Source organism: Panthera pardus, unplaced genomic scaffold (assembly GCF_024362965.1).
Source record: "Panthera pardus isolate Hobbes unplaced genomic scaffold, ASM2436296v1 HiC_scaffold_15, whole genome shotgun sequence".
Lineage (NCBI taxonomy): Eukaryota > Metazoa > Chordata > Mammalia > Carnivora > Felidae > Panthera > Panthera pardus.
The window spans coordinates 40,604,478-41,087,989 of NW_026526710.1; the positions used below are offsets into that span (position 1 = coordinate 40,604,478).

At 43.1% G+C, this 483,512-nt stretch overlaps 4 protein-coding genes and 2 pseudogenes across 11 annotated transcripts; 3 read left to right on the plus strand and 3 right to left on the minus strand.

Moving 5' to 3' along the window:
• Positions 1-7,635: 7,635 nt before the first annotated feature.
• On the minus strand, positions 7,636-8,366 carry LOC109276492 (60S ribosomal protein L29-like; annotated as a pseudogene).
• A 6,701-nt stretch (positions 8,367-15,067) lies between these two features.
• On the plus strand, positions 15,068-34,269 carry RMC1 (regulator of MON1-CCZ1). Its single transcript, XM_019465551.2, has 20 exons — positions 15,068-15,250; positions 15,989-16,065; positions 18,190-18,274; positions 19,912-19,968; positions 21,283-21,369; positions 23,284-23,424; positions 23,754-23,857; positions 25,133-25,222; positions 25,311-25,416; positions 26,670-26,781; positions 28,175-28,219; positions 28,470-28,523; positions 29,913-30,041; positions 30,591-30,697; positions 32,092-32,211; positions 32,511-32,588; positions 32,842-32,946; positions 33,043-33,111; positions 33,197-33,422; positions 34,105-34,269. Exons 1-20 carry the CDS (start codon positions 15,149-15,151, stop codon positions 34,182-34,184), a joined length of 1,974 nt encoding a protein of 657 aa, XP_019321096.1. The 5' UTR covers positions 15,068-15,148; the 3' UTR covers positions 34,185-34,269.
• Positions 33,976-88,234, minus strand: NPC1 (NPC intracellular cholesterol transporter 1). Of its 2 annotated transcripts, none has more exons than XM_019465549.2 (25): positions 88,001-88,234; positions 71,588-71,710; positions 70,526-70,632; positions 67,853-68,028; positions 60,355-60,522; positions 59,521-59,770; positions 57,613-57,686; positions 56,713-57,083; positions 55,014-55,240; positions 52,604-52,704; positions 49,708-49,810; positions 46,513-46,702; positions 45,897-46,079; positions 45,075-45,189; positions 43,207-43,334; positions 42,973-43,113; positions 41,727-41,816; positions 41,103-41,290; positions 40,660-40,775; positions 39,914-40,043; positions 38,384-38,584; positions 37,186-37,417; positions 36,333-36,446; positions 35,440-35,602; positions 33,976-34,789 (listed from the first exon to the last, which is right to left on the minus strand). In XM_019465549.2, exons 1-25 carry the CDS (start codon positions 88,082-88,084, stop codon positions 34,707-34,709), a joined length of 3,858 nt encoding a protein of 1,285 aa, XP_019321094.2. In that variant the 5' UTR covers positions 88,085-88,234; the 3' UTR covers positions 33,976-34,706. The 2 variants fall into 2 exon arrangements, with proteins under 2 accessions (XP_019321094.2, XP_053758480.1); XM_053902505.1 differs by having other exon boundaries at positions 56,713-57,134; positions 88,001-88,202.
• On the plus strand, positions 47,164-47,262 carry LOC128777139 (U6 spliceosomal RNA; annotated as a pseudogene).
• Positions 88,235-101,027: 12,793 nt separating the features above from the next.
• ANKRD29 (ankyrin repeat domain 29) lies at positions 101,028-155,059 on the minus strand. Of its 5 annotated transcripts, none has more exons than XM_019465543.2 (12): positions 154,917-155,030; positions 154,217-154,354; positions 145,886-146,094; positions 142,996-143,106; positions 134,300-134,398; positions 129,589-129,687; positions 126,723-126,821; positions 123,115-123,213; positions 113,132-113,230; positions 111,429-111,524; positions 109,088-109,186; positions 101,028-103,495 (listed from the first exon to the last, which is right to left on the minus strand). In XM_019465543.2, exons 5-12 carry the CDS (start codon positions 134,378-134,380, stop codon positions 103,412-103,414), a joined length of 756 nt encoding a protein of 251 aa, XP_019321088.1. In that variant the 5' UTR covers positions 134,381-134,398; positions 142,996-143,106; positions 145,886-146,094; positions 154,217-154,354; positions 154,917-155,030; the 3' UTR covers positions 101,028-103,411. The 5 variants fall into 5 exon arrangements, with proteins under 5 accessions (XP_019321088.1, XP_019321089.1, XP_019321091.1 ...); XM_019465544.2 differs by having other exon boundaries at positions 142,843-143,106; XM_019465546.2 differs by lacking the exon at positions 154,217-154,354 and having other exon boundaries at positions 154,917-155,041.
• Positions 155,060-186,840: 31,781 nt separating this feature from the next.
• LAMA3 (laminin subunit alpha 3) lies at positions 186,841-459,199 on the plus strand. 3 transcript variants are annotated; one of them, XM_019465535.2, is made up of 75 exons: positions 186,841-187,382; positions 222,293-222,445; positions 260,460-260,577; positions 261,516-261,634; positions 263,135-263,305; positions 265,831-265,922; positions 269,119-269,234; positions 272,283-272,401; positions 280,120-280,210; positions 282,601-282,732; positions 284,301-284,363; positions 291,713-291,847; positions 306,310-306,447; positions 310,710-310,756; positions 311,919-312,018; positions 312,700-312,752; positions 312,983-313,088; positions 313,813-313,912; positions 321,102-321,258; positions 325,928-326,060; positions 328,077-328,219; positions 330,368-330,465; positions 330,807-330,960; positions 341,116-341,276; positions 344,494-344,602; positions 347,032-347,129; positions 348,264-348,405; positions 350,083-350,209; positions 350,299-350,438; positions 351,974-352,089; positions 353,265-353,476; positions 354,911-355,115; positions 367,851-367,995; positions 368,697-368,837; positions 370,105-370,266; positions 372,754-372,852; positions 375,199-375,282; positions 383,128-383,358; positions 387,791-387,904; positions 392,444-392,553; positions 395,157-395,237; positions 401,399-401,505; positions 404,911-404,961; positions 405,853-406,004; positions 409,916-410,026; positions 410,155-410,266; positions 410,493-410,660; positions 411,920-412,116; positions 413,314-413,430; positions 414,067-414,221; positions 414,504-414,645; positions 415,727-415,829; positions 417,382-417,498; positions 417,583-417,762; positions 418,283-418,425; positions 419,839-420,009; positions 421,882-422,033; positions 422,189-422,351; positions 423,014-423,147; positions 424,214-424,358; positions 427,442-427,561; positions 427,945-428,078; positions 434,573-434,690; positions 435,071-435,211; positions 437,077-437,216; positions 437,975-438,106; positions 439,603-439,756; positions 444,001-444,170; positions 447,946-448,129; positions 450,095-450,235; positions 453,737-453,896; positions 453,996-454,126; positions 456,528-456,621; positions 457,811-457,930; positions 458,657-459,199. In XM_019465535.2, the coding sequence occupies exons 1-75, from the start codon at positions 187,092-187,094 to the stop codon at positions 458,800-458,802; spliced, it is 10,011 nt and encodes a 3,336-aa protein (XP_019321080.2). In that variant the 5' UTR covers positions 186,841-187,091; the 3' UTR covers positions 458,803-459,199. The 3 variants fall into 3 exon arrangements, with proteins under 3 accessions (XP_019321080.2, XP_019321081.2, XP_019321083.2); XM_019465536.2 differs by having other exon boundaries at positions 312,986-313,088; XM_019465538.2 differs by lacking the exons at positions 186,841-187,382; positions 222,293-222,445; positions 260,460-260,577; ... (33 more) ...; positions 375,199-375,282; positions 383,128-383,358 and adding an exon at positions 383,383-384,768.
• The last annotated feature ends 24,313 nt before the right edge of the window (positions 459,200-483,512 follow it).

Sequence of the window (483,512 nt, forward strand, 5' to 3'; positions counted from 1 at the left end):
CGGCCGACTTCGGCTCAGGTCATGATCTCGCAGTCTGTGAGTTCGAGCCCCGCGTCGGGCTCTGTGCTGACAGCTCAGAGCCTGGAGCCTGTTTCAGAGTCTGTGTCTCCCTCTCTCTGACCCTCCCCCGTTCATGCTCTGTCTCTCTCTGTCTCAAAAATAAATAAACATTAAAAAAAAAAAAAAAAGAAAAGAAATTACGGGTAAAGGGCACCTGGCTGGCTCGGTCAGTAGAACACGTGGCTCTTGATCTTGGGATTGTGAATTTGAGCCCCATGTTGGGTGCAGAGATTAAATAAGCTTAAAAAAAGAAATTGGGGGGTGAAAGCTCATCTGATTGTACTTTTCAAACCTCAATACTTATGTTTTGAATATAGGTATTTTTCTATTGGAGTTTTGTATGGATTACATAAAATTTAAAGAATGATTTAAGTTTTCAAAGCTTGTGCTTGGAAACAGTTTATTCATTTGAAAGCCTCTTGTTTTTATTTTTTGATCTCCTATGTGTTAATCAATTCAGAAATATTAGAAGGGTACTTTTGGGAACAGCATTACTTTTGCTGTCCTAGGCTTTCCAGCTTTTTCCCAAACATAGCTAGCTTTTTGAGGAGTTAAGATCAAATATAGTAGAAAGATAAGAAAGCAGCTGGAAGGGGAAGGTGGGGTATTCACAGAATAAATAAGTGAGCTACTACTGATCTTTCTAATGATTTCTGGGACAGAAAGAACACGTAATTGAATAGAATATTTGACACAAAGTCATAAGAATGGTAAAGCATCAATGAGTCAAAATTTATGAAAAATCTGGAAAACATGAAAGAGGGTTTGAAAGTTAAATCTGAAGAAGAAACAAGTCCATTGCTTGTAGTATTAGTATATTGTTAATAACAAAACAACTCATCAATTTCATTTTTTTTTGAAATTGTATATTTGGAAAATGGTAAAACAAACATTGGACAGCAGAATTGAAGCATCATCCCCCCATCCTCCCAGTTCATATGTTGCAGCCTTAACCCCTAATGTGACAACTATATTTAGAAATAGGGCTTTTAAGGAGGTTAAGTGAGGCTGTTTAAGGAGGCTTTTAATAAAGGTTAAGAAAAGTCTTAAGGGTGGGACTTTAATCCAATAGGACTGGTATCCTTAGCAGAAGAGGGAGAGACACCAGAGATTTCTCCCTACACACAACAGAGGAAAAGCCACATGAGGACACTGAGAAGGCAGCTGTCTGCACCCCAAGGAGAGAGGCCTCATCAGACACCCAACTGTGCTGGCACTTTGATCTTGGACTTTAATCCTCCAGAACTGTGAGAAAATTCATTTGTTTTTGAAGTCACCCTGTGGTATTTTGTTATAGTAGTGTAAGCAGGCTGATACAAAGACTAAGGTGGATATAAAGATTTTTTTTGGTGGGCATCCTACTTCTTCAACTGATTTAAGAATTTTGCTTGGATAACAAATATCCAAGATATTTGGGGAAATTTCAGATGAGATCGTGGGAACATTGCCCATAATTGAGGAGGAATGATGGAGAACGGGAAGCTCTTGGATATTTGCAGGAGCCACTCCGGTACTACTTTTAAAAGGAAGAATATACATATAGATTTACTTATTAAAATGTTACTATCACTTGAGTGTGCATGAATTTCAAAAAATCCATTAAGTAGGCTTGTTAAAAATAGGGCAATACAAGAGGTAGGATTTTTTTTAATTTTACTTTTTATTTTTTTAAATTTACATCCAAATTAGCATATAGTGCAACAATGATTTCAGGAGTAGATTCCTTAGTGTCCCTTACCCATTTAGCCCAACCCGCCTCCCACAACCCCTGCCGTAACCCTCAGTTTGTTCTCCATATTTATGAGTCTCTTCTGTTTTGTCCCCCTCCCTGTTTCTATATTATTTTTGTTTCCTTTCCCTTATGTTCATCTGTTTTCTCTCTTAAAGTCCTCATATGAGTGAAGTCATACGATTTTTGTCTTTCTCTAATTTCACTTAGCATAATACCCTCCAGTTCTATCCACGTAGTTGCAAATGGCAAGATTTCATTCTTTTTGATTGTGAGTAATACTCCATTGTTTATATATACCACCTCTTCTTTATCCATTCATCCATCGATGGACATTTGGGCTTTTTCCATACTTTGGCTATTGTTGATAGTGTTACTATAAACATTGGGGTGCATATGTCCCTTCGAAACAGCACACCTGTATCCCTTGGATAAATACCTAGAGTGCAATTGCTGGGTCGTAGGGTAGTTCCATTTATAATTTTTTGAGGAACCTCCATACTATTTTCCAGAGTGGCTGCACCAGCTTGCATTCCCACCAGCAGTGCAAAAGAGATCCTCTTCCTCCGCATCCTCGCCAACATCTGTTGTTGCCTGAGTTATTAATGTCAACCATTCTGACAGATGTGAGGTGGTATTTCATTGTGGTTTTGATTTGTATTTCCCTGATGATGAGTGATGTGGAGCATTTTTTCATGTATCAGCTGGCCATCTGGATGTCTTGTCTGGAGAAGTGTCTTCATGTCTTTTGCCCATTTCTTCACTGGATTATTTGTTTTCTTGGTGTTGAGTTTGATAAGTTCTTTATAGATTTTGGATACTAACCCTTTACTTGATACGTTGTTTGCAAATATCTTCTCCCATTCTGTCGATTGCCTTTTAGTTTTGCTGATTATTTCCTTTGCTGTGCAGAAGCATTTTATTTTGATGAGGTCCTAATAGTTCATTTTTGTTTTTGTTTCCCTTGCCTCCAGAGACGTGTTGAGTAAGAAGTTGCTGTGGCCAAGATCAAAGACATTTTTGCCTGCTTTCTCCTCAAGGATTTTGATGGCTTCCTGTCTTCATTTAGGTCTTCATCCATTTTGAGCTTATTTTTGTGTATGGTATAAGAAAGTGGTTCATTTTTCTGCATGTCGCTGTCCAGTTTTCCCAGCACCACTTGCTGCTGAAGAGACTGTCTTTTTATTCCACTGAATGCTCTTTCCTGCTTTGTCAAAGATTAGTTGGCCATACATTTGTGGGTCCATTTCTGGGTTCTGTTCCATTGATCTGAGTGTCTGTTTTTGTGCCAGTACCACACTGTCTTGATGATTACAGCTTTGGTAATACAGCTTGAGGTCCGAGATTGTGATGCCTCCTGCTTTGGTTTTCTTTTTCAAGATTGCTTTGGCTATTTGGAGTCTTTTCTGGTTCCATACAAATCTTAGGATTGTTTGTCCTAGCTCTGTGAAGAGTTCTGGTGTTATTTTGATAGGGATTCCGTTGAATATGTAGGTTGCTTTGGGTAGTATTGACATTTTACCAATATTTTGTTCTTCCTATCCAGGAATATTTTTCCTTTTTTGTGTGTGTTCTTCAATTTCTTTCATCAGCTTTCTATAGTTTTCAGTGTATAGATTTTTTACCTCTTTGGTTAGATTTGTTCCTAGGTATTTTATGGTTTTTGGTGCAACTGTAAATGGGATTGATTCCTTGATTTCTGTTTCTGTTGCTTCATTGTTGATGTATAGGAATGCAACCGATATCTGTGCATTGATTTTATATCCTACAACTTTGCTGAATTCATGAATCAGTTCTAGTTTTGGTGGAATCTTTTGGGTTTTCCATATAGAATATCATGTCATCTGCGAAGAGTGAAAGTTTGACCTCCTCCTGGCCGATTTGGATGCCTTTTATTTCTTTGTGTTTTCTGATTGCTGAGGCTAAGACTTCCAATACTATGTTGAATAACAGTGGCAAGAATGGACATCTCTGTCTTATTTCTGACCTTAGGGGGGAAAGCTCTCAGTTTTTCCCCGTTGAGGATAATATTAGCGTTGGGTCTTTCGTATATGGCTTTTATGATCTCGAGGTACAATCCTTCTATCCCAACTTTCTTGAGGGTTTTTATCAAGAAAGGATGTTGTATTTTGTCAAATGCTTTCTCTGCATGTATTGAGAGGATCATATGGTTCTTGTCTTTTCTTTTATTAATGTGATGAATCACATTGATTGTTTTGCAGATACTGAACCAGCATCCCAGGTATAAATTCCACTTGGTCATGGTGAATAATTTATGGAATGGTAACTTTAGATAAAATTAGCCATTGAGCAACCTAGTAGCCAATCATTGTCAAACAAGATTCAGGAGACTCAGGACTTTTGTATCAACCCCAGTTTATTCAATGTTTTTGACAGTGACTTGATGATAAAAAAGGATCCTCTTAACAGATTTGTGAAATGACAGGAATCTGCAAGAGTGAAATACACAAATTTGTTCAACCGTTCAGCCATGGAAAGACATGGGTGGTTATTTCTGGTATTGGCTGTTATGAATAAAGCTGCTATGAACATCTGTATACATATTTTTGCATGAACAATATAGTGCAATTGCTGGGTTGTATGATAAATGCATGTTCAGTTTTATAAGAAACTCAACTGTTTTCTATAGTGGCCGTATCATTTTACACTCCCACCTGCACTGTATGAGTTTCTCCATATCCTGCCCATCATTTTTTATAATCAGGTTTTTTTTTAAATTTACTTTCTAGCCATTCTAGTAAGTGTGTAGTGATATCTAGTAAGATCAGTACTAATAGTGACATGATTTTTGAAAGCATAATTATCAACATTTCAGTGAACAAATATTCTCCCAATGGCTAATGCATGATGATGTTACAAAATCGTGAGTATTTTGGTTTTAAAATATGTCCACAAATTCTTTGATACCTCTCCTTTGAAAAGATGGAAGCTAATTCCCTTCCCCTTGAATGTGGACTCTATTCAGTGAATCTGTCAGTGAACAGAACCTAGCAGAAGTGGTGGTGTGTGACTTTAGTGTATAAAAGACATTGTGGCCCTGCCTTGTGCTTTCTTGGATCCCTTACTCTGGGGGAGGTCAGCTGCCATGTCTTGAGGACTCTCAAGACTCATATGGGGAACAAAATCCTGACAACAGCCACACGAATGGGGTTAGAAGCCGATCTTCTGTCTTCAGTCACACCTTCAGATGATGGCAGCCCTGGTCAACATCATAACTGCAACTCATGAGAGGCCTTGAATGAAAATCCTGATGCTTGCCCTATCCTGATGCACAGAAAATGTTAAAAAAAAAATGTGAGTTTAAGCTATTAAGTTTTGGGGGTAATTTGTATTGGAACAATAGGTAACAAGTAAGATACATTCAAAGCTCAAGAAAGACTAGTGCATTTTAATGCAACAGAGTACAAAAAATGTATTGATAACAGTTTTAGATGCCACATTGCAACTAACCTTAAGAAACTACCACTTGTTGAATACTTGTGTAATATTAAAGAATATCTACAATGATCTGAAAAGGCCATTAATATACTCTTCCCTTCTCCAACTACCTACCTATATGAGGCCAGATTTCCCCCACACACTTCAATGAAAACAAGATAGCCCAACACATAGAGTACAGAAGCAGATATGAGAATTCAGCCGTCTTCTGTGAAGTCAGACATTAGATTTGCAAAATATAAAAATGCCATTTTACTGAAGTTTTGGAAAACAGTTATTTGTTACTTATGGATGTTCTTTACATGAACATGTAATGTTTTTTTTATTTTTAAATGTCTAAATTTTTTTCAATTTTGACTTTTAACAGTAAATATTGATACAACCCATAAACAGAAGCTCATTGAGGTCCTCAATAATTTTTACAGTGAAAAGATGTCCTGAGGCCCAAAACTTAGAGAACTGCTCTACCACCTAGAGGCATGAGGATGTATGTAAAGGAAAGCAATTAGAATTGGACTGGAAATCATGTTGTATGTGGATTAGCCAAAGAATTTGAAGGTGCTTGGCCTAGAAAAGATTTAGGACCTAACGGCTATCTTCTAAAAGCAGAACATTGGGGCACCTGGGTGGCGCCATCGGTTGAGCATCTGACTTAGCTCAGGTCATGATCTTACTGCTCGTGGAGTTCGAGCCCTGTGTCAGACTCTGTGCTGACAGCTCAGAACCTGGAGTCTGCTTCAAATTCTGTCTCTGTCTCTCTGCCCCTCCCTCTCCCCTGCTCGCTCTCTCTCTCAAATATAAAGTAAAACGTTAAAAAAAATTTTAAAAGAAGAGTACTGATCCATTTTAAAAACCAAAAGGAATTTTAAAAATTCAAAGAAGAAAGTGAAAGTCACATGAAAACCTGCCAACCAGTGACAGCCACTATAAAAACATTGGTACCTGTCGTTCTAGACATCTGTCATAAAGTCTAAAAAAGAATAAAAAAACAAAAACCAAAAGAACTGAGAGAAAAGCCTGTATGCTGTGCTTAGGTTTTAGAAACTGTCAGAAACACTTTTTCAGCCACTGCAGGAGGAAAACAAGTCCGTAAAGCTACTTATCTTAAACACCAGGGGTTACTTGAGCTCTGGTGGCTCTGGAAAACACCTGCCCATAGAAGAAAGAAGAAAACAAAGCACCTGATGAACTTACTCCGGGCCCACTAACAGCCAGGGGCAGTCAGGGCAGGGGACCCACCTCACATCTCATCAAGGGGTTCAGTTGGAGGCTGCATTCCTTTTCTCCTCTGCTGACTTTTAGTTTACCGGTTCCTGGTAGGCGTGCCCTTCAGGGCCCCACTGACAGCCTGGTGGTCACCAGGGCTGCTCTTCCACTGCAGCCCTGCGTCTGTCTAAACATACACTTTGCCCAGCTTTTCGGCGTCTACTCATCTTTCCCTTTCCTGCTCAGTGCCTCGTCCCCTCAGTCACCGCTTTCAAAGCAACAAATTCATCATGGAACGAAGTGACAGCAAATGTCAGGCTCTCTTCTCTGGGCTTCCCTGCTCTCCAAGATCATGGCTTCTCAGGTTCCAGCTGCCGTGGTGGCTCTCCAAGCACCTTCGTGAAAGGTATAAAATGGACGTTCACAAAGTAATGAAAACAAAGGTCCTAGGTGTTTGTTTTTTTTTTATAACCGTTGTGCATGTTTTAGTGTTTCCAGTTTCCAGATGAACCAAAAATAGTTGAGGAACCATAAGAAAATCTTTAATGATTTTTTGAGTTCCTATTCAGACAATACCATGCATGACTTGATCTCCCGTGTAAAACCCAGGGACCATGTGGCTGGCTATGTCGCCATCCCTGAACAGCACGGCCAGTGTACACTCATTGTCCTCTGCCTCCTCAGAGCACACACCACTCAGCTGTGTGACATTCTAGAAGTGGCACACACGTTTCAGAAACAGCCTGGCTGCCTGGCCGTGCGGTAGCTCTTTTATCCCCCACATGCAAAAAATAGTCAAGGGGGTTCCCCATCCACCCAGGATCTGTAGAGTTTCCTTTTTTAAATTTGCTCTTACTTAATATTACACACAACTGAGGAGCTGCTAGGTCCAGCTATCACACAGTATGTCATATTAATAAAAGCAATACACACACAGACATTATTTTACCTAAACACACTATAAAACCAAGTGAATTCTAGGGCATGCCTTGCCCCCAGTATTTTATTTTTAAAATACTATTGGATATGCATAGCAGTTGTGGTTTTTTGTTTGTTTTTCTTTTTTTTTTTTTTTCTTTTTTTGACAGATCCTGCCGCGGGTTTATTTGTAAAAGTAGCACAGGCGGCTGATAGAAGGCCAGGCATCACACCAGTCCTGCCACCCTGGCAGACAGAAGGCTCTACACCGGAGCCTCTGTGGGGGCCCAGGCACTTTGGGGAACCTGAGCTGCAGCAGGGGCTGGAGCCGGAGTTTCAGCTGCAGCCTGGGCCTTGGTTTGAGCCTAGGCCTTGGCCTTTGGCCGGCAGAGTCTGAGATCTTGGCAGTGCAGGCACAAGCACGTTTCCCAAGCTTGGGGTGAGCGATGTAGGCAAGTCGATTGACTGAGCTTGCAGCTGCCACTGTTTGGGATCTTGGGCTCGACAAGGGCCTTGATAGCCTTGGTACGTGCACTCATGAACTCGGCGTTGTTGGCCTGCATCTTCTTCAGGCCCTTCTTGTCGTGCTTCCAGGCAAAGTGTATTCCTCAGGAACTTGGGGTCTACCCCCTTAAGATATTTCATACCTTTGGGTTTTTTCAATTGTTTTTTTCACATTTATTTATTTTTGAGAGGGGTGGGGAGAGGCAGAGAGAGGGAGGCAGAGGATCCAAATCAGGCTCTGTGCTGTGAACGCAGAGCCCAACGTGGGGCTCCAACTCCCACACCACGAGATCGTGACCTGAGCTGAAATCAAGAGTCAGCCGATTAACCGACTGAATCACCCAGGTGCCCCCAAGAGAGATTCATACCTTTGTGACCATAGTTTCTTGATGCCATTTCTGTGCCATTTTTGTGACTGGTTGTGCCTGGTGTGTTTCTTGGACTTGTCCATGCCTGCACCAAAGCCCAAGGCTCCCATTAGCAGTTTTAATATAGGAGTGTTTCAACTCAAATGTTAGCTTGAAGAGATCAGATATTGTTTTGTGCAAAGCTTTTAAATCACAAAAAAATAGTTATGAAATGGCAATAACATATCAGTCTTTTCTCATTACCTTTAAATTGTTTCATATTACTCTAAAATACTGCATATAGTAGCCTGTTTGCTTCTTTCCCTCGTGTTTATATTGTACTTATTATCATGTGTTCTTTCCGAAGTCAACTGCCCTCTTCGCCTGTCTGAACCCTGACCACTGTCAGCCTCTGCATTCTCCAACTAGCCCCTTTCTGTGTTTGACCACACTGGTCTTTGAAGCAGGGCTGGGCCAACAAGCCCCTCTAGCCCTTCTTAGCTCTAGTACAATATTACATTCCTTAGATTCTTAGGTATCATGCATGCTGCATTGTAATGCACTTTTTTGGAGCCGGGGTAGTAAATGCTTGATACATCCATGTTCTCCACAGAATTTAAGAAAAAGCTGATGCAAAATGGGAGCTTTAGAAACATGTGTTGATTAAATAATCCATAAGGGGGGAAAAAGAGTTCATGTGTAGCTTTGACTTTCACAACTAAATAAACAGTGGTTCCCGCGTTTGTCTGTGAACAGGTGAAGATCTGGATGCAAATTATCCCTTGAGGGGGTTTACTAAGAATAGTAACATTCCCAAGCTGGTGTGGGGGGTGGGAGGTGGAGGGGCTACCACAATAGGACCTGAGAATCCAAATTTTTAAGAAACAGCACAACTAACCTTGAAATGCAATGAAGAAAAAAAAAAAAAAACTCATTGCTAGTTGCTAACCCAAGGTGTATTTACATTTCCTTTACTAAAAACTTATTTTCTACAGGGCATAATGTACCCAGCTACAAACTACATTTCCCAGACTCCCTTGCATCTAGAGTGGCTATCAGACAACCATGACCAATAGGATGTAAGCAGAGGTCAGTGGGTGTGATCCTCCGGGAAAACACTTCAAAGATGATCGAACTCAGCCAGCACTGGCTCTTTGCTTTTCACATTTCCCCTTCTTCCTGCCTGGGGACTGCAGACCCTGTGTTAGAGGTAAGCATCCATCCTGCAGCCATCACATGATGAGCATGAGGACAAAAGCCACACAGTGAGAGCATGAATAGCTAAGTGGAGAGAAAGAAGGAACGTAGATCTCCAAAGCATCTTGGAACCTTAGTACTGGGCCTGGATGGCTTACTTCTAGATTTCTTTTACCTTTAGAAAATCAGTGCTATTTGGGTAAGCTACTATAAGTTGGGTTTCCTGTTACTTGCAGGCAAATGGCAAATGCAATTCCAACTGATACAAACACTGTATATTCAGAACATTAAGACCCTATGTAGGGACCTGTGTGAAAGAATAACCTGGAGTCCATTACACAAGCTGTTATTCACAAAAACCTGGAAGAGCTGAAAGATAAATAAACACACAGTCTCTTCTGTCAACAACAACACAAAGCAATTAAGAGCTCCAGAAAAACAAACAAAAAACCGTATGACAAAGTCAGCTTTTGTTGAAGCAAACAAAAACGTGCCATGAGTTTTCGAGCAAATGGTGGAGAATTTTGACCTTGATGTTTGGGATACTCTTTTTAAGAGGTCAAGTTTAGGGAACCAAAATTACATTTACTTTTTTTATAGACCCAATAATTCCACAGGGTTCTATGGTGAATATCATGATATTTAAAAAAATAATGATAGTATTTTAAAACGATTACTTTTCAACATTTAGATATAATCCATAGACAAGGCATTGAATTTATATCTATAGAATGTAAATGCCCTAAACTTAAGTTTGGACTAGTGAGTGGGAAGCAGAGAAGAGGGGTTGGTACAGGTGCCCTCATCTCTGCATATGTAGTATAGAGTCACTGGAAACTTGCTAACACTGGTGGATTGAAAACGGAGGCCTAGATATATGAAGTTATGTGAGTAAATACTAGAAGAATTAAAAATGATATAAGCAACAAAAATTGAGAAGTATCGGGGAAGAGAACAGATCAATGTGCTAAATTCCTCATCTTTTCATAGCAGAGCAACATGTACTACCTGAAGCTCATAAAACAAGGTAAATATACGAGAGGTCATAGTGTTATCGTCAGAGCTAAAAGAGACGTTGGTAACAGTGGCTTCCTCTGGGTTGAGGCCTTGAGGATTTGGGGGAGGTGGGAGAAGAGAGATTTTTTGCACTTCATATCTTTCTGTACTAAAATTATATTGACCTCCACGTGTACATTCTTTTCATAATTACAATATAGCATGTTTTTGTTTATTTTTAAAAACTTTTGATTCTGACAACCACCTGGTTTGTGGAGTCATTGAACTAGACCATCTTGGGAAATACCTTTGAGCTCAAACACGCTTGTGAACTTTTACTCCAATACAGTCATGGGAAGGGATGAGCAAAGAGGCCTCTTTCCATGGGGCTCAATGTAAAACGCAGGCATTTAGAAAACTTTTGCTCTAATTATCTTCCCAAAAAACCCTAAATGCAGTTAAAAGAAACAATGTTTTGAGATTGTTTAATGAATCATTAAAAAACTAAAACTTTTTATTCCTAATAAAAGTAAAATTCAAATGTAAAACATTTGGATTATTTTGATTTGTATATAAACTTTTATTTTTCTCTGAAAATCAAATCTAGAGCTGACAGAAAGTGTGGCAGCAATAAAAATACACCAAAAAGAGGTATATGGCTTTGCACTCTTTTGTCGATTTAATGTTTAAAGAGCAGAAATAAGAACTATGAACATAAATAATTGAACTGAAGAAGGAAACATCTGCATAAATAACAAAGGAAGTCCACAGAAAGAACCTGCTGGTAAACAAAGTAATTTATCAGGCTGGATGGGGATACAATGGAAAGAAAATTGTCACCTAATTCTAATTCTGGTCTGTCATTTATGGTGATTCCCAAACTGGTATCAGGTGCTTACACATTTGAGTCCTGGTAACATTTGCAAACTGAAAATTCTAGAAATGAATACTGATCCATTTTTAAGGCCTATTTTCAGAGTCTTGATGTTTACCAAGGAAAAGATAATTTTTTAAATCTGGGAAGAACAGGGAATTCTATATGGGCGTGGGGCCAACAATCAAACTGTCTTTAATGCTCAACTATACAGAAACAAGGACGTTTGTGACTGAAAGAAATGGACCACAGAGAGGCCAAGATTTGGTTTGCCCAAGGTGGTTCCAGATCCTCTGGATTCTGTGTGGCCTGCGGTGGCTCCCTAGATTCTCAGCATTTCCTGGGCCACGGCCACTGTCAGGACCACTGTGTTCGGGGACCTCTAACCCATAGCCAGGCAGATCTCAATGCTGCTTGCAGACCCAAGGCGAGGCGCACAAAAATTAAGCCTGGCTCTGTCAGAAGCAAAACTTTGCCACAGTTGTTGGAATCTCTCTGGAAAGAGGAATAAGATGCCCAGTGTTGAAAGGAAGTAACAGAAGTTTTCTGAGCGACCCTCCAACACACCGTGCGATTGCCTCCCTGCTCTTGGCCAACATTCCTGTGGGGCTCATGCTCCAAGTATGCCCCTTCGTAGGGAAGGTTGGCGTAGTGAAATTTGGGGGCCTCCCCAGTCTCCAAACTTTGCTTATTCTCACTTGATGGCCTACCAGCGTTTGGGCATGGGGATGGTAAGAGGGTGAGAAGCGTCCAGGATGACTCCAGCTTCTTGATTTGTGCAAATGGATGGGTGGAGGTGCCATTTACAGGGATATAGGACCCTGGGAGAGGACCCTGGTGGCAGAGGTCAGGAGTGTTGTTTTCGAGATGCCGGTTCCCAGATGCTCTGAGGCACCCTAGTGGAGGTGACTGGATGTAAGCGCTGAGAGACAGCAGCACAAAGACACGGCCCTGCTCTCGTGGATCTCGCTGTACAACGGGAACAGACTTAGTCAAATAACTACCGAGATAAATATCAACAAAGTTTCATGAGAATGAGGGAGTGATTAAAAGGTACTGAGTACTTCTGGGAAATCCATAAAATGAAAGGTTTTCATGAACATAGTGCCATGGAGCTCCCTGAGGACCTTAATGGGCGCTGCCTTGTTTACAGTGATGGGGCAGCAGCCGGGCTGGAGTGGAGAAGTGGAGGCAGAACATGACAACTCTTTGGAGAAGTGTCCTGTGACACAGAGGGAGGGGGTCTTATCTGGAGACAGAAGTGTTTCAGGAAAAGTTTTCATTTGTTTTCAGCTCGTTTGTTTTGTTTTTAAGAAGAGAGCAGCAAATTGAAAGACCATTTCTAGGAGCCAGGGTGTGAGAAGAGGTGTGACAATCAACACCTTAAGTTTTCTGAGAAAGTGAGAAATGGGATCCAAAGAAGTCCTTGGGCAGGACCGGTGTTTTTCTAACCTCATGGAGGATCGGAAGGGTGGAGGGGGCAGCAAAGGTGGAGTGGACCCACTTTTCTCCATAAACAGAGGCAAGGGGTCTGCATAGGGCTGCAGGCAGGCTGAGGGGAGTGGAGAAGGCTTGGCAATATCTTTGCAGGGAAGGAGGGAGGAGAGGGCAGGGGGGAGAGCCAGGCAGGGCTGTGGGCCAGAAGCATTCCTGCTGGTGCCTGCTTCCAGGTCTTGCGGCTCCTCCTCCGGCAGTGGCAGGTACAGAGCAAGCAGGTGGAGTTCATCCAGGCTGAGGATCTGTCAGACAAGTGTGACGAGGACAGAGGAGCAAGGACGTTAAGGGTAATGGCAAAATTAGTACTGGAATGGAGGAAAATGGAATTGCAGCTGGATGAGGAGGGAAGGGAAGGAGAGGGCAACACTGGGCAGAAAAGGTAGAACATACGAGGGTCACAGGGGAGCAGCTGGAGGGATGGGTCATCCACAGGTAATGCTGATAGGTGATGGCAGGTAAGGGGTGGAAGGATCCTGGTTAGTGGATCACACAGACAAAGACAGATGTGGCCAATGGCAGGAGCCTTACTGAAGCACGTTTTCCCTCTTCTCTTCCCCTTCCTTCCTTCCTTCCTTCCTTCCTTCCTTCCTTCCTTCCTTCCTTTCTCTCTCTCTCTCTCTCTCTCTCTCTCTCTCTTTCTCTGTGTGTGTGTGTGTGTGTGTGTGTGTGTGTGTTCATTAAGGAAAGGAGGGGAAGGCCCTCATCTTCTTACCATGGATCTCCCAGCCTCCTTCTCCCCCATGGTTACGGAAAAGACCAACCCCTCTGTGTGTACTCTGGGTTCTGCTGCATCTCACCTGACTTGGGTACCTCGTCTTCTCTACATTCCATCTTTACCTCTCTGCTAAACCATTCTCACTCATGCAAAGATGTCTCAGTTCTTTTTAAATATGGTCCTCCAACTCTGTCTCAGAGGTACCTGGCATCTGCAGATTCCTGGGCTCCACAAGAGACTTGCAAGGTTCTTAGGCAAAGTATGCACAGCCTTGCTGCTGCTTTCATTTGAAAAACCTAACTCATGCCTACATCCTCCCACCCTGGGCCACCTCCATCCCCATTCCTCCACTCCTCTCAGAGACAAGCTTCTCCAGATCCGTTAAGGTGGGTTTGCCGGCTATCACCTCATCCTCACTTCCCATTCCCACTTCCAACCTGCTGCCTCCCAGTCTCTGCAGCGATACGTCCCATGGAAGTATCAGTGTCTTCCCTGGGGTAAAAGTGGGACACTTTTCAGCACCCTCTCTGGCTTCTCAGCAGCCTTTGTCAAAGTGGACCCCACCCTACCTCCTGAAACAGTTCTTCACTCAGCCCCAGAGGCAAACGGGGCCCCTAGTTTTCTGCATATTTCTCTGGCAGGCTCTGCTTGTTGTCCTGTACTGATTCCTCTTCTTGGATTCTACAGATGGGTTTCCCGTTGCTTTATTCACCTTATGCCTCTATGTGACCAACCCCGCCCAATTCTGTGGCTTCAAATACCATCTGTATTCCAATAAGCCCCAATTACTATCTCCAGCCTTGTCACTCCTGGTGAGCTTCAGACCCACATATCCATCTGTATAGATGTCATTTCTCCTCGGATTCACATGTCCAACTCTTGATCCTCACCACTTCCCTGCCAAACTTCCCAAGTCTCTGTATCTTAGAGAATGGTGCCCAGAGCCATCGGTTGTTGACATGGCCACCTAGCGATCATCCGTGATCCCGCCTTTCCTCCCTCTTGTCTGTGTCTTGAATGAGGCGTTCCCCCAACCCTCCTTAAATGTCAAAGCCATACAAAAAAGGCTTTCTGACTGCAATCTAAACTAGGTTTTCCTGTTACATGCTCACAGCATCCAGGCGCTGGCCACAGCACTCCTCTCGCTTATTAAGTTCCCAGAGGCAGGCTCAATAAACCCTTCCGAGAGAGGGTAAGCCTTCCCTAAACCAGGGGCAGCCCTGTCCCAGGAGGGTACCCGGCCGTGCGCAAGCCTCCCGGAACAGAACACGCCACAGTGGGCGCAGGCGGGAGCGGCGGCGCCTGCGGGAGTAGCCGCGCGGACTACCGCCGTCGCCTCTGCGCGGCTTCCGGGTCACGTCCCCGTCCCGCGAGCCGCGCTGGGACTCCGCCCCCCAGGAAAGGGGAGGAGCCTCTTGTGCGGGGCGCGGTCGCGGTCGCTAGGCCCCACCGCAGCCGGTCAGCAGTCGCCCATTTAAGCGCTGAGGGCGGCGGGTCACGTGCCGGACGGGGTGGGGGCGTGGCACCAGGAAGCGGCCTCCGCGCCCACTCGGATCGCCGCCGCCGCCACCTCCCGGCCTGACTCGCCGCGCCCCACGCTGGCGGCCTCCCCCGGACCCCCCGCCGCCGCCGCCGCGGCGCCCGCTATGGGCCAGGAGGACTACTATCTGGAGCTGTGCGACCGGCCGGTGCACTTCGAGAAGGCGAACCCGGTCAACTGCGTCTTCTTCGATGAGGCCAACAAGCAGGTCCGGGCCGGCCCGCGCCCTCCTTCCCCGCGCTGCCGGGCGCACCCTGCCCGCCATCCCCCGCGCCCCCAGCGGCGTCCTGCGCGCGCGCGCGCCCAGGCCGGGTGCTGGGGGACCAGGCCTGGGGCCTCCCCTCCGGTCCCGGCGCGGGACTGGCACCAGCCCCGTGCTGTTGGGTGGGCCGAGGGACCAGGCGCCACCGCGGCGGGGCCTGTCTCCTCCAAAGTGACAGCTGGGTCGATCCCGAACCTGCGCCACCGACCCTGCAGCGCCCTTTGGCCGGTGTGGTCGGCCGTTAGCTCGCCAGCCCTTTCTCGGTGCCTTTGTTGTGTTTGTCATTAGTTACTCTTGCACTCACGGATTTAGGCGTTGAGATTGGCTTTATTCTTGGAATTTTGGAAACGGAGGGTGGGGGAAGCAGTGTGAGGAGTAATAGGGTGTGCTTAAGTGTATCAGTGGCGCCTTTGCTGAACCGGATTAAAATTTGTAGCCTCGGCGACCCAGGCCCGGTTTTGCACAGTGGGTGGCACTCACAATGGTTTAACCTTTTTGGTCTCCGCTACTCCCTTGCCCCTTAAAATTCTTGTGAACACCAGGTATCTGTAGATGAATATGTGCCACCTTAGTTGAGCTGAACCAAGAGTGGGGTGTGGTGGAAATAATCACTTGTTAGGCTGGTGTCTGTGTCTAAAGTCTTTCAAAGTTCAGGCCATTAACGTTGCTTCTTTTGCCTCCTAGGTTTTTGCAGTTCGATCTGGTGGAGCTACTGGGGTGGTAGTTAAAGGCCCAGATGATAGGAATCCCATCTCATTTAGGTAACTATTGACATTTACAGAATAACTTTCACGTGTAAATAAAATGATGTGTTTTTTTGTTTGTTTGTTTTTGTTTTTGTTTTTTTTCTGTTTCGTCTTCAGAAGGTGGTTTTAAAAGTTTGTCCTTTGTCTTCCCTAAAAGTTCTGAAGTCTGTGCGCATGCACATCCCTGCCTCTAGGCAGAGGGAAGCAGACACCTGCCAAGCAGACACCTGCGAGCAGTCTCCGTGGCACACATCAGTGCTTCATGTCAGAGTGAAATGTGTAGAGTAGTTGTCTCTTGGGAATCAAATGCTCCAACATAGGGTACCTACTTCCTCCTACTTGAAATTAACAAGGCAGTTTATTGATGTGTCCATTTCCCCTGTCTTGGCGGAGGAGGGCCTTCATTTGCCTGTGGCCCGGCTCTTTCCAGAGTATGTGGTAGGTGGAGGAAGTTCCTAGGTTAGTGTTTCCTGTATAATTAAGAAAATCCCAGCTTCCACCAACGGTGACTGGATGTCCCAGTGTATGCAGGTTGAACCAGTATAATTGCAAATAGCACTTCCTTTCACTTTCTGAAGTGCCTTGATTTGGTTGATAAGTTATCTGGTCTTCGTTCCTGTGATTACAGGAAGGGAAAGTGTAGTGTGGGCCCTCGATTCAGTGGGGACTTAAATTTTTTGCAGGTGGCCTGTGTTAATAAGAACGAGTTTTTGAAGTGGAAATGAATCATCATTTGTTTGGCACACACTGATTGCAGCCCCCCCCCCCCCGCCCTGTGCTAGGCGCCAGGCATGTGAAGGTTTTGAATTAGCCTGGCGCCCTTTTGGAGAGCTCATATATGTAGTGTGGGAGACAAGTGTGTAGACACATTATGTCGATTGTGAGAAAGTGCCGTAATAGCACTGTGTTCAGAATTGGGGCACACGAGAGAGGAGACATTTATCTTGGGGTAGGCTGAGGAAGACCACTGCCTCGGACGGGGAAGGCCTCAGAGAGGAGGGAGTCTTTGAGCTAAACTTTAAAGCTTGAATGGAATGATTCTGAGTGGGGAAGAGAGATGGCCTTTCAGATGGCGAAGAACGCCAGAGTGCAAAGCTTAGCAGGCAGGGTGTTTGGGGAATTCCAGGTCTGTGTAACTGAGATCAGGTGTCCTCGCAGGGAAGTAGAGGTGGGGGTGGTTTGGCCCCTGGCAGGAGTCAGCTTGAACCTTATGTATTCTGCTATGGAATTAGGGCTTTTTCTTATTGGAAATTGTAAGATGGGGGCATGGCACGATCTTACCAGCGTTCGGAAAGATCACGCTGTTCACAGCATTGACCTTGGATTACCTGGGAGCGTGTCAAAGTCAGGGGTACCACTGAGCGTCGACTGCAGTAGTCTGAACCGGGCATACGCAAGACCAGACCCAAGGCCGAGTAGACTGTCACATAGGCACTTGGGAGGTGCTTGGGAAGGTCTTGGGTAAGTCTTGGTGATCATTTGGGTGTGGAAAGTAACAGTGAGCCGCTGATCCAGATTTGGGGGCTTGGTAGGGTTTGAGGAGGAAGATACTGAATTTATCCTCTTTTAAATTTTAAGTTTTGATGGCAAACATTTTAGCAATTTTGTGTATTTTTAACAGTTGTCTGGTGGTATAATTAACTGCATATATTTAATGTATACAGTTGATGAGTTTTGACATGTTAACCATCACCACAGTCTTTAAGTTTGCTTGTGCGGCTCTGTAATTCATCCCTTGACTTCCTCTTGTAAACATCTGTTTGAGGCCCCGTAAGATGCTGGGAGTTGGGAAGTAAATGGGAAAGTGTAAGCTTGGCTGTGAGAGCATGGTGAACGGGGGAAGGTGGTGGTTGGTGAAGAAGGTTGCTGGGTGGGTTTTGCTTATTTATGTCCAAAGTGACTCTCAGGGGAAAGTGCATCTGTTCTCCATTCTTCAGTCACTTGTTAACCACAGTGTAAATTTCACTGGCAACTTGCTGCCAGTTGGATTTTGTTGTTTGAAAAGAAGTCCTGATAGTGTCAGAAACATAATTTTCAACTAAGATCTGCTGCTTTCTGAGTATTTAACTTGCCTTTTCTCACAAATTGATAGATGCTAGAATTCAGTTCTTTTTAACTCACCCCCTTTTTTTCTTAAAGAATGGAAGACAAAGGAGAAGTGAAATGCATTAAGTTTTCCTTAGAAAATAAGATATTGGCTGTTCAGAGGACCTCAAAAACTGTGGTAAGACATGCCTTTATTTATTTATTTATTAAAAAAAATTTTTAAATGTTTATTGTATTTTTGAGAGAGAGAGAGAGCCCGAGCGGTGTAGGAGCAGAGAGGGGCGGGGAGACACAGAATCCGAAGCAGGCTCCAGGCTCCAGGCTCCCGAGCTGTCGGCACAGAGCTCAATTTGGGCTCGAACTCATGTACCAGATCATGACCTGAGCCGAAGTCAGTGCTTAACCGACTGAGCCACCCAGGTGCCCCTGTTTATTTTTTTAAAGTTTTATTTAAGTAATCTCTACATCCAATGTGGGGCTCGAACCCACAACCCCAGGATCAAGAGTTACATGTTCTACTGACTGAGCCAGCCAGGTGCCCCAGGACATATCTTTAAGTACAGAGTAAAGGAAAGGACATTAGAAGTACACTTAGAAGAGAATGAATTACAAAAAAACAGCTAAAGGAAGCATTTATTATTTTAATGTCCTGAAAGTTATAGTTCTGTTGTACTATATTTGAGCCTTGGGAATTCTTTTTTTAAAATTTTTTTTAATGTTTATTCATTTTTGAGAGACAGGGTGTGAGCAGGGGAGGGGCAGAGAGAGAGGGAGACACAGAATCCGAAGCAGGCTCCAGGCTCCGAGCTGTCAGCACAGAGCCCGATGTGGGGCTTGAACCCACGAACTGTGAGATCATCACCTGAGCCAAAGTCAGATGCTTAACTGAGCCACCCAGGCACCCCGAGCCTTGGGAATTCTTGAAGATGAGAGAGACATTTCAAGGGATAAATATTTGTGACCTTAGTTTGTCATTTTTGACTTAAAAATGTTTTAAAGTAATTTGGAACCTCAGGCAACCTTGGATTGATTGGTAGCGGAATAGATCATGTGAGTTGTATTTTTGGCAACTTTGTGAATTAGCTTTAATGGAGTAACTCCATTTACTCACTGCTTGCATCTTTGAATGCTTGATCCCCTAGGAACAGACATTCAAAGTTGGAGCACCCGTTTGGCATTTTCACTTTCCTAAGCATTTTCACTTTCCTAAGTATTCACCGTCACCATTTGTAAAGTAGAGCAAAACCTTTTGGAAACAGGCAGAATCTGATTTCCCCCTGTCAGTATTAATTGCTAAAATTGTTGGAAAGCCTCTTCTAAGAGGCAGCAACACATTTCTCTGGAATCCATTGGTTTTCGGTATCAGTTTCTAAACTAACTGGATAATCGGATTAACTTTTTTTTTAAGTTGCATTGGAAGGGGACAGATTGTCCAAATTGTTTTTTTTAGTTTTCCTGCCTTCTATCCGGTTTTTTTTCCGATCACTTTTTAAATTTGTCTTCCAACGTTTTTTTTTTATTTATTTATTTTTGGGACAGAGACAGAGCATGAACGGGGGAGGGGCAGAGAGAGAGAGGGAGACACAGAATCAGAAACAGGCTCCAGGCTCCGAGCCATCAGCCCAGAGCCTGATGCGGGGCTCGAACTCACGGACCGCGAGATCGTGACCTGGCTGAAGTCGGACGCTTAACTGACTGCGCCACCCAGGCGCCCCTTTTTAAATTTGTCTTTTGTCTGTCTGGTGGTATGCCAGTGTCTGTTGGCAGTATGCTGCTTGATCCCAATTTCTCCTTGTGGTTTTTTTTACTCTTCAGGATTTCTCTAATTTTATCCCGGATAGTTCTCAGCTGGAATACACTCAAGAGTGCAAGGTATGAGCCCAGATCCTTTCCCGGCTGCTGGCCATCTCACTGTGTGGGTGACGTGGGGGAGGGGCAGCGTGCCCTGGGAATTGCCAGCACACCCTGGGAGGCAGGCTGTGCCTTATGCTGACTCCTGTTGCACGTTGGCTCTGTGACTTGGACAGTTTTAAAAGTTTTGTTTTTTTTTTATGTTTATTTATTTTGAGAGAGAGAGCACGCGGGCATGGAGGGGCAGAGAGGGAGAGCGAGCATCTCAATCAGGTTCCACACTGTCAGCACAGAGCCTGACTTGGGGCTGGATCTTGAGAACCGTTAAGCTCGTGACCTGAGCCGAAATCAAGAGTGGGATGCTTAACCCACTGAGCCACCCAGTCATCCCAGTTTTAAAAGCCTGTTTCTTCTTTTATAAGATGAAATCGGGAGGATTAAATGGGTGACAGGACGTTAATCGCCCGGCTGTGCTGGTTGTGCGGGGGGGTCAGACCCTGGATTCCTTTTATAGCGGCCTTGTAGGAGGTTTTAGGAAGAGGAGTGTTTTCCCCTCTCCTGATGATGTTTCCTTGATTTGTTGTCCTTGTGTCCTTCCACTTTCTTTCCCCAAGTGTAGATTCTAATCGGTTTTAATTAGATATTTGCTGGGTAGCATAAACGAGGCGAGGCGGTGGGGCTCAGCTCAAAGCAGCAATGTGACACCCTGGAAGGTAGCGGAAGGTGCTAGTGGCTGGGTATGGCTTTTAGCAGCTTCACAGTGGTTTTGCTAAATGGAGTTTAGGGTGGGCTCTGCGACAAGGAGAGGCCCTTCGGCCCACGAACCGAGTCCCTCACAGACCTCTGGATCTGTGCGCCGCAGAGCCCCTGTCCTAGCCCTGTGCGGCCTCAGGTTTGGGGCACTGCTGTGCAGCAGGGGAGGCGAAGGGCTGGGCTCAGGGCCCCAACCCCATCTTGGTCCACACTCACTGAGAACCTTCTAAGCTTTTCTACTTTTATAATGCATATTTTTAGAATACAGGTAAGAGAAAGTCACCTGCCCTTTGATTTTCCTTAAGGAAGAAGTTGATATCTGTGTGTGCTGGTCAGTTAACCTTTCTGCAAAATTCAGGCTTTTCCCTCTGTTCTTGAGAAGGAATTAAGAGTCAGGTGCTTTAGTGAGGCATCCCAGGTGGAAATCTGGGAATGTTGTATTGAAAAGAAAGTTTGATTTCTTGGTAAGTAATCAAATCGGGGTAACTTTTATTAAAGAGTGTGAGAAGTAGAGTATTTTAAGCTTTTGAAGAGTTGTACAAAAACTAATTAATTAAAAAAATTTTTTGTAATCCTTTTCAGACCAAGAATGCCAACATACTTGGATTCTGTTGGACCAGTTCTACTGAAATTGTCTTCATAACAGATCAAGGAATTGAATTTTACCAGGTATTATGTTGATCACTTCTGTTTGCTGGACAACGGTCTGTGATGGCAGTGTGGCAGCCTTCTGAATTCACTACTGAATAGACATTTTGAGATTCTGAACTTTAGGTTTTTGTTTGGGTTTTTGTTCTTTATTTCTAATTACAAGAAATGCATGTTTTTTATAAAACATTTAAACATTACCAGGCTATCTGGAAGGTAAAAGTACCCCCATAATCCCTAGAAATAACTAGTATGAATAGTACGTTTTTCTTTGTTTTCCTACACACATGCAAACTTCATTTTTTTATAAAAATGGGAATGTTGTATATGAAGTTGTGGCTGGCTTTTTTTTCATAGCAGTGGGGCTTGTACATTTGTCCATATTTTATTCTGAGTAGTGTTCTGTTGTGTGGGTGCACTGCGGTTTAATTAATTCCCTGTTGATGAACCTCTGGCTTGTTCTCATTTTTCTGTGATTGTAAACAATTCTGCAGTGAACATGCTTGCAGACATTTCTTTATGTTCTTGGGTGAGGCAGTTCTTGGAAGGGGAATTACGGCACAGATACGAACATCCGAAAAGCTGAACAGATATTGCTAAATTTTGTCCAGAAGTTTGCTCTGTGACTTCCAGTATAGGGATATCTTTTTCCACATTTTTGCCAGAACTGCATATGATGAGTCCATAGACATATAGTCTAGGTATTAGCCCTTTCTCAGGTGAGATGGTTTGCAAATACTTCCCGTTGCACAGGCTGCCCTTTTGCTCTGTTGACTTGACTTGGTACCTGCCTTGTCTTGTAATATGTTCCAGCTGCCCGACCTGTTGAGCATGCTTCTGAATCTTTCAGTGGAGCTAATCTAGAAAGTGTTCAGATATTCTCGGGGTTCAATTTTGTTGACCTAATGAAAGCAGTATAATTTAGAATGTACAGATGGAGAAAATACACCCGTTAAGCAAAATGTGAGATGTTGGTGCTTTGCCATGGGGCCATCCTCAAAACCTTTGTAATGACCACCAGAAAGAAAACAAACTGCACAAATCTCGTACACATAGAAGGAGAGTTTTGTGTATATGGTAGCGTGGATAGGATTACCTGCTTTCCGAAGGGTTCCTTGTGGCAATCATATACTTTTCTGTTCTCTGTAGTGGAAAAGTGTACATTCATGTCATCTAGATGGTCTTCAGATCTTCAAGAAATAAGTTAAAAAGAAAGAGGACTCTAGCATATCCATTTCATATCTGAATTGTCAAGAAACCCATGCCTCTCCACCATGACTTCCACATCGGTTCTGGAGCACAGTGTTCTAGGAGCATTCATGTCTCGGAGCTCTATACAGTGTTCCTTAATTTATATGAATATTTAGAGTATATTTAAGACCTGCCTCAACCATAAAATACTAGGTTTGCATGCAGAGTCTCACGAACACGATTGTTAGCAAAAGGGAGCTGCTCCCAGACTCAGTGCTACCTGGAGTCAAGACAGAGCCAGGTGGAAGGCAGGTGCTACAGGCTGGGTGTGGGTGATTCAGTGCATGGGATCGTTGGGGGTGGGGGGGGGGGTGCGCGTTTGCTTCCACGGGTTGGAGGAGGGAGTATGTAGTCTGGACTCTTGGGTGGATGATGCCTGGAGAGTGTGCAGGCTCTTGTGGGGAACTGGCCTGCCTGGGCTGTGACTGCATAGCGGTGTCTGAGCCGTATTTTCTCCTTGGTCAGGTATCCATGCTGCCCGCCTCTCAGGGTCGTGCTGTGAATAAATGAGCCAAGATTGGTAAAGCACTGAGCGTGGGGAGCAGTAGCTGCAGCAAACAAAAACCTGTGCAATTTTACTTAGTGGTTTTTTCCAGATTTTTCTTGTTTTCTTAATTTACCATCAGTCGTCTTCCATTTTGCTGATTTTAAAATAAAGATTCTGTTTCTCGAACTTTGCTTCAGGTGTTACCGGAGAAGCGAAATCTCAAACTCCTGAAGAGCCAGAATATCAACGTGAATTGGTACATGTACTGCCCTGAGGGTGCTGTGATTCTGCTGTCTACCACAGTCCTTGGAAATGTGCTGCAGCCCTTTTATTTTCGGGTACGAGTGAGCCTGTCTTTAGGAAAAATTCCCTTTCCCCCCTCCCATCCTGTTCTTCTAATATACTAAGGTGTCCCGGACTTCAAAGGGGCAAGTTTCTCCAATAACCTCACCACTTCTGACCACTAGAGGGCACACTGTACCATCCTGTCACGGCCAGGAATGACTCGTTCTGTGGGGACAGACTCCAGGGAGTAAAGGACTTAGTGGGACTTCGGAAAGGATGGAGAGACAGAGTGTGTGCCTGTCCTCCGTGGTTTTATGTAGGGAATGCTAAAGCATCAAAGAGGTTTAACCAGCTTTTCCTAAAACTTGTATCACCCCAACAGGCTGGCACTATGTCAAAGCTGCCCAAGTTTGAGATTGAATTACCAGCTGCGCCCAAGTCAACTAAACTGAGCCTTTCCGAGAGAGACATCGCGATGGCGACCATGTATGTCTGTCTTTTGAGAGAATTCCTTCCTGACATTGCTTTTGGTAATAGAAGTAGCAGAAGTGCATCATAAAAGCACAGCACTTTCGACAGGTGCCCTCAGAGCACATGATAAAGACTCCCGCTTTCCCGTTCAGTGTCTAGATTTTATGAATGGAGAAAACTGGTCGTCAGCTTGGCATTCTTTTCTGATTCTTCTAGCTTTGTGATCTGAGGGAAGTTTTTTTCCACCATTCTGGTCTGATAAAATGAGAACATTGGACCAATTTGTTGTTTAGGTATCTTAGTTCTATAATTTTTTTTTTATTCTGTGAGTAGTTGAAGGTTATCTAGGACTTTTATTTATTTATTTTTAGCTAAAACATATCCTGCTGGCTTTAAAGAACATAGTTTATCTAACAAACATGGAACTAAATTACTTATGTAGGAAGGTATCCTCGCTTGTAAATGCAGAGTATCTCAATTTCTAAGCTTCATTATGGAAGTTTTAAACACACCATAATAGAAACCGATGCAAAGAATACCTTATGTACCCATAACCCAATTCAAAAATGTCCAAATTTTGCTCCTAAATTACTTCTTGGATTCTTCTATGGCCTAAAACAGTGGTTTTGAACTTTAATGTTCTTTGGGAGTTAGAATGCCTTTTTTTTTTTTTTTTTTTAAAGGCCATCTACTGTGGCATCCCAGGTTAGAGAACAGATACAGTGAGGGCAGTCCTCACCCAGTGGCGGCAGAGACCCACTCCCTTCCCTCTGGTCTCATCCCTGTGGCAGACCGAGGACAGTGTCAGCCACTGGAATAGCAATGTGCTTGCAGGAACTGGTCACAGGAGCATTTCTTCCATGAGGCTTATAAATGAAGAGTGATTATATTTTCCTGTTATCAAGGAATGTACTCATTATGTAGAACTTGGAAGATACAGAAAGTTCCAGAAAAAGAAAGTGGACTCGGTTTATTACTCAAGGATAGCTATTAACAACATGTGTTTCTTTCTAGTAGTTTTGGACATTGTGCAGAAGTTTGTCTTCCTTTTAAAGTACTGTGATGGAGCTGTATTTAGTTTTGCATCCCCGTTTTCACTTTTATATAATGGCCTTGGGTTTTTGGTTTTTTTTTTTTTTTATCTGCACTTTGTAAATATTTTTGTTGGCTGTGAAATATTCTGTTAGGGAATATGTCATAATGTACTTAACTCTTATGGCCTCATAATTTAGCATTTAGAATAGAGGAGTTTCAGATGTCCTGTGTGAAGTCTGTCTCTTTGTTCTCCAGATACGGACAGCTTTACGTTCTCTTCTTGAGGCATCATTCTCGGACCTCCAATAGTACAGGAGCGGAGGTAGTCCTATATCATCTACCACGGTATATTTAATGCTGTCCTCCTCCTCCAATTTTAAAATATGAACTAAAGCTTGTCGATTTATGTTTTGACCTTTCTGTTATCCTACAGAGAAGGTGCCTGTAAAAAGATGCACATATTAAAGTTAAATCGGACGGGGAAGTTTGCCCTAAACGTGGTGGATAACCTGGTGGTCGTTCATCATCAGGATACAGAGGTAGGGGTTATGTGTGGGTGTCTGGTCTGTCAGTGTGGCTTAAGAGTTAGGAAAATTAGGGCGCCCGGGGGGGCTCAGTCTGTTGAGTGGCCGACTTCAGCTCAGGTCATGATCTCACGTTCGTGAGTTCGAGCCCCTACATCGGGCTTACCGCTGTCAGCACACAGTCTGCTTCGGATCTTCTGCCTCTCTCTCTCTCTCTCTCTCTCTCTCTCTCTCTCTCTGCCCCTGCCCTGTGCGTGCTCTTTCAAAAATAAGTTAACATTAAAAAAAAAAAGTTACGAAAATTGACAAAACATGCAGAACAGAGACTAGAAAGTACTTTCCATGCTAAAGCTTTGGTCTTCCAGATGCAAATGAGTTTGGTATTCTAGATGGTTGAGAAAAAACGGTGATTCCCTGTCTATTGATTACAGTTAATTAAAAACTATTCCAGGGGCGCCTGGGTGGCTCAGTCGGTTAAGCGGCCGACTTCGGCTCAGGTCATGATCTCGCGGTCCGGGAGTTCGAGCCCCACGTCGGGCTCTGTGCTGACAGCTCAGAGCCTGGAGCCTGTTTCAGATTCTGTGTCTCCCTCTCTCTGACCCTCTTCCGTTCATGCTCTGTCTCTCTCTGTCTCAAAAATAAATAAACATTAAAAAAAAATTTTTTTTTTTAATTAAAAAAAAAAAAAAACTATTCCAGAAAGTAGCACATGAGGGTATTTGACTCTGGAACAATTATTTGGTTGGCTCAGCCAAGCTGGGAATTTACTGCAGAAGCACAGTCTTGCATGAGCACACAAGCTTTGTATTTCCTTTGTGAGTACAGATAATGCTAGGTAATGATTTTGAGGCTTTGTGGCCCAAGAGAAAGACTAGAACGGGTCCTGCTTTTTTTTCCTACATGGTTAGCTGGGTATCTGGTCACAGACAAGCTCCTTGTGTCCCGTGCCTCCCGCAGGGTGGCAATACCCTTATCTTGACTAATGAAGGTATTTCTAGTCGAAGTGAAAAAGATCTGCTGAAATCACTTGGAGCTTTTCAAGGGCAGCCTGTCATAAATGCCAGGGGTGTGCGTGAGCGTGGGGGACAGTGTAACAGAGTCGTGATATCACAGCAGACTCCTCCCCGCGTAGAACCAGCCTGTGGGGGTGCAGCGCAGGGCATGCAGACTCTGTAAGCTGACGGGAATGGAGGGATCTGAGAGAACAGAAGGGACAGGCCAAGTCATGGCTTGTTTTGGCATCAGAGTCTTACTTTTTTCCACTTCAGACATCGGTGATATTTGACATCAAGTTAAGGGGAGAGTTTGATGGCACCGTCACCTTCCATCATCCGGTGCTTCCGGCACGCTCGATTCAGCCCTATCAGATCCCCGTGGCAGGTAAGGGGACCTCCGTGTAGTGGATGGAATGAGGGGTACACACAGGGGTTCCCAGGCCCCTGTGCTTTTGGGGGGGCTTTGTGTTCCTTCCAGCATCTTCCTTTTCCAGGGCTAATAACGTGAGCATTAAAAGAGTAGGTTGTGTCAAATGATTGTCTTGTGTCTCCTGCTTACGTGGCGTGAAGGTAACCGCTGGTGAACTGGTGGAAAGCCAAATCTAGACGTTAACCTTCAGCTCCGTTCTGGTTGTTTGGGACCAGTTAGAAGGCAGTCAGGTTCAAATTGGCCAGTTATAACAAAACAAATGCCAGGTGTGATCAAAATCATAGCCTGGGCAACGATTAATAAGAATTCAAAAGTCCATTGAATCTCTGGCCTCCAGAGCATGGGTTGGTAAAGCATTTTTCACAGCTAAAGGCTTTTCGTCATGTTTAACCCCCTAGGTTGTAAGCCCCATGCAGGCTTGTAGCGGCTCTGTATCTTGCCCGCCCCGTACTGCTGCAGGGTGTGTCGTGGGGACGCGCTTGGTAGCTGCTCTCATTCCCCCTTCTGCTGTTGGTCTGTTCAGCTGTTCGTTTTCAAGCTGACTGCACATCAGAATCACCCCGGGGGCTTTACAGGGGCACCCGCTGTCACCTGAGAGCGGTCAAGTCCATGTGATTGGCAGCCAGAGTTGAGGCCCGCGTGCAAGAACTTCTCAGGTTCTAGATTCAGGTGTTCTTTGCCTTAGCTTGTCTGGGCCCTTCCCTCTTTTGAGTGGGCTGTCCAAAATGACCATATTTTCCAACCAGCTGATTAAAACCTATCTTCTGATTGTCCCTGGGTAATCGGAGCAGGACTGGGAACGATGTTTAATTTGCAGGGCTGCACTTCTCAGGTTTACCATGGATGCATGGGCAGTGCCACTGGGAATTAAGAGTCCCTGTCATGTGAGGTGTTTGGGGTCTGTTTCCTAGAGGAGATCTCTGTGCCTGGACCTACCCTGTGCGATGGGGAATTGAGCTAATTATTTAGACAAAGCACAAAGCACTGTTATTTGAAATCTTCTCAGTGACTGGCCTGGGGATGTGATTTTGAACCATCCAGGACTTGGTGATTTACTGTGTAAATGAAGACGAGTCCTCTTCGGTTATTACAGAAGAATGAACAACTCTGAGTCTGTCGTACTTTCCCCTTCTTGGGAGGCCATTTTCACGGATTGTTTTCAACTTCCCCCTTCCTCCTTGTATGTGGTATCAGTGGTACAAGACAGTTCACTCCTTCCTTATTCAACTGTAGTCGAATCACCATTTACTGAAGGCTTTAAAAGTACTGCATTTCACCCTCTGAGCACTGGTGTGGGCAGTATTTCCTGGTGGCATTGTCGTTGCACACTTGTTTTTTCCATTTGCAGGTCCTGCTCCTGTGACCAGCCAGTCTCCCATCCCATGCAAACTCTGTATCCTTTACAAAGGCTTTACTGTTGGGCACAGAAGGGAAGATAGTACCCCTCTTTGTCTTGGTGTGTGAGAACAGTCCTGCCTGGCAGCTGTGAATAACCTGAATAACGTCTTGGGAGCCCCCCTGGGGGTGCTTTCCTCACCACCTGGGCCTGAGTAGCCTCTGCAAATAGGGGGCGGGTGAGTGCTAATCAGAACTGGGTTTGTCTTTGGTTTTTATCCTGGTTTACCATTTCCTATAACATGCAGATTCTTCATCCTGGATTGTCTTTCAGCCTGACATCATCATCAGCGCAAGCCAAGGTGGGTCAGAGGGGACAGTCATCACGTTAGAAAATAGTTACTTGTTGGTTTTGGATGACACTTGTAGCCAGTAACAGGTTCAAGGTGAATCTGACAAATGACCTCTTCCTTCAGTCTTAGGAATGGGAACATTTTTCACTTTATACTCTGTTCTCTACTGTTCTGTTTTATCCTGAGCATATACTATTATTTTTTAAATGTTTATTCTGAGAGAGAGAGAGGGGTAGAGATTCCCAAGAAGGCTCCATGCTGTCAGTGCAGAGCCCAATGTGGGGCTCGATCCCACAGACTGAGATCATGACCTGAGCTGAAATCAAGAGTCGGACACTTAACTGAGCCCCCAGGCGCCCCGCTTATATTAGTTTTATAATAAACAACTAAGAATGGCTATTCCCCTGCTTCTAGCCCATTTAGGTCTGTCTGTTCTGAAAAGCCAGACTCCACAGCACGGTGTACAAGGCCCTCCCTGCCCTGTCCTTAACACCCCCCGTCCTACCCACGTGTGTCTTTGCCCTTTTCTGTTCCGTTTGCATAGAAGTGCGCTCCTGCTTCCCACTGTGCTGGGCAAGCTCCTTCAAGATGCTAGCTCTCTCTTCCTGGTAACCCCCTAGCACCTGTATCTTCCTGTTGGGAGTACTTTCCACATTTGTCTTCAGTCATCTTGTGTATTCTCCTGTCTTACCCACTGGGATTCGCGAGAATTTTCGAGGTTTCCACTGCATGTAGAATTCCCCTCTCCCTTCTCCATCTGGAACGGTGCTGGCTCTGGACCAGCTGCAGGAGAATTGAGAAGGGGACCACTCAGGTCATCTTTAATGCAGTGTTGAATTCTCTCGTGGAACCCCAATTGAGGAAGGCACTACCTGTCTACCTGGCAGTGTGGGTGTTCAGGAAATTCATGGATTGGTGAATGCATGAATTATGAACTTCCCTTGGGAGCCTCGGGAGTTACCTTTTGACTTGAAGAGCCAGTGCGGGAGAAACCAAAGTATAGGACCAAAGTAAATACCGCACGTTGACATCCTTTTCTACCTTCAAGGTTAAAAGGGGGCTGGGTGTGGGGACAGAAATGCTCTGAGTTGATCGAAGACTTGTCACCCGCACTTATTTCGGGAGCTACACCGTTGATGTCCCTCTGATTGGAGAGGGTGACCTTGTTGGAGGGAACCGTCAAGCGGGCGGTGGTCGTTTGGCTGGGCGTCCCTTCTGTCGTCAGGTGTGTCCTGCATTCCCTGGACTGCGCTTGGGTTAGTAAGAAGAGGGTAGCAACAGTGCTTTGCAGGACGGCCCCCTCCCGCGCCCCCCAAATGAAATGTTTTAGGGGAACCATCTTTTGGGCTTTTGTTCTCGTTCGCGTCCAGTATGAAATTTGCTGCCTCCTCAATCCAGGTTACCTCTGGAACCTCCAAGTAAAGCTTCAGCCTATCGTAAACCTCTTGCCAGATAAAGGAAGACTGATGGACTTTCTCCTCCAGAGAAAGGAGTGCAAGATGGTCATCCTGTCTGTCTGTTCGCAGAGTAAGTGGACGAGTCCTTCCCCATCGGACTGATTCTAGTACTCGGCTTGGGCTGCCCACACCCTTTATTGGGAGCTGGGCCACATTTGTCTGCTTTGTCCATAGTGTGTAACCTCATTCTTCACTTGAAGAATGAATTATTTAACCCCCTGGAAGGAAAGACCGGGAAACAGAAAAATGACTCACAGTGACTTGGGTAGAAAAGCTAAATTGGATGGTTCCAGCAAAAGCAAAGCTAACTGTGGCGCACTTGACGGTAACGAGCTAGCATCTCCAGCCTTAAAACAGTTCCCAGAATCCAAGTCACTCACTGCGTATGTGTCTACTTTGAGCACTTTCTACTGAAAGCTTCTGTATGTAGCTCCTTTTCCTAGTAACCAGGAAGGGCTGGTGAGTGATTTCCAATCTCCAAATGATACCCTTTCTCTGAATGCTCCTTGAAGGTATGTTTACTTGGTAACCCTTTGAGGTTAGTTACTTCTGTGCTAACAACTGTCTGAATTCTGAAGTGGATATAAAGTCACTTGACCTGTCTGAACATTCTTCCCAGTGTTGAGCGAGTCAGACAGAGCAACCTTACCTGTGATCGCCACGGTTTTCGACAAACTCAATCACGAGTACAAGAAGTACCTGGACGCCGAGCAGAGTTACACAACGGTAAGCTGTGTGTGTGCTGGGACAAAGGGCTCTTCTCCACCCCCACCGCCCAGTGTATTTCCTAACCAACTATAATGCGAGGTTCTGGTGGGATAACACGACTGGGGTGTGCGTGCCAGGTGGCAAGGTGGCTGTGTTGGGGGTCACAGATTCAGAGTTTGTGCCTCCCCTTAGCTTGAGGCTGCGTGTCACTTAATGCCTTCGCTTGTTTTTAACTTGTGTTGAATCTTACAGGTAGATCCTTGGTCTTATCTGTTTGGTGGATAAGAAAAGCAGTTTCGGCTTTGCCTTACTTTATACATACTTCTGCCCGGTCAGAGCCTGGACTGAACAAATTAGGCGTATAATCCTTTTGCCGCATCTTCTTTCTTTCCTTTTAGGCTGTAACAGCTATAAAATTAACACTTATGCTGGCATTCGGTCAGCGTCCTGTCAGGATAGTGATGACGTATTAGCACTGTGCTTCCACAGAGCGGGTTCACGTGTTTGTCGTGAACGGCTAGAAACCATTGACGTGGCCTGTAGCCAGGTTCTGCTATACCGTTAGGATGAGCGGAAGGACGTATTTCACTTCAAGGACCTGATTAGTCCTGAGGCTTAAAACAGAAGTGGTTTTAGGCAGTAACGAGGAACCCAGAACTGCACTCCCCTTTAGCTCCTCGGGGGTAAGAGAACTGACGCAGGCTACTGAAGGCCGAGTGACCTCGGAGTGCACCTGTCCCTGTCCTGTGAGACACGCGAGGGGGGCTGGGTTCTTGCAGAGCCTCCTCGGCCTTGCTGCTAGTGTACTGGGCTGTGGCAATCCGTAGGTCTGACCCCAGATGGGTTTCTGTGCCTCGCTGCTCTGGCTCTGAGTCTTTTTAAATGCATGCCGGTCAGAGCGTGGTTCCCCCCTCCTCCCCGGCAATGCTGGAGCTTCTCCAGCCCCTACCACAGCTGCACCGTCAGCCCTGGGGCGAGCTGCTCTAGAGAGTTCGGGCAAGTCGTCCGTCTTCTCGCAGAAGTCAGCAATGTTTGGGTGGCCTTGTTGACCACTCGGAAACGCACACATCCAGCCTTACAAGCGGTATTCCCTTACTGTGTGACCAGTACACCATTCCATTTTTATTAGATAACAAATACGAGAAAGTCCGTGATTAAGAAAATGAGGGATTTTAAGAGGTGAGAAAAATGTGTCTCAAGCAGAAGCGGACTTCTGCTTTTTTAGCTCCACGTGTGAACGTTGGCATATTTTCAAGATGACCAACTCTGACTTCTAAACCCAGCCCCAGCCCGCACAGGAAAAATGGTTTTGTCCACGTAATAAGTGCCATCCTCTGCTCGTATCTTAGGAATTCAGTCTTTTGGGAGTCCCTAGAAGCTGACGAGAGTCCCGTTTGCAATGTGTTGTCTAGGCAGTAGAAGCAGGGCCGAGCCGGTGCAGCCCGCTTCTCAAGAGGCCGGTGCGGACCCAGGCTGTGGTCGATCAGTCGGACATGTACACCCATGTGCTGTCGGTCTTCACGGAGAAGAAGGTGGGTGACGGAGCCTCCAGCCAGAGATGTTATCTGCAGGGAACTGAGGAAAGCAGTAGAACTCCTGATGTGATTTAAAGAACCGGAGTTCTCTTGGGTGAAGACCCAGTGCTAATAGTTTGGCGTCTACTAGGCCAAAACGTGACCGTCGACGGGGGGAGGTTCTGGAGGGATCTGTGCAGAACCCGTGAACAGCACTGGGCCAGAGGCGCACGGAAACAGAGCGGGCGGGTAGACGAGCTGCAGGCGGCCTCCTTGCGAGCGTCCGGTTTTGAGACTACTCTTCTTTTCTTCTGTAGGAGATGCCTCATAAATTTGTGATAGCCGTGCTGATGGAGTATATTCGCTCTCTTAACCAGTTTCAGATCACAGTACAGGTACTTTCCAACCATTTGTGGTCCCAACTTAGAGGAGCGGGGTCTGCGTACCAGACCGAATTCTGAGGGACTCTCCCGACGTCACCGTGTCGGGCTCAGGCGGGATGATTAGTGTTTAATCGAGCGTCCTGTCAACGCACAGGTGACAGAAACCTTAACCCGTCACTTAGAATAGCTCCATCCTAGACACACCTGGCCTCACGCATGTTGTAGTTGGGTGACCGGGAAAGTCTTCTCCTGTTTTTGTCCTCAGCACTACTTACACGAACTTGTCATCAAGACGCTCGTCCAGCACAACCTCTTTTACATGCTGCACCAGTTCCTACAGTACCACGTCCTCAGTGACTCCAAGCCTCTGGTATGTGGCCCCAGGCTTTTACTTCTGGGATTAAAAACTTCAGATTTAACCGTCTGACATCTTATGCTGAAGCTGGTGTGAAAACATGTCTTTCAGGCTTGTCTGCTCTTGTCCCTAGAAAGTTTTTACCCGCCGGCTCATCAGCTGTCTCTGGATATGTTGAAGGTAACTCTTGCTTCGTCCCCGTTTTAAACTGCATTCACGTCTCTTCCTGTTGCCGCTGCTTACCTGGACTTCTCTCCCCTTCCAGCGCCTCTCGACAGCAAACGATGAAATAGTAGAAGTGCTTCTTTCCAAACACCAAGTGTTAGCTGCCTTAAGATTCATCCGGGGCATCGGCGGCCATGACAACATTTCTGCACGAAAATTTTTAGATGCCGCGAAGCAGACTGAAGACAACATGCTTTTCTATACTATATTTCGGTTTTTTGAACAGCGAAACCAGCGTTTGCGAGGGAACCCTAACTTCACACCAGGTAGGACATGGCAGTGGTAAAAAGGCCTGGGGCGAACACAGACTCAGGGTAGCAAGAGAATGCTGGCAGGCTAGGAGGTGAGAAGCCTTTTGGGAAAGTTCCCCTAAGGAGAACTGCGTGAGCTTTTTTACAAACAAAATCCCATGATGGTGGTAAGAGGAAAGTCAGAATGCCAGTGGAATCTGAATTAGGCTTTGGAACCTGCAGCGGACGCGTTCTGGGCACAGCTCAGGCCTGAGCGTGGGTCTGGGAATGCTCCTTTCTGAAGAATCAGGAACAAAACAGGAAAGGGCGACGAAGGGTTTTAAACCGCCTCAGGCTTATTACTCACTCTTCTCTGCAGACTTACGAAACCTGAGGCATCCCCTCCTTTAGGATGGGAAGGAACACGTCCCTTTTATTTCAGGCCTGAAGACTTTTTGTAGCTTAGCGAATGGTGTAAGATGGTGTTACCTGTGACAGGTTGGCCTCTCTACTTCTCCCCAAGCAGGTGGGGATTTGCTGGGGTTGTGAAGGTGCCCAGCAGCCATGCACGAAAGGACAACTCAAAAGCTTAGGAAAACAAAGTATTTTATGAAAGAAAAATAAGTTAAAACCCAGCATATGTATCTATGAGCTGTGAAGTCTTCATTCTTTTTTCCCTTTTGTGCCACATCTGATTAAATCTGCATTTCTTTTATAGGAGAACACTGTGAAGAACACGTTGCTTTTTTCAAGCAGGTTTTTGGAGACCAAGCTCTAATGAGGCCTACAACATTCTGATATCACTTGCTAGTTTTTTTATATATATATAAAAATGTGTACAAAGTTAATTTATTGCATTAATAAAGCTCTTTAAACTACAAAATGTTATAGTAAAGTGTATCTACACCATCCTCAAATGTTACTAAAAATATGGTATAGAATCTGTGTGATGGCTTACTCCCAAACAAAAGGAAAAACATTGCATTGATTGGCCTTTAAAAAGTGTCAGGGAGCAGATCCCACTCAGCCATGCTAGTGTCACCTTCCGCCTGCCAAAGGGTTAGGTCTGGTTCGCAGAGAACTGGAAGGCCCCGCAGCGTCCCGGGGCTGCCTTCCGATTCCGTAATGCTTCCAACTCACGCGTCACATTTGCATTCCTGAGTTTAAAAGCACTATGGCCGAAGCTGCTGCTGTTAAGTAGCCTGATGTCTGGTACCGTCCAGTGTCCAACTCGGCCTCGACGGTGCAGCCACTGTCCAGTGGGCGGTAGGCTGAGTGACCCACAGACACAGTTCAGAGTCCCCCGACCTCACAAGAGGGCTAGAAATTTAGGAGTTGTTCTCGCTCTGTACCTTTGTATTGCTCTTGAGTGGCCAAGCTTTTGGCTTTATTTATTGATGGGCCTGTGAGGGATTAAAGAAAAAACTTCTGGATTATTTCTTCAGTAGAAAAGGCGACAGGGTAGTTCTGTTATAGTACAAACTTTCTATCCCTCTGAGATTCAAAAACCCCAACTCCTCATGTTCCCTATCTCAATGCTTCAACTTCTTATAAAGCTCAAGTCAAGCAAATTAGTACTGTTGTCCTTTCAACCACAGGTCATTTACAGAAGCTGAGGTGGCCGCAGAAGTAAAGAGACCTTAAGGGTAGTCTCAAGACATGACCCGAGGAGCAGAGGGAGCACTTTGCTGGCACAGGGAGGAAGGGACCAGAAGGTGCTCTCAGCACTGCTGGGCTGTGGCCAGCGGCCCAGCCACTCCTCTCCATAGCAGGGAGGAACCCCCTGGACCGCCGCCACTCAGGCTCCTTCACCGTCTGACTTCTGGGCCTTGTTCGGCAGACAAGGGGAACTTGTTAGGAAGGAAAAGTGTTAGTGGTTCACTAGTGAAGTTGTTTGGACAGCCATGAAGCCCCTAGACAAGACTCTCATCTCAGAATTTTTTTTTACACTTAGTACCAATTAAATGACCATTAGTACAAAAGAATGCTTCTAGATCTTTCTTCTCCTTTAGTAGCATACTTCCCCTACCCATTTAAAAACAAGAACACTTACCTATGTAGCTGAGTAAGACCGGGAGGAAGATCAAGCCGTGGGTGGCTCCCAGTAAGACCATAGCCAAATACATCCTGAAGTAAAATATCTGGAAAATCTGAGATTTGGCAAAGGCCAATACCACAATCCCTCCAAATTTTGTTAGTGTGATTCCACTGAACACCTGAAAGAAGAGATGGGGTTTAGAAAGCACTTACCAACCTACTCTAATTCCACATTTCCTCACACACTGATTTCTGGATGGGCAAGGCCCAAAGCAATGGGGGTGGGGGTTGAACCCCAGTCTTCAGAGTTAATAAGCATTACATTATACCTGAAATTGATTTGCTGCTTATGGGCCTGGAAAAACAAAAGGTGTAAGGGTAAATAAAATCTGTGTATGCTGCATAGACACTGGGTTCTGTTTTAAACAGATTTCCTTGTATTTTTTAGGTGAAAGCGATTGAGTATCTAAAATTATTACAAAAGTGTTAGTTGTTCTCTGTAACAGTATTTTCTAGGCCGGCAAAGTAACTGGCTGATAGGCTAAAGCAGGCTGTGGAGCTGACCTAAGAAGACTCTGGGCTTGAACTATAAATTGCACCGTGGGCTCTGAGTGTGACGGCTCCCTCGCTTGTCAACACATGGCTGGCCTGTGTCTTACATGGAAAGGCCTTCCGGTCCTCAAATCAAACTTCTCGGTTCTTCTCCTGCCTGTCTACAAAGATTTGCCAATGGAAACAGTTATAAAGAATTTCAGGATGTAGCTATTTCGTGAAATGCCCGAAAACTTACCCTTGGTTGTTCTTAAAGGATTCAAATTCTGTTCTCCCTACTGAATTTTACAGCTGCCGAGAAGCACTCAGTTGACGAGCTGGGCACTTTATGTGGAAATGGCTACCCCGGCTACTTACAGAACTGCCCATGTGAGCGAGCGCCTCTTCTGCCCGTTGTGCACGGCTGCCCTTCATGCTCACCGTGAATGCTCTCGTTATGTGGCTGCAGAACTCCACAGAAATGCCACAGCTCTGGAAAAAAGTGCTTCGGTTACATCCTTTTGTGGTTGAAAATCCTAAGAAAGCAGGCCCTCTTCTCCCACGATCTACGGTTCGCAGGGCATCCCAGGTAGCTCAGGAGCCTGAAGCATCCCCTTTAACTTTGTGTATACCAATCTCCTATCACACCAACTGAAGCTGTACCAGGCAACTCGTGAGATCCTCAAGGCCCAGCACCCAGAGCTCCAGTTTTCTATAGCGAATTTGCCTGTTTTAAGGGAACTTGCTGAACCCACATTACCCCCACCCTCCGAGAGCCAGCACGCGATCACCAGATTTGCTTTAGTCAGGCCTCACTGCTGCTCCCCCCGCCCCAAACAGTTCATATTTTAAGTACAGACACACTTTGTTTTAATGCTTTCTCAAATGCTCACATCTTCAAGACGATTAAATAGCACCTGACAATTGCATGGGAAGCAAAAGGTACTGTTAAGAATTCCATCAGGAAGGAGTTTTTCTAAATAAAAAGTGAACATCTTGTCATCAGGCTATAAGCGTTTTTGCAAACGCTTCAGAGTAAGAAATTAAAGGCAAAATACCCTCGCAACACTACAAAGTCCCATTTTCAATGTCCTAAGCACCTCCCACATCCTCACTCCATCTAGCAGCCATCCTGTTTGTCCAAGAACAGGAACTGGCCTTGGTCTTTTACCCCAAGAACTAGTTCATAGAAGGGACACAGGAGTTATGGACTGAGTGGACCAGGACTCACCATAACCAAGTTGACCAAGGAAACTGCATTCAGACTGATGCCCCACAGCCACATGACGCCAAACATGTTGACCAAGATCATAGCGATGGTGATACACATGATCACTGCAGACCACAGATCACAGCCCAGGAGAATCACGGTCACCAAGAAGATGGCTCCCAGGGACACGCCGAGGTTAAAGATCGTGTCATCAATAATGGTCAAGTACTGTTCGTAGAAGACATAGAACACACTGGAGAAGAGAGAAGCAGGTTCTGTCACAGCTCATTCTTGTTCTGGAAGCTCTACCTTTCATGCTGCCACTACTGCAAAACTGAAACCACTCTGAGACACATCCCATTCATAAACTGCCCCCGTCTGTGCGAGACTCCTCTACAGTAATTCTAGCGAACTTTTGATTGCCCACTGACACCCAAGAAGGGCCTAATAATGACCCAAAATGTGTACTGTATATGTCCATAAGCCCAACCTATTCTGCTTCGTAGGTATTTACAGAGTATTTCATGGTATTTTGAAAAACCAAGTCCTGATCTACCCTGAGAATTCCCTCAAGTCAAATAGGGTCTATGCAGGGCCTCAGCAGAAAATGCTTTTTGGGAAAAGTTAACCAGCTCTTCTCTGTAATTGGGACATCCTATTTGGGCACTTCCTCAATGGAAAAACAGGCTGTCCTGTCAGGAACAGGTCGGAACTCTTTAAGTGAGATCAGAGGCACGGGGAAAAATCACTTGTTTCTTCTACTTTTCCATATTTTCCAAATTCAGTATCTCCTAACATACTCTCTTAGTAAGGAAAACACCCAAACAAAAAAGAAAAGCCTCCATAAAGGCACCGTCCCAGGTAATCAGCAGTCGGGGATACCCAGCAGTTGTGACCAGGAACGGCAGCTCAGCCCTCTCTGTGAAGTCTGGTCCCCAGGTACTGTGCCCTCCCGCTCGGGTGCCATCTTAGAGTATGTCTTTTTCAGAGTGTGAGCTCTAGCCCAGAGACAGAGCTTTGCATGTCCAGCACACAGACCTCGGTGGGTGCTGTAGATCCTGGCCCTCTTCACCCAGATGCTACTTCCCTTGATGCACTGTGCTTGTGTTCATGATGGAGAAGGTGTCAGAATGAAAGCCAAGTATCAAAATCCCACCAAGGGAGCCCCCAGGGTGTGGGCTCTAACCTATGACACCCTCACTTAGAAAATTCACACTACCTGTATGGGAACACACGGTAATTACTTCCTTCAAGGCCCATGGTTTTGGTGATGTTACTGGCGATGAGGTTGGCTTTTCTCATGGCGTCAGTAAAGTCAGCAGACGTCTGAAGCACGGTGTGGTAGGTCATGAAGTAAGTGGCTCCGACACCCGTGTCATTGCCGAGGATGTTAACTGCCGAACTGTAAGCAGCATGTCCCCTAAGAGAAGACTCGGTGGCGTCAGAACAGCCACACCTTGTACGGGATCTGCAGATCCTGAGCACTCAAGGCTAAGTGAAATCATCTGACCCTGGGCTCAAAGGTCGGGCCAAATGTCAAGTTCAGGGACGGGAAGGCCCCTTGAAAGGGAACGAGGAAGGTTTTAGCTTGTTCTCTTGCACACTGGCTTTTCTTTACTGCTCTTGGTTGTTCTGGTGCACAGGTGCTATTATTTCTCTATCTGGTTTGCTCACAACCAAACGTGCTTTCATATGGTGTTTGCGCAGCAGCGTTGTGTTAACAGGAGGCGGGAAAGGAAGGGCCCCGGAGTTGGTGGCCAGAAGACTGGTTTCAGCCGTGCCATGTGTTGGCCACAGAACCCTGGGCAAAGTTACTGAATCTGGGCTGTGGTGTCCTCTGTGAACAGGTGTACTGCCACCTACTCCCAGGGCTGTGTGATGAGCCACTGAAATAAGTGAGGAGCCTGGCACGCTACTGGCACACAGGAGGCTCCCTTAAGTGGTGGCTGCTGCCCTCCTAAAAGCTGAATGTACTTGGATTTGTTTTATGTAGGCCAAGGCCTTCAGTCTGCGAGCAGACCAAGCTGCAAGACTCATTCTTATTTTTAGACACAGTACCGACTATAGGTATCAAAGCAGACATGACACACATGACCAACTGATGGGATTCTGGTCAATTACACATTCTTAGGAAAAACAGGGTTTACCTAACATACCTGTGGACACTCATCTTCCTCCTACAAAAGGTTCTGAATCACCCCACCCCAGACTTCCAGCCATCTTCCCTCTTTCTGGGCCCAGACAAGCTGCTTCCATGGGTCACTGGCCGCATGGCAAGACAGGGGAGTGAGACACCCCATAACATCATGTCCAGACAGGCTGGTGAGAAGAATGGTGGGGCTACAAGAACCTAAACCTTAACCCAGGGTGGCATGCCAAGCAGAGATGCTGTCCCCAACACCCACAGACACAACTAAACACACTCTGAGATGCCACGTGCTCCTGCTCCCCTTCTGCCCTGCTGGACACCTGCACAGGGTTCTGCACCCATCCGTGCAGCCAGGGGGGCCAGGACACAGGAGAGGAAGGAACAAACACTCGAGCCAGGGTAAACTAGTTGAAAATGAGGAGGAGTTTTCTTTAAATGTGTTTTAGGTTTCTCTGCTTTCACAGAAGGATCGGGACAGGGCAGGGAGGGGGAGAGAAGAGACCTTTCCCACGTGACTGCTTCGACGCCAGCCCTCCGCCAGCTGTCCAGTGCACAGCAACGGGAGGCAGGCACGTATCTGAGTGGCTCAGTGGCACTTACCCTTTGCCGCACTTGGGGTTCGGGTTATCAGAAAGGAACATGGGCAGGAATCTCATGAAGTCTCCACCTTGAGGCCTCTGTTTGCCCTCCTGGGTGAGGGGCCTGCAGCGGATGCAGGCAGGGTCAACCACTAGCATAAGCACAGAGGAGGGGCCGAGGTCAGAAGATTAGTCTCCAGATTTTGAAACGTTTAAAGACACTGATAAAGAAATGAGGGGGAATTCTTCTCCTGAATCTTTTTCCAGATCCAAAAGCTTCCAGCACAGATGATTTTCATAGTCTAATAAATCTGAGATCCCATCTTCACCTGAGGCAGCCTGTACACACTTTCTTCCCCGAAGCAGGTTTCCCACTTCGAGGATAACCTCAGCTGGTGTTCTCAGAGTCCAAAGCTTCCATGTTTTTATCAAGAAAATTCTAGGACAACTTCAACACTCCTAACAAAACTGTAGGGCAACAGTGGTAACGAAGGGGAGCACATCTGTGAGACATTATGGCCAGACACCTATCATAAGATGCCCCTGCCCGGGCCCTGCTTAGCCCGCAGCCCCGTGGTGGGAGGTGGGAGAGAATGAACACAACCCCCTTCAGAGACCATGGCTGAGGGAAGGGATGGTGACGAAAGCTATGAGACCTGGCACTGGCAGATATGTAAGTATAACCCGAGGTGAAGTACAAATTCGCTTCAGATTATGTCAAAAGTCTTCAGAGAAAAGGGAAAGATTTGGAAAAAGAGATGAAAGTACCTGAAGCATTGCAGAACCGATCGGTGCTGTTGTAGACTCTACAGCAAGAAGACTGAGGCTTGACCCAATCAAAGTAATCGTCGATCCAGGAAGAGGGAGCAAAGCCTATTCGGGTACTAACGAAAAGGAGGGGAGATGTTACTGACTTGCTCCACAGGCAGGAAGTCTTTAGATTCAGTCCTTTTTCTGAAACCTAACTTCTTTTTCTAGATTTTACACTGCTGCCCAGTCAAAAGACACGTTTCATTACCACTTAATGGAAAATACTGCGGAATATGAATTGGTAAACTAGTCCTTTAAAAGCTTTTGCTCAGGTAAAGCTAGAGTTAGCAGGATTTGGAACAATGAATTTTCTAAGCAAATCCATTTGCAGTGAGAAATTTCAGGCCCGCGCGGACTCTGGCCGCTTCCACTACAGTACGAGACGACCGGGTGGTACTGACTAGCTGTCTAGCTGCGCCGCGTTGAATATCTGCTGCACCAGGGAGTCGTTATTGCAGCCCATGCCTCCGCACACCATGTTCTGCCCTTTCAGAGAGGTGTAGTCATGCCCTTCCTCCAGGACAAAGTACACAGGTGGACCTGCATGCAGGTATTTGAGGGACTTGAAATAATCCATCACGTAGGAGTCCTGAAAAAAGCATCAAAGAACAGGACAGAGGATGAATGCTCTGATGATGCTGTAGTGAGGTGATGATCGCTAAGGATCAGGAGAGCACCGGATGCTGCTGGTCGACAGGCCCCCAGCTCAGATTCGGGGTTTCCTACCCAGCCAGCTCCCTTTTGCTCACCCTCCCTGCACCCCAGGAGCTCCCGTGGCTGGCCCGCCCTCAGGAGGGCACCTTACAAGGTAAAAGACTCGCTGCTCGCCTTCTCTGGCTCGCCAGTGGGCTGCCTGAGAGTTCAAACGCTAAGACAACTCCCACAGGCACAGCTTTCTCCTAACATGGGAGAGCCTGTCCGCACTTGCATTTCGAAGCAGGCATTAGCTTGAAATAACTGCAGGCAAGTTCTGAAAAATTTGTTCACACCACTGGCATAACAAGATAAAAGAGAAAGCATCTTACATCTGGCATTGAAAGAGACTGATCCAATCCGATTTCCACTTTGTTCAGGACTGCAACACTGAATGACAGGACACCCACAAATACCGCTATCTGAAATGAAAAGTGAGTTATAAGACAGTGATTGCTTAGTGTATTAGAACGTAAGAACACAAAATCTTAAAACACATAAAAAACAGGACTTTCCTCAACTGAAAAGTTTAAGCGACATGGTAAGTAGAGAGAAGGGGTAGTGGCTGAGATCATACTCTCTAGAGTCAAACTACCTGGGTTCAAATCCCGGCTCCATCACTTATGAGCTGAGTGACCCTGGGGAAGTCACTTAACCTCTCTTTTAGCTTCTATTTCCTCATCAGTAAAATAGGAAAAATAAAAGATGTATAACATAAGATAGTTTTGTGGATTAAATGAGAAAATCTGGGGTAATCCAGATTTTAGCATAATGCCCAATATGAAGTGTTCGATAAATGTTAAGTGTTACTTTACCATTACTGGAGACTAATTTATGTGCTTTTAGTAGAGAAGTGATAGATTATCACTGTTGGCTACATCCAGTACATAAACTACAAAAAGCTCTTGCATGGTTGCTGGGGACTAGGGATAGTGGGTGTGGGGAGGGCTGTGTGTGACTCTATACAGAGGCAGCCTGAGGGAGAGTGTTGTGGCAGAGCAGTTCTGTATATCGATTGCAGTGGTGGTTACGTGAATCTGCACGTGTGATAAAATGACTTAGAACTGGACACACACTGTGCCAATGTCAAATTCCTGGTTTTGACATTGAACTACAACTATGTAAGACCACAGGAAGAAACTGGGCCCTCTCTGTACTATCTTTGCAACTTTCTATGAATGTATAATTATATCAAAATAAAAACTTGCTTATGTTGACTGCTAAAAGCTAGCTAGAAAAATATTTTATATGTTTGTACACATTTGCTTTTGGATATATACTTAGCAGCTGTCAGAGTCCCCTTCCCAAGCAGATTTTTTTTTTTAAGTTTATTTATTTATTTTGAGAGAGAGAGTGAACAGAGGGAGGGGCAGAGAGAGCAGGAGAGAATCCCAAGCAGGCTCCACACTGTCCGCGCAGAACCTGACTCGAGGCTCGATCTCACAAACTGTGAGATCATGACCTAAACAGAAATCAAGGGTCAGACGCTTAATCAAGTGAGCCCAAGGGCCCTGCGAGCCGATTTCTTAGAATGCATGTGACAGATCTATTTTGGGAAGGAAAACCACGAACTCCTACCACAATTGGTCTCATCCAGTCCTTAAGCAGAAGTGGAGAATAGGAGTGCTTGAAGAGCCGAAACAAGCAGCTCTCTGAAGCCTGGACACTGGTTCCATCTTCAGACCCTCTGACACAGCAAAGAACATCCAGACGGTTTTTCTGAGACGACGAAGAGGAACAAAGGTCACACTCTCCGGCTGCTTCAGTCAGATTCTAGACTCTAATTAGGAGACTGTGATCCTGTTAACTTACCTCTTGACGCTTAATGTCTAACCCCAAGAGACTCACGAAACAGGTAATCTGAAGAAGGAAGTCGATGAGGACTGCCATCCCGGCAAACAGAGAGAAGGTGTGAACAGCCGGCATCTTTGACAGAGCTCCTGCAGGGGTGAGAAGCTGCCACGTCACGGCCCCTGCAGCACAGGACTCTGTGCAAGTCTTATGCTGCTGTGGGCTGGGCTGTGTCAGGAGCCAGAACAGGCTGCAGCCATGAGAAGGCCCTTGCCCCCCAACACCGCCACAGAGGAACGCCGCTGAAGTCTGTGGCTGTCACACCACAACTGGAAACAGACCACAAGTCCAATGTTTTTGCAAGATGGTGTCAGCATCAGAACCACTTAGCGAGTTAAAAATGTGGGTTCCTATGCTCTAACCCTATCTTAATCGGGACAGTGGGAATTCATACCCAATTCAGTTGTATTTAAGAGGCTCTCCAGGCAAAGCTATGCACATTAAACTTTTGGAACCGCCAACATGGGTCATTTCTTACAGTACCTTCTATGCTTCACTCTATAGAGAGGCAGTATTTCTATTCTGCTATTACATCAACAATGTTAGTCTCCCACTTCTGTCACAATCAGCTGAGGGCACTCCAAGTCAGAGGTACTAGGTTAATACCCAGGAACTGCAAACTGGCAGCCCAGAGGCCAGATGTATCCTGTGTGGCTCACACTAGATCAATCCATCTTAGGATAAAAAGCTGTTTCTTAAAATAAGTAGCCAGTATTTAACAAAATACTTTTGGTCTTACACAAAAATCTAGATTCACAGCTTTGCTTTAAAAAAAAAAAGAAGAAGAAAAGAAAAGAAAAGAAATGAAAAGAAAAGAAAAGAAAAGAAAAGAAAAGAAAAGAAAAGAAAAATTAGATTCAGCGCCACTGGGCCAGCAACATGTAGACCTGTCACTCTGTGTGCCACAACCTCTACTGCTCTTACTGTCCCCACAAAGTCACTCCAGCCTTGAGGCACAGTGTCTATGACCATCACACTTGTGCTGGTTTTCTGCTAAAAAAGGTAAAAAGAGAAAATAACTTGTTGCACCTATATCCATCAAGAGGAAGCATAAGGGCCACGGGCGTCAAAGCGCGTTGCTTTGTGGAAATGACGAACAGCATATGAGCGCGTCTGATTTGAAAGATGGCTACCTTCGGTGACCCTACAACAAACAGCCCCATGTAAGGTGACTGAGTAGCCAAAGGAAGCATTTCCATTTGTGACCCGCAAATTGTGTCTCTCTCTGGACTTGTGGGGCAATTCTAATCCAGCCTCCTCCTCAGAAGATGCACTCAGTTTTCTCGTTCTACTGTTACTGCACACCAGAGATGGGGGCAGGCCGCCCTGCCAGTGAGGCTGGCTGGTGATTTCTCCATATGAAAGAAACATGGGAGCGCTGGTTTTTGCTGCAGCTGATTCTCCCTGTATGAGGCACGGCCCATACAGCACTCCCCCAGTGCTCTGTAGGCACAGAGGCAGAAGGCTGTCTGGTAGAACATGGGCAAACTCCCTGCAGGCCAACACCTGTGGACTCTGCATGGAATGCTACGCGGCTCTGTGAGAATGCCCTTTTCAAAGATCAACACTGGCCATGGGAGACAAAAAGAGGAGCAACAGAGGAGTTCCAGGTATCTGTCATCCCAGACCCCAACATCGACACTGTCTTGAAACAACAGGAGGAAGAGGACGCTTCCAAAATGATACCCCAGATACTGCCAGCAAATTTTCCCGTGGTCTGCTCTGCGCTTTCCAGTCATGGAATAAAGCTCAAACAAGGAAGCAGCCCAGATCCTTCTATTCCCAGGCTCAGCAAACTGTAGGATTGGTAGAATTCAAAGAGTGATTACCTAAGAAAAATGCTACAGCCTCTGAAAAGGATGACAGGAACATACTAGGAGCCACTTCTCCTAGGACCCTGCCCAGCTGCTGATCCAGAGTTTCTCCGTGAAGACGTTCATCTCGCTTAAAAAAACAAAACGCAAAACAAGGGATGTTAAAATTTCTAAATAACGATGCCACCTCTTTGCATCTTTGTTGCTTTGTGTTAACTCATTGGTAAATAAGAATGATTAGCAGCTTCTATTTATTGTACATAAATTTTTATGGGAGACCCACACTTGTCATGATAATTCATCCAGGTATTACTAAACCCCTTTGCTAGGTAACAGGGGAGAAGCTCAAGGCAAGACTGGATCATCTTATCAGGAAAATACATGGAATGCAGGCTGCAGGTGGCTGGACCATTTAAAGACACTCTTACATGCCAATGAGTCTCCAAGTAAGGGGACCGGGACAGAATAAATTGACCGAGACCATTTTCTCCATCAGCGGCATCTCTGGCAAATCTTTGATTCTTCTACACTATTGGAGAATCATTTTAATAACAGGCATGTCAAAATACTTTCCACAAGCGCAAGAGCCCTTTTTACATACATATTTAAAACATGAATTTTCACATTATATCTAAATCACCAACCAAAGAGAAGGGTGAACTTCTTGGTCTCGAAATGTCCCAAACGAGCCATGGACACCAATCGGCAACACAGAGAAAAGGAACCAAAGCCTCCTCATTGTCCACCCTCACAAATACTCTGCATGGAACTGCAGAGCCATTAATGGAGCCCAGTTTTTGGTCAGATGCCCAGCTCTGTGAGACAATGAAAATATACCTGGTAGGTCTGGACCAGAATGAAGATGTTGTCCACCCCAACAGCCAGCACCAGGAATGGGATGACTTCGATCACAATGAGGGTGAGGGGGATCCCAATGTAGCTAAAGATGCCCAACGAGCACGCCACTGAGCTCAACACAATGAGGATCCCCGCGATGCCGAGGGAGATTTTAGAGTCCACCTGGGACATGCGACAAAGACACAAACTGTCAGCGTATCATTTGTCCTATGACTAAAAGGTCCTCGTGTTTTACCTCTTTTTGGTATAGCTGATTTGGAGTTAAAAGTCCTGAGTTTGAGAGAAGAAATGAAAAATATTCTAGGTCTTCCCTAGCAATGTTTTATAAGCAACCATTCTTAGCTGATGGTGTGGACAAATTAGAAAAAACTGGATTATGGGAAATAAATTGTAAGTTTAAAATAAACCAAAGGCTTGGACCTGGAGAAAATAGCCGCAGGAAACAGAAATGTTACATACGATTAAAACACAGGGGAATGTACACTAGTTTTGAACAAAATGAGTTACGATTAAGTAGAGGCAAAAAATGACATCATGCAATGCATCACCATTTCTCTCCAGCACAGACACACACACACACACACACACCACTTACTAGAAGCCTGCTACAGCTTTTGATGTGCCCCAAGGCTATGGAAATGTACAGAAACATGATGGCATAGCTGATTATAACAGTGAAAATATCACCGTTACTTTCACGATTTAGTTCATCTTCAATACTTCGCTCAGTAGTGAAAGAAATGGTCAGATTTGGATTCTTGTAGTTTTTCACAAAATTAATAAACCTAAAGAGTGAGCAAATTTTATATTTTTAGTTAAAGCTTAGTGACAGCTAAGTGAGACACTTCTTCCCAACTTCTATGACACAAAAATCATGTCTACTTAACCTATGCCCACATTAGGATTTTCTACACGCTGGAGACTAGAAGGTGAGACACCCCCAGAGTACAAATTTCCAGACACGCTGAAGTTTCTACCACTTGAATCAAGTTTAGAACAAGTTTATTTTATTTATTTATTTTTTTTTATATTAATCATTTTTTGAGAGAAAGAGCATGAGTGGGGGAGGGACAGAGAGAGAGGGAGACACAGACTCTGAAGCAGGCTTCAGGCTCTGAGCTGTCAGCACAGAGCCTGACATGGGGCTTGAACTCATGAACCATGAGATCATGACCTGGCCAAAGTCAGACGCTTAACCAACTGAGCCACCCAGGCACCCCTAGAACAAGTTCAAAAGTTGGTCCGTGGGTTTGGCTTTGGTAGCACATATACTAAAACTGGAATGAACAAGAAAAGATCAGCATGGCCCCTGAGCAAAGCTGACAAATTCGTGAAGTGTTTGTTTAAAAAAAAAAAAAAAAAAAAAAAGTTGGTTCATGGTTTCCTTTCTTTTTCACTAAAAAAGATTCCTAACCAAAGCATACTATAATAAAGACATACGCTCATGGAACAAACTTTTAAAAGTTGATTTACAGATTCAATGCCATCCCTATGAGCCCCAGCTGACTTCTTCATAGAAAGATAAGCTGATTCTACTACTCGCATGGAACTGCAAGGTGCCCAGAAGAGCCAAACCCTTCTTTTTCAAAGAAGGACAAAGGAGGAGGATACACACTTGTTGATTTCACACTTTCTACAAAACAACAGTAGTCACGAGAGTGTGGTATCAGCACAAAGACAGACATAAAAATCAAAGATCAGAGGAATACAACTAAGAGTCTAGAAATAAACCAGGTATCCATGGTCACCTAATTTTTGACAAGATGGCAAGACTACCCAATGAGAGAAAGCATAATCTTTTCAACAAATGGTCTGGGACAACTGGATAGCAACATGCAAAAAAGAATGAAATTAGATTCTTCCTCATGTTAACATGAAAAAATTAACTCAAATGGATCAAAGACCTAAAGGTGAGAACTAAATATATAAAACTCTGGGGGCACCTGGGTGGCTCAGTCTGTTAAGTGTCCGACTTTAGCTCAGGTCATGATCTCACGGTCCGTGAGTTCGAGCCCCACACGTTGGGCTCTGTGCTGACAGCTCAGAGCCTGGAGCCTGCTTCGGATTCTTGGTCTCCCTCTCTCTTTGCCCCTCCCCCGCTTGTGCTGTCTCTCTCTCAAAAGTAAACATAAATAAACATAATAAATAAACAAAGTATAAAACTCTCCAAATAACACACAGGCATAAATCTCCATGTCCTTGGATTGGGCAATGGTTCCTCAGATACGACACTGAGAGTATGAGCAACAAAAAACTAGAAAAACTAGACTTCAAAACTAAAAACTTGTGCTTCAACAGACACCACCAAGAAAGCAAAACAAGCCAAAGAATGGGAGTAAATACCCGGAAATCATGTAGCTGATGGCGGCCTTGTAGAATATGTAAGAATTCTTACAATTTAATAATAAAAATACAAATAATCCAGCTAAAGACAGGCAAAGGATAGGAATAGACATTTCTCGAAGGAAGTTATACAAATGGCCAATAAGCACCAAAACGGATGCTTTAAATCATTAGCCTTCAGGGAAATGCAAATCAAAACTGCAATGAAATACCAATTCACACCTGCTACGACAGCTAGAATCAAAAGGTCAGCTAACAAATGTTGGGGAGGACGTGGGGAAATTAGAACCCTCATACACTGCTGGTGGAATGTAAAATGGTGCAGCCACCATGGAAAGCACTCTGGCAGTTCTTCAAAGAGTCACCATATGACCCAGAAATTCTACTCCTAGTTATATATCCAAGAGAAATGAAACCATAGAAGCTCACAGAAAAATCTGTAGATGGATGTCTACAGCAATATTATTCATAATGGCCAAAAAGGTAGTAACAACCCAAATGTGTATCAAATGATAAGTGGATAAAAATGTGGTATATCCATAGGATGAAACATTATGCAGCCATAAAAAGGAATGAGGTACTGATACATGTTACAACTTGAATGAACCTTAGAAACACACTAAGTGAAAGAAGCCAGACACAGAAGTCCATATATACGCTTCCATTCATATAAAAATCCAGAATACAAAAATGTATGGAGACAGAAATGAGATTAATGTTTGCACAGGGCCGGGATGTGGGAAGCTGACGGTGACAGGTGGGAGTGATAGCCAAAGGATTAGGGGGCTTCTTTTTGAGATTAAAAAAAAAAATTCTAAAATTCACTGTGGTGACAGTTGCAGGTATCTGTGAATACACTAAAAGCTACTGAATTACACAGTTTAAATGGGTGAAATGTATGGCATAGGATTTATATTCCAACAAAGTTATTTAAAAAAAGCAGTGAAAGGCATAGAGTCAAAAACCCGTTCTCTGTTCCTATTCTTTAGGGGTTATAAACATAGTCAACAATTTCCCGGACCCCTTGCTTGATATTTTTTCTAGGGATGGGTATTTTTTCTACCATGGATAGCATATATTTGCCTGACCACGTTGATTGCAGCTTTTGTGTCCTCCATCTGGAACCATTTACTTACCCATCTTTAATGACTGCGTGATTTTCTACCATGTGTGTCCCCTACTAATGTACACCCAGCTTGCTCCTGGTGTTCACTATGAGAAAAGGGTGCAGGGAACATTTCTACATATATGCTTTTGCATTCCTGTGCAGGGATACAGATTCAAACAATGTTTACAGATACACCGATTTTTTTTCCTTAACATCATTAGTACCAAGTGAAAAAAATGACATAATTTAGACCCGATGTTGGTTATTAACTGAGTTGACTGTGGTTTAAGTGCATTCTGTTAGCGTCCAGCTCCCCACACAACAAAGACAGCAACTCACTCTTTTTCCCAGACCTGGGCCTTCTGGAGCCTCTCTGTATCATTATAGTAATTATTGACAGGAAAGGTAATCACAAGGGCTGTGGCATTATTGTAATTTTGATCTGAAAAGGAAAAATGTGACATTAAGAAGATAACAAGTGTGCAGAAAATTAGACACGAGGGAAAATTACATGACAGCCAGGTAACTGATTTCTCACAGGTGCTGTAGACTGTACTCTAAAAACAAATCACAAGTTCACTGACGTGTCTATGTAGCTCAGTTAATAAATAAAAAGGATGCTGTATCTGGTATAGACAGAGATTAACTCAGGAAGGGTAACTCCTTTAACTAAATAGCACGTGTGTGGTAAAAATTTCCATCAGAGCAAAAAGGTTTTCATTGTCTCTCCTTCCTCAATCCTTAGTTCTCCTCCCCACACTGTGGCCATCTGAACTATTTCCTAGAGATACTCCACACATGCACAAGCAAACACCTGTATTCTTCCCTTTCCTTCTTAGTCACACAAATAGCGGCACGCTGTTCTGCACATTACATTTTTAATTGATATCTTGGAGATGGCTCCATTTTAGGACATAAAGAGCTTCCTTATTCTTTTTTCTACTGTATCATATTTTCTAGTGTAATTTAACCAATCTCCAATTGATGGACATTTTTGCAATCTTTAAAATTATGAACAAAAATACTACAAAGAATAATCTGATATTTTTCACGTGTAACAACATACACATTTGCAGAATCAAATCTTACAAGTACAAGTAATGAATCAAAAAGTATGTGCAATTCTAACTTTGATAAATTCCTCCAAAATGCCCTCCAAAGAGGCTATCCTGTTTTTCCATTTCTTTACGTAGCAAAATATCTACTGAGACCCTGCTTTGTGCCAGGCATTATTTTAGGTACTATGGATATATACCAGTGAACGAAAGAGAGGAAAACCCTGCATTCCTGGAGCTTGCATTCTATTCTAGGAACCATATACACTTCCAGTAACACTGGGGTCCTCTGCACCCCGCATTGTTTTATCAAACTCTTATGTCTTGCCCCCTCATTAGAGGGAAAGATTGAAGTGAGATGCATTTCACTATCTAGGAGTGAGGTTGAGCATTTCCCCCATATAATTAACAGCCATTTGTATTTCCTTTGTTAACTTTCATATGGCTTTGGCCACTTTTCTTTTGGGTTGTTAAACTTTTCTTTTTTTCACAAGAGCCTTCATATATATTTATATATAATTTTTTTTTTAGTTTATTTATTTTTGAGAGAGAGCACAAGTGAGGGAGGGGCAGAGAGAGAGAGAGAGAGAATCCAAAGCAGGCTCCAGACTCCAGACTATCAGAGCAGAGTCCGACACATGGCTCAAACTCACAAACTGTGAGATCATGACCTGAGCCAAAGTCATACGCTTAACCAACTGAGCCAACTGAGCTGCCCAGGCACCCCCGCCCAGAGCCCTTCATATATTAAGGGCACACTATCTGTTATGTATACTGGTTTTTCCCCGTCTAGTTTGTTGCTTGTTTTTTCTTTTTAACTTTATGGTGTTAAAGTTTTTTTTATGGTTTTTGTTTTTTTTTTAAACTTTTTTAATGTGTATTTATTTTTGAGACAGAGACAGAGCATGAACGGGGGAGGGTCAGAGAGAGAGGGAGACACAGGATCTGAAACAGGCTCCAGGCTCTGAGCTGTCAGCACAGAGCCCGACACGGGGCTTGAACTCACGGACTGCGAGATCATGACCTGAGCCGAAGTCGGACGCTTAACCAACTGAGCCACCCAGGCGCCCCGAGAAACACTTTTTAAAAAATGTTTATTTATTAACTGATGGAGGGGGAGGAGTAGAGAGAGAATCTCAGGTAGGATCTGTGCCGTCAGTGCAGGGAGACTCGATCTCACTAACTATGAGATTGCGACCTGAGCTGAAATTAAGAGTCAGATGCTTAACTGCCTGAGTCACCCAGGTGCCCCAGAATTTTAAATTCTTACGTAGTCAAACTCATTAATGTTTCCTTTTGTGGCTTCTGGGTTTTGTGTCTTGCTTAGAAATGCCTTCTCCATTTAAAAATTATCAAAAAAATTCTTCCTGTATCTTCTTCTAGATCTTTAATAAGTTTCACTTCTTGTATTTCTTCCATTTAATAACTTTCCCTCCTTATATAGCTGAAGTTTTTTTTGGATGGAAGGAATGAGGTATGAGATTAAATTTAATTTTGACGGCTATGGCTTGCCAATTGGTGACTCTATCTTTTCCCCACTAATTAGAAATGCCATTATATGAGGCGAGGAAAATTTAAATATAGATACAACTTCTCCCCTCCCATTGGCGAGGAGAACAACATCTATTTGACCTCTTCTGTGGGCGGGAGGAAAACCTGTTGAACTGCCTATTTTGGCTTTGGACGCCAAAGGTGTTACCTGAATCGTTACCCCATCATACCTGGTACAGTCTGTTCTAAGGTGCTACTGGAACCAGTAAAGAGCAAACCAATCACTCCTCCCCCTACAAGAGTGTCTCAATCCTCAACTAACTGGTTGAGGAGGAAGAACCAGATCAACTTTGCTTCTTTTTCCCCACATCCCACATATCATCTCTCCATGAACACTTTGACACTGAACAATGAGTTACGTGGAAATGAACTACTGCATGACTCTGGGGAAAAGTCTTTAGCTTTCGACAGCTTCCCAGAATGTGACCTTAAGAAGGCTAACCCCATCCACTTCTTTTACATCCAGAGCAAAACCCAAAGCCAAAGCCCAAAGAGAGAATGTACTTGGGATTTAAGATAGGGAATTCATAAGACTGTTCAAGTTATGAAATCTTCATAATCAGCACCTGTTAGTGACAGAACCAAAACTACTCTACCTAATAGGAAAAGAGGAAGCTCCTCTTACTTACCATCATAGCCTCCTAACACAAGCCACGGGAACACTGGCCCACCGAATGTACCCAGGCAAGGATCATGGAGCAAACTGGTATCGTTCAGAGAGGCAGGAGCCCTGAGAAGTGTAGAAAACAACTCCCAGTTACAACAAGCCTCAAGACATCACAGAGACCTAAACATCTGCACGACAAACAGTTAAAGAGGCCGATTATATCCTAAGCATGATATGGGCTCTGTGCATTATTCCTCAGGTGAATAATGCAGTTCAGCACTTGCCTTTGGGAGCTCAGAACCACTGAGTGAGAGACAGGCAAAAAGAGCACGATGTGGTCATTATCGCTCAGGGCAAGGTGCACGTGGGAAGGGATGTCACACGGTACATGGAGCACTAATAGAGGAAACTGCCACCGAATGAGCGAGAACAGGTACATGGGAGAAGAGAGCAACAGGATGGCAGTGTGAGGAACCACACCAAGTCCTGTCTACAGCAGGAGGCACCCACAAAGGGGAGGACTTCAGAGGGAAGGGATGGGGCTGGAAAGAGGGAGGGACAGACAATTAAAAAAAAGGGTGTCATACACTGTTTTACAAAGAGAATTCGGGTGGCAAAGCAGAAGAAGGGTCTGGATATGGGAAAGAAAGGGGAGGAAGAGCCCTCAGACCAGTCAGGAGGTCTGTGCAAGGGCCCAGACGAGGGTAGTGCAGTGGAGGAACCAGCATCTCAGGACACATCCTAAGCCAGAACTCTGCTGGGCACTTGTTCAGATTCTCACATATAACCCGAACCATGGCCCTTCTGAGCCCACAGCTGATGGGCTCAGACCCTAAGGGGTCAGATCCCCTGCTTGGAGCAAACAGGCTACGTGGACACAGCCAGAGGCCAAGTCCCATTGTCCCATACATCGGGCTTGGGAGCTCATCCAGAAGGTTAAAATCCATAAGAATTATGTGAGGCAGGTAAGGATGGGGAAGGATGCAGATACAGCCTCAAGCTGACACAGGTGCCATCACACGACACGGGGGTATGGGGACAGTAGATCTGTGCTTGGTTCTGGGTGCACCGGGTGTGCCGTTCCTGCAGGACCTCTAGGGCAGAAGCCCACGTAGAGCTGGAGGGTAAGGAGGGAGGTGAGAGCGGGAGACACAGAAGGGCAACCACGCAGCACACAGAGCCACACGTAGGAGCGAAATGGCCCAAGGAGCGCTTCTGCACTGATCTGAACCACACCCTGCCTCAGACTAAACACAAGCCTTACGCACCTCCCTCCCTGTCAAAATTTTGTTGACTTTCATTTTGTAAGACCGGAAGTAAACAGCTTTTTCCTTTAAATATAAAAACCGAACAAGTTTCACTTTTTTTTCCAGTTGTCAAATTGCCCATGGCCACCCTATACCATCCACCCTGTGGAGAATGGGAGTGCCCTTACTGTTTTACAGGGAGAGCTCAGATTTTTAGAGGCGAGCTCCTTGAAACAGAGCAAACCGGGCTTAATCGGCTGAAGAGTCACACCCCAGTAGCCTAAGTAGAACTGAAGGCCACCAAACCAGACCAGATATCAAAGTAGCTGGCTCCTGAGATGGGGTTAGCTGACAGCACACTCAAAAGTGACAAGGAATAATTTCTCTGTCCCTGCAGTGACAAAACAGCCACGGTGATTGTCTGGCTGAACACCGGTCTCCAGGCCGGGTCAGGGCCTGCAGGGACAGCAGGCCCACCAGTGCAGACTGCTCTCCCTGCTAGGGGCACAGGTCACCAAAGCACAGATGCTCTGTGACCAGTGCACATGACAAATGCCGCCTGCCCAGCTAGACGTGCCTCCAGCGGGAAGCAGATTCAGTGCTCTCCAATCTGAACTGCACACCAATCCTGCCCTCACTTCTCAAGGGGACACTGCATTTTCAAAAACAATCTGACATCGTGGTAGTTTATAGTTGCAAGACCAGAAAAAGCACTGGAGGCTTCTATTCTTGTACTGTGAGACCAGTGGCGGTGTGGCATGTGGTTTCCAAATCAGGCATGAGTGAAAGGCCGTTCCTCGATTATACATCATGAATGCTCCATGAGCGCTCCCACCCCAGGGCCTTTGTGCTTGCTGCCTGTCTACTCGGAACACTTTTCCCTCTGATAATCACAGGCTCCCTCCTTTCCTTTCTGTCTGTGCAGGTCTCCACTCTACCTAAAGTAGCACGCCCCCACTGCCCTCCATCTCCTCGTCGGGCTTAATTTCTCCAGAGCTCTCCTCTCCACCTGGCATCAGGGCAGGTATCTATTCGTTGTCGGTCTCCCTCCATCAGAGCATGCGCTTCGCAGGGCAGGTCCCGCTGCTTGCTCACGGCTAGGCCTCTGGCACCTACAACTGTGTGCAGCAACAGCAAGTGCTCGCGGGCTGGTGGGCCGAATGAGGACCGTCTCCCGCCACGTACCGTACACAGTATAGCAAGTGTGTGTGGTAATCTGCATACACAAAGAAGTCATCTCCTATTTCATGGTCCAGCATGGAATGGCTGTTCTGGAAGTAATTTAACACGCTCAGAATGGTGCAGTTCTTGTTATAGGGTGAGAGGGGGGCCACGCAGATGTCTTGAAGTGTCACAGTCTCATTGTTATAAGATGCAGTGATATTTTCGATGGCAGTTTGTAAGTCAAGAACCTGAAAGAAGATTTTAAAAATAAACAAACCCAGAAACACATTGGATTTCTCTCAGATTGTGACTGTTATTGCCCTGACAGGTGAGAAGATAAAAAGTATTTGCAGAGGGGCGTCTGGGTGGCTCAGTCGGTTAAGTGTCCGAGTTTGGCTCAGGTCATGAATCTCACAGGCTCAGGGGTCCAAGCCTGCATGAGGCTCTGTGCTGACAGCTCAGAGCCTGGAGCCTACTTAGGATTCTGTCTCCCTTCCTCTCCATCCCTCCCCTACTCATGCTCGCTCTCTCAAAAATAAAATAAACATTAAAAAAAATTTTTTTTAAAGTTATTGGCGGAAAATCCTTCCTCACACAAGGGAGAGGACTAAGACGTGCTATGGTAAAATACCTGATGACACCAAAGGCCCACTCTTAAAAGACAGCAGCTGGGATGGAGACCCTCCTGAGAGGTGTCCAGAGAGACAGGGAGGCGACCCCAATACCAGGACAGATCTCAGGGCAGGATACATGCACATCTCGCATTCTGCCCTTCTGCAGCAATAACAACAGGGCCGCAGAGGGGAGACCGGGGCAATCTGCCTGGTTCTCTCGACACACCCTCTTACTAACAAAATACCACCTACTGCCTTGTGCTATACTAGGATTATTTATGTATATCCCTGGGGTTCCCAACAGAGACTACATTCCTGGAGGTAAATGACTACGTTGTGCTTCTTTTGCAACAAGCTGAGAAAAAGAAACACAGGGTTACTCAGTGGAGAAAAGATTTTGTTCATGTCTTGAGACCATTTTGATGTTTTTCAAGATACCAGACTTTCTGTAGGCAAGAGCAATATTTAAAGGAAAAATCATGCGATTGAGCAACTGTTCATTAAAAAAATAGGCAGGATGCCAATTATTCACAGACAGAGTTCTCCAGGTCAAGTGTGACAAGGGAGAACGGGAAGGGTTAAAGGCCTCTGTAAGAGAATGGGATGGATCTCATTCCGAATGCACCTCCTACCAAACGCAGGCCGGGGGCCTACCTTCCGGAAATGACAAATTCATTCCTGCAGCGGCAGACCAGCAGTAGCTCCTGCCTCGGTCCCCAGCACAGTGTTAGAGAGGCTTCATTCCTTTGGGTCCTGGCACATTACTTTTCAATTGCCAAGGGAAAAATTTAATAAGTTCCTAAGTAAATTATAAATACATTCTGCTTCAACAGAGAAATGCTCCTCTCAGTTTCAAGAAGCAACACCTGCCATATGAAGGAAATATAAAAGCAGTCTACAGTAAAATTTTCAGGAAGTTCAACATCCACCATTCACTTTCTTGAAAAATAAATGAAAAGCATCTTTACCTTTTTACTGTTGAAATTTTCAAGATATACCGCCACATTCAGCCCCAACCCCATGTCAAGTAGAACCGGTCAATATGTCAAAGCCAGAAAACAAACCACCCGGCTTCCCAGAACGGATTTCTGCTCACAGCACGTTACCTGGTGCAAGATCGCAAGGTCAAGCGGAGGTCCGAAGGGCACATCGGATCCTGAGGGGTACGGCTGGTAAGTGTGTGCACTGGTGTGGGGGGCCTGGATGATGAGCTGCTCCGTGCGGAAGAAAGGCCCAAAGTGTGTGTCAAAGTACTCTTTCTCGAGGCGCGCCTGGCTGCTGGGAGCTGACCACAGGTCAACTGGATTGGTCGTGACCCGCACAAACACCAGGCCTGAAGAACAGGCGGCAATGAAGGCCAGGGAGAAGATGATGATGGGGCCCGGGTTTCGGACGCAGAAAGAGCCCCACTGTGAGAAGAGCCGCCTCAGATAGCCCTCAAATGCCGCACCAAGCGCGTCGCAGCAGGACGCCTCCCCTGGAAGAGCGGGAGAGGAAGGGAGGGTGGAGGTTAAGAGCCAAGCCATTCCTGAAAGTCGGAACAGGGAAAGCGTTAGCTACTACCACAGGGGCTGGGAATAGTGTCCGCACAGGGATGGCACAAGATCCGCCTCCCTCCCGTCGCACACCCTCAGCACCTATCTGCTCAGGAAGCCACCTTCCTTGCCTGCCCACGGTGATGGCGCCTACCACCCACCCCACAGAGGAGCGATGCTCACACAAAAGCAAAGTTCTCTGAGCACTCTGTCCAAGGCACTTCCCATCCACCTTTGTGGCTATGCCTGCCCCTTCACAGCTGTTACCCCAGTCCCTAATTATCCTCGGTTCCGATCTGCCACCCTGACTAGACTGCTACTACCACAAGGGCAAAGACCTGTCTGTGTTGGTCACGGCCATGTCCTCGACACCAGCACAGTGTCTGTCCCAGAACAGCGCATCAACATTTTCTGAGGAAACGTGCACTCATGCAAACATAATCCTAACCATTTGAGTACAACAGTGCCTACCTCTGTCATTGGCATTTACAGAGAAAGCTATGTTGCTATCAATGGGGGTGTACTCGGAGACAAAATAGCGTTTTCTGAAAAACAAAAGCACATAAGCAGTATTAGTGGATATTTGACGTGATGAGGCTGTTCCTCTGATAGTCCTGTAGACACTATTAAAAGCTCACTTCTTCATCCTATTTCCTTCTTGCCTAATCGCCTCCTTCTTCCCCCAGGTTCCCTTGCTCTAGGTCGTCCTGCTCACCAGTCTCAGGAGAAAATTTAAGACGGTATTAAAAACAAGTTGATAAAGGGTAATTTCACCTTGCAGCCTTCATTTAGATTTAAAACTTCAGGTCCTTTAGAAACACAGTGAGCACTAGGGCGACTGGGTGGCTCAGTTAAGCGTCCGACTTTGGCTCAGGTCATGACTTCACGGTTCATGAGTGCGAGCCCTGAGTCGGGCTCTGTGCTGACAGCTCGGAGCCTGGAGCCTGCTTCGGATTCTGTGTCTCTCTCTCTCTCTGCCCCTCCCCCCGCTCACGCTGTCTCTCAGTGAACACAGTGAACACTGCTGTGCAGCAGCAATGGGCACACCTGGCGCCTGGAGCATCACTCTAACATCAGTCTCCAATACAAGGAACCAGGGATCCTTGCAGAAGAGGTGGATTCCAGGGCTGGCGCGAGGAAAATACCAGATGAGCCTGGAGCATTTTGTGATTCCAGGAAATAAGAAAGGCAAGGGCACGTTAAAAAACAAAACAAAAACAAAAAACAGAGGCGTAGGGACCATGATGTAAATGTAACTGAATAAATAAGTAGAGCAAGAGGGATAACGGTCTATACAGAATAAGTGTAATTAGTAAATGAAGAAGAAATGAGGGAACTATAAAATCAACAATCATTACTAGGCAAACACCACAGTAGTAGCTGCAGATAAGATCCCCCAGTGGAGGCTAAAATCAGGGGGTGACAGCTTTAGGAGAAACAAGGTATTAGAGTTCTGACCCATCTCTCCTAAGATATCTATCAATTCCAAAGGGAGAAACAGTAACTTTATGGTAGAGAAATGCAGCAGAGACCCCCTTTATCAAGTGATCAAGGTTAACATTACCAGGGAAGAGACATACTGAGATCAGGTACGAGTGATACGTATGATACACTGAGAAGGACACATCAATTCTGTGATAATCTTGTCAGAAACACATAACCTCAACCTAATGAGAAAATGTCAGCTAAAGCTAAGTGGAGGGACATTCTACAAAATAACTGGCCAGTATGTATCGAAAGTGTCAAGGCCATAAAAGAAATGGAAAGACCGAGGACCTGTCACAGACCAGGGGAGGGTGGTAAACAAAAAGTGGGCGTGGAGTGGGGTACAAAAACAGAACAAGGGTGTCAGAGGAAGAGATGGTGGTATCTGAATAAAGTTTGTGGCTTAGCTAATCATACCATACCATTATTTTCGTGGTTTTGATAATTACACAGTATGGCTGACATAAGCTATAACATTAGGGGAAGCTGGGTAAAGGATACATATGAACTTCTATTTTTTGCACCTTCCTGGTAAGTCTAACATTATTTCAAAACAAGTTAAAGAAAATGTACTATCCTAATCAAGGTGCAAATATGTAAAAGGATTATAAGCACTGCATTGAATTAGATTTGAATCAGATTCAGCTCCTCCTACTTTCTGTTAAAGAATGTGTGGTTAATGCACAGTGCTTTAAATCACTCATCATTTTGAACAAATCAATGAAACCAACTTCACGATCTAACCAGGCCTCTGATTGTTTACCAGTTGAAAGCCAAAAGCAATTCATGGAGACTGGTATTCACGTGATATTTGTTTCCTGGTTTAGTTAAGCTGGAAGTACCACTTGAATAATCTTGCTCTTCTTGCCCTGGGGAATAAACAAAACTGCTCACCTGTAGCACCACAAAGCAAAAAATGCTCCAAAAAACACAAGCAAAAATGCCATGTAGGTGATCCACATGATGACATACATGGCGTCCAGGCCCAAGATTCTCCAGGGCACAGGAGGCGGTGGGGGCTGGGGCTTTGGGCCACAAACAATTGAGCAGTCCTGGCAGCTGCACGGCCCGGTGACTTCGTCCACAGACTCGTCACAGCCCTTGGTGGCATTGTTCATGGGCTCCATCCCATGGGTTGGAAGATCTGCGGGGAGGATGGGGTTGAGTAAATATCTCAATAAAAAAACTACAAAGCTCGTATTAAATTATATTTGAACCTAGTGATAAGCACACTGACATTCAGAGCATGACCATAAAAGTAAAAAGGACTGGAGGTTTCTGGCTGATCAAATAGTGTGTTGCTGCTTAGTCCCGTAAAATTTTAAGTTACTTCAAGTAATTTTGGGCACAAGGTTTGTTGCTGAGACCAGAGTGCCCCACATTCCAAGGGAAATCTCCACTGAGGAGACAGTCTAACATTATTCCAGAGCTCCTAAAAAGGCCTTTGTAATGCTTCAGTCTTTTTTTTAAAAAGAAAAGAAACAAAACAAAAACCCAGGCTCATTCATTCTTTCAATGAGGCAGCAATACCGGAAGGCAGTTCCTCCTCCTCCATCCTCCCTGCCAGCCCCCTAAATTAACCAGGGGCAGGGGAAATGTTCTAGTTACCTCTCTCACTGGAGGGAAAGTCCAGGAACCAGTTATCTGAATTTGTTTACCTTCCTATTGTAGATTAAGGTTCCTGGGCTTTAAAACCACATCATAAATACACCAAACTTGGGAGTCTACCTGAAAAAATGGGTGTGATGGTGAAAGGTGCCTGGCCGTTGTCCTTATTGAACATGTACTCAATCCAGTTAGTGGCATTGCAGGCTTCGGCGTCCTTCCCACACAGCAGTCCCAGGGCTTTGTCATTACTGGAGGGGGCCTCCACGTCCCGGCAGGCATTGTACATGGCTGGCAGAGGAAGAAGGCAAAAGTACCGAACACCATGCTCAGAAGACCTTCCGAAAGGCCTCTCAAATGCGAATTTAGCCATAAACACTGCACTCCAAAGCCACGGGCTGGTAGGAGGGACAGTAAACACTAAGGGCAGGAGTGGAGACTCACCACTCTGCAAGTAACATGCTGGGCTAGATTCCAAGTAACTTAAACATAAAAGCAAACAAGAAAGGCATACATCACCCCCACGTAGCTCACAGTAGCTGGGAGAAGTATTACCACCACTGGAGAGAAGAAGGGACTAAGGCTGAGGAAGGAGAAGTAAGAACCTTAGTGTCTCTTCAGTCAATGAAGCTGGTTCCAGAAATCTGGGGTAGGAAACTTATACAGCTGAAGAGTTTGGAACTTATACGGGAAAACTGTTTTTAGAGGAGAGGTCACATATGAATGAACCTAATACTAGTCGCTCTCTTGGCTTTATTTTAGTACATATAAAGACAACACACAAAATAAGAATACTGTGACACTTTGCACATAAAAAAGTAGTAGTAATGGATCCCATATTAACATTCATTAACCAGTCCCTACTGTAGAGGCCGCTTTCAGACAAACAGGCTTGAGCAATGGAATGTAGAAAAGGCCCATCAGCTGACCCACCTCAAAATATCCACAGGCCCTAACTAACCAATGGGCTACTTGCAGCTGAGCACAGTTACCCAAAAAGGGAGAATTCCAGGGGCACCTGGGTGGCTCAGTCAGTTAAGCTTCCAACTCTTGGTTTTGGCTCAGGTCATGATCTCAGGGTTTGGTTCATGAGTTTGAGCCCTGCTTGGGAATTCTCTCTCTCTCCCTTTCTCTTCCCCTCCCTGACTTATGCTCTCTCGCGCTCTCTCAAAATAAATAAATAAACTTAAAAAAAAAAAAAGGGGAGAATTCCGTATATCGCTATGCCTCCACCTCCTCCCTCTTTAAGAACAGCCTCCACCCACTACCTCACTGCAGACAGCTTCTGTCTGTCCTGCCCACCACTCCCTTGTGGCGTATTCAATAAACTTCGCCTTTGTTCTGCCTCACGTGAATTCTCTCACCTTCCCAGCCACGGGTTGCCAGCCTATCATCACCCTACATTTGGGGGCCCCCATCCAATGGAGAGATACCTCATTTAGATACCACACCTACTTGTTACAAACTTCTTTGGATCTTCTTCCCTAAACTTTAAAGAGACACTGATAAATTCACCATGTTTAACCCTCACTCTTGAAAGGCAGTTCAGATAGAATGACTTCTTTAGAATTAGGGTTATTCTATTGCCTTCTGGCCTCTATCACTGCTGGTAAGAAAATCTCCAACTGGCATTCTTTTGAAATGATTTGTATCTTTTTTCTACTTATTTTTAAGACACTTGTCTTTGGAGTTTTATAGTTTTTTTTTTAGTTAAAAAAAATTTTTTTTTAATGTTTATTTTTGAGACAGAGAGAGACAGAGCATGAATAGGGGAGGGGCAGACAGAGAGAGAGACACAGAATCTGAAGCAGGCTCCAGGCTCCAAGCTGTCAGCACAGAGACCGACGCAGGGCTGGAACTCGCAGGCCGTGAGATCATGACCTGAGCTGAAGTCGAATGCTTAACCGACTGAGCCACCCAGGTGTCCCGAGTTTTATAGTTTTTCTATGCTGTATTTACACATGGATTTTAACAGCTTTACTGAGATATAATTACATACCATACAATTCAACCATTTGAAGTTCCAATTTAATGGATTTTAGCCCATTCACAGATAGGTGCAACCATCGCCACAGTCAATTTTAGAACATTTTCATCACCTTAAAGAATCTCTGTACTCTTTAGCTAATCCTCCCTCATCTCTCCCCGCCCCCCCCCCCCCCAAGCCCTAAGCAACCATTAATTTATTTCTGTCTCTATAGTACATTTGCTTACTTTGGACATTTCATATAAACGGAATCCTATAATATGTAATCTTTTGTGGCTAGCTTCTTCCACTTAGCATGATGGTTTCAAGGTCCATCCACATTGTAGCATGTATCATTCCTTTTTGTGGTGGCATAATATTCTGCTGTACGAATATACCACATTTGTTTATCTATAAATCAGCTGATGGATATCTGGACTGTTTCTACCTTTTGGCTATTAAGAACAATGCTCCTATAAATGTTTGGTTACAGTTTTTGTGTGGACATACGCTTTTACTTCTCTTGTGAATGGAATGGCTGTGTCATATGGTAACCCTATGCTTAATTCTTTCAAGAACCGTCAGACTGTTTTCCAAAGCGACTGCATCTTTTTACATTTCTACTGGCAGTGTATGAGGGCTCTAATTTCTCCACATCCTCCTGACACTTGTTACCTGACCTTTTGCTTCTAGCTGTCCTGATGGGTGTGAAGTGGTATCCCAACTGTGGTTTTGATTTGCATTTCTCTGTTGACTAACGATTTTGAGCATCTTTTCATGTGCGTATTGGCCATTTGTATAACATCCTTGGAGAAATGTCTGTTCGGATCATTTTCCCATTTTAAATTGGGTTATCTATTATTGAGTTGTGACAGTTCTTTATATATTCTAGATACAAGATTTTTAATGATTAAATAATTTGCAAATATTTTTGTCTTTTCTTGATGGTGCCCTTTGAAGCACAAAACTCTGTTTTGATCATGTCCCAACATATCTGTTTTTCTTTTGTTGCTCATGTTTTTGGTGTCATATCTAAGAATCCATTTTCAAATCTGAGGTCATGGTTTATTCCTATGTTTTCTTCTAAGTGTTTTCAGGTTTTGGCTCTTATATTTAGGTTTTTGACCCATTTTAGTTTTTGTTTATGGTGTGAGGTAAGGATTTAACTTCATCCTTTCCCATGTGGCTACTGTTTCCCCAGCACCATTTGTTGAAAAGACTATTCTTTCCCCATTGAATGGACTTGGCATCCTTGTCAAAAATCAGATGACCACAGATATATAGGTCTAAGTTGTATCTCATTGTCCTATATGTTTATCTTTATTCAGTACCACACTGTCTTGATTTTCACCAGCTGGTAGTAAATTTTGAAATTGGGAAGTATGAGTCCTTCTATTTTGTTCTTCTTCAGGATTGTCTTGGCTATTCTGGGTCCCTTGAAATTACATGAATCTTGGAATCAGCCTATCAATTTCTACAAAGAAGCAAGTTGGGATTCTGACAGGGATTGCACTGAATCTGTACATCAATATGGGAAGTACTGTCATCTTAACATTTTTAAGTTTTCTGATCCATCAACATGGAGTATCTTTCCATTTACTAAGATCCTTTCTTTTAATGATGTTTTACAGTTTAATGGTGATGAGTGTAAGTTTTACACTTCTTGTTAAATCCTAGTCATTTTATTCTTCTTGATACTATTGTAAATGGAATTTTCTTAGTTTCACTTCCAGACTGTCCACTGCATATGAAGACATACAACTGATTTTTGTGTATTTTCTTTCTTTTTAATTTACCTGGCTTCAAGATTAATTTTTCTGCCCCTAAGTCTAAGGATTCATCTCTCTTCCAATCTGGAAAACCCTTGGCCATTATCTTTTTACTTATTGTTTCTCCCCAACTTTCTTCCTTCTCTGGAGCTCTTCACATTATCCCACATGTCATTTCTTTAATGATTCCAGATTGTCATAACTCTACACTATTTTCTAAGTAATTCTCTCATATCTTCCAGCTCACTATTTGGTTTTCAGGTTTTTATTTTATTAAATATTTTAAGCATACAGAAAATATGGAGAATAATACAATTCTCATTTATTTAGCACCCAGCTATATTAATCTTATTTTTCATTTGCCCCAACATTAAAAAAAACCAAATGCTACAGATACAGTTGAAGTCCCCTGAATACCCTTACTTAGGAATACATTCCCTTGCTTAAGGTAAAACCACAACCCTAAATTTGATGTTTATCTTTCCCATGCATATTTGTATACTTTCATGATATACTGTATACATAGATATGTAGTAGTGTTTAATATAAACAACATACTACATCTATCCTGTGACATTTTCAATTTTTCAAGTACTTCAAGTCAGTGATGTAACTAATTCGTTTTAACAGTTTTAAATATTCCATTATAGATTATGACTATGCTCCAAATATATTTATCCATTCTTCTCTTAATCAGCATTTAGTGCCCCAATTTAGTTAATTTATTAATGGACTTTTTATTTAAAAAAAATTTTTTTTAATGTTTATTTCTGAGAGTGAGAGAGACAGACAGAGAGAGAGAGAGAGAGAGAGAGTGTGCGCACACATGCACACACACACAGGAGACAGAGGGGCAGAGAGAGAGGGAGACACAGAATCCAAAGCAGGCTGCAGGTTCTGTGCTGACAGCTCAGAGCTTGAACTCGTGAACTGCGACATCATGACCTGAGCCGAGGTCAGACACCCAACTGACTGAGCCACCCAGCCGCCCCTATTAATGGCCTTTTTAAAGAGGAGTTTTAGGTTCACAGTAAAATTGAGCAGATGGTATAGAGAACTCCCACACACCTCCTGCCTCAACACAAGCACCTCATTACTATCAACAGCACCAGAGTATATATATATTTGTTACAGCTGATGAACCTATAATGACACATCATTGTCATTCAAAGTCCACAGTTTATTTCAAGGTTCACAGTAGGTGTTGTACATTCAATGAGTTTTGGCAAATGCATAATGACTCATACCCACTATTATAGTATTAAACAATAGTCTCCCTGTCCTTAATATCCGCTGTGCTCCTCCTTTCTTCCCCTAGTACCTGGTAACCATTGATCATTTTACTATCTCCATAGTTTTGCCTCTTCCAGAATATAATAAACCTGGAATCATACAGTATGTAGGTTTTCCAGATTCACTTCTTTCACTTAGTAATATAGATTTAACATTCCTCCATGTCATTTCATGGCTTGATGGCTCATTTCTTTTTAATGCTGAAGGATATTCCATTGTCTGGGTGTACCCCAGTTTATTTACCTACTGAAGGACATCTTGGTGTGAATTATGAATAATGCTGCTACAACATGCATGTAAGGGTTTTTATGTGGACATACGTTTTCAATGCTTTGGGGTAAATGCCAAAAACCATGATTGCTGGATCATATGGTTAAGAGCATTTTTAGTTTTCTAAGAAATTGCCAAACTGTCTTCCAAAGTGGCTGAACCATTTTGCATTCCCAGCAGAAATGAATTAGAGTTTCTGTGGCTCCACATCCTCACCAGCATTTGGTGGTGTTAGTGTTCTGGATTTTGGCCATTTTAACAGGTGCGTAGTGGTATTTCACTGTTGTTTTAATCGGGAATTCCCTAATAACATACAATGTTGAGCATCTTTTCATTTGTTTATTTGCCATCCATTATCTTCTTTGGTAAGGTGTCTGATCAGGATTTGTGTCCACTTTTCAATCAGGCTATTCATTTTCTTATTATTGAGTTTTACGAGTTCTTCATTTATTTTGGGGTCTGTGGGTGGCTCAGTCGGTTAGGTGTCCGACTTCAGTTCAGGTCATGATCTCACAGCTCATGGGTTCGAGCCTCGTGTTGGGCTCTGTGATGACAGTCCTGAGTCTGAAGCCTGCTTCAGACTCTGTGTCTTCCTCTCTCTGCCCTCCTCTGCTCGGGCTCTCTCTCTCAAATATAAACAAACATTAAAAAAAAAAAAAAGTCCTTCATATATTTTGTTAAGAGTCCTTCATGAGATGTGTCTTCTGCAAGTATCTTCTCCCAGTTTGTGCTTGTCTTTTCATTCTCCTGATGTCACCAATTTTTGACGACCACAAAAGTGCCACAATGAATGTTCTTATATGGTTCTTTGTTTATGTGCATTAGGAGTTTCTCTAGGGCAGGCATCTATGTAAGTGGAATTTCTGGAATGAGGGTATATTCATCCTCAACTTTACCAGGTAGTGCAGAACGGGTTTCAAACACTCCTATTAAGTTATGGTTGCCAATGGTGCAGTATATTAGCATTCCTATTGCTTGAACATCCTACCAAATCTGGAATTGACCAATTTTTACATTTGTGCCTATCTGATGTGTGAAATGGCAGCTCACTGTTTTAATCTGTGTTTCAGTGACTGTTCTAGATACTGTTTATAAATCTTTTCACTTATGATTTCTGCTTTTCCTCTAGTCTAGAACACTTCCTTATCTTAAAGTCGTAAATATATTCTGTATTTACTTCTAAAAATGTCCAAGATTAGGATTTTTAATCTATACACCTTTAGTACGATATACAAAGATAAAAATTAGATGATCAATTTTACCACACCATGTATATACTAGTCCACCCTTCCTTTAATGATTTGTAACAACACACCTGTTATATATCAATTTTCAATAAGCATGGTTCTGTTTCTAGACAGATGATCTCTCTTCATACAGTCAGGATGCTTCTTATGTCATATCTTTTGGTAGATTTATTCCTACATAGCTTATTTTATTGGTTTTGTGATGGAGACAATCTTTTAATTAATTGTTTTAACTAACATTAATTTATATTTCATTATTTTTTATTATTTACATTTTCTATTAAATTTTTGGTTACATTTTTAAGTGATCATTACAATTAAATCTGTATGTTGTTCTTATATGATGAATTCTTATTCTCTTATTTTGTAGATGTTCTTGGGCACATTCTTTATTCAGTGGTGTTGAATCTGCTATTTATATTTCAGTTCATTTAAGTGGCTTTTTCTTATTAAAAGAGCCAGCTGGTTTTAATTCTAATCTTTTCATTCTTTTCCCCTTGTGTTCTATTCTTTCAGGACTCTTTCAATTCAATCATTTTCTACAAACACTAGATGGTCTTTCTCATACTATCCTATGATTTCTAGTTGTTATGGATCCTTTTCCCTACTGTGGTATCTGTTTACTCTCCCTTACAGTGATGTATGTCTTGAGTCAAATCTCCCCTCCTGCTTCCCTTCTTCATTTCCACCCTTCCACACTCTCCCCTCAGTTTTGCAATTAACTCATGAAGTTACACAATTCATGTCCACTAGAAATAAAGTTCTAATGGCTTCTATGATATACAGAAAAGTAAACTTGCACACACTAAAAATTTCCATGTGGGAACTTACAGTTAGGAAGGGATTAAGCAAATACTTCAAAAAAGATTGTTTTATAGGTTGTAGCTCAAGTCTTAGATACACGCTAAGCAACAAGTCGCATTTCATGGCCAATGGAATTTATAACTGTCATTTTCACACAGCTGACAACAAAAAGGAACAACCTGACCCAGTATCCTGATGCCAAATGTAATAATAAAGGAATAATTAAAAGCTTACTCACCCCCACCCCCCACCCCCCCAAAAAGTTTACTCACCATTGGCAAAACTCTCTCCAATGTAGTACTGTAATTCTTTTACATTTGTTTTAGTCTGGTTTGTAACAGGATCAACATAATCTTCAGTTGCTGTAACATTCAGAAACTGACTTTGCCGAGGGCTACACGTCAGCTCGCAAAACAGGTTCATTAGGTTATAGAAACAGGATGGACATCTAAAGAGAAAGTAAACTATATTGTCTGATCTCACAGATAACAGGGCCAGCAAAAAAAGATGATATACAACAAAGAATATTTTAAATTTATTATAAAGTGACAAGTAAATTATCTAAGAACCTCTTAAACCCAGCAATTCTACACCTAAAATCTTGTGTTAAAATAAAGATGTCTCTTTAAAAACTGCCCTAATTACTACACATATGTTGTCCAGGTGCAATTTCAGAAAGACAAAAATGCTTCTCTGAATTCTGTGCTTTGCAATTTATAGACATGTTTTCTTTGTCTTGAACTAAGGGGACTTAGAAGCATCATGGGGACAATTCTAATTAAGAAGAAAAACAAGGGAAGGGTGCCTGGGTGGCTCAGTCAGTTAAGAGTCAGACCGGCTCAGGTCATGATCTTGTGGTTCATGGGTTTGAGCCCCGCGTCGGGCTCTGTGCTGACAGCTAGGAGCCTGGAGCCTGCTTTAGATTCTGTGTCTCCCTCTCTTTCAGCCCCTCCCCATCTCGTGCTCTGTCTCTCTCAAAAAAATGAACCTTAAAAAAAAAGTTTTTTTTAAAAAGAAGAAAAACAAGGGGAAAACGAGATTCACGCATTAGAATTTTCATCTTGCTACTGAAGGGCTTTCTTTAAGGTAATCCCCTGACCCTCTCTAAACACAAGAGGATTTCCCTGTGACTTGAGAAGAAGGCATAAGAACAGCAGTGGTGTTCTCTGGCTGCATGGGTTGCAGAAACACACAGGTTCTCATGAGGACCACAAGCTGCTGTCTTGTGTCTGCTTGTGTCTGCTGTCCTTCAGGTTCAACGTTTAAGCTTCTAACGGTGACTTGTTAGGTGGGAGAACTCTCTCCCCAGTTTGGTTCACTTCTATTTGCAAAAGCTACAGCTTCATTAGACCTGCATTCTCGCTGCACAACCAGTCGAGATGACCCTCAACTCCGATCTGGTCCAGGTGCCCACGTGACACGGAACAGGGAAGGTGGTCCCAGCCTTCAAAGCCCCTGGTCTAGTAAGGGAGCAGACACGCACACTGACCTGCTCTCAGGAGTCCCGTGCTTTACTGTGACAAGAACGAGAACCACAATTACACCATTCTAACACACACTACTCCCGGGGTGCCCAGATTTCTACCATGTTCTGTGAATCACAAACCTCTTTGCATGTTACTACGTTTAATCTCCACGATCAATTCTGGCAGCTGCACGTGTTAGCTTCTCATTATTTTCTGTTATAAACAGAGCTGACAACACGGGGAAATCTGGTTATCTTTTGATCTCGGTTATTTTTACGTCCATAATGCCTCACCTAGGGTAGGTGCTAAACAAATGTACTTTGACTGAATGATGGCTGCAACCTGCTCCATCACCATCCACTGGCCTTCCACAGGGTATGCTGGTCCAATTAGATTCTCCACTGTTTCATCTATTATTATAGGGTACGCTGTCCTGGAAGAACAGTTTAGGGATGGTTTTCCACTCTGTGTTGTCAGTTTAAACCTCTGGGAAGATGCAGGGTTTTCTCAGAGGATGTGGACCGCCCTGTCACCTACAGTGGTATGTGCATAGAGAAGCATCGCCCCCTCTTCCTATGTCCTTTATCAGGGTGCTTCAGTGTGAAAAATTTAGGAAGAGACCATGATGTGCTGTTCTACAGACCACCACCAGCTTGTTCTTTTGCACATTTGAGAACCGCTGAGTGAGCTCAGAGAAGAACACCTATTATGCAACCCTTTTCATGGCCCTGGTCATAGAGAACAGAACAGACTGGACAAAGAACTGATGTTGACAAAACCTCCCAGCTCTGCCAGAACAATCGTGTTAACAGCTATCAAAGGCCAGCTCTAGGGAAGACTGGGACTCTAGCATCTCAGGACACTGCAGGAAGAGAGAACCACATCATCTAGGGGTGGGGCGGAGAGGGAGGTGATGCAGAGGACCGCACGGAGGAGGGTCTCGGGTCACAGACCTGGCAGCACCACCAGAAACTCTCCTCCCCACAGTGCCCAGAGGCTCGAGTATGAAAAGACCAAGTCCCTTGGGTGAGGACATCTCAGAGGAAGCCCCACATTAGTTCTGCGTGTAACTAGGAAGAGAACTAAATCTGGTAACTATTATTTTATCGAGAAATTGTCCTTTATTTCTGAGAAGTCATAAGATTGCTTTCTTGAAATAAAATGAAAACCAACTTTTAAAAGGAAATCAGTAGGGGCGCCTTAGTAGCTCGGTCGGTTAAGTGTCCAGCTTTATCTCCAGTCATGATCCCAGGTCGAGCCCCGCACTGGGCTCTGGGCTGACAGCTCAGAGCCTGGAGCCTGCTTCGGATTCCGTGTCTCCCTCTCTCTCTCTGCCCTTCCCCTGCTTGTGCTCTGTCTCTCAAAAATGAATAAACGTTAAAAAAAATTTTTTTTTTAAGGAAATCAGGACGTCACTAGTTAACAAGTGCTCAAAATCTACTATTTTTTTTTTTGTTGTTTGCCAGGTGGTCAACCTACCTGGACAGAAACTGTAGAGGCAGCTGCAGGTTGTCTTTCAGTGTCCGGAGCTGCTGCACATCGCAACAAAGACTGACGTTGTCAAAGAAGAATCCTGGACAGAGCTCCTTTTGGGTGAGAAAGCATGGTTATCAGAGCAGCAAAGTCAAATCAGGACACACATTACTCAATAAGGCAATTTTACTCACATAGTCCTTTATAGGTATAGAAGGGTAAGAAATGTGTTTGCAAAGTTCTTGCAGAATTCTTTTACAGGGCTATCAATTTTACTATTTATAAATGAGGGAGTCACAAAAGTAGAAGCAGTACAGTTATTTCAAATCTTTTTCCTATTTGGAAGCTCCCTTCCCTCCATGACAACCAGTTTGATCTCTTTAGTTTTCTGTTCAGGTTTAGCCCAAATGCTACTGACTACTTCCATTAGTCATGACAGAGAAAGTCAGAGGTCTTTAACAATTCTCACGAAAGTACCAAGTCAGTCGAGGAGACCCGCCACATGGCAACTTGATTTTACATTACCGAGGCCTCTAAAACCAGACTTTTCCCCTCTAAAACCAGATTTTTCCAGTTCGTTTCTAATATCCCTGTGTATCAGGAAAGGTAAACAAGGCAACAGAGAACAGAATCCTGGTAGCAACCAAAGTTCACAGGCTCTGGATGGAAAACGGGGGAATCACTAAAATAAACAGGACAAGGGAGTCAGAGCCACTTAGCAGCCCAGCCTGCCTGAGTCCTGAAATCCAGGAACGGAAAAAAAGCTAACTTCTAGTATATTTTCAAGAAGCTGAAAAGAGCAACATTTGCGGTACCAAGGTCAGTCCCTAAATAGTAACTTGTTATGTGGAAACTACAACTATGAGAAAGGCATAAAGTGAGTCCCAAAGAAATCAAGCCTCCGGGAGTTATGTTATCTTCTGTGCTATTGTGTGCCCCAGATAAGCGTTTGGGGTAAGATTTAAACCTGTTAGTTTCAGCCCCACCTCTCAGTGATATTTACAGTGTAGTTACAGAGGATCTCCGATTAGCATTTTGTGTTCCCAGTGCCCAAGATAACAAACTTACCTCCACTAAGTCATACCCATCCTTCGGCAAGGGTTTTGGTGGCCCTGAATATTTGCAGTTGTACCTCTTATCTCCAGATGCAATTCCACACTCTCCATACCAGATGCAAGACTGTGCCAACACCTACAGACAGAGTCCACACAAAACTCAGTTCATCAGGGTCCCAAAGGTAATGGAAATTTCAACAGCGAAAAGCACCCATTCAAACACTATTACAAAACCTTCCAACGTTACCTGCAAAAGGAAGTGACAGCAAGAGGCACTGGTTAGCTTAATGTTTGGGGAAATATTAATTAAAATTGACAAGATGTCTAAAATGGGCTTGCCAAGTCAGTCAGCAAAGGAGGTAATAGAAATTACTTATTTACACAATTCCTAGTTCCTGCTAGTTTATTGTCAATGAAAGGAAGCTATAGTTCCATGTAAAGATCACTAAGAACCAGTGTAGAGGAAAGAAAGCAAGATAGTATGTGAGTCTGCAATTTTTAAGGCACCATTTTTGCACATCTGCATAAGAAACTACATAAGCTCCAAATAATGAAAGAACATTTCCATACGTATTTAGGTTGATTCACATCAGCCCATCAATGAGTAACATGAAAAGCAAAGCCAAACCCTCCAATAAACCCTAAGAAAGAATCCTCGAGGTTTAAGTAGAAAGCAAAGAATGTGCTAGCTCTAAGGACAACCACCTCAGCAATCTTAAAAGAAAAATAAAGATTTCTCAAGAGCCACTCATATTTCCCGCGTGAGAGTCACCAGGCTGTCTGAAAACTCAGAAGGGGAGGAGGGTGCAGCGTGAATCATCACGTCAGCACAGCCACGGAGATCCACCACACTGGCCAGGGCCACAGGCCTGCAAGGCCTTGCAATCATCCGTCCCGTGGGGAAATAGAGGCCATCAAGTAGCAACTGTGACTCTCAAGATACCTCCTGGAAAAGCCATTAAAAGAAATCTGAATAGAAGAGTGAATTCTCTCCAGCGGCAGTGGCACGTGACCAACATGTATGCAAGGAGGTCAGTCAGTCTGTGTTGATCCTCAGCATCAAGATACAAATCCCATCACAGGCCCTTGAGGCTCTAAAAACATGAAAGGAAACAGGCAGGAGGTTGGGGTGTGTATGTGTGGGGAATCAAAGGGGTCAAGATTACTTTGAACTCATTTCTCAGGTATTTTCAAACAGAAATTATGACTTACTCTTTTCTGTATTCATTACAAGTCATATGTTTAGGCCATAAGGGAGGGAAATGATACAAATGAGGAAGTGACAAGTATTCAACAATGCCACATATCAAACCTTTGGCAAGAAGCTGCAAAATTCCGCCACTGTTTTTGTTTAAAAAGAATCGCAATTATTTATTTCCATGAACCTAGCGATTCCAGGGAAAGTGCTCCTCTTTCCAAAATTCTAGTTTTCTGACTAAAAGGAAATTATCCATCTACTGAAGTCTGAAAAGGCAAAAAAGCTGAGGAGGTGGCATAACTGCTGACATGACATGTAATTTAAACACAAGTGGCCCCGCCCCAGACTGCACAGAATTCTCAACACAGCCAAAGGGCAAGCAGGTCCAAGCCTGGGCACTCTGGCAAGTCACCCGCCAGAGTGACAGAAGGCCAGTCGACAAACGCAACTCTGGCATGACTAACAGGAAGAGGGTCTGGAGTCTCAGTTCCCTTTCCTCAGTGCTCAATGTTACGAAAGGAAATAAAGACTCAGCACAATGTGCTTCCCAGTCATCCTTCATAATGCCCGCCTTTATCTCAAGGTTGTTTCCATCCCTGGGGTAGAAGAGGGGTGGGGCAGGGGGGTGGGAGGAGGTCAGGAGTCCTGGGTTCTGATCCTCAGAGCTCACGAGGCTCTCAGTCAATGTGCCTGCTGGGCCTGCCTGCAGCTGGAGGTTACTGAAACCGTGTTGAGCAGTTCTGCTCCCTGTGAACAGCAGCTCATAACCCCTGCCCATCTCACAGGTTTGGTGTGAAGATCGGATAAGGGAATTTATGTGGAAGTACTTAGTGAACTGTAAAGCTATACAATCAAATGCAAGGGATCATTATTGTCTTCCAACTCTTTGGGACCTCAGCAAAGAGTACCTGAAGTAAAACACCTGAAATAAAACACCTAGATTTCTTTGGGCCCAGGAAAACTGTGTTTGACTCCATGCTAACAGATTTGCTTCCCAAAGTCATCCTGCCTCTGGAGGCAGCCCAGGCCAGTGGGGCCCAAAGGCACTCGCAAGCCATTTACTTGTGCGGCAGGCACGGTTTCAACTGTTCTTCATTTTTTAACCCAATTCATCCTCACAAGTTGATGAGGGAAGTGCAGTTATACCCATTTTACAGTTGAGAAAACAGAGGCACAGAGAGGCTAATTTGCCCAGGAGTGGCAGAGTTAGGATTCAAACTGGAACATTCTAGTTTCCAGAAACAGACTCTCAGTAAAATATAATTGCCTGCATAATTAAGGTCCTCACTCTAGCACCACACCCTCTCCCGATCCCACCCTGTGCAAGGCACGGTCAGGTGTGCACTCACTCACACAGCTGAGCCGGTGGGGGAGCCCTCTTTTCCACCTCAGCTCCCTCTCGCCTCACCTACAGCTGAAAGCGAGAGCCGCCGGCCCAGCTGGTGCCGCGCTCCTCAGCCTCCCGGGGGACCTCCACCGCCTGACCCCTCTCTTCCACATTCTCAACCTCATCTCTCTGTGCATCCCTTCACCTGCTCCTGCCAATAAACGCTCCTCCGGTATCATTCTCCCTCTTGGTCAAATGACCCCAGTTTCTCTCCAGCTGCCCTTCCAGTTACCTGCCTGACATCCCAGGTGCCCCAGGTGCTCCAAAGGACACCAATCTTTCCTCCTCCACCAATCTCTCTTCATGGGGTTTCAAAGCCCCAGGTACCTCCTGGGGAAGTTCCCAGTGAGGTGCAGTTTCTGGCACCCCTTCCTTGCCATGCAGACTGCCTTGCCGCCTCCTCTGCAGACCTCAGCACGTCCCTTAGGCACAGCTGCCAGGTGGGCTCTTCCTGAGCCGAGGCTCCAAAGCTCTCTGATGCTCAGAAGCCTACAAGCCATCTTCCCACCGCCTGAGACAAGCTCCAGACGCCTCACCTGGCTCCGGGGTGCACGCTCGTCTCCCTCCCATTCCTCATCTTCTGTCCCACACTCAGAGAGACTTGCGGACCCCTGCACCCCTGCTACCTGCCAGGGCCACTCTCCAACCACCACCTCCCCCGTGGGTTTATCGCGACCCAGCCAAGCACAGCCCCTCCCTCCCTGAGCTCCATCATTCCAGCTGTTTCTGGGAGGGCTGCCAGCACCGCTGCTACCATCACCGCCGCCGCCTGGCCCAGCATCCAGGGACTTCCTAAGAGTGCCCCTGTTATTTTCCTTAATTCTCCGATCTATGAGGTCAGTACTAGAACAATACCATTCTACAGATAAGGAAACTGAGGGTTACACAGGTGGAGTGACTCATCTGAGGCCCCACCCAAGGCCTGGCTGGTTCGGAAGCTGGAACTCCTACCCACGCTACCGGGAGGGTCACTCCTCAGTGGACCACTGGCCGGGCCATGCTCATCTCTGTATCCCACCAAGAAGCTCACTGGCTTTCAAACGCCTGGATTTCCAGTCTCCAAACCACCACAGCAGAGCGGGCAGTCAGGACTCTATCGACAAAGACGACGGATACACCTCAGATCTCTGGAATGTCATGGCGGCACATGCCGACACCGAGACCAGGGGTGGGCCGCGCGACCAACAGCTCACACACGGGGCACACGCTTTCCCAAGGTAAGGTGTGGCTGAAAGCTGCCTTTACCGTGATACAAGAATGCCTGACTTCATATCAGTAACATCCACTTGGGGAAGGAAGCAACGCTGAAATAAAACCTACCAACGTCTGAGGTCTGCCAGAGCCCAAAGTGCACCTGATCAAACATGAGCTCGGTGCTGGAGATGGATGGTGGCTGCACAAAAATGTCTTTAATGTCACTGAATTGTACACTTAAAAACTGTACACTGTCAGTTTTATATTATGTGTTTTACCACAAAACATGAGCTCAGATGTCCTTCCTGGAAAAGTCCAGGAGCAAAGACTGCACAGAGCACTCTGTCAGTTATCACACTCGGACTTAACAAAGAAGCATGACCATCCGTTCAAACAGTAAAAAACTATGGGTCTGAGTGCCACACGACACGTCTTGTTAAAGTTCCACTCAAGTCCTGGAGACCCGAGTCTAAAGGATAACAATTCTTCCCAGTTGGTCTCGTGGTCATCGACCAGTCATACGGAGCTATTTATAACCACAAGAACGATCTTACTGAAGCATTTTTAACTGGTACCCATTCCTAAAATGTTAAAAATAAATGACTATAGACTTTATTTTTTAAGTAGGCTCCACACGCAGCATGGAGCCCAACATGGGGTGTGAACTCATGACCCTGAGATCAAGACCTAAGCTGAGATCAAGAGTGAGACGCTTAACCAACTGAGCCCTAACTTTCTTTAATTACAGACTCCATACCCACTCATCACAAACATGCAAACCCACACATCACAGATGTATGTGCAATAACACTGGAAGTCCCACTCCTCTATCCCTCCACCCCCTTTCTCAGATTTAACTGCTGCTAATCTATTAGGCTTTTAATTCCTCCTGACAGGCAAACCTGTACAGACATATACACACAAAAACATACAAGTGCGGTAACTTAAAAAAAATTTTTTTAATTTAAATTCTAGTTAGTCAACATACAATGCAATATTGGTTTCAGGAGAATTCAGTGATTCATCACTTACATGCAACACCCAGTGCTCATCACGAGTGCCCTCCTTAATACCCATCACCCATCTAGCCCATCCCCCACCCACTTCCCTCCATCAACCCTGTCTGTTCTCTATCATTAAGAAGGTGTGGTAACTTCTAAACAGCTTTTTCACAAATACATCTGGATGACCCTGCACAGACTGGCTTTTGGCTCAGCTTAAACAGCCCTTCTCTGAATTCATCCAGGTCCCCAAGGCCAGACTCCAGTGCTTCTTCACAGGTTTCAGCCCTACCCATCTTGGAATGTCCGCCGGCTCTTAAAAGCCTCTCCCAAGACTTGTCACCTCCATTAAGTTTCACTCTGACTCCTCTCACCTGGTTCCAGCACTGTGCTCTCCCGGTCAGGTGAGCTCTCTGGGGACAGAGGTAGGTCAGCTCCAGGCAGCACCTGGCTAGTGTTCAGAAGCATCATCCTCACCACTCAAGTCAGCAGGTATTCTGAGCCCAGGGCTCCGGTGAGTGATATCTGCTCCTCACTTACATTCCACAAGCTCCTACGTGGATCCCCTGGGATGGAGGCTGATAAACTTTTCCAAGAGGGCCAAATATTAAGTATTGTAGGCTTGTGGGCCATAAGGTCTCTGTAGAAAATACTCAACTACCCTGTTGTAGCTCAAAAGCAACCACAGACAACAGGTACATGATGGGTGTAGGGGTGATGAAGAAAACTTTATTCGTAACAATAGGCTATGGCCAGGCTGTGTGATTTGTGGGCTCCTGCCCGATGAAGTAGAACGAATGAGAACTGCAAATTTACGTGTGTAGAGAGAGGTTCCATGAGTAGTTTCTGGTTATTGTCTCAACTCCCTAGTAAGACCATAAAAGTGTAAAGGGCAGAAGCCCAGGTGTTTTATTTCCTTTCAAAGTCTCTATAGTACCTTATCCAATGTCCATCAACCCAGAAACCATCAAATCTCTTGATGAGTTGAAGGAGTTCAAATGGATTATGTAAGAAGTTCAGAAACGAGAACTACCGGTTATTTTGGCTTTAAACGAGAATTTAGTAGTTACAAGGCTAGAGCATCTCTACTTTTAAAGGTTAGGTCACATGGCTGTTTCAAAACATGCTCTAGGGTTTAATTATTGGCTAGATGAGTGGATAGAAGTTTCTTTCTTTCTCTCTTTTTTTTTTAAGTTTATTTATTTTGAGAGAGAAAAAGCGCAACAGGGGAGGGGCAGAGGGAGAAGGGGAAAGAGAATCCCACGCAGGCTCAGTGTTGTCAGCACAGAGGTCGTGCGATCATGACCTGAGCCGAAATCAAGACTGGAGGCTTAACAGACTGAAGCCACCCAGGTGCCCTGGGAAGTTTCTTTCAACAATAGTAGTTCAGCAAAACAAAACAAAACAAAACAAAACACCCTTCTGCTATATGTCGACAACTACACCAACTGCAAAACAGACTCTAATAGGGAACTCTATAAAAGCACATCTTATCAGATGGAGAAGCTCTGAGCATCAGCAACAGAATCCTACACTCCAGGAGGCCTTTAATAAATCTCAAGTATTGGGGCGCCTGGGTGGCGCAGTCGGTTAAGCGTCCGACTTCAGCCAGGTCACGATCTCGCGGTCCCTGAGTTCGAGCCCCGCGTCAGGCTCTGGGCTGATGGCTCAGAGCCTGGAGCCTGTTTCCGATTCTGTGTCTCCCTCTCTCTCTGCCCCTCCCCCGTTCATGCTTTGTCTCTCTCTGTCCCAAAAATAAATTAAAAAAACGTTGAAAAAAAAAAAATTAAAAAAAAATAAATCTCAAGTATTAACTAACTCATAACAAAATGCTTAGTGAACATCAACCACATGCCAGGCATGAAGTTCAGTGATCCCTTCCCTCATTGCCTCATGTATTTCTTAGATAACCTCTGGAGTAGTATTGCAGCATTTTGTAGGTACGGAAACCAAGGCTCACAGAAGATTCTCTAAGGTCACATGGCTCCTAAGTAACAAAACCAACAGTGAGAAAGAAGATTTTGAAGGTCAGGTTAAGCATTCTCCATCCTATCTGCTATCCTCACCCCCTAGCTGCTGCACTGCTCAAACTCCAGCTCAGTTTGTATAGATACGTCCTCAGATTTTCACTGTGCACCAATGATGGGCTGTCCCAGCCACTACCCTCTTTCTACCTAAATGTGTTCACTTGTGGAAATAATGATGACCATTTACCACTTTCTAAGTACATCTCCAGGCTGCTGTCAAGTCATGTTACCACCACTGACCACCCTCAGCTCTGGGCCTGCTCTCGGCCACCCCACGGCACATGGAGTGGAGGGCCGGTCCTCTCACCTCTGCCACTGTCTTGGATGGGTAAAGTTCATGGCAGAACCCAGAGACACACCAGCTCAAGCTCCAGCAAGGGAGGGTTGGTTAGGGGGTAGGGAGAGGCCTCTGCAGGGAGCAAGGGGGCTGGCCTGGCCAGTCAGGACAACGCAGGATAGGATGGAGAGACACAGAGAATCCTATCCAGAGATTAACCTGCCTGCTCTTTCCTTGGAGTCTGGTAGGCAGACCAAAAAATATGGCAGGATATTTGGGGCGGAGGCTGCTCTGGTGTGACTTCTAATGATGGAAATCTCCGGAACTCTCTTTTATAGCTAATGTGGTAAACATATCCACATAACAACGGATAATTTGTGTGACCACTAGGTGTGCCTATAAATGGGTGTTTACTTCATACATTTTTAGATAGGCTCAGCAAGTCTTCACTCTACAAATAACCCCACTAGCTTGAAGTTTAAGTGACTTGCCCAAGGTCACACTACTAGTTGGCATCAGACATTTCTGAGCCTTAGCACTCACAAATTTGAAAAATAATCCAAAAGCCACAAGACTAAAACAAAACAGCAGATGGGAACGTATACTGTGCACAGGTCTTTTCCTATGCAATATGTATACAGTGTGGCAAATGAACAAAGGGCCAGGCCACGAGGCTAACCCCATCCCTGATTCATCGCTGGATTCTGGAGAAGCCAGACTGGAACTAGGAGCAAGCCTTGAATGAAACGCCCTGTTGGCCATCTGGAACATCTGCTGAACATCTGCTGATCAATTTAGCTTGCTAAATATAAGTAATCTGGTACCAATATTTTGAATCTGAATAAACTAGAGCACAGAAGTCAGAAGACCGTGGCTCAACCCCTAGTCTGCCATTTATCAGCTATGTGACCTTGGCACAAACTTAGGCCTTAATATCCTTAATTTCTTGTAAAACAGGGCACGCAGAATCCCATCTATCTTAAAGGGGTTCTGTGGTATTGAGACCAGATGTGTCTTAGCAATGGAATACTATGCAAAAATTAGGTAACTCTTTTTTCTTTAGATTCTTGTAATCTAGAACATCATTTCTAAAAACATTGAGATAACTTACCATAAAATTCACCCTTTTCAAATATACAGTTGTCTGGTTTTCAGTAACAACTAGGTAACTCTCCCCTACTTTCTCCAGTTTTCACCTGGTAAGAATTAATTCGCCCTCCAAAGGTCAGTTCAAAAATGGACTCCCGTAATATTCTGTCCTTACCTTTGTTAGAGCACATTTTTCATTGTATTGTACATTTTTATGTATTCATCCTTCTTCCCTTCAACTACGAACAAGATAGAGAAAGAAACTACTAACATTTACACAGCACTTTACAGTTTAGACTGCTTTCTGTGTAGGTAACTCCTTTGATCTACTTTTGTATCTACACTACCCACAGCAACCACTTTATATTTATGAAACTAGTGGATGACAAGAACTGTAGTTCCTCTGTGGCCCAAGGGACAGTAATAAGATAGAGAACAAATTTTAAAGCTTCCCTCTTAAATCCCCCCACAGCATGATTGCATAGAGACAGGTTTGGTTTTTTCCCCAAAGTTTTCCTGCCAAAGCAAATATTCCAAAAACTGAAAATAAGAGGCATACTCCAGGCAAAAAACTTGTTGGGCCACAGTTGATTATTGATTATCATCCAGAAAGCAATGCCTCTGAATCCTTCCCCCATCTTATCCCCACACCTAAACCCACAAAGGCCCAATGATCTGATGACTCCAAAAAGAGAGTCTTGGCCATAGTGGAATTGGTAAAATACAGTTCTTGCCCACAAGGAGCCTGCAATCTAGTACTTCAATTCAAACAATATTTCTCTCTCTTTCCATAAGCACCGTGAGAAACAGGCATAGTTGTTAACCCGACTTTACAGAGGAAGAGACTGAGGTGCCAGGGGATCACTGGCTTGCCCAGGATCACTCTTGGTGAGAGCAAGAGTCAAGACCCACAGATAGGTAAAAGCTGCTGCTGCAGTATAAACACAGATGTACGGCTTCAGAAGGTAGGCATTCTAGTTGGGGGAACAGGATAACAAATGTCCCGGATGACGTAGCATTTGAACTGGGCCTTGGAAGATGGGCAGGGTTTTGATAGCAAGTTGTTAAGTCGTTTTTTTTGGCCAGAGAGCTGATGCCCTTCACAGAGCTGTGGGTGACAGGGCAGAAAGGGCGCCCACGATCAGATTAGAGATGGTTTAACACCAGCTTCCGCAGTAGGTAATATCTCATCCTTAAAACACCCTGAAAAGCCTCCCTTTTGGGAGGAGTGGAGGGTAGGGAAGGATCACCCAGGAAAGAGAGATCATACTGTCTTCAGACCAGAGGGATTCTTTGTTCTGGGTAATATGACAAACACTGAGGCAATACAAAGACCTATTCAGCAAGCCATTTTCTTTCTGCCCACTCGCTAAAATAAAAACCTCATTTTCCCTTGATTACTTATGTTAATAAGATATCTGAGCACAGTATCAATCAAGGAGTAGGAGAGACTGGGAAAGATTAACCATCTGAAATTGGGGTGAATGTGGGTTTTCTTCAATGCTCTCCAGGTCGAAAGATTAAACCATTCCTGATCTATTCAGGAAAAGCCATTTTAATGGCTTAATTCCTACTTAGACCTCACTATGCTCTAAGTTCCTCAAAAAAAAAAGCTTATAAAAATTACAATCAGGAGAAATATATGTGATTTCTCAAAACTGCACACATTATTTGGGTGAGTACAAGGCTTAAAAGCCACCCAATCTAGTAATGTTATTTCATCATCTGTAAAAATTAAAAATTAAGAAAAGCAAAAATCCCCCCAAAGGACAGTTAGTCTGTTAATTCTGCAAGAGAACTTCCTGAGTGCTCAGACTGAACCCAGACAAGATGCTATCATTGGTAAGAATTCTCAGAGCAGACGCCTTTCCTTCTTCCCCCAGCCTGTTCAGGTGTGCTGAAAGCCTGTGAGGGAGTTAATTTGTAAAATAACAAAGGAATCTTTCCAGTTAAGATTTACAGACCTATCCAGGCATTTTGCAAGAGACTCATGATGAACCTCTGACCTACCCAAAAAGTCCTACGAGGAGACGCACTCATTGGCCATCAGCCTTGGATACTACCTTGAGGTAAAAGGATTTCAGAGTTAAGTTAAAGCTACTTACCAGTGTGAAGCCTGTCTACTAGATCCTGACCTAAAACTCCAGGGAAACTGAACAGCTGTATTTTCTTAAAGGCACAGAAGTGCTACTGTTCCTTGAGTTTTTACCACAGTCATAACGTCTCTCCATATGCCATATTACTTAACAACCTCAATAATCCTACAAGGTATTGTCTGTCTTGAAAAGGAACTAAGGTTTGACAGAGTAATGTGTCCAAAGCAAGAGCTAGTGAGTGGTCTACCCACTGACCCCATTCCAAACCACTTACCTGCTCTCTTCTGCCCCCCTCCCAACCAGGCACCAAATACCAAATGTGTGCTATTCCACAAGCCCACACTGCTGGGGAGCCCCTCTACATACATAGGGGAGGGAGCCACAGCTCTTCTCCTGGTTCTTGGGCCCTCACCACGTCAGCAAAACCTACCTGCTTCCAAGAACTACCCAGAAATTTGAGAGGTCTCCTAGTCCAGGGAAGCGCCCTAATTTGCTTTCCCTTCTGATTTACTACCTCATTACTGACATGTCCATGAGGGGGGCACAAGGTCACCAAATTCCCAGACCTTCACTCTTGCATCCTCATCTGGTTTAATCAGCACTATGCTATATCCTTAGACTTTGACCCACCTCCCTTCAACCACTGTTCTTCTTTTTTTTTTTTTTTAATTTGTTTACTTTTTGAGAGAGAGAATCTGAAGTGGGGCTCCATGCTGACAGCAGAGAATCCAACTTGAGGCTTGAACTTGTGAACCACGAGGTCATGACCTGAGCCAAAGTTGGGCGTAACCAACTCAGCCACCCAGGAGCCTCAACCCCTAGTTTTAAAAGAGAAAACAGCAGGGGTGCCTGGGTGGCTCAGTCACTTGGGCGTCCAACTTCAGCTCAGGTCATGATCTCGCAGTTCATGGGTTTGAGCCTGGCACTGGGCGCTGTGCTGACAGCGTGGAACCTGGAGCCTGCTTCGGATTCTGTGTCTCCCTCTTTCTGCCCCTCTCCCTCTCACACACACACACTCTCTCTCTCTCTCAAAAATAAACATTTAAAAATAAATAAATGAATGAATGAATGAATGAATAAAAGAAAACTGCAGACACAGAAATAGCAGTGAATGTAGTTAAGAATTTGTCAATTTTCTCTGTTCAAAGAACCAGCTTTTAATTTCATTGATCATTTTTCATCTTTTTAGTTTCTAATTCATTTATTTCTGCTCTGATCTTTATTATTCCCTTCCTTCTACTAATTTGGGGCTTTGTTTGCTCTTTTCCTAGGTTTCTTAGGTGTAAAGTTACATTACACTGAGATTTTCCTTCTTTCTTGAAGTAGGCCTGTATCACTATTAACTTCACTCTAAGAACTGCTTTTGCTGCATCCCACAGATTTTGGTATGTCATATTTCTGTTTTAATTTTTCTCTCGGTACTTTTAAATTTCTCCTTTGATTTTCTTCAGTGACCCATTGGTTGGTCAGTAGCATGTTGTTTAATATGCTCGCCTTTGTGGGTTTTCCTGTTTTCTTCTTCTTTTTTTTTAAAAGAAATGTTTTTCTAGTTTAAAATTTTTGAGGGGTGGGGGAAGGGCTGAGAGAGAGGGAGACAGAGGATCCTAAGTGACTGACAACAGAGAGCCCAGTGTGGAGCTTGAGCTCATGAACCGAGAGAATATGACCTGAGCTGAAGTCAGATATTTAACTGACTGATACCCAGGCACCCCCGACCCCGTTTTCTACATGTAATTAATTTCTAGTTTCATACTACCATGGTTGGAAAAGATGCCTGATATGATTTCAACCTTACTGAATTTATTGAGATTTGTTTGTGACCCAACATGCAATCCTACAGAATGTTCCATGCACACCTGAGAAGAATGTGTATTCTGCTTTTAGATGGAGTGTTCTGTCCATATCCATTAAGTCTATCTAGTCTAATGTGTCATTTAAAGCTGATGTTTACTGATTTTTTTGTCTATCTGTTGATGAAAGTAGGATATTAAAATCCCCTACTATTATTGTATCTTTCAATTTCTCCCTTTAGGTCTGTTAATATTTGTGTTATATATTTTGGTGCTTTAATGTTGGATGCATATATGTTTATAAATGTTATATCTTGTTGCTGGATTGACCCCTTTATCATTATGTAATGAATGCCCTTTTAGTAGTCTGTGGTTTTTTTTGTTTTTTTTTTTGATTTTTATTTACTTTTGATAGAACACAAGTCAGGGAAGGAGAGAGAGAGAGGGAGAGAGAGAGAGAGAGAGGGAGAGAGAGAGAGAGGGAGAGAGAGAGAGAGAGGGAGAGAGAGAGAGAGAGAGAGAGAGAGAGAGAGAGAGAGAGAGAAGGAGAGAGGGAGGGAGGGAGAGAGGGAGAGAAAGGGGGAGACACAGAATCGCAAGCAGGCTCCAGGCTCTGAGATGTCAGCACAGAGCCCGATGCGGGGCTCAAACCCACAAACCGTGAGATCATGACCAGAGCAGAAGCCAGACACTTAACCGACTAAGCCACCCTGGCGCCCAGTCTGTGTTTTAAAGTCTATTTTATCTAATATGAATATAGCTACTTCAGTATTCTTTCCATTTCCACTTGTACAGAATATTTTTTTCCATCCCTTCACTTTCAGTCTGTGACTAGGAAAAAAAAGAGGGCTCAAAATTAAGAAATGGAAGAGAAGTTACAAGTAATACCACAGAAATACAAAGGACCATAAGAGACTACGGTGAACAATTATAAGCGAACAAACTAGACAACCTAGAAGAAATGGAGAAATTCTTAGAAACATACAATCTTTCAAGACTGAATTATGAAGAAATATGAGATCTGAAGAGACTGATTACTAGCAAGGAGATTGAAACAGTAATTAAAAACTTCCCAACAAAGTTCAGGACCAGATGGCTTCCCTACCAAATTCCACCAAACATTAATTTAATACCTACACTCAAAGTCTTGGAGGAAAAGCCTTCAAACACATTTTATGAGGCCAGCATTATCCTTATACCAAAACCAGACCAGGGCACTATTAAAAAAAAAAAAATTACAGGCCAATATTCTTGATGAACACAGATGCAAAAATCCGCAACAAAATATTAGCACACAAAATCTAAATGATTGGAAAGGATCATACATGATGATCAAGTGGGATTTATTCCACAGATTCAAGGATAGTTCAATATCTGTAGATTAATATGATACATTATCAACAAGATGACATAAAAAATCATATGATCATCTCAATAAATGCAGAAAAAGCATTTGACAAAATTCAACATCCATTTATGATGAATATAACCACTCTCAACAAAGTGGATATAGAAGGAACATACCTCAACATAACAAAGGCCATCATGGCAATCCTACAGCTAATACCATACTCAATGGTGAAAAATTGACAGCTCTTCATCTAAGAACAGGATGCCTATTCTCACCACTTTTGTTAAACATAATATCGGAAGTCCTAGCCATGGCAATTGGGCCAAAGAAATAAAAGCATCCAAATCAGAAAGGAAAAAGTAAAATCTGTTACTATTTGCAGATGATACATGAATTCAGTAAAATCACAGGATACAAAATCAATGTATAGAAATCTGTGGCATCTCTATACACTAACAATGAAAATTCATAGAGAAACTAAGAAACAATTCCGTTTACAATTACCTTAAAAAGAATAAAATATCTAGGAATAAATTTAACCAAGGAGGTGAAAACTATTAGACACTGATAAAACAAACTGAAGAACACACAAAGAAATGGAAAGATAATCTGTGCTCATGAATTAAAAGAATATTGTTAAAATGTCCATACCACCTAAAGCAATCTACACACACATTCAGTGAAATACCCATCAAAATTCCAATGGTTCACTTTACAGAACAGGAACAAATAATATTAAGATTTATATGGAATCACAAAAGATACTCAAAAGCCAAAACAATCTTAAAAAAGAAGAACAAGGCTGGAGATACCACACTCCCTCATTTCAAACTATGTCACAAAGCTATAGTAAACAAAGTAATGTGGTATTGGTATAAACAAAGACACAGATCAATGGAATAGAATTCAAAGTCCAGAAATAAGCCCACGTAAATATGGAAAATTAATATACAACAAATGAGCCAAGAACATACAACAGAGAAAGGACAGTCTCTTCAATAACTGGTATTGGGAAAACTGGACAACCACATGCAAAAGTATGAAACTGGACCACTATCTTACACCATTTACAAAAATTACCTCCAAATGGATTAAAGACTTGAATGGAAGACCTGAAACCATAAAATTTCTGGAAGAAAACATAGGTGGTAATCTCCTTGACATCAGTCTTAGTGATGTCTCTGTGGATCTGACTCCAAAAACAAGGGACACAAAAAGAAAAATAAATAAGTGGGACTATACCAAACTGAAAAGTTTCTGCACAGCAAAGGAAATTATCATCAAAATGAAAAGGCAACCTACTGAATGGAGAACATATCTGCACACCATATACCTGATAAAGGGTTAATATCCAAAATTTATAAAGAACTCCTACAACTCAACAACACCAACCAAAAAAACAACCTAATTAAACAATGGGCAGAAGATCTGAACAGACATTTCCTCAGAGGCATACAGATGGCACACAAGACATACAACAGCCACGTGAAAAGATGCTCAAGATCACTAACAGGGAAAAGCAAATCAAAATCACAATGAGGTATCACCTTGTACCCGTTAGAATGGATATTATCAAAGAAACAAGAAATGACAAACGTTGGCGAGGGTGTGGAGAAAGAGAAACCCTTGTATACTGTTGGTGGGATTGTAAATTGGTACAACCACTGTGGAAAATACTATGTGATTCCTCAAAAAATTAAGAATAGAACTATCATATGACCCAGCTATTCCACTTCGGAATATTTATCAGAAGAAAATGGAAACACCAATTCAAAAAGATATGTGTACCCCCTACATTCACTGCAGCATTATTCACAATAATCAAGATATGGAAACAACCTAAATGTCCATTGACAGATGAATGGATAAAGATGTGGTGTATTTATACAATGGGATACTAGTCAGAAAGAAAGAAAGAAAGAAAGAAAGAAAGAAAGAAAGAAAGAAAGAAAGAAAGAAAGAAAAGAAAGAAAAGAAAGAAAGAAAAAGAAAGAAAGAAAAAGAAATCTTGCCATTTGGACAGCTAAGCAAAATAAGTCAGATGGAGAAAAGACAAATACCATGTGATTTCACTGATATGTGGAATCTAACAAAACAAAATAAAGCAAAAACAAAATCATAGATACAGATAACAGACTAGGCATCAGAGGGGAAGGGGGTTGAGGGTTGGGCAAAATGGGTGAAAGGGCAACTGTATGGTTATTAATGGTAACTAGGCTTGTGGGATCACTTTGCAGTGTATACAGATATTAAATTATGAAGCTGTACACCTAAAGTTTAGGTAACAACAACAACAACAATAATAATAAATAGCAGTGAGGCATTTATGCCCTAGGATACTGAACCAAGGAAAAGCTGACCCAGGGAGTTAGGCCCCATTCCATAGCTAGTTAATATAGTGACAAGGGGAAACTCAATTATCCCCTGCTGGGCCTCAGTTTCTGAAGACATAAAAGAGTTAATAACAAATAACTTGCACTCTAGAGAAAACCAAGCTGACTTACTTAGGACTGTTTCAATTTGGTGTTTGGCAGTTTGTTTCTTCTTTACCTCCCTTCCCACCTGGTCCGATGGGAGTGGTCGGATATTGTGAACAAATTCATAGAGTTCGTGTGCATGTGGCAGGACTATTTTTTTTTTTTTTAAGGCAGGTTAAATAAATAACATCCCTCCCTCTCTGCACCCACTTTCGTCCTTCCCTCTGATTCTACATCCTAAGCCCAAAAATTAGGTGGCCACAGATGAAATGAGCTCAAGACAGGTCAAACAAGCCGCTTCCAGTTGCCATCACAGGGGAAAGTGCGTGGCCGGGGAAAGAAACCGGAGCCGGGGCGGAAGGCGGGGGGGATGGCGCCAGGGGCTCCATCGCTGGACCAACTTCCCCAGGAGCCACTGGACCCGCGTCCCCTCAGGGAACGGGACACACTACCCGCCGCACCGCCCGCCACCCTCCCCGTAGCCTCGCGGCCCTCCTCGCCCCCCCCACAGCCCTCCCGGGTCGTGGGCGTCCCCTCACCTGCGCGGGACACAGCAGCAGCAGGAGGAGGCCGAGGGCTGGGCCGCGCACGGTCATGCTGCCTTGGTGCGGTGCTGCGGCCATCGGCGAGACTCGACTTGACTCGGCTCGGCTCGGCGCGCGGGGCTGGCTCAGGATCCCGAGCCGGCGGAGGGCGGGGACGCGTGACGGCGGCAGGGAGCCAGCGCTCGTCAGGAAAGAGGAAGGCGTCGTTGGCCCCTCCTCCTTCTGGGTGGTGCCCCTGGAGGGACGCCCAGGATCCGTTCTGGGCGGGGCGAGGTCGACCCAGGGGGGGCGGGGCAGGGGGCAGGGCCCAGCCTTGGAGGGGCGGGGCCGAACTGGGCCGCTGGGCCGGACTGTGCCACGGGCACCAGGCGGGGCGGCCTCCGGGTTACCAGCTTAGCTTTTCGTGGTTCTAAGGTTCTGGGGGTACGATATAGGGTAGGGATCCCAGACCAGGGCAGCCGAACTTCTGGAATCTGGCCTGGGAGGATATTTCCGAAAGCGTGTGGTTTTGATGTTTTAACTTTCCCCCGTTTTTGTCTTTCCTGAGCTGGGGACCGTGGGCGAGGAGGTTTTAGCAAATGGGAGCGTTTGGAGACTGTTTTCCCAATTCCGATCCCACTCCTCAGCGGAATATGTATTTATTTCGGCCCCGATTAGCATTCCGAGCAAATTCTCCGCCACGGACTCAGCACCCAAAAAGGAATCCGCGCCTGGGCTTCCGCGACATATGGGGCGGTGCCGCGCGGTGGCCTGACGGTGTTGTGATCCCGGAGCGCGAGGGGCGGAGCGCGGCGGTGGGCGAGGCTCCTGAGCTAACCAATCTCCGCTTTGTGGCCTCTCAGCCCGCTTTCGGAAAAGCGCTAGAACTGCACCACCTGCTGGCAGAGTCTCGTGGCTTTGGACCCGTGAGCGGGAGAAGACTCCCCACCCTGCCCTCAAGGTTGACCCAGAGGTGGCACCAGGTCCATTTTTAATTTCTAGATGAAGTCAAGTAACACAAAGAAGCGTCTTCATTTTTGAGCCTTGCTCTTGCAAAAATATAATGTATATTATATGCATTTCTAGTAACATTTCCCCTCAGATTTCAATTATTGAGACTGCTCCAAAGCATCAGTCATTACCACCTTGAAGTTAAGGAAATGAAAGTAAGGATCTCTTTTCCTAAAGTGGAAGCCAGTTTACAATGAAAAGACTAAATATCCATCTGTAGCAATGATCAAACCCAGTCCTAGGTAGGACCATGATGCAGGTGATATTCCCGGCGCACTTTACAAAACGTCTACTTTGGTTACAGTCTTGCCTGCCCACCCCCTCAGTCCTGGGATATCAGCTTCCCGGGTGGCTGGACATTGAAACTATAGGGATTTCTTCTAAACCTCAGTCCTAGATTTTACACAAGGGCTACCTGGCCCTCTTCCAACCGTGTGCTTTTCTGTCCTTAATGATTCATTTGAGATAAAATAGAATGCGTTAGTTGTGGAGGGACTCGAACTGTTGTCACCAAACCAGCAGTATCAGCATCACCTGGGAACGTGTTAGGCAAATTGGAGGTTCCAACCTAGACCCACTCACTGAATCAGAAACTCGGGATGAGCCAGCTCTTTGAATTTTTTTTTTTTTTATGTTTTTATTTATTTTTGAGACAAAGAGAGACACAGCATGAGCAGGGGAGGAGCAGAGAGAGAGGGAGACACAGAATCTGAAGCAGGCTCTAGGCTCTGTGCTGTCAATACAGAGCCCCAGGCAGGACTCAAACTCACAGACAGTGAAATCATGACCTGAGCTGACGTCAGGCGCCTAAACCGACGCCACCCAGGCGCCCCAGCTCTTTGAGTTTTAATAAGCCTTCCCGGTGATTCCGATGAACACTCAAATTCTAAACTTACTGCTGTAATGGATTCCTTGGATCCTGGTGGATTAGTTACCCTTACAATTTTAGCAAAGTCCTAATGGAAAAAAGAAAAAAAGCCTTTACTAAATAATTAACTTGAGTGAAAGAAATATGAAACATTTCTGGGACAGGGAGAAAATTTGATGCCCCACTAATTATGTCCACTATTCACCAAAAAGATAACAAAAAGACCTTTAGCCATTCTTTCCTGGTTCTTTTGTAGTACTTCAATACCCAAAAGCCTAGGAAACATTTTGTAAATATTGTAAGTAAACTATCATATTTCTAAGAGAAATGTGGCTTTTTGCTAATGACAAAGTAATTCATGCATATAGTAGAAACTGAAAATACACGAAAGTTCAGAGACAGAAAAAAAATTATTTATAATTCCATCATTGTCAGTAATCTGTTACACTGTCATGTATTTTTTCTTTCCATGAAAATTGTTTTAACATGGTTGAGATCCTAAGAGAAACTTTTTGTTAGTTTGTTTAAGCAATATTTAATATCAGTATCATTATAAACACCATTAAACATTGCATAATAATAAAGGAGAAAGTGAGAGGGAAAATGAAATGATTAGACATACATCTTTATAAATATGCAGAAACATCTTTGGAAAACCATGTATTCAAAAGCATATATGTGAATATATTTTAAAACAAGTGGGATATACTGTACCCCGTTTGAAGCTTGCTTTTTTTTTTTTTTTGCATTTAGCAATATGCTTTTCCACCTCACCACTTTTACTACCTCTATAGGATTTCATTATGTGTATGTAACATTTCTGAAGTCAGAGTGATGGAAGCCAGTCTCAGAGAAGTACCTAAGTCAGGAAAATATAGTTCACCAACCAAAAATATTTCAAAATAACTTAAGTCTCAAGCCACATTTCTGGTATATATGAAGGGTTTGTATGGTTCCAGTGATACTGAAAAAATTCGCCTTTTTTCTTCCATATGCCTCCTCACATTCCTAAGCCTGTCTGGATTCCACAAAGCTTTGTATCTTTCTGTGTTCTCTGCTTTACTCACGATAACCGTATCATAAATGTCTAAAAGCTATGGAACATTTACTTTAGGGAGGCAGATGGGAAAGTTGACCCAAGACAAAATTCTCTTTACCTAGCAGATGGAAGGGGAAGTCTAGAAATACTCATGTTGGGGCGCCTGGGTGGCGCAGTCGGTTAAGCGTCCGACTTCAGCCAGGTCACGATCTCGCGGTCCGTGAGTTCGAGCCCCGCGTCAGGCTCTGGGCTGATGGCTCGGAGCCTGGAGCCTGTTTCCGATTCTGTGTCTCCCTCTCTCTCTGCCCCTCCCCCGTTCATGCTCTGTCTCTCTCTGTCCCAAAAATAAATAAAAAACGTTGAAAAAAAATTAAAAAAAAAAAAAAAAAAAAAAGAAATACTCATGTTAATAGTTTTGATCCATTACATAATTTATTTAATCAATATCCTTTTGGACAGTTGGTGTGTCACTTTGGTTACTGAAAACAATAATGCAGTGAACATCCTGTGCCTAAATCCTTGCAATCGTATGCATATGTTGGAAAAACATATTGTTGGCTCAACGGAAATGTGCATTTTAATTTTCAGTCTTGCTAAACTGCACTCCAAAGAGATTGCAATTTACTCCTTTGCTAACGACATATAGAAGTGCCTGATTCCCACCTCCTTGGCAACAGTTATCTTTCCCATTCTGATAGGTGAAAAATGGCATCTGTGATTTTACTTATTTCTTATTTTTAAAAATCATGATACTTTAATTTGTATTTTATTAATTATAGGAGAGATTATAATTGTAAAAGAGGTTAATTATAAGTGAGATTAAGAATCTTCATACATTTATAAATGATTTTGTTTTTTTCCTGTGTTTTTTATTTTGTATTATTTTCTTTTTCATATGGACTCGTAAAGCTGTCCATTTATTAAGAAAATTAACCTATTTGTCTAGCATATATGTCGCAGATACTTTACTAATTTATGAGTTTGTGGGATTATAAAAAATTATTCCATATTTTCCCCCAAAGTTTAATGATTCCATGGAAATCATGATCTGGAATTATTTTGCTGTAAGGAGTGACATAAGGATACAGTTCCCTTCCTTCCCACAAAGCCGAGATAATCATAGGGACACCTGCTCTTGTGAAAGTTATTGGTTTTTTGGGTTGCCCAATCTAATGACCACCCTTTCCTGTCATCACACTTGACCTCTTAGTGTATTTCGACACAGATGATCACACTGTCCTCCATAAAACATGTTCTTTAACCCTCTCATCAGTTACCTCATTGACTAAGCATTGACTATACCTCATCTTCTAGACTAGGGCTGTGCTTTGAGTAGTATATTCGTGTTAATAAAATTTTATTACAAGAAAATACCTTTGAATCCTTCTAATATAGAAGCATTTTTTTCCCCCTGCTGACTTAAAAACTTCAAAACAGGCCATGATATAAGTGGGCAAAGAAAAAAGAATGCCTAGCTACGGCACAGATTTTGAGCTTGCCTGGTCAACATTTCACAGGAAATGAAGACAGAGCTGGGTCTTTGGGGTAGTAGGATGCAACTGACTTCACCTGGTGATATCTGAGCCCATTGATAATGGACCCAGGCCTTCTTCGCTTACTTTTTTTTTTTTTTTTTTTTTTTTACTTTTTCCCCTGGATTAGCTTAGGCTGCCATAACAAAATACCTTAGACTGGGTGGGTTAAACAACAGGAATTTATATCTTATGGCTCTGAAGACTGAGAAGTAGATCAACGTGCTGACCAGTTAGGTTTCTGGTGGGGACCCAGTTCCTGGCTTCTAGACAGCTGCTTGCTCTTTCTTTCTTTCTTTCTTTCTAGTTTATTTATTTATTTATTTATTTATTTATTTTTCAACGTTTTTTATTTATTTTTTGGGACGAGAGAGACAGAGCATGAACGGGGGAGGGGCAGAGAGAGAGGGAGACACAGAATCGGAAACAGGCTCCAGGCTCCGAGCCATCAGCCCAGAGCCTGACGGGGGCTCGAACTCACAGACCGCGAGATCGTGACCTGGCTGAAGTCGGACGCTTAACCGACTGCGCCACCCAGGCGCCCCTCTAGTTTATTTATTTTGAGAGAGAGAGAGAGAGAGAGAGCTAGCTAGCTCATGTGCCAGCCGGGGAAAGGCAGAGAGAGAGGAAGGGAGAGAGAGAATCTCAAGCAGGCTCTGTGCTGTCAGCTTGGAGCCCCACTCTGGACTCAGTCCCACCAACCATGAGATCATGACCTGAGCAGAAACCAAGAGTTGGATACTTAACTGACTGAGCCACCCAGGCGCTCATAGATAGCTGCCTTCTGACTGAGTGCTCACAGAGGTCTTTCCTAGGTACATGTGTGTGGAGAGAGAGAAATCTCTTCCTCTTTGTATAAAGGCAATAGCCCTCTTGGATTAAGGCCACACCCTTATGAGCACATTTAGCCTAATAATTACCTTCTAAAAGCCCTATCTCTAACTATGTTTACATTGGGGGTTAAGACTTCAATGTGGGAATCTGGGGTCACCATTCAGTCCATAGTACCCCTCCTTTTGCTCAGGGCTGCATTATGACTTTTGTGGGCCCTAAGCACCTTTGTTTTTGGGTACCCCTTCCTCCTTCCAAAACAACCATTTAAAGTTACATTTTACTACTGCCTTGGTATAAAGACAAATATAATACAAGCTGGCTTCATGATTACATATTCATTATGATTGCATTCTTATTTTTCTTCTAGTTAAAAGAAATATAAATTAAAACATTTGTGTGTGAACTTAAAAGTATACAGAGGCCCTAGGCACTCTGTCTACTGTGCCTGATGGAGAAGCTGGTCCCGTGTTTGCTACTAATGTTATAGAATGCCCTGTAGCATTCACAGACATTGTAAGTTTTACTGATGGATTGCCGAAAAGAAAAGAAAAGAAAAGAAAAGAAAAGAAAAGAAAAGAAAAGAAAAGAAAAGAAAAAAACGTCCAGGACCAGCAGCTAGAGCTGGCCCTAAAAGACGCACCTGTAGATAGTAAGAGGTCACCTAGCTGAACACAGGGAGAGGGAGCCGATGACCTCCTCATACCCCTCTCCTGTCAGGCTATGCTTTGCCATATTCTACTGATTATACAGACCAGTCCTGATACAGTGCAGGAAAACTACATAAGCACAAGAATACTAGAAGGCCTTCTTGGGGGCTAGTTACCCCAGGTCTGTGTAGCCACCACCCAGAGGAAGGCTACAGAACATTTTTAGCACAGCAGAGGCTTTCTTAGGCTGCTTCCCAGTCAATATCATCACCCTTCTCCAAACAAGAGATAGCCACAATTCTGACTTCTGTCACCATGAATTGGTTTTGCCTGTCCTTAAACCTCAAGTAAATGGAATCATACTCTGCCTGGCTTCTTTCACTCAACATTGTCGGTTGTGTGGGTATGAGACTCATCCACATTGTTCAGAGCAGTAATTCATCCTTTTGATTGCTGAGTAGTATTCTATGGTATAAAAATACCATGCCAATATTTGGGTTATTTCCAGTTTAAGTTGTTATCAATGAACTTACTATGAACATTCTGGCACACATCTTTTTGTTGGAAATATGCGCTCAGTTCTTTTGGATTCCGTAATAGACTTTTAAAACCCCATACTTAAGCAAGCTGAATTTTACAGACATCCTCATTTAAAAGAGCTGACAGCTATAACTCATGACTTTGGTGCCAGCGGTTTTAACTGACTCATAAGTGGGGCATTGTTGGTCAGACTTAGGGTAAAACGTTCTCTCTAGTAAGGATACGAGTCGGTGATCAATCTAGCCCTGGGTTGTGACTTCCATGCAGAGAAGATGCTACCAACATGGGGATAACTTGAAATTTATCTGTCAGTGTCTCACACTGGCATTCCCTGCTCTGTAGGATTCAGTCACATGACACAGTTAATTTCCTTTGCCTGGATGTTTGGGGTCTAATCTTTCCCCAAATAGCAAGTCCAACTCCTATACGTTGGAGACTTCCTTTCTATGGCTTTTCTTAAAAGTTCAACTGTGGGAAGTGGGAGTTATAGCAGCATTTCCCTTGTGAAAAATCAGGGGGTGAGGGGCTCCTGGGTGACTCGGTCAGTCAAGCCTCTGACTCTTGATATCAGCTCAGGTCATGATCTCATGGTTCATGGGACCAAGCCCTGACTTGGGCTCTGTGCTGACAGCATGGAGTCTGCTTGGGATTCTCTCACCCTCTCTCTCTTTCTCTGTCCCTCCCGTGCTCCTGCTTTCTCTCTCTCTCTCTCTCTCTCAAAATAAATAAACACTAAAATAAACATAAAAATCAGAGGGTGAATTCCTAGTGAAGGGAGGAGAGAAGACAACAGAGAGAGAAGGAGGAAGACTTTCTGTTGACAGAGACAAAGCTGACAGGGCATGTAAGATCCGAAGATCTTTAATTAGCCTCCTTCAACTGGTAAAACATGACTTCACTTGTATTTTATTTATTTTTATGTTTAATTTTTATTTTTGAGGGAGACAGAAAGACAGAGAGAAAGGGGGACAGAGGATCTGAAGTGGGCTCTGTGCTGACAGCAGAGAAGCCCAGTGTGGGGCTCGAACTCATGAACCACAAGATCGTGACCTAAGCTGAAGTCAGACCCTTAACAGACTAAGCCACCCAGGCGCTCCAACTTCACTTGTATTTTAAAATCATTTTTAAAGTCTTGCTAACAATAAAAGTGAGGGCACCAGGAAAAGATTCTAAGGCTTTCCAGACCTACTAATGCATCAAGAATGTAACAGAGGGCTAAGTACAGTTGGAGAGCCTGGAGAAACCACCTCTGTTTGTTGGGGTTTATCTCACTGTGTTTGGTATGTTAAGCAGATTGAGGACACAAGCTGGGCCCTCAGCCAGCAGCATGTGAAATAAATTATTCTAATTTTTTTCTACAGAGCACATAGCTTGCTTTTCTTTTTGTTTGTTTTTCTCCATAATTTGAAACACAGGTAAGTACAAGCTTGAGCTGACATTGGACAATGGCATGCAAAATCCTAGCATGGTTGGCTCTGGTCACAGTGGGGCCTCCACGTGGTTCTATGCGCTGATTTTTTAGCATCTTGTCCCAGTGAAATAACACTCACTAAACCAACTGACCAGCAGAGATAAAACGTAGTTTTATCAGGAAGTAGTTTTATCAGTTTTACCAGGAAGGCAGTAAAACATTAACTCACAGGCCCATCGATTCTGCACCACACAGATCTCGAATGTCTATTGTGTGGCCCAATGGCAGGCACACCTCATTTCACTGTGCTTTGCTTTATTATGCTTTACAGATACTGCTTTTTTTTTTTTTTTTTTTTTTTTTTTTTTTTTACAAATTGAAGGTCTGTGGCAACCTTCTGTCAAGCAAGTGTACTGGCCTGCTTTTTCCAACAGCATTTGTTTACTTTGTGTCTCTGTGTCACAGTTTGGTAATGCTTGCAATACTTCAAACTTTTTCATTATTCTATTGGTTACGGTGGTCTGTGATCAGTGATCTTTGATGCTGCTGTTGTAGTTGTTCTGGGGCACCAAGAACTGCTCCCTTATGAGATAGTGCACTTAACTGATAGATGTCATGTGTGTTCTGACTGCTCCCCCCACCGGCCATTCCCCCGCCCGCTCCCTCTCCTCAGGCCTTCCCGTTCCCCGAGACACAACAATATTGAAATTAGGCCAGTTAATAATCCTATGGTGGTCTCTAAGTGTTCAAGTGAAAGGAAGAGTCACAGGTCTCTCACATTAAGTCAAAAGCGAGAAATAACAAAGCTTAGTGAGAAAGGCATATTAAAAATGGAGATAGGCTCTTGGGCCAGTTAGCCAAGTTGTGAATGCAAAGGAAGAGTTCTTGAAGGATATTAAAAGTGCCACTTCAATAAACACACAAATGATAAGAAAGCGTACCAGCCTTACTGCTGCTATGGAAAAAGTTTAAGTGGTCTGGGTAGAGGCTCCAACCAGCCACAACATTCCCTTAGACCCAAAGCCTAATCCAGAGCAAGGTCCTAACTCTCTTCAATTCTGTCAAGGCTGAGAGAGGGGGAAGCTGCAGAAGAAACGTGTGAAGCGAGCAGAGGGTGGTTCCTGAGGTTTAAGGAAAGATGCCTCTCCATAACATCAATGTGCAAGGGGAAGCAGAAGTGCTGATGTAGAAGCCGCCGCAAGTTACCCAGGAGATCTAGCTAGGTCATTACTGAGGGTGGCCACGCTAAACAACAGATGTTCAATGTAGATGAAACAGCCTTCTATTGGAAGAAGATGCCAGCTAGGGCATTCACAGCTACGGAGGTGAAATGAATGTCTGGCTTCAAAGCTTCAAAGGACAGGCTGACTCTCTTGTTAAGGGCTACGGCAGCTGGTGACTTTAAGTCGGAGCAGTGCTCATTTACCATTCTGAAAATCCTAGGACCCTGAAGAATGATGCTAAATCTACACATGGAACGGCCAAGCCTGGATGACAGCACATCTGTTTAAAACATAGTTGACTGTATGTTTAAAGCCCATTGATGAGACCTACTGCTCAGAAGAAAAAGATTCCTTTCAAAATATTACTGTTCATTGACAATGCACCTGGTCACTCAAGAACTCTGATGGACTATGAGATTGTCACTGGCGTAACCCTCGGACCCCCCGAACTCAGGAAACTCCCGGAAACTTCTATCAATTTCATCTTTTAGAAACTAACAAATTGCTGGAACAGGAAAAGAAACATTTAAGTAGATCCCAGGACTATGCCTGCTCAGATGAATCAGAAGGTGCCCTACTAAGTTACCTCAGCTTGTCATTTTTATTATAATGTTAAAATCTCCTCTGAATATTCATCCCGAGCCTTCACAAAAGGAAACTGCTCACCCTTGTTTGAGGAGTCATTCCACATGTTCTCCTTATTTGTACAAATAAAAAGGACTTGTGAGGGAACCCCACCTGGTGTAGTCTGTCCATAACTCATCAAGGAGTGGACCCACATTGGTTAGGTAACAAGATGAATGTTTTTTTCATGACTGCTAACACAATATCTATTCTTCAGCCTGTGGATCAAGAAGTAATTTGGGGGCACCTGGGTGGCTCAGTTGGTGACGCATCTGACTTCGGCTCAGGTCATGATCTCATGGGTCGTGGGTTTGAGCCCCATGTTGGGCTCAGTGCTGACAGCTCAGAGCCTGGAGCCTGCTTTGCATTCTGTGTCTTCCTCTCTCTGTGCTCCTCTCCCTCTCGTGCTCTGTCTCTCTCTGGCAAAAATAAAATAAAAATTAAAAAAAAGAAGCGATTTTGACTTTTACTTATTACTTAAGAAATACATTTCATAAGGCTATAGCTGCCATAGCTGGTGATTCCCTCTGATGGATCTAGGCAAAGTAAATTGAAAACCTTCTGGAAAGGATTCACCATTCTAGATGCCATTAAGAACACTTGTGACTCATGGGAAGAGGTCACAATATCAACATTAATAGGCATCTGGAAGAAGTTGATTCCAACACTCATGGATGACTTTGAGGGGTTCCAGACTTCAGTGGGGGAAGTCACTGCAGATGTGGTAGAAATAGCAAGCAAACTAGAATTAGGTGTGGAGCCTGAAGATGTGACTGAACTGCTGAAGTCTCATGATAACACCTGAACAGATGAGCAGTTGCTTCTGATGGGTGAGCAAAGAAAATGGTTTCACGGGATGAAAACTATTCCTGGTGAAGATGCTGTGAAGACTGTTGAAATGACAACAAAGGATTTAGAATATTCCATAAACTTAGTTGAGAAAGCAGTAGAAGGGTTTGAGAGGATTGATTCCAATTTTGAAAGAAGTTCTGTTGGTAAAATGCTAATAAACAGCATTCATGCTACAGAGAAATAGTTCATGAAAGGAAGAGTCCATGGATGCCTGCTCTCCTTGCCTCCCTTGACTTTCTCCTCCCTTGATCTGTGTTTCACTCCCCACTATTGTCCGTTTTATCTTCTTTGCCGACTTCGCTTTTTCCTTCCAAATTCCTTCTCAGTTTTTCCCCCTCTCCCCAGAGTCTTCCTGGGGATCTCATTCATCCCATGACTTTGACAATCACTTCTACTTACATGATGGCTAAATCAGTAGTAAGTCTTGTCCTAAACCTTAAGCTGCTGTTTCCAACTATCTCCTGGAATCTATTTCACACATTCTTCAAACTGAACCTGTCTAAATGCTCTATCTCCACTTCAACTCTGCTGTTGTTCTTCCCTGTTTGCTAACATAGAACTGTCACCATCCACTATGTAAACCTTGGATACAGAAAAGAATTAACAGAAAGTTAATTGGAAAGTTTTGCTTACGAGATTGGCCATTGGCTGGTATCTGGGGACTTAGCTCACAAATAGTTCCCTACACTGATCTAAAACTTTCCCTAAATGACAGTGGTTCACTGTGCTGAAACTGTACATGACAATGTGGTTTATTCTGAGTGCCTGTTTTCCTTCTGTAAGTCTGAAATTTTGGCAAATGTTAAGCAGAGGGTACTTAGGTGACCAGCTCCCAGTTAAAAGCCTGCGTGAGTCTCTAATGAGCTTCCCCAGTAGACAACACTTGTCAATGTTGTCACATCTCATTGCAAGAGGATTTGAGCTTATCCTGTGCGAATCCACTGGAAGAGGATCCTTGGAAGCTTGCAGCTGGTTTCCTCTGTCTTCACTCCCTTTCTCTTCCCCTTTGCTGATTTTGCTATATATCCTTTCGCTGTAATCTCGGCCATGACTATGACCACATGATGAGCCCAGTGAGTCTTTCTAGCAAATCACCCAACCTGGGGGACGTCTTAGGGTCCCCCAACACATCTTAGCATAATTGTAACCCTCTTTTCCTCACTCTCTATGTTCAGTTAATCACCAATTATCATTAGCTCTACCTCTAAATTTAAAAAAATTTTTAATTAAAAATTTTTATTTTATTAAGTAATCTCTATACCCATGATGGGGCTCAAACTCACAACCCCAAGATCAAGAGTCTCATGATCTACTGACTAAGCCAGCCAGGCACCCCTCTACCTCTAAATATTTTTTAAAATATATCTTGTGTTCACAACCCTCATTGCCTTGATGCTATAACCGTGGCTCCATCTGGACCACCCTCCTTGCTTTCCTCTGGTACAGAAAGCAAAACTCCCAGACTGGAGAACAGCACCAAGCCAAAGCTATGCAGAGGTTCTCTCTCAAAACCAGTTTCCTCAGCTGCAACAGGTGGATGATGATAATGCCTATTTCATAGAGTTGCTGTCAGGGGTAAATGAGAAAAATGCAGATAAACTTCATGAGGTTATCTTGGTAAAGTCCTTAGCACGTAACAATCCTTCAACAAATGTTAGCTGCTGTTTCCAATGCTAGTATTAATGATCTGCAGACTGCATCTGGTCACTACCTGGGAGGCTCAGCCAATTGTGGTACCAAAACCACCGTGTGAAATTAGACCCTCAGTTTCCTACCCCTATAATCTGCAGCAGGCCCACCCCAAAATGCATCTCTGTGGGATTCCACGTAGTTGGCATTTGTGGGTGCCCTTGTCCTTTGATGAGGTGTCCTCCTGTGGGAGAATGATCAGACATAGCTTTCTTTTGGTTGCAGAGGGGGGGTGCAGCAGGGGAGGAAGCTAGAATGGTCATGGAGCTCTCCAGGTTCCTGATGTGACAGCTGCAAATATTTGGAGTTGTGCAAAACCATCAGTGATTTCAGATAAAAGAGCCACTGCAAAGGACTAATGAGCCGGTAGCATCACGGGCTATAAAAATAGAAATTAAGACACACACACACACACACACACAGATCAATATATGAAGTGATAGATGTGTTAATTAACTAGATGGCGGGAATCCTTCCACAATGTCTACGGATATCGAATCATCACAATGTACAATTAAAAGTTTCTATTTTCAGTATCTTCCGTGACTATCCCAGGGATTTTTGTCTGAATGAAAAACCGTATGGGTTCATTACATAAGGTCTCCACAGTTGAAATAATGAAATCGTAAAGCTTAAAGATCGACTCAGGATTTCAAATATCGATATATTTATCAACAAACTGAGTCACTCACTCTAAAATTCCATGCTATTAAAAACCACATAGAAACAACTTCTGATTAAAAACAAACAAGAAAGAGCAGCAAAGGTAAGCTGGGTAGTACATTAAGTTTATTTTGAATTATAACATGGAATATGTCATCAAACAAATGGAGGTAATGAACACTTTTGTGGCTCACTTAACAAATGATTTGCATAGGAATTGCTAGTTCTGTCTTAGGATGCAGAGCTCATTGAACTGTGAATTAGATGAACATAAAATAAGAATCATCATCAAAAAAAAAAAAAAGAACCATCTACCTGTGTGCAAAATAAATGCAATTTTACTTCAAATAACAGACTTTAGTTTTTGGTGCATGGTTAATACAATCATCTTCCCTGTTATGGATAATGTCATAATCTCATCCAGACCAAACCTGATCCTTCTAGGCTAGAGATCTCTTACCTATAGCAAGAGATTAAATATTGTTAAATATTTAATCCATTAAATATTGTTAAAGCTACTGGATTCATTCTTATAGCTCTAATGTTGATCAAGAACATTATCCACTTAAAACAATGTAACACATAGGCCAAGGACAACATATCTTAGTGAAAACATGAAGGTCATGATTTCATCCCATTTTGTCTCTTGGAACTTTGTTATCAGTACCCACAATACTGTTTTGATTTATGTCAGTGATCAGCAATCAGTTTTGGCCCAAGGGCTAACAAAAGGGGAAAAATATAAAGCATTTAAGGCCACACTATTTTCCTCTTCAAAATGAACATAGCTTTATGAAATTCCCATGGGGGAAAGTGTGCATTTGTACTTAGTACTTTGCTAAGTAAAAGAAAGTCAGTGAGGAAATTGGCACTGCTTTATACTTACTAAAGGGTTTATATCTGGGTGTTTTAGCAATACAGACGGATCTTTGTAAATTTTTATCCCGAAATTAGATTGTTGACTTGTTGCATAGCTAGTCAGGCTATAGGCATCCCTGGGGACTCTGTGGGTGACTCATTACAGCCTTTGTTTGTGATATTGATTAAAATAAGCTGATTTCTGTTGATTGGTTATTTTATCAATCATAACAAACCTTAAGAGAGTATCTTCTAATTTTAAAAATTATATTTGATCACTTACTGGCTTAAGGATAATGCTTTCAGGACCACCGCAAGTTGGTTAAAAAAAACGGTGGGGATTACATTTTCTTCCACGTTAACATGTCTTTAAAATCCAGAACATTGCCTGGAAATCAGAGCAGAAAATGAAAAGAAAACTAAAGATGTATTTAAATACCAGAAATACCATCAGTGTTTATTATGGTAAAGACGGTTTATTATGGAAAGACGGTTTAATTTTAGCGTGTGCAATTAGGCACTGACTGAGGCATTTAGACACCATTGATTATAAAGTGCACTGTACATAAATTTTGATTCCCCTCCAAGGAATAAGTCAATAAAACTCAGGTCTCTTTCTTGGAATCAATCAGCTCAAGAACATGCATAGATGAACACCTATTAAATACTAATAACAGTCTTTTATTACTTATACTCCTATAATATAATAGCAACGTATTGTACTTGCATATATCACATTTCATCCAAGGACCTCAAAGTCATTGTGTCAAGCAATGTGGTGCTGGGAGCTCAGGACTGCACAGCATAGGAAGTCTACTTAGTTATGGCATGGGAAGCGGATTCCCAACGAGAGAACCAAAATAAAAGTTCAAAGAGACAAGCCTCAATTTCCCATGGCTTGTAATTTTCTGCGTTTCCCAAATTGCCACTTGCTTCCCACCGTACCTCAATATTGATTCTTGGTAAAAATGATTTTTTACGTGTTTGGAATAAGACGAGGATCAACTCACAAATCAACAATTTGTCTTTTTTATAGTTCAACAGTCCACCTTTGAAAATCACATGGTGGAATGTCAGAAGTGGCTTTTTAATGTGAATTTACACTTCATTGATTCAGAATAAACGTGGCTACTACCTTTGGGGAGAAGAAAACATTTTACGCTGGCATGACATACATGTATGTGTAAAACATGAGGGAGCTGTATCTTTTTGCACACTGACATTTAATGCAAAAGTAAAAGTACTTTGATTCACTGAAGATCAGACTTTCAGTATTTTAAAGGCTTTTGTCATCTTGCTTAAACCTTGTCAAGGGTTTAAGTCTTAGAGTTTAACTGAGAGACCCAACTTAGTGTAGTGTAAAACGAGTTTCTGTGGAATCCACGAATCTGCCAGGCCCCACAGCAGTGGGGGCGCAGGCCAGTGTGAGAAGCCCACATAAGTGAGGGCAAGGGGTCCCTGAGCCTTTCTGTTCTTGACTCAGGGCACAGAGCCCAGCTCTCCTTGGTCAGGGACCCAGGGCGGGCATTCTGAGCATTTCCTTTCTTAATGGAATTTCCAACACTATTTGAAAAGCGACTTCTTTTCGGACAATGTGATTAGGGTTTCTATCTTTCAGTCAAATATGGAACTAAGTTAGCTCTTCCTGTGTCCTTCTTTACTTCGGAGGAGACGCAGGATACGTTCATTTTTGGTTAGTTCTGCCGGAAGTTCATTGGCCTAAAGAAGATAAGATAGGTATTAGTGAATTCCCACAGTTGGGATGGTTTTAGGGACTCCAAAGAGGGACTCCTGACCCAAACTTGCTCCTCTGCTGGTGAGCAACCTCACTGGACTCACTCTTGTTTTAAGGCATTAAAGGTCTCCTTTAAGCGTCTAAATATCGCCTGTTATTTTCTTATCTCATCGTTAGAGTTCTTTTTCTCTCTGAGCCATATCCCTTAACACATTGTAATCTCCTGGCGGCCAGGGTCCACGTATTATTAATCACTGTATCCTCACTTCTGGCACAATGCCTGGTGCATCTAGTATGTGCTCAGTAAATACTGGAAATGTTAAATTTGATACTTTACACTTAATTCATGTATTATGTGGAGCAGCCTGTCTGCTAGGGACCTGAGACTCAGGACAGGTTATCTTTTGATGAGAAAACAGAGTTAGAAACATTCAGAGAGTAAGAGATGCCTGGTCAAGAGCAGCTTCAGTGTGTCCTTTCTTCTCCTCATGCTGCTGAGACACATCGTCTAGGCATTTATTTCACGACTGAGTCCTTACCAACTGCAGCTGATGTTATGGGCCAGCGGTTCTCAAACTTTTTGGGCTTAAGACCTTTTTACGCTCCTAAAAATTATTGAGGACCCCAATGAGCTTTTGTTTTTAACTTATTAGAAATGAAAATAAGAACATTTAGAAATATATTAACTCATTAAAAATCATAAATCCATTATAGGCTAACATAAATAACATTAATGAAAAACAACCAAATTTTCAAAAACAAAAAAGTTAGAAGAGTAGCATTATTTAATAGATTTGCATATTTCTTTAAAAAATTTTTTTAAATGTTCATTTATTTATTTTCTAATTTAATTTTTTAATGTTTATTTATTTGTGAAGGAGAGACAGAGCATGAGTGGAGGAGGGGCAGAGGGCAAGGGAGACACAGAATCCAAAGCAGGATCCAGGCTCTGAGCTGTCAGCACAGAGCCTGACATGGGGCTCGAACCCACGAGCTGTAGGATCATGACCTGAGCCAAAGTCAGACACTTAACTGACTGACCACCCAGTCGCCCCATAAAATGTTTATTTATTTTTGAGAGAGAGAGAGAGAGAGAGAGAGAGAGAGAGAGAGCACAAGCAGGGGAGGGGCAGAGAGAGAAGGAGACACAGAATTTGAAGCAGACTCCAGGCTCTGAGCTGTCAGCATAGAGCCTGACGTGGGGCTCGAACTCATGAGCCATGTGATCATGACCTGAGCTACAGTCTGACGCTTAACTGACTGAGCCACCCAGGCACCCCTAGATCTGCAACTTTCCTGAATGTGTAGCTTAATTGAAGACATTTGGATTTTCATATCTGTTTCTGCATCTAATGTACTGTGATACATTGTTTTGGTTAAAGCCCCTATGAAGAAAATTCAGCTTCACACAGATAGGCATTTGGAAAAGGGAGAAACATTTTAAGAGCCTTTTCAGATCATTGTAGATATTCTTCTTTGATGCCACATCAATACTAAACAGGTGGTAGTTTCTTAAAGGTAATTTCAGCGTGGAATCTGAAACCATGTCAATGAACTTTTTACCTTAAAAATCCATAGATCTATCTATCTACAGGTAGGATGTTTCCCCATGCATGATTTGATACATCACACACTTTATCTGGAAAATATCCGTTCAATGAGTTATGCCGCTCTTCCAAATGTTGACATATTGCATCATACAATCTCAAAAGATCACATTCATTAATATCGGCACCGATTCATCAGGAGAGCCTGTAGGTGGATTGGGAAGCTGTCAGGCTCACACAGTGGACACAAGCTGTTCTTTGAAATAAAAATGGTGTTCCAAGAAAAAGCAACTGGCCCACTTGGTAATTCAGACAAACGCACGCAAGCTTTTCCTTGAGACAACCGTTGCACGTCAGGGTACAGAAGTGCTGTATGCGTACTTCCATTTTGTTATGTAGAATGTTAAAAAGGTGTATAACGAGGGTCAAGATTTAATATAATTCAAATTGCTTACTGCTTCATCAAAGACATTCTTAAAACTGGGATTTTCGTCAAATAATTTACAAAATCTGTGAAATAACTTACAAAGTTTTGTAAAATCATTTGCCAGTATAGTTTATACTCCTGCTTTGATGTGTAAGGTGCCAATTAACCTAATGCCAACATTACAGCAGATGTCAGCACAGTGGAAAAGGCAAATAACATCTCTGCTGTATTGAGAATATTGTTCTGATTTCTTAGATCTCTTGAAAGAGCCTTGCAGACCCTCCGGGGTCCATGGACCATACTTTGAGAACCGTTGTTATAGACGAATCCCAAGGATATTCCTGGGATTTCAGGGGAGGTGGTTAAAGGGCAGAAAAGCACCCAGAATGGAGTAGAGGGCTTGGATGCACATGTTATTTGCCTCACACATTTTTTCCTCCCACAGCCATATCTGGAACCCCATCTACTTTATCTGGGACCCTAATCCTATGTGAAACTCCTGAAGTCCCTACCTTCTAGGTTGGGTCCTGCTCTTTGACCCCCAACTGCTAGCTGGGACCTCACTTATAGGGAATTATGCGTGTTCTTGGGAGTTCTGTTTGCCACAAATGGTCTGCCGAATAGTATGTCCTGTTGCTGCACCCCAGCCCACCACAAAAGACCCTTGATGCTGATGCTGGACTGAATTGGGCAGGAAATTACTATGCTATGTTACTATAGACCAGAGATCCCTCCAGAAGCTCAAATTCTACTGTTAGTTCCTGCAGAAACAGACATTGTACAGGCCTAACAGCCAGGCCTGCACAGAAATGTTCCTGGTAGACAGACATAAGCTCCATCCGGTCTCAGAGTATACTCAGGAGTTACTGAGCTGTGTTGCATGGGTTATTGGTCCTTGGTGAGCAGGTTGGCAGGCAGCCAGAGGATCCTCTATGGTCAGGAAGAAGAGAAGACCTAAGAGGCTGTACTTCTATCTATAAGCTTGCTGAGTTATAGCTCCTGTGTGTGACCGTCTCCATGAATGTCCATAAACTTTACTATTAAAAAAGGCTCTATATCCTCAAAGTGTGTTGTCAAATTCTGGTCAATTGCATTGCTGTCCCATATGTCATCTATATAGTTCTAAAAACCTGGTCTCATTCTCTCCAGGTTGGTTCCTACTGAATTCTCAGGTTGCTGAGATTGTGTGGACCATTATGATGCCTAGTGCTCCAGGCTATCCCCCAAAGGCCACCTTATTCATTATGGAGCAGGACCGTAGGCCCATATTCATGATACCATAGCATCAAAACACTCTATTTCTCTACTGCTCCAGGGAGAGGATGTGTTCTGAGTCCTCAATTGGGAGTACTGGGAACATGGGGCCCCTGCACCCATGGGGACAGCTACAGTGTGGGGAGTGGCTGTTGGGGCCATTGGTTACCTTCCCCTGAGGCATCTGCTTTGCAGTCCCAGAACAGAAGTCCTGTATTCCCTGGAGCAGAAGATTGCTTCTGTATTAGCTTAGAAGTCATTTCCTCTGGGAAGCCTTCAATAGCATTCATTACTTTCCCGCTAATAGTTCTTGTCACTGTAGTACAACTTCTTATTTAGTTGTCTTTATTCTCCAGTAAACTCTGAGATCTTTGAAGGCAGAGACTATGGGAATTTCATTCACCATTGTCTCCCCAGTACACAGCAGAGTGCATGGTATCTAGTAGGTACTCAGTATTTGTTGAATGAATGAAGTTGAAGAATATCCCCTCAAAAGTCCCGGGTGGCTGCCAGATTCCTAACACCCTTGCTTCTAGAGCTAACTTTAAGAGGTTGGCTTCTTTGGGGTGGCTGGCGGATGGGTGGGGCGGGGTCATGATGCGGTTCCTTGGTAACTACTCCCAGCTCTCTAAGAGCTTCCGTTGTATGAAACTCCAACATGAACAGTCTGTATGTTTCTCTCTGTATATTCAAGTAGCTCTAGGGACAATCCAAAGTCCAGCATTTTGATCACTCGAATTTCCCCATAACCATTATTGCTGAAATTCCAGGAGACAAACAAGGAATTGCATTTTTCAGTTTCCATATAAAGGTACTAACATTTTCCCCTTGCCTTCAATGCTGGATGGCTTAGTAAGAAAGATCGATCTCTTTAGGAAGTCTGTGTCCAGGGTCTAAAGATAAGAGCTCAAGTATGATTTCAGCTGGCTTATCACACAGCCAGGCCAGCTAATGGAAAACAAATCTGCATCTCAGGAAGGAGATAAGCAGAAGTGTTGTCTTCAAGCACTCCAGTGGTAAGAACAAGGAAATAATAACTCCACATGGTAAGTAAAATGGAAACAAAAAAAAAGAGAGACTCTTGACATGTTGTTTAATTGCACTTCTTAATGGGTTCTTTTCAAAATGTCATAAAAAGGTTCTACGTATTTGCCTTAATTATTAAAGAAATTAACAGAGAAATAGATGCTTATAAAAAACTCGAATAGTACGTAAGTATAAAGTGAAAATTGCTTTTCATACCTTCCTCTATCAATAAGCACCATGCCCACTTCTGCCTTTGAAAGTCTGTATTTTATTTTTTTTTAAGTTTATTTATTTGTTTTGAGAGAGAGTGAGTATGTGCGCAGGGGGAGGGACAGAGAGAGAGGGACAGAGAATCCCAAGCAGGGATTCTTCTTGCTGACGTCAGCACAGAGCCCGACTCGGGGCTTGATTTCATGAACACTGAGATCATGACCTGAGCTGAAATTAAGAGCTGGACGCTTAACCTACTGAGCTACCCAGGCGCCCCTAAAAGTTCATACTTTAGTGTTTTCTCAAGACTTTCCCCAGGCTGCTCTCCTCCCCCTAGGCTCTACATTTGATGGCTATTGCAGATGTTGAGTGGGAAAAAATGCAATGATAATCATTTTCTCTATGGGTCTTGGGCATCTTCCCACCTCCACATTTGACCTAATTGTAAACTAAGGATTTGGGGCTATAGAAAACACGGGGTGGTTTTCTAACAGCGGCACAAAGTCCCATTAACAGTATAAGAGCGAATTTTCCTCTTTCTCCTCTATTCTCCAAGCAAAGCACAAGCAGTTCTCAAGATATGAACGTCCAACTTATTCAGAATAGCACTAAACTACTGGAACTTCGATGTGTTTAGGACACCTCTTTGAGATAGAACCCCATAACTCTACTCCCCACAGCTACTGCCCTCACCCTGTCCTGGGAGGCTGCACCATTATTGGCTCATCACCATTGACAATATAGGGTTTTTAGCATAATTTTCTGGGTCCAAATGCACTGCTCATTCATATCTGCTGATAGCCTTGCACGCCCTTACTGTGCCGAGATATGACGAGAGGGACTGGGGCCAGCCTGAGTGAGGAGACTAGAGGTGGAGCCCTTCTCTTCCTTTCCCTTATGTTCCCTTTCAAAGGCACATCAGCATCTAAAACAGTGTCCTCAGGTTCACAGCAGACGGTCAGTATAAATACTGCCAATGTTTTTTCCCAAGTGAAACGAGAAATCTGGCCCAGGGTGCACATGGGTGATTATCTTGGCTTAGGTAGAAACTGCCTTATCTCTTTGTAGAGGTGCCCAAAGGAGTTTTAAGGTAGGTAAGATAAGGTGAGTACCTTGTTTCTCAGGGCTGGGTCTGCTCCGGCTTCCAGGAGCAGTGCAACTGTTTTAATATTCCCACTGAGCACTGCTGCGTGGAGGGCCGATGTCCCATTCTAAGAGAGAACAACAGTGTGTGTCAGGAGTGAGCTTACAGCCATCAGCACTGAGCTTGGCTTTCATCATAAACCAGCCTGAGTGATGAGACTAATGTCGGAGCTTTACTCTTCCTTACATTCCCTTTCAAAGGCACGTCGGCGCCTAATACAGTGTCCTCAGGTACACAGCAGACAGTCAGTATAAACACTGCCAACGTTTTCTTCCAAGTGAAACAAGAATCTGGCCCAGGGTGCATGTGACCTCATGATCAGTCTGTCAGTTTTAAAGACATTAGAATTTGCTGCAGGAAAAACAATGCTATGTCAAACCTTCTTCTTCTTTTTTTTTTCCCCCCTTCAAGGACAGTATATACAGTTTCTGTGTATGTTCCGTCTAGACTGGAGAAATGGCTGGCAAGCCAACAGGCCGACTTGTCAGCCCAGCTACATGCACCCCACTCACTCAGCGGGTAGGAGTACCGCTGCGGAGTTATAGGGGAGCCTATGTGGGGCGAGGAAACCCCCGAGCCCTGAGTTGGAGCATTTTTGAGCACAGAAGGGCCTACTGGATAGGTGGCTGACATTTTATGAAATTTACTGCAAATAGAAGACAGCATCTATGTGCTGTATGGAGCCAGATTCTGGGGGGAGAGAGAAAGAGAATGTAACAAATCTAATGTAGGAATGATGGATAGTCACATGACATCTGTTCCAGAAGGTGCATATGTCTACAAATAGCATCTAAATGCAAGTTTAGTTTCCACAATAGCTACTTACTATAATAATAATGAACCATTTCCGTGTTTCATGAAAGAATAAAATATCATACCCATAGGAAAATTCCAGCAAAGTAGCACTTTCCTTTCCAAAGCAGCATGTCTGTTTTTATAACACGTAGGACAACTTACTTGTCTGGTAACATTAGACCCATCCGAATCTTAACCAACCTGTCAACTTCATCTGTTTGCAACATGGTTAGGAATAAAATACCAAGCCAAAAAAGAGCTCTTTGAAACAAGACTAGATATTGCAAAGTCCATTTCTGAAGCTCATTTCTTTTATTCACAGAGAGTTCACTTTCATAGACTATTTATTCATACTTTATAAACAATTTTAATGAGTGCAGCTTTCTGGTTTCCAAGTTCATGGAAGATTAGAAGTTGCTCTTTGGGACAGTAGGAGGGGCCAGCATTCTGATAACAGGAGACCAGTATCAGCTGGTAGCAAGAATAGAGAGTAAATATGTAGACATCAGATACAGAGTCCAAAAGGCATTTAGGGTCATTCAAGGGCAGGTAGACTTTTTATACATCCATAAACACTGAGGGCACATTCCCCAAAAGTGCTAGGCCACTGTCCCAAGTTTAGAACAGATTTTCTGTCCTCCATTTAAGAGAACAGAAGTGTATACTGGGGGCTCGCAAACTACAGCCCGTGGGCCGATTCTAGCCTGCCGCTTGTTTTTCTGTGTTCTGGCAAGCTGAAATTGAAAAGATTTAAAAGAAGAATACTACGTGAAAGTACGAAATCCCAGAAATACAATGTCCATAAATAAAGTGTTAGTGGGAGGCAGCCATCCTTTGTCCCCATGACTTTCATGCTACAACAGTAGACTTGAACAGTTCCAAGAGACTGTATGGCCCATGAAGCCTATAGTATTTTACTACCTGGCCCTTTATTGGAAAAGATTGCCAACCCTTGGTATATATTCTAATTTAGAAATATCTTAGTCTCAAATGATTAAAATTTAAAAAAGAGTTTTAGGGCTCTACTTCCCGGCAGACCCAGCTCTCCAGAATGGCACATTCTTTGAGGTGTCCAGATATCTGCGACTTATTTTATTTCATCTAAGGTAACAATGTGGTTCTTCATTCCAGATAACGAAGGGAAGGAACAGGAGCACCTGTCCCCCATATTTTGTGGGACACAAATCATGTGTTTCATGACTTGTGGAAGATTTTAGTCCAATGAAAGATATGTATCAATATAGTTTACTTTCCAAGTTAGCGATTTCATTGCTACTAATTTTTTTTTTTCCTGTAAAACTAAGTACTACAGACTCTGGTTCACTCTTCTTACCACCTTTTCATTTCAACCAGTGCCCACGAATCTCCAAAATAAAGAAACTGTTGGAAAGTTCTTCCAAGACTGCAACTAACCATGTGAATTATACTCAGATGCTGCTACAGTCCTCAGCTATGGGCTTCTTAATTTCTAGCCTCTCTTTTACAGATTGGTAAAATTTCTCGTTAAGTCTTACCTTCAGAATGCCAAGGGTGGGTGAGAATTTTAGCAACTCCTTTATAACATCGTTATACCCTTTGTTGGCTGCTTTTAGCAATGCTGTGGTACCATCCTTAACAAAGCAGAAAATAAAAGTTGGTTATTAAGATATGTGTGTGTGTTGGCTAAGAACTACATGTTAGTTGAGAACCGGGAATATGCTCATCAGAACAGACGAAAGGTGTAAACTAAAGTACGAGCAGGCCAAGTCTCTTAATCTAAGAGCATTTTAGAGCATATTAAGCAGTTAGCTCTGCATGAAAGAATGCTAAACAAAGTATGTGGCTTATTATCTTAGAACCCTGCCATTTGGGAATTCATACCCTTCCCGTCCCTTAGAACACTGGGTAAAGGGCAAGGGAACATCGAGAATATATTTTAGGACACAGATGGACCAAAGATCCATAGACTGCAGCTTATGACTTAGCAGAAATTACTGCTACACTATTTGTAATGATTGAAATAATTGTTGAACTATATTTACTGTTTTAAATTTTATATGTGCTTTTCTTTTTGCCTTCTCTTACGTACAACCTTGCTCTAGTGTGCCCTAGGGGTCTGGGGGGGGTTGGGGTGAGTGGGTGTGGAGTAGGAAGGGGACAGATTGAAATATGTTAAAAAGAAATGCAAAAACAAGTTCAAAAATTTATATTCAGCTTCTGTCATCACTTTTTGACCTGGAAAGAGTTTTCCCCAATTCCTTTTTCTCCTTCTTTTACATATCAGTTGCTGTATTTGGAGGATTCAGCTCCCAGAATTCTCCTATAATAAAGGAAATACCCCAGCCTGCTCTAAGGGTTTAGCTGGAACCAGGAAAAAAGAAAATGAGATTAGAAGATTTTTCTTCTCTGGCTTCAGAGATGTGGGGCCCAGAGAAAGAGTGGGAGGGAGAAAGAGAGGAAGACAAAGAGTGGTCAGGAATGTGTCTTTTCCCTTTTCTGGACTCAGACTTGGGAGAGGGGAGTGGGTCACATTAGCAAGGGTAATACTAAGGAAAAAAAGGCCAGACACTGAAAAACCAAACCAAACCAACCAAAGCCAAAAAGCGAATAGCACAGTGTGGTCAGGTAGCAGGGGCTCCCCAAGCTGCCCTCAGTTCCTATGGGCAACAGGGCCTGCTGTGGGCCCAACTAGGCAGACTTAGGTATAACTTTAGCATTGGCTAGGTGGAGGCCAACGGGGGGTGTGGTGCAGGGGTCCGCAGCTGGGGAAGCTGGGTGAGGTGGAGACCCAGGAGCACCGCCAGCCACTGCGCCTGCGTCCCCGGCTACACTGTGGTCCAGGGCCAGCAGGGGGCGCAGCGACAGGCGCACGCGCAGCCGCTAGGGACACCCACTGCCAAAGACAGCCCGAGGCCCTGGCTCCTGCCTGCCGCACGCTCCCGGGACTCAGCTTAGGTGGAGGAGGAGCTCCGAAGATTAAACATGTTTCCTTTAGAGAGACTGGGCAGCACTCGCTAAATTTCAGCTGATTCAGACATTTCCTTTGTTTTCCTGCTAAAGAGCCGGTGGAGGTTGGGAGAAAAATCCAGCTGAGTTACAGACAAAATGAAGGCGCGATTTCTCCGCACGTCCAGGCTGAGTTGAATTTTGGAGCTTCGGTGCATACACTCCCCCCCCCCCCCGCCCCCCCCGAAACCCCCCTCCTCCACCCTGTGCCGCAGCTGTGACTCTGACTCACGTTGCGGGCGGCGTCCCGGTCGGCTCCGCGCAGCAGCATCACCCTCACCACCTCGCTATGGCCCATCTGCGATGCGATCCACAGCGGCGCCGTCCCGTCCTGCCGGCGAGGGGACACGCTTGCTCCCACCGGGCCACGTAGCAGCCACAGAACAGCAAGGCAGCACCCGCAAACGCCCCCCCCCCCCCCCCCCGACGACAAACAAGGAGGGAGATTTTAACCCTTTTACGCAGGGGCTTTTGGCGGTGCCTGGACGATCGCGTGATTGCCAATATGCAAGCTTTGGTTTATAATCCAGCCATTTGATGGCAGGATCTCTTAGCACATAGTGTGGTGCAGGACCGCACGGAACACGGGGCGGGAAGGGGTGGAGTTGCTTAGCAAGGCAGAATCAAATTTGACAAACCTACGTGGGAGAAGTCTTTATTTTCCCCAGACTTCGTCTGTTTGCTTTACTGGTGGCTTCGCATGGCACACCCTGCCTACTGGGAGCCCTCGTTCCCACATACGAGAGGGCAGTTTTCTTTGAGGCGATGCATGAGGGTCAGAGAACTAAAGACAGTTCTGCCATTCTTCTGGTGTCTAGAATCCACCCCCACCCCAGCCACGTCATTTTTCGGTACTTTAGTTTTATGCGGGATGTGCTATTGTTTCTTCTGGGAAGGCACGTACACAAGCGACGTATAGCAGGACATTTTTGGTAATATTTCCTGTGTATTGTTACCCCAAAGACCCTGTTTATGTGAGCACTGGGCCATAAAGCTGAGATAGGTTGCTCCACAGAAGAAAAGGTGAAATATCCAAGGGACTGAGAAGGATTTGATAGGAGAGTGGTTCCTGCCAGACAGAAAGGAAAACAGAAAACCCTTCCAAGTGCTGGAAGGAAGCTCTGGACAAGGAGTAGGGGAGGGGGAGGTCAGGCATGAGCATCCATGTTTTCCTCCTGGGTTGAATCTAGGGGTGGGTAGAAACACCCAGATAAATTACGGTGAATTCCAGCTGGGAAAGGATTTTCTCCTGTTCTTGGGGATGAAACCCAGAACTGAAGGTCTCTTAGAGAAGTTCTGCTCTTGGCTGGTGCCTGAGAGATAGAAATGGGTGAGGGAATCTGGGCCAATGGACCTGAGACAGGCCCCCAGTGCCCCTGGTCCACGGCCACCAGGCATCTGAGCACCCAGGACCCCCTGCCTGCCTGTGTGAAATCAGAAGTGCTAGGTAAACCGTGGCCTGGAGTCAGCCTGGGGTTGGAAAGCTGAGGCCACAGAAGGTCATGATTTCACAATGACAGGCCAAGAAGGTACCAGTGCAGGATACTCGGACAGGAGAGGCTGGACTAACCAGCACAAGGACCAGACATGAATGTCCCCACCCCACTCCACCCCACCCTCATGCCAGGGTGATAGTCTGACCTCTGAGAACTTAGGCCACTTTGGAGGGCAGGGCAGGAAGAGGGAGGAGGAACCAGAGCTGACTAAACTTAGGGTCTGAGGTAATTAAAGTAATATGGCCCCGAGGAACTGTTTTGGTTGGATAAGACTGAATTACTCATCAGTGGGAATGAGGGCTGAAGAGCAAGATGATTCAGTCAGAGACGTAAAGTTTCGTTTCCTGCTGTAGTATGTAATTTCAACTCCAGTCTGCTATCCACAGCGGGCGCAGGATGATTGGCCACTGCTGTCCCAGCAAAGTGATGGAGGACAAGGACATGTGAGCAGAGTGGTGGGTGGTGGCACATTGGGAGCCTAGAAGGATCGGGGGCTGCTGAGGGTGGTAGGGTGACACAGGCACCCCTCTGTCTTGGGGAAGAAGTGCTGAAACAAAGCGTGGATGTTTCATCCATTCTCGGTGGATGAACACTGAGAGCGACTTCATACTTTTACTGGGGCCCCTTAGAAATATTCTTGAATCTGAATATTATTTATTATTAGCAATAGAAATAATACCTTAATTTGTACTTCTGTTTACAAACAGGTGTACATCCATTATTTAACTTGATTCTCCCAATTCAGGATCATTCATTCATTCACTCAACCAACCAACCATTATTAAGTATCTCTGGCAGAATGCTAAATAGGACATGACCTCTGTTCTCAAACTCAATCTAGTGGAGGAGAGACATGGAAATTTCAGGATGATTACAGTGCTATAATAAATATGGAAAAAAATGCCCACGATGAACCAGGAGAGGGGCTTTCTTATTGTGTGTCAGCTTCACAGTTGGGGTGATATCCGAGCTGGGCCTTGAAGGAGGACTAGGATTTTGCCAATTGGGGGTTGAAGGGAGGGAATTCCGTGTAGAAGGAGAAGCATGTACAGGTGCAGTGGCTTGGACAGCTGTGGTTGCTTCAGGCAGGGTGGGAAATCCAGCTGACTGCAGCCCAAGGGATAGGTGCTAGAACAGGGGTGAGGGTGAGGGTGGGCAGGAGAGGGAGGCTGGGTGCCCGAAGCTCTTGTCCCTCCTTGTCTGCTCTGGGTTCATTTGTTCTTTCTCCCTGTCTCCACCAGAGGGCAGGCAAGGCAAGGCAGCCAGCTGCATAGAGGTCAGCAGGCATGTTCAATGTGCTTTCCAAGGGCTTGGCTGTTAGTAACACTAACATGTGGGAAAGTGCTGACAGGTGATGTATTGGAAACAACTATTAATATCATCAATTCATAACAGTAATGCTAACACTTAACTTCTATCACTTTAATTGCAATGGTCACGGTAGGTGGAAAAAGAAGTCACTACTTTATGGTTAGGAGACCTTAGGCAAATCACCCGGAGCCTTGGTTCTCTCCTGCAAAAAATGTTAGCTTCCAGAGATATTCATATACAGGAAAACATGCAGAAAGACGCTGAGCACAGGACTGGCTTATGTGTGCTTAGAAGTGGTCACTGAATCTGCACATGAAATAAGCAGTTTAATTTGTGCTTTTGTTTACAAAACACTACATGCTTGATTGATTCTCCCAGTTTTCCTGTGAGATAATGATAGAACAGGTAGGAATGATTGGTAAAATGGGATTTGGGGTTAAACCCAGCAAGTTGAATATAAATTACAGCATTATTGTCAAATCAAAGTATTTCCCAGTTGATTATCTAGTTGGTGGAGAGGAGAAGTTTTCCCTTCTGGACACCTCAATTCTTATTTTCTCTTATTTTTTTCTTCTCTTATAATGGTCACATCTTCATTATAAAGATGACTTCACGATGAAAATGATAAACATTAAGCCTGTTTAGCTCCTTTTTGTTGAATTTTGAGAGAATGGAGTAAGAAAAAGCACTAAAAAATTTGTTTGTGAATATTTTCTGACAAAAATATATAGTTTTAAAATATGTTAAAACAAATCACAGCGAAATAAACCACAGGAAGTTAGGACCTCTATGGGACCTTTTTTAAGAAAAGGAAATAGGACACTTAGCTTGAAGAAGATGAGATAATGGGGTTATGACAGTTGTCATTTACTATCTGTGTGCAAACTGAGCAGAAAAGGATTTATTTCTTATTTCTTATGCTTCTTATAAAATATATTTTTATTTATTACTTGCCTATTTTGCATATCAAGTGGCACAAAGAGGGATGATGGGTAAAGACTATTCAAGACTTTGGCTCGGTGTAGACAGAGGTGGTAGTGAGGGCTGGTTAAAGACTAAATAAGCTGATGAGTTAGTAATGAGTCCCCCACACTTGGAGGGGTCCACCAATGACTGATTACCACTCAGCAGGATTGCTAGAGAAAAGATTCATGTGCTTGACAGGGGATTACACAGGTGACTTGTGCCGTTCCTTCTGACTTGGTTATCCCCTTGTTCCATCCGAGATAATATTTCCAAGTATTATCTAATGCATTTTGATAGACAGATCACAGTATGAGAATGAGCATACGACGTGATTTGTATTGGAAACTAAACGTCATATCATTTTAGTTAGGATCTTAGAGATTACTTAGAAAACGAATTACAACCTTCCATAGGAACGTGTATATTTAGTGGCACTAGCTCTTTGCTTCTGCTGCTTCTAGTCCTCACACTTAGGCGCTTTCCATCTACAGGCTCAAGCCAGACAAAGTCTTAGGGACCAATTCTATTCTAAGTTGGAAGCCCAAGAGACATAAGGAATCTGGTTAGTAGCAGAGTGGCTTCAATACCAAGATGGCTTTGCTACCAGCCCTACCCTGACCCAGAACCTATTTCTCATTACTGGATCCCTGCTTGGTGTCCACAGCCCAGCAAATAGTTCTGTAAAGGATGTTAACTGATGCCTCCATTGCTCAGCCTGACCCTATTCTCCCAACCCACAGGCGATCAGACCAAGGATGGGCAGGCCAGCCAGTCCACTCTGGCCTGGTGTGCAGAGCCTAGTGGCAGCAATGACATGGCTATTCCAAGAATTTGGAAGTCTGACCCTATAAACTTAGGGACTATATACAAGTTGAGTAAGTAGAAGATGCTAGAAAAAAAGGAGTAGGGAGAGGAAAAGAGGCAAGAGGGGACTTTGAGATGACAGAGACTACCTGGCTCATGAGAGAAAGAGTGCAACCATGATTCCTGATGGGTTTTCTCTTCCAGTGAGGCCTGGATGAAATAGGAATGATAATAACAGAAGTACCATAATTATCCTGGTTTTACAGATTAAAAAAACAACAATCCAGGACTACATCAAAATTAAAAGCTTTGTAGCAAAGGAAACAATCAACAAAACTAAAAGACGTCTTACCGAATGGGAGAAGATATTTGCAAGTGACATATCTGATAAAGGGTTAGTATCTAAAATATATAAAGAATTTATACAACTCAGCACCAAAAAGCAAATAATCCAATTAAAAACTGGGCAGAAGACATGAACAGACATTTCTCCAAAGAAGATCTAAGGATGGTCAACAGACAAATGAAAAGATGCTCAACGTCACTTACCATCAGGCAAATGCACATCAAAACCACAATGAGATACCACCTCACACCTGTCAGAATGGTTAAACTTGACAACACATGAAACAACAGGTGTTGGTGAGGATGTGAAGAAAAAGGAATCTTCATGTATGGTTAGTGGGAATGCAAACTGGTGCAGCCAATGTGGAAAAGAGTATGGAGGTTCCTCAAAAAATTAAAAACAGAATTACTATATGATTCACTAATTCCACTACTGAGTATTTACCCAAAGGACTAATTACCAAAGGATTACTTACCAAAAACACTAATTCTAAAAGATACATGCACCTCTATGTTTATAGCAGCATTACTTACAATAGGCAAGATATGGAAGTAATTCAAGTGTCCGTCAATAGATGAATGGATAAATAAGATATAGTACACACACACACACACACTGGAATGTTACTTAACCATAAAAAATTGAAATCTTAACTATTTGCAACGACGTGGATGGAGCTAGAGGGTATAATGCTAAGTGCAATAAGTCAGTCAGAGAAGGACAAATACCATATGATTTCACTCATATATGGAATTTAAGAAACAAAACAAACGAGCAAAGGCAAAGAGAGACAAACAAAAGACCAGACTCTTAACTATAGAAAACAAACAGGTGGTTACCAGAGGGGGGTGGAAGGAGGGATGGGGGAGATAGGTGAAGTGGATTAAAAGTACCCTTATTGTGATGAGCACTAAGCAATATACAGAAGTGTTGACTCACTATATTGTATACCTGAAACTAATATAACACTGTTATCTATTAAAATAATAATAAAAGAAACTCAAAAGAACCCCTGAAATTCAGGGAGTGTGGCCTGCTTAAGGTCATGCAGTTAATAAGCAAAATAGACTGTGTTTCATTTCCTTAAGATAGCCATATCCCCATAACTCACAAGCGACTCGCCCCCCAGAGACCTGGATCTGGCTCCCTACCTGGCTCTTACAATCTGTCTAGGACTGGTGTCCTGACTATGAGCCTGGGCCCTACATCTGAGTCTAGTTCTAGTTCGCAGCCACTGATCACTATGTCTTCTCCCTTCCGGGCCTCACTGGAGCTCTGCTCAATCCACAGGCTCTCTTCTGGAGTCAACATACCTTTTTGGAGGGCCTACCATGTGCAGAGGGCATGCAAGCAGGAGTGCCTCCCTGTTGCTATCTGCTTCCACAGGACACTGCAATGATCTATCGGTCCTCTTTTCTCCCATTGCCCAACACTGGGCTCGTCCCTCCAGGTTTGCAATCTGGGAGGACCGTCACTATCCGGGGGCCCAGCATCTTTGCATACAAATGCAGACCAAGGCTAGAGGGCACTTTATGAGATGGCCTTTTGGCAGGCTTCAAGGAGTTACTGATCAGCACTTTGAGAAGACTAGTGACAAGTGAGTGATGACAGGCTAAACTCAGCCCTGTGTAAACACTCAGACCTTTGCCACTCCATGAAAGTATTGTTTCATAAGGTGGATGAGTTGCGTTGGGAAAAGTATATATGTCAAAGAATTTTGCTGATAGAAAAACAGGCTAAATAGCCATCTTAAGCTGGTGATTAAAAAGGCTTGACTTGTATCAACTTTACTTGGTGAGGTCATGTAGAAAGAACTGAAGATAGGTTTTTAGCTTGACTATACAGTACGATGATCTCTGTGACTCTTGACCTCTTTATCTAGGACAAACTAAGAGGAAAAGTTTTTCAAGTTTTGCATCAAGAACTTAGTCTTTCCAGTCTGCTTATGATTTTGTGATTATGATTCCTTGTCACAAAAGTCCTAGAAAGGTTTTCAGTTAGTTCATCTGTGATAGAGTTACAAGGAAAAGCCATTCCTACTGCTTACTGTTCAGATTCCCTGCAGCTCAGATCAAATGTCAACTGAATAATTTCATTGCAGCTTTGTTAATATCCTGTCACAATGTACCATAAATGTCAGGACCCTCATAGAGTGGCAGTGAAAAAAATCATAAATTGGATTTATCTAAAAATACTAAGAAATGAAATCTGGCAAACATCTTTGTCTTTATTTTATAAATTCAAGAATCTTCTGGGTGTGCCTGGGTGGCTCGGCTGGTTAAGCGTCCGAGTCTTGATCTCGGCTCAAGTCATGATCTCACGGTTTGTGAGTTGGAGCCCCATGTGGGGCTCTGCACTGACAGCTCGGAGCCTGTTTGGGATTCTGTCTCTCTGCCCCTCCCCCACTCACTCCCCCTCTGTCTAACTCTCAAAATAAATAAACTTAGAAACATTTTTTTTTTCTAACAATGACTTAATGTGTCAGTTGCGATTTCAGAATAAAACACCGATTTCCAAATGCCCTGCCAATATAGTATTCTACCATGCATGGGCCATTTTAATGGAAACTTTTAATTAGAATTTTTTTTTAACTTCCTCATAACTTGTGACAAAGTCAGTGGGGACTACTATCACTTTTGCCATATTTATGACACTGCTTGTTTTCTAGGAAGGGAATTAAAAATGCAGAGTTTACATTTTCAAAGAAGACAGAATGTGGACTAGTCTGACCTGGCTAGACAGCCTTTCATTATCAGCTCACAGCAGGTAATAAAAAAGATTATGACTTGAGGATACAGTGGTGTGAGTGTACCCTATAAAAAGGAAAAATTCCGTTGCTTTTTCCCCCCCAAACTTATTTTATAAACATCCTTTTCCTGAATAACAATATTTTCAGGGTTGGATTCATAATTCCAAACAATTGCATTGGATGCAGTCTTTAAAAGGTCATGTCACTTGACTTTGACCTGAGGGTGGGGTCCTCCCACTGCTGGATCAGCCATCCACTTTGAGCAGGTCATCCTCAGTGTGGGGAGTGAAAAAAGCCATGGGTGTTGTGGACACCATGGCACTGTTAGCTCACTCTTTAATTTCTTGCCTTCAGTGTCATCATATGACTGAATTTAGCTTTGAGTGGACATAATGCATGTAATATTTGAAATATAATATCTTATATCAACTTGGTTTTTTATGAACAGGGCGTTAGGCATATGGTTAATACTATTTATTTTACAAATAGATTTGTCAAAGTGCCAGAAATTATTTCAGAAAGATGTACAGATAGAGAGGCCTGAGAATCTTGACAATCTTTCATTTCTAATTTCCTGGTACTATGCTCAATAATGGCCTCCAAATCAAACTTATGCAATCTAAAAATTACCAGTTCCTTTTGTTAACCTTGGCAAAATGAAGCCTCTGATTCAGAGTCAAATCAACACTTTCAAAATAAGAAGGACCAGCAAGAAAATACTAAACTCCAATTCCCAAAAGTCACCTCTGGCAGGTATGGAAGTGCAACTTTTTTTAAAAGCTTCCTTTCCCAAGAGTATTCCTGGGGTCCTCTAAACCTAAGAATATCTTTAAAATTCTAAAAATGTAATCTCACATTCATAGTATCTTGCGTATGCTGAGTGCTTAAGAAATACTGATTGAATATTGAATAAAACAGCTACCAAAAAGGGGGAGCTTGAAGATTGTCTGGATCATCCTGCCCAGCCTCCTAATTTTCCGGTGGAGGCAGACAAGTCCACAGAGATTGATTCACTTGTTCAAAACCACACAGCTAGGTATTGGCAGAGCTGGATCTAGAACTCAGGATTCTCGACCTGAAATCCACTTTGCCCAAAGGCCCTTTCACTTCTTGGCTTCCCATGTACTTGCACTTAAAAAAATTTTTTTTTAATGTTTATTTATTTTTGAGAGAGACAGAGCATGAGCAGAGGAGGAAAGAGAGAGGGGGAGACACAGAATCCAAAGCAGGCTCCAGGCTCTGAGCTGTCAGCACACAGCCCGACACAGGGCTCAAACCCATGAATCAAGAGATCATGACCTGAGCTGAGGTCAGGCACTTAACTGACTGAGCCACCCAGGCACCCCTGTGCTTGCACTTTTAAAGACTGAAGAAGCCTGGGGCCAAGAGCTCAGATCAACCTTCCCTGAGTGAACAAATGGGCATTCTCGCATCATGTTACATTACAGTGGGAATCTCCCTGGGGGCCATTTACTGGTAAGAAATCAGCTTGACAATGAGAAAGAATGAAATACGGCCTTTTGTAGCAACATGGATGGAACTGGAGAGTGTTATGCTAAGTGAAATAAGTCATACAGAGAAAAGACAGATACCATATGTCTTCACTCTTATGTGGATCCTGAGAAACTTAACAGAAGACCATGGGGGAGGGGAAGGAAAAAAAAAAAGGTTAGAGAGGGAGGGAGGGAGCCAAAACATCAGAGACTCTTAAAAACTGAGAACAAACTGAGGGTTGATGAGGAGTGGGGGGGAGGGGAAAGTGGGTGATGGGCATTGAGGAGGGCACCTGTTGGGATGAGCACTGGGTGTTGTATGGAAATTTGACAATAAATTTCATATTAAAAAAAAAAAGAAAACTATCTTTAAAGTAGTGTTACTTTAACCTTAAATGTTTTGTTAAAAATAAATTAGTGCAGAAATCATTCCTATATAAGAGAAGCTAATTAGAATGCCTTAGATTTGAATGGTTCTTTATCTTTTATAAAGTATGACCTGTATTACCTTGTGGTTCTTTTCCTTTAAGTATCCACCAATTGATTTGCCAGACATTAGCTTGCTCTTGGTAAATTAAGTCTCTATTAGTGTTGTGAGAGATGAAGGCATGGAACCCATTAATGCTTCTCAGTGGGCTAATGGGCTCCTCTTTGGTTTGGTGGAAGCAGAAGCAGGGGTAAGAGATAAGGGGGACTGGGCAGGGGCAAGGCTACCTGACTCACCTCTATTTACCTACGTCCCAGGCTAGCCCACCCCACTCTCATTACCTCAGTGCAGCCACAATTTATTTGAACATGAGGTGGCCAAGTATGCACTTGACCTCAGATACCAAACACCCATGTTTCAAAAATAGTAAATGGTAAAGTCAGCCTGATTTCACAGGCTTTCAGGTGAGCCCAAAGCAAAGAACAGGAGAAACCCCAATCAAAGACTGACTTCGTCACAGAGGCAAAAGGGTTTAAAGATGCCCAGAGCTGACTGGTTATCTTAGGCGCTGCCCCAGGACAACAGGCCCTGCCTGCCCACCGTTCTGCGCACGCAGACATTACCTGCCTTGGCTGGTTGACTTTTGCTCCTGAAGACAACAGTAATCGAATAACATCCAAGTAACCACCCTGGGCAGCTAGGAAGAGTGCAGTGGCTCCATCCTGAGACATGTCAAAATGGAAGTGTTAAAATCACCTTTCACGTTTATTTTAAAATATAATCAATTAAAAATACATCCGTTTAATACAACTTTCCATTTCTGTCCCCCACTTTGTTTTCATATTCATGGTTAGTGTTTTATTCTTTGAAGAATAGTTCTAAAATATCACAGTAAGTCAGGTTGAAAGGTAAAGTTTCAAACAGTCTTATAAGGATAACTTAAAATATACATAATGATCGTTCACTCTACAAAACCTTGATCACAGAGCTTACGATCTACCCACTTGCTGGTACCATCCAGCTTATCCAAATAGCCAGTCATCATTTTTCTCTTGTCTGCACAGACTTCTCATTAGCTGCCTTCTGTTTTTGTTGTGTGACCTCAGGGTTTATCCCCTTTTTAATTAGTTTAAAAAATACCTACGTTTAATATAATTTTCCATTTCAATTCTTTTGTCAAGTAAGAGCTAAGTGTTAGTTTAAAAACAAACAAAAAAGAAAGTCTGTTAATAAACAACAACAAAGTCCCTCAAACCTATTTGGTATATTTTTATGCATCAGAAGTGTCCTTTTTTTTTTTTTAATGTTTATTTATTTTTGAGAGAGAGAGAAACAGAGTGTGAGCAGGGGAAGGGCAGAGAGAGAGGGAGACACAGAATCTGAAGCAGGCTCCAGGCTCCAAGCTGTCAGCACAGAGCCCGATGCATGGCTCGAACCCACAAACTGTGAGATCATGACCTGAGCTGAAGTCGGACACTCAACTGATTGAGCCACCCAGGCGCCCCAAAGGGTCCTTTTAATTAGATCTTTCCTACCCCTTTCTCTTTCTTGTCCCCTTATCCATATCCACCCCCTCACCCAACATGCAGTTTCTCTAAGCTTTGAAACAAAAGATACTTTCAGGAAAACTGCCCTCATAAGAATTATCCATGAACTTGCTCCCTGACAGCCCAATAGACACCAACAACACCTGCAAACAACTAAGCAATCCTGCACAAAAGCCCAAAGCAAGTGCTTGCTCCCAATTTTCTTTAGTGGTTTTGTTTGTTTTAATTTTTTTAAGTTTATTTACTTTTGAGAGAGGCAGAGTGCTAGCGGGGCAGGGGCAGAGAGAGAGGGGGACACAGAATCCAAAGCAGGCTCCAGGTTCTGAGCTGTCAGCACAGAGCCAGACGTGGGACCTGAATTCATGAGCTGTGAGATCATGACCTGAGCTGAAGTCAGACACTTAACCAACTGAGCCACCCAAGGTGCCCTATTTGTTTGCGTTTTAACTGAGCGTCTATGTCCTCTGCGCATTTCTTCTTTCTTAAAGACATTCATTGGTGATGTCAGCAAACACAGAAGTCAGTGCAGAGCATCCATCCTCCCCAGAATCTCACTTCACATGGCGTTCACAGAACGTGGTGAGCTTCATTATTTTTAGACTGCAGTGGAAAACCTGAGCACATCCTAGTGGAAAACACCTAGCTAACCCAGTTAATTACCACTCCTCCCATCAGGAATGTTAACCACAAGTTAAGATACAAAGCACCTCTCTCTGCAAGTCCGCCCAGGTGGAGGGTGCTGGTGGGTGTCCACTGAGCTGCCAGACTCCTCTTAAGGCAATCATTAAAAAATTACTCAGCCTATACAGATTTTTATGCAGATGTTTGGTACGAGGATAAAATGTTCAGCGGCTCCTTACTGTGTGCGTTGCCACAGAAAATCCACCATGCTCTTAGCAGCTATTAGTTCTTGGAAATTTTCTAAAATGGATATCTAAACATTGCATTTTTACTGCGTATTCCAAATTTCTGTCCCTAGAAGCTTTCAGGAGTCATTGACTGGGATTCTTAGCGGTCCAGCTGTTTTTGGCAGAAACATTTACATTTGGACTGTTTGGGTAAGGGTAAAAGGAAGTTTCAGTGCACGAAATTTCTTGAGTCACTTTATAACAGGAATTTACTACAGGAATGGGCTCTCCCCAAACTCTACGTTTTTAAGATTATGTGCCACTCTGGTGAGCCCTTTGGAAGAATGTTATCTAACAGTACAAATATGCCAGTCAATTCAGATTGCTGACTATTAGTGGTAATGTTATGAATACCTCAACTCACTTTCCTTTTCCAAAGACTTGGGCTCTTCCTGTTCAGCCCCCCCCCACACACATATACTCAAACATGCTCTCAGATATACTTCATTATATACAGCCAAAGGAATAGCCAAAGCTGTAGACCTGTGTTTCTTCGACTCGGGCACACATCGAACCACCTGCTTCTCAGTTGGGTCCTTGGAGATTCCGGCTTAGTTGGTCTGGAGAGGGCCTAGAAGTATTCTTTTAAAGCTCCCTACATGATTCTAATGACAGCCTGAGTTGAGAATCACTCAGACCAGTGTCAAGTGATTCAATCCTTCAGATGGGAAAACTGCAGGTTCAAAGGGTGTTATAGATTTTGAACTGCAAAGGGTAATGCTAGTGGCTATTGCTTCAAAGAGGTCTGTGACTTGTCATTTAATCATGTAAACTCAGGAAAGCTTGTTCAAATGGAAAAGGTCACACCTACACATCTCATTCCACGGCTACGAAAGTATAGTGCCATAGGGCTAAATGGCTCATGGTAAGATAGCCTAAAATGTGATTCCTAGATAATTGGAAGTAGGAATTCTTCCACTCCTCACCATGAGATTCTATCAAGTCACTTCATCTCTCTCTCTCCCTCTCTCCCTCTCTCTCTCTCTCTCATACACACACACACACACACACACACACACACACACACACACACACACACATATATTTTGTCCAAAAGCAGAATAACATTCACCATAAATCCTGTGGAATTACAGTGACAATTAAAAGAGCCTTTGGGTAATGTGCTAATTGCCAATTCGCTGCAAACAGACCCACACTAGCAGTAGCTGCCTTTCAAAGGTCAACGGTGTGCATGCACTTCACAGGTTTTCAACTACCCATGCTCACTTGCCTTCCAAATAATTTGATTTCTCCTTTATTTGTGCTTTCCTCCTAGATAACTCTACAACAGGAGCATTATTTTGGTTTTCAGCAAGTCCAATGCTGGCCTTGTTATGTTATGAATAAGCAAGTGTCATATGATTTTTGAAGATCCTAATTGCATAAGTTATATGAAATATCTCATATGTAAAAGAGATTTAAAAGGGTATAACCAAGATGGGTAAACAAGATTATGTTTCTACACAGAAAAAGCTCATCTGGTTAACTGTACATTTTTTCCTTTGATGTTTCAGATTAAAGTCCTACTGTTCATTAAAAAAAAAAATTTTTTTTTTTAAGTAGGCTCCACGCCTAGGGTGAGCCCATCACGGGGCTTGAGCTCATGACCCTGAGATCAAGACCTGAGCTGTGATCAAGAGTCGGACACCCAACCAACTGAGCCCCCAAAATATTTTTGAAGTTGGCATTTCTGGTATCCAAATTTTGACTGCAGTAGTACGTGTGATGAGAGGGTGGGCAAGGGTCCACCCAGTGTCCCGCTGAAAATGCACTCACGTAAAGCTGGTCGTGGATATTGGCTCCGTGCTTCAGCAGGGTCTCAACCACCTGCATGTGCCCATACTGACTGGCGGCCAACAGGGCAGTGCCCCCATCCTGCAAGGTGTAAACACACTAGAATCATTGCAGGCACCTATTTACCAAGCAGGTACTCCTGACATGGTGGGAGCTTTGGAAAAGACATTTCCTGTAGATAACAACGAAGTCACTTTTCCTCTTTTAGCTCTTTTTCTTTCTAATCATGACCGGGTTCATCCTAAAGACATCATTAGGTTGTACACGTGGATGACTTGAGATACATTACAGTTATCGGACTATGTTATTATGAGTGTTCCCGGGTCAAACGCAGAAGAATCTATTTGCATCTCAATAAAGGAAACAAAGAACAGAAAGTCTGTACCAATCAGTTCTGTCTTGGAATTTCCTGAACAGTCTCCTGTGGCTTCTGGCTAGAGAGCCGCTTGACAAATGTTGACTTCTCCCTGTGGTTCCCCCCAGCTGTGGGCCTCTGAGATTAAGGTGATTTATGGAGTAAACTTCTGGGGCCATTGCCTTCAAGGGACAAGGTCAGCATCCATTAAGAGTGGATAACTATAGCATATCCCACGTGCTTCTCACCATCCTACTTAGCATTTCTTTTGAACATGTGCCAGCTTGTCTAGATCTCTTTTAAAATGTCGGCCCTAGAATGAATCAGAGCACCAAAAAGTAGATGCGGTCTGATGTGGAATGGGACATTCCTTTGTTCCATCCTCTCCACTTTTATCTCTACAGCCTAAATTAGAATTAGCTTTTATGCCAACCGCATCGCGCTACTGACTCATTGAGTTTGTGGGCAACTGAAACCTTTAATGGTTTTCCTCAGGTGCTACAGCTAAGGCATTATCTTCTCCTATCTCCACTTGATGCGCTGTGTGCTCACTTCGGCAGCACATATACAACTGGTGAGCTGTTTGCTTGGCTCTGTGAATTAGTAGGTGGACATCTGAGCTAACTATGAACAATGCAAGAACATGTCACCTGGTTCTGAAATACAAATCATAACTAAAGATAGTGTGGTTTCTAAATTTGGGCATAGAGTGTTTATCCAAAATGCCTGCCCTCACACTTCCACCCTCACAGGGTCTGATTCGGTAGGTCTGGGTGAGGCCCAGAAATAGGCTTTCTGACCAGTCACATGAGGGGACTGTGATGTGCAAGTGGCAGGTGGGCCCCACGCGGAGAAACACTGTTGTAGGAGCTCCATTGTTCACAGGCTGTGGGGGGGTGGGGCAGGGCCCTCGAGCTGTGATTTGAAGGGTGGAGAATGGAGGTAGGAGACTGGAGGGTTGAGGCTGGTGGTGGGGGTGGCTGTGGGTGGAACGGGTGGGCAACAAGAACTTGCTTACTAGCAGCAATGAGCACCAACATCTCCAACTTCTGTTCTGTTAATTTTCTCTTTGCCTCATGAGGTAAGAGAAGAGCTAAAATAGGGCGATTATTATAGAAGAGCTGGTACCTTTTATTTTTAAAGACACAATTTTGGGGGATACAGATTCAATAATGATGAGAACAACTGTGGAAACAAAGGCAGTTCTGATGACAGGATCATATGAAAACTCAAAGCCTCTGGACATTCTCTTCTCCCCATGGAAATTCTCGGATACCTACAGCTGACCTAATGGAAACATTTGGAATTGTGCTCTGGGCCCCGTGTTCCGTGGATTTCTGGGACAGCACAAACTGGCTCACAGACAAAGGCTTCAAGCCAGCATTAACTTGTTAACCAAGAAAACTGAAGCAGCCATATGGTTGTGCATGATCGTTCTGACTTCAAAGTTCAAAGAGTTGAGACTTCCATTTGTAGGACTTCACTTTCTATTCTTAGTTGTCTGACTTTTATAATGAAAAATAAAAAGATAATTAATATAAAAATATATGCAACACATATATTTTGGGTTATTGTATATTATATTCAGCATGTTTGGAGGCACGTGCACAGTGCAATAGCAGGTTTCAGAACAGACTGAGCCTATTTGAAATTCACATCCAACAGAAATTCACAGCATCTTAGCAGAAAAAAAAGAACTCACTGGAAACTCCCCTGATACCAAAATATCACCTACAATGGATTAAGTAAGCCTAAAAGATCCCAAGTAAGGCAAATTTCCAGGAATTTTTTGGTTATGATTAGGCTGGAAATAAGTTGACAATTACAAAAATGTTAAAGCAGTTCAATTCTCTTACTATAAACCATTATCTTGTAAAATCATATTGTGAACACGAAATTGATCTTTCAACAACCTCGGTTTTCTCATTCATGTGTCAAACGTGAGGAATCAATGACTGCTTTAAAGGAAGAACCACATTTCCTTGCCTGACTTTATCAACTGTAATCATGTATTATATATTTCAATGAGGACATCTCAGAAAGTAAACTGCTTGTCAAATCACCCTTCTTAGAAATCTCTCAGATTCACTAACATTGGCTTAATACTTCAACACTCCTAGCATAGCACTGGGATTAACCTTGAAGTGAAGAAAAGCACATGAAAACAGGGAAAGTTATGAAGCCCCTGCTGTTATCCACTCTGCTAACAAAATTTAGTGTCCCAAAGTAGAAAGCTACCAGTGCAAGACAGAATGTAAATAACTCCCCATAAAATTCTCCAGTTGTGAGCCCAGAGTGAAAATGTCATATTTTATATTGAATCCCTAGGACTACCTTTGAACCATGACAAGTAACTTTGTGAAACCCAACCTTCTTGGGCTTGAAAATCTTGTAAAAAGGGAAGCACAAATTCATACTATGGATGAAGAGAAACAAATATTCATGACTACTGAAATTCTTCAACAGGGTATGAAATCAAGAAAGTTCTCTTACTTTGGTCCTACATTCAGTAGATGCTCCAAATTCAAAGAGAAATCTCACGACATCATTATGTCCTTGCTGGGCAGCAAAGAACAGGGCAGTTGTACCTGACTGGGAGAGAGCAAGAGGCTGGTTTTAAGATATTTAGTTACATCACACGTGACTTACACATTTGCAAACAAGACAACACTATACCCTTGTATATAAGCCTTCTAGCCTAGGAGGTGGCTACATTTGGACTGATTATATTCCTTGTTCAGAGAAGTGAGAACACGAAAGGAGAATGTATTGTTGGTGCAATGGGATGAATGGTGGACCCAAAAGATATGTCCCTATCCTAATTTCTGGAACTTGTGACTATTACCTTATGTGGCATGAGATGTGATTAACTTAAGGATTTTTGAGAGGAGGCACTTATCCTGGCTTAGCCTGGTGGGCCCTAAATCCAGTGACAACTGTCTTAAAACAGTGAGGCAAAGACACATTTGACACAGAGGAGAGGAAGAGGCAATATGGCCCCAGAGGCAGAGATGTGGCCCTAAGTCAAGGAATGCCTGCTGCTACGAGAGGCTGAAAGAGGTAAAGAATGGGTTCTCCCTGCGGCCTCCAGAGGGGGTGTGGTTCTGCAGACACACCTTGAACTTTCTGTCCTCCAGAATCCTAAAAGTAGAAATTCTGTTATTTTAAGCCGCCTAATTGGTGGTAATTTGTTACAGCAGCCTCAAGGAACTAACATGCTTGGTAACATGGGCATTCATTCACACAGGGAGGAATTCTGGAAGAGTTCCGGCTACAAAGTAAAGCACCCCAGACTAGAAAGCTACCAGTGCAGGAAAGAATCTAATTAATTCACTCAAATGGGCTCAAAATATTCCTTAAAATAGGACATAGGAACAAGAAACAGCCTGATTCCAAATCTTCAACTGATCAGTGATACCCTGAGACACATTTTAGCATCCTCTCCTCCCATCCATTTTTACAAGCCTACTCAAAGACTGGTAGCCAAATCATTGTGTAACATGAGCAAATTCATCATACCACTCTGTGGCGAATACAGTTTTCATATAAAGACACTCTTCACCCCAGCGCTTGGAGCATGGATGAAGCAAACACTACACTCTCCCAGGCACAGTGAAGAGAAAATCCTCCCTCCATGACTTACCTGGAAGTGTTAAAGTGGTAGGTTCTTACCCAAGCGGGAGAAGCCAGGAGAACTGTGGCCTAAGGACCACTGATCACTCTGAAGCTTGTTTCTTAAGTGTGTGTGTATGCGTGTATGTTTGTATGCATGTGGGCATGTGCGCGTGTGTGACAGGGATCAATGAGCCCAGCCACTGTGGCAGAACACAAGTGAGTAACTTCACAGTCATGACCATCTACCTTGGGGCTATGCACCCAACCAGACACTGCCCTGGGGAGGCACAGGTAATGTGATCTTTCCCAGAGCCTTTCAGCCTGCAAGGCAGGAGTGATTTTCTCCTTGGTTCCCATAGAAACAAGTGGAAGCATCCTCTCATTGCTTTCCTACAGTGGACGACACTGGATTCCAGAAACCTTAAGATACAATCGGGTCTGGATGAAGAAACTTGGCTAGAAAAGGAAAACTCTCATCTTCTCAACAGATACTAAATTTTAGAAACTACCAGGGAGGGACACCTTGGTGGCTCAGTTCGTTGAGTGTCTGACTCTTGATTTCAGCTCAGGTCATGATCCCAAGGTTGTGGGTTTGAGCTCGGCTGCTGAGTGTGGAGCCTGTTTGGGATTCTCTTTCTCTCTCCCTCTGCCCCTCTCCCCTGAGTGTTCTCTCTCTCCCTCTCTCTCTCTCTTTCTCTAAGAAAAAAAGAAAGAAAGAAAGAAAGAAAGAAAGAAAGAAAGAAAGAAAAGAAACTACCAGGGATAATTTCTAGAAATTGTTTCTTCACTTTCTTCACTAAGAAAAAAGATTTGTTTTTCACTGTTTTTTTTTTAAATATATATTAATGAAAAAAATCCTATTTCAGCACTTAGAATCAATTTTGGAACATACAGTTACTGTCAATCATTGTGCACATGAATGGAGCATCTGTAGAGAATAGAAGCCAGACTTCATGACAACTATACGTGCAACTCTTATGCCTGAGAGCTTTAGCCAATATTGCTGGTTCTCTAGAGCAATGGTCTCTCAGGATCATTAGCTTCTGGTTCTTGCAAGCTCTGTGCGTCTAGATAAACTTAGAAAACAATGGCAGGTACTTTTTCAGGAAACAAATATTTTGATATGGATTAAATGGAAAAGATGAATTAAGAATGAACCAAGGTTGGGGCCCCTAAGTGGCTCAGTCAGTTAAGTGTCCAACTTCGGCTCAGGTCATAATCTCACAGTTCATGAGTTCAAGCCCCACGTCGGGCTCTGTGCTAACAGCTTAGAGCCTGGAGCCTGTTTCAGATTTTGTGTCTCCCTCTCTCTCTGCCCCTTCCCTGCTCATGCTCTCTCTCTCTCTTTCAAGAATAAATAAGCATTAAACAAAAAAATGTAAAGAATGAATCAAGGTAGAAGCCTGTTACATGAGTGAGTTCCATAGCACTCTCAACTTACAAAACAGATGAGGTGATGTTGGGACCTCTCTTTAGCAGTTCTACCACCAGAGACTAGCATGGCTGCAGGAAATTCAAGGGACCACTGGGAACTCATATAGCATAATCATTTGAACTACAAGGTTACCTCTAAATTGGACACACTTTGGTAAGTCCTTGAGGGCCATTTTGTTCAATGCACAATAGTTTTCATTCCCAAGAATATTAGTTGAGCAACTGGAACCAAACAAATCGATATAAAACCATAAAAACCATACATTGGCTGGAAATCAAACAAATGTTTCTCTTCTCTCAGCTTTTCACAATTGTTCTGAAGATATTTTTGTACATGTTGAACTTGCCCTTCAGGATAGAGTTTTTTGAGCAAGCAGATCTGAATCATATTGTTTTTATTAGAGAAGATCTGTCTTTTCTTTAAAGTTATAATAAACCAAGGCTGTAAAGCATAAAGGAAAAACAAAAGATGATGGTAATTTCAAACTATAATTCTAAATGGGCCCAAACATTTTCCTCCCAGAAGGAAATTAGCTGCTGACATGAAAAGTGGCCTAAAACAATGCTCCAGTGTTGTGGAAATTGCTCAGAAGAATCTGTCTGTGAGAAGATGGATTGGACTTGATATAGTTTCCCTGAGTGGCTCCTCTTGAGGAGCTTGCTGGTCCAGGGCTATGGAGAACCAGACTCCAGAGTTTACCCATCAAGTGCCCATCTTCCATGGTCCACAGCCAAGGTGACACCCAAAGGGGAGAGGGGATGGACTTTAGACGACCCATGTACTATCCAGCCCTCACACCTGGGGTGTCTTCATTTGTTCCACTCAGGTGTAGCAGTCCAGCCTAGAAGATGGGGCATACTGACTGATGAAAGTTTGGTTGATGAATCATCCTTTCTGAAAGAACTGTAGGGCAGGCCCTCGAATAAGACTAGGTCAAGGAAAATCAAATGCTCCAGTTTGGTTTGGAGCTTGCTTCAGGAAGCCATCTTGTGTCTGACTCAGTGTGGATTGAGAGGTCAGATTCGCTTCAGGGATGACCCGTGGCTGTGTCTCCATAAAGGTTAATTTACAAGGGCCTAGATTAAATCTGCTCGGGAATAAATGGATCCCCCTAAGACCTGAATCCCAAAGTGTGTTAAAATGCCCAGCCTCCCACTGCTCTTCTGCACTGGAACAAGAATGGATCCTCTAGCTAGACTGAACTCCCAAGATGGCCTTTGAATGAAGTGTGGGAACAGGCTCACATTTTAGTCCAATGTTCACCACACGGCTTTTTTTGGGGGACAGCTTATTTAAAATGTGACTAGTCGGAGAAGCCCTTTGAAATAATGGTTGGTTGAGGCAGTCTAGCAAGTGAGCCTCATTAAGAACAGGTTGGTGGGGTGCTTGGAGGGGCTCAGTGGATCGAGTGAGTTTGAGCCCCAAATTGGGCTTGCTGCTGTCAGTGCAGAGCCCGCTTTGGATCTTCTGTCCCCACCCTCTCTCTGTACCTTCCCTGCATGCATTTTCTCTAAGATAAATAAATATTAAAAAAAAAAAAAGAACAGGCTCGTGACCAATCCTTTGAAAAACGCAATGATCTCTATGAAAATCCTATAACTGGGGCACCTGGGTGGCTCAGTTGGTTAAGTGTCTGACTCTTGGTTTCAGCTCAGGTCATGATCTCATGGTTCGTGAGTTCGAGCCTGGGATTCTGTCTGTCTGTCTGTCTCTCTCTCTTTCTGCCCCTACCCTGTTTGCACATGCAAGCATGTATGTGTGCGCGCGCTCTCTCTCAAAATAAAGAAATAAATTTTTTTTTTTAAAGAAAATCCTGTAACTTGTAAAGCACCTCATCCCAAGGGAAGAAGGAAGAACTGATTTAAGCTTGGGAGGAAATGTCTGAGTGTTTAAGGAATGTGGTTAGAGGTCTTGTTACCTCAGACTACAACACATGCTTGAGAACATTCATTCAACTGAAGTACAACCAATGGTCTATTCCTGGGCCTTAATTTAGGCACAATAAAGCCTGCAATCTGGGCTTTGATGTCATGTTGGAAAAAAGCAATGATTATTCTTATCTTCCTTGCCAATTCACTACTATGAAAATTTTGAGTCATTCTTATTCAAGTGTCACATGAGTCATCTCTTATTCAAGTGTAAAACCTGACCTACCTCTCTCTGGAGATTGATGTCTGCTCCTTGCAGAACCAGTTCCCTCACACAGTCTATGTGGCCTGCATAGGAGGCCACCATGAGGAGCGTGGTGCCATGCTAGACAGAGGACAGACAGATGAACGGTTAGGCCATCATATGTCACACAGGGTCCGGGAGAAGAGGCTGCAGAGAAGGCAGCTCCACTCGGGACATGTCCAAGTGCAAAATTTCACAGTAATAAAAGCATCTCATGCAGACTAGACGGGAAAAAGCAAAGCGACACATTGCTGAGGGTGGAATTTTCGATTTAAAAATTCACTTAATTCCATTACCTTCAGAAGTGCAGTCCAACTGAACCATAATTACTGCATTTTAAGGCAGTAGGGATGTAATGGTCTCATTTTATAATTTCTATTAAATGATTCCTGAGCCAAAAGACTATTAATGTAAAAGATGGGTTAAGTGGTACCACTTGGCTTTCTGAGTTTAGATGTCTTTATCTCAAAACTGATTCAGGTAAAGATAAAAGGCACCTCAGGGAAATGGGAGACCACAGCAATCAGTCAGGAGGAGCCCTGGGGTTCAAGTCTGCCTCTGTCCTCAACCAACAGTGTAACCTGGGGGCAAGTTGCTTATAATTCTTGGGGCTTGTAGTTTAATTTACAGTCATTTTGGAGGGTTTGGAATGGTGATCTTAACCACCACCTCTGCATCTGCAGCAACCTGCCTTTTGGGGGTAGACAAGAGAGAGACAGATGGTTCTGCACAGAAGGAAGGCTTGCTAGGTATAGGTAATAAGTGACTCTTACAAGCCTCATTTTCATTTCATCAGTAGGATTTTGTAGGAAGGCAGTAGAATTGAATGGTCACTGACACTATGACCTTGGGCTACTTATGGAACCTTTCCAAGGCTCATCCTCCTCATCTGTAAAATAGGGAATAATAAAAGCCTCTTCTGGGTGACATTAAATGGGTAAATGAGATAATGCAGGCAACATGCTCAGCACTGTAATGTTAGATATGACTTCAGTAAGTGTTAGATATTGAAACATTATGATACTTCAGTAAATGTTAGGTTATCATCTGGGTTTTGTTGATTTCTGTGAATGACAATACTAATTTTGGGAAAGTCTTATTTGCTAGGGATGAAAAGTACAGGTAGATTTAAAAAAAAAGCTAATGGCCTCATGGAAGTACTCTATATTTTTTCTACCTTCATGTGGCTGTATTTAGTATTTGATGTTAGACATTCATGTGGGCTGTACCATCCATTATTGAGTTGAACACCTTTCTCTGTATTTTCCAGGATGAGAGTGGTATGTAGAAGTGGGTATTACTAACTTCCTCCTGAATGTAAACAATTTTTATTTAGGTCGCAGATAGAAGAATCCTTGATTTAAAACCAATCTGGGGTTGCCTGGGTGGTTCATTGGATGAGTGTCTGACTCTTGATTTAAGCTCAGGTCATGATCCCAGGGTTGTGGGATTGAGCCTCTCATCAGGCTCCATGCTGAGCACAGAGCCTGCTTAAGATTCTCAGTCTCTCTCTCTCTCTCTCTCTCTCTCTCCTTCTGCTCCTCTCCCCCGCTTGCACACTTTCTCTCTCAAATTAAAATAAAACAAAACAAAAACAATGTGGATGATTGCTGGGAAGATAGTGAAGTAGGAGGACCCTATGGTCACCTTGTCCCATAGATACAATGGGAGTATCAATAGATACACAGTGGGAGTTACAATAGATAACACTCACATCAGTGTTAAATAACTGAGAAAATAACCCAAAGATTGGAAGAACTAATTCCATAACTAAAGGTAGAGAAGAGCCCACACTGAAGAGGGTAGGAAGGGTAGAGATGTGGTGGGGAGCTAAATGGACCACTGCTGTATGCAGGAAGTGGGGGGTTGGGGTAGGGAGAGAGCTGTGGAGAAGGGAGAGAAACAGACTATTCCACCAGGGAACCTGCATGTGGAAGATGAGTCCTCATAATATTTGGCTTTGAAAACTAGGGGGACTGAATTTTAGGACTTAAATCTTGGAATTTTAAAAATCAGTGGCTCAGCTCTGGGAGAGGCTGGAGGGTGAGAGGAAACTGAAATCCTCACTCTTTAAGAGACAGCACCACAAACAGCCCATGGAGATAGAGCACAGAAGCAGCAGTTTGAAACATGACTCAGGTATATGGGAGGGAGATTTGTTTACTAGTCTCAGAGGTATGCTGGAGGAGCAGGGATCACTGGGGAGACTTCTCCAGGAACAAAGGAGCTGGAAGGAACCATTTCTTTCCCCTTCCTTCCAGCAAAAACACAACCACTTGCAGGAACCAGTGCAGCACCCACATTCACTACCTAACTTGCTAACATCACAGGCGCTCCTCCCCCCCGCCTCCCCCCCCCTGCAACCTCCGTGAATGTTGTGGATCTACCCACTCTAATATGCTCTTGGCCAGAGTCTATTCAAACCAGGGCCACAAGCCTGGTAGTGTGCAAGCAGCCCCAACAAGAGCCAGCACCATTCCAAAGTGACTCCTGACCTGGGGAGAGGGAAGGATAACTGCACACAGCAGTCATACTACAACCCCAGCAGTGGACTGGGGGCAGACAGCTGGCCTGATTGCAGGCCCCGCCTACCAACAAAAGATTCTCTGGACAACATGGGAAAGGACACTGCAGTTTGGTGCTGCTGCATCTCTGGCAAACACCTAGTATGACTAAACTCAAGCCCATGATAGCCCCAGACTGGCCCACTAACACTATAGGGACCAAAAACTGCCTAAAACAGGCAAAGAGAGCCACTGCAGATACCTGAACTGTGGAAAAAGTGGCTCAACCACAACAGCTGGGCACAAAACACACATAGGAGACACCTCTGAAGCACCAGGTTCTGGTGAACAGGGGACACTGCACTGCAGGGCACTACAGGACCTCTTCTTCTTTTCATAAGGCCACTACTTTCAAGAGCAGGAGATGTAGCTAACTTTCCTAACATAGAGAAACATACACAGAGAGTTAGACAAAATAAATGAGACAGAGGAATATGTTCCAAATGAAAGAACAGGACAAAATCACAGTAAGAGAGCTAAGCAAAATGGAGATAAATAATATGCGTGATAGGGGTGCCTGGGTGGCTCAGTCAGTTAAGTGTCCAACTTTGGCTCAGGTCATGATCTTGTGGTTTGTGAGTTTGAGCCCCATGTCAGGATCTGTGCTAACAGCTGAGAACCTGGATCCTGCTTTGGATTCTGTGTTTCCTTCTCTCCCTACCCCTCCTTCCCCCTCTCTCAAAGATAAACAAACATTAAAAATTTTTAAAAAATAATATGTTTGACAGAGTATTTAAAGTAATGGTCATAAACATACTCACTGGAATTGAGAAAAGAGAGAAGGACATCAGTGAGACCCTTGACAAAAAGATAACAAAGAATCAATCAGGGATGAAGAATATAGTAAGTGAATTTAAAAATACGTTAGATTGAATAAAGAGCAGACTAAAAGAAGCAGAAGAATGAATCAGTGACCTGGAGGACAGATTAATGGAAAGGAATCAGGCTGAGCAAGTGAGAGAAAAAAATATGCAAAATGAGAATAGATGTAGGGAACTCAGAAACTCCATCAAGTATAACATTTGCATTATAGGGATCCCAGAAGGAGAAGAGAGAGAAAATTTATTTGAAGAAATAAAAGCTGATAACTTCCCAAATCTTGGGAAGGAAACAGAAATCCAGATCCAGGAGGCACAGAGATCCCTCAACAAAACCAACCCAAGGAGGTCCACACCAAAACACATAGTAATTAAAATGGCAAAAAGTAGTGATAAAGAGATAATTTTAAAAGCCACAAGAGGAAAGAAGAAAGTTAAGTACAAGAGAAGTTCCGTAAGGCTATCAGCAGATTTTTCATTACAAATTTTGCAGGCCAGAAGGGAGTGTCAGGATATATTCAAAGCGCTGAAAGGGAAAAATCTGAAGTCAAGAATACTCTACCCCGCAAGGTTATCATTCAGAATAGAAGGAGAGATAGAGTTTTCCAGACAAACAAAAGTTAAAGGAATTCATGACCACTAAACCAGTCTTACTAAACCAAAATTCATGACCACTAAACCTAAATGTTAAAGGGGACTCTTTGAGTGGAAAGGAAAGATCATAACTAAGAGTAAGAAAAGTAGGAAGCACAAAAGCAGCAAAAATAAGTATACTTGTAAAAACTAGTCAAGAGACTCACAAAATAAAAGGATGTAAAGTATGACATCATATACCTAAAATGTGGTGGGGGGAGAGAGGAGCAAAGAATGACCATTAAGTGGCCATCAACATAGACCACTATATCCAGAAGATGTTATATGCAAACCTAACGGTAACCACAAATCAAAACCCATCTATTAAAGTCTATTTTGTCAGACAGAAATATTGCTGCCCTGGCTTTCTTTCATATCCATTTGCATTATAAATGTGTCTCCATCCCTTCACTTTCAATTGGCAGATGTCTTTTGGTCTGAAATGAGTCTCTTACAGGCAGCATATAGATGGATCTTGCAACAGATATGCAAAAAACAAAGAGAAAGGAATCCAAGAATATCAGTTAAAAAAGCCAACTCACCATGAGAGAAGAGGGCAAGGGAAGAATGGAACAGAGAACTACAAAACAACCATAAAACAAGAAATAAAATGGCAACAAATACGTACCTATCAATAATTACTTTGAATGTAAATGGACTAAATGCTCCAATTAAAAGACATAGAATGATGGAATGCATAAAAAAACCAAGATCTATCTATATGCTGCCTATAAGAGACTCATTTCAGACCAAAAAACACCTGCAGATTGAAAGTGAAGGGATGGAGACACATTTATAATGCAAACAGATATGAAAGAAAGCCAGGGTAGCAATACTTATATCTGACAAAATAGACTTTAAAACAAACTGTAACAAGGGATGAAGAAGGACAGTATATAATCATTAAGGAGACAATCCAACAAGAAGATAGAACAATCGTAAATATTTATGCACTGAACATGAGAACACCCAAATACATAAAACAGTTAATAACAAACATAAAGGAACTAATTGATAATAATACAGTAAGTGTAAGGGGCTTTAACACTCCACTCAAATCAATGGGCAGATTATCTGAACAGAAAATCTACAAGGAAACAGTAGCTTTGAATACACATTGGACCAGCTAGGTTTTTTGGGTTTTTTTGTTTGTTTGGTTGTTTGGTTGGTTTGGTTTGGTTTTGGTTCGGTTTTTTTGGACCAACTAGGTTTAACAGATATATTTTGAACATTCAATCCTAAAACAGCAGAATACACATTCTTTTCAAGTGCACATGGAATTCTCCAGAAAAGATCATATATTACACTATGAAACAAGTATCAACAAATTCAGAAAGATTGAAGCCATACTATGCATCTTTTCTGACTACAATGCTATGAAACTAGACATCAACCATACGAAAAAAAATTGGAAAGAGCACAAATACATGGAAGTTAATAACATGCTATTAAATAATGAATGGATCGATGAAGAAATCAAAGAAATACAAAAAATACACGGAGACAACTGAAAATGAAAACACAAAGGTCCAAAATCTTTGGGATGCAGCCAAAGTAGTTCCAAGAGGGAAGTTTACGGCAGTACAGGCCTACCTTAAGAAGCAAGAAAAATCTCAAATAAGCAACCTAACATTACACTTAAAGGAACTGAAAAAAGAACAAACAAAACCCAAAACCAGAAGGAAGGAAATAATAAAGATTAGAGAAGAAATAAATGATACAGAAACTAAAAAACAAAACAAAAGAAAACAAAAAAAAAAACCCCACAATAGAACAAATCAATGAAACCAGTAGCTGATTCTTTGAAAAGATCAACAAAATTGATAAACTTTTAGCAACAGTAATCAAAAAGAAAAGAGAGAGAATTCAAATAAACAAAATCAGAAATGAAAGGGAAGAAATAACAACCAACACCACTGAAATACAAAGGATTATATGAGAATATGTAAAAAATTATATGCCAAAAAAATGGACAACCTAGAAGAACTGGAAAAACTCCTAGAAACATATAACTGACCAAAACTGAATCAGGAAGAAATAACAAATTTGAACAGACCAATTACTGGCAATGAAGTTAAATCGGTAATCAAAAAACTCCCAACAAACAATAGTCTGGGACCAGATGGCTTCACAGGTGAATTCTACTAAACATTTCAGGAAGAGTTGATATCTATTATTCTAAAATTATTCCAAAAATAAAAGAGGAAGGAAAACCTTCAAATTCATTCTATGAAGTAGTATCCCTTGATTAAGCTACAAAAAAGTCTTTCCTTTATAGTAAACACTTGCTAGTTTGACAGATGACTAATTCTCTAAAGATTAAGGTTACTTTATTTCATTGGCTGATGTTAAAATGTATCTTTTAAAACTAGCTGATTTTGAATAGAGGGAGGGTATGGGGGGATATAAACGTGGTGAAGACTCCAACAAACAGGACATTGAAACACCTTCATTCATACATCTGAAAAGGCTGGAGGAAGCTGCCACTGCACATCTCTGTGGTAGATGTGCATCAGAAAGATGAAGGAAGCAAAAAATGTAAACATCATGTGAGGACAGCATTACTCGAGAAATGAAGGTGAATGTAATTCAAAGCTTTGCCATGTGGTGGGTGGCCTAGCGGTAATGTATTCATTCTTTAAATGTTGTCTGTTGGACGTTTGAACATGGTCGTGAACTTGCGGTTGGGAGCGGTTCCCAGGAGAGCCCCAGGGCCTCCTCTTGCATTCCATCAGCTCTCCTAGGAGTCCCAGGTGAACCGGAGGCTGGGCAGGACTAGAGTACAGGTCATTCAGCACCACAGGCATCCTGGGACCCAGACTCCACATTCAGGTGGTACCTGAAGGAGGTAGAAACTCTCCCCGTGAAATGTGAAGGGAAACCAACACCTACACTGTTCCCAAACCTCTCCCTGTCTCCATCACCGCCAATCTTAGAGACTCTTTCAAAATCAATGTCTGAAATTACCATCATTTAGGCTCTCTCCTTTGGGTTAAGGAATCTTTTCTCCAGAAAGCTGTTAACAAAATGAGTTTTTATGCTAAACGAGGAGGAGTAAATATTGGTATCTGGCCTAGTAGTAAAATCTCTGTTTGAAAAAGCTACTTGTCACCCAGCAGACAGAGACAGAGGTTGAGCTCTGAGGGGGGAAGGAAGTGGCAGGACAGGCGGCATTGAGGAGGAAAGGGCACAGGGAAGGCTGAGTGTGGGGTACTGTCTGGGGGGCAGGGTGTGCGTGGTGCTGTGAGGAGGCTCCTAGGACACTGGATATAAGGAAAAAGTCATAGGAGTGGCTGAAAATAGGTGACTTCAAGACAAAGAGGAAAAGCAGTCATCAACATGGTCAGTGGGTGAGGCCACGATGAAAACCTGCTCCAGTTTGGTCCAGGGGGCACTGCTACCCATTAAGACCCAAGTAAGACTGGGATGGCCAGTTCGCAGATGCCTGAGTCCATACCAGTCTGGGTCCTGGCAAGGAACAGATGGCACATTCGCACTGGGATAGTTGGAGGAAATTTTAATAATTGATAACGCTGTGCCCTGGGTACAGGGACACTCCAAGAACAATGTTGCACTAGGAGCTAGCAGCAGTGGGGCTCCCCTGCCAGCCCGGGCCTGAAGGCACAGGGCTGGGGTGGGGAGGGTGGAAACTCCTAGGACACAGAACGAGAGCACTGCTGCCAGACAGAACAGGGGACCCTGCGTTCCCCAGCGTCCCCGTCCTCCCACTCTCTGATTCCTACCAGTGCTCCCATTGGCCAAACCCAAGCGGAGGCCAGAGGGAAGCAAGTCCACTAGGCCGTACATTTCAGTCTCTGGGACACAGCAAGCTGGAGAAGGGTCTGAGTGGATCTGGCGGTGCCAACCCCAGATAACTGCACACCGATGCCCCCAGTGCGCAGAGTGCAACAAGCTTTGCTATCTCACTCAGGCTGGTGGCTGATCTTACTTAGCAAATTTGTGCAGTAAAAGCTGGAAATGGCACATCCAGCTTTTGGGAAAACAATAGGGCTCATTTGAAAACATTTTTATTCCTAACATTAAAATATTTCTGCTGCTTCTCTCTTTGTCTCTCATTTGAGGTCTTCCTGCTCCCCAGAGATGCAGAGTCCTGCTGAATACAGAGAAATCACTGCCTCTGTCTGGAGAGGGAGGGCTCCCTAAGTGATACCTGCCGGTGGGCAGTAGTATCAATTTTTAGACTCCCTCCTTGCCAGTGAGTGTACTGATGTTTGCAAAGATAACGAAAGGTAAGAAGCTGGGCGGAGGTTTCCATCTTCAGTTCTCTTACCCTCGTAGAAAAGCCCACCTTCCACATCCATGGCAGCCCTCTTCTGCTCTGAATTATCTCCACTTTCCATGAAAGGAGTTGGTTTGAATTCTCGGACTAAAAACCCTTTCCTTCTTGGAATTTACCAATTCTGATTCCCAGTGAGGTGCCACTTCCCCTATTGTGGCCGCCTCTGGTTTTGTGCACATAATGGTTTGCCCAGGATGTTTTTACACTCACCAGGGTACCTTGGACTTTTACAAGGGATAAAGCAGGCAAACATGAAAATGTAGATAAGCATCGCAAAGGGAAATGTATTCATGAGCTGTTCTCGTGCCAGCAGGGGAAACGGCGTGTCCTTGGCATGCATATACCAAATGAATCCATCCGTACACTGTCCCTGCAGTCCACATCCACCCGACCGCTGTTCAACAACAGCCTGAGCAGAGCCAGGTTTCCTCTCCTTGCTGCCCAGAATGCGGCGTTGGCAAGTGGAGTTTCCTTCTGCAGAAGCAAAATGAAACAGGATCTTAGGATCAACATCAGTTAATACGACTGCTTCTACGCAAATATATACCATTCAAAAGGCAGAATTTCCAGATGTGTTGTAGTATCTGAAAGACCACTCCTCCAACAATAGATGACAGTAACATACTTGGCTATGGAACACATTCTGTTTCATACCAGATATCGGAGCCACAGTGCTCTTATGAAGAGCAATGTTGTTGATAGTACAGCACTATTAATACTCCCACCAATGTCCTCACTTTCCTGCCTCTGTGTCTTTGTTCACAGTTTCCTTTTTTGCGTGAAATGAGTTCTCCCCCATCCTTCAAGGCCAAAGCCCTGCTTAAATCCAATTTCCTCCTTGAAACATTCCCAAACCCCCGTTCACCTCTAAGCAGAGAGAAATCTCTCTCAAACCTGACCTCCCCAACCCACATCTTTTCTGTGCTCTCAACTTTCTGCCTGATTCCAACTGTCTGGGCAAATGTTTCACCTTCCCTCCACCTAATTTTCTTTGCTTCAGCTAGAACTTGCCAGGGGATTCACTTAAGAATAAAGAACTCTGGGCAGGAAATGCTGTTACATGTCCTCGTATGGGTCCTTCTTTCCACTGCTGTGTGATTTTAAAGTTGCAAAGATAATATTGGAACCAGCCTATGGAAGGAATAGAGCTGGCAAACAGTTCTTGAAAAATCAGCCAGACTTGACTGCAGTCCAATTGCCTTTTCTAGAACACATCAATTTGGATCTGTAGCAAACAGTCCATGGCAGGGGAGGGAAGGGCTGGAGGAGAGGCTCTGGAACCAGACAGCACTGGGTTTCAACCCCAGCCTTGTGAAAATGACTTGGCCTTGGTGAGTCTTACACTACCTGACTTGAAAATTACGGTAAGGATTAAATAATATAGGTTAACTGGTGAATGCAGTGCCCAACACATCATAAATGCTTACAGATGCTAGCTTCTTTCTTTTTGCCCACTTTTCTTTACAAAGTTAGGATAGGCAAAAATTTTTTAATATAATTTATTGTCAAATTGGTTTCCCAGTGCTCTTCCCAACAAGTACCCTCCTCAATGCCCTAGATAGGCAAAATTAAATTCAGAGTATCGATACTAATAAAGAATTTTGTGGTCTCAGGAAATTTTCTAGCATCGACATTATTTAACAAGAGCACTTTTTGGGTGGGCTTAAAACACCTATATGACCCCAAAGGGCTTTTATGCAAGATATCTTTTAAAAAACTTTTTAATTTATTTTTTAAATTTACATCCAAGTTAGTTAGCATATAGTGCAACAATGATTTCAGGAGTAGATTTCTTAATGTCCCTTACCCATTTAGCCCATCCCCCCCTCCCACAACCCCTCCAGTAACCCTCTGTTTGTTCTCCATATTTAAGAGTCTGTTTTGTCCCCCTCCCTGGTTTTTAGTATTTTTGCTTCCCTTCCCTTATGTTCACCTGTTTTGTATCTTAAAGTCCTCATATGAGTGAAGTCATATGATTTTTGTCTTTCTCTGAGTAATTTCACTTAGCATAATACCCTCCAGTTCCATCCACATAGTTGCAAATGGCAAGATTTCATTCTTTTTGATTGCCAAGTAATACTCCATTGTATATATATACCACTTCTTCTTTATCCATTAATCCATCGATGGACATTTGGGCTCCTTCCATACTTTGGCTATTGTTGATAGTGCTGCTATAAACATGGGGGTGCATGTGTCCCTTTGAAACAGCACACCTGTATCTCGTGGATAAATGCCTAGTAGTGCAATTGCTGGGTTACAGGATAGTTCTATTTTTAATTTTTTGAGGAAACTCCATACTATTTTCCAGAGTGGCTGCACCAGTTTTATGCAAGATATCTTTTAATTATACTGATAAGGGGGGCGCCTGGGTGGCTCAGTTGGTTGTGCATCTGACTTCAGTTCAGGTCATGATCTCACGGCTCATGGGTTTGAGCACCACGTCAGGCTCTGTGCTGACAGCTCAGAGCCTGGAGCCTCCTTCGGGTTCTGTGTCTCCCTCTCTCTCTGACCTTCCCCTGCTTGCACTCTCTCTCTCTCAAAAATAAACATGAAAAAATATTTTAAAAAATTTTAAGTATACTGACAAGGTATTAAATTCAGTATCTCTTTTTTTTAATAAGTTTCTTCAAGGCAGACCTATTTCTTTTTTTTTTAAGTTTATTTATTTATTTTGAGAGAGAAAGAGAGAGAGAGAGCAGGGGAGGGGAAGAAAGAGAGGGAGAGAGAGAATCCCAAGCTGACAATGCAGACCCCGACATGGGGCTTGAACTCATGAACTGTGAGATTGTGACCTCAGCTGAAACCAAGGGTTGGTTTCTTGGCCTACTGAGCCACCCAAACACCCCTTAAATTCAGTATCTTACTTATTTATGCTAAGTTAAAAAGAAAACACAGCAACATCAGCCACAACACAGAGCCATCTTAGGTTTAATTTTTTTTTTTTCAATTTTTAAGTAATCTCCACACCCAACGTGGGGCTCAAACTCACAACCCTGAGCTCAAGAGTCACATGCTCTACCGACTAAGCCAACCAGGTGCCCCTCCACGGAGCCACCTAAAATGAACAGTGAGGGCACAGGCAAGGTGGCATTTGTTGCTATGAGGATTTCTTTTCTTCAGCCCTTCAGCTCACACACAACTTAGTGCTCTTGTGCATTCTTGGAGGAGAGCGTGGCCAAGCAGGGAGTGCTAAGCAGGTTACAAACATACTTCAAATAGTTTCCTGGCTCGGGTAGGGGAAAAAAGTCACCTCAAATTCCAGACGAACAATTTGCTTTTCCCCCTGAAAGCCTAAATATGATGGCCCCGGGAACTTTCACGCCGAACTGCCATGGTGACGTTCACACCCGGTGTTTGCGGCTCTTGTTCCAGGCTGGCTCCACTGTTACAGCTGTCAGTAACTGGCTGAAGCAATGGCCAGGCAGGCCTGCCTTGTATCATAAATCACGAAACAATGCCCTTTCAGCAGAGAGATCGCACAAGGCCAAAATGAAGTTTGGAGGGTGAATTAGGAAGAGAACTTAATACGCCAGCCCTGCTGGCTTTTCCTGAAACATGAAGACTTGAGAGTAATAAATTGTAAATCATTTTTAGTGATTTTGTTGTTTCTCTTTAACCCCAAATTATTTTCAAAACCCATCTGCACGCCACGAACTTCTATCGTCATAATAAGCTCTCCAGCTGGGAGCCTCTCCTGCCTTGAGGACTCTGGGGCTTCCTCTCCTGTCAGGGCCAGATTTCCTCGCTTCCTATGAGGTTCTGGAAACTGAGCTTTGTGAACAGCTGTAAAGATTTCATTTTCCCTCAAGTGCGAGAGGTGGAGGCAAGACAGAGCAGTCGATTTGGGGTAAGAAAGAGCTGAGTTCCAGTCCGAAGCCTGCTACTTCCCAGCTCTGTGACCCTGGGCAGGTTATTTAACTTCTCTCCGTCCCAATAAAATGGGACTAATAATGCCAGTAGTAGTACCTCTGCCATGTGTCGTTAGAGGATTAAAGGGGAGAATACGTGGAAACACTGTTTGATGGTGAACACTCAAGAATTGTCGCTATAAATGCTATTCCTCACAGCTCTTTGAAATGCTTGTTCAGGTGACTTAATTTGCTTGGTCACTGGCATGTATTGGGGACAGGGGCACTGGCCAGGGGCTAGGACAAGAGGTAAGAGTGAAACTTGAGCTCTGCTCCAATGGCTTTATGGCCCCGCAGGAAAGCATGTCATGCCAATAGGCATCAGAAATTATTACAGGTGCTAGAGTCGGAATGTGGATAACGTAAGGAGAGCAGAGAATGGCTGGGCCTATATGGGGGGGGGGGGGAGGGTGGTGGTGGCCAGGAATGGTTTCAAAGAGAAGGAATTCTCAAGAAGAGTCTCAGAAGATGAGTGGGGAACTGGGTAATGAGCATCCCAGGCAGAAAGAGCGGTGAAAGCAAAGACGTGGAGGCTCACCATAGCATTCTGGGAACCGTCACTAGCTTGGAAGGGCTAGACGGAGGGATGGGAGGGGAGAGAGGGAAAGGGACAATGCGGTACTATAGGCAGCGAGGGCCAGATCCCAAAGGATCTGCTGTGCTGTGCGACGGAGTTTGCCGGGGTACTGGGGAGTCAAGGCAGGGTTTTAAGGTGAGGAGATACTATCAGCTTTGTGTTTCAGAAAGGTACCTGTGGCAGCTTCAGGGAGAATGGATTGATGACTGGAGCCAGACTGAGGTCGGTGTCTACAAGGGTTAGGGGACTACCGCATAGACGGGGAAGAGAATTTAAGGGCCCGAGCTCAGGCAAAAATAGCGGGACGGGAGGATTAGACTGTATGTGCAGGAGAAGGTGGGAGAAGGAGGCTGGAAAGGTCCCAGGTTTCTGGTTGGAGTGCCCGGTTGAGGCGGTGCCATTCCTTGAAGTGGGAAAACACCGGAAGAGGGGGAGGCTTTGGGAAAAAAAGGAGTTCAGCTTTGAACACGCTTTCAAGTGCCTAAGGGGCTTCCAGGTGGAAACGACTCCCAAAAGAATGGGTAAGTTCTCCCACCACACCGCGGCAGACACATTTAGTGGAGGGCAGGAATCTTGTGCTAATACTAAGTGCTCGTTCTGTACCACTCCGTATGTCCTTCGCACATGCTCTCTCGCTGAATCCTCACGGTGGCTCAGTGAAGTGGGTGCCGGTACCAGCCCGCTGCACAGCTAAGGGAGACATGACAGGCAGGCTTCGGGCCTAGGCAGCCTGGTGCTGGGGCTGCCCTGTTAGCCATCACACTGTTCTGCCTCCCTGGAATTCTGTAGACAGCAAGGAATAAGGCAGCATTGACCCCAATGACCTCCTTCCTACCCTCATTCCAAGCTCCTCTTCTGCCAAGACGGAAAGTCCCCTGAACTTCCTTCTCTTCAGGGTCTACACACATCACATTGCCTGGATAGCTTCCAAACCTCCTCTGGGTACGATATGCACATAATCATAAATGCTGTGGAGTGAAACAGGGGCAAGACCTCTAGCCTTTGAAGGAGATGATGCATGTGGAAATGCTTTGCTATTTAACCTCTTTCTTGATTTTTCTGATCTCTACAAAAAGGGCAGTGAGCCTCCCTCGGGCTTGCTGGTCATGATATGAAGAATAGCAACACCAACCAAGGCTGAGATCTTGCTCTTCTAGCCGGTGTGCTAAGCACTTTCACTGCTCTGATGTATTTAATTAGCAGAACAACTCCACGACATTGGTGTTTTTATTATTCCCATTTTTAGGAAGAGGAAACTGAGGCACAGAAATGAATTACTCAAGGTCATACAGTTAGCAAGTAACAGAGCCAGCATTCAACCCCATCTTTGAGTGTAGAGTCTGAGGACTTTCCCTGTGAGAAAGTCCTTTTTTTCTCCCCTTTACTTCCAGAATTTTGGCTTACACACTGCTCATTATTATACTAACGGCAATTAGTTACAGGAAGGAAGGGGAGAGGAAACACAGAAGGGAAACTGTTACTTGTACAGAACTGGAATTCTGATTAAAAGCTAATGGGGAGGGGTAGAGACTTTTAAAAGGTAGAGTTCAAAAAAGGTTTAGAATCATGTGGGTTTTGATTGTGCATTTATTAATTCAATCAAGAGAACATGAGCTTTTCTCAGTTATGAATTTCTCTGGCGTTAGAGGCCACGTTAAATAAGAAGAGAATGCAGGACTGAGAAGCCTTGCACAGAAGGACACTCTGAGATGTCACTAGCTATTCTCATCCATTGTCCCCTTTGTGCTAAGTATTTGAAATTTTCAGAATGCTTGATAAACATTAGAGAAGCCTAACCTCTGTGTTGTCAGTATTGCTACACTTCTGAAGGTGATAGGAAACTGATTTACCCCAAGCATTCTGCCTTGGAGGTAGGACCATTCAACACCAGCATTTCCAAACTCAGAACTCAAGACCAGGTGGAGAGTCTGTTTAAGACATGTATGTCAGGAATAGGCAAATATATAGAGATAGAAAGGCAGAGTAGCAGTTATCTAAAGCTGGGAAGCTAGACAGCTGGGGGCTAGAGTGACTGCTAATGGGTGATGAAAATATTCTAAACTTGATTGTGCTGATGGTTGCACAAGTCTGAATATACTAAAAAGCACTGAAATGAACACTTTACAGGGGAAGTTATATGGTATGTGATTTGTATTTCAATAAAGCTGTTTAAAAACATGCATGGCTTTGGGGAACCTGGGTGACTCAGTTGGTTAAGCATGACTCTGGATTTTGGCTCAGGTCAATGATCTCACAATCTGCGAGTTCGAGCCCCGTGTTGGGCTCTGCACTGACAGTGTGGAGCCTGCTTGGGATTCTCTTTCTCTTTCTCTCTCTGCCCCTCCCCGCTCTCTCGCTCTCTCTCAAAATAAATGAATAAACTTAAAAGAAAACATATGTGGCTTTGTACATTTATTTTCCTGTAGCTCATCCAAATAATTTTAGCTGACTGGTGAACTGGAGCTGATGATGAGATCATCTACATACTTTCAGAACAAGGATGGAACATACAAGTGCCCATACTTTTGGCCAAGTCATGAGCAGTTTCCGTCACCAAGATGAAACATGGTATTGAGACACTTTATCCTCTTGGCTAAAACATGCTCAAGAAAGACCCAAGTATTGTTCTTGGGAAACCAATGTTTCCTCTACAGTGGTAACTTCCCTCACTGTGTTAAGAGTCTAACTCCTCAATTGTGTTAGGCTTTTGGCAACCTCAGCCCTGAAGAATAAGTCCGGAGTAGTTGAAACAGCTGTTACAAAGTCAAAAGTCAATGCACCGAGATCTGTGAACTTTATTCCACAAGGACGCCCAGACCCACCCCCTGAGTTTGCTTTTACTTTAAAAATAATTCTAACAAACATGTGTCTGTTTTCCCAACCAGAACAAATTAGAACTTGCCAATTATGAAAGACGAAGTTTACTGGAGACAGACTGATAGCAGTGATTGCTGACAGCTTAATGGAGGAAGGAGAAAACACAGAAGCAAAGAAGTCCGTGTGGTTCAGAAGCAAATAGCTCTACATGTGATTACTCTAAGTCATGAATAGGAAGCTAACTTGTGATTTATAATGCTCTGTTCATTCTCCCATAGACTCAGCTAACAATGCCAGGGCTTTTAAACAAAGGCTTTGGAGACCCAGGAATTAGGGCCTATAAGACTTTCTGAGGCCTGTGAAAATAAACCGTTAATCTCTGGCTCTAAAATCAAAGTGAATGAATAAACAGCTACAAAATGTACTGTCTTAGTCAACTCCCTTCATTGCTAAATTTGGTATTCAGAAAATATTGATGGCACATGAAAATAATTTGTAGGTCTGATTTTCTCAGTACACAAGAATTATGGGCTATATACGAAAATTGCAGAAAACTCATGGACAAATGTAAATTAAAAGTTATTCATGGCTAAGTTGTTTTTAAAGCAGTATTATAAAAACCCTTCCAAAAACATACAATAAAAAGTCTCTATTATTGGGGCGCCTGGGTGGCTCAGTCGGTTGGGCGTCTGACTTCGGCTCAGGTCATGATCTCGCAGTCCGTGAGTTCGAGCCCCGCTTCGGGCTCTGTGCTGACGGCTCAGAGCCTGGAGCCTGTTTCCGATTCTGTGTCTCCCTCTCTCTCTGACCTTCCCCCACTCATGCTCTGTCTCTGTCTCAAAAATGAATAAACGTTAAAAAAAAAAAGTCTCTATTATTATCTTGGGCTATGGGTACATTTTACTACGTTTGATAGGATAGTAGCAAGGGCGAGGGCCGGCTTAGGCGACTGGCCTGTGACTCTGCTTCCCTTGTCCTCAAGCCTTCCCTCAGTGCCCTTTGGAAGTCCACTTCATGGAGAATCAACTCCTCACCCTTAACCTGGCACAGAGCACTTCCTCTGTCTCCCTGCTGTAAGCCCCCAGCACCTCCCACACTAGCCCTGGGGTGGAAAGTGGGGTTAGGCTCTCCTCACTTGTCTTCCAGATCCTGCCCTTCCAGTCACGTGTACAAATCTCTGTTCCTTCACAGCTCAGATCACCCCACCTTCTTGTTCTGGGCTTCACCTCACCTAGTAGCTGTCACCTCCTGATCATTCTCCCTTCTTCACTGCAAATTCTGGCACCTTCCTTTCTACCCACCCCAAATTCTGACCTTATCCTGGCCTCTACTTCACAAAACGTCGATACTGTCCCTCAACCTCACCTCTTTTCCTCTAACTCCAACGGAAGAGGGTTTCCTCCCCACCTGTCTAGTGGGAACCCCTACAACTAATGAAGTCCCATCATGCCTTCCACCTCACCAACCTCCTGAAAGCTTCATCACTCAGCTTAGTCATCCCCTCTATGGAGCCCCCTTATCATTATTTTAAATACTTACTTATTGAGGGGCGCCCGGGTGGCTCAGTTGGTTAAACGTCTGACTCTTGATTTCAGTTCAGGTCATGATCCCAGGGCTGTGGGATCCAGCCCTGTGTCAGGCTCTGAGCTGAGCATGGAGCCTGCTTGAGATTCTCTCTCCTCTCTCTGCCCTTCCCTAGCCTGCATGTGTTCTCTCAAAAAATAAAATAAAATAAAATAAAATAAAATAAAATAAAATAAAATAAAATAAAATAAATAAAAAATTTAAATATTTGAGATTATAGTCTACATACTAAAAAAATTCATCCTTTTAAAAGAAGCATGATTCAGTGGTTTTTAGTGTATTCCTGAGGTTGTATATCTGTCACTATTTCAGAACATTTTCATTACCCCGAAAAGAAACCTCATTAACAGAAAACCTATTAACCTATTAATCTAAAGAAACCTATTAACAATCACTCCCCATCTCCATTCTTCCCTAGCCGCAGGCAACCAAGAATCTGCTTTCTGTCTCTGTGGATTTGCCTATTCTGAACATTTCATATAAATGGGATCATATACCACATGGCCTTTTGTGTCTGGCTTCTTTTACTTAATATAATGTTTTCAAGGCTCATCCACATTGTAGCATGTATCAGTGCTTCCTTCTTTTTTATGGTTAAATGATATTCTATTGTATGGATATATCGTGGTTTGGGCTGAGGATCTGTGTCTCCCCCCAACTCATATGTTGAAGCCCTAATACCCAATGGGATACCCACAATGTGATATCACATTGGGAATTTGGAGGTGAGGCCTTTGGGAGGTAATTAGGTTAGATGAGGTCAATAGGGTAGAGCCCCATGATGAGATCAGTGTTCTTATAAGAAAAGAGAGAAACACCAGAGCTTCTTCTCTCCTTCATGTAAGGATCCAGTGAGAAGATGGCTGTTGGCAAGCCAGGAAGAGAGCTCTCACCAGACACTGAATCTACTGGCACTCTGATCTTGGACTTGCCAGCCTTCAGAACTGTGAGAAATTAAAAGCTTGTAGTTTAAGCCACCCAGTCTATAATCGTTTGTTATGGCAGCTCAAGCTAATACATACATTTTGTTTTTAATATAATTTTATTATCAATAAACAAATGATGGACATTGGGTTGTTTTCACTTTTTGGCTATTATGAATAACAAAATGAACATCTGTGTACAAGTTTTTGTGTGAACATAGCTTTTTATTTTTGGGGGGTATATATTTAGGAGTAGAATTGCTGGGTTATATGGTAACTCTATATTTAACTTTTTGAAGAACGACCAGACTGTTTCCTAATATGGCTGCATCATTTACACTCCTACCAGCAATGTATGAAGACTTGAATTTCTCCACATCTTGCCAATACCTGACATTGTCTGTCTTGTTGATTAGAGTCATCCCAGTGAGCATGAAGTGGTGTCTCATTATGGTTTTGATTTGCATTTCCCCGATGATAGTTTTGAGCATCTTTTCAGGTGCTTATTGACCATTTGTATATATTTTTGGGAGTAATGTCTATTCATCTCCTTTGCCCATCTTTAAATCGAGTTGTCTTTATTTTTTTATTATTATTATTTTTAATTTTAAGTAGTTTTCATGCCCAGCGTGGAGCTCCATGAAGGGCTTGAACTCATGACGCTGAGATCAAGACCTAAGCTGAGATCAAGAGTCAGACGCTTAACAAACTAAGCCACTCAGAGGCCCTGGTTGTTTTTTTATTGTTGAGATGTTTGTCATCATTTAAAGATGGTCAAGTGTCTACCATTTTAAAGCAAACAAACCCTTGGCCAACTCCAAATTCCTGCTTCAGCCACTGTTTCTTGCAGAACTTTTTGAAACTGTTTTTGACACTTGTGGTTTCCACCCACTCTCTTTTGAAACTATTGCAGTCTGGCTCCTGAAACTGCTCTGAGCAAGATCACCAGTGGCTGTTTTGCTACTAAATACAAAGGACACTTTTCAATTCCTAGCTTAATTTCTCTGTGGTATTTATCACTGAGTTCCTCCGCATCTGTATCGAAGGACTAGAGATCCTTGACTTAAATCAGCACATGCTTATGATTGTTCTCACAGATCTCTAGCTGCTCTCCAGTTTTCTCAATGGGTTTCTCTTATTCTGCTCATTCTCAAGTCTTCACCTTCTTCAAGATTTTGTCATCAGTCCTCTATTTTCCATTTTTACATGGTATCACTGGGCACATTCACTCTCATGGGTTTAATTACCACTTAACACAGTTCATTCCTACATCGCATCTGTATCTCCTGCCTAGACTATATACTCCTGGGCTCCCAATTTACATATCTGTCTTACTTGGACTTCCATCCATCCTTAGACTTTACATGTCCCAAACCAAACATTTTATCTTCACCTCTGTAGCCCTCCATAACTCAGGAAATAATATTACAGAATTCCACACACTAAAATTTTTTGGTCATTCACACTTGTTTACTTGCTTCCATCCCAGACAGCTGTTCACTAAGCCCCTACCATTTAGCAAGATGATCCCAGAGGTGCTCCCTTCCCAAACTGTGGCCAGTAATCTTTCTAACATGCAAATCTCAGCATATCATCCCTCTGTTTACATGAGCTACTATAAGAGATGGGATTACCCTGACTTTGGAGCCAGACACATTGCGATTTTAACGTTAACACCACTCACTGGCTGCAGAACTGTGATGAGTTAACTTCTCCACGTTCTAGTCTTCTTGTTTAAAAAAAAAAAAAAAGAGAGACACACAGGAACGTACCATTTCAAGGGTCTTCCTCAGGATTCAGAAGACGCGCCCAGGTGCCTCTGGCTCAGAATCAGGCACATCAGTATATTTTAACTATTATTTTTATTAAGACCTCTCAACAGAGGCAAATCAAGTATCATCACTTTCATCCTGAAATGTGAAGATTAAATGGAATGACTTTAAACTCGTTGAAAACAAGACTCCTTTGGACACTGAAGCCTGGTAATCAATTGCAGCTCCACTCTGTGCTGATGAGCTCTCAGCTTCAGCGTCCAAAAGGTGCTCCGGAGAGGAGGCGACGGTGGTGCCACTGGCATTCCGAAATGAGGACGCAGAACCGGGAATCCTTGCCGCAGCCCGGGTCTGTCCCGAGGCGCGGCCGCAGGGAAGTGCTGACTGCAAGACTCTTCCCCGCCCCGCCCCCGCCCGTTACCCGGGCGACAGTCCCCGCCGCCCCTTCGCCCGGCCGCCAGGCTCCCAGACCCTAAGTACCGAAAGCCTTTGAGGCAGAACCCACACAACCAAAACCACAAACCACAGGAGCCATCCCAGCCAGGTCGCTTCCTCCAGTCCCCCGCCAGCACCCTGGGCGGCGCTCACTCCGCCCTGTGGGCCGCGGCGACGGCGACCCCGGGAGGTCCCCAGGTGCGGGCTTGCCGCCGCAGCTCTGCCGCCCGGCCCGGCACTCCCTCCCGGAGCTCGCGACGCTCACCTTGAAGGACATCTTGCACATGTCCGCGGCCGCTCCTGCGCAACCCGCGCGCTTCCGGCCCGGGGCGCCAGCTCCAGCCCGCCCTCCCTTCCCCGCCGCGTCCCGCAGTGGGGCGGCCTCCCGCGCCGCGCGCTCCCGCCGCCGCCGCCTCAGACTGGACCGGGGGCGGGGCCACCGGGGTGGGGCGGGGCCACCGGGGGCGGGGCGGGGCCACAGAGGGCTCGGGGTAGAGCGCTGGAGCAGGAGCATCCGAGCCTGCTGTCTGCCAACTCACCTAGCAGACGCTGATCTCCGCTGGCACTGTGCGCACCCCATACATACACGCACGCATACCACACCTGCACACCACACCCACATACCACTGCTCACACAGCCACAATCGCAGTCTCACACACACCAGTGTACAATGCTACACTGAGCACATTCTCCACCATCAACACACAGTGCTGTCCACACTCCTGTCCACGCACCCTCCCTCTTTCCTACACACAGTCCACGTACATCCTCAATGTTGCTACACATACACACACTCAAGACTCCACACATACACAGGTTCACACATAATACTCCCACACTCATATCTGCCTATACACATTACACACCCACCCCCAACCTCACACCACACATTTTCCAAAAGAACACGGTGTGCATCAGATGACTTCCAACCTTCATTATAGCACAAATATTGATAATATAGATGAAACACGAGAAAAGAATTCACCCATTGTTCTACCACCCTTTCAAGAGCTATTTTCATTTTCATTACTGTCGTTTTAGATGTTCTTTTCTTTCTCTCTCTCTTCTTTCCTAATAATCTTTTTTTGTTTGTTTTGTTTTGTTTTGTTTTGTTATGTTTTGTTTTCCTCCTGGGGAAAGAGCTGGGAAACAAGCCTTTTGATTGAATGAGTGATATGTGGTATTTTCCTTTTTGAAGGTGAAGAGCAAAATTTGAAATGTTACACATACCCCTCTTCCTTTTGATTACACCGGTTACCTCCTCCTTTTGGCCTTCCCCTTCACGGCTGGAGTGTCTCAGGAGCTGTTTGCTCCCTCACACATACTTGCTGCTGGCCCAGGGTTGGTTTGGGGGAAATAAAAGCAGAGAGTCACATTTTTTAAATTAAAAAATATATTGTTTTTAAAGCATAAAAGACAATAAAAGTCTTTTTAGAAAATTCAAATGCTAAAATAAAAGTAGCTGTCTCCCACCCTCACAAGGTAGGAATGTACTCATTCCCCACCCCCCACCTCTCTTTGTGTCTCCTTCCCTCTTCTCAACTGAATTGGTAATGAATATTTAATTCAAAAGTAAAAGATAAAAATAAAAAATAAAAGCTCATGATGAAATAAAAAAAATGTTTGTCTGCTATGGATAAATTGTATTACTTTGTGCTTTATTTTGAAATAAAAACATTAAAAATTTTGATAGAAAATTTCAATTTTTAAATCAAGAAAGACTCAAAACTTTGCCTTGCCTTAGGTGTTTATGGATGAGATAGTTTTGAAGTTGCCATGCAACATTATTATGAAGATTGAGCACGGGAGGTTTTGCTTTCATAGTTTTGATAAACAAAAGGAAGGAAGAGAGTATATTTTGAGTGCTGTCTGTGGGGTGGGTATTATGCCCATTCCACAACTGAAAAAACTAAGTTCTGAGAGATGACATAATTTGCTGAGTGATGGCGCTAGACCTTTAATTCAGTCTGTCTTGCTCCAAGGCCCATTTCCTTTCCACTATCACTTGCTGCTCAAAGTTGGTTTTGGCAGTGGTCTGGCCAGGTTGCTGATGGAATTCTTGTGGAAGTCGCGGGAAAGAATATGCCTGGGCATCATCCCATGTGCCTGGCTAAGTTCATTTTCATAATAGAGCCCCCAACAGAACAAAACCCTTGTGATCACCACCAGACAACTCCATCTAAATAGGCCGATCCAAAATTTAACAGTGACGCACCAGGCCTCATATGTGAAACCCTACCTACCCCATCCTCTCTATCCCTACCCTCTCTATCCGAATAATTTCTCACTACCCAGCAGAGTGTCTCCATCCTCATCAGCAGTTTTCCTTGTTATCACCCTCCCTCCCGTCCCTAGGTCTCTCTTCCCTCCCTCCTCTTCTGTCTGCCCTAACTCAGATCCTGACCTTCCTGGGGTTCCTCCTGGCTTAAGTCCCCCTCCTGCACCCTGCCCTTCAGCCATCTCTCTCCCAGCTTTGCTGACACCATAGTGTCTCGTGTTGCTCCTAGACTTCACTTCTGTTACTTTTGATTCCTCCAGCCAAGTTTAAATTCTTCAAAGCCAGACCCTGGGTTTTCTAATATATCTTTCATGTTCTTCAAGGGCTAGTTTGCAGCAGGAGAGATGGTAGGTGGTCAAGGTTTAGGAATCATTGATTCAATAGAAGATTCAAGGGATTGTGTTCTCCATGTATCCACGGTCAGATGTCCTACCGCGTCTGTCCGCGGGCATCCATGACTCATGCACAGACATCCGTGTTCATCTCAAATGAGGCCATATTTTCTGTCACCTTCTGTTCACACCAGCGCAGACTGCCATGTGTATGTTCTCGATGTTGCACTGTCCCAGTTTATGCTCCAGCAGGACTTGATCTAGACAGAACTGTGAAGTAGGTTAGATTGGTCTCCTGAGCAGTCTCCCTCCTCTTTTTTTGTGATCAGGCCCCTTCGCCCCAATTAAGAGTCTGCTCTGGACCACTTGCCTGTCTACATTCTCTGTCTGACTCCCACCCCACATCCTGGCTCGTTAGCTCAGTCTCTTCACTTGGAATTTACATTAGATGAGCCTCACACGTTCCTGAGTGTAGTGGCCCAGCATTGAATAATCTGCCCCGCATCCGTGGCCCCTTTCCTTTTCCGTATCAGAACACTAATTTTGCTCAGGCATCTACCATACTCCTCCTTGGGATATGCTTCAGGGAGCCCAGCCCCCTTTTCTGCCCAAAGCTCTCTGATCTAAGCTGGTGATAGTGTCTGGATTAGGTGGGGCATGTGACAAATCCTGACCTCTGAGACGTGAGAAGAGGTGTGCTGGGGGCTTCTATAAGAAAGTTTTCTTTGCTTCTAAGAGAGACACCCAGGAGGAGAAGGTCCTTTTTTCCACACTGTCCTGTGTGGATCTGATGCCTGGAAGGATGCAGTCACCTTGTGACCATGAGATGAGGAAAGCTATCTCCTGAGGGTGGCAGGACAAACAGATGGTGTCACTAAGGTCTATGTGGACAAACAGGGGCTGCCTTGTCCCTGGACTTCTTGCTGTGTAAGCCACTTTCTGTTGAAAGTATTCTGATACAGGGTGAGAATGGAAGCAAGGTTTGGGGGACAAAGGGTCAAGAACTTCAGCCACATTGATTAGTGTCCATTATGTGCTTGTATTTTGAATGTCACTGAATTTTATTCTTACTCCAACCCCCTGTGAAAGCTATCATTGATAATGAAATTGAGACTCAGAGTGGATGCAAAACTTGTTCATTATCACAAGGACTGGAAGTAGGAAAGTGGTATTTGGACCCAGGGAAAGAGAGTAGAACTCCTGCTCTGTCTCCCATGCTGTCTTACCAGGTTTGTATGCAAATGTCTATTGAGTAAATGTCAGAATGAAGTTTCCTGTTCTGCATTTTATAACCGTAAGGTTACAGATGATATCCCTCCGAATAAATAAATTGCTGACAAGGAACTATGAGAAGGGGCTGGAGCACTGTAGCCAAGTGGTACACATAGATTTTGATTATTAGTTTTGATAAGTAATATCCCTGCCTTTGGTAGGCAATATCCCAACCTATAACTAAATCCAGGTGATACACATAGATTTTGATTATTGCCTCTGATAGACGATATCCCTACCTGTCTACTCAATAAATATTCTTAAGGTGGAAGTTTTAGCCTAATGAAATGAATTTTTTTTTTTCTGATTACCAACCCAGAATACAAAAAGAAGAGAAAAAAGCAGAAGACAACAATGGCCTATAAAACATTTTCCCAGGGTCATCAGGGGTTAAATATACCCCTGATCTTTCCTTAAGCATTCAGTAACATAATCGGAAGTATGTGTACTCCGCTTTTTTTTTTTTTTAATTAAACATGATCATGTGAGTATTTTCTTCTGGCATTAAAGATTCTTTGAAAATCCTGCATTTAAAATTAGGTACACTATACTCTATTTAGCCTTCCTCCTATTTTAACAGCGTTTAGTCCTTTCTCCTATTGTAAGTCCTTTCTTCAAGGATAAGATTTATAAGTTCCTTTTAGTTTGTATAATTAAAAATAATGCTAATAACTATTTTATACCAAAGGTTTATTCACATTCCTCATTATTTCTTTAGGATACATTCTAGGATTCCAGATGGAAAGCATATGAATATTATGAAAACTACCAATTCATAAGTAAAAATTGCTTTTTAGGAATGCTACACCAATTTTATACGTCCACCTAAACTGTTACATTGTTATTTGAGATTTTTCTCAAAGCTTCTGATGACAGTGTAAGCAGACATTATAGGCACTAAACTTCCTATGTATCTGTTTGCTTTTTCGTACCCCTGCCAGATAATATTTAGATTCTCTTAAATAAATGATATAGAATAAAACAGGGTAAAAATAAAATAAGGATTTAAAAATGGGACTGAGAAAATTGAAAATAGGAAAGATAACACAAATGTAGAAAAGAAGGAAAGCATAAAAAGAGAAGCAGGAAGGACATACAATTTGCTCTAAGCTTTTTAGCAATCAATGCAGAGGAGAGACACTATCAACCATGATCATGGCTCATCATGTTTGTAAAATCAAAACTCTTCAGCTGCATGAAAGAAGGCCAGCTATTGCAGAGAAAAGTGAAATCATATGGAGCAAGGCACAGTTTCCTCAATAATCCCTTAATGGCACATGCATCAGTGAATTTCACAGAGCTGTTTTGGGGACATTTCTTTATGTAAACTGACAACCTAACATCAAAGCCTTCAGGAAAACCCCAAATAGTGCAGTTTAGGTACAGCATCTTCTGGGCTGGCTTCCAGGAGAATGGGTGGACTACTGACCCTCGGGTGGTCCTGTGTTAAGTACTGTTCCCCTTGAATCATCAAATGACTCAGTTTGAGTCTTATTCTCCAGCTGGTACCTGGAGCACAGTTAGCTTAAATATGAGGTTGAATCATGTAAACAATCAGTAGAACTAGAAATAAGAAGTCCCCTCTTATAATAGTTCAGAAGCCTGACATGAACTTAAAAGGGAGACTATCCACGCAGCCAGGGAATAGATATAGCCCAGGAGGAACCCAAGGTGGGATGCTACTGAGCCTTAGTAGACAGAGTACTTGACCATGGACATCAAGTGCTTCTATGGCCAGAATTTCCCATCACGAGCTAGGTTCTGTCACAAGGTTGGTGGACCCAGAAACAATCCACCCTGAGAAGGTAGTGGCATATCTGGGACCAAGTCTGAGCAGGAACAGATGGCACTAGCAAACTGCACGAGCATGTCGCCAGCACCTCTCTTTCAGTGAGCACTTCCTGTTTGTGGAAAGCCCTTAGGACATCCTGATGGAGAAGGAAAAAGCTTGAGCTTGGTTAGTGGCTTGCTGTTCGAATGGGGGGATGGATATGGGTGTAAGCTGAAAATGGATGGTGGCTGCACTACCACCACTTAGGACTGATGGAGGCTTGAAAACCAGAACTTCAGGTGGAAGACATGGCCACCTACTTTGCATGGAGAGAAGTGGCCTGAGGTTAGATTATACATGACCCACGGACAGAGAAGAATGGCTTGAACTGTGCTCAGGTCCTAGGCAGGAGATAGATTGCAAGACTGGGGAGAAGGGGCCGGGGGTAGAGACCTGTGGGTAGACATATTGGAAGAGGCAGATAATGTGAAACTTTTTATATTACATACTAATGCACAATGGAGAGCAGTCACCATAAGAGAGGCACTAGATGACCAAATAGACAAAATGACTTTACCAGTTGACATCAACCATCCTCTATTATTGACCTCCCCAGTATTGGCATGATGAGACATGTATGATGTAGCCATGGCAGCAGAGATGAAAGCCATGAATGGGCCTAACAGCATGGACTCCCATTTACCAAATGTGATTTAACTACTGTGGCCACTAACTGGCCAATAACAGGGACCAATCCTTAGTCTCCAGTATGCCGTCATCCCTCGAGGAGATAACCTAATCACTTGGCGGCAAATTGACTACATTTGACACAGGTCATCCTAGAAGGCCAATGATTTATTTTGACAGGAACAGACACAGACTCCAGGTATGGGCTTACCATTCCTGCCCGTGGGGCCTGAGTCACTACCATTCATGAGTTAGTAGAGTGCTTATTCCACAGCACAGAATCCAAAATAGCATTATGTCAAAGCAAGAGATTCACTTTACAGCAAAGAAGGTGTAGGCATGGGCTCATGGCCATGGCATCCACCGGTCATATATTATACCATGTTACCCAAAGCTGACAACCACTTTAGTGGGGTGGCATGTTGAAGGCATTAGCTAAAGTATCAACTTGGAGATAATACTTTATAAGCATAGGGTACTATCTTTCAGCACACAATATGCAGTTTAAATTGAAGAGCTTTCCATAATGCTGTGTCCCCATCACAAGAATATGTGAGTCCGCAGACCAAGAGGTAAAAGCCAGTGACCCCCCTATTCTCAATGAGTTTCTCATGAGTTATTCTCAATGAGTCACTTGTGTTTCTTGTCTCAGCAACTCTACTCTCTGCCAGTTTAGAAGTCCTGGTTCCCAAAAGAAGGAACATTTCCACCAGGAGACACAGTAGTAGTCCCATTGAACTCTAAACTACAGCTGTGGCCTGAGCACTTTAGGCTCTTTGTGTCTACTGGCAGCAGGTTAAGTAGATGAGTCACCATCTTGGCAGTGACATTGAACACCTGAAACCAATATAATGTTATGTCAATTATACCTAAATAAAAAAGGAAAAAAATTATTGCCATTCTTACTCCAATGAGAATAATTTTTAAAATGCTCATTATGATATTAAAATATGGCATAGAAGCTGTTGGTATGCTGTATCTACTTTGCAGGGTCTTTTGATTGTAATGAGCATGTTGTAAATACTGCTGTTGATTTAGCTATTTTTCCTCTGATACCTAAATCTATTTCTTAGGAGATTCGTCCTTTGACAATCTATTCTTCTTTATCATATCTTCTGAAAAGAATGTTCTTTTGGATCTTGTTTGCTAAAATTTTTCTATTGTTCACTGATGAATTAATAAAGTTGTGCTCTGCTTGCTTGCTGAAGCGTGTTCTCTCTTCTTCTATGTGGGACATCTGAATGTTGCTTTGGGTGGAGTACCCTGGCCCATGGAGTCCTGGTCTTTGTATGAGGATTCCATCCTACCTCTTTTTCTCAGAGAGGAGAAGGGCTGCAGCAACATAGAGGAACGTCACAAAATGGCCCCACTATCCCTCCAAGGGGCAAGAGTCATCCAGGCCTTTTCACACTTGGCTTTTTGGTATACTCTAGTAATTTTGCTTTTGTTATCCATCATAGTGATTTAACAAAATGCTAGATTTCCCTCACTTCCGTGGTAGGATTTGATGATGCTTTCTTGAGGGCCAATTGCCTTTGGCACAGCTCCATCAAATACTTTGCAGTTGTGTGAGTTGAAACTCGTGATGAACCGTGACCTATATGTGGCAGGTTTTCCAGGAGTTTCATCTACGACCCAGTGGACTAAACACTGTGGTAGAAAGGCCAGCCCTACAGCTTTCACATCTTAGCCAGTTGCCTAGATTTTTGTCTTAAGTGTTTGATTTTCATTTGGGTGCTTAGCATTATTGTGTAACTCTCTCAGTTTCCAGGGCTTTGAACATTTATTTAAAGACAGTCGGGTTAATAATTGGAAAGTACCCTCTCACTGATCTGGCCCTTGGGAATAAGAGCTTCTATCATGGATGGGCCCAGAAGTGCATCCTAACTGAAGCTACTTTTAGCATTCCACTGGGGCTGTGTAGGGGCCGGCGGTGCGAGAGCATTATCTTTTAATGTGCTAAGAACCCTGAGTCCTTATGTTTTATTGCCAACTTGCTAAACCCATAAAGGGCAAAAGTGTAGTAGACACATACACACAGTCTTAGTTCCAAATTATTTGCAAAGTTGGCATTTGTTTCGCTTAGTCTTTACTTGCACCAAAACCATTTAAGAGAAGCCAAAAAAAGCTGAGTTCGTTCCTTAGGGAAAATGGGCTAGAAGACTCCCATGATTTGGACATTCTCCCACAGCCTTACATGGGAGCGAGAGTGAACTTCAGATTTAATTTTGTTTGTGGAGAAAACAGATTCCCTCCCTCCAGAGTTGAAAAAGCAGAATATAATGTTTTTATTAACATTTGGCTTTGGGTGTCCTTGTTCGACCAATTATATGTAATGCACTCAACTGTATCTTAAAAACTGTGCAAATCTCAAGTGTGACAGGGGGCTTATTCTTTCCGTGAGGGTTCCTTGGTGGGCTTCTTACAGCTGAGAGGTAGGATGGGTTACAGGGACTTCAATGAGATTGAACATTAGACTGTGAGTCACATGAAATCAGAAACCATTTGCCTCAATCTTTTCACAGTCCTGTGCCATGTCCAGCCCCTAGCATATAGTAGGTACTCACTGAGTATTTTTGAATGAATTAATGAATGGTCACAAATTATCTAAGGATCCACAAGCTTCTCAGATATGGAACGAAAGCTTCTGATACTCTTTTCTTTAATGAGATTTGGAGTCTATGTTTGTGTGTTTCCTTCATTCAGCAATCTAAGGCATGTGGTACTAGCTTCAGTGAGGCCATTGGACAGGCAACAATAAAGGACATCATCCTATTTTCCCATGAGGGCCACCATCATGGCTTCACTGAAAGCAGAACCTTCCCCCCCTCCCCCCACCAAGGACCTCTCATCACTGGTCTCAACATGGGGCTGGAAGGACCCTGAGGGGCCTAAAAATTACTCCTAAGGGGCTTTGACTCCATCTTTGCATGTTTGCATGTATTTTAAATTAGCTGGTCTCCTTGTATGTATGTGTGTTGTGTGCCCATGTGTGTGTGTGTGGGGGGGGGGGGTGCTCTGGAATTATGAATTTGAACCAGGGACCTTTTGCTTGTACACAGGATGTCCCTGAACCCCAACTAGCCACTCCCCAAGAGGTGCAGATCAAGCCAAGCTTAGATCATAGCCCTTCATTGGGCACTGCTGGCTTTGGTGCATTTTGAGCATTGGGCACTGCTGGCTTTGGTATAGGATTCTCAGTTCCCACTGAGATGAGGCAAATGAAATTGGGGCTGAAGAAGGAGCCACAAGCAGAAAGTGGAAAGGTATGGGGGAGAAATCCAAGTGATTTCACTGGAAAAAGAAATGTAAGCAAAAGCTCTGGGGAAAGCCACAATCAAACACAACTTCCAGACAAAATAGTTCTTATAACATCTGCCTTTCGTCTGGTAGAGGTATTATAATGCCACGGTGATGTGCACATCCCAGGATGGGACCAATGTCCTGAGTTGTTCCATAGTAAGTATTGTCAGGGCTGGGACTCAGCAGGTGACCTGAGGGCCAATCTACTCTGGCTCATTCTTGGAGCTAGTCAGGCTCACTGAGGGGGTAGGGATCCAGGGAGCTCTACAGAAAGCAAAGAAGCCTGGAGGCTGATGCAATGTCCTGGGGGCCTGGGGGCAGACAGTAGGTGGTGGGCACAGCAGGCCAGCTGACCAGAGGATCTTATGGCAGTGAGAGCTTCTACAGGAGTCCTGACAAGGCCCTCCAAGACCCTGGGCTCCAGTAAAGAAAAAATTGGGCAGCAGGGAATTAGGTCCTGTAAAGGAATCATCAAGCAGAAACAGAAATGCTATGGTTAAGGACCGATGTTTCATGGCAAGAGCAAGGGAAGCTTCCAGGTTCTGAGAAACCAGGATCCCAAGGAGGACCCTGACAGAAATTCACACACAATGGGTCAAGACTACTTCTAAAATGGGGCATAAAAATAAGAATAGCTAGCCAAATTGGATGCATCCTGGCATTGCATTTGACCCTTTCTAATGATGATTTCATTCAAAATTCACAAAACTCATGCCAAGGGTAAACTTTTTCAGATGAAGAAACTGAGACTGTAAAGGGATTATTTAATTTGTCCAGAGTCACAAGGTCACAGAAGGTAGTAGAGGGAGGAGCTGGGACTTAACCCCATGTCTGTAACTCTACAACCTGTGTTTTTAACGAAAGTACACTCCATGGTGGAAGCTTGGTCAGGGAGCAGAAACAAGGTGAAGGGCAATGAGAGTGAGCACCAGTGGGGTCAGTCCAGCAGGCATGTTCATGTACATTGTGTCATTTAACCTTCACGGTGTCCTTGTCCTCCTTTTGTTTTTGTTTGATGAGGGATCCAAAACATATAAAGATGAAGTGGCTTGCCTAAAATTACACAGAAAAAAAAGGCAACAACCCAATTAATGGGACTACATGTCAGAGCAAAGCCAACAGCAAGACTGCCCTGAGGCCGATGTGCCAAGGGAAGGAAGAGAACTATGAATTCAGTATGTAATATCTGCTGTACATCCAGGCCTCCTTAATCTGAAAGCCAAGTTAGTAAGGGTCCTTTAGGGTAAAGAGCAATTTTGAACACACATAATTTTAAGGAGTCTGACTTCCTATACTAAGTGTAAGGACAGGCTTTCACCTGATATAACCCAATGATGCATTTCGTCTCCATAACAAATGAGTCATGGATTTAGTCCTTACTGAGTTCAACACCTTTCCCTCATCTCTTTGCTCAAAGGCAGCTAAATCAGTAGGTGCTATTATGGAATAAGTGAAAGCTAATTTTAACTTTAGCCATGCGTCATTACTTTTGAGTTCTCTAAACTTGGGTGTAATTATTACTCATACCAAGCTAAGAGAATTAGGCAGGTTATTTCATGCCTTTTAAAAAAGCAGTGTGAAACTCTGACTTTTCATATTTGTTGTATGTACAGTTGAGTGAATGGTAAAGACTTAACATAATATTGGAGCATCGTAGAATTAGGAATTACCCACTAAGTTAACAATCAGTCAATGAACAAATGTTTTTTGTTGCCCACTCTGGGTCCTGCACTGTTTTAGGCATGAGGCTATAAGGTCTTTTGGAGAGGTCATTTAGACTAGTGCATATTTAACTATCTGTGAAGAAAGACCATTTAAAAAACTCTTTTTTTAAAAGTTTATTTACTTATTTTGAGGGAGAGTGAGAGAGCATGTGCGAGTGGGGGAGGGGCAGAGAGAGAGAGGGAAAGAGAGAATCCCAAGCATGCCCAGTGCTGTCAGCTCAGAGCCCGATATGGGGCTGGAACTCAGAGTGAGATCATGACCTGAGCTGAAACCGCTTAACCGACTGAGTCACCCAGGTGTTCCCCCCAAATTCTAATCCATTGTTGACCAATATTTTGTAATGTACAAAAAACTTGGTTATGAGAAAAATAATCACATTGTTGCTGTCATGGCAACATCAAATCGCTAGAAAGTTAAACACTCTCAACTTTTATACTTTTTTCATTACAACAACATTTTGTGGACTGGTAGTGGTTCACAGACCTCACTTGGAGTAGCACTGATTTAAACAAGGCTTGACCACTATGGAACCATCTCAACAATGGAAAGACTGGTTTTTGCTGGTGTTTCTTTCCATTTTTTTTTTTTCTTTTTGCTTATCATGTTAGTGGAATTGCCAATGCCTGGTGATAATTTTTAAAGAAACTCTTTGTTTCAAGGTAAACCGCACTTTCCCCAACTGAGAGATAAGGGGGAAAGGCTTCCTTCAAAGGCCGACTTATAAGAGGCACACAAAGAATGAAAGAAAGAAATATAAAATATAACACGAAGCTGAGGGAAAAAAATGAAGCCAAGGCTATGTTTGCAAACAAGGATCACAAATGGTCAAGAAGTTACTTTTAGAGAAAAACTATGACTCACAAGATAGCTACAAAAGGAGTATGTGACTGTGTGGATTCACATAGATGGAGAATGAAGAAATCTATTTTTATAGAATTGCCCTTTCTGGCACTGTTCTTGATGCTGTGGCAGAACACATATTCACAAGACCTTTTTTTTTTTTTTTTGGAATGAAGTTAACAGAGCATTTTGGCAAGAGCAAAAAACAGGGCATGAAATTCATGAGATCAAATTTTTCTTTGCTTACCCAAGAGCAAAAGCCAAAAAAGAAAAAGAAAAAGTGAGAAGAGATAAACTGAATTTGTCTTAAAGGCATTAACTTCACAGGAAAAAATTCTAAATACAAAAGTCACATTCTAAAATCTCAATCTCTCAGAAGTGTCTTGAAGTAAAAACTTCCTCACCCTAACTGGAGAGAGTGTTTTCTGTATTTCACTTCAAATGCTAAGTCAAGGTATTTAAGAATGGAACATGCAAATGGCGGGTGATATTTATCAGGTATATTGATGAATAAGAAGAGACAAGATTCTGAGTGTTGTGGTTGTTTGTTGGTGCATAATAGACCACCCTAAAATCCAGCAGCTTAAAACGACTACAGATGGTCCCTGACTTGGAATGAGTTTGACTTAGACTTTTTTGACCTTATGGTGGTGTGAAGGTGATACACATTCAGTAGAGACTGTACTTTGAATTTTGAATTTTGATCTTTTCCAAGGCTAACGATGGGTTGGGTACCATTTTTCCTTGTGCTGCTGGGCTGTGTGGCAGCTGCACCCCCAGTCAGCCACACCATCATGAGGGGCATCAACTGATACACTTACAACCATTCTGTACCTGGACAACCATTCTGTGTTTACTTTCAGTACAATAGTAAATTAAATGAGCTCTTCAACACTTTATTTATTTATTTATTTATTTATTTATTTATTTATTTAAATTTACATCCAAGTTAGTTAGCATATAGTGCAACAATGATTTCAGGAGTAGATTCCTTGTGCCCCTTACCCATTTAGCCCATCCCCCCTCCCACAACCCCTCCAGTAACCTTCTGTTTGTTTTCCGTATTTATGAGTCTCTTCTGTTTTGTCCCCCTCCGTGTTTTTTTATTATTTTTGCTTTCCTTCCCTTATGTTCACCTGTTTTGTATCTTAAAGTACTCATATGAGTGAAATCATATGATTTTTGTCTTTCTCTGACTAATTTCACTTAGCCTAATACCCTCCAGTTCCATCCACGTAGTTGCAAATGGCAAGATTTCATTCTTTTGATTACCGAGTAATACTCCATTGTATATACATATATACCACATCTTCTTTGTCCATTCATCCATCGGTGGACATTTGGGCTCTTTGCATACTTTGGCTATTGTTGATAGTGCTGCTATAAACATGAGGGTGCATGTGTCCCTTCGAAACAGCACACCTGTATTTCTTGGATAAATGCCTAGTAGTGCAATTGCTGGGTCATGGGGTAGTTCTATTTTTAATTTTTTGAGGAACCTCCATACTGTTTTCTAGAGTGGCTGCACTAGTTTGCATTCCCACCAGCAGTGCAAAAGAGATCCTCTTTCTCTGCATCCTCGCCAACATCTGTTGTTGCCTGAGTTGTTAATGTTAGCCATTCTGACAGGTGTGAGGTGGTATCTCATTGTGGTTTTCATTTGTATTTCCCCAATGATGAGTGATATTGAACATGTTTTCATGTGTCGGTTGGCCATCTGAATGTCTTCTTTGGAGAAGTGTCTATTCATGACTTTGTCTATTTATTCACTGGATTATTTGTTTTCTTGGTGTTGAGTTTGATAAGTTCTTTATAGATTTTAGATACTAACCTTTTATCTGATATGTTGTTTGCAAATATCTTCTCCCATTCTGTCATTCTGTCTCCCATTTTCTCCCATTTTAGTTTTGCTGATTGTTTCCTTCACTGTGCAGAAGTTTTTTTATTTTGATGAGGTCCCAATAGTTCATTTTTGCTTTTGTTTCCCTTACCTCAGGAGACATGTTGAGTAAGAAGTTGCTGCTGCCAAGATCACAGAGGTTTTTGCCTGCTTTCTCCTCAAGGATTTTGATGGCTTCTTGTATTACATTTAGGTCTTTCATCCATTTTGAGTTTATTTTTGTGTATGGTGTAAGAAAGTGGTCCAGGTTCATTCTTCTGCATGTCACTGTGCAGTTTTCCCAACACCATTTGCTGAAGAGACTGTCTTTACTCCATTGGATATTCTTTCCTGCTTTGTCAAAGGTTAGTTGGCCATACGTTTGTGGGTCCATTTCTGGGTTCTCTATTCTGTTCCATTGATCTGAGTGTCTATTCTTGTGCCAATACCATACAGTCTTGATGATTACAGCTTTGTAATACAGCTTGAAGTCCGGGATTGTGATGCCTCTTGCTTTGGTTTTCTTTTTCAAGATTGCTTTGGCTACTCGGGGTCTTTTCTGGTTCCATACAAATTTTAGGATTGTTTGCTCTAGCTCTGTGAAGAATGCTGGTGTTATTTTGATAGGGATTGTATTGAATAGGTAGATTGCTTTGGGTAGTATCGACATTTTAACAATATTTGTTTTTCCTATCCAGGAACATGGAATCTTTCCATTTTTTGGTGTCTTCTTCAATTTCTTTCATAAGCTTTCTATAGTTTTCAGTGTATAGATTTTTCACCTCTTTGGTTAGATTTATTCCTAGGTATTTTATGGTTTTTTGTGCAACTGTAAATGGGATTGATTCCTTGATTTCTCTTTCTGTTGCTTCATTGTTGGTGTATAGGAATGCAACCGATTTCTGTGCATTGATTTTATATCTTGCAACTTTGTTGAATTCATGAATCAGTTCTAGCAGTTTTTTTGTTGTTGTTGAAATCTTTTGAGTTTTCCATATAGCGTATCATGTCATCTGTGAAGAGTCAAGGTTTGACCTCCTCCTGGCCAATTTGGATGCCTTTTATTTCTTTGTGTTGTCTGATTGCTGAGGCTAAGACTTCCAATACTATGTTGAATAACAGTGGCAAGAGTGGACATCCCTGTCTTGTTCCTGACCTTAGGGAGAAAGCTCTCAGTTTTTTCCCATTGAGGATGATATCAGCGTTGGGTCTTTTATATATGGCTTTTATGATCTCGAGGTATGCTCCTTCTAGCCCTACTTTCTTGAGGGTTTTTATCAAGAAAGGATGCTGTATTTTGTCAAATGCTTTCTCTGCATCTATTGAAAGGATCATGTGGTTCTTGTTCTTTCTTTTACTGATGTGATGAATCACGTTAATTGTTTTGTGGATATTGAACCAGCCCTGCTTCCCAGGTATAAATCCCACTTGGTCGTGGTGAATATATTTTTTTAATGTATTGTTGGATCTGGTTGGCTAATATCTTGTTGAGAATTTTTGCAGCCATGCTCATCAGGGAAATTGGTCTATAGTTCTCCTTTTTAGTGGGGTCTTTTTCTGGTTTTGGAATCAAGAAAGAGTTTGGAAGTTTTCCTTCCATTTCTATTTTTTGTAACAGCTCCAAGAGAATAGGTGTTAACTCTTCCTTAAATATTTGGTAGAATTCCCCTGGAAAGCCATCTGGCCCTGGACTCTTGTTTTTTGGCAAATTTTTGATTACTAATTCGATTTCCTTACTGGTTATGGGTCTGTTCAAATTTTCTATTTCTTCCTGTTTCAGTTTTGGTGGTGTATATGTGTATATTCCTAGAAAGAAATTTGCCCATTTATTCCAGATGGCCCATTTTATTGGCATATAATTGCTCATTATATTCTCTTCTTATTGTTTTTATTTCTGCTGTGTTGGTTGTGATCTCTCCTCTTTCATTCTTGATTTTACTTATTTGGGTCCTTTCCTTTTTCTTTTTGATCATACTGGCTAGTGGTTTATCACTTTTGTTAATTCTTTCAAAGAACCAACTTCTAATTTCATTGATCTCTTCTACTGGTTTTTGTTGTTGTTGTTGTTGTTTTGTTGTTTGGCTTTGACAGCATTAATTTCTGCTCTAATTTTTATTATTTCCTGTCTTCTGCTGTCTTAGGGTTTTATTTGCTGTTCTTTTTCCAGCTCTTTAAGGCTTAAGGTGAGGTTGTATATCTGAGACCTTTCTTCCTTCTTTAGGAAAGCCTGGATTGCTATATACTTTCCTCTTATGACCACCTTTGCTGCATCCCAGAGGTTTTGGGCTGTGGTGTTATCATTTTCATTGACTTCCATGTACTTTTCAATTTCTTCTTTAACTTCTTGGTTAACCCATTCATTCTTTAGTAGGATGTTCTTTAGTCTCCAAGTAATTTTTACCTTTCCAAATGCTTTCTTGTGGTTCATTTTGAGTTTCATAGCATTGTGGTCTGAAAATATGTACAGTATGATCTTGATTTTTTGTACCTGTTGAGGGCTGATTTGTTTCCCAGTATGTGGTCTATTCTGGAGAAGGTTCCATGTGAACTGGAGAAGAATGTATATTCCACTGCTTTAGGATGAAATGTTCTGAATATATCTGTTAAGTCCATCTGGTTCAGTGCGTCATTCAAAGCCATTGTTTCCTTGTTGATTTTCTGTTTAGATGATCTTTCCATTGTTGTAAGTGGGGTGTTGAAATCCCCTACTATTATGGTATTATTATCAATGAGTTTCTTTATGTTTGTGATTAATTAATTTATATATTTGGGTGCTCTCACATTTGGAGCATAAATGTTTATAATTGTTAGGTCTTCTTGGTGGATAGACCCCTTAATTATGATATAATGCCCTTCTTCATCTCTTGTTACAGTATTTATGTCAAAGTCTAGATTGTCTGATATAAGTATGGCTACTCTGGCTTTCTTTTGTCAACAATTAGCATGATAGATGGTTCTTCATGTCCCTACTTTCAATCTGAAGGTATCTTTATGTCTAAAGTGGTCTCTTGTATATAGCATATAGATGGATCTTGTTTTCTTATCCATTCTGTTACCCTATGTCTTTTGATTGGAGCATTTAGTCCATTGACATTTAGAATGCATACTGAAAGATATGAATTTATTGCCATTATGTTGCTTGTAGAGTTGGAGTTTCTGGTGGTGTTCTCTGGTGCTTTCTAGTCTTTGTTGTTTTTAGTCTTTGTTTGTTTGTTTGTTTATTCTTCTTTTCTCCCCTCAGAGAGTCCCCCTTAAAATTTCTTGCAGGGCTGGTTTAGTGGTCACGAACTCCTTTAATTTTTGTTTGTCTGGGAAACTTAATCTCTCCTTCTATTTTGAATGACAGCCTTGCTGGATAAAGAATTCTTGGCTGCATATTTTTCTGATTCAGCACCCTGAATGTATCCTGCCACTCCTTTCTGGCCTGCCAAGTTTCTTTGGATAGGTCTGCTGCAAACCTGATCTGTCTTCCCTTGTAGGTTAAGGACTTTTTTTCCCTTGGTGCTTTCATGATTCTTTCCTTGACTGAGTATTTTGTGAGTTTGACTATGATATGCCGTGTTGATGGTCAGTTTTTGTTGACTCTGGTGGAAGTCCTCTGTGCTTCCTGGATTTTGATGTCTGTGACTTTCTCCAGGTTAGGAAAGTTTTCTGCTATGATTTGCTCACATAACCCTTCTACCCCTTTTCCCGTCTCTTCATCTTCTGGGACTCCTATGATTCTGATGTTGTTCCTTTTTAATGAGTTGCTGACTTCTCTAATTCTTAAATCATGCTCTTTTGCCTTAGTCTCCCTCTTTTTTCTGCTTCATTATTCTCCATAAGTTTGTCCTCTATATCGCTGATTCACTGCTCTGCTTCATCCATCCTTGCCACCATCAACACTTTATTATAAAGCAGGCTTTGTGTCAGATGATTTTGCCCAACTGTTGGCTAACGTAAATGTTCTGAGCATGTTTAAAGTAAGGTAGGCTAAGCTGTGATGTTCAGCAGTTTAAGTATAGTAAATGTATTTTTGATTTATGATATTTTAAATTTATGATGGGTTTATCAGGATGCAATTACATTGTAAATCGAGGAAGATTATTTCTTTATTTATGATTCAGCAATCTGGGCTGGGATCAGCTGGGCAGTTCTGGTGGTCCTGCTTGGGGTCTCTTATGCAGGTGCTTTTGTCTAATGGGATGTAATAACTAAGCGAGTTTCATTTATGTGCCTTGCACGGTCTCACAGGATCTCTTTCTACATACCTTTTCTCCAGCAGAATAGCTGGACTTCCTTACGGCATGGGCTCTGGGTTCCAAGAGGGTGAATTCTAAGATGGCAAGTGCTTATCCAATCTCTGCTTGCATCACACTTGCTAATGTCTCATTTGCCAAAGCAAGTCACATAACCAAGCTCAGACTCAGTGTAGGAAGGAACAACACAGGGGCAGGAATTCTCAGAGGCATGATTCGCTGGGGCCATTAATGTAATGGTCCATCATAAAATTAAAAAAAGTTTTAAATTATATGGATGTAAATTCTGTTTTTTTTAATAAGAAAGAATTAAACTATACTTGGAAATTCCAGCTCACATTCTAGAGCTTTGTAAGATGGCACCTGTATTTGGAGAGGCTCTTAATGGCTTGTGGGGCTATAAAGACTCACCAGATTATATCAACAAGCCAGCTGATCAATGCATAAATATTAATGAGCACCTATGAAGTCATTATCACTATGCGAAGTGGTATGGAAGACACATTTTTCTTGCATTCAGGGTACTTGCAATGGAGTTGGAGAATACAAATAGTAAAAGTAATGTTGCAAGCAGTTTAAGACAGAGTATAACTAAGTGCTGAATTGTGCCATATAGAAAATAAAGAAGTAAAGAATTTCAAATTTTTGGTTATGCCTTGTTCTGATGAGGCTTTCAACACATAGAGTCATGGTCTAAGAGTTATAATAATCCATTAATAATCCAAGACTGAGCATGTAGACTTGACTACACTGTCTGGCTCCACTGGTTCTCCTCTCAGAGGTGGAAGGCACTGGAAGGAAGAGAACGAGAGAAATCAGCCACTTAAAGAAAGGTGATTAAACTTCCTCAAACTTGAGTCTTTGTCCGTTGAGAAAGCAGATGTCTTGCAAGACAATTTGTCAGCATCTGTCTGGTTCTCCTGTCTTTAGTAATGTACAATCTAGCCATGGTGCTACATCCTACTGCACTGGGAAGGAATGACAGCTGAATAGCTGTGCTGAATGGTGGGGAATGTGATGGCATTTGGAGCAGCAAATTATCCCAGATGTGAGGTATAAAGAACCAGGAAGAAAGAGCAGGGATTCTATTCCAGGCACCAACTGGTATTCCAAACACTCTGCTAGACTCTGGGGATGAAAATGAATTAAACCTGGTGCTGCCCCCCTTCCCCTCCCCAAATACCACAGCCTAATAAGTAGGCCGATCTAAATGCTACAACAGGGGCATGAATAATACACTGTGCGATCCCAGTAATGGGAGTGGCTGACTGGGAGAGCAAGGGAAGAGTTCACGTTAAGGAACATCTGCCAAATAAGGTGATGCCTGGGGTGAATTTTGAAGAATTAATTGGAGTTAGACAGGTTGCTAAGGTGGAAAAGGGCATTCCTGACAGAAAATACAGCCATGAGCAAAGGCATGGGGACACACTGAGGGGGAAATCACTTGATTAGCCTGGAGAATAAGGTGCCATGCTGGCAGGTGAAGGAGATAGGGCAGAAAGGAAAACTAGGGCCAAGTGATAAACTACCCTACTGAGGAGTTTAGACTTTATCCTAAGGGATAAGAAACTGTAAATGATGTTAAGTAGAGTAGACACAAGATCACATTTACATTTTATTTATTTATTTATTTATTTATTTATTTATTTATTTATTCATTTATTTATTTATTTATAATTTTTTAAAGCAGGCTTCATGCCCAACGTGGGGCTTGAGCTCATGACCCTGAGATCAAAACCTGAGCTGATATCAAGAGCCAGCACTTACCTGACTGAGCCACCCATGCACCCCCACATTTACATTTTAGTAACAGTACTGTCCAAATGATGAAAATGTTTTATAATCTCCTCTGTTCAACATGATAACTGCTAGCCAGATGTAGCTGTTGAGCACTTGAAATGCAGCCAATGTGACTGAGGAACTAAGTTTTTCATTTTCAGTTTGACTTTAGATAGCCACACGTGGCTCTTGGTTACCATACTGGACAGCTCAGTGCTAGAAAAATCCCTGTGGCAGCGGTACTGATGATGGACCAGATGAGAGCATGACTGGAAGGACTTAGAAGACTTTATAACAATACATGTGAATACGTGTGAAATAATGTGATCCCAAACCAAGGCTGGGGTCATGGGAATGCGTGGAGGTGACCAACTTGAGAACTACTTAGGAAATGATACAGGTGGAATTTGGGATCTTATTTGACATGAGAGAGGAGCTCTGATCACAAGAACAGAATGAGTACTAAGGAGTGGGGACAAATAAGTATACTTAAGAGAACGAGGCCAGGTCCAGACTATGGAGCAGCAGGGCTTGGATTGACATGGTAGGCAGTAATGCGTTGGTCTGGCATATAAGGCCGGTCGTCTCTAACTATGCAAGACAGGTTGTAAGTGAGAGAGACTGCAGGCAGAGACAACAGCTGGGAAGTAGACCTTGGAGTGGTTGAGAGTGGCCTGGATGAGGTGGAGATTGTGGGAGGGTAGATAAGTGGGTAAACTCAGGCTAATGATAATCAACATCATTTAAACATAAGGGACTATGGAAAGAGAACAGTTAATGAGAAATCCATGTTTTCCAGTCTGATAGGGAAAAGGAAACGGCAAAGTGAATTCAGGATTATTAGGCACCTATCTATGAATTAGGCACTATGCTAGACACTTTCACAAAAATCTTCTCTCTGGGATATTAGACAAACTGGTGTTGTCACTGAGGGAAATGCGTTGGCCAAAAAGAGGGCATAGTTAGTAGAGTTAGCATATATTTTTAATGTGACTTATAGTCTAATTGGAAGATTTACTTTTTTACACGTATTTTTGTTGAGGAGGTGACAAAAGAGAATTAAGGATGTATAGGCAGCAGGGTTTTTTTTAAAAAAAAAAAACACACCTACTTACATAGTTTATTTGATTAATGAACAGTTTTAAGAGATTTTGTTAATGGGTAGTTTTATGGTAATAGATCTGAAATTATTATTATTTTTTGCTTAAACAATGGAAATTTATGGTCTTAGAGTTCTGGAGGCTAGAAACCTGAAATCAAGGGGACAGCAGGGTTGCTTCCGTCTGAAGGATGTGAGGAAGAATCTGTTCCATGCCTTTGCTTCTGGTGGATTGCTGGCCAACTTTGGCATTCCCTCGTTCACAGATACATCATTCTGATCTCTAGTTTCATGTTCACAGGTTCTTCCTGTGTGTGTGTGTGCATCCGTGCACAACTGTCTCTCTCTTATAAGGACACAAGTAATACTGGATTAAGGGCTCATCTTACTCCAGTATGACCTCATCCGTCTTAGCGTATTCCATCTGCAATGACCCCGTTTCCACATTCTGAGATGCTGGGGGCTAAGACTTCAATGTATGAATTTGGGAGGAGGACACAGTAATAGTCTTCCCTCTTGTCCCCTCACGTGCAAATACATTCACCCGATCCCGATGCTCCCCAAAGTCTTATCTCATTTCAGCATCAAAGCTAAACCCAAACTTCACCTACATCAAGAATGGATGAGGCTGGGGATATGATTCATCCTGGGACAAATTCCTTTCCGTCCACGAACTTGTAAACTCAGACAACAAGTTATCTGCTTCTAAAATACAATGACAGAACAAATATAGCATAGACATTCCCATTCTAAAAGGGAGAAACTGGATGGCAGAAAAGAGTCATGCGTCCCAAGCATACCTGAAACCTAGCAGGGCAAATTCTATTAAGTTTTGAGGCTTTTGAATAATCCTCTTTGGCTTAATGCTCTGTCCTCTCAGGATCTGCTATTATTTTATGAAGCTATTGTTTTCATAGCTAAAAGGACTTTGCCCTTCAAAGTCAGTAGGAATATAATAGGAAAACACTTTAAGGAATGTTATGCATAGAAAAGTGTAAGCAGCAGGCAGCAGCTGAACAAAACAGGTGCTTAGTAATATTAAATCAGCTAAACCAAAATAAACCTAGTTCAATACTCCAACATAACTTTAAAATAAAACAATAAGGTTGTGAGGTGAGAAAACAGGAGAAAACTAAGTAATAACTTAGTTTTAGGGCTTGGGTTAGCTTATTTATCACTGAACACTTTAGTATGAGGGTCTTCTTTTTGCTTCTCTTTATAGTAAAAATACCACAACAATAATAATTCGATCAAATGTACTAGTTAACACTAACTACTTTTAAAAAAAAAGTTTACTTATTTATTTTGGGAGAGAGAGAGAGAGAGACAGTGAGCAGGGGAGGGGCAGAGAGAGAGGATCTCAAGTAGGGACTGGACCATCACCATGAAGCCTGGCATGGGGCTTGAACCCATGAACTGTGAGATTATGACCTGAGCCGAAACCAAGAGTTGGGCCTTTAACTGACTGAGCCACCCGGGTGCCCCAGTAACACGAGCTACTTTAACAGCTAATCCCCCAAATCTTGGTGGCTCAGCTTTTTTTTTTTTTTAAGTTTATTTATTTATTTTGAGAGAGACAGAAACAGAGTGAGTGAGTGAGGAGCAGAGAGTGAGGGAGAGAGAGAGAATCTCAAGCAAGCTCTGCACTGCCAGCGCAGAGCCCTATGTGGGGCTCAAACTCACGACTCTGAGATCATGACCTGAGCCAAAACCAAGAGTCGGACACTTAACCGACTGAGCCACCCAGGTTTTCCCAGTTGGTGGCTTACTTTAATGAAAGTCTGTTTCTTATTTGTATAACAATCCAGTGCAGCTGTGTGGAGCACAACCTTCCACATGGGACCCAGGATCCTTCCACGTTGTGGACCTCCATCTCCTAGGGCCTTAGAGTCCTTTGCTTCCAGGCAGGAAGAGATCAAGCATAAAAAGAAGGTATCGATGGGCCACTTATCCTCACTTTTCATTGGCTCAAAATCTGCCATATGACCCCACTTAGATGCATATAGCTTGGGAAATGTAATCCTAGAGCGGGGGCCACTTCTTGGGATGTCTCTACGTTATGCAAAGTGAGCACCAATCCTTGGTAGGAAGCTAGTCATCGCCATCACGCCAGACTAGATTATGTTGATAGTCTTCACTACTCTTTGGTATTTCTTGTCTCCATCTTGATACCACTGACCCTGTCCCCCTCACATCTCCTCCCACCTCCTCAGGGCTACACATGTAGTTTACTCATATTTTCCAGTTGTTTTATAGGCCTGGCTCTCTAACTAGCCATTCTTGGAATCCTCTTTGGAATTTACTTCTATGGGAAACACATAATATAAGACAAGGAAATAACTGGTAAGTCCCAGAAACATAATCAGATATTGTATAAATCTAGAGTAAACCGTTACAGGAATGAGCAAGTGGGATCTACATTCCCCTCTTAAGAAGGAAGTGTTGAAGTTCACACCCCCATTTGTTCTGTGAACTCTCCAGCATTAAGGGGGTTATTAAAAAGTATTAAGTGATGAGAGATTGGGTTTAAAAATTGTTTATTAGACCTATGTTCTAGGCCTCAAGTGAAATGAATTCAATCAGAATTTTGACAAATATTTAGCAACCTGCTGCTCTATAGAAGGCACTTCTACAGAGATCTTAAAAGACACAAAGGAAAAAAAATTCCTTGGGTAAGTCTCTGTCCTTCTGTAACGTTAAATAGCCCTTTACTGGATCCGTTGGGCAAATTCTAACCAAATGCATGTCTCTGAAGTGATGTATTTCGGACATGGAAACAGAGTGCAATGTGGTTGAACACTAGCCAGTGACATATTTTAAACTTGCCAGGAGTGATATTTCTTGTCATCATAGAGACAATTAAACAGGGTTCATATCCTAAAACATAGGGCAACCAACATAAAAATGATACAAGAGGGTATTGTAGAGTCTACCTTCTAATTTTCACTTGAAATCTCTGCCAGATAAATTACTAACCTTCATGTCAGGAGAATGAAGTCTCTATTCCTTAAATCTCCACTAAGGCTGAGCAAGATGATTTAATTACCTGCTAGCTTATTTTTACTCATCAGCAGAATGAAAATGATGATTTCTACCTACTTACCTTTCAGGGTTAGCTCTGGGCTGGTAGGAACACATTTCATTATAAAGAGGAGATACTATTACACATGTATGTGCTTTCCTTTATCTTAGCACTATTGCTTGTAATAACACACACCTGGGATGGAAAGAAGGCATCTTCCTTAATAACAAATGCATAAAATTACTGGCTCTGCCCAACTGCATATTTCACCTAAAGGACAAACTGGAGTGTGTGAAGCAAGAGCTGGAGAGGAAATTCATGCAATTGGAATGTGCATTCTTCACAGGGTCTTTGGCAGAACTAACTACCAGGGAGTGCCCTAACGGGAGGTACCAGTGTCAAGGCTCCAAGCAAAGCTAGAATCTCCTTGTAGTGAGCAGAAAAACTGGATCCTGAGATTTCTACTCTGGTTTGGTTAACACTGGGGATTCTGAGCTCCGAAGACGAGCCAGACACAAGCCATGTGCCAAGGGAGCATGCCTATTTTACAAGAAGCTCTTAGATTTACAGGCCTAGAGCAGGGAGGTCCACAATAAAAGGAAGTGGGACGAAATATTCTGTAATCCTAGGCAGGCATGCAGCTGGGTTCTGGATACCATTTCATGGTAATGAAGACCAGGGCCAGTCCCTTAACCTTGGCTTCTTATCTATAAAAAAAAATGGGTGGTAGTAGGAATATGGCATAGGAAATATTGCCAATAATATCTTAATAACTTTATATGGTGACAGATGGCAACAATACTCATCATAATGAGCATCTCATAATATATGTAATTGTCCCATCTCTATGTTGTACACCTGAAGCTGTATAATGTTGTATGTACGTCAAGTGTACTTCAATTAAAAATAAAAATACAAAGAAAAGTAAAAATAAAAAAAATGCAGTTAGTGAAATTCTTTCAAAGCAGCAGATTATGAGAGAAACATAATAAAAGGACACACACTTACTTGCACACACACACACATATACATATGTATAATTTTTTTTTTTAATGATAGGATAGTTAGATTCCAAAAGATGCTTTCAGTCTTAGAGTTTACAATGAAGCTAACCAGTTGGATGGCAGAATTTCATTCATTATCTAGTTTCCTCTGGTTTTTAAGGAGGTGGCCTCACCAGGTGTGTGGTAGAATAAGTAGAAATGCCTTCGTTTTTCTGTTTTGTTTGTATTCTTTTCATTGCTATTGGCCTAGAACATCATTGTTTTCTCTATGAAGTGATGATGAAAAGGAAAACTAACCTGCTCCTTAAGAGAAGCTGAGCCAAAGGCAAGTTGTTGTATTTAACGATACACTTCAAAGAAGAATAGCAATGATAAGCGGGACCCAGGATTTCTGATCCCAGTTCACATTCCTAGGAGGATTTGGGAGGACAGAAGGACAAAGCTGCCATATTGGGGGTTGGGGTGGAGGGAAAGGAAGGAGAAGGAAAAAAACCTATGTTTTGCCTACAGGAGCATCAGCCTGAGCTTGATGTTAGGCCCATCCCTGTGCTAAAGGGATGTTACTGACTTTGATTATGCCCTTGTAAGACACAGTGCATGGTTTAGGTTCTTGAGTCTGGAGAAATTCTTTTCAACAATGGCATGGTGAGTTGCATTTCCATCTTAAAATTTGAAGGACATAACTATGCATGAGTCACTTCTGAAGTATTGGGAGGCCAGCCAAACCCTAAATTCACTTGTGTTCCTTTGGGTTTGTTCATAACCAACTATGCATGTCTGTCACACCCACCCCCGTAGGACTAAGTAACCCAGCAGCAACTCTTGTGTGCCACTCTTCTGTAGCCTTCACACCTCAGATGGGCCTCTCCCAGCGAGCTTTTTCCTCTGTCCTCCCAGAGTCCTTCTAGGAGCTTGAACGGGCATTAGCAGTCCTACGTCCTGCTTATTATTCTTATTTCCTTAAGACGTGAACAAGACATCTAATTTTCTCAAGCATCATCTTTCCCCATTAAAACATAACAGCCCTATCTTGCCTTAAAAACACAAGTGTACCTTCAATTTGCTGCTTTCATGTTTTTTTTAAAAAATAAAGTTTATTCATTTATTTCTGAGAAAGAGGGAGCACAAATGGGGGAGGGACAGAGAGAGAGAGGGGGAGACACAGAATCTGAAGCAGGCTCCAGGCTCTGAGCTGTCAGCACAGAGCCCAGAGCGATCATGACCTGAGCCAAAGTCTGATGCTTAACTGACTGAGCCACCAGGTGACCTTGATTTCGTCTCAGGTCATGATCTCACGGTAAGATTGAGCCCCGGTGGGGCTCTGCATTGAGCTTGGACCCTGCTTAAGATTCTCTCTCTCCCTCTCTCTCTGACCCTCCCCCATTTGTGTATTCTCTCTCCAAAACAGACACACACACACACACACACACACACACACACACACACACGCTCATACATTCCTTCATGTAACTTCAGAGCAGCCTTCCTCCCCTCCCCCAACCAAAGCATCATTAATCTCATCATATCTCTGATACCTGGGACTGTGAAGGTAGGTGTTCTGAGATGTTTGTTTTTGAATACATAGTCTTTAGAAATATAATGAACACACTTGTACTCTGACATCACAAAGTTACTTTTAAACAATGTAAAGTGAATGATGTTACATATCCCTTGACTAAGGAATGTAATAAAACCTATCAGAGAGAACTACTGTCCTTGTACAATAAAGAAAGTTTGTAAGTCACGCTCTTCATTGTTGCATTTTACAGCAAACTAGGAAGTTCTGTGAGGGAGAGGCCTTGATTTGAATCCACAGATGGTCAGTTCTGATGTTGAGGATTCTCAACATCTCAGTGAAATGGCCTGGCATGGTGGGAGAGTCACTGGCTGGGTGAGGGACAGCTTCTTCTTTAATTTAGATTTTGCTTTGCATTTGCATATTAATGAAATAATTTTGGAATCTTAGCCATGTGTTGAATATTTTTCTTCAAATAATCTTGTGTCTGGAAGGACTGTACAAATAGTATGTAAAATCTTTCTCACTCTTTCTCAGTCTTCTTTTGTCAACTAAGATAGTACCAGACCATTTGGGGCAGGATCATTTACTGGGCATTCACTCAGTCGATCTATTTAAATATGAAAGTTCTTATTTAGGGCAAAGCGATATAGGCTCATTATTGGAAAAATGAAAAAAAAAATAAACAAGCAAAAAGAATATAAACAAAAAATCCCTTCTCTCCATCTCATCTATCCACTCTAGAACATTCTATTGTATAACTTTCAAAATCTTTCAGTCTGCTTTCACACACACATGTGCCCATGCACACACACACGTTCATATATACTTTTTATATGTAAGATATATTTCAGTTCTGCAAAACTCTTTTTAAATAACAGCTGTATTAAGTTCTAATTCATGTACCATTAATTCACTTTTAAAGTACACGATTCTGTGGTTTTTAGCATATTCACAGGATTGTACATCCATCAGCACTAATTCCAGAACATTTTTATCATTGCAAAAAGAAATCCCATATCCATTAGCAATGCAAATACTCCCCATACAATATCTAGCCTTTTGTGTCTGGCTTCTTTCACCTAGTGTAATGTTTTCAAGGTTTACCTGTATCATAGCAGGTATCAGAACTTCATTCATTTTTATGGTGGAATGCTATGATATCCTATGGATATACCACATTTTGTTAATCCATTCATCAGCTGGTAAACAATGCACTGTTTTCACTTTTTGGCTATTATAAACACTGTTACGAACATTAATGTACAAGTTTTTTTTTTTTAATGTTTATTTATTTTTGAGAGAGAGACAGAGTGTGAGTGGGGGAGGAGCAGAGAGAGAGGGAGACACAGAATCCGAAGCAGGCTCCAGGCTCTGAGCTGTCAGCACAGACCCCGATGCGGGGCTTGAACTCACCAACCGTGAGATCATGACCTGAGCTGAAGTCGGACACTTACGGACTGAGCCACCCAGGCGCCCCTATGTACAAGTTTTTATGTGGATGTATGTCTTCAGTTCTCTTGAGTAGATACTTAGGATTGGAATTGATGGGTCACATAGTAACATGATGTTTAAACGTTTGAGGAACTGCTGAAGTGTTTTCCAAAGTGTCTACACCATATTGCATTCCTTCCAGCAGTGTATAGGGGTTCCGATTTTCCATGTCCTCACCAGAACTTGTTATTATCTGTCTTTTTATTATAGCCATCCTAGTGGGTATGAAGTGGTGTCTCATTGTGGTTTTGATTTGCATTTCTCTGATGACTAATGATGTTGAGCATCTCTCCATGTGCTTATTGGCCAATTTTTATATCTTCTTTGAAGAAACATCTATTCAAAAATTTTTTCCAATCATCTAATTTTTTTTTTTTAATTTTTAATGTTTATTTATTTTTGAGAGAGACAGAGACAGAATGCGAGTGAGTCAAGGGAAGAGAGAGAGGGAGACACAGAATCCAGAGGAGGCCCCGGGCTCTGAGCTGTCAGCCCAGAGCCCGACGCGGGGCTCGAACTCACAGACTGCAAGATCGTGACCTGAGCTGAAGTCGGACGCTCAACCGACTGAGCCACCCAGGCGCCCCTCATCTAATTTTTTTTTTTAATGGCCTGAGTTGTAGAGTTATTTATTCTGGATAGGAATCTCTCTCTCTCTCTCTCTCTCTCTCTCTCTCTCTCTCTCTCTTTTAAATGTTTATTTATTTTTGAGAGAGAAAGCACAAGCAGGGGAGGGACAGAGAGAGAATGGGAGACAGAGAATCCAAAGCAGGCTCCAGGCCCCGAGCTATAGGCATAGAGCCCAACACAGGACTCAAATTCACAAACTGTGAGATCATGACCTGAGCTGAAGTTGGATGCTTAACTGACTGAGACACCAGGTGGCTCTGGATATGAATCTCTTATCAGATATATGATTTGCAAATATTTTCTCCCATCTTTGGGTTGTCTTTTCACTTTTTTGATGATGTCCTTTGAAGTACTAAAGTTTTAAAATTTGATGAGATTCAATTAATTTTTTCTTTTGTTGCATGTGCTTTTGACTTCATTTCTAAGAAACCATTGTCTAAGCCAAAACCACAAATATTTAATTTTTTGTTTTTGTCTAAGAGTTTTATAGTGTTAGCTCTTACATTAGGTCTTTGATCCATTTTGAATTAATTTTTGCATATGGTGTGAGGTAGGCATCCAACTTGATTTATTTGGATGTGGATAGCCAGTTGTTCCATTTATTGAAAAGATTACTCTTTCCCCATTGAATGGTCTTGGCACTATTAAAAATGGTTAAAATTGAGTGACTATAAATGTGAAGATTTATTTCTGGACTCCCACTTCTATTCCATTGATCTATATGTTTATCCTTATGCCAGTACCACACCCTCTTGATTACTATACATTGGTATTAAGTTTTGAAATTGGGAAAGTATGAGTCCTCTAATTTCATTAATCTTTTTCAGGATTGTTTTGGAGGTTCTGGATTCTTTGCACTCCCACATGAATTTTAGGATCAACTTTCCAGTGTTTGCAAAAACATAGCCTGGGATTTTGATAGGGATTTTATTGAATCTGTAGATTGCTTTAGGCAATATTGCCATCTTAACAATATTGTCTCTTGGGGCACTTGGTGGCTCAGTCAGTTAAGCATCCAACTTTGACTCAGGTCATGATTTTGTGGTTCATGAGTTTGAGCCTCACATCACGCTCTGTGCTGACAGCTCAGAGCCTGGAGCCTGCTTCAGATTCTGTATCTCCTTCTCTCTGCCCCTTGCTTACTCACATTATGTCTCTCTCTCTCTCAAAGTAAATAAACATTAAAAAAAACTTTTAAGAGCAAAATAAAACAATATTGTCTCTCAATCCATGAACATGGGATGCCTTTCCACTTATTTAGATCTTCTTTAATTTCTTTCAAAGATGCTTTGTAGTTTTCATTGTACAGGTCTTGAACTTCTTTTGTTAAATTTATTCTAAAGACTACTATTTTTTTTGATGCTATAGTAAATGGAGTTGCTCTTAATTTCATTTTTGGATTGCTCGTTGCTAGTGTTTAGAAAACAATTGATTTTTTAAAAATTTTTTTAATGTTTATTTATTTTTGACAGAGAGAGAGAGAGGAACAGAGTGTGAGCAGGGGAGGGGCAGAGAGAGAGGGAGACACAGAATCTGAAGCAGGCCTTAGGGTCTGAGCTGTCAGCACAGAGCCGATGCAGGGCTGGAACATGCAAACTGTGAGATCATGACCTGAGCTGAAGTCGGATGCTTAACCGACTGAGCCACCCAGGCGCCCCATAAATACAATTGATTCTTGTACATGTATTATCTTATATCCTTTTATCTTTCAAAAAATTGTGAACATCTTTCTATGTCAGAAAATATAGTTGTATAACATTATTTTAGTGACCTTGTAGTATTTTGCTTTAATATTTTAATAAAAATATTTAATAAAAAGTTCACTGTGATTTTTTATTTAACCAGCTCTGCACTTTTAGACATTTAAGTTCTTTTAAACTTAAAAAAAAAAAAAAGCTAAAATAATTCTGATACAAACTTGCCACTAAATCTTTGCAAACTTCCTTAATTTTTTCCTGGATATAAATGTCCACAAGCAGAGTTGTTAGGGTTAAAATATATGCACATTGAAGTCATTTGCTAAGCACTGCAAACATTGCCCTCCTGAAAAGTAATAAGGTTTTTACTTCAACCAAGGCTGTGATACTTCATTCACTTAATTCTGTTTTATTATTTAAAAAATATCTTTTCTAGTTTGGTAGGTGAAAGATGAGTCTCATGGGTGCTTTGCTTGCATTTCAGTTCCCAGGAAGGTCAAAAAAGTTTTCATGTTTATTAGCATAGAAAAAATTTTTTCCTGTTAATTATATTGTCTCTTATCCTTGAGTATTCAGCTTTTTCTAATTGTTTTGTGAAAGCAGTTTATATATTAAAGTTATTAATCCTATGTCCTTTATGGTGAACATTTTCTCCTCTCATTTGTTTTCTATTTTTGTTTTGTTATGGTGCTTCTGGATGTACGAAACTTTCAGTTTTTATGTCAGTTTATCAGTCTTTGTGGCGTCTCCTTTTGGTGTTATACGCACGAATTCCTTTCCCTATCTTTTTAGTTTTGAAGAGCAGACAGAAGATTAAATAAGTACACTGCCTTCTTCCTAGCACCTATCCCAGTATTTAATAAATATGCTGGTCATTTCTCTTTCCTTTTAACTGCACCACTTTTATGCTTATCTCCATCTTTGCTCAAGCACTGTTCTCACACCGCCTTCCCCCCTTCTCCAACCTTCACAGCTCCAGTCCTGCTTCCTCTGAGGTACTTAAATCAGTCTGGCCGGCAGCAGTGACACTCACCCGGAATCGCTGAGAGGTGTCCTGCACACAGGACCAAATCTCAGCCTCGGGGTGGGGGTATCCTCTGCTCCGAAGCCAGCTTGACAGCGTCAGTAATTCGCTCAACATCTCTCCGTTTATCTGTAAAATTTAGCAGATTGGGCACCTAAAGGATTTCCTCCAAAGTGCCTTTGCACAAGTTTGGCAAGCGACAACCTCCGCTATTGGCTGTCTTTTAAATGTGTATGTCCCGCCACTCCCAATTCTCCGTCAGCTCCTTGGATCCCAGACTCGGTACGTGGCGGCAGTGCCATTTCTATCGTTGGCGCACAGTGTCTGAGAATTGACGGGACTTGTCTTTTGACAATTGAGACTTGTCCGGGAAGCCACAATGTCTTTGATGTAAGTTCTGCAGGCAGCGCCAGCTTGCTCTGATGTCTCACCCAAATTCTCTGCAAGCCGACTCCCTTGTCCGAGGTCCAGAGCTGGCTTTCCTCACTGGTGTGTGACCGTGAGTAGCTGGAGAGGAAAAGTATCTGATTTCTGCGCGGGGCGTGGGAAGGTGGGGCGGTCCCGGCCCCCGCCGCAACCGCCAGGGTAGGAGCCCGGGAACGCCTTCCGCGCTCCCCGCCCGCGAAGTTTGCAGCGCGCAGCGCGTTCGCAGAGACCTCGTCTCCTGGCCCGAGGCTGGGCGCTGTCAGTTCCTGCTCCGTTGGTTGCTGGCTCCAGCCGCTGCAGGTTCCAGACCAGAGAAGCCGCCCCCACGCCGCGGGCTCCAGGCGCGTGGGGCGGGGGTGCGGTCGGCCGCCGCCCACACCCCGGGCTGAGCTCGCTCTTCCCGGGACGATCGTGCGCTGCAGGATGGCGGCGGCTGCGTGGGCTCCAGGCTGGGCAACGAGGCCAGTCCTGCTCCTGCTGCTGCTGCTGCTGCCGCCGCCGCCCCTGCTGCGGGCGGTGAGCGCCTCTCGGGAACCCCGGGCCGCGGCCCGGCTCAGCCTGCACCCGCCCTACTTCAATCTGGCGGAGGCGGCGAGGATTTGGGCCACCGCCACCTGCGGGGAGCGGGAGCCTGGCGGCGCGCGGCCCCGGCCCGAGCTCTACTGCAAGTTGGTGGGGGGGCCCACCGCCCCGGGCAGCGGCCACACCATCCAGGTAAGGTCCCAGAGCGAGCGAGGGGTTGCAGGGGGCGGGGCCCCCTCCCCGCTCTGCCCAGCGTGCTCTGCCCAGCGACTACACGCGGAGGGAGGGGGTCTTTCCCCAGCGTACGCTGGAGAGCCCAGGTGACCCGGACGGGGTCCCCCAGCCCCGCGCGGGCCGGCGACCCCGGTGGTAGGCGCGGTGCGGAGGTGCGCACCTGCGGGGCACCAGGCTTGCAGACGCGCCGCCCGAGGCAGGGACGGGTAGAGCGCGCGAGGTGAGTGAAGGCTGAGGTTAAGTTTGGGCGCGCTGAGCAGAAAGTCCCAAGGTGCGCCCCGAAGTGCGTACACAGTACGGAACTGTCGCCCAGTCCTGCCGTCCTGCCCCAGTCACTCAGGTAGCGCCTGACCAGGCCTTGAGTGCCCTGGACGCCTCCTCCTAGGCCCTTCTTTCTCCCCGACCTTATTCGGAGAAGTTGGTAGCAGTGGGTTTCCGTGGCGTATTTGGAGAGAACTTTTAGGTTATATAGGTAGTATCACTCCGATGTCACCCAAAAGATGCACCTCACCGCACTGCCTGAAGTGCCACCATTCAGGGTCTCTGGGGTGAGTGAGATGAAATGGACAGCAATGGACGCGACGCTCAGGGTCCGACGCTCAGGGTTCGACTCAGTGCGAACACCTGGTGTGAATGATAGTGTTGCTGGTGCTTAATCAGCATCTGGACGTGTGCCAGGTGCTGACACACGACCCTCACAACAGCTCTGGGAACTGGATCCGCGAGCAGGTTGAGAAACGTGCCAGCGTCTTCAAGTAGGGTAGGGAGATTTGAACCCAGTCCTGACTCCAAATTTTCTTTACACTGAGCCATAATTCATGATTGCCTCCCTCCTTCTACTGGGAAATATTGCTGAGGAATAGGAAAGTGTTGCCGGAAGAGGGAGTGATTTTGGAGCTTGGGCTCCAAAGGCAAAGGATTGTCATTGAGAATCTAGGTCAGTGTTGTAGAAACTCTTGGTTGTGCATTTCCATAAACAACAAATTGTTGAACGTGCAGTTATAAATTGTGTGTATGTATTGCTTTATTAGTATATTGTGTGTACTATAAAACACACAAGAATAGAAATAAAAATTAAAATGACAATGATGAAAATGCTTTTAATTTTATTAACAGCGCCTTTTAATTTTGCTTTCTCTAAATACTTAATTTGTTATTGTGTAGAGCTATTTATAAATATCCAGATGTAATTATTTATATGAATAGTTTTGACAAGTTGAGTTGAGCACTTATGACCCAGCAATTCAAGGTTGGTTTTACATTAATGCTTGAAATTAGTGATTGTCCTAGCTGGAAAGATACTTCAAAAAAAAAAAAAAATGGGTAGATTCCAGAAGGACTGCATTGACCACTGAGTTCCAGAACCAGCTACATAATCACAGAGTACAGTGCAAAATGAAAATGTGGAGCACCTTGTCCAAAAATTAGGAATTTCAAATGGTGATAGCGGAACATTAAATTAACTGAGGGGACTTTCTGAGCGTGGGATTCTGTGTAACTCCACAGGTCTGATATTGCCTGAATTCATTAAATCATGCTACTCATCTTTCTGCCCCATCCTCCAGTTATTCTAAAAATTTTTTAAAGTAGACACTTGGCCAGTCAATGTTTGCTTTTCAAATGGCATTAAGTACTTCTTGGTAGGAAGGTATTGTGTTTTAGTGGAAGGTAGGAAGGTAGTGTGTTTAGTGATTCAAAACTCACTGCAAGTCCTTTTTTTTTTAATATTAAAATATATTACAAAATTCTGTGTCCTTGTTTTTAAAATGTGCAAACATAAGAACTTTTAGAGTAACACAATTCTGTCTTTTCAACAGCCAAAAAATGAAACATTTCCAAACATCTATTTCCCAAAACACTCTTTTCAAAGTGTACATTTCTTGGGACACCTGGGTGGCTCAGTCAGTTAAGTATTAGACTTCGGCTCAGGTCATGATCTCGCGGTTTGTGAGTTCGAGCCCCACGTTGGGCTCTGTGCAAATAGCTCAGAGCTTGGAGCCTGCTTCGGATTCTGTGTCTTTCTCAATCTCTGCCCCTCCCCCGCTCATGCTCTGTCTCTCTCTCAAAAAATAAACATTAAAAAAAAATTTAAAAACATTAAAAAAAACTTAAAAAAACCCAAAGCATCCATTTCTTTAGAACAGTATTTACCTTTTCACACGTCGTTAAAACAACACCTTTACCTTGGTAAGTACCCTTATTTTTTGTAAATATCTATCAGGTCGTGTACTACTGGCAGCCCATGTCATCCCAGAATAAGCAGATTTGGGATTTTTGTGGAAAAAAAAAAGTGTGACTCATCTTTAAATTTCAAATTCTTTTAAGTAGGTTACCATGAGAGAACCGGTGAATCTGTGCCATCAAAACAATTTCATTATCACTCCTCCTTGTAGTACAAGTTTGGAACTGTTCTGCCCTTCAGGAGAATAGAATCCACATGTCCACTTAACCAGGCACATGCAAGCTTTGATGTGTCATGGTCAGATGATAGCTGGTGGAACCCCTCCTCCTCTTCCCTTGGACAGACAGACTCTCAGGACCATTGTGACCAGGTGACTTGAGGACAGGGTAAAGGCCCTATGCCATCTGCACATTCAATATTAGTAAGACTGAGTTTCTTCATTTTTAAGTAAAATAAACAAGTTTTAATATTCCCTTCTGGCATCCCATTGGATTGTCTGGCACATCCAGCTTGGAGAGAACTGTCCTAATTATGGAAAGAGTAAATGCAAGCAGAAGAAAGGTATCAAAGAAATTTTCAGCTGTCTCCTCTCCCATGGATTTGCCTAGGAATGGACTGATCTTCATTCCCCTCCTCACTGTTTTTTGTTTCGTTTTGTTTTGTTTTGTTTTTGAGTGCTCATAGGTTGATACTACTTTTTGGAGGTCCAGAAAAGTCCTATTTTCTGGTCTGATGGAGTTTCCTTGGTCCTTAAACCTTGGTTCACAGTCCTAGATAGAGTAGGAAGTGGCTTTTCTGAGGTCATGCAGCAGACTGCATTTCTAGCCCAGGCCATAGACAGTGGAAAAATAATGCCATCTGGTGTTATGCCGTATCCTTCCCTAAAAATAAGGAGAGCAAAAGTTGCTGCTGAATAGTGCTTTCTGCTTTCACAGTTGAGGGCTTGAGGAGATCTCACTGATTGCTCACGTGAGAGGTTCTTACCTAATGAGGACAGAGGAGACAGGGAAGGGGAGTTCTAAGAGCTGGGCTATGAGATGCTCACTCTAGCCCATTGTTGGCAACACCTGGTATAGACCCTGCCTTTCAGAAAACTGTGGGGTGATGGGAGATGAGTGGGAAAAGGAAGAGAGACTGGGATTGATCAATTGGTTGTACCCGAATGATGATGATCTTGAATCTTACTTATGTATAGCTCAAGATGGGAAATGGAGAAGAGTTAATAAGTTCTATTTCTTTCAGCTTTCTAAAAATAAATCTTTAGGGCCAGCCAGGGTTTAGAATTTCAGGCAGAAGGATTTTTCAAAAAATGTAAAAAATGAATAAAAGTCATGTCTTTGAATAAAACCTGGGCTTATGGTTCTGATTCTGTAATAATAATTCTGATACTTGAATGGTAGCATGTGTCGATAGGTAGAGGATTTTCAAAGTCTGAGGTTTTTGTTTGTTGTGTGAAAAGTATCTGCTGTGGTTTCTCTGGACTTCAAATTCATTAAATAAGATTTTATATACTTGTTACTGCTCAGACATAAAGTTTTTGGTGTTTGAGAGCTCTATGATTCAGGGATTTTGTCTGTCTGGTTCACAGCTGTATCCCATGCTTAACCGCAAAGGCTGGTACAGTATATGTGCTCAGAAAATATTGAAGGAGAGGATGGTGAAGACACAGCTAAAGGCGGTAAAGAAGTTTGTAAAGAATATACAAGGAAGGGGCGCCTGGGTGGCTCAGTCGGTTGAGCGTCCGACTTCAGCTCAGGTCACGATCTCACGGTCTGTGAGTTCGAGCCCCGCGTCAGGCTCTGGGCTGATGGCTCAGAGCCTGGAGCCTGCTTCCATTCTGTGTCACCCCCTCTCTCTGCCCCTCCCCCGTTCATGCTCTGTCTCTCTCTGTCTCAAAAATAAATAAATAAAAACAAAGTTAAAAAAAATAAAAAAAAAAAAAGAATATACAAGGAAAATGCACAAATTAATTCTATTCCTCTGAGAAGAAACTCCCACTGAAATCTGTCACACTTTATGCTTCAATTTTAAATGTTTACTTACCTATGGAATCAAAACACATTATTATTTCTGACATCTGCTAGAGATGATGGTAAAATGTTAGTGGAAGGCTGCACTGAAAATATAACCTTGTGTTTGGTTTAGTTTGGCATTAACACTACACTCACAAGGAACGAAGTGAACCTATTTACCAAATATATGATGCCGATTTTGTACATTGACAATTCAACACATCTTTTGTATGTTCCTTAATTACATTATAATTTATGTGTAGGAACGTGTATCTGACCTGAATGACAGTGGTAGGGGAGCTTGCACACACTGGTCAGTTACAGCCAAGAGCAGGAATGCTTGGCACAAAGCAGGCTAGGTTGTGTGTTTGTGTAACTTGGACTAATGGTCATAAACAGGAAACTCAATTTGACCAAGGCTGTTTATAGAACTATTGTGAAAGAGAAACCATTTGTTAGCTTCAACAAGGGCCTTTTCCTTTGTGAAACTGATAGGAAAGTCTTGAACAAGGGCTGAGAAATGAAGACATTCATTATTCCACTGATACATTTGTAACAATTCTTAGGTGTGTTATTTTGAAACTTCAGACAAATGACTACAGTCAGCAATTTAAAGATGAATAATCCTTTTTTTAAATTTTATTTTTTAAAATTTACATCCAGGTTAGTTAGCATATAGTGCAACAATGATTTCAGGAGTTGATTCCTTAATGCCCCTTACCCATTTAGTCCATCCCCTCTCCCACAACTCCAGTAACCCTCTGTTTGTTCTCCGTATTTAAGAACCTCTTATGTTTTTGTCCCCTTCCCTGCTTTTATATTATTTTTGCTTCCCTTCTGTTATGTTCGTCTGTTTTGTGTGTTAAAGTCCTCATGAGTGAAGTCATATTTGTTTTTTCTCTAATTTCGCTTAGCATAATACCCTCTAGTTCCAATCATGTATTGCAAATGGCAAGATTTCATTCTTTTTGATTGCCCAGTAATATGCCATTGTATACATATACCACATTTTCTTTATCCATTCATCAATTGATGGACATTTGGGCTCTTTCCATACTTTGGCTATTGTTGATAATGCTGCTATAAACATTGGGGTGCATGTGCCCCTTCGAAACAGCACAGCTGTATCCCTTAGATAAAAACCTAGTAGTGCAATTGCTGGGTCGTAGGATAGTTCTATTTTTAATTTTTTGAGGAACCTCCATACTTTTTTTCCAGAATGGCTGCACCAGTTTGCATTAAAGATGAATAATACTTTTTAAAAAATGATTTTCCTAATAGTTCTGTGTTTATGGACATTGGCCAAAGTTTAGCAATGAAAGTTTATGCACAAATCATTTGGAGAAGACAAACATCCATGTTTTCCTCTGGAGAGCCACGTTCACTCACCAGGGTGAGGTGGAACATGGTTCCACATAGCAGGACGTCAGCAATTTAAATTTCTTCCTCAACAGAGGTGCCTGGATGGCTCAGTAGGTTAAGCGTCCGACTTCAGCTCAGGTCATGATCTCAGGGTTCATGGGTTCAAGCCCTGCATTGGGTTCTGTGCTGACAGCTCAGATCCTGGAGCCTCCTTCGGACTCTGTGTCTCCCTCTCTGTCTGCCCCTCCCCTGTTCACACTCTGTGTCTCTCTCAAAAATAAAATAAACATTAAAACATTTTTAAAATTTTTTCTCAACAAATCACAGACTACTGGAGCTCATGGACTTTCAGGGCTGTTGAAAGTGAATGTTCAGTCCTTGAATTGCAAGATCTTACTTCATGCTCTGAATTACCTGTGCCACTGAGAATGTGGATCATTTAATCTGAGAAAAAGAAGTATGTAGTCATAGGCAAAGGAAAGGACTTGTAAGAAAAGTGTGCTTAACTCATTACAGAAAGTTAGCTGTGTGCATTTTACATCTTCAGTGCACATATGAGTGTGAAAACTACACATTTTCTTCATATTTTTTACCAAAACTAGACTGAAGTATGAGTCATTTTTAACAGCTTTATTGATGTGTAATTTAAGTACTATAACATGTATCCATTGTAAGTGTGAATTAAATATTAAAAAAAATTTTATTTAATGTTTATTACTTTTGAGACAGAGCTCAAGTGAGGGAGGGGCAGAGAGAGAGGGAGACACGTAATCCGAAACAGGCTCCAGGCTCTGAGCTGGCAGCATAGAACCCGATATGGGACTCGAACCCACAAACCATGAGATCATGACCTGAGCTGAAGTCGGACTCTCGACCTACTGAAAAATATTTAATTCAGGCGCCCCTGAATTAAATATTTTTTAATTAATTTATAGAGTTGTGCAACTATCACTAGAATCCAGTTGTAGAACTGGATTTCCATCAGCCGCAAAAGTTTTCTTGTGTTTATGCTTTCAGTTTCTCTACTAGTATTATTTTTGTCTCTAAAAATTTCCCATTTCTGTAAATTTCATATAAATGAAATTATACAATATGTGGTCTTTTGCGTCTGACTTCTTTCACTTGGCATAATGATTTTGAAGTTCATTAATATTTTTGTATGATTTAGTAGTTTGTTTCTTTTTGTTGCAGAAAATAGTATTCCATTGTATAGCTACACCTCATTTTCTTTATCCCAATCAAGGACATTTGGATTGTTTTCAGGTTTGGGCTCCTATAAGTTAATGCTGCCATGAACATTCACAAACGAATCTTTGTGTAGACATATGTTTTCAGTTTCCTTGGGTAGATTCCTAGCTGTGGAATTGCTAGATCACATAGAAAATTTATATTTAAGTTTTCGAGAAACTACTTATTATTGAAATGGAGAACTGATGTCTCCAACTAATATTATGGAACTATTTATCCCTTCAGGTCCCTCAATTTTTGCTTCTTGTACATATGAGGCTTTTTTGTTTGGTATAGATATATTTAAATTGTTACATCTTCTTGAAGGATTGGCCCTTCCCTCATTGTGTAATGTTTGTCTTTATCTTTTGTAACAATTTTTAGCTTAAAATTTATTTTGTCTGGTATTAGTGTAACCATCCCAGCTCTTTTTGGGTTACTCTTTACAGGGAATACCTTTTTCTATTCTTTCACTTTCAATTTATTTGTGTCTTTGTGTCTAAAGTGAATCTCTGGTAGATCTGTATCATGTTTTTTGTTTTTTAATCCATTCTGCAAATCTTTGCCTTTTAATTTAGAAGTCTAATCCATTTACATTTAAAGTGATTATTGATAAGTGATAATTTATAAGCCTAATCCATTAACATTTAAAGTGGCCTTACTTCTGCCATTTGTTACTTGTTTCCTGTATGTCCTCTATTTTTTGGTTCCTCAATTCCTCCATTGCTACCTTCTTTTGTGTTTAATTTCTTTTTCTAATAAACCATTTTGATTTCCTCATTTACTTTTCTGTATATTTTTTGGTTATTTTCATAGTGATTACTTGAGTTGATACAAACTTAGCATCAGTGGCATCTAAAATTCTGCTTCTATACAGGTCTGTTCCCACTCTTTATGTTATTGTCACAAATTAGATCTTTTTTTTAAAAAAAGTTTATTTTATAGAGAGGTAGCAAGCGCATGAGTGGAGGAGGGGCAGAGAGAGAAAGAGGGAGAGAGAGAATCCCAAGCAGGCTCTGCGCTGTCAGCACACCTGATATGAGGCTTATTCTCACAAACCTTGAGATCATGATCTGAGCTGACATCAAGAATCCAATGCTTAACTGACTAAGCCCCTGAGGTGCCCTAACAAATTAGATCTTTTACATTGTTGCCCGTTGACATACATATATAATTGTTGTTCTGTGCATCTCTTCTAAATCGTATGGGACAAACCAAAAATTCAATAATGCTGGCTTTTGTATTTATCTATGTAGTTATCTGTCCTGGTATTTCTTATTTCTTTGCATGGCTTTGAGTTACTGTCTAGTGTTCTTTAATCTCAGCTGAAAGACTCCTTTAGCTTCTCTAGCTTTTTAACCTTCAATAGAGCAGGTCTACTAGCAATAAACTCCTTTGGCTTTTGTTTATTTGGGAGTGTCCTCATTTCTCCCTCATTTTTGAAGAATAACTTACCAGGTACGGAATTCTATTTTCCTCTCAACATTTTAAATATGTTATCTCAGTGCCTTCTGGTTTCCATGGTTTCAGATGAGAAATAGGCTGTTAATATTATTGAGGATCCTTTATATGTGATAAATTGTTTCTCTTTTGCTGCTTTCAAGATTACTTTTGTCTTTTCTTTTTAATGTTCATGTATTTATTTTTGAGAGAGAGAGTGTGTGTGCACAGTGGGGGGGCAGAGAGAGAGGGAGACAGAGAATCTGAAGCAGGCTCTGAACTGTAAGTGTAGAGCCCGATACGAGGCTCGAACTCACAAACCATGAGATCATGTCCTGAGTCCAAGTCGGACGCATAACCGACTGAGCCACCCAGGCGCCCCTCTTTTTGTCTTTTGACAGTTTGATTACAGTGTGTCTTGGTGTGGACCTCTCTGAGTTTTTCCTACTTGGAGTTAAGTTTCTAACTCTGTCCACTGAAGGGATCTAGAAGCAATGATACACTGGGAACAATGAACATATACTAAATGGTACCTCATACCCAGATCTTGGTTTCTAAACACCACACCCGTAATAAACAAACAAACAAGTGATGCTTCTGGAAAAACGAGTTGGTTCCAAGGAAGGAGCACAAAATAAATAAAAATTGGCACTGGAATAGGGGCGCCTGGGCGGCTAAGTTGGGTAAGTGTCTGACATTGGCTCAGGTCACGATCTTATGGCTCAAGAGTTCAAGCCCTGCGTCAGGCTCTGTGCTGACAGCTCAGAGCCTGGAGCCTGCTTTGGATTCTGTGTCTCCCTCTGTCCCTCCCCCACTCATGCTCTGTATTTTTCTGTCTCTCAAAAATAAACAAATGTTGAAAAAAAATTTTTTTTTATCAAGAGTTCTTTTAAGAATGAAATGTACAGTACATTATATACTGAACATATTTGGCATGCTAAATAATCCACCGGCAAAGAGACTTTTACAGAATAACTGTTAAATTGTTTTGGTACTGTATTAATGACTAGTTTAGATATTATTTATTTACATAGGGGCACATTTTTATATCAGTTGAAGAAACATTTTGCAGGGAGAGTGGTGGCGGAGTTGGATGAGCAGCGGCTGTCTGTGCAGCTGGCCCTGGAGACAGAGGGGTGTGCTTCCTGCGTCTGACTCTTGGTGTCGGCTCAGGTCATGATCTCACAGTTGTGAGATCATTGGCTTTGCGCTCGTAGTGTGGAGCCTCTTTGGGATTCTCTCTCTCCCTCTCTCTCTGCCCCTCCCCTACTCCTGCTAGCTCTCTCTCAAAATAAATAGATAAACATTAAACAAATTTTAAGTGACAAGAGGCTTTAGCAGCTGCTCATTTGAAAATGCCAGCGGAATTGAATGCACAAGTTGAAAAGTATAAGGAAAAACTAAGACAGCCTAAAGAACAAAAAAAGGAGACAGATGATTGAAATGTGGGACAGCATGCGAGGAGGAAAAAGTTACAAAGGAAATGCGAGAAAGCCTCCAGGAGAAGACATTCCTGGGCCTTCTACTTCATCAGGCATCCTGAAGCGAAAATCTGACAGAAAGCCTTTGCAGGGAGGTGGTAACAACCCTTTGTCTGTTGCAGAAAGTGGAGCGTGCTCCTGCGGAGGCCCGTCCTCTGGTAGACCAGGCTAAGGATCTCGTTAGTGTCGCTTTTGGCCTTCCCAAGATGAATCCATAACCCTCAGTTCGGTCGCCTTATGCACGCTTTTCACGTTGTGCGTGAAGGGGAGGGAGGCTTTTTCCTCTTCTTTACGACACCTGCATCTTCAGTGGTTGAAGTCAGCATGGGGTATAGACATCACCACTAGCAGTAGTGGCAGTGGTCACACTTCAGTGAAGCCAGTGGCTGGGTTCATTGATCTCGTAGGTAATTGCTAGTTGGTAGTTAAAGGCCTCCGGGTGATGAGCAGTCTTGATTAAAGAGATCTAGGGATGGTCCTTCAAGTTAGATGTCCCTGCTGGTCTGACAGTCTGTGGGATGGGTTGTGCTGCATGATGTCTTCCTGGTAAATGGTGAGCCCACCAGCGAGGATTATTGATGCAGACAGTTGATGGGGTTGTTTCTCTGTATGTAAAAAGAAACTGTTAAAAAAAATCCAAAGAACATTTTTAGCATCTTTATTAAATTCAAGGAAATTTCTGTATGCACTTGAATTTGTTTATCAAACATTAAACAACTTTTTATCATTCTAAAAAAAGGTAACATTTTTTTTTTTTTTTGGAGGGGGGAGGTATTAACTTTTTCAGGGCAATTTTGGTGGCAAGAATACATTCTTCCAGATCATAAATTTTTTTCTGGTTGTGATTTAGGCTTTCATGAGCCTGCATTAACCCTTGCTCAACATTCTGGAACCATTTGCCTAGTGAGGAAAAGACTTTCCCAATGGTACCTCAGTGGTCCTAGTCAGTGGAACTGACTGCATACATGGGCTCCTGGCCAAGGGACAAGTGGCGACTGAAATCCAGCCTGGGCAAGGCTGTATCTGCTCAGGGGCAGGGAGCCTTTTTTTTCTGCTTCATATAAAAAGAGCTTTTTGCATGAGCTAGCAGGGCCTTGATCAGATCCCTCATGCCAACAGGGTGGAAACTGCCCTGGGGAAAGCCAACTCATGGAGTCTCACGTGTTCTGCCAGTTTTTCAGTGTCATAAACATATTGTACTTTCTTAGTGGTTTTCCCATCCTGAATGCTCAGAAAATACACATGCAATTAACAAATGGATATTAGCCAGAAAGGAAGATGAATTTGAATTCGATTATTTATGCATAGCTTAGCTGTGAGGAGTGGGGAAAAGGAACAATTCTCTACTACGTTCAAGTTACACCATATATTGCACGTACTGTGTACAGAAGTGATACCAAATAAAGAGGCAGCATGGTGAGTAATAGGGATCAGGGGACTTAGTCTGCTGCTCAGTGCAAGGTGTAAATTTCACACTTAGGCAATATTTACTGATGCTTGCTTGGTACTGTTGGAAAGCACCTTACATGTACTGACTTCTTAGTCCTGACAGCAGTTTGTCAAGGGGGTATTCTTAGCATGCTCATTTTACAGATGAGGAAACAGAAGCACACAGAGGTTCAGTATGTGTTTAAGATCAGAAAGCTAGCGCGTGGTGCAGCCCCGTGGCCGCAGAGTTCATGCTCTTACTATCCTATGCTGCCACTGCCAGGCTAACTGCCCCTCCCCCAGAGTTTCAGCCAAACTGTGCACCACCTCACTAATTCCCTTCATTACCTGGGAGCCATTTGTTTTCACATCTGATGTCCTTATTAGATCTGTAGCTCCCTGAGCAGGGCGCCGCATTTTCCTGCTCATGTCTGTCTTCCCTGTGGCGGTGCATCACAGATACTCCATAGATGCTTTTTTTTTTTTTTTTTTTTTACGTTATTTATTTTGAAAGAGAAAGAGCATGCACGAGAGTGGGGGAAGGGCAGAGAGAGAGGAGAGAGGGGATCCCATGCGGGGCTTCATCTCATGACTGTGAGATCACGACCTGAGCTGAAATCAAGAGTTGCCCACTTAACTGACTGAGCCACCCAGCCTCCCCTCCATAGATGCTTTTTGAAGAAACTTTCAAAGGCTGATACCATCATAGAATTTTCATACTATAGCAACACCTGGATAGAAGTGCTGTTTGACCAAAAAGTACCTGGATTTCAATAACCTGCCTTTGAAAGACAGTTGTGGCCCTGATGTGTTGAATTGCAAAGTAGGGATATCTGATATACTGGTTGAAACCAGTGACTAGGGCTGGGCCACCAGAAGCGGCAAGAGGCAAGGAAGGATCCTTCTGCAGATTTCAGAGGAAACGGGGCCCTGCCAACACCTTGATTGCAGACTTCTAGCTTCCATACTATGAGACAAGACATTTCTGTTGTTCTAAGCCGGTTTATGGCACAACGTTTTCAATGGTGGCCCTGGGAGACTAATACACTGTTAGTTGGTTCGGGCTGCCATAACAAAATACTATAGATTGGGTAACTTACAAGCAACAGAAATTTATTTCTCACGGTTCTAGAGGCTGGGAAATCCGAGGTCAAGGGCAGATTCAGTGTCTGGTGAAGGCCCACTTCTAGTTTATATTTTTTTGCTATGTCCTCACATGGTGGGAGAGGTGAGGGATCTCTCTGGGGCCTCTCTTGTAAGGGCACTAAGCCCATTCAACTCATCCTAATACCATCATCTTGGGGGTTAGGTCTTTAACATATGAAATTAGGGGGGCATAACTATTCAGTCCATATTAGTAACTTTAAATCAGATAATCAGTCTCTCAGTGAGTCAGTAGTACTTCTTGACTATTCAGTGTATGAGTTATCTGTGTAATGGGAGAGTGGAGGATGAAGGGCCCTGCATGAGACTCTCCAGGTAGTTCTAGGGTCTCTGCTTTTGAGACTTTGCCACCTAGCAACTCAAAATATCTCTAAGTAGAATGAGTATTGTTCTTGGCTGAACAAATATTTAGGGATCACCCACACTGAGGCATCTTTAAATATGAAGAACATATCAGAGGGGCGTAAAATAAGGATTGACTAATGCAGGTGAGACCGTGGAAGTTTCCTGGATACTGTGAGCCTTGGACTCCTTTCTGCATAGAGCCCAGTGGTTGGATGATTCCTTTCCCACTAATGAGGGCTCACGGGCTACGTCAGGGGAAGGGTGGGGTTGTGAAATGAAAGACCCAATTCCCTATGTCCTGGGATTGGCTCTGCAGAGACTAAATATTGCTGAGGATTTGTGTGCACAGAAGGCACTGGTGGCAGAGATTCTATGCAAGGTAGTTTGCACAGGGATTTGATGAGAACAAAAACGTCAGACTTTCACATGTTCCTGTCTGTCTTCTCTGTTTCCAGGTGGCTTTCCTATTTCATTTTGACACCTGATCACTTAATGTATCTTTAATGTGATTTTGAATGTTTTTAATGAACCAGAAATATGAACAGAAAATGGAGGGAGACCTCATTAGGAAAAATCTCTTGGTAAGATTGCCATAAACTAGTTGAGTTTTTTTTTTTTTTTCTTTTGTTTTATTTCATGATCTTTTAGGTCAACTTAGTAGACTTCCATCTGAGTAAAAATATAGCCGTGGAAGTGACTTTCCAGTAGTGATAAAGTCTTCCTTCCGTTTCCCTGAGCACCATGGAAGTCTTTGTAACTTTCATTCACTTGGTGTTACCTGCAGCCTCCGTTCTCTTTGATCGCTTGCTTGCTTTGGTCCTGGGTGTTGTTTTCTCTGGCTCTTACATACAGCACTTACCACTCTAGCTTAGGAGGATCGGGGCTGAAACAAACCATGGTAGAACAAGGAAGATGAGGCCAGGGGCCTTCAGAGCCATTACGGAGATGTTTGTACCTGGCGGTTCTCCACCTTCACTGAAGACAAAATAGAAGGGGATGTGTCATGTTGCAGCACAAGGGATTGAGATCGGCCATGGAAAGAGCTGCCAGGGGTGCCTGGGTGGCTTGGTCGGTTAAGCGTCTGACTTCGGCTCAGGTCATGATCTCACGGTCCGTGAGTTCGAGCCCCGCGTCGGGCTCTGTACTGACAGCTCAGAGCCTGGAGCCTGTTTCAGATTCTGTGTCTCCCTCTCTCTCTGCTCCTCCCCCATTCATGCCCTGTCTCTCTGTCTCAAAAATAAATAAACGTTAAAAAAAAAAAATTAAAAAAAAAAAAAAAAAAAAAAAAAAGAAAGAGCTGCCAGGGCAGAGTGTACTCAACCACTGAAGGGATATTTTGAGAAGAGAGCCCTTTGCTAGGTCAAAATCCTGTGTGCCATCTTTTAGGCCCATCCGTGGACAGCTACAAGGGTTTGACTGGCAGGGCTCACGGGGAAGCTGTGCTTCCCACACCAGACCTGTACACAAGGAGGGACTTGCAGCCAAGGATTCGGGTCCCCCTGGTACCAGCCGTGCCCATATGTGTTTCTGCATTCTCAGCCCCGGAGCCTCTATTGAGAGACCTCTAGTGGAGGTCCCTGGCACTTCCCAGGTGCCTCTACGGGGACTTCTCATGGGTGCTAGGGCTGAGGCAGTTTTCCCCACTCTGACTGTTTTTCTACTCCTGCTCTTCCCTTCTCCTCATTGTCAACCCTCTGGGCTCATAAAAAGGCAGGAGCCTTTGGACTTGGGTCCCTGGGGAGTGAGATACTTCTCCTGTCATCTGACCCCTGCCTGGTGCTGTACCATGGGGAAAAGTGGATCACTGGGACGCCGACACCTTTTGTCTCTTGCCTTCACTATTACAGTAAGTGAATACAATTTTGATTACTACTTTCAGATTGGCTTGTTGTCCTCACTGATCATCTCAGCACCTGGAAGCTCAAAGAAGCTGGTAGAAGTTTTGTGGATGCTTCTTCTTCTTCTTCTTCCTTTTTTTTTTTTAATTTTTAATGTTTTTATTTACTTTTGAGGGAGAGAGAGGGGGAGAGAGAGAGAGAGAGAGAGAGAGAGAGTGAGCGGGAGCAGAGAGAGAGGGAGACACAGAATCCAAAGCAGGCTCCAGGCTCCGAACTGTCAGCACAGAGCCTGACGCGGGGCTCGAACTCACAAATGTGAGATTGTGACCTGAGCCAAAGTCGGATGCTTAACCGACTGAGCCACCCAGGTGCCCCGCCCCGTGGGTGCTTCTTAATGTAGATTCTTATCAATGAAGGAAAGAACTGCTACCTGGAGATGTGTGTGTACACACATTTGTGTGTAATATCATCTGTTCTTGTATTGAACAAATATAAATTGACATTTATGTGCCAGGCACAGAGGATGGAGATGCAGTGGGCCAAGAATACAAATCTGAACAAGGCAGGGAAAGTCCCTGCCTGCATGGAGGTGACATTCTAAGGAGAGACTGCAACCGATGAGTAAACAAATATAATTCTAGACTGCTATTGTGTCTTAGAGAGAGTTAACAGGATTTTGTCATAGTGATTAATGAAGGGAAACTTCTCTAGGTTGGGTAGATGGAGAGGCTTTCCTAAGGAGGTCTTATTGGTACAGAAACCCAAGGGTTGAGAAGAAATCAGCCCCATCAAGAGGGTGGGAAAATGTGTTCCATGCAGAGGGAACAGGTACGAGGGCTTGGAGGTAGGAATGTGCGTGTCATGTTCTAGGAATTCAGGAGGCCATGCTGCCCTAGTTATGTATTAAAATATTTTTTTATTTATTATTTTTGAGAGAGAGAAAGCATATGAGTGGGGAAGGAGCAGAGGGAGATTGGGAGAGAGGATCTGAAGCAGGCTCTGTGCTGACAGCAGGGAGTCTGATGCGGGGCTGGAACTTACGAACCTTGAGATCATGACCTGGGTGGAAGCCTGACACTTAACCCACTGAGCCATCCAGGCGCCCCATGTATTTTGAATGTTACACCTGAAAGAGACTTCTGTATCCTTTCCAGAATTTATAAATACTTCATTTTATTTTTGTATGTATTTATGCCCTTTCTGGTCCTCAAAAGAATTTAGGTGACTGATGAAATTCAAAAACGTTAGACATGGGGCGCCTGGGTAGCTCAGTTGGTTGAGTGTCCAACTCTTGATTTCGGCTCAGGTTATGATCTGACATTTGTGGGATTGAGCCCCACTGTGAGTGCAGAGCCTGCTTGGGATTCTCTCTCCCTCTCTCTCTGCCTCTCTGAAAATAAATAAATTAACTTGAAATCGTAAAAAAAATTAAAACATTGTACAAAAGAGTTGGGGGAACGGGACAGTGGGAAAATAGAAGTGATGAGTATAACTACTTTGTAAGGAGATCAATAACTGAAATGGAATTGAAAGAGAAAGGCTTGGCTTGAGGAATGAATCAGATCAGGGTCAGACTATCTCCCTAAGGGCAGTGTCTCACTTTTAGCAGGTCAGTAGCTGATGGTTGAATGAATGTACAATTAGGGCAGACCTGTTCTCACAAATCTAGGCTTTGGCATGAAACTCTTAGGAGGAAGTACTTTGGGTTTGGGGCACTGAGTGGGCAAGCAAAAATGTGACATGGCTCACTTCGTAAACCTGAGCTTGTGTTAGAGCAGGTGACCTACATGCGAGTACAAGTTCAGGTGACCCCTTATTGCCAGTGAAATGCCAACACGAACGACATGGAACGAGAATAGAGGGAGAAGTGGAAGGAAGAGGAATCTATGGAGATCATTAAAATAGGAGTTTAAAAACTTGCAGAAAGAACTTCTGGGGCTCTTTCAAGAAGGAACCGGTTGGTCCTGGAACGCCCAAAAGTAGATTGTATAGTGTCAGAATTAAGAACATGGGCTTTGGAATTAATCGAGCTCGCTCTGAAAGCAACTCTTCCTAAGGATGTGATCCTGGGTGAGTCAGATAACCTCTGTGAGCCTTGGTTTCATCTTTTGTAAAATGGGGATACAATAAATACCATTTAGTTCATAAGGTTATTCTGAAGATTACGTGAAGAAAACCATGTGCATCTGGGACATAGTATTTAATAAGTGGTAACTCTAATTAAAGTTATTGAAAAAGTAGAGATATCAAGGCCTTGATAAAGAGGCCAGATGGGATAGCTGGGGTAGATTGGGAGAGGGAAACCTCTTGAATGGAAAGAAATCACAGGGGAGAAACATGTTATGGCCAACAGAATGACCAGCATTTTCTTTCTTTGCTCTCTGATTTGGCCACGACGGGAAGGTAAGCAAGGAGGGTCGGTAGCTGAGAAGTCTCTGAAACAGGAGAGGTACCAGCTAAAGATGGGAGAGCTGAGTTGAGCACGAGTAGCGCTTCCTGGCCAGAGCAGGCAGGTGGTCAGAAGTTAGGAGCTGAGGATGCGCCCTGGGAGTCCCTGAAGGAATGAGCAAGTCGATTTCCATTAGAGGAGAAAAAGCAGGATTGGATTTAATTACACTGTGTTTTCTAGTGAGTTTAGTGACAAGGGTGTAAGTCTATAATTTCCTGTTGTTTTTTTTAACATCAGGAGTTTAGCTTCTGACATTAAAGGTCAAATCTCTCTCTCTCTCTCTCTCTCTCTCTCTCTCACACACACACACACACACACACACACACACACACACATTTCTTTTACCCATCTGCTCCTCTTCATCACTGATTAACTCGTTTATCAATTTCTAGTATATTTCCTGAAGTAACAAAATAGCTTATGCCATTTTAATTGACCGACTAAATGAACAAATGTTAAGTGCCTACTTTCTGCCAGATGCTGTTCTGGGTAGTGAACAAGTCTCTGCTACCAAGGCACTTACAGTGCATTAAAGATGATGGCAAAATTAGCAAATGGTAAGTGCTTCCTGCTCAGAAGAAAGAGAAAGCAGATAAGACAATGGAAGTGTACTTGATCTTAGCCAGAAGGCAGAGAAGCGGTTGGGACAATAGAAGCAGATGGCAGAGTACAGCATTGCTTTTGATGGAGTGGACAAGGAGGACTTCTCAGAGAAGGGATTTAAGTCTGGGAAAAGCATGTTCTCCAGAGAGGGAACAGTAAATGCAAAGACACTGCGGCAGGAACATACTTGTGTCAGCGTGGGTTGAATAGAGTGATTGAGGAGAAGAAAGCGGGAAGTGGGGGGGTTGTGTGTTTGTCTCCTGATAGGAATGATCCAGTAGAGTGCTAAATTGAGATGCAGGAGAGTGTGTGTGTTTAGAGGGTGTAATTGCAGATGCAAAGCCCTTGAGCCCTTGGGCAGGAGGGACAGATTCAGTCTTTGTGGGAGATGGGGCAACTTTGGAGCACAGACAGCTTCTCTGCAGCAGTGGGAGGCAAGGAGGGTATGTGGGCACAAATGCAGGGAAATTTGTGGGTTAGGAAGATGAGCAAATTCAGTAAATTCATCAGGAGAAGGGAAGAGGGAAGAGGAAGGAGGAGGTATCGAGAATGTGTGAATTAATTTCTAGGAGAGTAAAAGAGAATAGAGTGAAACACTGTATCTGAGCATCCTCCCCTGGGTTCCTGTCTCGGCTGCACCACTTGGGCAAGTTGCTCAACCTCTTTGAGCCTCTGTCTCCTTATCTGCAAAAGGGCCTAATGATTGCACTCACCTTGATAGATTTATCGTGCAAATCAAGTCACCATGTGCAAAGTGCAAGGTGTCCTGTCTAGCATGTAGATGTTCCCTTTGGTCATCACTACCATCCATGCAGCTACTTCTGTGGCTGCTGCTGAGAGGGTCACTAGTGACTAGTGGTCACTCTGCCTGTGCCTGTCACCGCTGCCTCTGTGGTCCCAGACTGCAGTGTGTGGAAGATTCAGCTGAGGCACTTGCTAAACATTCTGATTCTTGGGGCACCTGGGTGGCTCGGTCGGTTAAGCATCTGACTTCAGCTCAGGTCATGATCTCATGGTTCCTGAGTTCGAGCCCCACATCAGGCTCTGTGCTGACGGCTCAGAGCCTGGAGCCTGCTTCGGATTCTGTGTCTCCCTCTCTCTGCCTCTCCCCGGCTCGCACTCTGTCTGTTTCTCTCTCTCTCTCTCTCAAAAATAAATAAACACTAAAAAAAAAAAAAAAAAAAAATAATAATACCTATGGAAAAAAAATTCTGATTCTTGGTCTGCCCCTCCCCAGAGACACAGCCTCCAGACAGGGGTGCAGGACCTGAGATCTGAATTTTAAACAAACACCCCAGTGGCCTGCTGGCAATCCTGATGGTGAGGGATCACTTTATGAATGACATCTCATTGACTCTTTACAACCACTGCATATGAATGGAGGTTTAGCCCATTTTAACAAAGAGAAAACAAGGCTCAAGGGAGGCTAAATAATTCGGCGAACATGTAACTTGTGGAGGCAGGATTTAAACCTCCATCGTTCTACTCTGAAACGCACCTTTTTGAAATGAGTTGAAAAAAGAAAACCTCCAGAATTTGGCTTGTAGGGACACCATTTCTGAGTAATAAGTGTAAATTTTGTAGCCATTTTCTTCTCTGCAAAAATTTTTCTTATCTTTAAAAAAATACCTGGAATTGGGGTGCCTGGGTGGCTCTGTCAGTTGAGCATCTGACTTCAGCTCAGGTCATGATTTCGTGGTTGGTGAGTTCCAGCCCTGCGTTGGGCTCTGTGCTGACAGCTCAGAACCTGGAGCTTCAGATTCTGTGTCTCCTTCTCTCTCTGCCCCTTCCCCACTCACGCTATGTCTCTGTCTCTGTCTCTCTCAAAAATAAATAAACATTAAAAAAAAAAATACCTGGAACCAACCTTGAGCCCTTTGCTTTAAAGATTTCTCAAATCCTTACCTCTGGGACCTCAGCACACTACATGTGTATGCTGCACTTGTGGGGTGAAATCTGTGGGGTGCAGAGCTGGGCGCTCTCTTGTGCTGTGTAATTACCCTTCATCCACCCTGTGCAGACATATGGGTCTGCAGGAAATGGGCAAACTGCTTGTCTTAATCATCAGTAACCACGCTGATGTGCTTTTGTGCCTTTCAGAAGGGGGAATTCTGAAGAAGGTCTGGGAAGGAGCAATCTGGTTTTTAAGTTTATTTATTTTATTATTTTGAGAGAGAGAGAGGAGAGAGAGAGGAGAGAGAGAGGGAGAGAGAGAACAAGCAGGGGAGGGATAGAGAGAGAGAGAGAGAGGGAGAGAGAGAATCCCAAGCAGGCTTCCTGGTATCAGCTCAGAGCCCAACTCTGGGCTCAATCTCACGAACCCTGAGAGCATGACCTGAGCCAAAACCAAGAGTCAGGACACTTAACTGACTGAACCACCCAGGCCCCCCTGGGAAGAGCAATCTTATGTTTGGAATGGGCACACTCCAGAATGTTCTGCACATCAGGGCTCCGGCTGGCTTGGGTTGAGGACTTGAGATAGTGCCTTTAAGGCATGTGGCTTGGGGACCTTTGTGAGTGATGGCTAGGAGAAGGTTGTGGTGGCATGAACGAGCTGATACATAATTTGGCTGTTGACGGCCAAGTGTGGCTAAGTGCTCCTGTTGCTGGGTTTGCCGAGCCTGCCATGAGGGCATTCATCCACACTTCTATGGGACAGGGTACTTTCCGGAACCGGGTCTCTGTCCCAGGTTGGGGGCAGGTGTGTGGAAAGTTGCATAACTGCTGTTTCAGTCCGTCCAAATGTAAGACAGGGCTAGTTGATGGAGCTCCCAGAGCAGCTAGATCAGCATGGAAGGCATCTGGCTGTGAGTAACATTACCAGACCCACACACAGGGCCTGGTTCCTACACATCCTGGCTGTGTGGTTTGAGGTGAGGCACTTCACCTCTCTGAGCCTTCTCTTCCTCAAACCTTTGAGTTCTCAATACCTCGATATAAGCCTGGGAGTGTTGTGAAGATAAAGCAAAATCAAGCATGGCATGCCTCTCTTGCTTTCCCACATCCCTGTGCCAGCTCGATTCCAACACCTTTCAGTAATACGTGGTGTTTCAGTCACTTCTCTTCTCGCTAAATCTTTAGGGACAGGGGTCAACTCTTAGTGTTTGTGTGTTTGTTTTTAATCCCTGCCATCCAACTCAGTGCTCTACATGTGTAGACAGTTCTGAAACGGCAAATAAAGGAATGAGTGTTCAAACAATAAAATTATATTAGGGAGCACTGCTGTAATATCGGCCTCTAGTTTCTTAGAACCTTACAGTGTTATACAGTGAATTTAGATGGGAAGCATTGTATAGGAGAGGATTTTAGCTGAGGACAATCATCAAAAATGTTAGGAACTAGGAAAGACTTTTTTCCTGTGCTTCTGAAAAAGCCACTTGGTGGGTCTCTGAAACATTGGGCTTCTCTTCTGGGACCTTTCAACCTTAGATCTCAACTCTGTTTCATTGTTTATTTGAACAATTCTGTCCCCTTTCCTTCTAGCCCCTTCTGTTATATTTGCTGTTTTCCATACGGCTAAGCTAATAATAGCCTTGACACAATTCAGAGCATGCATCCCTTGTCCCTATTCCCAAGAGAAGTCCCTTGTCCTTGTCTTTTAGCGTCCTCCTCTCTGGAATACAGAGGAATACCCGCACAGGTTTGTCACATGGATGGATGAATAATCGAACACAAGAGTGAAAGAATCCTCCTCTTCTCTTTGTCCCCCTCTTCTCTGACTTCTCTCAGTTTTAGTCTTGCTTTCATTTACTCCTAAGGTTGTTTTTTTTAAGTTTATTTATTTTGAGAGAGAGAGAGGGAGAGAAAAAGAGAGAGAGAGAGAAGGGGGAGAGAGAGAGAGAGACAGACAGACAGACAGACAGACCCAGAATCCAAAGTAGGCTCCACGCTGTCTGCACAAAGCCTGATGCGGGGCTCCAACCCACAAACTGTGAGATCATGACTTGAGCTGAGATCAAGAGTCAGATGCTTAAACGACTGAGCCACCCCGGCGCCCCTATTTATGGGTATTTAAAAAATATTGGACCTCAGAGGCAGAGTTGGATTATGGGTTATTCATAACCCTCTGTTTAATGACATGCTTTCATCATTGGTCCTTGCATGGTCTGACTTAATGTATATGTGGATGGATGGATGGATGGATTTTAAATAGTATAACAAGCATCCAAGTATCTGCTACCAAAACCAAAAACAATGCCTTGATAATAACATCTATCTAACCATACAGTTTCCTCACCTCCTGTCTCTCTGTTTCCCACAGTCTGGGGTAACCATCATTCTGAATCCTTTATTAATTTTTCTTTTGTATACAGTTTTCATTACAACTCTGTATATTCCTAAATAGTAAGTCCTTCTCATTTGGGTTGCTCGTGTTGTCAAATATATTCATTTATTCATTGTTGGTCATTTATTAATTCCTTGTGTAAATACACTGCTGTGATTCATTGTCACTCCTGTGGCTGGGTAATTAGGTTATTCCCAGGATTTTGACCTTGTGAACAGTGCTTCTGTGAATATTCTTGAACATGATGTCATCAAGATTGTGCAAGAATTTATGGGTTATGAGCTTGCGAGTAGAATTCCTGGGTCACAAGAAATGTGAATTTTCGACATTATGAGATAATGCCAAAACAGTTTCCAAAGTCTTTGTGCCGATTCACACTCATACCATATCCTTTCCAATCCTGGTTATCCTCACATTTTGTTTTTTGTTTTTGTTTTGTTTTTTTTAATATATGAAATTTATTGTCAAATTGGTTTCCATACGACACCCAGTGCTCATCCCAAAAGATGCCCTCTTCGATGCCCATCACCTACCCTTCCCTCCCTCCCACCCCCCCATCAACCCCCAGTTTGTTCTCAGTTTTTAAGAGTCTCTTATGCTTTGGCTCTCTCCCACTCTAACCTCATTTTTTTTCCCTTCCCCTCCCCCATGGGTTTCTGTTAAGTTTCTCAGGATCCACATGAGAGTGAAACCATATGGTATCTGTCTTTCTCTCTATGGCTTATTTCACTTAGCATCACACTCTCCAGTTCCATCCACGTTGCTACAAAGGGCCATATTTCATTCTTTCTCATTGCCACGTAGTACTCCATTGTGTATATAAACCATAATTTCTTTATCCATTCATCAGTTGATGGACATTTAGGCTCTTTCCATAATTTGGCTATTGTTGAAAGTGCTGCTATAAACATTGGGGTACAAATGCCCCTATGCATCAGTACTCCTGTATCCCTTGGGTAAATTCCTAGCAGTGCTACTGCTGGGTCATAGGGTAGGTCTGTTTTTAATTTTTTGAGGAACCTCCACACTTTTCCAGAGTGGCTGCACCAATTTGCATTCCCACCAACAGTGCAAGAGGGTTCCCATTTCTCCACATCCTCTCCAGCATCTATAGTCTCCTGATTTGTTCATTTTGGCCAGTCTGACTGGCGTGAGGTGATATCTGAGTGTGGTTTTGATTTGTATTTCCCTGATGAGGAGCAATGTTGAGCATCTTTTCATGTGCCTGTTGGCCATCTAGATGTCTTCTTTAGAGAAGTGTCTATTCATGTCTTCTGCCCATTTCTTCACTGGATTATTTGTTTTTCGGGTGTGGAGTTTGGTGAGCTCTTTATAGATTTTGGATACTAGCCCTTTGTCCGATATGTCATTTGCAAATATCTTTTCCCATTCTGTTGGTTGCCTTTTAGTTTTGTTGATTGTTTCCTTTGCTGTGCAGAAGCTTTTTATCTTGATGAGGTCCCAATAGTTCATTTTTGCTTTTAATTCCCTTGCCTTTGGGGAATGTGTCAAGTAAGAAATTGCTGCAGCTGAGGTCAGAGAGGTCTTTTCCTGCTTTCTCCTCTAGTGTTTTGATGGTTTCCTGTCTCACATTCAGGTCCTTTATCCATTTTGAGTTTATTTTTGTGAATGGTGTCAGAAAGTGGTCTAGTTTCATTCTTCTGCATGTTGCTGTCCTGTTCTCCCAGCACCATTTGTTAAAGAGACTGTCTTTTTTCCATTGGATATTCTTTCCTGCTTTGTCAAAGATTAGTTGACCATACTTTTGTGGGTCTAGTTCTGGGGTTTCTATTCTATTCCATTGGTCTATGTGTCTTTTTTTGTGCCAATACCATGCTGTCTTGATGATTACAGCTTTGTAGTAGAGGCTAAAGTCTGGGATTGTGATGTCTCCTGCTTTGGTCTTCCTCTTCAAAATTACTTTGGCTATTCGGGGCCTTTTGTGGTTCCATATGAATTTTAGGATTGCTTTTTCTAGCTTCAAGAAGAATGCTGGTGCAATTTTGATTGGAATTGTATTGAATGTGTAGATAGCTTTGGGTATTATTGACATTTTAACAATATTTATTCTTCCAACCCATGAGCACGGAATGTTTTTCCATTTCTTTATATCTTCTTCAATTTCCTTCATAAGCTTTCTGTAGTTTTCAGCATACAGATCTTGTACATCTTTGGTTAGATTTATTCCTAGGTATTTTATGCTTCTTGGTGCAATTGTGAATGGGATCAGTTTCTTTATTTATCTTTCTGTTGCTTCATTATTAGTGTATAAGAATGCAACTGATTTCTGTACATTGATTTTGTATCCTGCAACTTTGCTGAATTCATGTATCAGTTCTAGCAGACTTTTGGTGGAGTCTGTAGGGTTCTCCATGTATAATATCATGTCATCTGCAAAAAGTGAAAGCTTGACTTCATCTTTGCCAATTTTGATGCCTTCGATTTCCTTTTGTTGTCTGATTGCTGATGCTAGCACTTCCAACACTATGTTAAACAACAGCGGTGAGAGTGGACATCCCTGTCGTGTTCCTGATCTCAGGGGGAAAGCTCTCAGTTTTTCCCCATTGAGGATGATATTAGCTGTGGGCTTTTCATAAATGGCTTCTATGATGTTTAAGTATGTTCCTTCTAGCCTGACTTTCTCGAGGGTTTTTATTAAGAAAGGATGCTGAATTTTGTTAAATGCTTTTTCTGCATCGATTGACAGGATCATATGGTTCTTATCTTTTCTTTTATTAATGTGATGTATCATGTTGATTGATTTGCGAACGTTGAACCAGCCCTGCATCCCAGGAATGAATCCCACTTGATCATGGTGAATAATTCTTTTTATAAACTGTTGAATTCAATTTGCTAGTATCTTATTGAGAATTTTTTCATCCATATTCATCAGGGATATTGGCCTGTGGTTCTCTTTTTTTACTGGGTCTCTGTTGGTTTAGGAATCAAAGTAATACTGGCTTCATAGAATGAGTCTGGAAGTTTTCCTTCCCTTTCTACTTTTTGGAATAACTGGAGAAGGATAGGTATTATCTCTGCTTTAAATGTCCGGTAGAATTCCCCAGGGAAGTCATCTGGTCCTGGACTCTTATTTGTTGGGAGATTTTTGATAACTGATTCAATGTCTTCGCTGGTTATGGGTCTGTTCAAGCTTTCTATTTCCTCCTGTTTGAGTTTTAGAAGTGTGTGGGTGTTTAGGAATTTGTCCATTTCTTCTAGGTTGTCCAGTTTGTTGGCATGTAATTTTTCATAGTATTCCTTGATAATTGCTTGTATTTCTGAGGGATTGTTTGTAATAATTCCATTTTCATTCATGATTTTATCTATTTGGGTCATCTCCCTTTTCTTTTTGAGAAGCCTGGCTAGAGGTTTATCAATTTTGTTTATTTTTTCAAAAAACCAACTCTTGGTTTCATTGATCTGCTCTACAGTTTTTTTAGATTTTATATTGTTTATTTCTGCTCTGATCTTTATTATTTCTGTTCTTCTGCTGGGTTTAGGCTGTCTTTGCTGCTCTACTCCTATTTCCTTTAGGTGTGCTGTTAGATTTTGTATTTGGGATTTTTCTTGTTTCTTGAGATAGGCCTGGATTGCAATGTATTTTCCTCTCAGGACTGCCTTCGCTGCATCCCAAAGCGTTTGGATTGTTGTATTTTCATTTTCGTTTGTTTCCATATATTTTTAAATTTCTTCTCTAATTGCCTGGTTGACCCACTCATTCTTTAGTAGGGTGTTCTTTAACCTCCATGCTTTTGGAGGTTTTCCAGACTTTTTCCTGTGGTTGATTTCAAGCTTCATAGCATTGTCGTCCAAAAGTACGCATGGTATGATCTCAATTCTTGTATACTTATGAAGGGCTGTTTTTTGACCCAGTATATGATCTATCTTGGAGAATGTTCCATGTGCACTTGAGAAGAAAGTATATTCTGTTGCTTTGGGATGCAGAGTTCTAAATATATCTGTCAAGTCCATCTGATCCAATGTATCATTCAGGGCCCTTGTTTCTTTATTGACCATGTGTCTAGATGATCTATCCATTGTTGTAAGTGGGGTATTAAAGTCCCCTGCGATTACCACATTCTTGTCAATAGGGTTGCTTATGTTTGTGAGTAATTGTTTTATATATTTGGGGGCTCCCGTATTCGGCGCATAGACATTTATAATTGTTAGTACTTCTTGATGGATAGACCCTGTAATTATTATATAATGCCCTTCTTTATCTCTTGTTACAGCCTTTAATTTAAAGTCTAGTTTGTCTGATACAAGTATGGCTACCCCAGCTCTCTTTTGACTTCCAGTGGCATGATAAATAGTTCTCCATCCCCTCACTTTCAATCTGAAAGTGTCCTCAGGTCTAAAATGAGTCTCTTGTAGACAGCAAATAGATGGGTCTTGTTTTTTTTATCCATTCTGATACCCTATGTCTTTTGGTTGGCGCATTTAGTCCATTTACATTCATTGTTATTATAGAAAGATATGGGTTTAGAGTCATTGTGATGTCCGTAGGTTTCATGCTTGTAGCGATGTCTCTGGTACTTTGTCTCACAGGATCCCCCTTAGGATCTCTTGTAGGGCTGGTTTAGTGGTGATGAATTCCTTCAGTTTTTGTTTGTTTGTGAAGACCTTTATCTCTCCTTCTATTCTAAATGACAGATTTGCTGGATAGAGGATTCTCGGCTGCGTATTTTTTCTGTTCATCACATTGAAGGTTTCCTGCCATTCCTTTCTGGCCTGCCAAGTTTCAGTAGAGAGATCCGTCACGAGTCTTATCGGTCTCCCTTTAAATTTTTTTTTTTAATGTTTATTTATTTTTGAGACAGACAGAGCATGAATGGGGGAGGGGCAGAGAGAGAGGGAGACACAGAATCGGAAGCAGGCTCCAGGCTCTGAGCCATCAGCTCAGAGCCTGACACGGGGCTCGAACTCACGAACCGTGAGATCGTGACCTGAGCTGAAGTCGGACGCTCAACCGACTGAGCCACCCAGGCGCTCCTATCGGTCTCCCTTTATATGTTAGAGCACGTTTATCCCTAGCTGCTTTCAGAATTTTCTCTTTATCCTTGTATTTTGCCAGTTTCACTATGATATGTCGTGCAGAAGATCGATTCAAGTTACGTCTGAAGGGAGTTCTCTGTGCCTCTTGGATTTCAATGCCTTTTTCCTTCCCCAGATCCGGGAAGTTCTCAGCTATGATTTCTTCAAGTACACCTTCAGCACCTTTCCCTCTCTCTTCCTCCTCTGGAATACCAATTATGCGTATATTATTTCTCTTTAGTGCATCACTTAGTTCTCTAATTTTCCCCTCATACTCCTGGATTTTTTTATCTCTCTTTTTCTCAGCTTCTTCTTTTTCCATAATTTTATCTTCTAGTTCACTTATTCTCTCCTCTGCCTCTTCAATCCGAGCCGTAGTTGTCTCCATTTTATTTTGCAGTTCATTGATAGCATTTTTTTAGCTCCTCCTGGCTGTTCCTTAGTCCCTTGATCTCTGCTGTCCTTTATACTGTTTTCAAGCCCAGCGATTAATTTTATGACTATTATTCTAAATTCACTTTCTGTTATATAGTTTAAATCATTTTTGATCAGTTCGTTAGCTGTTGTTATTTCCTGGATGTTTTTCTGAGGGGAATTCTTCCGTTTCGTCATTTTGGCTAGTCCCTGGAGTGGTGCGGGACTGCAGGGCACTTCCCCTGTGCTGTCTTGAATAACTTGCATTGGTGGGCGGGGCCGCAGTCAGACCTGATGTCTGCCCCAGCCCACCGCTGGGTCCACAGTCAGACTGGTGTGTACCTTCTCTTTCCCTCTCCTAGGGGCGGGATTCACTGTGGGGTGGCGTGGCCCTTCTGGGCTACTTGCACACTGCCAGGCTTGTGGTGCTGGGGATGTGGCGTATTAGCTGGGGTGGATCGGCAAGGTCCACAGGGGTGGGAGGGGCAGGCTCAGCTCACTTTTCCTTCAGAGATCAGCTTTGGGAGGGGCCCTGTGGCACCGGGAGGGAGTCAGACCTGCCGGAGGGATGGATCTGCAGAAGCACAGTGTTGGGTGTTTGCCCGGTGCAAGCCAGTTCCCTGACAGGAACTGGTTTCCTTTGGAATTTTCGCTGAGGATGGGCGAGGGAGATGGCACTGGCCAGTGCCTTTGTTCCCCGCCAAGCTGAGCTCTGTCGTCCGGGGCTCAACAACTCTCCCTCCCGTTGTCCTCCAGCCCTCCCGTTCTCTGAGCAGATCTGTTAACTTGTAACCTTCCAGATGTTAAGTCCCGTTTGCTGTCCGAACACACTCCGTCCGGCCCCTCCGCTTTTGCCAGCCAGACTCGGGGGGCTCTGCTTGGCCGGCGGGCTGCCCCTTCTCCCCGGCTCCCTCCCGCCAGTCCGTGTAGCGCGCACTGCCTCGCCGCCCTTCCTACCCTCTTCCGTGGGCCTCTCGTCTGCGCTTGGCTCCAGAGACTCCGTTTCTGCTAGTCTCCTGGCGGTTTTCTGGGTTATTTAGGCAGGTGTGGGTGGAATCTAAGTGATCTGCAGGACGCAGTGAGCCCAGCGTCCTCCTACGCTGCCATCTTCCCAGAAGCCCCCTTATCCTCACATTTTGAACAGTATTACCCTGTGGTCTGCCTTGATCACTAACGGTGGTGAGAGTGAACATTTCTTTGAATGCTTCCTGATGTATGTGTTTCCTCTCTGTAAAATACCTATTCCTACTTTTGCCCTTCTTTTTAGTGATCTGTTTATACTTTCCTTATTGATTGGCAGAAGTTTGGCGTATATTTCTGATGAGAATTCTTTGTTGATTTTATGTTTTTGGTTCAGGTATTGATTCTTGTGTAAGACAGCACCCCAAAACTTAATGGCTTAAAACGATAATTTTTTTTCTCGTTATTCTGTGGGGTGACGGGGCTCAGCTAGATGGTTCTTCTGCTCCATGCGGTGTCACCTGGGATAGCTCAGGTGTATTCAGTAGCTGCCTAGGCAGGACTGGACGGTCCCAGAAGGCTTTATGAACATGTCAGATGTCTCTGTGGTCTTCCGTGTGTCCTCTCCATTTGCTTAGCGGGGGCTTTCTCATAGCATGGTGATCTGGCGGTAGTTGGCCTTCTTACCTGGAGGTTGGCTTGCAAGAGGAGGAAAGCAGAATCCGCTAGTCCTTTGAAGGCCTTTGCTCAAAAATCCCAGAATGTTGCTTCTGCAAATAATGAAGTCAGTCTGGATTCGAGAGGAGAGAATAATCTCCAGGGAAGAGAGCCTCTACCTCTTGATGTGTGAAGTGGCAGCCACACACACTCACACACACACACACAGAAGGAATTGAGGCCAGCTGTCATGAAAGACTGTCTGCCACTTGTATACTGTGAATGTCTTTCAGTTTGTAACTCTTCTTTCTACTTCTTTAAGGTGAACCAATATTCTTAATTTTAGTACCATAGTCAAGTCCCTCTCTTCTTTTGTAGTCAATGTTTTTTGAATCTTGTTTAAGAAATCATTCCTTCCTCCAAATTCTGAAAGATATTCTCTGGTATTTTTCACTAATTGGCTTTAAAGTTTATTTTTGACATGAAGTCCTTAATTCATCTGAAGCTGATTTTCATTTGTGGCTTGTGTAGGAATTTGATTTTATTGTTTTCCATTGGATACGGATTAGCTCACTGATCTGATGTAGTGCCTCTGTATATAAACTAAGGTTTTAAAAATGCACGGTCTGTTTTGGGCTCTTTTCTGTCCTGGAGAACCGTTTCTCTTATCTTGCTCTGTTTTAATTATAACAGCTTCGTAGTAAGCCCTGATACTCGAAGGGCAGGCTTCCTTCTCCCTGCTCTCTTTGTTCAGCAATATCCTGGCTTTTCTTAGTCTTTTACTCTTCCATATAAATTTTAGAATTATCTTACTGTGCTCCAAGAGAATCTCTATTGAGTTTTCGTTGGACTTGTATCGACTTTTAGATCAACTTTGGGGAATTGTAAGTTTTTGATATTACCCTATCCAAGAAAATAGTTGTTTCATTTATTTAGATTTTAAAAATTCTTTTAATAAATTTTGTTTGTTTCTTGAATTCCACATATGAGTGAAATCATATGCTATTTGTCTTTCTCTGTCTGACTTATTTCACTTAGCATAATACCCTGTGGGTCCATCCATGCTGTTGCAAATGATGAGATCTCACTTTTTTTTTTAATGTTCATTTATTTATTTTTGAGACAGAGAGCAAGGGACGGGCAGAGAGAGAGGGGGTAGGGGGATAGAGGATCCCAAGCAGGCTCTGTGCTGACAGCAGAGAGCCCGATGTGGGGCTCGAACTCACAAACCATGAGATCATGACCTGAGCCAAAGTCGGACACTCAACTGACTGAGCCACCCAGGCACCTCAGAGATCTCATTCTTTTTTACGGCTGAGTAACATTCTGTTGTATATACACACTGCTGTTCTCTATCCATTCGTCTACCAATGGACACTTGAGTTGATTCCATACGTAGGCTGTTGTAAATAATGCTGCTATAAACTTAGGGATGCATATATCTTTTCAAATTAGTGTTTTTGTTTTCTTTGGGTAGATACCCAGTAGTGGAATTAGTGAATCATATGGTAATCCTATTTTTATTTTTTTGAGGAACCTCTATACTGTTTTCCAAAGCGACTGCACCAATTTGCATTCCCACCAACGGCACACAAGAATACCTTTTTCTCCACATCCTTGCCAACACTTGAATTTCTTGTCTTTTGGTTCTAGCCACTCTGACAGGGGTGCTGGTGGTGACATTTCTCTTCAGCCCCCTCCCTTCCCAGGGTAGATAGTGAGACAGTTTTGGGAACCAGTGTGAGTACTCTCCACTTATCCTGCTAGCACCCGTGTATTCCCCAGCAGACCTGCCCCATCCACCACTGCCCCATTTGGCATGTGTCCCTCCAAAGCCGCTTTTGCCCCAACGCGCCCTGCAAACCACCCCAGGAGGGATCGGCGCCACTCCAAAGTGACTCCTGCTCTGGGAAGAGGGGAAGATAACCACACACACCAGTGTTCTGCATCCCCAGCGGCCGTTCCTTATAGCCAGAGGCACAGAGTGAGTGTCCTGGTGATCGGCATGGCTACAGCCCCAGCAGGCAGACGGGGGGCAGGCAGCTGGTCTGACCGCCTGCCCTGCCCGCCAACAAAAACCTCTCATGGGGCATCACAGGAAGAGTGCCCTGCAGTCCGGTGTGATGGTAGATGGACTGAGGGCAGACATCTGGACTGACCGCTGACCCTGCCCGGCTACCAGCCCGCAGCACCCCCAGCAGGTCCACCAGCCTCTACGTTGCAGAGGAGGCTCCCAACATTGACATTGGCCAAGGCCTTTGCAAACAAGCCTGGCCAGACAAGTTCAACATTCACGCCCACTACTTTAGTGAGGACACTGATCTCCTCCGGGACTGTCACTCCATTGTTGTGCAGGGTGAAGGCCTGGCAGACACAGGCAAGCTCCAAGACAGAAGCCATGGTGCGGGCGAGCGCTGGGTGCGGAGCTAGTCATTGGATGAAGTGAGAGCCCCCCCGACCCCACATGGCCTTAGCTTTCTCAAAAGGACCAAACACCTTAGCAGCAGCTGAAGAACGCCAGAGGTTTTACTAATGACACATGTAGACATGTAGAGATGAACAGAAGGGTTTGGCTTATTTTTGTCACCTAGGCAAAGTTCACTACTAGAAATTCATCTTTTTTATAATTTTTAATTTTTAATTATATTTTATTTTAGAGAGAGAGAGAGCACAAGTGGGGGAGGAGGACAGAGGGAGAGAGAGAATCTTAAGCACCTGAGTGTGGAGCCCAACATGGGGCTTGATCCCATGACCCTGGGGTCATGACCTGAGCCAAAATCAAGACTTGGATGCTCAAATGACTGAGCCACTCAGGCGCCCCAGAAATCCATCTTTAACTTATGTATCTGTTATATTAGTTAGCTTGCCAAATATCAGTGTTGACACTAACTTGGATAACTGCAGTGCTCTCTTGCTCACGAAATTATAATTTTTTGAATACGTACATTCAAATTATTTGTTGTTCACACACTCAAAATTCATATTTTAGTAATTAGCCCTTGATCAGACAATTAGTAGTGCTAAAGCTCTGGAGCCAGTGTTCCTATCCGTAATATAACAGGTCACAGTTTGATTTGGGGTAGCAGAAGGAGTAGGGTATCAGCAGAAACAGTATGATTCTGAATGAGAGAGGCCTTGGAACAGGAACTCTTAGGTTATTGTGAAGGCTATCTTTAAGACCAGTTACAGGAGGGAATGTATGTTACAGACTATCCACAATGTCTAATAAACCAGAGTTGTAGCCCCTCGATGGGGAAGAGAGGTACAGGGTGGTGGACCACGTATTTCTGGGGCCCTAGGCTTAAGCTTTGCTTCTACCATTTTACCAGTTGTGTGATTCTTGTGGAAATTACTTAACGTAATTCACTGTGTTTCCTCAACTGTAAAATAGAAGTTATAATCTTAGGGTGCAAATAGGAACTGCATGATGCCTGGTGCATTAAAGGTGCTCTGTAAATGTTCACTTTAATTGTTAACATAATTATTTGAAAATTGAGAATCACCAAAAAAACAAAAAGAATAATCTCCATTCCTTACATCTACGTTATGGAGATGGAGATAAATAGAGGTCATAGGCATCCACATCCTTGGAAGAGATTTGCTTCTAACTGTATATAAATCTTGTAAACTTTGAGGAGTCATAATTTAATTCCCTTATAAATAACTAAATTGGTAAAATTCTCTCTGGAAAAGAATGGGAAAAATAAAGACCATCGAAAGGAAAAATATTGACAGATGTTTAGATGTCTTAGCTTAAATAGTTTTTAATTACACTTTTTATTATAATAGCAACATTTTGTAGAAAGAACCCCCATTTATTCATTTTTTTAATTTTTTTTTAGTGTTTATTTATTTTTGAGACAGAGAGAGACAGAGCATGAACAGGGGAGGGGCAGAGAGAGAGGGAGACACAGAATCTGAAATGGGTACCAGGCTCTGAGCTGTCAGCACAGAGCCCGACGCGGGGCTCGAGCTCAGAAACTGTGAGATCATTACCTGAGCTGAAGTTGGCCGCTTAACAGACTGAGCCACCCAGGCACTCCTAACCCCCATTTATTTTTAAGAATTGCTGATGGTGGAGCGCCTGGGCGGCTCAGTCCGTTAAGCGCCTTGATTCTTGATTTCAGCTCAGGTCATGATCTCGCAGATTTTGAGTTCAAGTCTTGTGTCGGGTTCTATGCTGATGGTGCGAAGCCTGCATGGGATTCTCTCTCTCTTAAAATAAAGAAATAAACTTAAAAAAAATCTCTGAAGGGATCTTTCCCGTATTGGGCTTCTGTGATGTGCAGGGCAATGTACTGGCTGAAGTGTGGTGACAAGGAAGACGCACATGGTCTCTGATCACACGAACTGATGGGGCTGCGTATCCCAGGGTGCTGCTTCTGAGTTCCACAAGTGTCTTCACATAATATCAAAAGATAAAGTTGTATATAAATATATCACCACATATGGGAGAATCCTCAGTTACCCACTAGATGAAAACATTTGGTAGCACATTTTGTTCCACACCAGGATCAAATTTATCTTTGAACACTTAAGAATGAACTTTAGGGGCGCCTGGGTGGCTCAGTTGGTTAAGCGTCTGACTTTGGCTCAGGTCATGATCTTGTGGTTCACGATTTCGAACCCGCGTCGGGCTCTGTGCTGACAGCTCAGAGCCTGGAGCCTGCTTTGGATTCTGTGTCTCCTTCTCTCTCTGCCCCTCCCCTGCTTGCGCCCTGTCTCTCTTTCTCAAAAACCAAACAAAAACATTTACAAAAATTAAAAAAGAATGAACTTTAAAGATGCTTGTCAGGGGGCAGAGCTGCCATTTTGTCGCAGAACATTCTGGAAAGGCTGTGGGTGTAAATTTACTTCTTTATCCCCCTCCTGTATGGTAGTTATGCTCTCAGGTAATTTCACTGGGGAGCAAAGCAGTTTAGTGTGTGAAGCTCACCACTGGATAAGCATGATCCTTGGACCCAGTTAAAATGTATTCAGTATATAAGAAAGGGCCATATATTCAGCTTTTCAGGTGGTAATGTCTGTAAAATTCTGCATCACAAACAAAACAAAACAAAACAAAACAAAACAGAATCAAGAGTTTGCCTCCCCCAAAAGAGTAATTCAGTAAGAAGATGAGATGAAAAAAAATGAAAAAAAAAAAAAAAAGAAGATGAGTTGATATCAGCAGAATCAGAATTCAGTAAAGATGATAATACCAAATAGATATCACTCCAGGTAAGAATGGATTCTCATTTATCTATGGAGTTAACTATCAGCTTCTCACTTTGGTATCCACAGACCAGCTTTTATCTTCCCATTTATCTTTCAGGTCTTGTCTTTGATTACTCACGCTGTTGTTAAACTGGACCTGCTGGCCTCTGTGCCTTTGCTGGTGCTGGTTCCTCTACCTGGAGCACCTTCCCTGTTTGCCGTTCACTGATAACTCACCAAAGTCACGTCTACCCTCACCGGCAACTTAATTCTGCCTCTTCCACCTTGTTTTCCGAGCCCATGGAATATGTATCACCTTTGACCCAGAATTCTATTATACTCTTGCTATATCCTTGCCTTACAGTTGTTTGTGTACTTATCGCCTCCACTGAGACTGCAAACGGGGGTTCTCTTTGTATCCTCGTGCCTGACATGGAGATTGCAGAGTAGGACATAAAGAGACATGCAGATAATCTTTCCATGTCAGGTACAACAGATTCGTCTTAAAGTGTCGTCTGGTACAAGAAAAACATAGCTGTAAAAGATGGGAAGATAAGTATAATATATATCCTAGAATCATGATAAACAGAGGTATAAATGGGTGATATGCTTTAAGATTAAATGAAGACGAAAAAGCCTCACTACTGTCTGCAGAATACATGATGACGAATCTCAACAGCTGACATCTCTGAGCCGTGTGAAGTGGTCTTTGTTTTAGTTGCCTCTTTACTAAATTGATAAGAAAAAATTACTTGAAAATCAAAAAAAGAGCTTTCCTTTTTTCCCCCCAGGGCCAGTTCTGTGACTATTGCAATTCTGAGGACCCCAGGAAAGCACATCCAGTCACCAATGCAATTGACGGATCTGAGCGCTGGTGGCAAAGCCCTCCTCTCTCCTCAGGCACACAGTACAACAAAGTCAATGTCACCTTGGATCTAGGGCAGGTAAGCTACGCTTCCAGCTGGAATGGGGAAAGTTAGTTTGGATCATTGTTTCTGTGGTTATTTCTGATACAATAGTAGTTGTATTTAAAAAATAAGCATCAGTTTTAAGTCATTAATCATTGTGAAGACTGTTATGTGAATATTTGCATCCCTTAACATCCAGTCTGTCACAGTGCAGACTCCCATACCTGTCTATCAAAAGAGTTAAAAACAGTAAAAAATAGTTTTATTGGCAAACATATTTATTATTATTACTTTTTTTAATGTTTATTTATTTTTGAGAGAGAGAGAGAGACAGACAGAGACAGAGCACAAGCAGGGGAGGGGCAGAGAGAGACTGTTACTACTTTTGATTATGGTACAGTTCTCACAATATAAAACGCACCATCTTAGTCATTTTTTTAATGTTCATTTTCTGAGAGAGAGAGAGAGACAGAGACAGAGACAGAGACAGAGCATGAGCATGAGCAGGGGAGGGGAAGAGAGAGAGGGAGACACAGAATCCGAAGCAGGCTCCAGGCTCTGAGCTGTCAGCACAGAGCCCAACGTGGGGCTCGAACTCATGAACTGCGAGATCATGACCTGAGCTGAACTCTGATGTTTAACCAACCGAGCCACCCAGGCACCCCATCTTAGACATTTTTTTAAGTGTACAGTTCAGTTGTGTTAAATTCACATTGCTGTGCAACCAGTCACCAGAATTCTTTTTCATCTTGCAAAACCGGCACTCTGTACCCATAAACAACAGCTCCCCATTCTCCTTTTTCCCTAGCGCCTGGCAACTACCATTCTACCTTCTCTCTGTGTGAATTTAGCGACCCTGGGTATCTTATGTAAGTGGAATCCTACAGTATTCGTCCTTTGTGACCAGCTTATTTCACATGGCATAATGTCTCCAAGGTTCCTCTGTACTGTAGCAGGTGCCAGTTTCCTTCTTTTTTTAGGGTTGAATAATATTCTGTTGTATGTGTGCACCACATTTGTTTATACATTCATCTGTCCGTGGACACTTGAGTTGCTTCCACCTTTTGGCTATTGTGAGTAATGCTGCTATGAACACGGGTGTGGCTAAGATTTAAAAAAAAAAAAAATTTTTTTTTAACGTTTATTTATTTTTGAGACAGAGAGAGACAGAGCATGAGTGGGGATGGGGCAGAGAGAGAGGGAGACACAGAATCTGAAACAGGCTCCAGGCTCCGAGTGGTCAGCACAGAGCCCGACGTGGGGCTCGAACTCATGGACCGTGAGATCATGACCTGAGCCGAAGTCGGATGCTTAACCGACCAAGCCACCCAGGCACCCCAAGATATTTTTATAGCATTTCCCAGAAATCTTGATTCTGTGGACATCGACTACCATAGTTTTTGGCTTTGTTTGGCCAGCTGGTCCACAAGAAAACCTGGTTTCAGTCTTCTCCAGTGGTATGGTAAGATGGCCCTGAGGATGCCTTCCTCTTGGCACACATGGCCAGTGTAATCCCCTCTCTTTTGAGTGTGGCAGCACTATAATGGAAGTCACTCCTGTGGTAAAGTGGCATTATATGGCAAAAATGAAAGGATTTTGCACATATGTTTAAGGTCCCAAGTCAGTTGATCAAAAGGGAGATTATCTTTGAGGATTTCTCCTAATGAGGGGAGCTCTTAAAAGGGACTGGGACCTACCCGAATGAAGAGATTTGAAGCATGAGAAAATTTCCTGCTGACCTTGAACAGGAAAACTGCTATGTTGTAAACTACCTGTGGAGAGGGCCACGTGGCAAGGATCTAAGAATGTTCCAGAAGCTGGGAGCAGCCCCATCCAACTGCTAGGAAAAAAGCGGGAACCTCAATCCTACAACTGTAAGAAACTGGATTCTGCCAACAACATGTGCAAACTTGGGAGTGGGTCTTTCCAGGCATCTGGTGAATGCTTTGAATGCAGCTGCCATGCCCGGACTCCTGAAATACAGAACTGAAAGATAGTAAGTGGCTTTGGCTTAAGCCACTAAATTTGTGTTCATTTGTTAAGCAGCAATAGAAAAACGGATGCACCTTCTTCTTTCCCCTTTCAGACTAGAGGGTGCCTTCTGTCTATTTCATTCTGTTCCTTCAACAAATATTTATGTCAGGCCCTGGTCTAGGTATTTGTGTTACATAAAAGAACCAAAGAGATGGAGATTCATTTCCTCATATAACACACTGACATTTAGTTGTGGGAGACAGCCAACAAAAATATACATTAGTAAGTACAATATGTTAGAAGCTGATGAGAGCTATGGAAAAAGTGAAAAAGTAGGTTGGGGTAAGATCATGAGGGCCAGGGACAAGGGTGGTTTGCAGTTTTAATTAGGATGTTCAGGAGAGGGTTTGTTGAACAAAGACTGGAAGCAGGTGAAGGTATTCATCATGCAGCTATCAGTCACCCAGACAAAGGGAACAGCCCTGCAGAGTCCCTAAGGTGGGAGCTTGTCTGGAAAGTATCAGGACAGCATGGAGGCCAGGGTGGCTGGAGCAGAGTCAGGGAGGGGGAAGTGGTGAGAGAAAAGGCCAGAAAGAGAACAGACAGGGCCAGATCAAGTAGGGCCCCTAGGCCACAATAAAGACTTGGACTCTTCATGTGAAACGAGAGCCATTACAGAGTTTCAAGCAGAGGAATGATCTCATCTGATTTATATTTAAAAAGGATTTCTGTGGCTGTTCTGTTGAGAATTATCAGGGAGCAAGAGTAGAAGCCAGTTAGGAGAGTGTCCTCGTAATCCACAAGAAAGATGCCAGTAGTGGCAGTGAAAGTGGGTGATTGTGTCCCAGATACATTTTGATACTAGAGCTTCCATGCTTTCCTAATGAATTGAATGTGGAGACAGAAGAGAGGATTCAGGGATGATTCCTAAGACTTTTGGTCTGAGCAACTGGAACTGCTGTTTGCAGAGATGTTGGAGACTCAGGGACAGTTTTGTGGACATGTGGACACTGAAATACTCTTTGGATGTGCAAGTGGAGGTGTGGACTAAGCACACCTTAGTGTGAATATGAATCTGGGAAGCTGGCTGGGCTGGAAGAGACATTTGTTATGGATTTCACTAGATTTTATTATATTCAGGATCTCTTAGCTTATTGAATCTGTATATTTATACCTTTCATCATCTTTGGGCTATTTTCAAAAAACCTTTATTCCTTCCTTCCTTTTCCAGCTTTATTGAGGTATCATTGACAAATAAAATTTTATGTGTTTTTTAAAAATATTTATTTGTTTATTTTGAGAGAGAGAGAGAGAGAGAGAGCACAAGTACAGGAGGGGCAGAGAGAGGAAGTCCCAAGCAGGCTCTCACGACTGTGAGATCATGACCTGAGCTGAGATAAAGAGTTAGATGGTTAACCGACTGAACCACCCAGGTATTCCAGTAAAATTGTGTGTGTTTTAAAGTGTAAAATGTGATGATTTAATAACCATATACTTTGTGAAATGATTACCATGATGAAGTTGATTAACACATTCATCACCTCACATACTTATCTTTTTGTGTGTGCATGTGTTGAGAACACTTAAGATCTGCCCTTTTAATAAATTTCGGATATACAATACCATATTATTAACTATAGATACCATGTTGTACATTAGACTCCTTAGTTCTGGGAACTAAGACTGGTACCCTTTGAACAACATCTCCTGACTTCTCCCATCCCCCAGCCCCTGGTAACTACCATTCTACTCTCTGTTTCTATGAGTTCAACTTCTCTCTTTTTGGGATTCTGATGATATTAATGTCAGATATTTTATTATTGTTCCATAGGTCCCTGAAGCTCTTTTCATTTATTTTTTCAGTTGGTTTTCTCTCTTGTTTTTCAGATTAGGTCATTGTATTGCTCTCCCTTCAAATTCCCTGATTCCATTCTCTTTCATATTTGTTCTCCTATCTAGCCCATTTAGTGTGTTTTTAGTTTTAGTTATTGTATTTTTTCAGTTATATAATTTCCATTTGTTTTTTTTTATGTCTTCTATTCCTTGGCTGAGATTTTAGTAAAACCTTGGTTTGTGAGCATAATTCATTCTGGAAACATGCTTGTAATCCATAATCACAAGTACGTGTACATCAAAGAGAATTTCAAGAACCATTGGCTTATTTGTGATCATGTGACATGTGACATCATGTAATACTTGTATTGCAAGACATTGCTTGTTTATCAAGTTAAATGTATTATAAATGTTGTTCTTCTTGTGGAACACTTGCAGAACAAGTTACTTGCAATCCAAGGTTTTACTGTATTTTCATTTACTTCAAGAATATTTGTACTCTCTCACTGAAGCATTTTTATGATCGCTACTTTGAAGTTTTTGTTGGGTAATTCTGTCATCTGTTTTCTCATCTCTTCTTGGGGTCTGTTGATTGTTTTTTCTCATTCAAATTGTTATTTTCCCCTGGTTTTTGGTATGATGGTTTTGGTATGATTTTCAGTTGTATTCTGGACATTTTAGATATTATATTAGGAGACTCTGAATCTGGGGCACTTGGCTGTTTCAGTTACTTAAATGTCTGACTCTTGGTTTTGGCTCAGGTCATAATCTCATGGTCGTAATATTAAACCCCGTGCCAGACTCTGCACTGAGCATGGAGCCTGCTTCAGATTCATTCTCTCTTTCTCTCTCTTTCTCCCTCCCTCCCCTGCTCATGTTCTCTCCGTCTCTCTCAAAATAAATAAATAAAATCTTTTTAAAAAGGAGACTCTGAATCTATTTAAATCTTTTGCCTTAGCAGATGGTCACCCTGTTTAGGTTTGATATGTAGGTCCTGGCCTGTTTTTACAGGCTGTGGTTTCAATGACAATTTGGTTTTCAGAACTGGTGCATACTATTCGAGTCTGCTTTGTTCATCTGGTGCCTGGGTTCCTGCTTGGTTCCTATTACTGCTGCCTATGGAGCCAGAATGAACTTCTCCTGATCCAGTAACACTTAATAGGGGTTGAGACTGATCTTCAGGGCAGAGAATGCTTCCCCAGTGCACTGTCCAAGGATGCCTGGTGCTGAAATAGACATTTGGAAATTGATGGCATATAGATGGTGTTAACCTGTGAGCATGAGAGTGAGAAGAGGAGAGGATCTAGGGTTGAGCCCTGGGGTGCTCCAAGATTAAGAAGTCCTGGGAAAGAGAAGTAAGCAATACAGAAGACTGGTACGGAATGACAGATGGGAGGACAACCAAGAGAGTGTGGTGTCCTAAAGCCAGGTGAAGAAAGTATATCAAAAATGAGGGAGTCTTACAGCTCTATAATACAAAGACAGAGAGCCTAGTTTTGAAAAAATAGGCAAAGGATCTGAACAGACAGTTTTCCAAAGAAGATACACGAATGGTCAATAAACAGATGAAAAGACGCTCAGCATCATAAGCCATCAGGGAAATGTAAGTTAAAACCATAATGAGATACCACTTCACACTCAGCAGGTGGCTATAATCCAAAAGATAGATAATAGCAAGTACTGATGAGGCTCTGGAGAAATTGGAACTCTGATACATTGTTAGTGGCAAAATAAAATGGCACAGATGCTTTGGGAAACAGTTTGGTAATTCCTCAAAAAGTTAAACACAGAGTTACCATCGGACCCAGCAATTCCACTCCTAGTTATATACCCAAGGAAAATGAAAACATATATACACAGAGAAACTTGTTTCTAAATGTTTATTATAGCATTATTTGTAATAGCCAAAAAGTGGGAACAATTCAAATGTCAATCAGTTGATGGATAAATAAACCAAATATTCATATCCATACAATGGAATATTATTCAACAATAAAAAGGAATGAATTTCTGATGGATGCTACAACACGGATGAACCTTGAAAACATTCTGCTTGACAGAAGCCAGTCACAAAAGACCATGCATCATATGATTCTATGTATATGAAATACACAGATAAGCAAGTAGCTTAGTGGCTGCCTATGGCTGGGGGTTTTGGAGGGAATTGAGAGATGACTCCAAGGAGGTATGGTTTGTTTTGGGGGAGACAGATGAAAATTGAATATGATTGATTGGACAACCCTGTGGACATACCAGAAACATTTGGACTTTATATTTTAGATGGGTGAATTGAATGATATGTGAATTACACTTCAGTGAAACTGTGAAACAACAAGAAAGAGTTCATGAAAAGAGAGTATCAAGGAAAAAAAATAGACCGTGTCAAATACTACGTCAAGTAACATAGGACAGGTGATGACTGATAATTTGCCATTGGATTTGCTAATCTGGAGGTCATTGGTGGCTTTGATGATAGGATTGAAAACCTAACGGTAGGAAGATTGAGAGAGAATGTGAAAGGAAACGAAACTTCTACAGAAATCTTTTTTTTAAATGAAATTTATTGTCAAATTGGTTTCCATACAACACCCAGTGCTCATCCCAAAAGGTGCCCTCCTCAGTGCCCATCACCCACCTCCCCCCTCTCCCCCATCAACCCTCAGTTTATTCTCAGTATTTAAGAGTCTCTTATGGTTTGCCTCCTTCCTACTTTGAGGAGTTCTGAAACAATGAGAAGAAAGAAATGGGGGAAGAGCTATTGAAAGTCAGGCCAAGAAAAGACTGGTAACTGATTGATAATAGGAAATATACACAACACTAACACTGATACTAATGATAGTACTAATAATGCTAATGTTAAACTAATCTTTCTGCTGGCCATAGTTGTACAGAGAATACAGTTCATCTAGGAAATACTGCCTTGACCAGATGCCTGCTCTCAGCGCTTCTGCTGGGGCTGTAGACCCATCGACCTGCAGGGTGCTTTCCTTGAGAGGCTTTCGTTGGTGGGTGAGGCTGCAGGAACCCTTGCACACTGCTGGTAGGAATGCAAACTGGTGCAGCCACTGTGGAAAACAGTATGGAGATACTCCCCAAAATTAAAAATAGAATTACCGTATGATCCAGTAATGCCACTATTGGGTATTTATCCACAGAATGAAAACACTAATTTGAAAACATACATGCACCCCTATGTTTATCGAAGCGTTATTTACAGTAGCCAAATTATGGAAGCAATCGATAAGTGTACATTGATAGATGATTAAAGATGTGGTATATATACACAATGAAATATTATTTAGCCATAAAAATGAATGAAATCTTGGCATTTGCAACATTATGGATGGATCTAGGTAGAGAGTGTAATGTTAAGTGAAATAAGTCAGTCAGAGAAAGACAAATACCGTATGATATCACTCATATGTGGAATTTAAGAAACAAAACAAATAAAGAAAAAGACAAAACCAAATTCTTAACTATAGAGAACAAACAGATGGTTACAAGAGGGAAGGTGGTTGGGAGGATGGATGAAACGGGTGAAGGGGATTAAGAGTATACTTACCATGATGAGTAGTGAGTAATGTACAGAATTGTTGAATCACTATATTGTACACATGAAACTGATGTAACACTGTATGTTAACTATACTTCAGTTAAAAAGAAGGAAAACATTTATCCCAAAAAAAGCATTGCTTGAAAGCAGTCAAAAGGCAATGCATCCCACAGACTGGACCTTGAATGACACACTGAGATTTCTTGGAAGGAGTGTGTTATCTTCATTTTAGTTGGTGACAGTTTGGTGATAGAAGGGCTCTCCACCTCTTTAGACCATATGTTGTGTTAAATTAGGCCTCTCCTAAGAGTATTTTCACCGACAATTTTCATCTTAGGTAATTCAGGAAGACCTTGGTTTGAAAGACTCTGTAAGCGCAATTTCAACTATGAATTAGTCTTATCCCTCTAATAACTCACCTCGGCCATGAATTCAGTTGAGATTTTACCTGTAATGACCAGAATTTACCTTAATTAGGCCAGTTATTTAACTGAAGATTTTTGTAGTTAACCGGGAATTTTAACCCATCAAAACGATGTGTACCTATCATTACCAATGCCTGCTGGATTTACTCTTTCTACCCTAAAGCTATTTTTAAAAACTTACCTTTTATTTTATTTTTTTAATGTTTATTTATTTTTGAGAGAGAGAGAGGGAGAGAGTGAGAGAGTAAGCAGGGGAGGGACAGAGAAAGAGGGAGACAGAATCTGAAGCAGGCTCCAGGCTCAGAACTGTCAGCACAGAGCCTGACGTGGGACTTGAACTCACAAACGGTGAGATCATGACCTGAGCCAAAGCCAGGTGCTTAACCGACTGAGCCACCCAGGCGCCCAAAAAACTTACCTTTTTTTTTTTTTTTAATTTTTTAACATTTATTTATTTTTGAGAGACAGAGACAGAGCATGAGCATGGGAGGGGCAGAGAGAGAGGGAGACAGAGAATCTGAAGCAGGCTCCAGGCTCCAAGCTGTCAGCACAGAGCCCGACCCGGGGCTCGAACTCGCAAACTGTGAGATCACGACCCGAGCCAAAGTCGGACGCTTTACTGACTGAGCCACCCAGGCGCCCCAAAAAACTTACCTTTTAAAAGCACCCTTTTGATGTACTGAAAAATCCCTAACTAAGACAGTTGGATTAAAGAACATATACCAGCATAGGAACAATTTAGCAGCTTGCTGGCTGCTGACAGACATTAGCCATGGCCTCCTTCTGCATGAAGATTGTGTTCACCCAGCCTCTGACCCACTGGGGAGGCTCTTCTGAAGGGGGGTTGATTGATGGTGGATTCTGGAGCTGGCTCACCTTGGTTTGCATCCTGGTGCACTGCTTACTCGCTGTGTGACCCTGAGCAATACACTTGACTGCTCTGTGCTACAGTTTCCTCATTTATAAAGGGAGCTAATAATCATCCTTATCTCGTAGGATTGCCGTGAGGTTTGAATGAGTTAACTGCTTCATTTTTAAACCTCTTGGACCAGTGGTTTCTAAATAAATTTTATTTAATAAAGTAAATTTCAATAGACGCTCATTATTAAACAGACTGAGTACTTCTGCTCCTCTAGAAAATACTGTATACGAAAATGCAGAGAATACTCTAGAAAAGCTACTAGAAACAGGAAAAGCAGCATAAATTATGTCAGGCTGAAGATGTTTCTTTCTCTTTGTGCTCAGTTAGTTTTTGTCTTGTAAGATTCATATTGTATGCCTGGTTGGGGGATCCCTGTTTTCTTCTTTGTGCTGGAATTAACCATGAAAATGTCTCTGAGAGGTTAGATTTCAGAACCGAATAGTGACCTATAGACTTTAGATGGAGGGAAGTGTGAATTCTGATGCGTAGTTGGGAAATAAAACATAGACTCTAAACTTATTTTTACCACATCACTTTTTTTTCCAGTTACTGAGAAACAACATTTGATTTCGATGTGCTGTGGTCAGTTTGACAGCTTATGTTGTCATGAGGGAGGTCACTTTTCTCTGTCTCCTTTTGGAATGTTTGGTGGTTTTCATTGTTATTTTTCTTGGACAATGCAGTTTGACAAAAGCATCACCTTCAGGACTCGGTCTTTAGGGGCAGTTTTCCCCTTACAAGGTGGCAAATGTATGAAGTTTCTGTGATTAACTAGAGGCAGGGCCACTTAACGAGGCTGTTCTAGTTCATCTGATGATACTGTATTCATCAGTTTTAGGCTATAGGATAAGAACACAATTACTTATAGGAAACTTTCATCTCATCTGGCCAAATAGAATGAGGTCAGCTTCTTAGCCTGTGTATAGACCAGCTGGGAAGTGTAGGATTTAATGTCCCCAGGGACATCCCTCAACCCAGCAGAAAAATTCCCCATTTCTCTGCCTCTCCAAGGCAGGGTTCTTCAGAGTGTCTCCACCAGAATTGAGCCCCAGTTGGCCCTGGTAAGAATCTGCCATAGACATAGCAGCCACTGGCTTTTCTCCCTTTTCTGTGTCCCCCTCATTCCCAATTTATGCTTCTTGAGATCAACTCCCAAATAAACTGCCTGTACCCAGTCTTTGTCCTGGAGCTGGCTTTAGAGCGGACCCAAACAAAGACAAGGAAGAAAGGGGGCTTAGGCCGAGACCCTGAACACCCCACATGTGTCCACACAAGCAAACACTATTAAAAAGTTATTTAAAATGTCATAAGTCAGAAAATTCAGGAAATGTTTCTAACATTCTCAGGTTAAATAACAAAGGAAACAGCATTATAACTTTTAAAGAAAAGGAGAGGTCATAGAGAAATTTGTCATTACTCTACCTGTTTTTTCATGAACTCAGCATAGACAGTCAACTCCCCAGGGGCCAGATGCAACTATAGGATCCAACCATCCAGGAGTGAATATGTATGTAGAAGGCCTTCTAGAGTCTTTGTTGTGGTTGTTGTTGTTTCCTGGTCAACTTTTGTGAGAATTTGGTGGATAAACCCAAGACATTCTTTGTAGCCTTTGTTAGTTTGTACGCCGATGGGGGAAGGCCTGGGCTGTTTTCTGGCTCTTCTTGGGCTAATGGGCTTTGGACGTTAAATCGATTCTAGGGATGCCAGGCAGATGAGGTCACTAAAAGTCTGACTCATTTGGGTTCCTGGTTGGATACGGTTCAATCCAGAAAGTAGATGACTCTAGGATTTGACCCAGTCTTTTAGATTCCTCAGGAATTGTCTAAGACTGTAAGCTTCAGAAAGACAGGGACTGTGCTTTCTTTTGTTCACTATGTGATGTTCTGCTCCCAACATCTTGCCCAGTTTTCAGCACATCGTAGATGTTCAGTAAATATACTGAGTGAGTGTAGAGTGAAACCAGGATGACTCAGGGTCAGTCTGGATTTCCCAGGGCATAGTACTAATGGAAGGATGTTGCTGTGAGACCAAATCTCTGGGCAAACCACTCTTGGCTCTGTAATTAATTAGATGGTTGGTTCCACTTATGACACTTGGGTCTCTTTGCAACATCATTTAAGTGTTCTAGGCAATAACATAATTGGACGATCTAGATCTTATTCAGAACAAATTTGTAATTTGTAAATATTCTATTAACAAACATAAAATCATGGGACTCAACCTTTGGGAGCAAATAATTTGTTAGTGGATAAGAAAAGGGGCCAACTAAGCCTCCTGGGCTACTGGGGATGCAATTTTATTCTTTATGCTAATTCTTTATCCTTTATGTAGTAACCTAAAAATGTTAATTGCCTTTAAAGTGCCTTAAAATTATTTTTAATGTTTATTATTATTATTTTTTTTTTGAGAGAGAGAGAGAGAGAGAGAGAGAGAGAGAGACAGAGCATGAGCAGGCAAGGGGCAGAGACAGAGGGAGACACAGAAACTGAAGCAGGCTCCAGGTTCTGAGCCGTCAGCACAGAGCCTGACATGGGGCTCAAACTCACAAAACATGAGATCATGACCCGAGCTGAGGTCGGACATTTTACTGGCTGAGCCACCCAAGTGCCCCCCTTTAAAATGCCTTTTAAGTAATGTATATGTTACAAAGAAGCTGGCACTATGGAATTTTCTTTTTACATGTGAAAAACTGCAAGGAAGCTGAGTGGATCCGGAGCAACAAGCAATCCCTGAGATGTCAACTTTGTTTAGTTCTGTGCATCACTCTTTCAAATAGCATTGATAATATATGTTAAGTAAATAGATTCCAAGCTCCTTAAACACTGTTAGAAGAAACAGTGTCTGGGAAATTATTATTTTTAAAAAATTTTAATGTTTGTTTATTTTTGAGAGAGCATGAGCAGGAGAGGGGCAGAGAGGGAGGGAGACACAGAATCTGAAGCAGGCTTCAGGCTCTGAGTTGTCAGCACAGAGCCCGACTCGGGCCTCAAACTCACAAACCACAAGATCATGACCTGAGCTGAAGTTGGAGGCTTAACAGACTGGGCGCCACCCAGGCGCCCCTGGGAAGCCATTTCTGAACTAAAACTAAATATTCTTTGGCCATACTGGCTACTTTTCAGTACCTTTTTTTCCCCAGTTGATATAGTTTTCTTTTCAGTTGATGTTGAGAAGAATCTACTCACTTTCTCAAGCCATAAAATAAATCAACATTTACTCTGTGTATTACTTAAAGTTACTTAAGATTGAAACAGATAAATCCTGACTCTGGTAGCTAAATACAATGCAAGCTTATTTTTCATTCATGTGACCATTCAGGCATAACTGATCTTGGCCAGGTAGCTCCCCTGAAACAAGGGTTCAAAGACTCAGACTCCTTCCATGTTTGGTCTCCACCATCTTCAATATTCGTTTGCTAAGATTGCTCTGGAGGCTGTCTCCATTCTGGCCAGTGGGAATGAGAAAAGATGGTGGAAGATTATGTGTGGGAGGTTTTTATGGGCAAGGCTGGGGGTGGCATAGTCTTATTCTGGAAATTCTTTCTTTTCCTAAGTTTATTTATTTTGAAAGAGAGAGAGTAGGAGAGGGACAGAGAGAGGAGGAGAGAGAATCCCAAGCAGGCTCCTTTGCTGTCAGCACAGAGCCTGATGCTGGGCTCTATCCCACAAATTATGAGATCATGACTTGAGCCCAAACCAAGAGTTGGATGCTTAACTGAGCCACCCAGGCGCCCCTTATTCTGGAAATTCTTATTCCGTTGGTTAAAACTCAGTCACGTGGACCCACCTAATGGCACAGTAGGCCAGGAAAGTAGTCTAGCTGGTGCCCACAAAGAGGAAGTGAGCTTTCTAACCAGGGAAGCAGTCTCTTCCACGGTGTGCTGCAGGTGGCTCCAATCAGTTGGGTGAGCTGATTCTGTGAATCTTCCCAGCTCTGTACCCAGTGAGAGCACTTAGGCTACAGAAATGGCAACTGATAACAATCAGGGCTTTTCTTCCAAGAGCTAGTTCACAAGCACACCACTCGTTGAATCCTTTCTGCATCCCACCGTTTCCCCCTCCCGCCCTTCTTACCATCGGATTATTACATCTTGCTCCTTAATATGGCGGAGCCAGTTCCACTCCATCAATACCACGCTACCCTAGTTTGGTCCTTGCTCTTCCTGCAGTTAGCCCACGAGTCTTCTAACCAGATCCCAGCCTCAGGTAAATGAGGTATCACCTGGAAACCTTCCCTTGCCTCCTGCTTCCCTCTGGGGCTATCTCTGTGTACTCTGAGGTACTTGCTAGGCTGTATTGTGAAGGTGCAGAACACCATGAGCTCCTTGAGGTCATGGGCCATGAGTGTAGTAGTCTTCTTCTTATCCACGGGGCTTCAACGCCCTGGAATGTACTATGTCCTCAGGACACGCCAAATTACATGGGAAGAAAAATTCCAATACGGTTCTTTTTCACATTACCCATCTTGTTATATGTCTTGCTATAACTATGAACAGCTCTGTTTTATTTTTTAAAGATCCCCAACATTTACATTTGCTAGTTTCCATATAAACAGCACAAGGATAACAAACATAACAGAAAATGAGTTAAATATTTCCTTCCAAAACGCTCAGTAGGCTGTAGGCAGACAACATAAATCCAAGAGACAGAAGCAGGAATAGAAATGGTACTAGGAAGCAGCAACACTGTTCTTCTGGAATTTTCTCCCAAACTCTCTACAGATAGAAGTTAATATGATAAAGTGATAAACATAGGTCACTGTGACCTCCCCCCCCCCTTGGTGACTCTTGCCAGATAACCTTGTGTCATACACTGTTATGACTGTGACATTGGCTGTGTCCAAGGACCAAGGTCATTGTGCAGTTGACGGAGGGATCTTTCTTGTCAGGCAGAGTGATAAGCAGGATTGGGCATCCCTTGGGAAGGTGAAGCCTTCAGTGCAGGGACAGGTGCTAGAGCGGGCAGCCTCCCACCTGCTGAATCAGCCCACACTGTATTCTCTCATGAAGTTAGACCACAAACGTAACACTCGAGGTTGGTTTCTTGAGAACCCTCAGGATCATGGTTCATGCCAAGGAGAGAAAAAATAAACAGAAACAAAGTCCTCGGTGCCTTTTAGAAAAGGTTAATCCTGTTTCTCTGAGGGTTGGCCATGCAGTTAAGAAGACAGAAGGAAGACTGTATGCCAGGCAGTGATAATGAGTAACGTGGAGCCGGGAACCAAACAGGAAGGAAAGTCACTTTGGCTCCTTGAGCAGAACGCAGGCCACTGTGCCAACCTTTGTGTGTATGGAGGTGGTCAGGGTGGGAAAGAGACCAAGGCGTGGGGCCCGGGAGGGCTGGGGCCAGGTATCTGAGCGTGGGGAGGGTTCACTGACTGTGGCTAGAGATGCTTGTGAACGATGCAGGTGATGTGCTTTGACCCTTTTGAAACATGAGACAGGTGTGGAATCTTATTATTATTATCCAGAGAGACCGTCACTGATGCCCTTCCTTCTCTCCCTTTTCTGCACTTCCCATAAGCCTACGCTGCTTTTATCTCTTCTAAGCGAGTAGATACAGTGACACTAAAGTTCTGGAAGCTCTGTGCTGATATTGTATCATCCCAGAATGTTTTCATGAAAAAAATTACTATCTATTTTTGTCATAGAACTGCTACTTGTAAGAATTTATCCTAAGGAAATAATGAAATAAATGCTCAAAATGTTTGAGCAAGGGAGCATTTTTTGGTAATAACGTAGCTGGGAAACAATCTCGTGTCCAATAAGAGGGCATGGATTCATGCAGTGGCTCATCAAACGTTAGAATGATGCCATCGAGGGGGCCTTCACTGACAGGGCTGTCATGACATGACATGGCACGTCTGTCCTCAGTTGTGAAGAGATCAAACTGTATGTAAGCTGTATACATGGCACGGTATGTTTACCTTGTGTATGTAAGCCAAGAAAAAAGAAAAGAGAGAATCTAAAGTACTAAGAATGCTTCTCCTTGGATGGTGGGGTTCTTGGTGAGTTTTACTTTCTTCTGTAAATCCCATTTACACTGTACTTCATGTTGATGTTCTGGGTTATTTCCTACATATACAAATCTGGCTTCGTAGCTTTCTCTCTGTGTGACCCTGGACCCCCTGGTTAATGTCTCCAGGGAAGTTTCTTCATCTGAAATTTGGGGATGAACCTAGTACCACCCTCGTAGGGTTGTTGTGAGGAATTAAGAAAGTGATATTGAAAAAACTTCTAGAACTTTTAGCACTGTGAGAACTCAGCCCATGTCAGCTATTATGTCTGGTTTTTCTTTCCCCCCGATGGGCTTGTACATAAGGACAATAAAGCTGATTGGGAAAATATTTCCTTTTGGGAAAACAGAAGAGTTCAACACAGAAAAGACAAAAGGAACAATTATTCCTGGTAGGATCTGAGATCAAAAAGCTTACCTGACATTTTCCTGATGCCTTCCATCCCCCTCATGTAAGTTTCTGACCACTTTATCCCAAGTGAGGTCGGCCCGTGAGAGATCTTTAAATGGCAACAGAATCAGAAAAATGCCCAGTAAATGGAAATTGATGTGTTTTTTTTTTTTTTTTTGAAAGAGCCTATTTTATTCCTTAGCTGATCTTGGAAACTATTTTATGTTTCTTCCCTTGTGAAACTTTTGTGATTTCAGGCATATTTTGGCTTGAAATCATGGCAGTTTTCCTCTTACTATTATTGGCAAGCATATATAAGGAAAAACTGAATTTCACAAATTCTTGATGTTTCCAATGAAAGCTCAAGTTAAATATAATGTCTCAGGGGAATCCGCAGGCCCGATGCCCCCTCTTCTCCGCAAGCTGTCTTCCAGGGCACCGGCCTCAGCCCCATGGAGTCCCGGCTCCTACCTAAACCCAGTGACCCTGGAGCCCCCCGCCACCCCCCCACCTGGCAAGCGACCAAACTACCTTCGTTTATTCTTTCTTCCTGATGCCTCTTCTTTCCCTATTCCAGTTTCTACGGTTCTCTTCACTTTTGCTTTTTCACTTTGCATTCTTCCATTACATTTCCTAACTTAAACCTAATCAGACTAGCACCTTTTCTTGTGGTCACTGCCAGCCTTCAGGAAAGATCTGTGTGTGTGTGTCCCCAGCTGCCCTCCCAGCCCCACAGTGGGAAGGTCAGGGCTCCTCCCCCAAGAGGCTCAGCTCCACCAAGACCAAGCAGACCGCCTGGCTACAGCTGTGGCCGCAGGTGGCCTCCTGGCACAGGTAGTGTGGGCAGCCCACCTCCCCAGGGCTCCTGCAGCTGCTTCCAGACCAGAGGGGCTGGGTCTCATTTCCCCCACGTCCTGCTGGTCTTGCAATTCCTACTGCTTTACACGGGCTGTTTTCTTGGCCGCGTAACCTACAGACAAGGCTGCTTCGGGCTCCTGTCTCTCTAACTCAACAGCAAGCTCCTGTGCTATTTGCACTTCTCTCTTGGACTCTCAAACCACCAAGGTAAACATTCTACAGCTGAGGAATTCCCGACTCGGTACACCGTGCATGATGTGCTCCGCTCTATATGCTTTAAGCTCCCTGAGCGATGAGATGGTATGTTTACCTTTGTAGGTTCTCAGCCTCACAGAATACCGGGCTGGAGCATTTGGTTCTTACCCCTGCCTTTCACAGTCATCCTAGCGCAACAGACTCTGGTCTCTGATCCTTCACACTGCCCCTTACAAGCAGTGTTGTGGAGCTCCCGGAGAGATGGAGGGGGCTGGGGCCGGGGAGCCTGGGGGCTGGGAGATGCAGGGCAATCTCTTTCCGCTCAGGGAAATCTGAGACCCGAATCCCCAGATCCACAGCAGCGTGAATTGAGGCTGGCGTCGGCCAGAGGGTGCGGGCGGGCAGGGCGGTGGGGCAGTTAGTGAGAGCGCGGGCCTGGGACCCGGCGGGGGTCAGCTGGGGTGTGTGGAAGGCAGCATCCAACCTCAGTGCTGGGGGAGCCAGGGCAGGGAGACTGGGTGGAGGGCAGCTGTTTTGCAAATTCCTGCATTTCAGGGGCAGGGCATCTCCCTCACGCTGCACAGGCCTGGGCAGGGCTGGACCCGAAAGGCCTAGCATTTAGGACAGGTGTGTCTGGCACCTTGCCCGGGCTGCCCCGACTTGCCCCTGTTCGCGGGCTGCTGTTTAAACTCATTTTTTCCTGCCTTCCTTTGTCCACTTCTGCCAGTCCGTGTGTGCCTCCCCACCCCACTGTCCCCACAGCTACACAACCCACCATCCGTTCACATCCCCATCCCCCAAACCCTGCTCCTTTTCAGCCTGGGCAGCTCCCATCCTTCCTGCTCCAAGTGTAGTCTTTGCACCAGCTGCACTGGCATCCATTGGGAGCCGGCAAGAAATGCAGAGTCCTGGGCCCCTGAACGCGCACCTCTCGGACTGGAATCTTCATTTAAGTCTCCTCAGCTGGGTCACGAGCGCGCTAAGACTCAAGCAGTGCCGCTTGGAGCAGTGTTCCTCAAACCATCTGTGACAAAGGACGCGTTTTATTTATTAACATTTTGGATCTGTCACAGACCAGGAAACAATAAAAATGAATTCTTAGGAAAAAGGAAATGAAAAATAAAACCTAAAGACATACAAAATACAAGGCCCATTAAAGAAATTAGATAGAGGGATGCCCAGGTAGCTCAAGCGGTTGAGTGACTTGATTTCGGCTCAGGTCCTGATCTCACGGTTCATGGGATCCAGCCCTGCGTCAGGCTATGCACTGTGTGTGCTCTCTCCTTAAAATAAATAAATAAACATTAAAAAAAAAATTAGACACAAAAGACTCCACCTTATTCTTTCAAATTGTTATAAAGGTTTCAGAATGCTTCCTCTGCATTTCTCCCCTTGTTTACCAGACAGCCCAGGGGCCACGTTCTGAAGTGTTGCTCTAAACCACGCAGGGCAAATTTTCTTCCAAGGGACCAATGCCCATTGCGTCCCATCCTCAGAAGTCACCTTTCTGTGACCTTAAGACTCTTCTTTGGCTCAGATTTGGTCGTGCAGTTCCAGATACTTAATTATTTAAGACTATAGCCCTAAGGCCTCTTGTGACCCAGATGGTCCCTTTACCCCCCCCCCCCCCTCCGTCCCTCCACTCTCCCCACCCTGCTCCGTGCCTGGTGCAGTGAACTTCGAGGACAGCCCCTGCCCTGGGGCTTCTGGCACAGTTGGCCAGTGGGAGGTACAGAAAAGTGCTCAGCTGAGAGAAGGGGAGGAGATTGAGACTGAGGCATTTTTCCCTCCCCCACGCCCCCACCCCCAGATTACAGGATCTCGGGTCTTCTATTGAGGCTCCTGGCCGACAGCTTGCTCCTACAGCTACGGCCCTGTTTCAGCTCCAGGTTCTGCTTCCTCTCCTTGCCCTTCCGGCCCGTGGCGGGGAGAGCTCTCCGATGTCGTCGCTCTGAGGTTCTTCACCATCATGAAAAGGCCTCCCTCACCCCTCTCCACTCCTTTGCAAACAGCCAATTTATTAAACTCTCCCCAAGTACTTCATTCTAGTAGGCAGTCTGTCCCCCGCTGGGCTCTGAGTGACACTCAGCACTCTGACTTGTGAAGGAGGCTTTTCAAGGGATTGAAATGATCAGAATCCCTCAGTTGTCATCTCTGAAAGAATGAAAGGGAATTATTGAGGAGGTGACTAACGGCATTCTATAGAGAATGCCTGGTGCAGAGAAGGAATTCAGTGAATGTATGTTTACTATGTGAATGAAGGGTACAGAGCCCCTTACTTCTGTCTGCCCGTTTTACAGATGTCCCTCCCATACCTAAAGCAATACATACGAGATAGATAGACACTAAAATATTTATCAGTAATTTGGAACATGCTGAAGACATAATGAAAAGTTGGGCTTTTGGTCATTTATTTGTCGGGTATTTAAACATTTAGAAAAATAGGTGGGAGGAGGAGTTGTTCTTTTCCTTGTGATAGATAAGCTCATGTGTCTTAGAAAATTCTTCAACATCTGCCTCACAAAATGCAGCAAGATGAATAATTTTCTTTTTTTTTATTAGAGAGAGAGAGAGAGAGAGAGAGAGAGAGAGAGCTTAGCAGGGGAGGAGCAGAGAGACAGAGATAGTATCTGAAGCAGGCTCCAGGCTCTGAGCTGTCAGCAAAGAGCCCGACACGGGGCTCAAACTCATGAGCCGTGAGATCATGACCTGAGTTGAAGTTGGCCGCTTAAGTGACTAAGCCACCCAGGTGCCCCTAAGTGAATAATTTTCAATAATTTCACAAGATGAAGCAAGATGAAGAATATCTTTCTTCACAGGATGAAGAATATCTTGCTTCGCACTATGAAGAATATCTTGCTTCGCAAGATGAATAATTTAGAATCTAAATGAATTTAGAATTTAAAAACCTAAGTTTCACGGCAGCTATAGCATGAGTTTAGTGCCAACATACTTATGCTAGAAACTGTTCTAAGCTCTTTTCGAGTATTAACTCATTTGATCTTTGCAACAACCTTACAAGGTAGGTTCCTCACTTCTAGAAAAGGAAACTGAAGCTCAGAGATATGCATCCCGATGGTGTTACATAAACTGTGGCTGTTGGTCACAGGTGAGCATGCGGTAGACTCAGGGTTTGCACCCTGCAGTCCAGCTGCAGGGTCATGCAGTGATGACACATGACACTTGGGTCTGTCTGTCTGTGCTCTGGCTCCATGAAATGCTCATGGCCCTGTGAGTGGTTATAACTGCTAGCCCTTGCTCAGAATGTTATCCGTCACTTTCCACAGTTGTCCCTTGGAAGGTCCATTTGAGAAATCCCTTTGGTTCCCCAAACAGTTGCACTTCTGAGGGGCATTAAAGACCAAAACAAAACGTTTGGACACTGAGGTCTGGTTTCCCTCTTTATATTGGCTACTAGGGACAAATGTTTGGTTCTGCCATGGAAGTGCCTAGAGCTTCGTGACTGGCATTTTGTGCGCAAACTTCACTATGGGCTTCACATCGCATCCCTACCAGTAACTGTCCTTTCACTCCTTTTTGTTTCGTTTTGATTTTTATTAATTTCTTTACATCCTTTAGGATTTAGAGCTTTATATCCCACCCCACTGTTTGTTTTTGTTTAAACAAAAGGGATGTAGATGGCTACAAGCAATATATTGATGAAACAGTAAAAGAAAATCACCGTTTTCATTGCTAGTACATTTGGTTGCCACTTAGAGTTAACGGTCAAGATGTATTTTACCTTACTTAATGATTATCCAAAGCCTGAAACATTTATATATTCACATAGAAATATTTCTTATTTTATAGTGCTAAGTGATATTGTTGAGTCATTTTGGAAGTGTGTGGGGAAATAGGTTCTGCTTACATAGATGGGTTAGAAAAAAGCTTAGGGTGGGGTGCCTGGGTGGCTCAGTTGGTTAAGCGTCTGACTTCGGCTCAGGTCATGATCTTGCAGTTCATGAGTTCGAGCCCCATGTTTGGCTCTGTACTGACAGCTCACAGCCTGGAGCCTGCTTCGGATACTGTGTCTCCCTCTCTCTCTGCCCCTCCCCGGCTCACATTCTGTCTTTCTCTATCAAAAATGAATAAACATTAAATTAAAAAAAAAGGAAAAAAGCTTAGGGTGGAAAGCCACCACCATGGGGAAAACGTACCTGAGGTTAGCTTGCGAGATACTCTAATGGGATCATGAATAACTTGTTGTATCACCTGCAGGAAATTACTTTCCATCTGATGCCAATATACTGTTGTACCTTGATCACAAACTCCACTTTCCCCTCAGACCCTTTGCTTCTGACACTGATTAGTGTCTGATTGTTTATCTTATTGTTAATCTGACAATGATTAGTGTCTGATTGTTTTCTCCATGTCCAATTGTGTAAAATCTTTTCTTCACATTCACCATGTAAGTAATATCTTATGAGCTCAATACATACAGAGACGAAACCCCTGTTCAGTACTCTTGTCTCTTTCTGGACATTAGCCTCTCTCGTATTCAATTCTGCATCTTCTCTCTTGCTGGACAAGAGAGAACTCCAGACTCATAGTCTGTGACAGAAGTGCACTGCCTTTCTGTAGAAACCATTCAAGCTTTGTAAGCTGCTGTGGCTCAGTTTTGAATTTTGCTTCTTTCTAAGTGAATTGTCACAGAGATGTGCACCATCAGGCAGAATGGCCAAGCATCAAAGGCTGTGTGAAGAGCAGGCCAGGTTATAATTTTCCTTTTATAATAAAGGACAAAGGGCTTGCTCTTACTCGGCTGTTTTCTTATAGTGCTGATTTGATAATGGTGTTTTTTTTTTCCCTCTAGGGTAACTATATCCTTTAATTATAAGGCCTCATTAGCTATTGTACTGTTTCATCCCCAGATATTTTTTTTCTTTTGCTCCTAAATGTTTCCAGTGACAGTAGGAAAATGATGTATGTGTTGATAGCTGAGAGCAGGTTTGTTTCTAAATATATAGGGATTCATTCTAAGTAGTCATACCATGACTCATAACGTCTCCCTGAGGCATTCTTTCCAACGACCCCTTGCCACCCACGTTGTATCTCTTCTTAGCCATTATTTCTCCTCTTGTTAAGAGTTGTTGCTTATTTTGGAGAACAGTTGGGGCTTAATAATGTATGTTCTATGCTGCAACTTCTTACTCAACATGTATTCCTATGGAAGGTAGACTTGCACAAAGAGATTGATTGCACCTCCCAAACTGGTCTGTAATCATGGCCTGGAGAAGACATATAGTCCATTGCAAGAAAAACACCATCAGCTCTCTCTAGAGATGGTTTGGCTGTTCACCAAGCATGGAATTCCTTTAGCTGAGGATAAAGCTGTTAAAAGGCTAATGTTGGGAGAAAAAAAAACAAACACACTGACTTCAGATTCACTCAAGATCAGGTTTCCGTGGGAGAAAGAGGAGTGCTGGCAATGTGCCCCTGGTGGAAAAAAGGATATATATTATGGGCTGGGCCAGTGCTTCTCAAACTTGAATGCACATCTGAGTCATCGATTCAAATAACATTTCTGACTCAGAGGTCTGCAGGCGTGACCTTAGACTCTGCATTTCTTTTTTTTTTTTTTTAATTTTTTTTTTAACGCTTATTTATTTTTTTTGAGACAGAGAGAGACAGAGCATGAACGGGGGAGGGTCAGAGAGAGGGAGACACAGAATCTGAAACAGGCTCCAGGCTCTGAGCTGTCAGCACAGAGCCCGATGCGGGGCTCGAACTCACAGACTGAGAGATCATGACCTGAGCCGAAGTCGGACGCTTAACCGACTGAGCCACCCAGGCGCCCCTAGACTCTGCATTTCTGAGCTGCTTTCCAGTGATGTCACTGTTGCTGACCGGTGGGCCACACTCTGAGCAGCAAGGGACTGGAGGACACCCTGCTTATTATCAGGTCTCCCTAGAAGCTGGAGAGCAAAGCGAAGGCTGACCTGAAAGCAGGGCGGGCGGTGGAGAAGAAGCCAGACCCCTGGTGCAAGATGAGGTCCGGGAGGAGCAGGCAAAATCTCCTAAAGGGGCTTGTGAATGATAACAGACACTATGCTAGGGACACAGTGACCCAGGGCTTGGGGCAAAGCATCCTTGCAGCCAAGGAACTCTTTATATTCCTCCTGTTTCTGGCTTTCTTGAGCATGCTACACACAGGTGTTAGAAAATCGGGCTGTGCAGTAACTTCTGGCATGGGCCGAAGCACCCAGGGAGGAGAGACCCCCTTGAAGAAAGGAGCAAGCTCCCCAGCATTAGCCCTGTCGGGCCCTTAGCTGTCCCCAACAGCAAGATGGCTAATTGCATGGAAGCCCAGACAGATGTGGACTTAGTCGGCACTTGGTTCCTTACTCACAGTGTGACTATAGACATGTTCTGCATCTTCTCCAGACTTCAGTTTCTGCATCTATGAAGCAGAGATAATATTAGTTCCAACGGACTAGGCTTATTGTAAAGGCTACCGAAACATAAAAGCCTTAGTCCCTGGCACATCTAAATCCTCAGTAAATGCTAGTCTTCCCTCTTCCTTCTCCTTTTTCTTATTATTTTAGTAATTCTATTCGACCAGTCCTTGAAGGTGGCACCTTTTGATTTTTTCTCACTTGCTGCTGCAGCCACTTGTCCGTTTTGCCTATTTCTTGACCCTGCATTTCCTGATGCTCAGGGCACTAAGCCCAGCAGAGACAGACTTTCAGGTTCTGGGACTAAGCTGCAGCCCAAGTTGCAGAGCAAAGGCTCTGGAAACCCTGGGGTTTCCAGCTCAGTGAGCGGCACTTGGCTTGGTGCCCCACTGCCCCACTGCCATCGGGACATTGCATCATACCTTAGCCGCTGGGTCCTCTCCATCCCCCTTCTCTTTCCCAGGCATTTGTGATGGGATTTCGAATTTCGACTCTGGTTCCAATGTGTGTGGTTTCCACACATCCACACATCCAAGTGCACACATCCAAGACATCCAAGCGGTTCTTGGACACTAGCTGGGTGTCCTACAATTCAACTCAATTTTGACACAGTCTTCCTGGAAATGGATAGCATCAGATCCCACAGGTTAAAGATTCAGTCCTATAAGACTGTGCCCCACCCCCACTTCAGGCCCCAGTGGCAAGTCTAGGTTGTCATCTGTGCTTCTTTTTTAAAATCATTTTTTTTTTAATGTTTACTGAGTTTTGAGAGAGTGCACATGCGTGTATGGGGGAAGGGCAGAAAGAGAAGGGGACTGAGGATCCCAAGCAGCCTCCCGCAAGCCCGATGTGGGGCTCGAACTCACAAACGGTAAGATCATGACCTGAGCCAAAACTGGACGCTCAATGGACTGAGCCATCCAGGTGCCCCATCACCTGTGCTTCTGACCTACCAGTTACAGATTGGAGGTTCTAGCAACTCCCTCTTCTGGCTTGATTAATTTGCCAGATTGGCTCACCGAACTCAGAGAAATGTTTAATTTGCTAGATTACCAGTTTATTAGAAAAGGATAGAACTCAGGAACAGGTGGATGGAAGAGATGCCTTGGACAAGTGTGTAGGAAAGGACGTGGGGCTTCCATTCTCTCTCTGGGTGTGCCACTCTCCCCAAAGCCTCATGCGCTCACCCACCCTGAAGCTCTCTGAACTCTCTCCTTTCGGGTTTTTATGGAAGATCTATTACACAGGCACGACTGATTAAATCACTGGCCACTGGTGATAGATTGAACCTCCAGCCCCTTTTCCCTCTAGAAAGGTCGGCGGGGGGGGGGGTGGGGGGGTGGGGGGTGGGACTGGAAGGTCCAACCCTATAATCATGGGGTAAGTTACTCTGGCAGCTAGTCCCTGCCCCTGGGTGACCTAGAGGCTTTCCGAGAAACCTCATTAATATAACAAAAGGCACATTTAGCTCTCTTATCATTTAGGAAATTCCGAGGGTTTTCGGAAGTGTGTGTCAGAAACGGGACAGGACCAAGTATGTATTTCTTATACATTACAATACCATAGGATCCCTCCTATGTCTTCTGGGACTTCACATTCTTCTTGGGGAGTCAAATTCATGAAAAAGAATTAGTGTGCGTCCTGATAAGTATAACTACCATGGAGATGATGCCAGCAGGCCAGGTCTGGGGACCCAGAGGGCGCCCTGCGGGACCAGGCAAGAGGGTCCTTGGCTTTGCATAGGATAGAAATCAAATTTGAGCCAGCGGGAAGTGAGAGCAGAGTTTATTGAAGATATAGAGCAGATACAGATGGGGCTTCAGGGAGACTCAGGAAAGGAGCCTGAGTCTTGTCTTTGTTCAGTCTCTGGGGGTTTTTATTGAGGATTGTGGCCTGGTGTATGTGTCCTTTCAGGCATTCAGGAACCTGTTAGAACAAAGACAAAGGCCCAGGTGTTAGTCCTGGGAGTCAGGGGGGCTTGGCATTGAGATGTTTAGGCCGGTGGTCTGGAATGGCCTATGAGAGCTTTGGCTGGTCATTCTCACCTAGTCCTTCCTTAGATGTTATCTATTCTAGAGAAATCATTAACTCCTGTCCCTTACAAGGAAGTCATACACTATTTGCATTGTGAGGCGTGTAGAAAGTGGGGTCGGGGTGCACTTCCTAGCAAGAATCAAAGCAGGAAAAGGAGCAAAAAGTAGATTTTTATGGAGTCCTTGTTTCCCTGTCTCAGAGGGCGAAAGCATCTTTGTTTGGTATATTTGGGGAAGATTTCACAAGGAAGCAGCCTTTCCATTAGTCATTCAAAGATAAATAGGTTGTTGGGCCAATATTGGCCCTGCTCATAGTGCAACCAACTATCTTGGTTTTCTGGGGATCGAGATGTTTTCTGGGATGTAGGATTTTCACCAGTGAAACTAAGACAGTGCCAGGAAAACCAGAATGGTTGGTCACACCGACGAGTCCATCGTGATCATCTGTCTGGGCCTTAGAGTCTTGTTTTCTTTTAGCAGTTCTCTGAGAGCCTGTAGTCTGTGGTTGGGACCCTGACGTCAAATTCTAGAACAGGGAGGGGCTCTCTGCCTGGAGTAGTGGATGGCTGTCAGAGTCTCTATCCTTTTGTCCTACTCTTGGTGTTGGGACTTTTCTTGATTACCCTCTTCTGGATGAGCCTGTCTTTAGGTCAGTGTTTCTCCAAGTTAGTCTTAAATCCCTGTGCTCAGAAGGGGGACCCCTGCTTGGGAGTTAATGTCATCCTGAGATTCTTAATAATTTTATGTTTGAGTTTGTGTTTTGTAAGTGAAGTCCAATAGGACAATGGAGGATATGCTGGCTTATGGATCATCTTCCAGTCTGGACAGGTTCTTGGCCATCTGCTCCCCTAAGGCCTGGTGCTTCCATATCTCCTACCTTCTCTTCCTCCTCCCCGTCTCCCCCCTGCCGTCCTGGCTGGGGTCTGAGAGCAGGTGCATGGAGGTTTGGCTACATGCACACCACGCCAAGGAGGGGCATGGCAGGGCCACCCCTGTCTCAAGGCACTGGAGCCATGGGCAGCTTGACAGGAATGAGTCTCTCGCCCATCCTGCATCCAGGTATCAGGCACATTTCTGTGGGGAAATTCTAGTCGCTCAGGAGTCGCCCGTCTGTGTGGGTTGGGGTAGTGTGTCCATAGGAAGGGGAGATTGGCCTCTTGTCCTTGCCCAGAGCACAGTGTGGTGCATTGTATCAACCCAGCAGTTTTAGGGAGGAGGATTCTGGTGTGTACACAGCCAGTGGCAGGGCAAAGTCCCCTGGCACCTGTGAGGGTCTGCTCTCACCCAGGGACGATCTTCTTGCCCAAGGGAGTCCAGCATTAAGTAGCAAATAAAAAATCATGATTGGCCAAGAAAGAAATTATGGAAGGAAGGAAAAAGTGTACTTTAGTAGTGTTAAAGGCACCTTTTTTCTTGCCTTTGTACAGGGGCTCGTGTGTTTTCCTTTTGCTTTAAGCTCTGTTTCTAGGCCTCACTGCAGACCTACTGAATTAGAGTTTCTAGAATAGTATCTGGGAATCTGCATTTTAAGATGCTCCCCAGCTGCTTCTAATGCACACCTAATTTTGAGAGCGCTGCAGTATCCTACCGTCCCCCAGCGTGGCTGAATGTCCAGAGTTGAACACTTACTTCTTCTCTCTGGTAGAGTTGCCTTTTGTGTCCACCGTGGGTAGTGTGGGCAAAAGGAGAGAGAGCTCAACTCCTCTGAAGTCTCAGCTTCTACCATTGACTTCCAACCTAGCAGGGGCTGTGGGGCCACATTGGTAGGACCCGGGGTCCTGTAAGCATCAGCACCTCTGCAATTCTAGCTAGCCAGGATGTCCAGTAGAGCTGCGCTGGGCCATGTCTTTGAAGGGAAGCATGGTCCTGGGACCCGACTTGGTGTGTGATGCACCCTGTTCCCTCCCCGCCTCAGTGGTGTTCCAGATAGTAGGGGTTCTATTGGTTTGTGTCCCCATGTGAGGAGGGTGTAGAGACGAGTCCACCCTCAAGAGACGTCTGGCGTGAGTGAGATGCAGATTTAATCCCTGAGATTCTCTGTTGATTGTCAGCTGCAGTGTAACCAGTCTATTGACTGTCACCATTCTAATGAGTGTGACTGTGTGTACATGGGCACGAATACGTGTATGTATTCATACACGCGTATATATATTCACACACGCATGTATGTATACATATATACACACACGTATACTTTGTATAAATGTGCTGTGACATCTGGTTTGATGTCTTCCATATTCACGAACTTTATGTTTTTTGAAAGTGCATTGAGACTGTATGTGTGTCCATTTCTTTGCGTCTGATCACTACGGCAGGGTTGGTGTTTGTACAGTCATTAGTGAGATGGTCTTTCACATTCATTTAATTAATGGAATGTTGCCTTAGGGGAAATCATATAAAAGTATAAATGAGGTGTGTGCTAAAAGCTGCATCAGGTATTTAGAACTCGTGTTGCATTTTTCCCCCAGAAAAAAAAAAACATGTTATAAAAAGGACTTCCTGAGCTATGTCTTAAAAACCCATTTAGTCCCTTGTGTAGCTAAAATGGCTGTCATGTGCCATGTTTGCAAGATGGGATGGCATTAACGTTATGGTATAATCCTCCCTTTCTGTGTAGCTTTTGGGGCACAGGGACAAAGGTGCCTTGGGTTGGGGAGAGGCTTCCGGAAGGAAGAGCAGGAAGGGGAAGGGAGTGGGTAGGGGTGGACCCATGGGAAATGAGAGAGGGGGTGGGTCATCGTGCGGAGGTTTGATGATGGAACTTGGGGCTCTACCCACCCTCCACCCTCAGACCCACCTTTCTAGAAGGCCTAGTCACTCACCCCACCTACCATCTTCAGACTCAGACCTCGTTCCCACGAGGTGGTGGTTGGCATTGAGTGGGATGGGTCCTGTGGGCATGGAAGGTGTCCCCACCGACCACTCCCCCACCGCAGTCCCCTTCTCTGCCAGCGTGCAGGGTGGAGTATCATTGCTCTCACATTCACCTGGAGCCCATTAGCTCGGGGCCACTGGCTCCGGTTTCTCGGCTTAACCTACATCTGCCGTGGCTGTGTCTGGTCACCCTGCCCTCTTCCCTCAGGTTCCACCCCACATCCTGTCTGGGGCAGGCTTGAATCCCTGCTTAAATTCATAACTGTGTCTCGCCTGGGGGTGGATTTCAGAAATTGACCCAAGGTTACTGACTCTGGCAGATGCTGAGATGGGCACAGAACCCACTTTTCCTGACAGCCATCAGGCGTGGAGCCTGTCCACACTCCATCTGCTGCCCACAACCTCCCTTCACCCCATTGCACTCTGACCCTTCACACCCAGGCCTCTGCCTACCCTGCAGCTTCACAATGTGCCATACATTTGTCTGGCTATGAAAGTGCTTGCTGTGGTCCGCAGGAGCCAGGGCATTTGAGTGGGATCCTTTGGGACACAAGAGGCCATCTCGTGTTCAGATCTGAGAGCTCAGCCAAGAGGCACTGTTTCCATACAGTGAAGGTGACTTTGAGCTGTCCCGTTTTATGCCAAGTAAGTTTTGGCCTTAGGGTTTTGGCCACCTACCAGCCCCACCCTCATCCAGGCAAAGTGCGGGCACTGCCCTGACCTAAGCTACGTGTAGCCAGAGGATTCCTGTTGCAGTTCCTGAGTGGGCAGGATAATCAGACACCCATCCTGTATTCACTAGGCCATGAACACTCTAGCTATGAATATTTATTTAGTTATCCTGTAAGGAGTGTTTTAAAGGAAAAACAGGATGCTCCAGAAAGCATAAAATACAGAGGTCTCACTAGAGAGAAGGCTTCGCTGAGACCCATGGATTAAAGAGGAATTAGCAGGCTCCGGCGGGGGGGGGGGGGGGGGGGAGGGGGTGGCTGGGATCAGGCTTCACTGGGTCCTGCTGAGTTGAGAAGGAGGTGAGGTCTTTCAGGTGGTGTGGAGCAGATAGTTGTAATGTGGGTCTGAAGTTTTCATGAACGTCTGGGCTAGAGAAATAAATACCGAGAGTCATGGTATGATGTGGGGATAGTGTTGTATGAGTGAGGAAAGACTGAGATCTAACCCTGGGTGAGCTGGGAGTGAGTGAGAGGTGAGCAACGGACAAGACAGTGCATACTCTTACAAGAAGTGCTCTGTGAGGGGAGGAGGGGGTTTGGATGGAAGGAGAAGCTTTTCCTGACTTCGAGATGGAAGAGACTTTAAAAGCTGATGGGAAAGATACAGCAGAAGGCGGGAGGGGACCCAGAGTCCTGAGGAAGGGATTGGCTTTAGACAAGAAGAGGCTCCTCCCTCCATTGGTCCAGAGGGAAAAAGAAGATGTGTAGTTGCAAATGGCTCATCGATTTGCAAAGGGAAGGGAAGGCAGTCCCTTTCTGGTAGTTCTCATTTTCCCTGTGAAAGAGAAGAGGTCACCTCTGAGAGTGGAAGGAGCAGAGGTGAGGTAGCGGGAGGGGTTTTCAAGAGCACGGAGAATCAGGCTCAGAGAATGGGCAGAAGCAAAGGTTTCGCACGGTCTGACCCATAGGCAGGTCTGCAGAGGACACAGCTGTGGCCGAATGCCACTTGCGGCAGCAGGTACTGATGAACAGTCAGCCCTGAGTCTGGACTCTGGACTCAGTACACCTGTGCTGGGGTCTGCAACTATCCCTAGAAGCCAGATGGTACTGCCATCTTTGTTGCTTCCAGAAAGAATTCTTCATTGTCTGTGCCCCTACCTCTTTCTATCACTTGCTCTAGGAGTAAAATCTTGGAAGGAGTCTTCTGATTAGCTGAGGCTGGGTCATGTACTCGTATTGCCTTACCTGCCACAGGAGTCAGGAAGCTGGCATTTTCAGCTTCTAAGGTTAGAAGGTGCATTCCGTTCCCAGCCCCAGATTCATAAGGTGGGAAGGGCATTCAGGTCCTCAAAAGTCTCAATAAACATAAGACAAATGCCTGTGACGTGGCTGCCTCTCCACTGCTACTCTGGACGGCAGGTCCCAGACACCCGGGAAGCAGCGTCCTCACCCGGGACTGGCTGTGATCTTTCTCAGGGTGGAGATGATGCCGATGCAGATGCACGGTCTCTTCCTTTATTTGGGTTTGTTGTTGTGACAACCAGGAAAATGTCTCTTTACATTCTCCACACACCCCAGCTGGTGGTACCATCCCCTTGGAGAACCACACCAGGGGATTTAGTGTTCAGGAGGTAAAGACCCCTTTTGGCCAAAGGATGAGTTCTAAGAATATTTAATCTGTAGCCCAGCTGGTCTGAAATGACATGTCAGCTTAAACTTCATTCTGTTATTCTTAAGTTCATGTAATAAAATCTAGGTGACCACCATTATGCTCTACAGACACTTACAACTGTTGTCGAAAAGGTTTCTGAGGTGCCCTGTCATCAGGAAGATCGTTGGATACACAGCCAAAAGGATAATTTTAGCCTTAGGTAAAACTATGATATAGCCATGGTTGGTGAACTTAAGAAAGAAGTAACAGAGGAAAAGGGAATACGATAGCCCATAAGAGTAGGAAAGGACCATTATGAGTACAGGCCCAAAATGTTACAACTCTCTAGGTAGAAAGATATTTGTCAAGAGGAAGAGCCTGGGACATTCTGGAGGGTGTGATCTTTTTTTTTTTTTTTTAATTAAATTTTTTTTTTATTTGAGAAAGAGAGAAAATGAGTAGGGGAGGGGCAGAGAGAGAGAGAGAGAGAGAGAGAGAGAGAGAAAGAGAGAGAGGATCCCAAGTAGGCTCCACACTTAACCTCGCAGCTTGACGCGGGGCTTGATCTTATGACTTGGGGATCATAACCTGAGCTGAAATCAAGAGTTGGAAGCTCAACCGACTGAGCCACCCAGGTGCCCCAAGGAGGGTGTGATCTTTATGAAAAGTGACAGTCACATAGTTTGGAATCTGATTGAAGACAAATCACCATGACCGAGAAATATTTTGTTGAAGCCTGTATAAGCCATTTATAGAAATCAATCTATTTTCAGGAATCACTGAGTCTAAAAAATTTTAACCAGATTCAAGGAAGAGTTTGATGACTTAGTCTTTGGTAATTAACAATGTTGCATTAGTGAAACCTCTTTACCTTGAAAGATCCTGACTGTGAAATTTCCCTTGTTCTGTATAGTTTGTCAGACAAATTCCTAGGCTGCTTTTCAGTTCAGTGAGTGAACCAAATGCCACGGGCAGTTTTCTTACAGAAAACTCCCTGAGTTTTACAGGGAGAATCAGGCCCTAGACAAAAAAAAAAAAAAAATTTCGGACAGTTAGAGTAACCAGAGCAGGATAAAATATAAGGTGTTACTAGGAAATTGGACCCAGAGTTCTTAGATTCCAGGGGGCTTCAGCTTATTTAAAACCACCACCATTTTGTAAATTGTTACTTGTAGATAAAATGTTCCTGAGCAACATATGCTAGTCTCAAATTCTGCACTTTGAGTCTACTTGGGGAATAATGCTTAAAGTCCACAAGGACTGAAAATCCTGCTCTACAGCATTAATCATTTTTTTCTCCAGAGTTAAGAACTCACCAGAAATAAGATACAGATGCAAGTGTTTGACCTTTTCTCTATCTTTCAATTTTTTTCTCGAAATCTTCCATTAAAAAAATAGTAGGCTTGTCATTTTCCAAGTTATTGGAGTGTTCCAAATCTTTAGACTCAATTTTGCTTTAGGGTTGCTATTTCTCAGGCTATTGTAGTTATTTTTAATGAGGAAATGAGAGACTTGATTCTTCTCTCCTTTCCACTTTCTACCCCTGTCTTTGCCTCCTGCTGACTGGAATTTTAATTCCTTAAAAAGAACCCAGGGAAACATGGTTGTTGGTATTTAAACCCTGGGCAGGCTGTCATGTGGGATAAAGAGTGGAGATCTGTGTTACTCCAAGGCAGGGGAAGTGGACTTAGGAGAGAAAGTTTTTGACAAAACACCATGGAAAGATAATGGCTGGAACTTGTCAGCAATGCTGTGGGTTTCCTCTCAAAAAGAGATTCTTGGGTGAAGGTTCTTAACCTGGGTGAGAGGTTGACCTAGGGACCTCTTGAGTCCCTTCCTGTAAGTTTCTGAAATGATCCACGTTCCCTCCTCACAGGTGAGCAGGTGCTTCTGGGAGACAGTAAGAGGCACGGAGGGACAAAGTGACTTTTCTCCTGAGCACAGTCTTTTTGATGGTGCCAGAGACTGGGTTTTTCAGCCCCAGGTGATGATAAACTTACAAGAAAGGGGTGACTTTGTTCTGCCATTGGCAGATGTGTTCTTTGGACCATGATTAAAAGGATCCTTTTTTCAGGCCAGCTGAGTTGTGTTTTCATCATTGGCCTTGATTGTTTTATGAGGATTATATTTCATTTTGTAAGACGTTCTCAAACAAGGTTACCAAAATAGAGTTTAATTTCACTCGATCTGCATTTTTCCTTCGCAATTAACATTTTTGTCTATAGAATTAGCTCCATAGATAAGCTTTCTAAATGGGCACCAGACATAGAAGAAGTTTAATGGTTTTGTTCCATATTTTGGGCCTTACTTTTCCTAACTTGTATTCGTATTTTTACATGGAGAGTGGGAATGTTTATAATTTAGCTAATAGAAACTAAATGTTTGAAGGTGCCTCTTCACAGGTTACTGATTAATGACAAAGGTAAAAAGATAATGATGGGGGAAATCGGGTGGACACCTCATTAGACAGAGGATCAAACATAGCATCACTGATAATAGGACCACCTGGCATCTTGTGCCCCCTGGCGTGATGCCATGAGAAGAAAGGTAATGCAAGAAGTAGTCTTGCCAAAATGCTTAACCAGATCATGAGAAAATAATCAGGCAAATTCAGATTGTGGACCCTTCTGTGACAGAAAGGACGTGGACTCTTCTTAATGCCAATGTCAGGAAAGACAAAAACCATGGGGGGACTGCTCTAGGTTATAGGACACAAAAGACTTAATAGGTACATGATGCATGTAATCCTGGATTGGAATCCAATGGGTATTGTTAGGAGAATCAGGGAAATTTGAATATGGACAGTGTGTTAGATAATGTTTTTGTACAAATGGTAAAAATTTCTTAGACATCAAAATGTTGAGAGTGTGTAGAAAAGTCCATGTTCTTGGGATATACCTGCTGAAATAGAGGTGAAGCATAATGATGTCTGAAACTTACTTGCAAAGATTCAAACACAGAGTGTGTGTATGTGTGTGCGTGTGTGTGTGTGTGCATGTGCACGTGCAGAAAGAGCATACGTGAGAGAGAGCACAAGTATGGCAAAATGTTAACGTTTTGTGCATCTGATGAAAAACATATTGATGTCCATTGTACCATTCTTTGAGCTTTCCTGGAGGGTTGAAAATCATGCAAAATAAAAAGTGGAAAAGTGAATTAGAAATTTTACTCCACTTTGTGGAGCAATATGCTTATCAAATCCTAAAGCTGTTAGAGCAGACTAATTTCATATCACAAACTTAAGACTTTTGGTGGAGGGTGTGCTATCTAGTTGAGCGAGAAGCTAATTCCAGATATGACTTTAGATACATTTGCATAGCATTTTGCAATTTCGCGTGTCCCATTTATGAATTTCATTTCAATTCAACAACATTTATTAAGCACCTATTCTGAGGCTACAGGAGTGATTAAGACACAAATGTGGGAACAACAGATGAAAGTGAATATATGCCACAGAGCATGATAGGTGCTCTTTTAGATGAGAACATAAACTTTGTATGACATGGATGTTATTGCTTCTTATTTACTTGACAAATATTTTTTATGATCATTTTATGTTACTATTTTATGGGCGAGGACATAAAATCTCAGAGTGGTTCAGGGAGGTGCTTAGAGTCACGTGCCCAGAGGGTGGCAAGGCAAAGGATTCAGTGCAGGGGGTTGGTTCTCCTGCACCCTTAGCAGTCCACCGAGCTTGGGTACTAGCTAGAACACTTGGGGGTTCACCTCTGCCTCCTGAACTTGGAGGCAGCTACACAACTTTAATATCCATCCGTCCATGCATCTATCCACAGTATTTATTGAACATGTACTACATGGCCATCTGGGAAGGCCCTGAAATCATGGGCTGTAGTGAGCTGGAATCTCAGAGGCTTCAGAATGGTGAGCATTGGCAGAGAAGCAAAGGTCAGATGATGCCATCTTGTCTCACCTGCTCACTTTAGAGACATTTGAAGTCAAAGTGCCTCACACTCTACCTATTATTATTACCTGCTTCTTTTTTTTTTAATTTTTTTAACGTTTATTCATTTTTGGGAGACAGAGAGAGAGCATGAGCGGGGAAGGGGCAGAGAGAGGGAGACAGAGAATCTGAAGCAGGCTCCAGGCTCTCAGCTGTCAGCACAGAGCCCAACGCGGGGCTCAAACTCATGAACTGCAAGATCATGACCTGAGCTGAAGTCAGACGCTCAACCGACTGAGCCACCCAGGCGCCCCTATTACCTGCTTCTTGAAACATTATTTAAAAGACTACTTTGTATCTCCAACTGATTGATCATGAAGTTCAAGGCCTCTGCAGCTCATTCCAAAATCACATGGAGAAAAGACTACAGCTCAGTTCTTCCTGGTCATTTCTTCCTCCTTATCTTTGACTCCCAAATATTATTTCTCTGAATTGCACAGCTCTGCCCCTGCTTTTCTGCTTCTAGAGCTTTCATAGTCTGGCACTTCCTAGCCTCATGAAGGGCCCTTGTTTACGTCTGTGAATCTCATAAGTCACTCATGAATGCTTTGAAGAATTGTGAGTGATCAAGGAACAAGCATAAGTAACTAATAATGGGAGTTTAACAGAAGGAGCCCTTTATTTATTTATTTATTTATTTATTTATTTATTTATTTTTAATGTTTATTTTTGAGAGAGAGAGAGACAGTGTGAGCAGGGTAGGAACAGAGAGAGAGGGCGACACAGAATCTGAGGCAGGCTCCAGGCTCTGAGCTGTCAGCACAGAGCCTGATGTGGAGCTCGAACTCACAAGCTGTGAGATCATGACCTGAGCTGAAGTTGGACGCTTAACCAACTGAGCCACCCAGACACCCCTGGAAGGAGCCATTTAAAAGGCACGTGATTTTAAATCATCAAGTAAAAAAAAAAATAAATTAATACCTGTTGGCTTGACTTGAATGAACCGAACTGCAAACCCACTTTGGGGACCACTCACTTTGCCTTGCAGTGACATTTTGAATCTCAGAGGACATTTGCTGCAGAGCTGGAGTTCTCAGCGAGAATTGACTGCAGGTTACACAGCGGTGGTGGTGATAGAGAAACCATAGGGTCTGGTCATGCAGATGGGGTCAGAAGAAACAAAGTGCACCCTAGCAACAGTCGGGGCACTTAAACATGCGTTGAGGAACCTCAGAAACCAGTTCCTAAGATGAAAATGGAAGGGATGTCCCATTCCATGGGCACTGGAAGACGAGTTGGTAGGATCAGTAGGCTTATTAAATTAGACCTGGTGGCAGGCTTCTAAAGGTTGGCAGGTGGTGGGGGGAAGCACACTGAGGCATGTCTGCACTGGCTCCTAGATTTGGAATTTTTAACTGCTGTGCTTGCTTCAGAGGGAGCACAATCCAGGTCAAATCCAATCCAATGAAATCCAAATCAGAAAGAGGGAGAACAATCCAGAAAGAAAGGAGACATTACCTTGGAACAGAATGAAGTGAAACAAAAAGAGTATCCCTTCTGAGCCACCGAGACTGTTTTATTTATTTGAGGTTTTCAGTAGCAGAAAGTGCAGCTTTGGAAAAACCAATGCACTCAAATAATCCTCGAGATGTATTATAACATAGCTCCCCATCTCCAGGCTCCCTATAATGGAATCTTAGGGTGATTGGCAATAATGGTATTTGGAAGTTTTCTGATAATTTACTCCCTCTAGGATGAAACAGGTCAACTATTAAGTACCTCTTAGATTCTATGGCTTAGCTAATGATCAGTGAGTAGAATACACATAGGCTCAGGATTTTAGGCCTAGAATACTTGGACATGTTACTTAACTTCTTAAGAGAGAATGTTTGTGAGGTGTCTCACGTAGTACCTGGAACATAGTAACTGTTAGATCATAAACTATTAAGTAAATATGTTGTTCTTTGCGGTGTGTGTGTGCTATGATTGTGGAATTTTGAGGGAAGAGGTTAAGAATGCTTTGAATGATTCCTGTATCCAAAAATGTTTCCTTTATATCCTATCTTACTCATATCTAAAGGCGGTCTTACTTTGATGTGGCCTAAGAGATATGCAAATAGTTTTCAGGGAAATACATTTGTAGTGATTTTCCAAACTTGGAGTTTTGGGATTTCCTCTGAATTTCTTCACTATGTAATAATGGTATGTGTCTTTTGGAAATTATTTCTATCTTTAGAATAGATTATGGTTTTCAGAATACCTTACAATTCCTAATCAGTTTTTCTCCATGAGGTTGGATCACTTATTTCCAAGGATCAGTAAATAATCTGAGAACATTAATCTGAGCCAGTGAAGCGGCTTTTTTTCAAGATCAAAGAACAAGTGTTTGACTGGGACAGAACTGCCTGAATTTAGGGTTTTCAAGTCATTGGTGTGACAATTCTTCCTTCTGCAGAGAATAAACCAAGGGGCTTCTTAGGGCAAAGGGTAATCTCTGTGACCAAGAGCAGTGGTTCTCACAGTGTGGCTTGGAACCCTTTGAGGTCCCCAAGACCTTTCAGGAGGTCCACAAGCTTTGAGATCCTCCCCTTTCCTATAACAGATCTATGTGAAGCCAGATTTTCTTTAAATACTTCAATCAAAACAATACAGAAGCAGTGTGAGAATCCAAATGTCTTCTATTAATGCACACATTTAAAGAGGCTTTAAAAATGTAAAGTGAAGCCACTACTCTCTGTACAGTTTTTAAGTTTTGGAAAAGGTAGTAATTTTTTTTTTATAAAAATATGGTGTTTATGTTAACATATAGTGGGTTTATTATTATTTTAAGTGAATTGGTAATAGATTTTTCAATTTTCTCTGCTTTTATATTTAATATGGGTACATTACCAAGAGATATAACCCATATAAACAAAAGCTTTTAGAGGTTCTCAATAACTGTAAGAAGTGTGCATGGGTCCTGAGACTGAAATTTGAAAACCATTGTCCCAAAGATTTTGGCTTCTGGTACCAGGTTTGGAGCATTTACAACTAGCTGCTAGTTCTAAGACTTTTTTTTTAAGATTTATTTTTGAGAGAGAGAAAGAGAGAGAGAGAGGGAGGGAGGCAGAGTACTAGTGGGGGAGGGGCAGAGAGAGGGAGACACAGAATCTGAAGCAGGCTTCAGGCTCTGAGCTGTCAGCACAGAGCCCGATGTGGGGCTCGAACTCATGAGCCTTCGAGCCGTGAGATCATGACCTGAGCTGAAGTCAGCTGCTCAACCAACCGAACCACCCAGGCACCCCTAGACTTTTTAATTTTTTAAAATATGTGACTCTTACCATATCATTGTATGTAAAAAAATATAAAGAGGAAACCCCCTTATTTTGTCCCTAAGAAATGAAAGGATCTCACAAAGTCTGAGTACTGCCTCTTTCTCTAACTAGACACACTCATTGTTCAAATTGCTCTATTGGGCTAGTTAATAAGGTGGGGGAATCCTCTTCTGAGAGTCACTGTTGGCTCTGTTACTTGGGGTCAGGGAGTGCGGGGGGTGGAGAGCATGGGGGGGTAGAGATAATCCTTGTTCCTTGACATGTTAACATATTTAACACCTGTGTTTATTGTCGTATCAGGCTCTTTGGGAAATACATAGACTTTCAGGGTTCAAAATCCAAGCCATATAAGTTTTCAGGGAAGGGTAAGAGTAGATTTGCAAGAATGCCTGAGGTCCATTGTGGGAGGCATGTTGCGATTCATCAGGGGGACGGCAAAGAAAGGACCAAAGTCTCCCCGTGTCTCTTCCATACTTATGCATGGTTCTGGCCATGGGCAAAAGAGTAATGAGGATGAACGAGAAAATCAAAAAGAGGGAGAACAATCCAGAAAAAAGGAGACAGTGGAGATGATGCAGGGGAAGGAGGTACTATTACTCTACCAAAGAGTTGCTTTGCTCTCAGTTCTGCAGCTGTGAGCTCTCCAAGACCTGGGACCAGGGGCCGTGGCACTCCTGGGAGACACTCTGGGCTGTACTGTTGGTTCTTGGTCCTGGGAGAGCTTAGCACAAGATGGTTGTTTGCTTGATATAAGATTTTTCGAAGATAAAGGCTTTAAGATACTGTGTAGCCTTGTTAAAAATCAAGGATGAAATGAATAAGGTGTGACAAAGATTCGTGTATAGATCTGGTGGAGGAAGAAAAATGATGATTTGGTTTTGAACACCATAAGCTTGAGAGTCTGCACTGAGACAGAGTTGCCCTGTAGGCAGTTATAAATAGGATCTGGATCTTGGGAGAGGGGTGGCTTGATGTGTTTCCTTGGATCAGCATCACATAGAGATGGTCAAGGTTGTATAATAACTGTATCTCCTTTGCTTTATCAGCTTTTCCATGTGGCCTATATTATAATCAAATTTGCAAATTCTCCTCGCCCTGATCTTTGGGTCTTGGAAAGATCTGTAGACTTTGGAAGCACCTACTCACCTTGGCAATACTTTGCTCGTAAGTAACCTTGCTTATGACTATGTTATGAGGTACTTTAATTATTTGCAACAGATCAACACTGGATTTAACTAGAAAATTAGTCTCTCAGTTTGGCTAATTAGGGACGGGTCAATTTTAACTTTCTGGTTTACTCTCAGAACATTCTTGTTACTCAAGCATGCATGCATTAATTCCAAGGATACACATGCGGAACTGAGGTTGAAATGCCTCTTATGATAAACCTTTTACCACTGTTTAGGAAGAAGCAGTGTACCTGTAACTGGGCCATAGCTCCAGTCCTTTTCCTTTTATGTAGAATTAGGGACTAAGTTTCATCTTCATGGATCCTGCATCTCACATTATTTACCTTGACCCTGTTATCTTCAACTAATGAAGAGTGTCAGTGTCTCTGAACCCTATGATGAATTGAGGCGGATAGAAATTTCGCTTACAAAGTCACTGGGCTTTCCATGAATGCTCCTTAGAGGGTAAACTTGCCTAATGAGGAGTGAGGAGTTAGAACCACATCTCCACACATTTCTGTTGGAAGTAAGTGGCCTGACATGGCTTGGTATTTTCTTTCATGAATTAAAAACTTTAGTTTAAGCTTTTGTCTAAAAACCTTAAATGTTTCTCTGTTCTTTCCTTCTGATGGATTTTCTTAAGAAAATGTAAGATTTCTTTACTTTTTTTCTTATTTTTAAAAATGTTTATTTATTTTGAGAGCGAGAGAGAGGAAGAGAGAGAGAATCTCAAGCAGGCTCCATGCTGTCAGTACAGAGCCTGACATGGGGCTTGATCCCACGAACCGTGAGATCATGACCTGAACCAAAATCAAGAGTCAGAGGCTCCACCAACCCAGCCACCTAGACGCCCTGGATACATAAGATTTCTTAAGAGATTTACAATAATATCATAATATTTTATTTTATAGTGTTAAAATCTTTTATTCCTAGACTCTAAAGTAGATTGTTTGGAACAATTTGGGCAGAATGCAAATATGGCTATCAGCCAAGATGATGATGTACTTTGTACTACTGAATATTCCCGGATTGTACCTTTGGAAAATGGTGAGGTAAGTAGATACGGGAGGATGGGAGAGATAAGACTCAGAAATGAACATGAGGATATAAAAGTTTCCATAACTGTGAAACTTGCACTTTCAATATCTAACATAGATCACGACGGAAACCAGAACTTAGAACTAACTAGTAAATAATTCACACTGCAGACTCCCAGAATGAGTTGGGTTGGAAATTCCTTTTTTTTTTTTTTTTTTAATTGAGGTATAATTGACATTGGAAGTTCTATTTGAGGTCTCAAATTCTTTGGAAGTCAGGACTCTGGATTCAAGGCTCACAGGTCTTGAACTGTCTTTTCTGGTGCAATGTTGAAAAAGTGGTTGCTGGTGATTGAGGTGAAGACCCCTCCCACTGCTTCACAAATAAATATCCCCTGTAAGAGTAAGGAGATGAAGAGTAGGTGATAGCATGAATCCCTGGTCCTTCTGGGCAGGGTGAGAATCATCCATAAGGGAGAAAAGAATTGCTGTCCCTTTGGAGTTGCATTTGGTCCTAGTGAAGCCAGCTAGGCCATTGTTATGGGAGATGGGAAAATAGAATGGCGAAAATTGGAGAAGAATTCCCTGGAAAGTGAGGCCGTCATGAGCATGAAATGAGTTTTCAAATGAACTTTTTGTTTTTAAGTTTATTTATTTTGAGAGAGAGGGAGAGAGGGCGCATGTGCGTGGATGCAAGCACATGCTTGCGAGCGGGGGAAGGGCAGAGAGAGAGGGAGAGAGAATCCCAAGCAGGCTCTGCATGGTCATCCGTTATCGTGAAGCCTGATGCGGGGCTAGATCTCACAAACCAGGAGATCATGACCTGAGCTGAAATCAAGAGTAGGATGCTTAGCCAACTGAACCACCCAGGTACCCCTCAAATGAGCTTCTTTAAGGATGGCAGTCTCCCTGTTTTAGGTGGAGAGATCTTTCTTGAGCAACTCTATCCAGTATCTTCCAATGGCTGATGAGTGGTTCCTGTCTCTTATTGTTGGCACTTGGACTTCATCACTTCAGGCTTTAAAACCAAACCTGGGTTTTGTATAGATCTTTTTGTCCTTTCCACAGTCAACTCTATATCCAGAGACTTCCTTTCTTCAACCTCATTTGGGTTTTTAGGTAACTTGAGCTTTGTTTCTTCAATGCAACCAAAAGTTGTTTTCTTATATTTATAGATTTTAAGATCTATAGATTTATAGATTATATTTATATTTTCAACATTTCATAGTATTACAACCCCATAACTACACTGATAGAACAAAGGGTTTGAAAATGAAATGGTAACAATTTTTGAGAGCCCAGGTTTTAAGGAGAGATAGCCAGAATTTGGAACTGGAAGTGGGAAGGAAAGACAAAACTAGCAATGATATTTTTAGACGTAAACAAGACCCAAGACCACCTACAAACTCTAATGGCTCAAAGAAACCAAACTAAAAAAAAAAATGTTATTTTTAGTTACTTGTGGCTGTATTTTCATGAAAGGACTTTTTTCCCTTCTGTGTGTGACTATTTTAGATTGTGGTGTCCTTGATAAATGGCCGGCCAGGTGCAAAAAATTTTACTTTCTCTCACACCCTGAGGGAGTTCACAAAGGCTACAAACATCCGCCTGTGTTTTCTCCGAACCAACACCCTTCTTGGACACCTCATTTCCAAAGCACAGAGAGATCCAACCGTCACTCGGCGGGTGAGTAGTGTTTCTAAGTGCCTACAGAACAGTTTCTGTTGCCTTTTTTTTTTTGCTTATCAAATTAACTGCCTTTCAAGTAATCTTTACAGCCAGTAATGGTGTCGGCATAGGAGTTGTTCTTGTATGAAATACTAGATGTAACTTTGAAGTTTAGTTGTTGAAGAAAAATCATTCTATTCGAAGAGGACGAAGTCAAAGATGACAGCCCCTCTCGTGTTAGCCTGCTATTCTGACAAATAATCCCCAAGTCTCAGGGGCATAACAAAATAAAGGTTAATTTTTTGTTCATGTCACAGTCCAGTGTGGGCAGCAGGTGGAATTGACTCCACGCAGTCATTCGGGGAAGCACACTCTTTTTATCTAGAGGTACAGGCATCCTGTAGGACCTCAGAGTCCACCTCTAGATCCCCTGCACCTGGTCAGCAGATGAGGAAAGCGAGCGCATAGAGAAGACCCACCTGCTCCTGACCACACTGGTGACCTCCCTTGGCAAGAATTGGCGGTGTAGTACCACCCCCCCCAGCCGCCGTGTGCGGGAGGCTGGGTAATGTAATCCAGCCACAGTGGGGGAGACAGGTATTGTGAGCACTAGTGATGTCTACTGCATTGGGTAGACATCTGTTACTCTCAGTGTCAGGATGGTACCCCTGCATCCTGGGCAGAGAGGGAGCCAGCAGAATAAATATCTTGAACTCACTCTTCTCCCACCCTCTGATCTCCTGCTGGTGCCTCCCACTGGCCAAACCCAACAGGAAGCCAGTGGGCAAGAGATCCTTGTTGTAGCCCATAAATTTCAGCCCCAGAGCAGAAGGCAGAAAGAAAAAGGTGGTCCTGGAGAGTGGACCTGGAAGGGTGAATGGAAGATGTACAGTGTATCTTACTGAGTTTGGCTTCTTGTGTAGGTAATATCAGAGAGCTGGAAGAGGAAGGCAGAGAGATAAGTAGGTTTTGCTACAGTTTTGATCATTTTCTAGAAAGAGAGGTCATCTTGGGTGTAGGTGGCTTGCCTGCTGCATTTGTGCCCCCTTAGCTCTCTCTGAGCCGCTGTAGGTGGGGGCTACACTGGATCCCAGGATGAAGGGGAGAGCTGGGCTTTTGGATAGACTGTAGCCAGACTGGGTTTACAGTCCCCAGATATTTTGGAACCTTGATACAAATGCACCTCACCATCTTTTCCCTTTAATCGTCTTTTTGGAGGTTGCAAGATCTGTTACTCATAGGTACGTATATTTTTTACTTAGGTGAACATAGTCGTCTCTGTGAAGGAAGTTTTTATGAGGCTCATCTCACATATAATCTGGACACCCCTCATGCCAATCTAGTTTGCCTCTTGAAGTGGAGGAACAGAATAGACCAGAACATCACACTCTCTCATGTGTGCTGCTCCGGTGAAGTCTGACTGAGGGCTTCTCTCCCTTGCTGCTTGCTGCCCTTAACACATGGGTAGAGAGAAACTTCTATGACGATCAGCATGAGAGCTCTTAGTGTTAACCTGTCCTAGAAAGCCCTTTAATACTGAATTTATCCATGTTAACAACAGGGATTGTTAATATCTTCAGACTTAGTAAGACTTAGTAAGATACTTCAACAGGTGTTAGTGTGGAAATCAGAACAGAACCCTTCCATGGAGTGAATAGAGCGCTGTAAGGTGACTGATGGGCACAGCAGCAACACAAAGATACAAAAGTCCTCTCGTCCTTGTGAATTCAAAGACTTCCTCGCTGACAGCGAGGTCTTCTCACTGGCAGCACGGCCTCATGAGAAAGATTATTCTACACCCCACAGATTCCTCGCTGGGGCCTGTGCGGCTTCTGCTGAGTCTGAGAAGGAAAGGAGCTGGTAGATTGTGCCACCTGTCGTTGCTAGCAGGGAGGTCTCCAGCATACCGGAGGCGTGCCTGGCCGCTGACATGGTCTCCCAGATCTGTGGCCTGGTCTAGGGGCTGATCCCCAGGGGAGTCTGAAGCTTGCTCTGTCTGGCCCTTTGGAGCTTGAACGCTGCCTTCATTCTTACTAACCCTGAGCTAGCTAGGCATTCACAGCTGCTGGTGGCCCGGTAAGCCTAGACACTGTATCTGCTCCATCGCTGTCAATATTCTTTCCTTTCCCCAAGCCGGCATGTAGTAGGTGCAACATTTTTGATATTATAAATTTATTTTTGGTAAATAAATGTGTTGGATTTATGAAACCCAGACTGACATAAAAAAGTGACCTGGGACTCACTTAATCCTTTTCCAAAAAGCTATCATAGGGCATGCTTACTTTCCAAGGCAATTTCTCTCCATGCATTTAAAGCCTTGGACTTTTAAAGGTGCACAAATTCAGCAATATGCTAGGACATTTGATTGAGGAGTGTGTTTATTTTGTAAGAAAAGTTACATCCAAATGCGGCTCCCTTTTGAGTTAAGGTAGGCTCAAGAATACAGGATGAAAGGGAAGAAGGTCAATACAGGTGTGAGTTACAGATGAGGAAAGTTTGTTGCTGCTTAGTAAAACGGGTCGCTGCTGTCTTCTGTTATATAGTATTATTACAGCATAAAGGACATCAGCATTGGCGGGCGGTGTGTTTGCAATGGCCATGCAGAAGAGTGCAATGCAAACAATCCTGAAAAACTGTAAGTACATTGTACACATTTTTTTTTAGCCTTGTGAATGTCTCATTGTTTCAGTAGATGCTTGCGTCTCATTAAATATTTCTAAGTCCTTGCCCTCCATAGGAATGTTTCACTGTCAACAAATAAATGGTGTGTGTATTTCTCCCCTCCTCTGGTCCTGTATTTGCTTGCATGTGCCCCAACCAGCCCGTGGCAGACATGGCTAATCGATCACAGTGCCTTGGATGATCTGGGATGCGGGCCCCCATACCCAGGTGGTGCCCCAGGCATCCGTGAATAATTGATTAGAGTTAGCAAAAGAAATTAAACTTGTTTGTCATCCCTGGTCTAATGAGATCAGGGGATGTACATTTTTAAATCCTTGTTTTTTTTTCTTTTCTTTTCATTGTGGTAAAACACACAGAATATAACATTTACTGTCTTAACTGTGCAATCTCCAGAACTCACTTTTATCTTGCAACACTGAAGCTTTATACCTATTAAACAACAGCTCCGGGTTCCTTCCTCCCCTAGCCCCTGGCAACCCCCATTCCCTTTTCTGTGTTATGAACTTGATGACTCTAGGTACTTCATATAAGTGGAATCACACAGTATTTGTCTTTTTGCAACTGGTTTCTTTCACTTAGAGTAATGTCCTCAAGGTTCATTCATGTTGTAACGTGTATCAGAATTTCCTTCCTTTTAAAGGATGAATAATATTTCATTGTGTATATACCATATTTAGCTTGTCCATTCATCTGTTGATGGACATTTAGGTTACTTCCACCTTTTGGTTATAGTGAAGGATGCTGCTATGAACATGGGTGCACCCATTTTGTTTTTAATTGAGACCTATTTTACATACAATAAGATGCATGGATATTAACTATTAAGTGTTCAGCAACTGGATACACTCATGTTATCAATACAAGAAGGATGCTTTTGTGGCTGGAAATGATTGGATGCTAGATATAGTAATAATTTTCTCTCAATGTTTTGTTTAGAATCTACAATTCCCCATGAGCAGCATTTACCAGAGACGTTTTAGTTTTAATCAGATTGAGGTTTGTACAACATCAGGCTTCATGTTCAGGGACAGGTGCCAGCTACCATCTTGGGTGGTAGGGAGCCCTGTTCCTGACCAGCAGCAACCCCTAATGTTGTCAGCCCTCCTTCGGGGATGACACAACAACGTGAATCCATCAACTCACCAGCCTTTAACTGGCAAGCACTTGTTTATTAATGATTAATCCATTGCCACATGTAGCCTCCTGGAGGGTATGACCCTGAGACACTAGAAGTCAGAGAAGTCCCGAGTTGGAGAGAGAGGGGAGAAAAGAGGTCGGTCTAATGTCCTGGGGCCTGAGACAAAATGGCCTCCCTCCATGTGGGAGAGGAGTTGAAGTCATCGAAGAAAGTCTGAGCTTCCTGCCTGGAAGTGCTGCCAAGCGTGTTGACCTTGGCAGACGTGGAGGGGTTCCGTACTGGGTGGCACAGAGTAAGAAATCAAGGTGAGTAGAGAAACTGTCTCCCCTTGCCTCACGTTACGCCAGCACAACAGCCTAGCCTCCCCCTGCCTGCTGGTTTGCTTCTGCCCGACAGGTTATCCATATAAATGCTGAGGAAATCCACATCCATGGGTAGGAAAAAATCTTACAACCTATTTAAGGGGATGTAATGATGTAATGGAGGGAGCAAAGGTCTGGACAACCAGCAAAGTTAGTTGCTAATCAAGTAGAACCCGTGAAAAGACAGAAGAAGGCTTGAATTAAGCGTGTATACCATGCTGACCTTGGTATATGGAAATGCGGGTGGATCACCAATTTAATTCTGAGCTTCCTAGCAGCCAACTCAAAAGGGGAAACCTGCCTAATTTCTTATTTCACTACGATGATAACCTAAAAAGTGATCAGTTGTTTAGGAGAAGAATGTTGACACTAGAATCAGATAAGACATTTCTCTGGGAGGGGGGTGGGGTGATCGTCATGAAGAGAATTCTCTGGTCAACATTTTCAATAACATCCTTCTATCAGATGCAAGGATGAGTTTTCTATATCAGCCATCAGCCTAGGCTGAGAAAGAATCAGAAGAAGCAATTTTTTGTGGGTTCCAATATGATTCAGACTAGTGCCCATTCTTTTTTTCTCCTTCTGCGAGAGTAGAAAAAAATGTTTATCTTCCAATGAGAGTATTTGGAATATACGTTCTTCAAGCAATCTTCCCTTAAATTCTTTCAGTTCAGCTTGAGCAAATACTTTATTGGCAGTGAGCTGAAATTGTCTACTAAAAGTCCATTTGTATTGCAGCACTGATCCAAGTGCGGTCAGTGAAATCTGTGTCCATTTGCTTTCACAGGCAGCCGGCCTGGGAGAGGGATGATAACCTTTTTTCGGAGTGTAACTGAATATATGCTATCCCCTCCCTTCCCTCAGAAGAGTTGAGAGAATGAATCCCCACAGGCCCAGTGAGGACTGTTTTGAATCCTCTTTTCAAGCACAGATGACTGAGAACACAGAGCCTGGAGTTCTCCTCGAAAGCCATGGCAACGTTTTCATTTTAACTTGGAAACATTTTAAGGCTCATGTTTGATCCTTTGAATGTAGAGTTTTAGATTGTTACCCCTCTGCCTTGCTGAGTAATCTCAGTTTTTTGGCCCTGCAGGGAGGTGTTTGTTGGAGCTGGGGCACCTCTTGGAGCAGGGTTTTCTGAGATCTTATTAGAAACTGGCTCTTGGATTTGGTGAATCTCTGTGCACGACCCCAGGTTGAGAGCAAGAAACCTGAGCAGACCTTTCTCGCAGGGCTGCTCCGGATCTTTGTGAAGAAGTGATACTCAACACATTCCACTACACTCAGCACTTGCTTGCTCCTGCATTCATTGCCTGCCATTGCCTGCTACCTAAGGTGATACAGAAGAAAGAGCCTGGAACGTGGGAGTCAGACGAACTTAGGTTTGAAGTCTGGCTCTCCATTTACCATCACTTGACCTTTGCAAGTGTTTCGGTATCTCCATATCTCAGTGTCACCATCTATAAGATAGAGATGATAAGGAGGGTGAGAGGGGGATTTGAAGTGATACATGCAACGTGCGTTGTTCTCCTAATTATCCTGTGAATGGTACCTTGGGTAACCACGATGACGGTCGGGTGTTCACACAGGAGCAAATGATCCTAATCAGAACGTTTGAATAACTGAGATGTGCTTCACCGCATGCCCAGGTTTCGGTGTGAATGCCAGCACCACACCTGTGGGAAGACGTGTGATCGCTGTTGTGCCGGGTACAATCAGAGGCGCTGGCGGCCCGCCACGTGGGAGCAGAGCAATGAGTGCGAAGGTGAGCGCTGGGGGAGGGGCACCAGGAAGCAAGGCCCCGCCCACGCTTTCCCCCCATTTCTCCGTGAGGACTGGTGCTAAGTATCCTCCTGCACCCCATCCCCCCACTCCCTGAGCTTATGAAGAGGGTGGGGTCATGTCAGGTTTAGGGACTCAGGTCTGTGGTAATGACTCCCAGACTGGAGGTAAAAGTGCCCCATTCCAAATTCAGATAGGAATGTGAGAACAAAAATAAAGCAGTAATAATTGCTAATATGCATTAAGCATTCACTTAATGCCGGCCTCTCCTTTTAGCAGTCTAAAATATGATGTAGCCACTATTAAATTATAAACCCTTACCATTTCTTAGGATACAATACTAGATAGGAATCCTAACTACTCTGAGACAGGGGTTAGGAGAAGGTGGTGAGATTGGTGTCTATACTGAGAGCAGGAAGCAGGGAGCGGTGGATACTGTAGTAGGATTGAGGCAGGTGCAGGGTGAAGGGGACAAGAGAAGGAAAAAAGATGAAAATGTCTGCTTTTAATTATGATGTAATATAAAGTCAACAACAACAACAACAACCATAAAACACCTGTTTTAACAAGCCCAAAGACATCCAACTAAAAATTCTCTCTTAAACCCATCTTAGGAAGCCACGTATTTATATCAGTGGCTGAAAACATTTTTGTAAGTTTTATTTATTGGCTTTGGAGACTGTAGCCTATTTTTTTTCCTGTATATTTTTAGCATTTAAAGATGGATTTGATGGTTTTAAATGATCAAAAGATATTTGGATCCAGGTTTGTTGAAGTAGGGGGGAAAGAAAGCATCTGTACCTTATATTTTTTTGGCTAAATGTTTAACTGTTATGAGACAAGAGTGGTGTGATCTCTGAGGCTAGCAAACGCTCAAAAGGATTTTTATGGAGGAGTTCCAAGAGCACTTGGAGAGGTTCTAACATTGTTGCAAAGTGTTGATGCTGCCCAAGCTGGACGCCAGGTGCATCTCTGTCCAGGGCCAGGGTGTTACTGGGTTGGCCCTTCTCATTTAGAGTCTTAGCTAACAGGTTCCCTCCCAGTGCCTTCCCCATTCCTCACCCCTGGATAATGGGATCAGAAAGAGGGAACGATAATGATCAGGAATTGTTTCTCCCTGTGCTTTTGAGTACTGGTGTAGGATATTTTGACTGAATGAATGTTATCACGTGAACTCCAACGTGAGCAGTCTGGTTGGTTTTCTAGATGAGTGGAATCCTTCAGTGAATGAATGGCACGCTTAACTCCAGCACGTAGGAAAATTTAAAAATTTCCCGTCGTTAATTTTTAAGCTGTGTAAACTTGCCAAAGTGATTACAAATGACAAAAAAACCGCATTTAGAAATCAGACCTCTTAAGATCCATTCATTAGATGCTTTCTAAATTCCATTTGAATGAGTGTATTTTAAAACAAACATAATTCATGAGAAATAACTAATGTAGTAAATATGAATGCCCTGAATTTTTTTAAATCATGGCACCACTGAAGAAATGAAAATAAGAAGGTACTCAGCCTGCTACAAACAGGGTAACTTGAAATTCTAACTCAATTTTCTTCCATAATAGATTTATCTGGGAACTTGATTAAAATATACAAATTGCTAGAAAGACCTGGAAAATGTGATCTATGTGGGATGTAATGAATATATAGTCTCTCTAGAAGAGAATAAGAATTTTACTCATGTTAGATCTTTTTCATCTTGGCAAACCCTAAATTGGTTTTAAATTCTATTTTCTAATTTTAGAAGTATTATACATTACTTGTAGATAACTTGGACTATTATTTTAAAAAGTAGAATCGCCAATAATTTTGCTACCCAAAGAGAGCCACTCTTATTTTTTTAATTTTCTAACGTTTATTCATTTTTGAGAGAGAGAGAGAGAGAGAGAGAGAGACAGAGACAGAGACAGAGCGTGAGCAGGGGAGGGGCAGAGAGAGAGGGAGACACAGAATCCAAAGCAGACTCCAGGCTCTGAGCTGTCAGCACAGAGCCCCACGCGGGGTTTGAACTCATGAACTGCGAGATCATGACCTGAGCTGAACTCTGACGTTTAACTAACTGTGCCACCCAGGCGCCCCCCAAAGAGAACCACTCTAATACTTTGTTATATATTTTAGTGTTTTGTTCATACGGACTTTAGTCTTATTATTAAATTAGATTATTTACATAATTATTTCTACAATTTTATATCCTGCTCTTTTTCACTTGATGCTTGTAGATATTTCCCCATATTATTAAAAACTCTTCGACATCCTTTTGGATGGCATGTATATTGTCATTCTGTGGATTCAAGTGCATCCAACAACTGTTTGTTGAGTATTCACTATGTGCCAGGGACTATGCTCTGTTGCAAACAAAACCTGAGCTGTCTCTGCCTTCATAGAACTGATGGCCAAGCAAATATGCTGTTGTTTGCTTACCATTTCCTTACAATTAGACATTAAGATTATGTCCAGTTTATTGCTCTATAAACAGTGCCGAGATGACAAACTTAGAGTGTTGGCTGAGAGAGTAGTTTTTGGAGTCAAATACAGGTCAGGATTCTGCCACTTACTGGCGACACCCTTTAACTTTTCTAAGCCTCAGCTTCCCCATTTGGGCTCGGGGGATAATAGTACCTACCTTTGAGAGTTGTTGTGTAAATTAAGTGAGATATCGCACATAAAACACTTTTCACAGTGTACCTAGAGCTCAATTGTTCTTGTTAGTAGTAGTAATAGCGGTAGAAGTAACATTCTCATTGTGCCTGATGCTTAATTGGCATTTTGGTTTATCTTCATTTGTTGTAATTATACATTTTATTTTATTTTTTAAGAGAAGCCACTCTCACTCAATATCAGATGAAAGAAACTGTTCATTGCATATTGTTACAGATTAGTCTTTGTATAAAAATCCCTAAAATTTCCCACCAAGAGTCTCGTGTTCCAGAATAGGCTTACTTGTGGCTTAATGAGTGGTAATCCTATCTAGGGAATTTACTAAGTGTCTCACAGTAATGGTGGAATATTAACTGAGAATGGCTTTTTCAGCATGCAACTGCCATGGTCATGCCATCGACTGTTACTATGATCCTGATGTCGAGAGGCAGCGGGGAAGCTTGAATATCCAAGGCATCTATGCAGGTGGAGGGGTCTGCATTAATTGTCAGGTGAGTCACCATTTAGGTCAACGTGGATATGTCACCGTAGGAAAGGAGCATTTGTTAGTATTTTCCATAGACATTACTTTTGTCTACAAAAGTCCTTGTTAGCTGGATGTCATTCAAGGATTGTAGGGAAAATGGACTGAGACATGTTTGCCCAGATTCTCCTGATTAGGTTTTCCATTTAGATCTTTGCCTGAATAGAGAGGAGAATCCCCGACTGTCATCATGGATGCTCTCCATCTTGTGGTAGAAAGAAGTCTGAGATGGGAGGGCAAAGAGGTGTCAACTTCGGCGCTGATCCTAAGTCTTGTTTTCAGACAGTTTCTGAATCTAGACTCAGTGAGGAAGTACATTGTGATCAGTTAATGGAGTCTGCCATTGACACTTAATAAGAAACACTGATTTTTCATCCCTTCTGCAGGACAGTTGGGTTCACTAGATATTAGCCAAGAGGAATGTGTGGTACAGGAAGGTACAATGTTCGTGAATTTGGTCCATATTGTCACTCTGTCCTGTGTGCTTTTAGAGTGATGCTTTGTTAATGTTACTGTTAAAGGGGTGCTGTTTTCATGAGATGCCCATTTTTATGGATCCGGGGCCCCAAGTCCTTAGAAAGACCCACCATCATCTTTCTCCCACTCCACACATGTTATACCATTTGTTATTGCTGTTAATTAATATAAGTAAAATAGAAGTCATAAGTTTCTTACAAATCACAGGTTTCATACATCCCAGGATCTTTTTAAGACTATGTTCTATAAGACCCTCCGGTGATAGTTTTGCTCATTAAAGTCGCAGAAGCATTGCACTGGGATGTGTAGGTAGAATCCTTTCTCCAGATGAAGGATTAATGTGTCTTTAAAATGTGTTCTTCAATGTCCTTTAAAATACTTTGTTCTTCTTTCGTCTTTTAGAGATATTCTGTTTTATATTTTGCTGTTCCAGAAAACATCAGTGTGGTCCTTTTTTTCATAGTGGTTCTGTGAAAGCATTTTTCTTTTGCATATGAAATTATTGAAGTTTGTTTACGTTCATTGCAATTTTTTCCAACTTAAACCTGAAATGCCTTGTTTAAGTTACATACTTAGCATAATTGACTTAAATTTTTTATTGTGATAAAACATATATAACATAAAATCTACCATTTTAAGACCTCAATCTCCCTAAATTGATCTACAGCTTGAATGCAGGTTTTTTTTTTTTTTTTTTGGTAGAAATTGACAAGCAGATTCTAGGTTTTCTTTAAATGTTTATTTATTTATTTTTGAGAGAGAGCAAGCAAGAGAGAGTGGGGGAGGGGCAGAGGAAGATTGAGAGAAAGAGAGAGAATCCCAAACAAACCGTGAGATCATGAGCTGAGCTGAAATCAAAAGTCTGATGCTTAACTGACTGAGCCATCCAGGCACCCCAGACAAACAGATTCTAAAGTTTATATGGTTACATAAATGACCTAGAATATATAAAGCCGTTATGAAGAAGGTGAATAATGTTAGAGGAGTTGCATTATCTTACTTAATGACTAAAGGTAAAGTTACAATAATCACAACAGTGTGATATCAACATAAGAATAGGTTAGTAGATCAGTGTAACAGAATAGGGGGTATAGAAACAGAACCACTCTAATATGGACATTTGGTTTTTGATGAAAATACCAAAGCAATCCAGTGCGGGGATGGGGGGTAGGGGAGAAATTCCTTTCTACAAATGGTTCTGGAATAACTGAATATTTATATGGGAAAAAATAAACCTTGATCACTACCTCAAATCATACATAAAAGCTAAATCAATACGGATCTGACTAAAGTAAAGTGGAAACTGCAGTGGTTTAGAGAAAAATATAGAGGACTATCTTTGTGATTCAGAACACGAGCAGAGTTTTTTTAGGTCACAGAAAGCAATGACCGTGAAAAATTGACAAATTAGACTTCATAAAAAATTTAAAAATTCGCTCACAAAACACGCTATTTAGAAAACAAATAGGCTAGCCACAGATGGGGGAAAATATTCACAAAACCTAAAAATGACAAATGGTTGGTATTCAGGATCTATAAAGAACACTCACAGCTCAATAATAAAAAGACAACTCAGTAAAATATTTTTGGATTTGGATAGCCACTTCACAAAAGTAGACACGCAAATGGCCGCTATGTGTACAATAAAGGGCTTAATGTCATTTGTCATCTGAGAAATGCAAATTAAAATGACAATGACTGACCATCAGTTTTGGTGAGGGTGTGGAGTAGTCATACCTCTCACTCATCGTTGACGTGAGTAAAAAATGGTACAACCACTATGGGAAAATGCCTGGCAGTTTTTAAAAATAAAACTAAACACACACCTGCGCCATGACTCACAAATTCCACTCGTAGGCATTTGTCCATGAGAAATGGAGACATGTTTACAAGCAGTTTTTGTATGGCAGGTGTGTGCACAATAGCCTCACCCTGGAAATAGCCTAGGTGTCTACTAACAGTAAGATGGATGAACAGACTGCCATATTTATACACTGGAATACCAGTGACCAATAGTGAGCAACAAACTATTGATTCATGCAACAAAATGCAAGAACTTTAACACTTAACACAAGTGAAAGAAGACTTACAAAAAAGAATACGAAAAGTTCCAGGGTGGTTTAAATGAAATTCTGCAACAGGGAAAACTAATCAGGAGTGGGAAAAATCAGAGCCATGGTTGACTCTGGGGAGGTGGTGATGGGACAGTTGAGTGGAAAGGGGTGTGGGGAACTTTTTTTTTTTTTTTTTTTTTTGAGAGAGGTGGGGTGGGGGAAGGGGTAGAGGGAGAGAGAGAATCTTTTTTTTTTTTTTTAATTTTTTTTTTTCAACGTTTTTTTAAATTTATTTTTGGGACAGAGAGAGACAGAGCATGAACGGGGGAGGGGCAGAGAGAGAGGGAGACACAGAATCGGAAACAGGCTCCAGGCTCCGAGCCATCAGCCCAGAGCCTGACGCGGGGCTCGAACTCACGGACCGCGAGATCGTGACCTGGCTGAAGTCGGACGCTTAACCGACTGCGCCACCCAGGCGCCCCGTGTGGGGAACTTTTTGAGGTGATGGTGGTGTCCTATATCTAGATAGGGACTTGGGTTTCACAGATGTATTCATTCATCATAACTCAGTGAATGTACAGTTAAGAGTTTTGCACTTGTATATAAATTTTACACCAAAAGAAAAAAAAAACTAAATAAACGTTGAACTGCAGTTAATTATATGCATGTTAAAGATGTAGGGGACAGTAACTGATATCTGCAATTTATTTTGAAATGCATAAAAAATCGGATTAGTGGATAGAGAAGTGAGTATATGGATAATTATGTGATACAACAAGTGGAGTAAAATGTTAATGATAAACTCTACATAGAGCATGTACAGATATTTACTGTAAAATTTGAAATTTTTATAATGTTAGGGGGAAAGAGCAATGAAAGAAGCAAGGAACACAACATTTGGGGTGTTGACTCCTTGATTTCTTTCTTTTGATGAAATACTGATGTTCTTATTAAGATTGAAGATTACCCATGTTGTTTGAGAGGATGCTTGAAGATACTTTATCTCCATTAGCTAAATCAGTCTTTAGCTTCTTTGTGGAGACATGACTTGTAAGTCTCCAGCTTGCACCCTAGCTGTTGTCCTTGATGGGTTGGTTGCACTGTTTCCAAACTGCTTGTCTCCTCCACGTACATGCACCACACAAAGCTAACATGGGATCAAGAAATAGAGCACATATGGCTACATTTTGTCCTGCAACAAGTTCCACAATATGATAGAAAAGATCGCAAACAAGCAACATATCCTCTCCTTCCGGAATCCACAATAGCATGAAAAATAAGAAAAAGTGTCATTAACAGACCAGGGATTTCAGAAAGTGATTCCAGAAAGATAGAAAGTGGAAACATATCCATGCAGGAGAACATAGCTATGATGGATGGAATGATTTGGAGGTACTCCAAGAAACAACAAATAAAAGAATTAGCTGTGGGGCTGCGTCCAAACCTATAAAACCTTATTCGGAGTTTATAAAAGAAGACTATATGGAGAGACATGATGTGTTTCCAGACTCAATATATAAATATACCATTTCTTCAAAACCAACCTGTAAATTCAATGCAATAGCCATCGGAATTTCTAGAAGATTTTTGGGGTGCCTGAATGATTCATTCGGTTAAGTGTCTGACTCTTGGTTTCTGCTCAGGTCATGATCTCATGGTTCATGAGTTCGAGACCCACATCGAGCTCTGCGCTAACAGTACTGAGCCTTCTTAGGATTCCCTCTCTGCCCGTCCCCTTCTCATTCTCTGTCTCTCTCTCTCTTCCTCTCTCTCAAAATACATAAATAAAGTAAAAGAAAAAAAAAAGAATTCCTAGGAGATTTTTTAATGAAGATTGACAGACTGATTCTAAAGTTCTTATCAATAAAAGACTATAGGAGGATAGACACTTAGTTTAGAAGAGATGAATAATTATGGGGGAAATTTGTCTTAGAAGATAGCAAAACATTCTCTGATAGAGAATCTAGAAGCACAGTCATGTAGATGTTTAGATTTGGTTTATAGTAATATTGGCATTTTTAATTGAAAGGAAACAGGGTGTTACATAAATGATGTTGGGACAATTTGCTCTTCATTTGGCGAAAAAATGTAACCTGGCCTATGTCACGTACTGAGGGACATAGGGAGTCTTGACAAGGAAGGGGAGTGGGGGGTTGCTGCCATAGCAGGGTCAGTTGGCTTGGTGAGCTGCAAGGCGATGCTTCAAGATAAAGTTGGAATTTCCTGGTAGAATACACATACCCTACAGCAAGGTGTGCCTGTCAGAAACCAAGCTGTCTCAGCTCAGGCTGCTATAATAAATGTACCACAGAACAGGTACATACTCTTTAAACAGTAAAGAGTTATTTCTGGAGACTGGGAAGTCCAAGATCAAGGTGCTGGAAGATCCAATATCTGGTGAGAGCCTACTTTCCGGTTTGCAAATGGCTGCCTTCTCATTGTGTCCTCACGTAGTGGAGAGAGATCATCTCTCTCATAAGGGCACTATTCCCATCATCAGGACTCCACCCTCACGATCTAATTACCTCTCAAAGGCTTCATCTTCAAATACCATCATACTGGAGATGAGGCTTCAGCATATGCATTTTGGAAGGGGACACCAACATTCAGTCCATGGCACTAGCTAACCTGGCTATCTCCCATTCTGTGTAGTTCCGGTAATGACACAATGAGAACTATCTGCCATAAGCTCTGAGCTGGGCCTGGGGACGTTCAGATGGCCAATCAGCCAGCATGTAGGACAGCCAGATTATTATCCTGCAGGGCAAGCATTTGCAGAGATGGCCATATTCTCATATGTTATTGATTTTATTTTTACTTCTGGGGTTTACTATTTTAAGTATTGGTTTGGGGTGTGTGAAGTTTAAATTAGGGTGGCCAGTTCCCTAGGATGTGGCATTGGGGTAAAGACCTGGAAGAAGCTGGAGAATGAGGCAGGCATCTGTTTGGGGGAGGGTATTCCAGGCAGAGGGGATGGCAGGGCAGCGGCCCTGAGAGGGAGCGAGACACCCATGTGGCTGGAGGGGAGCAAGCCGGAACAGACAGGTCAGAGAAGTAACAGAGGCCAGATCATGTTGGCCGTTGGCAGGAAAATCCCTTCAGAGACTTCCCAGAAGTGTGGCCAGTGAGTAGACTAAGTGTCTCCATGTGCTTGAGGTTCACCGAAATGGAAGCCAGCAACAGTGTTGTAGATGTGGTTGAGGAATTGAGAGGAGAGATGGGGTTTACTTGAAGATTGAAGTGTCTTAGAAGAGTTATGTTTAGAGGATTTAGATTATTGTCAGTTATCAGAGCCTGGGGGTTTCTAGGTGAGTGTTCCGTAGGAAGCCAAAGGAAGGGGTCAGTGGGGTCGAGGTAGGCTTATCTCCTGCATAGATCTCATTGGCACCCACCTCACTCTTCAGCTTGAGGTTTTCTCATCTTGTGTTACATGTCAGGCAAATGCAAATTCAGGCACCCATTCTTCCCAGTGAGGCAGCTTCCCCAGCACCTCCTATATAGAAATTACAGAACCACCACTGGCCTTGGTCCAACCGTGGCCATAGAGTTTGTGGGTAAAGTGGCATGCTCTCGGGAAGGTGAGGGTCCTGGAGGACACCCGAGATTTGGAGGTAAACTACAGGCATCTTTCTATCTGTGGGCGATTTGTGGCTCTCTTTTGGTCATTTGTTGCTGTTCTTTGTGTCCTAAAAATAATGGCACCCGTGGCAGGTGTCTTAAAAATATGGCACCCGTGGGATGCCTGGGTGGTTCAGTCAGTTGAGCGTCCAACTTCGGCTCAGGTCACGATCTCGCAGTTTGTGAGTTTGAGCTCTGCATCGGGCTCTGTGCTTATATGTCAGAGCCTGGAGCCTGCGGCTGATGCTGTGTCTCCCTCTCTCTCTGCCCCTCCACCGCTTATGCTCTGTCTCTCTCAAAAATAAATAAACATTAAAAAATAAATTTAAAAAATATGGCACCCGTGGCAGGTGCTTTATTAACCGAAATTTGTGGTAGAAGGGAGAGGTGGGGCTGCCCACTTCAGAGAAATTTTCCTTCTTCAATGGGAAAAAATTGGGGAACCAGATTAACCTCACATCCTGGCTATTATAAGTCACAGTGCAAGCAGCAGAGTTGAGAAGGTTAATCGGCATTTGATTAAAGGGAAGTGGACTGCAGCTGTTTCGTATTTGCCTAAATGTTTATGCATGTAAATGTTAAGTCAGAGAAGTGGCCAGTGCGGTTTTAGACCTCAGTGTTAAAGTGAATTCAGATTTTAGCCCACAGGACAAGGAGTGGTAGTAAATAAAAATCTGTAATTAATAAAACCATCTAAAATGGGAAAGAGGATTCAGAAAAGGGTCTTTGTTCTCCGCTCTGATTTTACGCAGACTTCTTTTGGGTCAAAGTGTGTTATATTGTTTTTTTCTTTTTAACTTCCTATTACGTCCCTTTTCATTAATGAAATAACACTGTCGTCCTGATTGTTTCCAAATTAGAGATCAAGACATTGAGTTGGTCTGCTCTGTATAGTTCTTGGAAACTGGTGATACATGTTGGGCAACTTGATCTGTGACAATAACAAGGATTAACCATAACATGTAAAAATCCGCCTACTATTGTATTTTAAAATGGGCTCTGTGTAGGAGACTTGCACCTACATTTTCCATTCACATAACAGAAATGTCTGGAACAGGATGTCATGACTAAAGCACAGATAAAATTTGGATGTTGAGAGAAGAGAATTTGTATGCGTTGTTTCTTCTGAACTTGGGAAAGATAAAGATACGCACCTGACCCTTTAGTCCTTGGGATAAACCTAAGGGTGGTTAGTTCTTCTGATTGAGCGAGGAAGAAGAATGCTCTTGAGTTTTTCTCACTGAAATGTCAGGTGTTTCACTGAGCAAATTCTGTGCCAGAGGGGAAAACCTGGGCTGTCTAGTTCATGGAACTTACCTGTATTTCTTCTTCCAATGGGGAAAAAAAAAAAAAAATCCAGACCCACCTGTCAGCCAGTGCCCTGTGGCAGATCTTAGAGACTCAAGGTCAAGATGAACACTTATTTTTTTGACTCCGAAATTACAACTGTACGTGACCATGATTTCATTGGATGAACAGCACAAAGTAAGGACTTTTCTGGTACTCTTCCTTCTAAGTTTCTTCTGTTTCTTTCTAGCATAATACAGCTGGTGTGAACTGTGAAATCTGTGCTAAGGGTTATTACCGCCCTTACGGCGTTCCAGTGGATGCCCCACATGGCTGCATCCGTAAGTTTCATTTTGACTCGGTGTGTCTTAGAGTGTCGGTACTGTACCACTTTGGCGTGGTCACCGGGCTAAACTCTGATGGGCTAGTAGCTCCCTTCCCTCCCTCTTTTTTCACATTGTTGATTCTACTCCTTCTAGCTGTGTGACCTCAGCTGGCTACATAATCTCCCTGAGCCTCAGATTTCTTATATATAAATGGGACTGATAATACAGGCATACCTTGGAGATATTGCGGGTTCGAGTCTAAACCACCACGAGAAAGTGATTATTGCAGTAAAGCGACTATTGCAATACAGTGGGTTGAATGAATGTTTTGGTCTCCCAGTGTCTATCAAAGTTATGTTTACCCGATACCGTAGCCATAGCCTATTCGGTGTGCAATAGCATCATGTCTAAAAAAAAGTACATACCTTAATGAAAAAATACTTTGTTGCTAAAAAGTGTTAACCATCACCTGAGCTTTCAGCTAGTTGTAATCACTGACCGCAGTAATAATGAAAAAGTTTGAAATGTTGGGAGAATTCTCAAAATGTAACAGGGACACAAAGCAAGCAAATGCTGTTGGAAAAAGTGTGCTGATCGACTTGCTCAATGCAGGGTGGCCACAAACTGTCAATTTCTAAAAAAAAAAAAACAAAAAAAAAACATAGTATCTGCGAAGCACAATAAAGAAAAGCACAATAAAACGAGGTATGCCTGCTATTCCCTAAGATAGAATGAAATGCCATCAGAAGCACCTAGGAAGACACAAAGTGTTGGGCTCCTCACGTTACTAGCCCTGTAACCAATGTTCCTCCATTTTCCTCATGTTTCTGCGAGCTCCAATAGTTTCAAATTTTTGTCTGAATTAGCATCAAGACAACATAGTCATAATTTCATGGATCTAATAATAGTCATCGTATCTAAAATAGCTATGATTTATTGAGCACTCATTATATGCACGGGGTTGTGAAATACTTCCACAAATGTCTGATGCAACCAACTCACACTGTATTATTATTTTCATTTTTAGATCTGGAGAAACTGAACTGAGTAGTTAAATATTTGAGCCCAGGTGGCAAAACCCGCTAACTGGTAGCTCCAGGATACAGGTTCTATCTGTCTGGTGCCTCTGTGCCTTTTCACATCCGTGATACAGATAGATGCCCTGGGTTTTCCCTGGGGAACTGTCAGACACAGGTCAGACTGGACTTTGCCCTCCATGTGTAATCTGTTTTATGTTTGGTGGCTGTCACAGTTGGAAAGCAGTTCCAGGCCTGAAGTTGGCCGCTGTGCCCACTGTACCCCCAGATTCATTCTTCGTATCACTAATATTTGAGGGCATCCAAGTCCAAAGAATGTGTGGACTCCGATTTGCCCCTCTGTTGGGCATTCATCCTTGTTAAAAGAGTGCTCCTGTCTTCCCTCCCTCTCCCACATCGTCCCACGAGGTCTGTCCATCCCTTTTCTTGTGCCCACGAAGAATAGGCTTTAGCAAAGGAGACCAGGACACTGTGAATGCAGACGTACGTGCTCTGGAATCTCAGAGCAGTCTCCATCACTGTTCCAGCCTCTTTCTTCATCACTGAAGTGGTCTCGCAGAGATATTATAGGCTATAGCGTAAAGAATCCACAGGACACGTACATCTTAAGCAAGTTAAGCAGAGGACACCAGGAGAAGCCAGGCTGGGGGATGCTTGATGCCCATGGCCTCTCTAGTTTCCCAGTTTCTCACAGGATATGTACTTAGCTGGGTTATGACAGTATTTTTGCTGTCTAAGGTGAGGACTTTCCAGGTCAAGGAAAGGTCCCAAGTGAGGAGCTACCAAGCCTCTTACAGCCCAAGTATGTCTGTCTGGAATGCAAACCTAGTAGTCGTGTTGGTTGCAAAACTGCCTTTAGTAAGTCCTATCACTGGAATCTAACATTCGGGTTATGGGTAGAGTCTTGTGCTGTCCACATATGAGATGTTGATGTCCAGGCATCCCACACTTGTGACTGCATCACACTTGCGTAATGATGACCACCCTGGACATTCACAGTTGGCTCGTGGCCAGGAGGGGCTGTGTCCAACAGACCTACCAGGGGCTACAGCACACGTCCACCCAGCCCCCTCTGATTGTAATCTCTGCAGACCTTTCTTCTTCTGCAGTGAGCTGGGCAGTGCTCAGTGTAATAAACTATATTCTGGAGAACTCAGAAGCCTATCTGAGTTCTCTGGGGGCCCCTGGGGTTTGATCATTGCAAACTATTGACGGGGTATGAAGTAGAAAACAGGCTGTGCCCTTTCAAGAATAACCGTGACCGATAGTAGAGCATTAAACATCGCCTGAGAAGTCCTGGGGACATAGCTACCATATTAAGTGCAGTGAAGGGAAGGACTGATCTCTGAACCCTGATGTTTCTCGTAGCTTGCAGCTGTAACCCCGAACATGCAGATGACTGTGAGCCGGGCTCAGGCCGCTGCAAGTGCAAACCGAATTTCCGCGGAGACAACTGTGAGGAATGTGCAGTTGGGTACTATAATTTCCCGTTTTGCTTGAGTAAGTAGCGGCTGCAGAAGGAGAGGCCTCCTTTCTTGGCACATAGCTGGGCCTTGTGCATTAATTCCCGAGAGCACGGCAGGCGGTGGGGGGCTCACCACAGAAATGGGGCCAGGTATGCTGTGTTTACATGGAAGTGTTGCCAAAAGTTCAGAACATAAAGTTTATATGAGTACATTTTATAGTCAGTTGTTTATGTCTGGTGATTACGTTAGGTTGTACCATAGTATTATCCCAGTAGGTCAGAGAGGTCAAATATTGGCAATTTCAATTTAACAGTGATCCATGCGTGTGATTTTTGTTCAAAAAAAACCTGGAAGAAATGTCAACGGTACCAGATGTCCATGTGCATACGCATTGTTTTGGGTGGCAGGGGGATATGTTTCCCCTTTCCCCCACTGTGTGATAGGCCAAGTTATCATGGGCTCCACCCCTCCCCACTGCAGTGATCTGAGTATCTCAGCATCTCAGAGAGAAAAAGTATGTATCTTGTAGAAACACTATAGAACATGAAGCAGGAGAGTCTGAAACCAACTCTGCAAATTGTTACAAGAGCCATGGTTCTGTTTGTTCTGCAAAAGTGTAAACACTGCACTGTCCTGTTAGGACAAAGAAACACTGTCTCAACCAACCCCCCCCCCCCCCCCGCCATTACTGCATTGGTTCTTGCTTTCCCAGCTCTGCGTGGCAGGAAAAGCGGACCGAGTTGTGGGGACATGGGGGCAGGGCACATGTGAATGGGGTGACTATATGTCCTGGCTCACACCTGCTGTCCCAGGGGAATTCTGAACCTAGCACCCCCTCCTACCATTGAGTATCCTGATTTGGAGGATGAGAGCTCTTTGAGAGAGAAAGAGCACAAACAGAGGAGGGGCAGAGAGAGAGAGAGGAGGACACAGGATCTGAAGCAGGCTCCAGGCTCTGAGCTGTCAGCACAGAGCCTGATGTGGGGCTCGAACCCACGAGATGTGAAATCATGACCTGAGCTGAGGTCGACTGCTTAACTGACTGAGTCACCCAGGCTGCCTGAAAGCAATTTTTTTTTTTTTAAGGAACGAATTTTTAAGCCCAAACATAGTAGCACTGAATTGAGGTTTAGTCAGTTTAGAATCTGTAATTATTAGATACAGGATGAGCAGAAATTGTAGTTGCCTTTTTAGTGACCAAAAAACAAAACAAAACAAAACCTTGAAACAATTTTGTGGCATCAGTCAAATTTTAGGGGGAAAAACTTGAAAAAAAAACAAAATCTATTTTCAATTTTACATTAAAAAACCAATAAATGTTAGAGAAACCAAGCTCATCCTTGCTCAGACTGAGACATAGCTATTGCGAGCACAAAATATCCATTTCAGTTCATTTAATATACAAATCAGAACATCTGACCAGTCTGGTTTCAGTTGTTATTATTTTCAATATGGCAAGCGGTATTGCCTTTCTCTAAATTAGGCTCTACATGCTACTTTGCAGTAAGTTTGAAGGGCTTCCTTCTAGTTTGTGCAACTTAATGTTTTACTTTACTATCTCCTTAATCTTTCTCTGTCTTTTTTTAAAAACAATTTTTCTAGGAATTCCCATATTCCCTATTTCTACCCCAAGTCCAGAAGATTCAGTAGCTGGAGATATGAAAGGCAAGTACCTTCTCTTTTGCTTTAACGTCAATGGAAATGTTATGCTCCATATTATTTTTCTGCTTCCTGTGCCCACTAACTACTGTGCCCAAGCTTTAATGGTCCTTACTGGAGCATGATGGGTGCCTTGTGGGGCTGTCCTATTTCAGTTCCTCACCACCCATCATTCTCTGTTTTAGTCTGTCTTTTGCGTGATGCTACCTGATTAAGGAAACTAAACAGAGCTTGAAATGTAGATCACTTGCTTGCCCAAAACTTCCGGTGGCGGTCCGTTGCTACTGTCTTAGTTGGGTTCTACGTGCAGAGACCCCGAGAAAAGATTGAAGCACAAGCAAATGATTCGGGATATGATCCCAGGAGACATCAGTAAGAGGGTGAGTCAGGGAGTGAAGGGAGCTGTTAGCAAGCAAGGTCCGCCTGTACCACCTGGAGCTCCATTCCCCTAGGCGACTCTAGGCGACAGCACAGAACTTGCTCAGCATTATCCCAGCTGAAGGGATACCTTCAGTGACTTGCCATCAATGGAAGGTTGCTTTGGGGGCATCGACTCTGGTACTTCCGGCTTGGTATGCTGGAAGGCCAAGGGGCTCCTTCGGCCAGAGGGGGTACCCCTGGGCAGAGAGTGGCAGAGGTGTGCAGGAAGCAGCCTTTGGGGTAGAGAGGTGAGTGCCGAGAGGGTGTGGGTGCTACACCTACCTAATCACTCATTCCACAAGTATTTTATGATCACCTATTATGTGTTCAGCACATTCTGTGTGCTGGAAACTTATCAGTGAAGAGAATAGAGAAAGATTCCCAGCTCTCCTATAGCTTATATTCCAGTGGAGGGACTCCTACAATAACAAAAATAATATATAAGCCACTAAATAAATAAAATCTCTCTGTGTTAGATTATCATATGCAAGGTTGTGTGCTGCACAAAGGTGCTATTTTTAAGGCGGGGGGGGGGCTTTCACATGGTAGGCATAAACTAACCCATATGAGGAATATTCTAGGTCTTGAGGTTTGATTCTGGAGCTGTGGGCAGTTTCCTGTGTAAACCCATAATGGCACACGTGGGGGCATACACACTCAGAAAGGCACACCACATGTTCACGGCCCGTGACTGTGCCCCTTTCTGGATCATGTTCCCATCATCCACTGAGTTTGCTTCTCACCCCCCAGGGTGCCAGTAGCAGCCTGATGGTCACATGCTCATGTCATTGGGGTGGAGGTAATGCCAGGTGGAGGTGAGCACATGTGCCTCTCCTCCCGCTGGGTCCAGGGTTCGGGTGGGCAGAGAAGGGGCACTTGTGACCAGTCAAGAAGATGGTCTCTGGAAAGCTCTCTCTGGCAGATTTCCATTTCTGCAACACTATAGCGGCTCAAGGGATGTGCTGGAGGTAGCCTTGGCCATGAGTGCTGTGCAGAACGTAAGTCTGGGAGAGAAGTGAGGGAATGTGAGGTTTGCAGATTTAAATAGGGTTGTCGAGGAGGGACCTTATTGAAGAGATAAGCAAGGACCTTAGGGGGTGAGTGGTGAGCTCTGCAGGTACCTGGGGACAAGCACCCAGACCCAGGAAAGAGCCAATGCAAAGTCCTTGGGGCAGGAACATGGGGGGAGGGGGTGTTCATGGAACCAAAAGGAGAGCAGGGTGTGAAAGCGGAGTGAACACAGCAAGAGAGGTAAGGAAGGGAAGTGTTGGGGGCCAGATGGCAGGCCCTTGTCACCCACTGCAAAGACTTTACCTTCTATTCTCAGAGAGGAGCCATGCACAGTTTGCATAGACAAATGGCATTGTATAAGGAACTCCATGGCGACTGGTGTTGAAAACCAGTTGTAGGAGGAGAAAAGAGGAAGCAGGGAGATGTCCTGGAAGGCTACTGTGATCATCTGTGAGGGAGAGACGATGGTGGCTCAGAACAAGGACGTGTCAGTGGTGGTGACAGGAAGTGGACAGAATGTGGCTATAATCTGAAGATAGAGACACCAGGACTCCCCAGGGGATTGCTGGCTTAGAGGTGGGATATGAGAGAAAGCGAGGCCGCTGGGGTGATTCCAAGGCTTCTGGATGGGGCAAACAGGAGGAAGAGGTGCCATTTGTTGAAGGCGGGAAAGGCTGCAGAAGACAAGGTGAAGTGCAAGGCTGGGGGGGGTGGTGGGGAGGTAGATGCAGTGGTGGGAACTTAGGGATGCTATGTTCTGGCCATTCCTTCTTTTTCCTCTATGGAGTAAGAATCAAGGTCAGGGGCAGAAGGTGAGGTTGGGGAGGAAGCTTTGGGGTTGAAGAGACGGAAGGTGTGTTAAGAGTCATCTCAGAATGTGGGGGAGGGAGTGGGTGTGGGGAATGTCCTAGGACTTGGGGGCAGCACAGTGGGCTGACCTGAGGTTAGGTAATGTGATCCTGTTTACCTTCCTGTTTTCCTTCCTCCTTCTGCCCTACCCGTACCCAGCTCCTCTGAGCAAACCACTGGGCTCTGCATTGTTATGAGGGGTATTGTCTAAAGCCTTCACCAGACACTTGGTCGCTTGAGGACAGCACAGCAACTATGGTTCTAACTCCCACAGTATCTACCCTGCCCACAGCGGGCAGTATCCTGTCCACAGTGGCTGTCTGCAAACGTTTCCTTAATGTCTGTTCGTTGACTAGAATGGAACTCTGCTTTTGAGCCTTGATTACACCACACATCTTGGGTTTTCTTCCACAAAAATGTTTTAGATCTCCCATTTACCATCTGTTTCCAGTAATTCCTTTGTTAGTCCATTCTTTTTCTCCCCCACTAGACTGCTGGTAACTTCAGGAAAAGAAATTTAATTGAATTTGAAGGACTGTTCAGACATCTGTTAGAAAATATGAGGGAAGCCTTAGAATACAGCCTCAAGGAAAAGAAGGTTCAGTGAATGCAGTGAGATCTATCTGGGAATTTGAATACACAGATATTACTTCAATTTGGTCTTTGATTATTGCATTTTATTTTATTTTTTTAATGTTTACTTATTTATTTTTGAGAGAGAGAGAGAGAGAAAGAGAGGGGGATGCTGGGGAGGGGCAGGGAAAGAGGGAGACACAGAATCTGAAGCAGGCTCCAGGCTCTGAGTTGTCAGCACAGAGCCCAATGCAGGGCTTGAACTCATAGACTGCGAGATCATGACCTCAGCTAAAGTTGGATGCTTAACTAACTGCACCACCTAGGTGCCCCTTTGATTATTGCATTTTAAAAACACCCAGTTGAGGGCTCATTCAGTTAAACGTCTGATAATATCAGATATCGATAATATCGAGCACCCGAGCACCCCGGAGAGTTTGAATTCATGAAGGTCCATTGACGTTTTCATGTTTTCTAGTACAGTGGTTCTGAAACAGGGCTGTGTTTTAGAATCCCTTGCTTTTACAAAGTGGAAATTCCTCTGTAGCACTCCAGATCTTAATCTGCCTTTTCCAGGATGAAGTCCAGGCTTATCTTTTGAAGAGGTTTTCCAGATGATTCTGATGTATGTCTCTTGTTAAGAACCACTACTTTACTAAAAATCCTGCTTAATGGTTGGCAAACTTGCCTGCAAAGGGTCAGATGGTAAATGTTTTTAGATTTGTAGGTGCAGCTGCAAAAAGTCAACTTTGTTGTTGTACCGGGGAAGCGACCATAGTCAACATGTAAATGTGAGATCTTGGCTGTGTCCCAGTAAAACTTTTATTTACTAAAACAGGGATGGGTTTGGTTCTTGGGCCATAGATTACAGGTCGTGGCATTATATCAGAATTCTGGGTTTAGGATTCCACTGCCAGGTAATTGTATTTTCCCGGGAGATTCCAAAGTGCAGCAAAGATTGAGAACCACTTTTCTAGGAAATCCATACGCTCAGTTCCAGACACAATGACTTGAAGCCAAAGGACAGAACAGTTTTGCAGATCACAATGTTTGCAGGGTTTTTTTTTTCCATTATATTTCATGACCTTGGATATTATCAGGGTTTTCTGGGGCCAAGTGATCATTTATATCCACTCAAGATTTATTTCTAGGAAATTAGTGTATCTTCGACACATCTTCAAGGGCTCCATTTGAAAACGACAGCATATGCGAAACATACACTCTAGAGGGACACTAGCCTACAGGCACGTGTACGCTTTTATGCCTCCAAGTTCAAAGAGCAGGGACCAGCGGAAAAACAGCTGCAGGAAGACTCCAGGTGCTTACTTTACTTTACCTAGGAGATTGAGGCAAGCTGGGGATGGTTATGGAAAGCTGTCCATGTGGCCTGAAGACATGAGTGCCCAGCCGGTTTCTTGACAAATATCATAGAAAGGGTTTGATTCTTGCAGTCACTTTATAATTAGCAAGATGCCTTTGCCAGAGCTTTGAGGTCAGTGTGACTGGGGCTGGAGGACGCGCTAACGGTGGGAGCTCGGGTCGGGGCAGCAGCCGCTGGGGCATGCTTTCCTGGCCGTCCTTCCCCGGCCCGGGCATTTCATCCGCTTGGCAGGGTGGGGAGTCTGTTGTCATGGAGACCTGTCAGCTAAGGCTTCAGGATGGACAGGCAAATTCTGATATCTCAGTTTGGAGGCTCTGTATGGATGCCAGTAAAATAGAATTCAAGGAATCGTGTTTACGAAAAAGAACTGAAGGTGTTCAAGAGACTATTTAGTGTATTCTTCATTCAGAATGAATGTACCCGCCCTGTACTAGGCACTGCCCAGGCAGCTGACTGCCTCACAGTCCCCACTCCCTGGCAGCTCCCAGTCCTGTGAAAACACAGGCAGGTGAACAGTTACAGCAGCAGGAGTTAACACTATGGCTGCGTGAGAACACAAAGCTATGGAAGCATGCAGGATGGGGGGCATCCTTACGGAATGAAGAGGGGAAGGGAGGCAGGCAGGAAGGAGGAGGGTAGAGGCTGTGGGAGGACTCCCCAGAGCAGGAGAAGGAGCGGGGTCTTGGAGCATGAAGGAGTTAGCCAGGCATAGGGACAGCTGAGAGAAGCCATGGGGATACGAGAGGGGATGGCTGGTAGGTTCCTGGGGCTGGATCAGGGGAACGGGGAAGAAGTTCAGGAGGTGGAGAGGATTAGGGAAAGACCAGGATGGGCAGCCAGGCTCAGATGTGCAGGTTGAAGGGGGGGGAAGGGGAGCCATATCCATGGAGGATATCGAAGATTTGTATATTTATGGTGGCCATTGTACGGCAAGGGTCAGGAAAGCATCTTGACAAGGGACACTTTTTCTAGTTTGTGCAAAGGTGCTGCTTAGGGTGCTGGCAGCCTGGCAGATTTTGAAGGGGTTACTGTGTCACACACGTCAAAGACTTTGGGTTGTGTCCTGAAAGTGTTGTGTCACCCTTGGGGGATTTAAACTGGAAAATGATACGAGGTGAGAAGGTTGGCGTTTTAGAAAGATCTCTCTTGATACCAGCTTGGAGAATGGATTGGAAGGGAGCAAGATGGGAAGCAGACAGCCTGGTTAGGAGGCTCTATAAATAATCTAGGCAAACAAGGGTGAAGCCCTGGATGAAGACTCTGGAACTCTGGAAGCAGAGGAAGATTCCAGGGACTTTCCTGAGGTACAATCATTATGACCCAGTGGGGAGGTGTGGGGAGGTGAGGCAGACGTGAGGGGGCCCTCATGGTTTCTGACTCTGTGTGGGACTGTTTGCTAGGTAAGGAAGAGGAAATGTTGAAAAGTGATTTTCAGAAACAGTTTTTTTTAAATTTTTTTAAATATTTATTTATTTTTAAAAAACAATTTTTTTAACGTTTATTTATTTTTGAGACAGAGACAGAGCATGAACGGGAAAGGGTCAGAGAGAGGGAGACACAGAATCTGAAACAGGCTCCAGGCTCTGAGCTGTCAGCACAGAGCCCGATGCGGGGCTTGAACTCATGGACCGAGAGATCATGACCTGAGCCGAAGTTGGTCGCTTAACCGACAGAGCCACCCAGGCACCCCAAAATATTTATTTATTTTTGAGAGAGACAGAGACAGAGTGTGAGCAGGGGAAGGGCATTGAGAAAGGGAGACAGAATCCAGAGCAGGCTCCAGGCTCTGAGCTGTCAGCACAGAGCCTGACCCGGGGCTTGAACTCACAGACTGTGAGATCATGACCTGAGCCGAAGTTGGACGCTTAACCAACTGAGCCACCCAGGCGCCCCCAGAAACAGTTTAAAAAATGCATAGGTACCAGATGCTTTCTTTCTGTTCACAGATGGTTATAAATAAGGATTCTTTGGGCCTCGATGCCAGTGGTAAAGTCCAGTTTCTTACTGAATTCCAGTGCTTGGTTTCAATGCCAAGACCGTAACCGACAGTAAAGCGTTCCCTTCCCTGAGGACTCACATGCTGGTCTCAGGGTTCCTGGAGGGTGAGAATGGAAACCGCAAAACCTGTCGTGACCTGGGCTCAGAAATCACATCAGAGCACTTTCACTTCCTTCTATGGGTCAAAGCACAAGTCATGAGGCCATTCAGTGATTTCAGTAATTAAAGTGTTGTGAAAGAACCAACAGCAATGGGAGAGAAGAGCCGAGGGGGGGGGGGGAGGGGGAAGGGGAGGGCTTGTGCGGGTTGGTTGGGGGAGACCCTCCTAGGAGAGGACGAGAAAGAACCGGAAAGGGGCATTACAGGCAGAGGGAACAGCCAGAGCAAAGGCCCTGAGGTGGCAGAGCACATGTTTGAGGGAATGGAAGCAGCCTGACTGCTGGGAAGGCCTTGGTCCTGGAGGATTAAGCGAGACAACCCACCTGTAGCCCCCAGAGCCATGGCTGGCACATAGTAGGGCTGGATTTATGTTCATTTCTTTTCTTATAAAAAATGGAAGGTAGAAATATGTTTGATTCAAGATTGTCATTAGGTAGGAGTCTATTAACTTGAAGTTTTACTGTACAAGGCTAAGATTTGGGAAAAAACAAAGTATTTCCATGGGAGTAGGTAGGTTTTTTGTTTTGTTTTCTTTTGTTTTAGAGAGAGAGGGAGAGAGAGTGCAAGCAGGGGAGAGGGGTTGAGGGAGAGAGAGAGAATCCCAAGCAGGCTCCATGCTTAGCACAGAGCCTGATGCAGGGTTTGACCTCATGACCCTGGGATCATGACCCGAGCAGAAATCAAGAGTTGGACACTCAACTGACCGAGCCACCCAGGGATAGATGTTAAAAGAGTTAGCTGCTTTGCAAACGAGTGCCCACCCTACATATTTCTTAATGGCATCTCTGACCTTTTCTTGATATTTGTTGTTTTTCCCTTGAATATGTAGTGTTCTAGGTCAAGAATGTCTATAAGCCACAGATAAGTCACAGTCTAAGTTTCCGTGACAGAAACCTGAGGGAAGGCAGAAACTGCAAAAGGAACAGAGGCTGGAGGCCCCTCTGAGAGTCTCTTCTCCTTGCAGGGTGTGACTGTAACTTGGAAGGAGTTCTCCCTGAAATATGCGATGCCTACGGAAGGTGCCTCTGCCGCCCTGGGGTCGAGGGCCCTCGGTGTGATGCCTGCCGCCTGGGTTTCTACTCCTTCCCTATTTGCCAAGGTAAGTGTGCCGCACATAGCACGATGATCATTAGTCCCTCCAGAGGAAATGCAGAGGCCCTGGCTGCCACAGCTGTGTGGCCTGCAGGTTAATAAGTGAGCCCCCTGGCTTATATATTCATGTTACATGTGACTGTCTCCTTACCTGGGCCACGTCACCTCCCTTCTTTTGTCTTCCGCACCCTACCCCTCCTCCTCCCTGGTGGTGAGCACACGGGCTCTGGAGCCAGCTGCCTGGGTGCGGATCCTGGCTCTGGAAAGAGCTGGTATCTGCTCAGTGTTTGGGAAACTGCCGGCCAGACAAGGAGAGGAGGTGGATCTTCTGGGGAGGGGGACCAGCAAGCACGAAACCACGAACGTCTTCCCGCTCCCCAACTTGTTCTGTGTCCTCGTGCCTCGTCCTACCTAGTAAGAGTCGCTGAAGGGGATGGAGAATGGGAAGAGGAGGTGTCTGGTCCAGGCCCTAGAGCAAAATAGGAAGGCAGTAAATGTTGGGTGAATGAGCAAATGGATGCAAGAACTTGCTGGAGAGCTCCCCTGTCTGCCCTCCACTGCCTACCGGTGTTCTTCCCCAGTAGAACAGGGAAGGGGAAGGGAGAGAAGAGAGGATAGGATTATCAGTGGGGGCTCAAGACAGGAACTACACCACTCCAGGTATTATAAACAGACAGGGACTTGCTCCGGGTACTTAGGTGCTCAGCTGAGTCGTTAAGGGCTGAGCAGCAGGCTCCAGGCGGGGCTTCCAAGGAGACTCTCCACAGAAAGGCAGAGTGTTAAGCCCAGATTGCGGTAGCACAGCTAGAGCATAGAAGGACTGCAGTCCCACCACCTCCACAGCCATCTCTTGGTCCCCAGGAAGCCACGCGGGACTCAGCTACAGAAATGCTCAGTAGGTGCCAGAAGGCAGCCTTCTCCTTACTTCCCACCCTTCTAACCTTATTGGAGTACTTCTTTGCAAAACCAAGTCGACCTCCAGATGTCCGGAACCCAGCTCCAGGAGAATCTGGGAAGTGCTGTTTTTAGCTTGCCAGCCCCTGAACATGGTGGGAGGCCAGAACCAGTACTGAGCCCTCTCACCTGCCAGGTCAGCCACACTGGGAAACCGTGGAGGCCGGTGCAAGCAGGACCGACTGTCCCCGCGCTGGAGGCTAACGTGGTGAAGCACCACAAGGTTCACACTAGGTGTCACTTGGGGCAAGTTGCCTAGCCCCTGTGTTTCTCAATTGCCTCATAGTAATGCAGGTTACAGATGCACTGACTGTAAAGTTCTTCAAGCCTGGGAAGCCCTCACTTGTAGTGAAAAGAAAACGCTTCCTTTTCCTCCCGGCCCCCCGCCAGCGTGCCCTGTTCCCAGAACTCTATCCTTTGCCCCTGCCTCTCAGCTTTTGCCACCTTGGAGCCACAGAAGCTGCCCCTCAGCTAGAGAAATTCAGTATTAGCGGTTGGGATGCCCAGTGTGTTTCTCATGGAACTATCCGTAGGGGCCATGCTCCTGTTGGAATTGTGTGAACCACAGTAGACGTAGATTCCTCTAAACTGGCTCCATGGTCTGGCATGGGAACCTCATTCTTGCTCATAATGTTGTTCCTGGGGAAAGATACCCAAACCATGAAGTTTTGCACACAAGTTAGGGATGATTACATTTCTGTTTTAAGCCAGAGACCCTGAGTCTGTCATGGACAGAGTGAGGAATCAGTGGGAGGGAGAGGGAGTAGAGACCTTACATTTCAGGTGTCCACGAGGGCCCAAGTCCAGAGGAGCTCATGGTAGGAGAAAGCCTTTTCAGCAAAAGCAGGAAGAGGAGGGTTAGGACAGGCAGATAGTTTATCTCCTTCCCCTCCTATAACAGGAAAGCATTTTCTAGCTGCCCTTTGTTTTGTTGACACTTCCCCAGTTATACCTTAAATATAAATTGAGGGCAAGGAGTGGACAGAATGTCTCATGTTAATTTCCTAATAATCTGTTGACATTCATGTTAGTTCTGCATCAGCTGCCATTCTTGTGGTTGAAAGTATCTCAAAGCTTTTCTTTCTTCCTCCTCTTTACCAGCCACAACTCCAGACTCATTCTGCTAGAATGAATTACTAATCCAACCTGGTCATTCCCTTGGGCAAAGCTATCAGGTGGTGCCTTTGTGTATACAGATATAAAGGTAGAGAGTAATACAATATTTTAAGAATGCACTTTTCCACGTTTATTCACCACTGGAACGAATTCATTTTGAGGTGGGTAGAAAATGCAAAGGTGTATGCAGGACAAAGTGGAGGGAGGTGGGACTTCCAGAATGACAGAGTAGAGAGTTCAGTGGACCTCTCTCCAACAAAACAGACTTTAACTGGTAAAGAATTTTTAATAATCATTTAAATTCTCTGGAAATTGTCCTAAGAGCTAACAAAGAAACATTTATTTAAGAAAATCTAAATATTCGGGTGCCTGGGTGGCTCAGTCATTTAAGCATCCAACTTTGCTTCAGGTCATGATCTCACGGTTCATGAGTTCAAGCTGCGCATCGGGCTCTCTGCTGTCAGCACAGAGCCCGCTTTGGGTCCTCTGTACCCCTCTCTCTTGGCCCCTCTCCTGGTTGTGTTCACTCTCTCTCAAAAATAAATGAACATTGAAAAAAAGAAAGTCTAAACATCAGTAAGAACGATAAGTCTGTGACATTTGAGCTCCATTACCCCCTCCATCCCAACTGATAGTGCAGAACCTGCTTAGGATTCTCTTTCTCCCTCTCTCTCTGCCACTTCCCCACTCACACACACTCTCTCTCCCCAAAATAAATAAATACTAAAAAAATGAAACTGCTTTTGAATGGCTCAAATGGTTGATTTAGCTGACCAAAATAGTTGTTATAAATATGTGTAAAGAGCTAAAGGAAGCAATGCTTAATGAATTAAAGGAGGGTGTAATGATAAAGTATTATCAAATGGAGAATATCAATGAAGAGAGAGAAATTCTTTAAAATAACCAAATGGAAATTCTGAAGTTGAAAAGTATAATTGAAATGAAAAATTCCCCAGGGATTCAGTCATAGATTTGAGCCAGCAAAAGAGTCAGCAAACTTGATGGTAGATCAATAGAGATGATTCAGTCTGGAAAACAGGAAAAGAAGGAAGATAAATGTACAGAGCCTCAGAGAAATGTGGGATACCAAAGTGCACTGACATACACAGAAGGGGAGTACCAGACAGAGAGGAGAGAGGAGGGGCCAGAAAAAATAGTCAAAGAAATAATGGCAGAAAAACTCCTTGTATCTAATGAAAAACAATCTACACATCTAAGAAGTTTAATGAACTTCAAGCGGGATAAATCAAAGAGATCCATACTCAGGCAATGCATAGTTTAAGTGTTGAAAAACAAAGAAAAAATCTTGCAAGGGCAAAAGAACAATAACTCAGCCTATGCAAGGGAACCCATTAGAATGTTAACTGACTTCTCATCTGAAACAACAGAGGCTAGAAGGTAGTGGGACCACACATTCTAAGAACTGACAGGGAAAAATTGTCAAGCAAGGATTTTATATCCATCAAAATTATCTTTCAAAATTAAATAAAAATAAAAATATTCCCAGATTAACAAAAACAGAGAATTCGAGGCCAGCATACCTGCCTTACAAGAAATACAAAAGGAGGTCCTTCAAGGCTGAAAGCAGGTGACACGAGACAGTAGTTGGAATCCATGTGCAAAATACAGAGTGTTGGGGAAGGCAATCATATAGGTGTTTTGGTCCGCTTGGGCTTCCATACCAGGATAGTACAGACTGTGTGGTTCAGACAACAGACATTTATTTTCTCACAGTTCTGGAGTCTAGCATTCTAAGATCAAGTGCTAGAAAATTGATTTCTGGTGACTACTCTCTTTCTGGCTTGCAGACAGCTGTGTTTTCCTTGCAACCTCACATGGCCTTTCCTCTGTGTGTGGGCAGAAAGAATGAAAGAGAGAGAGAGAGAGAGATCTCTGGTATCTCTTCCTTTTCTTATAAGGACAGCAGTCCTATAGGATTAGAGCCCCACCCTTATGACCTCATTTAAGCTTAATTACCCTCTTAAAAGTCCTATATCCAAATACAATCACATCAGGGGTTAGAGCTTCAATGTATGAATTTGGGGGAACATAATTTATTCCCTAACAGTAAGTATTACAAAAGATAGTATAATTGCATATTTTTATCCTTTCTTGTCTTGACTGATTTTAAAAGAAATTGCACATGACTGTACATACACACACATATATGTGTATATTGGGTGGGCCCATAACATACATAGAATATATGTACATACAGGTGTGTGTAAGTCTATAACATACAGAAATGTGATATGTTTAATAATAGTAGCACAAAGGAGATAGGACAAAGATAAGAATTAGAATAAGGAAATGACATCAAATCTATGGAAAGAAATGAAGAGAACCAGCAAAGATAAGGATACTCTCTACATATGTATGTTCTCTCTTCTGTTGGCTTCTTTAGAAGATACAGATTATATAAATAATTTTAACAACGTATTGTTGGGTTTTGACATATATAGACATAATATGTATGGCAGTAATACCACAGAAACAAAGAACGGAGTTACATAGGAGTAACTGGACCAGTTCACTGGAACTAAGTGAATATCAATCTGAAGGAGATTCTGATGAGATGTATTTTGTAAATTCTAGGGCAACCACTAAGACAATAACAAAAAATAATTATTCAGGTCATTAAAGGAAGTCAAATGCTACACTAGAAAATATTCATTTACTACAAAACAAGGCAATAAAGGGTGAATAGAGAAACAAAAAGATATGAGACATAAAGAATACAAAATGCAAAATGGCAGAGGTAAATCCAACCATATCAACAACAACATTAAATGTGAGTGGATTCTATACCATGCCGTATGCAAATTTTTACCCCCAGTGGATCAAATGCCTAAATGTAAGAGCTAACAAAGCCTGTAAAACTCCTAGAAGAAAACATAGACATAAATGTTTGTAACCTTAGGTTAGGCAATAGTTTCTTAGATTTGACACCAAAAGCACAGGCAACAAAAGGAAAAATAGATATTGGACTTTTAAAATAACTTGTTTCAAAGGACACCATCAAGAAAGTGAAAACACAACCCATAGAAGGAAAGTATTTGCAACTCATGTACCTGATAAGGCACAGATATACAGTATCAAGAAAGAACTCTTACAACACTATAATTAAAAGACAACCTAATGAATAAATGGACAAAGGATTTGAATAGTTTTCCAAAGAAGATATACAGTGGACTAATAATCACATGAAAAAGTGTGCTATATTGTTAGTTATTAGGTAAATGCAGATTAAAAGCACAATGAAATATCATTTCCTGGCCACTATAAAGGCACGCAGTAACAAATGTTGGGAAGGATGTGGAGAGATTTGAGCCCTCATACATTGCTAGTAGGAATGCACAATGATAAGACCATTTGGAAACAGTTTTGCTATTCCTCAAAAAGTTAAACCTAGAGTTCCCATGTGATCCAGGAAAGCCTACTCCTAGGTATATATATCCAAGGGAAGTGAAAACACAAAATCACATGGTAGCTTGTATATGAATGTCCATGGAAGCATTAGCCAAAGTAGCCAAGAAGTGGAAACAACCTAAATGTTCAAGAGCTGATGAATAGATAAATAAAATGTACCATGTCCATATTATGAAATATTATTGGGAATAAAAGAATGAAGTATGGACACCTGCCACAACTTGCACGGACCTTGAAAACGTGATGCTGAGTGAAAGAAGCTAGTCACAAAAGACCACATACTGTATGATTCCATTTATGTGGAATGTTGAGAACAGGCAAATTCATAGAGACAGAAAGTAGACGAGTGGTTGCTTAGGGCTGGGATGGAGGTTGGGGGGGGGGAGGTGGAGATGGGACAATGGGGGTTGCCTGCTAATGAGTATGGGGTTTCTTTTAGGGGGAACAAAAATTATTTTAAAGTCAGATTGTGCTGACGGTCGCACAACCTTGTGAACATATTAAAAACATTAAATTGTATATTTAAATGGACAAATTACATTGTATATGAATCATATCTCAATAAATCCAACACATTAAAATGGGGTATTTCCTCTCTGGTCACCCATCAGCCTTATCCCTCTGTACATTTGCACCCATCTCTCCTGGTAGCTTATTTACAACAGTGATGAAACAACATGCATTAGAATTTTGGGAGTTAAAAAAGAAATTGAAATTACTTATTTTTACGTCAACTGATCTGAGATCCAGGAGAATAAGTGAGAACGAGGTAGTCGCAGGGTGATTGATGAGTAACACCATGTTTCTTGACTCCCAGCCTGGCGTACTTAAGGAATTATATTCTCTGCCTTAACACACGCAGTGCTTAGAGGTCCCGGGATCTCAAAAAGTATGAGGACAAGGCTTCCAAGACTGCAGGTTTTTTTTTTTTTTTCAACGTTTTTTATTTATTTTTGGGACAGAGAGAGACAGAGCATGAACGGGGGAGGGTCAGAGAGAGAGTGAGACACAGAATTGGAAACAGGCTCCAGGCTCTGAGCCATCAGCCCAGAGCCTGATGCGGGGCTCGAACTCACGGACCGCGAGATCGTGACCTGGCTGAAGTCGGACGCTTAACCGACTGCGCCACCCAGGCGCCCCCCAAGACTGCAGTTTTTACCCTGCAGGTCACACATTAGTGTATGGAGAAGTCACGTGAGTAGGGACCAGCATTAAAGTGAAACAATAGACTAGAAATTATTAGAATGCAGTATAAGCAGTCGTGGAAAGAAATGTTTTGCAAAGTTATTGTTCATTGTTAGCTTATATTTTAATAAGTATCTGTTTCTATATCTTTCTCATCTGTCAATCTGTGTGTATATTGGGTTTCAGTGTAAAATTATTTCTTAATGTGGATGTGGCTAAAAAAAAAAAAGAAAATCTCCTATGTTAAGTAATCCCGGAGGATTTGTTTATGATTCTGAGCAGATGGTCATTTTTCTTTCATTCTGCTCTTTGCTTCTGGGGCTTCAGACTCTCAGATAGTTACTGCCTGAAATTGGAGCATTTGGGTGAATTTAGGATCCCTCTTTCACCTGGAAACCGTTGCTCGGTAAATTGTATCAATCTTCTGATAAATCCATTTCATCTGTGCCGTATACATTGCGTCATTCCTTCCTAGACCTGTCCAAGGGGCAGGAAACCACTCTGTCTTATCTTTTACACGCGATCTATAGGACAGGGGCAAGGACCAAAGGGCGTGAGGAACTCATCTGAGATGCACACTCTGTTTCATCTTTAACCCATAATCTTACCTTTACTCTTCTGCCTTAACCCCAGCAAGAAGGAGGGTAGGAAGGTAGAATTGTTAACGCCCTGAGATTTGAGCTTAAAGTGGGTTTTGACCCAATGATTGCTCTCCTACCTAAGAGAATGCCAAAAAGCCCCAGAACTTACTCCTGTGTTTATCTAGGTGCAAGGGGACAGTCACCTACACTGAATGAAGTTGAAAAGAGCCACAGGATTGATTTAATTACAGTAGGAACTGTGCTTTTTTAATACACTAATTGCATGACATTCAGTTGCACCTTTATGTGGTTTAATTTACCACATAAATTTACCATTAGTTTCTTTTTTGTTGTTTGTTTATTTATTTTTGAGACAGAGAGAGAGGCAGCGTGCTAGTAGGGGAGGGGTAGAGGGAGAGAAGGAGAAGGAGACACAGAATCCGAAGCAGGCTCCAGGCTCCGAACTGTCAGCACAGAGCCCGATGCGGGACTCGAACTCCTGAGCCGTGTGATCATGACCTGAGCCGAAGTTGGATGCTTAGCTGACTGAGCCACCCAGGAGCCCCACCATTAGTTTCCTTAAAGGGACTCCATGATTCTGTTTTGTTTATAGGAACTGTGATCATTTAAAAAAATTTTTTTTAATGTTTATTTATTTTTGAGACAGAGACAGAACATGAGCGGGGAAGGGTCAGAGAGAGAGGGAGACACAGAATCCGAAGCAGCCTCTAGGCTCTGAGCTGTCAGCACAGAGTCTGAAGCGGGGCTCAAAGTCGTTAACCGTGAGATCATGACCTGAGCCGAAGTCGGACGCTCAACCGACTGAGCCACCCAGGTGCCCCCAGAACTGTGATCATTTTTAATGCTTTGCCTATTTAAACATGGATTTCTGTAACAAACTTCAAACTCTGGCCATTCTTTTCCACTTAAAAAATTACTGTTTTTAAATACATGCTATAATTCTTTGAACTGCAGTAGAGTATTATTCCATCTAGTTGGAATTTGGTTATCTGGCTCCTGTATCTGGAGGAAAAATGAGAACCAAGCAGTAAGATCCCTCAACGACTATTGCCTCTGTAAAGTAAAAAACAAACAAAAACACCTCCAAAGATGTGCACTAAAATCCTTGCATTTCACTACTAAAAGCATCCTGTAGGCCCCCTCTTACCTATGCCTGTCTCTCTTTTTAAAAAACAATTGTACGAATTTGGTTGTTTTCTAAGCCAAACCCGTGGTGAACTAGAAACACGAAATTAGAAGGGAGGGAAAAATTGCTAAGGCAAACACACTAACAGTAAGGGAGGAAACAGAAAAGCAGACATGAAACTGAGGAAGAATAGCAGCTTGGGACCATTTAATGAAGAGCAAATAATCCTCAACTCAGGAGGTACTCAGAGTGTCACTATTAGAGTAAGTAAATGAGTATTATAATAATGGCTCTGGATCATGATGAAGGGGTGAAATTATGTCTGAATATCTGTTTCAGAAGGAAGGAAGATCCATAATATATTTTAGTAAGAGTACTGTTTAGTGGGGCGCCTGGGTGGCTCAGTAGATTAAGTGCCCGACTCTTGATTTCAGCTCAGGTCGTGATCTCCTGGCCCTGGGATTGAGCCCCGTGTCAGGCTCTGCAATGGGCATGAAGCCTGCTTAAGATTCTCTCTCCCTCTGCCCTCACCCACTTGCATGTTTTCTCTCTCTCTCTCTCTCTCTCTCTGTCAAAAAAAAATACTATTTAGTAAGAGTACTTTTACAATGAGAACATTTGGGTGATCACAGAGTCAGTTATGACTCTAGTTTCATGTAACAGAAGATGTAGCCTAAACTGGCTTAAGGCATAAAGAATTTAGGGGCTGTAATTGAACTGTCCAGGCATATTTGGTTTCAGGAACAGATTGATCCAGGGGCTCAAAAGATGTTGGTGGGATCTGTTTTTCTCCATCTTGCAAGTCTGCTGTCTTGTAGATTGGCTTCATTTTTAGGTCTCAGATGGTGGTAAAATGGTAGCTGACACTTTTTAGGCATTGCTGAGGCCTGAATTGTGTCCTCCTCAAATTCATGTTTACGTCCTAACCCCCAGTGTGACTGACTGTATTTGGAGTAAGGAAGTAATTAAGGTTAAATGAGGTCAAAGGTTGGAACACTGATCTGATAGGATTAGTGTCCTTCTGAGAAGGGACACCCGTGAGCTTTCGCACGCCCTCTCTCTGCCACGTGAGAGCACAGCAGGGAGGGAGGGAGCTGTCTGAAAGCCAGGAAGAGAGTCTCCAGGAACCGAATCTGCTGGCACCTTAATCTTGGACTTCCCAACCTCTAGAACAGTGAGAAAATAAATGTCTGTTGTTCAAGCCACCCAGCCTGTGGTATTTTGTTACGGCAGCCCAAAAGACTTGGACATTACTCCTTCCAGGTTCAAGTCTAGGGAAAAGAGCATGCATTTCTCCAAGCCAAATCTGGTTCTGATTGGATCACGTGCCCATTCCTGAACCAACCCCATGGCCGTGGAAATCTGTGCTCTGACTGGCCAAGCCTGAGTCTCCCCACATCCAGGGGTGGAGTAAGGGGAAGAGCCGCCCCCTCCCACCACCCCAGCAAAATCAGGGTGCGTAACCAAAACAGGTGGCAGAACTGTGTGTCAGTAAAATGCTCAGCTCTCTGAGAAAACCTGGTTCCCCAAAGTGACCATCCAGAAGAGATCAGGAAGACGTCTGAGGTTTAAGGGTAGCATTTTTCTTCCTAAGAAGATGATACGTGACGTGAAAACTAATCAGCTACTGTGTATAAGGCAAGATCCCTTGTGTTAAATGATAAGAGTCTGGATTAAAAAATAAAAAAGGAACATATCATCTCACTTATGTTTTTGGTAGAGTTGGTTTGGAGCTCTGCTTCCAAAGGTCTACCAAAGTCATCTGAGCTCCCTGACTGCAAGGCAGACCACAGAAGAACGGTGCTGAGGGCTGCAGAGAGGGGCCGAGGAGAGGAACAGGTGCTCCCTGGCTCCCTGGGTGAATGTGTGTGGCCAGCCTCTGCCTGGTTCTGTCTGTGGTTCAAAGTTGTGGCTCAAGTGGAGGGAAAGGCTCACACAGTGAGGCAGAGGGAGAGATACATCGTGCACCCTAGTCCCACTCCAGTGAGGGAGACAGCACTGTTCAGGCTTTGGAACTCAAGCAGGGGTATGTGGTGGGGGGGGGGGGGAGCAAATCACCTGAAGTCCTATGTCAGGGGACCTTGCCCGAGCACACCCAGCCTCTGAGAAGCCCACCTGCTCTTTTCCAAGTTTTTCAGGAAAATGCACCATCCACCACATTCCCGGCGTGGTATAAGCAATACACCCCGAAGCTCGTTGTTCTATTTGGACCACTGGGTTCTGGAAGAATTCCATTTGTGATGTCTCTCTTCTCTTGCTCTTTCCTTTTTCTAATTGCTATTGTGATCTTTTTAAAATTTTCCCTTGGGGACAGCTTTGAGGTAAGTGGCTGAAGCTTGGACTCACTGACATCTGAGCTTAGTCTAGCAGCAGGGTCTAACCCAGTGTTTTAACTTGTGTGGTTTTTTATTTTTGTTTTTGTTTTGTTTTTGTTTTTGTGTTTTTAAGACGAAACTGATTGCTTGGCCACTGAATTTTAGAATAGAATTAACATGACCCCAAATACCACATCAGACGGTCCAATATATTCTAGCCAAAAAATGTTCCTAAGACTTTAAAAATCTTCTTGAAAAGGAGCTTGAAAACCCTTCTAAGCTGTTCTTGCCAACCATGCTTCTGCATTCATGTTTCGCATTAACTTAATTTGGTCCAGACTTGCCTAAGCACAGTGCCATATTCTTCTTGTCTTAATTTCGACTCATGCAAGTGCCCTGCTGTTTTCTTTTTCGTAGGTGAAAGTCACGTCATAGATAGGAGACCACATTGGAGAACTGCCTATTTGTATTTCAGACATGTGTTTACACTAATGTCTGGTTCAGTTCTTTATCTTCAACTACAGCATACAACTGTAGTTCTCTCAGTTAACTTGGTCCATTTGGGGAGGTTTACTCTCTGCCTTTTCCTCCTCCCACCACATCCCCCCTCTTTTCCTCCCCACCCCCACACTCCTCATTCCTGCTTTCCTCGCCTTCATTTTTCTCTCCCTGCTCCTTCTCCTTCCCCTTCTTTTCTGGTATAGCTTGCTGGGCAGCAGCTTGTCAGCACTTAGAACAGAAGCTAGGAGGGGGCGCCTGGGTGGGTGGCTCAGTCGGTTAAGCGTCCGACTTTGGCTCAGGTCATGATTTCATGGTTTGTGAGTTTGAGCCCTGTATCAAGCTGTCTGCTGTCAGTGCTGAGCCTGCTTCACATCCTCTCTCTCCCGCTCTCTGCACCTACCCTACTCATGCATGCATGCTCTGTCTCAAAAATAAACATTAAAAAAAAAAAAAAACAATAGAGGCTAGGAGAGTGGGTTGCAGAAATAAATGGTCTGCCCATGGATAGGAGCTGAGGGTGTGCCAAGTGCAGCTGTCCCCAAATTTCAACCACACTGACCCAGCCCAGGGCCTGGAACTGTCCCCATTGGAGATTGCTGTAATCCTTGGGTTGTGGTGACTGGTCTTTCCATAGAAAACGCCTCTAAATAGGTTGCCAGTGCAAGATTAACCTCCTACCTGTCAGCATAGTCCCATGAATCAGACAAACCAGCCAAGAGAAATGGCACCAGCTATTGGCAAATGGTGCTGTAGGGAAGGTTGATGGCCTGGGATGCTCCCAGGAGAGCCCTCCCAGCCTTTCCAAGAGGGGAAACAAAACCCTAGGGCTGGGCATGGGGAGCGATCTGAAGCCACGTTCTGTGCAATTTGGTCTTGAACTGGCCCTTCACTTTGTAATTCAGGTTGTGTCTAGGAGAATAGTGAGGTGGTTGGTTGGAAGAAACCTTAGATCTTCTGTAGATTTAATCTGCCCTATGCCCAGGTAACCAGAGAGGTGAGTGGTAGTGGCAGCATGTGCTGTGGAACTGACTGTTGGCTTTGTGGCTTTGACCGGGGAAGGAGCCAGTCTGCTTTTCCAGAAGGTGTTTTTCTGTTTTCCAACAGAAGGAAAGGCTCCAAAGTCATGGGCAGGAAGAACATCCCGGAAACAGTAAGGGGCGATGTTTACCTTGTGATTTACATGCTGTCTGTAGAGCCTCACCTCACCTGATGAGCTAATTTACTGATGGAGAAGAGGATGGCGTTACTCATACAACACCTGTCTCGTGGCGGTGTTGCGAGATTCAGTAAGGGAATGCATGCTGAGAGACTATATACAGAGTGGACCTCAGGAAGATTTCAATAGTTACTTATTCTTTCATTTAACAGATATCTGTTTGGCATATACTAGGGACCAGGGCTGTGTGTGATGTTGGAAGACACTGGGGAACACAGCAGACATTCTTATCCCTTTGGAGCTTGACTGTCATTATTTTTTTTTTGCTCTTTGGGAGCAAAAAGGTCTTAAAGCTGAAACAGGAGTAGACAAGACGTAAAATACTCCCAGAAACTCCAAAGGACCTGGACCAACACAAAGAGCAGAATGAAAGTGTTCGTAAGACATTATAGTATTTCCAAGAGTAAAGAGGGGCTGCCAATGTTGAGGTTTGGGTTTGGGATTTGGCAGCTGTCACTGACGGCTGGATTGAAACGAGACATGAGATGCCAGATGGAGTTTGGCATTTAAAACCATTTAAAACCATGTGCCTTGCGTTTAAGGCTGGGTCTTTGTTTTCACTTCTGGAGCGTAACTGTGTCTCCTGAGGCTCCCTGGACAACCTCTGTGGCCGTCGGAGCCAGGGGCGATGTCCCCCACATTATGCTGGCTGGAGGTGCCACCATTGTGCTGCCCCAAATGCCTGTGTGGGTTTCTGCATTCTCTTTCCTGTAAGACAGAAATAGCAGAAAGAGCAGTAAGAGAACCAATAGGATGTATGCGTGTGTGTATAGAGAGAGAGATTTATTTTAAGGAAGTGGCATTATTATGGGGGCTGGTGGGTCTGAGATCTGCAGGGCAGGCTGGCGGGCTGGAGTCCTAGGGACGAGCTGATAGGGTAGCTCAAGTCCAAAGGCAGATCTCCTCCTTTGGGAAACTTTCTCTTAAGGCTTTCGACTGATTGGATGAGGTATCTGCTTTACCCAAAGTCAACTTATTTAAATATTAGTCACATCTTAAAAAAAAAAACCTTTCGCAGCCACATCTACCTTGGTGCTTGCCAAACATCTGAGCCTCATAGCATAGCCAAGTTGACATTTAAAAATGAACCATTGCAGGGGCACCTGAGCAGTTCAATCTGTTGAGTGTCCGACTCTTGGTTTTGGCTCAGGTCATGATCCTAGGGCCGTGGGATCTCTAAAGTAATAATAATAATAATAATGATAATAATAATAATAATAATAATAAAATATATACTCACCTTTTATTTCTTTTTGTTTTTATTTTTTTACATGTCTATTTTTGAGAGAGAGAGCGTGTGCACACCAGCAGGGAAGGGGCAGAGAGAGAGAGAATCCCAAGCAGGATTCCGTCAGCACAGAGCCCAACACAGGGCTTGAACCCAGGAACCGCGAGGTCCTGACCTAGGCTGAAGTGAAGAGTCACTCAAATGACTGAGACACCCGGGTGCCCCCACTCACCTTAAAAAAAAAATTAATGATCATAGAACCTAAGAACATCTCAATAATGTGCCCCTTGGTAGGGACGTGATCTCTGTAGGCAGGCCCTGGGGAACATGGGGCCGGGAAAGAAGGCTGAGCCAGATGCCAGTAGACGTGAGTCCTTGCCTGCAGTCTGCCAAGAGCCAGCTGAAGGGCATTAGGCACGTTTCTTCATTTCTTTTACAGTTTCTTAGCAGTGGTGGGGGTGGGGGAGGTGCTTCATACTATGTCAATAATTCCCTGGCCTCTCTTCTGGATGTTTAGCTCTCTGAAGTCAGGGCATGTGTGTCTTTCCTAATCACCTCCATCCCAACACCTCGTCCCAGTGCCATTGAACACATTGGCCTTTGATCAGAGTCTGCTGGAGGGATGAAACAAAGTAGGAGGGTAGAATGGTGGTGAACGCTCTGGGTCTGCCTCTACCTAGCCGTGCCTGTCTGAATAAGTCACATAGCTGGAACTTGCATTTGGGTCTCTCTGACCCACTGTCATGCTCTTATCCAGGCCCTGCTGCCCTGGGTCTGACTGACACCTTTTTATCCAGCCTGCCAGTGTTCAGTCCTTGGCTCCTACCAAACGCCTTGCAGCCCAGTGACGGGGCAGTGTGAATGCCAGCCGGGGATTACAGGACAGCGCTGTGACAGGTGTCTCTCAGGAGCCTCTGATTTCCCCCACTGTCAAGGTAAGGAAGACGGCAGAATGCCAGACGTCGGGTTCCTCTCTGAAATGTGTGTGGCCAGACTCCCAGACAAGCCCAGGAGATCCGCCACTGGTCACCTCTACACACTTGACCCTAATCTGCCTGGTTCTTCCCCAATTCGAGTCCATTGAAAATGCAGGTATCTTCACGCCAGTCAGAGTGGCCAAAATGAACAAATCAGGAGACTATAGATGCTGGAGAGGATGTGGAGAAACGGGAACCCTCTTGCACTGTTGGTGGGAATGCAAATTGGTGCAGCCACTCTGGAAAACAGTGTGGAGGTTCCTCAGAAAAGTAAAAATAGACCTACCCTATGACCCAGCAGTAGCACTGCTAGGAATTTACCCAAGGGATACAGGAGTACTGATGCATAGGGGCACTTGTACCCCAATGTTTATAGCAGCACTCTCAACAATAGCCAAATTATGGAAAGAGCCTAAATGTCCATCAACTGATGAATGGATAAAGAAATTGTGGTTTATATACACAATGGAGTACTACGTGGCAATGAGAAAGAATGAAATATGGCCCTTTGTAGCAACATGGATGGAACTGGAGAGTGTGATGCTAAGTGAAATAAGCCATAGAAAGACAGATACCATATGTTTTCACTCTTATGTGGATCCTGAGAAACTTAACAGAAACCCATGGGGGAGGGGAAGGAAAAAAAAAAAAGAGGTTAGAGTGGGAGAGAGCCAAAGCATAAGAGACTCTTGAAAACTGAGAACAAACTGAGGGTTGATGGGGGGTGGGAGGGAGGGGAGGGTGGGTGATGGGTATTGAGGAGGGCACCTTTTGGGATGAGCACTGGGTGTTGTATGGAAACCAATTTGACAATAAACTTCATATATTGAAAAAAAAAATGCAGGTATCTGATGTACATCCTCAAAGGAATCCAGAAATGCTTTGTTCCTAGGAAAAAAAATTTTAATTCCATGTGTTATGAATTTGTATTTCTTTTTTTTTTCAACGTTTTTTTATTTATTTGTGGAACACAGAGAGACAGAGCATGAACGGGGGAGGGACAGAGAGAGAGGGAGACACAGAATCGGAAACAGGCTCCAGGCTCTGAGCCATCAGCCCAGAGCCTGACGCGGGGCTCGAACTCACGGACCGTGAGATCGTGACCTGGCTGAAGTCGGACGCTTAACCGACTGCGCCACCCAGGCGCCCCTGTATTTCTTGATTTACACGTAAATTCTCCGTGTCGAGCAGTGTGGCAAAGGTGACCCCTTTTAGCTGCAACAAGTGTTCCTTGACCCCTTCCCAAGGCATCCTGCCTTCTCTCTGGTTCCAGGTTCGCAGCACTTACACCGGCTGCCCTGTAGTCCCCTGAGGGGTGATTCCACTGGGTCCCCTTGCTGGCAGGCAGAGCAGGCTTTGCTATGCTTCTGCCCCTGTCTCCTTGCTGCCCCTGGCCTCCTGGGGGATTGTCATCACCCAGCATAGGTGTGAGGGGAGAGGGGGTAACCTAGAGTCTAATGAGTTTGGAAAGAGTGAGCCAAGGGGAAACACTGTTACTGTCACAGGTCATCCCCACTACTCACCCCCCTTGTTGATGAGGAGACATGGAGAGTCCTCCGTGCTCTGTGGCAGAGGGCACAGAAGGAAGATGCCTGTGCCCTTGGGGGTGTACCGCCTCCAGTGGTGAGGAGCTCCCGTCTGCCTGCTGCTTTAGAGGCCCCTCTCCCTGTTGAGAAGAGGTGTTGGAGGGAGTCCACACCAGACTTTCCCCTTGCAGAATGGTTTTCTCTACTTCCTGCTCTTGGTAGCGCTTCGAGCTCTGCATTCACCTCCAGCTTGATTCCCTAGAACCTTACTCACCAGACTCCTCAAGACACCAGGTTTTCTTGCTGGTAGAAATTGTAGCCAGTAGTCAGAGGGGGCAGTTCACTTTCGAGAAGCCCTGAAGGTCCCCAGAGTGCAAGGCTTTCCCGGTGTGTCTGCTCACCTCCCCGGGGGGCAGGAGTGGAAGGAAGCGTTGTGGCAGCCGGGCACAGGGGCGGGGCAGACACAATAATTCCTCCAGAGCCAGATGGCAGCCATGGTCAGCCTGGGCAGGAGCCACAAGCAGGGCACGGCCAGGCTGAACAAGAGCAAAGAGCAGGAAGAGCGTGTTCACTCCTACAGTGGAATGTGAGGGAACATCAAAACAAAAAAGAGAGACGCACATGAAATCATCAAGGGACAAGCCAAGGGAAACAGCCGAAGAGGAGACAAAGGCAAAATGTCTAAGAGAACACTTCACAAGAAAACAAGATCCTATTATGAAGTTATTTAAATTATTGGCAAAACCAGGCTCAGGGCAGGCTTACCTAAGCTCTCTTCATTTCTAGTGCTGTGTAATAATAATACTGAGATATTGCAAGATCCCGCTTTATTGAAGACAGATTATACGGGGCCTGTAATACTATTGACTAAGGCAGGAAGGCAAACTAATTAGTTTTAGAAATAATTTTAGTGCAGATGGGGGACAAGGGGATTGTGATAGTTAAAGAATTAAGTCTTCGTTGACTAAAAAATGTACTTAAATTCTGTGACTTCTATTTAATGGACAATTAACAAGTCTCTTGGTACAATATTGCCCTCTTCTGGACAATCCTAAAAATGTTCAAAATTCTAGAATCTCTTTTCCCTAATCTCCATCATCAGTCAGAAATGAACTTGGAGTAGTAGGCAGGGAATGGGATTAAGTGGCAAAAGGGGTGACTTGGGGAGTTAAGGACCACGAAGGTTATTTGGGTGTGCCTTTTTCTGAATTACATGCAAAGTCCTTGCCACCCATCTATCAAAAAATATAAATGCAGATGCATTATTTTTTTTTAAGTAAAACGTTTAAAACTCATAACATCAAACTAAACCAAGAGACAGACAGATATAAAAACACCAAGCATTTAAATATTTCTAGGGGCCTCTGGGTGGCTCAGGTAGTTAGTTAAGTGTCCAACTCCCGATTTTGGCTCAGGTCACGATCCCAGAGTCGAGGAATGGAGCCCCACGTTGGGCTGAGTGTGGAGCCTGCTTAAGATTCTCTGTCTCCTCATCCCCAAAGGCAAGGGAATTAAAAGCAAAAATGAACTACTGGGACCTTATGAAGATAAAAAGCTTCTGCACAGCAAAGGAAACAACCAACAAAACTAAAAGGCAACCAACGGAATGGGAAAAGATATTTGCAAATGACATATCGGACAAAGGGCTAGTATCCAAAATCTATGAAGAGCCCACCAAACTCCACACCCGAAAAACAAATAACCCAGTGAAGAAATGGGCAGAAAACATGAATAGACACTTCTCTAAAGAAGACCTCTAGATGGACAGGCACATGAAAAGATGCTCAACGTCGCTCCTCATCAGGGAAATACAAATCAAAACCACACTCAGATATCACCTCATGCCAGTCAGACTGGCCAAAATGAACAAATCAGGAGACTATAGGTGCTGGAGAGGATGTGGAGAAACGGAAACCCTCTTGCACTGTTGGTGGGAATGCAAATTGGTGCAGCCACTCTGGAAAACAGTGTGGAGATTCCTCAGATAATTAAAAATAGACCTACCCTATGACCCAGCAATAGCACTGCTAGGAATTTACCCAAGGGATACAGGAGTACTGATGCATAGGGGCATTTGTACCCCAATGTTTATAGCAGCACTCTCAACAATAGCCAAATTATGGAAAGAGCCTAAATGTCCATCAACTGATGAATGGATAAAGAAATTGTGGTTTATATACACAATGGAGTACTACGTGGCAATGAGAAAGAATGAAATATGGCCCTTTGTAGCAACATGGATGGAACTGGAGAGTGTGATGCTAAGTGAAATAAGCCATAGAAAGACAGATACCATATGTTTTCACTCTTATGTGGATCCTGAGAAACTTAACAGAAACCCATGGGGGAGGGGAAGGAAAAAAAAAAGAAAGAAAAAAAGGAGGTTAGAGTGGGAGAGAGCCAAAGCATAAGAGACTCTTGAAAACTGAGAACAAACTGAGGGTTGATGGGGGGTGGGAGGGAGGGGAGGGTGGGTGATGGGTATTGAGGAGGGCACCTTTTGGGATAAGCATTGGGTGTTGTATGGAAACCAATTTGACAATAAATTTCATATATTGAAAAAAAATTAAAAAAAAAAAACAGGAAAAGAAAAGATTCTCTGTCTCCTCTCTGCCACCCTCCCCCACTCATGCTGTCTGTAAAAAAAAAAAAAAAAAAAAAAATTAAATAAAAATCTTTCTAAATCACATATAGGCTCCAGCGGTGCCTGTAACCCAGCTGGTACCCTGGACTCCAGTTTGGTAAGTAGAGGATTATAAAAGGGTTACAATTCTAACATGCATTTTGATATATATTACAGACTAACACATTTGGGAGCTTCCTCAAGTTAAAAGCAAATTAAAATAAGATCTGAGGGGGCGCCTGGGTGGCTCAGTGGGTTAAACATCTGACTTTGGCTCAGGTCATGATCTCACAATTCGTGAGTCCGAGCCCCACGTTGGGCTCCGCCCTGTGCTGACAGCTCAGAGCTGGAGCCTGCTTCGGATTCTGTGTCTCCCTGTCTCTCTGTGCCTCCCCCGCTCATGCTCTGTCTCTCTCAAAAATAAATAAACGTTTAAAAAAATTATAAAAATAAAATAAGATCTGAAACCAAATTGCTTAAAAGGTCATTGCTCTTGTTCAGAATGCATATGTGATCATGTTTATTTTTTTCAAAAACAGAAGAATAAAGCTTATTTTAACTTTTAATTCCAGAGCCCTAGTGTTTGATTCCTACTGTAGGTGACTCTGAGGGCATTGCCACCAGAGGCCCCTGCACATAAGCCTTAAATAGATAATTAAAATTAAGAAAAACTAAGGCTAAGTGCACAACAAATAAAGCTGTGTATGAAATAATTGCAATTTATTTGCTTTTGCTCCAATCAGATACTATGGTATTTCTCAGTGCTTTAGAAATGATCTGTCTTCTTAGCTGCAAAGCCTGAAGATGGTGGACCTCCAGGCATCCGAGGGACAGACGGAGAGAGGTTGTGCATCCTTACAGTGAGGCAGTGACCTTTGCATATTACACAAGTACTTTCAGATAAATATAATTCTCTACTGATTCTCAGTATGTTAAATATTGAGATAATCTTCCATGTAGATTAATAGTTCCTGCTGTCACAGAACCAACAGGTAATGACGACTCTAAGTAAAAGTGATTTTTAAATATTTCTTTTCCTGTTTTTTCCAGTTTTATTTTTACCACAACGGATTATGTGTAGAAAAAAAAGAAATGAATAATAAAAGAAGAGCCATGAGCAGTCGGTTGAAATCAACCCAGTACTTTTATTCCCTCTGGATACACTTCATTTACTTTTCGCAGTCAAAATATAATTCTGTGACAAACTTTGTTCAGAACATATGTTTGAAAACATGTCTTAATTCTGAGATGTCAAGTGTTGGCTTGATTTTCTTTCAAAGGGATACTGCCAGTGCAAGCTTCATGTTGAAAGTCCTTCATGCAGCATCTGCAAACCATCATATTGGAATCTGGCCAAAGAAAACCCCAGCGGATGTTCAGGTAAGGTTTTTACGCAGAATAATTTACTATATTGCCACCTCCTCTTAATTTTCCGTACTTCAGTGACTAAACCCACAAAAGAGCTATTTATTTAATAAGTTCAATTTGTCTGAAATTCTGTGTAAATATTTTGACGTTTTCCCCCTACTTTTGGCAGAATTTCTATCATTTTGAAAATCCCAGCAAGGCATTTATATCCTGTTTCCATATGTATTTTATTGATAAATGGTTGATATTGCCTTGTTTTTATAACCTCTCTTTCTTGTTTGATTTTAGTTTCATTTTATGCTTAGATTGAAGCCAGGGACAGGAACTTAAAGACACTAAACTAAAGGTGGCTAAGTGGAGTGAATATGTCCTTAACTAGAGTTTGTTCTCATGGAAGCATGTCAGTAGTGTTCTTGACGTTAGGCTCATTAAAAACCCCCCTGATGTTGCAGCCTTTGTCTTAGAGTGGTCATATACTGGCCATTACTCCTTGTAGGTGGATGGTATTGATCTGGTGTTTCTGCTGACCCCAGAAAGCAGTCCCGTTTTAGGCGTCAGTGGAGCAGACTGGAATTCTGCTGAAATGTGCCCAAAAGTGACCACACATGTAGTGTTGCTGCTGGGTCATGTTTCCAGAGCCAAGGGCTGTCCTTCGTGCAACCTTGGTCCAAGGATGCTGTCTTTTCTTCACAGAATGCCAGTGCCACGTGGCAGGAACAGTGAGCGGAATTGGAGAGTGTGGGCAGGTAATATGGGCCGATTGTTCGTATACCAGTGGACTAGGAGAGCAGTTGACGTTGGGATTTCTCGGGGAGGGTATTAGTGCCTCTGTAATTGTACAGGGCATGCTAATCTCTCTGGATGTTTTCAGATCCCCTCCATCCTGCTTCATGTTATACAGTGAGGCAGTTTTAAATCTTGAAGATTAGCAAATTGTATGAACTTATCAAATTTTGTTACCTTGTTTATTCTGCAGCAGGATGGTGACTGTCACTGCAAGTCTCATGTCAATGGCGATTCCTGTGACACGTGTGAAGATGGATATTATGCTTTGGAAAAGAGCAATTACTTTGGGTGTCAAGGTAAATACTTCCAGTGGGTCCTGAGAGAAGCCAGTGTTGATGGGCAAAGACTGTCCGGATCATCTTTCTTCTGAGTTCCTTGTCTTCATGCGGTCTTTCTGATGGGATGGGACTAAAAAATTCTGTCTAGGGAATTGGGCCAAATACTCAGTTGAAACTAGTAATAAATTGCAACTGGGGCTGCTTCCACTTTGCTTCTACCAGCATGGTGTCGGTTTAATTATAGAAAACACAATTGGGATGAATGGGGATTCATCTGTTAATTTCATAAATAACATCAAGACTTTGTCATTTTGAAGATATTTTTTGTATTATCAAAACAGCTCACATCAGATTTTAGAGACAATATTGTGTTAAATAATACACCTCAAAGAGTGTGGCCGCACAGGCTGCCGTTGTCTCTCGCCCACAGACTCTCATTAGCAGACGTTGTTTATAAGGGCACCGTGTTGCTGAATCATGTTTAGCTCCTGGGCTCCTGTCCCCTTCCACCAGACAGTGATGTCGGAGCTGACCTTACAAGTGCACTTACAAGTGGATTTTTGGGGGCACCTCCCATCTCAGTTTGGGAGGTGCCTATATGTTTCTAACATCTGCTGGATATGAGATGTGGCAGGGGTAGGAAGCAGCCTGGTCTTACTGATTGCCACTTCTCAGAGAGGGAGGGAGAGCTTCAACGCGGAGATGCTTTGATGGGTCACCGCTGTTGTTTTCTGACCTTTAGGGTGTCAGTGTGACATCGGTGGAGCGATCACCCCCATGTGCAGTGGGCCCTCCGGAGGATGCCGTTGCCGAGAGCATGTCGTGGGGAAGGCGTGCCAGCGGTGAGTCTTCAGGGAGGTCTCCTCCCGTACTGATGTGGAAGACTCTCAGAGAGTCCTGTCTGTGCCGCCAGTTCCTGTGAAGAGACAAGCCGTCCTAAAGAGAGAGGGCTGATGAAGCTGTCCTGTCATTTGAAATCTGGACACTTGTCAGGGAGCCCAGTTGAAGCAGGAGGTAAGGTTGCCCTAAAGACGACTACTTTGTAGGTCGTCCCAGAGCTGCCTCATTGGACAGTTCCCACAGGTATATAAAGCCAGGTGGACGAGACTAGAGCTGGATGCTTGAGGTGGGTTCCTGTGGGCAAACCTCCTTGTAAAAGCCGCAGCCTGGAGGAGCCCAGCAAATGAGCAGGCTCCTGGGCCAAGGAGAGTCAGGTCCAGCTTCTCCCTTGGGACCCATGGCTGAAGGCGTGGAGAGGCCAGATGTGTCGCAGTGGGGGCAGGGGGGCGTGGAGGGGGGAGAAGAAAACTCTTGAAGTGGGACGAAGTCCCTCATCTCGTGCAGAAGCTAATTAAAATAAACTGTAGGAGCAAGGGAGCAAGTGGAGACTGAGCTCCCAGAAGGGCTATCACAAGTATGGCAGCCGTACTGTCTCTGTGTCTCGTCATATTTAGCATTTTACAGATTAAAACATTTTTTATTTTATTTATTTATTTATTTATTTATTTATTTATTTCTTTATTTTAACGTTTATTGATTTTTGAGACAGAGAGAGACAGAGCATGAACAGGGGAGGGGCAGAGAGAGGGAGACACAGAATCTGAAACAGGCTCCAGGCTCCGAGCTGTCAGCACAGGGCCCGACGCGGGGCTCGAACTCACGGACTGCGAGATCATGACCTGAGCGAAGTCGGACGCTTAACCGACTGAGCCACCCAGGCGCCCCAAAACATTTTTTAAATAAGTCCAGTGTTCTATTAGTTTCAGGCGTTAAATATAGTGATTCAGCAATTTTATACATTACTCTGCTCATCGTGATACGCATACTCTTCATCTCCTTTACCTACTTCACCCATCCCCCCACCCATCTCCCCTCCGGTAACCATCAGTTTATTCTCTATATTTAAGAGTCTGTTTTTTTGTCTTTCTCTTTTTTTGGTTTATTTGTTTCATTTCTTAAATTCCACATACGTGTAAAATCATGTGTTGTCTTTTTCTGACTGACTTATTTTACTTAGTGTTATATCCTCTAGATCCATCCATGTTATTGCAAATGACAAGATTTCATTCTTTTTTATGGCTGAATCATATTCCAGTGTGTGTGTGTGTGTGTGTGTGTGTGTGTGTGTGTGTGTGTGTGTGTGACATCTTCTTTATTCATTCATCTATTGATGGATGGACACTGGGGTTACTTCCATAATTTTGCTATTGTAAGTAATGCTGCAATAAACATAGGGGTGCATATGTCTTTTCAAGTTAGTGTTTTTAAGTTAGTGTTTTTGGGGTAAATAGCCAGAAGTAGAATTACTGGATTATATGGTAATTCTATTTTTAATTTTTTGAGGAGCCTCCGTACTGTTGTCCACAGTGACTGCACCAGTTTGCATTTCCACCAACAGTGCACAAGGGTTTCTTTTTCTCCATATCCTCCCCAACACTTGTTTCTTATATTTTTGATTTTAGCCATTCTGACAGGTGTGAGGTGACATCTTGTTGTGGCTTTGAGTTGTATTTCCCTAATGATGAGTGATGTTGAGCATCTCTTCATGCATCTGTTTGCCATCTGTAGGTCTTCTTTGGAGAAATGTCTGTTCATGTCTTTTGCCTATTTTTAAATTGGATTATGTGTTTTTTGGCATTCAGTTGTATAAGTTATCTATATATTTTGCATACTAGCCCTTTATCAGATATGTCATTTACAAGTATTTTCTCCCATTCAATAGATTGTATTTTAGTTTTGTTGGCTGTTTCCTTTGCTGTGCAAAAGCTTTTAATTCTCATGCAGTCCCAATTGTTTATTTTTGCTTTTATTTCCCTTGCTTCAGGAGACATATCTAGAAAAATTGCTATGTCCAATGTCAGAGAAATTACAGCCTGTGCTCTCCTCAAGGATTTTTATGGTTTCAGGTCTCACATTTAGGTCCCTAATCCATTTTGAGTTTATTTTTGTCTATGGTGTAAGTTAAGTGGTCTAGTTTCATTCTTTTGCATGTGGCTGTCTAGTTTTCCCAACACCATTTGTTAGAGACCATATTTTTCCCATTACATATTCTTGCCTCCTTTGTTGAAGATTAATTGACCATGTAATTGTAGACTTGTTTCTGGCCTTTCTATTCTTTTCTATGTGTCTATTGATTGAGGTGTCTATTTTTGTGCCAGTACCATAGTGTTTTTGATTACTACAACTTTGTAGTATATGTTGAAATCTGGGATTGCGATACCTCTAGCTTTGTTCTTTTTCAAGATTGCTTGAAGATTGCTTTTTCAAGATTGCTTCAAGATTGCCAAGATGGCTAATTTGGGGTCTTTTGTGGTTCCATACAAACTTTAGAATTATTTGTTTTAGTTTTGTGAAAAATGCTGTTGGTATTTTGCTGGGGATTGCATTAAATGTGTAGATTGCTTTGGGTAGTATGGGGACTACCCATACAGTATGGAACTGTTTTCTTAATTTCTATTTTTGCTACTTCTTTGTTAGTGTATAGAAATGCAATGAATTTCTGTATATTGATTTGTACCCTGTGAATTTGCTGAATTCATTTATCAGTTCTGGTAGTTTTTTGGTGTCCTTAGGGTTTTCTATGTATATTATCATGTCATCTGCAAATAGTGAAAATTTTGCTTCTTTCTTACCAATTTGGATGCCTTTTATTCTCTTTTCTTGTCTGATTGCTGTGGCTAGGACTTCCAGTACTATGTTGAATAAAAGTGGTGAGAGTGGATATCCTTATCTTGTTCCTTATCTTAGGGGGAAAGGATTTTTTCCCCACCGAGTATGATATTTGTTGTGGGTTTTTCATATAAGGCTTTTATCATGTTGAGGTATGTTCCCTGTAAACCTACTCTGTTAAGGGTTTTTATCATGAATGGATGTTGTACTTTGTCAGATGCTTTTTCTGCATCTATTGAAATGATCATATGGTTTTTCTCCTTTCTCTTATTGATGTGACATATCACATTGATTGATTTGCAAATAATTGAATCACTCTTGCACCCCAGGTATAAATCCCACTTGATCATGGTGAATGGTTATTTTAATGTATTCTTGGATTCTGTTTGTTAATATTTTGTTGAGGATTTTTGCATCTATGTTCATCAGAGATATTAGCCTGCAATTTTTTTGTTGTTGTTGTTTTTTGTTTTTGTTTTTTTTTTGGTAGTATGTTTACCTGGTTTTGGTATTAGGCTAATGCTGGCTTCATAGAATGAATTTGGAAGCTTTCCTTTCTCTTTTGTTTTTTGGAGTAGTTTGAAAAGAATAAATATTAACTCTTCCTTAAATGTTTGGTAAACTTCACCTGTGAAGCCATCTGGTCCTGGACTTTTGTTTGTTGGGAGTATTACTGATTCAATTTCATTGTTTGTAATTGGTCTGTTCAAATTTTCTATTTTTTCCTAATTCTGTTTTAAGAGTTTATATGTTTCTAAGAATTTATCCATTTCTTCTAGGTTGTCCAATTTGTTGGCATATAATTTTTTCACAATATTCTCTTAAAATCCTTTGTATTTCAGGGGCATTGGTGGTTATTTCTAGTGTTTCATTTCTGATTTTGTCTATTTGACTTGTTTCTCTCTCTCTCTCCCTATTTGATCATTCTGGCTAGAGGCTTATCAATTTTGTTGGTTTTTTCAAAGAACCAGCTCTTGGTTTCTCTTGAATCTGTTCTATTGTTTTTTTAGTTTCTATTTCATTTATTTCTGCTCTGATCTTTATGATTTCCTTCCTTTTGCTGGGCTTGGGTTGTTTGTGCTTCTTTTTCTAGCTTCTTTAGGTGTAATGTTCGGTTGTTTATGTGAGATTTTTCTTGCTTCCTGAGGTAGGCCTGTGTTGCCATAAACTTCCCTCTTAGAACAGCTTTTGCTGCATCCCAAAGATTTTGGACCTTTGTGTTTTCATTTTCATTTGTCTCCATGTATTTTTTGTTATTTCCTTTTTGATTCCTTGATTGACCCATTCCTTGTTTAGAAGCATGTTATTTAACCACCATGTATTTGTGTTCTTTCCAGATTTTTTCTTGTGGTTGATTCCTACTTTCATAGTGTTGTGGTCAGAAAAGATGCTTGGTATGATTTCGGTTTTTTGAATTTGTTGAGACTTGTTTTGTGGCCCAAAATGTGATCTGTTCTGGATAATGTTCCATGTGCACTTGAAAAGAACGTATATTCTGCTGTTTTAAGATAGAATGTTCTGAATATATGTCATATCAGTATAGAATTTTTTTAAAACCATGATCCATTTATAATTTTCTGTCAGTGGTGGGAGGAAAAAGCTAATTTTTAATATTCTGGCTCTTAATCATACACTGGAAAGTCTGTGAAATGCAACTTCTAAATTGCATGTATCTTTAATACTCTGCTTTATCAACAGATTAATAAAGAAATCTTGGGGTGCCTGGGTGGCTCAGTCAGTTGAGCGTCCGACTTCAGCTCAGGTCATGATCTCACAGTTCGTGAGTTCGAGCCCCTCATCAGGCTCTGTGCTGACAGCTCAGAGCCTGGAGCCTGCTTCCGATTCTGTGTCTCCCTCTCTCTCTGCCCCTTCCCTGCTCATGCTCTGTCTCTCTCTGTCTCAAAAATAAATAAACATTAAAAAAAATTTTTAAAGAAATCTTTAGTGTAGTTTAGGTAAATTGTCTATATTTAGTTGGTATGGTGTTTCTCTCCTTTCCCTTGATGTTTCCAGCATTTGAATTCTAAAAGAGCAACCCAGCTGAGCTTTCTTCAGTCATTTCTAAATGGCAGTCACTGCTGGGCCACATAATAAAAGGTGTGTGAAAGAGAACACATCTGTGGATATGTTTCCCTGCAGACTAACAAAGCACATGATGAACCAGAGGAATTTTGTAAATAGGTTTGGAAACATTCTCCACCCATGTTTTATCTCTTTTTACCTTCCTATTGATAAAGTGAGCTTTCCCCCTGCTTAACCAGTATAATTTTTTTTCCCTTCCAACTATGCAAGCGGTGGGCTAATTTTCAGGTAGAAATAATGCAACTTTAATAGGAATTAAATTTCCCATCCCGAGGCAAAAATATTGATTTTTTTTTTTTACATCACAGCCAATACACATATATGAAATTTAGAACATGTCCTTTGATTTAGTGATAAATTGTAACTATGATAAAAGGAGAGCGAACCAACATCAAAGATGCCATACCACCTTTTCTCTGGGTTGGTAAATCTTTTGTCCTTTTGTACTAAATTCCTCCCAAAGGTTTGTTTATGATATCATCTGAACATTTTTTTCATTTTTCTTACAAGGTTAGAAAGCTTTCACATTCACTTTGTCTTCTAAATAATTATTGTGATAATAAATGTAATATATGTTTGTTGTAAAGTTGCAATAAGTACCTAAAAGTAAAAGGCAAAGAAAATTCTTCATTCCACCACCCAGATGATAACCCCTTTGATATTTTTTGTTTATTTTTTTCTAGGCTTTCTCTTTCTTTTTTAAAACATTTTTAATGTTTATTTTTATTTTATTTTATTTTGAGAGAGAGAGAGGCAGAGCGCAAGTGGGGGAGGGGCAGAGAGAGAGGGAGACACAGAATCTGAAGCCGGCTCCAGGCTTTGAGGGGTCAGCACAGAGCCTGACAGGGGGCTCAAACTCATGAACTGCAAGATCATGACCTAACCCAAAGTCAGAAGCTTAACCAAGTGAGCCACCCACGTACCCCTAGGCTTTTTCTATGAATACAAATTAATATTGTATTTTCTTCATATAATTCGTATCAATTTCTTCACATGATATTGCAGACATTTTCCATATCATTAGTCTTCCAAAATATTGGTTATGTAATATTTCATAATTTCTTTAATTATTTCATAATTGTACATTTACATTGCTTCTAAGCTTTCACTATTATAAACATTCTTTTATGTTAATTCTTTGACAGTGTATATTTAATCATTCTTTAGAATATATTCCTAGAAGGAGAATTACTGGGTCAGTGGGTATGAACATTTTTAAGGATCTTTATATATCACTTCCAGAGAAATTGTAAGCATTTGTAATTCTATTTGCAATATAGGACTGTGACTTTTTATTTTCTTTGACTAATTGATAGTTATGGGTTTAAATACACTAACTGCTATTAGTTTGTGATTGGATTGTCAAAATGTGGCATTTTGAAGAACTTCAAATAGTTTGAATATGAAATGTTACATAAGTATTGTAATATTTTTATTTATTTATTTTTTAATGTTTTTATTTATTTCTGAGAGAGAGACAGAGACAGAGCACAAGTGGGGGAGGGGCAGAGAGAGAGGGAGAGACAGAACCCGAAACAGGCTCCAGGCTCTGAGCAGTCAGCACAGAGCCTGATGCGGGGCTCGAACTCACAAACCATAAGATCATGACCTAAACTGAAGTAGGACACTTAACTGACTGAACCACCCAGGCGCCCCAGGGTTGAAATATTTTTGATCCTTCTCTATGATTGCCATTATTGGACTCTTGAAAGAAATCCATTTATAGACTTATAATTTAAGAAAAAACGAGGCATAAAAAGTCATTCTGATGATTGAAAAAACATATTTGGAGAGAAAAATGTATCTAACTTGTAAACTTAACATATGAAATATTGTATGTCACATTCACTATGTATATATGGTACTTAACAACATTGCTTGGTACGTATATGTTAATATTTGTGTAATGAGTGAATATGAGTATATAAATGAATGATTGAATGAATGAATTTATAGTAAATTACCTAATTTGACTTTGCTAAGTTGTTGGCAACCGTTTAGAACATATTAAAGGATACTACTACTATGGGTTGTGCTAAATGCTTTTCTCATTTTATTGCTTAGAATGATAAGTGTTGGGTGTATTTTATGTGAATGTTTACAAGAACGAAAGCAGTAATTTAAAGAAAAAGCAGGGGGAGGCTCTTTCATTTGTTCTTATTTGTTGCAGTCTTTCAATTTGGTGGGAGTTCTTTTAGCAGAGCTACTGAGATTAAAGAATATTTGGATTATCAGTGGACTTAACTTGCTGTATCCACATTTACTTTTTGTTCACAAAAGACCCGAAAACAACTACTATTTCCCGGATTTGCATCATATGAAGTATGAGATTGAAGATGGCACTGTACCTAATGGGAGAGAACTTCGGTTTGGATTTGATCCCCTGGAATTTCCTGAGTTTAGCTGGAGAGGATACGCCCAGATGACCTCAGTGCAGGTATGTAGCCTCTAAGAAACTACTTCATGGCAGGATAGTGCATATAGTTACCCACAACACTGTCAGTGAGTCCGCCACAAAGGCAAACTATCCCGAAAACTGACTCCAAGATTCTTTTTCTCCAGACTACAGATGGGGTTTGGGGTAAGATTGGATTTTAACTCATAAGTATATGTATCGATTTCACAGTTTATTGTTAATTTAGTCACCAAATCAGACAAAGAAAGGATTAAAAAAAAATGGTGTTTATTTCTGGAGACTTTTTACAAGAAGTTGTTTCCCAAATGAGATTAGTCTATATTTTAACACAAGAGACACTTTTCTTTAAAGCCATTTGTGAAGATTAAAAATGAGTTGAATTAAATAATTTCAATGTGTGCGTTGTTAATATTTGACCGGTGCTTTTTTTTTTTTTTTTTTTTTTTTTTTTTGCTTTTTTAAACTCGGAATTACTATATGAATAAAAACTAAGATAAATGAGGAATTTGTTAGTGCTACTTAAATTTTCTTTCCTGTATTTCTCCTTTCCTTCATTTTCCTCTTCTGTATCCATCTCTCTTGGCTTTGTGTTGGAATAATTAAGGGATTTACACATTTTCTTGCTACCTTTAGAACTTATACAATATTTATAACTAATAATTTCTGTATAGTCATTGAGAATTTTTGTTCTCAGAATTTCTCTTTGAGGTTGGTCTCTTCAAACTGTATTTCTCAGTGGCGAAATTCAGAACAAAAGAGGTAAACTGACGACCATGGTTACCCAATATTTGTCCTTAGTAGATCCAGAAGTAATGCCTGTTATATTTATATAAGTCACCCCTTGGAGAAACAGGGACAGGTTCACAGTTCTGTTGGAGCCACCATTGGTTCTAATGTTGCTTCTTGCCTGACTAGGGTCCCCATCAGGTTGCTTTACACTCCCTAGGATCCTAGGATCCTACACCTCACTGCTTTCTCCTTCTCCCCAATGTAGCAATTCAGTTTCTTTAGCTCCTTCCTGATCTTCATTATTAAGAAAAAAGCAATGGATTCCATTAAGTCATAATAGATTGTGAATGACTGACAGTCCAGTCAAGGTGGATACCTTCTCATAGGTGTCTACAGTTGGAAAGAATAACTAGTTAGCATAAAGGAATAAATTCCAAATGATGGATTTCTTTAAGTATTTTTAGTCAGCAGACCTCGGCAGCGTCCATCAGATCACCCCTAACTTGTTCCTTATACATTTTTGCATTTTTATTTTCCAACATGGAACTAACACTTAGAGATGGATTCTGTCAAGTTAAAAAGCCCCATTCAGTGGAGTCTTTAAGGCTTTCTATATATGGTACCATGTCATTTGTAGATCATGAGAGTTTTACTACTTCCTTACCAATTTGGATACCTTTTCTTTCTTTCTGTTGTCTGACTGCTATGGCTAGGACTTCCAGTGCTATGTTGAATAAAAGTGGTGAGAGTGGACATCTTTGTCTTGTTCTGACCTTAGGGGAAAAAGTCTTCATTTTTCACCACTGAGTATGATGTTGGTTGTACATTTTTCTTATAAGGCCTTTATTATCTGTATCTACTTTGCAGAGGATTTGTTTTTATCATGAATGGATGTTGTACTTTGTAAAATGCTTTTTCTCCATCTCTTTGAGGTTGGAATGATTTTATGGTTTTTATCTCTTCTCTTACTAGTGTGACATGCCACATTGATTGTTTTGCAAATATTAAAGCACATTTTCATCCCAGGAATAAATCCCACTTGATCGTGGTGAATGATTATTTTAATGTTTTGTTGGATTCTGTTCACTAATATTTTGTTGAGGATTTTTACATCTGTGTTCATCAGACATATTGACTTGTAGTTCTCTTTTTTTGTAGTGTCTTTATATGATTTTGGTATCAGGGTGATACTGGCCTCATAGAATGAATTTGGAAGTTTTCCTTCCTCTTATATTTTTTGGAATAGTTTGAGAAGAATAAATATTAACTCTTCTTTAAATGTTTGGTAGAATTCACCTGTGAAGCTGTCTGGTCTCAGACTTTTGTTTTTCAGGAGGTTTTTTTGTTTTTTTGTTTTTTTGTTTTTTTTTTTTTTAATTACTGATTCAATTTAACTTCTAGTAATTGATCTGTTCAAATTTTCTGTTTCTTCCTATTATGTTTTGGTAGGTTACATGTTTCTAGGAATTTATCCATTTCTTTTAAGTTGTCCAATTTGTTGGCATATAGATTTTCATAATATTGTGTTACAAGTTTTTGTATTTTTGTGGTGGTGGTTGTTATTTCTACTCTTTCATTAGTGGTTTTGTTTATTTGGGTCCTCTCTCTCTCTCTCTCTCGATAAGTCTGGTTAGAGATTTATCAATTTTGTTGATCTTTTCTAAAAACCAGCTCATGGTTTCATTAATCTGTTTTATTTACTTTTTTTTTAAGTTTCTGTATCATTTATTTCTGCTCTAATATTTTTTATTTCCTTCCTTTTTCTGTGTTTCAGTTTTGTTTTTTCTTCTTATTTTAGTGTCTTGAGGTATAAGATTAGGTTATTTATATGAGATTTTTCTTGCTTCTTGATGTAGCCTTGTGTTGCTATAAATTTCCCTCTTAGTACAGCTTTTGCTGCATCCTAAAGATTTTGGACCTGTGTTTTCATTTTTTTTTTCACTTTTTTTTTCAACGTTTTTTATTTATTTTTGGGACAGAGAGAGACAGAGCATGAACGGGGGAGGGGCAGAGAGAGAGGGAGACACAGAATCGGAAACAGGCTCCAGGCTCCGAGCCATCAGCCCAGAGCCTGACACGGGGCTCGAACTCACGGACCGCGAGATCGTGACCTGGCTGAAATCGGACGCTTAACCGACTGCGCCACCCAGGCGCCCCATGTGTTTTCATTTTTATTCATCTCCATGTAATATTTTATTTCTTCTTTGATTTCTTTTTTTAAGTTTATTTATTTTTACACACACACAGAGAGAGAGAGAGAGAGAGAGAGAGAGAGAGAATGAATGAGTAGGGGAGGGGCAAAGAGAGAGAGAAAGAATCCTAAGCAGGCTGTGCATTGACAGAATGGAGCTTGACATGGGGCTTGGTCCCATGAACCTTGAGATCATGACCTGAGCTGAAATCAAGAGTCAGATGCTCAACAGACTGAGCCACCCAGGCGCCCCTCTTTTTTGATTTCTTGATTGACCCATTCGTTGTTTAGAAGCATGTTCTTTAGCCTCAATGTATTTGTGCTCTTGCAAAATTTTTCTTGTGGTTGATTTCTAGTTTCATAGGTTTGTGGTCAGAAAAGATGCATGGCATAACTTCAGTCTTTTTGAATTTTTTGAGGCTTTTTTTGTGGTCTAATATGTGTTCTGTTCTGGAGACCATTACATGTGTACTCAAAAAGAATGTGTATTCTGCTGAATATATCTGCGTATTCTGAATATATCTGTTAAGTCCATCTGGTCCAGAGTGTCATTCAAAGCCACTATTTCCTTGTTGCTTTTCTCTTTGGATGATCTGCCCGTTGATGTAAGTGGGGTCTTAAAGTCCCCTCCTATTATTGTGTTACTATTGATTATTTCCTTTAGGTTTGTTATTAACTGTTTTATTTATTTGGGTTCTTTCATGTTGGGTACATAAATATTTACAATTATTATATATCCTCTTGTCGGATTGTCCCTTTTGTTATTGGAATGGAGTATTATTCAGCCATAAAAAATAATGAAATGTTGCCATTTGCAACAATATGGATGGAACTAGAGAGTATAATAATGTTAAGTGAAATACGTCAGAGAGAGACAAATATTGTATGATTTCACTCATATGTTGAATCTAGGAAGCAAAACAAACAAGCAAAGGCAAAAAAAAAAAAAAGGAGATAGAGACAAAGCATGAAACAGACTCTTAACTGTAGAAAACAAACTGATGGTTACCAGAGGGGAGCGGGGTAGGGGATGGAGGAAATAGGTGATGAGGATTAAAGAGTACACTTGTCATGATGGAAAAAAAATAATTAAAAAAGAAAAAGCCCACATTCTTTTTGGATAGAGATTGAGATCAATTTTATGTGACGTAAGCATATTTTAATTACATCCAGATTTGGTCACTAATGTGTTTGGAGTATTTTAACCTTTGTTTGGCCAGCATCAGTTTCTGTGACCATTTAGAATTTTATGTATGTGGCCCCTGGAGTGGTCTGTCTACAGGGGTAGTTGTGTTAAATAATCCTGTCCTTTCGTTCTCTTCTGCTTTTTTATTTCTCCCAGCCTGTGGTGGTTGCCCCTGCCACTATGGCTTTCCTTAAACTAGTCCTGCTAACATTCTCTTCTGTCTGCCTGATTCCAAAAGGGTCAAAAGAAGAACTCAGTTCCTGAGGGAACAGGTCTTCACTGTAACTTTAATTGTAATTAAGTTGTATTGTACACTTAAATTTAATTGTAATTGTAATTGTGATTTTAATTTATTGTTAGGCCTTCCTATTTCCATCTGCCACAGAGTTGGTTATTTGGTGTTTTCTGAGTGAGAGTGAGTGTGTGTGTGTGTGTGTGTGTGTGTGTGTGTGAAAGAAACAGAGCGTGTGGGTCTGTGTACACACTACAAGCCCACTAGTGAAACTTGAATGGAGTAAAGCCACTGTTTGGCTACCATTTCTTTTAGCCAGTTCTATACTTTATGGCTTTTCGGTATTTTTCAGAATAAAGTGAGGATCATGTTGAATGTGGGGAAGTCAAGTCTTGCCTTGTTTCGCGTTATTCTGAAATATATTAACCCTGGAACTGAAGCCGTATCTGGCCACGTGACTATTTACCCATCCTGGGCTGAGGCAGGTAGGCAAATTTTCAAGCCTTTTTTTGGATTAAGAAATGATGAACTAGTGAAACATTTTCTTCAGTTTTCACAAAGTTACCTCCTGAGAAAAGATGGAGTCTGATGCATAGTCTGATTAGGGTAGTGTCCTGTCCTTTGCTACCTTTTCAATCTCTAAACATTCTGCTTATTTAAATTTTGTTGTTAAGTTTACTATTAACTGTCTTTTGAAAAATTGGTGTAACAACCTATGTGTCTTCGCTGAACCCCATGGTCTATGATATCACCACAGGGCAAAGCTAATTTATAATTCATTCATGGTAGAGTGGGTGTCACCTCTGTGGTGACTCCCCTAACTTTTTACATTGTTTCAGGCAAACCAGATAGCCCAAGGAGAAATGGGTGAGTGTAGGAATTTTTAAGATGAATGCGGTAAAGCATGAAGCCCAGGAGAACTCCAGAAAGAAACATGCAAACCTCACTGAAGGTTGAGGGATTCCTGAGGGCACAGGAAAATCACAGTCAGAGCACAGATCTCAGCACTGTTAGAGCTGAGGCCTGGAAGTCTGTTCTGCAAGAAGTTAGCACTTCTACCATTCCTGGAAACAGATTCTAGAAAGCACTAGGAATCCCACATGGACCAAAGATGGTGCCAGTGGAAATCTAATTTGAGATTGAAACACAAGAATCTTTGTTCAGCATCCATGGCGAAGTCACTGGGGGCAGTGGTGATGCTCCTGAGTTGTGTCAACCAGGTTGCGAGGCTGGATGATGATGAATAACACAAAGAACTAGCGGGCTTGCTTTATCATATACATATACTTTGGCATTGATTTTCTCACATGGTAAGTTTGTGAACTGATGAGAGTTGAAGAGGAAACAGAACTGAGAGGTTTAGTAAATCGCCTAAGTGCACCTCTGGTCTTTATAGACAAGTTGGAATCTTCAGACTCCAAATTCTTTCTAATAGACCCTGATGCCTCCTCGATGACAATTTCATCAGCACTTTGCTCTCCATTAACTCAAACAGGTACATTGTGGCTTGTTTTCCCTTCCTCTGGGACACCTTTATTAAGCCCCCATGTCTGAGTCAGGGGCCTTGGTTGTGGATTCTTGTGGTAACCTAGGCCTCCTCCCAAACACCACTGTCTATGCTGTGCCAAATTCTCCTGTTTTATCGTCTGTAATCCCTCACCTTTCCCATCCCACCCAGCAAAAGCCATGCTGGCTGTGTGCAGTCCCTCATGCCCAGAACCTAGATCTAGTGGATGTTTGTAGAAAGAATGCAAGGATTTGGAGCAAACATTTCTTCTGAAGAAAAAGTCTCAGTTGGACTCTGATGCAGCAGTTTGGTTTGTTTCTGAACCTTGTACAGAAGGTTCACTGTTTGTTTCATACAGAAGAAAACACTTTGCATCCTGAGAACAAACAAAAAACCAAAACCTTTTATTACTTCAGAATGGACACATGTTCTTCCATAGAAATTAAAAGAATAAAATAATTTAATATCTAAGGTAATGTGTTAACACTTAGATGCAATGAAATTTCCTAAGCAGTTTACATGCGTTAATATACTTAATCACTTAACAAATTTAAAAAGTAATTAACATCTTATCAATATCTTTCTAGTCTGTTTTATAAGTATGTGAATGGTAAATAAAATCAAGGGGCGCCAGCGTGGCTCAGTCAGCTAAGTATCTGACTTCGGCTCCGGTCGTGATCTTACAGTTCATGAGTTTGAACTCTGCGTTGGGCTCTGTGCTGACAGCTCAGAGCCTGGAGCCTGCTTCAGATTCTGTGTCTCCCTCTCTCTTTGCCCCTCCCCTGCTTGCACTCTGTCTGTCTCTCTCTGTCTCTCAAAAATAATAAACGTTAAAAAATTTTAAAAATAAAATCAATACGTCTGATCAGTAAGTATGCTCAGTAACCATCTTAAACTTCTTCAGATGTAAACTGAATGTTCAAAACTGAAAATCCAAAATCATAACAGTGATTGCTAGACCAGTGCCTTGGGCAATTCTTTTTATTTCTGATAGGTGCTGCGCAAAGCAAGGAAGTCCTCTTCCTGCCAAGTAAGGAGCCAGCCTTTGTCACGGTCCCCGGAAATGGTTTGGCAGACCCGTTTTCAATTGCACCAGGGACATGGCTTGCTTGTATTCAAGCAGAGGGCGTCCTCCTGGTAAGAGTCCTCCTGAGTGGAGAGTTCTGTGGGATTCTTCCCCCCTTAGAAATGGTCCAATCCACAGTGACCCACAGAGACCATTAGATATCAAAATCCACCTCCCTTTTAGACACAGGAAACTATGGTGACATTTGCCCTCAACATAGGAGCCAACTTAAAATATCTGTTATATTTTTCAGCCAGCTTCTCTCAGACACACCCACACACACACACACACACACACACACCAACAGCTATAACTATAATGACTCAAAGTTATCAGAATAAATGCAAAACCTTCATATGCATTATGTCCCCACCTTTCAAAAGCTTCTTTGGGAGTTTTCATCATGAATCAGAAGGGCATCAAAAAAAAAAAATCAGCCTCTCTGGGAATTGTGTGGAGTGAATCAGAAGAAGCTAGAGGAAAAGAAGATCCTAATATCAGTGAAGTTCTTGGTGGTGGAAAGAGAAGGGAGAACCGATGCTTCTCCAACATTCCCTGCCTTCTTCTACCTGAAACAGGCAGCAGCCTCACCAAACGATTGCCTTGGACAAAGAACCCTGCATTACGGGAGAAGCTCTATCCTCGTGCTCTACTAGGATAGCCAGAGGAACCATGGGGAGTTAAGGGATGAAAACTGCTACCTGAGATACACCCCCCCCTTTTGATGTCTGCTTTAGCTTATAGAAAGTCTTTTGAAAGTAAAGTCTTCGACAAAGCTTGGTTTTAGGCGCTCAGAGCAGAAAACATCAAGCTTTTCCTTCTGGCACAGTCCTTTTGATTGGCTGTATTAGCAAATCTCAGGCAAGTTCTTTAACTCCAGGCCTGCCTCATTTGCTTCTTCCCTGTAATAGGGACAATGTTTATCCATATAGGTCCTTTCCAAATCTGGGATCTTCTGAGCATCATGTGAGGGTTTATGCTCGGCATTCAATCCCTATTTTTCTTGCATCTTCTTGGTAGAAAGCTTTGTTGCTTTACCAAAGTTTTAGAGTTTTTCATAGATGTTAGAAATGAGGATGAGGAAAATCCCGTTGATGCCAGTAATGGGTACAAAGTTAGATTAATGGAAAGAAGCTCATTATGTTACTTCATAGGCACGGAAGATACTTGATGACATTTAGCTGGTGCAGTTGTGTAGCAACACATATATATGCTTCCATATGATGATCCTATCTTCTCTACAGATATTTTACAGACCACCTACTGTCAACTTTTACTATTCTAGGATCTATGGGACCATAAAGTAATGAGGAGCTATGGTCCCAACCTAAGGAAACTTAGTAAGAGAACAATAATCACTGTTGAAACAAAGCCTACTGGGCTAGTGAGACCCCCGTGGTAGACCACTGAGCCCCCTGGGCCGCCATGTGCCACTTTTCCTCTCCATACATTTCTCTTCTTTCCCATTCTAGACAAATTAAGGGCCCCGAAGGGAGAGAAAGCCTTATGGCTGGCGTATGAGTCTCTTCACAGTTATGGCAGACATCCTCCCTCCCCTTCGTCCTTCCCTCTGCACACAGGCAGGGATGCCAGCATTGCTCTGAAGCTGTCAGACCATCAGCATCTCAGAAACCTGGAGGTCTGCTCTTTCCTGAAGAGCTGTTTAGCTGAATTTACACTGTGGGCTTCATTTGGCACACTCCGTGGAACACGTTCTTCCTCTCATCTCCTAGGACAGGCAGTCAGCCAGTTTCAGTCCGTGATTCACCAGGATCACAAAACACCGTTTTTTATACATGCCATCGAGCGTTGCTTGGATATGGGAATAAAAAGCCGTGATACGTGATCTACAATTCAGCGTTCTGTTGTGTAGTGATGAAAGCAACCGGTATTTCAAAGGAACATGTTATCAACTGATAGCGTGTTACTTTTGTTTAGTTTTGAATTTATAAACAATCCAGAAGAGACGGGAAAATTTCCCCTGAGACTTGCATACAAAAACGTTCACCCTGAGATGCTTATCTCCCGTGTTTGAAGCACCTGTGGGGAGCTGCTTTGTGTGTTTTGGTGAGTCGGGGGGCAGAACGAAGCAGCTGCTGTGGAGAGTTTAACATAGCGAGCTTCACCTGGTTGTTGTTAACTTAGCTGCTGACGGCTTGATTACTAAAAGAAGGGCCACCATCAAATGCGTAATTGTCCTTTTGGTCTTAATTTACTAGGACTACCTGGTGCTGCTTCCCAGAGACTACTATGAGGCATCCTCACTGCAACTGCCAGTCACAGAGCCGTGCGCCGACTCAGGACCTCCCCAAGAGAAGTTAGTATGGGCAACGGTGCGACATCGGGTCCTCTAAATCAGGAGACTTTGGTGCAAGGATTCGAGATAGGCCTCGGCATCACAACTGCAGCCAGATGCTTTGGATAATTATCTGATTGTGGTTTTTGTCTGAGGCTTAAAATAGAATCCAGGTTCATGGACCTTTCCTTCTTTTATTCTTCATGCAGATGAAAATTTACCATCCGATTCCTATAGTAGGCACTGGGTAGGAGTTCGTTGAAGGAGTGATGAATGAATGGAATTGGATAAGAGTCCTTTGGGGATGAGTTTTGATATTGTGCTTTGTTCTCAGTTGTAACTGTTATATTTTGTTGTTGAAGTTGCTTGCTTTACCAGCATTTGCCAGTGACCCGATTCCCCTGTGCCCTGGCTTGTGAGGCCAGACACTTCCTGCTTGATGGAGAGCCAAGACCCTTGGCAGTGAGGCAGCCTACTCCCGCACACCCGGTCATGGCGGACCTCAGTGGTAGAGAGGTGGGGCAGCCTTTTATTTACTGTCAAAGCTATTACTGTCTCCCCATCTGTGTCTGCTGAAAACCCTTGGCCACAGTTGCTTCTCAAATTCAGGGGAACCTGGAAGAATTTCTCAGAGGTGTTAATTACAGGTATCCTGAGTTCTCTGCTTCAGGTTGTGGCTGGGCGGTGCACCACACAGAGCATAGTAAGGTTAGTCTCTGAGCACTTTCTAGACGTGGCAGGGAACATGGGCAACCACAGAATCCTCTCCTTTTTACTCCCTGGACTTATAAGGGCACGTCCTGCTCTACCTGATTCAGGGCAAGATCTTTCTAAAAGGCCTCCAGAAACTACACAGCTTACCCTAAAAGGATGCAATGCTCACAGACTGTTCAGCCCTCAGGCTAAGCAATTTGTAAGGGTTGATTTCTTTGAGCTCAAAATCTGGAAATGCTACACGCCAGGGCATCTCCCTCATGGCTTAGAGAGCAGGTTACCACAGGCTTTGGCATTACTTTTCTTCTCAGAGTTTTTGAGGCCTCAAAACGATTTAAGACTATACTGATTTAAGATTTGCGTTCAAAGTAGTATGTAGCAACAATAAAAACACACAGTGCAATACCTCAGAATAAAGACACTGAAAAACAAACTTCCGTCGCTATATTTCCATTCCTTACTTTCTACAACATTCTCTGTTTTGTATCCTTGAGGAAAATGTTCACGATTAAATTTGTAGACTGAAAACATATATGGTATTACTTCTGAATATTTAGATATGTACCTTTTTTGTAAACTATATTGCTAACATTTCCAAGGTAGCTATTAGAGGATTTTAAGGATACTTCTTTAGTCTTCATTTCATTTTATTAGAGTTTTTATTTTGCAAAAAAGAGAAATATGTATGCCTGTTGTAACAAGTAAAGCGATATAGGCATTCATAAAGAGAAATTAATGAAATCATTTCCACTCCATTCTACCAGTGTGCTGTATCCCTCCCTACCCATGCTGAGCACACACACACAAATGCATATACATACATAAATATGCATGCACACATACAGATGTGTGTGTGTGTGTGTGTGTTCCCCAGACAGCAGGAAGGTGCTGTTGAGAAGGGCCAAACTCCAGGAAATGATGCTGATGATTCATCTGGAGGTGTCCTTGCCTCTGATTTAGCCCAGAGCCATATAGCACTGAGGCCTTGGGCAGGGCCATATTTGCATGATGCGTAAAACTAAGCCCTGGGCTGTCCAGTTTTATTTAACAGTCTGTTTTACTAGTTTATCTAAATGCTTACAGACATGTGCTAATATAGTAGTGACTAGCTCATGTGGCTGTATAAACTTGAATTAATTAAAACTAAGTAGAGCTAAACATCCAGTTTCTCCGTTGCACTAGCCACATTTCAAGTGCTCGGCAACCACATATGTCTAGTGTCCACCTTATTGGAAAACACAGAGTGTGAAATATTTTTGCTATCCAGAAGGTTCTATTGGACAGTGCTGTAGTAGATCATTGTGCTAAAATTCAGAGACTAATGGCATTCGAAGAGGTCTTAGAAATCATTTGATTTCCCTTCCTGTGAAGGAATCCTTTCTACATTAGCTTTTTTAAACATTCATTTAGCCTCTGTTGAATACTTAAATTGATGGAGGACTCACTTCTTCTAGAGGTAGGTAAATTTTGATCATCATTAGCCGCCTGGAGCAAAATGCAGAGTAATCCCTCCTCCATTTTTAAGAAAGTTTTATTATCAAGAGTCAGATGCTCAACCAACTGAGCCACCCAGGCACCCCCGCTCCCCGCCCCTGCTCCTCCATTTTGAAAACCCATGTGTAGCGTGATGATTAAGATGGTTCTGGAGTGAAACTGCCTGCCTTCGTGTCTTGGGTCATCAGTAACTAGCTGTGAAATCTCCCTAGGCCTGAATTTACTAGTATACAAAATGGGGATAAGAATAGTAGCTACCTCATGAGTACTATTAAATAAAATAATCCATGAGGGGCTCTTGTTGTGGTGCCAGACACGCAGTGATCACTCAGTAACCATTAACCATACTGCTGTTATGTATTCTAGTCACCACCATGGGCAGAAAGGAAGAGCAACCCACTAAGTCTAGCTCATATGAAGGGTTTTTCCTTTTCCAGGATACAGAAGGTCTAGAAGGATTCCAAAGGCAGGAACCAAGTACATTCTGGTCTTCCAGGAATCTGAGAGAGACAGAGCTACCAGGCCGTCATAGAAGAAAGCCTTCTCTCCGTGTGTTTGCTGTTCACCTCTCCCTCTATTGAATGACCTCCTTTGCTTACTCATAGCTGTTTGTCTCACACACATACCATGAAGGTTGCTTCGGTCTCATTTCCTTGTTAACTCCTAGCTCCGGCACTTATTGCCATTTGAATATCCCCTTTTTCCCTTTATTCTTTCTGAGAAAGGGAATCTGGACAGCTCATTTTTTAAAGTCAGACCACACCTGTTGTACACCAGGCAAGCCTCTGTCTCTTATAAACAAATTCATTGCTATATTTTTTATATTTCAATTTGATCATCTCTGTTTTACAATGTGATTTTAATTGATTTATATTTATTGTGATTTCAGACATATTTGGACTTATTTTTATCATCTTAATTATTTTACTAACTTTTTATTTGCCTTCTTAAAAATAATTTTCCTACTTTGGTTTCTTTTCTTTTTTTCTTTTTTCTTTTTTTTTTTTTTTGAAGTAAGTTCTAGGCCCAACATGGGGCTGGAACTCAATGCTGAGATCAAGAGTTGCATGCTCTACTGACTGAGCCAGCCAGGCACCCCCTACTTCTGTTTGATTAAGACAATTTTCTCTATTTTTCTGCTTGTTTGATAAGTACAGATTGTTTTCTGGTATTTTAGTAGTTACCCTTAATATTTTACCATAAGTTCTTGAAGCATATATTTTCCACCCAAGTCTAAAGTTATTCACTAATTCTGATCTCTTATTTTACATGACACAGACTTTAGAATGATTATTTACCCATTGAAAACCAACCTCCAAGTTATTGTTGCTGTACAGAAATTTTATTTTTACCCTCTTCCCCAGACTTTCAGGTAGATTGTAAGTTTCATCTCAATTCAAATATACCACATACCATCCCTCCCTCTCTCCTCCCTTCCTTTCTTTCTTTTTTCTTTTTTTTTTTTTCCTCTTTTCCATTTCTTCTTGGAATTTTCTCTCCTGGAATCTTCCATCTGTCTTCTTTGCTCTTGATGTAGTCTCTGGATCTAGGGCACAGCCATTTCCTGAAATATTTCATTGCCACATCCCACCATCCTAAATATTCTCGTTTTTATCTTCATTGTATTGGGATTTTTTTGTTTTTGTTTTTTTTTATTATTGGAACTCCCTTTTTTTTCTTCTTCTTCTTCCACATTTTGGTAGATTATATCCTCCAATGGCTTCCTTCCTGAGAAAGGCCACACAGATACAGAGGAGGTCCTTTTATTTTTATTTATTTATTTTTTTCCCTTTGAGACCTTGCATATCTGGAACTATCCTACACTCAATCTTGATTTTTTAGTTTGGTTAGGTGTATAATTTTATTTCTATTGTTTTTTTTTTAAAGACACTCTTAGGCAGGCTCTATGCTTAACTCTGTGGAGCCCAATGCAGTACTCGATCTCATGACCATGAGATCATGACCTGAGCTGAAATCAAGAGTCAGACACTTAACTGACTGAGCCCCCCAGGCACTCTAGATATATAATTTTATATTAGAAATCATTTCTTTTTAGAATTTGATGACATTTCCTCACTGGCTTCTACCTTCAAGTCCTGCTCTCGAGAAGTTACATTGTGATTCCCAATGCTTTGACTGCAGCTTGCTTTTCCCTGCTTAAAGCTTTTGAGATAATTTCTTTATTTCTCGTGTTCTGAAATTTCACAAAGGTGTGCCTTGATATAGGTAATGTTTCTACTAGTGTGCCAGGCTCTCAGCCTTTTAGCCTGGAAACTTCTATCCATCGTTCAGGGAAACTTCCTTGAGTTATTTCATTGATAATTTATTTCTTTATCTTTAATCAACATTTACCATCTCTTTATCTCATTTTATGCTTTGGGATATTTCTTTAATCTTTTCTTCCAATGCTCATCCAACTCTGCACCCACACAGACATACAGGTGTCAGCTTTTTCTGATCTAATTGCTTAACATCTGCTTTCCAGCTTCCAAAATCTGTTGATTTCTCTAGCCTGTTTCCTGCCGCCCTCTTTCCTATCCTCTTTTTGTTTGTGGGTGTATGATTTAAAAAAAAAACCCAACTCGAATTTTTGTGGAATTCTGAGAGGGAAGATCAATAAGTATAAGCATTTAATCTATTATATTTAGCCAGAAATCCTAGGATGGACTTTTATTTGTGATACTCTAAAGTTCCATTATGATATATTTAGGTGTGGATTTATTTTTATTTATCTGTTTAGTCCTCAGGCTACACTTTCAGAATGAAGATTCATATCTTTTATCCCGGGAAATTCTCGGATGTTATCACTTCAAATGTAATTTTGCTGCCATTCCTTACATTCTTCTTTTCTGGAAATCAGCCTGGATGAATGTTGGAACCTCACAGTCTGTCTACAAACTACTCTTTCATATTTTTATATAGCTTTGGCTCTTTGTGCTGCTTTACGGGTGAATTCCTCAAGACTTTCTTAGAATCCACGGATGTTTCACTATCTCCAGTTTAGATTTTATCCAGCCTGTTGGTTCAGTTTAATTTATACTGTTAATCTCAAAGATTTCTAATTGGCTCTTACTCATACTTACTTTTCCTTATTTTTTTCCCACCAATTTAGTTTTGTAACTTTATTTACTTTTTAAAGAGATTCCTCTTTCATTTATATTTTTGAGTTTCTTAATGCCCTTGGAGGCAGGTGTGTTTCATAATTCAGCATTTAAAATTTTTTTTTAAGTTTATTTATTTGAGAGAGAGAGAGAGAGAGAGCAAACAGGGGAGGGGCAGAGAGAGAGGAAGAGAGAAATCTCAAGCTGGCTCCGTGCTGTCTGATGTCTGATGTCCAGCCTGATGTCTGGCTCGAACTCACGAACTGTGAGATGATGACCTGAGCCAAACCCAAGAGCCGGATGCTTAACTGACTGAGCCACCCAGGCGCCCCAGAATTCAGAATTTTAAAGATTCTGCGCACACACACACATCATCATCATCATCATCATCATCATCATCATCATCATCATCTCCATTGGGGTCCTGGCCAACACCCTATAATCAAACAGGTTGATATTTCTCCAACAAAAAGCTTGAATAGGCACTTCAAGAGAAATACATTAAGACTGTATACGTGGACTTAGTTCAAGTCACATTTTGCCACCAAGTGATGATTGGTTAGGTGAGATTAAGTTTCGCATCCAAACAAGATCCAAAAAATATTCCTTTTCCACATTTGAAGATTTCAGATTAGGGACCAGTGTATTCATTTTAGTCTTTGTCAGACTCTCTGATAAAATTCATCTTATCTGAAGTAAATTCATCTTCTGATTGATGATATTGTTGCATGTTTCTAACATTAGATTTCTTTATGTGTTTTGGAGACTTATTTTGTTTGCAGGCTTATTGGCTTATTTTGAATGGAAGCTTTTTATCATCTCCCTTTTTCTTGCTAGCCATCTCAGCCTAGTAGTTTTGCAATGTCTCACCAGTCCTCTGGACCCTTAGCTCAGAGGCAAGCATTAAATATGCCACTTCTATCACTGTGATACTGGGGATGGCACAGATTCAGACACTGAGTACGTAGGTGGCTTAAATCAGTTCTTGGTTATGAGGCTGTATCTTTGATATTTGATTCCCAAATTCTATAGCTTCTTGTAAAGCTGAAACCCATCTGGCAGATTGTCAGCAACTTTTTCAGCTTTTCATGATTTGAGGGAACATTCCTCTTTGTCTTAAAAAAAAATGAGCCTGGATCTGACCACTGTCTCATTGAGGCGTCTTTAGTTTTCTTTACTCCGCAAGAGCTGAACTGCTGACCAAGACAGGCTGCTTCCAGACCTTGAGGACAGCAGGCCCCTGACTTCAGCCCCAGTGCGTTTCGAGTTTTTCTTTTACTTCTGGTCCATCAGTTTTTAAATCTAAAACACGTCTTTTTGTTTTCCTTTTAAAACATTTTATCTATAGTTGCTATCTCTTGGAGTGGAAGGGGTGTAGAAAATGTCAATTCACTGTGCCGTCTGAACTGGGAGTCACCCTCATATTTTAAAAATGCTAAGTTCTATCCCCTTTTTATTAAAACCCTCCTTTCCCTTCCCACAGTCCCTCAGCTATACCTCTTGCCTCCTTCACAACCAAACTTCTCCAAAGAATTCGACATTCTACACTGTTCCTGATTCTTTCACTTCCATTCACATCTCTACCCACAGCAGTCTGGCTTTCATCTCTCCTACTCCATTACCTTTCTTTCTTTCTTTCTTTCTTTCCTTCCTTCCTTCCTTCCTTCCTTCCTTCTTCTCCTTCTCTCTCTCTCCTTCTCTCTCTCTCTCAGTTTCCAATCTTGTCAGTAAATCCAGTGATTATTTTCATTCCTCATGTGTTCATCTGTTTAACTTCTCAGCAGCTTTCAATACTTGTTGAATATCCCTTCCAAGTTAAAACACTCTCTTAACTTGTTTTTCATAATTTAAGAGTGGTCTGGATCTCTTCCTACCTCTCCGGCTGCTTCCTTAGAATATCATTTACAGGTTCAACCTCTATCTAGCCATTAAGTGTTAGAATTTGTTGAGGTTCAGTTTTAGCCTTTGTCTTTTTACTTTATGTTCTCTCCCTAAGCAGCCTCCTCCAAGCCTATTGTGTTAGATGCCAACTCGACACAGATAACTCCCAAAGTGGTATGTTCAGTCATACCTGTCCTTTTATGTGCAGAACAGCATTGCCAACTTCCTTCCTGACATTACCTCTTAGGTGTCTCGAAGGGATCTCAAATTACATTTTACTACCTAAGTAAATGGTACCACCATCCATCTAATTTTATAAAATCAGAATTCGTAGGGTCATCCATGATTTCTTCCGTTCCCTCCCTTACCAAAGACAACCCATCCCTGAATCTTAATGTCTTTTCTTAAATGTCTCTACTTCTCTTTGTGTATCTTTCTTGCCCAATATTTGATCATCATCTTTCATGAGGATCTCTGCAGTAACCTCCTGATTAGCTCACTCACACCAGCTCTTGCCCATTGCATCTCCCAGTCCACACTCCATATGATAGTCAGCATACTCATGTTGATAGAAATATAATATCTGATCATCACAGGCACTCTCGCCCCATCCTCACCCATACCCAATTGGAACATTACGATAACAGCTTACTGCTTTAGGATAGAGACAAAAGATTTTAATGGCCTCTAAGGCTACCCCACCTTCCTCCCAATGCCTCCTCTTGCTCTCTGTTCCTTGTCACTGTGGCCTGCCTTCAGTCTCTTGGACTTAACATTATTTGTTACCCTACAGCCTGTGTGTCATAGGGTAGCCTCCTACTGCAGGATGTTCCCTGTGCCTGAATGCTCCTCCCTCCCCCTGGGTCCTGGCTGTCTGTTCCTTGTCCTCTAGCACTCAGCCAAGTTGTTGCTTCTTCAGGAAATCTTCCCCTTCCCTAGTCTCCCTGACTGGCTCAGGCTGTCCTCTAAGAACCTATGCAGAATATTTGCCATATGTGTAATTTCACACTGTGTTTGTCTAATTGTCTAATTATTTGATTAAAGTCTGAGGGCAGAGACCAGATATGTCTTGTTTCCCATTGTATGCCCATCAGGTGAGCTGGCATAGAGGAGGTGTTTAGTAAGTATAGATTGACCAAGTCATTTTGAATCCTCATTTTGACACCAGACATGTTAATCACCCCTCTTAGCTTTGTGTAAGTACCAGATTTGACATGCCTGCCTTTTATGTCTTTATCTTGAAACACTCATAACCAGGTGAGGGCAGTTCTATGCCATAAAACCAGAAAGATCCTTCCAGTTTGACACTGGTTCTCTTTAAGTTCCCTTTTACTAAGATAAATAATTGATAACAAATAGCAAATAGTAAAGTTTCTATTTGCCATCATTTATCGTTTATCTGAGTTTCTGAAAACCTACTTTTACCCTTAGATGAATTCAGAAGCCTTCCCACACATCTTCCAAAAAATCAATGACTAGGACTCAGAGTGGAAAGAACAATAGAAACTTATAATAGAGTGCTGTGATAGAACTGGCAGCCAGTAATAACTTCTGGGAGAAAAGTGAATATACATTATTGGCTTGTGTGTGTTTTATGGTGGGGTGAAGACAGACAGACCCTTGTTTGGAGATGCCCCAGGGAGAAATGCTGCTAATAACCTCCCCACACAGACCCATATTTCACTCCAGAACAGAGTGGAAAAGTGGTGTGGATAATCCACTTTTTTTTCCCCTGAAGTAAGTCTTTCTATTATATAAGTGATAGAAAAATCATCGGGGAAAGCATTAGTTGTGTGGTTCAGGGCTGTGCAGAGAGAACAGTAAATGTGAATATCCTGAAGACGGGGGGAGGGAGGATTTTAATTAAGTATGGTAAAGCTTGGCTGGGCCTGAGATTACAGACTCAAGTGGGTTAAACTGCTGTGGAATGTAGTTCCAATATTGGCTCAGACATTCAATATGCACGTATACTTTGACCCAGCAATTCTACTTCTAGGAATCTTACAGAAATACCAGCATAAGGATATTTACCTATCTATACACACACACACATACATACATACACGTGATCATGTAACATTCTATGCTAATAGGGAAAATTAGAGACAATGTAAGTGTTACCATCAATAGGGGATTAGCTAAATAAATTAATTTACACTCACACTGTGGAAAGGTGGGAGGCCGTTAGGAAAATGAAGTTTATCTGTATGTAGCTACAGACAGAGAAAATCTTGCTGAGTAAAAAAAGCAAGACGTGGCAAAAGGCAATAATCACAGTTATGATCATCGATATTTACAGAGTGCTTATGACATGCCAAATACCCTTCTAAGAGTCCTTCATATATTCATTCATTTAATCCTCATGATAATTTTAAGAGGTGGGTACTCTTGCTATCCTCATTTGTACACAGGAGGATACCGAAGCATACAGACATTAAGTAACTTGCTCGAAGTCACACAGCTGGAGGCAGTATGGTTCCATACTCCAAGCTCCTAACCAATAGGGGATGGCGGGGGCGGGTTGTTTTTTGGTTTGGTTTTGGTTTGGTTTTTTGTTTGCTTGTTTTTGGTACAAGGCCAGATAGTAAATATTTTCAGCTTTGTGAGCCATATGGACTCTGTTGGAGCTACTCAGCTCTGCTGTCATGGTATAAAAACATCCATGATTCCTACTATGAGCACAGTTTTTCTTTAAAAAAAAAAAAAGGTACATATGTGTGCATTTTCAGATGTGGAAAATGGTTTGGAAGCATGAAAACCAAACTATTACTAGTTATTATCCCAGGAGTGAGCTGCATATATCACGTCACGTTATCTGCATCCATATAATCGAAAGTTCACTCTTTAAATTGAAAAACAGCAAAAGAGCCTCAAGGCATACCTCTATCCTCTTCTCACCCGTTGGAGATTGCTTTTTACCTCAAGTTTTAGAGTGTCTTTTGCCTTGAGAAACAAGGCAAATATATGGGTAATGGGAGTAGAAGCCCCTATAAGTAAGGTTGCCAGATTTAGAAAAAAATACCAATGCACCATTAAGTTTGAATCACAGATAAACCACAGTTATGTGTTGTTTATCTGAATTTCATACTTAATGGTTCATCCTGCATTTTTTAAAGTTTATTTATTTATTTTTGAGAGAGAGAGAGAGGGAGTGTGAGCAGGGAAGGGGCAGAGAGAGGTTGGGGGTAGGGGTGGGGAAGAGGATCCGAAGTGGGCTCTGTGCTGACAGCGGAGAGTCTGATGCAGGGCTCGAACTCACCAACCACGAGATCATGACCTGAGCCCAAGTTGGAAGCTTAACCGAGTGAGCCATCCCGGCGCCCCCATCCTGTATTTTATCTGGCATTCCTACCCATAGGACCGCGTTTCTTACTGTGATGACGTACACTGTTCCCAGATGTCTGCTCAGCCTTGCCTTCACTATTGCCCATGTAAACTCATCCGGTACATTTCACATCCACCTGCTCGGGCTCTCTGACAGGTGGAGATACAGCTGCGGCTGCGAGTTCCCCAGGTCGGCCACTACGTGGTGGTGGTGGAGTATTCCACGGGAGCAGACCAGCTGTCTGTGGTTGCTGTGCACATGCAGAGCCCTGGGTCAGTCCTGAGAGGCCAGGTGAACATCTACAGCTGCATGTACAGGTAATCAGTCCTGCCCTGGGGGATCCCTTTGTTCCTGAACGATCAGGAGGTCAGCTTTGGGAACTTTGGTTTTTATCTGGATTGGGATGTTGTTTCCTTTTTGAGGCTGATCTTGAAAACAAGCAGGTGACCGTGCTGTCTGGCGTCACCCCCAGTGTGAGTACTGGGAGACTTCTCTGTGGGCATCATCTTGAAAATGTTGCATTTTCTTGAAAAACTGTGTATTCTGCTCACTCCTTTCGCTCAGATTCCCAGGAAGCAGCACGACCTTTTTATTTTATTCTCCGTCACCCCTGTGTGGTGCAGTGAAGTCAGTGTTCTCACTTCACATGCTGTGTAGAGCACCTGGGTGTGTGGAATAGGAGAAAAGGCTCTGCCTCTGTCACAACCGCCTTCCCAACATGCCCTTCAGAAACTGGGAATAATTGATGTTTGAGGATCATCAGGTGAAAAATAATTAACCAAAGATTTTATTTTTTTTAATGCTTATTCATTTTTGAGAGAAAGAGTTTGCAAGCTGGGGAGGGGCAGAGAGAGAGGGGGACAGAGGGTCCAAAGTGGGCTCCCCACTGCCAGCACAGAGCCAGATGCGGGGCTCAAACTCACAAACTGTGAGATTGTGACCTGAGCCAAAGTCCGATGCTTAACTAAGCCACCCAGGTGCCCCTAGCCAAAGATTTTAAAATTCACCCTGTTTAAGTTACTGTCTTCCAAGAACCTTGGCAAAGATTTATTAAAAGTTGTTTTTTTGTATAATATTTCAAGATATATGCAAAGGTTCAGAATATGCTTTAATTAAAGAATCAGCTCACGGGGTGTTTCCAACATGAAATTAATTGTATAATAATGGCACGGAAGTCAGTCTCTTCAGACAGCAGGTGGCAAACTGCAATGAACCCACCCAGTTCTTGGCCAAGGCCTTGGACATTTTATTACCACTACTTGCCTGTGGCTTTTTGTCAAACTTCAAATGACCTGAAGTAGTTGGACATTTTCCCTGTTTTGCAAATAAAAGAACGTATGAAAAGAGTTACTTTTAGGAACTTAGAATGGAAACTTTTATGAGACTTGATGAAATGGTTATTGAATTAACATCATGCTCTCAGCAACCCTAAAAAAGCAGCTGTGAGGGCTTCTTTTAAAAATCATTTAAAAAATCTCATCAGCCCTTTTCTCTGGGGTGATGATAAAACAAAAACAAAAAAATGAAAAAAACAAAAAACAAAAAAAAACCCACAAAAAAACAAAGGACATAATTGCATTTGGATTTTTAGTAGGAGTACCAGATGGGCCAAAAAAGTTCTCCAGAATGTTCTATCATTATCTGAAAATGTTAGTTTAATCTGTGGATGACATCAGCAACCGCTGGAATGTACACTCCTAGGTGGGTGGGTCACCTCACCACCTGAGTCCTGGAGACTGTTGGCCACAGGGTTGAGGCAGGGCTCCTCTGTACCCTGTTCCTCCAAGTCCACCCTCTGGTTCAGCTCTCTGACTCAGCTTTCCAGATCATATTGCTTGATCCCTGCTCCACAGGATACAAGGTGGTGATGGCTGAGAGCCCAGTAGGAAACACTCCTAATGTCCCTGGTGGCTCTCCGAACCGTCTCGGAAGAGGCTGAGAACATCTGTTCCAAGCAGAGAAGTGTTTTCAAAGCTCAGGAAAGAATGGTCACCCTTCCAGGGTTCCATAAGCCACGAGCTTGGTTTCATGACCTCTGTCTGCATGGCATTTGGGGAGGAGAACTGTGCGGTATTCCACAGATCGTTTTGGCTCTGGACATGACAGCCCCAGGTTCTTCACCAGGGACATTAGAATCCCAAGACAGTATTGTATTAGACTAGGACTTCCTTCTAATGTGTTTAACCATTTCCAGGAAAGTCTCGTGGTATTATTTCAACTCCTCTAAAATATTTCCTTCTTCTCTACTTTGGCTGTCATGTGACTAAGTGAAAATGAACAGGCTATTAGTACTGGAGTCCAAAAATATGGTGCAATTGGAAAATATTTGACCCATAAAAGCCTATTTCACATGACAGGCCCTTTCGACACTGCAGCTTTTCCTGCTGAGGGTTGAACCTTTCCCAACATTCTCGAGTGAGTTCTAATGGTGTTATTTTTAAAAATATCCCAACAGAAAAGTCGCAGTGCTAATTAAAATACCACTTTTCAGAACAGTGTTGTGATAAATATGATCTGCCTTCTGTAAGAGAGGTGATCACTCATGATGAAATCAATCCCGTTATTACCGTTTGTCTATTCTTAGTAAGAATTTTAAAAGGATATGGATAAGACTAAGTCTAAATGAATCACTTAATATATTTAACTCCCAGGGTTATGATTGAATCCAAAAGGAACGCACTTTAATTTCATACATGTACACATGCACAAAAGAGAAAACAACACAACTATTCATTGAGTTTCTAACCATGGCTCTGTATATACTATCTCATTTTAATCTTTGCCAGAAAGTCATTGCATCAATCTTTTCAAACATCTCTCAGACAGTCATTTCTTCTCAGAGATAGATATAGTTTGACTCTAGTTTCCAAATTGTATTTACAGACAGAAAAGTTGCTACAGAATATGAAGTCAGAAACAGTTCTCCGAAAATACTTCCGTTAGGGGTTGTGCCATTAGAGTGTGTTCTTTGGTTCCAAACCGTGACCTTTGAAATGTTCCTGAACTCCTTATTTCACCTGATGGGGTGGAGGTAAGGAGCGTAGCTGGTACAATGAGGAAGGAAGGATGCGGAAAGCAGACTGAGCTTGCAAAGGCAAGCTCTGGTTTCTCATGGCTGGAGAAAGGCCAGCCCTAGTGCTGACATGGTGTGGAATCATCGCTGGGAGGCCAGTAGGCATCTTCAGTCACCAATGGTACCAACAATACTGATAAATTTCTCATAGGTTGTGTCTAGGAGATCAGACGTTATTGACCCTGGGACTTTTTCTCCCAATGACTAGACCGAGTATTACATCAAGCTGGTTTGGAAAAGCTGCCCTGAGACGTGCAGCTCAGACCACAGTCGGAAGGTTCTTTCTCTTATATTGCTTGTGGACTGCATACATCCCTCTTAAACTCGTTGTGTAGGAAAATTTGCCGTCAGCAACCTGGTTATAAACAGGAGAAGCTGAAGAGCAGTCAGCTATCCCATGGGGAGACACAAAGTCAGGGAGACCAGAGAAGTCAGGCTAAGAAAACTTTTTCCTCTTGCAGCATCCTCTGCCGGAGTGTTGTGACTGATGGCAGGAGTCGCATCGCTGTCTATGAACTGTTAGCAGATGCAGACATTCAGCTCAAAGTGCGTGGGGCCCGATTCCTTCTGGTATGCTTCTGTTTTGCCCTTTGAGTTTTAGAAGCATTTTGTTGTTATATCTATATTTTAAAACTTATTAAAAATGTTGGCGGTCTTTGTATTACATCTCTAAAATGAACCTGTGAAGAATTGCCAACTTAATGATGTCTTTCCTTCCCATCTAGAACTCTGTCTTGCCTCTTCCTTTATTTGAGCCTTTTTATAGCACTCAGTAAAGTTTGGTCATCACATTTGAACATATCTCACAAAACTCTATTTTATTAATGTTTATCCATTGTTACTATTATGAATGAAGTATCTTTTGTTCTTAATAGGTCCCAATTTATTATCATGCTGGTATATAGAAATGCACTAGTTACTGCTTATTTTCTTTCCCATTTTTCCATTTTATTATGTCTATTAGCTTCTTGGCAAATTCCTTAAGAATTTTCAAGATTGCAATCACCTAGTATTTCTTTTCCAGACTGTTGTTACTCTATCTTAAAAAGTATAGTATTCAGTTAGATATATATCGTTAAGAGTTAAAATTCCAAGTTTGGCAGATTAAATACCCTTCATGCCTTCCTTTTAATAGCACGACTTAAATATTGAGAATTGGGGCGCCTGGGTGGCTCAGTCGGTTAAGCGTCCGACTTCAGCTCACGTCACGATCTCACACTCCGTGAGTTCGAGCCCCGCATCGGGCTCTGGGCCGATGGCTCAGAGCCTGGAGCCTGCTTCCATTTCTGTGTCTCCCTCTCTCTCTGCCCCTCCCCCGTTCATGCTCTGTCTCTCTCTGTCTCAAAAATAAATAAGCGTTAAAAAAAATTTTTAAAAAAATATTGAGAATTATGATAAACACAGGCAGTGGGATCTGAGCGAGGGAGGGGTGGCTAGATTTATAATAAATGTCTCAGGGAACAGAAGAGTAACTAAGTATGAAGCAACTTCCTGTCATTGCTAATATTAAGCATGTATCACATTCTGGGAAATGCCAGGCCAGCCTGTTCTGATATGTTTTAAATATTTGTGCTTGACAGTATTAAAAACTTTGAGCCTTCTCTGAAAAATTATCTTGCATTGAGTTGTTAAAAGTTATTACATAAATTATGTAATGACTTAAGACTTTCTTTTTAAAATTGTGACTCTTTTTATAAACATAACAATCCAAGCTAATCTTAACCTCCTCATCTTTGGAAATTATAACAGGACTGAATCTTTATCTAGTAAGCATAAGTTTGTCCTTTTTGACATAGTCAAATGTCATTCAGAGTCAAATATCATTCAGATGTCTAACTACAATTTAAGCTATGTGAGGGCAGGGGTATTATCCATCTTGGTCTTGTAGGATCCCCTAGTCTCAGTGCCTGGCATGTAGTAGGTGTTCAATAAAAATTTTTATTGAATAGGTTTGTGATCAAGCCGGTAATACAGTTTTGATTAAAATAAAATGTATTGATAAGTAAAAAACTAGCTCTGGAGACAGTTCCTTCAGTGAAGCCCAAATGTGCCTGAGATTTGAGTCCTCCTCTGTTAAGAAAGATTATTTGTGGGGTTTCTTGTTTTTGTTTTTTATTTTTCATTTTTTTTTAAACATCAAGTTTGTTTTTAAATTTTTATTTATTTTTGAGACAGAGAGAGAGACAGAGTGCAAGCAGGGGAGGAGCAGAGAGAGAGGGAGGGAGATAAAGATCCTGAAGCAGGCTGTAGGCTCTGAGCTGTCGGCACAGAGCCCGACATGGGACTCGAACTCATGAACCGTGAGATCATGACCTGAGCCCAAGTCGGACGTTTAACTGACTGAGACACCCAGGCGCCCCTGTTTTTTGTTGGTTTTTTTAAATGTTTATTTATTTATTTTTGACAGAGTGAGAGCACAAGAGGGGAGGAGCAGAGTGAGAGGGAGAGAGAGAGAGGACCCAAGCGGACTCCGTGCTGTCAGCACAGAGTCTGATGCACAACTTGAACTCACAAACCATGAGATCATGACCTGAGCTGAAATCAAGGGTTGGATGCTTAACCAACTGAACCACCCAGGCACCCCAAGTAAGATTATTTGTAGCAGGAGCTGGAGACAACAGGCTTGAATGGCAGCCTCCCTTGTTGCCTCCCACATTCCCCCTCTCCCTGCCAAGGCATCTGAAGAGCCAGCATCAACCCAGGGCAGGAGAGAGAAACAGGCACCAAAAGTCACTGACAAAGAGTTGTTTTTGAACTTTCATGATTTCATTTATTCATGTGACTATTCCAAGAGCATTTAGACAGTGATCCTGTATACTAGGAAAAAGGGTTTGTTGTACATAACGATGTCATAGGGAGTGCCATTCTGCAATGTTTACTACTTTAAAATAACAGTGACGATTTCTGTACTTAACAGCTTTTTTAAGAGTATGTTTGACCATACCATTGGCTTTGCTAATAACCATGACGTACCTTTTTGCATTGTATTTGCTCAACAGCATCAAATTTGTATCATACCCATTGAAGAATTCTCAGTTGAATATCTGAGACCTCAAGTCAAGTGCATTGCCAGTTACGGGCAATATGTTAATCAAAGGTAATGAGTTCCCTTCCTTTCTCCCTTGTTGGTGCTCCGAGTGGTACTGTAGGACTTGCAAAGCTGTGACTTTATGCTTCCCTTCAGAAGTGATCACAGGCCAAGGTGCTAAAGGCTGGTGATCACTTAAAAGAAAAAAATGAGCTAAATCATTTCCCCTGGCAGTCTTTCCAGAATTCCATAGTCTTAGGAAGCTGACAGAGTAGCATCTGAGGGAAATGGTTAAGCTTTTCCCTCAACGGTACTTACTGACTTGTGTTCTGAGCCCTCCCAAAGGCTCACTTTGTTCTCACCCTTTAATGTCTGTGTCTGAAGCTCTTCATTAAAAAAAAAAAAAAAATCATGGGGGCACCTGGGTGGCTCAGTCAGTCGGGCATCTGACTCTTGGTTTTGGCTCAGATCACGATCTCTCGATTTCGTGAGTTTGAGCCCCACATCGGGCTCTACGCTGATGATGCAGAGCCTACTTGGGATTCTCTCTCTCCCTCTCTCCCTCTGACTCTCCCTCACTCACACTGTCTCTGTCTCTCTCAAAAATAAATGAATAAATTAAAAAAAATTTTTAAATCATGAAAATAATGACCCACCTCACTATGTTATGAGAATTAGCTAACCAGTGATTATCGGGGTTTTGGGAGGGTTGTTTTGTTGTAGATTCAGAAATAACTTACAGACACAGTCATGAAATCTTAGCATATGGTTAGGGCTACAGCAACCACCAAGACAGGGAAATCTAGCTGTGCCTGAAAGAAATGATGTGCATTTGTCCTGTTTGTTTTTATATAATTTTATGTCAACATGTATGTTTAGAGGTGAATAATAATGTTTCATTGCATCAATCCATTTAACATGAATTTTAGTTCTAGAAAGGAAAGTTTGTTAAGTTTCTTTCTATCTGGTTACTATTTTTCAAAATTAAGATTTTATTTCTGTTTTAGCTTACTGTATCAAGCAGGCTCCTGGAATACACTTGGCTAACTGACTACACTGAGTGTCTCTGTCCAAAGATATCCACAGTCCTGTGGTTCTTCCAAGACTGGATCCTTTTGATGTCACACAGTCTTATGCTCACAGTCTACCTCTTCACCAATGGACAGTTCCATTTTTGGTTGTTATTTTAATTTTTTTTTTCAGTGCTTCTTGTGTCTCCATGGTTCTCAAAACTCCTCCAACAGCATTAATTTTGGATGTCCCAAGTGGTGAGTCTTCCCTTCTCCTGCCCCAAGATCCTTCACCTTCTGCTGATGTTACTGGAGTCACCTTGAAGGCACCACAGGTGGGACCCCTCTCGAGTGTGTTGTTTCGAAATCATGGTTCTCAAAGTGTGGCCTTTACCAGAAGCATCTGCATCACTTGGGTACTTGGTAGAAATTCAGGTTTGCAAGCCCACCCCAGGACTACTGAGTTAGAAACTCTGGAGGTGGGGGCCAGGAGTATGTGTTTTAATAAATTCTCCAAGGAATTTGCATGTCCGTAGAGTTTGAGGACCTCTGCTCTCAATTTTGGGGAATCCCTCACATGAGACATCTGTCTAATCCTGTCTATGACCATCCCATCCTGATGTCCTCTTCCTTTTCTGTATCTCTGTCTACGCAGTCATACGGCAATTTTTCATGGCCCATTTTGTGACACTTCATATTTTCATGGGCTACTGGTATTTAATATTGTTGAGTTTATCACTTGTCTTCCCAAGTTGGAATGCAAGCACTTTCAAAAGCTACTCTGGCTAACAGATTTTTTTTTTAAATAGTTTGCATCCCCAACTATACCAGCAAAATGCCTTTCGGGCAGGAAATTCTCAATCAACATTTATTGATTAATAACCTGTAGCATTAAGATGAAATATAGTAAGGGACTATATTTTTTCACTGTAAATTATGAAATTGTAGGACTTACCATTTGTCCTGATATTATATCCTTTTAATCCTAAAGATGGCTCATGTCATTTCACATTGCATCAAGTTAGAAAAATAACAGGATTTGGAGATAAAATTTAATAAGATCCCGTAAGGGAAAGGCCACCTAGAATCATAGGGGGAAATGAATTGAAATCATGACAAAGGATTTCTAGGCCTGGCTTTGCTCTTCAATTAGAGTATGACATTTATCAAATTACCTGCCTTCTTCAAGTCATGTTTCTCATCTGAAAGATGAAGATAATCTTTTATTATTGCTGTTTTTCTTGTGTGTGTGTTTTTTGTTTTGGTTTTTGGGGTTTTTTTGAGGGTTTGAAAAGACTCATTACTCACATAGTGAGGTTTTCTGGGGAGAGCAGGGCTCACACTCAAGCTTGAGCAAAAGTTGAGGCATGACTCTGGTGTTCACTGTGGTTGGGCTGGGGTGTCGGGAAGGTGGAAGAATCCAAGGTGAGGGCTCCCTTCCCATGGGCTAGAATTAGTATGCCTTGAACTTCTTGCCCGTGCCAAGGGATGTGCACCCGGGCTTTCTTACGAGCTTGTGCAGGTGTGGGACAAAATATTAAAAATGAGTGATGGGGCTTGACACCTGTCAGGGATCAGACATCCAAAATGGAGTCTGACTCTTCGTTACAGGGTTATTACAAGTAGTTCTTGAATGCAGGAAACATTTGTGCACAGCCTCTTGGCAAACATTGTGCATTTATGTACCTAAGAGTGAAGTTGTTCAGTGATATGTTTGACTTTGGTAAAAGCTGCCAGACAATTTTCAAAAGTCCTTGTACCAAATTACACTCCATCCAGTACCATTTATGGTTGTACCACCACTGGTTTATCCATTCTGAGTTGTGGGTCATTTGGTTTATTTCCAGTCTTTCTGATTACAAATAGTGCTGCTGTAAACATTCGAGTGAACGTTTTGTGTGATCCTAGGTTTTCACCTCACTTGGGTAAATACCTAGGTTGTTTTGGTTTTTAACCTCTAAATATTCATAGTTCTGCAACTTGAAGAGGTTTTTTTCTTTGTTTCCACTTAGAACCAAATGACCCTGAGAGGACTTGTACCACACCTGGGCAGATATGTCATTGTCATCCATTTTTATCAGTCAGCGCACCCAACATTTCCCACACAGGTGTTTGTGGACGGAGGGCGGCAGTGGGCAGGTGAGCTTCAGGGAGCAGGCGCCATGGCTGATTGCCCGGCTCGTCCATGCCTTACTGTGACAGGAACTCCTCTCTTGCTCTGCCCCCAGGTGTCTTCCGTGCCTCTTTTTGCCCCCACACACTTGGCTGCAGGGACCAAGTGATTGCTGAAGATCAGGTTGAGTTTGACATCTCAGAGCCAGAGATAGCTGTGACTGTGGAGGTTCCAGAAGGAAAGTCCTTAGTGTTGGTATGTTCTTCTTGTCCCTCAGTTTGCCTTGGTCAGCCATTCTGTGTGCCTGTTTGGCTCGTGATGACATCTCCACCAGGGAATTGAAGTCATATTTATAGAAAAATGTTTAAATTTTACGGCTACCTTTTACCAAAAAAAAAAAAACAAAAAACAGCGACAATTAATGTCAAAGGAAATTAGAACAATACGTAAGTGAACAGGAAGAGAAAAGTCCCCGCAAGAAACTCTGGTGAACAAGAATCTCACTCTACATCAGCCCCTCCTCACTCCTCACCTGACTGGTCTCTTTCTGAAGCATGTAATACTCCTTTGTTCTTGAAGCTTTCTTTTTTGGGCTGCTATAGCTGTTTCTCTCATTTTGTTCTCAATTGCTCTAGTGTTCCTTCAGTGACTTCTTTTTCCCTTTGTCCCCGTATGGTGGCATTCCCTTGGGTTCGAAGCGAAGCCCTCTTGTTCTGTCCTTTCTCTGTGGATGCTATCATCTGTACCCATTGATTCCATTCTCTCTTCTGGGGGGGAATGACACCACATCTCTGAATTCATCTCTGATATTTTCTGAGCTCCAGGCCCAGTTTGGGACCATCTACTGCATATCTGCATAGCCAGAGACCTTAGGAGTCCCTCAGACTTAAGCCTGTTACTTGCACAACCCCAGGTATCCCCTACCCTGTTCCTTACCTTGGTTGATGGGATCATGGTCACTCAATGCCTGTAAAGCCTTCCAGAGAGCCAGGTAACATTGTCCAGGCCCTGCTGTGTGACCCTCTAGTTTCTTCCTCATGCTTCCTTCTCTCTCTGAGGATGCCATCTTCCTAGGGACAGGGACCTGGCTTTATGCATTTTATATCTCCTGTGCCTAGAACACCACCTGGAACATGGTGCTTGGCAAATGCTTATTGATTGACTAACATGAGGGCAGTGAGCTCTCTGTAAGCTGTAAGGTGGTAAATAGTTGACAAAGACATTTGAAATTTCCTATAGCATTTATAACTGGAATAGTCTGATCTGTAGTAAGAGTAAGAGAGCCGAGCAGTACTTTTAAAGCCTAGGGCTGCAGTTATTCATGCTAAAGTGCCTGACATGATGTAAACTTCAGGGCAAGCCACGGTCCGAGTTTCCCCCATTGATCCTGCCATTTTGGTTTGTTCACCTTTAAAAATACAAATTGCAACCTTTGGAGATCCAGAGCCACCCCAGGCATAGATCACATGGGGCCCTGGCAGTGCTAACAGGCTCCTGCTCACCCCTTAGATCTCCTATCCCCACATAGCACTCAGGCTGCCGCTTCTCTGAGCAGGTGCTCTAAGGGACCGGCCCCGGCCCATGCTGTTCCCTACATAGGGACGTGAGTTGAGCCTTTAACACTGGCTTGAAGTAGTTCTTGTGATTCTTTTTTTTCGTAAATCCTGTTTCAGTTGGTCTTGGGCTTAACAGTAAAGAACATGGATCTTAGTGAAGAGAAAATATAATGAATAGCTGTAGGTGTGCCCTGCTGTTGGAAATCCAAAGACACGCTGACAGGTTTCCTTTAGGTCCGTGTTCTGGTGGTGCCTGCGGAGAATTACGACTACCAAATACTTCACAAAAAATCAGTGGACAAATCATTTGAGTTTATCACCAATTGTGGAGGAAACAGTTTTTATATTGAGTAAGTATAACTTTGTGGAGATTCAGAAGGCTCTCCCACATTCCCACTGGGAGCAAGGCCCAGGGTGGGGCTGGCCTTTGGGTCTGTCTTCTTCTTCCTGGTGCCCAAGGAGGTGGCAGTGAGTCCTGGGTCTGGGGCGGGAGGTGCTTTTCCTCTGCATACACCATCCCACACCAGACCTTGTCCTGCACGTCTGGGCAAGGTTACCATCCTCAACATCGATCTTACCAGAGGTTCACCCTCCAAGCTGGGATTCATGGGGTGCTCAGGAGTTTCTTGGCCTCTTTGCTGCTTCCTGTTGTCCAACTCGGATTCCTAAAAGACAACCAGAAGGGGTACTTTCTACTGGGAGAGCACGTCAGCCCCGATTCTCCCTCTCGTTTGCCATCTGATTGAATGAGGAGTGTCACAGAGAGGTTGACTTCCCTGTCCCCTCACCCTGTGTCCCTGAATGCTAAGAGCCTAGGATATTCCCGAGTATCGGTTCCCACTCTTCACTTCTGCAGACACTCCCTGCCCCCTGGGAGGCTTCCTGGGGGACCCAGGAGCTCCAGGTTGCCCTGGTAGGCAAATGTCTCCTGTACAGAAAATATTAAGAGTAAAGGCCCTGAAGTCAAATAGCTATGGGTTTGAATGCCTGCTTGGTCACTCTGTAGCTCTGTGGCCTTGGGCATGTTGCTTAACTTCTAGAAGCCTCAGTTGCCTTATCTATGAAATGAGGCTTAGGCCTAACTTGGGTGGTTGTGAGGTTGAGACGTAGGCAAAACTTCTAACACACAGCATTCAATAAATATAGGTACTTTGCCTTGTCTTCCTCTTCATTGTTATTGTTATTGGTATAGACACATATAGGTATAATTTTTTTGGTAACCACTTTATTGAGATATAATTCACATACCATGGAATCCATCCTGTAGGTGAATTTTCACCCTTTTATTTCAGCTATCAAAAGTTCCCACAAGCCAGTCCTGTGATGTGCTCTGGAGTGGATGGGCACAAGGAAGGGTGGCTGTCACTGGCTGTGAATCCAGGGGTGGGATAGTCTCTCATTTCTTCCCAGACTCCAAAGCCCTGTCCCTAAAACACCCTTTGGTGGAGCAAGAGGGAAGGAGAGGTTGGGACTCTTACTGGGCATGCCTCCCGCGATAATACCGTGAGTTATTTTGTCTTCACAGCCCCCAGACGGCCTCTGGATTCTGTAAGAACTCTGCCAGATCCCTGGTGGCCCTTTACCACAAGGGCGCACTGCCCTGTGAGTGCCACCCTACTGGGGCCATTGGCCGTCACTGCAGCCCAGAGGGCGGGCAGTGCCAGTGCCAACCCAATGTCATTGGGCGACGGTGTACCCGCTGTCGAGTGGGCTACTATGGATTCCCACGCTGCAAGCGTAAGTGCATGTTTGGGTCATCCAAGGTTGTCTCTGGCCCCAGGTGGGTGATGGTCAGCTAGGGCGGGCAGGCCTTTTTTTTTGAGAGAGAGAAAGAGAACGAGGGAGGGATAGAGGGAAAGGAAGAGAGAGGATCCCCAGCAGGCTCCATGCCTAGCATGAAGCCCAACACAGGGCTCAGTCTCACAGCTGTGAGATCATGACCTGAGCCAGTATCAAGAGTGAGACACTTAACTGACTGAGCCACCCGAGTGCCCCTAGGGCAGGCCTTCTTGAATTTCACTGTCCTGGAGACTCACCTGTCACCTGGAGATCTTGTGAAAATGCAGATTCTTATTCAGGAGGCCTGGGTTGGGGGCTGAGAGTCTGCATGTCTTTTAAGGACTCAGATGATGCCCATGCCAATGGTCCATGGACCACATTCTGAGTAGGTAGGTTCTAGAAGAGAAACATTTGTTTTTCCCATGTTATGGGTCCCATGCACTTGGCAAAGCAGGTGAGTGTAAAGAGCCTTAAGCATGGAAATATTGGGAGGCTCAATCCCTCTTCCTATCGGAAGCCCCTTCAATTTTTGCAGCCTAACCAGAGTTCAACTGAAATAGGAGGAGGTGGGGCACCTGGTTAGCTCAGTTGATTAAGCATCTGACTCTTGGCTTTGGCTCAGGTCATGATCACACGGTTCACAAGTTCAAGCCCCACATTGGGCTCTGTGTTGACAGCATGGAGCCTGCTTGGGATTCTCTCTTTCCTTTTCTCTCTGCCCCTCCCTAACTCATGCATGCATGTGTGTGCTCTCTCTCACTCTAAAAATAACTAAATAAAACTTAAAAAAAAAAAAAAAAAGAAATAGGAGGGGAGGGCCAGAGTCACAGGAGCGTAGTACTGTCTGAATGGGAAGCCCAGGGAATTTTATCTAAGAACCATCTTGTGGCCTGAGATGCTGGGTCAGCATAGACCATGTGCAGTGAGAGGTCCTGGTGTGGTGCACACAGAGTCCTCTCCTGGAGATCAGCCGATGCCTAATGGGGATCCTGCTGCTGTATCATGCCCTGACCTTGAGCTCAGTGCACTAGGGTGATGTGGAGGCACTTCAGGGAGCCTGTGAGGAACAGGACCCTCTGTCGAATGAGAGGTGTCTCATTAGAATGGCTTGTAACTGCAGCTAGGTGGGTTCCTTTGAGTACCTGTCTCGGTGCCAGTGGGTCCAGCTGTGCCTCACACTGTGTCTGCCATGAGCAGGTGGTATGGTTGGTCTTGGCTCCAAGAAAGATACCTTTCAGATCTACCATGCTCAATAATGGCCATAGTGAAGAAAAAGTGAGACATTTCTCCCAGACCCTTAGAAGCTTCTGGAAATCCCGGTAGTTGGTGAAGTCCTGCCGGTGGCCAGGCGGTGTCTAACCCTTACACCATGTCTCTTTATTCCCTGGCCAGCATGCAACTGTGGCCGGCGCCTTTGTGAGGAGACGACGGGGAAGTGCCTCTGCCTTCCCCACACGGTCGGGCCCCAGTGTGAGGTGTGTGACCCGCATTCCTTCAGCTTCCACCCCCTGGCCGGCTGCGAAGGCTGCAACTGTTCCAGGAGGGGCGCCATTGGGGCGGCCACCCCGGAGTGTGACAGGGACCACGGGCAGTGCAGGTGAGCTCAGGTGGATTCGCCTGTTAGGGCCTGTTATAGGAAGATGTCATCCGCACGCTCCGGTCACCATTACTTCCCGTGTCTCACAGCTCCAAGGACTGCACTGTGTTCACCTCAGGGTGGAGCTCCCCACCGAATGGGCTGTGGCGTGTGGAGTAGCGGTCCCCTCGGACCTGGGGAGCCTGGGGAGGTGGATGGCCAGTCGCCTGAGGTCATACAGCCTTACCCATTCACTCCAGCGTTGTTCTCAGTGTGTCTCATATGTATGCATAATTAAGTTATCATTTCTTCCACTGTGTCACCTTGTGGTGAGCACTAGCCATTTGTATTTAGGTTTGGGCTCCAAATCTTCATTCTAGGGTAAGCGGGCAGGTTTGTTGAGGACAGTGCATGCATGACAAGGTCCAAAGCCCCCAGGCCTGCCACCCTGTCTCAGACAGGCAAGCTCGAAGCGGGGCTGGGGCCTCCACAGTGGGCCTTGGTTGGGGGTAGACAGGCAAAATAGGTAGGTATGCTCTAGAGAGCCTGACCTGAGAGTGGGGCTGCGTGGGGACTAACCGAGAGGTCCAGCGACTGATAAGAAACAGTGGCCGACGTCAGCTCCCGCAGACACTGCGTTGCTAAGAGGTTCTGCTCAGCAGGTTGAGCTCTCATTGGAAACTGGAGGCCAATGTCACCTGATTGCATGTCGTCAACCTGATCTCAGCAGGACTGGTGAATGGCCTCAAGGGATGAAGGCTAGATCCAGTCTCCTAGGAGCACAAGCTAGAAAGAGTGGAGCAGGAGGTTATGTGGCAGGAAGACTGAAGCAGAGCCACCACATTCCAGGCCTGTGTGACAGTGTGCAGGAGCAAGCAAGCGTAAGGGGCGTCACCCGCCCTATACTCCCACCCATGATGGGGAATGGATGGTTTGGAGTCCGTGCCTGTGATCTGGGTGTGACAGGCCAGACAGCGGCAGGGGCACGGTTGCTGCTGGTGGCAGGCATCCGTGACTGTAGTTCAAGAGCGGCTGTGTTAGTTTCCTGTAGCTGCTGTAACAAGTTGTCACAAATGGGATGACTTACAACAATAGACAGTTATTTTCTTATCGTCAGGCTAAGAGCCCAAAATCAAGGTGTTGACAGTGTCATGCCCTTTCTGAAGTCTCTGGGAGGGAATCTGTTCCAGGCCTTTCTCTTACCTTCTAGTGTTGCCAGCAGGTCTTGGAGTTGCTTGGCTTATAGATGCATGACTCCAGTCTCTGCTCTTCACATTTTCTGTGTTTTGCTCTTCACATTCTCCTCTGTGTATGTGTCTCTTATAAGGACACAGTCAAATTGCATTAGGGCCACCTTACTCCCGCATGACCTCATCTTAACTTGACTATGTCTGCAAATACCCTAGTTCCAAACTTCTCAGGTCCTGGCGATTAGAACTTGAACGCATCTTTTTGGGGGAGAAAATTCAACTGTCTATAGCAGCCTAAGGAAGGACCCTTGACCACACCTTTAATTGTTGCCCGGGTGCCTAACAGCTCCTTTGTGCTACAGGAAAGGAAGCTGAGTGACAGCCTGAGTCATGAAACATTCTGAGTCTTTAAAACCACAGGTGTGAGTCCCCCTTGAGTCAGCTCAGTTGCTCATTCTTCTCAAACCAGGAGCCTAAACTGAGTGTGATTTGTACAAAGAATTTGGAGGTGATATTCAGTGTTTTCTCACCACCATTAGTTAACATTACATTAGGTTCTGTTCCCTCCAGTGCTTAAGCTGTTCTCTGGAAGGAAGTCAGGCACTTAGTTCATTACCGAAGATGCTACATTGGGTGTCGAATGCGCCCATGGGCCTGTGAAAACGTCTGACTTATTTCCAGTTAATTACTGACGTAAGAAGACAATGGCACTTAGGGTGGAATCACAGACTTCCACCAGCACCTGTAGGAATGCAGGAATGCTAAAGAACAGAAGACACACTGTGCCCAGGAGAGGCTTATAGGCTTGTGGCTGGAGAAGGTGGAGAAGCAGGAAGCCAAAAGGACCTCTCGGCGCCGATCACGACCCAATGAACTTTATAGAAAGGAGAGAGAGAAGTAAAAGAGGTGTATGATCCTATGACTTCGTTACTGACCTAGATTTGCTTCTCCAGGGAAAATTGCCTCCATTCCCCCTCTTTCAACCCTTGGTCCAAAAAAGTAGCTGGACAAATGCCAGAATCATGTAGATTTGCTCTCACATGGCCATCACTACCTCATTTCAGCTGGGCTATTTGGTATTCCTTTCCACATCTCCTCTCCTGACCTCTTTATTTCATATAGCTGGCTTTTTTTCTTCTATTCTTTCATTGATGGGTGTTATTTTCCCTCTGGAGGCTAACAGCCCCACTACACTTTTCATCTTGTTCTTTTCTACCTCTCCCAAAGGCCTTCTTCCCTCAAATAGCAATTGTTGCACTGTTATTTTCTACTACTCCCTTACCACTGGCGTCTCCCTTTTTATGTTCCGTAGCTGCCAGTCTCCCTTTCTTGAAATACAGAACCCTCTTATAGACAGCAAACTGACAGCCAGTCATAAACATTTAACACCAGAGCTCCAGAGTATTTGTAAATAAAATGTGTGGCTCTCAATGGAAACATCCACAAGGATAGGGAAGATGGAATATTTCTCTCTATGAAGCCAAGACAGCAACACCAACAAGGTCTTCCATCTTGGTATGATAAGTGGTCATGGAAGAATTAGAACAACAGTTGAAAGACAGTTATCCAAGCCAGTCTGTTGCTGCTGAAACATTGTCTAAAACACACACAAATATCCTCAGATATCTCCTAGAACATCCACCAGACCAAAGGAAACCATAGAATTAGGACTGGCTTCAGAAAAGGAAATCGAGGGTGTTATAAAAAAGGCAAACAGATTGAATTAGGAATAGTTATTTTCATTTTAATATATTTGAAGGACAAATCAAAGGAAATAATTCAGTGTCTTTTTGTGGAATTGGTTTGTGTGAATCCTTCAGCATGAAGAGTATCTGACAAATAAGCAGGATGAACGAAAGGGGAGGTCTTAGCAGTAAAATCCTCTGCTCACTTGGAACACCTGGGTGGCTGAATTCAATCAAACGTCCAACTTCGGCTCAGGTCATGATCTCACAATGAGTGGGTTCGAGCCCCGTGTCGGGCTCTGTGCTGACAGCTTGGAGTCTGGAGCCTGCTTCGGACTCTGTGTCTCCCTCTCTCTCTGCCCCTCCCCTGCTCATGCTCTGTCTCTGTCTCTCTAAATAAACGTTAAAAAAAAATCCTCTGCTCACTCAAGAGGCATAGCAGGAATCTGGAGATAAAAAAAAGCCGAGAGAACAAGGTTTTGTCTGAACAGGATAAGCAATGCATGACCTAGAGGATGCGAAACTCAGGGAAGAGCAGGAGAGGAAGATAAACAAGGGTGTGCAGAATGGTTATCAGGGAGGGAGAGTGCTGGCCGAGGATAGAGCCCAGGATTCTGTAGTGGCCTCAATCACAGCTGTGTGAAGAAACTTTTAAAGTCCTAAATACTGAAAACATTATAGTTAAATTAAAACAAAACTTACTAAGCCACAAAATAAGTGTGTGGCAGACCAACAGAGTCCTGTTTTTCCATAATGACTACTTCGGCTTTTCTTTCGAAAGCTGAACATACAAGTAAAAAGTTTGGGGCTGGGGGGCACCTGGGTGGCTCAGTCAATTAAGCGTCCGACTTCGGCTCAGGTCGTGATCTCACAGTTCATGAGTTTGAGTCCTGCATCAGGCTCTGTGCTGACAGCTCAGAGCCTGGAGCCTGCTTCAGATTCTGTGCCTCCCTCTCTCTCTGCCCCTCCCCTGCTTGTGCTCAATCTCTCTCTCTCTCTCTCTCTCTCTCTCTCTGAAAATAAATGAATTAATTAATTAAAAAAAAGAGTCTGGGCCTGAGATGGAAGTTTGGGATTGGTTAGAGTAACTGAGGACCCCAAGGAGTAGGTGTGGCCACCCAGGAGGAAGCACCAGGTGTGGGTTCTGCAGGGGGTACCTTTGTTTCATTGTTGGAGGCAAAGGAACCAAGGAGATGGAGAAGCAGTTTTCAGGCAGGAGGCAGAGAGGAATTCTCTGTCTGAAAAAGGGAGAATTCTAAAAAGGGGTAACTGGTCAACAGAATAAATTGCTGCAAACAGAACCTCACACATGGTTTCTCAATCCTGCTGCCACAGAAAAAGGAAATGAAGAATACATTAAAAGTTGGAAAAATGCATTGAGGCACCATCTGTGATAGATAAATAGATTTACCATAATATTTTAGGTAGAAATTATAAGGGGTGTTTACAAAGTTTCACTAGCCAATGACAATTCAGTAGATTGAAAAATTCCTAACTCAGGACAAAGGCATACTGTGTAGTTCTGCCCAAGCCCAAGGAAACATCAACAGGAATGGGATCTCATTGGCCTGTATCACACCTAAACCAAGAGGTGAAATTGGTTCTCTTGACCTTACCAAAGAGACTGTAATAACCTGATGGGATGACATATCTCTCCATGATCAAAGTACATTTGTCATGAAAGGGCCCTTGACAGATAATGCAAGAAATACTTTCAGTTTATTATGACTATAAATTGCACAAATTGCTCATGGTAATTCCACTGTTTATGCTGAAAAAGCTCTGGATTACCCAAAGGATTATTTTTTTTAATATGAAATTTATTGTCAAGTTGGTTTCCATACAACACCCAGTGCTCATCCCAACAGGAGCCCTCCTCAGTGCCCATCACTCACTTTCCTCTCCCTCCCACCCCCCATCAACCCTCAGTTTATTCTCAGTTTTTAAGAGTCTCTTATGGTTTGCCTCCTTCCCTCTCTGTAACTTTTTTTCCCCCTTCCCCTCCCCTATGGTCTTCTGTTAAGTTTCTCAGGATCCACATAAGAGTGAAAACATATGGTATCTGTCTTTCTCTGTATGACTAATTTCACTTAGCATAACACTCTCCAGTTCCATCCATGTTGCTACAAAAGACCATATTTCATTCGTTCTCATTGCCAAGTAGTATTCCATTGTATATGTAAACCTCAACTTCTTTATCCATTCATCAGTTGATGGACATTTAGGCTCTTTCCATAATTTGGCTACCAAAGGATTATTTTTTTAGAAAATAATAGAGGGGCGCTTGGGTGGCTCAGTCAGTTAAGTGTCCAACTTTAGCTCAGGTCATGATCTCATGGTTCATGAGTTTGAGCCCCGCATTGGGCTCTGTGCTGAGAGCTCAGAGCCTAGAGCCTGCTTCAGATTCTGTGTCTCCCCCTCTCTCTGCCCCTCCCCTGCTCACACTCTGTGTGTCTGTCTCTCAAAAATAAATAAACATTAAAAATTGTTTTTTCTAAAAAGAAAACATTAGAGAAAAGAATGATCTTCTCCTCACCCCCAAACAAAATTTCCTGATGGAAATGAAGAATGTGTTTAGAGGAACCTAAAGTTCATGTGAAGGAAATGATCGAAGATGTCTGGAACTTGCAACAAAAAGTAAAAAACCTTTCTCAGTGATACAACAGACTGTCTTGGAGTTGTACAAATTATCACAGATCACAAAACTTAAACATTGGAATTTTCAAATTTTATTTCACTGTTTGTAGGTGTTCAAGTTTATCATACTAAAATAAAATGAAACTTACAAATATTAATCTACTTTAAAATAAGTTATAAGAATAATTGTAGCAATCCACAATACTCAATCTCTACTTAATTAAAACTGTTTAGGGGTGGCTGAGTGGCTCAGTTGGTTAAGGACCCGACTCTTGATTTTTGGCTCAGGTCATGATCTCCTGGTTCATGAGATTGAGCCCCACATCGGGCTCTGTGCTATCAGCAAGGAACCTGCTTGAGATTCTCTCTCTCCCTCTCTCTGTCTGTCCCTCCCCCACTCACACTCTTTTTCTCTTGCAAAAATAAATAAATAAATAAATAAATAAATAAACATTTTTTTAAAAAACTGGTGTAATTTTAGAGACAACTGAGAATAAATTAAGTTGGAACTGTAAAACTGAGCCCTTGACTCACCTTTGTCATTAGCTGACTAGAAGACTGAGCAAGTTACTCTGCCTCGCTGGGTTTGTTTCCTAATCCATTAAAAGTTTGGTAAAATTATCACTACCTTTCTACCTAAATGTAAAATCCTGTTCTAATTCCTCTTCAATCTCTGATTGTAACACAGAAAATATTTTAAAATTATGTTGTATAAATGCCAAAAAATCCATTCTTTTGGCCGACCCTACACTGAGTTCTTAAAGATGCTTCTGTTGATTAAGATTTTGTTTTTAGTAGCAATGCTAATTCAATCTAAGACCATGAAAAAAAACATTGCTTTTAATAATGGAAGATTATGTCATCAGATTCTGTGAACAGAGGAGCTAGAATGTCCTCAGAAGATTCTATCAATCACTGAAAGATACAAGAAGCTGCAAATCACTGCTTTAAAGAACTAGCATGATGCCGACCCCTTTCAGGCTATCTTGAGATCAATTAAAGGAGATGGCAGTCCACCTGGATGTTCAGTGAAGCCACCTGTACAAATTCGCCTTTTCAGAAGAGCAGGAGCAAAAGGAATACCTTTCTGGCGGGGGAGGGATCTCTATCTAGGCGAAGCCTCACAGATTTACCAAATGTTTGTGTTAGATGGAGAAGTAAAATACCAGAAAAGGTCACAGACTTGGCATTCTTGGAACAGAAGTGCTTCTAGCTAGGCAGAGTCCCATCGGCCCTGCCAACTCGGAGAAGCAATTCCTTTGATGCACTTCGTCAGTTCATAGGAATGGTAAATTCCAGGCAGCTTGGGGGGACACTGGGACACGGTGGCAAGCAGGGCGGATGAGTCTCCTACCATGGGGATGGAGCTCAGAGTTTTTACCTACATTTTCTGTCTTCCTACATCTTCTGTAACACCAGTGTCTTCCTCCATACCCTCTGAATGATCTGTGGCTGTGTCACTGGTTCACTATCCTGCTCCCCAGCCTGAGAGGATGCGTGGTGTGAGTTTGCACAAGGTTGCATGTGCCCTGGCACTCACCATTTGGGTGATCTGAGTCCGTCTCTTCTCTCTCTGCCTAATTTCCTCGTCTATAAATAGAGATGCTAGAGGCACCTACCTCGTGAAGTTCTTTAGAAGATTAACTATGCTGTGCAGAAACCCTTAGAACACTACCCGATGCACACTAGCCCCAGTAAGTATTAGCTATTATTATTGTTTGCCAAGTACTTGGCTGTCTGCCTTCTTCCCTCTATACTTTGTCCTCCTGAAAACCCACCCACTCTCCTGGCTCCTGCCACCCCTTCCTGGATGATTCCAGATCCAGAGCTTCAGTCCTGACCCTTGATGGCTAGCTTATCCTACCTTCATTGTACATCAGTTCAACCTGGGTTCTTTTATTGCTTAATTTAGGGGACCTCAGACAAGTCCCCTAAACTCTTAGAGCACCTGTCCCCTCACATGTATGATGAAGTGTTAGATTAGATGATCTTTTAGGGCCCTTACAACTCCCAAACTCTTCCAACTCTGATTCCATATCTGAAACCCCTGCCATTGTCCTGCCTTTCAAACCATTTCTGCCTTTGAAATTTTTTTTTAATCCTACTTACTGGTAGTGGTCTCTTCCCGTCCCCAAAGCCTGAAATCCCAGTATCATCTTAAAATCAACTCCTTTTCCCTATAGTCAATCAGTTGTCAACTTCTGGCAAGATATGTATTATCCCTTTTCTTTCCACGGCTCTCTGCTGCCACTTTGGTTAAGTTCTTTTACCCCCTCATATTTAAATGATAATGGTGGTCTCCTCATTGACCTTCCTTTTCCTGGTTTACTGAAGCACTCATTCATTCATTCATTCCTTTTTTGGCAGGGCGGGGAGGCTTAACTGAAAAGGAATATGCTAAGTACACAATTATCCTGGGATTTAAAAATCTATTTACCCCATAATTTTGTCACTAATACATAGAACTATTAATCTAGTCTACAAAACTTGAGGTAATGTGGATAAATGCATGTATGTTTATGATTTTATCTTCTTGGTATTTTTAACTCAGATGAAACATTTTTCTCAATTACTGTGATTTTTTTTTTTTTTGCCTTAAATTCTATTTTGTCAGATATCAGCATGTTTTATTGCTCAAACTCTATCTAGCACTGTCTCCAGTTTGGGTGCTGTGCCTCATGCAGAAGGTACATGTGCCTACTAATAAGAGGTCATGGTCTGACAGGGGAACCTGTACTAACCACTAGTGTGGCATGGTGAGGGCCATGTTGTGTGCAGGCTGCCTTGGGGACACATGGAACTGCCAGGTGCCGCTTTCATCACATCACTGCACAAGAACCTTTCTCAACAACCTGATAGGATGAAGACTGGCTTTCGTGGTAATATGGCCCCCACCTACCCTAACATAAGCCTTTTTTCAGTTTTCTTCTCCGACTTGGTTTTCTTACTTCCTCTAAACACTTTATATATGTTCAGTTTTCCAGGTATCCGTTCTCCTTCCCCCTCTTCTGTTACGCATATCCTTCAAGCGTTATGTGTTAAAAGCACAAACTTGGGACACACGGGTGGCTCAGTCGATTATGCGTCCAGCTCTCGATTTCAGCTCAGGTCATGATCTCACGGTTTGTGAGACTGAGCCCTGTGTCGGGGTCTGTGCTGGCCCGTGCGGAGCCTGCTTGGGATTCTCTTTCCCTCTCCCTCTACCCCTCCCCGCTCTCTCTCTCTTCCTCTCAAAAATAAACATCTTTATGAAAAAAAGCACAAACTCAAAGAAGGCATGAAGCCTTCTATGAGTCCGCAGAGATATCCTCATCATCTCATTGCCTAAATGAGATGCTTACCCATCCCATTTCTCACATGATTACCTCACTTTCTGCATCTCTGTGTCCTGTGTTCTCAGTGAAAATGTGCCAAGGTCAAGACCCACTTACTCTACTTTATCCCCTCCCTTCTGCATCCCCTAACACAGGAATATGTGTATAGAAAGCACTCAGTGATTATTGAATGAATTGATGACTGAATAAGGTAGACTTTGGATTCTAGATTACGACTGGGGTTGGTGTGAGTGTGATATTAAGAGACCCACTGTATTTAATGAGTAAAGGGTAGAGTTCACTCTAACACCTGATTTTCTAGCTGTTTGTGCAACACAGCAAGCACCCACACACGCGCAGATGTTATATAATAAGGTCTGGCTACAAGCCCATCGCCTTGGAGATGAATTCACTTGACCCGCACTCCCAGCGCCGCCAGTCTGCACCTCCAGGCAGCCTCCGCTGGAAATTTCTTGCCTTTGCAGGGAGGGCAGCTCCTTGGGTAGCAGAGCATCTCTCTGGAGAAATATGTCAAGGTCAGGCTGACTTGAGGTAGTTTTTAAGAGATGTTCAGCCAGACTTTCAAGAGGAAGTTTCCTTTTTATTCCCTGTTGTCATGGCACCACCAAAAAGTCATTTGGCTGCTTGTTTCTGCAAATGATTCATGTGTTCAGTGCTCAAGAATCCTGATATTATATTCTCCACGTTTTGGTTAACCCTTCCCTGTCGGTCCCATCTGGGGTCCTCAGGGTCAGCTCACAGGTCCCTGCTCTTCTCACTCTGCTTAGCTTTTTGCTTTTTCTCGTCCATTCTTATGCGTTCAGCTGCTGCTTGGGTGCGGAGTGAGGCCCAGAGCTGTACCTTACCTCACTGATGGGCCACAAGCCCTCAGCCCACCTCTCCTTGCCGCACATCATCTCACAGCATTCTGAAATAATTAGGCAAGGAATGATTTTGCTTCCGTTTCTCTTTGTCTCAACAGGCAGCTTCCACAGCTGCCCTCCCTGTAAAACACTCCAGGACCTTTTGTTCCCACTCAAGGGAAAATATAAAAAACAGGCTCCTGTCTGCCTGTCCTTGTCTTCAAGGCCCAGGTCCAGGTCATTTGCTCCAGGGGCCACCCTCAGCCTTGTCCACCAGTGGCGTTCAGCGTGTGAGGGGCTCGTTTGGCACCAGCATTCAATCAAGGCACCTGTAAGCCAGAAGCCCTGCACCTATGCTAAAAGAAGCATGGACTTTGGTTCGACAAGGTGCCCAGTTGGCAGTTTGTAACAATAGCACTGTCTTCGCACAGCATCCTTTTCCTCCTGGCCAGGTGAGAGGAGCAGAGCCTGCCCAGCCTAAGTCAGGCCATCTCCAAGATCCTCTTGTGATCAAAGTTGCCTCTTTCTGAGGAGTTTAGTAGGGGGGGAGGTGTCTGTACTGTCTTCTTTCCCATCTCCAGACCGCCAGAATCTTGTGCTCCACATCACTGCTCCCCCCCAGAAATAAGGAGTCATCTGGGACCAGTCTTTTTTTTTTTAACTTTTTTTTTTTTTTTTTTTTTTTTTTTTTTTGCTGGAGTGTCTGATTGCATTTAGTCTGAGTCACAAGAAGAGAGCAGGTGTTATCAATCAGGGCCTAGGAACCCTCTTATAGTGAATGCAAACTTGTGTGTTGGAAAGAGAGAGAATGAAAGAAAGGGAAAAAAGAAAGGGAGGCAGGTAGGAAGGAAGGAAGGGAGAGAGAGGGAATGAAAGAATGAAAGGAAGAAAAAAAGGAAAAGGAAAGAAGAAGCGAGGGAGGAAGGAAGAGAGAAAGAAAGGGAAGGAAGGGAGGAAGGAAGGAAGGAAGGAAGAAACAAGAAAAGAAGGAAGGAAGTCTGTGAGTGGCCCATAACTTACCCAGCTTTGAAGAGGAGTCTCTGACTCCCGCAGTTTCTGTCCACCGCACTGGAGTGAGGACTTGAAGCAGAGTGTTGACACTTTCTACCTACATTGCTATAGGTGTGATTTGGAATATTTGCTAACTTATGGAAAGAATTTCTGCAGGTGTAAGGTAGGGAGGAAGACCAGGGGGATGGGGCTGGGAAGAACCGCAGTGACATCTGACCTGCCAGCAGCCCTTGCAGGTAAAATGAATTTGTCTTTTTAGGTGTGCTAAGTGGGATAACGTAGGGACTCCCATTTGCTCCCCTTAGCCAATGCCATAGCAAGAATAATGGGAGCAAATTCTTACGTGTGTGCACAGTACTGTTCTAAGGCTTTTCCATATATTGTTTTATTTTATTCTCACAATAATCCTACGAAGTAGATATTGTGATCTCTGTGTTTACAGATAAGTAAACTCAGCTGTAAAAAGGTTACTTTGCTCAAGGTTCTATATCCAGTAAGTAGCCAGGTTGGGATTCAAGTCTGGGCTGCGTGGTCCCGAGTTTGTGTTCATCACACACAACATTCTGTACTTGATTATAAGCAGGTATTTGCCAAAGGCAAACTTTCTGGGACAGAAAGTTAGATTTCTCTTTTTCAGGATGGTCCCTGGGGTAAGATATTTTAATAGGTTTTGTTAGCACCTTAGTGGTAAAATACTTCGTGTCAGATTATACTCCCAATGTTATGATATGAAGCACATTTTCTAGTACTTTCTTTAGACCCACAAAGAAAAGATCAGCGTGTGGATCCCACCAGACGTCAGCCATGGAGCTCAGTGATGGAGCTGGCACCCACTCCCTCTCCCTCTCTTCACTCCGCGGGGTGCCGGGCTTCTCAGTTCTGCTGGCAGCTCACTGCTCTTCTCACTCCGTCTTCTTCTGTGCCTCCCCCTCCATTCTTTGCCTCAAGTGCACAGACGTGTGGATGGCACCCCGCTCCCCACAGAGCCTTCTTCGGAGCCCAGGCACAGGGGCCGCTGCCCACTCCAGCATCCACTCGGGAGCCCAGTCTGGATGACTGGGGGTCTTCCTTGCCTTCCCGCCTACTCTCCCCTCATTCAGAACATTACAGGCCCCAGCAGCCTCACCCCAAAACAGCTTAGAACCCATCTCTTCTCTCCATCCCAAATGCCTTTGCCCTAGTTGAGCCCCTTCTCCCTCTTGACTCCGCAGCCTGCTGCAGAATTGGTCATCTTGACTCCATCCACACACACATCCAACCACGCTCTTTCCTACTTAAAACTTTTCTAGATGGCGATTCCTTGTCCAAGAGCTTGCCGTGGTGCCTCATCTATCTCCACAGGGGTCCTGGGAGGCAGCAGCTAGCGTTTCCTCTTTCACAGATGAGAAAATGGGGCCTTAGAAAATTATTAAGATATTGTATCTGCTGGGTGTCAGAGCTGGGATCAGTGCTCCAGCCAGACTGCCTTTGGTGCACAGGGCTCAGCCACTGCACTCCACCGGACAGCGTCACAGAAGCCAGCACTTCTGTCCCCGTGAACTGCCTCCTGCCTCCCTCTTCAGCTCATGGGTTAACTTTCTCCACTCATACGTGTGCTCCCTGCACACACCAGGCTGTTCTTCTCTGTTCTTTCTGTCTGGAACACCCACCTCCACTCCTACCCCACGACATTTGCCCTTTTAGGTTCAGCTCACACATCACCTCCCTCCGGGACCCTGGGTCAGAGCTGCTCCCCCAACCCCTGCTGAGACCCCATGTGCATGTTGTCCACATTTCTGCCCTGCCACGTAGGCTCGGGGGCTGTGTCTGTCCTTGCACCCCCAGAGTCCAGCACGAGCCAGACCCAGGGGTGACATCCAGGATGGTCCTCCTGACTGCTTTGTGGAAGTGCCTTTTCTCTGCTGCTTTCCATTCTGCCTTGGGCAGTGAGCCCCCACGGGCAGACACTGTGTGTTTAGCTGGTTTCGTGCAGGAACTGCTCTGCTGCTGTGCAGGTGGATTTCAGAAGTGTGTGGCCAAGACGATGAACACTTTTGCTCCTTTGCTTTGGGTCTAGGTGCAAGCCCAGAGTCACAGGGCGGCAGTGTGACCAGTGTGCTCCTGGGTTTTACCACTTCCCCGAGTGCGTCCCCTGTCATTGCAACAGGGATGGGACTGAGCCAGGGGTCTGCAACCCAGGAACTGGAGCTTGCTTGTGCAAGGTGAGGCAGAACACGTGATGCCAGGGGCGCCAGCCACTGGCCAGTGAGGAAGTTCTTCGTGTCGGGTCAACGCATAAAAATATGTGGGAAGTGGGACTGACTTGCAATGGATTTCCACAAGGCAGGGAGCATTTAATAGTTATTATCTCATTTGATAGAAATAGTTACAAGGGAAGACCCCTCCTGTCCTTTGGAGAAGATGTAGACCTTAAGAACCAGAAGACTGATCTGGATCCTTTCCAGAGAAGTTGGCACCGAACTTTAGTCTATAATTTCAAGAGGTTCAGAGCTCCCCCAGAAGCTTATTCCTGACCCATAGACCTCAAGTTAATAATCTGCTCCAGGACATCCTGCCAGGTGCTAAGAGACCCTAAGTCCCAGCATATGTTTTGAGGTGGTAGTTAGTGGAATGAACCAGCCCCCCTCCCCATACTGTGAATCCTTATGGTGCTAGTTCTCTACCCTCAAGATGCCAAAGGGCACCTTGTGAAATTGAGAAAATTCTGTCTTTCACTTAAGCGTGGTAGAATAGTTTAAACAATTAATGTGTTATAAAAGCTTAGCAGTTATATAACTTTGCATGTCTTGTTAGCATCCGCGTTCTAACATTTCGTGTTGGCATTAATGCGTGGAAGTAGCTAATTGCAATCCGGGAAGCTTTAGAAGAAACCATCATCTTGTTTCGCGTTTTATTTCAATAGGAGAACGTGGAGGGTACAGAATGTAATGTGTGTCGAGAAGGATCCTTCTACTTGGACCCAGCAAATCCCAAGGGTTGTACCCGCTGCTTTTGTTTTGGAATAAATAACAATTGTCACAGTACACATAAAAGAAGAGCTAAGGTATGTATGGAATTAGCGTTTTGTTTTTATTTAGTACCTCCTAGGGCTTGGGGAAATTTTATGTGTTACTTTGTTAAAATGTTAAGGTTCGCCCTCGCCATTCCTAGGCCTGCGCTGTTCTTTCCACAGATGTCCTCACGCTCAGTCCCTCAGTTGGTCAGGTCTGCTCAAGGATCTTGGGCTCAGAGGGGCCTTCCCTCACCACTCCCTACGGAATAGCTCACCCTGCCCGCTCTGTATCCTCACCTTTCTTCATGTCCTCTGTAGAATTTATCCCTCCCTGACATATTATCCAGTTAGTTCTAAAATTTAAGTATCTTCCCCCAACACTAGCATATAAGCTCCTGATACACCCCCAGCGCTTGTTGCAGGGTCTGGAATATAATAGGTGTTCAAGAAACACTCATGAAATGAATGGAGTTTGCTGTTCTTCCCTCCCACTTCTTTTTCTCTGCTTCTTTTCTTTCTGTTTTACTTTCCATCTCGCTTATTTTTACCATATCTTTGGCCAGTTTTTAAATTAACTCCATGAAACTAAAACTTTTGCTGCCCTTGTTATTCCTTGAACTGGCAGTTTCATGCTTGCCTTCTTTGTATGAGTAATGTCTTCTGTCTAACAAGGATTCAAGGAAAAGTTGTTTTATATATTTCCTTGCCTGCCTCCCAAAAGGAATGTAGGCTTGTAACTAGGGGAAAAATTAATTTGTAAATCCACTGATGTCTTCTACCCCCAGGGGAACCCAGAAGCATTATTTCTAACCAATGTCTTGTCAATTCCTTTTTTTTCCCCTCCCTCATCTTTTAACTCTTGGCTTCCTTTATGATCAGAAAAATATTTGGTCATAAGGATTCATTAGAGAAAAATAACGATAGCAGGCCACTCTGTTCCATCTCATGTTTGCTCTCTAAGGAGGTCACCATTAAAATGTGCCCACAGCCCTAGTTATTATTCCCACACTTATTTATATGCAATTTGAACATTTATCAAATAGCTACTAAATGTCAAAACCAGGATGTGTGCTGGGGCAAAGATAAATTCCACATACTGTGATCCCGTGGTCTGAGCATTCTTAGTTGTGATGGGTCAGAGGGAGGCAGTGGCAGGTGAGGGTTCTGTCATGGGAATCCAAGAGCAAGCTCAAGAGGAGGCATCAAAGTGAAGCTTTTGAAGCAAGGTGGCCACCCCCTGGTCCTTCTATTCTGCATAATCCAGCCGTCACCAGAGAAGCTGCAGGCGTACATTTCCGTCGTTGCTCTTGTGTTCCAGTTTGTGGACATGATGGGTTGGCGCCTGGAGACAGCAGACAGAGCAGACATCCCCGTCTCATTCAACCCGGGCAGCAGCAGTGTGGTCGCGGACCTCCAGGAGCTGCCCTCAACCGTGCACAGTGCGTCCTGGGTCGCACCTCTTTCCTACCTGGGAGACAAGGTAACGGCGTCCTGTTGTCCTTCTGAGCCCTTGCCGGGCCTCCTTCATCAGTGTGAGAATCATTGACTGTCTGGAAGAAGCGTCAGGAAGTTCAGGCTACTGAAACTGAAGAAATTAGATGAATTACAAGTGCAGAAAAGACGTGGCCCCTCTGCTAGGAGGGGCTTATGAGCCTCATGTACCCCACAAGTATTAGCTCACCAGCGAAGGAAACCACGCACCACGTTTTTCTCCACTTTTGCTTAACCATTTAGGTAATATCTGTTGCAAATGGGACACGTGTGCTTTTAAAAGCCAGTGGTAAGCATTCTTTGTTTTACAGCAGAAGAAAGGCTCCTTGTCAGGAAAACAAAAGCTGACAAGTGACTCATGAGTTATTACAAGAAGCACAAGAGCCGGTGGCACCTCAGCCGTCATTAGCAGAGTCACATGCAGTTAGCTAGACGCTCTTCAGGGAGCTGATAAGTGAATTGCTCTTCCTTTGCTGCCGGGCCCATGACACTCATTTCTGACAACGGAAGTGTGGGCTTCCTGTAGAACCAGCAGCAGGTAGCACATGCACTTGGTAGCAGAAGGTAGAGCTTTCCAGAAGGTGTAGATTCCACACAGCCCGGCTCAAGTGGCACCATATTCGCTTAGAATGACTACATACTAGGGCCTTGTTGGCCTAAAGGCTCTAATTCTGTCTTCTAGTTGAAGGACTTTGGGTTTTGACCTCTGAGTTTGGGGAATGTTGCTTCTCTCATATGACCCCTCTTCTCCCTCACTTAATACCCCTCTTGGCCTCCACACAGTGAGCCCATGCATGGGTTATCTTATTACTATGCAAACAATTACCCCCAAACTTTGCAGCTTAAAGCATCAAACAGTTATTATCTTGCCCAGTTTCTGTGGATCAGGAATTCAGGAGTGGATGGCTCAGGGTCTCTTATAAGGTTGTAGTCAAGATGGCAGCCAGGACTGGAGTCATCAGAACTGGAGGCTCCATTTCCAAGCTCACTCATGTGGTTGTCACAGGCCTCTGTTCCTTGCTGGCTGCTGAGTGGAAGTCTCAGTTCCTCATCACATGAGGCCTCCATAGGCTGCCTCAGGGTCCTTGTGACATGGCACCTGGCTTCCCCTAAAGTAATTGGTAGAAAACGAGACAGAGATAGAGATGTGGAGCAAGAGAGAGAGAGAGACAGAGAGAGAGAAATTCAAAATAGAAACCATAATCTTTTATAACCTAATTGCAGCAAAAACATATCCTCCCTTCCTCCCTACTCTATTGGCTAGAAACCAGTCACTAAGTCCAGCCCACACTCAAGGAAGAGAACTAAGCTCCACCTCTTGAAGACAAGAGTATCAAAGAATTTATGGACATATTTTAAAAACCACTTTAGCCCATCAGAAAGACAATATTTAATCTCAATAGGATGATTTAAGATGTTACCCTGGAATACTTCCAGACTCTAAGATCATAACTCTGTGACTTTGTCAGTTTGCAGATTCTAGGGAACGTCAGTGAACTGAGGGCTCGGTAATGGTGTTCTCCTCCCCTGCTCCAGGTTATTTCTGTTTTCCAGGAAGGGTATTTTGTCCTGCCCCGCTCTGAGGTGATCAGTGCCTCTTATTTTCATCTCTCAATTACTCCTTTCTTGATTGGTTTTCATCTTAAGGGTGGGAAGTGTCAGGAGCAGAGGTGAAGTAGCTGTCACAAAATTGTGACTTCATGCCTCCACCATGATCATGCTGCTTAGGTGGCATTGAGAAAAAATCTGTATACCTACTGGAGCAGTCAGACATGGCTTCTGTACCCAGGGGAATGTATGATCACTTAGGAAATGCACACCATCTGCTCTTGGGGGAAGTTTTTAAAAAATTTTGTTTCTAGAGATTCATTTTGTAACTGATAGATATTAACCAGTTCTGTCATTTAAACAAGAAACCAGTGGCCTAGATTTCTTAGGATAGCTATAGGTTAAATGAACACTTTGGTTTAGTAGTCATCTAGAATAGAAGGATCTTACTTGTTTCTGTGTGACTATTATTTTTCTTTCTTTTTAAAAAGTGTTTATTTTTGAGAGAGAGAGCTAGACAGTGAGTAGGGGAGGGGCAGAGAGAGAGGGAGACAGAATCCCAAGCAGACTCCAGGCTGTCAGCACAGACTGTAACGCGGGGCTCGAACTCACAAACTGTGAGATCATGACCTGAGCCAAAACCAAGAATGGGACGCTTAACTGACAGAGCCACCGAGGCACCCCATCTTCTTAACGGAAGCATATTCTTGCTTGTAAAACTCAGTGATGTTCATGCTCAACATTTTAAGTGATCTAAAATGGTACAAAGTAGAAAGTTCAAATACTATCTTCAATTCTTCTCTCTCAAGACGACCATGAACAGGTTGATCGTATCTTTCCAGATGGACCTTTGTGCTTGTTATGTGGGTTAATATTGCCATAGGCTCTTCTAATGCTTGTGCTGTTGATCCTACAATTCCAATTTTAGGTTTCTTCCTATGGTGGTTACCTCACCTACCAAATCAAGTCCTTTGGGCTACCTGGCGACATGGTTCTTCTAGAAAAGAAGCCGGATGTGCAGCTCACTGTAGGTATCACAACATGACCCAAGTGGCTGGAAGTGGCAGTTGCAGTTGGTTGCTGACCCAGTTTTAGGACATCTTGATCAGTGGCCTATAAGAAAATTGTATTAAGTCATTTCCAATATTTTATAGCAACTACAAAGGAAGTTGAGAGCAGGTAGCCCCTCCTCAGGATCCTGCTTCCCCTGATCATCCCAGCCCCAGTGGTTTCTCTTGTCTCCCCTCCCAAAGAATGTAACTGTATCTCACGCTTGCTTCTCTTAAGTTATTGCTTCATGGTAAACTTATTTGTATGTTTTTATCTTTCAATTCAGTCTCACAAATGTTTTTGAGACCTTCCAGTTTACAAGGCCACATTGCTGGGCTCCTAAAGGACAGGTGACCCTGTCTTTAACAAGAGTGTAATCTAAGAAGGGAGATGAAAGACATATGCAAATAGCTACAATCCACTGAACAATAAGCATTGAGGTAAAATTCAAACAAGACTCTCGGGCAGCTGGGGTCCAACTGGGGGCTTATGTAGTTGAGAGGCCCACAGAAGGTTTCATGGAAAGGGTTAATTTGGGGCCAGAACTTTAAGCCTTGGCATGACAGGAGAAGTGCCAGGGGCACTTCCAGGGGCAAAGAATAGGATAAACCAAGGCAGAGGGGCAGTGCGCAAGGGGTGACCTGTCCAACTTGGCTGTATTAAGAGTGATTCCTGAGTCATAGAAAACAAACCTGGAAGGGTGGGAAAGAGGATGTTTAATGCTACGATAAGGAGTTTGAGTTGATATAGACGGTAGGGAGCCATTTTGGTTTCTTGAGAAGAGAAGTGACATCTATACAGTATGTACCAGCCACATAGTCTACAACTGCAACCTAGAAAATTCCTCGAGGGCAGGGTCAACGTCACATTCTGCTTTGAATCTCCTAAAGTACAGGGCCCAGTGTCTTGAACAGAACTGAGGTGCCTGAGCCTGAACTTGATGCCGTTTCTGGTTTATGTGCTGTGGTTAATGCAGTGCAATTCCAGCTTCCTGAAGGTTTTTGTGTGTCATTCCCTGTACAGTAGGGACGAACGAGTCTCACACATCTCGTCACAGCTGAGAGCCTTGCATTCTGGCCAATTTTTGTGTTTAGGCACTGCTGGGTTGTGTTTTGTTTTTACTGGCACCCAAATTTATTGAACTGTCGTTTCAAAAACTTCAAAGAACCTTTGTAAAACATGTTGAAAATGAGGCCCTGAAGACTTAAAAAAATTTTTTTTAATCTTTATTTTATTTTTGAGACAGAGAGAGACAGAACTTGAGTGGGGGAGGGGCAGAGAGAGAGACACACAACACAGAATGCGAAGCAGGCTCCAGGCTCCATGCTGTCAGCACAGAGCCCGATGCAGGGCTTGAACTCACAACCGCGAGATCATGACCTGAGCCGAAGTCAGAAGCTCAACCAACTGAGCCACCCAGGCCCCCAAAGATGTTTTAGAGGAAAAAAATAGCTCCATAATAAAAATGCCATCATGGCAGTGCTGTATTTCAGTTTCCTATTTTTTCAGAATATCTTAAGTTCGGGCCATTAATATACCAATATTTTATTGCCAAAGAGTTTATTACACAGGCAGTTGGAATTCACGGAAAAGTGAGGACCAAAATTTCTTCTTAATTTTCCCTCCCAAGATGGAAAATAATTTAGGCTCATGAAGCATTCAGTCTGCTGCTTTGTTCCAAACCACCATAATTAAAAGCCTACGGGGCATGTTTTTTAGATTAAGCTTTTCAGTGATTGTGATTGCAGATAATGGTCTTCTTTCTGAAATGCCAGCACTAGCGAATGGAACCCTTTTGGGTTTGGGTTTGTAACAGAAAAGCTGGGGTTTTTGTGTGAGGGTTTGGGGTGGAGGTGTTGGTGGGTTTTGACCTTCCCATTATGCCCTGTCAGGAGTCCCAAAGAGCCCCTGCTATGAGGAGCGAGGTTCAGAGGCTGAGAGTGAGCAGGGCTGGATCCCACAGGGAGTGGGCTATGGGGGCTTCCTCCCCCACGTGCCAGCTCTGCAGCAACCTGTCTATGCAGCCTGCACATAGCCCTTCTCCCCACCCCACCCTCCTCACTAACTCACCCACCAAAGCACTTTCTGGTTACTACAGCCTGGACCTGTCAGCCGTCATGGAAAGTCACCTCATGCATTGACTGCAAAGCATGGTTTTTTGTAAAAAAAAAAAAAATTAATTAATTAATTAAAATAAAATAAATTCCATCTTTATATAGCCACTTTCAGTCAAGGGGATTTTCCTGGTTTCCTGTTTGCAAACATGCACCATATTAGGTATTATTTCTCTGTTGTGACGTATCTCATGTTTTTCTTTAAACAGGGTCAGCACATGTCCATCATCCATGAGGAGCCAAATAACCCACGGCCAGACCGTCTGTATCACGTGCGTGTGCAGGTGGTGGAGGTAAAGGAAAAACACACATAAAAAGGTTCTTGATGATCCTTTTTGTTCCATAACTTAGTTCTTTTTTTTTTTAAGATTTAAGTTTTTATTTTAATTCCACTTAGTTAACATACAGTGTTATATTAGTTTCAGGTGTACAATATAGTGATTCGACACTTCCATACATCACCCTGTGCTCATCATGACAAGTGCCCGCCTTAATCCCCATCAGCTGTTTAACCCACTCACCCCTCCCCGCGTAACCTTCAGATTGTTTTCTATAATCAATCATCTGTTTCTTGCTTTGTTTCTCTCTCTCTCTTACTTTTTCTCTTTGCTTGTTTTTTTGTTTGTTTGTTTCTTAAATTCCACAAATGAGTGAAATCATATGGTGTGTGTCTTTCTCTGACTGACTTACTTCATTTAGCATTAGACTCTCTAGCTCTGTCCATGTCATTGCAAATGGCAAGATTTTATTCTATTTTATGTCTGAATAATATTCCAGTGTGTGTGTGTGTGTGTGTGTGTGTGTGTGTGTGTGTGTGTGTGTGTGTGTGTTACACCTCCTCTTTATCCATTCATCAGTAAGTGGACACTCGGGCTGCTTCCATATCTTGGCTATTGCAAATAATGCTGCTATAAACATTGGATGCATGTATCCCTTTGAATTAGTGTCCTGTATTGTCTGGGTAAATACCCAATAGTGTGATTGCTGGATCATAGGGTAGTTCTACCATTAACTTTTTGAAGAACCTCTATCCTGTTTTCCAGAGTCGCTGGACTGGTTTGCCTTCCCACCAACAGTGTAAGAGGGTTTTTCTTTCTCCACATCCTTGCAGCTACCTGTTTTTTCTTGTGTTGTTGATTTCAGCCATTCTGACAGATTTGAAGTGATATCTCATTGTAGTTTTGATTTGTATTTCCCCAATGATGACTGATGTTGAGCATCTTTTCTTTTTTTTAATTTAATTTATTTTTTTAATTTATATCCAAGTCAGTTAGCATATAGTGCCACAATGATTTCAGGAGTAGATTCCTTAATGCCCCTTACCCATTTAGCCCATCCCCTCTCTCACAACCCCTCAGCAACCTTCTGTTTGTTCTCCATATTTAAGAGTCTCTTATGTTTTGTCTCCCTCCCTGTTTTTATATTATTTTTGCTTCTCTTCCCTTGTGTTCATCTGTTTTGTATCTTAAATTCCTCATATGAGTGAAGTATGATATTTGTCTTTCTCTAATTTCGCTTAGCATAATACCCTCTAGTTCCATCCACATAGTTGCAAATGGCAAGATTTCATTCTTTTGGATTGCCGAGTAATACTCCATTTCTACAACTTAGTCCTTTCAAGCAATTATGAGTTTTGACTTATTTTATGAATTCAAAATATTAATTATATTTCTAGACATATATTTCATGTGTATAAATTTAAAATATAAATTGTGTAGAATATACAGAGTTTCATCTTCATAGGGCTTTGTTTATACTATCTGTATGGCACTTAGCATGGTCTCTCCTGTTTTACAGGTAATTATCATTGTCTTATAAACCCTGTGAGCTTGTAAATGCTGTGATCTCATGCCTTCCTCAGTGGCCAACAAAGGCTTGGGATGAATGGATAGAAAAGCCACAAAAACAGTCTAATACCAAAAGAAATAAGATTAAGATAAATAAATAAAGGAAAGCTTATGAAATCATAAAACATATTACATTTACTTGGTTATGACAACTTCTTTAAAATAGTGTTCCACTTGTATTATTAAGTATGTCCAGGGGTGCCTGGGTGACCCAGTCGGTTAAGTGTCTGACTTCAGCTCAGGTCATGATCTAGTGGTCCATGGGTTCAAGCCTTGCATTGGGCTTTCTGCTGTCAGCACAGAAGCCCACTTCAGATCCTCACCTCCCCTTTTCTCTGTACCTCCCCTACTTGCACACACATTCAAAAATAAACATTAAGGGGTGCCTGGGTGGCTCAGTCATTAAGCATCCGACTTTGGCTCAGGTCATGATCTTCGCAGTTCGTGATTTCGAGCCCCGCATAGGGCTCTGTGCTTACAGCATGGAGACTGGAGCCTGCTTCGGATTCTGTGTCTCCCTCTCTCTCTGCCCCTCTCCTACTCATGCTCTGTCTCTCTTTCGCTCCCAAAAATAAACATTAAAAAAATTTTTTTTTAAATATGTCTGATACCTCAAGATGATACTTTTCAAGTACTTTGAATCTGTAGACATATTTTAACATTTCTGTACAGGTCCATCCATTCAATAGAATACTACTTGGCAATAAATGAAACAAAGCATTGATACCTATGACAACATGGATGAACCTCAAAAGCAATATATTGCTTTTATATTCAAAGAAGCAAGACACAGACCACATATTCTATTTATATGAGAGTGGACATGCCAGCAAAATTGGTGGAGGAGGAACCTCCAGAAATTCTCTCCTCTGTAAAAGCAATGAGAAATCTGGCAAAAATGGTTAGAATCAAGTATGTTAGAACCTGGACATTGATCAGAGGCTTACAACAATCTGAAAAGTGTTTATTCAAGAAAAATGGCTGAATTTTGGTAAGAACATCGGGCTTTGTGGCAGTCAGCTTGCTCTGTTCCCATTCCCCACCTCCACAGTAGCTTTGAAAAACAATAGCCCACCAGCAAGGTGACCGCCAGTAGCCCAGCAACCATCAGGGGAGACAGTGGCATCGGAGCTTATACAAAGCTTCACTCCCAGAGAACTATCATGATTTGACCTGTCTGGAGGTTTTCTGGAAGATTCTACCTCTAAGCTGTCTTTGTTTGACCTGACTTGGAACTGTCTCCAAAATGAAAAGCTTTTCCCTTGGGATGTCTGAAAACATTTAGAGGCGGTTGCTTAACTTCATGGCTGCCTGAGGTGATGGATAACAGTTGGGACTAATAATAGGCTAATCACAAAACTTAAAAAGCTGGGAATGAGATGTCCATAGGGGCTTTGGAAAGCTCCAACACAATCTTGGGAAGGTAGAAGGCCACACATACTCAGGGCTGTGAGCATGCTCAGGAAAGACCTGACACTGCCCTAAGCCCTCACCTCTAGCTGACCTTGAGGCTTAGAATAAACCAGAAGTGAAGGCTAAAACAGAGTTGTCAGCTGCCTGGCTGAGTGTTGAGGGGTCCCTCAACATACACACAAACCCCTTGGCAGATACTAAGAGACTTTTCGGTTTTATGCATTTAAAGAAATCTCTGTCCAGTCACTAGCTGACCACTAAGCTACCTAAGCAGAGACTTTCATGGCCTTACATGACAAAGAATACAGACTTTACAGAATTAGTTCAGAAAACTCATTAAACAAAGACACAAACAACAATAGTAAATAGCAACAGCAACACATTCTGGGGAGGGGGGAGAAATATGATTTCCTGAGTTGCCATGTTACATTATGTTAAATGTCCAGTTTTCCACAAAAAAATATGAGACATGAAAAAGAAACAGGAAAGCATGGTCCATGCACAGGAGGGAAAGGCAATAAATAAATAGAAACTGTCCCTAAGGAAGCCCAGACATTGGACTTACTACACAAAGACTTTAAATCAACATACATCAAAGAACTAAAGAATACCATGTCTAAAGAACTAAAGTAAAATATGAGAACAATATCTCACCAAATGCAATATACTAGTAAAGAAATAGGAATTATAAAAAAAAGAACCAAATAGAAATTCTAGGGTTGAAAATTACAATATCTGAAAATGAAGAATTTACTAGAAGAGCTGCTGTGGACTGGGTTGTGTTCTCTCCAAATTTATGTGTTGAAGCCCTGGTCTCTAGTTTGAGTGTATTTGGAGTAAAGAAGTAATTAAGGTTAAATAAGATCATAAGGATAGAGCTGTGATCTGATAGAATCAATGCCCTTATAAAAGGAGACACCAGAAAACTCACTCTCTCTGTCTACCACATAAGAACACAGTGAGAAGGCAACCATGTGTAAGCTAGTAAGAAAATTCTCACCAGGGACCAAACTGGCTGGCAATCTTGATCTGGGACTTCTAGCCTCTATAACTTTGAGAAAACAGATTTCTGTTGTTTAAGCCATCGAGTCTATGGTGTTTTGTTATGGCAGCCAGGCTGACTAAGACCAGGGCTCGACAACAGAGTTGAACAGGCAGAAGAAAGGATCAGCCAATTTGAAGGTCAATTGAGATTATTCAGTCTGAGGAACAGAAAGTAAAAAGAGTGAGGAAAAACAAACAGACTCTCAAAGACGTATGAGACACCATCAAATGTACCAACATGTGAATAATTGAAGTACCGGAACAAGAGGAGAGAGAAACAAAGAAAGAAACAATATTTAAAGAAATAATGGCTGCAAAACTTATCAGATTTGATGAAAATCATTAATCTACACATCCAAGCTCAACAAACTTCATGTCGGATAAACGCAAGAGATCCACACATTAGAAACATCATAGTAAAGATTCTGAAAGACAAAGACAATCTTAAAAGCAATGGGAGAGAAGCACATCACATACAAGGGTCCTCAATAAGGTTAAGACCTAACTGTTCACCAGAAACCATGGAAGTCAGAAGGCAGTGGGGCAGCATTCAAAGTGCTAAAAGAAACATGCAGCAAAGAATTACATATCCAGAAAAATGTCCTTCAAAAATGGAGGAGAAATGAAGACATTCCATTATAAACAAAACAGGGAGAATTCAGTGCTATCCCGCCCTCCTTATAAGAAATACTAATGGGAATCTTTAGACAGAAATGAAAGGACACTATAGACAATAACTTCAATCCCTGTTAGAAATGAAAAACACTTGTAAAGGTAACTACATAGGTAAATATGAAAGGCAGTAAAAATATATCTTTTGTTTGTAACCTTCTGATTTAAAAGACAACTGCTTAAAGCAATAATTATAAGTAATTATAAGTCTGTGTTGATCAGCATACAGTGTATAAAGACATAATGTATATGATAATAAGAGCACAACAGAGCAGGTGAAGAAATGAATAGAAGATAAGCATTTGTGTACTATTGAAATAGTTTGTATTTATTGATTGATTTTTAAGTGTTATTTTAAATTTATTTTGAGAGAGAGCAAGTGAGAGAACAAGCATGAGTGGGGGAGGGGCAGAGAGAGAGGGAGAGAGAGAATCCCAAGCAGGTTTCACACTAGCAGCACAGAACTCTTGAACTGTGAGATCATGACCCAAGCCGAAACCAAGAGTCAGATGCCTAACTGACTGAGCCACCCAGGCGTCCCTACAGCTTGTATTTACATAAATGGTCCAACAAGGGTAAAGCTAGAGACAGTTGCCTGGGGCTTGGGATGGGAATAGGCAGTAACTACAAATGGGCACAAGGGTTCTTTTGCGGGTAGGGGGATGAAAATGTAAAACTACATTGTGGTGATGGTTGCATGCTTCTGTAAATTTACTAAAAATTGTACGCTTAAAATAAGGGAATATAATTGTATGCAAATCATACCTCAAGCTGTTAAAAATATAAACTAAAATTATATTAGTATCTTATTTATATGTAAATAATAATAGATACCATTTATTGAATGTCTACTACATGTTAGGCACTGGGCTAAACACTTTATGTACATTATATTATTTAATTTGCTTTAATCCTCTACTATATAGGACACTATAGGACACATAATCCTCATCATACTGCTGAGAGATTAGATATTATTATGCGCATTTAAGACATATGGAAGCCAAGTTTTAAGGAGGCAACAGAATATAAAGGTTAAATGTGCAGTCTTTTAGGGATGACTGGGTGGCTCAGTCGTTTAAGCCTCCGACTTCAGCTCAGGTCATGATCTTACACTTCCTGAGTTCAAGTCCCATGTCGAGCTCTGCGCTAACAGCCTGGAGCCCGTTTCCAGTTCTGTGTCTCCCTCTCTCTCTGCCCCTCCACTGCTCATGCTCTGTGTCTCTCTCTCAAAAATAAACAAACATGAAAAAAAAATTCTTTCTCTAAGTGCAGGCTTTTACATGAAGAGATACTCAACATCACTAATTAGTAGAGAAATGCAAATCAAAACCAACGGGATGCCATCTCACAGTCATTAGGATGGCTACTGTTAAAAATAAAACAGAATAACAAGTGTCGGCGAGGATGTGCAGAAATTGGAACACATGTGCACTGTTGGTGAGATTATAAAACAGTGCGAGCCACTGTGGAAAAGAGTATTGAGATTAAAAAAAATTTTAAAGATAGAATGACCACGTGATCCAGCAATCCCACTTCTGAGTATATACCCAAAAGAATTGAAAATAGCGTTTTGAACAGCTATTCACACATCCATGTTCATTTCAGCACTATTCACAGTAGATAAGAGGTGGCAGATGACAGATGAATGGATAAAGAAAACATGGTATATACATATGTTGGAATATTATATTACCTTAAAAAGGAAATCCTATCACCTGCTAGAATATGATAGATCTAGCTAGTTAGATGCTGGAACGTAATGTGAAGATTTTATGCTGAGTGGAATAAGCCAGTCACCAAAAGACAAATACTGAGTGATTCCACTTATATGAGGTATTTAAAGTAATCGAATTCATAATATCAGAAAGTAGAATGGTGGTTTTCAGGAATTGGCGGGAGAGGAGAAATTGCTTAATAGGTAGAGAGTTTCCATTTTGCAAGATGATAAAGGTCTAGGATGTGTTATACAACAATGTGAATATAATTAATGCTATTCTACTGTACATTTAAAAATGGCTGAAATGGTAAATTTTATGTGATGTGCCTTTTACCATCATAAAAGTAAAATGTAAATGTGTGTGTGCAAGAAAAGATTGTACTTTCTGTCCCAATTATGTACATTTAATGAGTGATCTAACTGCATGACTCAGTGGGTTTCCTTAAGCCTTTCTCCTGTATCATTCTCATTCATTTTGTGCTTGCACACACAAAAGTGCATTTTTAAAAAAAAGTATTTATTTATGTATTTATTTATTTATTTGAGAGAGAGAGAGAGTTGGTTAGAGGGACAGAGGAAGTGAGAAGTGGAGGGAGGGAGGGAAAGGGAGAGAGAGAGAGAGAGAGAGAGAGAGAGAGAATATTTTAAACAGGCTCCATGCACAACATGGAGCCCAAGGTGGGGCTCAGTCCCATAACCCTGGGATCATGACCTGAGCCAAAATCAAGAGTCAGATACTCTGCGGCGCCAGGGTGGCTGAGTCTATTAAGTGTCTGACTCTTGATTTTGGCTCAGGTCATGATCTCACAGTTCCTGAGATCGAGCCCCGCCTCTGTCTCCACACTGACAGCAAGGAGCCTGCCTGGGATTCTCTCTCTCCCTCACTCTCTGCCCCTCCCTTGCTCTCTCTCTCTCTCAAAAAAATAAACTTTAAAAAAAAGTTTAAAAAAGAGAGACATTCAACCAATTGAGCCACCAGGTGCCCCAAAAGTGCATTTTAAAATAAGTAAACACTAGGAAATCTTATTGCATTTCATTGTGCCTTATTTCCTGCCTTCATTTTTTCCCCTTTCATGTGGCACTCTCTTTTCTTAGGAATAACCCAGGACACCTGACTCTAAATATAAATCTGCTATCTTATACTAACTTCTGTTCTCTCCTCTCCTCGTCTCCTCCTCCCCTCCTCCCCTCCTCCCTTCCTCCCTTCCTCCCTGCCTCCTTGCCCTTCCCTTCCCTTCCCTTCCCTTCCCTTCCCTTCCCTTCCCTTCCCTTCCCTTCCCTTCCCTTCCCTTCCCTTCCCTTCCCTTCCCTTCCCTTCCTTTCCCTTCCCTTCTCTCGTCTTCCATGCCTTTCCTTTGACTTGTGCTGGACGCCTGCCTCTCTGAAAGCCCTGGAAGTGAGCTTGCCAAGGGGAGACCTTGCTTTTCTTTTTCCATGTGTAGGGAAACTTCAGGCACGCCAGCAGCGGTGCCCCCGTGTCCCGGGAAGAGCTGATGATGGTACTGTCTAGACTAGAAGGTGTGCGCCTCCGAGGACTCTACTTCACCGAGACTCAGCGGCTCTCCTTGAGCGGGGTGGGACTGGAGGAGGCCTCTGCCACAGGAAGTGGGCGTAGAGCACATCATGTGGAGATGTGTGCCTGCCCCCCTGGCTACACCGGTGACTCATGTCAGGTAGGAAGAAATTCCCCCTAGGACTCCTGTGGCTGCCCCTTCTGTCTGCTGCCCCCACCCTGCTGGACGGTCTGAAGTACTCTGTCCATCGGACAGGTGTCTCCTGGGCTATAGCTTCTGTCTTACCTGGACCACCTTCAGGTATGAAATACAAAAAAGAAATCACAGACACCTCAAATTCCACTGGAAAGCCGCAGGCATTTGGTCAATCCTGGAGGTTGTAGAAATCAGGACTTTCTGGGAAGTAGAAGGAGCCCGCCAGTGGGCATCCCAGTATTTGAGCCACTGCCTTTCCTCGGGTTCTTGTGCTGTTCTTTAGTCGAGGGCCCCTCCGGTTTAGAGTCCAGACAGTGTCCTGGTTCTTCCAGGGAACGTGGCAGCCCAGTTTCCGAACTCACAGCAGATCTTCCTGCCAGGCCCAGCCAGCCTGACTTGTCCTCAGATGATTAAATTGTGCCATAAAATGAAACTGTCGTATCTCAAGTTGTAAATAGGTTCTCTTCCTGATGGGAGGGAAAGCACAATGTTTGGTGCAATTATTAGGAAATAACAAATATTATCACTCAGTGTATTCCCTCTACCCCCCTGTATGTACATTTAGCAACATCCTCCCCTTTCTATCCTCACCCCTTGATCGCAGAAAGCCCCTAGGTGATCGGCACACAAGTTTCTTTTTTTAACTTGCAAATATATTACCTGTCGTGGTTTTCTGGGGAGATCATGACCTGAGCCAAAGTCAGACGCTTAACCAACTGAGCCACCCAGGTACCCCGTGGGGACTTCTGTCTTATAACATTTAGTCCACAGGTGCCAAGATTCTTCTTCCCCACCCCCTTCCTCCTATCTCTTTTCTAGCCGAATTAAATAAAATCATAGCCCCAGGGAAGGAGTGGAACCTCTGGATTACCAGCCTCCTGCCCCGGGCGTGTTCTTTGCTCGTGACTCAGCCTGTGATTTACATCTGCTCTAATCAGCTAGTGCCGTCTGCGGGGTAAGGTGGGTAGAAGGTGATGCCTACCCCACCTCGCAGGAATTACAGAGCGGCGTTCTTCCCTGTGGGACTGTTATGTGCGCTCTCTCACAGGCTGACTCATGGGTGAAGTTTACAGGTGGGGCCTCCTGCCGCAGACAGCCTGCCTCACCTGAGTCAGGCGGGCTTGGGCACTGAAGCAGGAAGGGCAGGTATAAGAGGAAGAGGAAAAGGTTTGCGTGCAGCCAGCAGGACGCCCAGGGACCAGGATGTCCCCCACAGTGAGGTGGTCAGCCTGGAGCGCTGGATGGCTGTGGATCTTTGGGGCAGCTGTGGGGCAGTGTCTGGGATATAATTCACAGCAGCAAAGGGTAGCGTTTCTTCAGCCTCCGGGTCAAAGCCATCTGCAAGCAAGTTATGTGGAGTTTAAGCCCAGCCAGGTAATGTCCCTTTTCAATTTGGTTTGGGCTGGGGAAGGGTTCCTAGCTTTATGACATTTTTTAAGTTAAGGGGATGAATGAATAATGGGTGGGCTGGGGGAGGGACCCAGAGCCTCCCTGTCCTGTTGACTGGCAGAGTTTATTACGGTGCCTGACAGATTGTTCTCCTGAGCTGTTAACCACAAACCCTGTAAACATCAGCCCACCTGGAAATGCCCAGACAGCTCAGAGTTTGAATGTTTGTGGGATGTTAGTACACTATGAAACTTTGTGCCCTTTCGAGAGTAACTCAGGCCCCAAGACAAAAGAGTCCAGTGCCTGTAGACTTCCAAATTCTGCTTGGAAGAAAATTTACCGGTAAAGTAAACCACGAAAATCAGTGAAATCCATGTTTAAGAAAAGTGATGAGATTGAATTTGTATAATACCTAACAAGACATGCTTCAATTTGCCAGGCATTAAACACTCATAAAGTCTGCTCGCTTGCTCTCTCTCTCTTTCTCTGTCTCTCTCTCTGTCTCAACTTTCTGGATTTTTACATGTATGCTCACAGAGAAATGGATCCAATGGCTGCTGAGGTAGCCCTGAAAACCTGATAGGGACATCATTTTATCATTTGTACCACAAAAGTTTATCGGAAAAGTGATCCTGAAAAATTGTTACTTAAAAAATATGGTTGCTAAACCCCTTTCTGAAATGATATATTAGGATACATTCATTTTCATTTAGAGTAAATCTTCAATACAATCTGAGTACTTGAACTGAATTGTGTATAAGATTGTGTGGAGTTTGTGTGCTTTGTAGAGGTGAGAAAATGATTATATTTCAGTAACCGACAAACGTTCTGCCCGAGTAGAAGTCATGTGACTTGTAGGAGACTTTTTCTGTTTCTAATCGAAAGCAAATTAGGTGGGTGGTTTAATTTTAATCAGGATGGACCGTCCTCCTGCCAAACATGTTTAATTAAGGCTTTTTACTCAGACATGTTGTCATAAATGAACCACATATATTTATTAATTTGGATAATTTGTTCTTTACCAAATATTTCATAAGCATGTAATGTGATATGTGGGGGTAATTAAGAGACACTTGCCACTTAGTAGTGGAGAGTATTTGCTTGTAGATATGATCACACTACCAGTGGCTGAATTTTGTTCGAACGTCTCTCTCAGTTGTGTTTTCAATTAAAGAACATTCCTTTCATACTTCGATTCTCCTGTAGACAAGCCTATTCATATAACACATAAAGCAATCTCATTTTTTGCAATAGCTTCTTTTGCCTAAACATGGTTTCTAATAGCTGAAGGGGAAAACATACTGGAAATTATAGTCTTGTTATTGTGTCCAGTGTGTAGTAATTGGTAATTTTGGAAGAAACTCCTATCAGAAACTGGGATGTTCTACTCCGGGGAGTATACCAGGCTTCTTTCTCCAGCTCTATAAGGGTGGCTTCTTCCTCTTTTCCACCAGACCAGGTAGAGCCCTTTATGGCTACGGATGAATGAGAATGGATGGTTGATTTTCTGATTTCTCTTGATTGTAGCTTCAGAGTCTTATAGACATAATGCTGTTTAAAGAGGATTAGATGAAAGATGATCTTTTATCTTGAAATATTATTTTTTCCTGATGCTTTAGATAGGCCATATATGGAGGTCACTTAAAGAAACTGGGGACAACATTTGGTTTGAATCAATGTATTAATTTGCTCTGCCAAAATAAACAAAATGTCTATGATTCTCTTTAAAGACAGAAATCTAAATAATTTTTAATGGCTGGTGTTGGAAGAATTGCTTTTTCTTCTATTGGGGGCATTCTTAACTAGAATCCTTTTTTAAGTATTTATTTATTTTAAAATATTTATTTTTGAGAGAGAGAGAGAGGCAGCATGTGAGTGGGGGAGGGGCAGAGAGAGAGGGAAACACAGAATCCAAAGCAGGCTCCAGGCTCTGAGCTGCCAGCACAAAGCCCATTGTAGGGCTCGAACTCGTGAACTGCAAGATTGTGACCTGAACCAAAGTCGGATGCTTAACCAATTGAGCCACCCAGGTGCCCAACTAGAATCCTTAAAATATATATATATATGTACACACACACACACACACACACACACACACACACATATGGTCAAAGCAACATTGAACAAGAAAAGAAGACCACACCCAGTGAGATTCCCTCCAGCTGGGTCTTTGTGTGTCCCATTGGAGCCCAGTGTCCCTGCAGCGTTCTGTAGAGAACACAGGCACGGTCCTCTCCCCTGAGTTCGCTTTTGCTTATAGACCAGTGAGTGGCAGTGACATGATTCCCCCGGTTCTGCCATTATTGAATAGATCCTAATGAAGACTCCTTAGTCCCCCTTCATCCACCAGTCCAAACTCCTACTTGGAGACGGAATGCCTGCCCTAAGAGCACTTGAACTTGAAAGGATTTGCTTAGAGACTTTCCCCACCAAAGACTGATGTCCTGACCCTCTTTACCCCTTCACCTCTCCACCCTTCCACTTGCCCTAAAACGGTTGAAGGAGAGGAAGCCATTTCCACACTCCTCCCTCCACGTCTCCCTTTTCTCTCGTGTCCCCCCACACATCTCCCGCTCCGCCACTAGCATACACGCGTGCTGTGGCGTGGAAACAAGGTAGAATCTGACAAAGGGAGCCAGTGGACTGGCTAGTGTTTGAAAGTAGAAATCCACATACCAACTAAAGGAAAAAAGATTTAAAAAGTGAATGCTTGGGGCACCTGGGTGGCTCAGTTGGTTGAGCGTCTGACTTCAGCCCAGGTCATGATCCCGTGGCTCGTGAGTTCGAGCCCCATGCTGGGCTCTGTGCTGACGGCTGAGTCTGGAGCCTCTTAGGATTCTGTGTCTCCCTCTCTCTCTGCCCCTCCCCGACTCACACTCTGTCTCTCAAAAGTGAATAAATGTTAAAAATAAATTTTAAAAAGAAAGTGAATGCTTGACAGTCAGAATTGGCACATGCTTTGGATAATAATTCTTTATGTTGACTAAATGCTTTGTTTGAAAAACAGGGTTGTAGCCCCGGATACTATCGGGATAGCAAAGGTGCATATACCGGACGATGTGTTCCCTGCAATTGCAACGGACATTCAAATCGATGCCAGGATGGCTCGGGAATATGTATCGTGAGTAAATTGATACTCTCCTGGCCGACAATCTGTGTCTCCCTGTCCCCTCGCCCCCCACCCTCACCCCACTGGTCCCTGAGACATCAAATATCGCATCTCCAGCCAAACCCAAAGTCAAATTGAGGTTGCTTTGTAAACATGGCATTCAGCATTATCAGGCTGAATTATTTTACACTTCACTTTTCCCTCCATTTTAACACATGCCATCGGAGAAGAACTCCTAGCTGAACAATGAAATGACACATTAGCTTCTAAATTTTTGCTTCATGGAATGTTTTTAATGGGTGGATCCCGGGACTTAATTCCTGGTGGAATGTAACAAATCAGAGCCACTGCTTTGGGCCCCTGTTTTGTTGGGGTAGCAGGAGGCTGCAGGAGGGGAGCCTTGTGGCTGTTAGATGAGCAATAGCTCAAGCAAGTAATCGGGGAGAAGATGATGCTTAGAAAGACTTAAGGCACATACTCAAGTCACTCAAGCACTAATCTGCGGCTGCCAAGACAAAGTGGGTTTATGTAGGAAGACAGGTGAGGTGAGTCCTTGCTGTCTGTGGCCTATCCACTGGAAAATAATCTTCTTTTAAAATACCTTAAAAAATATTTCCCATAGAAAATTGGATTGTCGGGAAATTTTTCTTTTGTATCCTGAAGCAGCACATTTTTTCTTCTGCCTTCCTCTCTTTCATCCCTGGCAGCCAGGGCCTCCCTACTTGGAAGGAGAATGGACAGATATAAAGAAAGGAGAGAGCATCAGTGCCCCTAGGAGCACAGCCCCCCCCCCCCCCACTTACGTTGTGCTGTTTGAAAATGCGTTCTTCTGGCATGGATTTCCTTTGCGTTGTGCAATGCATCTAGAGTGTGTTTCAATTCTTTGAGCTCCTAGACTGTATTAAGCCAAATTCAGCATGTCCCAGGGAACTGCTTCCACTACAAGATGGGACAGGCCAGGACAGGACATTGTTGATAGAATATTCTGTAGAATTTTAACCTTGTAAGTTCAAAAGCAATAAAACTCATTGGGAAATAGTATTTTTCAGCTCATAAATACTCTTCTATAATAATTTATATTTCATAGCGTATGCCATGTGTAACACAGGTAGATGCTTTAATTTAAAATAAATATTTATCTTGTCACTGAACCATGGCTAGATGTCACGTCCACTCTATCAAAGCTGCCAAAGAACAAAAGTAGGCATTCTCTGCGTCCATTCACCCAGCGGAAGGATCACTATGAGTCATAATTCATCTGTTTTAATCAAACAAGATTTTCTTTGTCATTTCCTTTCTCTGTAGCTGTGTCTTCACTTGTCCCTAATGGCCATATGGCCTTTAGAAAGAATTCATTCAGGAAACCTTTACGGAGCCTTTGCTATCGTGGGAGGTAGTGAGCTAAGCACTGTGGTTAAAACCACCCGACGCCCTCCCCGCCTTCACGCCTCCGCGAGGCTTGCGGTCCCGTGGGGAACGTGCGCGCATGCGCGCTCCCACAGAGGCGCGGGGCCCGTGCCTGCACTCGCTCCCCTGCGCAGTGCTCCCCTGGCAGGCTCTGAGCGCTGCCCCTGCCCTGGGCGGAGGGGGGGGGGGGGGCGTTTTATGGGAGCCAAGGATGCAGCCCTCATTCTCAAAGATCCATAACGATTTGGAAACCAAGTACTTTTCACATCGAATGGGCTGGTTCCGCTGCAAATTGGACTTCGTCTCTCAAGAGCCGAGTCAATTTCTAATATCTGGGACCTTCACTCTTGTGCAAATCTCCATATTGTTTCAAGAATAAACTTCGAAGTTTGAAGAAGAAAGTAACCCCAGCCCTTAGCAGTAAAGCCGTGTGCGTCCAAGAGCAGCAGGTCGTATGTTGCATGGGTGCCGTCGTCAGCCGGAAGGACCCGCAGTGACAGGCCCCTTTCTCTTCGCCAAGGCTCTGTCTCTTCTCCTGGCCCCCTTTCTCCCCATATTGCTGCCCCTCCCCCACTCCCCTTGCCTTCTGCCATCTCAGTCATCTCTCTTCTACCACTCTGTTCCCATGTCCCTTCCTCTTTCGGTTTTCCTTCACTTTACTCCCTGGCTCTTGTGCCCATTTCCCCCCTGCCAGACTTACCTGAAACCCACAGGTGGCCTGGGGCTCTCGTGACGCTCATGACCAGAGGTCCATGCTCCTCCGTGCCGCCTCAGGTTTCCCGTGATCTGAGCTGCTACCTTTCCAGCTGCATCCCGCCCCACCTTGCCCTTCACCCTCCGGAATACCAATTGCTTCATCTTGCCCACACGCACCACTGTGCTCCTGCACGACTGACATTCTATGCATGCTGCTCCCTATGCCTGGTGTGCCCTCCCCTCACTTCTCTACCCAGCTTATTCCCCTCCTTTTATCCTCCATGCAGGAGGCATCATCGCCTCCAGAAGCCCTTCCCTGAAGCTCCTCTTGCTCTTATGGGATGCTGGGGTGCATCAGCCATCAAGTTTTCCACGTTATATTTAACGTGTGTACTCACAGGGTTCTATTTGCCCCCTGGTCAGGGTGCCGATCCATCTTGGCATCCCTAGTACCTGGTAGCATGGTGGGACACATAGTAGATGCCCAATGGATGTTTGGTGTCCGATGGAGCTAAGAGAGCACATGATGTGGGAGTGGATGTGGATTCATCCATCCATCCATATGTGAATTTATTCACAGTAAACCACAAGGAAATTGGTAAGCAGATATCTCATATTTGCAGGACTGAGACAGCTATCAAGATAGGTGTTCTCAGCTGAGGGTGGGGGTATTTCAGACATTCTTATGGGACCTTATCAAGCAACACAGGTTCTCACCCCTTTCTACCATTCTTCCCCCGCTCCCGAGGAGAACCAGAGGTCAGGGTGTTTTCAGTAGGACACAGATGGCCTCACCATAATTCTTGTTTCTCCATGTTCTTGCTTCTCCAATGTTTTCAGCTCAGAACTAAGCGGATCTAGGATTAAAAGATACCTATTCAGCTATGTTGTTCCTTAAGAATGTCATTTAGAGTTTAAAAAGAAAGGAAACTAAAGTGGAAAGATAAATAATCCGTTCAAAAAAACGACTGTTTTGTGAGAGAGTCAGGACCGTGGAGCAAGGGAAAGGTCAAGGAGAGACCCCTCTGTGGATCCAATACACTGCATGTGGATTTGGTCCTAGCGTCCAGGTTTACAGGAAAAACTGTCATGGCAGTGACTTTTGGGGAAAGAGGGAAGGATTCAGGGCAGGGATGAGCTTTCTGGTGATGATTCCATGTTAATGTGTAAACAACATCCCTTGTGTGTATGACACGATTTCATATTGGGAAAAAAAGTATGAAAACATGTTATAACATGTGGATTGTGATTGTCTGTTATTGAAAGGTTGGTGAGGGATGGTTGTGTTTAAGCCAAAGGAACTGATGACATTATGATGGAAGGGACAGGCTCGCATTCAAAGCAGGGCCGCACCCACTTAGGATATAGGTGCATGTTGTTTTTCGCAACCCGGTTTCAGATATTATTGAAAACTCACATCCATTGAAGTTTCCTACCAAGCCCCACCTCTACTTAAAAGCACGTTTCAAAAACATTAGACTTATTCCTGGTCATATAGAGTGTCTCTGAATTATCAAATGCCCACAATAGGGGAGTGGTTTCCTGGATAGTTTTGTGCATTTACATATGTATTACTAGAGTAAAGCAAGAAACATTAAAAATTCCACAAAATAAGCAAATTTGATACCATCTGCTAGGATTTGCCTCAATGGACTGCTCAATTGGAAAGTCATCTCGTCTCAGTGCTTTATTGAAGAACAACTTTCAATAGGCATTGACTTTGGCATGAAAATAATTGGATTTACATAAACGCACAACGTAGATAAATAACATCTTGCTTCTTGGAGACATTGGAATTAAACTGAGATGCTGGAATTACTTCTTTAGATACAATGCAGCTTTTCATTGTTTTAATAAATTGTACATGTTAACTTATTGCAACTATATTCCTCTTTAGTATGTCACGAGTAACTGAATTATGTAAAACAAGTTGATTTTCATAGACATTATTCTCAGGGGAAGAGGGATAGGGCTAACACCTTGCTGAAGCTATAGTGTACTTTTTAAAATCCTCTCAGCCTTCGCAAGTGGGTATTATTCTAACTATATGTTTTAAGAAAATTAGAATTGTGTGTAAATCATACATCAATACAACTGGTTTAAAAAAAAACAAAACAAAACAAAACACCGAGGCTCAGAGAGGTGAAGAATCTTGCCCAAGGCTGCACAGCTGTGAAACATTGGAGTGAGTTTGAATCTAGCTGGTCTTCCTCCAATTTCGTCCTCCTGATGCTAAGCACCAAATAGCTGATGGAAGGATGCTTACGTGTTTTATTTTCTAGTACCAACAGTAACTGGATAGATAGGAATATATAACATTTGTGATTCATAGCTCTGTACAGAGTCAGAGGACTTGAGTTATAATTGTGTGAGTAATTAAGGTGATAACAATCTTAATAATAATAAATGTAATTGGCTGCTCTTAATTGTATGTTCATCTGCCCCAAGAACTGCCAGCATAACACTGCTGGGGAACACTGTGAGCGCTGCAAAGAGGGTCACTATGGGAATGCCATCCACGGACACTGTAGCGTCTGCCCATGTCCTCATTCCAACAGGTACTGTGAGAGCTTGAAAATAATCTGTGGAGATAGGAAGTAGCTTGGTGGTTGCCTGGGACCAGAGATGGGGAGTGGAAGAGGGGCAGTGTATAGGAAGTGGCCGGTAAGGGTGTGGGATTTCTTTGGGGGGTGATAAACATGTTCTGTAGTTGATCATACTGATGGTTTTTACAACTCTGTGAATCTACTAAAAGCCATTGAGTTGTACGCTTGGAATGGACAAGTGATACGGTATGTGAAGTCTATCTCAAAGCAGTTGTATTTAAAAAAGAACATGCAAAAATGCAAAACAAAAGCAAAACAAATAAGAACAGGTTTCCCAAGTGTACGCTTGTGTGCTTTTCCTTTTCCTCTTTCCTTTCACTCTTCATTCGGTGGTTAAACGTTATTTACTGAAGGCCTGATACAGGGGCTAGGAGTTAGCCTCCTCTAGGTGCTGGGGAAACTACAGGAAAGAAGACTGACAGACTCTGATCTCACGAGGCTTCCCCTGGAGAATGCAGGCAGGGAGAGTTGTCACACTCAAGAAATACGTGCACAAATAAATAAGCATAATTTCAGATGGAGATGGGCTTGGAAGTTGATAACAGGGCTATGTGATTGATAGTGAGTGAGTAGACTCTTTACAGAAGAGTAGGAGGGTTTTCTGAGGTCGTTGGCCAAGGACCAGGGAACAATGAGATGGAGTGAGCATGGCAGTATCTCGGCACCGAGGGTCTGAGGCAAGGAAAAGACAAGAGACAGCCCCTGTGACGATGTGTCCATGGAGTAAGGAGGTGGTTAGAGGGCAGTGTAGGACAGAGGGTCAGGAGGTGAGGTTGGTGGGGCACCCAGGGTACAGATCCCGTAGGACTTTGCAGGCTATAACAAGGCACTTGGATTTATCCTCGGTGTGATGGAAGTCATAGGCCAGTTCTGAGCCATGGAGCGTGACCTGAGTTGTCATTCAGACTCCAGTACAGCAGATACATGACATAGGTAGAAACCTGCCACTTGGATTTCATGGTGATTCATGTTCTCTTTGGCCTCGGTACCTTGTCATATTCCTGCTTATCGTGACACACCCGCTGTGGGTCCAAGCAAAATACAAGTAAACAAAGCAAGAGTTGATTTGAAAATCAGGAAGATACCAATAACAGTATCTGCAGTGCACAGGCTCGGGAGCAAGTGTGAACCACAAGGCAGGATGAAATCAGGCTAGTATCAGAGAAATTGGCCACGTTACCAGAAGCCACTGCCCAGATGTGGCTTTTCTGAAGATGCGTATTTGAAATGTGCACCCTGGTTTGCTCTCTGTGTATCTGATACTCCTTAAACTTGCCCAGTCCTGTGACTTTACTTGAAAAGGGATTTAGCACTCAGTACTTGCCTAGACTTGTTGGAACAGAAGCTAGAGAGAGTGGAAACAAGATTTTCATGGGGTGCTCAGGGGAAAGCTTTTCATCTTTGATGGCACAGCATAGTGTTATCATGAAGGCCAGCTTCTGGCTTTCAGGCAATTGAAGTAACACACAGTTCCTCGGATTTATCAGTGAAATATGGTTTTTATTTAACTCTTTCTCCATCCATATTCATACTGTTGACGAATTTCTAACTGTTCCTTTAGAAGTATAACTCTGGAGGCTCAGTCGGCTAAGCGTCTAGTTCTTGATTCGGCTCAGGTCATGACCTCACGGTTCGTGAGTTCGAGCCCTGCATTGCATCCGGCTCTGTGCTGACAGTACAGAGCCTGCTTGGGATTCTCTTTCTCTGCCCCTTCCCCCACTTGCACTCTCTCTCTCTCTGTCTCTCAAAATAAATAAATAAACTTAAAAAAAATAGTATAATTCTGTCCATCTACTAGGCCAAGAGAAACTTCCTAGATAAAAATTCTTTTACCAGCAAATGATAAATAGAGGTATTTTCCCTCAGATTTATTCAGTGTAATGTTTATAGACATATCTCAAGGCAACAGAGTTTTTTCATGATCTGCTCACTTATTTGGAAAAAAAAAGCTGCTCAAATATACACTAGGTTAGAACAAAAAGAAAGAGAATCAGAATCCCACAACTTGATTTGAAAAATGTAAATATCACCAATAATTGTGCCCACAGAAATACCTAGACGGGCAAGCCTGTTTTATGCCTTAGTCCCTCCTGCCTGGCCCCTTTTCTTCCTAGGAGATAATGTATCCAATATGAAGGAACTAGAATAAACAAGGAGGAAAATTTTTTGAAGAATCCGAGCTCCCTGTCCTTTTTTTCTGCCTAGACTTGTTTTATTCTTTCCTTGTTATTCCTGGAAAAATGCTGTTGTAATCATTTCTTCCAAAATGAGTTACTTTGCTCTGTCTCAAGTGAAGGAATGTATTTCTCCAAGCCAAAAATAAAACTAAATAAATGCCTTCAGTCCTTATGTACCAAGATTTGCCCAATGTGAGCTGAAATAATTCATCATTATCTACACAAGTCTTAATGGACACATTTTTCTTCATATAAGAAGTAACCAGATCCTTGGTGTCTGTTTACACTTAAGACAAGTCAGTGCTTTGTGGCAAAAAATAATGAGCATGAAGCCTATCGATTTGTTTTTACTGAGGCTTTTTTCTGTCTTCCTTCCAGTTTTGCCACTGGCTGTGTTGTGACTGGGGAAAACGTGAGGTGCTCCTGCAAACCTGGATACACAGGCACACAGTGCGAAAGGTGGGTGCTGCCCCCTCGCCCCCCCCCCCCCCCCCCCCCCCGCATCCCACAGGTAGGGTGGGCTCTTCGGGCAGGCTGCAGCAGGCTCGGGCTGTGGGTGCGGCTGTGCTGGGTCGTGGCTCAGAGCTGGGGTGGGGCTGTTGCTTTCACGGAGGCTGGAGAAAGGTCTTTAGGGAAAAATACAAGACTGTTCACTTAATAAATCATTAACTTCTTTATCTTTCTCGTTTTTTACATGTTTCAGAAATTTGAGAAGGAGGCCCAACGTATCATAGCACTATGTACCCCCAACACGTTTGCCTACATGCTCCTATCCCCCTACACACTCCCTCATTCCCCTCCCCTACATATTTCTACATGCCCCTCCCCCTCCACATCTGTATGTACTTCCACCCCCTACATGTCCTTACCTATCCCTACATCCATATAGATTCATCCTTACATACCCCCACCCCATGTATGCATATCCCTACATACCCCTACCCACCACACACGTGTCCTTGTATTTGCCTACCTGGCACACATAACCCTAACTAGCCTAGCTCCATATACATTCATCCTTACATAGTCCTCACCCCATGTATGCACATCCTTATGTACCCCTACCCCACCACCACATCCCTACTTACCTGCACACGCACATACAACTCTACATACTCCTATACATACACACACACACACACACGCACACACACACACAACTATACCTCTCTGTCCCCACATATTATGAACACCTGCAGGACAGTCTGTGTCATTCATTTCTGAATCACTGCTGCCTACTATTCATGTATTATTCATGTAATAGGTGTTCAGCAGCGGAACAAAAGAATAAATGTTGCAAAATGGAAACTATGAACTTAATTATGAGGGGCCAAAGAGCCAAGCTTTCGTTTTGCATGAACACATTTTCATGATTAGCTACCATACATTGGGCTCTGCCAAGCATATAAGGACTATGAAAGGTACTTAGAGTCTACCTCGGAAGGTAGCATGTACATTGTGCAAAAGTAACAGTATAGAAATGAATCATATGGACAGCATGTTTTTAAATTTAAAATAAGTTTATCATAAAGTCAATACTTACTTATAGGAATTATGTAATACAAGTGAGCAAAGAACCAATGAGGCCCACTATACCTTTATGTAGCTCTATATATTTGTGCATGCTCAGATATAATCCTGCTTATAATCATTTTATTTATAAAATCCCCAGTTAAAACTTGTATATTCTTATAGTTCATTCTGTGTGCACAGACGTTTTCTTTTCTTTTCTTTTTTTTAATTTTTTTTTAACCGTTTATTTATTTTTGAGACAGAGAGAGACAGAGCATGAACGGGGGAAGGTCAGAGAGAGGGAGACACAGAATCTGAAACAGGCTCCAGGCTCTGAACTGTCAGCACAGAGCCCGACATGGGGCTCGAACTCACGGACCGTGAGATCACGACCTGAGCCGAAGTCGACCGCTTAACCGACTGAGCCACCCAGGCGCCCCCAGACGTTTTCTTAAAAACAAAAGTAGATTGCTGTTTTACTTTCTGTTTTGGCTCATTTTCTCACCTAGTAGATGTAGTAGAAGGTTAGCAATATCTTTCCATCTCAGTAAGTATTCGCTGATAACATCGTGTCAGAACCAAGAAGTTCTGTAATCTACTGCTGGTCTTTGAAATAGTTTTCCTCTTTTCCATTCAAAGCAGCACTAAAAGTAAATCCTTGTGGTGAATTATTTGTGTACATAAATCCTCAAGACGTAGTTAATAGAACCAGATCCCTTGGATCTAAGGATAGGTGCATTTTCAGACTTTTGATACATTTTGCCGGATTGCCCTCCAGAAAAGTCAGACTCATTTCTGTTCCTCCAGTAGCAAAAGAGCAGCTTTTGCCACCAGTGAATACTACAAATGATCAGTTTTTAAAATATTTGCCAGTTTGGTAGTTGGAAATTTTAATCATTCGAATTTACATTTCTTTGTTTCATAATTAGATGGGATTTTTTTCACGTACTAATTAACCATTTGTAGATCTTATTTTTTGGATTGCTTTCTAGGCTTTTTACTCACTTTTTCTAGTGCAATGTTCTTTTATTTATTGGTCTATACAAATTCTTCATACTACATGTTGCAAATTTTTGTTTATTTTTTGTTTATGTTTTTTGGGTTTTGTTTTTTGTTATATGTACCTACTCTTATATTCTTTAGGCTGTCAGCCTTTGGGGCCATGCTTGGCAAAGTTACAGAAATGTTTATGCTTTCTTTTAGGACTTACATAGTTTTATTTCTTACACTCAGATCTTCATGTTGGTGAAAATTTGGAACCTAGCTTTTTGGTGGTGTCAGGGCATCTCACATGGCAGATAGATTTAGGGTCAACGTGTACAGCAAAATTGGCCAGAGTTCAAGAAACTCACACTATCCCAGTATTCCATCCCCATAATCCAGGGCCCACGTTGCGTGAAATACACATAGTATTTGGGTACATCCCAGAGCCACACTCAGTAGGGTCAGACGTGCACACTAGGGGAGGCATAAGGAAAGCAGACTAATTAGGGGACTGGCAGATTCACATCCTTCATGTCACACTGTCACACTCACTGCAGGCTGTGTGCTCACTGAGTGAATGGGGACAGGCACTCCAGCTGTTTTTCCCTCTGTGCCTCTCGTGCTGTCACTCTTGTTCTCTCCCCCACCTCTCTCCCTATTGCCAAGTACATTTAGTTGAATTCACGAAAGATGAATGTGCATTTACAAAGTTTTCTGTACAAACTTAGAGTCGTTTCCATACATTTTGTTCAGTCTTTGTGCCGTTATCATTTCTGAAAGTATAAAATGCCTTTAGATAGTTGGTTGAGCAAGGCTCTCCTCATAGCCCTTAAAATGTTTTCCTTGGCCATTCTGGCATATTATTTTCCTGGATAAACTTTAGAAGAGTTTTATAAGATTCCAAAACAAAACAAAACGAAAACAAAATTAATTTGGTTTTCACAAGAAGGCAGGGGTTATCTGAGACATTTGACAGACAGGGTGGGACCTACGTGGGTCTAGTGGGCCTAAGGGATGAGTGGGGCTGGAGGGTGGCTCAATCAGGGAAGTTACCCAAGAAAACCCAAGGACCTCGAGGCTATTTGCCTGGGAGGAAGGTGCGGACTGCCTCATTACGGGATCACTGAGCGTCAGCTAAGGGGCAGGGCACTGTCTGGTGGTAAAAAGATGCAATTTCAAGGTTCTTCTGTTTTCCATTTCAGCAAAAGGAACCTTGCCCACAGTTGCCTCACATCTATTATTCATTCTTTCTTTCAATGAAAAATGTATGGAGATCCTAGTATATGCCTGGCACTGGGCTAAGCGCTAGGGACACATTAGCGGCTGGAGCCCAGACTCTGCCCTCAGGGTTTTACAGTCTAGTGGTGGACAGACACACAAACCAGCCATTAAAATAGTGACCAAGACATAACTGGGTCCCCAGGCTGCAGGGGAGGAGCATCCAACTGCCCCTGAGGGGTGAGGGAGGAAGGGGCAGCTATACTGAGATGGGAAGGACGGGTGGGTAGAATGGGCTTCGGGAACGTTCTTCTAGGCTCTGTGGTGTGAAAGCTTGAGACTCCCACCTGAGAGAGGCATCCTAGTGCGATCCTCCTCATGGTTCTTCACAAACAATGATGCAGAAAACAGCAACAGACCAGCTGAGACATCCGGTTGGCAGGCAGCAGATTTGAAAAGAGAAATTCTTAATTAACAGTTCTCACAGCTTATGTCTGTTGTTTGCTGTCTCAGGAAAGCAAACTATAGTTTCTTAATTTTTTTTGAAGAACTTGTTCACAAGTAAATGCCATATGAATGTCAAATTTTTTAATTTGTTCAACATTTATTGGGGACCCCCCCTTTGTGCCAGGCATCAAGCCAGCGTTAGTCATTAGCTATGCAGTGGTAGCTACAAGGACAATATAGGGTGAAGAGTAAAAATATAAGCAGGAGCCCACTGGGCGGAAGAGGGAACAGCCAATCTGAAGGAGGGGGTAGGAAAGGCTTCCCAGCTCATAACCGTGCCCTGGGCCACATTTCTCCCTCGGCTTCTCCGAGCCATAGAGGACAAACATGTTCTCTGCTCTTTTTTCTTGTACCACCGCCCTCTATGAAATCAGGAAGTTTTACTTCAGTCCATTGTGTTTGGACACCAGCTTAAAACGAGAAGAAGGGTACCGGTTATTTCTGTAATCAGTCACTAACACTTTTTGCAAGAATAAGGAAGACGTGGAATCTAACTTCCTAAATATTTATGTGACTTTAATATAAAGTGTTTTGTAATTATGCGTCTTTTACATGGAAAATTTAGATATAGGTGACACATCTAAAAATAAAGTATTTAAAACATAAGTCTTTTGCCTATAGCATAGTTTGTTAAGTAGAATATGGGGCCAGTCACATAAAGTAAAGCCTATGACAAGTTGGTTAGTAGACTTAGACAAGGCACCTCAGCGTAGTTACCTTCTTGATAATTAAGGAAGGCATGGGATTTCTGCTTCCTACCCACTTTCTGAAATGTAATAATTCCAAATTATGCCAGTTATACATAGATGTGTATATGTGTGTGTGTGTGTATATATATTTGTGTATGTGTATATATATATATATATATGCATGTTTCATCATGTCTGAAAATGGTAGCTAACTTTTATTGAGTGTCTATTATGTTCAGGCATTGTATTAGATTCTTCACTACATTATTTTTTATCTCATTCATTGATCAAAATAGGTATTAATAGTGCAATTATTCACTTATTCATTCTGCGTATACTTATCTGGCACCTATTATGGGCCCAGGCACTCTCCCATGTGCAGGGATATAAATCATGTGCAGGGATATATCAGCCAAAGAATCCATGCCTTTGTGGAGTTTTCTTTTTTTTTAATTTTGTTTTCAATGTTTATTTATTTTTGAGAGACAGAGTGTGAGTGGGGGAGGGGCAGAGAGAGAGGGAGACAAGGAATCAGAAGCAAGCTCCAGGGTCTGAGCTGTCAGCACAGACCCCAATGCAGGGCTAGAACTCATGAACCCAGGACATCATGACCTGAGCCGAAGTCAGTTGCTTAACCAACTGAGCCACCCAAGTGCCCTGAGTTTACATTTCCAAGGGAGACATAGATGAAGAAACTGAAGCTTGAAGGGTTAAGATAATAGGCCAAGGTTACACAGCATGGAGGCAGGGATCCAGCCAGGTCTTCCTGATAAAGCCTGTGTCCTTTGCACCCATTGGCAAAGTCTATATAAATTACCTAACAGTTCCATGATTCAAAGCTTAAATTTGGGGGAGAGCCAAATACCACATTTTCTTGATTCTATCAATTCCATGGAAGAGAAGACACCACACACACACATTGAGTTAATGACAATTTGGGGGGGGGGGGCTAGCATAAGAATGGAACTTTGCTAATAGAAATATTTTAGTTTACCTCCCAATTCCAAAAACATTGTGTCTGTTTTGTTGTTTGTTTGTGTTTTAAATAGAAACTCAGAATCAAGGAAGTGTTTTTTAACTTAAATAAGGAATGGAGTTCTCATCACCAAATTATCTAGAATAATAAAGGCTCTCAGCCAAGAGAGTAGGTGTTGTAACTGCCCTCCATTGTTTAGGCTCATTAAATACAGCCCTGTAGCAATTAGTGCAAATGGGAATTATGCAGGCTTGAAACAGTTCAGTAGGCAATATTAATAAAATCCCCATTGATAAGCAAATTTGAAATTCTATGAGTTTTACTTTAAATTTGTCTTTGAGGAAATTAGCCAGAAATTAAGCAATATTTAATTGTGTGGTATCTTCAGGAACATAACTCTTGCATAAAGTTGATCCACCCCTGACTTCCATTAATGGTCGAACCACTGGCTTCTGTGTGCATTTTGTTCATCTGCCATTCATCGACAGGGGTAACGGAGGATTTTGTCGTCCTGGTGTCAACGAGGAGGGAGCAAGCTCTGCCTGCCTCCTACTTTCTCTGTTCTCATCCAAGCCATAAATATCTGTACTGAGACACACTCATTCTTGCAAAGCAGCCTTCCCCACTTAGGGTTACAACATCTCAAACGGAGAGTTCAAGGGTGGAGAAAATGTCAGATGGAACAAATGATGAGTTCTTTGAGTGTTTCTCCTTTTTCTCTTTATTTTGGGTAGGTGTGCACCCGGATATTTCGGGAACCCCCAGAAGCTTGGAGGTAGCTGCCGGCCGTGCAGTTGTAACAACAATGGCCAGTTGGGCAGTTGTCACCCCTTGACGGGAGGTAAGATGGACTCACACCTTTGTTAACCTGCATTTATCAATCTGGTTTTAATAAAATAGCAGGGGAGGAACCTAGGTAAATATTTTCATGAAGCACAATACCCAATGCCAGCTAACAGATATTTTGACAGCTTGGTTTGGTGAATACTTGGTTTGGTGAATACAGTTTGGTGAATAACTTACTTCAGATAGCCTTTTTTTTTTAATGTTAATTTTTTTTTTAACATTTATTGATTTTTGAGAGAGGAAGTGCAAGAAGCGGTGAGGGAAGGGACAGAGAGAGAGGGAGACAGAGGACCCGAAGCAGGCTCCTCACTGTGAGCATAGAGCCCAGTTGTGGGGCTTGAACTCACAGAACCATGAGATCATGACCTGAGCCAAAATCAAGAGTCAGCTGCTTAAATGACTGAGCCACCCAGGTGCCCCTCAAGTAGGCTTTTGTTAAAAAGATAAATTGCTTTTAAAAGTCAAGTAATTGCAGTCAGAATAACCTCAGCTCCTATTTGGTGATTTTGCTCAGATCTCCCTTGACATTATAAGGTTATAACATATCAGTTTTCTTCATGTGTGTATCTGAGGAGATCAACATATTCTTTCTTGAATATCAATCCATGTCTGAGATGTGGGTGGTATAACTGGGATGGATTTCACATACCAAGGAAAAGAATCACTAGGAGTTAGTGTGGGCTCATTAGGAACAACTTGGAAGGAAAAGGAAGATGATTTTCTTCCTTCTTCAGCAGAGAATATTAACGTGATTTATCAAGAAAATATCACAGATATACTGTAATGCCAAACCTTAGATAAAATCTCTAATCTTACAGACAAGATGAAGAACTGCACCCTGAATGTATAGATTAGATCTGGTCAAGTGACTGCTCCCAAAGAAATATAAAGTAAATGGAGTATTATCAGTCCAGAATGAGCTATCTTCTGACATGCGCTGCGCCTTAATCCTTGGCTCTATCTTGTTCAACACTTTTGACCTGAATGGGAATGTAGAAGGCATGCCCACCCAGTTATCACATGACACAAAGTGGGGAAAGATAGAAAATGCCTCCTGTGGCACATTTAGATTATTTAAGGGACTCAAGCGCCTAGAATAATGGGCCGATTCTAAGACAACATTATGTTAGGGATAAGCCCATGGTCTTATAGTTGAATGGCATAAAAATAAGTGTGTGATAAGTGAGATGTGACTTAGTAGCAACAAGTGAAAAAGACTAAGGCTTTAGTCAGTAGCAAGTTCGTTATGGCTCAAGAGAGTAATATGGCCCCTAGGACACCTCATAGAATCTTCAGTGAGTTCTAGAGTCTAACACCAGGTGGTCTGCCGTTCCCTGGCATGCTGCTCGTGTAAATCCTCAGGTCGGACTTCTGTCTCTAGAAGACAATAGACAAGCTACGGTTTGTTCAGAAGAAGTGGAGATACTGAAAAAACTTGGAACCATGTCACAGGAAGGATTGACAAACCAGGACAGTGGAAAGAAGACTTGGAAAGGATGTATTTGAGAGGCTGATTGATGTGTGGGAGAAGGGTCTGTTTGTTCTATGTGGCATAAGAAGTAGAACCCAAGGAATGGAAGCTAGAGGGAGGTCTACGTTAAGTCATCCTAAGGAAGAAGTGTCATGTGTTTAAAGATGAAAAAGACTGTTTTAGAAAAACATGAGTTCTGTGAAGAGAGGTATTCGAGGAGAAGCTTCAACATCACACAGCATATTCATGAGATTACTATCTTTACAACCGTCTTTTTCTTCCACTCTAATAACAACAGCAGCAAAGAAACCTGAAATAAGGATGGTGACTATTTGCTCCCCAAATGGAAGAAAACACTCACGCATCAGACTTTTTGTTTCTCTGAGGTTTTGCTCCCTCTTTTTCATTCTTTTTATTTTAATTAATAATGTACAGATTCCTTGGTGGTCAACATTAAAACTTGTTAAGAAAATTGCACTGATAAATCAATCACCCACATGAGGCAAGTCCTCCCTGGGTTATTCAAAGTGCTGTGGGGGATTGTGAAGAAAATAAAACTGTTTCCTGGTCGTAGGAAATTTACAGCTTAATTGAGGAAATAAAAGTGACATAACTATCCATAGCATTAAGAATGAGTAAGTTTTTTAAAAAGGTGAGTGGGCTGCCTGAGTGACTCATTTGGATAAGCGTCTGACTCTTAATTTCCGTTCAGGTCACGATCCCAGGTTGTGGGATTGAGCCCTGTGTCAGGCTCCATGTTGAGTGTGGAGCCTGCTTGAGATTCTCTCTCTCTCTCTCTCTCTCTCTCTCTCTCTCTCTCTCTCTTCCTCCCCTTCCACCCCCACCCTAACCCCATTTTGCATGTGTGTACTGTCTGTCTCTCAAAAAAAAAAAAGATGAGTAAGAAAAACCCATGATTATATATGATAAATTAAAATGTCTACAAATATATAGAAAAGAGACACTGATTGTCTTTGAGTGGTGGGATCAAGGGTGATGTTTTTATATTACTTTTCTGATTTTCCCAAACTTTCCATAGTGAACTTCTATTATTTATGTTACAATTAAATGTAGTTTAAAGTATATGTATATACACACAAAGTGTGGAATATTGCCTGCTGCTGAGAAGACAAAATGTGAAAGCCTCCTTGTAGCTTGTCTAGGAAAATGTCAAGCTTTGTGATTTCCTGTGGTGAAATGAGATTTTTTTTCTAGAGGGAAGGGAGAGGGCATTTCATTGTAAAGATGCATGGTGTGGGGAAAAGAGTAGAAATGGAAAGAGTAAAGAACATCCAAGGAAGACCAGTAGGTTTTCTCTTACTCTAGTTGAGAACCTCAAAGTCTAGCTCATATCTGTGGTAATTGGCAGTGTGGGTCCACTAACATTGTGTGCATATCTCTCTCTCAGCATCTGTCACACTGTTGTGTGATTTATCTGCTTCCCCTGAGGGCCAGTAAACTACAGGACAGCAGGGATTTTTGTCTTCCTAGCTTCGTATTTCCTGTACATGGCACAAGGCCAAGGCACGCCGTAGATGCTCAAAGGTGCTCAATCAATGTTTACTGAATGTTCTTGAATGATACTGGAAGAGAAGTCAATAGTTGTATAGGAAACTATCAAATGAAGAAAGCCTTACCACTAATGATTAGGGGGTTTTAATTAGATAAGAATATCATGACCTTTTATAGAGAAGAAAATGAATATACAGTCAGGGGCGTCACGAGAGAAGTTCCTGCAGCAAGACTGGTAAGAGATGGGAAAGCTCCCTGAACGATGGCACAGGTAAAGAGGGAGAAGGGAAGAGCCAACGATGCCAGATAGTTGGGTGACTAAAATCTTCTCAAACTAGCTTTTCTGAAAGCCAAATTAAAAAGCAGATGAAGAGGAGGTTGAATAACAATATCTACTTTGGTTATTCCTTGTTTCAGACTGCATAGACCAAGAGCCCAAAGATGGCAGCCCTGGAGAAGAATGTGATGGTGAGAAAAGAACCCTCCCCACCCCCCCCCCCCGCCTCCAGCTGTGAGGTTTAGTTTAAGATATGTGAACCTCGTGCTGGGATGTGCACTTTCCAGGTTGGGAAAGCCATGGTGGGAGGCGGTAGGGGGAGGACTTCTTAGGGTCAAGCCCAGCCTCTGTTAACTCACAGCTTTATGACCTTGGGCAAGTGACCTGACTTCCCCAAGCCTCAGTTTAATCATTTGTAAAATGGACATAATAACTATATGTACCCCACAGAGTTGCTGGGGAAGTGCTTACAAATCTTACCATAATTCCTGGCAAATAGCAAGCTCTCGGTAAATAAAAGCTATTTATTATTATTTTTACACATACAAAATAAGTAACAAGTTGCATAGAATCACCATTTCTTCCAATTTTATTGAGATATAATTGACGTGCAGCATTGTATAAAAGTGCACAACATAATGACTTGATGTATGTATATATTGCAAAATGGTTATCACAGTAAGTTAATAGCCATCACCTCACATAGTTAACAATTTTTTTCTAGTAATGAGCTTTTAAGACAGACTGTCTCAGCAGCTTTCAAATATACAATACAGTGTTGTTAACTATGGTCACCATGTTGTGCATTACATCCCCAAGGCTTATTTATCTTATAACTGGAAGTTGGTACCTTTTGATCCATTTCACCCATTTCCCCCACTCCACTGCTTCTTTTTAAAATGCTTCCTGTCCAGAGATCTCTCTTGGGCAGAATCTGCATCCCTCCCTGAGAAGTCCAGGATTGTGATTTTTGACTGTGATGATCTATGTGCATATTAACTGGGCTTTAAGCCCTCGTATTCTGTTTGCATTCTTGTGGCTTCAGTCCACGGCACATTTGCCTTTGATTGTGGCCCCTACAGATTGTGACAGCTGTGTGATGACACTCTTGAATGACCTGGCCACCATGGGTGACGAGCTCCACCTGGTCAAGTCTCAGCTGCAGGGCCTGAGTGCCAGCACCGGCACTTTGGAACAGATGAAGCACTTGGAGACCCAGACCAAGGACCTGAGGGTAAATACCCTATGCACCCAGCACAATGCTGGGTCCAGAATCGATACTTGGGGTATAGATGCTGCATGAATGAATACCCCTCAAGCAGGAGACAGAGAGGTTGATTCCATTTAACGCTTTTTCTGATCCAAATGAAGACTAGATATTTACTGGTGGAAAATACTAGTGAACATATGAAACTAATACTCTAAGTGAACATTCTTTTTTAAAGTTTATTTATTTATTTTGAGAGAAAGAGAGAGAGTGAGAGAGAGAGAGAGAGAGAGAGAGAGAGAGAGAGCACAAGCAGGGGAGGGGCAGAGAGAAGAGAGACAGGATCCCAAGCAGGTTTCACTCTGTCAGTGCAGAAGCCCGAGGCGGGGCTTGAACTTGCAAATCATGAGAACATGACCTGAACTGAGATCAAGGCTGAATGCTTAACCAACTGAGCCACCCAAGAGCCCCAAGAACATTCTTTACTTAGTGAATGATTCTGGGCTAATTTTTCTTCTAGAGCCCTTAGCTGAGTATCTTGCATTCAAAAGAATCAGATTTGTATTAAATTGGTATTACTTCTCTAAATGGTGGAATTATTTAAATGGTGGGCCTGGGGTTTTCTATGTTGGAAGATTTTTTATTTTGGGATTTTTAAAAAAATGAACCATAAGTTCAATCTTTAAAAATAGATATAGGACTGTTGGGGTTATGTTTCTTCTTGAGTGACATTTGGTAATTTGTGCCTTTCAAATACTTTTTTCATTTCATCTAAATTCTCAAATGTATTGACATAAAATTGTTTATAGTTTTTCTTATTATCCTTTTAATACCTGAAAAATTTGTAGTAATAGCCTCTCATCCATTCTTGATATCAATAATTTATGTCATCTCTTTTTTTCTTGATTATTCTGGCTAGAGGTTTATCAGTTTTAATGATCTTATTTTATTGATTTTCTCCATTGTTTTTCTATTTTCAATTTCATTGATTTCTGTTGTTATTCATATTTTTTCTGCCTTCTGCTTGCTTTGGGTTTAATTAGCTGTTCATTTTCTAGTTTCTTAAGATGAAAGCTTATCTTACTGATTGAAACCTTTCTTTTTCTAAATCAGCATTTAATGCTATGAATTTCCCCCAATGCACTACTTTAGCTGTATTCCACACATTTTGAGTTGTTGTGTTTTCATTTTTATTCAATTCAAAGGATTTTCAAATTTCCTTGGGACATGTCTTTGACCCCTGAATATTTAGAAATGTGTTGTTTAATTTCCAAACTAGGCATTTTCCAGATAACTTCTTGTTATTGATTTCTCACACAATTCTGTTGTGGTCAAAGAGCACACTTTCTATGACTCCAGTTTTTAAAAATGTGTTGAAGTTTGTTTCATAGCCCAGAATATGGTTCATCTAGGAGAATATTCTATGTGTGCTTGGAAAGAAGGTGGCCAAGAGGATAAGTAATAGGGCTAAAGTCCCACAGGGCCAGAGGCAGGCTCCCTAGAGGAAACTGAGGGCATTTCTGCCTATGAATGGAGACTGAAAAACAATCTTGAAACTGCCCAGTGCTCATTGTTGAGCAGTGAGTATATGAGAGACTAGGAAAGCTACAACCTTATGAGCCAAGACCTGGATGGACATGATTCACAAACCAGGATCTGTACTGGAATGTGATATCCTCAACATGACCATAGTGTGCAAGTCCTAAGCTGCCAATATAAGACCTGGTTCTGGACTAGAGGATCTAGGGTGGGAATGGCGATGACCGTAAGATCATTGGTTAGGGCACAGAGAGTGCAGGCAGAAGTGGAGTTGCGGGTGTGTGTGTGCAATATTTACCTGCAAACATTGGGAAGAGACAAGTAACAATACAAAAGACATCCAACAAAAGCAACCACAAGAGATGAGTTCCCTTTAGATAAAATTAAAATTGGGACAATCTGAAAATTACTTTGAAGAGTAACAATTCAATAGAAGGAACAAAAAATTAGAATACTGTTAAAAACACTAGAAACCAAACAAGAAGAGGTACATATGAAAATGTTCAATTAAAAATTATGAAAATGAAAAAAAAATTATTCATTGAAGTAAAAGAATTCAGTAGAGGAGATAAACCCTAAACTGGACATAGTGAAAGAGGCTTTGGGGAAAGTTTAAGAAGTGCTGTTAAAATGAGGGCTGATTCCAAACCCATTAGTGCTTATAGCTGAGTACACAGTTGACCCTTCAACAACATGGGGGTTAGGGACATTGACCCCCTGCAGGGTTGAAAATCTGCATATAACTCTTGACTCCTAACAGGCTACTGTTGACCAGGAGCCTTACCAATAGCATAAATAGTTAACACCTATTTTGTGTATGTATTACATATTGTATTCTTACAATAATACCTAAGGTTTTCTAATTTTTTTTGGTATTTCTAGGTTACGTGGTCCATCTGTGAGTTTGTTTTAAATTGTTGCAAATCTCCAAAAGATCTTCTTACATATTTATTGAAAAAAATCCATGTATAAGTGGACACAGGCAGCTCAAACCAGTATTGTTCAAGAGTGAACTTTATATAGCAAAAAATAATACTAGAAAAATGGCTCTTTTTCATCCCATCAGGTAAATTTTAGTCCATGATTTACAGGCTCTTAATATAGAGAGGAAAAAAGCCATTATGTTTTGAGAGAAAAAGAAGCCCCTGGAGTTACTCTGATGTCATGAATATAACCCTGCACTTCTTCAATGAAGGGCAGGGAGCCAGCATTTCAGTACCTGTCCTATGTGCCAGGCTCTGTGCTCAGTGCTTTATTTATGTCTTACAGAATCCTATAAGGAAAATAGTCTTATTTTCATTTAACAGGTATGTTAAAGCTAAGTAACTTGCCTACTATCACACAGCTTGCACATGGCGGGTTCTAGGACTTGAACCAAGATCAAATTCCAAAGGCCATGCTTTACTCACTGTACCTATTCTACTAACACTCCATAGAATGACATGCCTCAGTTTTCCTGTATTAAAATTAAAATAGAACTGTCTTCTTCCTAGATCACACATACACTGTGAAAATTCCTTAGGAAGAAGCGTGAGAAGGAAAACAACATTTTTCAATGTTCATATGTACGTGACACTTGATAATATCATCAAAAAACCCAGCAGCTTAATATGATAATCCCCAATTTGCTGATGAAGGAGATAAAACTCAAAAGCGGCAGACCTAGTGTTTGGACCTAAGCTGTAAAGCCTGTGTTGTTCCCCCCCAATGCTGGCTCTGTCACATGGAAGTTAATAGTATAGGTAATAGCAAGTTAATAGGAGGTAATAGTATAGCTTTTTCCTGTAAATTTCTTCAAGATATTAACAAGTTTTTTCCCAAAAAAATTGAAAATAATCACTACTCTAGAGATTATGTGCAGAAATGTCACCCTCTAAAAGTAAGGAAACTGTTTAGTATCCAAAAAAACAGGGGACCTGGATTCTGATCCTTAAGCAATCAATGATCATCCCTACAGCATTCAATTAAATGAGCTCTCAGTTCCCTTCCTGCTAAAAAATTCTTTGAATCTGATGCTTCCTTCACTAAATTAGCCTCAGGCACTGCTTTTAGTATTACAATGTTAAATATAGGTTAAAAACAACTGAGCGTTTTGTAGAGTCTGGAAAGTAAGATATCAGGTAAGTGGTATCCTCATTTCTGTAAGGTTCGGTTACTAACTCAAGGAAAGTATCTCTTGTCTTTTCACGGTTATAAGTTTATTTTAGAACCATATCACAACTCACATCAGAAAGTAGATTCTTCAAGTAGCTGATTTCAAAGAACCAAATCATTTCCTGTGGACCAGCATCGGGCTTGCTAAACGAATCTTTCCATATCACCACCGGGATTACCAAGTTGATAGGACTTACTCCAAATTTCTGCTCTAATGTGAGATTAATTTTGCATTTTACTTTCAGAATCAGTTACTCAACTACCGTTCTGCCATTTCAAATCATGGATTAAAAATGGATGGTCTGGAAAAAGAACTGAGTAATCTGAATCGAGAGTTTGAAGCTTTGCAAGAAAAGGTAATGTGTTAGGTCAATAACGTTAACTTTCTGTTGTTGTTGTTGTCGTCCTCAAAATATTGTTAGTTTCCCCCCCTCCACCCCCGGATCAACATAATTTGTTAGTAATCAATTTATTTTTCATATAGGTTCAAATAAATTCTAGAAAAGCACAAACATTACATAACAATGTTGATCGGACAACCCAAAGCACAAAGGAGCTGGACACAAAGATTAAAAATGTCATCCGGAATGTGCACAGTAAGGAGTTACTCAATCCAATTAAATATTTTTTTTATTACATAGCGTGTTCTGTGCCCCCATGCTCTGAAAGAATTTCTCCTTAAGAGTTCAATATTATGAAAAAGATCCTATAATGATACTGAAAAACTAATATGAACCTTCCATAAAAATCCCTTTTTTTTTTTTTTAGTAGTCTACTGGAGTCCAGAATTCCCAGTTTAATAAACTACTCGATATTCTCTAGTTCTCTTGAAGCAGATCTCTGGGACAGATGGGGAAGGAAACAATGTGCCGTCAGGGGATTTTTCCAGAGAGTTGGCTGAAGCAGAGCGCATGATGACAGAGCTACGGAGCCGCAACTTTGGAAAGCACCTGAGAGAAGCAGAAGCTGAAAAAAGAGACGCTCAGCTCCGTAAGGATGTTCCCAAATCCTTGTATGCAACCCATTCTAATGGGCTTGAAATACAGTGTGCAAAGTGCAATATCAGGTCCCCAGTACAGGTGGCTAGGTTAGTCATTTCAGCGTATATGACTTTTATTTTTTATTTATTAAAATTTTTTTAAAGATTACGTATTTTTGAGAGAGAGAGAGAGAGTCAGAGCGTGAACAGGGGAGAGGCAGAGAGAAAGACACAGAATCCAAAGCAGACTCCAGGCTCTGAGCTGTCAGCACAGAGCCCGATGTGGGGCTCAAACACACGAACCGTGAGATGGTGACCTGAGCCGAAGTCCGACACTTAACCAACTGAGCCACCCAGGCGCCCCGGTGTTCACAACTTTTAGAGCATGGTGTGAGAATGGGTAGCTCCTCCAGGCTACCAGGAGGTTGTGGAATATAGCATCTTACCATCATGCAAGAAAAAAAAATAGGTTCTTCTGCTAAGATAACAGCACTGGTATTGCCTTTTCCTTTTTAATTGCATTTTTATTCTTTCTTCATTCAGCTCCATTCAGCTTTCTCATTATATCATTTTTTAATGGCCACCCCCACCAGCACAGGGGTCTTGAATCACAAATCGATATTAGCACTACTATTGCAGGAACCAAAATCTGGTGTAGTAGAAATTAACAGAATATCTCTAAAGGTTTTACTTAGGAAAAATGCCTCATTAGTTCAAAACTGTGAGAAATAGAAGTCTGGTGCATATTTTTTCAAATACTGATCTTTCTTCTCCGGTAAAATGATGTGTCAATGGTTAATATGCAGATGGTAGCAGTTTTCTTTTAGCATTTGTATGGTTTAAATTTATTATTAGTCTTTGCTTTTGACGGAGGAGACAGGGTTAGTTTGCAGTTAGTAGTATTTAGTAGTAGTGTTAGTTGGTAGTGTTAATAGCAGTGTTAGGAGCACATGCTCTGTCCTCTGCAGATCTTGAACGTTCAAGTGCCAAGGCTGATTGGTCATGCAACATTGGGTCGGTCACCTAATTTCTTGGGCTCTCCATTTGCGTATCTGAAACATGAGACTGCTATCATTGTTTTCATGTGGTTTTGTGTGCCCACATAACCACAGCAGGTGCTCCATAAATGTTAGTTTCCTTTCCCATTCACTTGCAAGTTCAAGGAAAACCATGAAATGAGGAGAAACTTCATTCTTCCTCTGTAGACTTTATAGCTTAGCTTAGAGGTACTCCTCTCTCAAGTGGAAAACAAAAATGTGTTGTATTATAGTGCTGAATCGGATAAGGAGCTGGCTGGAAAACCACCAAGTGGAGAACAGTGCACTTGTCAAGAACATACGGGATTCTTTAAATGAGTACGAGGCCAAACTCAGTGATCTGCGGACCGCACTACAAGAGGCAACTGCCCAGGCAAAGCAGGCCACTGGCCTCAACCGAGAAAACGAGAAGACTTTGGAATCCATCAAGGTGGGTTCACAGTCAGAATCTGCACACTTTTCTTAACGACAAGGATGAGGGGGGCAGGGATCTTTACCATTAATAAAGCGGCAGAGCCAGACACCTGTCTGTATGTCTAGTCTGTGCACACCTGTCTGTACAGCAGATGCTAATCAAACAGGAGTAAGGGATTAAATGCAAAACCAAAGTTATTCCTCCTCCCCAGTCACCAGAATGGATTGTGAACTTAAACCACAGAGAAAGCAGAGCAAATTGCTTTAGTCCTGCCCCTGGCTGACAGAGTGCTGGAGGAATAATGCTGCCAAGTAGATGAGAAATTAAACCAATATTGTTATAATTAAATCAGAGTATATAATATATGCTTTAAATAACTGATTTTTTGTGTCAGCTGTGTAAACATCATTATCATAATCACTGATAAGGGCATTTTAAGCCATTATCTTACAGGAAATAGGTTAAAATACAGGCCTCATGCAGGAGCTGCAGAGACAGAATCTGGAGCTTGGGATTCTATAGTATATTTTTTCAGGGGTGCACACTGTATGCTGCAACAGCAACATAAATGTGAGGCGTTATTAAATGACAGTAACATCAAAGTGGAGTAATGTAGGACTGACCCCCCAAAAGAAGAACTTGTCAAAGAAAACAAATAATATCTTAGTCGATGGCAGTATGCTTAATTCCCAAGGCCTCGTTAGACGGCTGTTGGAAGTCACTGATGATGCCAAGGGAAGGGTGCGTGATCCGATTTTATGGGTGTGTGAGCTTTGGCGGCTCCTAGCTTGGCCTTCTCAGATCCCATGTACCCTCTCATTGAAGCGCCTCTCCAACCTCACAGGGCCTGGCATGTGGGGCGTCGCGATGATGGGTGCTGCTTTGTTCAGGAAAATCCCTCATGCTGCCTCACAAACCAGAGCTTACTTACCTTTCCACCTCACTGGCCCAGTTGCCCCCAGTTTAGAAAGCTTCTGCAATGATGCGAACTATTGTTTCGTTGGCATGTAGTTTGAGGAAACCATGACAACACACCCACACGGCAAAGTGAACTGATTTCCCCGCACTTTCTAGTTGCCTAGATGATCTTTCGGTTTCAAGAAAACATTATGACTCCGAAACGACTTCTGTGCTGTTGTGCAGTAGATATGCCTGTGCTTCCTGGTCGTATACCATGTAGTTCAAACAGATTCTTCTTCTTCTTCTCTCCAGAGACAAGTTAAAGAAATGAATTCCCTACAGAGTGATTTCACCAAGTACCTAAGCACTGCAGACTCTTCCTTACTGCAGACCAACACGCTGCTGCAGCTGATGAGGAAAAGCCAGGAGGTAGAGGCAAAACTTGTTCTCTGAACACTGAGAAACATTCAGATTCTATATGAGGAAACTATGAACTGGGTTAACATTTTTTTTTTCTGCAATACATGTCTTTTAGATGGAAGGAAATAAACCAAGATGTTCATTACCGTGATGCTACCCTTGGGGCGTGGGGGGTGTGAATGATGTGTCCTCTGTATGTCTATTTGTATTACTTAATTAGCCCACAGTGAGCAGATGTTGCTTTTGTGATAACAAAAAAAATTGGAATGCTGTTTTTAAAATATCAAGCATGCTTTTATTAGCAGAACTTATTTAGGACTCATAATAGGTTGACCACATTAGCAGCCCAATGGGCATTTTGCAAATATCTTTTGTTATCGCTATTTCTAGAGTAGAAAAAAAAAAACGTTTCGGTTTAGTACAACTTTATGCTAATGATGACAGTGTGCTTTTATAAAATTTATCAGAAGGGGTACCCACCCTAAGAAAATTGTTCAAATGGTGGTAAAACTTGCAAAAATGTTATCAGTGCCACTACTGAAATAATGCATCCTGGGAACGTGAAGTTTATGACAGAGTTTGAGAAAATGGTATATACATTCTTTGCTTAAAGTGACACTGTCTCTGTTTACTTGAAAAAAATAGGAATATGAAAAACTAGCTGCCACTTTAAATGAAGCAAGACGTGAGCTAAGTGACAAAGTGAGAGAACTTTCTCAGTCCGCCAGTAAAGCCTCCCTGGTGGTGGAGGCAGAAACGCACGCGCAGTCTTTACAGAAGCTGGCAAAGCAGCTGGAGGAGTGAGTGACCCCCCAGGTCTAACTGCAGGAGCTGCTGGACCTAGTGTGAAAGCCTCCCTGACTGAGCTGGGGCTCCAGAATAGGGCAGTGGGGCGGGACCCAGGGCCCGGGTCCGAACCCAAGCTGCCCTGGGGGTGTGATTCCCAGATAGATCCTTGCCAGCGCAGGTCTCCATTTGCCAGATGTGGAGGCTAATCAAGGAGGCTGGGAGGGGGAGGTGAAGGGGCCTTCAGCCGCAGGCAGTGGAGGCTGTTGGAGCCCTTCACCCACACTGTCTTCCAGGATCAAGAGGAATGCCAGTGGGGATGAGCTGGTGCGCTGTGCGGTGGATGCTGCCACCGCCTACGAGAATATCCTCAACGCCATCAGAGCAGCAGAGGACGCGGCTGACAAGGCCACTAGCGCATCTGAGTCTGCCCTCCAGGTGGGCACCCACACTGGCACCTTTTCTGGATGCACTCTGGAGACGACTCATTGTCTTACTTTCTTTTCATATGCACTGAGGAATGTAAACAAGCCTTAGTTTAAAAAAAATTTTTTAACGTTTATTCATTTTTGAGACAGAGAGAGACAGAGCATGAATGGGGGAGGGTCAGAGAGAGAGAGGGAGACACAGAATCCGAAACAGGCTCCAGGCTCTGAGCTGTCAGCACAGAGCCCAACGCGGGGCTCAAACTCACGGACTGCGAGATCATGACCTGAGCCGAAGTCGGACGCTCAACCGACTGAGCCACCCAGGCGCCCCAATAAGCCTTAGTTTAAATTAGAACTTATTATATAGAATAGACTTGAACTTGCTCTAGATGTGGATCGTTTCTGTGTTTACGTGACTGTTTTGATAGATGTAGCGCAGTTTTAAAAGCCATTTGTGAAACCAGATAGAAATTCTACCGATTACCAATGTTGAGCCAAGATGAGTAGTGTATCGTGCTTCTTTCTAGGTATGATTTTAGACCATGATTAAGTATTGGCATTTCACAAAGAAGAGGGAAATTTTTGTACGCGATTTGGTAACCATTTATTTCCTGTCATTTGCCTTAACACCTCGGCATGTCTTGGAGTCCTGTGTGATCTTACATGTACCATATAATATTCCCATATCTAAGAATAAAGCATAAAATATTAAATATCAAAGAATTAGGGGATAGGCCTTCTTGAAGGTTAAAGACTTTTGTCTCCCAAATATTAAAAACTTAAAAGCAACTCTTCTCTTTCTTCAGTTATTGAAGAGGGTATTGTACAAACAACAGGGAGAAAATGAGACAGGTATCACATGATTTGTTAGTATGTCACCAGGGAAGTGTCTACCTCCCCAAGCCACACATATCTATGTACAGCCCTAACTGTATCTTTTCAGGAACAGTCCTTTTAAACTTCCCCCTTACCTTTGAGCCTCATCCTTTAAAGATTGAAGATAAGGGCTTTTAGAGTAGGATGAAAAAATCTTACTCCACATTTCCTAAGGAATGCTACATGCTTAAGGCTGGTAAATGCTTTGCTTTCAGACGGTGATAAAGGAAGATCTTCCAAGAAAAGCAAAAACCCTGAGTTCTGACAGTGATAAACTATTAAAGGAAGCCAAGCTAACACAGAAGAAGCTACGGCAAGGTATTGGAGCCTGGCGGGGAAGGGGAGGCTGGGATAGCCAAGGGTTTGAAAACGTCCTGTTAAGACCAGGAAAAACAGCAAATTCTGGAAGCAAATGTGTGATATATTTAATAGATTTGATGTTTCTGCCCAATATTCTAACATATACCAAGTTAACTAGAACCTCATGAATATACATAAATCTCAAAGGTAATCAGTGACCATGGCATTGGGAACCTACACAGCATAGAGGTATGTGCAGGGCTGGTCTCTCATTTAAGGCCCAGATAATAGTTTCAGGTCACCAGAGCTTCAACGTTTCTTAAGTCCTAAAATGCTAGTAAGTAAAAGTACCAAAAATTACTACTACTATGAAGCATGAGAATTTTTGAATCATACATTTTATCTTTGAAAATTTCCCATGTATTTAATTTTTTACAAAACAATTAAACCATCTCAATCTCACCAAATTCTGGTGTTCTGAAAATGGTGTTTCTTGATTTTCTCCGGTCTCTTGTGTTCATTCATGGCCAAGAAACTATGTCAGCATTTTTGAGTGACTAGATGCCTTCTGACAGTAATATTTATCTTTTTTCATGTTTAAAAATTAAATACATGAAAAATTACCTACCAAAAATATGTATTAACAAAGAATGATTTGCTTAGCAAATTGCAGGAATTAAAATTTCCTGGTGTGACATCTGTTCCCTTTACAAAGTATAAGCTAAGAGGTGAGGATTGTTTTAATTAGGGTTAGGATGCTAACTACATTGATATTTTTTCTTTTGTTTTTAACCAGCATGCTTCTTTTTACCTTTTGATCCCCTTCACCCCCTGGGGGCTTGGGCAGCCCCTAATAGGTTCCTTGTATTTGGGGAGTGTTTTTAGATTCCACATATAAGAGAGATCATAGGGTATTTGTCTACATTGTTATTTAAATCAGTCCTGGAATCACAATTTAAACCGTGTATCATCACTTTGGCCTTAAAGCATTCACTGGTCATTTTCCATTACCTCAAAGTGGCAATGTTATCAGCTAGGAATGTCTGTGAACTCCCTCCCTTTCACTGAATCCCCTTAAATATATCAGTTTGGAAGTGGACAGAAACAAACAATGCCTACTTTGTGAGTGCATTTGCTTGGATGAGGCTGTCTCAACAGCACTTCTTTATTATACTCTGAAGAGGCATCATTCATTCATTCACTCATTCATTCAATAAGTATGACTAATATTAAGCCCAGACTAGAGCCAGACAATGCACATCCCTTTCCTTCACTAAGCAGAGACGTTTGCCCTGACCAAAGTGGAAGTCGAACTGCCCCTAAATGACTAAGCCTCTCACTTTGTTCATGATGCATTTCCAAGCAGCTGGATGCCACAGGCTCAGGTATACTCCTGGCCTCTGGAACTGGAGGCCCCTGGAACTGTGGGTCTAGGCACCTATAGTGAACATCTCTGAGATTCAGGTCTGCTCAATGCTCTGCAGATGCTGGCTACTTCAGGGGCCACCAATACCAATGGAGGATCAAAATCCATAGGGTAATTGCCTCATGATGCTTTATTTAATTTTAGAAATTAGTCCGGCTCTCAACAACCTACAGCAAACTCTGAAAGTTATGACAGTTCAGAAAGGATTGATTGATACCAATATCACTGCCATCCGAGATGACCTTCGTGGGATACAGAGAGGTCAGTATCTCCCTACCCACCGTACTTGGCTTCTTTTGTCGAGCATTCAAGATACTTACACCTCCCTCTTTTTGTGTGCTTTAGATGACATCAGTGATATGATCAGTAGGGCAAAGAGCATGGTCAGAAATGCCAACGACATCACAGATGAAGTTCTAGATGGGCTCAACCCTATTGAGACAGATGTGGCAAGAATTAAGGATACCTATGGGAGCACACAGAGAGAAGACTTCAACAAGGCTCTCACTGATGCAGATAACTCAGGTATCAAGCATTCTTCAGACAGGACATACTATCCATTTTCTCCATTGTTATGCACTTTGGTCAGTTTATGTGAATTCTTCCCTGATAAAGTCTGAAATTAGAAATTAAAATATTAGAAAACCGCTTCACATAACACCTTCAAAGAATATGGGTATTCTATTAGAAAGTCTAGGTGGGATTTTTTTTTTAACCCATTGACGTTGGTATTGAGTTTCCCTTTTTTAGAGTGGAGATATAGGTCCCCTAATCATGAGGTATTAAATTACAATTGATATTAAGGTTCAAAAAATAAAGATTTATCTTCTTCTGTAGTGGTTAAGAAAGATGATTTGATATCTAGACTGCAGGATAGAATCCACGATGTATTTAGGAAAGGTATCACCTGACTCTGAGTCATCCTGTCCAATATTTGGGACCCAAACGGGACCCAGCATTGACAAATGGTGTCAATGAGAAGATCTGTATTTAACCTTTTCTCAACTCACAATTACAAATTTCTGTTCTGTAATGTCATCAACAGTGAAGAAATTAACCAACAAACTGCCTGACATTTTGAGCAAGATTGAAAGTATCAACCAACAGCTGTTGCCACTGGGCAATATCTCTGACAACGTGGACCGTATCCGGGAGCTAATTCAGCAGGCCAGAGATGCTGCAAATAAGGTAGGTGTGTCCCCACATTGCCAGGCACTAAGCCTCCTTCTTTGAGAGGTTAACACATTCATCAAGAAAGGGAAGGCGGGGGGCGCCTGGGTGGCGCAGTCGGTTAAGCGTCCGACTTCAGCCAGGTCACGATCTCGCGGTCCGTGAGTTCGAGCCCCGCGTCAGGCTCTGGGCTGATGGCTCGGAGCCTGGAGCCTGTTTCCGATTCTGTGTCTCCCTCTCTCTCTGCCCCTCCCCCGTTCATGCTCTGTCTCTCTCTGTCCCAAAAATAAATAAAAAACGTTGAAAAAAAAAAAAAAAAAGAAAGGGAAGGCGTTTGTTTACACGGAAACTGGTTGTCTTTCTTGCTCTAATTCTTCAGTTGTTTGAAATGTGAAAGTTCACTTCCTCCTGTCATCCTTCAAAAGTGCACATTACCTTCATGCCCTAAATGATTTGGTATGTTAGGGACCTGAAGCAGTTTCCTCCCCACTGAGTTTATGCAGGCAGGAAGAACAGTTCTCCTCCACACCTCACCTGGTGAAGTGTTATTGCAAGTTCAGGTAGGGTTCTGTGAGCAGAATGTGCTGGTATGATGCTGCACAGGACCCACTTTCTTGTTATAACTTTAAAGTTATAGAATCCACCTTTATTGAGGGTGGAGGAATGGTTCCTATCAGCGAGGGCAGTGTTCTAAACACAGGATTATAGCAAATTTTCTTCACTGGAATGCAAATTCATCAGCCTTTGTTATTTTAACTTGACAGTTACTTGAATTCCTGACACTTCTCTATCAGAATTTGTTTTGGCCTAAAATAATACTAATGAAACATCTTGCTTTTTTCATCCACCCCCTGTGAGATATTTGCAGACAGAGGGTTGAGAAGCCAAGTCAGAGTATCAGTACCCTAAAGGCACTGTGGTTGATTTCTCGGTTCACTATTTTTAGAGAGCCCTGATGCACTCATTTTTAAGGACTGTAATAAAAGCAACCATAACATGTAACATATTAATGGGGAATGATTCCTTAAAGAATTTATTTTAAAAATATTTTTGAAGTATTATATATCTACTACACGCCAGGCACCATGCTAAGTGTTTCCACACGTTAGCTCATCTGCACAAAAACCTCCTAGTTGCAACTATGATAAGAATAGCGATTATCATTTCTGGCACAGAGAATTAGATGCACTTCTCATAGACCCCTGGCCTATAAACAGGAAGAACATGGATGCTTTATTACCCAGCCCCTAAAACAGCTTCATGAGTTTATAATCCAGGTCTAGGAGTCATGCACACTCCTTTGCTCTTTATCATAACAACTGGGAAAGGTAGAGCTGAAAGGATTCGCGTCAGAGGCACAGGCTACCACTGCGAGCACACCCCCTTTCCTCACAGGAGAATGGTTAATGCTCTAGATCTTTTCCCTCGTAGGTTGCTGTCCCCATGAGGTTCAATGGTAAATCTGGAGTTGAAGTCCGGCTGCCGGATGACCTAGATGATTTGAAAGGATACACATCTCTTTCTTTGTTTCTCCAAAGACCTGAGTCAAAAGAAAATGGGGGGACTGAGAATATGTTTGTGATGTACCTCGGAAATAAAGATGTAGGTATTGCTTTGACATTTCTCTTGTTTTTAAAACAGTATGGTTTGGGAATTTTTTTTTTTTTTTGAATGTTGGTTATATATTTGCTGCCTGACCACCAAACTTAGTGGTCGAAAACAACAGTAAATATTATTTCATGCTGTTTCTATGGTACAATGTTCAAAGTAGCTTAACCCAGATGATTCTGATTCCGGGTCTCTCTAATGAGGTGTCTGTCGAGATGTTGGCTGGGGCTGCAGGTATCTGAAGGCTTGACTGGGGCTGGAGATTTGCTTCCAGTTTGGCTGACTCACACACCTCGTAAGTTAGTGATGGTTGTCGGTAGGAGGTGTCTTCCATGCCACGAGGTCCTTTCCGTAGGGCTGCTAAGTGTCCTCATGACATAGCAGCAGGCTTCCCCAGGAATGCTGTTGGGGTGATCGAGCCGCCATCACCCTAGGGAATGCCGCTATTTGTGGGTTGAATTGTGGCCCAAAACAATATGGTTTTTGAGGCGCGTTGTCACCAGTGTGTCAAAACTTCCTGGCTTCCATTGGTGTAGCAGGAGGGAGTCCCACCAACACATCAGCAGACTCTACCACCTCTGATGGCACCACAAGGGGGTCTTCCATCAATCACAGACTGTTACCTGCTGGCCTTATCTGATGGAGAGGCCTTGCCCAGTGGGTTCAGCATGTGGTACATGTGTGTGTACACGTGAGCACGTACACACCAGGGGTTAAAGATGAGCACCCCTCCATACACAACCAGGGCGGCAATATCAAGGTTTCATGGAAATCAACAGTGCTTCTTCCTCACAAAACTGTGACCCTGTCCTTGTCAGAATGCCCAGACCCTTAAGTCTGCAGGGGTGGGACCATGGGTGGATGAGGACCAGAGTGAAATGAAGCCTCTCCTGCTTAATTAATGCCCATCTCTTTTTAATTCTTAATTCTTTAAACCACAACTGCTACAGACATTTTGAACAGTTCATTTTAGCTTTTAGCCCCTCCTCTTAAAATATATTTCTTCAACTTAAGTGTCAGAGGAAAAGGTAATCACTGGCTGGGTTAGCATACAATGGCTATGGGGGAAAAAATGTCTGAAACATTGTTCTGGAAAATTCTAGTCAGTTAGAAAGTTGGCTGTCATTAGTGGATGTGGTATTTAAAGATTCCTAAAACTGACACTATTATTAATCACTCTCTCATGCTTTGAAGTGTTGGTACTTTATCTGTAGCTTTGTTATGATATGACTTTCTGCTTTGTATTATAACAAAACACACATTACTTTATTCCTTCAAAATATTTGTACTATCTACCTACAAGGTGCCACATCCTGTATTTATGACAAACAAAAATTGTTTCCTGAATGTAAATTTCATGTTGTGTATATATTTTACCACAATTTGAAAACTTCATATGTACTCTAAGGTGCTGTATTCTAACAGAGAAGACAGATACATACGTAGCTGACCGTGATAATACAGGGTTCTAGATGTTACAACAGAGGCATAGCAAAGTGCTAAGAGATCATTGCATGGTACAGGGAGAACAAAAATGGCTTATCTCCCTTACCAGACTAAACTCTAGTGGAGACCTGAGTTCATATCTGGTTCATCTTTATGGCAAGTGCTTGGCAAATATTTGGAGATTTGGCCAACAGGGGAGTGAATACATGAGTGCAATAAACCAGGAGCAAAGACAGTGCAGACATTATTAATTAAATGTTCTGTCTGTATCATTCTGTACAAGGAGGTACCTCATTTATTTTGTCTTCCCAAGTCTTATTGTGTAAAACCCATTAGATATTTGAAATACACTCTCCTGGGATGGGGAGTTCAGAGAAACTGTGCGTGTGAAGTACACTAAGGTGGCCTTTCCGTCTCCAGGCCTCCAGGGACTACATCGGCATGGCAGTTGTAGATGGCAAGCTCACGTGTGTCTACAACCTGGGAGAACAGGAGTCTGAACTCCAAGTGGACCAGAGCTTGACCGAGAGCGAAACTCAGGAGGCGGTTATGGACCGGGTGAAATTTCAGAGGTACAAGTCCCATTGACCACTGCTCTTTGTTAATCTGACCCACACTCACCAAACTCCCATTGTATGTACCGCTGAACCCCATTTTTAGTATCTTGGCTTTGACTTGTTCAATTTTTGTGTAATTTTTAAATATAATCTTGTTTATTTTTAAACAGAATTTATCAGTTTGCAAGCCTAAATTACACCAAAAAAGCCACATCCAGTAAACCCGAAACACCCCAATTCCATGACATGGAGAATGGAAACAGCAACACCCTCCTCAACCTGGACCCTGAAAATGTTGTATTTTATGTTGGAGGTTACCCATCTGACTTTAGAGTAAGTGTCAATGTTATTTCACTGAGTGAAAATATTTAAATTTTAATTTGGTGTAATGACCTCACATCTCTATTTTAATTATCCATTGTATATAAAATGAACTTAACTATATATTCTTAAAGCATATCCAGGGATAAATGCTAACAGTTCTTGAGCACTTCCTCTGTGCAGTGATCAAGATGCAAATAGATTAATTAAAAAAAATTTTTTTTAATGTTTTATTTATTATTGAGAGACAGAGTGAGACAGAGCATGAGCACGGGAGGGGTAGACAGAGGAGACACAGAATTTGAAGCAAGCTCTAGGCTCTGAGCTGTCAGCACAGAGCCTGATGTGGGGCTCAAACCTACTAACTGCAAGATCGTGACCTGAGCTGAAGTCGGACGCCCAACTGACTGAGCCACCCAGGCGCCCTAAGTAGATTAATTTAAGAAGGCATTACTATTCCCATTTCACGGATGAGGAAACTGAGACAGAGGGGTTTAATAACTTGCCCAAGGTCAAGCATCTGGTGAATAGCAAAGCCAGGGCCTCTGGCTCCAAGGTCCACATTCTTAGCCCCTAGGCTGCAGGGATAGTTAAAAGTGATGGATTCGTACTGCTCTTGATCGACCTGACCACTGTCCTTGGTTGAATTAGATTTTCGGTTTCCTTTTTTTTAGCTTCCTGCCAGACTAAGGTTCCCTCCGTACAAAGGTTGTATTGAACTGGATGACCTCAATGAAAATGTTCTGAGCTTGTACAACTTCAAAAAAACTTTCAATCTCAACACAACTGAAGTAGAGCCTTGTAGAAGGTAAATAAAACCAGGCACTAGTGTCTCTGTAACTGTGATTTTGAGAACTTGCAGCTGTTTTATGTATAATAAATGGATGAGCCAATAGGATGCTGTTGATGTCACTGATAGCTTTAGGCCAACAGATCTTAAATTATGATCGCACGCCACACTGCTAATCCACTCCTAAAGTTCCCTCATTTGTATAAAATATTGGAGCGATAGAGTTTTCTCAATTTTGAAAAAAATAAACCCTTCTTAAATGTTTGGTGCCTCCTACCACAAAATATTCAGTAATAGATGGTACCTGATTCAGGCACAAAATTATATATTGAAGTTGCCAAAAAAAAAAAAAAAAAAAGTTGGTCCATGAAGTGCACCATGACTTTCTAGGTACTCTGACAGCTGGACCTTTTTGAAAATTGCTGTCTTGAGCTTCCTGACTTCCCTATAGTTAAAAGGATTTGGACAGACTATTTATTACTCAGGATAAAATTATGTTTCAAGTTAATAATTTTTTACGTTTCAAAGTCTTCAGCTGCTAGGCCACATCTTCCTAAGTAGATGGTTCCTAAATAGACAGTTAAGAGGAGACTCTTTAACTATTATCGCTTTAAAAAATATTTATTTATTTTTAAAATTTATTTTTATTTTGAGAGAGAGGGAGAGAGCATGTGTGCGTGCATAGGGGTGGGGCAGAGAGAGAGGGAGGGAGAGAGAATCCCAAGCAGGCTCTGCACTGTCAGCGCAGATCCCGATGCGGGGCTTGAACTCTCACCCGCTGTGAGATCATGGCCTGAGCCAAAATCAAGAGTCAGATGCGTAACCAACTAAGCCACCCAGGTGCCCCTTAACTGTTAGCTTTTTTGAGCTAGGGTTTGATTATCATAGCGTATAAGAGCACATCCAGGACAAATAGCTGGCTATTTTAACATCCTAAAGATGTTTTCTCTTTAACAAAATCATGACAGCTACGTTGCATGGGCTTTGCTCTGGTTTTTAGATGGCAGCATCTCCTATTAATAAACTGTCTTGAGTGGTGGTCCTTTGCTGCTGTGTTCTAACCTGTGATCTTTGATGTTGACAGGAGAAAGGAAGAGTCAGACAAAAATTATTTTGAAGGTACAGGCTATGCTCGAGTTCCAACTCAACCAAATGCTCCCTTCCCGACCTTTGGACAAACGATTCAAACCACCGTGGATAGAGGTTTGCTGTTCTTTGCAGAAAATCAGGTATTCTATGATAAACATCCAAACACTACCCAATATTTCCATTCAGTTAAGCAACTTCGTGGTAACTGGGTTATTATAAATAACTAACTAGATCTGAAAAAACGTGCAGATGTTACCCACATCTTTTCTCTCGGCCCAATGCTGCTTTTTTTGGCTATGGGAGTATACGCAGGTAATCGGGAGTTTGAGAACATGCCACCGAAACATGCCATTGTCAGTTTTATTCTTTGAAAACTGCTGTTTGCCTAATAATCAACTTATTCTGCCTGAAATCATGTGATGACCTCCCAGGGTCTCTGAGAGCCAGACTGTTTGACTTCCTGCTGTTTGCATCTTAGTCCGGCTCTCGCCAGACTGTGCAGAATTACGTCCCTATTGGCCTGATTCCTGGCTTCCCAAGACGTGGAAGCTTCTCTGTTTTCAAGCAGCTGTGGTTTCTGGAGGCCATTCTTCAGTCTAGTTTGGAGAAATCCGAAGTGACTCTCCAAGTCATGGTCAGTGCCATCTGCTGGGGGATGGGCCCAGACTTGCCCACTCCTGGAAGTACTACTGCCTCGTGGATCAGCCCATGGGATCTCTGTCTTTGAATGTGGGATGGATAAGGAGTTTGGGGTGTGACCCGCTCCTTCTACCTGCAGGGTGGGGACACAGACCTGATCCAACCCCTTTGTCTGGGGCTGGTCTTGACCCTCTGGGAGATTCCGAGGCTGAACCAGTTCTGAGGGTTTGGGAAGGACCTGACCTGCCTATAGAGTGTAAGGAGCTGAGCAGTCACACAGCATCTTCAGGTGGTTGTTTTCTAAAACAAGGTCTTCTTGGCACTATGTTTTGAAGTTCTTGGAGACTGAGAACCAGAAATGCTATTCATATTAGAAGAAAATATATGGAATACCATTAGTAACCAGATGAGAGAAAATGATTTTGAGCACCGCTATGCTCATTACTCAGTGAGTCGATGTGACTCTGTTGATTTGGAGTGTGATGAGCCCTGACTGGCTCCCTAGGACAAGGTTTAGGATTCAGATAAGGACTGTTGTTCCTTTTAAGTAAGGACTCTGTCAGCAGACTTCAAAAAGAGGCCTTCTGATCATTAGGGAACTGTGGAAGAATAAACTTTCAAGCCTTATATCAGAAATTCCTCAGCGTATCATTTTTTTAAGTTCATTTATTTATTTTTGAGAGAGAGAGAGAAGGAGAGAGTGGAGAGGGGCAGAGAGAGAGGAAGAAAGAGAATCCCAAGTAGGCTCCATGCTAATAGCAGGGCTCAAGCCCATGAACCGCAAGATCATGACCTGAGCCAAACTCGAGAGTCAGACACTTAACTGACTAAGCCACGTAGGCGCCCCCCAGCATATCTTTCTAAGGAAAGGTCTGTTTCAAGTATGTTCCTTACACAGTGATGGGGTTGCAGTTACAACCAAGACAGACACAGTTGCTGCCCTCAAGGACCCTATATTCTAGAGGGGAGGACAAATATTTAACAAAGCCATACTCAGTAATTGGTTCATTAATTTATCACAATGACCATGAGTGGTATAGAGGAAAGGTTTGGGGTGAATGAAGATGTGTAAAAGACTTTCTTGAGCAAAGGATGGATAATCTGAGACCCGGAGGAAAGTAGAAGACAGCATTTGAAGAGGACAGAGCAGAAGGGTGATCCCTGTGGGGAACGAAGCACAAAGAAGACTTGGAAGTGGGAAGGGCAGGGAGACTCAGGGATGGAACCGTGGCCCTTGTGGCTGCAGCACCGGGAAGCAGAGGGAACACGGAGAAACAGAGTTGAAGGGGTGATCAGAGCCTCACAACATGTGCTGGGGAGTCAGGACTCTATCCTGAGACCAAAGGAGGATAATCAAACATGCCCGCGCTGACATTTCCACAGAGCTCTCTGGCTGTAGAGTGGCAAGAAGGGACAGAGTGGGGGCACCTGGGTGGCTCAGTTGGTTGAGCATCTGACTCTTGACTTCCACTCAGGTCGTGGTCTCACTTGGTGGGTTCAAGCCCAGTGTTGGGCTCTGCACTGAGTGTGGAGACTGCTTGGGATTCTCTCTTTCCCTTTCTCTTTGTCCCTCCCCCACTCACTCTTTCCCTCCCTGAAAATAAATAAGCTTAAAAAATATTAAAAAAAAAAAAAAAGAAGTGTGGCTGAGACTGGGTGGCATGAAATGGAAAGTTAAGAAATGGTGGAACCGACAAGATTTGGTTGGAAGAGAGAGAGGATTAAGAGTGACTCCTAGTAGGTTTGTGGCTGGCTCAGCAAGGGGATTTCTGGTGAGAGAGTGAAAGGAGGGGAGAGAGTGGTAGGAAGGGCGGAGAGTCAGGCTTGGCAGCTGGGAGGCATGATAGAGGCATGTAGGTCCCAAGCTCTGCTTGAGATACTCAGAATTTGAGGTATCAGTAAGCCATGTGTGCAGGTGGTAACAATAGGGTAACAATAAGGTAACCAGATGTGCAGATCTGGCCCTGGGAAGACAAGTCTTGGCTGGAGGGAAGCATCTGGGCTTCATGGGCACACACCTGCATTGGGCTGCAGAAGTGACTATGACTTTGAGGCAGGTGGGAGGGAAGAGGAGGTCCTCTGAGGGCCCTCAGGGATCCCTCCACATGCGAATGGAAGGAGGGGATGCTCGAGGGGGATGAGGCGGACACATAGCAATAAGTCAGCAAGCAGATGGCGGCAGACGTCTGGGACCGTGCCTCTCTCCAAAAGGTAGCAGCCATCTTTTCAAATGATATTAATGATCTGTGTCTTTTCACTTTCCATTCATGCATGCTGCTTATGGATCGTATGAAACAAAATCATGATAACGGATACATTTATTGTGTCTTTCCTGTGTGCTAGCCACCGTGCATGATGTTGAACACTGCTTACAATATTTAACTGTCATACCCATCCTGGCAATGGGATATCACGGCACTATCGTCCGTGCTATCAGCGGATTAGATTTTAAGGCTGGGACCTGCCTGTTCAGGAGGCAGCTGAAGCTGAGAGCAGTTTGTAACTTGAGAGTAACCTGAATCCCAGCCCTCTAGGTATTCTTTGGTGGAATCTTCTGGTAATCTACATTGTTTCCATGCTCTAGGATCGCTTCATATCTCTAAATATAGAAGATGGCAATCTCCTGGTGCGCTACAAACTGAATTCAGAGCCACCAAAAGAAAAAGGAGTCACCCACACTGTCAACAACGGAAAAGACCATTCGGTACATCCTTTGAACGTGTTCACGTGAATTGTTAAATGTCCTCAGTCCTTTAGAATTAAGTCAGTGCCAGGACATTTTTCTATTACCAGACTAACTTAACAGTTATTAAAGGATGAGGGACACATCTCTCAAAATCAGAATATTTGGGCATGAAATATATATATGTATATATGGCATATATAAAACATGATTAATTTCAAATGCAAACATTTCTATTAAAATGTTTTAATATTATATTTTTATCCAAAAGTTCTATGGCTCAGAATCTTCCTACCATGTATATAATGAATCTGAAGGAAATAAAAACATAATAGCTCTGAACCACGGTGAATAGGATCCTTTAATTGCCCATTGCTTGCTGACTCATCTCTCATTTATTTTAGATCCAGATCAAAATCGGGAAAGCCCAAAAACTCATGTGGATAAATGTGAATTCTAAAAAAATCAGAATTGAAGGTGAAATATTCGATTTCGGCACATACTATCTGGGAGGGATTCCAATTTCAATCAGGGAAAGGTAAGACGATGTAAAACAAAACAAAAAACAAAGAGGCAGGTTACCTCTCTTCGTGGTTATGATTGCTAATGATTAGTTTACCTTTTCAAATTCCAGCAACAAACACAAAAAGTTTAACTTCTTAGTGTTAACAGTGTTAGCCAACAGAGTAAAACAGGTTGTGAACACTGGATAATGAGACTGGCTGTTGAAAGGAGAGTGAGGGAATCGCGGGTTACCCTCCCCCTCCCCCCTTAGGGTCCTTCTTAGGAAGAGAGAAGCCATAGGGAATGTGGTTAGTGTTGACAGTGCTGGAATAAGAATGGAGGCTGTGGCCCTGGGGCCCTTCAAGGTAGCACAGGAGAGCGCAGGCGGTTCCATGGCCTGGCAAGCAGCGCTGGGCACTAATAGTTGGGGTTGCTGCCTTCAGGAAGTATGTCCAGAATATAAAGCATGTCTGTATTACTTGGCCTTTTGTGTTATCAAGGACTGAATAGGTACATCACTGCTTCTTGGATAATAAACACATGGATGAATTAAGTTAATGTGAGAGGAAGTGAAGCTTCATCTGAATGAGAAAAAAAATACGACTTCCAGAATGTGCTTAAAAATAACTTTTACATTTAAACTTGTGTGTATCCTCCAAAAAGGCTTTTAAATAGCTGACAATAGGGGCGCCTGGGTGGCTCAGTTGGTTAAGCGTCTGATTTCAGCTCAGGTCATGATCTTGCAGTTCAAGGGTTTGAGCCCTGCGTAGGGCTCTGTGCTGACAGCTTGGAGCCTGGAGCCTGCTTTGGATTCTGTGTCTCCCTCTCTCTCTGCCCCTCTTCTGCTCCTGTGTGTGTCTCTCTCTCAAAAATAAATTAACATTAAATAGCTGACAGTAATGTGTGGAAGGACTCCCTGGAAGGTTAGTACAGACTCATGACTGAGTTAAGAGCACTCCCCCATGAAACTGTGTTTATTATGATTATTCTTACATGAGATCTGAGGATATTGAACTCCTTTTCTAATTTATAAATCAGGTCAAAGGAGTACTAGATGTGGTTTTTAAGGTGTTGTGTATAGGTGGTCTTTCTTCAAGAATCCTTATACATGTGGACATCGGTCCATCCATAGTAAAGAGGAACTAATATTCATTTTAAAGTTCTTAAGGTTACCCTCAAAGACGAAAATACAGGTGAGAAAGCTCTGCCCTTAATAGAGTTTGGGAGTGAATATCTTAGATTCTTTGAACTAGAAAGGACCTTGCATGGGATGCAACCTCTGAATTTTATAGATGAAGGAATTGAGAGCCAAAGAGGGGCCGTTCATATTTAGCATCATCAATATTAAATATCAGTTCAACCATGAATTGCTGTTACGAATGATCAGTAATCTTGATTTTATTCAATTAAATGTGATAAAATAGGTTAACTTAAGGAAGTCAGCACTGCTGTGCACATCTGAGATTCCCATTCATTCATTACACAAGTACTCATTGAGTGTCTAGTGACATCAGGCAGTGTGGCTATTGCTGACAAGGCAATGATGAACTGGCCAGGACCTCAAGTGTAGCAGATGGGAGACCACAGAGTGTGGTGGGTGCCACGAAGGAGAAGCTCAGGGTCCTGTGAGTCCCCCGGAGGGAATCTAATCCGCTTGGGGGCATCAAGAAGGTGGTCTCTGGCTGGGACCTGAAGTATAGGAGCAATCAACATACGTAAAGTGCCAAGAGCTGGAGAAAGCGTGACCTTCCAAGGAACTGGAGGATACTGGCGAAGCAGGCTGGGGGTGCCACATGGGGCTGGTGTGGCAAGCAGGGGCCAGAACACAGAGGACCTTGAAAATCACAGTAAGACAGCCGTTGCTGGGGGGACACCAGCAGAGAAAGGACATGATCGATTTCAACTTCTCAGTAGCTCACTCTGGTGCAGGGTAGAGACTGGATTCGAGAGGGAAAAGGCAGAGGCAGGTAGAGCAGTTGGAAGATGAGCTTATTAACAGAGGCAAGAGATGAGGGCAGCCGCAGGGAAGCAGCTGTGCAGATAAGGCAAAGGGCGTGGATGCTTAGTATCATTAGGACAGCAGATGGGTAGTACTGAACGGTTGCTTGGGGCTGGGGAGGGAAGTATAAAAATGTTCAGGGGTGACACCTGGGTTTTGCTCCAGTGCTTGGGCAGATGGATGGCACTGGCAAGGAGGCAGGGGATGGGTTCAGTCTGAGCCAGGCTGAGTTCCCGGAACCTGAGAGCAGGTGGAGATGCCAGAAAGCAGTTGGACAAAGGCCTGGACCTCTACAGAGAAGTCTGGGCTGGAGAAAGGGTGAATGCAGCTCAGGTACAGGTGTTGGTCAAGCTTGTAGGGCAGGTGAGCTCACCCGGAGCACTGAGGAATTCTCGGAGGCAGCGAGGAAGCTACTGGTCAGTGGTTTGCATTTGTGCGGCGTTAGCAGAAGACCACGGGTAGCGATGTGGGTGCCAGTGAGTCAGGATTTACGAGGGAAGGGTAGTGGGCGATAATCAAAAAGAAGTCATTCTAGTCTTGGCTCAGCCACTAAGGAGCAGTGGGACCTTGAGTTAAGTCAGCACTCAGCCTTTCTTTGCCTTATCATCCCTATCCACTTATGAAATACATATGTGGAAAGGCACCTGGGTGGCTCAGTTGGTTAAGTGTCTGACTCTTTATTTCTGCTCTGGTCTTGATCTCGCGGTTTGTGGGTTCAAACCCCGTGTCGGGCTCTCTGCTCTGACAGGAGAGCCCGCTTCAGATTCTTCCTCTCTCTCTGCCCCTCTCCTGCTCACACTCTCACTCTTTCTCAAACAAACATACATACATACATAGATATAGTTATGCATATACAGATAAATGTACATACAGAATTTTTCTAGTAATTTTTCTAGTAATCTAGTAATAAATCTAGTAATCTAGTAATCTAGTAAGTCCTAGAGTTTTCCAAACAAGGGACTACTTCTTTTTCTGGGTGAGTTTATACTTTGAGTTTTTACTAAAATTGTAAGAACATCTGGGGCACCTGGGTGGCTCAGTCGGTTAAGCATCCGACTCTTGATTTCGGCTTAGGTCACGATCCCAGAGTTGTGGGATCGAGCCTTGAGTCAGCCTGCTTAAGATTCACTCTCTCCCTCTCCCTCTGCCCCTCCCTCACTCACTCTCTCATGCTCTCTCTCTCTCTCTCTCTCAAAAAAAAAAAAAAAAAGATCAAAAGAACATGGAAAATGTAAGAGATAGAAGACAGTCAAAAGAGTTCACTGGCCTTTTACTCCCTTGCAAATAAAATGCTAAGCAATATTGGCCATTTCTAGCCCTGCTTTATCCCTCTGGTGACATCTTTGATGGTCCAGAGAGTCTTGAATCTCCCTGTGATGGGGGCCACTGGGGGGCGGGTGGGCAGACAGGAATCCTACTAAGTACCCACACCCAAGCTCTGCGGGGCAGGCAAACAATCCGTCTAAAGGAGGGAGGTGTTCTGATTCCCACATAAGGGGAAGGCCCTTACAGACAGCAGCACTTAAACCTAGTTTGGAATGAACGAAGCCAGTTGAATCTCTAAATGAAGCAGCCCTGACCAAGAGGTTTTGTGAGTGCCCTGTTCTGTCCTCTCTCACTATAATGTATCCCCATGGGGGTGGGAGCCCAGATCTGGGAATGACTTGTTTAGGATTACAATCAGAAATCATAATCTGTTAATCCCATCTGCTTCCCATGAGAAGAGAAAATCACCCAGGTGATTCCAGAGGCTCTCAAGCAACAGGAAGTCTTTCCTGGGGAAAGACCTACACCATTGTGTTGGTGTAATAATAAACCATTAAAATGAAAATAGTAATTCTTTTTTTTTAGTGTTTATTTATTTTTGAGAGAGAGCATGAGCAGAAGAGGGGCAGAGAGAGAGGGAGACACAGAATCCAAGGTCGGCTCCAGGCTCTGAGCTGTCAGCACAGAGCCCGATATGGGGCTCGAACTCAAGAACCATGAGATCGTGACCCGAGCTGAAGTCGGCTGCTTAACCCAGGTGCCCCGAAAATAATAATTCTTAAAGTAAAAATCAAGGATCTATTGGACATTTACTCAGTACCCAGCACTACGTTTAGGATTACATTTGGCTCTTACTGCTCTGAAATCTGTCGACCACAGGTTTGGACCAGGTTGGTCTTTGTGAGTGGATTGGCCCACAGTGTGCATACATACCTCCGTGCGCTAACCCATTCATACAGCAGCCTGCACCCCTACACAGTCACATTCCTCTCGCAAGTGTGTTCAGCCTTTGTATCCTGGACTCAGCGTGGAATTCTAGGCCTTCAGATGAGCCAGAGTGCCAAGAACGCCTCGAAGAAGAGTGGAAATAAATCTTCCATCTTAACATCTCCGCTGCAGATAACTGTTCTGTAGAAAGAGTCTCCATTCTTCCAAGTGCTAGAAGTACACAAACAGTGTAAACGTAAAGAGCAAGGACCAGTGTGTGTGCCACACCGCTCAGGTCCCAGCACTGAGGTGGCCACTTTCCTGCCGCATGACCTCAATCAAGTTGCTTGACCTCCACATGCCTCCCCCTGCTACATCTGGAACACAGTCAGAGGATCTACCTGTCTCTTAGGGCGGGGTGAGGATTCAAAGTGGGTCGAAGAGTCAGCCAGGCAGGTGGTGAGAGCTCAGTAAATGTTAGAGAAGAAAATAGCTCCCTCGAAAGGTTCTGGCGGGGCTGGAATACTAATGCCTGACACAAGATAGGTGCTGCCTGTCCCCCGGCTGCCTTTCTTCTCCGCTTTGCTTTTCTGCTACCTTCTTCCTTCAACTTACACTTGATGGAAAGAAGGACCTCAGGGGATGGTGATGGGTCTAAACTGTGTGGAAACCCCACAGAGAATGGATTTTAAAATATGTGTAAATAGACAAGCTCCAGGAATGAATGCAAACTTTCTTTGTTTTCCAAGGCAAAAAGCCATCTTTATAAAATAATTAAGCTCAAGCTGCAATGCCAGCGAGGATTCATTTCTTCCTTTTCGTTCTAATGAAATTTAATTGTATGCATATTACATGTAGCTCAACTATTTATAATGACTTGAATAAAATGAATACAGATACCTTTCCACTTAGAAAGGTGAGCTGACTTAGGGATTTATAAGGAAATGAACCTTGGGGTTTTCTTAGTTACATCATTTGTTTAAGAAATGACAACTATTTGCCTGGACTCCAGTCAGTTCGTGTGTGTTAATGGTGTATGTGAAGTCAGCTCCAGACAGATCCAAAAGTCAAATCCAAGGGGAAATGCAAAAAAAAAAAAAAAAAAAAAGAAAGAAAAGAAAGAAAAAGGAGTGGGGAATGCCAAGTTAGCCACATAGGCAGAGTTGCTGCAGCAAGAAATTCCTCTCATTACGATGACTGTACTCAATATGGGGAGAGTTACTCACCCTGGCATCTCACGTGGAGTCCTTGCTCTATACTGGGCATCATTTGAGTATGTTACACATATTAACCCGCTTAAATTCATGACAACCTGATGGAAAAGATGAACATGTTCCCATCGTAGAAATGAGGATACAGAGGCACAGAATAGTTAGATCGTCTGCTCAAACCACAGGGACAGGCCTTGAACCCAGGCAGTCTGGGTGCAGAGCCCTCAGTTCCAGTGCAGCAGAATACGCCTCCCACACTCTCACAACTGCATGCCACACCCAGTGCCCAGCAATTCCAGTGCATTCACTTTTTGTTGTTGTTGTTGTCGTTTGTTTATTTATTTACTTTTGAGAGACAGAGCACAAGCCGGGGAGAGGCAGAGAGAGAGGGAGACACAGAATCCGAAGCAGGTTCCAGGCTCTGAGCTGTCAGCCCAGAGCCCAACACAGGGCTTGAACCCATGAACTGTGAGATCATGACCTGAGCCCAAGTTGGACGCTTAACTGACTGAGCCACCCAGTCAGTCCCCATGAACTTGTTTAATCCTCACAGTGCTTTCCATTGTTCTGGCCTGGCATCAATTCAATACCAAGCCACATTTTTCATCATTGACTAGAACACAAATGTAACAGTTTGTTTCTACTGAGTTAACGGTGACTAACTTAAAAGTGGATAAAAAAAAAAAGAGCTAAGAGTTTTCTAGAGCATTCTCGGGTCTAATAAGTGACTTCTTTATTAATATATATTTATATAATATTGATAGTATATTAATTTGTTAATATACTTCCTATTCACCATGTACCACCATTACTCTGGAAGGGGAGTGGGCAATTCTAGATCTTGTACATTTTCTGTCTCTATACTTTTTGAGGGCACTGGCCATTCTTCTGTCAACACTATCATGTTTATTCTTAAAGCTGAGAATGCAGAATCACACTGAAAGGAAGTAGATTTTCTCAGCTTCACAAAATAAGTAGTGTTACAGAAATCCCATGAGAACAGACACCCGTAAAATAAATACCTGTTTATGGATGAAAAGTAGCAGACAAAGTAGAGAGTTTCAGCTCTAATTCTCAGACAAGCCTGGTCTGGTACACCTCTTCCTTTTTTGTACCCCAAATCAGGTTTAACATTTCTACACCTGCTTTCCGAGGCTGCATGAAAAATCTGAAGAAAACTACTGGTGTTGTTAGGTTGAATGACACTGTAGGAGTAACAAAGAAGTGCTCAGAAGACTGGAAGGTGAGTACTGAAAACCTTGTAGAAAAGTACTGCTCCCCAACCAACCCATCTTTGGTATTCATTTACACATCAACTTTTGAGTCTCCCAGTAGCACACAGTATTATGATGAAATGGTTCATTTATACTCCCTACATATTTGCAAGATACAGAACGCCTGCAGGTTTGCAAGCTAAATTTGTAGGAAAAAAGGAATACCGACTATACACACAAAAACGCAGACGATTGGTAGATTATCATGCAGAAAAGCAAACTCTGTTTTTTTCCCGAGGCAACATAAACCACATTAATCAGCTCAGGTGAAGTGACATAGAATAAGATACTGGATTTCAGCCATGAAATGATTCCAATGCCAATAATGTATTCTGTGTTTGCCTTTCAGCTCGTGCGATCTGCCTCATTCTCCAGGGATGGACAATTGAGTTTCACCAATTTGGATTTGGCTTTTCCCAACCACTTCCAGGCCTCCTTTGGATTTCAGACCTTTCAACCCAGTGGCCTATTATTAAGTCACCAGACAGAGGTATGAAATATTGCATGAATACTGAATAAGATTTAAACCCGACTCAAAGTTTGATGTCAAAAACAGTAGAGAGATTTTGAAGGTAAATTAACTAGGCATTTTATCCATCATCACAGGGTGAAGGACATTGTATATTTCAACCACGGAGGTTATTGTTCTTCCTGGGACAAGTCCTAAAAGAAAAAAGGCTTAGGAAGTACATTATGGTTTACAGAATTGAATTTATATGTATTCACGGACCCATTTTCATTTCTCTTGGGTTTATTTTAGGAGTTAATGTGAATTATACTGTTACATGTAATGATGTAGCTTAAAGTTTTAGATCTAAGAAAAAATCAGAATATATCCCCACTATTCTTTTTTGATTCTACAAAAGATAGTTCTTCAGATTCCTTTTTTGCATCATCAGCTAGTTGTACAATATTTACATCTGGGGAATAAGGTCCTTTGCTCTTTGTTCATGTACAACAGCAGGACAGAATTCTCTTCAGCAAGAAGGTACCCTCTGTAGATTTATAGGGTTTCACTCGTGTTGTTATACAGGGGTAGAAGTCAACTAATAGGCAGAAATCCCCTCGTAGAATGAGGAGGGTGTTTAAAATAGAGGTAGAAGTAGAATACTGACATTCTTGGATTTGTTTCTTCAGGATTGTCAACACAACACAACACAACAGGCATCCAACATTTGTTGAAAGACAGAATGGTAGCTGACTCTCTGATTCTGTGGCTATATCATATTAGAAGGTCTCTTTTCTTGTGATATAGTTGCTCAATCAGCCTTTAGAGATCTTTTTTTTTAACTACCCCCTGAAGAAGCACGTACCAGCATTTTTGACTGCAAGAATGCCCTTTCTATCAAAGTAGGATGATATGACCTAGTTCTTTTGACACCCGACATTTGTTTCCTTTGCTGAGGATAGAGATACTGAGTATACAGTATACAAAACGGTCGAAAGCCAGCGTAAGAGTTGACTTAGCAAAAGAGGAGATCAATCCTAGACCTAGAAATCCTAGAAATATCCTAGGAACATTGCCCTCAACTTCATAATGGGTTAGCTAAGAAATACATATAAACTGGCATTCTTTTATCCAATTTATAATGAATAGTACCAACTGAAAAAATCAAAATATAAAGCTGACAATGGCTACAACCACATGCTGGAAAAATTGTTTTAGCCTAAAAGCTCATTATTGAAAATTGCAAAAAAAAACCCAAAAAACAAAAAACAAAAAACCTGTACATGGTAGAAAAAAAAACAACAGGAAAATTCAAATGACAACTACCGACTCTACACATATTTTTAAATTAAAAATCCACAGAAAGAATCTAATCATCTTGCCAAAATTTAGATCTGCAGAGTTTGATGTCAGAAAATTGAACCTCCTTGAAATTATGACCAGAAAATAAAAAATTCCTAATGACTAAAGAAAAGATATCATTGTTACGATCATATATGGAAAAACAGTTGATGAATGAAACCTTCATCACACGATTGAGGAAAGAGTTGATCCTGATGAAAATAACATAAGCACATTGAAAATAGAAATAGAAAAATTTAGAGATGGCTTAACTATTTTGTGTAATTGATGGAGAAGTTAAATTGGTTTATGAATGTAGTTCCATAAAATGCTTTTGACAGATTCATCAGTGTTTAAACAATTTGGATAAGACTTTTATATTCATAAACACGGAGTCAAAATAATCAAAAATAATCTTTAGCTCAAAATAGCAAAGTCAAAACATTTGGGTCAAACCCACCTGACTGTTTTATGCATGGTTTTGATCAGAAATTCAGTATTGATACACCTGTAATCTTGAAATAGAAATTAATGACATTGACGGGCATATGCTGTGATGATTTCAGGCAAATAACCTGCAGGTCACCCTGGAAGATGGTCACATTGAACTGAACACCAGGGATGGAAGTAGCCCCATTTTTAAATCCCCCCAGACGTACACGGATGGTTTGCTGCACTACGTATCTGTAATAAATGATGACTCTGGGTGAGTGGAATGGCCCTTCTGCCAGAGCTCTTGAGACTTTTATTTCGTTTAATGGAATTTTCTAGTATCTTTTTTGTGAAGCATGTGTCCTTGAGGCTGACACTGTTTTCCTAGTAAGATTTGCCTTCTTCCTGGTTCTGGATCAATTTCCTCATAAAAAAAAAAAAAATCAATCAACCATGGGATGGATGTACAAATTGTGGTATATTCAAAATGCAGGAGTGAAACGGGTAACAAGCAAAAAGATCTACCACTGTGTGGGGTGACATGAGTGAACTTCCCAGTGTACTTCCCAGTGTTCCCAGTGAAAGAGGCTGCACGTAAAAGAATCATCTCCTATGATTTCATTTCTATAAAATTCAAAAACAGGCAAAATTAATTTCTTTTCTCAGTATTCAGGATAGTGGTCATACCCTTGGAGGGAGAGAAGCAAGCACAAGGCAGGGTTCCTGGGTGCTGGTCTGTTCTGCTTCTTTATCTGGGCCCTGGTATCATTGGTATATTCACGTTGCAAAAAATTCACTGAGCTGTTCACAGGATATGTGAACTTCCTATACGTATAGAATACTTTAACAAAAATCTGTGCCAGAGAAATACATGGAAAAAAATGTAAGTGCTCTTTAAAAATAAATCTGGTCTAACAAGTTACTTTAGGTTAAAGATACTGAGTCTGAATCGAAGACAGTAAGTTGACCACATGATGAGAAACGTTTCTTCCCTGCAGTTCTCACTCTTGTTTTGTCTTCCTCCTTTTCCAGACTCCGGCTTCTCATTGATGACCAGCCTCTGAAGAATAACCACAGGCTAAGACACTTGTCAAATTCCCAGCAAACCCTGCGTCTGGGCGGAAGTCACTTTGAGGGTTGTATCAGCAATGTTTTTATCCAGAGGTGCGTCCTTTCCTGTGTGTGTGGCTGTGGGTGTGAGAGCCACCTGCCTACAGGGAGGGCATCTCCTTGCTCTGGTAGCACAGCTGGATGTGTCACCACGTGCTGCACCAGGCCCTCATTCCACAAACTTGCCCATGCCTTCTTAGACAAGATACACACGTTAAAAACAAACCACCTCCCACAAAAACTTCCCTGCCTCCCTTTGTGGGAGCAGCTTTGGCATATAACCTTGGAAAAGGTCTAATCAAAATTAATTTTTGGATGATGGCCCTGAGAATTTTCCAAACTGAAATTTCACTTCATTTGAATCAAGACTGCACGTTTGATTTAATCAGAATCTGTCCCATTTTGGGGGCTGATAGCTTGCATGGGCCAGTGTACTTCTGGGAAACCAGACCACCATACTGTCAAACTCAAATGTGTCTCTCTAGAGAGAGAGGAGCCTGGTGCTAGCGTGCAAATGTTTAGATGTTCTTTTCTTTTGATTCAAAATAATCACCTTATTTTTATTTTATTTTTTTATTTATTTTAATTTTTTTTAATGTTTGTTTATTTTCGAAGGAAAGAGAGACAGAGTGTGAGCAGGGGAGGGGCAGAGAGAGAGAGGAAGACACAGAATCTGAAATGGGCTCCAGGCTCTGAGCTGTCAGCGCGGATGCTGACGCGGGGCTCGAACTCACAAACCGTGAGATCGTGACCTGAGCTGACGTCGGTCGCTCAATCGACTGAGCCACCCAGGCACCCCATAAGTTTATTTACTTATTTTGAGAGAGAGAGAGAGAGAGAGAGAGAGAGAGAGAGAGAGAGACAGCACACAACCCGGGGAGGGACAGATAGAGAGAGGGAGAGAGAGAGTCCCAAGCAGGCTCTGTGCCATCAGCACAGATGATCACTTTTAGATAAAAGGCAAAGCCCTGCCCAGGGCAGAAGGGGATCCCAGGACTGGTAAGGAAACTCAGGCAACCTGTTGGAAGCTCGGGGGCTCCTATTTTCCATCAAGGCTCAGACACCAATCACAAGATAAAGCAGATTTATCTGTGAGACTCCCCTACACAAGTGCACAAGATAAAAAGCCTTCTACAAACTCACTTCTAAGGTTCCTGATGTCCACCATCACTCTAGATCATCGACACCCACCTTTCTCCTCTCTGCATATTTCATGTTCATATTTCTAGATGACACCTGTTCCAAAGAAAGAGCTGTAGTATACTGGCTTTGCCCCAGCCCTAACCATTTAAGTGAATACAGTTTCTCAGGCCTTTCTGCTGGCAAGACACCGTGCTGGGTATTTTAGGGAATGCAGACATGGGTAACAGCACATCCTCCTTTTCTGAGCCCAGTGCCTCCTCTAGACACAATGTACAGGTAGGAGAGGAAAGTTTACCTAGAAACCATGACAGTAAGAATGTGTATTCTTAAAGCAAGTTCTCGTGCCAGTGCATCTTCCTTGAGATGTCAGAGTTTGGCAGTGGTTTTCTTTTCTGCCCTCATTCCAGGCTCTCAGAGAGACCTGCAGTCCTGGACTTGGCCAGTAAATCTACCAAGAGAGGTGTGTCCCTGGGAGGCTGCAGTTTAAATAAACCACCTTTCCTCATGTTGCTTAGAGGTTCTACAAGGTTTGACAAAGCCCACACTTTCAGTATCAACCAGGTAAGTGTACCCTACACTGGCTTTTGCTTCTCCCCAGAGGATTCTCGTGAGCGATTCCTACCCCACATGAGATGTTGGGGAAAGGGCTGGGGTGGTGTTAGGGGTGCAGATCACCTGATCCCTTGGTGGTCAGTGCCTCCAGGAAGTGGGATTGATAGGTCATCAACAATTGGATTATGCCAAAATGTGGAAAAGGTTTCCGTTTTAGCTTTTAGTTTTGTATCTTGATGAAAATTTGGCAATTTTTTGTAGACAGAACAAATTGAATCTCCGGTTTCTCAATTCCTATACACAATGTCTCGCTCTTTTGATATTCCTGTTGTGTACCCAACAGGTATAGTGATTTTCTCTAGAATACAAGGGTCATGCCCCTTCCCCTCCCCATAGACAACCCTCCACCCTGGCTCTTAAGACAACATAAACACATGCACCCAGGCCTTGCCAATACCAGTGTGGTTTGACCTTGACTGCACACTGGAAACATCTGGGGAGCTTTTAAAATCCCAGTGCTTGGGTTGCATCCCACCTAATTACATCAGATGCTCTTGAAATAGGTCCAAGTGGCAGGAGTTTGTAAAGCTTCCAGGTGATTCTACTGTGCAGCACTAAGGCTGAAAGGAAGTAAAATCTCGTTTGGAGGAGCAGAAGCATTGTAATGAATTGGACACAGCATTAGGACTTAAACAATTCCTTGCTGTGGCCGAGGTCAACACTATGACCTCCCCGTGTCTGAGGTTACAGTTAATATGATTAATGGGTATTAGTGAGCACCTCCTATGCACCGGGCATTGCGCTAAGCTCTTTAAGTGGCTTTTCTTACTACATCTGCAAGTAACCTTGTGAGGGATGTATTATTACTGTACTTCTATATGACCATACTACAGTAATAGTACAAAGCAAGTATATTACTAGCCACATCTTACAGAAAAAGATGCTGCAGTTTAGAAAGATAAGCAATTTTCCCAAGCTCCCACAGATAGAAGGTGCAGTAGGAATTCAAAACCAGATAGCTTGATCCCACAGCCTGCACCCTCCTAAGAGCAATGTGCTTCTGTTCAGCACACTTTTCTCTCAACGTCAACCCCCATGCTACTTGTCTGCCAATATTTCCCTTGCTGCACGGTGATTTGGAGAAGTTGAATAATAGTCCATAATAAGAAACGTTTTATGCTACTACGAAGAAATATATTTTATAGAGGGTAGTCATTTTGCTGATATGAAAACAACATCTTTAGGACTGCTCCATCAGGAATGAAATCATATATTCATTTTTTTTTCATTGTAAGGCTGAGAGTTACTGAGAGGCTAAATTAACACAGTGATGGTAGAGATGGAGAGAAGGAAAGGGGTTCAAAGCTATTTAGAAGATAGAATATACAGGACCCAGATGATAATTGAATGTGGACGGCAAGGGAGAGGCAGGAGTTAATGTAATTCTGAGACATCTAGTCCGGGTTATTGGATGGGTGGAGATGCCATTTCATGGACATAGAAGAAGGACAAGTATTTGGAGGAAAAGAGACTGGGTGGAGTATATTGTATATTGAGTGACAGGTGCCTGGAGGACATCTACAGAGAGAAAGCCATCAGGGACTGTCTCTGAGTGGGCCTCAGTGGATGGGGGGCAGAGGCTGGGTCCACCGATGCGGGAGCCGCCAGTGAATATGCTGTATTTAATTGTGCCTCTGTTCTGTGCAAGCCCCCAGATTTGACGGAATAAGACATTAATTTTGCCTCCAAAAGCTCAATAATAGAAAGAAAGCAACAAAGCTTTGTGGTTAAGTACTAGAGTTGGGGGTCAGACTTACTGGGTTTACACCAAGCTTTACCACATATTAGGTGTGTGGCCGTGAATGATTATTTAACCTCTCAGCGGGTCTATTTCCTGAAACACAAATGCAGATATATAAAGTAAGATCTCCTAGTGTTGTTGTGAGGGTTAAAAGAGGTGCTAAACATCCAACATGTAGAAAAGTGCCTGGCACATGGTAAGCATGTGATAAATATCGGCTGTTATTATTATACACACTAATAACCTCAGTGAAAACAAAAAACGTGCAGCAGGCAGGAATTTCCCTGCCCCACAAATCAGGGGGGTTCTTCTGGAGGAGGTGACACACGAACTGGGTCTGGAGCACGGGTTGGATTTAGACAAGTAGATGTTGCTTTGCACGAGCAGAAGCCCGAAGCCAGGAGGCAGGATGTGGGTGTAACTCGGGTGCGTGACACTTCCCGTACATCTCTCTGATCATCACCAGTCTGCGTACTATCTCTTTCGGTTCTCACCACACCCCTCTGAGAGCAGAATAAAATGCCAGCTCTACAGGTCAGGAAACGGAGTCTCAGAGAGGTTTTAAAAAAAAAAAAAAAAAAGGCAACTTGCCCAAGAGCACCCAGTCAGTACACGGTAGACTCAGAATTCAAACTTAGAGCTGTAGACCTTAAAGAATGTTCTCTTCAGACCACATCCTGTGGCCTCTACAGGGTTGGAAAGCTTGGTGAACAGGGGAAATTGGGTGGAGGAAGGGGAGTGACAGAGGTAAGCTCAGAATTCCACATTTGAGCCCCATCAGGGATAGGATGACTTAATGTAATTTTGACATTTTTCTGTAGTCAACATGAAGCCTTTGAAAGGATTGCTTTAAACCATGTTTAAAGAGTAACAGGCAGCAGCCTGTGGGATGGTTTGATGAGGGAAAGTTCTATAGACAAGGAGTCAAACTGGCAAACTACTGACAAAGTCCAGGCAAGAGAGTCAGGAGTCTGGCTTTCAGGGCAGAGGGACTGGGAGTGGCAGTTGTGTCACAGAAATGAAGTAGGACATGGAAACTGAACTCAGGGAATAGGCAAGGGAGGTGGGTGTCCATGATGGCCAACATGTAGGGCCTGGGTGCCTTGAAGGAGGTTGGTGCCATTATGAGAAGGAAGAGTTGGTGACAAAAGGTATTTATGAAAACTGTTCATCTCGATGTTACTGCTATTGCCACACAAAGAAGACTCAGGGAGGGAGCGAGGCCCCAGTAAGGAAGCTCCATTAGGATCCAGGGTGGGCTGGATGTGAAGCGGTTTTAAGCAATTCATTTAACTCTCTGGTGGGTATGATTGCCCATCTCCACTCACCAATGTGTAAACACAAAACGTTTTAAATAAGTGGTATCGAGTTTCTATTCCAAACACCCTGTCCAGGAATCAGGTCCAGGAGGGTAACCTGATCTTGGAGGAATTTAAATTTTTTTGGAAGCCTTTAGCCGTTAGCTCCAAAGTAAAATGGTTTACGATAAGAAGATCTATAGGGTCACGTAATGGACAGTTCAGGGACAGGTAGTGTTTGAGGCCTGGCCCATCTCAGCTCCATCCTGCATAGTTCAGGGCTTCATATCCTCACGGGATAATGCTCAGCACCAGACCCATGGATCAGCTCGTCTTTGTTAGCAAAGACGTATTTCTCAGAGGCCCCATCCCCTGTTTCCCCTCAAGGTTCATTGTCCAAGAGGGAGGTCACATGTTCATTCCTCAACCTGTCCCTGGCACAGCAAATCCCCGCCCTTCACTTTGACAAATAGAGAACCCAGTGGAGCACCGGGTCTTGTGGGGACTGTGGACACATGATTGCAATCTGGGCTCCACAGAGCAGAGAAAATGGGGAGAACAGCTGGAGAGTCTCAGTTTCTAACAATTTTTCCATCCCTACTTGATATTTATTAGTTATTTTTTGGCATTAAAACTCAGTTCTGTTCAAAAGCTCAACGTGTCATCTAGCCTAGGACACATTTCTGTGCGTAGGTCAATTCTGACTAACGTGGAGACAGGCCATGCCTCCCTCCCCACCCACACCTTCTGGTTCTTGCTCTCTGTTTCTTTCACTGTCCTGCTGCACAAACCCAAATGAATGGCTCCAAGGAGAGGTGGTAGGCTGGTGGCTCCGTGTCCTACTGGCTGGCATGGCATGGCATGCTGCTGCCAAATGCTGGCTCTCTCAAGGGACATGACGATTATTCCACAGCTCCATGGAGGGGAGGGACTCTGGATACCCTCGGGTCCGAGGTGCAGCAGCTGTCAGGAAAGAGACCAGACTTGTATTGGATGGGAAGAACATGCATCCTCCCCGAGGATGAATTCATCTCTATTGAATTAATCTCCTAGGATCACAGTAAAAACTGCGAGAGGCACTTAGCAAGATAAGTATTCTTTACTCTTCCCCCTGATGATTAGCTGTCCTCAGTTTTTGCTTCTCTCCCTGGCAGCCATTGCAGGACACACCAGCGGCCTCCCCAAGGAGCATGGAGGTGTGGCGAGAGGCCCAGTCTTGCCGGCCACCTCCCCGGGCCCAGGCCAGTCACGGAGCCCTCAGGTTTGGGGACCGTCCCACCAGCCACTTGCTCTTCACGATTCCCCAGGAGTTGCTGGAACCCAGGTATTTGTTAATTTTCCTGCCCCCACACCAACTCAGAACCTGACTCGACAGTTGTGCCCCGGAGCAGGCTAGCCAGCGGGACACCATGCACCTGTCCCTAATGAAGCGGCACCACCACTTCTGTGAAAGAAGGTGCTGGCCCCCACGGGACAGGGAGCGTGACTGCCCGAGCGTGCGCCCTCCCCGCAGCCGGAACACACACACGGTGGGGGCTGCTCGGTGGCCAAAACAACCCTCCCAACCCCCAGCCAGCCCTGGTGGAGGATTGACGGTGTTCTAAAAATAAGACTGACACTTCTTTTCGAAGCTGCTATTTATTTCTGTTATAAATCACCTTTCTTGTCTGCATTCTATAGTCAGAGAAAAATAATCCTTTTAAGTAGACTCAGTGCCAGATAGATCATATTTAGAGACCACTTTTGGACTTCTTGTGCTAACAAGTCGCATCACTTTTGGGGAGGAGGAAGTGAAGACATATTAATTATGTTGGATAAAAGTAGGAAAACAAGGTTTGCCATTTTCATATGATTCAGAGACATAAATAACAAGGTGCCACAATTCTGTGATGGTTTATGTCCAGAAGCAGAATTTCCCAAGGGTCAAAAAGGCCTGGCTTTGAGACTGAGGTTCAGTCCCCACTCAGCCACTTGCTGGCTGTGTGACCTCGGGCCATTTGCCAGTTCGGTCCTCTGGGATGCACGTTCAAGATGGGATTAGACGTGCAAGAGATGTATTGTTCCTGTGGGAGATAAAGGTGGAGGGAGGGGGGCTGGCAGGGAGAGCCTTCGGCTGAGACGGGAATGGCGCCGTTAACCATGGGGCAGCAGCAAAGCAAAGGTCACCCCTTAGAAGAGTTGAGCATAAATGGCCTGGCTCTAGTTTTGCTGCTGAGCTCAGTTCTTGGCTGGGAGTCATCCATATACCACTGCAGACCTGAGGGCACGGCAGAGGGGGACTGCCAGCCACCGCACCCCCACAGCACGTTCACTCTGGAGATTGGAGTAGCAAATCCGCGGACACCATAGGCTAGAGTTCAGCTTCTTTAAGCCTCAGCTTTCTCTCCGTAAACTTGGCATCATTATGCTTGTCTCGCATGTTTTTGCAAGTTGCTTCATCTCTTTGAATCTCCATTTTCTCATCAGCTAAATGTTGATAATGCTTTCTTTGCAGGGAGGAGACGTAGTAGCTTGCAAGGGGCTGGCCCTCACATACTCAATAAGCAAAGTGTACGATTCACAGGCAGATGTGAAGGCCGGAAAAGGGAAGGGTGGAGTTTGGAAGGAGAACCCTATGCCAACAGCTCCCCAACTCCAGCTGGGATCCCTGATTTGCAAGAACTGTGCTAGTGGAGACAAAGAAGTGGGGTCCCACTCAGTTATTAGCCCTTCCCGGGGCTACCTGTCGGGAGGAAGCCCCCACTCCCGCTGACTGTGCCCTTGGCCAAGCTGAGCTTAATGACCATGATCTCTGTGCAGATGCTCCCGGCCTCCCCTCCCACCTGCGTGGGCTCGGAGGCTTCTCTACCAGCCCTGCCCTCCCCTCTCCCTGCAAAGCCCCCTTCTGTCTCACATCTTCTCTCTCATCACGTTCAGTGTGGTGAGTCCTCTGGCTTCTTCTGAGGATTTGACCCCAGCACCTTCCCTTGCAACACTAAATTATATGTAATAAATGGGAAAACAAACATTTTTAAAGGGAAAGTGGAAAAAAGTAATCATTAGCAGATGTAACTTTTGAATTATATTAGTCTCAAATATTCTAGCAATCGGAGTGTATTTCCAGGATGCTACCAGTCCAGAATATGGGCTCTTCCATCGTTCTCATTCTAATTTATATCCTGGCAATTTTTGGCCTCTCCTTTAAAATGCTGCACCACTATTTTATCCTTGTGACGAATGCATAAAAATGCCACTTTGCTCCCTGCCTTATTCTCCTATCCACCAGCAATGAAGCGTCATAGCTACAGTATCATATGCTGGGATTTGAATATAGTACCGTCTTTTTTGGGTGTTAGTCAGTTAGCCTTTTATGAAAGAAAGCTGCTTTAAGAAATAACTCTGAAAAGCAAATGTCAAGTCTGATAACCAAGCCCACATATGTAAAGTACTTTAATTCTGTAGCAAGTTCGAATATCCTCCTTAAATTGGCTAACCCTCATTCTCTAAACCTCCGCACGCAGCTACACCAAGAGAAATATTGAGCGGTGTCACCATCTGGTTGGTTTAATTTAACAAATATAGATTTCTTTTTCATTTTGAAGAACATCACCCTCAAGGAAACTTGCTAATCTGAAAAATTAAAGCATCTCAGTGTTTGCTCAACCTCACAGTATTAAAAAGCAAAGAGAAGTAACAGTGTCATTTTTTTCTTCCGCTTCCTGGTTCTGCCTCTGAGTTTTCCATTTACCATTTCATTCAGCTATTCAGTTAACTGTTCAGTTCAGCTGAACTATGTGTTGACTGCCCGCTGTGTACAAGGCACTGGAGATAGAGCTTCAAGCAGGAGAGACCTAGTTCCTGCCCTCTGTCTGGGTTGCGCTTAGACATAAACCAAAAGGAGTGGATGATGACAGCCTACTGGTAACCTGCGTCCTCCACCACCTTGTCACGCTGCACTTTCAGGTACCCCTGTCAGTGCACCTATGCGTCAGAAACAGCTAAGAATGAAACATCCATCATTGTGTTCCCAGTGCCCACCGCAGGGCCTCATACATACTACACTCTCATTAAATATTGTTGGATGAATGAATAAATGGGCGGATGGGTGGGTGGGTAAGTGAGTGAATGTGAGTTCTCCTGCAAAGTTAATCTTGCTCAACCAGATGTGCATATGATATGTAACCATCATGCAAAGGAATATTCACTTTCACTCTTTGCTTTTACTGCATGATGCTTGCTTAATTCCTGTTCCATTGGAGCTGGGATATTAAGGTCCAAGAAACATAAAGGTGGATGGGAGAAGGTGGGTCTGTACTTGCCCGCCTCTGTGTTAAATATGTCTAACAGAAAGAAAATGCTTACCTGATGCTTAAATCAAATCCTTGTTACTCAGATTACTCCCCCCCCCACACACACACACACAACTTCCCCTTACAATGTTCCACTCCTTGCACATGTACAAAATAGAATGATATTCACTGGGTTAAAAAGTTACTGGCTGCTAAGTGAAATGAGCTGTTAGTCACAGAAAGGCGAATGCTGTGTAATTCCACTTATGTGAGAGACCTCAGTAATCAAATTCAGAGAGACAGGAAGTAGAATGGCGGTCACCAGTGGTACAGAGGACAGGGAATGCAGAAGTGTTGTTTGCTGGGTACAGAGTTTCAGTCTTGCAAGGTGAAAAGAGTTCTGGACACTGGTTGCACAGTCATGCGAATGTACTTAATGCTACTATACACTTTATAAAGGTTGAAATGGCAAATGATGTATATAAATTACCATGATTTGTTTAAGTGCGGATTTTTTTTAAACAGTAGGGCATCTTCGTTCTTGCCATATGCTGGAGCTTACACCACCGTCTAGGTTTGCCCTAGAGTTTGCTCATTATTCCCCAATATAGTAAGAAAATTATACATAAAACTTTTAATAGCTGGGCTACAATGGCTTTTAAAACTTTCTAAAGAAATAGGTCATTTAATCAGTACATGCCTTAGTTCATGCATTTGAATCATGGGGGTTTGGGTGTCTGTGCCTCATCCCCTCTCCTGGCTTCAGGGACTCAGAAGAACACTAAACACGTCTATTCTCCTTCTTTGCCTTTTGCTTTATTTTCCTGACAGGTCACTGTTTGCTGTGGACGTGCGGACAGCCTCCTCCAGAGGGCTCGTGTTTTACACGGGCACTAAGAGTTCCTATATGGCTCTTTATCTTTCAAAGGGACGACTCATCTTTGCTTTGGGGGCAGAAGGGAAAAAGCTGAGGCTCAAAAGCAAAGAGAAGTGCAATGATGGGAAATGGCACACGGTAAGACCTGGGGCTGTGTGAGCCCCTCCCCTTGCTACAGAATTCACTATGGAGTACCTGGAAAGGAGTGTCCACATTCTGCCAGCCACAGAAGCACAGTGCTGGGAGAGCCCGTGTGGCCGGAGGCACTGGGCACCCCCATGTCTTCGCACAGGAAATGGCTGCATGTGCTGGGCAAGGATGTTGTGCACGGATGCCTCAGTGCCCAGATGGGCTTTACTGACCACTTCTTCGGGGTCCTCGCCCTTCCTCCCTGGGCTGTGTCCCCTACCCCCTTCCCACCCCTGCTTCCTGGACAATTTCCGTCTGTCAAGACCATGTCTGGGTGTCCAGGCCCCTCTCTGAAATGCCTTCTGGATAGCACAAGCTTAAAGACTGAGATCTCTAGCATTCCAGATCTTCCCTGAAGGCATCCAGATTTGAAGAAAAATTCAATTTAAGACAAAAGGGACCTTTTTTTTTTTTTTCCTGATGAGGGAACTAGAACTCAAAAAACGTAAGCAGCTTGACAAGTTATATTGACTTAGTCTTTCAACAAATATTTAATGAGCTGCCATCCTAGAGCACACAAACAAATATACCCGATATAATGTCAGATATTGGTAAGTGCTCGGAGAAAGCATTAGAGCAAGGTAAGGAAGTGGCTGAGTGTGGGGACAAACAAATATACCCGATACAATGTCAGATATTGGTAAGTGCTCAGAGAAAGCATTACAGCAAGGTAAGGAAGTGGCTGAGTGCGGGGACTATTTCAGATAGGGTAGTAAAGCAAAACTTCCTTTGGGAGGTGACAGTCCCTTGAAGTTATAGAAAGGGTGATCCAGGCAGAGGGAACAGCAAGCCCAAAGACCCTGAGATAGGGATCAGTTGAGTGAACAGAACAGAAAGGATAAGAGATGGGATTCAAGAATGAGGCAGGGCCCAGATCATACCAGCTTTGAAACCAAGGTGAGGACTCAGATTTTATTCTGAGTGTCTCTGACGCTTCTGAAGAATATTAAACTAAAAAAGGACCATTGCATGAACAAATGTATATTTTCAAAGCTGCCTTTAGCTTGAAGAGATGAAGTGGGGGTAAGCATGGAAGTAAGGCAGCCAGATGGACGCTACTGCCTTTGCTTCAAGAGGCCTCCACGATCGTGGATAGAAGTGCACTGTCCAGGATGTGCTCTGAAAACCGAGAGGGTTTGCTGGTGGATTGCACGTGGAGTGTGAGAGAAAGAGGAGTCAGTATCAAGTCCTGTGATTTGGGGCCAGCAGTTGGGTCAACAGAGGGGCTGGTACTGGGACGCAGGAGCTGTGGCTGGGGAAGGAGCATTTTAGAGCTGGGGAAGAGGACGGGTTCTGCTGTGAACATCCTTGGGGTGAGTTGCCTGTCAGACATTCAAGCCCAGCTGTCAGTAGACAGGTGGAGAGGCCAGAGGTCACAGCTGGGAGTATAAGTTGGGGAGTCATTAATGAATAGTCTTGTAGCCATGAGATGGCAGGGTCCACCCCAGAAATTTAGCAAAGAGTTTAAAATGTGTGCTCCCTTTTAGTAAAGAAGTAGCCACTGGCCCCTTGCTCCAAGAGCCGTGTGGAAGGGAGATGTTTCCCTTCTTAGCTCTGCACAAACTATTCCTTCCCCTTTGTTGCCTGGGTGTGCCTTCATTTATACTCCTGTGGCTCTTTATTTGTTTCTCTCTTGCATAGGTTTCTAGATCAACTGTATCTTTTTTAGTAGTTGATTTTCAAGGAATCCTTTTTTTCAAATTTCACTTTTCTAGCTTACTCTATTCAATATCCACCATAATCTCACAAAATGGTGATGATGATGACAATATTAGGGAGAAAATTTTCTAATTTTTTAAAGCTCCTTGAAGAAAAAGAAAAACATTGTTTAAAAAATGTGCTGTGACCAATAATAAAATACATCACCAATTGTCAAAGATAAAAAATGATTAATTTATCTTCTTTACTCTTAAGGTGGTGTTTGGGCAAGATGGAGAAAAGGGGCACTTGGTTGTGGATGGTCTGAGGGCCCAGGAAGGAAGTTTGCCTGGAAATTCCACCTTCGGCCTCAGAGCACCAGTTTACCTGGGATCACCTCCCTCATGGAAACCAAAGGTAAATATTTATGTTTCACCAACACACAAAAGATGCTCAGCATCACTCATCATCAGGGAAATGCAAATCAAAAGCACAATGAGATATCCCCTCACCCTTGACAGAAAGGCTGTTATCAAAAAGACAAGAAATAACAAGAGCTGGTGAGGAAATGGAGAAAAAGGAACTCTCACGCACTGTTGTGGTGGGGGCGGGGGGGGGGGAATGCAAACTGGAACAGCCACCATAGAAAATAGTGTGGAGGTTACTCAGAAAATTAAGAAGAGAAATACTGTGCAATCTAATAATTCCACTGCTGGGTATTTACCCAAAGAAAACGAAGACACTAATTTGAAGAGATCTATGCACCCCTATGTTTATTGCAGCATTATTTACAATAGCCAAGATATTGGACACAGCCCAAGCATCCACTGATAAATAAATAGATGAAGAAGTGGGACATATATACAATGAAATATGACTCAGCCATAAAAAAGAATGAAATCTTGCCATTTGTGACAACATGGCTGGACCTAGAGGCTATTTTGCCAAGTGAAATAAGTCAGACAGAGAAAGACAAATATCATATGATTTCACTCGTATGTAGAATCTTAAAAAAAAAAACCAAAACAAATGAATAAACAAGCAAAAAAGAAATAAACTCATAAATATAGAGAACAAACTGATGGTTGGCAGAAGTCGGTGGGGTGGTGGGGACCGGGGGAGGGTGGCAGATGGGCCAAATAGGAGAAAGGAATTAAGAGGTACAAACTTCCAGTTGTAAAATAAATAATTCACCAGGATAAAAAGTACAGCATTGGGAACCTGGTCAATAATATTGTAATAACTTTGTATGGTGACAAATGGTAACCACACAGCATGGTGAGCATTTCATGCCAAAAACAGTCGTGCTTCAGAACTGTATATAAAAATAATTCACCTTATAATATAATCATGAAAGTGGTTAGAAGGTACAAACTTCCAGGGGCACTTGGGTGGCTCAGTGGGTTAAGAGTCCTACTTTGGCTCAGGTCATGATCTCACGGCTCTTGGGTTCGAGACCTGTGTCAGGCTCTGTGTTGACAGCTCAGAGCCTAGAGCCTGCTTCAGATTCTGTGTCTCCCCCTCTCAATGCCCCTTCCCCACTCACATCCTCTCTCTCTGTCTCCAAAAAATAAATAAACATTAGAAAAAACATTTTTTAAATGAAGGTACAAACATCCAGTTATAAAATAAATAAAATGAATAAGTCTTGGGATATAAGGCATGGCGACCACAGTTAATAGTTAATAATACTGTATTCTATATTTGAAAGTTGGTGAGAAAGTAAATCATAAAAGTTCTTACCATAAGAAAAAAAAAGTTTGTAATTATGTGTAGTGATGGATGTTAATTGGACTTATTATGGTATTCACAGCACTAATTATATATAGAATCACTATGCTGCACACCTGAAAAAAATATAATGTTATATGTCAATTATATCTTAATTAAAACATTTTAATAGGTAATCATTATAATTATATAAGATATTCAAGAATCTCAAAATACTTTAAAATTTTCTTTTAATGTTTATTTATTTTTGAGAGAGAAAGAGACAGAGTGTGAGCAGGGGAGGGGCAGAGAGAGAGGGAGAGACAGAATCTGAAGCAGCCTCCAGCATGTCATAAAGTAGTGTTTTGCTTTATTATATATTATACATATATACATGCATATTATATATTATATACATATACAATACATGTATAATACATATATATTATACATATATGTACTGTATGTATTATGTATATGTATAATATGTACTAAAGTTATATATAATTGCCATATATTAATACTACATATAATATTCTATAATATGCATTATATAATGAATATTATATGATATATAATATATATGTGATATATTGTATAATACATGCATAATATATAGCATTAATTGCTAAGGAGAATCCTCAATGTAAATGTTTGCTTTTCTGTAACCTCTGTATGTAACTATTTCCCTCTCAGAGAAATCACAGGATGGGGTAGCTATTCAAGAGCACAGTATGGATATTCTTTTGTCCTGGATAAGTCATAGTCAGCATCCTAATCTATGGGACAGTCTGTAGTACCCCATTTATATCATTCTTAGGAACCAAGTTTCTTTTTGCAACATCCCCTCCACCCGAGGATGCAAACCACGGGTTACTCTGCTCCACATCGTTTCAGAGGGCAGGCAACATCCAGTCATTGTCTGCCTCTGAGTACCACAACCTGCAGTCGCCCTTAGGGATTCAGTGTTGGGCGATGGCCTTCCCTGCAGAGTCTGAGCTTGGTTTCAGATACAGGCTCTTCATTGCATAAGGTGGTAAATTTTAAGAAACTAAGAATTTCATAGGGAGTCCAGTCAGTAGTTTATTGTTGACACTGACACCATATGCATCCCTAATATCACCATGTCTTAAAATTATCACATAGTGCATCTGTTGTGTAGGATTCCAGGGTCCTAAAAGCATTTATTTTGGAAGGGAGTCTAAGGATTTTATTCAGTGATTCTTCAATTTTTTTTTGAAAAAAATTTTAAAAGTTACAGTCTTTTGGGGCACCTGGGTGGCTCAGTCAGTTAAGCATCTGGCTTCGGCTCAGGTCACGATCTGGCAGTTCGTGGGTTCGAGCCCCTCATTGGGCTCTCTGCTGACAGCTTGGAGCCTGGAGCCCGCTTCGGATTCTGTGTCTCCTTCTCTTTCCGTTCTTCCCCCACTCATGCTCTGTCTCTCTCTCAAAAATAAATTTTAAAAAATTTAAAGAGGAAAGGTAGTCTTTCTTCCCAGGAAAATGCACATGCAGAGAGCATCTGCTATATAATTTAAGAGATCACAGAACCCTGGAGGTGCACACAGGGGCCCTAGGTGAGGAGCCCTTGTTCCAGGCCACCTCTGGGTGCTCCATGCATGCCCACTGATGCTATGCCTTGTGTCTTATTTTAACTCCACAGCATTCATGATTTGTTGGTGGTGCACTGAGCCCAACAATTTAGGAAGCTTTTTTGCACTTTATTATTTTTGGAATGTTTTGGCCTCTTTTTCAGTCAGCTGCCCTGCATTAAGCAATCGCATAGGCTCATCAAACTCTAAGAAGTGGTTTGTACCTGCAAAGAGACAGTGATATCTATATACTGGGAGGCGGAGATTTCCCTTGTTGTAGCCCTGTCATGTGGACCAGGGTCAGGTCACTGACCAGCACTAGCTAGCGACCTCCACTGCCCTTGCCCCTTGCATACATACCACTTGGTGCCCTCAAACTTTGGCCTCAAACTTCGGCCACCCACCGGACGTCTGGTATCCAGGGTTTTCTAGGCAGTGTGAGCAGGGAGCCAAATGCAACAGTCAGGCCCACCTGACTCTCTGAAGCAGGATGGATGAATTCCGCCCCCCTCAAACCCCTTTGGCAGACAGTTGCCCTGCCTTTAACCTTGGCTGCCCATATGTCTCTGGGAGTTGTGGCTTAATAAAGTTTGCTTTCTCTTCTGCTTGGTTGCAGAGCCTCCCCCCAAACAGCTTTGTGGGGTGCCTGAGGAACTTTCAGTTGAATCTGAAACCCCTAAACACCATTGCTGCAAGCGTTGCTGTGTCCCCCTGCTTGAGTGGCTCTGTGGAGAAAGGCATTTATTTCTCCCAAGAAGGAGGTCATATCATCCTGGGTAAGGGGCAATTTGGAACAGTTTATGTCTTTGAGTCTGAAGAACTCCGTCCTTTTTCTTGAATTACGATGTTTTAACTGTTTTACTTTCTTTTGGAAGCTAACTCTGTGTTATTGGGGCCGGAATTTAAGCTTGTCTTCAGCATTCGCCCAAGAAGCCTCACTGGCATCCTAATGCATGTCGGAAGTCAGTCCGGGAAGCACCTATGTGTTTATATGGAGGCAGGAAAGGTGCGTACAGTTTGATGACAGCGGGGGGACGGGATCTATGGGTTTGCATTAGGACCACATTCATTTCTGGAGACCACAGTAGGTGGAGTTGTGACGGAGTGGGATCCAATCTTGTTTTAAGAGACCTGACTTCAGGGTCGCCTGGGTGGCTCAGTTGGTTAAGCATCTGATTCTTGGTTTCAACTCAGGTCACGATCTCACAACTTCATGGGTTTGAGCTCTGGGTCCCGGCTCTGCACTGGCAGTGTGGAGCCTCCTTGGGATTCTCCATCTCCCCACCCCTCTCTGCCCTTCCTCCTCTCACGCTCTCTCAAAAAAAAAAAAAAAAAAATAGGGACCCGACTTGAGGGCTAACTTACTATTTTCCTTTAACAAATCATTTGGTCATTGTGTTTCCTGTTCATCATCTTGGGCTGAATTCTAACTGCACCACTTAGTTATATGGCCCTGGAGAAGTTACTTCACCTCTTTCAGACTCTGTCTGTCTTTAAAATGTGGATAATAATGTTTATATCTCAGGGCTTTTGACAAGAGAATAGCAACTATGATACGCAATAAATGTTCATTTTTCTCTCCTCCCCTTCACCCTTGTCATATCTCTACTTTTATTCATAAGGGCAGCACCAGAACTCATGAGATAGTTGTTCTCACCAGCTGTCTACACGATGTCATGCCCACGCCCACGGGCTGGTATCCACTGAATCAGTTTCAGATTTCCCTTATGCTCCCTAGACCACTCACCAGCCTATCTGGTCCCTGCAGCCAAGCTGGCCCCGGGTCTCTCCGCTCCAGGCTTCCTTTGGCTTAAAGGGATTCCTCCTTCAATGGACACTTCTGCTGCTTCATCCTGCCCGTCACTCGGGGGCCTGGCCAATACCCTAGTTTCACCACCAGGTTATATCCCTTTCCTTTTCAAAAACCCTTTTAAAAACCAAATCGTTCCAGGAAGGCCTCAAGGCTAAGATTGATAATGTTAAAGAGCAGCAATTCAACTGAATAAATCTGAAGATCTGATTGACTTTATTAATTGATTCATGAATCAGGCAGCATCCCATCTAGCAAATAGAGAGAAGCTCTGAGGAGTTGTACAAAATGGAAGGTTTTTATAGGAATGACGGTGGGGCAAGGAACTCATTAGCAAAAGAAAAGAAAGAACTGTTCCAGGCAAGGTTACCTTCCGTTTAGAGGAAAGCGTCTTATTAGGTAGATTACCTTACATTTCTTTGGGGGGTTGGAGAAGTCCATGTGACAGGTTGTCATTGGTGCTGTTCAGAAAATTCCTGACTGACCTATCGAGACGACATTTCTGGGGAAGGTTGAAGCTTCAGTTGGGTTAGATATTAAGCACCGGTTTGGTGAGTCGGCCTAAGTGGCTCCATTTTGGGCCTGTGATCTTCTATTTAGCCATAATATGCCATTTTCCTTTACTTCTACCCTTCCACAGCTTAACTGTGAGGGGGAAACTAGAGAAGGAAATAAAATAGCCCAAACTCCTAGAACATTTTCTATTTGAGGTGCAGCCTTTAAGTCTGAGCAGGCCTCTGGTAGGCGAGAGGAGCAAGCAACTACCTGCTTGCTGGCCTTGAGAGAAGGCTGGCTTTTCAGGGGAGCGGGGCGGTAGGGCTCCACGAGAGCTTCTGGAGAGGAAATAATCGCATACGCAAAAATCAAGACACGATGACCTTCATAACAGCAGTGACATTGTTTAGCTGGAAAATTGCCTGAGAATTGGCCTTGCTGTCTAGCTACATGCAAATTAAATGCAAATTAGTTACCAATTTGCTTATTTTAGTCCTGGTATTTGTTCACCTTGGTTCAGCCCTTGGCCCTGGTCCAGAGAGTGGGACTGTGGGATTCTGCACGCTAGCATGAGTGCCTGACCCCTGACACATGCCCAGTACAAGTGCAATCAGTTAGCTTGCTGAATTCCTTGAGCTACAACCCTAAGGCATGCATTCATGGAATTATTCTAATTGTCTGGCCCTCGCAGCAGGGCGTAGGCCTCAACCAGCATTTTTGCCTTCCAAATTTTGCGTCCTTCTAAACAGAACTGTGGCCGCAGTTGCCTATCAATAGCTTGAGGAGGATCTTCCCTGCTGATCAGTGACCTTTGAGTAGAGCCTGACAGAGGAGGGGTTTGGGTTGGGAGGGAAGAGCTCGTCACCTTTGGCAGCAACTTCAGGCCTGGCCTTGGGTTTGCAGCTTGCTTCCTGGAAGGGACTCAGCAGAGAGATTCTTGCAAAGCCTTGGCCCTCCTGTGATCACCTGGTGCGAGAGGGAGGGGCCACGTCTAAGGTGCTTCAGGGCCCTCAGGGTGACAAGCGGTGGGAAGGAAAGAAGGCAGGGAAGTTGGCTCCAGCAGCCTTTCTGAAGGAAATAGGAAAATGCATGTGTCTTCCAGGTCACGGCCTCTGTGGACAGTGAGGCGGGGGGCATCTTGACATCAGTTACACCAAAGCAGTCTCTGTGTGACGGGCGGTGGCACTCGGTGACAGGTATGATGTCCAGTGGCCTGTTGTTCACACCCTGAAACAGTGTCCCTTTCCATCTGGATTTGAATGTCCCAGATACAGCCTCGCTTTATCAATCCATTAGCATATGACCCGGCTCAGTCCACCAGACTGACATGGTGAGAAGATGTCCATTCTCAGCCCTGGCTGCATTTATGCAATTCGTGGCTGCTGCAACCTGTTCTCTGTAACATACAGAGAATTTTCTTTTTGAGCTCAGAAAACTGATACTCTGTGTTTTCAAGGCGGTATAACATTATGATTTAGATTTTGGCTCTGAAATCAAAAGGAACAAAGATCACATCTCAGTTCCCGCCCTTATCTAAGTGACCTTGGGCAAGCCACTTAATTGCTCTTTATCTTCAGTTTCCCCCCTCAACACAATGGAGATAAAAATAGGGCCCACCTCCCAGGGTGGTGAAAATCAAATGGGACAGTGTATGTAAAGTGCACAACAGTGTCCAATATGCAGTAAGTGCCCAGGAAGTCTTTGCTCTTGCTATTGTTCAAGTCCATTTAATACTACTGCAAACGATTTAGACAAACCACTGGGAGGAGATTGGGCATAGCCTCCCAAACCAAATCTGCTGTTTTATGAATAACTTGTGCACATTAGTTTGGTAATATATTAAACCGTATTGGCTAACATACCTTTCCAAAAAAGAAGAGTAGTCTCTTGTCTAATTTGAATGCTGACTACATTGCAATTAGTTAGGATTGTTCACACTGGAGGAATTCTATTTGGAGGGTCAAGAGCGACTCAGTTTTCAGAAGTCAGCGTCTCCCTGGAAGGAAGTTAAGATCTTGTGAAATAAAGATAGCTTCTGGAGAGAGCAGCTGGAATCCCAACTCATTCAACTTATAACCAAGCCGTCTTGTCAGGCTCCTCAATGCTTGAGAGTCACAATTGCTTATCTGGGAAAGAAGAGTGACCATATCTTCCTCACAGATTCATTTGAAGGATTAAATCCTGCAACGTATGTGAAAGCATCTACATCCCACTTAGTGTTGAAAAACTAGTTGAATTTGTGTCTAGGTTGACGGAATTCCTAGCAATAGTGTTCCCACAGCAATGGGTTGAAAGGAAGCCCGTGGTGAAGCCCTAGTGTAGTCATTAAACATTGGGCAGGGCTGTCCTCAGGTAATCAACCTGACCAGCTTCCTCTCCCACCAGTCACCGTAAAACAACACATCTTGCACCTGGAACTGGACACAGAGAATAGCTACACAGCTGGACGGCTCCCCTTCCCACCTGCCAGCACTCAGGAGCCACTGCACATTGGAGGCATTCCAGGTAACTCTTGTCCTGGCTTCTACACCCACGTTGCCCCACGTCAGCTCTTAACATTTCCATCTTAACCGAACAAATCAGTGCCCCAGCCATGGGTTATTAGCTGGGCAGCCGTTGGCTGGACAGTGGAGACAGTGAGGCTCTTTGCTCCAACACATGGGAAAACCCAATTGGTAGCAATGGGCACATTGTATAGCCCAGGCCACATGCTGCTGCTTCTCCTGTCCCAAGCCTATTGTTCATAAGCCTCTCTTAGGCTACCTTTACCTAGAAGCCTGATAGCAGCAAAGAATCAGGAAAGGGGCTAAAAACTGGTCTCTCCTCCCCAGACATTTAGTTTTACTGACGAGTTATTAAGCTTTGCGGGGCCAGAATGGGAGAACCAGGCAGGTTCTGGAATTTTGCCTGGAAAGAGCCTTGTCATTCTTCCTTGTTTGATGTTCCTCCAGAGAGTTTGTTAATTTTATGGGTCTTCCATGACCCATAAAAAGCACTAGTGTTCAGAGTTATTATCTATTGATTTGGGCTGTGGAATTTGCTTCTTTGAAGAACTTGAAGAATAAGTAGCCTTGTTGGTGATTTATCACAGCAGGCAGGGACGTGGGGTGCCAGCTCAAAGGAGGAGGTGACTGGCTGGCCTGAGATCCTCGGTCCCTTTAGCTCTAATAAGATGATTTTCTAAATTGGGCACATTCACACTCATGGAATGCCTCTCCTTTTCTCTTGAAGCCCACTTGAAGACGCTGAAGCTCCCTGTGTGGAAATCATTTTTTGGCTGTCTGAAGAATATTCAAGTCAACCACATTCCTGTCCCTGTCACTGAAGCCATGGACGTCCAGGGATCTGTCAGTCTGAATGGCTGTCCTGATCACTAACACAAACCTATCAGACAGCAAGGGAAGTCACCTTCAAAAGCACAGTTACCCAACATACCTCCCTGTCTCTGCTCAAGATCATTCTTGACTTAAGACACCATCTAGATGGGATGAATAGCAAGTCTAATTTCATACTCTGACCATGCACACCCATCCTTTTGGCACTCAGTGTTACCTGTGTATTTATAAAAATTCCATGTCTTGAAGGTGATGAACAACTTGTTACATGCTTTGGTAATATCATTTTCAACTAAACATTAAATGCCTTTTAAAGGACATTATTTTCCACCTGGTAAAAAAATAAATATCTTTTAAAGCACTTTAAAAACACAAAAACTGACATGTGTCATGGGGTTGTAACTTAATGGGGTTAAATAAATGCAGTGTACTCTTTAAATGGGGACGTTTGATTAGCATTAAGCCAATGGCTTGTTGGCCACTGTTAATCATACTAATTCTTCAGCACCTGTTCAGTGTGCTACCCACAACACAGCACAGACTTGTGTGGCACTGTGTGTGCTCAGTGTTGGCTATACCGTCCGGCAGAAGACATAATTCCTGCCCTGAAGGAATGTGCAGTCCAACTTGGGAGACACACAATATTCACAAAATAGTAAATAACGAACAAACTGAATTAATGGACCTATATTTCCCCTTGGCTTCCCATGTACAGTCTGCTACCAACCAAGTCTAGATTATGACTATCAATTCCTTGAGGGCAAAAACTATCCAATAGGGGAGATGAGATGGATATACATTCTATAATTAAAGCTTTGCATGGCAAGCTAACAGAAGTCAACAGGAAGGAGGAATTGCTTCCTGTTTAATCTACAAAACAATGAGACATGTACTAGACCAATATAATTAACCAGCACCGCTCTTCCTAACGAAGAAGACTATGTAAGCATTTCTGTGTCTTCTACATAGTGTTTGTCCCTCAGAAGAAAAAGAATAAATCTAAACTTTGGATATGGTCATCCTCTGTGGTATCCTTAACACCTACCTGCCCTCCACCTCTGAAATGGAGCCACATTCTCTTCAACTCAGTGCTCTTCTTTGGCCGTCACACTGCAGTCCTGTGGGCATGCTTTCTAACACCTGTGTCTATGCAACCATGGAATATTCTCCAGGAGAGGTAGCAGGTTCCCCATTACAGGGAGTATTCAACAGTGGCTGGCTGGTAGGCCTTAGCGATGCTATGCTGACTCAGGGATTGAATTACATGACCTTAAGTTATATGTTTTCTGAAGACATTGACTTTTAACTGGAAACTTCCATCAGTTATTTACCACCCAGATTCTGAGTCTTCATGAAGAGCATCCATTTTACCCGTCTTGGCACTAACTACACTAAATGGGTGGTTCTCTCTTCGGCTTCCTGGTGTTAATCTAATTGACTCTACAGAGTTATTTATTAGGCTGATTATTCCTGAGCCCTTCCTAGATTCATCATAAAGGGACGGCAAATTCACCTAATACCGCTGGTTTTCCTTCCATTTTGTAGTACCTTGAAGACCAGCTGTCCATCTGCCTTTTCTGAATATAATCCCAGCCACCAGAAGGCACAGAGTGTCACAGACTGAATGACAGTTAAGGAAACAGAAAGCCCTCAGCATGCCTGTTCTCAGATCGTAAATGTGTGTTCCCTGAAAGGAACGTTTACAGCTCTTAACTAAACCATCAGCGCAATTATTTGTAAACTGTGAAGTGCCATACAGATACTATCACTGGTGTCCTCTCCCTGGCTCAAAGTCTCTCACAACTTGGGCTGACCTTGGGATGAGAGGCTAAGTAGGGACAGTGGGTGCACTGGTGGCCGGCTCTGGCCAGTTCATGAGAGGTCCACAGTTGGTATCCTTCCGGTCAGGGGAAAATGGGGCCTGCACTGTGAGAAAGCCAACAGCACGGCACTATTCCCTGAACAGTCACTTCAGGGACATCAGGTGACTAGGAAGCAGTCATGCGTGTGCCTTCATGGGCCGCTTCCTGTAGCATCTCCCAGGGCACCTCTTGACCTCATTTCTCAGTACAAGGGGGGTTGAGTTTTTGTCACACTGGCAATAACCCCGTGGCAGAGGACGATGGCCCTGGACAGAACATGCTGACGTTCCCCTCCTCCCGTGTGGGAAGTGGTCTCACTTCCCCACAGAGACCTTTGACTCAGCTCCTTTCTGTGCCACCCCCCACGCCGTATTGCGCTGCAAAATCCCCAAGCCCCAGCTCTGCCCTCCCTACCACATGGACTCCTGTCTCTCTCCCAGCTCTCGGGGCTCTCCAACTTTAGGTAAGTCAGTGCTAGCCCCAGAAAGGCCAGATTCTTTCTTACAAATGATAGGCTTAAAGCCAGCATATGAGTGGAACCACTTCTAAATAGCATTATTGTATTGAATACAACTGGCATATGTGTTCATTATAGAAAAATCAGAATATGCAGAAAAGCATAAAAATCACCCATAGCTCATCACTCAGAAACCTGTAGGTCTTTAGTTACATGTCTATATTCTTTTTATTTTTAAAAATTTTTTTTCAGTTTGTTTAGCTCTGAGAGAGAGAGAGAGAGAGAGAGAGAGAGAGAAGGGCAGTGACTCCATGCTGTCAGTACAGAGCCCAGCTAGGGACTCCATCTCACGAACTGGGACATCATGACCTGAGCTGAAATTAAGAGTTGGATGCTCAACCCTCTGAGCCAGCCAGGCACCCTGTATTCATTTTAAATGCACATGTATTTCTTTACAAAATTACAATTATGCTGTATGTATTTTTATGTGGTCTTAAAAACTATATGGTGAATTTTCCCAGGTCTTTGACTGTAGAACATTCCATCAAATAAATTTATCATAATGTATTTAACCAACCTCCAACCACTTACACAGCTGGGTTGTTTCAACTGTTTGTAATCATAAGCAACACTAAAATGAATCTGGCAGGGAATATATACTTATTTATTTTCTTATACTTAGAAGTAAAACTACTCGGTCAAAGGATATGAACATTTTCATGTTTATGGTGAGCTATTGCCACATTTTTTTTCCCCTAAGAGGTTATATATCCACTTGCATTCACATCTTTTTTAACTGGGCTTGGGTCTGATGCCGCTAAATATAAAGTCACCAACATCTGCCCTGGTCTTCAAGACAGGGAGCAGCTGCTGGAGCAAGCCAGCCCATAGACAGCCACCATGCTCTGGGCTCATCTGAGCCCAAATCACATGCCTGGAATCACAGCATGGTCAGCTGATAGGGCTCTAGGTGACTGTGCACAACACCTTAAGACTTAAAACACGGGCAGCTTTATCATTTGTCCCTAAGAACCCATGCTAAGCCCCAGACAGCCAGATTTGCAGAGCGTGCCGCTCTCAGAGCGCTCCAAACCAGTGCCAAGCCTTGGACATGCTTCCAGAAGGGAACAAGGCACTCCTCCAAGCGCTTGAAGAATGTACTGTGCTCTCTGGGCAGCCAGGGGCTTCCTCTTCCATCTTATAGGTTTGATTTCTTTGTGATTGAAACTCAAACAAGGATTCACTGAGGCAAATTTCCAGGGCTTACACAGATAGAAACTCGAGCCGCTATCCCCCTCATCGCCCTGCCCAACCCTCCCCCCATGGGAAAAATCCAAAACGGACACTTTTTTTTCTTTTCATGAGTGATAATGGTCATAATAGCACTGGTGGTAGGTGACAGATACGTCATGTTTCCACTTTCTTGATTTGCCAAACAATATAACTTAATTCCTTGCCATTGAAATTCTAGCAGAATGTCTGTAGCCTGAGTGTAGAAAGTAGAGACAAAATTGGAATATCTCCTTTAATCATCCTCAGGGTGAGGAGTAATTAGTTTCCCAGAGGGCAGAGTCCTGAGATGATGGATACTATTTACTGAAAATGTTTCTTTTCTCCTTTGTTCATAAAGGCTTCTATGACCTCAGAATGTGAAGTGTACCTTTCCACTGCCAGAAGGTTTTATTCCCCATAAATTTTGAATGTGTGGTTTATTTTACTCTACATTGAGTCCTTGATAAGATGAGAACTGAGAGTTTCAGAGAGGGAAGGACCGGAACTTTCTGCAGAGCTTCAGTCTTTGTGAATGCACACAGATAGCACAGCACACACTGATTAAACCATCCCTTGCTCAAAAGGCTTTTGCTAATTAATTGCTAACCTTTCCATCATTTCATACTCAGGGAGCATGCATTCCTGGACAGTTAGAATGGAGCTGGGTATCTGGTGATGTAGCTTGGCATGTTGTCCGTTCAGAAGGCAACTATCAGGGTTCACCTGGGTGGCTCAGTCAGTTGGGCATCCGACTTCGGCTCAGGTCATGACCTCACTGCTCGTGGGTTCAAGCCCCGTGTCAGGCTCTGTGCTGACAGCTCGGAGCCTGGAGCCCGCTTTGGATTCTGTGCCTCCCTCTCTCTCTGCCCCACCCCCCTGCTCAGGCTCTGTCTGTCTCTGTCTCTCTGCCGCAAACATAAATATTTTTTAAAAATTCTTTTTTTTAAGGCAAATATCAGTACTTAACTATTCCTGCAGGAAATACACTTCCTCAGAAATAGCCTGTGCTCTAGAAAATAAGTGAGCATATCTAGCATTCAACTACAGTACTGTCAACAGAGAATAAGATCCTTAATGTCATGTTTCTGCAGTGTCTTTGGTGAGGGGAGGTCCCTCATGGGCTGAAGTGCCGTGGGACTTCTGACTTGCTTCCTGCACCAAAACTACCCAGCTGCTGCTGTGACAGCTCCTGACAAGCCCAGATCCCAGTGGGGTTTGTCTCCTGCTCTACTGTTCCCCGTAATCTGTCTCTTCTTCCCACTTCCTCACAATTAGAGGGAAGTCCCTTGGGAAAGCCACCATCCCCCTCCCCCCACCTTCAGGAAACACTTCGGCTCTTGGAAGTCCTTTGAATCTGAGCCACTCCTTGCTGTCCTGGGCCTATAATTTGAGTTGAGTTTCAAGCATGCAAGTTTCCGTCGTATGGCTTAGACTCTTCTAGAAGTTTGAGGGACAAAAACGTTCCATCCCTTACTTCACAAGCCTTCTCTGAGAGTTCAGTGAGATGAGGATGTAGATGATATTAACACTCTCAAACACCAGATTCTTCCTTATGGGTTTAGTTTTTTCCAGGAAAGGAATTCAAATGTCCAGAAGTATGAAAGCCAGAAACCTAATGCGGAAGTTTTCTGTTCTACTTGGAACTTCTGTTTATCACTCTCCCTGATTTGCCTTTCTAGGGAAACCCGTGGAGGAAGTCAGCTTTCCCCTTGTGTTTATAGCACTGCTGCGTGCACAAGCAAGATCTGTTTCAGGTGAAGAAACCTTTGTGGTAACGGCTGCCTGTTGCCAGGTCCTCTCCCCTTCGCTCTCACCCCCTCAGGGTTGGCCGCCCTCGCTTCCAAATGCCAGCACCCACGTGTCTTTGAGGCCTTTCTTTGGTTGCCGAAGTCAGCTGTGCACTCTTGCCATAGGTCAGCCAGCTGTTCCGGGATTAATGCCCCAGGTGTGTCCCTTACCAGTGTCTCTTAGGAATTAGTGTCTTTTTTTTTCCCACCCTTGTTGGAAGTGTGTGTTCTATGCTGGTTCCCCGGGTCTGTCCCGCAGGCCTCCTCTGCAGTCGCTCACAGTGGGAACTGGCTCAGAGAGCTCACGTCATTGGCTGCCTTTCCTTCCATGTCTTCTCTTTCCCTTTCCCCCCTCATTATTGGTGTTTCTGTCACCTCCCAAATAAACTACCTGCATTCAAATCTTTGCTCAGTCTCTGCTTCAGGGGACCCCAAACTTTAGACACCCTCTAAAGGGTAGATCTTGTCCTGGGTTTTGACCACACTATATATGTTTTCTGGCTGTGCTCTCTGTGACTGTAAAGACCCCAGGGAACCAGATGCCCTGAAACTCAAACCATAGTTGTTACAATACCATGACAGCACTGAGATGGGAAAAGGTTATTGGGGAGCGCCTGGGTGGCTCAGTCGGTTAAGTGCCTGACTTTGGCTCAGGTCACGATCTCATGGCTTGTGGGTTTGAGCCCCACATCGGGCTCTCTGCTGTTAGCACAGAGCCCGCTTTGGATCCTCTGTCCTCTCTCTCTTTCTGCCCCTCCTCTGCTCTCTCGCTCTCTCTCTCAAAAAAAAAAAAAAAAAAAGACAGAGGCAACTAGGCTAAGTTGTGTGTAATTCAGAGACAAACACCGTAGGAACAAACATTACAGGCAGAGAGAAAAGCATGTGCAAAGGCACAGAGAAGAGAGTAAGCGTGACTTAGGGGAATCTAAGAGAATCCTGGGTATTGTGACCACTGGAGGCAGATTCACATAACGGGGGGGGGGGGGGCAGGGTGGTGGGTATTGGCCAGGAGCCAGATTCTGGGGGCACGCGATACCTTGCTAGCTGCTGTGAGGCATTGGAGGAAGCAAGTTAGAGGCAGTGGGTATCTCTGGTGAGGGGAATTTCAGTGGAGGGACAGGGCTGGAGGCTGGAGTCCGGTAGACCCTAGAAGGGCGAATGGGAGGTGAGGAAGTATCAGCAGTTCGTGGGAATTCCTCTTTTCAGGTGGTTCGATTATGATCAAACAGAGAAAGAACCTGGGGGACAGATGATTGAGGTGGATTGCTTTGTTAGTTTTGATTTCAGAAGGCAGAATGGAGTGTTTTGTATGCTGGCAAAGAGTTAGTTTATAGGGAGAGGTTCAAGGTGAAGGACAGAGGGAGGGTGTTTGATGGTCGGGGGCATGGAATGAACTTGAAGGGAGTAGACTTGATAAAAGAGAAGGGACTGCTTTTCTCTTGAGCCTGAAGAAGAGGAGGTGAATGTGGGGAACTTAGGGAGTTTCTTTTTTCCCAGAGAATTAGATCAGATGGTCTCAGAAGGAGGCTCGAGAACAGGAGAGAGAATGTGAATGAACATTGTGGACAATGATCAGCTGCCAGGTACATGCACAATGGTTACTGGGGAGAATTTGGGGCTTCTCGTAGGACATGTGTTTAGGTAGATTTTTGGTGGCACTGACTCACCTAACACTTCAATGGGTAGAGAAATGAAGAATAAGTCTTTTGGATTCTGTTTTTGACTTTTTCAGCCTTTGGCTTATCTCATCCAGTGGTTCCCAATCTGCAGTGTGCAACAGAAGTATCTGGGCAGTTCTTTCCAATGCAGATATCCCCCAGACATCCCCAGAGATCTGATCTTGCACGAGGCAAGACATTAAGTCATTTTCAAAGCAGCCCAAGTGATTCTAACGTACAGCTGGGATCCGGATCCCCTGACGTTAGTCATGCTTCAGGGGAGAGTCCTTTCCAGTGGCTTGGCGTGCAACAACTGGAATTTTATGAGGTGGCCACTGAAACTCTTTTGAACTTTGTTTTATACATGCTTCCTTAACTGTGGCTTTCATTTCATTACAGCTTAATATAGCTTTCATTTTACAGTGTCCTTTTCAACAAAAGCTTTGAATCTCTACAAAGTCTTGAGGTTGAATGACTCCCTCAAATAGTGTTTTAGGTAGAAGGGAAGGGGTGGATGGGCACATAGAGCACAGCAATACATCGATACCTGGACGACCACATCTGGCTATTACAGTTATGAGTCTCTCTCAGCAAGAGAGCATCCCATGAGGGATGGGAGGTACTTGACTGAAATGTGGGTGCTGCTCATTACACTCGCAGGGCCCCTCCTGGAAAGAGAGTAGGAAAAGGCACCAGGAACAAGGCAGATTTTCCTGGCTCCCATGTAGTTGGTAGTGAGTCCTAAGGGTTACTTTCTCTCTCTCTCTCTCTCTCAACTGGCAACAAAGAATGGGTGTTCCAGATAAGGTGGCAGGGAAATGGAAACAGGCAGTGTGTGACAGGTCTCACCAGTGCAGAGTGTGCCGAACGTGCCCTCAGCAGTGACGTTTCGGTCCTGGGAAAAGGAGGACCGCTAAACTGTCCCGTTGCCTCAGGCCAGGGATGCAGCCCAGGAACTCCACAGCTCTCTGAATAAAATCAGCTGCTTCGGACCATGTATCTGTCCCGTCCACTGGGGGCTGCCTAGCACAGGATGTGGTTGAAAACTCTCAGATAACAACTCCTAGGGGCTCCCTAACGTGGTCCCGTTTACCACCCCCTTTCGCGTCTCTTCTCCCCTCTGAGGCTCTTCACAGGCTGACCCTTACTCTGGGTCAGGGAAGGGGAAGCGGACTCCTTGCCTTCCTCTGAACTTGACCATGCTTTGCTGCCTGCTGCAGGCATTCTTTGAAAAGTATTTGCCCAGTTGCTACAAGCTTTCGCACAGCGAAGGCTCAGTGTTTGCCTCCGGGACACAGAGCTCGTAGGAGCTGCCACCCTGGGAACTGGCACAATCGATGCTGGGTGTGGGATGAGGACAGCAGGGGGCAGGGGGCTGAGCCAGCCAACTTGCCAGGTTTCTCATGGCTGAGCCTGCCGCCTGGCATGTGGTAATAGGAGGCGCTCTGCTGGCATCTTTAAGCCATGTCTCCACCAGTTCCATCCTTTTTTTTTTTTTTATTTACAAAAAGATTTTTTACATTTTATTTATTTTTGAGGGAGAGATAGAGAGACAGAGCACAAGTGTGGGAGAGGCAGAGAGAGAGAGGGAGATGCAGAATCCAAAACAGTTCCAAGCACTGAGCTGTCAGCACAGAGCCCGACACGGGGCTCAAACCCACAAACCGTGAGATCAGGAGCTGAGCTGAAGTCGAACACTCAACCGACTGAGCCACCCAGGCGCCCCTCCACTGGCTCCATCCTGATTTCACCCAGGAGTCACACAGCAAGCAAGCCGCACACTGGATGCTGCCTGTCGGTCCCCACCTGTCACTCTTTGCCACAAGAGTGGCAAAATCTTTTGTGAGGAGCCACAGAGCAGAGTTATGTGGGTATAATAATAACTGAGGATCCAACAAGTTCAGGCAGCGGATGGGGGAGGCAGGGGAACCACCTGCTATGATGACCTACACTGAAGGGCACAGAAGCCCGAGAGCCCTAGAGCACTTTCTCCAGTGTGAGCTGGAGCATGTTTGTTTTGTTGCTGCTACTGTTTGTTTTGTTGTTGAGCTCTCACTAATCTCTCAACCACTAAAGTGGGTCCCTTTCGTGCCCTCGGTATAAAACGGAGATGTAGAGGGAAGAGTGTGGGTTTTGGGCTTGGCAGATGGGCTGGAGACCTGGCCCTGATACAGGTTGGTGCTGTAGTCTTGGGCAGGTTTTCTAAGCTGGCAAAAAAAAGAAGAAGGAGAAGGAGAAGGAGAAAGAGAAGGAGAAGGAGAAGGAGAAGAAGAAAAAACTGGCTCCCCCCAACCCTAAGATAAAAAGGATAAAAGATTCCTTGAGACGCATGTGGGGGCACGTCTGGGTGGTTCAGTTGGTTGAGTGTCCAACTTCTGCTCAGGTCATGATCTCGCAGTTCATGAGTTCCAGCTCCACTGGGGCCTGTGCTGACAGCTCAGAGCCTGGAGCCTGCGTCAGATTCTGTGTCTCCCTCTCTCTGCCCCTCCCCCGCACATGTTCTGTCTCTGTCTTTCTGTCTCTCTCAAAATAAATAAATGTTAAACAAGTAAAAAAAAAAAAAAAAAAGGTTTCACACGGTACCCAGCCTACTTTAGCAGCTTTGAGTCAAAGTTCTGCCTGGTACAGAAGAGGGTGCATTTGCCCGGTAAATCCTTTGTGCTCTATACACCAAGGGAAGCCACCACAGCCCCAGAAGATGTTCTGCAAAAATCAGGGGCAGCAGTGTGATCTCTTTCAGAAACACATCTGACTGTGGGTGCCGTTGGCCCCATCTTACAGACCAACAAGGCTCAGCAAGCTTCAGCAATTTGCCCAAATTCAAAGCCAGGTGCTCTGATTCAGAGCACAGGCATTTCCCCCTACTCCGTGCTGGCACTGGGTCCCAGCACAGGACAAAAACTGCAAAGACCAAGCTGCGGGATATATGAAGAGAAGCAGCAGGGACTAGGTTTGGAAAGATCGTGGCCTTTTCTAGAGAACATGTGGTCCTGACCTGCTTCTGATCTTTGACCAGGACGAGCTGGGGCTGCAGGGAAAGATGAAGGCCGAGGGGGTTGGCTGATGAGTGGCTATTTCAAGTCCTATTATCCACGTTATTTTGTGTTGCCAGTTGTTGCGCAAAGCCAAGAGCTAACATCATTTGGTCTGAAGACACGGCAGAGTAATTGCAAGCTGAGTAAAGCCCTCACGTCAAAGGAAAGGGAAATTTAAAGCAGAGGCAGCCATTCCCTGCCCTCAGACTTCATTTGCCTCGTTTAGTAATTTCATTTACACACTCACAAAAATGGAGAGAAATCTAAAATAAAAGCAAACACTGGTTACACAGCAAGAAAATGTGATGCACTCTGAGCTTCCTTTGTCCTGCTTCCTCCCATTAAATTCTTTTATGTAAATTGCTTCCTCCCTATGCCTCGGGCATAATAAATATTCATTGAAGGAAGGAAAGAAAGAAGTGGCACGTGTGGGAGATGAAATAAAATGTAAAGGATCCCAAACCTCGCTCTCAATAGCATCATGTATTTTATTACTAAAGGTTAATGAGAAATTGATCCATTAACCAATCAATAGAAGACTTTCAGAAAAGGCTTGGTTATTCAACTATTTGGCAAACACTAAGGGAATCACTCTCCTGGGTCCAAAGTTTCCCCCAGGTAAGTGGATTCGGGTCACCTATGAATTTATCGAAGAGACCCCATCACCTATATTCAAAGCAACTCTTGAAAATTTAAAATAATTGAAAAGAGAAAAGAAAGCCCTGGGTTCTGATGAGAACTGCTTTCTAGCTAAGAAAAGGAGATGTTTCTAGAGCATAGCTGCCCTGCCACGCTCAGTACCTATGAAACAATCCAAAATCTTCTCTAGCTAAAACAATTCAGACTGCTGTAACCAGGGCTTATGATTTGGCCACTAATTAAAAACAAAACAAAACAAAAACAAAAACGCGTGTACCATTTATTGGGCACCAGGCAGGTGCCAGGCACTGTGCTAACCTCTTGACTATACAGTCTCATTTAATCTCAACAATTATCCTTAAGAGTCGGGTTTTAGTACTCTATTTAGCAGAGGAGGAAACTGAGTAAGTACCAAGGTTACAAGTGCAGTCCTCGCGGAACTGTGACTCACATTGTGTTAACCATGTGCTTGGGATGCTCTGACCTGGGGGAGGGAAGACTTGGGGCTCCTGCGGGGACTGGATCTCCAAGGGTCAGCTCGAGACAGGTAAGGAATCACCTGCGAGCATGTGCCCTTCAGATGCTAACCCCCCAATCTAGACCCCACATCCCACCACCTTTTCTGTGGCTCTCACCCTCAGGGCCATTATCCCCCTGTCCCAATCACCCAGGGCCAGTTCTGGAGAGCTAGGGAGAGGCTCTAGCCACTGAGTCCATTCAAATTATTCAAGCCAGACACTCCCAACTCTGCTTACCCTGCCACACCTGTTTCTTCCACAGAAAGCACAGTGAAGGCTCTTGCCCCCATCTGTCCCCTCTCCTGCTGCCTCCCAACTGACCCTGATGTCTCCACCTCCCATGGTGTGGTGTGTCCCCTTCTATTGGGATCCATGAGAATAACAAGCTATGTTTTCAATGACAATTGTCTCATCTGCTGATCTCATCATACCTAAAAAATAGTAAGACCTACATTTTATTTTTTTAAGTTTATTTATTTTGAGAGAAAGAGAAAGCACAGGGGAAGGGAAGAGAGAGAGAGAGAGAGGGAGAAAGTGAGAATCCCAAGCAGGCTCTGCACCGTCAGCATGGAGCCCTACGCAGGGCTCCAACTCACGAACCGTGAGATCGTGACCTGAGCCGAAATCAAGAGTTGGGCACTCAGCCTACTGAGCCAGGTGCCCCAAGGCCTCTATGTTAATACACACCCCCAGGGTCACCCCTGAGTCATGAAAGCAGACACACGAGAGGGAAACATTACGTCTTATTTATGGTAGCATTGGTGTGTTCAAAAACAAAAGAAGGTCTTTAAGAGAATATTCCAAAAGCATGAATAACCACTAGTCTAACCTACTAATCTTCAACCCCCTAGGGATTTTCCATTTCCCACTGTGTTTCAATGGCATTGCGGTGATAGGGAAGGGAAGTGTCACTATCTGCGCGGCCTTGATTTACACATCCATCCAAAGTGAGTTAGAAAAGGCTGTGAACAGAGGACTAAAACAAAGTCCTACTTCCCCTCTGGTGAGGGAGCATTCTTACTTCCTCTAGAAAGTGTTCTTCCATTCTAGATGGAAGCTTAACTTAGCTCTTAACGTTTAACTTAGGGGTAAACTTAGCTACCTAAGGACAGCTGGTAAAATTAGCATACTTGTAACAGATCATTAAGCCAAAGACTTGGGTTGAAAATGCTAATTAATCACCAAAATAACTTTCTTCAGCGTGTCCCCTCCCCCCTCAATGTTCTGGGCTGACAGACACAGGACTGTCCACTTCCTGGAGCTGATCTCAGCCCAGTCCCAGGTTTATGAAAAGCAGCTAGCGCCCTAGTGAGCTGACCGCTTCAACACAGCCTCCCTCCTGTAGGCTCCTCCTCTCTTGATTGGAGTGACTTCTGCACACGAATAGAAAAATCCGCATAGCACTCCAACATCCGAGCACTAAAACATCACCCAAACGCCACATCTGCTTTCAAAGGCATGCTTTTCAAAGGACTTTGAGTCACCCAAGATAGAGCAAGCTTTCAACAATCTGAGTCACACAGTTAATAGGGCTTTGCTGTCCACAATTGACCCTGGGTAGTCACTGCCAGCATGAGCTTCCATTATGTGTACCTGAGTAATTAATGGAGGGTCTTTTGGAAACGATAGAGCACCAGAGTCTACAGTAGGATACACCTGAACCAGATTTCGCATTTGCAAGGCTTCCAAGAAAGGAGAGAGTATATTTCTGCCCAGAAAAATTGGTTGACGTTATTCTTTCTGGTTATAAATTACTCCCTGAATGGGGGTGGTGTTACTTTTGTAAATATTGGACTGCCCCTGGAGCCCCACCTGAGATCCCTTCCCTGTGCACACACTTTCTTCTTCTCCTTCTTCTTCTTCTAAGTCTTCTTCTCCTTCCTCTTCTTCTCCTTCTCCTTCTCCTGAGAGAACAAGAGGGGAAGGACAGAGAGAGAGAGAGAGAGAAAGAGAGACAGAGGGAGAATCTTAAACAGGCTCCATGCACCAATGTGGAGCCCAACACGGGACTCACGACTGTGAGATCATGACCTGAGCCAAAATCAAGGATCGGACACTTAACCAACTGAGCCACCCAGGCGCCCCACATGTATTTTCTTCAGTGTGAAACTCCAGACGTATGTACAGCCTACTGGCTTCTTTGTAGCTCCGCTTGGACACCAACTGGCACCTTGAGCTGAAATACACCTGAACCTAAACTCCTTATTCACCCAGAACTTTTCATCTCCCCAATGTCCCAATTTCAGTAAATAGCATCACTGTCTATCTCGGTGCTCAAGCCAAAATCCCATGACTCGTCTTTGGTGTTTTCAGCGTGCCATTTCAGTTCCACTTCCTACTGCATCTCAAATCTATCCTCGTGTTTGGGTCCTCACTGTGCCCCCAAATCAGGCTGTCAGTCCTTCTCCTATGCTGCTGTCGGAGCCTCCTCCCTGGGCATCCTGTATCAGCTGTGCCTCCTTATAAATTATTCTGCTCATTGTGGCCAGAGTGATTTTTGGTAACACGTCAGACAGATACATTTGTCAAGAGAATTCTCTATTAAGAAATGAATGTTAGAGATACTTACCTATTACAACGAATGTGTTGAAGTCATTTATTTCAATCAGGCCTGAAGGGAGAAAGCTGAAGCGTTGATACCTTCTTACAAAAAAAAAAAAAAAAAAAAAAAAAAAAAAGATAAAAGGAAGAATTCATTTCCCTTCGGAATTATAAACAGTGGGCTGAGTGCAGTTTTCTATGCCAATCAATTAAATATGTTGCTTTAGGATTGATGGTTTCATGCTAAAGGAGATAGTATTACACTTTTAAAGTCCTGCCGTCTCTAAAATAGTTCTTAGGGACTGGCCAGGACATTTTCATAATGCCAAGTACAAAACAAGTCCATCTGACACCATGGGTCCTTTACCCCAACATGGGTTAGGACTCTATTCTAAAGATTTCAAGTCAAATATCCTATTAATACTGCTAGCCTTTCTCCTTAACAATTAATTAGTTGTAAAAGGCTTTCTAGCTCAGGGCTTTGTCTTCCCAAGACAACTAGTCCTCAGTCTCTTGCCTTCACAGGGTTCTTTGCTAACAAGTTCTTATTAGAGGCCTGCAGTTTCTGGCTTCAGTATAATCTTTAATAACTCTATTTTTATAGCCCTATCAAAATTATAAGTCATATTTTTTTCTGTTTCTGCGTTAAAGGATGTGGAATTTACAAGTCCCTGTGACCAGTTGTCATTCCCCTGCTTAGAAATATCATATACCTTTATGTTGTCCCTGAAACTCCTCCTCTTTGTGAAGGCAAGGCCCTGGAGGGTGCCCTCTGGCCACCTCACTAAACTCCTATCCCCCCATCTCGGTGCCCCTCCGGCCACCCACATCTCCATCACACACTTCACTTCTTCCCTGGCTCCCCCCACCCATGTTTATCTATTATTGAGAGACAAAGCATGAGCATGGGGAGGGCAGAGAGAGGAGGAGACACAAAATCTGAAGCAGGCTCCGGGCTGTTAGCACAGACCCTGACGTGGGACTCGAACTCACAAACCGTGAGATCATGACCTGAGCTGAAGGTGAACGCTTAACCGACTGAGCCACCCAGGCGCACCATTCCCTGGCTCTTTCCATCGCTGACCCTTCAGGCCTCCAATTAAAGCCACCTCTGGAATACCTGCGTTGGCTAAGAGCGTGCCCAGCTGCAAGCAATAGAAAACCAGATAAGCTGGAGCATTAAAAAAAAAAAAAGAAAGAGAGAGAGAAAGAGATTTCCTTTTCCTGCGTGAGCCATCTTGAGAAGTAGTTACTGGCTTTGCTCCAGCAGCTTCACAACATCATCAAGGACTCAGCCCGCAGAGCTGCTCTGTCAGATTTTTATCTTCATGCTTTTGCTGTTTCTATGATCTGAAGAAGCTGTTGCCGGTCCAGATGGCTCACTCACTTTGTTTGAAGCAGGAAGAACGACGAGAAGGCAAAAGGCTTTCACCTCACCAGGCACGGGCAGGGGCTTCACTTACCCCTACCCCCTGCAGCCCCTTGAATCTCACTGGGTCTAGCATCTGCTTTTATGCCAGTCTCTCGCCAAGGGGAATGGGATGACCATACCTGATCCAGAACAACCATGATTCACCCCTGAGGCTGGTGTAGGGGCTCTGCTCTCACAGTCAAGGAACCCCCACATGCTGCCTGAATGCGCTAGGTTCTGTGAGAACAGAAAGGTGGAGGGGGGAGGGGCGGGAGGGGGCGCGACCCTGGGCAGTTTCTGCCACATCCCGGCCCCTTTCTGTGGCGTCACCCTATTCATGTCTTTTACCGCAGCAACCGTGATCCGTAAGGCCTTGACATTTATTTACTTGTTTATTGCCTATCTCTCCCACTGGAAGAGAAGCTCCATGAGGGCAGGGACCTTGCCCGTCTTGTTCAAAGATACAGACCCAGTGCCTGGAAACCAATATATGCTTCTTTGGGCAGATCAGTAAAAATTCCTGCTGCCATTTATATGACCGGTCACTACACATTAATGGCCCTGCATGTGTTAGGGCAGTTAATACCTGTTACTGCTCCGTGTGGTCCTTAGTGGTCTCCCTCTAACGATGGGAAAAATTGAGGCTTAGGGAAGGGTTAACACCTGTGAAGCCTTCGCAGTGCATGATGGGGCTTGGTCTGAGCTCCATCCACGTTCTAGACCTAAGTGATGCATAGGCCACCAAGTGCCATCATTCCCTGGATGTAGCAGTTGCCCACCACCCAAATGACACCCTCTTGGCACCTCTGTTTTCAGAGCAGCTGTGGGAGACCCTCCCCGGTCAGCTCTTGTCAGTTTGTGTTGACTGGGTCTGGGATCTCTGTGCCCCGACACACCAGAGCCCACCGGCCCCATCCAGGAGCAACTGGAGATGTGGTGAGTTATCTTCAGAGGAGGCCTCGGCCAGTGGGGCCTGGGAGCTGGTGGGTAAATTCTCCAACCTCTTTCCTTCAGGTGGACGGTTCTGGCATTCTGTATGCTCCTCAGAGTACCAGTGGAAGAGAGCCCTCCCTCCACTGTCTAGTGCCCGTTGCCCCCTCTTGGAGGCAGCATAACGTCCCCGAAGATGTCCATGCTCTAACCCCAGAACCTGTGAATGTTGCCTTTCCTGGCAAAAGAGACTTTGCAGATGGGATTAAGCGAAGGACCTTGAGTTGAGGCGAATATCCTGATGGACCCAGTCTCATCACATGAGTCTCTAAAAGCAGAGAATTTTTCCCAGCTATGCTCAGAAAAGCCTTGATGACAGAAAAAGGGTCAGGGAGATGTGATGTTGCCAGCTTTGAAGATGGGGGAAAGGGACACAAACCAAGGAATGTCAGCAGCCTCTAGAAATGAAAAGGAAGGGAAAAGAGTCGTCCGCTGTAGCCACCAGGATGGAACGCAGCCTCGCCAAGACCTTGATTTTAGCCCACTGAGACCTGAGTTGGACATAAGCTCTCTACAGAACAGTAAGATAATGATTTAAACTGTGCAGCTAAGCCGTGGTGTGGTATGCCACTTCGTTTGCCCTAACTTATAACCACAAACTACAATTGATAACAAATATACTCCATCCCCTTAGTAATATGCACTTATACTGGGTTTTCCTTCTTCCCTCTCTCCACTCCCTAAGTCCTACTTCCCAGGGTAGTAATTCCAAGTAGCCCAGCCCTTGTCTCAGGCATTGCTTATGGGACACCCAAACTCAGACAAGCGATATACTTTTTACTGACCTGCATATTTCTCCTGTTCCCCACCCCACTGTACCCATATACCTAGTCTTCAATGATTCTGGAATTGATTCAAAGGGCAACTAAGATTCTTGAAACTCCAGACTTCTAGGCAAATTTGTAGGTTGTAATAAGCCTATACTTTTATCAAATGAATAATTAACATGCTCTTGGCATCTGGTAATTTAGGATTGTGTGATCATTTCTTAATTATGTATTTTATTGATTATTTTGAAAGTTGCCACCATGATTTATGTTATTTGGAAGGAATTTAATGCCTTAAACCTTATTACAATGAGATGGAGCCCAGCTATTTTAATGAGCTAAGATCTTTAGAAAATGTATTAGCCTGATGATGGAATTGATACCTCTAAGGAAATAATATTACCTGTATTATCATTATTACCTACTATTACTACATTTATTAGAATTACTAATAGTAATTAGTGTTAGTATCACTATCTTTACTAAACTGACACTGGTAAAGAAATAACATTACCTATGTCACCACCGGTATTGTCATCTGCATTATAAAAAATGCTATCGTAGGGACGCCTGGGTGGTTCAGTCGGTTAAGCATCTGACTTCAGCTCAGGTCACGATCTCGTGGTCCATGAGTTCGAGCCCCACATCAGGCTCTGGGCTGATGGCTCAGAGCCTGGAGCCTGCTTCCGATTCTGTGTCTCCCTCTCTCTCTGTCCCTCCCCCATTCATGCTCTGTCTCTCTCTGTCTCAAAAATAAATAAACGTTAGAAAAAATTCTTTTTAATAAAAATAAAAAATACTATCATCAAAATTTCCCCACAGGGAGCTTTGCGGCTACTACTAAGTATAAGTCTATGCCATACAAAATTGTCCAATTATTCACCTTCCTTCCACTTTCGAATCCTCAAGACTGTGTAAGTGCATCTTTAAAGGTCTTCTAACCCCTATGAGGGAGTTGTCCAACAATTCGCAAGGCAGCGTGGATTCTGAGAGATTGTGGTGGACCTGGTGGTGGAGAGCTCGCAAGAGCTTAGCTGGAGGACTGAGCCCCTGGCCCCTTTCTGTGTCTTTTCTAATAACTACTCGTTGCCCTGCTCAGGTCTGAAAACGTGCAGGTCACAGTCTTCAGAAGGATTCATAACAAGGGCTATCAGAAGCCGTAAGTGACAGGAAACCTACTTCCAGCTCAGAAATCCTCTTGGGTGCATGTATCTGCTGTACCAGAGGGATTTCTATAAATAGCAGCCCAGGCAGCAGCTAGCAGGGCTCAGCTCTAATGCTTCTGTGACCTGGGACTTTTGCAGTTGATTCCCGGGCAGGCAGTGGGTGGGCAGCTGTCTGCAGGGCTCGCTCTGGCAGACAGCTGCACGGCAGGCATTAGTGATGGAAAAAGACTCCGCGGGGGAGCCCTCAACATGGCCAAGGCCGCCTCGCAGCAGCACCCAACACTTCCCCTCACGACTCCATACGGCGAATCTGTGGAAAGCATGGGCTCTAAAACAAAGATGTCCAAGGGAGACTTAGGCCCTGCATGGAATTGGATAATAAGGAAGTACGCGTAGAAATAGCCCCCTCCCTGCACCACCCATCCATGGTCGCCAGGCGCGCTCCAGGCAGCTAGCTTGCACACCTGCCTATCAGCTTCAGGTAACTGAAGGCCTCAAGCTGAATCAATTATTCAAGGGCGAGGCAAGAAGCAGGGAAATCCTGAGCCTTTATAATGCTCTGCACCAAGACCCTGCACAGACGAGTGATGAGACAGCGCCATGAGTAGGGTTAGGACTTACATAATTTTGTGTCCCTAAGGGAAAGACAGGGAGGGAGAAGTGGGGGAGGGAGACTCTGCTCCTGAATCTGGAAAAACTTTGAAATACGTGCAGCTTCTCTTCATTGCTTTTCCATCTCTCCACTGTGTGTTGGAGCCCTCCCCGGGTTCATAACCGTGACAACCTTATCGGAGTCACGTTGGGTCCCACTTGCAACCTTTTCTCCTGATCCAAACCAGCCTGTCTTACATCCCAGGATCTGGTCTCCAGGCCCTGATGTCTGCCTGCCAACCCCAGAGCAGTGATGGACGTATAAAGAATTAGTGGCAACCGGCTGAGACAGTGCCTGTCTTAGTGAAGGCAGTTTCTCTCTCCGGGCAAAGCTGCGCAAGCCGGCCTTACTCTGATCCTGTGCCCGCGGTTGGTGCAGCCACACCAAGTGTGGGTCCACTTTCAGGGTGGCCTGACCCAGCCCTCTCCTCTCACATCTTGGCAATGGCTTTGCTCTCTTACCTCATGCAGGGCTCTGCTTTAGTGGTCCACCTCAGAAAGTACTCCCCTGTCTACACCACCTAAAACTGCACCCTGTCTATCTGTCCCTTACCCTTTATTTATAAGGGCATTATTTATTATAATATATATTAAGATGCTTTTTTTCCTTCTACTTAGTAACTACCTAACTTTATGTCAAATACTCCTATGCTATAAAGGTCTGTTTGTAGCCCCTCTAGAATATATACAAAATATAAGCTCCGTAAAATAGCCCATAGACTCTCTTTGTACCGGAGAGAAAATCATCTTTCCCATGCTTTCTTCTAAGAGAGAGATCACATGCATTATGTAGGCAAATGACTCCCTATGCCAGTGTCCCTCTCATCAGAGGCTAACACTATTCCTGGCAGCCTAAGTCCCCAACCCATGGGCAGCTTGGAATTAAAGACAAATGGTTTCTTGAGTAACTTCTGTCTTTTTGCGGTTAGAACTCTCGGGGGAAAAAAGATATCTGATTTCTTTTTTTTTTTTTAATGTTTATTTATTTTTGAGAAGAGAGAGACAGAGCATGAGTGGGGGAGGAGAGAGAAAGAGGGAGACACAGAATCCGAAACAGGCTCCAGGCTCTGAGCTGTCAGCACAGAGCGTGACGTGGAGCTCGAACTCACGGAGCATGAGATCATGGCCCGAGCTGAAGTCAGACAGACGCTCAACCAACTGAGCCATCCAGGCGCCCCTAAAAGATCTGCGGATATGATCATCTCTTTGAAATCAGAGAACAAACTACTTTTAAACAAACACATACAGATTTAAAAGAGTGGGTTTCTCCATCAGGAACTGGGATTTTGACTAAGAATAAAGAGCAAGGAGGGGCACCTGGGTGGCTCAGTTGGTAGAGCATCTGAATTCAGCTCAGGTCATGGTCTCACGGTTCCTGAGTTCGAGCCCCTATCGGGCTCTCTGCCGTTAGCGGCAGAGCCTGCTTTGGAGCCTATGTCCGCCTCTGTCTGCCCCTCCCTGGCTTGTGCACGCTCTCTCTCTAAAAAAGAAATGAACATTACAAAAATAAAAAGAATAAAGAGCAAGGAATGTAGTGACTCTGGAGCTCCAGCCATTCTCAGGGCAGGTGAGCCTGTGTCCAGCATCGGGCCCGTGGAGGACAGGCTGGAGAAGGAGTTAGAAATGAGAAACTGAGAAGCAGGAGAAGTCTCAGAAGTTTCTCCCTCTCCTCCTCCATCCAGTGGGACCCTTCTCCCTGCCCCCAGGTGCCAAAGCCATTAATATTTCTTTCTCATCCAGTGCTCACTTGCCCTCTCTACCCTCTGCTCACCAGCAAAGAATTCATCCAAACAGTTGTAAAATGACAGATCCAGCTTAAAACATTAAGTCTCCCAGGAGTTATATTTTTATTTTTCCTCTATTTTTTTAACGTTTATTTTATTTTTGAGGGGGGTGGAGAGAGAGACAGAGCATGGGGGGGGGGCAGAAAGAGAGGGAGATACAGAATTCGAAGCAGGCTCCAGGCTCTAAGCTGTCAGCACAGAGCCCAACATGGGGCTTGAACCCACGAAGCATGAGATCATGACCTGAGCCGAAGTCGGAGGCTCAACCGACTGAGCCACCCGGGGGCCCCATGGAGTTACATTTTTAAATGGGAGATGTAAAATCTATCCTTAGAAATGAAGCTCAAATATCACCTTCTTTAGCAAAGCTCTCCCTACTCCAAGTGACTGTCAATGGCTTCCCAGTTGGGGCTCCCATGACACTCCATAATTTCTCCATCTTGCATGTGCTGCATTTTATAATAGATGGTGTGCTTGTGAGTTCCACAGGGACAAGGGATACACCAAGCCCCAAGATAATATAGTTGTCAATGTAGAGCAGGTACTTAATAAACATCGAATGAAGGAAGGAACAAATGAATGATTGCATATGTTGTGCCTACTGTACCAGTACCCCTCAAGGGCAGAGTTGGTGTCTTACTACCTTTCAAACTGAAAGGTTAATATAGCCTAGTCCAGGCAGGACTTTGCAGTCAGACTGCCTGAGTAATCCACTTAGCAGCTAACTGTGCCTCAGTTTCCACTTCTATAAAATGGAGACAATAACAGTACCTACCTCGGGGCACCTGTGTGGCTCAGTCAGTTAAGCATCTGACTCTGGGCCCGCATCGGGCCCTGTGCTGGCAGCACAGAGGCTGGTTGGGATTCTGTCTCCCTCTCTCTCTGCCCCTCCCCCCACTTGCTCTCTATCTTTCTCTCAAAATAAAAATAAAAATAATTTTTTAAAATAAATTATAGTACTTCATAGGTGTAATGATAATTGAAAGGGTCAACATTTGTAAATTACTTAAACTGGTACCTACCGTGTACCATGTGAGTATTAGCTCTTAGTATTCTTGTTATGACTTGAATTCTTAGTACCTATGTAGCAGAGACTCAGTAAATGGGCATGTTGGGCATCAGTCACAGATGGGCAAGGGACAAAGTTACACATCCTCCTCCCCCCGCCCCAGTCACACCACAGATGCCCACTCATGCCATGGGTGCAGACAGCAGGTCCGGGGCATGGAGGGAGCGGGGGCGGGGGGGTGAGTACCAAAGACCAATTCCATCAACCACCAACTTCACTTCAACGTTCCCTCCGTGCAGTAGTGAAGACTTTGTTTTTTATGTCATTTTCTGAAATAGTACAGGTATCAGTGGAATCTGTACCAAATTTCTTTAAGTGGCTACCTCAAGTTGCTGATTCCTTTAACCAAGAAGACTTAGTCTTCAAGTAAATGAAGCAGGTGGTTAAACACAGTCATGTTGATAACCCTTTCATTAGTCTTGACCTTAATCTTCAAGAAGGGAACATCCTCACAGTAAATATCTGACCACCCTCCACTGAATTGCTACTTGAAAATTACTATTCAGGTGACCCGTCGGATCCAGGCAAGAGTATCCTGGAGATAAAGTGATCTGTGGGCAATTTTTCTTCAATTACGTATTTGTAAAGCAAATACTGAGTTTTTGATTGTGGGAACTTAGCAAAAACAGTCTATAAAATGTTTACACCAAAACATGTCAAGGTAAATAGGGATATAGAGATAAATATTAAGGAAAACCAACATTACCAAAACATTACCAAAAGCAAGTTTCTCCATTTTCTTGTTTGGATGACCTAAGCTAGATCTGGGATCAAAAGTCCTAATTCATTTATGCCTGTTTGTTGCCATGAAAGAACTATAGGCTTTTATGCAGCTGCTATACATACTGAATTATGTTTTGTTCTTTGTTTTTCATACTTTTCATCTTGCCTGCTATACTTTAATTACTTATAGTCTACATGCCCTCCCCTCTCTCTCTTTCTCTTTCTCTCTCTCTCTCTCTCTCTCTCACACACACACACACACACACACACATACACACACACACAAGAATGTAAGCCCGATATGGAAATGATTTATTTTTATTTTGTGCACTTCCCTATTGGCACCTGGCACATAGTAGGCACTTATTGAAAAATTGTCGCATGAATAATGAAATTACAAGTCTTTGGAAACAAATTGTACTCTCCAAGTGAAATTCAAACACTTCATAAAATCCCGGAGGTTTGCAAAGTCCCCATTCTCGAAAACTTGTCATTTTCTAGAGCAGAGCCAAGGTACTGAAGGGAAAATTCTGAGGGGGAGCAGAAGCTGGTGATTATTCTAATAAGATAGCTAGAGAAACACCAGAGGACTAACCACTCGGTGAAAGTAAAGGGTGACCTGTGCTTTAACACAGAGAGAAGGAAACTGGAATAAAAACAGAAACATCTATGAGAATTTATCCTTTGCCAGAAAATGTTCTAGGAAAAAAAGATCGTGGACTAACTTTTCAGGTATAGATTATTTGGTTTGCACCCTACATAGTATGCGGCCAAGTCTTCAAAAGGAATGGTCTAGTGCTGGTGAATATGCGACTAGCTACCATAAAAAGAGATATGGTCACTGAATGTGGGGTCAAAGTATGGGTTTAAACGAGTTTTCCCTTCAACAAGAGCAATGAGTATGGCCTTAGGCTTGTTAACTGCTCTGTCTCAGTTTCCTTATCTAGAAAAAGGGGATAATAACAATGCTTACCCCTCATGGAGTTGTTTTTCTTTTTTTTTTTTTAATTTTTTTTAACGTTTATTATTTTTGAGAGACAGAGAGAGAGGCAGATCATGAGCAGGGGAGGGTCAGAGAGAGACACACAGATTCCAAAGCAGGCTCCAGGCTCTAAGCTGTCAGCACAGAGCCCGACATGGGGCTCGAACCCACAAACCTTGAAATCATGACCAGGGCCGAAGTCGGATGCTTGACCGACTAAGCTACCCAGACGCCCCTGCTTTTCTGATTTGATAAGAAAACAGGTAAAGCAGTGACTGCCATAGTATAATGGTTCAAGACGTTATTAGCTGTGGTTATCATCACCATCAAGTCCTATCTCCATGGGGCTCACACTATTTGGGGATGTTGTTTCGCGAGAGTACCGTTCTCTCCTAAACTGTGAACTATGAAGGACCAGTCACTCTTTTCCAAGGGTGCCATGCTCTCTCAGCACGGGGCCCTTGCACTTGCTGATAGCTCTGCTGGTGTACCCAGCTGCTGCCTAATTAAAACATCGGCTCCTTGTAGGCAGGGGTGATGTTCATTCATTACTGTAACTTCAGGTTGGCAGAATGCCTAGCTTATAGTAGAGGCTCAAGAAATACTAAAAGGATGACTCTTTAATAACAGTGTTGACATTTTGCTAGTATCTGAAATAATTATTTTACCGATTAACATGACTGTTGCCTAACTCTGTTTTGAACGACAACATCCCTAATAAATGACCTAACAGTAACCTGAACTGTACTACGAAATAGAAACAAAAAGTCCAAATATCATGTCACATGGTGAGGTTAGGACAATAGCATTTGAAAGGCCAAGACCAAACTAAGCCCCCATTTAGGCTTAAAGTTCAGAGATTCGAAAAATGTCAAGACCGACCAAAATGGAGCCACAAGGACTGGATTCACAGTCACTGAGACACACAAAACATGTGGATCAAGGTGGGAAGCAACTAGACCTCGGGCAACAAAGACTTATGATCTCTGAGGGACAGGAAACAAAGGTGAGCCTAGCATTGCCTCGAGAGTGTTTGCAGACCACAGTGCAGTGAGGGGGTAGACAGCAGCAGATTCTGTGAGGAGGAGGTGAAGCCGAGGTGACAGCAAGGTGGCCAGAGTTCACAGGACAGAGTCCAGGAGAGGAGAGCTCGGAGAGAAAACCTCAGATGATCTGAAGAGGAGCCCCCTCAAGTAGTCAGCTAAGTACTTACTGCTTAGGGCGTGCAAATGAGATAATTAGTTGAAGCTGGGGAAAAACTACTCTTTTAGGGAATGAGAAGAAACAGTGCTCCATTCTCAAACAGGTCCAGGAATAGCCTCCGTTCCCATAGCCAGACAGAAAACCTCATGATTCTCAGGCCACTGGTAAAGTGCAAATAACTTTGGCTGAGTACTGAGGAACAATTATTAACCCTAGACTGAACATTCCTCCAGACCC

Coding starts and splice junctions, on each gene's coding strand:
- LAMA3 (XM_019465535.2), top strand. CDS start 187,092: ATGGCGGCGGCTGCGTGGGCTCCAGGCTGGGCAACGAGGCCAGTCCTG. Junction 410,027..410,154: donor TTGAAGCTTTGCAAGAAAAG/GTAATGTGTTAG, acceptor TTTTTCATATAG/GTTCAAATAAATTCTAGAAA. Junction 457,931..458,656: donor GCACATTGGAGGCATTCCAG/GTAACTCTTGTC, acceptor TTTCTCTTGAAG/CCCACTTGAAGACGCTGAAG.
- RMC1 (XM_019465551.2), top strand. CDS start 15,149: ATGGGCCAGGAGGACTACTATCTGGAGCTGTGCGACCGGCCGGTGCAC. Junction 25,223..25,310: donor GTCCTATATCATCTACCACG/GTATATTTAATG, acceptor GTTATCCTACAG/AGAAGGTGCCTGTAAAAAGA. Junction 33,423..34,104: donor GAACCCTAACTTCACACCAG/GTAGGACATGGC, acceptor TTTCTTTTATAG/GAGAACACTGTGAAGAACAC.
- ANKRD29 (XM_019465540.2), bottom strand. CDS start 154,937: ATGTGCAAGATGTCCTTCAAG. Junction 113,231..123,114: donor AAGTCAACCAGCCAAGGCAG/GTAATGTCTGCG, acceptor CCTCGCCGGCAG/GACGGGACGGCGCCGCTGTG. Junction 109,187..111,428: donor CCACCCTTGGCATTCTGAAG/GTAAGACTTAAC, acceptor GTTCTCTCTTAG/AATGGGACATCGGCCCTCCA.
- NPC1 (XM_053902505.1), bottom strand. CDS start 88,084: ATGGCCGCAGCACCGCACCAAGGCAGCATGACCGTGCGCGGCCCAGCC. Junction 55,241..56,712: donor ACCTTGCGATCTTGCACCAG/GTAACGTGCTGT, acceptor ATCTTCTTTCAG/GTTCTTGACTTACAAACTGC. Junction 36,447..37,185: donor CCTTGGTCAACTTGGTTATG/GTGAGTCCTGGT, acceptor ACTTTTTTCCAG/AGCTGTGGCATTTCTGTGGA.